Source organism: Plectropomus leopardus, chromosome 18, assembly GCF_008729295.1.
Source record: "Plectropomus leopardus isolate mb chromosome 18, YSFRI_Pleo_2.0, whole genome shotgun sequence".
NCBI lineage: Eukaryota > Metazoa > Chordata > Actinopteri > Perciformes > Serranidae > Plectropomus > Plectropomus leopardus.
Genome location: NC_056480.1, coordinates 14196751 through 14773466, shown reverse-complemented (window position 1 = coordinate 14773466; position 576716 = coordinate 14196751). Strand labels below are relative to the sequence as shown.

At 40.1% G+C, this 576716-nt stretch overlaps 2 protein-coding genes across 6 annotated transcripts; both read left to right on the top strand.

The window, feature by feature from the left end:
- Positions 1-180121: 180121 nt before the first annotated feature.
- adgrb2 (adhesion G protein-coupled receptor B2) lies at positions 180122-424001 on the top strand. The gene is made up of 36 exons (XM_042506819.1): positions 180122-180151; positions 258826-259729; positions 300845-300928; positions 303027-303215; positions 313607-313768; positions 320249-320413; positions 320846-321010; positions 322300-322401; positions 324349-324455; positions 325444-325638; positions 326105-326173; positions 326694-326802; positions 327520-327666; positions 333701-333788; positions 334726-334828; positions 341139-341182; positions 360342-360468; positions 372120-372223; positions 372545-372647; positions 373142-373292; positions 377153-377222; positions 379261-379327; positions 383594-383679; positions 385377-385475; positions 389183-389282; positions 391596-391667; positions 393968-394060; positions 395826-396104; positions 398554-398593; positions 399010-399024; positions 401631-401803; positions 402611-403327; positions 405934-405969; positions 408617-408730; positions 419140-419193; positions 423340-424001. The coding sequence occupies exons 2-36, from the start codon at positions 258841-258843 to the stop codon at positions 423514-423516; spliced, it is 5295 nt and encodes a 1764-aa protein (XP_042362753.1). The 5' UTR covers positions 180122-180151; positions 258826-258840; the 3' UTR covers positions 423517-424001.
- Positions 424002-490498: 66497 nt separating this feature from the next.
- On the top strand, positions 490499-574860 carry col16a1 (collagen, type XVI, alpha 1). Of its 5 annotated transcripts, XM_042506500.1 has the most exons (73): positions 490499-490583; positions 490684-490750; positions 491175-491325; positions 498267-498381; positions 511355-511423; positions 511514-511631; positions 519754-519877; positions 521657-521938; positions 523416-523496; positions 527306-527374; positions 531479-531511; positions 535428-535463; positions 535558-535608; positions 535899-535931; positions 536092-536136; positions 536581-536619; positions 536784-536846; positions 539374-539418; positions 539522-539617; positions 541065-541103; positions 541393-541437; positions 541559-541594; positions 541675-541797; positions 542462-542497; positions 543586-543621; positions 543887-544015; positions 544310-544354; positions 544715-544750; positions 544841-544894; positions 545037-545087; positions 545174-545326; positions 547935-547970; positions 549089-549196; positions 549580-549702; positions 549842-549895; positions 549985-550026; positions 550839-550874; positions 550957-551010; positions 551107-551175; positions 551269-551322; positions 551702-551728; positions 552685-552732; positions 553053-553097; positions 553229-553300; positions 553994-554047; positions 558727-558780; positions 558930-559049; positions 559169-559210; positions 559310-559375; positions 559517-559561; positions 560631-560675; positions 563885-563938; positions 564030-564083; positions 564186-564239; positions 564326-564370; positions 564478-564531; positions 564612-564647; positions 564731-564793; positions 564873-564944; positions 565050-565103; positions 565238-565282; positions 567292-567336; positions 567578-567631; positions 567788-567841; positions 567935-567985; positions 568409-568498; positions 568620-568655; positions 568763-568807; positions 571654-571848; positions 572034-572097; positions 572246-572422; positions 572538-572615; positions 573280-574860. In XM_042506500.1, the coding sequence occupies exons 4-73, from the start codon at positions 498306-498308 to the stop codon at positions 573471-573473; spliced, it is 4851 nt and encodes a 1616-aa protein (XP_042362434.1). In that variant the 5' UTR covers positions 490499-490583; positions 490684-490750; positions 491175-491325; positions 498267-498305; the 3' UTR covers positions 573474-574860. The 5 variants fall into 5 exon arrangements, with proteins under 5 accessions (XP_042362434.1, XP_042362435.1, XP_042362433.1 ...); XM_042506501.1 differs by lacking the exon at positions 490499-490583 and having other exon boundaries at positions 490733-490750; positions 491171-491325; XM_042506499.1 differs by lacking the exons at positions 490499-490583; positions 490684-490750 and having other exon boundaries at positions 491076-491325.
- The last annotated feature ends 1856 nt before the right edge of the window (positions 574861-576716 follow it).

Here is a 576716-nt window from a genome sequence, read left to right as displayed (position 1 = left end):
GTCTGAAAATAAGAAAAAAAGTTAAATGTGAGAAGAAAATAACTTGAAAATTAGCTGTGGGGAGATTTTTGGATATTATAAAAAAGAAAGAAGGAAAAAAATATCCAGAAAGTTATATTTATTATTCTTATAATTATATATTTAATTGATATAATTATGTTACAGAAATTCACACTTGCTTCAGGTCAGTTGCTTTTCATTTTTTGCTCATATTCAAGTCATTTTCTTGTTACCTTTTACTAGTTTCTTGCTAAATTTGGGGGCCATTTCTTGTTAAGTTGCTCATTGCATTCTTTCCATGTTCCATGATTCCATTTGCCAAGGTTTCAAAGGATGAAATCAGGTGAGGGAGCTGAGAACACAATGAAAAAAAGAATCAACACTGAGAAGAAGAAGAAAAACAAGCACAGCATGTTGTCTAGAGAAGCAAACATGTCAGCAGTGTGGAAGTATTTCACAGTTTCAGTGGAAGATGAATGCGCTGAGGGTTTGATCCCTGATTGTATGACTCCCCACCAGATCAGTAAACTTCCTGCTGCCATTGAACAGGTTAGGACCATCTCTGGAGTGTTAGCAAAGGCTAACACAGCAGCCGCGGCTCACATCCGACACCAAGCCTAAAAATGTTCCCAACAAACTTACACCAAAAAGCCTCGACTCTGTTTTCAACCCCAGTAATAACCACTACCTAACGCTAGCCATGGTATGCTACACTTAGCCCTGTCATCGTGTATATGCAGGCAGATTCCCCCGGTGGAGCTCAAACACCCGCAGCACTAATGTTTGACTATTAGTGTCTCCGTGTCCAGGCAAAAGGGCTTTCTGTATAGAATGTTGACAAATCTGTTTTGATGGATTATGTCGAAGAATTTAATTTCAATTCTGAGGCAAAATGCTTAAAAATCAAAGTATTTTTTTTGATATACTTTCCAAGTCAGAGCAGTGTGTGATGTCATTTAGATTTGGTCTAAGTCAGGGCTGTGGAATATTGAATTAGCCATATTTTCTCAGTACGTCTCAGCTTTTATTACTCTCAGTGGTGCATAAACTAAATGTTATAAACTTCCTTTTCAAATACAAAAATTTGAAATAACTGGTTATCTTATTGGCATCGGCTATGAGAAGCAGGTAATTATTGGTTTATCAGTTGAAAAAAAATTCTATACCATGCGTCCCTTGCCTATATATACCCATACATACTATTTCTGCATGTTTCTCTCCCTCCATTTGTATACCTAAAAGCAAAAGCACTCACTCTACCTAGGGGCATGTGTCCCATTTTTAGTGCTGATGTGCGTTTAACCTCACAATAATGTTATAAACACTCCCTTAACAAAGTATGAAAAAATCCATCCAACTCCTCTAGCTACCTCTGCCATGGGAGCAATTTACTACTTTCTCATCTCAAGGCTATTTGTCTGCATCCACACCACTGGGGTTTTTGTGTATTTGTGTGTGTGTGCTGTATGCAGGACTTCATCCTAATTTGCAGCGTTTAAAAATGGAGATTTGCACAGAGAGAACACTGCTGCCCATGACTCTGGCCCACCTACCACATGCTCCATGCCAACAGACAACCTTCACTGGAACTTAATTAATAAAAGAATGGTGGGGAGTACTGAGGCAGCACCAATTAAAAAGCTTTTATGGCTAGTTCATTTTGTTCACCACAGGTTGTGTTTGCTCTGCAGGGTAGAGTTAGCTGGGAAAAAAAGAGACCCAAGCTGTGTACCTTTACTAAATAAGCTTATTTGTATATCTCTAGTCTTTGGCAAAACGTCGGCAAGACCCTTTTGTGTGACACTGTGTGAGCAACAAAAAGCAGCTGTCTAATGCAGTTCAAAAAAGTTTGTTTGTATAAAAGATGTATGCATCTGCCAGTCACAGCCGAGCAATTCCACTGTTTTATCGCTTTTGTTTCTGATGCCACTGCAGCACAATTTGAGCTTTGCAGCAGCAATGTTTGAACACCTCGCTTGTAAAGAAACCTCTAACCCACACTGTTTAGAATTCAAGTTGAGCCCATTATTTTCTGCGTGTCTGGCTCAGTTTGAGGGAAAAGCTTCCGACGTGTAACATTTGACTAGACGACACATAATTCAGTCATTCATTATGGCCATTTAGTGTAGAGCATTAGCATGACAGCTGACAATGGCTTACTTAAACCTTGCTGCAGATTTTCTCCATGTCACAGCACCCTGTCAAGGATTTTGGCTTTTCAGTCTATCCGGAGCCACTCAGCTGTTTCAACTCAGTGAGACCAACTATACCCTGCAAACATCTCCATCATCCATAGCTCAGAATAAAATGTCCTCTTTCTGTCTTCCAAGACCTACTTAATTAACACTACACTTGTCAGCAGCACTCTGGTCCTTCTTAGAGATGCTCTTCCTCCCTCCCTCCATGTCGCAGAAAAAAAATGGAGTGAAAGGCTTAATATTGTAAAGGCAGGGTATTGGACAGTGGGTTTTTGTCTGATTTCAAATAAATAAAATCTTGGTTTTCAGTCTTCCATAATATGGACGTTCTACATATCATTAGCTTGGTTAGATTATACACTTTTCAGTTGCTCTGTTCAATTAATGAAAACTTTGAGCACCAAAGTATAATTTATTCAGATTTATCAGAATAGTAAAAAAAAAAAATGGAAAAAAATGCTGACTCCCTAACTGAAGCAGTTCTTAAGTCCGAATATGTATCCATTTATTTCTTTCGTCCATATGTGTCCACCAAACAAAACATTCAAAATGTTTTTTCATAAAACATTAATTTGAAATGTGAATATTATCATATGAAGTCCATTGCTAACTGTGTATACTAACTTAATTCAGACAGCACCATATTTCTTGTCCTCCTGCACCATATTATTGGGTATGCCTGTTTTTGTTATCTTGTTGGCTACAAATTAAAATTGTCCCCTAGTTTTTCTGTATATTGTTCACCCATACAGCATGCACTCCCACTTTAAAGGGCCAAGGCCCTCTATCATGTGTCTTGGTCATATATCTTTGTATAAACTTTGAAGACCTTTTTCTCATAATCATGGCTCGGTAAAGGTCATAATGAAATGTTACATATCTTAGTTAGTATTTGGAAGGCAAAAACACCACTGACATCATTAGAAAACAAAAAAATGTCCTCTTTATAACAATAACTGTCTGGGTCCATAACCACATGGAGAGGCATGGCAGGTTATAACAGAGAAATGGTGTCTGCCTTCATCCCCACTCAAATCGCCCACTGCCTACTATCCATTCTGGCCGTGAATCAAGAAGGGCAGGACAAAGCAACAGTCTGAGTTGGCAATAAAAGTTGCAGATGCGAATTATCTCTGACCTATAATCTGTTACAGTGCTTCAAATGTAACATTTATGTTTTAAACTGTACATGGTCCCTTTGAAGTGACATAAATTAATAAGTAAAAAATAAAAAGAAGTTTATTAAGTTGTGTAACATATATTTTAGTGCAAAATATTCTTTTTGTGTTTCGATAGACAGTATGTCCTTGCTCTGGTGAAGTGGAAACAGAAAGGGAAGTTTGTAATAAAAAGACTGCAACCTCGAAAGGTGCCACCTTGATTTTTATTTTTAAGTGCCCTATGAGTTTCAAATAAACTTTTTAGTGTATTTTGACACAGAACAAGGACTGTGGATGCCACCAAGGCCAGTAAAGACAGGAGGGATGACTACAGTGAATATTAACTCTTTCAGTGTAGATATGGGCATATGAGTGTGGTTACAAGACAGACTCAAATGCAATGAGCTGTCTTCTGCTGTAATGCAGATATCTTTGAAAATGTTAAACAAAAACTATAACTATTTGTATTAGCTTATTTTGTCCGTTTTTTTTTTTTTTTTTAACAAAAGTTTGCTCAATAATTTGGACAACAACTAACTTTTGTAACACTATTATTTCTTAGCAATTTGTTTGCCTAAACTCTAGTTATCATTCAGCCCTGCACTCATTGCATGCCAGCTATTTTCACACTACAGCAATCCAATAAAAATGAATTTCACAGTTAATTGTCATTTCTCACACACAAGGAAATATTTGTAACTAGGAAAAGAGGGTTTATTTCCACCAATTTCAAGCTGTGTGCACATTTGTCCATATAAGATCATATGAAATCACCTTGGTCAGGCTGCTCTTAGTCAGTGTTCTTGACTTATACCTATGAGAGGCACTATAATTCATATATAACCCACCTAATTGTGAGCAAGGAGGCTGTCATGATACCTTTACGCTGCAGACTCCTCAATCATGAAGAGCAAAGGAAGAAGTTGGGTGACGTAGTGCAATAAAAAGAGTGACAAAGTTAAGGTTAGGAGGTGGTCAGGGTGAGTAGACTGTTCAAACAAACACAGGGCTTTAACCCAGAAGACTGGGGTTTGTGTGTTTTGTAAAACCAAAAATCAACATTGAGTTTTTCAGGTTAAATAGGTACATGCATAGGCCATGGAAAATAAACTGGAAATGTTCCTGTTTATGTATGTGTTACTATGCCCAACCATGATTCTTCTTCATAACCATTCGGGGCTCCTTAGCCTTATTTATACTACTTGCCCATGAAATAAGATTTGTTCATTTCAAACATGGTGACTGTCACTGCCCAGATACTTGCATGCATCCTTTATCCTGCCATAGATACATCCAATAAATGGCTTTGAGGGCAGAGACAAAAGTCTTTGACAACAGGGTGTATTTATCTACCTTTTAATAAAAGGCAGAATTGTAGACGTTTTTGCAAGGCCATTAAAAACATGGCAACATGTGGAAGAAAAGCTCTTTTCCCTACCTATTCACTCCATAGCGCCACTTTTAAAATGTTTTCATTGTGTTCTGCAGTCAGTTGTTACTTAAACTAAACTACACTGTCCCAGTGATCTACAGTGGTACTGCTCTGTTTTGCCTGTATTCACATGGAGAAAATCTGCAGCAAGGTTTAAGTAAGCCATTGTCAGCTGTCATGCTAATGCTCTACACTAAATGGCCACAATGAATGCAGTTTAGGGACAAAAGGCTCTGTCCATGTCATATCACACATTTGTATCTAACGTTGAGCACAAATGAGCCGTTATTATAAGATATCATTCAAACTGTTATATGTGCAGAATTTTTCATAAGATGTCATACAAGCTGTTATGTAACAATAAGTTGCTTTGACTTCTGGATCACGGCAGGGCTATGGTGTCTCTGCCTCCCCAGGGCTGCACTGGTACTCTTTTGGATCATGAGAAGGAATAGCAATTAGGTAGCAGGAGTTAAATTTCATTCTTCGATCGGATAAAATGTCACCCAGTACATCTTTGAGAATACCAGTACACGAGGGTCCAATTTTGATACTCTGTGAAAGAAGTTCCAGTGAAGAGTCGTAGATAATTGGCAGTCACTGAAAAAAATGCTTTCATAGTTCACAATAGCAGATTTTTCAGAGTTGGATCCATGGTTGGACTTGGCCTTAATTGATCAATGATTCATCCACATTTTCATTGATGATTTCAGACTTTATGAAATCCTTGTTTTGGTTTATATTAAAAAAAAAAAAAAAAATAAAATAAATTGTTATTTGCAATGCAAGTCATCTCTTTCAGCCCTTAGATTAAGGTTTAATAGTGTTGATAAATAGAAGCCACCCAATCTTGGCAAACTGTTTTGTTTTGATCATCCGGTAGCAGGGAAATTTAGATTAATTAGCTACAAATGGCAAACTAAATTGAATGAAACACAGCAATCAGATGTTGTGGCTGGTATTTAAAGAGGAGTAGAGGACAAAGTGATGGAATGTGTCTGGGCTTGTTTTAGGCACAAATTGTTTTTTTCACCTTATCCTTTAATGATCATTAATCCATCAGTGCGTTGATCTTTTTTTTTTCATGGCAAGTGACCCATTGTGTATCATTATTCTTTTTGTTAGGGCTAATACTGCATGGCTGGCCAGACGGCTGTCGCAGCTATGTACGTTACCAATTTATTAGGTAATGCAAAAGAATGCAACAGTCCTGCAATAAATCCTACCTTTCTGAATCTTTGTCTTTGGTTTTGACACTGTGACCACATTTATACTTTGTATTTTTATGCAATTTTATCAGATGTCATTATCTCATTGATGATATTGCTGATTCTAACTTTGGTTTATTTTGTTGCAGTCACTCTTCTTATGCTAGGTATTGAATCGCAGCCACATAAAGTAATAACGGAAGAAAGTGATCTGCATGCTAAGCTGCCACTTCAACATAGTATCCGATGCGTTGGAGAATGTTATAAGTTATGTTACCTGTCAAGCGATACAAATGCCATCTCTTAGGCTGTTCTGAAACCCACTTGCTGCTGCTTATTGTTGGATCAAGGTTTATTCTCCGGTGTGTGCTCTCACTGAAACATCTAAATTCAGTGAGGCCATTGTATTTAAGTGTTAGTAGTAACACCTGTGCTTTTTTCTAAAAGTCACAACGTCTTCAGTGAGAAATACCTTTGAGTCATTCTGTTTTTGTGACGTAGAAAAATCTGTTTTAAAAAAATCTGTTTACAATTTTATAGCAGTATTTTGTAGCTATGGACGTTGAGTACTCAAGTACTCAATTTGGACGTCGGTATTCATGTAATGTTCGCTGCCCAACTTGGACATGTTTTCATGTCTTTATTTATTTTATTTTACTTTTTTTACAATTTAAAATGGGCAAAAACTTATTTTATTGTTGCTCTCTCCATGTATCAGAAGACTGCTGCTGCAGGAGTGTGAGCTCTGCACCTGAAAACAGTTGTAAACGTTTCGCTTGCCCACTTGTGTGTGTGCACACACACACACATACACACACACACATTCACACACACACACACACACACACACACACACACACACACACACACACACACAGTCACAAAAGGCTATGTTTTAGTCTTATGTAGCTAACATGTCATAATGGTTATTAACGCTTCAATGACACAGTTAAGCCATTTCAGTGTTGGTGTGACTTATTTAGAGCCATTAATTAAACAGCTCAGTGTCAAATATTAACTGTTGCTGCTGCGTTAGCTTGTGCAAACCACATTGAACTGACTGGGAGAGCACGGCTCCGGACTAACTTTTGAACAATTTGCATTACAGTTGTCATGTTAGAAGTTTTTTTTCTCTACACATCTCGCAACATGGAAGTGGCTGAGCAGCTAACAGTGTTAACAGTGTGAACAATGCTAACAATGTCAGGAGTATTGACAGAGCTAATGTTAAAATGAATGGGGAGACCAGAGGGTGGGTTACGGTTCAGCAACGACACTTTCCCACCAGTGAATTTGCATTTCTTAAGACAGCTAAGGCATGAGCCCCACTCTGCCTCTGATTGGCATACCTAGACATTCTTACCCTAATCCTAATCAATCTCACTCTTTTTGCTTAAACCCAACCGATCCAACCAAGGAGACACAAAAGTACCAGTCAGTCAGAGTGAGAGTAGGGTGGGTCATGCCTTTGCCATTGTAGAAAATGCAAATTAGCATCCTGTGTGTCTGAGCGACACTTTCACTGGTAACTATCAGGTGGGCGCAGCACAGAGAGGCAATAACATCCATGTGCAGCCAGACCGTTTACCATAACAATAAATAGAGAAGCTTGGATACAGCACATACAGCATGACTTTATTCTCTGCTCAGTATGCTATTACTTACTATTTACACTGGAAATAGTGGCTTGCTGCTATATTACTGCTCTGAATGTTACATACAGAACCTTGAAGTTTGTTGCCAAAGTAACTAATAGATTTGGCTAAGGTCTTATCATAATGCAAGCCAGATCTAGATGTGGGTTCAAATTAGATCCAAAAGCATTATGATCTAGTGCATTCTGCCTTCATCTGCACTGTCTACACTATATTAAGATGCATTTTTGTTGATGATTGATCTGTTGATTGATCAACTTTTTAAGGCTGTAGTTGGTGGTGTTGCTGTATTGGATTTCACTCCATTAAATGTAATATTCACTGTAAAGTGTATAGTGCAGCGTCAGAATCCCTCCACAGTGACTGTGGGCAGAAAAGTTTTTCCTCCCTATGCTTATTGAGCTACTTCTCTGAACACATTAGTCATCATTTCCCACATTTCTGACTGTGTGAAAACAAAGTGCGTATTTGTGAATGTTTGTACTCATGCCTGTATGTGAGGGAACCCTCCTTGAAGAAGTAAGTACCAGCTTTAGAAGCACAATGGTTTGTTCAATACCGAAAAAATCCTCCGAATTACCACCCGTTGTGTCTGTTGGGCCTTATAGCTGTGGATAGCGCTTCCTAAATCACGTATAGACATTCCAACCCACAGCTATACGGGGATCGATTCACAGCCCAGGTCTGGTAATCGACTGAGTCTCTCTCTGAGTCTCTGTCTGAAGGCTTACAGTCAGGATGGCCTGTCTGCTGCTCCGCGGGCACTCTCAGCTCGCCGTTCAGACATTTGAGACATAATGTCACTATTGCTGGACTTTATCCAGCCTGATAAGCAAGAACTGCAGCTGAGGAGAGTAGACATCTGGTTGCCAGTCTCCCATTTCACTGTGAACAGGATCAGGTCCACTGCCTAGAAATATTTTTTGTCCATCCAAATTGCAGACGAGGAATAGGCTAAGAAAGATGCTTGTCATTAGCTATCTTAAAAGCTCGCAAAAGCTTTGTAAGGATTTTTAGCAATTCTTTGCTGGCTAGTGTTCGCCTCAGCATCTCAAACCAACTGCTTTGGCAGCATCATTTGTCCCGACAAGACGCTTGAAACTCGCGATCCCTTCATCTAAAACACTGCATACTCTCCAAGGACTTAATTTTTGTTAGCCAGCCTTCCCTTTTTTTATTTTCCTTTGGACATCTTTAAAGAACTTTTTTAAAGAAATTGAGAGAAATTCCCCACATGGTGATGTAAGATGGGTTTTGTGTTTATTGCATTGTCATCAAAGCTCAGCAGAAGTTATCCTTCGCTGGAAGAAACTCTGAATTCAGATCACCTCCTCTGCCAATTCAGAGAGCATATTGGACTTTTTCAGCTGCACAGAGTTTGATGGAATGAAAAACAAACTCCTGTGGCTGTAGGCTCAGTATGTTTGTGTGCCTGATGCTTCCCTGCCCGGTTAGCTTAATACATTCCCCAATCACGTACCTGCATACGTGTCATCCACAACTTAGCCACAATGTAAAATTGTTGATGTACTATATGCAACTCTGCCTGACATTCGCAGTGTTCAAAATGGAAAGCAGCATCACGGTACCACACACCTTGCCTCTAATTTAAGAGGGTGGCGTGTTTTCTGAATGTACAGTTACTGAGGGGAGAACTTAACACAAGATGAGTGTTGTTAGCATAAGCAGCTAATGCTTTTTCAAACCGGCCCTTAGCTTTTCCTGGTCAAAGGCAAAACTGTTGCGAAAACCATGTACTTTTTTTTTTTCTTTTAATTTGTGCAGAAGACTTTTTTAGTTTTTTCTAATTCAGTATTTGAAGTAAAAGTTGAGGAAATAATTGATTTGATATTGTAAGAAAAAATCCTGATTATCTGATTCAAATGTATTGAATTACATCATAACAAATGTATTTGTTGTTGTAGATTATTTTAATATGTATCAAAGAATTTAAATGTCCAGTTTGTAGGATTTTGGGGGATGTGTAAGCAGAAATAGAACATAGTAAATGATTAAAGTACATTTTCATTAATGTGTAATCACCTGAAAATAAAAATTAGTTTTTAAGGAAGAGACCTCTACAGATAAGTAGCTGACTTAACTGACAAGCTGACAAGTAAAAATCTCATGACCAATGCACACTGAGGAAATCCTAACCAGAAAAAAATTCAGCTGCAATTCTCACCACTAAATGCCACTAAATCTTCGAAAATCTTGCACACTGGTACTTCAAGTTCTTTTTCATGGCAGAAAACTAATTTCTGATTCAGTATTTGAAGTCAAAATGAGGAAATAATTGATTTATTTCAGTCATGCTTCTTTAAAAAAAAATCATGTCTGAATAAAAATGTATGGAGCTGTACAGTATGTTATAACAGTTGTATCTGTGTCATTGTGTCTGTCCATCCCTGTCTTACTCTGAAGTCGTCACATGGGGACGGTCGGGCAGTGACCATCCACGTCAACCTATGACATCTTACGTATCCTTACCATGTCAAGCTTTCTGAATTTGGGACGAGAACGTTGGATAACCTCGTGATATTAAGGAGCAGAAGCACAGTCATAAGGCGGGTGGGTTGGGAGTTCGATGGGTCACACAAACAACTGACTTTAATGTGGGAGTCTGGAGTTTGCGTCCCAAAACACACTCATAAATCCTCAGCATGACATTCAAACCACATTAAATGTATTCCCCTCATAAAGGGATGACAGCACTTGTATCAGTCTGCTGAGCATTGGAACACAGAGACACAACACTTAGTATCTCTGTTGCATCACAGACTTGGAAATTTGTGTCACAGCTGTGGCAAAGACAAAATGGTGGCCGAGGATTGAATGGAGGCAGCTGGTTGACGGAAAGCAAAGCAGACGTGCACACATGCACCGGATTGTTATTTCTCGGTTACATTTACTTCAATTTATTCTCATTGCACTGGAAGGTTGGGCCGGCAGTATAGTGGCTGCTGCCTGCTGGTCATTTTCCCTCTCTCAATTTTGTTGTTGGGGACTCTTGGCTGACTAAGTGCTCCAAATGGATTCCGCCTCCTGCCAGCGTCTCTTTCTTTCTCCATCTCTCTGTGACTGGCTCCCCTCCCCCTCCAGCCAGAGCTCACTCTGACGACTCTTTACGTGTTATGAAGTAAAGTCAGGCAAGTAGACAATGGATGACGGGAGCCAAGTGCCGAAAAGAGCACAATCACGTAGAACATAGTTAATGGCTACAGAACAACTTAAAAATAATACCTCCAAGTTCAGTAACTGTGTTTGCGAGAGAGGACAGGTTTTCGGGATGTTTGTGAGAACTCGATAAGGAGATTAACCGCCAAACTTAACACATGTATTTTCTCCTCCGTAAACTTCAAGTGAAGGCCGTTCTGTGGTCATCACACATCTGCGCGTGTTTATGAGTCCTGGAATCACTTTGCTCTCTCATTTCGGAGAAGATGATGGAGGAGGAGGCGAGAAAATGAGGGAGAGGATCTAAAAGTTAAACTGCATGCTGATATATTTTACTTCCTGTCTGTGTTCCTCTGTGATGGTGCTGGCAGCTGCTGCCAACCCAGGCTTCCAGTTCAGCAAACATCTGGGCGTCCCAGACCTCCCTCGCCTGCTAAATGTGTGTAAAAAGAGAGAAGCAGAGAGGGACAAGCTGCATAAAAACGCTGGTCTAAAGGTGAGGGATAAAAATACGGCAGCGTGGAAGGCGAAAACATAGAGCTGCTTCAGGCATATCTTATAATGTGATCGGCAGAGGAATTAAGGAAATATGTAAAAATGTACTGCACACTGATTTCCCTGAACATTCTTCACCTAATTTATGTTACTTTTTTGATACCATAATCTCTTCACTTCAACGCCCCCACACAAACACACACTTGTATTGATCGGGCTTTTATTTTCTGTGTTTTGGTCTTATCTAGTCCACAGTGTTTGGACTAACGCTAGCGCATATTCCAGGTGGTTCACATATCTGCATGACGCAAACGCCCATACTTGATTGGATTTTCTTATCTCTGTAATTGTTTTAATCAGCCAATCACAATTAGCCTCCTGGAGAAAATAAAGGGGGGGGAGGGGGTCCCATTACTGATGGAGCATCACTGTTTTTTCTTTTTCTTTGTCTTTCTCTTTTTTTGTTTCTATTTTTTTGCAGTACTTTGTTTTCATTCTGATAAATTACAGCAAATGTGCCAAATACAAACGTAATTACCTGAAGTCAGTTTGTAACAAGGCACTGAAGGTTTTTTGTTTTTTTTTGTCAGTCCCAGCAATGTGCCAAGCTGTCATTCAGGCATCTGGCATCTCCTTTCTCAACAAAAGGGCAAATATGATTTTTCTCTAAGAAATGTCAAGTGGCTTACATAGCACATACCGAACACTTAAAGACTTGAGAGACAATTGACTAACTGACCTTGCACTTCTATAAATACATGTGAAGAGGTAGTAGATGCTATATAACATTTTTTCCCTCATCTTCTTTTTCTCCAAGGTGTTGTTTCCTGATTCAGTCAGCAAAGTAAACCATTCCGTTAAATTGCACAGAGGGAGAGTAATTACTGCAAAGTTTTTAATTTGTGAAAACTGCAAGCATATACCCACATGAACTTAACAATTTTTCATCGCAGCATGATGGTATGCAAATCATTCCAGTGCTGATGGGTGCAGTGGGACGAAGTCACCTCTTCGGAATAGATAATTAACTTAATTTCTCCTTTTATCAAGGCCTAAAACTTGCCATTTTGGAAAGGTGAAGGGGCACAGAGATAGAGAACTTCAAAATGCGCCATCTTAGTTGACTGTGTCATCGAAAGAATTACATGTTGAATACTCCAGAGCATAATATGTTACTTTTAGTTTCCCATCTGTCAGCTGCTCATAAGATTTAGTTTGAATTCCTTTCTTTTATTTGAAGCTTAAATATCCTGTTGGCAGAAGTACTACTTCGTCTGAGGCTATAATCCATCACTGTGGACTCCGCACTGCCTTTTTTATGCAACATTTGTTTTTTCTGTGATACTCCATTGATCCCCAAAGGAGAAATTCATGTTTTTGAGTCTTCTGTTTTCCAAGAAGGATTAAATGGACTGAGAAATACAGTATGGTACTTAGCAAGTCTTTCACATTGTTTCTGACTCTTTTATCCGTAATTACACTGCAAGGTAGGAGAGGAGACATGGCGTGAGTGCATGAATATACATGCATTATAGAAATTTACAATGATTGAACAATCAGCCTTCTTCTTTGGCATTTCACTCACTAATACACTTTTTGTTTAAGTGCTTGTCCATGTTAAATAATGTAATAAAAGCTATATCTATTTTTACTTCCTGTATATGTTGTTACATTTCATCAATAAGCACACTGACACTGATTTGGTTTCATTTTTGCTAATCCAGTGATAAAGTTTTACAGCATTATGTTTTATTTCAGTTGTACATTAGGTTATTGCTTACTCCCTTTGGATGCCAACATCAGGGGGCTGTTGGCATCTTTGCTTTACTAAATATCAGACTATGACTTAAATTAAACTGAAAATAGCTGAGAATGATTAATATCTTCCTAGTAAGTTCCTGAAACACATCTCAGTCGACTGATCCAAAGTCCTGTCCTGCTTAGTTACTGCTGTTGGGTTGGGCAAGCTTGACAAAAAGAAATACGGCGATGTGAGATGCAGAAACTGATACAATCCTGGGCTGCAAACCATTGTAGTTTAGGGCAGTGCAAGCCAGCGGTTGACAAAGTTAAACTGGTTGTTGTGCTGTTTTGTTAGGTGACAGAGATGATGTCTTCGCTTTCCTCTTAAATCTGCACAGTATGGGTGTTTGTTTGTGAGATGCCTTCTGATTTTTGCGGTAGAATCAGAGAAGCAGAAAATTGTTTTTATATACATTGCAATTTGCTTCCTGCTGCTAATTCTGTTGTTATGCAGTAACATAGCGCAGAAATGGCAATGAATACCAGTGATCAAATTGAACTCAGGTTGAGACCTCTACAAGGCAAAGCCAGTGGTGCATTCATGTGTTCTTTGGATGGTTGTCTTTGGATTTCATTGTGTTATTACCTCAGGTTAAGTTGAATGGACTGATAGACTCCCTTTTTATAAGTGACATAAGAACTGTAGGAGTTGCGCAAACTAGTAAAGAAGTGGCAGTAATCACGGTGTGGCTTTTATAGAATCAATCCACATGCACAAAATATCAGTACATAAGTTTGTGTCACACTTTTTTGTCACTAGTGCTGCTCTGCAGGAGGACAAATTATTTGCAGTTCTGTATATACCTGAATACACTATTTATTTTTTCAGCTGACATGGTTTAAAAAGCCCAACTCTCTAAAAGCTGAGCATTTGCAGAATAATGGTTTATAGCTTCTATTATTAACCAGGACATGAAGAAGTCTTATCTTTGTCAGATAATTTATACTGTAATACAGAACCAGGCATTTAAATCTAATAGTCTGATTTACTATCATGGAGTAGTGAGGAGTCCCTTCAGTAATGACCAGGCACAAAGGTGTGTTAGAGGCCTTTAAAGTCTTCAGTCTCTCCTTACGGTGATATTACAGAATATCAGAGGATTAAAGGCATTAACTCCTCCATTGGCTCCATGCCCATTATATCAAGCTATGAAGGGCTACTTGCTCACTTACTGCAGTGCAGACAATGTTTGGCATCCATCTCTCTGTCTACCATAGCTCCTTTTATTGAAAAGTACGAGCCTTATACTTTTAAACTTTGTGTTTCCCCCATCTTACTCAATCTACTGGCTGAGTTTCTTCATAGCTAGAAATCTCACACCATCTTCTAGGAAAAGAAAGCAGAGAAGATGTTCAGAGAGATATCAAAGGGAGAGATAGTGTTTGAAAGGATTTGGGGTAGGAGGGAGGAAAGTGCTTGCGAAGACAAATGCTCTTGTTTGTCCGTTGTTCTCAGATTCAGGTCTATATCATAGCTCCAGGGTCACGTAGTCCGCTTTATCATTTTAGAAGGAAAGAGACTTTTTCTCATCTTTCCCCAACCTCCACTCCTCCCTGTGTCAGTGCACCGAAACAGGGATGCACACAATTATGCAGCCCTCACAGCTTTCCTCTTTGCAAACTGAGACACGGATCAATGAGGACACCAAGATCACAAGAGCAGAGGGGTTGGGGGTTGTCGGTTGGCTCAAATATGGATCAACTTTTACTTGGCATGTACCAAATAAATGCCAGGGGGACTTATTGGGATGGAGGAACCCTGAGATGAATCAATCTTTGCCCAGCATGCATACTGCAATCAGAAAAAGGTTGTGTGAGGTCAGGGGACAAGGTGGTGAAAGAGAAATTGATCTACATGGATGATCAGAGAGGACAGATTTTGTTGCTCTCACTTTTGACACACAGACATATTAAACAGACAAACACTTAGATGCTCTGACACAAAAAACAGCAGGTAAATAGAGTTGTATCAGATCTCTGGGTGTAGGTTGTGCTTTTGTGTTGCGTGTGTCTACATGCGGTGAAAAGTCAACATGAGTCTAGATTGGATAGTGTGTGTAGTACACAGTCAACATGAGTCCAGATAGGAAGAGAGGAGAAAGCCATTAGAGATAGGGGCCTAGGTCTGATGCTGCGTCTAATGCAAGGCAACTCAGCCAGTCAACCAAAGCCTGCTTATCATGCGACGGATACGCACAAAGGCAACAAACACACACACACTCATACACGCGCACAAATAAAAATTTCCCCAGGCTGTCCACCACAGCCTCTTTGTCAACAAAAATATAAAAGCAGGAAAGCTTTCCCTAAATCCGACTCACGCACACTCTGAAACATGAGTTTGAAGTTAAAGAGTGCTAAAGAAGTTTAACTGAGGTTATTTTTGGAGATTTTTCATCTGGATTCAATTTGCATATTGCACAAAAAATAATGATGCGATGATACCCCTCAAACCATGTTTTATTTGGGTGTCCTTAAACAAGTTCTCTGCTGCAGAGCGGCTGAGTGTTTGTAGCCCTCACATGTACATGTAATTTTAAACAGAAATCAGAGACCCTTTTTATCAAAATGCAAAAAAAGTCAATTACAAAAAATCTATGAATTCATTTGTTTTTGGGATACTGTATGTTAGCAAGCAGGTACCTATTTACCCATTGGACATGGAGCAGCATTAGCATTTCATCTGGAATTGTGTTCGTGTACACTCAATGAATGCAAGTCCAATATTCACTCCAGAGCATAATTTGTTGACATGGAAGTCCACTGCAAGATTGTAATATGGTAGGACTTGGGATGAGAATGTTTTGGCAGATAGTGCGCAGTAGGTTTATCAGAGTATTTTGCTGCAAGTACAAACAAGGTTGATCAGAGTTTCCAGAATAGATCAAAACAGTGAAGTTGCCGGCAATAAAACCAAAGCAATGAGTTGAAAGATTCTGAAATGTTCAGCATAGAGCTGAGAGGAGCTGCAGCCTTAGGTGATAATTATCTGTCATCACCACAACAGATCAAAACTCCAGCAACACCTGCATAATATTAAAAAAAAAGTCTATATTGTAACTCCACTACCAAGAGTTTGGTTGGAAATTTGTTTGGCAGCTAATGTACCTTTGAGCTGTCTGAAGTAGAGATGTAGAGCAGAGGCTGGCATTTTTTGGGAGTCAGTTTACTATTCATAACAAGACTAGGACAGGAAAATAGAAAAAGTATAAGTCACTATAACAGTATTAATGTGAATAATGTTAACCTAAACCCATTAGTAAAAATATCATCATGCAGTCAAGACCTGCTGTTGCTGACACAGTGCAAATGAAATATATGCCTGCAAGTACATATGTGAACACGTGGTTTTATTTGAATCATCTGAAATAAAATTAATTGTTTGTAATGATAGCATAATCCCAATGTTAATTTCTGTTAGTGTTTTTATGTTAAATCACATTATGTGTTAGCATCGAGCTAACAGACTATGCATGAGTTATTTGCAACATTGTTGTTGCAGTTAGGCAAGCTGTATCGGCCAACAGGCAAAGTGACCACTCACCCTGGCTCTATTTTGCCAAAGATTTTGCACCTCTAACCTATCAAGCCGTTGCTTAGGCTTGCTCTACGTCATTCTTTTGGGGTTGAAATGGATCATGAGTATTTTTGTGTGAGTGGGATGATTGAATATCCACTGTGTCACCCTCTAATGAGGAGCAGCTACAGACATCTAATAAGCTCACAACTTTTTTTTAAAAAACATATATGAAAATTATGAAAATTAACTTCCTGATGGTGATTTCAGCTATTTCACCAGCTCCCCCACTTTTGTTTTTTCCGTGCCTTGTGCCATGTAAGAGAGCCGCCCTCCTGCTGACAGGTTGATCTGTGCTGGCATGTATTGATGTGGCCAAAAGCCCATGCTTAAACTGCTCTCTGAGATAGTGTCACCTGGGATAGAGGGGATGAGGGCAGGGTGGTGGTCGGGAGGAGATAAGCCAACGATGCACCAGAGTGCTTTGTTTATGATGAAGTGGTCCAGGCAATTACATTAGAGGCACGAGAGCCCTCGTCTCTCTCTGTCTCTCTCTCTCTCTCTCTGTGACTCTTTGTCAGTCTGCTCACACTCACAGTGCCTCATGTGTCACCTCTCAGCGAAATGCAAGGAGACACCCTTCAAACCTTTATCGGACCAGCAGTCAAGGACGGGAACTTTTGTGCCATCCACCTTTTATAATGCCTTGCGTGGTTCGCCGAACAAGGGAGGAAGATTTATGATGTGACACCAGTCAGCCCCAGCACCTGCACACAACGTCCCTCTGTTGAGAGTATCTGCTCACTCTTTATTGGAGGCCGTGATTTAGGAGGTGTAATTGACTGGAAATGGACTAGTGCAGGTGAGATGCTTTATGGTCCAAGTGTCGGCTAACTGCACAGGATTCTCAGTAAATGGAGAAGAGGAGAGAGGGTTGCAGCAAAACAAAAAAAAAAACAGTCCAAGCCTTAACAAGTAATTAAATGGTGTGTTGAGTCTTCCAATCTCTTCTTTTTTTCTGCAAACAAGATAAATTGCATTGAAACAAGTGAAATTTCGACCCACTGGCACATTTCATCATTTTTTACCAGGGAGAGAGAGGGGAAAAAACTGATTTAAAGCTTGAATACTACATTTAATTACTTGTTAAGATTGAGATATGCAATATGATCACTCAAGAATGTAATCCCCCTGCAGGAGCGTCTGATGTGTCTTTTCTCCTCTCATTTTTGCAGCAAGATTAAACGACATCTGCAGCTCTTCAGTCCTTTTTAATATAATTTATGATATTATTTCACTGTATCCTGTTTGTTACTCTTTCCGTGTATGTAGTTACATGAAAGAGTTATGGCGCTTACAACAAAACAGGTTTTAATGAATTATGAATGCAAATAGAACATGCAGCATTTTTCTTGTAGCATCAGACTGTCAGCCAGATGTCAACAGTATCAACTTTTTTTATGCTTTCACATCTGGGTTTGAAACTTTTCTCAGCTCATTAAACAGTAACAAATAAGGATATAATTAGCTCAAAAACCCATATCCTCATTATGTGGCGCAGCAGAGGCGGAGCAGTACTGAAGACAGCCACAAACACAAACTTGCAGCAGGCCAGATGGACAGTGTGGCTTAATGTTGTCATGTCATGGAGGTCCATATGTTCTTCGGTGTATGATTTCTGTTGGTTTAGTTGTTTAGCTTTGGAGAGGCTCCTGAGAGGCAGCCGGAGAAGCAGAGAGGAGAGAGAATGAGATGCAGAGAATGTTGCTGCCCACAGGGAAACAGACTTTGACATATGTGGAAGCACATAGCTCCTTTGGGGTGGCGAAGGGAGAGGAGTGGAGCAGAGAGACTCCTCGGAGCTGTGGGGAGAAGGGTGTGATCATTCTGTCATAGGGTATTACTGTCATAATGCATACACACACACAGCAAAGTACACACAATGGCGAATGTGTACAAACACATGCACGTCCAAATGCTGATGTATGATATACTGTGGCAGGCCCTCACGCACGCGCGCCTCCGCATGCACCTGTACACCTGTGACGGCAGCCCCCGTAGGTGGAGCCCTGTGGGGGCTGCCATTTTCTGCACCAGCACCTGTCACCTGGATCATGCACAAGAAATGAAACAAGCACGTCAACCTCTGCTCACCTCCACGCTGTTCTCTCCCTCTCTCGCATGCTTTTTCCCTCCCTCTCCCACTCTTTTCATTCCCAGGCGTGTCAAGCCAGCCAGCTATGATAATTCTACACCTAGAGACATGCTCACTTTGCTTGTGGAGTCGCCGATCGCTGTAGTCTCCCAGCTTAGCTCTCAGAAGCTTGGCCCTGGCTGTGAAACTGTCAAAGGGAAATACCTCAATTCGGGGTCTTTTTATGACTGACAATACAGAGTTGCACATTTCAAGAATAGGATCAGGAAAAACCTGAACAGTGAACATAATGAGTAGGACTGGGGCGAGGTGCGAAATGTAATCTAACAATTATTATAGTCACTGGAAAAGTATTAACATTGCTTTACTTTATTTTTTTGAAGTGGGCTTGTATGAGGTACTGATTCATAGTCCCTAAACATCAGCAGGCACAGTACACTGCTTTACGTCCACATCTGTATTTTTTGTGCAGTTTGCATGCCATTACCTGGCAAGTTTTGTTTTCTTTTTTCCTCCCCATTGTATTTTTCCTGTGTTTTTGAAAGCAATCTTTTCTCAGGTTTCAGAGGTTTAAAAATGCTTTTTAAAGGCATCCAAATGCAGCACAAGAAAAGTGATGTCAATCCAGGTGGGAAGGGGTTCAAGGGTTGCTTCAGATTCATGAAAGTTACAAAACAACTCAAACTAACTAACTGATCAAGACAGACTAGCAGCCCACATGTTTATTGAGCTGAAATTGCTGATTTTGTAAATGGAGTGTTGTGCCTTTGACAGTAACATGGGTGGGGAACTGAAGCCACTAATGGCTTCTCTGTTGGGGAGGACTGTCTGTGGCATGGTAAAGGTGTGAAAATATTCTCAATACAGTTTACACTTAATCTGTTAATTTTTTTTTGATGGCTAAAATATGTTTTGCTTGTTGGGCTCATCCACAGCAGTAAACTGCTTTGCTTTCACATTGGTATTCCTGACAAAATGACCCTCATCTACCATTAGTACCCCTTACAAACCTAACTCAAAAATCCAAACCATCCTTTTAATTCAAAATTTTTCATAAAATAACTTTTACACATTATATTTCCAATTTAGTGCTACTACTACATATTTTTCTCCATGGCATCTAAGTGAGTCACTTAACCTGGAAGGAAGTTCATACTGACAACATAGTGATATGAATTTTACATATTTATGTAGAACTGCTGAGCTAAAACAACTTTTGAATATCGCAGGCATATTTGTACTGGACTGGCAAAGTTATAGCACCCTACAAATGAACCTAAACTCCTCAATATATGGGAGGTGGAATCACCTGTGCAAATTTGGCCAAAAAAACAATAGATTTTTACATCCAACAGACATGAAACATGATTTTGATCTGCTGAATCAAACGTTCATCCACTTTTTAGTCCTTCCATCCAGCTCCTGATCAAACAGCAATGGGGTCAACATCTAAAATAGCAAACTAACAAAGTTTTACTGAGGTTAATACCTGCATTATAATTCTGGGATTTCAAATTGACATCCCTTTCATAACTCATGACTAAAAAACAGCCATAGCATTACTTTAACACTCCAGTAATGCATCTCAGCCCAACAATAAAACTGAAGAAAACAGCGTGTGTGTGTGTGTGTGTTTGTGTGTGGTCAGAAGTGACTATTAGATGAGTGGAGAAAGGGATTAACAAAACATATTAGTAATGTGTCTGTGTGTTTGTGCGAGAAGAAGCCAGAAAGTGCTTTCAGAGGCACAGATGGGTGCATTAGCACACAGTGGGAGCTTATGTTTTATTTTTTCACAGTCGTGATTCTTCGCAGGGGGTTCAGATATAATTATTTCAGATGCAGTTTTGTTTGGAGTCCTCGGTGGGGAGAGATTGTGAGTTGTAATTCTGGGAGTAAATGGCTGCTGACAGATTTGCGACACTTTTTAAAGGAGGCGAGAGAAGAATGACTGCAGTTAGAGGCCCCGCTGTCCATTTTTTTAAAGGTCACGCGTGGCAGAGAGAAATCTAACAACACTGTGACAGCACTGTCACTTTCTCTCTCTACGCTCCCTCATTTCTCTGTCTCTCTCCACAGTCTCTCCTTTCTCGTTCTCTCTATTCTCTCTTCCATATATCTGTTTCTTGTCCAGAGGAGCATCCCAAGTGGCAATCTCTAAATTTCCACCCCAGGATCAAGTATGGATCAATCCCCTCCATAAACTTCTGTCTGTCTGCTACTCCCCCAGCATTTCCTGTGCCTGTTTATCTCTTCTCATGCATCATTCCTCATAAATCTCTTGCTGCTACCAGTACCTCCCCTTTCACCATCCTCTTCTCTTTGACACAAACACCCCCCCTGCTGCTTCTCCTTCCTCTCTCTGTTTCCCTCCTGGTCGGCTCCTCCTCCTCTCTTTTCTGCATCCTTTTTTCCCCTCCTTGAGCATCTGTCTCTGTTTCTCTATTTCAGTGCAACTCGCCATCAATTCAGCAAACTTCATTGGCATGAATGTCATAAAAATCCTTCCTAATTATTTGCCAAAATGCCAAAGCCTGTAAGAAGGATGCTCTAAAAAGAGACATTCTTCTACCAAGAAAAACAAACCGCATTAGTAAATAAATCTCTCTTTCTTTCTCTGTCTCCGTCTGCAGTTGGTTTTTATGTGGCCGGCGATGGTGGGGGTTCAGGCTGTGATGGAGTGCCAAGATGAAGGTTCCATCATCATTATTATTATTCATGATTTAGACGCATAAAACAAGTCCTTCGTGAAGTAAACAGGACATGCCCGTGGTAAAGAGAAGCCTTGGCCCCTTTGCTATAAATTGCCTTTGCAAAAGGACACTTTGATATTCCAAGCTTTATTAGGATGCCCTTTCTTTTGGCATTGTAAGAGAAAGTAAACTGCCATTCAGAGTTAGATTTAAAGCCCTTGGGTTGTGGAGAAAAGTTGTGGAGAGTTGAGAGATGATAGACGACAGATAGGGCAGGGTTTATAGTGAAAGATGGCAATAAATCAGCATATGAATAGTTATTAGAAAATCGCATGTTTGTAACAAAAAGGCTGGGTCATTATGACCACATTTGATTAAAAATAGACATATTCAAAGTGCAAGTGAAAAAAATGTATGAAAACATGTTAGTTGACAAGTACTGGTTTTTCTTTCCTCTTTTTTGACTTGCTGTTTCATCATTTCAATCTCCCGCATAGTCAGAGGCAGAGCGCGACAGGAGGATGAGAGCAAATGGAAAATGAATAAGCAACATCTCATATTTATTTTGGTAGGAAACAGAGCAGAGGAGATAGTAGACAGAGGGTTGCCGAATAACAAAAGGGACAAAGGGATGCAGAAATGAAATGCAACTGTTTCACATATTGATAAAAAAAATAAGGCTCGACAGTACCAGTCAGAAATATCGAGCTGCTCATTAGTTGAACTGTATCCAGCAGCTACTAGTGATTTTCTTGACACTTTCCCGCTCACATATATCGTGAGACAGACACCAGTAGATGTGGATGAATGATTAAAACGGATGATGGTTGACTTAATGACATGAAAAACAAAAGGATTTCACTCTGTTGAATTTTCATCGACCAAAAAGAAAAGGGATGACCGTAAAGGCGAGTTGCTAACGAGCTGCTAAATAATAGAAGGACTTTATTTTTCATTTAGTTCAGGTCAGCGTGGCCTTTTAGTTGCATTTCCCTGCCGGGTTTGAGCATTTAGAAAACAAAGATTCGAGGTCGAGAGAGGATATCGACAATGTGTCTGGGACGAGATGCGGATTCACTGTGAGCTCTCTTCTCAATCCACTCATCTCCAGGTATCAATAGCAAAATGTCCTCAGGGATCCCCCACTTAGATCAAACTACACGCTACACTGCTTTAGAGCTTTATATACTGCAGAGCTTGTAACAATTTGTTGCACTATTGTATGGTAGCTTGAATTGGGCTTATATGGAATCAGTGAGGACACAATCAAACAGTAAATGAATATCAGTTTAAATTGTTTTCCCTCAGTATAGTTTCTGTACCCTTATAATTTAAATCATGTTAATTAATGCAGTCAGAGTCCTGCCATGGAATGATTTCACTGCGCATATAACACACACAAATACAATATACACGAGTATTAAAGATTCAGATTTCAAGCATTTCCGCTTTATCAATTATTATGCAATCAATATGTAACCATAAACAGAATTACTTTAAGCTGCTGTAATCGATATTATTATATCAATAATGGTCACAACCCAGAGAATTATTACTCGACTCTGCAGGTCCTCTCAGTGCTACAGAGCTCAGATCATTGTTGCGTTTTTCCAGCCCCTAACTACTCTAGCTATGTTATTAGTCGCAGCAGGGAGGTCCTTTAAGTGAAAAAGCTTCTGAAATCCAATGTTCACCTCCTGCCCAGCACCAAATGATAGACAGACGCATTTCACGTTTAGCTGATGAACATAGTGGGACATTTAGCAGCTAAAGGATTATTAAAATAAGAGTTTTAAACTTATATTCATCAACTGGAGAGAAACATAGGAATAGGACACCCTGGTGGAAGTGTACTGTGATTTTAATAGTGATAAACTGTGTGTGTGTGTGTGTGTGTGTGTGTGTGTGTGTGTGTGTGTGCGTGTGTGGGCATTGGTATTGCACCTGCATAAACTACAGCTGACATTGCACAGAGGAGCAGCAGTGATGGAGGATGTTGAAGAGTGATAGATCAGCACAGAGAAAAAAAAGGAGAGGTGAGAGGCAGATTTCAGCTAAAGGTGTGTAAGGTGGAGATCAGGACAGCGAGGATTAAAGAGTGAGTGTCATGTGGGTGTGTGAGGGGGAGAAAGAGAGAGAAAGTAGGTCTCTTAGGAGCTTTCTGCTATCTTACAATACAGGGGCAGGGATGAAAGAATAAAAGCAGATTCACACAGCATGAACATGAGCCTTCTTTTTTTTCTTTGCTGCACGTATCATTGTGTGTATGAGCTTGCATGTTGTAACACGTTAGAAAAAGAACGCCAAACTGGCGGCGAGGGAGAAGCCTCTAAAATAGGTGTACTGTACAGAGTCTAAAAAGCTGTGCATGCCTTAGTGAGCGGCTGTGTTACTTCAGGGTCTCATATGAATCTGAGGATATTCTGGTGACTGTTCTGAGCTTTCATCAGTGCTTCCTGTGGCTAATACCATGCATCACCTTCTGTAATCAGGGAGAGAGAGAAAGGGGGAGACAGACGGACCAGATTGCGACAGTCCCTTTTACGGTTACATGCAGGCATAAAAATGATGTCATTTAGGCTGTGTAGTTTCTCTGACTCCCATCTGCAGCAAAAGTTTCACTGCAGAATTGAGAACAGGAAGAGAACAGCAGGAGTAACGGCAGTGACCTCGACCTTTCATACGGATTTAAAAACCAATGCACATACACCCCAGCTTTCCGCCGCATCCCATTTTGCCTCAGTGGAAACATGTTTTCCACCATTCTCACTAAACCTGCCAATATCATGGTTTAATGAGGGCAGGCCGGTCAGTATGTAACTGTGTGTGTGTGTGTGAGAGAGAGAGGGAGACTGTCACTTTATGACTCCCTTTGATCGCATGATTCCTGACCACCCCACAGGCCCATAAAGATGTTCACATTCCCTATAAACCTGTGTGTCTGACTTTATCTGCTCAGGAGGATATCAAGGGACCATGATGTTGTGTTAGGTTAGAATCATGTGACGTCACCAAGCAAGCAGTCCTATGTACCAAAAAAAAATTTTGGAGAAAAAAAGATACTTGCCAAGGACAACAATGATCCTGCAACATACTGTTTTTTTTTTTTTTTTTAAATCTAGTTATTCTTCCACTTTCTTCATCATTCTTAAATCATAACTCAGTGTTGAAAATGACCAATTTTCACTCCTGCTACCTAAAAAGAGGGAAAAATTGAGTGATGTTGCTATTTTTAAGTTACGTACCATAGGCAGGGCAGGTAGGAAAACAGCACAACTACTCTTGAAACATATTTGAAGAAAATTTACTCAATTATATTTCATTTCTCTATAGGTAGTAGCATAGATTGGGAGCTTTTCAGATAACATTTATGGCTGAAGCCGCTGAAGACATTCTGACTCTACTGCGCTGCCTGTGGCTGGCAATATAGAATAAGGCTGGCGATACTGTATTTTTGTTATTGTCAACAAGAATTTAAACATTTAAAACTTGAGCAAATTGGTGCGGTTTCTTTCAAAAACATGGGAAGAGGGCATGAGCAACTTGGTCAGAAGTGTTTCACAAATTGCAACAAATAAGTAGAGTTAGAAAAATATTTTTAAAAAGCTGGGGGGAAATGATTAGGGGGAAAAAAGCAAAAAAATTTTTTTTATAATTTCAAGCACTTTTTTCATGTAATTTCCTTTTTAAAATTTTATTTATTTATTTACTAATTTTCAGGAAATTTTCTCTTAATTTCTTACGAATTTCTTGCAAAGTTTTGAGTAATTTCATCTTTTGTTGGTTATTGCCTTCTTTCCATGTTTTTATAGGAAATCCAACCAATTTGCTCAGGTTTCAAAAGGTTAAATATTCAATGTGTTAGTCTGTCTTTCATTACCCTCCAGCTATTCTAGCCAGGAATAAATGCTGGAATTATACCTCTGCAAACTATGGATATGACACATTTGTATGTTATTATGTTAAAATTTTCCATTTCAAAACCCTGTGATAGACATGTGGTTGGGTTTAGACAAAAAAAGAAACTTGCTTATACTTAGAAAAAGGTCATATGTTGGCTTAAAAAACCCAGCACTCTTCTAACTGGAAACACAGTGATGACTCGCTCAGTTTCGTTATATGTCAGTCTAGGACAGTGGTTTTTAGCTTGTCAGCTGTCTCCCTGAGGCGTCACACCATCCACCAACTCCCCAAGTCCTCTTAATGCAGCTTGTAGGCATGGAATCGGCAACATGTCCTTATCCCAATTCATCACTTCAGAAATGTTGATATGATGCATATAAAATGGACAAATAGAATGTATCCAAGGTTTGCACATACAATGACAAATACATATGTATTGTCAGGTTGCTATATCCCTCAGGAGAATCTTTCCTATATAATGTGAAAATGCCATTGTATTGACAATGTATCTTACCATAAATCTTATCTTACCATAAATTAGTTTATAAGAGTTTTAATTGAATTCTAAATTTCAGTTGTGTTGTCCCCTCCTCCAATGACCACTGTTTTGCTATATAAAATGCCAAGTTACCATGGCTACCATAAATTGGTCTACCAATGTCTTTGGTTGCCTCCGGCAGTCATGTGTCCAGATCTATCCCAAGGCAAAGCATGAGTGTCACCATGGGTGGTAGTGTGTGTCATTAACAGCACGGAGCTTCGGGGAGGGGTCACCAATGAAACGCATGGGGTCGTGTCACACTGGTCATGCATTAGGCCGTGACCGGGTATATGCTGGAGTGTGTGTGTGTGTGTGTGGCCTTTCCATGGGGTGACTAGGTTTCTGAAAAGCATGGAAAACAGATTGACAGGGTTAGACTGAGGAGCAGAGAGGGTCATGTGCCAGGCAGAGCATACATGTGGGTGCGACCATGTTGGAAAGTGACACATGCAACAGTGCGAGAATGGGTGAGGCGAGGTGATCCATACCAGGTGTCACGTCGTCTGTGATAAAGCAGGCGTGAGAGATCGCTGAGCTCCGTGTCTCTCCACCCTGGGGAGGGCTGGGTGTATTAATATCCACACAGCAGGAGCCGCACTGACATAGCACAGATTCAAGACTCCTGAGTCCCACATAATATTTTACTGAACCTGTGTGGAGGCTCTGAGTTATCTGTTACAGAGCAGCCTGCACATACAAGCACACTGACAGCAAATGCCTTTTTTACAACTGCAGGGCATACAATATAGATGTGGAGATGGAGTGGCTCTTCATCCTTCTCATTTTTCTTTTTTTCCTTGCCCTACAGATCTCTACATTTCTCCTCCCACAGCCTGGCTTGCTCTCTGGCGTAGAAGGGAATTCAGCAAACATATTTTCATGGGTGGAGGTTGCTCTGTTTTTAGTCATTGGCAGAATTTTGCAGTTTATTTCTGCTTTAAATTAAATTATTTGTCAAATCATTAGTCAGAGACTCATCTCGCCTCGAACAGCGGTCGATTGTTCAAATGACATTATTATGAGGAGACTGAAACATCAGTATGCCAATTATACTGTGATGAAGTAGGTAATGTTTTGACTTTTTATGTAGCCAGTGAGGCCAGAGATTTCTCAGTTTGAACGTTTATTGATCCCTTAAGTAATAATGAGCGTCACCACACCTGTTAGAGGAATAAATACATAACAAGCTTTTCAGACAGGACTAACAAGTGTGTGTTTGCCTGTGGCCCAGGTGCATCTGATGAGGGCCTCTCTGACTGGTTCTCTGCTCCCGCCACAGGTGTATCTGGGAAGCTGAACAGCAGCATCTTTATGAAGACAGATGAAAGACAAAAAGCAGCCATATGGATAAAGTCAAATCATCCATCTGGATGGAATAGAATTCAAGTTTTTTGGTATATAAACAATACACTGAAATAAATATTGTTACTGTTACGCCTGTCAAGGTTTCCATTGTCACTCGTAGTATGTGATTTGAGGGGGGATGGCATCCCCCTTGTTTACCTGCTTTTCCTCTCCGTCCCCTCTGGACCCAGATGATGTCCTATCTGAACAGTAATGTCAAAGTAGTGAGAATTATTAAATTATTGAATTTTGAGGCAGCATTTTATTTTATCCAGTGCAGCAATTTAGCAGTGGCTTAGTGAACAGTTGGAGAAATAAGTGAGTCAGAGGGAAGTAATATCACATGGCGTCTTAGAAAAAAGAGCAAAGTAGACAGCAAAAACAGAGCTTTTATTGAAAAGTGGACAGACTGCAAGGCAGTTTAAAAAGAGGATGCCTCATTACATGTTTTGAGACTGTGGCGATTATAAAAGAGTGGAAATGTGTCAACACCACTATGAGGCAAGGCCGAGCGCACAGAAAGTAAGATATTTAATACAGGACGGAATCATTGAAATATAATGCAAATTAGACATTACAGTGGAAATGCATGCATGCATGGACAAGGCACGTCATGTTCATTGTTGATGTTAAGGAAAATGTAACGCATTTTCATGCATTTATATGAAATGATTATTGACTACCATACACTACAATACTGAAAATACATTTAAAGACTGTAACCTGACAGCCTCTCACATTTAAACACAATATGTCAGATGTCATATTATTAGTCACAGAATCAGATTTTGCAAAAAGTGGGGATCTTGCAGGGTCACTATTTGCATGATTTTTGGCTTCAAAGAAAAAAAAAAGAGAATTATTGGGGCCTGATTAATAATTGAATTGACTATTTTTGATGACAAAAAGAGATAAGTAACTTTAGGAGTATCATAGTGGAAATTATAGTCTACTGACCAAAAGATCCCAAGACATCTAGTGGGATGGTAAGCTTCCCTACACAGGTGAGTGGGTGCATAGCACTGATCATGTGAGTTGTGGTGAGGGATTTCTCTCGTGGCTTACTATCCAACAAATACTGGGATGTGAGAGTGGAAACATTCAGGCCCGTAATGAGTCAGATCAATCACCCCACACCGTCCACAGGCTGGGGCTCAGCTGAAATTAGCCGAGCCGAAAAGGCTCAAAGGGAAAGGAATTGAGCCAGAGTCCATGGAGACACAGGAGTTAACCCACCAACCGCTACATGACTACCGACACTACAAGAGATTAGCCAGGACGAGAGCTTGACATTATGTTGCTTCCTCTGAGCATTTCTCCTGCTTCTCTTTCTCTCCTCCTCTTTTCTTCCTTTTTTTCTGTGTTTCTTTATCTGTCTGTGCCCACCGCCGCCTCAGACAAAACAAATCTTACACTTACATCTCTCACCACCATGCCTGGTGCTTTTTCTCTCCCCCGCCTCTTTTTTCTTTCTACCCTCTGCTTTTCCATACCTTTTTCATGATGTATTTTTCACCTCTTGCTGAGTTATGGCTGCTTGCATTGTGACCTTTTTTGTTTTGCCAGAGTCCTCCAACAATAGCATGACAAATATCTGAGAGGGAAGCAGATATTCTCTCGCTCAGAGGTTTGGACCTGGTTAAAATGACTTTCATGTGGAATTACTTCAGCCATCCATCCAAATTCCCCCTCTGCAAGTACAAATAGGCCTGTATATATGCAGGCAGCGTATTCATGCCGCCTCATTACGTTATGCAATAAAGAGAAGGGGAGGGAAGTGGAAAAATGGGAATGTGAGTGTGTCGCTCTGTATGCGTCTGCTGTTTTGTTTTTATCTCACCTGCCTTTGAGCCCAAAATAAAAATTATATTTAGCATTATGTCAGAAGTGATGGATTGAATAGATTGATTGGTCTGTGAGTTACACAATGATAAAATTATTGACTCTTGATATGTCAGTGAAATTTCAGTAAAAATGTTTGTTTATGCTGAAAGTGAATATTAATTGACTGTTTTTATACTTGATTAATTGTTGGTAAGTAAGGCTATCTATTGAGAGAAAAAAGGCTTTTACATTTACCAGTTAAGGTTCTCAAATTTGAGGTTTAGAGATTTGAACAAAAATATCTGTAGGTTTTGGATTGTTGGTTGGACACATTGTGATGAGCATTTATCTTTTTTTCCAACAAATTTAGGAACTAAATGATAACAATAATCAACATATTAATCAATAATAAAAATCAGAAATTGATCCATGTGGCAGGTGATTTTGCCCAAAAGTACACTGAACTTCCATGGTAAAAAGAGCTAGACAAAAAGAGAGCCAGATGAAAATACATATTTTTCCCTTTACCTGTAGTGCCATCAATCATTCTAAATTGTTTTGGTGTGAGTTACCAAGTGTTGAATATATCGCCACATCTGCCTTCTCATGAATATAATGGCACTAGATGGTGCTCAAAGTGCTAAAATCCATGTATAAAATTGTATTATATAAATATAAATAATTATATAAAATGAAACTACTCACAACAAGGTCTTTGCATTAAGTTAGGTTACCAGGCCATTATTTCTAGAAAGAGACATTGCAGGTGATTTTTTCAAAGAGTTTTATTTGGCACTATGAGCTGAGTGCCATCTTGTTCCATTTTATTCAAGAGAAGGCAGATATCTCTATGGCCGATATCTCCAACACTCAGAAACTCACACCAAAGCAATCTAGATTGATACATAGCATGACAGATAAGAGGGGAAACATGTATTGTCAATTTGGAGGTGAAGGTTGAAGGTCCCTTTAATCATTTGTTATACCATAAGTATCTTTGGTTGTTATGTGAAAACAGTTCTTGCTGGAAGATGATTGATACATTTGTAGTGTAAAAGTTATGCACAGGTATTTATTTACACTGTGGCTGGACTATCTCTGCAGTCGATAACAACGACAGATTAGATCTGCTCAAGGCAGAGGTGCAGAGAGAAAGCTTTCCTTTACCCACCAACTCCTCATCTCTTATCAGATGGGCAGAAGGTGAGGCCTTGACATTATCAAGTAAAAAGGGCTGGCTGGGAGCAATATTACCTGGATAAGGGCGCAGATAGAGGGGCCAGGACATCATGGGAGAAGGATCAGGCTGGAGAAAACAGCAACGAAGACTTATTTGATCCATATATACCTTGATAGTATCAATGAACCACAGAATAGAGTCACATATTTCACAGTTTACATTGGCTGAAATCCTCTTATGTGTAATTTTGATGGAAAAGTTTGTCAAAAAACACACATGTAAGCTCCCTGTTGAGTTCTGTCAACACTAACTTTCTTCTTAAGCTTCGTCTTTCATGTGATAGCCACAACACTTGACAGTGATTATTCATGTGAATTATGCTAGTTTGCAGATTGAGTCTATAAACCATTGAGGTAAACAGTCAAGCATTAGCAATTCCAGAAGCTGTTTACATGGAAGAGCACAGTGATGCGTGTTGAGCTCATACATACTGCTGAATAAATTCAAAGATTATGTTGACAAGTGTTTGGCAATGATAGACGTGAATTGTAAGGAAGTGGAGAGAGCAATGAGTGTGTATGTGTGCCTATGTGGGTGCACATGTATACGAGCATGCATCAGTGATATTAATGAGTGTATTCAGAAGATGGATTTAAATCGCCGGGGCAGGCAGACAGCAGAAGATCTTGTCAGCTTGTCAAAAGCATACACAAGCAGCAGAGAGAAACAGTGTCACTCAATACCCCCCTTCCCCCCCGAAAACAACAATTAAGTGGTTGAGCCGGCAGTGGTAATGCTGTCAGGCAAGTGAGGGTTTCTGTAATGCTACTTAATTAATCTCTGCAAATCAAATCGATGGTAATTTTGCTCGCACAGCAATCAGATTTGGGGCTTCATACTGTGACACGATATCCAGCTTGTGAGCTGAAAGGGCTCGTTTTTCACAGCAATCAAACGAGCTCGTTTGCATGCTCGCAGACCGTCTGAAAGAGGGAGATGAGACAAGAGAGGGAGGGGTGGAAAGAGGAGGAGAATGTGGAGACTGGTTTACAGCAGTAGTGAGAACATGTCTTAGAAGATGCACAAATTTACACTTGACAATACCTTAGTATGTTTTATTTCTCACAGAGGCTATATCCCTGTATATCCCTGAGTAACTGAAACACTTAGAGGACATCAATATGATACCTTTATGAGGACTGAAAGTGACTGAGAGATCAGGATCAGCGGTGCATTGCATGAGGCCCAACGTACACTCCCTATACATTATGGCCTGAACCAGTGCACGAAGAAATATTAAGATTTTTTACTTACAGATCAGTTACTTAAAGTTCCTCATATGCCATAACTCATAAACTTTAGTCAGATACTTAGTTGGCGTAACTTTTCTTGGGTACCCCCAAAACTGCCAAGGGGAAGATAAGGAGCAACTTGACTGCATAATGATGGCTTACAACCATGAGGCTGTAATTCTAGTTTCTTACAATTGGGTACACGTATATTTAGTTACGTTCCACCTCTGGCCTATATCACTTTTTTTTTTTTTTTTTTCAGTGACAGCTTCTACACAAAACACGTTTTTTCTCCTACTTTAGAGTAAATGCTAGAAAAGTATATGGTTGTAAAGTATGAGATGAGTGAGAGTCCTTAAAACTGAGACATTTCTAAGACATACCTGCCTACAAGGGGAAAAAAGAATAAAAGAGAGTGATTTTGTTGTATCCAAAATTATATGTCTGCAGCACCTGAAATTTCAATCGCTTCAGCTACCTTGTAGTGTTTGAATGGTCTCCCCAATCAAAGAAGCAGAAGACTCAAACAAAAATGATTCATGCAGATGATGATGATGAAAAACCAGAATATGGCAATAAATGAGAAAACAATGGCAGCGATGCACACCAATCATTTTAAATGTTGTAATTAACTTAAAATAGGGTATCTGGGATCATGCCAAATCTACACACTCACACACACTGAGGACAAACGTGAGTATTTCATATTTAATAGGGACAAAAATTTAGAATCATCAAGATCAAGACAAAGTGATGCTGGCACACATATTTGAGGGGAAATATAATTTGTTGTGGACCGAATAAATGAAACGCTGAATAAAGTTGTCAAGATATGAAAAAATACAACGTAATAACACTAGTGCAAGCACATTAAAATCAGTCTGAGCTCTTTTTAATTGTGATTTACAGTTTTGTGTGTTTTCACAATAGCTCTTCTGTTCTTTAATGTGTTGGATACAGTGTGATGTATAACAGAGGCTTTCTCTGAGAGCATGAAAAGTTAATGTATGCACACATGAAAAATGACAAAAAAGCTGACAGAAAAATCAATTACATTACATCAGTAAGGGAGCACGGGAAAGGATTCGCCAACAAGACAGAGATTGGGTACATGTAACCTCTGGTTCCACAATTTTTATTACGCTCTTTAAAAGTCAGATGGGGTGGCTTGTAAGATTAAGGTACAGCCTTTGCTATCATTATTAGGACTGCAGTGTCATGGATTATTTGAATCCCTATGAAGAAAATATCCTAGATATCACATACAGAACATTTTAAAATGACTATAACCTTATCTCCAAAGCCACCTGGAACCGCCCAGATTTTAATATTTTGATTCATAAAACCTAGGTATATCTAAAAAATGTTAATAACGCTGTTGTCAGTACCATGGTACTGGTATTGTGCATGCTATCTCGCTGGCTCATTGCTTCCTGGCACATCTAAATGGGACAGAGCCATTATTAGAGTAGTGTTTTCAGTCACACCTGTGCTTTCCTTGCTATGTTAAATCAAAATTTACACTATAAGACAGGTCCATTTTTCACTGTGCTCCAATTTAAGGTCTGGATCTTCTGAAATCTGCTTTTGTATGCTTAACATGGTAGGTGTGTCCCATTTCAAATGGGCCCAATAATGTAATCTTCTTTTGGCTAAATCTTTGCGAACACAACTTTGGGTGTTCTTTTGCAACTGTCAATGTCTCTAAATCCATTGTGTGCTATTGAAGCTTTTTTTGATCCCTGTTAAATGCATCGTGGAGCAGCCTGGAGCTAGATAGTAATATTTGGCAAATTGGACAGATTTACTATGAGCCAGGCATGCGGTTGTCCATCATGTAAAATTCAAACCAGGGTATCATGAAACCAAATTTTATAATTAGTAGGGCACATGAGTAGACATACAACACATACGAACAACAAGCAGAGCAAAAATGTGACACATGAAGCTGGTGGTTAAAGCAAAGGAATAACTGATGAGGTAATAGATGCTTTCACATATACTTTTAGGTTGAAAACACAATTAAAATGTACATTATGAGGAGAGTGGCTGAGGAAGTACGTTGTGCTGTCCAAACACACTGCATGTTCATTTCACATTATAAGTTTACAGTATGAGTGGCAGCTGGCAAGGAACGCAGTGTTGGACATGTGGTGCTGCTCAGCTTGTAGTTAATCTTTTATGTTAAACGAAAATGTGTAGGTTGAGAGAGGACATTGCCCGAAGGCTGGCAAAGCTCACATGTGTGTTCCATGACTTGAGAGTCTGTTAAAAAGACTCCTCTAGTCTTTGGTTCAAATGGATAGAGATGATAGAAGGATGCTCTGTAAGAGGGAGAGATGAAAAAAAGAGCAAGGACACAAAACACTCAAAGCAGAGCAGTGACCTTGTCCAGATGATGGTTTAAATTTATAAAAGGGCAGGTTGATCCTCTTCTCTATCATAGTGCACTCTGATGTTGGATAAGGAACAGGACAGATGACGGAGCGCACAAAATGTGAAGTAGCGGCAGACTCCTGACAAGAAAAGCTTTTATCTCGTGCTGGCTTTGCAGATATGCACACAGAGTGTATACTGTTACAGACGACACACCCACAGTGGGAATGTTGTGGTCTCTCGGTGTTAGCTTGCAGGTGTGTGTCGGATGGACCCGTGTGTGTATGTGTGTGTCTGAATCCCACTGAAATTAAAATGTCACCATGTGTTTTAATCGAGAGCATCCTGTTAAAACTGTCAGTGGTGTAACAAGACCATTGTTTCCTCTATTGAGATTTAATACTTAATGTCATTACTAAACCCAAGTAGTTATCTTTGGTGTTCTTGCGGAGAACAATCTGAAGGGAGCAAACCTTTGAATAATGGCATTACAGAGAACATTTTGGGATGTGCTGTGTTAATCATCAATTAAGCTGGAAGTACTTGACATGCAGTTTCTTCCATCCTTTTTACAATGAGAACCCTGTTTCCATGTGAGCACGTAGCAAAAAAAAAAGAACAGCCTAGTGACATTTTCCTGAGCCGCAGAGATGGTTAACCTAGCCTTTAGATGATATTTTGGTGACACCGTGTGCCAAGTGGGAGGAGAGCTGTAATAGAAAGGTGTCCTCAGCATATCAAACAATGTCAGCACCACATTGTAAAAAGTGCACTGTATTGTAGACATCTCCAAAATCACTCATTCCTTAGGTATGTTTAGCTTGACTTCATTCTTTAACCAGACCAGACAAACAGTAACAGCAAATGATTTTAGAATTGTTTGATAAAGGTGGGGGACAGGTCACAATTATTCCCTACAAAATGCAGCAAGATAAAAGCAGGATATTTTTAATGGCAGATGCTATTTGCACCCAGGTTTCCATAGCCAGAGGTGCTATTTGCACCTGGGGTAGAATAGCCAATGTGGCTATTTACACGTGGGTATTGAGCACCATGGCGAAGCAAGCACCTAGGTGTCCATAGCCAACAATGTTATTTGCACCCAGGGTGGACGAGCCAATATGACTTTTTACACCAAAGTGTGTATTCCTGGGTATCCAAAGATGAATTTTGTAACAACAAGGGGTTTCTTAAGCCATTCTGCTAAAGCTTCCAGCACCTTCATATGTCCTAAAAACTGAAAATAACATAACAAATAAGTCTGAAAATAAAAAGCCAACATCAGCTCACATAGGACTCAAACCCCAATCTTCTCTGGGAAAGTCCTGTGCTTAACCCGCTCACCCAATTTGTCTTACTGCTACCCTTGTACACTGTGTTGCTCTTTTTACTATGTCAACCAACTTTCTGACAGTACAGCTGTGAGTTTTTTCTTATAACTTTGCCACTTTATAGTCAGAGATTATCTGAAATTGGCTATCATTAGTCCTAACTATGCCTTAATCCTAACCGCCTCCAACCTTGATGCTTTCTCATGACGAGTGTAAGTCAGTCATAGCACACGTGGTTTTTCATAATAACATGTCATATTGGTGTAAATAGTTAAGGTGCTGCAGTGTAAAATTCTCACCATAGTGCAAATAGTATTTATCTTTATACAGATTAGTACTTATTGACTGTCTGGATGATTCAATTAAGTAAAGAATGTACTTCCAAATGAATACATTTTAGCATAAACTGCAGTGAGTGTGCGTACAGTATATGGTAAATATTTTGTCTCTAATATAGCGGGTTACTATATCACCGACATAACTTTCTGATAAATATATTGTTTTTGTTAATACAATGTACTGTTGTGTTTTTTTTTAATGATGGAGACTTGTTACACACTGCGCAAAAACAAAACATTGAAATAATCAAATTTATTCGATAAATGCATCAGCTCCTATGTATCCCTGAATGAGTGCCAGTGCTATTATGCTATCTTTTGCAACCAACATGCACAGTAACCACACAAATGTGCTCTTGTATATAACGAAAAGTTCAGGTACAACTTTCCCCTTTATTAAGTGAAAAACATAATTATCAGTGAGAGTATTTGAGGAGATGTAGCATAGGCTGGTGGAAAAATCTTAAAGGCAATTAAGAGTCCTCTCTCCATTCTCTCAGTACTGAAATCCTACAGGACTGCTTGTTCTTGCTAATTCTCTCTTCATATCATCATCTATAGTCACAGGGGAGCAACAGATGCATGCATCATTTCCTTTTTTACAGCAAGTGGTGTCTGACAAATCAGTATAGCAACTGTAGCTATGTAAGCTTATGTCTAGTGTATCGTGGGGAAGAGAAAAATTTATATTCTGAAAGTTACTTGTATTAGCAATTAGACTGAGGTATTAATATAGTGCATTATCGTTATTAAGAATATTTGTACTCTCTGCGGACTGTGGCTAGTGTGAAAGCAGTTGATAAAATAGTCCGCTGTGATAGATCAGCAAGTGCAGATCATTGATCGGTCCACAGATGGATTCACACAAAACCTCCTATTTGCTTTCTTGCTTTTTCGAAGTAATTCTTCCATGAATTTCAGCCATTCCTTGTAAAATAATGGCATACTTATTGCTTAAAAAGCAGACCATTAATTAGCCATCACAGACAGTCATGCTGCTTCTGTAAAAGCTTTTGTCCTTTATAGTTAAAGTACATTTTTATATTAAATGATATTCAGCTTGTAGCACTCAGGAACATTCAGCCACATTAATACACACCTAAATACACACACACACACACACACACACACACACACAAATGCCATGACACCATGGGATCAATAGCATTTTCTTCTATTAGCTGCTTAATTAAGCCTCTGACTGATGGCATTTCGGATCAATAGAGGAATTGGTAGAAAAAGACCCCTTACCTCAATTAACATGGGAAAGATCAATAACAGTAAGCTGGCCCCTGAATGATAAATAAAGGGAATATGTGTGCAGCGGGGTGCACGCTAGGTAATTTAGCTCAAGTATTTTAGTCAGGGCAGGTGGTTAGGGGAATAGTGGGAGGGTAGAAATGACAAGATTGGGGATAATTGTGGCGACGGTTCTCAACAACAGTGTTAACCTCAGACTGAGTAAGGGCCTAGCTTGGAAGTGGCTAAGAGGCTTAGCCGCTAATGCAGCATTAACACCTATCTATGCCTTCACAACCACATACAAATGCAGAGGACAGGACATATTCACGCAGCGCCACACACATACTCTACACACATTATGCAGTCGTTCTGCGTTTTCTCATTAAGACATATGAAAGGCTTCTAAAGACTCATGGGAGAATTCCATTAGTGCTCTGTCAAGCCTAACTCTTTACTCATGCTCACACCACGTGCTAAGTGTGTTTGCAAGGCTTGTCACAGGACTAAAACACATATTAAAACCCTGCAGGGTATAGCCAGATGGACGGGGAGGCAGAGGATGACTTATAACTGCAGATCAATACTATTATGTGAATGAAGCACATAAGTAAGCCATATCAATAAGATTGGTATTATTGCACTTCCTTAAATGAAAGGCGTGAAAAATGATTTTTATTAAAGAGCAGGGCAGCCACAGTAAATAGATAAATAAGTAAGTAAAACTTTTTAAAATGCTCTTTCAGCTTCTTCACTTTTAATTTATAGACACTTTCTGTTGTCTCTTGGGAGCTTCCGATCTTAATGTATTAAATTAAATTGCTTTCAAAGTAGGCAGACACATTAGAAAATGGGGAACTATAAAAGAGATCATTAATGCTATTCTTCTTTCTTTATTTTTATTTTTTTTACTATCGAATACGCCATCTGGGTAAATTTCCCTCCAATCCACACAAAAAACCTCCCCATCAATACAGTATAAAGCCATATGTAACAAATTGGATATAGCATATGTACAGCACCCGGGAGGACGCATGGATGTGTTTTTTTTTTTACATGTGCACAGCTTACTAAAATGTGCACGCAAATTAGTAAATCGCCCAGCCAACCCAGTCCCTTTTACCTGTTTAAACGCCTTTAAAGGGCCACAAGTCAAGCATAACGTCAAGTAATAAAATACAGAGCAAGGCATGCAAGTTTTATTAATTATCCAATTGTGGTGGTTGCTGGCATTGAACACATTCTCAATTTTTACACACCATCAGAAGTCACACAGCAGAAACTGGCCAAGAAACCACAAGTTTCATGTTTCTCTGTTGTATGTAAGTCTTCTTTGTTTGGTTCTTCATGAAGGCACAAGATATACGTATAATATTTCCAAAGCTGTGAAGGCAGCATATGAGAAGAGCGTAATAACACAACATCAGGTTACATCCTTACTCTGCTTTTATTTTCCCTTTCCTGTTTCAAGTCAAGATTAGGTTACTGGACTGACTGTGTCTCTTATAAAATGTTTTGAGAAACATATTTTAATGCCCTGTTTAGCCGTAATACAGGAAGTGGGCGCCATACTGCTTCCTGCACGGTGAAAACTGAGATTAAACCTAAGCAGTGCTGATCGAATACAAATCAGGATTATGTTACAACGCTGCATATTTGTCCCTTTCAGTAACATGTTTTAGCATATCATTTAGCTGTGACACGAGATTGCCAGCCTCCATTGTTTCACATGGACCACGCCACATTACGTCACCCACCAACAGGAGCATGTATTGGTCTGGTATGGTGCAATACATTCTGGTAGTTGTAGGTTTTCTACCTACTGAGCAAAAGCGTCCTTTTTTTTCCCTTTAATGTAGCATCAATTTCAAAAGTATTTGCATCATTCTACTGCAGACACACACACCATTTTTGTGTAAGAACTCTCTTTATATAAGTGAAATACTCCTTTGTTGTATCCACTGATATAGTTTATCCTTTTGCTTGATTTATGGTCAGCTCAAAAAGCAATAATATTTATTTTTGGCAATTGGTGATGTGGAATGTTTTAAGAGCTTCCCTACCCTAACCCCTAACCACCCAACCCTAACGATTACTTTAAACATATAGCTCTGGTCCACCTTGTTGTATTAGAGCCTTATGTTCACCTCAAATTGTCTTTTCCTTAAAAAAAGATCTTACCTTTATGATAATATTGGTATTAGTCTTTTAAAGCCCGAAAAATCTTCATGAATTGATGACACATAGATTAGGGGCAGTGAGATGTGAGTTCCATTGGGTTTACCTTCCACTTTATACCTAAATTGAGAAATCTTCATAAGAACCATATTAAAGTGAGCTGGCTGGGTCACTACCCCGATGGATCTGCCCTGTCTGCTCTTTCCACGTCAGCTCTGTGATGGCAGAACATTTACCGAGTGAGAAGAAATGACAGCAAGTTCCTGTAGAGCTATCAGCTAAAATTGGCCACCCGTGATGTAGTTTTTGAGTCCAGTGTGAGTCATTACTCAAACAAGTGATAGGTGGATTCAGGATTTCAGGAGCACTTCTTTTGTACAAGTTTCTTTGGTAAAACTGCCAGAGGCCATGATACAACACAAAGCAATGCTGCCATGGGCTGACATCATCTTATTTCCGAACTGTGTTCCCTACCCTAAACCATTCACAGTTCCTTCTTTTTTCTAACACCTGTGTGGACTGAACAAAGATGAGAACAAGACAGAAAACGATAGATGGGGTATGTGTGTGTGATTTTCAATGTGTACAGATGGCACAACAAAACAGAAGAGCAGGCGAGCAGTGAGGCTCAGACTGGGAGACAGGACAAAAGAGTCAATTAATAAGGGATCACAATCAGAAGTGAGAGGACAAATGAGTGCGCATGTCTAAAAAAATGCAAAACACAATATGTTTCACTGAACTAAGTCCCAGATATGACAGTTCAAAGAACAGCCCTTACTTAAAAACACTTGTTCTAATGGCATTATCACTGGAGAATAATTGTCGGCCCGACATTGGGGGTAAGGTGCTAATGGCTTGTGTGCCATTGCGGCAAGAGACTGGGAACTGGAGAGATTTTGGCGTATTCAGCTCTACTGGGAAGAGGGTGGGTGGAAAATGTAACTTCAATTCATTAAGCAACTAAGGCTGGGAGTATTTCCTTAATTTAAGCAAGACATTAATGTGGGCTCAGATGAGATTTCCACAAAATAGATGTAAAGTATTCACACTCAGTCTACAACGCTCTTTGCTTGTCAGCATCGTACTAATTATTTGAAATCCACACATCCACACATAACACCAAAAATAATAAGATTAAGTTGAGGTATTACTGGAAAGACTTATGGTTTTACACCACAAAATAGGCATTTTGGCTTCAAGGGATGTGATTAAATAGTTTTGCATTGTTATTAGCTGAAACCTTTGAGTATGGCTGTGAATCCATCAAACATGTACTTTATGTTAGGGCTTTCTTTTGTCTCAAGAGGAATTCATTTATTTTTTGCATGCAAAGTTTTTGTGTAGGCATATATAAGTTTGGGATATTTTCTGTCCCTTTGACCCCGTTCATCACATTTTTACATGTGCTATGTCTCTAAATTCACTCGCCTTTGGAATATTTGGTTGAGGTCAGAGGTGTTCAAACTGTGAGGGAGAGTTGAAGGTGCAAAAAAACACTGTGTGAGGTGAAAGAGATGTGCAAAAGCAACAGGAAGTTAGTTATTGTAGTTGGGCCCGCATGTCAACATGGCAAGATTTGAAGTAAAAGATCTGCACTGCACTCAATTTAGATAAAATGCTTGGATCTGATTTTCTTGTTTGGCTGTTCATATTGTGTTTTAATTTTGGCCAGGACTGCTCATATTACTGAACTGACCCACAGGTGCAGAATGACAACAGTTGACAATGACAATGAACAGAAGCTCTTTACACAGAGATCCTGTAATAAGGCAGCTACGAAGACCCTTTATCACACCAGCTTTGATTTTTTTTCAGAATCATACAGTTTGTGATTTTAGATAGCATGCTGATGTGGCACAACCAAAGAGGTGACACTTTTAAAACAACAGCAAAGGACTCTAGAGTGACATCTAACTTATACACTGGGCAGCGCTTTCTAAACAATAACAGTGGCAGAGAATGGCATTAACAATAGTTTACCATCCCTATTATGTGGTTGCTAATGCTGTCCTCTGCTTGGAGGGTAAGGAGCTCCCAGACCTCATTGTCTCCCCAATTTGTGGACATTCCTGGCTGCTGTTGTCACTCATTAGCCTCATTCCCACAGCACAAAAAACCCGCTATCACCCACTAACATCTGGCTTTTTAATGCAGTGGGAATGCATGCAATCGGCATTCACACCCGCGTCAAATGACTCAGTGGACACGGGGGTTTTTTGCCTCCGGCTCTGATCAGCATTGATGGGAGCACAAATGTCTAAGCTGTCTAGAGTAATATTACAGTCACATATACAACTGAAATAACTGTTCAGACTGAGGTCACATTGCAAAAAAACAGACCTGTATGTGATTTAAGACCTTATATGAGCATGGACCAATTCAGAATTGAAAAGATTAGATTCAGTCTGGTTTGTGCTTCGCAGACGGAAACTGCTCATATTTTCTTTGGCATAGCTGCAACAGCTTACTTTCTCCAAAAATCAAAGAAATATTGTGCCAAAAAAGGGCTCAAGTTGAGGCCCAAGCTAACTTTCTGATTCTGTGGATACATTTTACTTACTGTTAAGAGTCTCCAAAGTATGGTAACCAAATAAGACAGTTAAGAAATCCATTATTATTAACTTTTCTCCTGGAGCACTATGTATTTGTCTCAATTTTGGCCCACAGTGTTTGACATTTGGTTAAGGTCACAGCATTTTGTATAAAACCGAATTATGCATAAGGAAACTTAAACGTAATGAAGAGAATTTTAGTTATTCTATGCTCTGGTTATCTGTGTGCTTTGCATTTCAGCATCCTCTCCCTCTCCCTCACTGTCTCTCTGTGTGTCTCTAGGCCTCCTACATGCTACCAGCAGGTTATGGTGCAGCTAATGCACAGAGGGTTTCTTTTTTTGACACCCGAGTGAGCACAAGGCTGGAAAAAACTCGTCGTCTACAATGTTGACCTCTCTGTGAACTGCGGGATGCCAACTCATAAATACGCAGCTTACAGCTACCCAGCATAATGTGCCTCCAGCAAAAAAGCATTCTCTATCACATCCACAGTTTCCACATCACATATTGAACCATCGACTCAGTCCATTCACTGCGGGTGAAGCTCATATCTCACAGGGCCTCCAATATCATCGTAGGACTAATGTCAGAATTTATCAGGTCTTTTTCATTCAATCACAATCTTGTAACATGAAGAGTGACCAATGATCATTGATCAAGCATTTTTATTTTCTTTATTTTCACACTAATAACTTACTAAAGAAGTGCTGACTTAGAACTTACAGTAAAAAGGATGACTGTGCAGTGGTACCCTTGTGTACAGTCTTTGGAAACAAGCCTGTCCTGTAATCATAGCTGCGATTCTTTAAAGATGCTTCTCTCTTTAGGAAAGCAATCTGCAGTTTTCTGACAGACCTTTGATGAGGAATCTGATTTCCTTTTAGGCCTGAACTCTTAATGAATGGCTTTTTAAAGCTCGACAGCATTTTTAAACAGTTTGCTGTACTCATTATAGTGAGCATCTATTATTCAATGTTCTCTATAATAGCTTTTCTATGCTGTTTGCATTATTACCTATGTGGCCCATTACCCTGACAGGGATTGTAGAACATCAGAGCAATGGAAATGCAAGCCAGTATAAAGCTTTGTGCCGAGCCAAATTAATTCTTATAAAAGGCTTTGTTTAGATTACTAACACTTTTCTCTATTCCTCTCCGGGGCCAGCGGTATTAAAAGAAAATGTAGCACTTACTGTGCAAAATTTAAGAATTGTTGAAGACACAATACTTAATTAGTGTGTGGGTTATCTACATGACATTCACTTTGGCTTTTCTTATAGATACTGTAACACAGAGGAGCCTGTTTGAAATAGCATCTCGGGAAGCAAATTTAGGTGTTTTTTTTTTTTAAATTTACACAGAATTATACCCAGATTTTTTTCCAAAGGGATTAGACAGATTTTAAAAGATTTTCATGGGTATTTCACATTGATAGCTACACAAACTCTTGTGTTTTTGGCTACAAGAAGACTTAACAATAAACATGGTCCTCTTGAGGAGAGCCTACAATGAAATTCACATCATAGAAAGTGAAGAAAAAAATTACAAGAAAATGCAAATTAGTAGCTGATTATGCACCAGTGCCTCAAAGTACATTTGTAATTAAACGATAAATGGTGACATAGACTCTAATGTGCTTTTTAAAATATTGTGTTTTGCATTCAGATGTGTTAGTATTTGAAATAGACACTTACCATCAAAAGTGTTCTTTTGAAAAAATAGAATAATAAGTTCTACATGTGTAATACCTGCACCTTCCTAATAGTGCAAATAATTCACCAGAGCTGAATAACAGGTTTCAGAGATCAATGACAATAATGTGTCTGGCTGAGATGACAGTGATTTCTCAACACATATTCCGCCTCACCTAACACTTTTCTGACAGATAAATGTACACCATGCCTATGTGAACAAAAGTATCTTAAAAGTGTACTTGGATCATTGCCAGAGTGCAAAATAAACAGCATTTGGACTGGTCATTGTGAATGAGCTGTTAAATGAGAGTCTTTATACAGTAGCATTATGATGACCATATTACACCTGTGATTCATTGCTCTAGTCTCCAAACGTTGTCCCTGTATGAATGTAAACATGCTGTAGTTCGCAGGAGATCACACTGAGCCTCATTCACACATGTACACAGAAGTCTGTGCCTAAACCGTGTGTGTTAACCAAGTGGCAGCAAAAAAGTGCCATAAACTGCAGTTCCTTGAATGACCACTTGAGGCTGGCTCTAGAAACAAGTCAATTCACTTAGACGCCCATGTTAAAATGCCCAACTTACCAACAAAACATTTACACGCATTTACATTTACAACCAATTTTTGTACTTTGGTAAAAAAGTTGGTTTGGGCCTCTTTATCTAGTTTAAGTAACCTTGGCCACTGCATGGAGGTGAATTTTTATTCAAATACATATGCGTATAAAAGTTACACATATTTGAGGGTGGGACAGTTTAGGTGCCTTTGAGTCATCGCCACAGTCTGTGAGTCAGAACAATCCCCCTCACTCCCCCATAGCTTTAGTCTCTCACCCAAAAATGGTCACTTCTGCCCCCCAAATCAAGATGGTGACAACCAAACTGCCGAACTCAAAGCTTCAAAACCAAAGTCATCAAAGTGTATACAGTCTACAAACATTGTCATGCACAAATCTGTGATTCATGTGGAGTGGAGTAGAAGACTGTCCATGTTTAATTGTAAGAGTTTGGGTTTTTATGGAAAATACCAGTAATGATGGCCTTTAGTTATTATTGCCATGAGAAATTATTATTATTCTTATTATTATTCTTATTATTATTATTTTTATTTTTATTAACAGGCATCCAAGGTGTACAAAAAGATTCAGATATACCTCAAAGCATTCTCCATTTACCATTTTAAAGCTTACTTCTCTGCTAGCGTATTTCCTTATGTGGAGAAATGTAGGCTTGTCAGTATATACTGATTCAACAAAGTGGGCATGGAACTATTAATTTAGAATAATTCTGATTAAATACTATGTATGCTAAGTTTTTTAATTTGAATGTGCCCTTATTTTCTTGTGCACATATGAGTAAATGTTTTCTTTTTATACACAAAAAGGATGTAGAAAAGTTCAACAAGCCTTCTGAGGCCAAAGTTTTCATGTTTTTATTTACAATAATTTTATTATGAGAAAAGACATGAAGGCTGTACATGCCCACCCAGCAGTGTGCCTGTCATTTTACACCCAGTGTTAAAGCATTTTTAAGAGGCTGCAATAAACAAAAGCAGAAAACAGATTAAGTCAGTTGCCAGGCTATTTACATTGCTTGTCAAGTAGACATCCAAGTAGATATTGGTGGACATTTTACCCCAGGCGGACACAAATTGATGCATTCTGTTATGATTCTTGGGGGCCAAAATTTGTTTTTTGTATTAACAATATTAGAGAGCATTAAAAATGGCTAATAACCTATTTAGGAAAGACACGCATTAGATTTTTTGTTGAACAGCTTATGGGTACCTAAGTTGTTAGCCTCTGATTGGCAGACAGTGCACTTTGGATCAAACTACAGGTTTGCAGGTAACCATAGCAACAGTAAAGGCTTCACTCACAATACAAATAACTGATACTGATCGAAATAGTGATAATTTGTTCACAGTTTACATTATCTTCTGAAAGTGGCCAGATTATAATCACAGCAATACTCTCCCAAGTCCTCTAAAAAACATGGACTCAATGCAGAAAATACCAGTTGTTTGGATTTTTTTTGTGGTTTTTCTTTGCGTCTGCCAAGGCTATTATTTTTGTATATCACACTGTTATCTCTTACATGTCCATCGTGGAGCTTCATACATGCAGACAGACACACACAAACAAAACACAAGTCCCAAGGAGTTACATAATGTTTCCCTTGTCAAAAGATTCGGTAAACAAATCTATCACACTAGTGACTGATATGGTTAGTCAGCCCAGACTGGCAGACGTTACACAATGAGCTCTGGGCTTTCTACTCGACAACGCTTTTCATTATTTACCACCACTGTGGAACTGAGCAGTCCAAAATTAGGCATCCCTAACGCTGTCATGTATCAAATTGAAATGACAGCATAAATAAATTGAGATTTAATTTCATGTGTTTGTGTTGAGAGAGAAAGAGGTAGAAAATGCATGTTTGTTTTTGAGAAGCAGTGTTATATCCTATCACACAGACTCCTTTATTTGTGTGCTTGTGCGTGAATGCCTCTGCATTGACATCCAGTATATTTATGCATGTATTGGTGGACACATGCCAATTTCTGTGTGTTTCTGTCAAAAAAAGCTGGTGCAGTTGACAGCACTGACACTCAGAGAATTTCAAAAAGCCATCTTATTGTGAAGGCCGGACACACATTAGACCTTTCTGTGTCCTTGGAGAGAGAGCAAAATACACATGTGCACGGTATATAATGGTTTACCTTTGGGATGTCAGCTCCAAACTTAATTAAATTTCAAGTCTAAACAGTTGATGCTTCAGTGGCCGACAATTCACCCCACCTGTGGTGGTGTACTTCACTCTGTTCTGCATTTTTAGAATGATTGACTTGTGTGTAATTTCAGGTGCAGCTCCAAGTATGAATAATGAATGTTAGTAAACAAAACAAAATGTTTGGGATATTATGAATATAATGGACTTTTTTATACTTAGTTATTCATACCACACTAACAAGTTTGCACCTCCTTTCCTCTCTAGTTTCCATCCTATTTCTTTTTAGACATCTTCATCTGTGACAACCATGGCTGGAGGCATTATTTTTGGAGCTTTTTGTCCCTCCTTCCGTCCTTCCTTCTATCCGTCTGTCCCATTGCCATGAATGAGATACCTCAAGAATGACTCAAGGGAAATTTGGTGAAATTTGGCACAAATGTCCACTTGGACATATGAACTGATTAAATTTTGATGGTTAGAAATCAAAGGTCAAGGTCACTGTGACCTCATTTGTCTTATTGCTGGGATCAAGAATTATTTTGATGGTCAAGGTCAAAGTTACTGCAAACTCATTTGTCTTATTCTTGTGATCAAGAACTAATTTCATGTGCAAGGTCAAGGTCACCGTGACCGCATTTGTGTTATTCTTGTGATGAAGAACTAATCTGATGGTCAAGGTCACTGTGACCTCAGAGTACATGTTTTGACCATAATTAAAGAATTTCTATGCTAATTATGGCAAAATCTGACACAAATGTCTAATGAATGAAAATAATGAAGTGATGATATTTTTACTTCAAAAAGGTCAAATGTCACCTTCACTGTGACATCGTAATGCTCTCCATTATGCAACGTCATTACTCAAGAACAGAGGGGTAGACATTTGGTTGGATACTCATGATACTAATCTTGGGTGCCCACCTTGAAACTGTGCTGACTGTGTAGCTCTTCTGTACTGCTAGGTTGAAGATGTGTGTGAAGCATCCGTGTTTTAGAGCAGGGGTGTCCAAACTTTTTTGAATGGGGCCAGATAAGTTATTTTGAAAAATACCTGGGTGGCTGGTGAGTTTTGCATCAATGAGTTGAGAAAATAAGAAAAAAAGTCACATATAAACGAGATAAACACAAAATTTTCATTGTTTAGTGAAAGTGTATTCGACTTTCCACCACTCCTAAAAGTGGCACTCCTCACTGTCAACTTAAGGCCTCTTTGCTGTGGCCATATCTGCGACCTAGCAGGAAATTTCTGCTGTTCGGTAACTCGTTGTTTGCTTTTTAACTGTTTATTTAGGAAAAGACATCAGTTCTGCGTGCATAGTTCTTACTCTGGAAGTAGTCCTGCCATTATGAGGTGAAGGGAAAAAATACAAAGTTATATTGCTTACTTATCCAATATTGTGTAGGGGGGGCTGTAAAGCATACAGTCAAGCCATTTAAAATTGGTTGGAGGCCAGTTGCCCCCCAGCCAGGAGTTTGGACATGCCTGTTTTGGAGGATGTAGCTTTTTTGTGGCATCATCCATATTTGAAGAATTCTCCCATGGCAACATATACATCTGGACAGACATAGATGTAACTTGTAACTGCAACTTGACTGGCTCACAGAAACATACTCCTGTGAGGCGCCAATTCTAGTTTACCATTGTGCCCAATGCCTCCTGCTGTAACTCGGGGTGAGCTATTAACACCTGTCCCTATTGCACGTACTGAAAATATGCAGACCATCTGCCCATCATCTCTAATTTAACCAAAGAGGAGAGAGACAGAGAGTGACGGCTCTATGAAACATCCCAAATCATGTTATAGTGCTATTACATGTCCTGTGTGTCCTATTATATGTACATCCGAGTCAGCATAACAGAGCAATTGAGCTGATTATTTTATATCTGTTACTCAACAATCGTTAAGTCGGGTGCACTAATTTAAAGTGCATGCTCAGTGGCTGGATTTATTCTATGCTGTAGGGTACCTTCAGGAACTCCCAGCATCTCTGGAGGCTTTATTGTCTCTCTCATATATTCTCCTTACAAAGAAGCAATTCCTACAAAAGCCATTGGCTCTAAAATCTGGCCATGCCACATCACATTATCCATGGAGATTGAAACCCCAGCTCCTCCTGCTTTGGATAAATTCCGTATCATTGCCTTCTCTTTTACCTTGGCACTGGAGCCTGGATTGGTAATGGCTACAGACTCACAGCTTTTTCTTCTTTAGAGGGAAGGAAGACATTTTTTCACTTTTTGTTTGAAAACTATACATGTGTTGCTACACGGTGAGAGAATGCTGCATACTTGAGTGAAATGCACTGCCTAAATGGGACCCTCAAGGTCAGGAATGTGTTACACAAGGTGTATTCAGAACTACAGTAATGACAGGTGTAATGATGAAGAGTTTTGCTTTCTATCTATCTATCTATCTATCTATCTATCTATCTATCTATCTATCCATCTATCCATCCATCTATCTATCTATCTATCTTTAGCCTGCCCCTCAGCATGATATCTGTTGGCACCATGTGCATATTTGAGAGCCTTTTGCAAAGCTGTCATTCAAAACAGTAGCCAACAAAATTGATAGTTGTTGGCTACAAATGAAAAGCCTGCTTTTATTTACTTCTCTCTGAAAGTGAAGGCCTTTTGTGTGACAGATTACCATGAACTCTGAAAGGTAAATCTAGAGTCATTATAATTGTAAACCACATGGCTTGCTAGAGCAGAAAGCAAGACAGGCTGGACTGCTTGTGGCTGACATAATTCATCCCTGTCACCACAACAAATGTTTGCATTGTACATTTCTGCAAACCATAAATACATTATATTCACGCATTCTACCATTATCATATCAACATTTCTTAAATGGGGGAGGGAATAGTGAATGGCCTGTCAACTAAGCCAGACACCTGCCTGGTTGCAAACAGCTGTAGAACACTTTGATACCAACAAACAACAAACGTGGGCTAGATATTTTCTAGCAACCAGTCGGTAGGGATTGTGGCATAAAAAGATATTATTTTTTCAGAGTCATTGTAGTTTTTCCTGCTGGGATTGTTACCTCAAAACTGGGTATTTTAACACAAAACATGAGCTTCTCCAAACCATAACCAAGTGGTTTTTGTGCGTAAATAACTACATGTAACATTTTAAAGTATACGCTTTATAATATTGCTTTGAAGAAGCGTACAATGCCAACAATTTTGTTTCTGGCGATTGAGTTGTATGATTTCAGATGATCTGGAACAAAATATCTAAGTAACTAAATTTCATGCATGCATCAGAATGACCTCTGAATATCACTAACTTTGTGGAGTTCTTCAACACATCACTTAGAGCCAATTACACTTTAAAATGTGTGCATTCACTGAAATATAAAACACTTTGGATAAAAGCATCTGCCAAGGCACATATGTAATTCATTTACCATAATAATCAGTGTGGTATTTATCAAAATGTCAAACATGGTGCCTCATAGCCAATAAATTAAGAAGTGTAAATGCAGGGATAGTTTTTTCTTTGTAAATTCCACACGCCAGTCTGATTCAAATTTCACAGTTGAAAAACAGAAGCTTAAAAGGGCAACTTTCAGTGATATTCTCATCCTTCTGGCTTACCACATATAGAAATGAAGGTTTTTAAATGGCCATTAGCTACATCTGCTGCCACCAGATCGCATGCTATGTGCACAAACATGTTTTCTGCTGTTGATTTTTAACAGCTCAGAGAAGCTCAGAGTGAACATGCAGTTTTTCCTCTGTCTCCCTCACACAAAAGAAATAAAAGGTTGTTTACAGTTCGGATATAAACCCTTTACCCCTCTTTCAACTCTCCATCACAGGAAACCAATTACAACTAATGCTGCTTTAGCAACAAACCTCATAATGGAATCATGTCTTTACTCATGTGTGCGAGTTCACCTGCATGTGCGCATGTCGACATGTCATTACGTATTATGCATGGCAGTTATCATGTTCCGGTACACATATATAAAATTACTATTGTTTTGCAGCTAACAGATGTCTAATCCTATATTCTTAGATGTTTGTTTGTGTGTCTGCAGCCACGAAAAATGTGTAAAGACTCAAGTGTGTGTGCTTCCCAAGGGAACTCCACTGGCCCTAATTGCAATAGTGTGCTACACACTGCAGTTTCCGTCGGTTACAATCTGTCAGAGCCCTCGGTTGTGTTGGTTTATGTCGGCATCAAACCACATATGCTCTGTGGCAAGTTGAAGCGCGCCTTATCTGATTCGACAGCAATTCACAACCACTTAGACACACTCGCTAAAGACCTGACTATGGCTCATTTGTCGTGTCTGCTGTATTTTTAAAAAAAGGGATTTTTACCTGTACATGGAGTCCTTCAGAATGCCTCATTCTCATTGAATGCATCTCGATCAATATGGCATTAAAACTGTGGTGAACCTTGCATGGGGCGGTATTGTTCTGCTAAGCAGTACATACACACACATAGCAGAAATGGAAGCCATTAGCAGGCTCCCAGTGTATGTCCTTGACAATAGAGGATCTTGACTGAGGGATCGGTTCATTATGCAATATTCCTCTCCAAGGGGCACTTCTGGTTTCACTTCTTTTGCTTAAGCAGCAACAGAACGCTAGTCGGCAACCCTGCTGTCTGCCCTGTATGATCAAAGATGAGCATGGGTTTTAGCTGTGGTTACATCTGTCTCTCTAAAGCGACCCAGTACCTACAAAAAGATGAATATGAGTAACTTAACACCAAGCTGAAGTGCTGGTTTTGAGTCTGACATGTTCCTAACTTCACTCACAATTGATATTAGAGTGTGCTGAATGAAATGGGACAACATTTGCACATCACTGAACTTTGACTATTGACAGTCAACAGAAACAAGATTTTCAGAAGGCGTTTTGGTATATCTCACAAGCCAAGTGCACTACTCTCATGATGCATCTTCGCCTGAAAGGCCCTTGATGTGTTTTCTTGTTAAAGGAGCAGTTTGTAGTATTTATTGGTATCTTGTGGTAAGGATTGAAGATTGCAACTAGCTGAAACTTGTGCCAAGTGTGAACTATTGGTCAGGTTTCCATAAGTGTTTATTGGTTAGAAGACATTATACAGTGAGCCAAATTATTTGCAGAGGTCTCTTCCTCTCCAAGAGGAATGTACCCAGTGATGTTTACTGAATTAGGTAAAGAGGGCACTGCTAACCATGGTGGCCAACGGTGAAACCATGGTGAAACTTGAACGGCGCTGTCTAAAGCCAGTGTTTGGTTTGTCTGTTTTGGGCTACTGTTGAAACATGGCAGTGCAGCATGCTGAACTCTATGAATGAGGACCACCCTATGCATATTTTAACAGCTCATTCTAAGGTCATGAAAATACAACACCACTTATTTTTCATAAATTATACACCTAAGACAACATTCTTGTTATATTTTGTTATTGCTAATATATTCCCCTAAAACCCACAAACTGGGCATTTAACAAAATTATGTTTTTATTCAATGTTCGTTACCAAAAAGCATTGCATCTTCGGTGTTTCAAATTGTATTGATTGCAGTTACTCCCTCTTTAAACAATTTCCAAGCAGAGTTTTAGTTTTGCACGTAATTTCTCTAGGGGTGGCAGTTTCAGTCCATTATGTCCCCCTCAGGATGAGTTGTAATAACTTTCATGATTCCCTAACTTTTCCCCTCTCTTTTTCCCCATCATCAGGTCAAAATTTGGGCCAACGTAACAAAATGAAAATTATAAACATTATACCTGGTTTGCATTAGGTTGTTGGCGTTCTCATAGTGATGTTAGCATGCTGACATTGGCATATGGTTTAAAGCATCACTGTGCCTAAGTACAGCCCAGCAGAGCCACTTGTGGCTGTTGACACTTGATCTTGTTAGAATAATTCACATAGTTGTCACATAGTGTTTTCATCCATGTTAACCTTCTTGCAGTCTTCGTCTTTTGTCAGTATTGTTTATCTGTTGGCTTGAGTTGGACCCATGTTGTTGAATTTAGACAGGGCACAGGAACATTTTGATACAATCACTGATCCACTGTTCACTTTCAAGTGGCAGGTATGTTTAGAGATGGTGCATCCAAGCTGTTCTAACTCTGGCCTTTGTTATTGGTGCAGCTCTGCAGGGATGACATTGTGCATACACTACACATGCACATGCAGTTGCAGTGTGCTCACTGTACTATACAGTGTTGCAAGTGTGTAACTGCTTTCTGTGGTGAAAAGCTGTTTTTTGTGCGTTTTTCATAGTGTGAAAAAAATTGGATGTGTATTCATGCAGGGATGTCTTCTGTGTGTATTTGTTTGTGTGTGTGTGTGTGTGTGTGTGTGTGTGTGTGCAGAGCATTTTACTTGCCCGCCACCGTGCTCAAGGTTAATGTATACACAGATAATGGAGATGATGTTCTGGAAAGCGTCCTCACTTCTGTCGGGGAATCGCAACTACATTGCATTACGGAGCTCATCAGCATGATGGAACAAGCTCCTTAACATCTCTTTACAGCATGTACGTACCTTTACACACACGCGCGCGCGCATGCACTACTACCTCTTAACAGGTTGACAGCACTGTGCTGACACACTTATGGGCTTTCACTCTATACACTTGGAACACCCACACTGCCCATAACCCCACAGGTCCAATCCTATGTAGAGCAGTTAACCTTGCACCTTTTGAGCATCAAGTGCTGCATATAAAGTGTTTTGTCACCTTTACCTTTTATGTGTCAACTTTGCCAACAATGTGAGCTGCTTTTAAACCTAGTGGGCCTAGTTTTCATGTCTCTGAGTGGCACTAATGCTCATCATATGCATATTCTTTCAAAAGTCACCCAAACTACACAAAAGACAGTCAGAAAGAGCTTACTTCCAACCAAATTTTGTTATGATATACATGCAAAGTACTTAAGTTTGAACATGGTTATTGCTCCTTATTTGATGCAGGCTACTTTCTACAGTGAAGGACACTTGGCCATTCTCTTCCATGGGCATGCCTTGGGCAGTGTGATGAGTATGCCAGTGGGCATCGACACCCCCCAGCTGCCCCTGAGGTTCTGCCCACCCCAGGGACAGACTGCATGAAATGGGCCTGTATGAACAGATGGAGAATATATGAGAATGGAATGGGTGAGAAGAGAGTGCTTGCACTGCAAATTCACAAACGCATAGTCAGTGCTAAGGGAGGAAATTGCAAAGAAAGGGGGAAACAGGGACAGAGGAGAGATAGGGGGGAAATGTGAAAGTGAGAGAGAGTTGGGAGAAAAGAGATGGAGAGGTCCTATGCATCATCTGCTCTCATATTTTTAGGCTGTCCGCATGTATCGAGGCATGGGCACTGATCATAATCGGATGGGCGCTCAAAAGGAGGATCATTTCCCTGGATGTAGAAGCCTCTCTCCATTTCCCTCCTCCTTGCTCTCCCATCCAAAATGAATCTGAATTGTCTCCTAACCAAGAGGCATGCAGCTCATTTTTCAACGCTGCTATCCCTTTACCGCAAAGTTTCAGGGGAACCCTTGCATGCTTGTTCCATATTAGATGACACTCTTAATCCAATTTGGTTGAAGTACGTTCCTTCGCTCTTCTGCACCCTCCTTTTCTGTTAATAGTGTGTGTAATAGCCTGTGCATGTGTGCGCAGGCCATCATTTGCATGTGCAAATTTGTGTGGGCGCAGGCAGATGTGTGGGTGTGTGTCATGTCTTTGCAGTGATTAGCTTTAGCTGCCGGCTCTCTCAGGACTTGTGCTACACTGTGCGTTCTGCTTGCCAAGCACGGTTAAGACTACGCTCAAACTCCCAGCACTGTGCCACGGTGGGAAAAAATGAGTTTTTCTCTACTGATTTGTTGTGTAAGGGGAGAAAACACACACACACACACACACACACACTGGTATGGTTATACAGCAACAGTTAAGGTGGATTGCCTTAGGGTGTTTCTCACTACAGGGCAAAAACCAAACTTTTACCCAAGGTCAGCTTTGGATAATTTACAGAAAGTGAATAAGATCAAATCAGAAAAAAAACCTGCTCTAAAATAATGATATATAAGTACTGTAGTACACACAAAAATATGCTGAGCTTTAGGCAATTTCCTGACCTGATGCATGCATACTGTCTTGACATGGGTTCAGAATAGTTTGTATTGCAAATATAGAAATTAACTGAAAAAAATATCACATTATATGTTGGGTAAGGGCTTGGTGATATGGAGAAAATCAAAAATTATAATATCTGGTTATATTGCAATGATATTGTAGAGCTGCTTATTTGTGCTTTTGATCAATAATAATCTGTAATGTGGACAAAACGATTAAATGGGTAAAAGCACATATAGAACATCTAGAACTTTGAGGTAAGTTCAGAAAAATACATTAGTTTACTGTAATTTAGCCTTTAAAACTAGAAAAAGACAATACTTACAGTATGGTGATATCAACAATCAAAGACAATATTAAGTCTCATATCTCAATATCAATGTAACATGGATATATGTTAGGCACAATAGGATAAGAACTGTCATACCATTAACTTTGTAAATTAAGTGATACTACAGAATTATAGTGTAATACAGCCATAAAAAACTGTTTAAGCCTTCAGTGTCAAATGTTTTCAGGATATAAAAGAGACCTTGTGTGTAGCCAGAGCAACGCTTGATAATCCAAATTGTTTCCCAGCAAGAACTCAATTAAGTCTGACCTTTTTTTGTGATTAAAAGGCTGACAACTTTGACAGACACTGTATGAATACCCTGGCATGAATCATTTATAGGGGGTTACTGAGGTTGCCTTGCTTGTTTTGATTATAGTCTCCTCTCTCTCGTTGCACTCGAGGGCCCGCCAGCTTTTTAAGGGAATCTCTTTTGGCACCCAGGGGATTTTAAGAGACCCCACAACAAAGAGTAACACAGCCCTTTTGATTGAAATTTAATATTGTGTTTGTAACAAGTCAAGTGAATACTGCAAATCCACTGAATCGCTATAGTGTACATTGCGCTGTGCTGTTTGGACATGTCCTAATCAGGCTCAGTCAGAGAAGCTTTTGAGAGTGGGGAGTCTTAAAAAGAGCGGCTAAAATAAGAAAAATAAAAGACTGGCTCATTTCACAGAGCTTCACTGTTAGAGGTTTGTGTATGGGGAGAAAAAAGGAAGATACTGCATGTGAATGTTACACCCTTACTAAATTGATTTTGGTTTGGGTTGAAGGTTTTATCAAAGCTTCTAATCCTCAGAGGAAAGGATAAGTCTAATCGGAATGTTTTTCTGTTGGGATTAGTGGCTGCAAGCCTCTCGCTCTCTTATATTTGCTGTCTTATGTACATTTTTTTCTCTCAATCTTGTGCATTTTACCTCCTATTATCTCCAGCCTTCCTTTAAAATCTTTGTTTCTCTTGCTCATTTATAGTGTCTCTTTGCAAAGTATATAAGCAAGTATTTCAAGTGAGTTTGTAGCTTGTGTGGAGCTTTTTTTTATATTTCTCATGCTGGATGATCCCTTGTCCTTGGCCTGTCTCACCCCTTCCACCCACTCTCTTGGTGTGAGTATGGATAATTCATCAATTATCCAATGCAGTTTTCCCATTTCCCCATTACACCCACTCTTAGGTATCCTGTTATGCACCCTTTTTTTCCTCTTGGTTGCTAACAGTCTCTGCAAAGAGCCTATGTAGCCTGTATGGGCAATGATCATTTAGATGTAATGTCTTTCTAACAAGCTGGGAACAAACTCTTTATTGAGCCTGATAATAAGATCATGGAGACCAAGTCACAAAGGGGAACCTATATCCAGTCATTTTAAAAGGCTAGATGCTGTGAGTGCTGCCGTGGCCTGGCTGGAGTCTGCAACAAATGGTTAATGGAGAGTCATTTAAATGGTTTGTGAAAAGCAACATAGAGCTTCTGCATGGAAAATATCAACCTTAAAATTAATTTCGAAATAGCTGTGAAAGCATAATGGAGTGGAAATGAGATCATTATGATAAAAACTGGTTCATGTCTCACTTTCTTGCTCTAAGTGAGTATGATTTGATGTGAAAAGTGCAATACTGACATCATCTAGTTGAGAACATTTCACACACTGATTTGATTTCTCATGTTGATAAGCAAATGATGCAATGCATGTGCATGCATCTTTAAGCAACAGTCATGTATGCCATTTAAATTCTGGCTTGTTGCAACACAATACAATGCAGTGTAATACTGTGAACATGTGCAATGTGCTGCAATGATACAAATATTTCCATTGTATTTCTGAAATGTTTGCAAAAATAAATCATGTATAAATCATAATGTATTAATCTGTTCAATTCGGTAATGGAAGGTGGAAAGAAGAATGATGCTATATAGATTTCTATTTCTATAATCTATTTTTTTTTTGGTCGTTTAACATGAAAACAGAGTCAAAACTTAATATAATTACAATACATACAGACAACCATTCACGTGTGGGAAATTTAGAGTCACCAATTAACTTAACCTGCATGTCTTTGGGCTGTGTGAGAGAGCAGGAGAGAACCCACATCAGGCTGTTTTCATTGACTATTTTACCTACAAAATGCGTAATAATTAGTTAAAGCTCCACATAATAGTGATCCAGGAGTTTTTGATCACCTGACTTATGTGCTGCAGGCTGCAGGGGTCACAAAAACATAGGACTTTGACCCTGGAGACAGAAGTCTGTGTCCTGTGTAAAACAAAAAGTCATCTTTGAGTTTTATCCTTAAGTTTATTTTAAGGTGCATACATGATGTGACATTATCACTTAACATCGCATTACATCTAACTGGGATTATTTTCCGAAGCCTTCGGAAGTTAATCGGTAGGGTGCATTACTTTTGAAGATATCAAACAAATTGTTATATGAGGATGCATTGATTTTGTAAAAGAATATACTTACTTTACTTTATACTTTAACATATTTTTGTCACAAAGAACTCTAGATTAGCAACAGCAAAACACACTGTAACTTGTTGAACAATCAAGCTTTACTAATTAGAAGAGATCAACGTGAAATGAAACAAACGCTCATATGAAAACAGGCTATTTTCTGTAAACAGTAAAATTCCTCTTCCTAGAGTGGAGGAGAAATAAGTGTAACTGTTGGCCTTCATCTGAAGGGTGTTAGCTAAAATAGAAGAAACTGTGGTACTAAAGGTAGGCTTAGAGTATAGCATTAGCTTGCAAAGATGGGGAAAGTATGCATGTAAATACTAAGACAGGCGTAAGCCATGCTCTACATACTGCTTGCTATACACTTGTGATCAGATGAGCAAAGACATTCAAGGTTCTAGCTTCCATGTTCATTTATTGTCATTCGTACCTGTTGACGCATGAAAGAACAAAACTAGGAACTCAGGTCTAGAAGCATACAGTGAAGTGACAGAGTACTAAGTCAAAGAAGGCAACACTTAAGTTGCATCTTTTCAGTTCAGGCTGCATTTTTTAAATGAGGGCAGGGAATTTACTTTCCAAACACTTAAACGTGTAGCACATATGAAATTTTTGTGCCAAACAGTTTATCTCTGCCAAACAAGTCATGAAAACCTTTTTAGAAATTGCACCCTATTTATCTCAGAACATGATTTACTGCCAGCTAAGGTTTCTAGATATTGATACCTGTTTGATTCAGTGGGAGTTGAGCAGGAAATCTACTTTTGAGAATTCATCTTATCATTGCACAGTTATAAAAAGACAAAAGATTCAGTTTCCTCTGTCCTACCGAAGACTGAGGAATGATAGATTAATCTGCAAACTTAATAACATGGTGTTCTTACTGTTTGAGGCTTTGATGCGTTTTTTCCTAAAGCCTCAAAAAAAAAAAATCTCAGGCTGACTAATGAAGCAGTGACATGTCAATTTAGGTGACGCATTGTTCTTTTATTATCTTATAATCACAAACCATCAAACGAATCATATTTACCAGGCAAGATAGCACCAGAGCTTTACTTTCGTGCCCCTCACCCCTTTAGTGCAGAATAATCCAGAAAATCACTTGAGCGGATTATTATGCAATCCAATTATGGTTCATAATCTGAGCCTAGAAAGAACTGCTTTGTCTCTGTGCTTTCCGACTGCAGGATGGTTCGGTTATCTAAAGTGCACAGCTGATTTATATGTACAGCACATGTGGCTCTACAACACTGGAGTGGGTGGTGGGCTAATCAAACTGCCTACAAGTGTGTTTGTGTGTGTGTGTGTGTGTGTGTGTGTGTGTGTGTGTGTGTGTGTGTGTGTGTGTGTGTGTATGTGTGTTTATTGCCACATGATAGAACAAAAACCTTGGCTGACAGCATAAATTATATTTACTGTACCATGATCATGCATGAAGAAATTACAAAGTTTCACACCTCTAAATCACTGCCTATAGCGTCAGGTTTTGCCATTGGTTCCATTTGATCTAATGTTATGCTCACTGACAGCTGCTTACTTGATTAGAGAAACATCTATACCAATCAAAACTTTTGGGAGTAAAAAGAATAGTTTGACATTTTAGAAATGTGTCAGCTGTCTTGCTGAGTGTAAAATAAGAGGATTTATAGCATCTTATACCTCTCTGTTACATATGAATGTACAGCCGGCGGACTGTCAACTTAGCTAAGCACAAACACTGGCAACAGCTAGCATGGCTCTGTTGTGGTGTTTTTAGACTTAGTTTTTTGAACAGATTAAACAAGCAAAATATAGTGTGTTAATTAGTGAGCTTCAGAGGTACTGAAAAAGACATCAGTGAAATTGATGCGTCACTCATTATTGATTAGTGCGTGCAAAACGAAACAACATAACCCGCTCAGAAACAAATTGACTAACATTAACACAATGCCAGACTGAATAATGGAGCAAGAGAAAATGGAAATTCAGTTTGATTAAGAAGGTGAGGCAAGTTTATTTGTATAGCACCTTTCAACAACAAGGTAATACAATGTGCTTTACGTAAGACATAAAAGGCATTAAGATAAGACATAAGAGCAACACAAGGCAATCAATATAAAAACACATGAATTGGATTTAAAAAGAGTAAAATAAAATAGGAGATAAAGATAAGATGAATTACAATAAGACAGGATAAACAGCACAATAAAAAATTTAGTGCAGCACAGTGCAGTGCATGTTATGAATAAATATACCCAAATTTAATAGAAAAGCCAAGCTACGAGTTTGAGAGAGTTTGACTTTGTTTTGTGGAATTTTGTTTTAGATATGTGAATAACAAAAACTCAACGCTGCTTCTCTGTGTTGAGTTTTGACTCTCAGGACACTAATCAGACCTGTCCTAGTTGATCTGAGAGGTCAAAATGGAGCAGCAGATCATAAATATATTTAGACCCTAAACCATGCAGTGCTTTATAAGCCGCTTTAAATAAGTTTTTGACAAAGAGGGAGCCAGGGCAAGGTTCTCAGAACTGGAGTGCTGTGAACAACTGTCCTGGTCCTGGTGAGGACTCTGGCACAGGTTTTCTGTAACAGCTGAAGCTGTCTGATTGACTTTTTAGAGAAACATGTTACAGTGGATAAGCCCAATGAAGGGAAATGCATGATCACTTAAGTGTTTGTCTGAGTCTAAGTTTGGTCTGAGTCCATGGCTTCTTCTTTTTCTGGGCTGATTTATGGTCTTTGATGTCAATGCCTTGATTGAGCATTGAATTAAAATTGTTCTTTCATTTGTTTCAAACCCAGTTACTTCTTTTGTCTTTGCTTAACTGGAGGAAGTTTTACACATTTAGTTATTAATTTGTTCAGTGCACTTTCTTAGTGCTTGTAAAGGACCATACTCACCTGGTGAGATTGTTATATAAACCTTTGTCTTGTCCACATAATGATGGGAAGATATTTAGTTGTTTTCCATAGTCTGTGCAAGTGGGACCTTGCCGATGTTAAACAGAGGATGCCCAAGAATGGAGCCTCGCGGGACTCCACGTGTCAATTTTGTACACACTGTGTGCAATAAGCAGTCAACACAAATAGTCCTTCAAATAGGATTCAAACCAGTTCAGCACCACGCCAAAAAGTCTTACCAAGTTTTCCAGTTATGTTGTGATAAGTTGTGGTCATCTGCATTCAATGCAGGCTGAAATGAACACTGAAATAAGGCCACTGTCTGTATTTAAGAGGATGTCATTCAAGACCTTAACAAGAGCAGTCTTTGTATTGGTGCGGTTGATATCCTATTATAGCAGTAGCAGAGCAGCCTCTTACAGTAGCAATGGGATGTTTTATTTGAGCCTGTAATTGCTCATTATTGAGTTGTTTAGATTATTCTTTTTTAATTCTTTTTTAAGAGCTTAAGTAATCAAGGCCTGTGGGAAATAGCCTGAATGAAGAAAAGTGTTGACTATTTGTAGATAAGGCTACAATAGTTGCATGAAAATATAAGCACACATTGAGGATTTACAGTTCTGATGTGTTCCCAAAAGAGTCACACACATTTTCAAACCTGATTTGATCTAAAAGCAGGAAAAAAATAAGAAAAGACACAGGCAATGATATACAAGTATACACAGAAATACACACACAGAGAAGCCTCAAGTTGCACTCAACACACTGAGAGCAGGCTGGGATTCTTGAAGGCATCAAACAGCTTTGTCTCCATCAAAGAAATGACATATCAAAGCCTGAAAACACTCCACTTCGACACACACAGGCAGGAGATCAAAACACGCCTCTGCATGTCTGGACATACATGTTCAAACTACTCATCTTAGAAAAATATCTGTCACCATGTATTCTTGCTTACTACAGATTTATACTGCATGATGCAGTCGTGCTAACGCTGCAGCAAGCACTTTTAGAGTCTCAGGATGAAAAGCCCGACTTCATAGTTTTCTCAGAGGCTTTTTCTCACAGAAGTCTGATCTGAAAAACTTTTTTTTTCTGGTGTTCTATCTTAGGGCTTAATTAGTAACAGAAATGTTCAAGTCTCACAATGTGCATCCAACACTACTGCAGCCAAGACTGCCTGAAATAAATACTGTAATGTTCGTTTTACCGCTCGCTTTATTTAGAGAACGGGAACTCCTCGGAGACCTCGGCATCTCAGAGCCTCTGTGCCCCCACTGGCCTCTGATGGATTCCCAGCAGAGATGTCTTTGCCTCATCTTGTCTTTATTACTCGCTCTCATCCAAACAGGAGAGAGTAGCAACAGAGTCATATGATTCATGGAAAGACTCCTCAATCTGTTTGTGTTTCAGAAGGTGTCTGATTAGATCAATACAAAGTGTTTATCTCAAGATTTGGTGTGGATTCAAAATAATAATAAATGCAAATTGAGAAGCTATTGGGAGCACTATCGAGAAGAGGATAGATCATAGCAAGTAAACCCAACCGCCCACACACTTGTAGCATCCTGCACTTCCAATTAATTTGTTTTGAAGTTCAGGGCTTCTGCTTTGTTTTTGTGTGCTTGTTGTTTTTGTCTGGAGTTGTGACACCGAATGTGGTATCATTAGTGCGTCTCCGTTAGCGACTGCTCATTCCCTTTGTCTCTCTTCATCAGTCTGCTTCTCTTGTCTCTTCCCCCCTTTCTCCTTCTTTTCTCTCACTTTGCTTTCATCTCAGATCAGAGGAACAAAGTTGTGGTTTTCAACCTCATCTACCACTTTTTTTTTTTTTTTTTTACTTTTTCCCCAAAAATACTAGAGTGACAGTTAAATCTGACACAATTTCCCACATGTTTGACTTTTTCAGTCTCATTTCATACATCTTTTCATCATGGACGTCCTATCGCTTCCTAAGCCACTTCATCCACTCTTCCTTTACTCTGCTGGCACTTAGCTGTTTTCCTTCCTACCTCTTTCTGTGTCCATTTATCTCCAGCTCCACTATCGCCCTCTCATATGTTCCCGTAATGAGGACCAGAGCCATTTCTCTTGGCAGGAGTAAACAACCAATCCTGCATCATATCTGCCATGACCCTGAACCTATCGGAGCCCAGATCAAAGCAGGAAGTGAAGGAGAAGGGGTGCACCACTCCACTACAGACAGCCCATCATTAGACAGACAGGATGAGGGATGTTGTGACTGTGATTGCTAGTATGTTGTGAGCAGGGAAAAAAGTAAAAAATGAGAATAAACTCTGGCCCCGAGTGGAGGGTGAAAGGAAGAGGCATAAAGTGGTGTTTCAGAGCTGCAGTGGAGGCTTAAGTAGTAGAGAACGAGGCAGAGAAAAATTAACTAAAGGAGCTGTAGATGGGCAGACGGCACCGCTAACATATTCTGTCATGAACCATTAGCTCTCACCAGGAAAAGGGTAAAAAACAAGTTTCCAGTTTAATCATTTCTGAGAGAGTTTGGTGAGACTTGTCACAACACCCTTTACGGCTGACTAGAATCAAGAGAAAAAGCATAGTTCATTGGTCAAAGTCTTAATCAATGCCACTCTTTTATCTTTCTTTAAATAACAATGACATGGCTTTTTGTGTGAGGTTGAAAGCCAGAGTTTAACACTGGAAAAGAAATCGCAGGCGTGTGTTCTGACAAGTGTTAACATGCCCGTGTGACGGGGGAGTTCAGGATACGTCTTCTTTCTATTGGAAACGCATAGATGCTCGGCGGAACGGTTTCATGTATATTTTATCCACAATGAGATGCAGCTCTGTATTATTGATGGCCAACTGCTCAGCTGTCTGTCTGCTCCCCCACCTTCCTTTGGAAGAGTTTAAGTTCAGGGGCGCCTCATGATTGAATCATGGGGCAACTGCCCCAATAATACAGGGGGGTGTTTTAATGGGAACCAGCCTCCTGGGTTGACGTGAAGGAGGGAAATGGAGAGGGATGAGACCAGGTCGGCGAATGTTAAAGCATTGATTTACTGTAGTCAAGAGGCAGTGTTTTATTGAAAGGTCCAGTAGATACTGTAGCTTTGTTTGCACATTTTAATGTACTCATTCCATAATGTATTGATTGTTTAAGCAACTGATGGACATATTCATTCATTTTTATTTTCTTTGACATACAAACACATAACAAGCAGAGTGTTCATCCATCCATCTTTTCTTTAGTCACTCCCTCTGTCTAGAGTACATGATATGAAAATGTATCATACAGTCAATTAATATTACCAGCAGGAACAATGTAGAGATGCCTGTGTTTGTTTTCATTTTGTCTTTTGTGTGTGTGTGTGTGTGTGTGTGTGTGTGTGTGTGTGTGTGTGGTCCCTTGGCCTACATTTGTTTACCAAATCGCACATCACATATCACTTCTGGAGTGCATCCATTGCAAGATGATTTCTAGGTCTTGGAGATGTTTTATTCTTTTGTTTTAGAAAAAGAAATGAGTTTCTTTTTGTGTGCATGTTCTGTAATATGACTTTTTTAAAGATACAACCCAGAAATAAACGACTGTATTAAAATCACTGATGCAGAAGGGGAAAAAGCACATTTTCATTATATTTTCTTATCTTAATCCTTACAACAGGATGCAGAAATAACAAAACAGATCCACAGAGGTCCAGAACAGATATGATCGTGCATTTACACCAAATTCTCCTGTGATAAGAAACATTTTAGAAGTCGCGTAACCTCTGAAGAAATTATAGAGACTTGAACAATCAGCATACCATATTATCTGCCTTTTAATAGACTGCATTACAACCACTAATCAAAGAGTCTAAATTCAATAAAATATGGAAAAGCCCCCAGGTCACCCTTTTGCTCTGAATATTAAGTCACTGATTTCTTCAAATGAAATATTACATAATCAGTGAATAATCCAACAACAGGTAGAAAGGACACACATGCATATTGTATCGTATGTTGTTACACTAAGTATTTATCTCTATCACTCATGTTATGGATGTAATGGACAAATAACTACACATAATGCTTTTAAGTTGAAGGTTAGATGTTGTCATTATTGTTTCCTATAAAAACACACCTGTGCTACTTTGACACACATCAGAATATGCCACTGTGCATGCTAGTGCTCCAGCATTTTTATGACATTCATTTCCTGAATTGGCATAATGCTGGCTACCGTTTGTCTACTACTACTACTACTACTACTACTACTACTACTACTACTACTACTTCTACTATTACTACTATGCAATCTAAGCTGTATGTGATATGCTTAATTAATTTAAACATTCCTTTGCCATTCTTTGCATAACCCTCTGTTATATTTTCATTTTGTGACAATGAAAGAAAAAAAGAACAACGTCCAGACAGCAATTATGTACTATTGTCATTCAAGGAAAAAATGATTAAAAGTGCATGAACAGCACACAGATTCATTTTTCCATTATGATTCTTTTTAATCACTGTACCAACACCAAAATTAAAACAAATAAACAAAAACCCAATTCCATTTTAATTCTGAAAAGGAAAGGTTTATTTTCCATCTTCTCGAGAGAATGACATTAACGACGGAACAGATGATACACAGACTGTGGTGATTAAGCTGCCTCTGAATACAGTGTCACTGACAATGTGTGTGTGTGTGTGTGTGTGTGTGTGTGTGAGAGAGAGAGAGAGAGAGAGAGAGGGAGAGTCTTTGCTGTTAGAATCACAGTGAAAGGTCTCATGTGCTCACAGTTCAGTCACAAATCGATACCGTTTCCCCAGGGTGTAGAGTCATAGTTTTACTATCTCCCCTTGATCTATGTGTGTGTGATAGTGACTCTTAGAGAAAGCACGCACACCACAATATACAATCACAAATGAATACACGTGGAGACTCGTTGACTGAGTTAACATGCACACTAAGATTCCCACTCTTATTCTGAATACGACAATATTTTAAATTTGATATGTGTCACATAAGCAATATATTCTGTTTGGATTTTCAGAATTAGCCTTTTTTCTGAATGGGCCTTTTTCTGATTAAAAATGTGGGATATACAAATATTATTCAGACTTTAGGAGCTATCTTGGGACATGTATTTAGTGCATTTGGAACATATGTCTCAATTAGGGTTTTTACTTCTTGCCTCTTGCATGTTTATGGTCAGAAGTAGTCAAACCAACTAGCCAACAGTTTGTAAGGCTGCTGCAGAGATACATACCCAAAAGAAAAGTTCACATTTCTGGTCAGAAGGAGACATACTGAAAGATTTGGATATCAACCACACAATGTGTAAAATCGTAGATGTAGCTACTGTCCGTTACCTATTGGTTTGTGGACATGTGAATGGCTGAGTTATATAAAAATTCACCCCAAGTACAGTTGTCACGAACGCTGCTGTAAAGTTGGGCATTTTAATGTGGAGGTCTATGGGGAATGATTTGCTTATGGAGCCAGCCTCAAGTGTCCATTTGATGAACTGCATTTTTTAGCTGTGGAGGTTGCCAGTTGATATCAACAGGTTTTTGGATATGCGCAAGTATCGCAAAGCTGACCTTTTTTAAGAAGGTAGTTGAAGGAATGAAAAAGTGAGGCTGTTTCTGCACAGTCAAACAAGTCTGGCACCTGTGAGAAACTCTGAAAAAATATCCTTGCATTAGCAGCTTCAGCCATTCCAGTTTTTTAATATTTTGATGTTATAAATGACTTCCTTGGGCAAATCAATCAGAGGATGCATGAGATATTAGTCCAGCATACATTTTCATTAGCCATTTAATAGCTTAGTAGGAATATTGTCATTTTCCGAATAAGGGCAAAGAACAGGATATTATGTGTATGTAAATGTAAAGGTGTTCATATAGATATGCAGACAGTATCTGTCACACTAATCATTATCATTTTCTTGCTTGGCTGATGCAAGAACAGCTGTGGCAGTTAAAACGTTTCCTACTTTATGGTGTCTTTATTTGACATATGCCATCATTTGGCTGTGAACGTACAGTAGTAACAGCAGCAGCTAAGACTCTGGGTGTAAGAAAAGGGGAGGCCTGGTGCCAGAATTTGTCTCTGCTCATGCACAGTGTGAGAGGAAACATGAGAGTCGAGGCTGCATTTCATTTCCTCCCGCAGACGTTCTCTGTTCCAACTCAAAATTCCTCACCAGCTGTCATAGTCTCTGTTTATATTCATGAATTCAATCTGAATGTTTCAGAGATATTCTGTCAAAACAGAGTTGAGGCTGCGATGCCGGATACCTATCCGCTTTAATAAAAGTCTGCCCTATTTGCTTATTTAGCTCAAAGCTTTTGTTGTCAAATCAGACTTACCGCTGACACAATTGAATGTGATTTTTCATATCCGTTCCTCTTTTCAAATGAGTGCTTTACACGCAGGGGGAGTTATGACAGCTTTCAAGTTTAAAAATTGACTCATTCTTTGATCAGTAGATGTCATAAAATGATTTTGCGTGCAGTGTATGCCATTTTTTTCCTAAAGGGATAATCTGTAGCATCCTTGATTCTCAAGAATTAATGCTGTTGTGTTTTTGCGGTGCACTTTGTAATCAAACAGGAAAGCCAATTATGGGACTTTTTTCAATAAAATTTTGCATAATGTTTAAGAATTTTTAGTTGCTGTTACGCCTTGTTATAATTACCCACCGGCTTTCATGCCCTATTTGCATTCGAGTCACTTTCTGCCATTTTGTTTTGAGTGTGCCAATTTTCAGTGTCCACTGCAGAAGCACAACTTTTTACAATGAAATAACAGAACACTTTACCTTTAATTGCTGTAAAAATGACGGCCATGCAACACCATACTTGTCAATAATAATGCAAAAAAAATTTGATATGTTTCTTAAATTTACTGCATACTGCAGAGTAGTAGATTGTATATTATTAATTCATAGGGAATAACAAAGGAGTGATTTTGTTCACTGCCAAAGACACAAAAACAATGGTGTTTCCATGACAACAATAGAGAGGTCCAACAACCACAATGGATAGCGCTGGAGCCAGGAAAATGTTTAGACATACAGATGCACTCATCCAGGTGAGTGCTTACACATGAGTGAGAGAGAGACTGGGTTTTGCATCAAGAAATCTACCCTGAAAGCTGCATTAAGTGATTCTTGGTCGTTTGGGGAACAGAAAGACTTAAAAATAAAGTCACTGAAACACAGCCCTAATGTATCACAAATGAAAGAAAAGGTGTTTGTCCACCACAAGCTGTCAGAACAGCTTCAATGCGTCAGTGTTTGGCATATATTTTTAAGTCTCTAGAACTCTTTGGAGGGATGAACACCAGTCTTCCAACAGATATTTTTTGGATGGAGGTGGTGGTGGAGAACAACTGTCAATAGATGTGTTTGGACAGAAATGTAGGGGAATTTTAGATTTGGCACACTTATACAAGGTGAATGGGAAGTTGTGAGTGGGCAGCATGAACTGAGGCCAAGATGCAATTGAACAATTGAAAAGGGCAATTTGCCCTTACTGCTGAATTTTTAAGATTCATCAGCCTTTTACACTGTCATACGGTTTACTGTATATATTTGATGCAGTGTTATACATTCGACTGGTAATACGTCATCCAGAGTAGGCTCTCATCACTGTGTCCTGGTTTGGAGGAAAAGAATCTAGCATGGATTGCAGCAGTCTAAACAGAGACATTTTAAACAAGTCTACATGTATCTACTTTAAGCAAAAGTTTTTAATTCACCAAAGACTTGCTGTGCAGTTAGTTTCACCAACAGTATCTTAAAATGCTAATCTCCAATTTGTTTCCCAGCCATGTTCTAAAAGCGATCCTAATAAAAGGGCCTAGATATATATCTAGAATTATATCGCAGACAAATCGCGTCATTGCCAAGGCCCCCACTCCACCATCATGTTTGGAGAGAAACAGTAAAATGTTGTCATTTTCATTCACTTGGACTGATGGGACATGGTGGCACTCAACCTTATTAAAGTATTGCAAATGCTCTGAATCAGGCAAGGTCACAAAACAGTTATTAAATATGCACATAACACAAACTGCATTGACTATTACAAAATCAAGCATTAGAGACTCTGGAAGTATTGTAGTGTTTAAAACCAGGCTCAAGTTTCGGCTAAAATCTGCACAAAAGTGTTATCACCAATAATTGCCCTGAACGCTAACCATCACACTGATTTTTTTCCAATAAATTTATATGTATAGTGTTGTATTATGTGCTGTACTGTTCGGATTGTTCAGGACTTTTGTGTATTGTCCTGTTTAAGGTAGTATAGGCTTTTTGCTGTTGAGTGTTTTTTTTGTTTACCGGCCCAGAAACACCTGATGCAAATTAGCTGCTAGCGAATTCTGGTGCAGTTACTTTTAATTGCGTGCCGTCCCTGTATAAATAAACATTAAATTGATAAATAAATACATGAATTAATTAGGTGTTTTATCCCTCCACAAAGGGAGCCAGCCTTGATGTTTTGCACCTGTATTTAAAATGGTAAATGGACTTGCATTTGTATAGTGTCTTTCTAGTCTTCCGAGCACTCAAAGTGCCTTAATACATGCCACATTCACCCATGTATTTACGTACTGATGGCCGAGGCTACCAAACAATGAGCCACCTACTCACCAAAACAATCACATGCACTCACAAACCCAGGAATCCTGCGCTCAGTATCTTGGATACCTCGCCATGCAGACACAAGGAGTAAGGGATGACCCACTGATCTTCCGATTAGTTCAAAATCTACTTCATAAGTCACAGCCAAACCTGTGTATGTCTGCCTGATGTATTATTAAAATTTTGTAGAAGACATGACTACTTCATGACAGTCGATGCGTGTGTTGCTTTCCAGCTTACTCCTAATGTCTGTGCAGTTGCTACATTGACTGGTTTGGGTGAAAAAACACAAACTACACAAAAAGTCTGGGAGTTGTTTTCTCTGGCCACCTGTTGAATTTCAGTCCATCATTTAATTGCCGTACGCCTCCAGTTAGTCCCTCCAGCTCCTCCAAATATCTGCATCTTTACAGTCGCTCACCAGGATCACGTATGTGCACATACATTGAGCAATCATACAGGGAGAAATTATAGCCACAGATAACAATTTCATAATACATAGTGCTAAATGCAATGCAAGAGATGGGGAAGTACATCGGAGACTCTGTGCTGCACAACTGATGCTCCGGTACTCGAGAGCATGTTCACTCACTGTGCTTCAAACGTTATAGTGCCACCCCTGTGTTTCATGCCATCTCCCCTTGCCTTTCAAAATATATACCTCTCAGCAGGGTTTCAGTGCCACATATCGCCATGCTATATTCACCTCACATAACACAGCATGGGAAAGTTTGCGTGTGCATCAAGCTGAGAGGCCCACTTTTAAAACAGGCTTCTCAAAGGCAGCTGCCAGCCACCCAAAGGAGGGCTATGCATTATTCATGTTCATTTACACAACCTCCTATCTCCTTATCATGGGTTCATCACACATTCACTACTGCTTGCTGTACGGTGAGGGGACTGGAGCATGCTGTACTGAAATACATTGGTATAGAACATCTTCAGGTAGATACGAGCCCGCAGGCATTTAAAGCCATGCTTTAGACTTGTTTGTTGGTTGCTCTGGTGACAACACTAGAGAATTTTTGTCAAGTGCGTTTTTATATGCAGGTCTTTTGCCCAAAATCAAGAACATTTTTGCTAACACTAATGCGTCACTCATTCGAAATTCCATAGAATAGTGCTTATATATATGTGCTGCACAGGGGGAAGATGTGTGTGAAACATCCATGACTTCAGACGTGGATGTTAACTAAGTGCAACTTGACTGGTGTGTGGAGGCATACAGCAGCAAGGCAGTAATTCAAGGTGTTTTTTATTTTTATTTTTTTTTTTTGTACAAGATCATCTTGTAGTTTTGGTTCTTTCTCAAAAAAAAAAGCCATTGCCACAGGCTAATGAGCTGCTTGCACATCAAGCTTCAAGCTAGCCGCTCGTTAGCTAGCCGCTGGCAACTTTTTTGCATAGGAAATGCATAATTTCTGTGCATTGATGCTCTTTTTCCTGTGCATTGGTTATATTAGCATAGTGGGAAAGGTGCCTGCAAAATGCAAATACACTGGGTGTAAAGATGCCATTTTTCATAAGATAATCTTAAGGATATACACCTCTGGATTAAGTACTATGTCTGAGTCCACGTGTGTGACTTTGCATATGTGTGCCAAAGGGGATCAGAGCAAGCTATGGCTGTCAGAGTGATGCAATTTATGTCAAAGCAGAACCACAGTTAAACCACCTCAGAGACAGGCTCTTTTAATTACTCAATGCACGCTGTGTGTGTGTGTGTGTGTCTCTGTGTGACTTTGTGACTGCGTGTGCAAAAGCTCAGCTAGCAGTGATGCGTGTAAAGTATTTAGAGAAAAAAAAACCCTGCATTGATAATTTATTGCTCCAAAAAGCCATGTTCAGCTCAGAGGAAAGAAGCAAGTTACATGAATCTGGAGATTTAAAAAAACGGAAATGGCAGCTTTAATATGTCACTCTTAAGGCATGGTAACCTTTCCTTTGATGCAAGTCCTCCTTTCTTTTGCACAGTGTGTCACCAAAGTTATGGCAATGAATTTATTGGATGTTTTTGCTCTGCTCAGATTCATATCCATCCCCTGGTTCGCTTGATCATCTGCAGCCACACACAGAGTCAACAGGCTAAAAATACCTGCTGTTAAAGACAATATCTGCCTCTCTGTTTTGTGAGAGGGAGGCTGTTGAGAAAGACATTGTAAGCTCCGTGCAAACGGAGGGCACTTCTTGTGTTTTTGCATGTGCATTTGAACGCTGCACACCTGTGGTCGCCAAGGCAACATCTAGCCTGCCCCCCCACTTCCTCTTTATTCGGCAGGGGAAATCAGAGATCCGAACGACTGTTGCTGTTTTCCTCCGCCTCCCTCCTCCTTCCTCTCAGCCAATGGCACAAGTTCCGCCCTCCATCCCCCTGCCTCCCTGGGGCAGATGAAACCTTAAATGGAGGTTTAATGAAATCTCAGGGATTGTCCTGTGGCTTGATGACTCGGGCTCCTTTCACGAGGGGTGGTCCCCCCTCCTCTCGAGGAGTGTGTCGGAGCACAGTCACTAATTGCTTGGCCTCAGGACAAGCAAGGGAAAAGAGGATGAAAAGAGATAAGGAAGAAAACACTGAAAGAGATGGCAGCACATGCTTCTAAAGGTCACATGTGACTTATGGACGCATGCACAAGTACACACACACACACACACACACACACACACACACACACACACACACATATATACTCTTGTAAAACTGCACTCAAGGTCCTGCCAAACACCGACCCCCCTGTGGTGCTGATTGTTAAAATGAATATTTAATTAACACACTGACAGTAGGCGGTGCTGCTGTGGATCATTGAAGTGGAGTAATTGGAATCTTCCTGAGCGGTTGGAAACATGCGGCTATTGTGTGTGTGTTTGCGTGGACTATATGTTTGTGTTGAGTCTCGAGCATGAATAGATACACAGGCTGAAAGCCATGTGCGGTGCGCGTAATTGTTGATCCTCAAATAAAGTTCAATTGAAGAGAAACTATAATGAGAAGATAAACAAAGTTTATTTTTAAATTGAAACTTGTTGAAGTGGTATCGCTAATGAACTGCTACTTCTGTAGTGCCTTTTCAATTGTGCCAACAGCTGACTGTTGACTGAGTGCTTCACACAAACACTGACTATTATCAATGCTTTTCAATTAAACTTATTCTGTGCAACCAGAGAAACACTAAAATATTTAAACTGATAATAGAAAAAGTCAGACAAATTTTAATTGATTTATGGTATGTTTTGGGATACTGTTAAAGTGGATTTTGTGCAGTTAAGAATAAGTAAAAAAGATTTCTTTCTACAATATGTAAGTATAAAGAGTGAAAATAGACATTTTCACCTCTAAGCAGAGCTTTTTGGTAAAGTTTAACAGTCTGTATCTGATGATTTATTGTTGTTCTTGCTTTTCAGTGTGTGTTGACAGTGTCTGTACTGAGGTCCATGGTGCTGAAACACACAGTTCATTAGACTGCAATCACACCAGTGTTGGGTCATAACTTTCACAGGATTCATTATTCACACAGCTACCCATAGTCTCACTATAGTATTTAAGAGAAAAACTGAAACAATTATTAAAAGTAAAATGCAACTAGAATTTTATCCAGCAATATCCAGCTATTTGAATGTATGTACTGAAAATGTTTGGTCACTGATTTTAACTAAAGATATTAATTTGCACAGAATGTGTTTGTTGAACACAAGGTCCTTTATAAATATTTGTCATTAAATCGAAAGAAAATAATAAAATATCACACCGAGTAAATTAAAATGCTCTTAATTTCATACATTGTCAACTTTATGCAGCCTGCAGTTTAAATTTGTAGATGGACAAAAAAGTCCCTCGGCTCTCTACAGTGCCAAAAAATTATTTATCTTAGATGGCATTGAGGAGGGTGGAGCACCCAAAAAATGAAGGCATATTAGTGAAAACAGAACAAACCTTAGACAGCAAAAGCTGATATAAAATGTCCAAAAACCCCATTTTGAAATCCCATATAAAGCATTATTCAAGTACATCCATTCATGGGGTTATGGAAATCAAAACATTAAAACAAAGCAATTTCTGGATTGTTACCACATGCAGATATTCTAGACAGCAAGAGTTACTATCTGTAAGCATTTGATGAAAAAAACAACAACAACAGTAACAAATTATCCAGGGTTTTACCGAATCATACAGTTTCACCACTGTTGTCTGACATTAGAGTTGATATTTTCCATATCTGGTAGTTGATCCCCTTTGGAGGTGTACGTCTGTATGGTGTTGCAAAGTCAGCTCAGTTGCCAGGAGGAAAATGTTGTCATTGTACATTTCTGCAAACCATTTACATAGTTCTACTTTTTTTAGCACAACAGCAGTGATTGTGCCAACAAAACAGGATAATTTAAGCCAAAACGTGGCTTAAAATAACTGTAACCAAGTGTTTTTGTGCTGTAACATAACCAGTCATTTTGTATTGTTAAAATGTCAATTTTTAACATATGCATGACATAATTACCTAAAAATGTTACATATCTGTGGTTTACAAAAGGTACAATACCTGTACCCTCAAAGTCAAAGATTTTAAACTATTTGGAATGAAGAACATGACCACATCTTGCAAAATAACTGATGCCATGAACATGAAGCATATCACACAATAATAGACTGATAATAATATTCCCTGTCTTTAAATGTGTATACTGTACTTTGTTGTTCTAAATGAAAGCCCTCAGATATTCCCAGTGTAATTAAGGCTGACCTGCTCCTGCTTTCCTGATGATCAGAGACAGTGTACAATAGGCTCACCTCGATGCTCATCAAAACCAGGCATCTGTTAAAGCCTGTAGCTATATAACTGTGTTTTCCCCCTCTCCGTCCCATTGGTGCCGGCTTTAATTAGCAGAGCCGCAAGAAAGAGATGACTTACCTGTCAACCTCTGCAAACATTATTATTATTTGGAGCTTTGCTTTTTTTATCCTCTATCCAAACACTTGACTCTAATGCATGTCTCAGGAGTGTGCATGCATTTCGTATCATGTTTGCATAGATTTATAGTAGTATTAGTGCTGTAGAGTTGAAGTGAGTCATGGTGGGGTGTGTGTGAGTGTGTTATTTTGAGTTACACACCTATATATGAGCTATTTAGACAAACATACACCACTCATTCAGATTTTAACAAGCTTCTCACGACACAATGAGATGCCACTGCGTGTGCAGCAACCAGCAGCAGGCCACAGGCGACAGAAACGGTACACGATGAAAGCTAATCAAAGATTTATTTGGCTAGGTAATTTACATCTGATTACTGCTGTGGTGTCCTGAGTTAAGAGGAGGATTTCTGAAGTTTCACCTGTTATTTTTTGCAGAAGATCAGGGGGTGCAAACCTCTTGTTATGCAGCTCTTGTGAATGATGCCATCTGCTCATCATCATTTAAATGTTTTTGTCTGAGCCAATTATGTTCATTAAGAATGCCAGACAGATCTGAGGGCATGTGGTGTGCCAGCCACAACGTCCATGTCCTGGATTAACCCCTGAAGTCAAAGGAACACACACACAAACATGTACACTCACATCTATGTGTATACGTGTTTTTGTGTGTGTGTATGTGTTTATTCAGAATGATCTGTTCTTGTTTTAATTCATTTTTGATTGATGGAGATGTGTATGTTGAATAATAGGGCAGACAGTGTGAATATTCATGTTTAAAATTCAGTTTTTTTTGTTTTTTTTTTAGATTATTGAAAAAAGGGATTAGGGTTGGTTAAGTATTCTTCATTTCCTCCCACTCCTCTTCGGACATGAAACACTTATGTAATTTACTGAATATATCCCAAGCGCATTCCGGTGTTGCTTTTCTTAGTTATATTTTATTTTTATTGTCCCAATTCATTGGGAAAGTTTGAAATATAGATCTAAGTGCATATTCAGCCAGCAGCTCACATTTAGACACGTGTAGTCCTGCGTCATTTCAGGCTCTTTTCTTGCATGCATGTTTGTGTTACCCTACCATTTGTCTTGTATGGGAATGCTGCAGTCACTGGACTAATGTGCTAACAGGTAAAAAAGGAAGTAGTGTTACTTTACTTGCCTAAACCTAACCCTGGTAACTTTCCGTTAACTACGCCACAGTATTGGTGGGGTGCTAATTCGTTAAATATCATAGGAACCGTTGCATGTGGATTCATAGATATGACTTAATTAAATTATTTGAAAAATGTATCTTGTGTATCCACACACACACACACACACACACACACACACAGAGGAAGCTCCAAATCAGGGACACCTTTTTTTCCATCAGGAATAAATAACCAAAAGAAAACTACTTCTCTGTGACTCATTGACAAAAATATCACAGTCTTCAGTAAAGATGACAAATATTTGGCTACAGGATGTCTCTCTTTCTCTCTGCCCCCTTTTTTTCTTGAACACACACATTCACAGAGAAAACAAACACAAAACATCAGTAGTTCTTGGATTTGGTATTGGGCTGCTTAAGATATGGAGCAGTGTAATGTCAGTGAGATTGGTAGCATGGACAGATTTCATTTAGATAACACTTCTCCACTAGCTGCTGAGGTAAATGTATTTCAGGTGATAAAAAGAGCAAATCTTGTTCTCAAGTCTCTGCTCGCCTCAGAATTTGAATGAGAATAGAGTGCACTCTGGAGTATTGAGAAATGCATGTATTTGTGCACTTGTCTGCTTGGGCGTGTCTGCTTTTTCACCGTCTGTGTTTCTGTATCTTTGTGTGCTTTGCACGGTAGAGCCCTTTGATGGAAGGCCGCCCATGGACAAATAATACTCTTATTCAATTTCTGGCTCACTGACTCTTGTCTTCATTCGGCATATAACAGTGCATCTTTTCCGTTTTGTTCCACATGCTGTAACATGCATCACCCCTACATTGGCGCCCCTCCCCCAACAAAACCTCAGCCAGGAAACTTTTATCCCCAACTTTCTTTTTGAACTTCTCTTGATTGTTGTCATGTTTGTTTGTTTGTGTGTTGCTGTCATTTTCTTTTCAAATTGTTTGATTCTTTTCTTGGCAAGATGACAGGGTAAATCCACCAGAGCCTATAAATAAGATATGTTGCTGATCTTGTTCTAGGTTTCCTGTCTGTCAGCTGTCTGTGTTTGTGTCATGACCAACTCTTCTTTATTCCCATGAGGTCCTTGGATTAAAGATAGTGTAAAAACTGGATGAAATTCCAAGGGTTTTATATTCAAACTGAAGATGTCTTTCACAAGCTATTTTACCTTTGAAGCCTAATAAATTAGCTTAATTTGACCAATGACCAATCTGCCAAGAAATGTCTGACAATTTGTAAGAAATAAGTGAGAGACATTTGCTGAGGTTTCAAAGGGTAAAGGTTAGATTTTAAAAAACCGTAAAGGGAAGCGAAGGGAGAAAAAAAAAAGAAAGAATGATCCCCTCAAAAATTTTACTTGACAGTTGTCTATACATCAAAAAACTACTTCTACATAAAATTAAATTATACCAATTCAAATATAGGATTTTACTGAATGTCAAAATAACATTTCAAGATGTAATCAACATCTACCACCATGCTGAAATAAAAGTAAATACATACCAAGAAACATGGGAGGGAAAGAGATAAGGGAAATGACATGTAACAAAGATCCCAGGCCAGATAGCAGAGACATGATGGAAGACATTCCATTTTCCATCCATTAATTAGAATACTCTTATCTACTGTTGAGACAAAAAGGACCTGCCTTTGATATTTTGACAGATTAGGGACTGAGACATTCTTCGATAATGCAGTTCTTGGTATATGAACCACAAAATTATATCTAATACATATCTTAAACTACATTGGTTGTCTTGACAACAAAACATTGGGACACTCAAAAACCTATTGGGCTTGGAATCATCTTCAGATAAAATGTATTAGTCTTAGTAGTCGTTAAGTTAATTTATACTGTAGCGGTTACTGATTGTAACTATGACAACTTAAAGGTATACTGTTAAGGAACTATTGGTTTCTGTTTTAAAAGAGCATCACCAGTAAAAGTGATACCCCACTCAAGCTTGTTTGCTGAACTCAGCCTTGCTATATTTTTGTGCTGTGGCCACCATTTTTGTAGCTTCCTGTTGGAAATGTACTGTTACAATCTTGTACCTGGTTGCTATATTTTTATCAAGTGCCAATCTCACCTGAGCGTTGTGCCCAGGAATCTCCCATACACAAAAAAACATAAAATAAGAAGAAAATAAATGCAGAGGGCAGATTCTTCAGTATGAGTCAGCACATTTTCTACTGGGCAAATCCACCAAAATCAGTACAATACCTAGTAACGATGTCTTTTTGCTTACATTCCAAGTTTATTTTGTAAAGACACATTGTATGTAATGAATAGAAATTGACATATCATCCGTGAATGTCCAAAACTAACATAGAACAGGTAACGTAGTGTTTCAGGGTTTGACATGTAGTGTCATTGGCCAAGCATCAGTATTTGACAAGTTAAGAGTGAGAATATGTTGGAAAGTTGTGAGACCATTATGCTTTTTGGAGAAAAAAAATAGTAAAAGGTTTTTTATAGGGCTGCCCCCTGAAAGATTTGAATCATTAGCCGGAGCACCCTCAGATGATTGAGACAGCTTCAAGTTGAGGGGGGGGGGCTGCCTGTGCCTCTGTAGACACAGGCAGTGACACAGAGGAGGAGAGACTCTGCACTGTGAGGTTCTGAGATAACACTGTCTCTCTTCTGCTTAGAAGTGGTGAACTTACAGCTCACAGCACCTTAATACCACATAGTCTCTGGCTTTTGTTTGATAGCTAGTGTTTGCAAAAAATGTTGTTGTGCATTTGTGGTCTGTTGTTAGTGGCATTAGCTTGTTTACTATATCATTTGAATGCCATTGTCACACTGATGACTTGCCCTGTTGAAATTGTAAAACTTTATATAGAAAAAAAGAAAATGAAGAAAACAAATGAATCGCTGAATCATATTTAATGACCAAATTTGATTTGACCGACATAATTCCGAGTTGGGTGCAGTCCTAGTTTTTTATAGTTACAAACTTTTTTGTTGATGCAAAATGCAATTCTGAGAATCAATGGAAAATTTTTAAGGATGTACCATTTGGATCTACAGTACAGATGGGTAATTAGTGAGAAGTGATGTGTGCAAATCGGGAAAAAAAAGCTGTTAATAAGTAAACATAGATATGCAGTCTGTGGTCCCTCAGACGAGTGCTGTGAATGCACTGCTAAGCATGCTCTGGCTGAACACAAGAGAGTGTCTGCAGAGAGGAGGATGAAGTAGTAGACACTTGGGGGAGGGTGGAGGTCAAGCAGAGGGAGAGTGGGGATGGCAGGGAAGGGAGAGAGGGATATACAGGGGAACAGGGGGTGGTCTTTAGGGTCGGATCCTGCTGGTGTTTAGGGAGCGAGGGGCAGCTGTGTTCCAGACCCAGAGCATTGAAGCTGAACTAACGAGAATGTAATGGCTCTCCATCAAGCACTCGAGCAGCTCGCCAGTATGAGTACACACTCTCATGTGCACGTATGCACACTCAGTAACATATATTCAACTTTTACTGTTTGTCGACATGCATACCCACATATGTATTTTCAGTTTTAGAGACCTCCAACTCCCACATGGAACATACACATGTTAATGCATTAAAAACAAGTATGATATGAGAAGTACCGCTAGAAAAGTCAAGTGCATACAGAAGTAACATCTATAGTATATGTACATTTTCAGTGTCAGAAATTCACTCTCTGGGTCTCTGGGTAGGCAGTACAACTCTGCGTACCTTTGTGTATGCATGAAATTAACACTGGCAGTATTTTACTCTTTAAAACCTTAGAAAATTGGATTGATTTTTTATGTAAACATAAGGTGAAAGCAACGAACAACCTAACAAAACATGGCCCAAAAATTAGAAAAAAAAAGATACAAAGAAATTACCTGGAAATAATTTTTTAAATAAGGTAATTTTCTTGACACCTTTTACAAATGTCTTGCAATTTGTGGGACATTTCTCTTTCTCATTCTTCAAAGGTTCAAATGGCTTTTGAACAGTGAACAAACATAGGGAAACTTATATTGTTATAGGAAGAAAAGAGAAGCAGGAAAAAGGCAAGGGTAAAGTTTGTGTTGGGATCCTGGAGCGTGTTGTAATTGCAGCTTTGTTCACACATATCGAGTGACACATTAACACAGATATGGATCAGGTGCACCTCGCGTTACAGATAACGCTAACCTCTCGTACTCAGTGAAAGCTGATATTTGCCAGAGTGGCCAATTACGATGACAGGATACATGTTAAACTTCACCGCATTTAATTAGGACATCCTCAACGGGTCCACCACACTTAAGCTCTGCCAATCTGCCTAATGGTGAGAGATGAGCACTAATGATTTTAACACATGCTCATTCCCATGCACGTACACACGTTTGCACTTTATTGTCACCAAAGTAACTATAGTAACAAGCACTGCAAATCCAGCCTGATTCAATTAGGGAAGGATTAAGTAGAGCTACTGATATGAAGGTGGGTGATGTAACTTTAAACATCAGTGGGAGAGGTGCTGACACTGCATTGTGCCCAGACCAGTGAACAGAGGGGAAACACCTAATGCCCTGACCTTGTTGGCATCGTATTGGTTGACACATATGTCCTCCAGTGGTGAGATCGCTGACAGCTCATTGAGTCTTAAATGATGTGACACGATCTGGCAGGACCTGGCTGCACAGGCTCTTATCTGGCTAGCCAGACACACAGAAACACACACTCACTGAGACTCAAATGATCATTTGCCTGTAGTATGTGCTATAAATATATACTGTATGTATTCACAAGATGTATAATATCTCTTTGTGCTTGCAACAGCTGCCTAAGTTGACACAGGAGCCCTTATGCTGTCAGCTCGATTAACTAATGACTCAAACCTTAAAAGGCTAGAGATGGTACTTGCCTTATAATGGAGTCTGGCCCTCAGATTCTGTACTGCTCTAAAAGGCTTGATAGATAAATAAATAAACTATCGAGCAGCACACAAGACATGTAATTTATTACCTGTCCGGCTAATTAAATGGCTTAAGATATATAGGTGCAGGAGAGAGTGAGATGAGAGTGGGATGAGGGGCCAAGTGGAAAAACACAAGAGAAGCGGATTGCTGCGTCTGATAAATTCCTCCCCGACCCGTCTTCATCCTTCCTACACATGCACACACCCCATTGTGACAAGTGGCCCAGCTTGTGAGGTATGTGAAGGAGTGCAGATGTGCGTGATGATGCATGTCTGTCTGTTAAAGAAGTCTTGAGCGTAGCGGGCATGCATCCAAGCATCCATGACTTATCAATATTCAAAGCAGCTCCAAAAGCCTTTATAAAATATAAGGAAAAAATAAATCAAATTATGAAGTGATGTTTTGCCAAATGGACTAGAAATGACTTGTTAGGCTTTTTGCTGGCAATTTGCCGTTTTGACCATCGTGTACGCACAAGCACATTCCCAGGTGACAATGTCTGTTTCACTCAAAACTGTTTTGTCCAATTATGCGCCACAGTACTGAGGGGTGCGTCCCACCCATTTACAGCTAATTCTTCCTCCAAACTCTTGCTGTGATTGTGCACAGATTGTTTTCAAGGTTACCCTCCACTCATGATTCAATTTGTTCTGGTTCTTTTTTTATTTCCTGCTGATGCTGTTGCCTCGACCCGAACAGATATATTAGAATGCAAAAAAGGTAGCACCAAGAAGGAGTGTAGACATGTAAATTACTAATTTGTGACAAAAAACAGACAATGCCACAGGGCTCAGCTGGTGAAAAAGGCAATCCCACTTCCATTAGGCTCCTCTCCTCTGTCCTGCAGTGAAGCGGTTGTCCTATCATTGTGCTCCTATCAGCGACTAATTTAAAAAGAGGTATAACTGTTTACCAGCTTGATTGAGACCAGAAGGCTTTGTCTTGCACTAATTTTTCTTTGATGTCTCTCTCGTTTTTACTCAGTGGACTAGACCTTTAGCTAACCTTTCTTTTGCTTCAGCTTCTTGCTTTTCGGCCAAATAACATATGACTTTGGTCCAAAAGATTGCACATGCTCTCTCTCTCTTTATGATTGCATGTTTGGTGACCACCCAGAGAAGCCTAGCAGGACACAGAGCTGATTTCTGTCATGACAGATTTGTAGAGGGTGGGGGAATGGCCAGGTTTGACGTGGATGCTGACTGACCCACTCGCAAACAAAACTGAGTGAGGCCGGAAAAAAAAAATATTGACGTCCAGCTTTTCCCCATTTGACGTTAGCCTGCTGTGATGAACACCGTCAGAGCAGTTCTCTGTCTGTCTGCCTGTCTGCTTCTTTCATCTGAGCAGACATCTCAACTGAGGGAGGGTGGAGATGAAATGATGTCAGCCTGGGACAGCTCTGATGTTTCTTTGAGGACAGCTGAAGCCACCTGTAGACTCCTGCAGAAACAGAAAATGTTGAATTTTGCAGACATAAAAACAGACGTGCACAAGCCCAAACCTATGCATCAACACAGCGTAAGACATCATAAAACAGAAGCGTATCATCAGTATTGTGTCCACCAATCTTTCTGACGCTGACAACTTGACATCCGCATGCACTTTACATAGTGATTGACTTGTCTGTGCAGAGGTGAAATGTAGTTTGAACTTCTCCCTGAAGCTTTTCTATTTTACATCCTTCATAAAATCTACTAAATCTCTCTGAAATTCAAAGAAATCAATGCATAAATGAATGTTTGATTTGAAAAAAACTGCTGCTAATTTGCAAAGCTTGGAGCAGAGTATTCCCGAGAAACATGCTTTGCAGATATGCTTCATCTTTTCACTCTCCTTTTACAAAAAATGAAGTCATAACAATCATATTTGTTGGCACAGGTACAGAGTAGTTGCTCCTTGAAACATGGTTGTACTCAGAATACGCAGTAATGGCATCCCGGAGCATAAAGAGCAGATGCAGAGGGATACCTAAAAGCTAATATGTAGACATAGAAGTCCACTGCAAAGCGGCAACATGTGATGACTTGGGATAGGGACGTTTTGGATTCATCTATCCCTGCTAGTTTCCTTAAGTTGTTGTCATAATCAAAGAACCAACATGCTGAGTAAAGTTGCTGTAGTTATGACGTGATCATCCACTTCAGCATCCGCCTACACACAAGCAATGACGGTCATCAGATAAGTCAGTTATCTCAGTGTTGCACAATATCTTTTACCTCACCTTATTTTTAGGTAATAATTTCACAAATTTTATTATATACACCTCAAATAAAATACCATGATCTGGGCTTCATGCTTTTACTGTGTGGAACCCCCCCCCCCCAGCTTGTGTGCAATCACTGACATGTAAGAAGGAAGCTGATGACTCCGGTGCTAATTAGTAACCAAACACGTGTTGTATGGCAGCTTTACGTGTTGTTGGTTCCGCCAACGTGTTCAGCAGGCTCTGTAAATTGCCTGGGTAAATTTGGCCGACATGTCAATGTGTCAGTTGTCTTAGTCAAACAGTTGGTGGGCCATGAGGGGGGGGGGGTAAAACAGAAGGGAGGGCTGAGAAGGAGGATGTTGTGTCAGTATGGAGAGCCAAAGTGTCACCCCACTTCTTGGCTAGTGTGTGTTCTCCTGGGCGCTTTTCCATGATGTAGTTCTGCATAGTGAGGATTCCTGACACTGTTAGTTGTGGCACATTTAACATGTGGCAGTTACCAAACAAGGGCCACCACAAATAGCCTCTACATGGGTCAGCTAGGATTTGGAATCAGCCTGATTGTTATACTGCCATTTCATTTTATTTTATAAATTATAATAAGTTTGTAATATTAGCACTGGCCTCACACAGGGTGCTGGCCTGTTGCAAGTCTAGAGCTAAGGAACAAGTTGCAGTGTAATTGTAAAGATAATGGTAGCCCCACACCTAATTCAAAACAGAAATGGATTGTGTTACTACTTTTATTGACAGACTTTTTTTCCCCCAGTGACTAACAAAGTTAACTGTCTTGCTGCAGCGAGTAAACGAAAGGTGACTCACAAAGCAGGACAACAAAATGTCATGTTTTTTCCCCCTCAACTTTATTCATGACAGTTAAAAAAAACCCAAAATGTCATTGGTGAATTGCCTATTGCACATACTTGCAACAAGAGGGAACTGCTGTATATATATTTACTCAAATTCACAGTTACAGGCATGGGTATCTGAAGATGCAGATGAATGATAGCAATGCAGCAGTTACTACAGATGTGTGTGCAAATGATTATCGTGAAACCAGTTATCTTTGTGTCAGTTTGCCTTACATCAACAAGTGAGAGCTGATTAAGCAGGTGCTTTGCACATCTGATTTGGACAGCACATTATGCAAAACAACGTAGCAGCAAAGTGGTGTGTTTAATCACGGTTCAGGTCATGGAACTTATATTAACAGGGCGGGTCAGGTCCCGATTTGACTTGGAGATAATTACAGCTCAGTTCCGGTATTGAGTTTTGCATTGGTTTGCAAAACTGGACCAGTATAGGACTCTTGCTTTTTTGTTTATTTTTGATTCATAACTTTGATTACTTGATCATAAATTTATTAATAACTTAAATGTACTATCTGAACTGTAAGCTCATGTTTTTGAAAGCAACAAATCAATTAATATAGTTGGTTGGCTACCACATACCAGTTGTTTTCTAACTACATATAGCCTAAACTTTTATTATTATTATATTATTATTAGAATTATAATAGGCCTTTGCAAAGGGCAATGACAGCAAGAGGACGTGCAGCTGCCACAAGAATAAAGAAGAACTGCTAGGGGAGCTGGGGTGTACAGGGAGGAGGCAAGTGGAAAAAATCTGTTTTTTTCAGGGATGGTGAGGCCACAAACAGGACAGTGATGCCTAGCTGCTACTGGTGCAGGAGATGCATAAAGAATACAGAAGAGGCTGTTCTGACACCGTGCCGTGATGATGGTGTATTTTGGTCTTTGAAACCTATGCAAATTGGCTTGATTTCCTTAAAAAAATATGTGAAGATGGTAATGAGCAACAAGGGAATAAACTGATTTGCAGGAAATCAGTAAAAAGTACAAGGAAATTACCTGTAAATATATGAACAAAACAAAAAAAAAAGAGAAAGAAAGTAAAAATTTAATATATACATGTAATAATGATAATTATACTAACATTTTTCCCTAGCTTTTTTTCTTTTTTCCCCGTACATTAAGACATTTTCTAAATCAGCTAATTTCATGCAGTTTGTGGAACGTTTCTTACCAAGTTGCTCTTTGCCTTTTTTCCCGTGTTTTTGAAAGAAATGGCACCAATTTGCTCAGGGTTGAAAGGTTTAAATACTTATGAAAGGTGAAAGCAACACAAGAAAAGTGATGTCGCTCCAGGTTTCAAAGAGCTAATCTGACCTTGTCCAAAGTTTAAATTAAACTGTCAAAATATGTTTTACTAACATAAAAGCATAAGCTGCCTCAATGCCTGGACAAAGATATTTTTAACACTCCCCTTTACTATCACATTAATACAGACCATTTATTCATACATGAAAGGGTTCTGTTTCCCAGAGAATGTTCAATTAGCAAGCAAGTCATAGGCAACATAGGCCTGAAATTTGAAGGGGCTCAAAGTTTAAGCTTTAACGAGAAATGATTAAAAATACAAAAATATGTAGAAGCCAGCCAGGAAATACAGTTTGAATTAAGGTCACACAAACACACACACACACACACACACAGAGAGAGAGAGAGAGAGAGAGAGAGAAAGAGAGAGAGAAATAATCAACCTGAAAGATAGACTGTGTGAGAATCCCTATCTAATCTGCCAAGTTCAATGACTCCATCAGGACAAGAGTTCATTAGGGAATGTGAACTAAACAGCAGCTTAACAGGGGAAATATCTGATCAGAGACCAGCTGATATAATGTGAGTGCCCATAAAGGAGCTACGTATTAATCAGCAGGCAGAGGCAAAATGCAGCTCAATAAAAGCTCCAACACTTCTAAACAATGTCCTACATGCATGATGCTTTAAATACTCAACCTTTTCTTTCAGTGGGGTAAAGAGGGAAAGCCAAATGCCCACAAATGACACCTACCGCCAGTGTGCATTCTCATGCTCATTCTTTCGATATGTCTTTGTACTCGGTTAGAGATGCCTCTTCCATAAGGATTTTAGTTTTCTGTGTTGAGACAGATGGGAGGGTTGCTTTTACTGTGCAAGTTTATGACGGGAATATTTACCCATAGCCCCATCATGACTGTCATACAACTGCATGATCATTAAAATTCAATTAGATGAAAGTCACAAAATGCTAACGACACCAATCTGTTTGCAATGAGGTTTTTGAGTATTTTAAGGCCTAAAGAAAGAAAAGGAATTAAGATGCAGTTGTTTGAAAGTCATTAAGAGGTTGTGAGGGGTTTAGTCATGCCATTTTTTTTTTTTTTTTTTTAAAGCAGGATCTTGTTTTACTCAGAAAAGGCAAATCGGGTTTTTAATTCTTGCATTGCACTTTATCGGAATGACTGAAATCTGCATAAAGTTACAAAATATCAACACCCTCAAAATTTTCTGTTGAGTTTTTTGTACTTATTCAGATGAATTGTTAGGTAAAACATTGTATAGAACAGGTGTCAAACAAACAGTCCACAGCAGCATTTTGTACAATGTGATGGTGTGAGAGTGCCTTATTGTTTAGGCAGGTTAGGAGTGAATTACAATAGTCTAAACTAGAGTAAATAAAAGCAAAACCTTTCTCCAAGTCAATAAATGACACAAGTGATCTGAATTAATGGGCTTGATATTTAGCTGGTGCATGCACTTTATGCTTACTCTTATCACTGTCTTAGTTCAGCATGTTAGCTAACTTTTGCTAACTAGCATTAAAAATAAAGAAATTTTGAAATATTTCAGCGTGGTCCATAATGGCGGACTGATTGACTGGCTGACTGGCTGACTTTGCCATCCAAAACAGTGCAAGGACCAAGAAATAAATGCAGTCCCTGCAAGTTTGTTTATTTCGACTTGATAACTTCTTGTTGTCAGCTGTGCCTTTTTTTCTCACATGAAATCAGGTTTGATACTTCTAGGCTTTGATGCCAGCACCCCAGACAATATCATATTTCATCTGCTGATCTAAGGCTCTGTGAACTGCAGTAGTGAGACACAGGTGTTATCGCTCTCTTTATCACACTGTGACACATTAGCATCCATCCAGATCTATTCTCATCGACACCCACATAACATGCTCCTCATAGACCCTTACTGTTTTCCAACGACTTTGTCAAGAACTGTGCAAAATCCTGAATGCGTTGTAGTACATGCATGGTTGATTATTAAGTGTTTTACAGCAGCTAAATTTTATGCATATCCATTGATGTGTCCAGCTAATAGTTTGGTGATAGTTCTGGTGTTTTGTCCAGTTATCACAGAGGCACCTCAACCATGTATTGTACAATAGCTCTGTACCACCGTCGTGTATGAGATTTTGCTATGACCACAATGAATGAATATTAAGACTTCTCAGCAGCTTCTGTAGCCACAGAGCTGACTCAAGCTTTAATTTTTTCAACTAAATGAGTATGTGGTGTAGCTGTCATGGGAATGTTTTGTAGAGCTGCAAGCTGGGATCATTTTGCCAAATCATGGTAAATTACAGCCTGACGCTGCCCCATAGCCACAACAGATTGAAAAGGGGGGCACTTAGTTTTTACAGGGGGTCCAAACTTTAAACATGGTTGGAAACATATACTTTCCTCCTGGATAAAAATGCCAGTACCCCTAGCTCTATGTGACAAGGAAACCAGACTGGTGATAACACATTGGTGTGAAGGTTATGCTGAACAACCCATTCTTTGATACAAGAACACTGCACTGCTGAACATCCTAAAGGGACAGCAGAGCTGCAGCTGCCTTTTTACTATATTCCAGCAATTTTGTGTCTCTGGTACCATGATGACACAAAAGAGATGATTGTTGTGAAACAGTCTGCCAGTATCACTGTTGAGCTCTAAATCCAAGTCTTTTTTTTCCGGGTCTGTTTAATTTCCTTTAAAATTAAGCCACTTTTTCTAGCCATAGTAAAAATACATTTCTATGTGCTAATGTTAGCTCCCTAAATCTTTGTGCAGCATAACCAACCCTTAACTTCTTGGGTCTTCCCTAAGTCCTGACACACCAATGACATCAGAGAACTAGCAGCAGCAAAGGCCAACTTTTTGCACAGTATGCTTGTATGCTTCAGGGCCAGGAAGTTTCACTTGAACACATGATGTAATTTACATCATTTGGCTATGTTTTTTGGGTCTTGGGGCTGTTGCTCGAACTGTAGGCAGTACTTCAACGTTTTTGTATTGCCCACCAATCCTGCTGCTGCTACTCAAAGAGTATACAGCTGATCAAGAGACACACCCGCCCCTCTCTTTGTCTCTCAAACTCGGAACAAAATCCGATCAAACAGTAAAACTAGGCAGTGCTGATCGAATAAAAATCAAGATTTTGTTACTGAATTGCCTGCTTCTTGCTTAAAATGTTTACAGAAACATATTTCTACACCCTGTTTCGCCATTATGGTGAGAGTTTGTGAACAAAAAATGGGTGCCACTCTGCTTCCTGCACACTGAAAATGAAGGCTGAAAAAACAGAAATCAAATGGTAAAACTAAGCAGCTCTGATTAAACAGAAACCGAGAATCCGTTACTGTGTTTCCTATTTGTCATCTCAAAAGTAATCAGAAACATGTTTTGTTTTCTACTGCTCTGGTCTCTGGTAGCATCAAGTTAAGTAAGTATTTATATCTGTCTACTGCATAAAAGGCCTACTTTTATATTAGGGTCTTCTTTACATCAGGGAATACATTGTCACACCGAAAAGCCAGTCAGAGTGATTTCTCTAACCGTCAAACTTCCCGGTGATTCATCTCACCTCCTTCTCAATTGGCCAAAAAGCTGCCGACAAAGGTCAGCTAGTGCCAACAGTGTGTGACAAAAGGGAGGGTCACAGATGCTCAGAGAGGGCCTGACATTGGTTGATGGCCTGGTGTGTCAAGGCCTTTAATCTCGCAGTTATGAGCAAGAGTTGATGGTTGATGAGGTCAAACTCTGGTTGCTGGATAAAGTAAGTGTTGCTAGAGTTTGACCTCTTGAGACTTCCCCCCTCTCCATTCCCCTCAAGAAAGTAAAGTTGTGCGGGAAATCTCTGTTCTACTTCTACAGGATTGGCCGTCCTCCTACAAAATAGGCATATATATCCACAACTAAATTATGCTCAAAAACTACTTAATCTGTTTAATCAAAATGTAAAAACAAAGGTGCCCAACATGCATATTTTTCTTTTTATTAAAATGTGTTATGTCAGATGGAGGGGTACAATGTGATATATTTGGGGAGGTATGAGATGCAGCACTTCACTTTTACTAACAGCAATGCGGACAAAAAGATGTAGAGAGGCTCTGGCTCTGATAAATGCAGTAGGACGGCTAAAGTGCTGCATTACAGATCTGTTAATCTGCCCTTCCCTCAGTCTAGCACCAGGGAAAAAAAACACAAGGAGGTGAAGTGGTTTTTGGAGATATTATGTAAACCATGGAGGGGACTGAGGAGAGGAATGGGGGGTGTTTTAGAGGAAAATATAGAGGTAAAACCAGAGAAAAAGAAGTGAAATTTCACCTCAAGTGTCCAGAGTTAAAGAGCTTAAAATACCGCTCTTGTTTTTGACCGGGCGGCTCATTACAGCAGTTTTGTTCATTGCACCTCATACCCTTTCTTTGTCCCTCTGTCTTCATGCCCTCATCACTCCACCTCCCACCAGCACTTTCTTTCTTTCTGTTTGTCTCTAATGGCTTGCGAGTTCCTCTCACCTTCTCACCTCTGATTGACGGACAGCAGACCTCCCGTTGTCATGCTTGTTAAGCCCATTAGGACCGGTAATCACCCGCTGCTCTTCAGGTGCTCGGCTGTCTGCACACGCTGAGGGAGGGAGGGTCAGCCTTGTCACTGCAGACACACATAACTACGCTCACATGCACGTCATCCATGCCTTTCAGACTCTTTCATGAAATTGTCAGAGTTTAAATAGCCTGCTGCAGATCCCTAAATCTAACAAAAATCACACTGTTAGACATTTGCTGCAAGGTATACTTGAGCAATAGCTGGCGGCCTGAAGAGAGCTATTACTTTTATAAAACGGTTACCAGGTAGGGCAATATGAAAGTTATAGACACAATCCAATTTAAAGTGTTTTTATTAACTTGGTCATAAAGCATTTATAAAGCACTTGTTCTTACAATAAAAAAAGGTCCTCCTGGTTGCCTGCACATAGTGCTCAGTGTTTGCAATGCAACATACGTTGTTTACTAGCCCTTCCAGGGTGTTGCAATGTATCACTTTAAAGTCATCTTCTAACGTTGATGCATGATTAATTGTCCATTCTTTCGAGTGAACACATTATTGAACTTTGTCAACTCACTATCTTTGAGGAGACACCAGAACTGAATGACCAGTTTCTTTTTACATATCTTTCCCTGTCATCTTTTAGGTTCAATATGTGATTTTTTTTTTCCACGGAGATGTGCACTGCTTTATTTACTCCTTTAAGATGAATCACAAATTTATTTATTTTTTACAATTTACAATATTTACGATACAAAGTTTAATAACAGTTTATTTACACATAGAAAACTGCTGCATCACGTACATAGAATCAAATGGTGCTGAGCAAACTCTTCCCCTCTTTTTGCTTAGCCAAGCTAACTGGCTTTCGGCCTGGCTTTATCTTTACTGTAGCTACAATGTCAAACTATTTTTTTGAAACTGATATGATTGTCTGGCTGCTCATGTTTCAGTTGTCAGCTCATAATAGGCCTCAAGTTGTATGGAACCACATACAGTAATTTCTTCTGACCTGTTGTAAATATAAAAAACATCAGTAATGTTTGCTCTTAATCATGCTCTGGCAGATACATGAATGCACAGTTGAGCGTGCACATACTAAGAATACATACACTTGACCTAATTTCCAAGGTTGAAAATGAATTCAGCAAAGGGAATTGTATGCAGGTACATGCAGAAAGTCAACAAAATGGCATGCAGCACACGAGGAGGAAGCCACATAAATACCCTCAAAATGTGTTTGTTCTTTGATCATTCCCTGAAGTGGGAGTTAGTCGGCTTCTCATCTAACTGTTCCCACAGTCGATTTGTCCTTGTTTTGTTTGTCCAATAACACAATGTGATGGGGATTTTTTCCCAATCCTTCTGCCCTACAGTTTAATTAGAAATCGCGCTGTGAACACTCTTGAATCTTGTGCATTGTTGCTCCTTGTCTGTAATTGCCTTTGCAGGTGTTTCCATCGTCCCCAGAAAGTAAAGGGGGTCTGCAGGGGCGCGTTCATTATCCCAACACACTTTGCAACTGTTTATAATGGCTCGCCTGCACCTGTGCTGTTACTTAGTGATAAGTGGCTCAAGAGCATTAGCTGTAATAATGAGCAGTTTCCTTGCTGGTCTCTTTTCTTCTTCTCTTTCCATCACCTCCATGTTGTTAGCTTTCACCAAATGACACAGGGTCGGTCAAAATGGTTAGTTAGAAAGAGCATGTTAAGTGTTTGTATGACAGATCAGTGAAAGGACACTAAACCAGGGTTTTAACCGTTTAAAAGCCATCATTTATCATGGGGGCAATGACAAATGTACCGTTAAGCTTTAATTAAAGCTCATTAAAGCACAATGTGTGTTTGAATGCAATTTGAAATGAGGTTCAGATTAAATCACCTAATTCTCAAACGGCTCCAATCGACTGCCAAGAGCAGGACGTGAAGACCAGGCATTTGAACAGTTCTAGCTTTTCCATTTTGTACACTGTGTTTTCTCTTCTGTGGAGCTAACACGAGAGTCTATTAGAGACCCTATTATGTTGCTCCCATTATGAATCTAAACTAAGAGATGAGGTATTATTCTGAGAGAGGCTTAATGGATGCCTGCTGCCCATTGTGCTTGGGTGTGTGTTTTTGTGTGTGTCAAGAGTGTGTACATTGACGTTAACTCTGCTGTATTTGCAGCTACATTATTCAAAACTGCTCTGTGTGTTCCCTTATATTTGTGTTGTGAAACCCTCCAAAGTAGTCATGAGGCTGTATACCTTTTAAGGAAACATCCAGATATTAAAGGGATAGTTAAAGGAACAAGGGACTAAAGGCACATATTTTTCCTCTTACCTTTAGTGCTTTTCAGCAATCTAATCTAATAGGGGAATTGAAACATATTTTAAAGTACCACAAACATTACTTTAGTAACGTATTACTTTTATATGCAGGGGTTTAAGTAATTCACTTACTTTTGAGAAAAGCAAGCTGTAATTAACTGCAGATTTTAAGTAACTTGCCCAACACTGCTGTTGAGTTTCAGAAATTAATTTGTTTGGCACTATGGGAACCACTAGCAGAGTGCTGTTGAGTTCTATTATATTGGAGAGAAGGCAGACATCTCAACAGCTGCTATTTCCAACACTCAGCAACTCAGACTGAAACCATCTACACTGATAGAAACACAGCAGGTAATAGGAAATCTGAATTTTTGATTTTGGGATGACTGTCCCTCTAATATTAATCATTACACATAATGTAGATTAAGACATAGTGTGAGGACTAATTGGGCTTGGTGTTGAGATCAAACATCCACGTGACCACATCTTTTCAATCACAGTAATGAAGCATATGGTATAAGGTGAGAAACAAAGAGACAGTGGCTTTGATTAAATCAAAGGAAGGAGGGAAATAAAGGGAGAGACAAGGGGAACCTTGAGGAAATCAAGCCACTTAGAGAAAAACAGGAACTGATGAAGAGAGAGCAAATTGAAGGTCAGAGCTTCATTTAGACTTCAATCTGCTACACCGAAAAGGTTGTAGGCGCTGCAATTACCTGGCATGGAGAGAGGGCTCCAAAATCCCTGACATCCTTGATTCTCAAGTTCAGAAAAATGAGCACTGAGAAAGGTGAATGTCATTAAAATGGTAATTGTTCTGAGCGGAGTTTGATTTTTGATATGTACTCTCTCATTCTCTAATTAAAGTGTCCGTGATTGCAGGTCTCCACCTCTGTTGCAAACTCCCGACATGTGTATGTTCCCATGTTGGTTTTAAGTAGCTCATGTGAAGATGAGTCACACCTGGCTCCCTCTCACAGTATTGCTGCTTGTTCTATTCTTATCTTTCATAAACATTTGTCGTTTCAGCATTAGTCATAACTTTGCTGCTGCAAGCACAGGCTGATCTCTTCAACTTATGTCTCCTTATGTACCACTTTTAGTTGAGTTAACTCCAATATTGACCTGGTGTCTCACTTCAGACACCCTTATTGACTCTACTGCTCTTGATCGGGAATCGTTTTCATCCTGAGACTTGAAGTCTGACTGAGGCCCAAAGCGCTACAAAACAGTTTCCCATTCACTGAGAAAGATAAATCCCCCTACAAAAGTATTGAATTTAGTAAAGCTATGCTGCTCTCTGTCAAAAGAGCTGTATGTTTTTTATATCTGCCATAAAAAGTGTACCTTATGCATCTTCATATTTGAGGGCTGTTTTCTTATTTGGATCTACCGATGGAAGATGTATTTATGAAGGACTTCTCAAAGTCTGAATCAAGGTCCAGATCCAGTCCAAATAGAGTACCTGATACTTATCAAGTGAATGGAAGTTCACCAAGCTCAACTTCACCAGGCCAGACTATATGAGTTGTAGCTGCTGGTGCAGTAAAACTACAACAGGTAGTTGCCAGGGTAGTCATATGTTGCATGAAATTTAAGAACACCTGAGGTAATTGGCTGTAAGTAAAACCATACAAAAAGTAATTTTTCCCTAGATCTGGGTACAGTAAGGGTCAAAGGTGGCATTGTTTGACTGAAGAAGTTTTGATATTAATTGATACTGGGTTATTTTTGCCTTAAAGTTATTAAATACCAATACTAGGATTCATAATTCTGTCATTCTAATTGGATTTGTCTATTCAATATGAATATTAGATGATTTGTTATATTTTCAATACAAAATTTGAAAGTTTAAACGGGCTCCGAGGGACATTCAGTGTCACAGCAGCATTCACGTAATACAATACAGTACAATACATAATACAGTCAACAAGCTAACAGTGTTAATGACGGGTAGTAAATGTGCAACAACATTTTTTGCCAACACTATATATCAGAGAAAAGCCAGAGACTATATCATATGAAGTTGCTGTGAGTTGTAAATTTACCACTACTAAGCAGAAGGTCTTTCTTCTCTCCTCCTCTGTGCTGCTGCCTGCATGTCCTTAGGTCCCTGTATGAAAGAGTAGTGTGAAACTCACTCTGCAGCAAAATCTGTGGACTAAAACATTCCCAGAAGCACTGCACACAAAAAAGACAACTGCTCAACTTGAAGCAGTCTCATTTGAAACTCTGACTTTCAAGAGGCGGCTCTAACCAATACCCAGCCCTGCCATTGACCCTTTATATGTGAGCCTTTCATAGAGAGGTTATAATCACCCCTGATTAAGATTATAGCATAATTTCACTTGTGTCTGTTTTGTATTGTTCTGAAATGGCTTTTTGGAACTCAATCATGAGACGCTTTTTAAAGTGATCATATAAAACTGATGGAATTTCAGTTGCATATGGATGCTGTGTGCTGTTTTAACTATGGAATTTGATAAAGGCTTACTTGGGAGGTTTCTCTTAACACCTGACAAGGAAAAAATTAAATGTCCAATCAAATTCAGGCCCTACTTTGTTTGATTTGGGATTTTTAAACATGAATTACCTGTGCATTTTGGAAGGTAGATTAAATATCTCCCCAAGCACAAAATTAAAAAAAAAAAAAACTCCAAACTTTGATATTCCAACGACTGAGCGAGCCATTCTTTCATTGACAACAGATAGAAAATATCAGTGGCAATGTTTCACAGTGATTTTTCCAGTGGTGTGACAAATTTGCTAGCGATAAAGACACTTACATAAACCTCTATGTTTGTAGATGGTGAATCCCCATGAACTGGCTCCAGGATTATGGTAATAACACGCAGATTCACTTTAAAGTTGCTTTGAATGGTTAAACTTTAATTAATAAACTTAAATCTTGAAAGCAGCAGATGAACCGCTTTGAACTGATGCTGTGGTTTAACTTAACAGGAAAAAAGAGAGCTTTGGATATGTAAAAAAAATTCTTTGATTTGAAGGACTTATTGATTCAGATGTACACCCACACATTTCAGGATGTTCTCAAACACTCTACTGCGTGGCTGCCCCCTTGAAGGATTTAAAACATCGAACATATAACTGGCTTTTTTCAAATCTTAGATGAATTGTGCTTTGTTGTGTTATTGTAATCCATACCCTCCATAGCCATGTATACACACAAGACTTGCTTACACTCACACAGGCCTTTAAGCTTTAAAGACATGCAAGAAACGGTCTGATGCTTCCTCTCATTTGAATCAATCACAGGTGACCTTATGCTGCTACTGAGTAGTGAGCGAAGCTTTGATTAGGAGTGCCTATGCTTGTTAGCCACAATGTCTGTCTGCTATTCTACATCCCACACATTCTAATCAGACTTTCACGCACACACATATGAAACTTCCCACAGCTGATTGTTATTATGCACAACAACCTCCACACCTTAACAATCAATGCGAAACCACCCTGTTCTGATGCTTGCTGTCAATATTAGCCGTTAATGAGTTTCTTCTCTCATCAGTTCTGTAAACGAAGTGAATACTGCAGCAGGATTCACAGTGGTATGTTCATAAAGAGAACTGTGGACAACAATTATTCCCTCTTTGCAAAGATGTTGCCAAAGTTTATGCTGAGACACTTAAATAGTCTAATGGAGTAAGTTTGGTCCTTGCATTCAAGTGCATGAAATGAAAATATGCAGGTCGGTAGAAAACATTAATCATTCCAAAAATGATTTCCTTTCATGTTCATAGGGTACTTAAAACCAAAGCATTTTAGACCTTATCCAAGGGGTGTATCAGTTCAAGTTTGGCCACAAAATAACTTAAGAAATCACCAGCCCATGTATTCAGGGCCTCAATAGTTAACTTGCATAACTCTGATTCAGTAGCTGTTCAACTTTTTAATTAATTTGAAGGGCAAAACTAACCTGTCTCATGACAGTCTAACTAAAATATGTCCGGAGGGGGACTTTAACATGTTCTTTTTACGTGTAATAGTTTTAAAATTCTCTGAAACGGGACTGGAAGCAGATCTACATTTTGAGAAATTTGCTTGAGGTGAGTTTCATTTTTGCTTTCCACTTTCTCCCACTCTGTTTTCGCTAGGTTGACCGGTGAAAGAGTAGTGCGCATCAAGATGGATAGCGATAGCTTTAGAAGAAACATCAAAGAGATTCAGTCGTAGATTTTTGTGCGTCAGTCAGACCCAGACTGAGATGAGGATTCTGTAGTGCACCAAATTTGGTGACTGCCACTCAAATCAGAATGGTAAGTGAAGTGAGCATCTTTCAAATATTGTTTGTTATCTTGTTAGCTTGTAGGCTAATTGGCTAATTTTCATATTAGCAATGTACCAACTAGAGTGGTGCAGGGATGTTATGTCTTGGTGGGTCAACAAGCAGATTAAGTGTAAATGTAATCACTATGAGTGATTAGCTTACATTAGGCTATAAACAAACTACACCACAGTTGCATGGCTTTGACATCACCTCCAAAAAAAGGCAGTGAAGCTGTGTTTGGCATGGTGTGGCTTGATGACCCTCTGTTTTCCTATTAAGCAACTTGTTAGCAACCATCTTTTTTCAAGAAATGAGACAAAATCTATAAGTGGGGTATTTACTGATGTATTTTGTGTTGTAGAACAAAAGTTGCTTGATCTTGTGTTTAACCATAGACTTTATTTCAGGCATGTAACAAAAACCTATTAAAAAAAAAACACTGACTTTGAGACAAGGGAATGGGGAATGCAAAAATGCAAAATGGAAATGCAGTCAATCATTTTCAAATCAGGAATATCAAATATAGGATTGAATAAAAGTCAACCATAGTTTTCTTTCAACATTATAACAAAACGTTATCAAAGTGCTTTCTAGAAGATGAAAGGGAAACACAGCTAGATATGGATCACAAGGTTAATTTCTCAATAACAGCCGATTTTTCCTCTCTGTTCCTATAAAGGCCCGTCTTGTATTTCAACTGGCTCACATCAAGTTCCACAGCATAAGAAGACTGAGAACCCATATTGAAGTTAGCATGTTATCCACAATTCTTATTAGAAGGGAGATTTAGAGCTGGGCAGACTTGCTACTGTTACAGCTGAAACATTAATCAAGACTAAGTGGACTGAATGATTTTTTTCCCTTAGGCAGTCTGGGATAAAACACAACATGCCTATTATATTTCAGATAGTTTTGGTCACTGTGCTGCAAGTCTGAAAACTCAACACATTCAAAAGGAATATGCAAGTCCATCATGTTTGTTGTGTTCATGGTAAAGTGTATGTGAATGTGCTGATGTTATGGCATTCTAGACTTTGTAAGCGCACGTGTAGTAATGACTTTGAAATTGTGAATTTGGCTCTTCTGACGGATTTGAGCTTGCTCTTTCTGTGAAAAGGTCTCCATGCTGTGAGCCTTCTTCTCCCAAAATGCTATCAAAACTTTCATTTGTAATCGCTAATGCACAGTGGTGGAAGAAGCACCGAGTTTTTTTGTTTGTTTGTGCACTTAAAGTACTACAAGTAAAAGTTTTCTTTATGCAAATTTGGCCCTCCTCAATAGTAATATATGAATGATTTGTTATGAATTTTCAAACTCTGGAAATTTAGACGGTCACTGTAGTGCTATACCATCAAGACTATTGGCTTGTGGTAATTACCAGTGAAATTTTTACAGAACAAATAACAGACATGGGAGATTTGCATGGGATTAAAAATCACAGATGACCTTTGCAATTATAACAAATTATTAGAGGTCCCCAGGTAAAACAAGTCCTGTGCAAATAGGGCTTAAGATGCATTTAGCTCCCTTGAAACTGTATCACTACATCATTATGAAGCCACTGACTGTGACTGTAGACCAGTTGCATGTTAGAGGCTATGTTATCATTATCATTTACAATCTGCTCTTTTCCTGTTTGCTCCTAGGCATGATCTTAAAATAACAACAACATATTCATTCATTTTTGAGGAGAGACAAAAGGCAGTGTCCAATGTAGTTGTTAGTTGCTAAGCAACTGTGCATTTACAAGTTAAACCACTTGCATTTTGCCGACTTGATTTTCACACACAATGACACTTAAAGGCAATATAAGCGGCTCCCTCCCAGTGTCAATCAAGCGTGGTCTTGATATGCCCACTCGATCCTGAGAAAAAAAGGTCTAATTAGCCAAAATAACTGAACACCTGGGTGGGTGTAGTGTGGGACCTAAATGACAGAATTGTTTGCTTTATTCATGATCTGTGAGTGCTTGTCTATTTTTTCTTCAGTACAAATTATAGACTAAGCAAGAACAGTCATTTTATTTTTTGGAACATGTTTCATGCAATATAATAACATTTCCAACATCATTGTGCATGCAGTTGGAGCCCAGTCACATGGCTGTTGACTTGGGTGTTTTGTTTTTTATCTCAGCCAATGGCAACCATCCATCTCTTAGTTCAAAGAAAGGCAAACAGGATGCTCATCCGAATACAAAATAAAAAGTCAAACAAAGGCGCTGTGCAATACTGGGGCCAAGAAAGAAATGAAAACAGTGAGATGAGAAGTAAAGGAGAAGAAATAATATTTCAGAGTCCCCTTATTGCTGGCACCTGACCCCGGCTTGGGAAAGCAAATTCATTTAAAAAAATAAATAAATATGCTTTAGCTTGAGCTGTCTGTTTTGCAAGTCTCTGGACAAAGACAAAGTGAGGTGCAGATTGATGTATGAGGCAGAGGAAAATGAAAGTCTGGCTGACTAAGAGATTGCCCAAGGTCCTCCTATCAACTCTCAAAATCATATAAACACTACGACGATGGGAGCTGAGGGACGAGAGGGGAGGAGAAATGTATAGCAACAGACAGCAGAGGAAGGAGGAAGAGAGGAGAATGAAGGGGAAAGGGGACATCAGAAGAGAAGCAGATTTGGGAATTCAAGCAATAAGTGTCCGTTGCAGAAACAAAAGGCAAATCAAAACGACACATTGATAAAAGTGTCATAAATAGGGAGGGGTGAGCCGGGGGAGGGAGGGCGGCCAGCTGAAATGGAGGGGAAGGGAAAGATTAAAGGAGGAGGCTGCAAGCTTTTATCTCACAGCAGAGCCAAAAGCCTTTCTCCTGGGTGGAGAGGTGGTTACATGTTAACCAGGAGAGCTGGAGGGGCATACACAGGAGGAGAGGGTACTGATGAAGGGATAAAAGAGGGAGGGGGGGAGTGCTTACTTTAATACTGTGCTTTGCTTCAGTTGTGTCTTACATGTGTCTTTTAAAGTGTTTCCTTTGACAATAAGCGTTATACATCAATGTTCCTTACAGATTCTCATCTTACACACATTTTTTCCCTTTTACAATCAGATCAGATTCCCATTGGAAGACCCTGAAATTTCAGTCATTTCTGTGTCCAATTAATATTCATGACAAAAAATGCAACAATCATGTTTTTTTTTAATTATTATTGGGAAATATTTGAATTCGCTAACATTGTGTCAAAAGCCAGAAGAGGAAGGCAAGACTGTTTAATTATTCAATGTGATTTAGTCAGTATTATGGAGTTAATTGTTGTAGTTGTTGTAGTTGTTGTAGTTGTTGTTGTTGTTGTTGTTGTTGTTGTTGTTGTTGTTGTTGTTGTTGTTGTTGTTGTTGTAGTTGTTGTTGTTGTTGTTGTTGTTGTTGTTGGCGACATGGTGGTACAGTGCTTAGCACTACCTCTTCACACTAAGAAGGATTAGGGTTCCAATCCAGGTTTGTGGTTTCCATGTTCTCCTTGTGTTAGCCTAGTTTTTATAGTTTCTGCAGCTTCCTTCCACAGTCCAGAGACATGGAGGTTAAGTTTACTGTTGACTCAGAATTACTCATGGCCTGTCTGTCTATATGGTCTTGTACAGACTACCAGCCCAAATAGTTTTTTACAAGCCCATATCCAGATTATGTCAAGATTGATTTAGGAATTCTAGAGAGAAAAAAAAACACAATAAATCTGATTTTTACAAATCTGATCTAAACCACATTTGGAGGGGGTTTGAAATGCAATTTCAGATGGATCGTTACAGATTTATCTTGATCGGGATGCTCCGGCTACTCAAACTGGATTTCAAAGTGTCTTTGAACACAACACACAATGACAACATCAAATCCAGAGTGACAGAAGTGCTGAGCAGATCCATGCTGCTACCAGCAGAGTGCTAAAGAGAACAGCATGAGGAACAACAGTCCATGGACAGTCGCCAAAATAAATTGTTTTGAGGGCAAGTGATGGACGTCTATGACTCATGCTTTCTGTGTTGGATAGCAGCATCACCAGTGTTGCTACATAGTTACTGACACTTAGATAATTAACCACCGCAACCAAAAGGGTGTAACATAAATTTGTGATGACTGGACACACAAATCAGATCTGATTTCTTGCAAATAAATTTCTATCTCTGATTTGAGAAACAAACTTGATTTGTCTGCAGTCTGGACGTAGTCTTTGTGTCAGCACTGCGGTAGTCTGGCAACTTGTCCAGGGTGTATCCCACTTTTAAACGAATGTCAGATGGGATCTGCTCCAGCAACCCAGACCCTGTAAAGGATAAGCAGTTACACATAATAGATAAATGGATATTTGTTGTTGTGGACAACAGAGATATGAAAATCTGATTGTAAAAAATGTTTTCTATTTTTTTGGTTTTTAAGTTTTTCTTGTTTCATAGTTTTGTAACACTTAAGATTGGTTATACATGAATTTGCCCTTGCGGGATGGGAATAGTTATATGCATGAAAAATAAATCAATAATGATAATTTAAAAAAAAAAATACGTTTAAAAAAACATTCAATCAAACTTAGAGTTCAGAAAAGTCATCATTAGATGTTATTTATTAAGACTTCTCGATCAACAACTTGACTGATTAGCCTTATCAGGACTTTGTTGATGTTGTTTAATCAGATTTAATTTACAGTGCTGACAAGAAATGTTGCCCACACTGATTTACCAAAGTCTGTCAAATCACCTTTTTCCAACTGAGCTTCATTTACTTCGATCTTGCTTGTGAAATAAGCAAAACAGTTCTAACTTTGGCAGAAAATACTGTGTTCATGTAGGACCCCATGACTCATAAGCCGATTGAGAAAATAGGTCCTTAAATCTCCTCTTTGTATGTGTCAGTGTTGGAGTATTTGCATGCCTTTGTTGCTGCCTCTTTGGTGAGTATGTCTTTGTGTGTGTGTGCGTGTGTGTGTTCACACAGTGAGTGACAGGAAGGCAGCTCCTGCCTCAGAGACCCAAAGAGCTCAGGCGAGTGTGTCGGATGCTTCACTGATCCGGGTCGAAGCTTTTATTTCTGCATCCCCTCAATGGACAGCCACTCTGTCTGCCCTGGCAGGGCTGACCCTACATGGCGTCCAGCACCTGAACTAGCAGAAGTAGCTATAATTCTTCACCCCTGTCTGCATATTTCTGAGTAATTTATGGTGAAAGATAAAAAAAATAGTCTTGGTTTTCAAATTGAAGTTACTTTTTGTTGTAATGGATGGAATGTCTATGGACTTTGTCATTTAGTGACATACTACAGATTTGTTGGATCCCTGGACATTTTAAAGGTTAAAGGCAGTCCAAAGCTGTGATTTCTTGCCTTCCATGAATCATAAGGTGAATATGAGATCAAGCTACCACTGCAACTCCCTCTGTCTATTTCACTGGGGAGGAAATAGTCTACCATAGTTACAGCAGGCTCCAAGCAAGGCCTTAGGCACCAGTCAGAGCTGGGAGGGAAATTTTTTCTAAACGAGAACACCCAGAATAGCATCTGTTTCAAGGAGTGGCTGTCCAAAACAACTTCTGATTGGCTGACCTCTTTGCAAACGCTTGTCAGATTACACCAACGAGAATGCAGCATGGGGGCCTTGTCATCTAAATTATATTTTAACTCCAACGCTCTGTGATGATCAGTGCTCTTTCATTGTATTGCTGCCTAGTTTCTGGAGCTTTTTGCTTTGAGGGGCTAATGTGAATAACAAATTACTTTTTCCTCCACCCTTAATGATTTTTTTTTCTTGTTCCTGCAAAAATATTATGAAATCTTCTTTGGTGCATGTTTCAAACACTTACGAAACAAGGCTCAGATAAAGATGTATCGCTCTGGCTTTTATGTGATATATTTCAGCAACTCCTCACAAGAGCGGTTCCCACCTCTAATCATTTACCCTCATTGCAAGATGGCTCATCAATAGCTGGCTGTGACAGAGACGTTGTTGTTTGACAACCCACAAATCATTAATTCATCATGTCATTGATGTTCTGACAGAGAGGGCTTTGTCTGAGGGTGAGCGCTGAAGATGTGATGTATTATTGGGTTTTTGGAAACACTTTTCAAAATATTATACAGGCTATTTGTCTGAGGCTGCTATTTGTCTTATCTACTGAGAGAATGCAATTCAAGGTCAAATACAGGAGGTATACAAGAGAGCATTTATTTCTTTTCTGGTAGGTGTTTATTTACAGTAAATCTTCTATTAGCTTAGGTCACTCAGAGGCCTCGCATGTGTGTTTCTGCTTAATCTTTCAAAGTATATTCAGAAGGCACAAAGAGGAGCATTATAGTATATTCATGGGGAAACTGAAATCTACACTGTACGATTACTACCACTTGACAACTTTACTGCTAATTTCCTTCTGCAACAATCGCCAACAGCTGTCTACTCTGAGTGCAGCCACACCCTCTTCCTCTCTCTCTCCACCAACACACTTGTAATGCACTGAGCTCACTGAGCTACTCCTTAAAAGAGCCACGCTACTCTTATAACACACCTAGCAAAATATTTAAGAGATCACAACAATGTGCTTTCAGCATTTGAGTAACACAGATACTACACAGCAAAAAATATTTCAATTAGCGCTGCACAATAATATTCGCACATCATCAGTATCGGCAGATATTGGCTTTAAAATGTGAATTGGACAATATGCTGAATTCTACTGATATTACAAACCAATTTTTTTTCATTGACATAGTGAACATGTACCAAACATCCGCCCTTATTAAAAGTATTTTTTCTTGTTTTGCACAATGAATGAAAATGAAATACTCTGAAAAGCATTTTATTTAATGTCTCTATCTGCTGGTGGGCCATCATGATAAGAGTGTGTATCATATGATGTTAATTCCACTAGAGAAGAGACTGTATGATCACTAAAATTAGGCGGAGATAATAATGGATATATTGGGACAGGTTATCGGCCAAATAAGTTGTTATACATTGGCATATCGGAAATTCACCAAAAATCCAACATCATGCATCCCTAATGTAAAAAAATAATCAAAAAGTTTCACCTGTGTTGTTACTTTACAGAGCAAAGAGAAGGTGAGGAGGCATTTTTCTAACCCACTTTAGGTAAAACCACACCCACTTCCACATGACAAAAGCAGGCTGACAGACATCAGGCTCAATGATTGGCTGCCTGTCTACTGCTAGTCAGCACCATTTAAATAGACAGAGTAGAGTAACAATCACAAGTGAGTAAAATGGGAAGAGAGACAGAGAGAGAAAAAAATGTTTGAAAGGCAAGGCAGCTTTATTTGTATATTCAAAGTAGTTTACCAAGCAATAGAGTCATATTGTTGACTGACAATAGGGAAGTTGTATCACAGGACAATTTGCACTAGAAAGGTTAACATGTTGCCAGTAGCTATTGCAATAAAACTACCATGTTAAAACATACATTTATCTCTTCAACCTTTTTCATTCTTACTTTCCACCACCCAAACATGGGCATACTGCCTCCTGCACTGGCACTGTATTTTACATGTAAATTGTGCTCTGCAGAATTGTCCAATTTGAACATGAATACCACTAAGCTGGAGTGCATGTAGGACTGTGTGTATTTGGTTTAGAGATAAGTGTTCATACATACTCTGTTTGCTGGTGCATGTATCTACGTGCATCAATGCACATGTACAAAATGTACACTTATCATCATTCCATCCATGTCCTGGCTTTTTAATGTGGACTATCGCTAACCCCGCTTACCACACTGTTATTTTTAGCTTACTACTGCTTTCATGTCACAGTAAAGGACCCCATGGAATATCTCTACATCCACATGTACACACTGTCATGTCCAGCAGCTGAGGGCTGTGTAGGATTTGGGCTTCCTTCTACCTCCTTTCACCTCTCTCTCCTCCAACTTCATTACCAAGCTCTCACCCTTCTCACCCTTTGTCCGTCCACCTACTCTTGTTTGACCTTCCATCTCCACAGCCTCTCCTCCCTCCGTCCCTGGGCTTTGGGTGTAGAAAGATGTCCTTATCTCTGATGACAGTGGGCTTGTTGCCAGCCGGGGCCATCACTTTGCCCCCAGCTAGCGCAGCTCTCAAGAGGGACAGAGGGTCAGGGATCAAGGGAGATGTCACAGACTGACCCAAAACAACAAAACCGCGGAAACATTTTTCAGCTGCGTAGCTGGGGAGAAGCATTTGAAGTTCAGTACAAATCTGTCAGCAGCTGAATCTCATGTTTACTATTTTTACTTTACAGTTGCCTCTGGTAACCAAAAGACTATACAGTAAATTTCGACATGCAGTTCCACAATGTACATTATGCTCTGCTGATATTTTCCCAGGGGGAATATGGATTGGAAAGGGGAAAAATGCCTACCGGGTAATAATCACAGTTTTGAGGGCACATAGGTGCTATGCAAGTTTCAATTTCACACTCTGCTCTCTTTTCCCACCCGTTTGCTCAGTCTCTCCCCCTCTCCCTTTCTCTCTTTCGCCATAATCCTCCGAGGCAGTGCTGACAGCGGAGGTATGATAGAGGAGGGCCTGCTGGAGCGGAGAGGGAAATGATCTGCTAATGGTACACTCTCTCCCATAGGACACCTGCTTACACTCCACAGCCCTGCTGCTCACTCAGTCGGTGTGTGTGTGTGTGTGTGCGTGTGTATGTGTGAGTCAGTGAGAGTACAAGCCCTGCCCCTCATCCATATGTGCCCTTTCTCAATCAGCGTACCGCACTTTCATTTCATCCTGTCTCCATAATCCAACTTTTTTAATTGCCCTTTTCTTCTGTTTCTTTGCCGTGTCTCTTTTTAATTGTTATCCCTCTTGAGTGTTAATTCCTACAGAAAGCCATCAGCGTGTAACATCAACTTTTCAGAGCTCATCAGATCATGCCAAGCCTGATTAAAACAATCCACACTTGATCATTACACCCATGGCGGTAACAAAGCACACAGCAATTAATAACCGCTCTTCACAGTGGCTTTGTTGGCCAATTTCAGCTCCCCCTCGCTTGGATAATAAACAATCAGCAAATTTTACATCCCAGTAAAACTTTATGAACACGACTCCATGTGGCTCCCTCACTGTCTCAGCTATGCAGGCTCTCCTCCCCTGTTGCCCAGAGTCATTTCATGCTATCCCCCCGTCCCTATGCACCAAGCATGTTAGTTATCCATTTAAGTCAGCCCTGTGTATGGCTGCATATAACAGGCTGAGAGATTGCCAGCACATCCCCATTAACTCCCACAGCAACAACCCATGCATTCAATCTTGTACAACATACCATCATCTGCGTATGTGTTGAAAAGTGTTAATATGTTGCCTGAATCCCAACTGACAGCCATTCCATGAAAACCCGAGAGATGATCTAATACTTATCTGTGTAATCATGAAATTAAATCCATTAAAGTCATATATATATTCTAATGGAATGATATAACCATAATGAGAAGACTTCAGGAACCGGTGAGGGAAAATGAGCATTGTTAATTGGTGTTTCACACTGTTGCAGCAGGCCACGTGAGATAGATATGATACAATCTGCGTAGCCCATACCTACCATGATATGGATGGGAATTTGAATTTGTGAGTTGGCGTATTTGTTGTTCCAGCCCAGCCTGCTGGCGCTGGGTTACCTGGCCACCCGGTGAGAGGGATGTGTCCTCCGCAGGGATCTGATCTGGGCTCTGGCGCTGCCCCAGCTAGCCAAAGAGAGAGAGATGGGGGGATCAAGAGTCTCTCTGCCCAGTGAAAGGCGCTCCATATGTGGGGAGCGGAGTGAGACGTCCCTCAGATCAGCCACCATCTGGGAAAGAGGACAATATGCCAGGAATAGCATGCAGAGAGGGAGAGAGAGAGAGAAACACAACACCAAAATAGATGGCTTGAAAAACTGACATGACTGAAGGATTGAGAGCAGGACAGGACGGGACGGGGGGCAGATTGATAGGAGGGCTGACAGAGAGAAAAGCAACTGATTTAGAGGGATGTTGTTTTCATTTGCTCTCTTGGCCCAATGACCAGCGTTTAAGCTTTTCCCTCCCAAGGTTGAGCCTCAGTCCCTTGTGTCTCCCAGGTGACATATGTGGATGCTGTGTGTGTGTGTGTGTGTGTGTGTGTGTGTGTGTGTGTGTGTGTAAGTGTGCGCTGGTGTGTAAAGGGGTGTAACGTGGTCAAACCAATTCTCTTCACTAAAGAGAAACTTACCCTCTGTCTTCCTGTCCCAACCCCAATCACAGTACTTCCCCTCAACCTTGCGCACACTATCTTTGACAGGCATCTAGACACAGTGTGTAGGTGTGTTTAAATGCAGGTGTTTTGTGGCTGTTTTTATATGGAAATCATGTGATACATTTCAGAAAAGTCAAACCTGACCCAAACAAACAACCCCAACAGAGAAATAATACCAACACTGATGGCAGTGTGATGCTCCACCAATTCACAAACACTTCCAGCTGCAAAGAATAGCAGTAGCAGAGAATTTTACCCTGAACTTGACAGTCAATCCTGTCTCCTCGAAATCATGATTATTCATAACTAATTTGCAGCAGCGGTATGTGTTTTATAGGAAATCTAATGCCGCCTGGATTACTTTTAATTATCAACGTAATGAGGAAACGTTGTTAATTAACATATCTGGCAAGTCGCACAAAAGGCTGATACTGAACCAATTGTTCACAATGTATTTAATTTTTTTCTCCTGCAGAATTTTTTCTTGCATCACAATATATACTTGAAGCATGATTGAATGTCTTATGGTGATTTTTCGACACTTGCAGCACATTGCTAAGGTCAAGAAAAGACTGACAAAAAGGAAGCAGTTTGCACTCTCTGTCCCTCGTCAAAGATCACTTTTCCCCCCTGTGATTAACACAATTTACTATGCAGCAGACATCTTAGCCCTTTTACACAGAGATCACACTAGGGCTGCTGTAAAGTCCCTTCATCAGCTTGCCTTTGCATTTTTACACAGAACAAAACAGTGGCAGCGTCATGGCGCTCCGATGTGTGATTTTAGATCGTTCGACAGTATTGTGATTTGCAGAAGCAAAAGAGGTGTGAGGGACGTGACATTTAACACAGTGTCGTCCCCTAGTGTGACATATAACATACATGTTGGCAGCACTGGCAAAACAATTCTGACATAATACTGCAACCACAATCATTTACCTTTCTTGTTGTAGAAACCTCACTGTTTTTCCAATCTGCAGACATTTTCAGCTGCTGCTTTTCTTCTTTGAGGAATTTATCACACAGGCGTTGTTTAGATCAGCCCAGTCAACTTGGGCCTGAGTGCGGTGCATCTGGGCTGTATTTAAATTGCAGCTTGCATTTTTTTCATAATGCAATTCATTTTTTGTTGACTACTGAGTCGTTTTTAGTCCGCAAGTGAAATTATCTTTGGTGTGGTTTTTTGTTTTTTTCCCAGCTGGTGTTCAGTAAAGTCTTGTTAGTTCTTCGTGGTTGTCTCTTGTTGTCAGACTTGTACCAATAAAGTAATCCGGGGAAATAAATGTTGACTTGTTGGAAATGAACAGCCTTGACACTTGTTGATTGAGGAAGTGAAGCAAAGTTAATTGATTCATGGCACACATTTTACGAAAACCTTTTTTCATCTTTGGAGTTAGGGGAAGGTGTCAAGTATTTTTAAGTGAAAGGGCTCATTTGTGTTTAAGTACAAGTTGAGTTGCAAGGTCTTATGACTCCACACCTCTGCTTGTGCTAAATGGAATGAGGACCTGGCCTCAGATACTGAAAACGGAGCGCGTGTGCATACCTCAAAGACAGAGAAAATCAAACCAGAGCTATCTGCAAGGCTAAATACAACTAGAAATAAGTGAGAAAATACATTTGTTTGGTTTGTGTGCACCAACCCCTTTAAAAATGTGCTAATCTATCAGGCTTTTTTGATAAATAAATAACTAATAATTGCATAAATATTACAAAAGCAGTAGTAGTAAATTAGTTGTAGACGTATTGCTGTTGTTATGGCTGTGCTTTTTCCTCATGGGGAGTTTATAATTCTCTGTGTTCTCTCAAAGACTACCTCTTGTTATGGCTCACACAGAACAGCCTTGGCCCCTGTTTGCAGTGACAAACTAATCAAAATATTGCTCTGTAATTGGTGGGTAGCGATGTGTAGCCTGTAATTACTGCAGTCAAGGTTGCCTTTATTCTCCAGCACCATCCTTGAGGGTTGTGAGAGAGGGTCAACTATTCTGCAGTCATGGGAGCAATACTTTGACAGCAACTGAAAACCTGTTTTTTGCACACCAGCCTGTGATCTCTTAACATAAGAAGGTGGCTCTTGCTTTGTCGGGAGAACAAGGCCATTGTGTTGGCAGAGCAATGTGCCAACAATATTTTCATTGTTGTTTCATTGTATTTTTACAGAATGGGTCAATTTGTAGTGATTTATCTTTGCTTTGATAGTAAAACATCTTTTTTCTGTTCAGTGTCAAAAAGGCCTAATAAATCTACTGTGATTCAAAGTTTTACAACTTTTAGTACTTTTTTAGGCACCGTATGATCTTTTAAAAAATATCTGCTGACAGGAACTATCATGAGCTCACTGATGTTCACTATTCATTGCACTAATTGCAAATGTGGATTAGGATGGTGGCAGCAGAGAACAAAGAAATGAAGACTTAAAAGCCATCCATAGAAAATACTAAAAAACACAGGACAATGGGGGGAAAAAAACTCATGCAATGAGTGCATTAAAAGAAAAAAAGTCTTAAGTAAAAATAAACCCAGCTCCTCATCTTTTGAAAAAACACATGGAGGTTTGATGCCTCGTGTAGGAGAGTTGGTGTCAGAGAAATAAAAAAGGATTAGACACTGTTATATGCTAATAGACATTTCTCTAAGAATTGTGACATTTGTTTGATAGTGTAAAAGTGAAGATCTGGATTTGTGGGGGTTTTTGTGACTTCAAATGTCTCTTTCTAAATGAAACACTTTAATAGCGAGTCGCTGTGCTTGGAGAAGGATCACAGCTCGCCCGTAATAATGTCACAAAATGATGAAGCTGTTTTATAAACATGGAAGTGTGAGTTGGCAAGGCATGATACTTTTCTCAATCTTCTTCTTGTGACCAGATATTCTTTCTGTGACTTCTTCAGACATATGCAGGCAGGATATCAATTCATTTATTACTAGATGTTAATGTAAAAACTAAGATATACTGCTTCTACGTTTTAAAACCATATATTAGTTATACATGTGTGCCACCTAATTCTTATTCTCCCAGTGTATTGATTATTAAATATCAGCACTTTGAAAGCATGCATAAGGATTCTTCTCCAGTATCATATGATATGAATTCAGTCCCCCTGTGATGCATACTAGAAATTAAATGCCTACTCTCCCCAACCAGTGTGCACTTTCCCTGCCTATTTTAGCAGATAATTTCAGATCCCCACATGAAAGACTATTCCATCAGGTACTCTAACAGAACTCTCCTGTAGCTCGAACATCCCAACTGGATCTAACATCATAACTTTTGGACCACTTCTCCCTTTTGTTTGTTCCATCAGGGGCCCCACTTGTTATTTTTGGGTAATTAATTTACAGCCTGTGTGCCTCGTTTGTTGCAACACCACAGCATTGATTCATGTTTACACCTAAGCGGCACAATTAACGGATCAATACGAAGTGGAGAAATGGGGAGCTCTTCAGTCAGCCTTTGTTGGACATAAATGAAAGCATATCCACACACATACAGTTTGAGCACACACACACACACACACACACACACACACACACACACACAACACCGGCAGTGCCTCCTAACTACTCCATATGCAAATGTGCATGAGTAATGGCTGCGAGGTAGACAGGGAATGAGAATGAAGACAAAGCAATGCTACATGTTTATTTACCAAGCCTCTGGGATGAAAAATTTTTATAGGCCCATGGACACTTATTCCTTTTGACTATTCAGTATGACCTTTACATAATGTGCGATAACATTTACACTAATTGCTTACATTTATTCCTCCGTTACTGCAGCTTTCAATGCATCAGTAAAGTGCATCAAAAGATTTTAAAGCTTTTTCAAACAACAGCTATATCGTAACTCTCTCACTGTGAAGTGTGGCTGTCCATGGGGGGGTAAAAAGCGACAGTTTTTAGCTTCCATCAGGGGGATGTGCATCAGCAATGTTATGTCAGCGTGGTTTCCAGCTGTGAGTGGAGGACAAATAAAGCAAAATGGCACTCAGGCCAAAATGTGAGTGAAATAACACAAAATGCCCTAATAGAAGGGGTGGTGGTATGTGAGGAGGGAGTTTAGGGGCATGAGTCACATCAACGCATGTTGTGTCATAGTGTGTGATTGTGTGTGTTGTATAACTACTACCCAGCGATGGCCAGGTGTGATGGATGTGAGGCAAGCAGGGGGCTGATTGCTGTGGTGCCTCACCCCAGGGAGGGCTAAGGTTGAAGGTCTGAGCTCCGTGATCACCATGTGATGAATGTGGATGGGATGTTGGGGTGTCTTAATGAGAGAGGATAAAGGTTAGCATGTGTGTGTGCATGTGTCCACACAGATGTGCAGGTAGAAAAGAAGTGGAATGTCCCTTTAAATTCAGCTACACATCATGTATTCCAGCAAAATATAAATATTCTGAGGAATAATGCCTGCTTTGTACTCCTGGCACACACCCTGTTATGTTGAGTGTGTGTGCATGTGTGTGTGTGTGTGTGTGTGTGTGTGTGTGTGTGTGTGTGTGTGTGTGTGCGCGCGCCTGCTGGAATTCGTCCACAGACTACAGCAGGCAGCTGCTGCTCGGTGGAATCATCGCTATACCATAGAACAGCCAGCCAGGCCACCGTCCAACAGAGAAGGATTTGGCGGATTTAAACTCTGTGAAGGTGAGGTACTCGAACACACATTCTCAAACAGACTCACACACACACATTAAACCACACATACTCCAAAGAGAAAGAAAAAAGGACACCGGCGAAGCAATTGCGGTGGAGGAAGAGGATTTTTGCTCCCGTCCTCTTACCTCCTTTAAAGCGCTCTATCTCAGCAAACCACATTTGTTTTATTAATTTAACGTCACATCAGGAGGAGCCTGTCAGGCGGCTAAGTCAGAAACTCACTTCCCAGAACTTTTTTTCCCTTTTACTCTATGTGCAAAGTACTAACAGAACAAAGCATCATCATGTAATAACAAAGCAAGGAGGGAAAAGAGAGAGACACTGAGAGGAGGGGCACTGGGGGATAAAAGTAGCTTCCGCACTCAGATTAAATTGCCCTTTAGATGAAAGTAAATCTAGTAAAAGGCAGCACAGAAAAGGGGGGAATTATTAATGATTCTCTCCTCTAATGTGATTTTCAGCCTTAATATCAGGGAGGAATAATAAGGATACAGGGGTGGAAATGTGTGTTTCTTAGTGTGTTGGGAACGTAATCCCATTGAAACAGCTCTGCATCTATTGGAACATAAACAAGCCACCACAATATCTCTTTTTTTCTAACTTGAGATTGAGGTAAGAATTGTTTGACTTCTGGCTCTCATATCTCTCGCTAATGTATTGTTTTCTTATCAGCAGGGACACACACAGATATTTTGATTGACAGAAACATTAATACAAAATAGGATCATCCCCCTCCTCCACAATCACACTCAAGCAATTAAGCTAATTTTCCTTTTACATTCAGAGAGTAAATCTATTATTACCCATTTGCTATTAGTGACAACATGACCCAACCCCACAGACTACTTAAAAAAGTAATGTAGCCACCGTGGTTTGTGGAGTAGTATTTTGAAGGAAGTTTGGAATTTCTGCCGTCACCATTTTTGGTTGTTTGGTGACAGAAAGGACTTTATTTGGGCAAGATCAACCCTTCACTCCTCCACAAAGGAGCGAGGGGTTGATCTGACTGAGAATGCGAGGACGTGGCTACGGTAGTGACTTGTCATTCACCAGTAAGCCTCATAGCATACCCTGCTTTGTTGTCTATTTGACTCTAAATGGAACTATAATTTACAAAAAAAAAACAAAAAAAAACATAATGATGTATTGAAGAAAACGTAAAACTTGTGTTTGAGAGCATAAAATCATTAGGGAAATATTTACAGAGGCAATAAAACAAGTGAGAAGTAGGATCATTTTATACATTTCTGTTCATGTTCATTAATGTGCTTGAGACTAAAAGACGAAAAGACTGACATAGCCATTCGCAGAGCAATGGCACGAGCATAGCTAACTAGCTTCTGAACTTTGCGAAGGGTAAGACTGCCAACACTGAAGACAACTGTGTCATTGCTTGTTAAATGGGAGCTGGCATTAGCAGGAGTGGCAATAACATAGACTGAGGCAGTAATATCTAACTAATAATATTCATCAATGTTTCATTTGGCCCAGAGGGGCACTTCAGTTGTGAGGCCCTGGGGGCCGCTCAAGCCATTACTGCCATTATGTGTTCTTGTCCCTGCCTTGTCCGTACTAGGATGGACACCTAGGAAAACTATTACAAATGCCCCTAAAGAGGATAAAGATACATTCTGATTCAATGTGCCTTTGAAAACTAGTCTTTTCTACAATAAATAAGACCATTCAGCCTTCAACATATGGAGCACCTCCTTGTCCTTCCCCAGTAACAATCTTCAACTATTCATAATGGGGGAAAAATAACTACTAATACCATTATTGACTCAAACTAACTGCTGTATGTTCCATCTGACCAGTAAACCCGGTTAAATGAGAGATTAGAAGGAGCCAATGTGTTCAGCTACCCTCAAACCTCCCCATTCAGCATTTAATTAGCTCTCATTAGCAGCAGTTTCATGAGATTGTTCTCCTGCAGTTGATTGCCCATCTTTGCATTATCTTCAGTGTATAAGTGCTAAATTTTTAGCCTTTTCACTCACAACCCTCAGAGCAGGCCCTACATTTCTGCTGTTGGAAAAGAGCATAAGGGTCTTTTACAATTGTTTGCATCTTTATGTGAACAGTCATTTGTCTCTAATTACATTTACACGCTGAGTTTTTTCCAACATGAAAGAGACAAATTTGTTCTTTAACTTTTGCTTTCATAATGAAGATGACTCAGTGCGAAATGGTCATTCTGTGAGAACACAACTGTTTCCTCTCACCTCCTATGTGGTGTTGTTTTTCCACTATTATCCCTCCACCGGCGTTGCTGAGCCCAAGAGGGCAGTGTTTGATGTCGGAATTGGTATCTTGCCACGGAGGTGGGAAATAGGAAATGAGATTTGTGGCCTCTCTGAGGGATCGGCCTGATTGTGGCAGCAAGTTAGCCTCAACTTTGCTCTGCATTCTTGACACTGCCTGGTATTTTTAATATCAATATTCCCTCATCTAATTCAAGGCAGCAGGGACTTTAAAGGACATTCAATACCACCGGAAATCTAGTAGAGAGCAGAGACTCTAGACTGCAATGCGAACATGCTCCCACTGAGCTTTAGTGACATTTATAGCATAAAGTAGTATGGTCTTAGCCTTTTAAAAGTAAGATTTAGTTCAAATCCCCTGCCATTGGTACAAAGAAATGACATAAAGACCAGACTTCAACTTTAAACACTTTTTTAGGGGGAGAATCTTTACATTCTGATGCATCAACTCAAGACATAACGTATATTCTCTCTCTGTCAGCTTCTGGTGAACTAAACAATAAATGACTTAAAAACTGGTTACAAAAAGTAGGGCGATGCTAAGCAGAGCAAAAAAAAAAGATGAAGAAGAGATGAAAAATATCAGTGTTGAAAGATGTTGACTCCCCCTAGTATGTTCTCAAAGCAATACATTGTCATGGATTGGTAAACTCCCTCTTTGAATCATTTTCATCTTCTTCTTGAAATACACTTGTGTGTGCACTACATATGAATAATGTGAAGAGAAATGGTGCCTTGTGATTATTAGGTTCATGATCAAGATGGCGCTGAAATTCTAAGTAATGTTAGAATGGGATGCATGCAACAAACATTGACATGTTTTATTAACCATAACAATCTTACATGAATAGTGCCTGACCTCAACCAAAGCCTAATCATACCTTATATATATAAAGCAATATTTTGTTACTGTATTGTCTATTTCTCTTCTCGTCTAAAATGTTTCCAGAAGCATATTTTAACTTCAAGCAACATAGCATAACATATGTCACCCACCAGAGAACGCGTTATTATTCCACAGTGGCACAGTGCATTCTGGTAGTTTTTGTTTTGTGTTTTTTACCTTTTGGTCACCTTCTGGTCATGGAGTGGCAATTTTAAAAGTATTTGTGCCTTCCTACTACATAGACATTCCTGTTTTACAAAAAAAGACCATATTTCCAGCAGTGAAATAGTTCTTTAAGCCTGTCATATTAAAAACACTTTTATCAAATATAATCCAGGGTTTGATGTGTTTGCTTGCCTAAGAGGTTTCCAAGATCGGCTGAAAAAAGCCAGTACCAAGTAATACCAAAACTTGTCCAGTCAAATGATACCTGCATTCAGTCTTTTTTGTACCCAGACCTAAAAAAACATTTCAAAAGAACATTTCTCAGGTTTTGCTCACGCTCAATCACTGCAGGCATTGTTTGATTTATTGCAACATGTGATTGGCTCGCTAACACAGCAGCTACAACCCACACAATCTGTGGTGTAATGAAGTCAAGTGTAGTGTATTTGACAGAGTTGGCAGTTTAGTGTGCCACAAAAATGTATGGCCGTACTAAATGGCTGTGACGTCTGGCAGCGTGTTATGAAACTGAATGCTTCCAATCACATAATGGGTATCAAATGAAGTAGGAAAAAAAAAGATATATTCAGCCATGCAGCTTATTATAATTTAGATCTTATTTTGTTGGTTTGACCATCATTATTTATACAGTATGATTATGATTTATGATTTATACAGTATTTTACACAAAATTGAATAAACCAATAAGGGAGTATACCCAAAATGTTGTCAATATTGCACTATTTTGGTGAACAACCTTTCATTTCTCTGGAGCTAAACTGTTAGCTGATTAATAAACGGTCTGTTTATCAACTTGTGTTTCTCAGCCCATCATATTTATTGTTGCTATTACTTGTTGTCATATACGGTAGAAATGTTAGCCAAAACTTGACCCATGATGTAAACTGGAAACATCCTCTAATGAGGCTAACAGTGTAAAGTTCCCTATTTGAAGTGCTGACTTTTTCCTCAGAACAGGACACATGTAAAAAGTCAAATAAAATAGGCATTTAGTTTTATGTAGACTTTAAGCTACCTTGAAAGGTCTTAATTCATTTTTACATGAGCCTTTCTATTATTTTGATTTCCTAACTTAATTGAGGGCGGAAACTAGGAGCAAGCACATGAATCCCCCCCATGCTTCTCTCTCCCAAGAAAGTATTTAAGTGGAGCGCAGTGATGTGAAGTTTCCATTCTTCAATAGCAGCTCTGTGACTAAGCTCCAGTGTTGCTAATGCATAGCCTACGATTAATGACTGTTTCTTAATTAACACCCGTCCGGGCAACACAATTAAAAATAACTTCAAAGAAAAACGTAAGCTCTAAAAATACTATGCAGAGCAGGAACTGGAATAAACTACTCTGTCTTTCCATGAGGTAACACACAGAAACCCATACACGCAAACACACAAATACACAATTCTATATGACTATCACGACAGCCATAATCATTGTTTAATAAGATAAATATTTTGAGTTTGTATATGTATAGTCCCATTATTTGTTTGGCCTTACCCAAAGGTAACATAAAGTTTCTAATCTTTTGTGACCATTAAAATGTTGTTTGGTGTAGTCATCGACCTCTATAGGACGCCACATTACAAGCTGAATTGTCTACAGCAAACAACAAACAACTCTTGTACAATCCACCTCATTATGATTCATCTCCTCTACGAGTGAGCTGAAAGTTATTGCTGGGAAAATTATAAACAAGCCCTCTTCTTTCTGCGTCACATCTGTCCTGGCCATTTCTTGATTGCTTTGTGGGTGCTGTTTAATTGCCAATTAGTGGGAGACCAGGACAGCAATCACAGTAGGTGTGTGTGTGTGTGTGTTTGTTTGTTTGTGTGTACCTTGGTACGTGTAGGATGCAGAAGGCAAGGTAAAGTGGTGGTCCTTGAAGCGCTGCTTGACATGTATGTTGTAGAGTCAGTGAAGAGGAGCGGATTAAAAGGTCATGGCAGACACACAGGTGCATTCTCCAGTGCCGTCTTCCCTCCAGGCAATACATTAGCAATTCTGATGTCAGTGTTAAAAAACAATACTTTCTTTGACTAAAGGGACTGATAAAAACGTGTTGTGAAATTAAGCTGAACTGAAACGTCCACTAAGGTCTGTAAAATCCATCTGCTTGCTAGTTTACTAGCCAGCTATATTTTTGCAATATCGTGCAGTAAATGTATGTAATGCTTGCAAACTGCATACTAAATCAATGCACACTTTTTCTATTATCTGTCATGATGACTGTCTAGTTTTAGGAGTGCGGCCAGATGTTAGGAGAGTCTGGGGGCATGATTCCTGGGGGAGATTTTTTTGCCCATTTACAACTGCTATATGCACAAATTTTCAAGCCACATGACATTATAGTGCCTAATTATGTTTTTGGGTAAAACATGATATATAGGGTTGCCTGGTGTCTCAGTGGATAGAGCGGCACCCCATATACAGAGGTTGTATCCTCGCTACAGCGACCGTGGTTTCCGGCTTTGACCCTTTGCTGCAGGTTGCCCCCTCTTCTTTCCTGTCCATTAAAGGCAATAAAAGCCCCAAAAAATAATCTTTAAAAAACAACATGATATGTATTTGTATGATATGTCCATGTATGTATTTTTGTGTGTGGAGCCAAGGAAGAATAGTTACTATCCTGGTAGGGATCCAATTTCACAAATAAACAAACTGGTCAGACCTGCTATTTTCTACCTGTCCACCAGATGTCCTCAGATCTTCCCATGAGTCCCTCCCATCGGTCACCTGACTCTCAGCTGTTTCCACTTTGCCCAATCAGCCCTGCAGAACATTTAGCAGCTCTGTTTCCCCAGCCAGCTACCATTTTGCGAATGCTGCCATGTGCTTTGCAGCTTTGCTTTCTAGCCTCTGGAAACTAGAACTTGTTAACTGACTGTTGTTACCACATTTTTTTAGACCTTGGATTTCCTTTCTGCCCCTTTTGAGTGTTTTTTCTTTTTCTCCGTATTTGGACTGCCTTCTTGGTTTTGACCCATGCATGCCTCATGAGTCCTGCAGCTGCCTGCTTGTAAGCCTTTATACATACATACACATATACAGTACATACCATCACTTTGGCAATGGATCCCTTAACTTCACCTAACTATCTGCTTTGTCTACATTTGGGGTAAATCCTGCATTTCCTGAGTCATGACATTATCATTCCATCACTGCTAAATCTGAAAATACCAGAACTCAAGCCATATAACTGGGAGACGATTCCTGCTTTACAACATGCGTGTCTGAAATGTTTTTTTGTTTTGTTTTTCTTAATTTGATCTGTTTGATGTGAATTAACCACACCGGCTACACTAGTGTGACTGTTTCATGTGTTCTTTGGCTCAGAGGTATATGCAGTGTTGCCTTTTTTTAGGCCTTTTTTGTTTATGATAATGAAATTATAGAATTATGACAGCCTCATCCTTTTAACAAAGTATGGTGCCTCAAGAGACAAACTTATGGCAGGACTTATTACATGACAAAACATAAACCAACACTGGTATCTCTGTTCTTTTTTTATGTTTTCCTGCTGTTGGAAAATCCCAGTGCTGGAGTCCATTTTCCCCCCTCAGCCCTAATATCAAATGGCTTTTCTCAACCTCAAGAGTATGCTGGTTGACTAGAAGCTTCTCATTCCCTTTACCAATGGTGGTGGTTTGGACTCATCCTAGAGGTTATCAACCTCTACTAGCTGCTGGCCCATTGGTTCAGCAGATGAGAGACATGACTGTTGGCTGAGGTGAGCAGGGTGCTAAAGCTGGGTCAGGGTGTTCAATGAGCTCAAAGGGGCTTCAGGAGATGCTGTGACATACAATTACCCTTTGCCCTGCTATATTCAGTCACTGAAAATGAACCCATGTCCAGTTTTAGGTTGGCACATTAATGAGGGACATCCTAAACGTCCTGTATTTTAACTTTTTAGAAAAAAAATATCATCTTTGTTGTGCTCCTTTTTTTTTAATCTTTGATTTCTTTGAAAAACATACACAACAGAAGAAAATACCCAACAATTAGCGAGAAATTTGTCAAGAGCACAATAAAATTACCTGAAAATGTGTTAATTTTTTTTAAGTTAAACAAAAACAAAACAAAGTAATTACCTTTGAAAAGTGCTTTAAAAATTGCATTTTACCCCGTATCTTGGAAAAATCGCACCAATTTGCTTAGGGTTCAAAGGTTTAAATACTTGTGAAAGTAATCTGAAGACAGCACAAGAAAAGTGGTGTTGTTCCAGGTTTGACAGGGTTAACCTGACCCAGATTTCAAACAGATTGACAGAATGTACCGCCTCAGGTGTATTTCAAGCTGCATGCATTGATTAATCAAATTATATGTGGTTGTAAAGCATTTTCAGTATGTGTTAATATTGATTGGCTCAGGCTTGATTTTGTTCATTATTCATTTATATATTTATGCAGGTGCTTGGTTGCCAAATTTTTTTATTTTAATTTTTTTAAATATTTTTTTTTAGATTTCAGGATAATTTTCCTGCTGCAACACACCCAGCCGTGGTGAATTTTTTTTATCTGGGATTATTCACAGGAGAAAGTGCAGCAAACTTGTAAACCTGTTTGTTGATGTTATTAATTTTTCCCTGATTGCGGATCATATTCCTGCTGGAAAATGTTCTGTTGTGTTTAGACGCTTTTATTGTTGAATTCTCACAGTAGTAAGTGCCGCCTTTTCTTGGTTACAGTCTTACCCTGGCTACAATAATGGTGTAGAGATGCAAATAGATCAGAGCAGACTGGACTTTTTGGGGAGGGGGGCTCAAAGACACAGGCGTTAAACTAGAGCATTTCAAACGGAGGGTGAATATAATGCTCCAGCACAGACAGTATGAGAAAAATAATTTTGACCATTAAAGCATGTAAACATGTTCCAGTAGAAACCTCAAATACTAGTATGAACCTGAAACTGTGCATAATAGTTCCCCTTTGAAAATGTAATTAACAAAACTGAGGGAAAAAGGATACTTTGGGCAGTGAGTGTGTTTGGGTTCCCAGTTAAATTGTATGAGTGCTGTGAATTGAGTCAATACACAAGTTTCTTAGGTATACTCTAACAATCTTATGTAACCTGGTACAGCTCATTCATTTCCATCCTTTCTCTTCCCCCTTCTCCAACCAACTTCCCTTCTCAAAAAGGCAACAGATGTCACCAGTTTATGTAATGTGCTGATTTGCATATTGACAGTGTCACTGTCCAGAATACACTGTCTGTGGGAAGTGCAGTTATCATTAGCCATCTTTGGATTAGACAGGCAAGTTAAAATTGGCATCGGCTTCACTTATCTGCCAACAAATTATTTGGGAGTTACCATAGTAACATTTTTCCCCTTTTTTCAGAGACAAAGTTTTCAGTCACTAGTTGCTTTTGAGACTAAAAGCACAAAAATAAACACAAAATTTCTCGATTTAATGAAAAAATTATCAATTTGGCAGCAGTTGAGGGAGTTTCAAAAGCGTACTGAGCCAAAGAGCTTAATTTGACTCCATGAAAGTTAGAGAGACGACAGAATGCATCTCAATGGCTGTTTTAATCAGTTTCATGCTGCAAAGTTTACCTGATCTATTGTTAGTAGACCTTCAACTGCCAGCTGCTTGCTAAGTAGCTGCTTGCTGACCTTTTCTGACATCGTTTTACATTAAGTTGTTGTTTGAAGTAATAATTTATCATATTTGATCACTATGTTGCTGATAACAATCAATTTAGTTGCACAGATGACACAAGCTTTGTGTATTTTTGCTCCCGTTGCATTTATTCAATGATGTAGCCTTTTGTTGAAACTGAAGTGGAATTCAAATTACTTCAGTCCGCCCACATGTTTGACACAGACTTGATTTGACAAAGTAAAAGTTCCAGTGATGTGTAAACTTGTCTGACACACAGACATAAGGTGAACATGAGTGCAATGACAGATATTCCTCAGATTTGCTGGTTTGATTGGACCTGACACCACTGTGCTGACATTTGGCAAGGACAATTGATTATTCAATAACTCCTGTCAGACTGTGATAGATCGCAAGTGAATCACAGACAAGTTGCGTTGTCTGCAGCTTTTGCTTTTTGCAGTTGCAACATGCTGTGCTTTAGTATGCTGGTAAATGAGTGTCATTTACAGCTGCAGTCGCCTGAGATCAAGGGATTTCTCTGCTCGCTGCAGTCACTGTAATGCACAATGTATTTCTTACATATTATCATTCAATACTCATAATTACGCTACAATGTTTCTCTTCGACGTGTGACCCCTAACCCGCTGTGGCTACATATCATGTCTTGATATATTGTCCAACTGGATCTCCCGGTTAAATCCCTCTATGATGGTGAAATATGAGTACAAAGAACAATTAGCCCAAGTCTGTCACGTTATTGTTATAATGATTGCTATTTTAGTACAATGTTTGTGTTTAATATTCATATTCGAGCCAATGATGGCTGCAAGAAGAGAACCAGCAGAGCTGTGTCACTGTTTGTGTGGAAAATGTTAATTTGGTACTGCTCAATGTTTAATTCGGTTTGTTTAAGCTCTTGAACAAATCTTCTGAGCTTGTGTCCTCTTTTTATCATTAGTGTCCAAACGCTTAAGTTCCCACACCACAAATTAATTATAGCACACTCACAAATGCCCCCCAATGTGCCATCATTATACATTCTTTGAAATGTAAACAACGATTAAACCAACTTCCGAGTGCTTTGGAGCTTGGTGAAGAGCAGCATAATATAGACACAACATTTTAATTTTAATGCAGTTTACAAAAAGAAAACAGCAGTCACTTACTCTGCTTAGTTCTTTGCTTGAAAGGGTTAGCTATTTTTTTTCTGCCCTGATATAGACCTTAACAAATGGATCTCGTATGACACAGAACTGACCATAAATGCTGTTTCTTAGTCACTGTTATTGTAAGGCCGAGGATCTTCTTGGTTTTAACTTGAGTTTTGCATTTGTGTGATGACTGCTTTACGCATCATGCATCAGTTTGGAGCATTGTTCATGGACATCCTGTAGAAATTACTGAGAATTAATGTTTAAAAAAAACATGATCGGTAGGGGCACTTTTGGCAGAACGAGAAAAGCATTCTGGCTATTGTCATAATGGTCTCAGAACTAAGAATATAAGAACCCCCCCCCCCCACCCCCCCTCATTTTACTATGTTTATTGTTTACAACACGTAAATTCAGAGGCTCTATACAGTCTGAGTTCTCTGGTGTGCCTTCTAGTACAGATGTTTTGGATTTTGGGCCATATACAGAAAAACACAACAGTTCTGGCACCAAATAATTGTTGAGTTATTGAACAGTTTCATGGCAAGAAAATCAGTGTTTCTGAACCAATAAAGCCCATTTGTAATAACAATTTTATTGTCCATCAAACTATGCAACCCTATTTAACAGTTTAATGTTTGATATTACAATAGTTTATTGGTGTGCTTTCATGTTACAAAAAGTACATCTTTTGTCTTTCAGGTCCGCCACCATGACTACTGAGATGAAGGTTTTTATTGACTAGTAAGCAGTTGTTGTAGGTGAAGAAGCAATGTATAGTGTTTAAATTAAGAAGTGCCATGGCAGGGCTTGCTTGTAGTTGTTGAAGATGGCAGTGATGTCATTTTAAAATAGGCTGTGCAGTGTACATACAGTGGAATTTATTAGAAATATGCAAAAGCCATATTCTAGTTTATTTAAAAAAAATTTATTGTAGGCCGTTTAAAAACAGGCAACAGGTCGGTGTTGGGATGTGGGCTGTAGTTTGGCCACCCCTGCCCTCGCAGAATCCTCCAGTAACATTTGAAAGGGACAATGTGAACAATTCTTTCCATGTTGCAGCCAGTTGTGTATGTGAATGTGTAATTAAAAAATAAGTATATTTCCAGCCTTAGACGTCCTCCCAAGACAAATAACAGCATTGTTTGTTTTAGCCAGTACCCCAGAATTACATTTGTTTGTGTTAAAATAAAACTAAATCCTCTATTGATTGCAGGACTTATGACTACTATGTGTTTTGAGCAAAGGAGTAAGTCTGGTGAGGCTATTTTAGAGCAACAACTTCCACATATGAAGGACATTGAATTGCATGGATAGGTCAAGAAAACATGTGACTTTGCCATAGCGAGATTGTTTTTTATTTCAAATAACCTGCCAACAGTCAACGTTTTTCTTTTAACCATGACAACCTTAGTCTCCTAACTTAAACTTAAGTCTTTATTATTATTTTCTTAGCTCCAAGTTGTTCTATAATAACACAAACCACGATTTTTCCCAACACCTACTGTAACCAAGTCATGTTTGTGCCTAAACTTAACCAAACTATATCCATAGCGTTGTCAGATCATATATGACCAATTCATTTTTCCATGTCTATCAATTTTGGAAGGTACAGACAAACAAGGAGCCATAACTGCGATATTTCCAAAATCCTACTTTTAGTCACCATGCATAGATATTGTAAGAAGTGAGAATTTAAAAAAAAATTAGCTTTAGATGTACAAAATGTGTTATTGAATGTAGTAAGGCGATTTATGGAATCACCAAATATTGGAATTCATGTCCAACCATGTGGTGAAGTTTCATACAGTGCAGATTTTGAGTACTGGAATCGGGAGACAAAAGTGGGATTCATGACAGGGTACTGATTTTTATTTATGTTTGTTGTTATGAAGCAAAATCCATTTTTCCATAATAGTTAGATCTGGTTAAGCTAAATTTCCTGGCTTTGTTTCAGCCCTAGTATTCCAAAGAATAATATCTCTCTCAGTTGTATTTGTGCATGCTGGTGCAGAAGATTTATGTATAGATGTAAATATAGTCAGGTTTTGCAGACTATCCTGCAAATAGCTGGCACCATTTTCATGTTGTTCAAGCCGAAATTACATTTACCCCATTTCCCCGATCACTTCACTTGATTCTCATGACCACTGCAGCTCAGAAAGCCAAATAAACTCCAGCAGCATTTTATGATAAATGGGTTTGTTTTCCATCCAGATACAGTATTCCTCAGTAGTTCTGTACTCTGCCCCCGTCATAGCTGAATAAAGAACTGCCTGGATGTGCATTTCAAAGGCTTCAGCATCATAAAAGGAAGCGTCAGGCTTGGATGAAAGCTTCACTGTTGACTGAAACATCCAGTGCCATCCCTTTCCCTCCGATGATGACATATGTTCTAATCATTGGGTCATGTCACATCTGATGCTCTCACCGACATCAGAAGTCCCACGTTGAGATGCAGAAATTCTCAAAGAAGCAGAGGAAGGAGAAGGGGAACCAACTTCCTGGATTAGTTATGTCAGGGAGGAGAAGACAACGTTTGACGCTTCCTTCTCTGCTCTCCCGTTTTTGAAGCCCTCTGGGATACAAGGATGGATGTATAGCTGCTCTCTACCTCTGATTAGGGGACATCTATTGGGAATGAGCGAGTGCAGAAATGGATTTTATTTATGTATTTATTTGCAAGGCAGAGTCATAAGGGAGAGTGTCAGGAGCGTAGGTCTCAAGCTAGTGCGATGCATTTTTTCACAATATTAATAGGTTGCCCGGCACTGAGAAACCTGGCCTAGTTAAAGCCCCTTGAATGGGTTTTGTTACCATATGCTGTGCTGAGTCGATTTTTGGGCCTTGGATTGAAATGCCGAATACTATTAAAACATCAATTTCTTTTGACAGGATTGCAACACTTTGTTTAAGAGTTTTTTTTTTCAACACATACTCACTCTCAATTTGTCAAATATTCAGGCTTGGTCACTGGCCTGACAAGTCAAACTCTGATATTCTAGATACTCCGCCAGCACCAGTTTTTGACATTTAATGAGTGAGTGTCAATATATAGGCTACTCTATACCTGCATTGTGTTTTTTGAAAATTAACTTCTCTTTTCATAGGAAATGTACAGTTTTCACATGTGAAATGCATAGTCTCTTTTAATACTGTACTTGTGTCTTATACTGCAGCGTTCATCGTCTTCATGGTGCAAGTTCTGATGGTGCAATTATTGTGACTGTCATGACCTTTTGATGGTGATGTATAAGACATTGGAATATGTTAGAATTAGGTGATGTCGTCATATTCAGTGCTCACTAAATTATTACACACCCTAAGGAGTTATGGTGGACACTTATTAATGTTGTTTTTACACTTGCTGCGTCACTAATTAGCCTCTTGTGGCAAATAATGAAATTGAATTGAATTAAAAATAAACTTAATTTAGGTTAAAAAAAATGCTTTTAGGTTTACTTCCTTAGGTTTTGGTAACAAAAACACATGGTCAGGTTGAGGAAAACATGGTTTGGCTAAAAATAAGTACATTTGTTAAACGTCACGTGATCTAATTTACATCATGAGTTGACACTGCTGCTAATACTATCACACTACATTTTATTAAATTAACTTGATTGACTTTTGGTTTAAGCAGGGGACACTCTTAACTCTATAGCAGTTGCTGGGAGCATCAAAAAATGCAAGCGTCCGGTGTGAAAAAAGGCTCCTATTTTGACAGTTGTGATCATTATTAATACCAGTCAGGTATTCTGTTTTAGTGGCAATGCACCTTTATGTTTGATGCAGTGACGTAGCGGTCAGGTGACCGGTGACGTCATCACGGCAGCGATTCCGAGGTACATCAACGCCGTGCTTTTTATGTGGTGTGCTGGTTGAAAGAGGAATTGTCAGCATGGACAACATGTTTTTCTCCCTTGAGTTTTCGGCAGTGACAGCAGTAAGTTCATATAAATTGTCTTTTGTTACGCTTTTATGGGCATTCAAATGCAGTTAAAAGGAGTTTAGTTTTATCACGAGTGGTTATAAAGTAACCTTAGTGCTATTAATACATGTTGCTTTTCTTAGCCAAGCAACATGCTATCAGGCATAGGCGACGGCAGGGTGGAGCTTGGTTGGGCTACAGCCCTACCAGAAATTGCCTTAGCCCCACCTTTGTCCTACCATTGAACAGCCAAGAAAAGTACCATATCAACTCCTTTAATTGTCATATATGTTTACCTCTCCCACTGACAAGGTCCAACAGCGCCTCCGCATCCTAACAGAGTAATGCAGTGTGTTGTCGACAGCTTCTCACATTAAACTGACCCCAGTACAGGAGTAGAATCGCCCTTCATTCATTAAATTTCCTGACTGGTAACCAACGTAAGTTTATCACTGACTTGAGATCAGTGCGAAAGCGCGGACACGTCGCGTCACTGACGTCACTCGCGTGCGGCCGCACCTTCACCAGCTCACATTTACCGCTTACTGTCGTCAAAACTAGCTAGTAGCTCACGGAGTTTAAGTTGGTAAATTTAAATGTCAAAATGGACCGTTTCATTTTCAAACGCCCACGGAGTGCGGGGTATGATGGATATTTTTTCATCCACACCTGAGGAGCAACAGGACAGGGAGCAGCCCGCTTTCTCCGCCGGCCAGAGCGAGTGAGTTTAAACCTATATAAATCTGTTAAATCTCTCTCTGGTTGCTGAGAAGGCGGTATAACTTTTCATGCATTCATATTGAAATTTTGACGTTGATTTTAGCCCCACCAGTGTATGGATCAGCCCCACCTTTATATAGCCAAAAAAAAAAAAAAGTCTGCCGTCGCCACTCTCATCAGGTGTGCTTTGTGGATGGATCAATTAATAATTTTTTGGATAATTTAAGTTGTATGTGAGGCTGTTTTTTTTTCTTTTACATTGTTGTATGATGCACTGTATGTGCAACCTTACACTGAACAGTATTGTACTCATTATTTTATTTTGTTTATTGACAAAAACCACACACTTGCAAACAAACATATTCTGAACACAAGCATGTTGAACCCTACATCAGTCCCGACTCTGGTCCTCATTTCCTGTGTAAAGTACAAAAGTCTGTGATGTTCCTGCTGAAGATTCATCCTGGCTTTTAAGTCTTGTTCTGGCAAACACTCCAGGGCCCTGTTTCAGAAAGCAGGATTAGTGAAAACTGAGTATGTTGAGCCTGAAATTAGGAAAACTGAGTTTTCTGTTTCACAAAACCAGCTCAGCATCACCCTGATTCAGTTACTATGGCAACATTTTCCGTGAAACAAGCATGTCCTCTTAGCCTGAGACTGATCACCTGCTGACCGAGGAGCAGGGAGAATAGACACAGCGGGTCGTTTTCTCAATGAAATTGTGGACTTTAAGGCACAAATTAATTAAAGGCTGTTGCGTCAGGAGAGGGGGATTAGACCCGTTTGGGTGCCCAATCATTCCCGCAGGAGGATCTGTATGAAAGAAACCCTGTCACTTAAAAGTCTGTCATTTATCTGAGTGATCCTCTCCACTCACATATATAAATATTACACATCTTGGATTTGCACTGCTATAAGAGGATATAGCAAATTACATTACAAGAACATTATTAATGGATACAAACTTTCTACATTTTCTGTATATTAGACACAACACAGTTTGCCTTTTTCTATTGAAAATAATTTAATAAACTGACTATGGTCAGTGGTGAAATGACGTTCAGAATCCTGATGATTTTTTTTTTACTGACTATTTGACGACATTTATTTAACATTCACATTAAGGCCATAATTTAACTGGCTTTGCAAAAGTGACAGATCTTTTGAAATGTGCAAATAAAGGCGTTTAACGGTGTTGGAAAACTACACAGACTATTTTCAATTTATAGCGTTAAACTCATATATTTAAATTGGGTATCAAACCCTGCATGCCCAATAACAGGCCTAGTGTCTGATCCTCTACACCATCATCTCTTTACAGTGCTGCTTATGTCTGTATCACAATTTATACTTCTTACCTGTATGTGCGTATGTAAATGAGGTTACAGTGAGAAGCGTTATTTCTTTATTCGACATTGACACCTTCTGCCTTCACAATGTCCTGAAGCTTCTTGTTGGCAGCTGACAGCATGTAGATTTCTCTTTAATCACATAAGAAACATAACATGCAGTGGAAATATGCCTTTCTGTTCTAACTTTGAGGAAATGTCTGTACTAGTCAATATTTCTCTCTTTCAACCTGCAACCGAACAAATCGGTGAAATGATCAAACAAATGTGTGATTAGTGACTCGTATGTTGTGATGGCACTTTAGGTGGTTGAATAGAGGGCTGTATTCTCGCTGAATTAATATAGCCTAGATATACTGAATATTCATGGTCTACTTTATATCGCCCACTTTTTAACTAGAAAGTCGTGTCTCTGTTCTTTTGGGAAACAAGACACACATGTCACTGACTTGCCATCATATTGTGAAAGTGATTAATGAATGAGTGGACCTCATAAACTGGTGCATTAACACACTCAGCAGTCTTTCCATCATGCCATCTCACGCTGTGTAGCTGCTTCAGCCATATTAATTTTTTTTTTAAGTATCTCTAATTCAGTTGGGGAAAAATAAGTAGCTGCTTTTAACTCCGCCTCCTGCCATTGTGACTCGTGTGTGCGGTTCACTGTTGATGGCTTTTTTTGATCTCCCCGTGAATGCGCCTCTCTCAGGCTGAACGCACTCAGAGTTGACTGATGTTATTCTGATCAGCTGTTCTGAACTGAAAACTGAGTTTCTCTGCTCAGGCTCAGTCAACTCGGAGGTTGGGATTAGGCTCAGTGCTTGTTTAACCTGCTTTCTGAAATAGTGCCCAGATTGAGAGTGGTTATAAAACATGACTGGTGCGTCACAGCTCTACAACTCCACAGTTGTCTAACCTACACCTGGTGCATCTCATACTGGCCCTGCTAAAGGGTGCCTTAGTGTTTCCAGTGGTTCTTACCAAGTTGGTTTCCTACTGCATACATTTCCAAATTTAATTTAGTATCTTACTGTTTCACTGAAAAATTTTGCATGCACAATTTTAATTCGCAAGTTTTTGGATTCTTGGATAATTACCAAACTGTGTTAAATCAACCACTTGCTATGCAACTGTTCTGGTCTTGAAATTACCACTGTATCCTCCACCTGTTATTTTCTCAAAATATTATCATTTAATTCTCAAAATGTGTGGGTTTATTTGTTATGTTTTTTAACAGTGGCCATAATGCACGATGGGATCCAAAGGCAGACCCAGGAAATAAAAAACACGCAGAGTTCAACATTTTGTTTTCCCTGGACAAGTAAGTGCAATTTACATGATGTGGTTTTTGTTATGCAGAATATGAGGCTAACTAACCACAGGATGGTGTGTGTACCTTTGGAGTTCTGAGCTTGAATAATCCAAAGCCCAGTTGATTCATAATGCCTTTTCATTATATACTGAGGTCTACAGTAATACTTGTTGCCATGCTATACCAGAGCAGCAGCATACTGACACTAAGGTCACCTGTCTTAGTTAGTTATTTATGTCTGTGCATATAAAATCAACCCAGATACTGCATGTATAGATACAGAGCCTGCAAGGTATGAATGCAAATGTTTCGTTATTATAAATGCACCTCCAATACTTTGTGCTCAGTCGAAGATAGGCTGACCTCTTTAACCATATCCAGATGGTGACGGTACTAATTTAAAAGGGAAAAGTAGGTACACTTTTATGATGAATGGTATTTCCCATTTATAGCTCAACAGCTGGCTGGTACAGACACATCCAACCGCAGTGTTACATCCCTACAGTGCCACTGCTTGCTATTTAATTGCCATAACAGTCACTGTATGCTCATCCTGCCTTTACTAACTATGGATTATTCCAGATGAATATGTTCCTTTAGACCGATGTTCTTTGTTAAACGGTGAGTTGTATATATTGGTCATGCTCCCATTTTCTTCAGGTTTGGATGTGATGAATGAATGAAAAGAATAGTAACTGGCTCAAATGCTGAACAGTGAAAGAGAGGATGGCAGATTGATCTCTCTCTCTCTGTCACAGTCACACACACACACACACACACACACACAGTAATACCCACCTGTTAAAGCCAGTGCCAGCATTCACTGCAGGAACATGAACACATAAACACACACAGACACACACCCCATCTTGGCCACGGTGCACCTGATCACAGCCCACACATGGAGAAAACATACACATAGCTCCCATTGCCAAAAGAATCACAGCGGGTTGTGTGAGAGCAGCGGATGACTAAGGCAGGCAAAAAAAGGAAGTCAAAGCCTTTTAGCGAGCAGAGAGGAAGAGAGCAAAAACACTCGCCTGGTTCTTTGTTGTCTGCAGAGCAGAGTAAACTACATTGTGGTCGCTCCGCTGTCTTATACTTTTACACATTACAACAACTCTGCGTCCCGGCGGAGTTTTCTCTTTTCCCTAAGCATTTGAATATTCACATCTTGCAATATGTGTTTTGTTCTAGGTAGGGATATGTGGAGGCAAATATAGATGAGGTGCATTTTTAAAAGACCTTTTTCTGTACTTTCTTTTCTGACTTCTCCATACCCCCCAGCTAACCCTCACATCCGCTCGCCTACGTGAGCAGGTAATAACTCTCTGCTCCCTATTCACCTTTTCACCTCTCATAAGGTTCAAGTACTGTGGCACTGTGTGTGCTCAGTGCCAGATACCGCTCCACCACTAACCCTATGACCTTTTCCTGCGACTTGCATGCACACACACATGAGTAAACAGCCATTGCTGGTGCACACACTGAAACATTCATATGCATGAATGTGTGCACATGCGTGTCATCCCTTCTTATGGGTACTGCTCTAGTCGTAGTGGCATACGGCTGCAGCTTCTTAAGGGACATGATGTCCACTGTGGACACACACACACACACACACACACAGAAATCTCTGTGGTCTTTCTTGCATCACTGCTTCTTGTCCCTGAGGGAGAAATCTCCCTATGTCATGACGAGAGCAAACATTCTTTCTCACAAACATTTAAATACATTTGTAGATACAGTTGTGTGCGCTCATTTTTCAAACTTGAGTGTGAACATGATCATATTAATACGTTCAATTAGCACAATCAAAACATGTTTTCATAAATTACTCCCGGCTAATCCGCAATAGGGTGTGATCACGGCTTTTGCTGTGTGAACATTAGCAGTATGCGTGTGTCTGTTGCAACAATCCGAGGTGTAATTCACCATTTGCAGTGTTGGTGAAGCTTTAATTACATGATTAGGTGGTGAGAAAAACCAACATAAGCCTGATTTACTTAAGACAGGTACACATGAGCACCAACTGCATGGTTATAATATACTTAACTTCAGCTCAAATATAAAACGATGGAAAGCGTGAAGGAATTTTTGTATCATAAAGAAATGATGCATTAGTTTTATGTTTTATTTATGCATTGACATGAAGTTGACTTGAGAAGCGTAAGAGCCCTTTTCACATGGCATGTTTTATGTTGAGAGGCTCCTGCCTGTCTGGATGATAACATGTCGACCTTGCTGTTGCTCCTGAGTTACACACACTGTCTGACTCTCATCTGGTGACATCATAATGGAGGACCTGAATGACATGGGATAGACGCTGCATCAGTCTGAAATGAGAAGTATTAGTAGTATGTCTCTGTAGCTCTGTCTCCTAGAAATGGATGTTTAATTTAATTTGATTTTTAATTCAATTTAAAACAGTAAATGCGTTTTGAGGGAAATGTAATGCTAAGCGAATTACAATTTTGATTAACGTGATAAATTTGGTAAATTAATGTACCTGGCAAGTCAAAAAAATGTTGATACTTAACCATGGACTGTATAAAATAACGCATGTAGCTGCTGTGATGTCATCTGTTGGTTTGTGTACTGCTGTCTTTAAGCCTCAAGTTTGGCATCTTGGTTTTTGGAGCCAGAGGTCACCATTTTTGGACGAGCGGGTGGAACGTACGTACACCTTGCAGGCAGCCTGTCACCAAAGTGACCCTCCACTTAAACATGCCTACGTTGGGCCTTCGTAGAATGTAAACGGGTGAGTTTAATAACAAATAACTCCTCGTACTGTTGTTAGGAATGTTGAAATTTGCTTTTTTTCAGACATTTTTACATGGGTGTCATTGGGGATTGACTCTTTCTCTGAGTCGTCATCAAGTGGCTGTTAGAGGAACTACAGTTTTAGCACTTTGCATTTTTCAGCCTCAGAAGTTTTTGCTTCTACTGAATGCATCTGCAAAATGTTAACTGACAATGTATCTTATTTTTTTTGTAACAAAATGGGGAATCTTGCAATACAGTATCTACTTGTAGTGATTATAGCATTATTTTTTTTATTATTACCTTTTTTTTTAATCATTTAACCAAAATCACAACATTTCCATAACCTTAACCAAAATGTTTTTGTTGCCTTAACCTAAGACAGGAGTTCTGGGGTCAAGGTCCTGCACTTGGTTTGGCAGTACATGAATGTAGTGTTTTATTGCCTGAAATAATCATCTATAAACATAATCCACGTAGCAATTAAGTTGCCACAGCAATGCATTTAAGAAAACAGATGAGAAATGTAATTTTTTAGCAGACAAGGCTGGTCTCTGTTCAGGCTCATGTGCAATGCCAAATACTTTTCTTATATCAGATTTTTGTTGTAGATAAACTTGTACAAAGAACTAAGGCTCGTGGAGTTTATGTTATTTTTCAAAATTACGTTTCAGAGGGAGCCCAAAATTCTTGACAAGCACATTTGTTATTTTTTGTGAAACCAAAATGTTTCTCTCTACTGTATCTTGAAATAGAGGAAACTATTTATGTGTGGGTGTGTTTGTGTGAGTGAATAGGAAAAAGTACAGCTAAGTCATTTATAATGTTCTGTGAGAAAATAAACATCAAGCAAACTCTCCCAAACTCCCAAGCCCGGTAGGTGCGTCTATATATTTACATATTGTTAGCTCGAAAAAGTACAAATTCATATATTTATTTAGTTGTTTTTTATACCTAGGAGTATTGAAAAGAGGAAAGTTAATTATATTGCATTGTTACCATGGTGACAACAAACCAGTTGATTCATCTCCTGATATGTTGCCAGCGAGTTCAGTTTTGAGTGCGCTGTGGGAAATGGAGTCTGCAGGTAGTGAATTACAGCACTGGTAGATGCACCTCCCAGCCAATAATAACTTAAATTCTAACTTGCATAATGAGACTGACTTTATTTAGGCAACCCGAGTGGAACAGTCATGGTAAATAAATAAAAGAAAGAAGCAGAAAGAAAGTGCAGAGACCGCTCAAAGTAGGGTACATTCATCACAAGTGTCTGACCCAATACTGTTCATCAGGCGGACCTGAAAAAGGGGCTTAGGACTAATAACCTTGTGTCACGCAGAAAAGATTTACAGGGACCTTTGAGCCAAGTTGTGGGAAAACTATTATGCAAATCTTGCACATTATCTCGCCTTTCCTGTCTGCTCCATCACCAGAAAACTGTCACTAATGTGCTCCGCCTGCTGTGTGGGCTACGTACAGACAGGATGAGACAAACAAATGCAAGCAAACAGGCAGACATGAGTAACTTCATGTTTTGTCTTTTTTTCTCCCTCTGTCTCTTTCTCTTTCTTTCTATTTGTCTTACCGGGTCTTTCATCCTCACACATAGAGACACTTTGTCAGACTGATGCATACTCATGCAAACGCACGGCGTAAACAAAAAGACAGAGTGCAAACAGAAAGAGAAGTGAAAGATGCTCTTTGTGCAACCCCCGTCTACATGGACAGATATGAGCATGTGAGCACAGAGGCGCCCCGGTAAAGCGCCACTCACGGAAGCATACAGGAACAAATAATCATATAGCGGTGAGTAATCAGGTCTGTGTGCGGTTCTAATTACACTCGCATCTGGCATTTAGTTACTCATGATTAGCCAACCACACCAGGATAAACAAGCCCTTTGGTGTCATCTCGGCACTAACAAGGGTGGCACAAGGGCAAGCACAGAGGGCAAACATGCATTGAGAGGACAAACTAAAAATGTCTGCAAAAAAGGCCCATCGTGGAGTACGAATTTTACTGCCCCGTAGCCAAACGATGATATATCTGTATTAGGTTGAAAAGGTTAACAATGCATGCCAATGACTCAACAATTACTTTGCCGTGTTTCGAACCTTCAAAACTCCCTCTTGAGCCTTTGCTGTAAAACAGATCAAAAACAATCCCCGTCTTGCACCCACGTACTCATATCTTCAGCTCCTCAGCGAGACGCGCCGTGCTCCAAGTGAACAAAGGGTGCTGCAAAACATTTTCAGATAAGCAGCCCAAAAAGCCTTATTCTACTGCAAATGACAGAGCAACAGTGTTATGCGTCGTGATCACTTACACTCGACTCAGAGTTTCTGTTTGAATGAAGACGTTTTGTTCTCTGATTAGCTCGCTCACTTGTCTCTGTTGTGACTTCATTGTTACAGGTCAGTGAAGCGTGAGCTGGCAGCAAGGGGTGGGAGGATGAAGTGGTGTCACAGGTTTGAGTGGGGAGAGTCGGGTCTTGTTGGTGTTGTTACATTTGCTGGTGATCACAGCTAAAGGTCAAAAGGTCACACATCACAAAAAGCTAAGTTGTGAAATCAAAATTATTTTTTTTTCCCTTTAAAGATGTGAAATGACTTTGCTAATTTCTGAGACATTTTCAGAATATATTCGGGGAATAAGGTATGTGTCAACAGCTTGACACAGTAAAACTTGACACTTTTCTTGTGAAAGCATCTTAAAATAAACAGGTTTGCATTGGAAGCAAGTGCAGTTATTTCACCTTTTTACTTTAAAAAAATCTATCTCAAAGCTGAACTTTGAACTTTCAGCAGTTGCAGTTTTCTGTGACAGCTATTCCAAAAATAAAACCCCCAGGAGCCAAATTCAGGTCAATCCTTCTATCATATAGCACTGCTATATTTCATACCTACTCTGTTGTCAGGTAGGCTTTTCTGATATACAAACTCTTCAGTTTCAACCACGATTAAGATTGCATCACACTTTTAACTTACGTCATAGTTGAAGCAGCTGGCTAAATCTTTTGGCAGGAAGGAACAGGCTAGGAAGGGAACTGCTAGCTTGCTTGAGCATACTCTTGCCTCGTTAAGTTGTTTCTTGAAAGTAATGATAAAATTAGCTTAATTTAGTGTTTAGTGTCTTTGAAGGTGAGCTTTTTTTGTGGACATACACTGACAACACGAACATGCCCTGAGTGGTTACATTGCAGCCTGTTTAACAGCTGCCAACTGCATTGGGCTCGCTTAGTACCAGACCAATTTTAAAAATCGCTGTTCCACTTAGACACAGCACGGAGCAGGTTTTGCAACACCAAACTTACCCTTCAAGTAATAAGTATTATTCTAATTCTTAAGATTTTTAAGTCTCACTAGTGAAGCCCAGTGCTTGATGAGGTTGTGTAGTGGATACTGAAACAGATTTGATTTGCAACTGCAGGATTAAATTCGGTTTGATGTTGGTTGGCGTGGCTTGTAGCTAGACCACATGCCGACTGGACTTAAAGCTGAAACAGGAACTTGATTGTGCAGGATGATTATAGAGCAAAGTGTTTAACTCTGGGATGGCGGAAAGAGAAGTTGATTATTTGAGCAAGAGCTAGTGGGAAATTTGACATGAGCCCTCACTGCGATGATGACAGCTGCAGAGACGAGGGAGCAGGAGCAACACTCTTGGAGTGAATTACACTATTTGACAGGAAAATTAATACAAGATATGTCTGCCAGGCATTTCTGATACAGAGAAGCCTGCGCAGATTCAGCTGAGATTCCCTCCTAGATTTGGCCCAATTTAAGTTGTTTGACTCAGTGCATTAATTCAGCAGTGCCTCAGACATTGAAGCCTGTTTCATCATCTTGAGTCACAGCCTGAACTCTTTGACACCTCTAGCTGGTATGTGTCACTGAGGTGGTTGTGGGCTAATCAAAAGGGCTCTGACGGGATTGGACAGGGTGTAGTGAAAGGACTGAGAGGAACAGGACATCCCAATAGGATATTGTTGAACAAGACAATGACTGCATTTACATGCACAAAACAGTCTGTTTTTTCTGAAAAAGACAATATTCCCCTTAAGCTGTTTACATGGCTAATGAAACTGAATATTCCTGCAACACTTCCATTTCCATGCAGCCCTGCGTCTTCCGATTAACATGCACTAACATGCTTTTTTATCAAAGTATGGAGAAGTAGAACCACAGGAGCCACTTGTCATTTTAAATCATTGCATCAAAATAGGGCTTTTTTTCACAGATTCCTACCGATGGTGGACTTGGTGGACTCTTTCTCTCCTTCCTTTACCTTAATGAAAGATCAGTGCTGCGATATTTGTGCATATCCAAAAACCTGTTGATATCCAAGCCTTTCATATAGTTTAAAAGCAGGTGTGTTTCTCTTCCCGACCAGAAATGTGTGATTTTCTTTTGCATGCATCTCAACCCCAAAGCTTTGCAAACTGTTGGCAAGTTCATTTGTGTACAACGTATCCATGACAACACACAAAGCCGCGCGTAAACAGATGAGATGCTGTGTGTCTCAAACTGCAGTAAAAACCCCAGTTTTTACCCCGGACACATATCCCAAATTGGCTGTATACGTGTCCAAATAATGATCCTAAAACCCCAATAATACCAGCAATTCCACATTAAAAATTTTAAAAAATGGCCTGTTTCAGAATATTTAAATAGAATATGCTGTTTATAGGACCTGCATCATATTCAGAATATTGTCACATTTAGAATATTGGGGAATAGTAGTGTGCATTTAACCGTAGCCATTGTCTTACGATTCCTCCTGCTGGATGACTTTTGGGTGCATAGGTTTACAGTGCCAGCAGGGGTAGACTGGCCATCTGGAGAAGTGGGTGGTCATCCTGTTTCAGGATGACTGGCCAGCCTCTCTGTGTGCTGTACATCTTTATTACATGTCCAACTTTATTTTCGCACATTCTACCTTTAATGTTCTGAGCTAGACGGACTGATTACAACATCAGGTGGTTGTTAAAAATATCAATTATGAGTTGTCACAGATGATACTTATTTTCTGTTACTCCAGCGTGTCTGTTGCTATGGATACCTTGTTAACACATTCAGTTCATCATTATGTAATGGTAGACAACCTGAGTGATGCATCCGTGTTTGGTAATGATTTTCATGTGAGCTATAATCCCTAATTCCCCTGCTCATTGTGCTGATGCTGTTTTGCTGCTTTTCAGTCACTTTCCCCTGCATGAATTTCCCTTTGCCCTCACCACCAGCATCCACCTGTGAGCATTGTCCCTGTGGGAGATTTGCACTTCTTCCTGCACTCAAATTTCCTGTCCAATATGCTCACATGGAGCGACGAGATTCACAGCTTTGATACTAAAATGAAAGTGTTTTGTTATGCCTACTTTCAATAAATGTATTCTGTATTTTCATGAATCAAATTTCAGAGATTTGATATGCCACTTCAACATATCCAATTCCTATACCATTTTAAACATAACACTGTTTCACTGATGTGTCGGTGTAGTGCAATTTCTTCTCTATTTGCAGCAGGGAGCTCAGTGTAAAGCAAGCTCTGCTACACACTGTTCTCTTATTTACCACTGTGATGATGAAAAGCCTATATCTAGTGTTTTTGGAGGTTGGTTGTAGTATACGTGTTGCAATGAGGCCATATACAGAGACGGGGAGGCTGTTTGTCTTTGTAAGTAGAGGCATATTGAAGTCACATGAATGGGAGTCTGTAAAGGAAGGATATGGTAGATTTTACTCCATGTATTTCAAGATTCTTTTTTTAGTCAAGCTTCTGGCAGCAAAGTACAGTCAGAAGTAGATTTGTAGTATTCACATTAATCAGAAACACAGAAGTAATCAAATTATAATTTTCTAATTCAAATGCATGTGAATATATAGCCTTTCAGGCACCAGCATCTTTGTTTTGCCAGGACTGAAAAGAAGATGTTTTTAGATATTAATCGTTTCACTTCAAATGCCAAGTGCTTCTGAGGCAGCACAGTTGCCAGAAAAAAAAGAAGTTGGCATTCCTGCAAACCACGGATATGTTAAATTTACATGTTTCATATGTATCATCAACGTTTCTGAAGTTACGTACTATATGAGCTGACTTTGTCCTCGGGAGGTATAGGGGAGGGTGGATGATGTGGCTCCTGCCAAGCTGCAGACCGATGTTTGAGACCAGCAAACAACAAAACCGGTTGTGATTTAGCGAGTTATGCTGCGGTTCCTTCAGCTTTTTAGGCATCAAACGCAGTTTTCCAGTGGGGATAGTTCCATAAAAAGAGGTTGTTTTTTTTACAAAGACATCACTTCTTTTCCAGGCGGGATTGTGCCCCCAAAATCATATATTTTAAATGACAGCATGATCTTTTTTTTCTAACCACAACCAAGTGGTTTTTGTGTTAAACCTAACCATACCTCAACTGCAGTGGTGTTGAAATATAAAGTTCAGCTACATAATAACATGCAGATGTAAAGTATCCGTGGTATGTAGAAACATACAATGCCAACATTTTTTCTGGCGATTTGGTTGTCTCGCACCTGCACTACAGAGTAAGTTCGTTATACCCAGGATATCTTTTGGCTGTCGTGCTTCACTGACTTTAATATTGGCCATCTGGATGACTGGTATCATGAAGCTCATTATCAACTAGCTCAGTCAGCTTTGGGTTTCCTATCCAGCCACAGTCTTATTCATGTGAAAGAGGAGAGTTGTTAATTACAGGCGACGTCCTCCGAAATACGAATGGTATGAGATGAAACAGCAATATTAATAACTTGTGGATATATTCTGTTTTAGGGACTGCAAAAAGTCATATTCATTGGAGTGAAATGTAGAATAAACTATAACCTATAATGTTAAAAAAGACGATGAAGAAACACAAGAAATATTTTCTAATTAAAAGTGGGCTTAAAATATGTGTAGGTATTATCATATATGATATGATATATATATGCCATAAACAACATATTTGTTAGAAGCTTTGTTAAAAAATGTTGAAATATTTTTAAGCTAAAAATCAGGACTTTTGTCCATTTCAGGAACCTTTTTTTTCTAGTGATCTGATTGGTCAATGATCTGGGACATTAGAACATGAACATGATGTCACTCTCTCTCTCCTCTCCTTCTTCTTAATGCTGATCTCTGTCTCTCTTTTTTTGGGCCCTTATTGTGGTTTATTTTTCTACTGTCCAATAAGTCAGTAATAAGCGTGCAGTTCGTGTGGCCCTTGATCTCTTGTTCAGCCATATTTGCTGTCCCTCTTTCACAGTTGAGCACAGTCTTAGTTTGCTTTAAAACAAAACATTGACATTTAGATGACACCTGCCATCTGCTTTTAGTGAAGTCTGCTACCTTTTATCTCCCGTGTGTCATTCTTGTATGCCTCTCACTCATGTCAAAAGGCACGGTGCAGCCAATCAGAGGAAGGGTAGGGCGGGTCTTGCCAAGAAAAGCCAATAGTGAAGCAGCAAACAAATATAAACTGCAGGATTAGTATGTGATGTCATTTGGAAGTGCTTCCCTCGTCCGCATGCCTCAATGTGGTGCTAGCGTTAGTCATGTTACTTATCCTCAGTTTTATTATCCTTAGTTTTATCTAGGCTTCCGCAGAAAATAAAGTCTGCTGCACCTCGAAGCTTTTCCTGGGAAAAATAGCTTGTAGTTTTTGTGGAGGCATGATTAAATCATCTTTGCAACTGAAAGCCATTTGACTCAGAAAATAGTGATGTTACCACCACGCAACTGAGAGATACCAAGCTTAGCTAATAAGGTCACTTCCTGCAGTGACTCTACTGCCCAACACTGCAAATAACTTGCATGCAAGTGCAATCAGGAGTAATAAAAACTTCTAAATAATGTTTCAGAGGAGACACATGTCAAGACTCAACTATATGAACTAAAAAATAACTTAAAATTGCTCCAGTCTGTTGATATAAAAGAGTGAACTAATTGACTATGCATAAAGTAGTTGCTCATAGTGACCGACCCACTGAAAATGATCAGCCTGACTCTGCAGTTCCCCTCAGCTCCGAATTTACTGTTTTGGTTCGGTGTCATAGCTCTAATCAACCTTATTTTCCGATGCCGCAGTCGGTTGTATTCTGTTAAACCCAGCAATGGCAGACAAAGGTAACGACAAGCTGATCCGCCCAGTGGATGTAGCATTTAACAGCCACAGAACCAGACATTTCCCTCAGGAGTTGCAGATTAAAACAGATAAGAGAGTGAATATTGAACTTGCATTTGGTAGGTGGTCAGAGATGTGTCTTTACTTATATGCTAATGTTTGATTTGTGTCTGCTGTAGATGCAAATAAATAACTCTTTACTAACATGGTGCTAAACCTTACTGCATCGACTTCAGAATGTGATAATGTCAATGTTGTGTTTGCAGCTTGTTGCACTTCCTCCCAAGTGGCTGGAGAATCTGTTAATGCAGGTGCAAAGCATGTAGACACCTCTACTCATACATCAATGTGTCCTTCAAGGGAGGTGACCTTATTGAAAGCTTTACTCAGGTCAGGCAGTAATAATATATTGATTGCATTAGGATCAATAACTAGCACCTAATAATGAGGTCAGACTACTGTAGGTGGAAACAAAAACAGGAGGCTTGGGCCTGTGATGTGCCTGTGAATGTACATAGCTCTAGCATGTAACCAAACATAGAACTTGTTTGAAGGCTGTTCACAGGACCAGTGTAAGCGTTCTGTTACACTGCTGCAACTGGAGCTGCAGTTAGGGCAGCTTGTGGCAAGGGCTAATGAAATTAGAGCTACTTGTCAAGCGGGGGCTGACATTGCAAGCTGCTGCTATTAAGACTGTGCTGCTAGAGATTGGGTTTTTTGCTCGGGGCAAGGGTGATTGACATATGTGTCTGCTAGCGCAACCGCAGTACATAATTCCCATACTCTGAGATAATAAGACTAATATTGCAACATGTGCACTCCATTATTGGCCGTGCATGTCCAACTGGTTTGGGAACAATGCTGATATGGAAATGGGCACAATCTGTGAAATGTGAAGCATTTTGTCTGGCCATGACGAAGCTTAGCCTCATGTGCTTTGCTGGCCTGATGGAGGGACTGAGTTGGCTAGGCCAGTGCGGCCATGGAAGTATAAGTATGGGCATCTATTATTCAAGACATAATTATGCAGTGGGCCGCTTTGTCAGCCAGTCAATCAGAACCCAGCTTTTCATTAGACTGCCTGTCATTGCACTGCGCTGGAAGCATGCCTCTCACACACAATACACGCGCCCAACACACACCCCCACACACACATATATGCCAGCGAACACAAACGGACGCATACACACACACATGCTGTTCTCTCTGCCAATATATCATTACAAAAATAAGAGTCAAGAAAAAAGTGGCGGGATGACTATTGCTCCCTCCTCATTTTCCTACTGTTTCATCCAATAGGCCCCCTCTGAGACTCAATTTAAATGTCAAATGAGACTGATTGGATTAAAGTAGAGTGAAATCTGAGAGAGGCAGAGAGAGAGAGGGAGGAGGAGAAACCAGAAGGGAGGAAGATATTAAGGAGGTGTTGAGGGAGGGCAAAGGGGAGAGGGCAAAGAGGTGAGGAGCCCTTAGATACACAGCAGCCTGGCACCTCTATAATGCACACACACACATACACACACACACACACACACACACTGTAGCTTCCTTTACTGCACTAGATTTTTTACACAATTTAACCAACATGTTCTCATCCTAAGTCAGCACAATATCGCCACTTTGTCAGTGGACTTTGGTGTTGACATATTACGCTCTAGGTGTCCTCCTGTGTCTGCTGCTGATGTGCGAGCATGCAGCCACTAATGCCAGCATGTCAACAAAAGCACATGGTTAGGATTAAGCAACTGAACCATGTGGTTATGTTAAGGCAGCAAAAGCACATGGCAATCAGCGCCAGGACGTCAACAAAAGCACATGGTTGGAATAAGGCTATAAAGGTACAGGTGGTTAGGTTTAGGCAACGAAAGCATGTGGTAAGGATTGGGAAAGACCATCATGGTTTGGCTCTACATTCATATGGGACCTTCCAGCTCTTCATGTTATGTTGTTACCAGCGGCATTCCAACCTGATGTTGTAGCAGTGTAAAATATGTCCGCGACAGGTTTCTGTCTGGCGGCATTACAAACTGACGCCACCTGGTGGTGTCTCACACCTCAGCAAAAGGTGGCTTTTGGCATTGGTATGTTAAGCTGAAGTCACAGACAAAGCGGAAGCATTTGAAGATGTCAGAATGAGAATGGGCTGATTTAAGCCTGTTTTATGTGGAACTTTACTCCATGGAGTAAAAGTCTGTGGTGGTAGCTGACGACGGGTGTGTGTGTCCTTTTTTTCCCCCATCAGTCTGTGTCCCCTCTCATAATCCCAACTTTGTTTTTTTTCAGGGCCATGAATGCAGTTCAGGTAGAACGCATCATGAGTTCTTAGTTTTTCCTCAGCAACAGTTGGTGGATAATTGATCGGTTGATCTGATCAGGCCAAATTGATGGTTAAGAGGGATAGCTGCTGCAGAGGTAGTTATGCAAACTTTTAGACCCAGCGCAACGCAATTAAGGATTAAGTTACATTGTCACTTAAGTTACATTGTCACATTACACTTATATTAATTGCAGCTTAATGCTTAACCATATGGTCCATACGTATATATCCTATAGTGCTCTTAATGGACAGTCAAGCTCGAAAAGTATAAAATCAGTATGTGGCGGCAGATGTTTTGAACGTGGCAAGCTTCCTCAAATCAATGTGTATAAAACCTTGCAGTTTCAGGTTCCAAAGAAGGTATTATGCACTATAAAAAAAGGATGAAGAAGATGAATAATCTAAATGTACTTTTAGAATAAGCTCTTGATGTCCTGCCATATGTACAGTACCAGAGTCTGTATACATAGACTGCTGAATGCATGACTCATTAATCACTCACTCTCAGCAGTTACATGTAAATAGAGTATAAATTGGTCCCAAGTAGCATAAGAGTTACCTAGGGTAAAGTCTTATGTCCTGAGTGTTTTCAATTAAGGGAACAAGAAGGGATTAAGTTTCTCTCATTGCCACCAGAATCCTGATTTCAGCACAGACTCCCCACAGACTCCAGTTATCCACTTCACTTCGTACTTGACATTAGCTCTATGAAGTGGATAACTGGATAAGTGAATAAAGTTGATCACATAAGGATTCCACAGCATATTGTTTTGTCTAATAAAACTAGCCTAATGCCTGCAGCAAATCTGATGAGCGCTGACATTGTTACTTCACCCTATTAGACCATCAGTGAAAAGGACCCTGACAGAGACCCAACACGGTACCTCAGTTTCCTCTGCTATTATTTCTCATGCTTAAAAAATACCCAATCACGCTGCTGATCAGACCGATCAAAATCTAATCATCTGAAATGTTTAATCGATGAAAAAATGTTACGTTTTAGTAATCAACCACTAACTAATAAGCGTGAAGTAACAGCAGGCTGTGGTTGAAAGTTCCACCTGTAAACACATCCACATTGATGTCATGGAGTCCTAATGTACCGTAGAGTGCTCCAGGGATGACGCTCTTCTGTAGGCTGATGCAGAAGTCGGTGTCGCCCTGACACCGACTTCTGCATCCTTGTCACAAAGTCTGTAAGATATTTACATTGGATTTTTAATAGCAGAAAATAGCTCTGTGGCAAAAAATAAAGAATAAAAATGAAGTAATGATAATAATTATGAAACTTATATGATTTATTAAGCAAGATAATCCCCTTTTTTATTAAATGGTAAAAAATAACACATTATTATGTTAACAAGTTTTGTGCCATGCAATTATTCTTGACATAAAATAATGACTTGGAAGATGAAACTAACAGACTAAATAAACAATAAATGACAAATCTTTGGATTTATCTACATTGAATACAGTCACCACTTGCAGCTATAATATCTACTTTATATTTACAACAAAGCAAAAAAAGTTTGGGTTAAGAGTCAGTTTCATTCTTTGTGCAAGCTAGGAACAATAAATAGAGCATTAAGGGCAATCCATATTTCACCACATGAAATCACTTAATCACAGCCACTTTAACTTCAGCTGTTTGTAGAATTTGTCTGGATTTCTTCTGAAGTGTAACACTGATTCCTCCAAATAAAACAATATATTGTTTTACAGAGTTGAATAAAACCTTATTGGAATGCATACCGTCCCCGGAGACAGAGGAAATACTGAATTGTCAAAGAAAGCTGCAGCGGGCTAAAGCTCTCCCCCGCGTTCTCCATCTTTCTCTATTGAAAATGCGAAGAGAACATGGTATGACTAAAAGGGCAGGGAGTAGAGAGGAGAAAGGCAGGCAGAAGGTCAAAGTCATGCTGAGAGGCGGACAGAAGGAGGAAAAAGGGTAAGATTGGAGATTTGGGAAACCTACATGGATTTGGCAAAAAAAAAAAAAAAAAAATGCAGAAAAGAGAGAGGTTAAAGATTAGAAGGCATACGAGAGCATAGTTGCTGATTTCCCAAATTTTTTACGGAAAACAGTCAAATAAAGACACCAAGCGTGAAGTGCTGCTGTAGCTCCTGCAGTTTGTGGTTTGAGAGTAAGAGAGATCTCATAAATATTTATACGTGTTGTACATGTATGTTCGTGTGCATACAGATATTTACTGTCCTTTTGACCGGGATGTCTCATTACCAAATGTGATGGGCAGTGAGGACGGGAGGAAGAGGAGGTTCCATATATACTGAAAACCTTGGGATCAAAGCCATCAGCTTTCACTTCACTCTCGAGAGGAGCGGCGTGCGGTAATGATGTTGACTCAAGTCTGATCCAGTGTGTACACTTACTCATCACTCGGCGTTCCTAGAGAGGGAGGTTTGCATTCGTGGATGTGTAATTTTGAGGAGGAGTGCGCATAATCAGCAGAGTGACAGGGGGCTACAGTGAGATCTACAATACACAAAGGCCGTCAGGAAATGTTTGAATAATTTTGCCTAATTGGTGCCCGATATGTTTGGGAGCAGACAAGAGTAAAGAGAGCAGTTAGCTATACTTAGCAATGGTTAAGTCAGTCACAAAGCGGCTCACAGTGTCCCATTGGCCAGCCGAGGAATGTTTCTGAAGTGCTAAAAGAAATGTAGCGCTTTGTTTTTATTTATTTCTTTTATTTTTGGTGTACGTGTGTGTAAATTTTTTGAGTTCAGTTTCCCCTCGTCTTTCCTCGATTCTCCCTCCGCCTCGAAAGAAAGGCAAATGAACAATGAATTATAAATCTTTGGCTGTTAAACAGTTATTCAAATTGTCGACAGATTTATTTAATCAGTGGAAGACAGAGCCAACAACACATGAGCTGGCTGCCTGCAGGTATGTGTGGATGCTAATCATGAGTGTATTTAGAAAACGGGAGAAAGCAGCTTCATTAGCCAAGACATTTAACAAACAGAGTGGGAGGGAGGAGAGGGGAGGAGAGGGGAGGGGACGTGGCGGGCAATATGCAGGAAGTGTAAGGAGTGAATGGTAGCAGCAAAGGAAGAGGTGACACTTTAGTGGTGAGAAGGAAAGAGAGAGGACGATTTAGTTTCTTGACATTTTCTGATAATAAATTTGAAAGAAAGATTACATTTTATAAAGTATGGGTGACATCTAGCCTCCCCCAAAAAAAATCATCTTAAAAAAGAAATCATAATAAAAAGCCACTTTAGAGAGATGAGTAACTAGCCTGAGAAGTAAGACAAAAGCATTTCCTTCTTGTTGTTGGTATTTTTTTTCAAAAAAACAAAAGAAGCAGGGTTCATACAAGGCGCTGAAGGTGTTTTAAATACTTGAATTTGACACTCAAAATGTAATTACTTGAATGCCGTTATAATCTGATTTTTTTTACTGTGTCCTTTGAAAAACTACTTGAATAAACCTGACAAAAGAACAGAATGTTTAATTATTTTATTAAAAAGTATAAGGAAATGCTTAAAATTAAAATGACATAAAAATAAATGTGAATGGTCGTGCTTAATAGCAGAGGCTCGATTATCAGTGAGATGCTGTATGTAAACAGTCTGGACTCAGTTTTCATGAGCGACTAGCATGTTCGAGATTTAGAGAGAATTCAAAGTAAAATTCTAAATGTGTTTTTTTTTTTTGCCTCTTAACAATAAGATCGACAAGTCAGAGTTAACAGTGACCCTGGGTCCAAATACGTGTCTGGTAATCTCAAATTAGCTATTTATGGTTTCAGAGTGTGAGCTTTCAAATGACCAGCAAGTGTGTGCTGGTAAATCGTCCTTTAAACCTGTCAAAACCTCTGCAGCGGATTACTTTTGGTAAAATTCTAGGTGGAATGTTGTGAGCAAATAAAATCAACAAGGTGGGTTCAGACACATGTAGTGCTTTTGAGAACATGTAAGTCAGAGCCAGAGACATAGTTGAGTAATCAGTGTTTTGTGCTCTGCATATATTTCCCTGCTTTTTGTTCTTTGCCAGTTAGATGTCTGAATGATAATAACTAATGTGTTAATAATGCGTTCACTCAAGGCCCTGGTAGCATGTGTGCTTTATCCATTTATGAATTTGCACAGTTCTCTTGCAACAGATGATTGTGAAGAAACAATCTCAGCCTTGAATATAATGAGTGCTTGAAAAAGTACTCAAAAGTCCTTGAATAGGACTTGGCCCTGTGTGTGCAGAACCTGGAAAGAAAAGAAGAAACATTCAAGCATTTAATAGTCACTGTGTGACATAGCAACAACAAGGACACAGAGACATTTTTTAAGGGTGATTGAAACATCTCATTTTGCAGCTTCTTGCACAGTTAAGTCATTCTAAATACAATGCCACACCAATAATATGAAAATCAGTGAGAGGCGGCAGGACATGTCACATTTTTGGAATAATCAACATAATAGCACCTTAAGTGTTGGTGGCATGTTATCATTACATCAACATTTGCCTGTTAAAACATTTTTATTTTTTTAATTTGTCGTATCAAATGGCCTCCTGACGAATCCAGGTATCATTTTTATTTCAGTGCTATTACAATCTCTGTCAGCTTCTGTGGGAAATAACTCCATAGCCTTCAAATGCTCCACTATGTTTACCAATTTGTGGCTAATTATGTCTGTCAGCTGTTAAGTGAAGCATTCAGGGAGTTTATCAGAAGTTCTTTTTCACTGTGAGCTGCCTGTTTTGTTGTGGAAAGTTGAAACTAAAACAAAGAGCTTAAGTAGACCAAAGAGCGCTTTAGCTCACTGAAAAGAGCAACTTACATATCACTCATTGCCATTTGATTAATTGTTCATATAAAAATATTGATTAGCTCAGATATAAAGCAGAATCTCTGATCTGTTGCTGCAGTTTGAAACTACCATGTTTTTAAAATCCCATTTTTTTAATACGGTTTTGGGGTTTAAAGTGAAATCTAGCAGTGAGGATTATGGAGTGCAACCAGCTTCTCACAGTTGGAATTTCCTCAGTGTTTATTGATTTTTACCGGGAGCTGAATTATCAAAAGAGATCTCTTTAAAAGAAACAGACCAGGTGATAAAACTTGTAAAAACTCTGAATAAAGTAGTTTGATGTTCAGAAATTCTGTTTTTTTGATACAGCTCATCGTGGAGGGGCTGCTAACTGCAGTGGCCAACATGAAAATGCGAAAGACCCTATCTGGTGCCAGTGGTCGGTTTGTCTGTTCTGGATGACTGTAGAAACATGGCGGTGCAACATAGCGACCTGCATGGACAAGGACCTGCTCCCTACATAGATAAGGTAAGAAAAACACGTTTCTTATTATCAGGTGATTATACACAAAAAAAAATCATACTTATTATATAACATTCAATTTCTGCCAATACTTCCCCCTAAATACTACACACTGGACCTTTCAAACAAAACCACCTATTATATTTAAACTGTGCAATTCTTTGTCAGAAATTATTTTTTAACATATCAGAAGACGGGACAATAATCAAAAGAAAAAAATACGAATGTGTGCAGAGCAGAATTAGTTCAGTTTTGCCTCTAATTAGCTTGCATAAAAGAGTGATCAAATTCTGTAATTACCTGGCATCCAACAGTGGTACCAATCAAACCATTATGAGGCCTTGGCAGTCCTCACAGTGGTATAACTTGAAAGGACTCGAGGACATCTCTCAGAATATGCGTCCCAAATTATGAACACATAAAATGACAAATATGTTTATTTTTTCCCTGTAAAACTGAATGGCTCAGAATTGGATTGCATGTTGCTTTTTGGAAGAGCAGAATAAGAACCAAATGAAGGCCTATAAAGAGAAGACAGGAAAAGCTGAAGTTGTCATATACTAAAAGAAATAAAGCATCTCCAACCTCACTGCAAAACCTGCTGCCACCTGCCTTGTAGCTTATTAAAGTTATTATGTTTCCCTCGCATATATTTCCTATCAATTTCTCTCCTACTCACTCGGGGAAATGTCAGGCAACTGTGTTTTTGCCCTTGCTTTGGATTAACGGGAGGGATTTAGTTTGCCAAGAACCTCCAGCTTGACAGGAACATATCCACTTTAGGACACAAAAGGTTTTGTTTTATGTTTAATGTCACCTTCCTTTTTTTTTTTTTTTTCTTGAAATGCTTTATGAAAACATCATTCTTGCCCGACTGCTGTTACATTTTATGTGTTTGCTGGTTTGCTTTGTCTGTGTTGAGGCATAGTTTTAATGCCCCTGCGCTGGAGATTGCTGTGGCCAGAGGCCTTATGCTTTCAGATTGTCCGTCCCATTTTTGTGAACGCAATATCTCATGAACACCTTGAGGGAATTTTCAAAAATTTGGCACAAACATCCCAACAACAGCTTGATTAGATTTTGGTGGTCCAGGTTTTGGTCACTGTGACCCCATCTTTCTCATTCTTGTTAACGTCATATCTCAATGACACCTAAAGGGAATTTTTTCAAACTGGGCTCAATCATCTGTTTAGACTTCATGATGAACTGATTAGAATTTGGTTGTCAAGGGTCATGGTTATGCTGACCTTGCATCTGTCTCATTCTTGTGAGCACAATATCTCAGAAACACCTTTAGAACATTTCTTGAAATATGGTACAAATCTCCAATTAGACTTAACAATGAAGTGATTAGAATTTGGCGATCAAAGGTCAAGGTCACCATGACCTAAAAAAACAAACATTTTTTTGGCCATAACTCAAGAATGTGTATGGTAATTATGGCAAAATTCTGCACAAATGTCTTTTAGGATAAAATGGTTAAGTGATGACATTTTATATCTAAAAGACCAAAGGTCAGCTTCACTGTGGCATCATAATGTTCAGCTTAAAGCGCTTTTCTGACCATTATTCAGTGTCATATCTCAGGGACAGAAGGGGGGACATTTGGTCAGATACTGAATTTGTGAAATTAATCTTGAGTTCCCACCTCGAAACTGTGCTGATTGTATAGATCTTTTGTGCTTCTGGGTTAAAGATGAGTGTGAGGCATCCATGTTTTCACAGACATGGATGTAAACTGTAAGTGCAACTTCAGTGGTTAATGGAGGCACACTACTGCAAGGTTCTTTGTTCTGCTTTTTTAGCAATGCAAAAATGTAGGAAAAAGCGATCATTTGAACATGAATGAAACGGAAACAGCAATGAGTCAGCAGCGAGGACAAGGGTCTCAACTGCCTCTTCACCTGATAATGCTTTTGATCTCATGTATCACAAGATGATGCACGATTGACAATTACCTCCCTGCCGCGGCACTCATGGGGAAAAAAAGCACTCATGCCGTTTCCAGCCCACATACAATCAGGCACACACACGAGCTAGTGTTCTGCCATTTTTCTGGGACCACTAGGACCAGCCTCCAACCTGTTGAGCACAAAGCTGAGATAAGATAGATTTAGGAGCCCCGTCTCTTTCTTTATGTTTTCACAAGCAAATGTCAACAATACAAGGTGTCCGAGGGAGTAGCTCAGACTGAATACCTTTTCTCTATCAGCCTGTCTGGCCTCTGATCCCCTTTGATTCCATGTCGTTCCATTAAAACTCTGAAAGGATCTGGGCACTTTATCTTCCATCCTGCAGGCATGCACTGCCAAACATGAACCACACCTCTCTTGTCGTGCCTGGGGTTGTGTAGTTGTGTGCACGTGCAGTCTTGAGCATAACACTTACATGTCTTTGTGGACAAAACTGTGTGTGTAATTATGTGTACTAGTGCAAGTAAGTGGCTGTTGACAGTCCTTCTGGCATTGTGCTGAGCGCCCTGAGTGACGCGCGGTATTAAAAGTGTCAGTGTTGGGTGACATGACTGTGATAAGGAGCCAGTAAGAGTCATCCTCATTAAACATCAATCCTGCTTGGCTTACAGTCTTGTTGCCCTGGGCGACACCCTGCATGGAACAACTAATGCAAAAAAAAGGAGTTTTTTTCTTGTCCCTTGTGCTCACCTGGAGGAAGTTTGATGTCCCGTTCGGTATAGATCTGATAAACATGGAAACATTCTTTATTTTGACACTTCTACAGTAAACATACGAGCAGCTTGAGCCCAGTTAGAGGTGCATGTGTTTGCTTATTGGGAGTCTTAAATTAAAGTCTAGTCATCTGTTAGGTATTATAGGATTAAAATAGTTTCGTTACCAACTGCAGATAGGGCTGAAAAGGATTTGTTTGTTTCTTGCCTCTCTCTCTTACCCTCGTTCACTCACACTCGGCAGCAGGGAGAGCGGTAAATCAAACCATTCCAATTTGTGTGTGTGTGTGCTTATCAGTTGTCCTTAGAGCGCGAAGTAGAAGCACTGTGACTGAGGATTTCTGACTGACAATGCTGACTGCAGACCCTGTGTTGTGCCAGTGTGTTGAAAAAAGCTGCATGGATTCAGCAGCTTTCCAGCTAGAGGTGTGTAAGACTGTGTATAAGTGAACTGTGGTAAAACTCCCTCCATATAACCAGTGCATAGATATCCCTACTCCCCCCACCCACCACCCCTCACCCCTGCAAAACTCTGCCAGATGAAGCAAATGATGCAAAGTGACTCATTTAGCAGAGTTTTGCTGGCTCTCCTAGGCTGTTGCTCAAACTACAGGCTGTATTTCTGCATTTGTGTACTGTCCGCTACACATGCCTCCAGCGCTGACACGTGTATAGAAACAGATTAGGAGACAGACCCTTCACTCTCTCTCTCTCTGACCAAAATCCAATCAAACCATAAAACTAAACAATTCTTCTTAAATCAAGAATATGTTATTGCACTTCCTGTTTATTGCCTAAATGTTTCTAGAAACATGGTTGAAGGCCTTGTTTAGCTCTAATAGTAAGATATTTTGAACAGGAAGTGGATGCCAAACTGAATCCCTACATGTAAAACTTTGGTTTGGTAGGATAGTGAAGTAATTCACTGCCTTAATCTGCCTCTGATTAGCTTTCCCTCTCATTCTTACTTTAACCCAAACCAGTCCCCACTCCTTTTGCCTAAACATAGCCAAGCCAGCCAACTAAGGTAACAAGCACTAGCCAGTCACAGAGAGAGCAGGGTGGGTCATTCCTTTGCCATCTTAGGATTTGCAAATTGGCGTCCATGCACAGTGAAAGTGGAGGCTGAAAAAAGCAAGATCAAATGGTAAAACTAAGCAGTGATGATCAAAAACAAAATGAGATTGCATATTTGTCACCTCAGATCTTTTGAGAAACACGTTTTAGCTCACCATTCTACTGTAATAACCAGCTAGCTGCCATTGGGTCAAATGGCGAGTTTGCATGATGTCATCCACTAGCAGAAACGGTCAGTCCGGTATGGTGAAGTGTATTCTGGCCATTGTAGGTTTTTACCTCTTGAGCAAAAGCAAATATAACAGTCCTTTTTTCTTTTCTCTCTGGTTGTGCAGCACCAATGTCAAAAGAATTTGTGTCTTTCTTCTGCATAGACAGTCCAGTTTCATGTGAGGACCCTCTTTATATTGGTGACATGCTTCTTTTTTTTCTTTCTTTAAAGTATAACATATTTCCCCACTTCTCTTGTTGCAGCTCCTCATTCCACATCCTGTATGTTCACCAGCACTCATGCACACACTTAGCCTCAGGCCAGAACTATAATCCTGCTATTCATCCTATACAATGAATATACAAGAGCTTGCTAAGGTGAAATTGGCGCATAAATACCAACAAATCATTTAGCTACAAGTGCATGCACAACAGAAGCTCTCATTCAGGGACAATGTAGAGTACATGGGTTACACATGCACCTCACATTCAACATATCATGATGAACACTCAGGCATGCTGTGTGTAGCAGCCTTCAGCTGCAGTGTAGTAGCTCCAAAGGACAGCAATAAAATCACATTCTCATTAATGCTGCTCAAATTCCAAATGAGTTTCTGCATGCAACACCTGGATGTAACATTTTTTTTGCTAGTTTTTTCCACACATGTAGAACACAGGTCATGCATTTTGCAGAGAGCTTTCCCCAATCACCTCTGTATATTTTATGAAGCATTCATAAAATATAGTTACAGTATAGATTCCATCTGTTTCTGTCCTCTATTCAAAGAGAAGCTATAAAGATATGTTTATCCCCATTGGTTGGAAGCCACGGTGTTTTCATGCACCAAACACCAAGCACCGGCAACGGTGGAATTTTTTTTAACTCTCACTACATGTTTTAGTTATGCTTTTTGCACGACTGAAACACGTGTTCTGTGTAGGGCTGCACCTAACGATTATTTTTTTATCGTTTAATCTATCGATTATTTTTTCGATTAATCTATCGATTATTTTTTTATTGATCTAACTATTATTTTTTTATTCCTCGATTAATATAACAAACAAATTTACAGAAACCAAGATTTTTAAACGCTGCAGGGCAATATTCCCCAACAAAAAATAGTCAAGTCTTAACTGGTATTCTGTGTTTTACAGTCTGATATAAAGTCTCTCCAAGTGAAAATTAATGCAAGAGCTTGATACACTCAATTAAAAGGAATGTAGTGCAATCTACATTTAGCAATCTAACTGGGTCTCATGTAAAACGGTGCGACGCGATGACACGTTACGTGATTCGATGTAATTACGTAATTGATTGCGTTGACGCGTTGCCCCAGCCCTAGTTCTGTGTGCACACTGTGCGGTTTAATCAACCAGTCAGAGCGTGGGTGCTCATGCAGAGCAGTTTTGTTTGTGCTCAAATTTTTAGTTTTATTTAAAGAAAGTAACTGCGTCCGCAAAGATGTTGACATTAAAAGTAAGATGCAGCTTTATTCTGTGCAATGTTTATTAGGGCCGGGTATTGTCAGGAACCTCACAATTCAATTCAATTTCGATTCTTTGGGTCACGATTCAATTCGATTTTGATTCAGTTCGATATAGATCCAGTTGCTTTGATATCGATTCAGTTTTGTGTGTTGATGTCAGAAATACCCAGATAATTCATTCGAATACCTTCTGATATGTGTTCAATAAAGCCTGCATTATCTGTATCGATTTAGTGCACACTGACATCAAAACTTATTGTACCATAACATTATTCTTTATTAAATAAAAGTTAAAACTAAAATAAATTTAAAGTACAAAAAAGTGCACATTTTTATCTTAGCCAAACTTAACAAAAGTAATAAACATTTATGCAGGATTTGTCAACCTGCATTTGTGTGTGATCCACAGCTTTAGCGTTACCAACAGATTGCAAAACATCTGCATGGTGTTGGCTCAAATGGCTACGTAGGTTCATCGTATTGTTGCAGTGTTTTTGACACTGACTCACGAGGCTCACACACGATGTAACTACTATTGACTTTGTGTATCCAAATGTTGGCTTTTAATGTTGTCGGCGCTGATTTTAACCTGACACACTGCTACCTCGCGCCACTGTCGCCATTTAATGAATAAACACCAGACGGGAGCAGGGCGTCATTACAATGGAAATAATGAATTTCAGGATTTTATGAATCAATATTAAATTTGCAAAAAAACATATTGCAATGCACCGATGAGTCGATTTTTTTTTTACCTAGCCCAAATGCTTATATAAATGTAAATAAGGGGAAAAAAAAAACAAATTAGTTCTGAAATTAATCATTTTCAGGGCAAATATTCGACTTTTTGTGTACAGAGTTTGATAGTTTGAGATTTAATTTGACATGTACCTGCGTCAGTGTGTCAACGCCTATATCTCCAAAAAGACTCCTCAAGAAACCTCACCCTGAACCACCAGCGAGCCAAAGGCAGATTTATTTTAATGACTACATTTTTTATTTTCTCTGGAAGATAATTCTGGAGTTTGGTGTTGTAAACTATGTAGTGATATTGATCTTGCAAAATGGGGTGCTTGATATAAATAATTCCAAGCAAATTGAAACACTTTTTTTTTTTTTTTGTTGCTTCATATGTCAGGTGCAAAATCAATCAGTTTGGAAAGTGTGTGCTCCACTACATTCCCTAATGTACTCGTCTATCGATCACTGAAATGCAGAATCGGCAGGGGTACCAATTCTCAATAGGAAAGGGACGCTGGGACCTCAGAAACCAATCAAGTGCACATCAAACTTGTTTCCCTCCTCAAGGAACTCAGTTCATGTTGGAGATCGGGGGAGCTGCTTATCTCTATTCATGACTCATTGCTGATTTTCTCCTCATCCCAACAAATCCTGCAGCATCTTTCCCACTTTGCTTCCATCCACCAACACAAATAAGTCTTCCAAATCGAAATGGACCTTTTCCCCCTTGCTTTTCAGCAGCCAATCGCATCATTTAGCAGCTATTGTCGCGCTAATTACTGTCAGGTTTCCGAGCCCAACTGCCTCAGTTCAGGGGCCATATTGGATCCAGCCTTGATGGTGAGTCACCAGCCAAGGGGCTGGAACCAATGTGGGATATGACCTGTGGTTGGACAGTTTGCATGAGGAAACCAGCAGAGTTTGGCTGTGAAAGATCAGAGTCGGTAGAATAATAGAGATTCCCTTTTCTTTTTAATCAATGTGCTGTCCCGAGGCCTTGTGCAAGGCTGTTCAGAGAGAGTTATTGGGAGCGCTTTGCTTTATGTACTCTGCTCATGCCGAACATTTTGCTGACAATCAGCAGTATTGGATCATTCCTGGATACACTTGACCCCATCTGGGTGAGTGTTGTACCATCTCCTCCCATTGCTCTGTGTCACTCTTACCTTTTCTTTACACAAACTGGAGCCCACTGTTTGTCTTTCAGTTTCACTGGCGACAGAGGCATGACTGATAATATGAATACTCAACTCACAAAGGCAAGATACGAATTTGTTGTCCATGCATTGAAAGGTAAAGTGACATGTTTTCATTGTGATTTTTATGGTGAAAAATTACTTAGAGAAACTATTTAATAAACACTGCGGCACCAGGCTAAATGCAACTGGCATCAACAGTAACTGTGGGGAATGGGACTTAAAATCAATTTTTACTAGAATTTTTTGCCAGTTGTCATGAAATACAAGGAGAGGCACAGTGAATGAAAGAAAGCATAGCATTAACAGTGCTGTTATTCCCGTAAGCTATACCCAGGATTAGAGTGAGATCTTCTGCTTTCACTGTTTGGGGACTATTTAGAGAATATACAAAAGGACTACAGATGTAAACTAGCTAAAAGCTAAATCTGGCATGAATCATCTCTTCTCTATTTGAGATTAAAAAAAATTATACATGGTCCTTGTTAAAATAAAGACATGGGGGAAAAAATATTTGTTTTGACTTTAAAAAAATATGGTGTCCTTAAATTTTAGACAAGTTGAATCATTGCAAAATTGCCTCAACGTGTCGTGTCAGATTCAGTCAACTTAAAATATGAAGCACCCTGGACACTGTTTTAAGTTAAAACAAATATCTCATTTTTACAGTGAATTTTGGTGCAACGATTTAAAAAAATTTGCTTCCGCTTGATGCTCTGAAGGTCGAGCTACAGCGGCTATGGCGTGCTACATTTACGAATAAGCTGTTCCTTGCAGAGACTCAAACTTTCAGGGTCTCACTGTCCACTCACAGACAAAATAACTGAAAAAAAAATTCATATTGGAATAGGTTATAACTGCAAATCTAATATTCCAAGTATCTAAAATAAAAGATAGATTGTATGTAGCTACCTATAACTTCACTGCAATGAAACAAAATGCTCACTGAAGGGAAAGTGGTATCACAGTGTTAACATCACAGCCATGACGCTTCTGTGACGGTGATATGTCAAAGTCATGACAGCGCTGTGCCATCAGTGCTGAACCTTCAACCTCAGAGAGCTTATGAGGCTTACTTGTGTGTGGTCCAATCGATATCAGTTACAGCTGTAAACCAACAGTGATGTATGAAGGGGCATGGCAGCACTGCACCCCCTCACATGTTTCAGTATAAACCCCTATATAGCATGCAAAATTAAAATGAAATGCCACTGACAAATAATGAGAAATGCTGTATGTCATCTGATTGTTTTATAATCACTTCACCACATTTCAGTATCAGGTTTATTCCCCTCATGTTAAGTGGAGCTGCTACATGTTTCCATGAAAGATACCTTTACTTTAATCAAATTGTCGTTGCCATTTATCTCTCAATAAGGATGTAGTGTCCTTTATGTCCAGGCTAATCATTTCACATGAAGATATCAAAATGTCGTGTCCCATTTACAATGTCTCATTTCCCAGTTTGTGTTGGAGAAATGTGATATTCGCATAATTTATGTCGACAGAGGGTTTTTTGTTATAAAGCTTGTTACAGTCAATAAGGTTTTATGTGGCTGTGTTACTTATGTGGTGTATATCACATGCTTTGTGTGTTTACACATTGATTGTACTTTGGGGGTGTACAGGGCCTGTATGCCTGTGTTATTCCCTCTCTCACTTAGTATACAACCCACATATGGCCACATGTTAAAAGGTCACGATGCATCATTACTCCTTCAGGGACAGTTAAAGGTGAGAGGAAAGTACATATATGAGGAATGAAGGGGAAAAAAAACAGCCCAGTCACTGAAGTAAACTGTTCCTATTGTACATTTCTGCAAACCATGGATATATTACATTTGTATGCTTCATACGTATCATAACATTTCATACGTGACGAAGCTCAGATTAAATGTATGTGAGCTGAGTCTCATCTGGAGGTGGATGGAATGGCAGATTGATCTCGCCAAGACAGCTGCAGACCACAAAATCAGAAGTGGGTATTTTCATCAACGCATTGCGACATTTCCAGCCATAAAAACCAGGTATTTTTAACGATACATTTTCCGCTGCGTTTGTGGCATCCAACTCCGTATTTTAAGCTAAAACATAATGTTCTTCCTAAACCTCACCAAGTTTTTTTGCTCTTAAACCTGAACAAGTTAACTACTGCATCGTCACAATGTAAAAATGAAAATTAAAAAGTAAAGAAACGTAAAGTTTCACCATATCTGCTACATTTTAAGGTTTTGTTTCAACAGAGGAGGGGACACAAGGGTTTTGGGGGTCCTCCACCAGAAAATGTTGAACATTGAACAATTAAGTTCCTGCATTCTTGTGAATTTTTATGCACCAATTCGTGCCTTTTCTGCATCAATACATTTAATTTTGTCAAAACAAAACCTGTCTGCTACTTTCATACCTCTGTTTGGGGGGGAGGGGATAAATGCACATAATAATATTAAGGGGGTCCGTCCTGTGTGCCCACCCCACCCCCCCATTTTTATGCCCTGTGACTGAAGCTTACAACTTTTACTTATCAAAAATAGAAATGTCACATATCAGTGGTTTGCAGAATTGCCTCTGGCGATTGGGTTGAAAGAAACATGAAAAAGTTAAAAAAAAAAAAAAAAAAAATTGTAGAAAACCCTGTTTAGATGGCCTGCATCTTGTAGTATTCAGTTTTTTGTTGTTGTTGTGTCTATACCAAGTGCATTTTGTCTGAGTCAGTAATATTCTTTGGACATGAAGCGCCCTATGTTACCTTTTCATAAAGATAATCACTTTCAAAATTAAACTTCACCATATAATAGATTATGTTTTTTAGTAAAACAAAATATTTCAAATTGTGCAGTTTGGCTTTTTGCAGGTAGCGTTTTCGGTCATGATTTTAATCGTGTTATCTGTTCAGCAACCAGATTGCTGTGTCGAATTATTTATGTAGAACTAATTCGATAAACTTAATCACACTTAATTTCAATGCAGGGTGCAGTGTGATCATAATTTAATACAACCTAATAGTAGGAAGCAAAGATGGCAGAGCGTTGCCAAAGGCTATGCATTGGAGTCTCTCTTTGTGGCACTTGTTGAATGAAGTTGGATGTTCACTGGCACACTGGCCTGACCCCCACCCACCTACCCACCCACGCACACACACATAACACTGTAAGCTGTGTCTGTGCTGTTGTTAACTGTTGTTTTTACTGTCAGCTGCTAGCTACCAGCTCAGCCTCCTCTATGTTGAGCGCTGTGCTCAGACTCTAAACCAAAGATATGCTCTAAATGTCGCCTACAGCTCCTTTAACTAAGGTGAAAGCTTGTGGTTTTATATGAAAGGCTCGGTTTGTGTTTTTGTCAGGCCAATAAAAACCATACACTGAGCATGTAATGTGATCAAGCATTTGTTGATGTGTAGAAAATAAATGGCATGTCTGAATTCCTCTGATGTATTCATAACAAACAGCCAATTGTAATTAGCTAATATGTTTCGGGGAACAAATGCTGATTTATGTTTCCCTGAAGTGTCATTCTGCAGAATAGTTGCAAATCAAAACACCTTTGAATAGGAGCATAAACTGAAACTCTCCCATGACAGTTGACTCCCTTTGTTTTGTTGACACACTGAGAGATGGAGGTGAAATAAAAGGAAGATACAAGGGTGTCATAGGCAATCGGGAAAGGCTCATTAGAGAGGCATTGTTTTACTGTGGCATCAATTGACAAGCATTTGCAAGCCCCCCAACAAACACAGACACACACACCAACACACCATCTTTCCTCATTTGACAGTCCCTGCAGTCTGCCACACTGCGACACCATGGACTCAGGATTGATTTTAATCAGGGCTGTCACTGGATCAATGGAAGTTTATTACCCCCAGAAGGAGCACTGGCAATGAAGCTCTGCCCCCTGGGAAGTGTAGTTTCACCAGCCTTCATCATCCAACCTGCTAACACCCCTTAGGGAGCATTTGGTATGGGAATTGCTGTTTTTATGTGAATCTCATTGCTTTTCTTCAGAAATTTGATGTTTTGGCAACCAATGGCATCTTGAAAGAAAATGGAAAGAAATACACATTTGCAAGTTTGTGAAACACAAACTGTCCAGAAGTGGATTAGACAAAGCAACAGAGCAGGGTTATTTATTTGCACTCACAGTCTATTCAGCATCTAATGGCAAATATTTGCGTGCACCAGGCATTCTTTTGACAAACAACCAAGCGCCAGCGTTTACAGCACAGCATGTTATATTAGAGCTATTTAGAGAGGCCGCTGGAGCCCACTCCCCACTGCTCTCAATACAGACTGGTTTTCAGTTGCCCAGGTGACTAGCACAAGGCTGTGATTAATTGCACTTTGTTAATAAACAATTCCTCCCGCAAGTTTCTGCGAGAGCAATTTGAGCATACATATCTGCGCGTGTTAGCAGTGGAGATATATCCGCATGTGCATGCTTCCGTGCCAAGCCTTTGTGCCTCCATGCCATTGTACATGATCATATTCACTTGGGGGTTAAACAATTACAAACAGGAGAGGTCTTTCCCCCAATATCGTCCTCATTCCTCACTGTCCCTACCACTAGTATTTGTCCAATGATATATGAGGTGAACCTAATACTGTTCTCACCAACCCAATGTCCTGATTACAAACAATTATTCATTGTTGCTTACAGTAATAAAAGGGTAATGGAGACTCATAAATCTACTAGCTGGTACTCCCTATCACTCCCAGAGGGGTGTTGCCAGTGGGGGCCTACTGGGAGATGCAAGACTGGGTGAACAGGACTGTCAATGTCAAACACTTGACCTGCTTCATTGATTCACGTCTTCTTTACTGTGACATTAAAAGCATCATATTATTGTTTAGTAAATGGTTCTGATGATAAATCTTTGCTGCAGGAAAGTAAGTGACAACTCATAAAATATTTGTCAATAGATGGGGTGGCAGAGTTGAGATGCATGCTTGCCAGGCTCTGATTGGATGACTTTGATTAGATGAAAGCAGGTCTTAAGTGTGCGAAATCAGATTATGGAGCATAATGAAGAAGGTAATGTTAAATTATCTGCAGCAGCGCTGATGCTTTCAATTACATCCGAGTGCTGATGTTGTAGAAACATATGATTAGCACGTGTCAGGGGGAAAAAGCGTTTGATGTGCAATGTTAGGAAATGAAAAGAGAGAAATTTGGAGGAGGGAGGTTGGCAGTAGATCTTTATCATCCGAGCACATGATTCAGGAGGCCTCTCTGCACTAATTCAAACTTGAATGAAATGTAAAATTTTCTCATCACATCAGCCCATTTCTCATTTCCCACGCTCTTCCTCCCACGCGTCACACACACTCGTATGCGCTGGATTCCTGGACTACCCCGCAACAGAACGGCAGCGTTACCATGACGCTACTCCGGTCAGTCATCAAGGACAGCTCGTTGAAATTCTGCTCATCTCTTCCCCTTTCTGCCTCGCTTTGCCTCAATCCTCCCAACCCTCTCTCCTTCCACAGCTGGGGCGAAGTGGCCTGCTTTTGTTAACAGCATTACATAAGTGCCTAAAGAGGAGCAAGACCGAGAAGAGGGGGAGAGGGAGAGGTAGAGGGCACAAACGCAAAGGAAGACAAGGGCCAAGATTCTGCATACAAAAAAATCAACTCATGTATATATTACTCAGATAATCCTTTTGTAAATCACTTATTATGCGCCTTTGTAAAACAGGGATAAAATGATTAGGAGGCCATTTGTACAGAACCCTGCTTGTCCCCCTTCCCCACCAAGTCTACGCACACAAAATCACACACATACTTTCCACCACTAAATCCGATGATGATTGCCAGGAAGCACTTAGCGTTGCACTGACCTCAGTGTTTATTGTGAAGATGGAAGGGGGGATTATAGAAAACATATAATAGGGGCGCAGATGGGAGGGGAAGGAGGGTGTGGAGCGCAGATGGATGGAGGAAGGCAGATGCTTAAGTAATTTGTGATGGCCGACTCACTGAGGGAAAGACCTTTTGATGGACTGCGTGTCCACCGCTTCAAGGACAGGTTGGAGCAAAGAGAGGTGCACGTAGAGTGCGTGCATGGGAGGAAGTAGAGGTGGTGGTTTTGATAAGTGGGCTGTTTGATTCAGGCGTGTTACACGCAAAACATGTTTGATTCTGCTTCATTTAGCTCAGCCGAGGCCAGACTCCGTGACTCCCACTTATACTGTAACACACTGACACATTCTAAGCCAGGGGAGCACCCGCTTACATGTGTTCACATGACTACACTCATAGGCACCAATGGCATAAATATCCATCAATATCATGCAGTAGGCCTAAAATGGACACGGACACGGACACACACACACACACACATATATGAAGACACGGAGCTGCACCTGCCGTTGGCTGGCCCATTAACCATGTTGAGAGGGAGGAAAAGTCGGGGGCAGTGAAGTGTCTCTTATTCCAACAATCAATCATACATTAGCCAGATAGCATATCCAACTGAGCAAACTGCCAACCAGACAGGGAGACAGAGACGAGGAAATCACTGCCTTACGCCAGGAGCCACATGCATAAAAGGCTGTGTAGGTTCAAGATTAATAATCTCTGTGCGCACAGTGGGAGATGTATGCATGCTCTTTATTCCATATTTGTAAAGATGTCGGTACACACAGTTCTGTTTTGTAAATATGTAAAATGAAGTGTACGTCCACAAGTCTGATTTTTTTGCAGTTAGCCATGAATTGCTTTAAATAAGCTGTTGGTTATAGCAGTTTTCATTGTAATACATCTGTCTGATACATGAGTATTTGGACCTGTCAGTGAGAAGCATGCAAAGCAAAGTCCGCCGGGGCAACTGTGCCTATTAACATCCCCTACACTGGCTATAATTGATCACGTGCCCCTGTCAGCCATTGCACCGATTGATTTGTTTATTGAATTCATATTCCCACACAGTTCACAAAGTGATTTGCAGAAGTGATAAAATAATGAGAATATAAACACGTGGAATTCAAATTTGAAACTAAAAAACACCAAAAGCAGCATCATTTTGCCTGTGTTTGTTAAAATATTGAGCATTGTCTGACAGTGGCATTAATTGTGTATGCACAGTGAAACCTATGATGCTGTATTAGGGCCATTGTAGGTACAAAAATTTTTTTTTTAAATAAGAATATGGCGCTGGGGGGTAATATTCAGAGAAATTGTTTTTGCTATGGAAGATGTAAATTTACAACAATAAAAAACTTACTGCCAAAAAATTAGATGGTATAGTATCGAAACAGACTAAATTATATATACAGTAAATGCATAAAAATAAATAATATGCTGACATAGAAACTACCTAAACCTAAATAAATCATTTCTGTCAGAAGCCATCTCTCATTCTTTTCAACCACTTACAAGTAAAGAATAAAGCGTATTTGATTTGTACATGAGCACATTTTAAACATATTGCCCCATGTTTACCGTCTTGTGAATTATTGATATTTGTAGAAAGAAAAAAAATACACCACAGCCGCCTGTTGAAATACCCTTTCAGTTTTCTTCAGCCAAAGTTGGTATGGTTGAGTCAGATAGAATATACGCTTTGATATAAATTCAAGGTTTTGACAGTCATCAAAAGCCAGAGTGGAACTAATGAGTCCAGTATCTTCTACTGCACTAACAGGGAGCATTACTCAGGTTGATTTTTATTAACATGCCTGTTCATTTATTCATGTCGTGTTTTTCCCACTCAGAGAAACTCATTCATTAATGACCCTTCAACACAGCGGCTATCTCTGTCTACTCATCCTCTGCTCTTCTGTGTCAGTAGAGGAATTTAGCCACATCAACACATCACATCCACGCTGAGTGCACTTTGATAATTATCAGAGGAATTTATTTATTCAGTCATCTGACTACATGCAACTGTTTACTAACTATAATATCATCCACTTTAAAATCTGTAATGATATTTACATCTTTCCACAACATATGCAGTTGCAGTGTTTCCCTTCAAAAATGGTCAGTATATCTTTTGACATTGTTTTATATACAAGCATCATACATAATTATTTTATCTTATATTATCCTGTATAACATCAAACAATATTGCCACTTTCAGTGTTTTTTATTCCCATACTTACTTCAAATAGAAACAGAAAAGCAGAGCACATAGTTTCACTGAGGTGAACATATTTTGGTGACTTGGTTTTTAGACATGTTAGCAGCATGGCTTTATGTATGGTGGTCTGTTTGTCCACCACTTCGATCCAAGGTGAAATAACTTAAATATTAGACGAATTTCCATGAAATTTTGAAAAGCACTTCATGGTCCCTGGAGGATGAAGCTTGCTGACTTTGGTTATTCTGTGTCTTTTCCTTCAATCAAATCAGCAGGTTAAAATTGTTGGCCCTACTGAAAGGCCTCATCAACTGTTGGGTTTATTGCCAGGAAATTTTATACGGATATTTTACACAGAACCAAACAATGGCGGCATCATTGTGCTCCAGTGTGTGATTATACACTGCATTGTGGCGATGCAAAAGAGGCATGATGGGCGTGACATGTAACACAACTAGGTCGACTCCAGCATGACATGTAATACATGCATCAGCAGCGCTTTCTGAACAATTCCAAAAGCATAACATGTCAATCACAATCGTTTACCTTCTCTGTTATGTGGCAGCAGATCTTGTTTTCTGCTCGTAGGGTAAGGAGCTCCCAAATCTGTTTTCCCAGCTTGCGAACATTTATGGTCGCTTTTATTCTTCAAAAAGCTGCTTTTTAAATGAGACGAGACCACTCTATCCCTCCTTTCCGCGATCGGACATTACATACAGAATGGCGAGGTGGCATAACGGCATGATATTCCAGCCTTGACTTGGCTGTGTAAATGCTGCTTCTGCCTAAACCCACCAAGCCCATCTAACAAAAGCAAAAAGTCTTAGCCAATCAGAGGCAGATCAAGGCGGGCCATGCCTTCAACGGTCTTATGGTATTATTTTCCATAATAATTAGCCATGTGCTTCTCTATGGGAGAGTGCTGTTCAAGGAATGGCTCTTAGGAGTGATACATTTGTTTTTGGGATAACAGGATGTCGTACAAATGGCATTTTGGTCCAATGGGACATTTTCTGGCTATTGGGGCTTCAGAATTATGAGCTGTGGGAACAATGGGCAGTCCCCGTTGTGAGCGTGTGAGCATGCTAATTTTTGCATTTCGCTCACGGCACCAGTTATCCCTGAGCACAGCCTCACAGCTGCAGTCTTGTTTGCTTCTGTGTGCTGCACTGCAAAGTACTGTTTTGCTGCAGCTAAGGCTACATTTACACAACATACCTTAGACGGTACAATAATTCACTGCATGTGACTGTAGAGGGGAAGTTATAGCATCTATTGGTTATTGTATTTGTTTTATAAGAACACTAAGGCTGAGTATAAGCAAGGCAAACACCTGTCAGGTTAACCACAAAATGAGAAACGAACTTCAGATCAATAGTGTTCTTAGGTGAAAAAAATGATAGAAGAAAACGGGAATGCTGAGAGAAACATCCTATTTAGTTTAGATATTTGGTTAGACAGAGGTAAGACCATTAGGGACATACACAGTAAATGCATAATGGTTTGAATAAAATAAAAATTCTTTAAATTAGGATGAGTAAAAAGGACTTAAAGAAAACATTAAGATAACATAATTGAGACTCTAATTAAGACATCCTGAAATCACAAACTGCTACAACAGGAAGTACGGCGCTGGCACAGACTCTTCAAGTAGCTGAAAATCTACTGGGACTTTATCCATCACAGTGATAATGTTAAGAGCTGTGTGTATTTATTGCCATTAAAGTAAAGCTTTAAGAGGTTGAGTGGACCTACAGGAACTGCTTTCCCATTTCCTTTTATTTTATACCTTTTAGTTTACTCAGCTCTTTCTTTTATTTTGCCATTGCATACATATCTGCACAAATACTACAGTCAGCACCATACACAGCACCACATGCTTCAGTGAAAAGATAGGATTCATGTTTGCTTTTCTGTTTTCTGACATTCGAAAGTATTAAAAATACATGAATCTCCCTTTTTTTCCTCAGCGAATCAAAACCCTGCCACTGCTGCATCAGCGGCCCTGCACAAGGCTAATAAATACATGATGGAAAGTCATAAAACCCCACTTAATGTCACAAAACAGATGCCTTTATCACATCAACAAGTAAACAAAATGTGTGTGACTGAGGGAAACAGGTGGAGCTCTGCTCATTGAAAAGCAATATCACACAGTTTGTTGCTCTAATGAAAAAAGGGAGCACATAAAAAATGAATGAAATGTAAATATGGTAACAAGTTCATCAAGTTTAAAATACAGCTACTTCAGAAGTTAGTTACAAACTAGCCAAGCCTGACTAAACGGGGCTTTGGAAGTCATGACATGGTTGACTAATCTAATATGATTGTGTAAAATAGCGGAATCCCATCTGCATGTCATAAAGGAAGTAGTGGTGCATGAAGGTGTAGGATTTGCATTTTAGTGTCAATGTACAGTATGTGCCATGTTAGGATTTGTGGCTTTCCTTTTTATTTTTTTTTAAAGATATTTTTTAGGGTTTTTTTGCCTTTAACTGATAGGACAGCACAAGTGTGAAAGGGGGAGAGAGTGGGAGTGACATGCATCATAGAGCCGAGGCTGGAATCGAAGCCACGGCCGCAGCGGCTAGAACACAGCCTCCATACATGGGGCACTCGCTCTAATCACTGAGCCACCAGGTGCCCCAGCTTTACCAGCTTTCCTTTAAAGGATGCATTACTTGTACCTGTAGCCTACATTGTTAATTACGGCACACTGAGGATGCTTATACACATAAGTGTGTGGCTGTGAATCAGTGGTAGCCAGTGTGTTATGGGTCACTGTCCTGTGAGGCAGTGAATTACTGTGAAGCCTGTCCCTGATTGTGAAACCTTACCTTTTGTCCTTTTTCAAGTCTTGCTCCCCTCATGTCTTTTTTTAACACCTTGGGAAAAGAAAAAAATATCAGAAAAAGCAAAACCCTAAGCTCCAAAAACATGATTGAATTTCCAAAGGACACTCCCCAAGGATGCCACTTGGGGAGCATTTACTCTTCAAAACATTTTTCATCATGACACCCAGGCTTCAAGGGTTTTTCACTCATAATGCCTGCAGTACTCCACAGAGGTAACTTTTTTTTTTAAACGCTCCCTCTTCTGATTCCCCTTCAAAGTATTTAAGGGCACCAACTAAAAATAACCAGTGACCAAGTCATATAAAAAAACATGTTATCTGTTGTTATTCAGTATACCCAATGACATAAATTGACCCATATCTGTCCACTATTGGCTTAGATTTTGACTGAATGTGAGCATTAGTTTAACTTTTTTCTTGCAGTCAATAGATGAAAGTCTATTCTCCCATTTTTCTGCACATTTCTGAATTGAAATGGCGCACATTCTGAAAAAAAAAGAATTTAGATGAAGAGACACAGGCGAGAAAAAAATCAGATCTCTGTGAGGCGATGAGGAGACATTTCTTAAACCTAATACATGGAAGAAACATAAATGTCATATTTCCATCATGCTTTTTACAACCAGGTTTCAGTGTTACCACTCAATTAACTGGGTGTTAGTGATTATTATCAGCTTCATAGATTCAAGTTAAAAGGGTCCTGCTAGTCTGACCAGTCTGTTCCAAACCCTGCTATCAGCCCATTAAGTAGCCGTGGTTATTATTATTGGAGGAAGTCAGCTAATGAGCTATCAAGCTAATGAGCCAAAGAGCTAACGAGTGAGAAGGTCCGCACAGGGAGAAGGTATGGGTGAGATGGTTCAAACTCACACAGGACTTTTACCCAGGAGATAGTGGTTTGTTCCCATGTGAAACCAAAAGTCAGTGTTCACTTTACGCGTGCAAAACATGGTCTTATTTCAAGCCAAACCATGATGTTTTTTCTAAACCTAACTGCAAAATATAGGTGGAACCGAAGGAAAGTGCTCCCTATGCCAACAGGCATTTAATGCACTGATAATGCACCACCTTATAATATTATGTTCTCAATGCATTTGAAGTTTTGAATAGCAGAGCAGCTGTAAATGAAAGTAAATGTGGGAGAGAGAGGGGGCAGGATGACATGCAGGGGGGTGTAAACTCTACCAAGTGAGGCAGAGGTTGCTTCAAAACTGATGTTTTTTAGATTGTTTTCCATAGTTTTGAGGTTCGACTGCTGTTTTTTTAATCATTTTGTTTTTTTGTTAATTGTCTTCTTATGCTGTCGTCTTCTACAATGATTAAATGGCACCCCACTGGCTAATTAGCGCCACTGGCTATTCATTTCGATGAGCTGAATTCCTCATTTTCACATAACAAAAGTGGAAAAGTGGATTTCCTCAAGATTTTCTGAAAGTTCAGTGAAAAATTTGCTTTTCAAACCTGACTCATAGTACCAACACTGTTTGAAGAGTCTAAATGTAGCAGCATCTCTGACTACAGTATATATGTCCCACTCTGACATGGTTTTGGCCCACAGTATTTTTTACTGCAGTGTTTTTAAATCAGTATCTTAAAGCAGGAGAAATAGCCGAAAGACAAACAAATGGCCTTCAAAACCTTTCAAGCTAAAAACTGCTTTCCAGAGTACAAAAAAAAGAAGTGGATTGTAAATATTTAATTTTTACTGCAGTCAACCACCATGTGACAGCGCTGTTTGGACAGGTTTTCTTCTTCCTTCCTTCCTGTGCTTGTGAGGTCATGAAAGTCCTACTCTTGTTGCATGGATGCTATCCTCATTGAATTCATTCATCTGCCCAACAAAAACACGCATCATACTTTTTTAAATATTTCATGACCCACTGAACACTGAGTATGAATTGCATTCAGTGTGTGCAGTATGTTTTTTTTTCTGTGTCACTGAGCACATGCTGTGACTCGTTTTGAGCCCGTCTATTAAAAGATACCACATGTATGAATTATGGATGGACTGTTAAAGGCTAAAACTGAGCCAAAATGGAAGTTTCATTTAAGAGCACGTATGCAGCTGGAGAGTTTAGGTTGCGTTCTTTCCGCAGACAAACTGGTCATGTACCATTGTGCTCATTATTTAATTCCGTCTTGCCTTAGTCATGTTTGTGCAGCAGAATAAAGTGAAACACAAAATGTACAACGTGTGTAACATTACCGATAATGGCTTCCACCTTCCTATCTTTCCTCTCTCACTTTATTTCCCTCTCGCACAAGCAATCACAACCAGACATGGGACTGAGAGCCATGGCCTTTACCTTTTAGTGTTTGTAGTGCTTATTGGAGCATGCTGTCTATGCCATGGCCCAGCTCTTAACAATGGCCCCAGCAAAGATCCCATTTAGTTAAGAGCCCATAGAAGACCTGTCTTGGGGCTAAACACAGAGTAGCAAAGAGGACATGAAGAGCAAAACAGAGAGAGGGAGAGGGAGCAAAAGACCTGGTAGACAGAGATGAGTAAGTGGTAATACGTGGGCGATGCGTATTGGGTAATTGGTTGTTGAAACCTAAGCCAGTCTTTCTTGCCCAGTCATCTCTCCTTTGGCCTTAAATTCAAATCTCTTTCTTCTGTCAATGAAAGTTTAGCCAAATGGAAACTCCCTCACTCAACACCTGTATTAGTCGCTTAACACTAGCTCTCATGAATCCAGCATTTGTCATTTCCCCCCTTGAAAGTCCAACACTCTCCATCCCAGTAGACCAAGCAATCTCACTCTAATCTTGATTCCCTTTTGGTATTGTCAAAATGATGGAAATAGCAGCAATTTTTCAGTGAGTGTAGCTCTCTAATGGTGATGGGTGTTTTCTGCTGGCATGAAATTGCTAACTCATCTCCTAGAGGGCAAGATCAACCGTCATCACCACTGTCACGCCAGGTTTTATTCATCGTCTCGCTCTGTCCACCTTACGGTGATGGAGCACAAAAAAGCCTCGTATTTCATGTGCCGTAAACGCTCATTTAGGATCATGACTGGCAAGGAGAGCGGCCACGCCACTATCATGATGCAGAAATACTTTGATGATCTTTGGTGAGGTTTTTTTCACCCTATTTCCTAGAATTTCTCTTCTAACAGATCATTAATGTTCAAAAGGCAACTGGGCCCCAGCTTGTAGTGTTAGTTGTAACAGAGGTTATTCAAGAGAAAATCCAGGAATTCGGACCCCTTAAAAATCTGGTAAAAAAAAATTATATCATATCATCATACTCTGGGACATCTGGACCCCAAATTATGAGGCAGCATCACATCCGTTGTCCAGAATTGTTCTTTATTTGCATAAAGTCAAAATATTTCAAATCTGTTTAAAGGGACAGTTCACCCAAAAATCAAAATACCTATTTTTCCTCATACCTATAGTGCTATTTAGCAACTTAGATTATTTTGCTGTGAATAGCTGAGTGTTGAAGATATCAGCCGTAAAGATGTCTGCCTCCTATCGAATATGATGGAAAAAAAAAAAAAAAGGTCAACACCAATGTCTCTTTCCAGAAATCATGGCCCAGTTTCTCAAGATAATCCACAGACCTTGTTGTAAGTAGATCATTTAGGAACTACTTTCTTTCTACTGAACTACACCTGCCAACTGTATCACTGTGTGAAAGGAAGCAGGCATCAACTGATGGACCAGAGGCTTGTGCTCCTAACAGCAATGTTAACACTAATGGAGTCCTCCTTGGGTAAGCTGTGACTTTAGCTTACTTAGTGGTGCTAGGTGATCTTACAGTAGATGTGCACTTCTTTCTGCGCTATGATACGGTAGGCAGATGTAGTTGGTACAAAGAAAATAGTTCCTATATGAAACTGCTCACAAGGTCTATGGATTATCTTGAGAAACTGGATTGTGATTTCTGGAAAGAGACATTGTCCATAAGTTTTACAAGTGTATTTTTTGGCACTTTTAATGCAACAAGCCAAGTGCCATCTTGCTCCATTATATTCTAGAGAAGGAGATCATCTCTATGGCCGATACCTCCAACACTCTGCAGCTCACACCAGAGCAATCTGGTTTGATAAATGGCACTACAGGTAAGAGGAAAAATATGCATTTCTGATTTTGGGGTGAACTGTCTATTTAACGCAGTTTTTTCTATCACTCGCCGGTCCCTCGTCACCTAGGAACCCACAATGCCATGTGACGCAAACTGCTTGCCTCCCATTGAAAATGAATGGCCGAACACTTGCATGTGTTGAGGGTTATTCAGTAGCTGCTTGTTCAAGGACTTAAACTGCTTTATATGCTCCACATTAGGTTTGGCCAAGTTGAAAGCTAAGACATGTTATATATTCAAGACAATGATTGTACCTCCAAGCCTATCAGATTGAATCCTTCCATGCCATGCGAGGGAGATTTTTAATGATTAAACCCTCTTATTCCCCTACTTAAAATAAATTGTGGACAGGAGATACTTTTTATTTCAACTCAGTACAGTGACCTACAGTCCATTCTGTTGTTTAAGGGTGAGATTGAATAAACAGATTTACTATTTTTTTTCTAATTAACATTTTCAGAAACGGGCCTGAAAATGTTTGTCTTGATTGATCAGTCATTCAGTCAATGGAGAACATTAAAATTTTGCAAGGCAGAAGAATAGTTCAAAAGTCAGTTAAACTAGACTTACTAAAATTACTTCTATCACAGGTTTTTAGATCTAACACCAGCTGGGGCACCGCAGAGTAGCACGTCCAGCCGAGAGCAAGGTAGACTTAAATCATAGCTTCTTCTTTTTTTTCCTGGATCTGTTTGGCCTACAGTCAGTCATGATGGATGGGGCAACAAAGTATGGTCTGCTTTGGGCTTCAGCTGCTCTTAAATGTATGGGCAGGGGGCTGGAGAGATGGAATGAGTGGAGCAGACAGGAAGATGAGGTGGAGGGACCAGGGGAGATATATGAGAAGAAGGCCAGGGAGAGGTGATAGATATCTATGAAGAGGAGCGAGAGGAAAGGGATAGAAGGACTGAGATGACCATGGAAAAGTTATACTGTAGGTGGGCCAAGGGAAGGGGGGCATGGTCAGCCTGTGATCTGTCTCTGTCAGATGAAGGAAAAGATTCTCTCCCTCAGATAATCTGAAATTTAACACTGGAGCTGAAAGTAAGGGTCCTTGTGTGAGGGTGTGTGGGAATGCACCACTCCCTACATGTTATCTTGTATAAGCCTGATTTATAGCATGGAGGGAATGAAACCTGGATGCTTCCCAATGACCTACACTTTGTTGGCTCACCATCATGATTGCATGTTCTCAGACAGATGAGAAGAAAAAGAAGAGACTGAGATCAATAGGCATAGAAAGGGGAGAGGTTACACATTAGCCTATGGGACGACAATTGTGGATACATTTTACTATTAAAGTGTATAAAGCCCTTCTCATGTCTACTGACTTGCTGCACAGTTGTTTCTCATTTATGTCATTTTTCAAATATTCAAATATCAGTAAGATCGATTACATGCATCCATAATAAAACATTGTGTGCGCTGGTTAAACAGATTTTATTTTTTAGCTTAACAGTGGATGCATCCAAGACTAAAGATAGTCTTCCGACAATCATGCATGTGTTGAAATCGTTCAGACCTACGAGTACTTGGGAACTGTGCTTAATGACAGATTGAGATTCAGTGAAAATACAGATGTCACTGTGAAACAGACTCAGCAGCATCTTCACTACCTACGTGAACTCCTTAGAAGTAGAGCAATAAAATGCGATGGCAACGTTGGTCTGTCGACTGGTCGGTAGGGCTGGGCATTGGTGCTAAATACTTCAAAGGTACAGTTTGAAATGCACCAGTGTCTGGTAGTATAAAACGTCCAAGTCAAATTATATCCGCATTCATTTCTTTTTGTGCCAGGGGTCTGATCCTGGACTTCTCCCAGCTCCCTGCTGATTATCAAACTTTCTGTTGCTGCCATCTTTGAAGCTGTTCACCACAGCAACTCGGTTTGGATCAGGATGGCATTAATAGTGTCAGTTAGCACAGCTGTCTAGCTCCCGTCAGAGCCAGGTGGTGCACAGTACAGTAAAATGAAGAGTAAGGTTAACCTATATATCAACCATACGTAACCAGTCCAAAATATTCTTGAAGGTTAACCAGTTAGCATCTCTAGTGCAACAGAGCCAACATTGTTATCTGTGGAGATTAGATATGACATTCTGTAGTCTCATTTAGCCACTTGTTAGCAACAGGCTTTTTTGGCACATAAAAGCTTCAAGGTTTCTGAGTGGGGTATTTACAGATGTATTTTATGTAGGACAACAAAATGAGTCTCTTAAGCTCCTGTTCAGCACAGACCTTTTTTAGGGTTTCTGACCAAAAACCCATTCAAAAAACTCATTGACTTTGAGACGAAGTAACTGGAGGTGCAAAATTGCTTTAGGATTTTTTGGGTTTTAGAACTTATTACCTGTGGTTCTCTATATCAATGGGAACTGCCGTATGAGCACTCTGCAGAGCAATGAATAGCTTGTGACTAGTTAACCAGAGGGACAAGCCCACAGGGACTCATACACACTGACACGCATGTGGCCACAACATCAGACTTAAAAGCTCAGAAACTCAACACTCTTTGCTCACAGAAGGAGCATGACTTTTTTCTCATTACTCCACTATATATTTACATAGCAGATAGTGGTTTTCTGCTATATTAATGTGCTGAATGTTGCACGGAGCTTCTTTAAATTAATTTAAAGATTAATGCAGGTAGAAAAAAGTGAATCTGAGACTGATGTAGTTAAAGGGAGCTCAGTTGGGTAGATATATTAGCTTTGAGTGGGCTGGGGGAAAAAAATGCTCCACATAAACAGAAAAATATGGAGTTGCATGTTAGAGAAAAGGGCAGGAAACTAAAGGATGAAAAGAGGAGGTGGCATTAGGAGAGAGGAGGCAGAAATGGATGGGGGAGTCAGAGGGGAGTTTTGTACCAAGGAGCACTATCATAATTGTCACATTTGATCAGGGAGGAACTCTAGTTAGCTTCATGGACCACTGCTTTTTTCCAAGCTCCCACCCCACTGAGGATTCAGTAGGCTGAGCATTAGACACACACACAAACAGGCAATGCACACACTCTGTGTTATGTCGGCGTTCATGGATATGGCCTCACACAAACCCACACATGTGCAAGCACCCTTAATTATGTTCATACGAGCATGAACATCTGCACATTTTCAAAAATAAGAACTAAAGGAAATAAACAGGAAGCTCTGTAGACATTTTGAGATGTTTTATTCAGGTGTTTGTGTGCTTGGATTTAGCTCAAAATAACATCCCCAAAGCAGTCTCGTCTGTCTTGATTCGAAATATAGGGAGAGAAGGGATGCATTAACACAGAGCAGAGAGGATTACTGAAGTGTATCTCTGGAAAGTGTGAATGAGGAAGTGGTAATGTGAAAACATTATGGTATCTGTGTTATTTTTGATCGAAGTTAGGGCACTGGCAAACTTCAAAGCATGGACTGCAAAGGGGGATCAGGAGAGAATTAATCCTAAAGGCAAGTGATAAGTGTGGACATTCAAACAGCTGCAGAAGTCCTGCAGTGAAAATGTACAACTCAAGAGAAGTTCTGGTTTGGGCAAAACTTATGTACTTGTGTATGTTAAGCAAGTTGTCAAAAAGGCTGTGATTGAATTAGGCCCACTCCTTATTTTTCCTTTTAGCAAAGTTAACAAAGTAAAGTGCGAAACAATGTAGTGACAATGCAAGTTCAACCCCAAAGCTGTGGTCTGTCTTTAGTTGTTGGTTTTTTGGTATCTGGATGCCTTTTGGCTCTTTTCATTTAATGTCAGTATTAAGGTTGTATGCAAAACCTTGCATTAAGTCTTTATGGCACCAAGGAAAATGTCTATTTTCATGCTAAAACAAAATGTTTTAAGTGGAAATGGCAAAACACAAGCTAAGTTGACATCTTTTGGTTGACAGAGGAACAACAAATTAGGATACAATATGTTTATTTGGACAAATAAACATTCAACACCAATAAACATGCAGGCACACATACAGTATACATGGAAGTTTTGATTCTCACTCTCTGTCTTGCTCTGATTATCTTCCTGGTGTTGTAATCCTGCTTTGAGGATTGCTTCTACTAGTTCTTGTAGTGTCTGTACAGGAACACTCCCTCTGGCCACAGCAGATGTCTGCTAATCAGGTCAAGGGGCCCCATTGACTTGTGCTGATTGTACACACATGGTACATATTGTGTATGTTATGCAGTCGCATGGACAATACAAGGCTTGACCTAGCTGCTTCCTGAAGCATGGCCACCAGTGGTGCAAGTCAGTTGTTATTACTCCTAAGTGTAATGTAGTTGACTTGATGTGTGGAGAATGAATAGGTAGAAAAAGTGAAATGACAGTCTAATTGCCGGAAGAAAATGTTCGCATTGTACATTTCTGCAAACCATGGATATCGTTTAATGTCCTCAACAACAAAAAAACTTATGGAATTTGTGTTATTATAGCCCCAAGAAAGAAATGTTTTTCTTTTTTTTTTTTTTTTTAACAGACCCCCTAGTATTTAAATATAGGCTTCCACCAACAGTTAAGATGTTACTTCATGGTATTTGTAAAATGCAAAGAAGACAAAAATAACAACAATAACAAATCAACACTAACATTGTACTGTTATGATGCTTGTAATATGTTAGTATACTAACACGTATCAAATTGTGACCATAGAAATAGAAGTATTACCTGTATTATTTTTTTTAAACAAGTATTATTTCTGCACAAGTATTCAAGATATTTAGCATTAAATTATTTTGAAAACATATCAGAAATGAAAAATAAAATCATACTGATTTAATTTATTCTATCAAATATACAATGGGATAACATTAAGTATATGCTGGAAAACTATATTGAATATTCATCCAATATGTATTCCATAAGCATCACTACCTACCATTAAAGGCCCATTTAATCATTTGGTTAAGCATGGCTTTAGACCATGAAAAAATCATACTTATAAAATTAGTCCACCATGGATAACAAAAACAACAACAAAAACAACAACAATAAATAATCAAAAGGGTTTTTTGTTTTTTAACATATGTTACCAAATAGTCAATTTTAACTTTATGTATGATAATTTAATGAGCAGCTATATGATTATTGAAAAATATTTTTTATTTCTCTACTAATGATTCAAATGTAAACTCAAAGCATGGAATATATATTTGTATACCACAATGAAAAAGCAATAAAAAATTGATCTAATTTTGTTTTTTTTTTGGTTTTTTTTAATTTTGTAATTATTTTTATAAGTTACAGATGACAGGTTTGAAGTTGCATTTGTGGTACTCAACCCTCCTGATTTTTTAGCAAGACATTGCAGCATTCCCAGCTGTGGTTGTTGTTGTGGCAATGACTGAGTATTTTAAGCCAAAATCCTTTTTTCCCAAACATAACCACAAATCAACCAAAGAGTAAAGTTTCAGCATATCTGCTACATATGAAATAAACAAATAACTGTGGTTTGCAGAAATGTACAGTGCCAACAAATCTTCCACCCAATTTGCAGATTGGGTGGAAGATGAAACACCGTGGAGGTCATTCAGTTTAATCAGTGACTTCTGCAAAACAGTTTCCGTACATTCAGGATCAGTGAAATTCAGGGGTAAAAACAAGGTTTTCTCATAAAAGATGATGAATGTTTGATGTCATTCAAGGTTTGGCTTATTCTCAGAGTCATAAAATATTATCTGCACATCTAAGACAACGTCATCTGGTAATTAACCCTGAGCAAAGAGGATGCTACATTTGTGCAAAAGAGCTTTGGTTTTTTAAATTCGTTGGAAGCCATGGGGGAGAATATTGATATCCAATGGAGGTTTTAAAAAGCTTTCTTTCTTTTCCACTTTGTTTTCAAGGGGAGAAAAAATATAGTTTGGGATTTATGTTTAGAGAAATTGCCTTCAGTTTAATAGAATTGAATCTCATAAATATGTTTTGCAAAGAAGCTCTCAATCTCTGTGCTGTCCTCAAACTGGCTAAATCAGCTAGATGTATACAGTATTTGTGTGTGTGTTTGTGTGTGTGCGCGGGTGCCCGTGCCTGTGATTTACTGTTTATCTATCTATGCCCAAATGTGTGTAAATGGGTTCCAAATCACCTTTTGTGTCCCTCTGAACTACTGATGGAGCTCTCCGTGGTGCTGAAATTTTCCAGAGATTTTGTGCGTATGAGTGCTGCTCCATATGTGTTTTACTCAGTGCGTGTGTGCGTGCATGCATGCGTGAGTGCATGCATGCGTGAGTGCATGCATGCGTGCGTGTGTCACTGAAACCATGATCTCTAAGCTTTGGAGAGCTCTCCATGGTGCTGAAATTGCGACAACCTTTGTATCTTCGTTTTCCTTAACATCATCCAACTTTGATTATGTCACTATTTTAGCCTCCACTTCACTGTTTATTTGAATAACAAGGACAAGGAAAGTACCCAGTATAATTAGAGTACTCAGTTATTTCTATAGCCCAGTATCACAGCTAATCCAATGTCTCAGAGGGCTTATCAAGCTAACAAAAGTAATGGTTCTCAATCCAGCCTAAGTTCTCAAAGAAGACAAGGACCATGAAGTTATAATGCAATAATATAATAGTATAAGTTTAGCAAGCCTAATATTTAACTAGTAAATGCAATAAGTCCATTTGGAGCACTCTTAACATGTCTCTTTTTATGCCTCTGCACCAGCGATAGCCATGGGGGGAGGCATTATGTTTTTCTTTTATTCATCTGTCCGTCCCATTCTTGTGAACGTGATACTTCACAAATGCCTTGTGGGAATTTCTTCAGATTAGGCACAAACCTCCACTTGGACTCAGCGATGAACTGATTTAATTTTAGTGGTCAAAGGTCAAGATCACTGTGACCTCGTCAGCCTCATCATTGTAAACTTTATATGTCTAGAACAACTCAAGGGAATTTTTTTCAAATTCGTCACAAACGCCCACTCTGACTAAACAATGAACTGGTTTGATTTTAGTGGTCAAAGATCAGGGTCAGTGTAACTATAAATGTGTCTTATTCTCATGAATGTGTTACCTCAAGAACACCTTGAGAGAATTATGTCAAGTTTGGCACAAATGTCCACTTGGAGTTAAAGATGACCTAATTACATTTTAGTTGTCAATGATTAAGGTCACCATGACCTCACAAAACAGGTTTTGGCCATAACTCAAGAATACATACAGTATGCTAATTATCACAAGCTTAAGCATATAATGATAATGTGATACAGTTTTACATCCAAAAGGTCAAAAGTCAACTTCCCTGTGACATCATAACAATTTGCAAAAACACCTTTCTGGCAATTACGCAGTATCATAACTCAGGAATAGAAGGGGAAACATTTGATCAGATACTGAATTGGTGACACTAATATTTGGTGCCTACCTAAAACTATGTTGATTGTACAGATCTAATGTGCTGCCGTGGGGAAGGATGTGTTAAGCTTCTGTGTTTTCACAGACATGGATGTAAACTGTAAATGAAACTTGGAGTGTTTCATAGAGGCATTCAATTGTGAGGCAGCAATTCAAGTTTAAAAAGTTTTCCATATGAATAAATGTATCACTAAATGTATTATTTGAAGCATTGCACTCTTAGCCTTCTAGGCCACATCCAGCGTCTAACTTTGGATTGACTTCACTACGGTGCAGAGGTGCTTGAAGCACCTGCCAACCATCCCTCGCACAGAGAAGCATTTATAGTCCTGACAATGTGATTATTCTCTCTCTGCCAAGAATGTTGCAAAATAGGCTGTTGAAGCTGATGAAAAATCTCCTTTTCTAGTGATGCTGTTATTCTGGGGTGCTGTCTTGCCAACTGGCTGATGTATATAGATGTGAGGACGTCATGTCTGAGTGATGTCTGCAGGCCAACCTGGACATTTAGTATGGAGAGGAGATGAACGTGTGAGCATTATCTGTAGTTTGCCTTCTATTAGAGTGGTTAACCTTATCAGAATCCTTTTTACAGTTATTCATTGGAAATGATAAATCTTAAAGAGAAATTTCCGACAGTAAGTGAATTAAAGGTGGCGAGCCAAGGATTTTTTTCATCTATATATATATGTAGCCACAGTAATAGTTGCGATGGCATATTCTAATGCTAATAAATGAGCATGATTATTACAGTCGCAGACAGTCTCCCTTTTGATCTGCTTTGTGCTTTCATTTGGTCCAATTTGGGAAGGCACAAATTTGATTCTCTGCAGAATCCTCTCAGGCAGATAGCACACTGTTCATAGAAAGTCGCTAACAAGAGCTGTGGAGAAGGTAAAATTATCATTGGCAGATCTTTTGACAATGGCACATGCAGGAAAATATCCTAGTTTCTCTGTAATAATCTTGGGCAGAGAAAAGAAACCAAAAACCCATTTATTCTGTTCTGACATTTTCTGTAGTGAAGGGCCATTTAGTGTCCATTCATGCCATTATTAATCAGACACACAAAATCATCATTTGGCAATTAAAAAATGTCCGTAATGCCATGCATCATCTCAGTGAACTGATGCAACTTTCTAACCACTGCAGCAAAAAAAGCGTATTTTCAAAAGTACAATAGTCATGAAAAAAGTTCTGAAAATCAAACCAGGGTCTTTTTACATATAGATATATATGTGTAGACACAAAGAAATTCAAACAACCTAATGAGTTGCATAAAGTTAAGGAATAGAGAAAGAATTTTCCTTCACTTTTAATGGCAAATTTATGGACTTGCAGTACCCGTGGGTTTTATCTTTGATACATGGGCTCTGAAATGCTGTAATCTGGCAGTCCCATGATAGCTTCTATTTTCTTCGTATCATCTGCCGCTGTGTTCACTGAGCCCAACGGTGAGCATTTTTCAAATCTGGGTTGTGAAAGTAATGCTGTCCACTTTTGTCTTCAGAGATATGGACTTCAATTTCACACAGATCCTCTGCCTTTCTCTGTGTTCGACTGCAAATTTAGCACCTAGTTGTTGACTGTTTTTTTTAAAGACACTTCAGCTACTAAACCTTTTATCCTCAGTGGTAGAGTTCCTAATGAGGCAAAAGTCAGTACTCAATTCAGAGTATAGCTATCAAAGAATAGGAGTGATTTGATAACTTTAATTGTGCCCCAAAAGTGGATGATTAGTTACAGAACTGTAAGAAGGCTGCAAAATAGATGATGGATGGGTGTATGGATGGTTGGTAATCTCTCTACACTAGAAGAGCCGCATCTCTACAGCTCCTCCTCCACCTTCAAAAGAAGCACTTGAGCTGACTAATGTCCCACCACTTTGACTCATCCATATGCAAATACATGCTGCAAGGTACCTCAAAATCTAATCACATCATCTTCCCTATAGAGGATGTTTGTATAAAATCTGAAGCCATGAAAACATTCAAGTGGGATAGCTGCATGTTTGTATGAATCAGCATTTTAGCTTTTTCTTTTTCCAGCTTCATCCAGGGTCGCAGGATTGGCTGCGAAAGCATAAACAGAGCTAAGTCTTTTCTATTTTAGGATATTTCTGGCAGTGGGACAGAAGAGCTAGCAGGGACATCTGTGAGCAATGTAAAAAACACCAAGTAATTATTAGCACTATTAGAAATTTGGGGTAGGTATTATTTCAGTCACAGAGATACAAAGATGCAGACACATACTGAGCTGGAGGCTGAGGTTCCTTGAGACCCTGAGCATTTGCCCCTTGATGTCCAAAGTAACCTTTTGTCAATGCATAGCGGTTTTTGGTGAACAATAAATGATAATAATTTAGTTGTAAATAAAAAGACCAGATTGTTCACTTGGTGTAGTTAAAAAGCCTTTCATGACTTTTTTAATCATAGCTGTGGTCCAGGATGCTGCAGGCACAGCATGACCCTGATTATGTCCATATCAAAGTTCTACAGGGCTAAAAATTAAGCTAACACAGAAGTGCCAAAAACTGCAGTTGTTTAAATGGCCACTTGAGTCTGGCTCCGGAAGCCTGTTCATCCCCATAGAGCCCCGTGTTAAAATGCCCAACTTTACAGCAGAAATATACGTTTTTAGCCAAAACAAAAAAGAAAAAAATCTCTTAAGCTAATTTTTCAGTTGATGACAACTCTACGGGGGGGTGAATTTGAAAAAATCCTGACCATTTACATTTCAGTAAGGCTTAAATTTACACATAATTAAGATTGGGGCACTCTAATTGAGAGGTTGTCTCCAGATAGTGTCCACAGTTCCTCAAAGATATCCACCCTTCATATCTCCATGGCCAGCCTCTCACCTAAATCACTTCTGGCTTCAAAAAACAAAGATGGCGACTGCCAAACTCAAGGCTTCAAAGGAGGAGTTCACAAACCACTGGGTGACGTTACATCCATTATTTTAACCGTGTATAATCAAAAGATCTATATGTAAATCAGTGTATGGAAATAGGACAAACTATAGAAATTATCAGGGAAAGTTCATAATTTGTTCATATGTGTTCAACGTTGTTCCCTTATGTCATGATTGGGTTTGTAATTATAATTTAATATGATGTGGCTTGTTGCATAGATTGTATATAAAGATGGACATGACAGCTCCCCCAAAGTATACGCCAATTTTTATTTTTTTTTGTCACTGAAGGTAGTTCTCATCACCCTGTTTGTTCAAGTGTTTTTTTTATGATAAGTTCAGTTTAAATGAGTTATTAAATTATACAAAAAGGAGATTTTCCTCCATGATTGACAGCTGTGTCAACCAATCCATGCGCTCGTATTCAGTGGGGCTTCTCGCGATTAGTCAGACCGATGTTTTTTGCAGGAACTCCCCCACTACAGATATCACTACTGCATAGATTCTGGCTCTCATCATGGGAAGATGACAATGCCCACATCCAGGATATATAACCTCACTTAAGCAGAGCGGGGGTAAGTGGGGGCTCGTCGTCCATCTTTATATATATCCATGGTTTGTTGTAAGACTCCATCTTACATTCTGTTTGAATACGAGCTACAATAATCCAACAGGTTATGTCAAAAGTTACCAGTGTATTGGTGTCAGGTGCCCCTTTTTAACTATCAGCCCCTGCCCCTCTAATGGTCTCTGCACGGCCCTGTAAAGATGTGTAGATGGGGTGCTAATATGTGAGTTAGGTCTGGATCTAAGTTTTGTACTCGTCATTATTCCTATGAGCAGGGAAATACTGCAGTAGTAGTGTGGTTATTATGGACTGAATGCAAACAAGCGGGATGTTGAGATGTTAAAATGCGTGGAATAAGTGTGCGAATTTCAACTCATCTTTGCATGTGTCACTAGCTGTATTTGGAAACTGCGCGTGCTGACGTCACCACGGGCGATGGTAGTGGGGGTAGGAAGAGCGGGAGGGGAGTAGGGTTCCGTTGTGAACGCGCTTGACGGATCCCCGGCGGAGGGCAGCGAGGGCGCGCATCTCTGTCCTCCGCTTGTGAAGCGACTGCAGGGGAGCCAGATGCCCGACTGTGAGCTGCTGCCTGTGGATACCTATCCCAAATGCCAGAGCAGGCGAGAGCCACAGACACATTTCACCCTCTGACGGGAAAGAGGAGAGAATAGGGGCAGTAAACGGAGTAAGATTTTTTATATATATATACATTTTTCCCTTTCCCCCTCCCTCGTTGTCTCTGTTTCAATATCTGCTTCAGATGAAGAGCTTCCTTGGACTTGGAGTACCGGGCATCAGTAGAAAAAAAAGCCGTTATCCCACTCAGTCCCTGCTGCTGCGGCGCTGCTGCCTGTGAGCGCGTCCTCTCATTGCATTGGAATATACAGCGTGTCGATATGCGCAAAACCATGGAGATTATATGACGTGGATTTATCATTGTTTTTTTTAACAAAACTGGACATCTACAAAAGCGACGTTGCCTCTTCTTTTTATTTTTTTTTTCCCATTGCCTTTTTTGCGTCTTTCTGTTCCGTTCTTTCGTTTGATCTATGGCTACTTTATGATTTAATGTCCTCAGCGATCCTTCCTTATTTTCATTTATTTATTTATTTTTTTCACTTATTTTATTTTTTGGTCCGTTTCGGAGAAGTGGGATGCCTCGCAAAGAACATTTGTGGGGAGAAGAATCCGCGCAGCAGCGAGGGTGAATGAATGATAGTCTCCCCTCTCCATCTGAGACGTGCCATGGATGGGAAACTTAATTTGTATCCACGGAACCGATCGGGGAATAGCCGTCGCATCAAATAACTACTGCTGACAGCGATCAGGTACCGTATCTTATCTATTAAACTCAACATCCCTGTGAGAAAAAGAAACAAAACGTTCAACTGTTTCTTTGCGCCAGACTGCTTTGCAGTCTGTCGGCTTATTTATTTATTTGATTCTTGACATCCTTGTGCAAGGATCACAGTGTAGAAGTGTAGTTTTAATGACGCATAGATTGAAAGAGAAACTCGTTTTCGCCATTTTCGCTGTTTCACAAGACCCAAGTATGTCCATCTTTCACGGATGTGTGATCTGTGAACCTGAACGGAAGTACCGGTCACAGAAAAAAATCCCCAAATACATCTCAGCAGTTTGAATTACAGCCCATTAGTTGAGCACAGGTGGACAGCAGAAGCCCCCCTGAATGCTCAGTCCCTCAGTGGGAAACACAGAGAGCTGTATGATTGCCTCTAAAGCCGCTGGCAGACCTGTAACTTTGCGCAGTGGCCAAAAGAAACACACACACACACATACACACCCACACACACTCACTCACGCACACACAGTACACTGTGCGCACACAGCCTGCACAGACACTTTTATTTTCACCTTCCATACTGGCTCGCCTCTCTCTCAGCGCATTCACATACTCACGTCCTCACACGCACGCACACACACACGATGATGGTGTTCTCTCTCCTCTTATGGGGGTTTTCCACGATGCCATTTTGAGTTTAGACCAACATTTCTAAATCAGAGCTCCTCTATCCGCACTGGAGCTTCTTTTACAGTGCCCCAAATGGCTGCAGATGATTCTTGGCGTGGAGGATGGCCTGCTTCGCGTATAGCGTCGGCTTAGAGGGGCTGATGCCGATGTTTCTTCCCGCCTGTGCGCACTGTGCGCCTGGGTGAGTGGGTGCCTTCTCCCGTTGAATGCTAAAGAGCCAGGATGTACCAAAGACGCCAGTGAGCGTGCACTGGGGATTGAAAGAGCGGGGCGAGGGTGGGGGTGGGGGTGGGGGGGATTGCTTGCTTGACTTCCATTCGTGCTGGCATCTCACCCACGCAACAGAAAGCCCTTTGAAAGCTACCTGATCACGCACTGAGGTCCGATTTATTTGCGGGGCGCCTCTGACTGCGTCTGCCGCAGTGCCGCTTCTTGTTTCTCCTCTCAGTCTACTCCTTGTTATTTTCACCACAATGATAAGTATGTGGGGGGATTTTATCGAGTCTGAGAGAACGGCACCCCAGACGCTGGCCTTGTCTCTCCCCCTCACTCCCCCGGTAGAGCAGGTGGCTCGGGTGACGCTGAACGGGAATGACAACCGGGACGCGGCAACGGGAGTGCAAAGGAGCCTCTGAGCATCCTCTCTCTCTTGCTCTCTCTCTCTCTCTCTGTCTCTCTCTATCTCTCTCTTTTCTATCCATCTGTTGAGCATGCAGTGTGTGCGCTCCCTCCGCACGCACCTCAAAACAAACTCCCATCGCTACCATCAAACCCCGTTAAATAATGGAGCGTAACACGCATGGCAGCAGCGACCTCGATTATTTTTATTCCCCAAGTAGCCATCTGTGGCATGTTGAACAATTTCCTACAATTTTCTACTTATTCCGCCACTGAGTCGAGCCTGACTCTGCTGCAGCAGCAGCAGCAGCAGCAGCCTGTGGGTGAACTGGTGTAGGGTATTTAACAGGGACACTGATTCATGAGCAGTGACTGTCTCTTTTGGTTCTTGGCACCAATTAGGATTTGGATTATCAGGTCAGATTTAGCCTGGAACATTACTTATATCTTGGAAAGGAAGTCCAGTGATCATGTAATGGATTTTGAAGAAATAAAACCGTAAGAAAGTTATACATCATGACCGCAGAGCACTATTAAAGTAATACTCATTTTTCATTGTTTAGACCTCTCTCTATTGCCTCCAACCTGGATGTAAGCAGTGAATAACCATCACACCGCCTCTTCTTTTTTTAAATGCAGTGAATAACCTCGTTTGTTTTATTTCTCGGGGCTGCTGTCGGAACTAATGGAGCTGGCAGGGCCGTGTCCCCTTTTAGCAGAGATGAGCAACCTACGGGTGATGGCTGATGAGCTGGATGTGAGAGAAGGCTCCTTTTTAACCCTGCTGTATAGAGGACAAAAGGCCGGTCGGGGGAATCGGTTCAGTAAAGCAGTGGCAAAGTCTCTGAGTCAAATATAGTATCATTAGCAAGCTAAAGTTTGAAGCCTGCTTATGGTATCCATTCAAAGGATTTGTATTATGTTCATTCTGAAAACATGTGAGACGGTGGCTAATGAGCTCAGAGAACATCAGGTCTCAAGGCTGCACTAGTGTGATCTTTTTTCAAATCTGGCTTTCAGATACAGTTCTGAAGATTTTCTGCTGTTGGTTATAATGAGGAAACTTAGATCTGATTTGGGCTCAATTTGATTAATTTATATTATAAATATAAAGTGCACCCAAGGATTTTTCATTCAGTTTTACAAAAAAAAAAAATCCATCCCATGAACCACTACTTGTTGTTTTTTGGATTATTTGACCAGATTTCAAGAATTTAGCTTTGGAGGCTTTCTGCATTAAAAAAAAACCTACTTTTTTAAAATGGACCCAAGTGCAGAAAACACATCACACGTATTCATTAAATAAAACCTTTTCCTAAGTCAATGTGAAACCAGAAAATATGCTGGTGGGCAAATGGGTGGGCAACCAAACAAACTGAATAACTCAGTTTGTGAGGTTGACTGCTGAGGAGGCAGCTTGGTGCTTGTGTCTCCAAAGCACAGCTACCAAGATCTGAAAGGCTAATACAGTATATAGTCAGCAGGTAGGTGAGGTAAACAACAAGGCTCATCACTCAGAGCAACCCACCCTTCACCAGTGGGTTACCTGACCACTGGTGTGAATGTCAGGGGAAGCGCTTACAGCAGGCCCAGGTTCAGCACCCTGGACAGCGGTCTTGGTAAAATTACTTTTAAAAAATTGATTGCACCATATTTTTAAAGAAGCAGAATTTGGGTTACTGTAAACAGTGTGCTTTGCGGGTTATCCACAGTAAGGTGGACTATTTTTCAAGGTTTTCAGTTTAAAAAAAAAAAGATTTTTCAGTAGTGTGAGCACCACAGATAGAATTAAATTTGGGTCAGCAGCAGATTTTTTTGAGACAAAAAACTCAAATCAAATAAACTGTATAGTATATGGCTGTATATCAGGAGGGGTAAGTGAGTTTTAAAGCATTTTTATGTGGCTTTTACTGACTTGACAAGCATATACTAACTTTTTTTTTTTGGTGTTTTATTTAGTTTTACAGGCATAGACAGATGAAAGTTAATTATACAACTATGCACACAAATTCCACAACCACCCTCTACCCTGTGGTGCAAGTAATTAAAGAGAAAAGAACAAGGAAAAAAAATAGTCATTAATAAGACACAAAATAAACACATTTAAAAAAGGCAATCAAAAACAATAAACAATGAAAAAAAAAACAACATTCAAATATTTACAAAGATTCACATTTTTTATTGACATTTTGATGATTAGGCAGTTGTGCTAAATTTCATCACAATTAGCACTTAAAATCTAAACTTTAACATACATGGCCACAGACAACAAATATATTATAACACCACATTATCAGCCGATAGTAACTAAAGCTGCCTTTCTTCTTCTCCTTCTCCTTCTCCTTGTTCTTCTTTTTCTGCCCTCCCTCTTCTTTTGCCCTCTGATAAACTTTAAAGGGGAAGTAATTCAGATGGTCTAACACAGTCCAAAAATATTACTAAGCTTGAAAAATTCTCTCCCAAATCCAAAAAGTTGAGTGGTAAATAAATCTGTGATGTTACCAAGTATAAAGCCCGGAGCTGCTTTGTAGACAAGTAATTGAAAAATATGTTGTAGATGTAACTGAGAGCAGCCAGGGGAATGTTTTGAGTATATGAGTACATTTTCTGTTTCTTAACTGAGAACACTACAATAAAAGACAACCAACTTTGTACTTGATGACATTGCAAGTTTGAGACTTACTTCTCCGGTTTCTGACTTTCAGAGAGAGAGAGTAGGTCATGGTCACGGATTTTGATTGATCTTTGCCAGACCAAAGAAATAACATATTGGAATTCTCAATTCGGGGACGTTCCCCTTTAAACAACGTAGGCTTCTTATGAAGACTGTTTCTAAGTTAATTATTTTCATCATATTGACATCCAGGATACATGTATTGTGTTTCTGATAAAAAACTGACCCAAGTGATTTATTGAAAAAAAGAGAGCACACATATGAACTTTACTGAATCTGTAAATGATTACAGGGACAAACAAACATCATGTAGTTTGTTGAATATGAAGCTCAGTTTAAATGCTACAAGTGTGTGTGAGAGTTCATGATTTGGAGTGTGTAGTAGTCATAGCATGTATCTTGCAAAAGAACATACTGCCTTTGTGGCCCATGATGCTTGTTTTCAAATCTCCGAGGGTGCAGATCTGCCATCTCATTGTTTGTGTTTTGTTTCGGCTGGAGTTGTTCGAGAAGCAAAACCCGCCGCTCTGGGTTTGTGTGTTCCTTGCCAATCTGGCCGAGGCCAGTGTCCGCAGACATCTCCTGAGGTCTCTCTGGCTCTTTAGCAAGAGCCACCTCACAGAGAGCTTCTTGAGGCTCTGGGACAGATTTTCTCAATGAGATCAAGGGCCTTACTCACAGTTCGAGTCAGATGCGTGCTGATTGTGGCAAAAACAGAAAGATGTCATGAGATGTTAAAGATGGCATGTTGGTAGGATGAAGAAGCCTTACATGTTGCGTAAAGCTACATAACAGGTGCTGATCAGTGTAGCAAGGTGTGATGTTGTGGGAGAATACAAGGTTTTGTTTGCTCAGGCGTAAAGAATTGCAAATTTTGGGAGTCATGAGGGGAGAAGTGGAATATCTGACTGTTGCAAGAATCGATGCACGACTCTAACTGGTTGTGAAAACTCCTTGTTTAAAATTTAAAGTCACCCTCCAGACATGTTTTAGAGTTTGTAAAAAAAATACTCTTATGATTTTTTAAAAGATTTTTTAAACATTGTTTAAAAAACAAGACATTAAAGAATAACTCTGAAAAGGGCCTGGGAGCAGATCTGCGCTTTCTCCCTCACTGGCTATGGTTACATGCAGACCAATGTTCCCCTATTATTCCAAACATGACAATATTCTGACTTTGATACAGATTGTATAAACAACATATTCCATTGAAACATTGCAAATCAGGTTATTTTCCAAGTCCGCAGTTTGCGACACATCCTCTCCTCTGGCTACAGGCAGGTCTGTACGTTGTCATGGATACGTTGTACACAAATCAACTTGTTTGCAAGGCTGTGGGGTAGACATGCATACAAAATAAAATCCCACATTTCTGCTCGTAAGAAAAAATGCACCTGCTTTTAAACTTTATAAAAGACTTGAATATCAGCAGCGTTTTGGATATGCACAAATATTGCACAGCCAACCATTTCAAGTTTAATTTAGTTTAGTTTATTAGGATCCCCATTAGCTAACACCCACGCCTCAGCAAATCTTGCTGGGCTCCAACACAAAAACCATACACTATAACAAACAATTATATACATTACAACATCACATTACATACAAACCAAAAAGAATGTGAAACTAGTCCACCACCGGTAGGAAACTGTGAATATTATCCTGTTTTGATGCAAAGAAGCAAAATGACAAGTGGCTCCAGGTGTTCTTCATATTTTGACGTGATAAATTACATATTAAGGCACGTTTATTAGAATATGCCTGGTTTCATGTGAACAAGAGTGTTAGTGGAATATTTATTTTTATTAGACATGTAAACCGCTCAGTAGGAATATCGTCTTTTTCAGAATAAAGGCAAAAACCAGACTATTTGTGCATGTAAACATACTCATTGACAAATTGTGAATATGGCCTCGTGGCCCGCCCACCACTGCTTGCGTAGCTTTTGCTTTCACCTTCTCTTTCCATTTTTTCCAGTCCGGGCACGCTGCTACTAGCACTGGGCTGACTGTTGAAATAGCATTGCGCATCAAAGTGGCTAACGCTAGTGTTGGAGGGAACATCGGAGAGATTCAGCCATACATGTTTTTGCCTCAGTAAGACCCAGACTCTTTAAAAACTGGTGACTAGCAGACACATCAGAATGGTGCGTTTAGTTTGCAATTTTTATTTTATCGATTTATTTATTTTTTGTTAGCGTAACTTGTAGGCAAACTTTCACTGGCTAACACAGAGTTAATGGGTTAATAAACATAAAATAATATCTGCATCAGTGTTATAGTGTGTTCTACTTACATCTGAAATTGCACACTTTACCATGTTTGCTGGCAATGTCTCTTTCCCCTGATGATACGTATTTCCCATATCAGACAGCCATTGACGCACCTAACTGAGCTTTCCCAGTGTACGTTTGAATCTCAGATTTTAGTGACATGCTCAGACATCGACCCCTTCAATAGAGGAATGTGAAAACACCTATCTAGTGACAAACTTTACACAGATACAAGCCAGTATAGTCAAGGTCAGACATTTTATGGGACGTAAACACGACAAAAACCACATTTTTAAGTGGAGTCTGGACTTTATTTAACATATCAAAAACGATTACGTCCTTGAATACTGGGTGTGAAGGAAACCCCATGGCAGTTAGATTAAAAAAATCATTTATTATAGAATTAAGTTATGAAATTGGTCAATTTTGACCGGCACACAGCAGGAAGGTTAAATGGGACAGAGAAATGAGACTGCACATAATGACTGCGCTATCATTGAATGATCATCTGAGCAGCTGCTGGAAATGCAACGCAAATGACAGTGTGACACATATCAGCTGAAGATGTATGAAAACCAGCCAGTTCCGTGGCAGTTTTATAAGGCCTGTAAATGTGATACTAATAACATCTTCAATATCCGCCCACATGTCATCCACTAATGTTGGCAACGCTAAATCTCTCTCTCTCTCTCTCTGTCTCTCTCTCTCTCTTACACACACACACACACACACACACACACAGACACATGCTGTACACACAAACCTCTCTTTCACCTATGTCTCACTTTCACTCAAGCAACTGTGATGGGTGAATGTGCAATACCGTACATTAACACACACACACACCGCGGGAGGGAGGAAATACAGTATGCAAAGTGATAGTGGCACGTGTGTGTGTGTGTGTGGGCACGCATGCATGCTGTATAAATAGTGCATATGGAGCAGGGGCCAGGCGACAGCTTGGTCTTGCCTGGATCACTGCACCCTGGCTGGGCCATTGTTCCTCTGACACCCCCTTATACACACAAACACACTTCCTTCCCTTCACTGGCCTTCCCCTAACAAGCTCTCTGCTCTTTACTCCTCCTACGATCTCTCTTTCATCTGTTATACAGCCATTCATCCATCACACTGTTTTCCTATTAAGGTATTAGCCTTATGACTTTTTTTATTTTTGATCTAGGCCATTTATGTTTGTTTTAAATTGTCAGACAGCAGATACACACTGGTGAGCCCCAGGTTGATGCATTATTTTAAGATGGGTGTTCCTATCTTCTTCCATCAGAGCCTGTAGGAGAGCCTGATCCAGTAGCATGCACTGACAAAGAGGCTTAAGATTTTCACCAGCCAAGCCCACCGCTTAGCAAGGGGCAGAGGGCCAAGGAAGCAGAAAAAACAAATTATCCTGAAATATGAGGATTTTTGGGGTTCAGAGAGATGAATACACCAACATGCTGAAGTTTCTAAGTAGAGAGGAAAATCTAGAAGTAAAAGGGATCAAAGTAAAAGGTGAACTATTTTCTGAGGACAAATATGTACTTTCCTCCTCTTCTCTCCTCAGCATCATATATTTTGCCCTCCCACTCTGTTCGCTCTGCCATGCTCCATTTGGAGTCACAGATGCCTCTGTCACTAGGGCAACATTCATTTGGCGCGGCCCTGGGTGACTGTGTCAATATTTGCAGTCAGTGCCATTTTGTTTTTGGGCGCTCTATAAGCATGGCTGGGCTCGTGCGAGGCTAAGGCAACAGGAAACAAAAACTCCGACTGTATAGACTCACTATCTACAATTAATTATCCCAGACTCTGAGAGGGCGATGGCAACAGGGCTATCAAAGCCCATTTTATTTTTCCTTTAACACCCAACGTGCTATTTATGACAGTTACTAGTACCCGACTGTCCTGTTCAACAGTATCCAACTTGTGGTTAGAAGGGGCTGCACTTAGGGATTCTTTATGAGCAGCACCAGTGCACTGCATAGTGCTTTAATATGAGGTAGACATAGACATAACAAGCTGAAAATAAAGTTCTGTAAATGTAATCCACAATAGCTAAATATCCACATGTTTTTGACATTTTAGTTATCACAGAAAAAAATATTTCAGACATTTTATACATGTGAATCTTTACCAATCAGCTCCAATAAAAACAAAGAGATGAGCCTGAAGAAAATATTGCATGTTGTATGAACCTTTCCAATTTTTTTTTTTAGCATAGTTGAAAATGATGTTTTAATTTTGGTGGGCTTTACAGGGTTAAAGGGGATTTGCAAAATGTGCAAACATTTACCTGGTTTGTCTCTCATGGTGGTGCACACCTGATTTTGTGGAGAAAATTGAAAGGATGCTTCTCCTTGGGAATAGATAGGTTGCAGGAGAATAATGGGGGAGAGAAAACAACACAAATGAATAGCCTTGAATTGCTGGGATAATTCACATCTCTGATTAATATTGATCGCACTAGGGATAAGAAACTGCCTCAATACAAGCACCGTGAACAGTTAATTCAATGAGTTTTTGTGTTAATAACTCTCTTTGTGCAAAGATGAACAAGGAGTTTTTGCTGAGTAATGACTGAGCAATTTGATGTTGTTACTTGGCGTGAGTGTTTGTGTGCTTCTGTTTGGTGACTGACTGCATCCCGGCAGTAATATTTGCCTTTTATGTAATGTTTTTCATAATGTGTGGCCCTTGGGGAAGACGAAAGAGCAAGAGCTGGCAGATTGTATTGATTCAGAGCATCTAAAGCCGCTGCTTTTTAGTGCAGTATGGGCGGACCCGCGAGGTTCGCCTTTGCTACGCGATTTCATTATTGCTTTTTCTTTGGTTGCTTCACAGCAACTTACTGGACTTACCTTTTCATCTCTGTCTCATCTCTATGCCTCTCTCCTGGCATTGCTCTTGTTTGTCTCTATATTCTTGCCTTTGCCTGAACATTACCATGCACACACTCCAAAAACACCTTCTTCTCTATTTTTACTGACTCCGGTTATGTAATGGAAGATGTCTGCACTCCACAGATATACACATATAGTTGCTACCCTTTGCAGCTCACGCACAAGCAGGCCGACTAGTTCCACTGCTTAACTCGGCGTTCAGAGGGCGCGGACGCATCTGCCTTAGCGCATTGGCCTCGTCATCAGTGGAGTGCCCTGCTGTGACACCCATCGGCCTCTATTACGGCTCCTTATAGAGGAGGACGCTTCGTGTTTTCAGGCCAACAAGTGGAATGCTGTGCTCTGTCGGAGCAGATGGAAGGAGCCCGGACTCCTTTGTGGTGTGATCTAATGGGATCTGATGTGTGCATGTGCGCGTTGTCCACTGTTGGGAGTGCATGCTTAGTAAATACCGATTCTTGTGCATCCAAGTGCTTTTAGTGGGAAATCACAAAAGTGGACCCTACTGCAGGCTTTTAGTTTGAAAAAGATAAATGTATTATACAGCAGCAACATTCAGAGGAGGTAAACAAAGCATTGCAATGGTGTTTTCACTCATTTTTTGGTCAGCATTGTGCATTTGTGTCACTGCAATTGTTAGTGTGTAAATAATGTGTCAAATTTAGGAATATTCCACACTTCATGTTCCTTTAATGCCTCCTACCTCTTGGTCAATTACAGTCATGGAAGGTCCTGATTTTTCAGCACTCTTTATCTTGTCGAATATTTTGCTGGGTTAAATACTTAAAGGGACCCCTAACATTGTCACACATGTCCTCAGTGGAAGAAAGACAACATCTATGATTGAGGCATAGGGAGATATCACCTTTAATAAGGGCTTCTACTACTCCCAAGGCTGTTTCTGTACATAAAGTGTGTAGTTGGGATGTGCTCTGCCTGCCTGTTTGAATAAAGGTTGAGACAAAAAAAAAATCCACCAGGCATTTAGAGGATAACACACGCTGCGATTTTCATGTACTGCCAGTTTTCATGTTTCATTAGTTCTGTGTGAGTTTGTGCTATATATGTACGTTTACGCATGTGTGATTCTTCATGCTTGAGAGTGTGTGTGTGTGTGTGTGTGTGGTGGGTGAGTGTGAGAGAGAGTGAGAGACCAAGAGACCGGGAGACAGGGAGACAGAGAGAGACAGAGACTGTGGAGAACCTCCCCAGGTCCATTGGCTTGTCAGAGCTGCGGTGTGTGTTTTTGAGGAAGCAGAGTGGACAGGTGGAATTCCAGCCCAGAGGCATGCTGGGTAGAATCTCAGTGTGGCAGGTGTGTACATTTGACAGTGGAGGGTTGCCATGCAGATGATTTACCGCATCCCAGTAGTGAATGCTGTGCGTCGTTTTTGCTGTACATGATTAAAATCTCAAGTTGGAGATGAATCAATCGAGATTTTTTTATGTCACATTTAATCTTTTAAAGTGTAATTCCAGTGAATTGCAATTGGCTTTGTATCTCTATGGAAGTCTGTGCATTTGTTTTCACTCTGAAGACAATTTGCATTCTTCAGTGTCCACATTCTGATTTCTTTTGAGAGAGAGGAAGTAAAGGAGTGAGAGAGACATTCTTCTGTAATAGCTGTAGACTGCACTGAGAAAGTTGCATGCAAATGTGGCTCTCCACAGCGGATAAAAGTCTGCATATATTAATGAAGTCATTCTTGATACTGTTAAACAGGCTCATTTAGGAAGCAAAGGAGACTTAAAGTAGAAGGTCAGTAAGGAAAAACAATGCACACTCCCCCAGTTTACCACTGCACTCCTGTAACACTTATGGACTCACAACAGTTTTTAAAAAGGATTCAAATTAGTGTAGCAGAACCATTTGTTTTGTTTTGTCTTGTTTTTTTCATCCCGCAGTTCTTCTCCTTGTCAAAACCTGGCTGGCTCCTGTAAAGCTAGTCAAATTGTACTTCTTCTGAGTGGACATGGGGAGCAAAATAATACAAAAGTATATGTAATACTACTTCACCAGAACTCCAACTTTCTACTCATATAGGGGCCCAGACCTCGCAGGGTATGTAAGTGTTGCAGAGTGGCAGTGAGTGGAGCAGTGTGATTTTGTGTGGAGAAGACTTTTTTGAAAGTTGCGGTGTTGGTTTTCTCTCTTGCTCGGTCTAAGTGCATTTGATTGCTCTTGTGCATTTGCAGTCAGTGTCTCTTTGGCCACGAACATCAAGTGTATGCGTCCCTACATGGCACTACAGATGTTTGCTTTAAAAACCACAAAGTGAGTGTATTTGTGGAGTGTGTCTGAGTGGGTGACAGTTCAGACGGACTGATTACAGAACTTACAAAGAGCTCAAGTTGTTTTCTCTTATTTCCCTTTGGACTGTCATCTTTTTGTTGCTGTCTCTGTACATTCGTCAACTGGAGTCGCAAACGTCTCCACAGCTCGGGGTAACTGCGAAAAATGTGCTCCAGTTAAAACATTTTCACCCTGAGCTGACACATCTTTGTGTCAGTTTTTGCCACACGCAGCAAATCTGGACCTGTGTGCTTCTATTAGCATCTTCACATACTTTGTGTGCTTTTACGCCACTTTTAAGTTCCACTTTGTGCTGCATAATGCAACTGAGGGGCGGCATTCATCCTATTTGCTATGGAGCAGGACTGGAGCAGGTTTTCGCCCAGCATGAGTGGAGAGCAAGTGTGGAGCAGCAAATATAAAACCAACAGCAGCTGGGAAGAGAGTGAATACAGAATGTTTTGAGTAGGGAAGAACTGCTGGTATTCCACTCTGCTCACAAAGCATGGGATTATGTGTGCTGTATTTAATAGAATTTTATGGAGAATTTATTTTTCAGGTGTTATGGCGTCCGTTTCGGGCAAATTTGATTTGCTTTGGTGTCCATTTAATAACAATATCTCCCTTACTCATAATAGGCCCAATGTCCAACTCCTGAAAATGTGCTCACTGAGTTTCACTAAAATGGTCGTGAAAGGCCTGGTCTTTAAAACTCTTAGGAAGAAAAACTTAAATTAAAGCACCCCCATGTAGCCAAGTAGCCATTATTCATAAAATCCTATGAGACTCCAGTGTAAATAATTTACCATCTCAAGGGAAACTGAGCATATGTACAGTCTTGGAAAACAATAAGGTTGCAAACAACAAACAAATCGGGTTAAGCCATGCAGCTTAAAACGTCTAGAAATGAGTTACTGCAGTTAATAATGTGACTCTGATTTCCATGGAGCGCCACAGAGAAATGCAGGTCTTTTGGAGCCGCACTGTGGTCCCTTCACAGATGCCTGGTGTAATTTACTGTCTCCCCACCAAACATCTTGACCGGAGGCTGTGTCATCATGCGGCCCTCCAGCCGCCATCACAGCAATTAGACAGGTAGATGAAATGAGAGTGTGGCAGAGGCCAGCGATGTAATTAAACTTAGTGTGAGAGGCCACTTGGTCCCTGTGAAGTCATACCCGGCTTGCACATGTTCTGTGTGAAGGTTTTGCCACAATGGCCACAGTGTGTGCTCCTCATTAATATGGTTAATCTGCACTGTCTACATGCTGTGTGCGTATAATCGTGGCAGAGAAGGTCACACACTGTAGTACATGTGTGGACATAGAAACCCTGAATTTGAGCTGACAGAGGCCAGCGTAATACACCTAAACGAGCAGTATACGACTATCAGAACATAAATAAAGCAGCAAACAAGTTGTCATTTAAAGATATGATGGAGTAATGGCGTCCTGACTAGAGAATTAAGTTACATTCCCTATATTTGCGTTGTAATCTGAGCTTCTCTGTTTTTTGTTGTGGTGCACAGTCTGGCCTCTCATGCATGTTAGTGCATGTGGCACTGTTTATTCTGTTAACACCATTAGCTGCTAGCTGCCAGCTGCCAGCTCAGCTTCCTCCATGTCTACATGTTCCCCTCAATATTTATAACCTTAGCATTTGACCTCCCTCAAATAAAACAATTTAACTAGCAGAGGTCTTTAATTTTGGCAAAACTAAAGCTAAATTAACCCTCTGAACCCTGAGCAATTTGGCTTGATTTCTTTTAAAAACATGGGAAAAAAGACATTTTCCACAAATTGTTCCAAAATTATTTTGTTTAAATGCTAGGGAAAAATGTCCAGAAACTATATTTATCATTATCATAATTTTATGTTTAAATTAAATTACATATTTACATATAGTAAATTATAGTGCATTTTTATATATCAAATGTGTAGGTATGTAGGTGGATATATCTGTGTTTATCTCATACAGTGTTGAGCTAGAGGCATGATTTCTGTGACACATTAAAGCATGCTATATTCTCATGAAGCAGTCAAACAGATAAACCTAAGTCATGATAACATCCCCACTTGTTGGTCATGGTTTGTGGACAATAAGAGCACCAAACATGATAGTTGGAGCTCTGATTTGTTTCATCATATCTGGTCCGTGCTAAAACCACTCCCATGAGTGTGCTCTGCTGACATGGAGGTGGTTTGGTTTGCAGTAAATAGAGGTTATAAAAAAAGACCAAATTGAATTGTTTGTTGGCCAAGTGTAAAGCTAAAGGTACATGACATACTGCTCAGCCAAATTACGCTAGTGCTCACTGGAAACTGACACGGCTGCACAGTGCAATTTGAGTTGTTAATCAGTCGGCATTCTTCTGCTCAAATTGTAATGAGTTGCCTCGGGGTCTTGCAGAAACCTAATATGTCCAAAGAGTTAGCTATTCTGGGAATTAAAAAAAAAAAGTGCAGGGTGATTGTCCCAGCCTTGATCTTTTTAATGCATTATCTCCAGTGAAGCTCTCGATACAGGATAATAAAACATCTTCTTAAACAGCAGATGGCACAATTAGAAGTAAAAGGCTTCCATGCATGTGGAGGATTGGAATACCTTTTTTTTTTTATCTAAACCCCACCCGGAAACTAGGCTCACGGTAATAGTTCTCTTATCAAATAGCTATAATTTAATCAGTAATACATACATTCTTTTTTTTTTTCATTTTATATCCAAACTGTGCCTAATCCTTTTTTTCACAGGTTTTACTTTGAGATTTTCCTTTTGTTGCTTGTGTGAGATTCTCAGTGGCTATCCACTGTGCAAACCTTACTTATTCTTATGATAATTTTTGATGTGCACACATACATTTCACTGTCTAGTGCGTATCACAGCAGTTGCCGCCACTCGTCTGATCTAACATCAAATCTTCTCACTGATGTTAAGCGTGTTTATTTTAAACTCAGGCTTTACGTACCGCACAGATAGTATCTTCACAGTGGGAGCTGGACTCCACAGGAACATAATTGTATGCATGTTCCCTGCTTCTTTTTGATTATTTCTCTGTTGAAGTAGAACTTTTCTCCTGGGCCTTGCACTTTGTGGATAGTTGCACGCCATGCTTCCCACTTGGCTGGGACACAGATATACATGCGGTGTGACACACTGGGAAACATGAAATCTTGTCCTATTACAATTACAGCTCAGCAGATGCGCTTATCCAAGAATACTTTTCTCCAGAGGGGCTCCCTGTTGCTATGCTATTTTCCTTGCTGGCTGGAACTCGCAGAGGCACTGATTTTGAAAATGAAGTGAATGTGATGACTGTGATCTTAAAAGGACAGGGTAGAAATGTAAATGCACCAAAAATTCAGAGCAAACAGGATGGATCCATCAAATTCAAGTCCTTGGCCATCTCATATTAAATGTATTATCCACTTTAACCCTTTAATTGGTTTTCTCATGCTGTGTTTAGAGGCCTTTCACAAGCTATTTAACTTTATGAAACATGAGCATATTGGTTTGAGTTCTTCAAAGAAACATGGAGAAAAAGGCAAAATATGTCACTCAAACTGAAAGAAATTAGTTTAAAAAAAGGTGACAAAAAATCTCTTTGTATTATTTTAGACATCTTATATAAAATAGTTTTCATAATGATATTTACATTTATGTTACAAAAAAGAAATTATACATGAATATATTTTTGAATTTTCAGCATTTCTTGATCGCTTTCTTGTTTGTGATCTACTTTTCTTTCTCTGCTTTCTTTAAAGGTGATTAAGGTTATTTTCTTGTAATTTTGTATTAATTTCTTACCTATTTTTGGTCCATATTTTGTTAAGTTGCTCATTGCCTTCTCCACATGATTTGAAAGATTTTTTTTTCAGCTTTCAAAGGGTTAAACGTGACAGTGAGATGTTTTAATTTACACAGATTTACCAGCATAATCTCAAACATAATCTCTTCGATACATAAGGAGCTTTTCAGTATACTTGCAGGTGGTCACTTCACATGAACATTAAAATCAGCCATTAGTACCATATGACTCTTTCTATATGTGCTCTGGTGAAGAAGAAAATCCCTGGTGATGCTTTGATAGGTTTTATTGCTTGCAGCCTGACAGCATTTTAATTCCCCTTGCGGTTCCAGTATCATAGCCGCCCAATCTCCTCTCGACACACCATCAGCACCTTTCTCCCGGACCCAATTTAGTTGGTGATCCTAAATCTAGCATGCTAGAGACTCGAGAGAATCAGAACAGTGCTCTTGGTGCAGTAGCACCCTAGCACCTTCAAGGAGCAGACCGCCACAGAATGTAATTAGATGCTGCCAATCTCTTGCAATCGCTTGGGAACGCGGCTCGCGGGTCTTTTAATGGACACAGTTTCTGCATGCACGTATCCTTTCGGAAGTAGAGCAGAACTCGCTCTCAAACCAGCGTGTTAAACATCAAAGTATCTTGTTAAAATGCCCGTTGTTATGAATGTCCCCCGTTGGATCTGATCTCATTTACTAAATGATGCTTTGTTAAACTTGCACGTCTTGTAAAACAAATTACAAATACCATTCGCAATGCAGCCAGGCTCTCTATAATTAGGAAAGCGGGGTTATTTGCTTGCAAAAGTGTTCTTCTGTTGGGAATGTTGAAGATGGAGGGTCATCAAATATCTCACCTTTTCTGAAATGCTTATTTTACATCTTGATTGAAATCACACAGTCCAGTATATATTGTCCAGAGTGATAATATCATCAGGCATCCCAGTTATACTTTCTTGACAGATTTGATGGCCAGTATCATGGCTGGATTTTGAGAAAATGGAGCCCTGGGTACAGATATGTAAAAGGCCCCACCATCTATACACACAAACTTTCTGGTGGTTTTCCCTCTTTTGTGTCATTGTTGTGCATCTTTCTTGAGTTGTTTTTCATCTTTTTGTGGCTCTTTGCGTGTCTCTGTGGTTGTTTTTCTTGTAACTGTAGTTATTTTGCTGTTCCTTTGCATCTCTCTGTGGTCATTTTGTGTCTCTTTGTGGTAGAGTTGCATGATATTGGGTATATAATATATAAAAAATCATTTGGCTGATACCTGATACTGACATATACACTTTTTCCCCACCTAATTTTAGTGATCATCAAGCCTCTTCTGTAGTGGAATTAACATCATATTATTTAAACTCTTATTGTGATGGCCCACCAGCAGATGATACATGAAAAACAATGCATTTTAGTACTTATAATATTAATTCATTGTTCTTAGGGCTGATGTTTTATACATGTTCACTTTGTCAAAAAAATAAATAAATAAATTTTAAAAAAAATAAATAGATAAGTAATATATATATATATATATATATATATATATATATATATATATATATATATATATATATATATATATATATATACACACACACACACATATATATATATATATATATATATATATATATATATATATATATATACATATAAATAATATACAATCGGCAGAAATCAGCATGTTTGCCGGTTGTATATTATTTTAAAGCCAATATCTGCCGATACTGATGAGGTGCAGATATTATCCTGCATACCTACTTTATGGTAATTTTGAGGCTCTTCCCGGTTGGTAATGTGAGTGACATTGTGATGGTGAAGGCCCCTTGGCACTTTGGGCTCTTGAGCCTGTGCCCCGTAGTCCTGTTCAGTAATTCATTCATGGGTGGTATGATTATCAGTAAATGATAGTAGCTGATGGTGTGTTAAACCCTGATATAGATGTGATTTAAATCCTACAGAGCTTAAGCTTGAGAGTGTAGCTTATGGGACTCTTGCTTCTGCTAAATTTATTTCCAATGTCATTCCAATGCTTAGCGGTGCCATTAAAGCTTTTTAGGGTATTTATGATATGGCAAATATAAGAAGCATGAATGCCTATTAAGGACCTGCTAATGGAAGATTTACCTGTAATGCATTAAGCCTAGGATGTTCCTGATGGTGCAAAGATGGAATGAAGTGGACAGACACACCCTGCTAATGCTGCAGACATATACAGCTGACTACACTGCACTGGCCCTGTACTCAATATTTGGTCTTTGTTCTCCCTTAAGGCAAGGTTAAACTGCTGTAAATACCTATTGAGCGAATGAGAGTGTAGTGATGATCACATGCATCATTGTGCAACTGCATATAAGCACATGTGTGTGTGCTTGAGTGTGTGGATTTGCCTATACATGAGCGTGCAAGCGTCTGGCAGCGAAGTGATAGGACTCTCTCTGCCTCTCTTCTTGTCTGTATCCCATATCTACACTGCTTCACACAGTTACAGGATTAAATTTATCAGCATGTGTGTGGGTGTACTGTACGTGTGGAAGGCTGTCTGGAGTGAGAGCCACTGTCAGAGCTGGACAGGAGAAGGTGGCGGCAGGAAGGAGAGGCTACTGGCTTTATTAACCCCTCACTGGGCTGAGTGGAGCAGGCAATTACAGCCAGTCATATAGCTGTCATATTGCTAGAGGGAGACAGCTCTAACACACACACACACACACACACACACTCACACATAGAAGCAGACATGCACACACTCAAGGCCTATCACATCCTTTACTTTAATTAAAGGATAATAATGAATAGTTTTGTTCCATTATTCCTACTGGTAATAATAAGAGTGTACTCACGAAGTTAATTGATGAAATCAAAGAAATAGGGGACCAAGCTTAGAGGAAAATCAGATGAGGCGAGAAACGTGAGCAGTCAGATAGATTTTAACATTACTAAGAGGAGTAAACTGAGGCGATGTATTTAATGGATAAATTGTTGGCTTGTTTACAACCTGTTTGACTCCTCGTGTTCCTTACCTCCCGAGACATTGATGTAACATTATTTCAAAATTTCCGCATATACTCAGTCAGGACAATGTTATCATAACCAATGGGAATTATGATAAGAAATAAAACTGTATCTCCAAATCACAAGTTTGGCTTAGTACCAGAACGACTATATTAGGTAGAGAGATTGTAAACATTTATGAGAGATGCGCATTTATACATCCGTATATACCATTCATGTAAATGCTGTATCTCAAGACCGCCTTGAGAGAATTTCTTCAAATTTGCCAAAACGTCCACTTGGACTCATGGGTGATGTATTTAGATTTAGGTGGTCAGAGGTCAAAGATCAAGGTCACTTTGACCTCGTCCTTCTCATTCTCTTGAATGGGACATCTAAAGAAGAACACCTGCTGCTCAGTTTTTTAACACTCACATGCACTCACACCGATGGAACAGCAATTGGGAGCAATTTGGGGCTCAGTATTTTGCCAAGTGATAACTTTGACATGTTGACTGGAGAAGCCGGGGATTGAGTGCCAACCTCCTTATTAGTGGACAACCTGCGTTCTCTCCTAAGCCACAGCTGCCCATTGTGTCACTTGATTACTATAACCAGTGCATTACTGTGTAAGCAGAATTTAAAGGATGTAGTTTGTGGAAAAATTGAGATAATTTTAATATACTGTGTACACATTAAATTTAGCGTTTGAATTTAGATGTTTTTAATGTAAAAATCCTCATGACAAATGTAGTGGAGAAAAGAGCATTATATTTCCATCTGAAATGTTACGATGTAGAAGTATTAAGTAGCAGAACACTGCTCGAGCAAATATCCTTAGTTATATTCCCCTGCATACACAAGCACATTTCTAAAAGATTTCCCATTTACATTAATATCTGTCTTTTCTGCATCATCTTTGCTGCAGCTAGGAATGCTGCTGCCCCTCTTCATTCCCCATTTTGCCTCATAAACACTCCGCCCACACCGACTGTCTCCCTCTCACATTCTATTTCAGGGTGTTAAGCTGCTGAGCACAGCCAAACCTGCTCACGGTGGTACATTATATCTGATCAAATCGATACCTATTTCTCTTCCTCACACTTTTTCTTCCCTTTTTCCCTGTTTCTGACTGCGGTTAGCCATGATGGGATGATTGGAAGGCGATACATCCACCGGTTCTGTCTTGTCTGTGCGAGATAGATAGATTATCGGGGGCAGTAAGATCAGTGAGAGAGCTTTACCATGCTGCACCACTATAAGGTGTTAACAGATCCATCAGTGTTGCGTGTTTAGTCGAAGCTTTCTGGACTCACTCGTGATGTGATGTAACTCCTCCATCTTGCCTCCCCTTCACGTCCCCCATTAACACCTCATGGGGCCAGTAAGGGAACAGATTGAGACGTCTTGCGACACCCACAAACAATCAGCTGCATATCAGCCATTTTCCAATGTTTGCCTCCACCAGTTTGTCAGATGCCCATATTTCTCACAAGTGTCTATTCTCGCCTCTCTGTTCTTCCCTATTTGTGTTGTCATTTTGGTTTCCATTATTTCCTCTCCCACACTTGAAGCTGTACTGTGCAAAATTTATTTGCATCTCTTATGAGAGCTTAATCTTTTTTTTTTGTTCAATGAGCCTTTCTTCAATCCCCTCAATGATAATATCTTCCTCTCGCAGTGTAGAGGAACGTTTATTATCTGGATGCAGAGTCTGAGCTACAGAGAATGACTCTGTTGGGTTTTTTTTGTGACCAGAGGAGGTCAGTCTGTTGCATCTGTGTTCAGACGTCTTTGTTTTGTAGTCTTGCAGCCTACTTTCTTGGGCTGTGTTTTGATGCCTTTGTGCTCGCTCAGGTCCTGTTAGTTTAGGGAAAATGTGAGGAGCCACGGTATTTCATTAGTGCAGCAGCTCCCATCACAGTAGACTGAGCAAACACACGTACACACACACTCAACCCAGCCATTTATTCATGACTCAGCCAGCAGGCCAACACGGTGGGAGCTTATGTGGTGATGTGTGCTGCCTTCGCTTTTGCTCTTTTATCAACATCTAAAGCCTCTCCTCATACTCGCACTGTCTTCACACGCGTACCTCTGTGTATAGCTGTCCATTCCTATCACTCTTATCCGTGTCAGTCCCCTCCTAGATCTCATTCTGCGCCGTACACTCACTTAAGGGCTGTGTTCCCTCTCTGAGGCTTGCTTACATTAGAGGTTTGTTTTCTTTTTTTTGTCCTACCTGGCGTAAAATATATTTTCATGTTTTGTATTTTCATTTTGCAGACCTGCTGCTATGGTTACGAGCTGGCTGTCTTTGAAAATCCTGTGTGTGTGGCTTTGAAACTCTCTCGTGAGCCTGTAAACACACATACTGTTTTTTTTTTTTATTGGGTTTTTTTTTGCCTTTCTCTCTGTCTCTCTCTGCCTTCAAACTTTTTCCACTTCCATGTGATGGCTGTAAAAACAAATTTCTGCACACATTAATTAGATCAGTGTTTCCCTTCCAGGGGAGCTGGTGGGCTACTTCTGCAGATGACAGGATATGGAAAGCTCAACTAATTCACTCAACTGAAAAACAAAAATTAACATTTGATTAAAAATATATGCACAGATAGGATAACAAATCAGGGCTGGAAATTCACTTTTTTTTGTCCAGCTGCCAATGTGGATGGTGGATTCCAAAATCTACAAACACCCACTCAATAGAATACCCTTTTTTTTCTTTTTGTCTGGTGGCTTTTGCTGATTTCCAACCGTGTTGCAAATCAGTGTCATGCTTGTCTTTACTATTGCTGCCTTTAAATTGGCTCATGTTCAAGAAAGGTCAACTATAGCAGTAGGTGCAGCATTCATTTGAAAAGCTTAAAAATTCGGCATTCATTTGAAAAGCTTAAAAAAGTGGCTTTTGCATAATATGTGACCTTTAACACTTAATTCCCCAGATTGGCTTTGGTTGAGCCAATTTTACAGCATTCATTCATTCAAGTTTTCAGAGAGAACTATAAAGAACTGATATCACGTTACTGAGTTCCACTTTAAAAAAAATTATGCCAAAGATTGAGTGCAAAGACTATACTCATGGAAGTAACTTTGTGCCACCTTTGGCCAAAACTAACGGCTAAACAGCAGAAATAGTTGGCTCATCCGACATTACTTTCGCCATTTCAAGTGGAAACTTAAGCAAATCAAACACAATGATAATCGATTAGTATGAAATAAACTCTTATACAGCAATAACATTCAGTTCATCCATATATAAGAACATATATGGGATTTACATGCCAGGTGGGATAAATGAAGGGTTACTTGAACTTATCTGATAGGACTGTGGAGTATGACAGACAGAAAAGGTTGGGAATCACTGAATGAATTAACCATTCAGCTGCTCACGAAAGCCTTTGTCCAAATGACCATGCTAATGTCTGTCAGTTTCTCTCCCCGTTTCCTCCTCCAGCTCTGTCACGAAACCTCTCCCACCCCCCTTGTGTTCCCTAACTCTACATTTTTTATTTTGCCTAGTGACTCAGTGCTGGCTTTGTGGATTCAATCATCACGTATTTATGAGAAGCCCTTAAATGCACTCCAATTCTGGAGGCGTGGTGCTGAAAGAGATTTCTTTTTTTTTCGATCCCACTCATCCATTCTACGGTTTTTATCTTTGTTGGCACTCATCCTCGTCGTCTCATTTCCAGCGCCGACTTATATTCATCTGAGGGTCCTCTAAGGCAACTAATGACACGACTGAAGCATGAACCCAATCAGGCTGAGCTCTGATAGGCTGACAAACACATCCCCTTTACTCGGTCAGAATTTTGATTGACACTCACTCATAAGCAGTTTAAAATGAGCACACATTAAACAGATTTGTAGCCTTCATTTGCTGCCACAGATTGTTGCTCTCATTCCCTCTACATAATTATTCATAAATGTCAGTTATGGTTATGATCAAAATTGTTGTCCTTTCCTTTCCTTCCTTGTTGTCCGTTGTCACTGAATGACACCCCTTTTTGGGATCCTCTTGGCATGCTTGTATGCTTAAGATCCAGTTCATCAGGATAATGCCCCCCTGAAATGATAAATGCCAATTTATATGGCCACTCTCTAATGATGACCATTGTCTGTCAAGAAATGTTTAGCAAAAACATAGTATTCAAATATGAATAATGTTGTGCGTATTTTATAGTTGTGGGTACCTTAGTGTGTATTTTTTGTGTACTCCGTTTTATGGTCTTTTGTGATAGTGTCTTTGAGTACCATAAAAAGCACTCTATAAATGCAATTATTATTATTATTATTATTAACATTATTTATGATTATTATTATTATGATTATTATTATTATTATTATTGTTATATATAGTCAAAATGTCCCTCCCAATATACTGATAATGCTTTGACCAAGCAGCAACCTCTGAGGCTGGAAATGAAGCCAATGTGAGAGTGCCAAAAAACTGCAGTTCATCAAATTTCCACATGAGACTTTACTCCAAGACAAAGTAAATCCCCATAGATCCCCATGTCAAAATGTCCTACTTTCTAGCAGAAAAGAGCATGGATTAGAGTGGTACAAATATCAGTTTTGGTGTGTCCACACACCCCCTTTGGCCACAGAAGGATTAAACATAGGTGATTGTGGCCCTGCTATATGGTGCCCATCAGCCCAGTTGATAAGGAAATAGCGTAGAGTAGGTATGAATTACAGTTGCAAAATATGCTATTTGCATTTGTAGTTGTTATCCTGAGCCTATCAGGAGGAATTAGTTCATTTTTTGACATAAACAGTGTTCATTGCAAGCATAATCCTTTTTATTAAAGGCTGAAGTGTAAAAGAAAAAAATTGGCTCTGGATAATCAAGGCGCACAGCAGTCAACCCATAGCCCAACCATGTGTAGGTCTGTGAGCTTTTACTATGCATTACTCAAGAGCCCAAATGTTTTGGTATTTGGGTATATGTGCTTGTGTATGTGTGTGTGTGTGTGTGTGTGTGCGTGCGCGCGTGTATGTGTGTGTGTGTTTCAAGGAGACGCTCTGCATTGTTAGCTAATAGTGGGATTAATCTTCCTAATGAAAAGAACTTGAAAAAAACAAGTCTTAAAATCTTATCCTGAGCTCCTTTAAAGTGCACTGACCCAGTACTTGAACAAAGATGAAGAGGTGATCATTTCCAGAATGTTTTTTGACAAGTTTGACAGCAGTTATCAGTCTCAATTTTCTGTTTTTATTCAAGCTATAAGTCCAACTTTTCAAACATTTTATTCTTGATTTTCCTATTCCTTTTCTATCATGCTGCTGTTTGCAGACTGTCGCCTAGTTTCCAATCAATTTCTCATTATTTCTGTATGATTTTTTTTACTGTAGCTTCTCCATCACACCATCGTATCATTTTACTTCTTTCCAATATATACCCCCATCGTTTTACTGGTGCCTCTTTGCTATATGAAAGTCACAATTTCTTTTTTTTTATTTTTACTATTCATTCCTGCCAGTAAAATCCGAGTTCAGCCCCGGCCAGCGAGTAATGAATTATGGCTGTAATATCTTCCACTGGCTAACTGCCAAATCTCATCTCTATACACTCTTTAAAAGTGTGTGTGTGTGTGTGTGTGTGTGTGTGTGTGTGTGTGTGTGTGTGTGTGCACTTGTCTGTGCTGGTCTGTTTCAGGATAGCTGTCTGCGTCTGTGCATTCGCTGTTTACGTGGAATGATCTCTTATCACCATCCCTATCTGCTTCCCGGCATTATGCTCCATCATATGCACAGCCATTTCAATGGAAAATGCATCGTCATGTTCCTGTCCTTTGCACAGCAATGATTATAACCCTTCCCAAGTTGTGGCCTTATCCGTTTCAGAAGGTTAAGGCAAACATCTTTAAACTGCCCTCCATTTAAGTGACGGGTGACAATGTGATAAATGCGTCCTCACAACTGACCATCTTGTAATCACAGAGAAATAAAATTGCTGTAGATTAGAATCTAGGATGAAATTCATAATTGAGTGTCTGAACAAATCTAAGTGTCCGCTTTGTGACGAGGCCCTGACTCTTTTAGCTGACTTTAATTCTTTATAACCACCATAAACCCAGACACTCGGGCAAGCAAATCATCTTGGCAACCAGGCAAGCTCTTATACAGTGTGAAATATGTGCTGGGCTGCTGCTGTTTTTGGCAGATGTCTAAAATAACTAAGCCTAATTGGAGGGAAAAGGCCAATCCCACAGTGGGTATTTAAGTCATTCAGCTCCAGACCTGAAGACATGCACAGTGTTTGGCCAGAGAGGGCTATAATGCGCTCTGCTCTCATCTGTCACGCTCGCATCGCTCATTTACAAACAGGAGGTGTGAGTTTTCATTTATGCATGTTTTCACGTGGGAACGCATGCATGAAAGGGTGCGTGTGCACGTGTTTGTGTAGTAGACGCAACCAACTGGATCTTACTTGTGCTAGCTAATGGGGGAACAAGACAGATTCATTATGTGCTCCTCATAGATATTCTATGCAGGGCTTTAAACATGAATAAACACTGACAACAGTGTCATTTACCCTGTCAATTATGTGCTAGACACGTCTCTGCTGGGTTAATGATTGTGACAGAGTGTCATTCATGTGTACATACAACACACAGACACGGTCCACAGGGTTTTGTTCTTTTGATTTGTGCTTTGTGTTGTGAAAATTATACCTTTCACTTTGAGATTGTCACTGCGTGAGTTTTGTCCATGTGTACGCAGTAATCACTGTCTGACTCCCATGTTTAATTTTTTTTTCTAAATTTGCACGCGTGTTGCTGCTCAACAATTAAAGCACATATTTTTCCTCTCTGCGTTGAGAGTCTGGCACTATAACCAAGGGCATGTGCAGCAGTCATTGTGCTGCAACAATGATAAGGAGAAGCAGAGTGTGGGAAGAACACAGCGTCTGATTTGGCTGTAGTGCTGCCTTCTGTCTGATCTTCAGCTAAAAAGGCCCTAACTCCTACAACAGGCTTATAACCCCTCGCTAATCCCCCCTTCTGACTCATTTCACTGCAGTTTGAAGCTCTCTCTTTAAATCTCTTGTTCGCTCACTGCCTTGCATTTGCACACACACACACACACACACACACACACACACACACACACACACACGCCAGAGTCTCTGAATAACAAAACCCTTCAGTTGAAATGGAAATGTCTCGCTGGACCGGTAAATTGCACTGTTAGAAATATCTTTAGCCAAATGTTCATGCACAGGCGCAAGCAGACACACAAGTAGACACAGCAAATCCATTTTGTGATTTTGTGTTTAATTATAAGTGCGTGGATGTTACCCACCCGTGACCTCCATTACTGATTTTTTTTGTTTGTTTTGTTTTCTTTCAGCTTGTGTTAAATGTTTTCTTGTTTCTGAGCATAATGCTTTGCATGGGCTGAGGAAGACACACACAGTATGCACGGGCACACACACCCAACAACACACATACTGTCCTTTTATATAGGCGGAGATTTTGGGGGGGACCGGGGGAAATGCCCCCCTCAAGATTTAGAACATGTACATTTACCCCCTCCCCTGAATAAAAAACATGTTAATAGCAGACGGTGGTGGGATGTAACTTAGTATTTTTACTACAGTAGTATACTTAAGTGTGAATTTCAGGTACTTCTATTTTAGTTAAGTATTTTCTTTTCATGCTAATTGATATTTTTACTCCACTACATCTCAGAGGATAATATTGCATCAGTTTATCAGTTTAAGTTACTTTACAGATTAAGTTTTTTACACAAAAACATGAGATGTTCTTTTCAAATATGATTTTTTTACTGTAAATTAAACCAAACTGTTTATACAAGTACAACTGCGACCAATAGTTGATTAAATCAATCAGTTAATTCATAGAAAATTATAATAATTGATATTTAATAATTATTATGATGAACATTGAAGTATTTTTATTTGTTTTTTTAAATAATTGTAAGGTTTTTTTGGGGAGGGGGGTTCAGGGGGGTTTATAATATTGTTTCTTTTTTTGCATATTTTTTCTTTTTCTTGCTTAATTTATTTGGGGTGGGTTTTTTCTTTCTTTTGTTTTAAATTTGACTTTTTTATGTTTGTTTTTCTTAAATATTTTTTAGGTTAGTGTTTTTTTTTTAAATTTTATAATTTGGGTTTTTTTGGGTGCATATGGGTTGTTTTACCTTTCATACTTTGACTACATTTTCGTGATTATACTTACTTTTACTCAAGTACAATTTTCAGTGCAGGACTTTTCTTGTTACAGAGTATTTTCACAGGTTGGTATCACTACTTTTACTTTACTTTTAAATTAAGGATCTTAATACCTCAGAAAAAGGTCTTTCCTTAGGACATCTTGAATGTCAAACACTTGATTTTCTGGGGGAGGACCCCCAACTTCCCCGTTCTATATGTGCCCCCCTCCCATGTAGAAACAAAACCTACACCCTCGGCCTCCTTTACATATGTGTCACATACCTGCCTGTTCCATCTCTTTTAAACCCATTCAGCCTAAAATTGACTTTTTTCTTTCTGCAGGCCAAATTGAGAATAGCCACTTTTCTGAGTGAGTGGGGCTGTCATGGGTTTTGAGGGGGCAGGAAGTAACCCCTCCCCTCGACAGAAGGCCTTTGTGTCATTATTAAAGATTAATGTTTTCACGAGCACCGCAGGAATTAGTATTAGTGACGGTTTTAGTGTCAAATGCTTGTTTCAGAGCTGTCACTCGCGCCCGCCTTCCTAAAATGAGACGACTTAATATCGCGGCTCTAATAATACCACCTCATCACAGTGCCAAAATAGCAGATCACAGTCATGGGTTTAGTGGTAGGGGCAGAAATATGGAAAAAAGACACAATTCTGTCATACTGTGCTCTAATGGTATTCATAGGGAGCTTAAGCAACTCCTATTTATGCCTGGTTCATGTTTGATTAGCACAATCGTCCCTTGATTACCATGTAGTTGGCCAGGATATAAATGGATCCTCTTTTTGCCTCACCTGTTTTGGGATAAAGATAAATAGCATACGTGGCCAATCAGAGGATGTAGCTGTTGTAAAAATAGACTATTTTTTTTCATTATTGGTAGTGCTCAATAGTCTTCTAGCTCCATATGGCATGCATCTGTCTATATGCTTTCCCTGCACTGAATATAATGCAAAACGTTCCAGTTACACATGAAAACTCTCCCGCAGCTCCCACTGATAGATTGTCCTACCTCCACTGTGGCGCTGCAGGTACACTCTCCATCTTCATTGGCCTATGGAATTGCATTGACCAGTCACATGTGAATGAGATGAGAATATGGTTATGGGGAGATGGATATTTACCATGCAGAACATATCATCGTCTCCCCATTCAGTTCCATTAGGCTCCGTACTCAAACAATATTTCAGCCCCTCTTGAAGGCCAGACGCCCAGGGAATTTTTTATATATATATCCAATTACCTTTGTTCATCAGGCAGGAGTTAAATGTCAGTGATTCCCACTGTAATTTGTGTGCTCTAAGCCTCTTGACTCACATGCTTGAATCCAGACTCTAGTGTACAGTCTCCTATATTATGAGAGTGTAATAGCTCAGTGATGAGAGCGGGCTTATCACCAGGATGTATGGACCATTTAGGCCCCCATTACATAAATGAATATACCATGGATCCAATGAGCAAAGCAGCCACGGTCATTTTCAGACTACACTGCCATGTTTGAGGACCTTTTTTTAAAGGGATGGATTTTTGGCAGAGGAACTTGAACCAAAATCAGTTGGTATATTTAATAATATTGTGTCAAATGGCTCAGTTTTAGAGTATCAGCATCCAACTTTGCAGCTCTGCGTGGCTTTTTAGCCTCCTTTAGTTGACTGCTCTTGATTTTTACTTTATTATTGAGTCCAAGCAGTTTAATCAACTGGAGCAGTTTTCTAACAAAAAATGAAAAAGCTCGGAAACACCGACACCACCTAACCAGCTCCAAATGACAAACTTGTTCTCATTCTCAGGGCGTAAAATACAACAGTGTAATAAGACCCTTGGCTTCTAATACACAATCGTGTCTCTATGGGATGCTCCTGTCCTTCAGTTAACTCCAATGTAAACCCATCCATGGTCATGGCTTTAGTACAAGGAGCATGACAGCTGTGTGAATTGGTCATGCACACACAGGATTTTTGCCCAGGAAACCAGTGTTCATGTCCAATGTGAAACCAAATGTCAACTTTGAGGGTTTTTTTAAAAACTACATAACACAGTTAATGTCACATGACATATTTGTTTTGTTGTTATTTCAACCCAAACTTTTGTTGTTGTTTTGGTGGTAAAAAATAAAGAAGTTTATTTTGACAGACACTGTAGAAATAATAGAAATTGACACAAAAACAAAAGCTTCCAGAGATGATGATAGAGGGGTACCTAGGGCATCATAGTTTGAAACGTCAGACCAATGACCAAGCTGCCATATTTAATGAGTAAGGCGTGAGAATGTGTTAAATGGCAAAGGCAAAGTTAGCAACAGATTAATGAAGACAGTGAAGCATCTAGCAAGTTCAAGTTTGTGAGGACAGAAATTGAACCAAAAGGACAGTGAAGGTCTTATAGGCTGGCAGAGAAATCACTCCAAAGTCCCTCAGTGTTTATTAGATATGTAAGCAGGCCAATGCTTGCTGACAGGTCAGCCACAACAACTTTGTGCTGATGGTATGCTAATACTTGTCTATGCCCTAATGTGTTTGGATGTTTTGTTGCCCTCAGGTGGCCAAAAGTTGATGAATGTATTTTGTTAAGTGTCGACCAATTGATATTTTGTAATTAAAAAAAAAAAAAAAAGAAAGGACAGACCTAACAAAAGCTATTCTCAACTTGCAAAGTAGCTCACATTTGCCTCGAGAAGCGTATATAAGGTTATCTTGTATATCTTGTATAGGCACCTATTCTCTCTCAAGGAGTGTGGGCAATTCTTTCTTTCTTTATTCAGAACAAAAAAAGTCCTCTCACCAAACACAGTTTCCCCTTAAACTGTTCACTTGAGACTGCTGAGGTGCGTTCCATCCAATTTCCACCCCTGTTTATTGCTAATGGTTATCTAATGAATTGTTCTCACTCTCTCTTTAAACATAAATAACTAATGTACAGTAAGACAGCTCCTGCTTAGCAAGGGTAAGCCATTACACAAACAGCCGAGAATTGAAATGAGCTTTGAGCTGCGGAAGCTTTCTGTAATATATTGTGTTCACATCCTTTGTATCACTTCTGAACCTCCTTGTTTGCTTTCTGTCAACACCCATGTGTTTAAAGTTTATAGTAGATTTGCTGTGAAATTGGTCTTTGCTTAATGCTGCACAGTTTTGGCAGATAGTACACAGCTTAACAGGCTCACGGATAAGCAGATTCCTATACTGTTAATTGCATTATAGTGCATTGCTCTAATGTCCTCGCTCGTGGATCTTTGCAGCACCACCGCAGCACCCATATTTGTTTGTCCTAAATGCAGTTAGCTTTATGCTAACAAGAAACTAGGTGGTGTGGTGCTGGTTAGTATGCAAGTGGACACAAACCGATTGAGGTACTTTCAACCAATGTCAGTCGATGTCAGTTAACAGCTTGTCCTGATTGAATAAACAGAGGCGAGGATGGAGGGATAAAGAAGATGAGAGGGTACATGTTTGATTAGCCTCTGAAGTGAGGGATGTGCCTTTAATCCGTCCCCTAACTAATCCCTCTCCTCTTGGAGGGTCCTCACTGCCTGGGGGCGAAAAGTGTTTTAAGTCCTGAGTGTGCAGCCAGCGGCCATACTGTAGGGCTTTCTGTTACATCTGCCCATCCCTGTCATTCTGCACAATGTGTTCTTTTTTGATCTGAAGTATCACATCAACCAGGATGGAGTATATTGTGTGCAAAGTGGATGTTTTCCTATAATGTTGCAGTGCAATAAATGCAGAAATGGTTACCTAAAATCCCCATTCTGTTATCATCAGGTAGGTGCTAGTGGTGTTGCTCTAGAGATGATGTTGGTTGGTTAGTCAGTTCAGCTGTTGGTCCATCACTTTGGTTGTGACTGAAATTTTAGGGAATTTAAACTTATTTTGGTTAATGGCAAGCCCAATGGACAGCCCAGGTCAATTCTATGTGAACTTGGCCACAACTTGAACGTGACACCTTCAAATTTTCCCTTTACAAGTACATTCTGAAAACATGTCTCCATTTACAAAACATATGGGATATTTTGAAAAAAAAAGGTGCAATTCCAACAATATTTGTCAGTTTTTCCACATTCAGTTATTTGACTGCTCATTGCCATTAAATGTGCATTTTTTCCATATGCTGACATCACCACAACAGAAAAGAGTGAAAGCTGTTGAAGAAGCAGGTTAAGTTATTGTCTGCCTTACAAACCATTCACAAATTAAAAGATCTGGCAGTGCCTTAGCAATAGGGTTCCACCAATAATGTGTCAAGATAGAGGTCTAATACTGATTATTTTGTCCTGAAGCTGCAGATTGACAGTATTTTTACACGATGTTCAATATCTTTAAATCTGATCACGATAAGTATTCATTGCTTTTTCAGAGAACTCTATTTTGGTTAGTGTTGAAAATCTGTTGAAGCAGCATTTTACAGGAAGTAGACTACTTTAACTTGCTTCTGAACCTGACACCTCTCAGCCATCACATGTGCATCAGTATGAGGTGTGTAAAGTCATCCAATGAGCCACGCAGGACCCTATGAGGGGCTGTTACTGTACCCCTGGCTGTTTGTATGATAATAATGATTTAAGACCAACTGACTTTGGTTATTACCTGACATTCCATGAGGTGGATTTCTTTAAGCTACATATCTTGATAGTCATGGATTGCCATGGAATTTGGTACAGATATCCAAGCTGCACAGCAGATGAATCTTAGGGAGCTTTCCAGGATGCAAATCTGTGTTTATGACCAGCCCTACTCTCCCTCTGACTGGCCAGTACTTGTTGTCATTGTTGGTTGGATTTGTTAGGCTTATGCATAAGGGGTGAGACTGGTAAGGGTTAAAATAAGACTGTCAGGGTAAGCTAATCAGAGCCAGAGTAAGACAGAGAAGGCCGGGACAAGCCATAGCTATCCTAGGAAATGCAAATTTTCTTCCTGGATAACCATCAGCAGGTCAAAGTTTGCACTTAGTATATCTCTCAATATCAATTATATGGATTGGCACTGAATTTGCTCAAAGCATTCATGTTCATGCACCTCTCAGCCCAAGTACACCCTCATTTGGCCGCTAATGATGCTGTAGACTATTTTTTTGATAGTGCTTACAAAATGGAATGGGATAAATTAAATAAAATGAATGAAAGGGTGTTTTCGGCATGAAAGATTGGGATTTAATAATATAACATGGTTTCAGGTCACTTTAGACATTCGCACTCCAGTACATCTCTCATTCTCTCGACTAAGATTTTTTTTTTCCAATCAAAAATTGTTCAAACTGCAATTATAAAGCAAGGTCAAAAAAGTACTGGATAATGGACTCATACTTGAGCCTTTGTAGGAAATGGGGAAAAGAGAAAAAAGAAAGAAAAAAGCTAATTGTAATTCCCCAAGCACTATAAGAACTTGAAACCTCAGCTTGTAGCTTTATCCTGAATACTGACTTTCAGCTGCCTGTACCCATTATAGGCTAACATGCCAGAGCATATCTTGTGCTGTGCAATTCAATTTAGCCAAATGAATATCCAGGCCTCCAGATAGCATGCTCTAGTAGCTATAGCAAACCTCCACGCAGACAGCAGCTGTCATGAAGGGCCAGCCGCTGTATAATGTATACCAAATGCTCCGCTGGTGGTATCAATGTGTGATCAATATGCAATAAAAACTCATTAAAGCATTCTGTGTTCTGTCATGGAAATTAATTCCGGAAGACAAATCTGCGATGTGTCAGCCTGGGTATGATTTCAGTCCATCCATGCAGAAACAAGTTATTTAAAGCCAGAAATTGGATATGGAGGGGTGGAGGAAAGGGTAGAGTGAGGAGAGAGAGAGATACAAAAACAGAGATGGAGAGAGAAAAGGGGAGGATGAAACCAACCCATCTGGAAGAGAGGAGACAGAAAGAGTCTATGACAGCCCAGCATAATGAGATTTGGTAGTCTGTGTGGCTTTCTATTCACCTGAAAGGGAATTAACATAAAAAACACACACTATTCTCCATTCTGCAAACATCTTTTCAAACCATCATTGCTCCATATCCATCCCTCCCACTCTCAGTGATTTCAGCATCTGGTGGATCAATCATCTCACTGTTTATTGCAAATGGATTCTTTTTTTTGTTTACCTGCTTTAAAGCAGAGACAAAAATATGACTGAAATGTGTGATCTAACCATATGTTCCATTGCAAACGTGCAAGATAGAGACCCTAGCACAATGTCATTGATTGTTTTTTATGGGTTTTCTTTATTTTTCATTTTAATCTTGGCTTTGTAAGGCCTTCTTGTCAAGATACTGCTATGAGTGATTGGAGGAAACGAATGCGAGTAAGTTTTAGCAATATGTCTGCATTCCCCTTGTTTGATAACGATTCCAAAAAATACTGACGTCACAATAACTCCTTAATTTTTATGGTAAAATGTAGCTGCGGGTGAATGTCAGTTTCTTCCACTTCTCTAAGGGCTGATATTTTAACGGCTTGCTGTGTGTTCACTTTTTGATATGCAATATTTTTATTATTAATTTTAGGAGGATATATATGTGTGTGTGTGTGTGTGTATGTGCGCATGTTGAAAGACTTACATCAGCCTACATTTGCACCATTCTTCCCACTCACTTTTATTATCTAATCCCATATTTCACTCTGATATGCATTAATATGGAAATCAGAGCATTTATTGATTGCTATGGTTTCTCTCTGCACATTTGCTTGTATGCCCAGAGGTTACGCTGAGCTTAAGAGACACACAGACTCAGATTCAAAGAGGAATGAAGGAATATAAGTATTGATCTGGCCTACCACTGTCTTTCATCTGAAGTGAGCCTAATTCCTCTACAGGACCCATAGACTTTGAAGATGTGGCAAAGGTGTGCATTTGCTGACTTGCCAAGATTTCGCTGAATTGCAGCTGATTGATTTAGTAGCGGTTGAGGGGTTGGAGGTTTTATATGTTTTAGACTACGTGTTGGTGTGATACATGCACTTTTCTTTCATTTTCACATATAATCTGCTGTACAGGAATAGTATATTGATTCATGAACACCATCCCAGTCATAGAAACTAGCTTTTGAGGACTCATGCTGGTGCCATTGACTTCAATGGGGATTACTCACATTGATTACTGTCTTAAAATCAATGTAATTGACTCATAATCATTATTCCAAGCTGGTAAATAACCATGAAGGTTGGCACTTACCTGAAGGTGTTGTGCCTTTTGCTTGTGCTGTCAATAAGCAAACTAACGATCTCCAGTCTCTGCAGTCAAGTGCATTACTTGAGTGGTGTTTTTTCACAATAAAATGCTTACTGTTCAATCTGTGACTAGATTTTAGTTTGTAGCCTTGACTGTTGGAATGCAGGAGGACTTGTAAAGTTATGAGGTAGAAAGGCGGCTTTGTGTGTGTGTGTGTGCGTGTGTGTGTGTGTGTGTACACGCTTTTGTGTGCATGCTATGACTGCAGTATTTTGTTCTGAGTCAGATCCTGTGAATAGCTTGGCTAATTTTTCCATTTATCCCTGACTCTGCGTTTACAAATCGGCCCTGTCACATCCTATTCATCAGTTCCCGGCCTTTCATTTATTCAACATCCCCTTTTTTCTTTTATCATATTCTCTCCGTTTTTCATATTCTCCTTGAACCAATTGGGCCATTTGCACCCAGACCCACAGCGTCGCGCCCCCAAAAAAACATTTAGTCCAAGCATGTCGAGGGGATTCTTCCGTGTAATCCCAGCTTCCTGTGAACTTTTTTATCCTCGTGTTACCTTTTCCCCCCTTCATATGTTAAGTCAAGTAGTCTATTTTCCATTTGCATAACACATTGGAATATTTAGCTTCTATTTGCTTACATTAGGCGAATCCACAGGAATTACAAGCCTTGGGAACATTTGTAGTTCAGAAATGCGTGACAACACACACCAGGTCCTCACTATGTAAAATCACAGATGAATATTTATAATCCCCCCCATCTGTTCGATGAATAATCATCGTCAGCGTTATTTGCTCTGACAGTGGACTCAGCAGAGCAGCCAATCACAGCCCACTTTGACGTGAAGGCCCACAGTCACAAACCAGTTTTACAAAGATGAGTAGACCAAAGCTGCTCATTATACTGTAGCACAGATTTAGCTCTTGTCGCTACCTGCCATCCGAATAGCCTTATCCCTTGCCATCGTTGTGGCTGCGCATCCATGATCCTCAATATCATTCAATTTAGATAGCTCACAGCGATATGGGAATTAATTGGAACTGTATGAATCACAGCATGTCTGTCTTTCCTGTCCCATCTGTCCTCCATTAGTCTGGGTGAGGACAGGGCTCAGTAGATTGATGAATGGTGGAAGTGGCTGGCAGGGCATTTCCTTTACTACTCTTTTCAGCTATAGCATGGAAGCCCTGCCAAACTGCCTTTCAACCGCTTCAATAGTCTATTGCTGCTTAACGCCAAATGTGTGCGTCTATGTGTATATGTGTTCGTGTAAAGACCCGCACACACACACATGCTGGAGCACACATAATAAATCTGCTGTGCTGTTTTGAGTGTATTTTTGTAGTGGAGCCTCATTTCCTTTATGTGCTGGCAGACTGTTGCTGTCTATGAGTAGGGAGTCTGAGTGGAAAAGCGGCTTTCTGCCATAGAAAACCCTGCGACAGCACAATGTATATGGCTCAGCTTTCACTGCCCCCGGCTTCATATGAATTGACTCATAGGCGGTTTGTTTACTCGCATTGAACTGCAGCCGATAGCGGTATCAAGCTGGTCTGTTTGATATTTGCTCTTCATTACTCAGCTTCTTCTTGGGCATGAATATAGTTCATCATATTCATCTCTGAAAGCAATATATATTATTTTCTATTCCTGTCTTCTAAGTGAAGACTACAGATGAGACATTTGAATCTGCACTGGATCTAAAGAAAGTATTTCTGAAGTTTAAATTTAAAAAGTATTCAACTCTTGACTTGAGTCCAGTTTGGCAGGTTCATAATGTTACCTGAACTCAAACTTCAAAAGATTTATTAGAAATATAGTTGGTAACTTAAATATTTACTGAAAATAGTCACTATATCCTGGCAGTAGAACATGAAGCGGATAATCAGTAAAAAAAAATCATCTTCCTCTGCCTCCTCTTAGTGCTTTTGATGACATTGAAAAGATCCAACAAGCCAGAACTAAAACAACCAATCAGAGCCCAGGAGTCTCTAAAACAGCTGCCAATCATGTCAGTCACTGCCTGTGAACTGCGATCAAACTGTTAAACTAGCCAGTGCAAATGTCATTAGACATGTCAGGAGGAAGCAACCGTACATGTTTATTGCAGACGATCTGTCTCATATATTATTGTCAGGATGTAGTGACATTTTCAGCAAATATTACAAAAATGTGTTTGTTTTTTAACCCTAACCAACTACAGCTTTAAAGCTAGACTATGCATTAGTCTCACTGTTACCACTTGACACAATTCATAGCATAATGGCAAATGTTAAAATGTAGTATAACAATAGCACAAGAAGAGAACAGTCGTAAATGCAGAAAACTGCCCTTAATGTGAGTTACACTGCAATATCTATCTAATGCTAGCTAACTTGAACTGCTAGAAGATACAAGCGTTGATTTACGAGCGAAACCCATGAGTGCAAATTTTGCAAGAATGTGTTTCATTGCTAATGAATTCAATACCTAATTTGTGAGTGTGAGACTTTGTTATTTCTTCTTTCAAGAGTCAAATTGGGCTAAAACTTTGAATTATTAGTTGTGTAAAAAGTGGTGCACCACATAACTTATTACTGGCCAAAGTCATGACTCATATTGAGTTGATTCTTCAAGTGTTTCTAACTGGAATGAACACTTAATGAAAAAACAGCAAATAGTCACAGCTGCTGGGATTCAGTTCAGATTTGTTCTCACTACCTGTTGCTTTCTAAATTGCCAACGCACTCTAGTAGAGCCTCTGTTACTGTGAGTCATCGTGACTTTTACAAGCCCTGTACACTTGATCAATGCGAAGATAAACGAACCAAATACAAATGTGTGGCAAAACAAAATAAGTAAAAGTTCACACACTCTATCAACTCGGTGCTACGATTTTCTGGAACTAAATCTAGGAACTGCTCCACTGCCTTTCCACTTATATGGAACAGTGGCAGTGAATGTAAACAGTGGAGTGTAAAATCTGAGCAATACACCCTGCGTTTGTGTTTTTTCTACTTTTTCTTTTCTGAGTCACAGCTTCCCCCTCTAACTTCAATCTTAAATGGCTGACTCATTGGCTTTGCAAGTACACCTGCACCTCACGATCTCCCACTTAACCAGCAGTGTGTCTGCCACTGGTGAATGAGCGTCATAATCTGCATATGGCTCCACATGTTTTTGCATGCGTGTGTGTTGCGGTGCAGCCATGTCACAGTTAATCCTGGGGGTAGACCACAGCTGTGAGGGATTTTAATTGACTTCAGGGGAGTGTGGAGTGTAGATTACTATATGTGTGCGAGTGTGTATGTGTGTATGCATCTCTACAAACAGGCACATTAATGGGGCGTTAACATAGCTATTAATGTCACAGCTGGGGGGGGCATTAGTGTTGTAAATGGAATTTGTATACTTTCACGTGCAAGCATGCATTTATGTGTGTGTGGGTGTGTGTTTGGGGGGTACAAGTTGGGGCGACGGGAAATGTCACACCTCATGGGAGGCAGGTTTTGATGTGGCAAGTCATGCACCCTTTTCCATTTCAAGCCCTAAAATATCTCCTGGTCATCCAATCAGCTCCGAGGGGCTTGCAAGCATGGAAGTGAAGGCTGATGGGAAATATGGCCGGCCTTCATGGCAGGAGATTGAGCCAGTTGGCCTTTTCCACCTGGGAACATCGAGGCCTTATTACTGATACGTGATCACAGACCACCAAATGCAAAAATTCTACAATACACAACTGAAATATGTGAGAAATCAGATAGCGTAATCAAAATCCCAGCTTCCATCTTATTGCTAAAAACATACAAGTGTGATGATTATCACAGTTTACAAGTCAGGGAAAAGTGAAATAAATAGAAAATAGGTCAGTCTGTGAAATAGGGAATGCACACACACAAACGCGCTGCCACGTTCTCGTATACACACAGTCCAGCTGTTATGTTTCCTCAGTAGACAGCCTCTCCTACCTCTCATCTGACCTGAAATAAAACGAGCCTAATGTGCCCGTCTTCTCCATAATGTGGTCGTTTATTGGTCTGCGAGCGTGTGATGTGAGTGTGTTCACACGGCAGCTTCTGCCCACATTTGTAGGAATATTCGAGCAAAGACCTCCGCGGCTATTATTAACAGTTCAGCTCAAGTTCAAGGCAGCTCAAGAGGAATTAGATTCTGGTGTCATTGAGGGTGGTACGACATTCTGTGTTGTGTTTATCTCTGAAATTAATCAGACTTGACAGGTGTTGTTTTTAAAACCAGAGTGCCTTAATCAATCAATATTGTACATGTAATGTTATACAACACTTGGCTCTTCGGGAGCTCATTGGATCCTGTTTTTGTAACAACTGTACTTATCCAGATGGTGTATCACCCTGAGTAATCCATAGACGTTATTTCATTGAAATGTCGTTAATTATACCAAACACATAGTTCCTCTGAACTGTTGATTAGTGGTTGGCCATATGGCATTGTTAATGATGTGAAAAAATGACATGGTAAAATATTACAATTTTTTGTGTGATGTATTTGCGGTAGCAACACACATGGCTGAAAGCAAATATAGTGTTGCTGAATTCACTGTGGAGGATCTGCTTCCAAAAAGGCTTTGCTAGTGTGGACAGGAAGAGATTTAAGAGCATTAACCTGCTGACACACTACATCACACACCAAAGGCCACATACTCTGTCATCTAGTAACACACTGCCCGTGAAATAAAATTGCGCCAAGATCCACCAAGAGTCCAAGAGTCCACTGGGATGACACTGATAGATCGATCAGCACATCATACATCTGCTTTGAGGTAATTAATCAGAGTAGTGTGTTGCAATGTGGAGGAAAAAAAAAAAGTTTTATAGGACTGCAAGAGAGAAAAAGTAACTGGGTCAAGTGGGCATAAAGAAAGGAAGAAGTCACCGCACACTCAATGAGTTGAAGTTAGTTAAAAGTTTAGTATTGATCAGCTGATAAGGTCTGCAACTGGTGTGTTTGGATCAATGACTCAGACCAGAGAGTTATTTTAAAGAAGAGCACAAAGCCACAGCTCTACCTGTCTGTCTTCTTCTCCGAATCATCCTGTGTAATCCCCCTATGTAACAGACAGACAGAATACACACACTGGCTGTGTAAAACTGACCACTTCAGCTGAAAAACAGATGTTCTAACCGACGACAATACTGCACTGCAATATTGTGATGTCATTTAAGGCCCTATCGCCCTACTGTTCACATTGCCCTCTGGGGATTTTCCTCAGTTACTTGGACAGGCTGTTTTCATTAACTGTTTATACTTACACTTACGAAAAGTAATGCACTATAAATTGTATATAACACACAAAACTTTGAGCCAGGAAGCTGTGAACACATACCTTCAGTGTTGCAGGCTGTGGAAGCCAGGCGACATAGTATAAAGAGAGACAAAGTAAGGAGTAATGTCGGGTGGTGGACAGGTCAAACAAACAGACTCAGGAGACAGTGTTGTAGTACTCAAGATTGGTCTTGGTTGCAAGACCCCTTTTTGAAGGCTTTGATTGTCTTTTCTCTGTCTTAGTCATAAAAGACTCTGAATTCTTTTTCAAAAGTGATTGTATCTCCTTCATGTTTGTATTTGTTTGCTAAGAGAAAACAAAAGGAATATTCCCATACAAGTTCTCCTCTGTAATGCTTTTTGATTATTTGATCCAAACATTTCTTAGGCACACTCATGCCATATGGCAAAAAAAGGAGGTAAATCAAGAGTCTTATTTATGGTCTGTAGGGATGTAGGAAATATGGGTCTTTACGTTTAATTTGAGGAGTGCCTATGGTTTTCATTTTCTACATTTTATCATGTGTCATGCAGTGTCAGACTGGCACTGGTCTGATTTGGTCTTGGCTTTGTCTTGGTCTTGTTTCAGTATTGATGCACTTTGGTCGTGGTCATGACTTGGTCCCAGTTTAGGTGGACTCTGAACACTGAACACTGTAAGGAGACTATGTCTCGTATTGAACCAAAAGTCATTGTAGAGTTTAAATTATGTATATAATCACGCCAAGTCGTCACATAAGTACATCAAACGGTCTCATCACATTGTTTTATCACATCAGCATAACATGACATCATCAACAAAAACCGGACTTAGCCCCAGGAGACCTGGGTTTGTGTCCCGTGTGAAACTAAGGGTTAATGTTGAGCTATCTCAAGTTACATACGTATATCATGTCATGTTACATTACATGAAGTACATTACATGAAGTACATAACATGACGATTCCCAATACCAACCCAACTGGTAGGGACGCAAATTTGTAAGATTTCCTACAAACCATTGTAAGAGGATCTGTTGTTCTATGAAAAGAGATGTTTTTCTGTTTCTGTTGCATTGCTAACTACCCACACAATTAGATTCAACTACAACTAAGTTAGCAAAAACTACATATGTTTCATTTCTGTTTTGGTCTGTGATTGGGTAACTCACTGAAGTTGTTTTTGAAGAACATAAAAGTACACTGGAAGAGGAGTAGTGAAAGCATTACACCAAATTACACCTGCGCTAGCAGAGGGCTTCTCCCAGCGGCCAGTCAGGCTGCCATTCTGCTTATTAAAAGCCAAGCCGACATGAAGGTGAAGTACAGAAACCTTCTGCCGCCTCTCAGAGGTGAGCAGAGCACGGGAAAGACTGAGAGCGAGAGAAGAAGAAGAAGAGAGGCGAGGGAAGAGTGAACTTGACAGTTGGTGTTCAGAGAGCGTTTTCTGCTGACAGGTCCCACCTAGCCCGGGTCAAAGGCAGGAATTGAGATGAAAAGGAGAAGAGAAATAGAGGTGGATATCGGGGATTGAAACGTGATGAAGAAGGGTGGAAAAAGGAAGAGAGGACATAAAAAGCTGTGTTGTGGGAGGTTGTGTGTTACACCTTTATCTGTTATTGGGAAATAAAGTCTGCGTTTTACTTAAGAACAAGCACAAAAAAAATAAATAAATAGAAATAATAATAACTCGGCTTGATCTTATCACTCTAAGCTGTTTTTCATTTTGTACAAACTGATATCACGCGGCCCCGTCACAATGCGTTTTCCATTTGGTGAAGGGAGGGGGGGGGGGGGGGGGGGGGTGCTGCTGCAGCACTGAAGTGTAATCCTCTCTCACAATAATACATTTATTCAATCCACAGCTAGTGGATAAGTTGACATCTTTGCTCTCATAAGCTCCTTCGTTCTCCCCCGTGTCTCTTTCTCCCTATCTCCATGCTTTCCTGGGATCCAATATCTCCAGCTTCCACATACATACGGGCTCTTTGTTTGACGAGCGAGTCACCTGTTACTGGTTATCTCACCTGTTACGTTGTAAAGTCTTATATACATGTGCATGAAAGACTGAGTGGCACTGAGTGAATGGTGCAGATGGACGGATAGATAGGGCCGTATAGCATTCACACAAGGGGAGGAAGAGGAGGTGATTAAAGGGGTCAAGGCAAGGAGAGAAGAGGAGGAAGGAAGTGTGGAGAAAGCCTTATCAGCATTCACTCATCCGACAGTAGATGAAATTACCCTTCTCTGTCTCGCTATGTCTGCGGTCACTGCTATCTGCCCGGGCTGGGGATTTGCAGTGGTCATAAATCTGTGTGTGCGTGTGTGTGTGTGTGTGAGACATGTGAAAACACGGGTGTGCAGGCGCAGGTGGATGTTTGTGTTTGGATGCCCTGTTGTGAAGAAGAAAGGACTTTTGTGGATGGAATAAAATTCACGGGAAATGAATCTGCGGCATGAGGAATAAGCACCCATAAATCATGTGGGTGTGTGTGTGTGAGTGTGACTTATATGGAATAGTCAAAGCAAGCCCTCAGATGCCCTTTTTTCCACAGCTCACTATAATAAAACAACATTAGTAACAATTACATGTGGAGTGTCTTCGCTCTCCTGCATCTTTTTGCGGGAGAATTGGTGCTTGCGTGTGTATATGTGCTCATTTGTGAGTGCGGATTAGCCCGCGCTGAGACACTAGTTAAAAGAGCCCTCCGGTTGATGAATTCTCTTTAGAGGAAAAAGCTGATTTAATTGGGTTGCTCCCCAATCCTTTTCACCGATAACGACGCCTTGATAAAAGATAATTCCCTGCTTTTCTTTTTTCCTCATCCTCTTGCATTTCTTCCCTCCGCTTTATCTGCAACATCACTTAATTTGTGTTTTCCTCTCACATCCCGTCACCTCCACTTTTTACCTTCTTCTGTGTATATACAGTATATTCTCTCTCGCTTTCCAGCTCTCTCTCTCTCTTTCCCTCTCTCTCTCTCTCTCTACCCCGCTAATTTATTTTCTCTGTGTGCTGTGTGTGAAATGCTAAATTAGAAGTCGGGTAAAAAGAGGGCCTTGGAGCAAGAGACATCAATAGCTTCCTTTTAATTCTGAGAACTCCCTCGCTCCCTCCCTCCCCCCCCCCCCCCCCCCCCCCCCCCCCCCCCCCCCCCCCCCCCTCTTTTCTCTCTCTCTTTCTATCCTCCCCCTTCCTTTCTCTCTCTTTCTCCTTCCCCCTGCTAATAAAGCCAAATTGGCATGAAAGCTAGTGACCTCTCCCCTCGCTGTCTCTCTTTTATCTGCTTAAAGAACCATGTCGGGGGGATGAAATGACAATGACAAAAAGGCTGATGTCATTTTCCATCCGAAAATATATCACCAACACATCAGGTCCCTTTTATTTTTACTTCTTTATCCCTCCTTTTGTCCTCCGTTTGCTTCAGGTGCCATTCTTGCGTGTCTGCCCTCTCTCACAAAGGACCTCAGTATTTTCTTTCTTCCTTAGTCCGTCTTTTTCTTTTGGCATTCTCCAGGGAAAAGTGGGTTTGAACTTTTTTTTATTTTTAATGTCTGACTCACTTGGTATGTATTTAATAAGTCTGCCTGCCAGCTATGACTGCCTGCCTCTGCGACTGTCCCCGTTTTGAGGGAGTTGCTGCACAGCGACCCTGAGGTTGGAGAGACTCTCGCAGTTAAGATTCAACAATCACGCTGCTTTTTTCATCTCTGTGTCTTCCCTGACCTTGAGGTGGCATTTTTTTACCTCTTTTTTATCGCCTGTTTTGTAAAAATAAAAGAAAGAAGCTTCTTCAGTCCCTCAACTTAAACAGGGCTGTTTTTGAATTCCCAAAGGGCAGGCGATGGCTGGGTGCACCTGCCATTCACTCCCTTTTCACCACTTTGGCTATGAATTATAAATACAGTATTTCACTATCTTTATCCATCCCTGGACTGGCAGGGAGCTGAACTGATACACACACACACACACACACACACACACACACACACACACACTTATATTGTATTCATATAATGTACAGCAGCATTTCAATCATTTGCATTCTCTTTGTTCTCCACCTTTTTTGCCCTCCTCTCTCTTGGCATGCCCTCTCTGCTTTTGTCCTTTTCTTTAGCCACACTACAAAGTAATATATAGATGAAAAGTTTCAGACTGGCCACACTTTCTTCCATACAGTATTTATGATCGGCTGTCACCATTGTTCCTATTTTTTCCTTTTTCTCGAGGTGATTAATTCGGCGATCTCCCCTCCTGATCCTCCCTTCTGGTTTTTGCGTGTGTGTGTGTGTGTGTCAGTGTGTTTGCATTCAGCCCTCTGTGTCTATGTGAGTGCGTCCTGTCCCTCTGGGAGTATTTACACATTAAGTTTGAGCCTGTGATTATTTTGACTTGGTAGCTTGTGTTGTACTCAGAAGAGCCGAGGCACTAATATAATTGGCAATTAAATTAAGGAAGCAAGCTTTCCACACACCCCCCGGTGAGTTTGCACAGTGTCTCCTGAAGTGCTCTGCACACATGCACACATGCACTCAATACTCCGACGAACAGACTCCCCGAAGTAATAAGATTCTAAAATCATTCTAAACTAAATGTGGAATGAGCAGATTTTTCTCTGTCACGGTCAGCCCTTTACTGACAGGGAACATGTTTTTCACAATAAGCTCTTGATCATGAGCCAAAGATGTTTTTTTTTTTGTGATCACTGAGTATGATTTGAATGTTTTCTGATTTACAAATATCTCATTCAGTTTATTTTTGGTCATTAAATTTGTGGTATGTTCCCAGCAATTAAGAAGTACTGAGGCACAACACACTAATACATAATACAGTCACAGTTCTGCATTGATAATTTTATTAAGTAAAAGTACAGTAGTACTACTGGCACAAATGCTCAAAGTAAGTACTTGTTCTGTAGGAAAACTGCTGCTTTAAGTATTAATTAAGCATTATATGTGACATTATTAGATTGTTAATGAACTGAAACAAATTGCTGTAAGAATTTGCCCAAATTCTAACAGTAATGTTGTATCCCCCCAAAATATAGTAAAATACTGTAATTTGTGATATTATTTGGAGCCAATATTACAATGTAAAACTCTTCTTCTACAGTAAAACTCTGTAATAAATTCAAGGTAATATGCTGCTGAAGTAATTTAGGGTATTGACACTTTAAATTTGTTTGATAGTTGTAGCTATATGTCACTCAGTAGAAATCTGCAGTGTAACAAATGGCTGTTAAAATGTAATGTACAGCTTTTGTTGTTTTTTGTTTTTTCAAAATACAGTGAAACTCTCTAAATCTTTATGCTTTTTGGAGCCAATATCACACTATAAACCCATATTCTACTGTAAAATACTGTCATTTAACAGTAATATACTGTTAAAGTAATTTACAGTATTGGCACTGTAGAATAATTTGTTACAGTGTACTCAGTGCATTAAGGCATTCCCATTAAGTAGTGTTTTATTGTTGCAGCTGGCTGAATTAGAGCAAGTTTAACTACTTTATATATACAGTAGTTATTAGCCTGGTGGTAAAAGAATAAAATATGGAAACAAATACCTGTAGTAGGCTAGTTTCTCTCGGTAAGGTTAATCTTTTTTCACACTGTTGTTAATTTTTAGATACGAATGGGGCTTTAAAGTCACAGTTGGTAACTTTTATGAAATAACTTTGTCGTATTTGCTAAATGATGAGCTATAATTCTCAAAGAAGTACATTAGACAGATTGTCTTTGAAAAGTATTTTCAGAAATATATTTTACTGTACTGTAAAATGAGAAAGTTTGTGAAATGATTTTTTTTTTAGAAATAATTTATTTGTGACAATTTCAAAAAATATGAATTTCTTTTTTTTAAGAGAAGTTACCAACTACTGCATGAAAGAAGAAATTGCTATTTGTTTTTTTTTTTTATTTTCTTTTGTCCTTTTTGTCAAATAGTGGATACTTTGACCTCTTTGGTCTTTAGATTCTTAAGATTCTTTATTAAAATCACACACAGAAGTAATGCACATCCACTTGACGCTGCTGAACCTCAGGCCTCGCAGTGAAGCAGGGAATCAGCATTAGTATGTGAAACACCCCTCTCCTCAACTTTCTAAATTACACTCTGCTCTGTCCATTACTGGGAGCCCAATGGGAGCGAGGTTTGTTTAGCTCTGCTCCAATGGGAGTGGATGTTGTTTGAAGGCTTGCCATTTCAATCAGGCTTGTTGTTCAGCTGTTGTTTTCTTTTGGGGGAACCTGGCCAGGCTCATCGCCAGTGGGGACACATGTGGTTCATCACGCCTGTAATTGGATTTGATTTTGCGTTCTCCACTTTTTCCCAATGTTCAATTACAGGGACTCTGCCACTGAAGACTAGTCCTATAGCTCAAAGGGGAGCAAGATAGACAGAAAGAGGGAAAGACTGACATGGAGCTCAAACTGAGGTCGCATGCTGATTAGTGATTTGGGAAAAGTAGGCAAAGTTAATTAGTATATATGGGTATTTGTCAGTTTACAATTAGTTTGAGACTTTCTCTAGGGGATGGAGGCAGTTCTATACAAGCCTTAAGTGATTGTCTTGGAGACCAGTGTTTTCACCTTGTGTGCATGTGAGCGTATCCGTTCAACAGCGAGACGAAGGCAGAGGAGGGGAGGGAGTGATATACGCGAGAAGCTGCATCGATTATGACACAGCCTTCCTCTCAGGGGGAACCATGGTCAGGCCATTTGTTTGACAGGAAAAGAGTGGGGGAAGTCTATTAGCGTGGCGCCCGCATGGACTGATGACAGGCAGCTGTAGTGGCAGGGGCCGAGCCCACTGGGACCGATCCCCTCCACTCCCCCCAACCCCCGCTGGTGGTTGAGACAGAGAGAAAGGGGGAGAAAGATGGTGGGAGATGGGGCTAACGATGCTCCCAAACCCCGTGGGTACTTTGAAGGTCAAGATATTTGCACCGCCGCACATTTTATCTGAAAGAGTGGCGAGGACAGTGTGTGTGACAGAGAGAGTGGAAGGGCAAAGGAGTCAAAATAGTGGCTCTTACCTTCTCCGTTTAATGTTTTTAATATGTTACTGACGAGGAGCTAGAAATGGCCCGATGAGATGTCATATAGTATTGCAAGAAGTGTGCTGCTTTCGGCAATCCTGTTCCTTCATTTTATTTCTTGTTAAAATAACAGTCACTGCTTACAGGGATGCTTCACAGAAAATCTTCATTCACAGCTGTGATGTGACAATTTAAAGGTTCCATCCGATGCTCATTTTTTTGGTTCATATTTGTATTCGGGGTTTCCACTGGAACATTTTTAGATATTTTTTTAAATACATTCATGTTCAAAAATATTATTATTTTTCTCATACTGCCTGAATAACCTGTATTCACCCTCTGTCTGAAATGCTCTGTTTTAGCGCCTGTCTCTTTAAATCAGGCAATACCAGAAAGCACTGATGAACTTCAGAATCATTTACTGTATGTGTGTCAGGTGGGTTTTGCCACTGCCCCCGACCCTTTAGGAGACTAGCTGAAGCCCTGACTCTATTCATTCCAATGGGAAAAGTGAATGAGAGAACAGATTATGACCTTTCCCTCAGTCCCATAGTCACTGAAGCAAATATTGAATCCATTTGCCATAAGCCCTTAAAAACACTCTGACACTGAAATGGCATTTCAATGGCAAATCAGGAGAAAATGAACTTTGTCCAAGACATGTCTCTGTTTATGCAACATACTCTTGAAAGATTTGGCAACAGCTGACGTTGTTTAATGTCAAAAATCAAGATAGATAAAAATGAGCAGCAAAATGAGCAGCAAACATTAAATTTGTACTGTTTGTAGTGTTGTATTGTTTTGAAGAATATTTAATCCCATCCACACAGTGTTTACTACACTTCCATACGAGGTGGGGTATGCGGTGGAGAGATGGTCTGTATAGCATAGCTGTGACATCACAACTTCACAGAAGCCCTGATGGCTTGTTTAGTGGCACAGTTTCTAAATACAGACTGTGTGCTTTTCTTTGTGGATTAATTGCTTTGGGACTTTCACAGCATTTATATAGCACCCATACATGTTTCATATTATATTGAAAAGACAAGGAAATGTGACTGTTTTTTTTTTTTTTTTTTTTTTTTTTTTAAAATATGGGACCTTTAAAAGACAGATAATCATCCAGTCCAGCCTGTCTAGGATTTGCTAATCCTAGAAAAGGATTGCCCGCCTTACTCTGCCTCTGATTTGCTTTACCCGACACTCTTACCCTAACAAATCTCACTCCTCTTACCTAAACCTAATAAATCCAGCCAGCAAAGGCAACAAGTACTTGCCACTCATATAGAGAGTAGGGTGGGTCATTCCTTTGCTATCCCAGGATTCTCAAATTTGCATCCAGCAGCAGTGTTGAACACTTTCTGCAGGTGGAGCTCACTGCTAATTTTAGTTTTTTTGTTTTTGTTTAAAAAAAAAAGTTAGGTTGTCCTTTGTCCATGCTGAACAATTACAATAAAGTTGCCAGACACATAAAGCCATCCAAAAATGCCTGTCAGGGGTACAAAATTTACACATCAGTGAAATTTTTCAATTTTGCTGGATTCTTGCTCCGGCTAAAGATGTAAATGAGCCCAGTCTCAGTTCATCCAAAAAGTCTGGCATCAGACTTGATGTCCGGCTGATTTGACATGTCTGGGAAGCAATGTAGTGCAAAGGAAAGTGTTCTTGGCTGATTGTGAAGAGAAGCCACATTTGGATCTGCAAGCATGTATTTATCCCTCAACAGGAGGTGATGAAATAGTGCTTAATAGGTATCAGCAAGTTATGTAAAATGAATGTGGTAGATTTCTGGTAAAATGTTCAAACTCCTCCAAATAATTGCTGTAAATGGACTGTAATTAAAAATAATATAGCCAAATAACACGGAAGTATAAATTTCAATCATAACAACCATATAATTGATCCATTAAAAGTTAGGGAAATACATATTCAGGCAGGAGGTCACAGAGGGGAATAAAAAGGCAAAGTCATGCAACAGAATTAATAAGAACAAATGAAAATCCATCAGCCAAAATGTCTTACACGCTGTGCATAAGAGGATTTTTTCTCCCTGAGACAGAGCTACCTGACACGGGAAGTTTGGAACATCATATGTTAAAGCTTCATTAGCTGGCAAGAGGTTGAACTGTATTGCATCAACTGACAATGAAAAGAAGCAAACAATTATTTATGGGTCAATTGTGCAGATCGGCCCTTGCAGCTTTTTGAACAGCCACAATCAGTCAAGCTGCTTGGCTCACAACAATTGCTAAGTGGCTTCCTTCCTGACTGTGCAGCTTTAGCCTCGAGCTAAGTCAACATTCGCTCACTGCCTTCACTGTCGTATATCAAATTTGGGCACTGATTCCAACTTATTTAAATTTCCCCAAAAGATTGTCCAAGCCCACGCATATAGCCCTGAGCCGAGCTTGAGTTAGCAGCGCTTCCTCGTCTTTTTTTCTTTTTGCAAAAATGTAATACAGCCTTGCTATTTTCCCCTGCTGTCATTCTGACATCCCACTGCCCTCCTCGCTGCTACCCACACAACTTGAGTGGCAGTGGCTCGCCCACAGCATTACACTGTAATCTAACGTCTGGCACTGAATGACCATCAGAACAAGATGCTTATGTAAGCTACGAATCCATCAGCGCTGGCATACAGCACACCATTCAACTGTGGACTTTTTTTTGGGTGATTTGTAAAAGTTGTAAGGGTTTTCTGTATATTTCAGGTATAATTTTTTTATTTGCATCTTGGTTTTGTGGTGGAGTTTGTAGCTATACAAGCCTTAGGCTGTAATTATTTGTGTTGTATATGTGTATGCAGGGGGTCACTGTGCAGCTGTGTTCATGTGCAAACATGCTTGTACACATGTTGGAGAAAAGAAAAACAGAAAGAGAAGTAAAATAAGTTTCTCCTTTCATTTCGGGTCACTTTAACAACAGTCATGTCCTTGGCTCCATCTCTACTGCTCCATGTGGGCTGCAGGCGCAAGGCCAAATGGACGAATCCATCCCAAGCCCTTGACTCTCCAAACAACTGTCAGTGACAGGAGTGAGATTGATTTTTGTCCCCAGGGTGCAATTTGAGATTCAAGCATAAACATGGTCATTTTCAGCGCAATTCTGAAAGGTTATGTTGTCTGAAAAGGAATGAAATAATGAATAAAAATGAGTGCCTGTCTCGAAGCCACATGGACTAAATTGCAACGAAGTCAAGTAAAAGGGCTGTTAAAAGAAATGGAGTGATGATTGTACAATTTAAGTGACAGAGAAAAACACGGTCCATTTACAGGTTATAGGAGTGAAGGGAATTTCGTTCAGAAAAGAATAACAGTGTCAGATGATACGCTAGGACTGATGCAGGAAATGCGCAAAAAGGGTAATTCTGGCAAAGACGTATTTTCTCCAATGTGGCACGAGATGTTTCAACATACATCCTAATATCAGGTTTGCTAGAAAAATGCAATAGCTTTTGCCGTTGAATTTCTCTTCACGTAGTTTGTCCTGTTGATCTTGCAGATCAGCAGAGCTGACATGAAAGAGAAATGAAAGTTTTCTCAAAGCTATCTATTTTGCAGATCAAAAAAAATTGATGCGTATGTCTTCAAGATGGTATTTTTTGTAGAAAAAAATGAGAAAGAGCAAAGTATCTCGATGCACCTGCGTCCACAGAAAACCATGCAGAGCTTGTTACCTGATGAGAATCTTCCCATTTCCCTAGATTTTCAACACCTGCATGAATTTAAAGGTGTTGTTTAAAAAAATCGAGAAAAGAGATTGTTTGAGAATGTGCGTGTACTTCTGGGTGATTGCGTCTGTGTGTCTGGCCTCGGCCCCCCAAATTTGCCTGTAGCCGGCCTGTCATAGACTGCTCTGCTCAGCACTACTGTAATATCCACTCATTCTCTTCCAATCCTTACGCACAGGCCCACACACACACTTCTGCACACACACGCGCTTATTCTCTCTATTCTGTTCTTCTGGCCAATGCTGACTCAGGTTATACGGCGCCCGAAAGAACAGACAAAGAGCTGACAACACCGGGTCACTTGGCTCACGGCAAAAGGTTTGCATCGCTTGACAAAATTTACAGCTGGCCGGCTATAGCACTTAGGAACACCTCGTGGAGCAAGCGACAAGAAAAGATACTTTCCTGTATGACCGTCATCATGTCATTCACATGCAGGATTTCATCCATCTTAGGTGTGTTGTTGAACTGGAGAGAGATGGAATAAAATGAAAGGAAAAACCATTTGCATTAGGTGGCTGACCCCACCAGTCAGCACTTCCTTATCTCATCTTTGATCGGCTGCTGGTTAAACCACCTGTTTCGACCAGCCTGTAGTATCGACGGGCTGCCTGTCACAGTCGAGAGGGGCCTCCAAGCCACTGAGTAGGACTGGACTAAAGGCGTAGGGGGTATATCGATGCCAACCTGGTAACCCGTAAACCTCAGAAGGATCTTTTGGCCACAGGGCGTCAACCTCAGAGCTGTTATCAGGCGCTCCGAGTGCATCTGGGCTGCAGTGTTGGGCTGTGAAACATCATTCATCACTCATTTCAAAATTAATACTGTTTTAGTTATTACTTCCCTGGAGGAGTGCATTCATCACGCTGCTCTTCATATTACCTCTGTGTTACACCCTCAAAATTGGCAATTGCGTCTTGTGCAACCTTCAGAAATTAGGATAATTCAATTGCTTCACCTACGTGTCAATGATCAGGGAATCCAAACAGCTTTAATGTCCAATTGACTCATCTTCCAGCTGATTTATGTGTCGGCGTACTCTCTAGCGAACTATACCATAGTCCAAGTGGATGCATGTGTTCTTGCTGTGTCAGCGCAGATGATTGTGTGGATCACATTTGGCTGTTGATGGATAGGTAGTCCAGTGAGAGTGGTTGTTATTTAGCCTCAAAACACTTGCTTAGAATTGGTTGTGACATCAGCTGTGAACCAAAAATTATAAATTAAGTTTAGGGCCTAAATCAAATGGATCCATAGTAGCTTTTACTCATTGCTTTTTACTAGTTTATGATTATAAATTGCAATTTATGATTTCCTTCACTGGGCTCAGAAGGAAATACAGCATTAAACAGAAATCTGAATTGATGAAATTGTAAAATTGGAAGAGAAGAAAAATGGAAAATGACTTAATGGGACAGAGGCTTAGTGGACAGAATTAAAGTAATTGTACTAAGTGGTGTTTAAATCCCCACAGCCCCTCACTTCAAATTTAGCTTTAGTATCTGAAAGAAGAAATTAATTTGTTCAAAGATGCAGGGTTAGGGGAACAGAGTGAAACCATTAAAAAAAAAATAAAAGTACAGAACACACAAACAAAACAATTTCTAATGATTATTATTAAGTAATGGTACTAAAGAAAAATCTCATGGTTCTATGTCCAGTGTGCTCTATAAAGGAGCAAACTAGTCTGAGTTAAAGTGTAAACTGATATCCTGACACCAGAACACTTGATCATGTATGATGTATCCAGTACTCACTGGAAAGCAGAATTGACACAAAGTGGTTTGTCCTAAAATACAGTAAATTCTTGTAAATATAGTGTTCAGTTTTCAGTTTTTCCCACCTTTCTTTGTTTTATTGTAACCTATTAATGTGGTTTATGATGATTTGCTATTGAAAAGGTGTCTTGGTGTCTATTAAAACTGGGAGAAATTTCATTTAAAGGTTACAATTTCTTTATTAATGTCATGCCTAAAGTGGTCTATTTGATAAGCTGGACATATGTCTTCGAAAAAGCTGTACAAAAATGGGAAAGTAAAATCTTTGACTGTACATTACAGCATTATTGCAGTACATCCTTTCATTCTGTTGCCTGTAATATGAAACTCTAACGGGCATATTTACTGTTTTCAAGTAGGTGTATTAGGGGGGATACCAACCCCCTCGTTAGCCAGCAAGTTCTCCAACCCATTTGAGTACCCCTAATGGTGGATGATCTCAAATATGATCATTTATGTGAGTTTGAAACATATGGTTTTTAAATGGCTACTCTTACATCAAAACTTTTTGGTTAGATATATGAAACAAAATTATTGGCAAGGTTATGGTTTGATTAGAAATATGTATGTTTGCTAAGGTAACTCGCGGGACTGATGTGACATAGCCTATTATGTTATGTCATTAAAAAAACTTTTGGTTTCTCATTGGACACGAACACTGGTCTCCTGCGTCAAAGTCCTGTGTTTGTTTGACCCATCCACCTGATCTGCCTCCCATACTAAGCTAATTTGTCACAATGTTATCTTTGTGGCCTAACTTTTCCCTTGCTCTTGAAATTATTACAATGGCCATTAGAGGTCACTGCCTTACAAGAAAATGTCATTTCTGCTTGTCAAACCGACCTGTGCGGTCAGGAGGAGAACAGACTGTTGGCAAAATGACGAAAATGTTCCCCTTTTGTTAACTGGCCATCCCTCTCCAACCCCCCAAGAGACTAATAGCCAGACCACCTCTATTACTGCATGTGTTCTGGGTCTGGACTTTCTATCTGGACCCAGACTGATAACTGATAAATTATTGGGAAGGATAAAATTTTGACGAAGCGATTCTATTTTAACTGGCACAGCATTTCTAGCCTGCATCACTTCCAAGTATGCAGTGCCATGACAAATATAAACGACCCCTCAGTTTGTATTTGTGTGTGATGTGTTTATTGGCTTACAAATATTTTTATCTATACTTTTTTGTATCCTGCTTGTATAACATACATTTATTCAGATTTATACATACAACAGATTCAGGAGTATGCTTTTGGGGCTTTTTTTTTTAATCTGATTCGTACAATATATTAATACAGCGTGTTCATGTTCCTGCGTGTGTGTTTGTGTGTAATCGTGCTATCAGCCCCGTGCGATCGGCCGAGTGTGTTTACGCGCTGTGCCTGGCTCCTGAATCACGCTGGGTCGTCGGGCCTCTCTGGCACGCTGCTGCCAGTCTGCAGCTGGAGATAAAGTTCTGGCCTAAAGGAGAGAAGGCAGGCCGCATCCACCCTCTCTCTACTTAATCCGCCTTCTCTGCCTCTCATCCCCTCCCTTGTTCCCTCTTTCCATCTCACTATCTCTCCCCCTGCTTACCACCTCTCAGACCTGTGTCCTTCAATACACCACACTCTCTCTCATGGTATCTCTCCCCGTAGTTTTTTTTTAACCTTCCTCCTGCTGCTCCTTCCTTCTGCCCAGTCTTCCTACATTTTCATTTTATTTCTCTGTCCATCTGCCTTGCCAAACCAATTCATATCAACCTCTATTTCTCCCCCTATCCCTACTGCATCTATCTCTATCTCAAATTCCCTTAGTTTTAATTACCTCAGATGGTGGATCACCACTTCCTCAAACAATTTCTGTCTTTGATTTGGTATGCATTTAGTAGCTGGTAAACCCATATGGAGGCTGTTCTTTCTCCCTTTCTCTCCTGCTCTTGCTTTTACTCTCACTCTCTGATTTTTTTTACATTAATGATTCTGCTTGTACGCAGTTGTATCTGATGATAACCAATAGATAAAAGTTAAAGAATTCAAAAATATGTTTAACATAACTCAACATAAAAAAATTAATTTCTAATTGATTAAATCATTCTTGTGACCTCTACATAGTTCTTTGATTTAGCACTAAGTTGTACGGATGTTAGGAATACATTTCTGGTTGTGCTTTTGCTTTTGCTATGCCCTACTGAAAAGGTTTGCATTGATCCAATATTAAGTGAGAGCTGCTGGGAAACAGGTTGCAATGTAACCACTAGGGGCAATTATGCACCTTCAGTGTATGTTGACTAAAAGTTCCTCTTTTTGCAACTGACAGGCTGCTGTCATTAATCTTCTTGTGTCGCAACATTACGGAGAGCATCCCGACCGAGACGGGCCTTTATGTTTAACCAGAAACAGCCCTGAAATAGCTATAGCCAAAACTACCAGATTACATTTAAATAAAAAGTAATTTTAGTGCGTATAGCATATCTTAACATCTAATTGTTGGAATAGTGGAATGATGAATCAAAATGGTCTTTGTGGGGAATTTTTTTTGTTGTTGCCTCATATCAAAGTAGTTGCTTTAATTGCTAATGGCATTTTTTGCTTGTGTGAGTGTTTATATTGTATATTGTATTGGGTTGTTTCCATAAAAAAGAGGATAGCTGTTTATATTGTAGTGGGTTGTATATAAAACTGGGATAGTTGTATTGGGTTGCATATGGGCTTGGCGATGGGTATATTTTCTTATTCTATAACAAAATGGTCTGTATTTAGGGATCCTTTCCATAATTTTATCTGAGCTTCTCAGTAGCAAACGGCTTTAGCGTTCTCTCTCTGTAGCAATATCAAAAATTGTTACTCCCATAAGTCACTGGGATACAAAAACATTGAAAAATACTGAGGTCACCCTTTAAGTCAGGACGAGTATGTGGGGCATTTAAAGTGTTAATGACAGCCTTTAATTTATTGGCCGACTCAACAACATACCATGTTGTTACATATAGACACTTGAGGAGGAAGTTAAGAAGGGATATTTAATTTTTTGCACGCTATCAGCACAAACCTGTTTTACACCTGTAGGGATGAGAGGATATTATAATTTACCAAGCTAAAAGCATTGGAAGGCTTTGAAGATCACAGAGGAACATTTCAGCTATCACAGACATTTAGAAATGCATTCTTTGCCTTGATAATTAGAAAAACAGGCACTGCTCCTGCCTGTTAGGTAAAGTACACCACTTTCCAAAGCATGCTATTAGTTCTCAGATTGATTTTCTACCTTTTAGACGACCATTACTTCTCAATTCACTCACCAAAATGAAAATCACCTCACTGAAACTTGAGGTTATCCACATTAAGTTGTTTTTTTGTCAGAGAGAAGCATTTTTTCCGAGGTGAAATGTTTAAGAAATTTCTGATATGAGATTTAAGAGGCACATGCCAAAAAAGGAGAAGCTGTCACACTCTTCTTTCTCTTAGTTCCCCATGGTTGCTCTGTTTTTCACTTCCTGACAACATACCTTTTGAATGTTTGTGTGCAGCTGTCTTTCACATATCAGATGTCAAAGCTTATTTAATTGCACCACAAAGGAGGAACATCTTTACTGCTAAAGAATACCTTGTTGTTTTTATTGTAGTGCATCCTTAGAGTCATCTCATGGTAACAAAAAACAACAAAAAACTGTCCCTTTCAAATGTGCTGAAGCAATTTTCAGACTGTGTTATTTTAAAAAAAAGATCAGAAAAACATGTATCAGCAGGGGTTGGTGCACTTTTATGTTATCATGGTTGTTAACTTCAAGGACTTAAGATCCGCAGTTACTTTAGGCACTTTTTTTTTTATTATTGACTTAATTGACATTAACGCCTCTCTCTGACTTCTGTGTGAACTTAGCTCTCTGGCTATTGGCAGTCTCTAGAGTTGGAATAAATCTCAGATGCCACTACACCTCTAGCCTTGCTTAAAATATGTAGATTTTAGAAAAAGTTATATCTTTGGGGATAGTCCCCACTACTTTTGCATCCTTTTCTATATTGCAGCAAATCGTGCACTATCTGGACAGTCTTTTGGCTGATCTGAAACATATTAGAGATGAATGAGTCCACACTGGGATACAGTGTCAGATCTAGTGGGATTGTTTAGTTTGATTTGTGAGCCAAATGTATTTTGTCTCTTTCTGTCTAAATATCCAGACACAGATTCTGTCTGCGTGAGAGTGATTGTCCTCTGCCACCGTCATTAACATTTGCATTTCAATAGTCCTCGCTTGATTGAACACCAACAGCAGCATAAGTGGTTTGGCATGGCAATTTCCTTTTTGCTTCAAAACAAACATCCATGGTTATTGATGTTTCTCTTCACCAGAAGAAAGACTCAAATATCGTCTGATGCTTTCACTTTGTCTGCAGGAGAATATTACATCTATACTATGGTGTCTCTATCTTATCATTCCTGCTTTTTCATTCTATTCTGTATAGTTGATGCAAAGGCTTCTTTTTTACCACAGTATCAGATTTTAGTTACTCTAGAAGCGTCGCTCTGGGGACTGCTATGACCATCTCTCGGCCAGTCCATCACTTTGTACCAGACTGAAATATCTGAAAATCTATTAGATGGATTGCAAAAAAGTTCTGTGCAGACATCTGTGTATCTGAGAAGATGAATTCCTATGATTTCGGTGATCCTCTGACTTTTCCTCTAGCGCCAACAAAAGGTCAATGCTTTCAGTTATCTAGTGAAATATCTCATCTACTTGTTGCACTGGTCCCAGATTTGGTACAATGACTTTGGTGATTCCTTGACGAGGAAATACCTGCGTAACTACTAACATTCCTGTCAGCCTGAGCTGTGCATTGTGTTTAGTGCTAACTAGCACATGTTAGCCTGCTAACACATTCAACGAAAATTTTGAATATGGTAAGCATTTTACCTGCTTACTATCAGTGCCTTAGCGTTTTCAATGTAGGCATGTTAACATGCTTTTACAGTGACCACTGACAGTGATTTTTTAATGTAGCTCAAATTACTGCTTTATCTTCCCTTTATTTGTTTTACATTTTCGTTATATGGATCTGTGATGAGGTTACAGCTATTTTAAATTGCTATGATAAAAATAACATACAGATAAATTGAGAGACACATACAGTGCATACACTAATGCACAGATGCGCAAACTTGCACTTCAGAGACAAATGGCTACAGCTCAAGAATTCATGGTTATCTTTATTGTCCCACAAGGGGGTAAATTGTTTTGCAGACAGGATTCACATGAAAACAGAATACAAAAAAACCCAACATCAGCACAATAAATCACAGAGCGTGCACAGGGAAACAGAAATCCCTACAAGTGTGCATGGGAGAAACGTAAGGAATGCAGCCAGAGTGCTACTTGCTATTTGACTTGGAATCTCTCTAAGATTTTTTTTTTACAATGGATTTTATTGATTCATACCATGTCCAAGTGCCATTGCCCCCCCTCCTCCCCTACCTACTCCCCTACCACTCAGCTTTCACATTTGTTGGGATACACTTGCATCATCATCTGGTTGGAATTGCTTATGTTGTTGCTATAATGATGAAAGTAATGCCAACTGCAAAATCCCATATACAAGCCCATACAATGGGGCCAACCTTTGCATGGTTTATATTTTAGAGATATATTAAGGAGGACTCTCTTGCCTGTCTTCCTACTATATCACCCCTGGCCTTGCAGTTCAGTGGATGAGTTCGGCAGGTGCTGCACATATATGCAGATTTTGGAGGACAGCAGAGGTGCTGAAAAATGCCTTTGCAACTATACTTGCAGATTGCTACTCATACTGAATAGAAGTCCACACCTGTGTTTTGGTACAATGGATTTTCACACCTGATGCCAACCATACTCGAGTAAACACTAACAGTACTCGACACCAACAACTCAAGTATACTGTGTGGTACACAGTGTGTGAAAGTCTCTAATGACATCCTGGAGGCAAAAGTATAAACTCCTTCAGGAGTGGCAAGGAGGTTAAAAAGAGGAGAAGTCATGGCATCATATTGCATCACATCATTGATGTACAACACATACGCAGTTAAGTCGGGTCTGCACTCTCCAAAAGGCTCTATAGTTAGCACACTTTCAAGAAAATGGGGATGATTGACTCATTTCCCTTAGGCGTCCATAGACGACCTTGGGTTAAATATATATTCAGAAAGATGAGGGTGAGAAAACCCGGACACCCGCATGAAAATCTGGGGTTTGTTTGATCCATCCAACACACCTCCTGCCTGCCCTGTAGGGACCTTTATGCTCCTTATTTTACATTGTTACTGGTAGAGTTTTAACTTTATGCTGTCCAGCTGTGTATTGTGCGGAAGTGACAGGTTGTGTCTGCCGGCATTATCAACTGACACCACCCGTCCGTGTATCATGCTGCCATGGCTGGCACAGTCCGGCCATCCGGTGGCATGTAATAACACCACAAATGGTTCTGTATATTTTTTATTCTCAGTTGATACAGTGCAGTGGTCTATCATGCGGGTGGGAATGGTGGCTTTTGGCGATGGGATCACTGAGGTCACTGCAAAAGTCGAAGTATTTTATGACTTCTGAATAAGAATGAGCTGAAAAAGCACACCCAGAGAGCATCTGAGTGGACACCATCCCTTTATTTTTCATGACTTAACTTCTGCTATAACCCTTCAATATCTCAGTTCCAGTTATATAGCGAATGTATCATACGTCATAGCTCTGTCTAGCCTCTTAGTCTGATATAGCATTAGCCCTTCCCAGGACCCGTCTGACCTTCGGAAAAGGTGATGTTTTGTGTGCATACACATGCACACATGAATGTCTCCGAACAAAGGTTATGTTTTCTGTCCTCACTGTCCGTCTATCTTAACACCACAATGAAAGAAAGGAGATGGTGATATTATGTGACATCAGTGTTGCTCATATTAGTCTCTTTTGTTGTAGCTGCCCATTCCTTATTATCCTACCAGTTACACAGTGATATGACAGCAGTTTTTTCATTCAGGTGTCATTTAATGTGATTATCAAAAGTGACCATTCTTTTTCTTTTTTTCACATGAGTCTTTTGTCAGTCTATAGTTCACATTTTATGGAAGGGGGCACCTTTTCTTTCTTTCTTTCTTTCTTTCTTCCTTGCTTTCCATTTGAGCCCCCCCGTCTCTATCGCTCCCTCTATATATCTGTCAGTGCACGAGGCGAGAAGAGGAAGTGAAGCAGACAAGAAATATATCCCTGTGAAAGACAGGTCTGGATAAATAAAGAAGAGGTATACTCAGCCCTACCCGAGAGGGAAGGCTGGAGGGAGATGAGGGAGGTTTTTTTTTTCTTTTCCTTAAGGCAGCTGTCAGATTTTGAGAGGACGATGAACAAGGGAGAAAGATGGTAAAAAGGAGGAAAAGTTGAGGTGAGCGGCGTTCAGGGAGGGTAGATGTTGCTGGATGGGTGATAATGAGAGAGTCAGTACTGGTAAAGGAGTCAAGGATGGATGCAACATGGCTTGTATGGAAATAAGTGGAGACTTTGAGTGCTGCATGTAAAACATGGTCAAGTCATCAAAATTCTAAGTTAGGATTTTAATTTCTAATAGTAATGGAATCAAAAAATGGAATGGAATGTACAGTGCAATATAGCCCATATTCCATATATGGCTACAGATGTACACATTACACCAGATTTTGCTTTGTTTAGGGAAATTTTGCATATCATTCTCACTGGGTCAAAGAACATACCCCAAAATGTCAACTTTTCAGGAACTGTTTTCATTTTATTAATTCGTTTTGAAAGGTGTCTTAAACCCAACGGCTATTTCCTCAGTTCACAAAGGAGCGCCGAATCTTTCAGTGAAAAGTGAAAACATGAAAACCAGAATTGCAATAAAAAGATTTTTACCTGACAGCCATGACATGTCAAATTTGTAATATTTTGAATGGGTCCTCATTTATGTCACACTGTCAGGACTCTTGCGTGGATGTATTTTAGTCCGCAAAATTAAAACCTTGAAGACAGGGAATTAAATTTGAGCACACTCGTGCACCTATATGTATTTGTCTTGATCTGACTTCATTTGAGTAACTCCCTCAGACGAGCATGACATCTCTTACTAAGATTAAAGCTTTTTTTTTCTCTGACTTCCTCCCACGAGAAACAGAGTTTTCCACAAGTGCTGGTAGCTGTCTGCAATCCAGCTGTTCTGGCAATAGAAGGGAAGCTAAAAACAGTATGTATTACAAACTTATGTGATATTAAGTGAATATTTGGTTGTACCAATGGAAAGAGGAGCTCAGAATAAAGTCATTATAAAGCTTTAAAAGTGCTGCTAAGATAATAGCATTATAAGACATTCTTCAAACATCACCTCATTTGTAGAGTAACAGTGTTCTGTCATATTTCCTTTGAACATACAAGCATGTCTGACAATACTTTTATAGTTGGAGGAATTAAGAAAAACTGTTTAAGCTTTCAACTAGGCCATTTGTATTTTTAACAAAAGTATTGGCTGTCGTCCGTATTTGTTCATAATTGTTTTTGAATAAGAATGTACTTGGCAAACCCCAGTGTTTTAGACTTCAGTTTGGCAAATCCAGCTTCCCTTAGTATGGGATTACTTTTCTAAACAAACACAGTGCAGCCTTTGGTTTATTCCAGGATTTCCTCCTGATTTCTTCTTCCGTGGCATTCAGCAGAGAGCTGAGGATGTGCACTGCCAAGACCATTGGCAATTGTTTCTAGCAAGGTAGTCTACTGATGTTTTATGAATGTTGCAGTGTTGTAGTACTCAGGAACAGTCTTTTTCTCAAGACCATTTTGTTGTGGGTCGTGGTGGTGGACCACAGCTGTGGGGATATCACTAAACAGTCTTTGTAAAAAAAAAAAAAAAAAAAAGGAGGGTTGGATAAAAAATGGTTAAGTTGATTTCTGCTCGTTATACTTTGTTTGTATTTGTTTGCTCATAAAAAACAAAGGAAAATACCTGCACATAAAATGCACCTCTCCAATGCCTTTTAATCATTTATCAAGACATTTCTTTATTTAATTTTTTTAATGCATTTTAATGCCTTTATTAGATAGGAAAGCAATGCTAGCATGAAAGGGGGAGAGAGAGGGGATGACATGCAGCAAAAGGCCGCAAGCTTGAGCCGAACCTGTGGCGGCTGTGGCAAGAACACTTCGCCTGCAACAAAATAGCCGATGAAGAGGAATCTTCATTTGTTTTCTGTGTGTTTTATGGGATTGTGGATCCTTCAAATGCACCTGATGTGGTATGCATGTTCCACATGTTATTGTAAGTGTGTCATGCAGTGTGGGCCTTGCATTGGTCTGGCCTTGGTCATAACTTGGCCTTCGTTCAAGTGGTCTTGACTACAACACTGGAACGTTGCTGACTTGCATTAGCGACCTTCTGCAGTACAATGATAGTATTCATTTGTCAAGTCCTCTATGATTCTGCTGCTTTTCTTTATCGGCTCACAATGTTAATGTTCACTTGAAGTTTTTTTTAAAGCTCTTTTTTGTTGTTGTTATCAGCACTTTTGTGTGTCAGTTTAGATATGACTCATTTCCTTAACTTTAGTTTAGTAGCAATCTGTTGGACTGGTACTTTTATCATGTGATTGGTAATGTTGAGGGCCTGCAGCAATGTTTTTCTGGTAATAACTATGGCTTTAATGTTAGTTTGTTGCAAAATTACAGTGTGGAGGAGTGTGTTGACTCTTTTGTGGGCAATGTCCAATTGAGCATGCATTTGTTGTGTAAAATTGCACTTATTAAGGCACACGAAAACTGTAGAGCTTTTTCATTTTCCAAGCAAAACAGCTGAACTACTCTCCATTACACACTCAAGGTTGAAAGCATGGTTCATTGATTTTACTTAAAATGTGCCTTTTCATGTTTAAACACCAGTTAAACATAGCTGTGATTGAACAATTACTGTGGCATTTTGCTTATAATAGCCAATCTTCTACCAAACCTTGTTGTTTACTTTGATGGCCACTTTTTTTTCTGCTTTATATGTCATCTGGGAGGATGTGGGAGAACAATTTTCGCTTTGAAATTTCAGTTACTATAGAAGATCCACATTTGATTTTTATATCAAATTTAATTTGAAAGGACAATATTATCATATTTCTGCTGGGTTATTTATTTATTTATTTATTTATTTATTTTGAAAGAATGGTTTATAATGCTACCTGGGCTGACATCTCCAGACCAAATCACAAATGTAAATTAATCTGGAAACTCTCCCTTCTGTTTTGATTACTGGTGGGCATTATTAATGGGTTAGCAACATGTGACATGGCTAGGCATGGCCTATCATAGCACATTAGGGCAGGAGTTTGCACAAAGTGGTAGGGAAAAAACTAACGCCTGTGCAATGAAAAAATGACTGCAGCGTGCAGAGATGAGCCGTTGTATTATGAGTTGGTATTTTAAACTTTTGCCAAATCCTCTCAGCTGTACTGCAAACATATCTCCCTGCTCAAGAAAAGCTTTAAGTGCATTTGATTGTTCTTTTTACAAAAAATCACGGGACAGTTTGTTCAATACTGATGCAATAGTGGTTTCAACTGATTCATTCTCATTCCCAACTAGTCAAATACAGACACTAGGTCAATGGCCCTACATTACAAACTAGGATGCTCCAGGTACCCCTCTAGCATCAGTTTTGGTCCCACGGGAGTGGAGATCCCATTTCCTGTCATTGCAAGCATACATTCTGTTTTCAGAATAAACTTCAACCAATTTGAGTTTACTTCATTTTTAGGTTTCGGCAACAAAAGTACTTGCTTAGGTTTAAAAAAACAATCATGGTTTGTTACTTACATAATGTGAGGTGTCACGAACATACAATGTTACATAGCTAAATTAAATCAGCGCTGATTTTTGCCTTCACATGGGACATGAACAGCTTTTTTTCTTGTTTAAAGTCCTGTGTTTGTTTGACCCATCCAACAGTCTTCCTTCCCACCATACTCAGACTATCTTTTTAAACCACGTCAGCTGCTCAGCACATCAAATAATGATGCAGCCCTGTGCATCTCATACAGACGCTAAAAGGTGCCTTGGTGCATTAGTTTCAGGCGTAAAGGGCCACTGATGAAAGGTGGTATTTATTGAGTTGGGAGTGATAATGCCCTGCTCATACAGAAAGTTACACATCAGCTGCGACCATCATGGTTGTTTTCGAAAATGTCACAATGGTGCTCCTCTGTCTGCATCTCAGCAACATGCCACATTAGATAAACGGATGTGATTTTCCTGACACATCTCAAGCTGCTGGAAAGCGGAGGGGGATCAGACCCATCTGCCAGAGCAAATAAATTATGAGCTCACAGATTTGACCAATTCCCAGGCTGGATACTATTCATACTTACACTTTATGGTCAGATCTATTTGCTCCATGTTAAAGCAGATTACGTAGTTTAGCATCCACACCTGTAATTAGATTATAGCTGTAAGGGGTGCAAATCAGTATATCTGTTTGAAAATAATGTAATTTACAGGTAAGATAAAACTGTAAATAAACCAAAAAAAGCAAAACAAAAAAAAACAGTCAACAACATTAAGACAAACATTTTCCCAGATAAAATCAGTAATATTTATTTAATCATATTTAGCATCATGTCTACTAAAAATTGACATAGGATTTTGCCTAAAATAGAAGGGATTTATTGAACACTGAAGTAAAACTGCAACACTGCACCATCCTGATACATTGTGCACCTGCTCAATAGTAGTGTGTGAGAGGTCAGCTCTCCTCTGTGACCCTGTGGGTGACACAGCTTCACTCTGGACACGGAAAACTTTAACCCCTGAGCCCCCCAGCTGAGGTGCAACACGTGTCAAACAGACACAGGGAAAAAGGTCACAGACACACAGATGAAGGTGCTCGGCAAATCCATGTCCCCTTCAAGGTGTCGGTGTATTTCTTGCTGACATGATGGATACTCGCCTATGGCGCATGCTCAGTATAGGAATTCTGTTTGCCAATTCAATATCTCAGCCACTAACACCCTCTAAGACTGTTTCTGAGTCCCACAGGTGTATCTGAGTGTTTGCATTAGACACTTACAAATGCAAGGAATAAACACACAAACATTTTTGAATGTATATGACATTCATCCTCTCACTATAAGACCCAAATAAACAACAAAACCTGAATCCCTTGGATTAAGAAAAGGCCATAGTAGAGGAAAACACAAGGCAGGATTTCACATCTTTCCATTTTTGCGAGGACATATAGAGATGTGAACAACACACAAACACAAACACACAGTCCACAGTTGTACGCCTGTACCTGCAGCGTCAGCTTTTCCCTGCCTCAACTCCTGTCTTCCCCTTGATAGCGAGCCCTAAAAACAAGGAGAGGAAATAGAGTGGGAGAGGAGATAATGAAATAAATACCCTGCCTGGCAACACTTCAAAGAGAGAGGGAGAGCTTGATCCTGCTCTGCTGCAGCTAGAGAGGGAAGAGATGTTACATAAAGAGAAAAGATTGGGAGATAACAGCAACCGCCACCTCCACAATAGCACACAAATAGATCTACACGGAGGAGCATGTTAATAAAGTTTGACTGCTTCTTAGCTGGGTAGTTAAAAATCACAGTCTGTGTTATGAATCGTTTTGAATCACTGATCCGCCTTAGTCAGTTATATTATATAGGTTTCTTATTCGTCTTAACATACACAAGTTATTCCACCACTTTAGCTGTGCGCTGTGTATGAAAAAACTGTCCAAGCTGAGCAAAGTGTGATTCACGTTTTATTACTGTTGTCGCACAAGCATGGGCTTTCTTTCGCATCATGCACTCATGTCATTGCATTTATTATTCATATATTCATGTAATACACGCATGCAGGCGCACAGAGGACATGGCCATTTTAAAATATTCTTAGATATCCACAGGGCTGCAAAGTGTGTGCACGTGTGTGTTATGGCATGTGAATGTTTACACTGTCCTCACTCTGTGGACATGATTGAGATCCACATAGGCTTTACATGCAAATAACGGTCATACACACACACATGAAGACGTAATCCAAACAGATTCTATATTTGTAAGCATAAACAGCTGTCCTTTGCTCAGCGACACCTCATACATACACAGGAGTACACGCTGTCAAATATATGCGGCCTTGTGCAGTGCAGTGTGTTAAACTATCCTGATCTCACAGAAATACAACAAATGACCATCACCTCTTGACACTGCGTAACGCGGTGAAGGCATGTAAAGTCTAAAATTACGTGGCGGAATGGTCAGAGTTTTAAAAACATGGTTAAGGTTGAGAAACAGCTGCAGTTTGGTTAGGTTTAAGCACAAAATCTACTTAGTTAGATTTGGGGTAGAAACTACTTAGATCGGTTTGGAAAAAGATTGTGAATCCTGTTAAAATAACTACATTTGTTACTTACAGAACATAAGTATGTCTTCATTATGTGACCCCCAGCTACATAAAAATGCAAGTACATAAAGTTAAAATGAGTCGATGTTGACTTTAGGATGCAAACAGTGGTCTCCTGGGTGAAAGTCCTGTGTATATTTGACCGATCATCCACCCTGACTACCTCTCTATGCAGACTTTGTGTTTTTTATACTATCAGTGGCAGTCCTATTCAACTTGTGGTCCATGGGCCATCTTCAGCCCACCTTTCAAGTCAGACTGTCCTGCTGATCAATAAAAATACAAATTAAAACCTGAAGAAGACAAACGTAAAAAAAACCCAAAAAAACTGGCATTCTGCCATAACAAACCTCTCAAAACCATAAAGCACTCCTGTGTATTTGGCTGAATTGTCTCTGAATCCTACAACCCAAGGCAAGTAATCGCCAAAATAAAATCTTTTATCATGACCAAAAACTTTTATACAGAAGACAGGAAAAGAGAGGATGTAAGTAGAGGTTGTAAAAATGTAAATACAAAATGTTCATTGCAAAATTAAACTCTTAAAAATGTGGTGGCGTGTTGTGTCAAGAAGGCAAGCTTTGTCAAACATGCATAGAGTCGCACAAAGACACACACACACCATCTTGCCCTTTTCACTCCTTTTTTCCTTCTAAGTGTAATATTTCTGTTGACACAATAAATTTAGCTCTGGCTTTTTTTTTTTTTTTTGCCCTCGTTGCATGGCCACAATTACATTAGGGGCACTATTGCTTTATGGGACATATTGTCTTTTTTAATGAATGTCCCTCCAAACAGTGCAGTTCTTGCTCAATCAATGACTTTTGGAACTGAAAAGCTTCCTTAATGCCCTCTACATCCTTTTCAGTTGATGTGACTTTTCATGGAAAGTGGTATACAGTAATTTTTCAATATTTTAGTCCCAAATCAAATTCAGGATAAGGCAGGCAGTCGGGAAAGCGGGGCAGTGATGCGCAGCCATCCCATTTTACATTGGCGGGAATCAATTGCTGCACATATTTTGCCTTGAATAGGAATCATTAGCTTGCAAGATTTCCCTCTAACGCTGTCGCAGAGGAATTGGAAATCTCATTTCGATGGCTTTATTGTATGTATGAGCCTTTTGATCAATACGTTTCTTATTGTTTATTTTGATGACACACATATTGTGGATGCCAGTTTACTACACCTGAAATAGACTGTTTCTTTTTCTTCTGTGTGTGTGTGTGTGTGTGTGTGTGTGTGTTTCTGTCCTTATCCCACTTTTGAGGGAAGTTTATACAAATTGAAAAATGGTCCCAAAAATGGCATTGTAGATGCATTACAGTCTGACAAGGTAATGAACTTGTTAGCTGAATGTCCCAAATATTCTAAAATGTTCAAAGAAATCACATACATGAGCATAATATGATGAGGAGGATGATGATGACGGTTGTTGTTGTTGTTGTTTTAAATTGTCAGCTTTTTTAAACTTATTATTTGCTTACTTTACTGACAGAAACTCTTGGCTGAAATCAATGGACGTATTTTTTTTTTAAATTAGATGAAAGTATTTACTGGGCCAGTAATTTCATATCTTTATTTATTTGACAACTGGATTTCAGCATATTTCTTGCAAACAAAGTTTTCACCGAAGTATTCTGTCTGTGTGTCTGCCTTTCTCACCCAACGTCTTCTCCATTTCTACCTCCATACATACATCTGCGTTGTCTTGAGGAAAGAAGAGAAAGAGCTGGTGTAAGCTGATCTGTTGGCAGGGATACGCTGCAGAGGAAAGCTGATCGCCCTCTTTCTCAGTCTGTGATTCTCTATTTCGCAATGAAACCCAAATTCCCTCCAGGCCTACCACAATACTACAAGGCCCTTTTCCAGCTCTATTATTGTGAGAGGTGGAGGGGGTGTCCCCCTCCACCTCTCACACACACACACACTTAGACAAAGATTTATGCAGATGTATACATGCTCACACACACCAGTGTGTTCTGGACACAAAGGGATGGTCTGCTTCACTTTCAGTTCAATAGAATATGACTGTGTGCATGTGTGTCGCATACGATTCTGTCCCAGCACTCAACAGATGGTGACATTTGGTTTTTTTTTGTTTTTTTCACCCCACCATGACAACAAGGTTAAGGGTGTGAAGATGACTGAGTGGGCGTGTTGGGGTTTGTAGGGTCAAGCTTGACACATGCCTCTACATCTGTTAATCAACATTCTGCTGAAAGTCTCCTGATTAGTGCTGATAAGACCGATGTATCTGAATGCATGAATTGTAAAGCACAAGAAATGAGCAGCAACAGGAAAATGGCTATCACACCCGTGCATGAGAGTCATGTACATGTGAACCAGACGTTAGGGATGTGATGTATCCATCAAGCTGAAGTGGCGGAAGAACAAGTAACATGTTGGCTGTCTGTCACTGTCAACTTTTGGTTTATTATAATTCCTTAAAATTCCTTATTTGTGTTGTGAAAGTAGACTTTGCAGAATGTTGTTTTAAGTAGTTAGTTTTAGTTGAAATAATGCCTTCAATATATGTGGAGATTGTCAGTGAAGTGTATCAAACTACACTATGGAGTACACTAATGCTGACAGCCAGTCAAATGGTATGGAGCACAAACATAACATACATTAATAGCAAAACAATGGCACATGGCATGGCTAAAGTACAACAAGAGTTACTTAAAATCTGATTGTACTGACAAAATTAATTCAAACATAGATGGGCGGTTTAAATAACACTTTGCCGTATACCTGTTTTTATTTATTTAGCTTAGATTCATACATTCAAGAAAAATCTAATACTCAAGGATGTAGCTCTATTCAGGCCTTTATATCGTCCAATGACTTTAGGAATTCAGGTGTTGTTCTCTCTGTAGCCCACTTATAATTATTATTTTTATTTTTTTTTCATGCAACAGATACTGTTCCAGTTTTTATTCGTTAAATTTCGACATAAATATCACATAACGTCATACTTCTGAGCTCACTTTGTCACTTTTGCATAAACTCATCTTTCAGTCTGTGTTCAATTGTTTTCAGCCAGTAACACTGTTATTTTAATTCCAACCTGATATGCAAAACTCTGATGTGCTTGCTGAGTCTAGATGTAATTACAATAGCCGCTGACATCCTTTAATTTTTTTATCCTGACCTTGCCAAGTAACGACTGACTGACACACTGAGGATGTAGAGTTTTCAGTGAGGCAAAAACATTTGACAAATTGAGTGGCTTTTTGCCCTTTTTTTGTTGGTTTTGTTTTGTTTTTCTAATTTCTTTCATGCATAATAAATTGATTTTTTTTTCTGTTTAATTCCTATCAAATTACTCTGGGAAATAACACAAAATCAAAACAATTTTTACCATTAAGTCTTAACCTCAAAGGTTTTAACAATGTGGTTTTATTTTACACACTTTGTATCAGAAGCCTTTTAATGGGCCTTTGATAACAATTTTTACAACTAGTGTTGCATGGGGGGAATGTTTTCATATGGGGCGCTCTGCAAATATTTACTTGTTTTATTTTGTAAAATAAATAATAGAGCCCACAACAAATAAATGCTACCATACAGGCTAATTTTACCCTCCATCCATTTACTTGTCCTCATCCCCAACAATCGTTTATTCAGTCATGTGAAATTAATAGCAGCCATTATCAATATCTCCCTGTTCATGCAACAACGATCAATATTGAAATTCAGGTTTGGAGCATATTGAATAAATGTTACATGCCAGCAAATTGTTTTTAAAGGCCATTGGACCATCTAATAATTAGCTTAAATGTTTTCCCATTGGGTGTATTGAAAAATGCCTTCGCTTCAGGTGTAAATATATTAGTTTATTGTAGCACTTGGTAAATGAGGTGTAATTTTCTTAGAGCAATGTGAAATGACATGCCAGTGAATTTTTACCACAGTATGACATTACTAACGGCAGTTCAATTTGGTCTTTGTGTTATTAGTATGGATAATGACACAGTATAGTACAGTGCTGATATGGCACCAAGCTCACAGTTGCTTCAGGGTTTTATAATCTCCCAGAAAATAGCTCCCTGATGGCATTGGCAGCAGTTGTGGTCATTTTTGTGCTGTTTAATCAGCACTCATTCATAGTGTATACTGTTTTGTTTTGCTGCTGTTTACTGATTTTATGGACCTCATATGGATGAAAATTGCAGTTATGAAGTCACTAATCAGGAGAAGTCAACTAATGCCATAAAAAAACAGATTTTCTCTCTCTGATCCTCTCTCCATGTTATAATTTCTTTAAGACCACTTTCTTGAGGTCTCTTGCATTGCATTCCTCAGCTCCTTAACCTTTTCATTGTCCTTAATCTCTGTAATCTACTGTGTCTTCCTGCATCCTTTTACTTCTTTCCTCCTCCCTTATGTTGCCCCCTCTTAACATCTTATCTTTCAATTCTTTGCATTCAGGAACCTGAACAATTGGAGATTGGAGAAAAAAAAGCCTGGGCGCACAAAGAAAGACACTTTTCACTTTCTGAGAGTAATTTCATGATTCATGTTTAATAATTTCAAGTGTGGCACTTTGACCACAGGGATCAGGGTCTAAATCAGGATTCCAGGACAGACATTTTACTTCCAAAAGTCCCCGATCAGAGGGTTGTAGTTTCTGAAAGTAGACAAAATTCTCCGGGGTGGGGTTTGCTGGGATGACCTTTGCTGATTGGGTCAAACACACAGAGCTCCTGCTTCAATTCGGGCACCTTGTCATTTCTCAATAAATACATTTAGGACCAGTTTAGGATGAGGAGAGAACATTTCTCTTTGTTTCATGATATTACAAGTATATTACATTACTTTAGGCTTAGGCTTCCTGACTCATTTTAAAAAGATGGATAGATGTACTGTACTAATATCGAATTGAGAAATTCTTGTGTTACAACAGCACAGGAACAGAAAATACACAGTAAAATGTATACAGTACACATACACTAGATGAGAGAAAGTATTATATAAAGAGAGAAAATAAACAAAACACAACAAATAAATGAGGATACGACACGAATACAGCTGTATAAGATATATATCTATATGATATAAAATACACAATACAACTTTTTACTGAAACACACTATAAATATACTTAACTGCTGCTACTAAAATCTAAACTTTAAACCGATAAAGTAAGGATAACATACTATATATGTGATAACTGTCATCGTGCAGAGCTAAAGCTTAAGTTATTAAAAGATGTGCACAAACGCTTGCCGTCTTTGAGGCTAAGCCATTAAATAACTGTACACTGTGTGTATGCTGCACTCCGTCCTTGTCACTAACTCTTTTTTTTTCGGAACAAACTGTAATAACATTTACACTAGAAAAGTAAGAGCATTAGTAAGGCATTGTATTCTGGTCTATCATTGCTGCTAATGGCTGAATCTGTATTATAATACTGACAGGTAGTGTTTTGCATTCAAACAGCACACTGATATCCCAACCTGTCATCACGTCTTTGAAGCTGTTTAAGTGTACGCGAGATGTTTCGCCCCTTTGAAACCTATGTGTGTCTTCTGTTGACCCACTCCTCTACCTGATTTAATAATGCATAATTAATCCCCTTCTCAGTTTCATCACACACTTATGATTTACACCTTGTTCTTCCATCGGCACATATGTCACATGTCAGGCTGACGTGATGGTATGAATATTTATGAGAGCATTGGTGTGTTTGTGTAGTGAACGCTGTAGCCGGGAGACAAAATGGCCTTTGCTGTGATTGAGGGGCTTAGTACTGCTGTCTCTTTTCACAGCATGGGATCCTCTCAGCTTGTCTGCCATTTGTGAATAACTGATAAGGCAAAGTTAAAAGCACTGGCTTGATGGTGCTCCGGAGTGCGCTTGATAAAAGGACAAACAGAATACTGACTTCTAAAATGTCAACCAGGCTAAATTAGTTGAACAACATTGGTTCTTCATACTGGTTTACAGCCAAGAGATCTTACTGAGATGAAAGGTGGAGCAGACATGGATGTGTGTAGATGTGGGTAAATAAATGATGTCTGACTTTGAGGGAGGCTGAGATTTCTTTAAGGGGTGAAGGCAAAGATGAGAAGGGGCAGAGTTGAGGATTTCACGCTGGAAGCAAGAGACGTTTCATGACTTGTTAAAAAGTAGTAGAAAGAAACTCAAAACACTTGGCATTAGGATACAGTCTTAAACCTTTGATAAAGTCCAGTTGGCGTTCAAAGGGTTTGGCATGTGGGCCTGTGCGTGGAATGCACATGGATTGGTTAGTGTGCATTGTTTGGTGCGTGTGAGCTCATACAAGGACCACCGAGGGCTGCAAATGAGAGAAATACTCCACGTCAATAAATAAAAAATTACCATTCTCTACCATAGTGCACTTAATGTCCACAAAAAGAACGAGAGATCAGAATGGAAGTGAAGAGAGGGAGGGAGAAGAAGTTAAAAGGGGGTTGATGATTTTGCAACCCCTGCATTTCCCACAACAGAAGCACCCCACCCAGTGCACGAAAGTTCACTTGATGATGTTTGTTAATGCATGGAGAGGGTCTTACCCTATTATTGTATTGTCCATTCTTAAATAATGACCTCTCTTGGCAAGCCCCTAAAACATTTTCATTTAATATGAATGCAATAACCAACATGAATGAAATACACACTTCTTGCCAGTGCTCTCTTTAATGCAGGAGTTCACACAGCCAAAGTGACCAGTGGGTTTGCATTTGTCTAAAAGATGGATCTAAAAAATGTAAAATCTAAACTGGGTGTTCAGACCATCACACCAATACCTATAAAAATACGAAAGGGGCTGGATGATTAGGGCAAATTTTTTCAAGTGAGAAATGATAATATGCAGTCCAGAAGGATGCCAATAGTGCCAAGCTACCCAGCAAGGCACTGGCTTAACCTTCAGGAGTAACTGGGGTTCAGTGTCTTGCAGAAGGGCAGTTCAACATGTGGACAAACCAACACTTCTAAAATTAATGGACATCCCACACTACTTGCTGAGCCAGAGCCGCCCTATTAGAAAGAGTATAGTAAATAACTGATGGGAATGAAGGGAGGTGGTGGCGTTGTGGTGAATGGTTAGGATCTTATACCAGCTGTGGCTTCTAAGCCAGCTTTGGCTTTTCTGACTGGTTTGCCTTAGCACTCTGAATCCTGATTGTGCAACCTGCTCACCACAATTAATGTCGGCTTTGTATATTTGTGCAAACCACAGAGATGTTAAATTTGTACATATCATATGTAGCTGATATGCTGAAACTTTACTTAAGTTTCAGATTTATGTTGCGGTAACGCTGTGGTTAACTTGCGGTTAGATTTAGGCACAAAAACCACTTGGTTTGTGAAAAGATGATATTTTGCATTAGATACCTGGTATGACTGCCATAAGCACGGCTGGAAATGTTCTGACGTCTTTTTAAAATCAAACACATTTGCTTGTTGGTCTCAAGTAGTAGTTTTCTGCTGTCTGCTGTTGCTTGCAGCTTGTCCTCCTGATGAGAAAATCAGCTTGTATAAATGCAATCAGAACTACATCATTTTAGAAATGTTGATACAGTATAATTAAAACTTAAAAAGGTAACATATCCGTGGTTTCCAGAAAGCTCCATTGCCAACATAGTATTCTTGAAACTGGGCTTGATTGTGCCAGCTCAGTGTTCTCTTTGAAATGGATGTGCAGTCGGATACTGTTCATCTAACCTTTTACAGTTTTACACATTTACTCAGCTTCTTGTGCTTGTGTTAATATATAACTGGTAAGCAAAAGATAAACAAGATAAATTATGATTATTGTATTTATTGATTCCCAGAGGGCATATGTGCTTGATGAAGCAGCATAGGGACAGAAGAAGTTCAGAAAAATAAAAGAAGTCAAAATTAATAATATTAATAAGAGATGTATAAATAGAAACTATACAAGAGCAATTAACCAAGGATTTACATGGCTGAAGTCATAGTAATGTAATTAGCAGTGTGGTGGTTCATGTTGACTCCCCTTTTCGACTGCACACATTGAATATTGACAGTATGAGTTCAGCAGTGCATTCATTTTCTCCCAAGAAAGAGATCCTCAACCGTAGAGTGTGGGTATTTTATAATTCATTCTCTTCGAGTGTGTCTCTTTGTGGTTTCACAGCACGTTACTGTGGCATTCCAGTGCAGCTCGAACTGAAGCTGTTTAATCTTTTCAGCATGTGTACCAAGACTGTGGGGCTTCCACAGACAGACAGATGGATAATAATATAATTGGTGATAGTTCTCATTTGCTTGTACCATCAGGGAGAGCGTACATGGCTCGCTGTGTTGCAGAAACAAATATAAACATGCTTTTACCCTGAGCCTGTTTGAATGCCGAACAAATGTAGAGCAGAGAAAGGTCGCATTTTTTAAGCGTTTGATTGCAAAAGGACATTGGTAGTTTCTTTTGCAACAAAGTTTTGCAATGGGGCACCTGGTGGTTCAGTGGATAGAGCGGCACCCCATATACAGAGGTTGTATCCTCCCCTCTCTCTATCTCCCCCTTTTTCACACTCAAACTGTCCTGTCCAGCAAAGGCAATAAAGCGGAACAATATTGATCTTTCCCAAGACACCTCCGGGACGATCTAGGTCAAACAAACCCGGACTTTGATGCGGGAGTCTGGTGTCTGCTTCCTATTTGAATGTGATGGGGGTTTTTTTGACACCTTACCATGCGCCTCCTTCACCTAATCCTGACCATTTGAGTGAAGTGGCATCCTGGAATGTAAATATCAGATGCAGAAGAATAATTACCTTGTAATATGTAGATGTGTAAGTCCACTTACAAAGCGACAACATATGACACATTGGGATGAGAACGTGTTGGGTAACCAAACTAACAGAGCCAACAGCTAACTGAGCTAATGGAGCTAACAGCTAGTGGAGCCAAACATACCAAATTGCCTTTTCTTTCTGTTGTTTTTTTTATAAAAGTTTTCATTTAGGTCATAAAAAATGTACTTTTGCCACCAAATTTGGGGGCTTGGTGGCCCATGGGGCCAGTGCTAAAAAGTATTAGCGTCTATCCCTGTTTTTCATGAATATTTGGTGAAATAACAGTTTATTTGGGGAGAGTAATACTCTCAGCACTGTGCTTTTATTTTAGAACGATGGTGTCCCGGCGCTATTCTCTCTCGCATGAGTTTTACAGTGAAGACAAAAATGAGATGAGTCACATTGTCACTTCACTGCATTAAAGAATGAAGACGGAGCCGAGAGGAGAGGGGGGGAGGAAGGAGAGACAAGGAGTGAGGGATATACATATTTTGCTATCCTTGGTGATAACATTAATGTCAAGGTGGAAGCGGGAAGGAAGACATCAAAGCTAATGAATATTTATGGTTGCCCACAGTAAAGTGCTGTTTTAGAGTGAAGTGGGACAGAATGGCCTCATGAAGACAGCACTTTAGGGCCTACTCTTGCACAGACTGTGGGTCTATGAATATTCATTGTTCATTGTCCCAAAAACAATTTGCTTAACGCTTCTGACTTCTTCTCATCCGTAAAATGTGCGTTAGGTTTTACCTATGCATGGTTTGGCCTATAATGCTATTTGTCTTCACTTTTGATAGGTGTGTGACAAGATGAACTTTTACTCTTTGTTCATTTAAACGAAAAAATACAAAAGGTTATTTTGGTTTTTGAAAGCACGGACAGGCTGTCTATAAGCTCAGTTCCATGGCAAAATCAGATATACGTAGGTTGTCAAATCCTGTACTATAGAATATTGCATTATATTCGTGCTGACTTCCTGGATTTAACAGTTCAGTGACACATTGTTAGCGGGACATGTGTCGCTGACTGCAGTGCAGCCTGTATGGATGTTAAATCAGAGCATATTTGTTTGAAAGTATCTGAGCGTGTTCAGAGTGGCACAGTCTATAACCCTATCATATGCCAGACAGCATGATGTCCTTGAGCATATTTCACAACATGCTGCATTAGCGTTCCCAACTGTGCATTTGTCAAAGTGTCACAGTAGCCCGAGCCAATGCTGTTTAAAAAAACCCTTTATGTCACATTTTCCACGTGAATAATCTGCAGGTGAGAATCCTGTGGAGGAAAACCCAGCGACATAAAGGGAGATAAAGAAAAGATGGAGAAATGATCAGAAACAAGGAAAAAAATAATACATTTCCTGATCAGGACATAGGGTGTTGCCATGGTTACTTCTTTCACACTACTACCAGCATATCCTAAAGTAAACACCGCCTGGTGAGTACAAGGAAGCACAATGCCTTTATGTAGTGTGGTCTGATGTACAGCGGTGTAAAGGATGTTCTGTGTACAGGTGGGTTTATCTAATGGGTATATCTTTTTCTACCAACTGAGAATGCTACAGTAGTGCTGTCACCCACTTAAAAGAATAAATGAGAAGGAAAAACTTTTAAAATGTTCTCTGTGAATCCTATATATCGCCCTTTGAGCAATTCTTTTTCACTCTTATTAAGCAGCACTGTGCTTCTGTAAAATATTCATCTCTTTCAAAATCAACTCTACCATTTCTCCTGCACAGCAGGATGAACTCATGTAAACACAGACCTCCCCATGACCTCAGGGGAAGACATTCAGTGTCTGCAAAAACCAATCTGTGTCCATCAAAAATAATCGTGTGTAGGTGAATTGTCCTTGAGCATGGCAGTAAACCATTTTCAGCATTGTACATCACTCTGAGTTAGCATCAGCAGAATGCCTAAAACCTGAAGGTGATTGTTTATTTTTCATGGTGGATGATGCAAATTCGGCACATATTTTCATAATTTTAGCGTAATTGCAATAAAGTCCTCTTTTCCATCTCTCCTGCTTTGTATGCCCCTCCATCATCAGTCTGCCTTTCATGTGTTTCTAGCTCTCATTAACAGCACACTCCTGTAAGCCCAAGTGCCTCTCACTGTCCAGCCTCTGTGGAGTCACCTCTTGACACGGTGAAGTAAGCACAGTTCCTCGCCTCTTACCCAGGCCCTGTGAACTTCGTGTCCAGTGCTGGAGAGCCTTAACAGACTTGCATAAATCCTGTGAAGTACAGGCTACAGCTGTGTTTCATTAACCTGGGCTTTAGGGAAGTAGAGTACTTACTCTACAGTAGCAATACTCAACTTAAGGCATGTGGGTCGAATGTGGCCCACCATAGGGTGGCGGGTAACGTGACGACCACTTTCTAATTCACAATGCAAATAAATTATTCTTCAGCCTCCTGGAATTCAGTTTAGCCTTGATTCCAATTTTTCCTAGTGAACATTTGCAGTATTGCAGTGTAAAAATCCCCTATGGCCCAAAAAGTACCTTTTCCACAGACTTCTGTTAAACTGTTGACAGGACACCTGCAACTGCAAACAAGATAATTTCTGACTCTTTCTGGAGGATTTTAGATTTGTAGAACTTTCTTTGAGTGAAGAAAAACAATTTAAAAATTCTTGAAATTGTCACGAGTCTATGAGCCAAGCAGGAACACTTGGTGCGGTACCAGCGAGAAACATTACTGTGCATATACAGGGTGCATATCATGGAAGTAAACCTGGAAGCTATAAACTTTTTTTTGGCATATGTTTGGCATATTATGCTCTATAGGCACACACATGCTCTGAATAGACACTGCGTCCCACCTTTAGTAGCTCTGGCTGGTGCTACCATGGGGAGACAGGAGAAATAAGACATGTTTGACATGTCACCGTAAAAACAACAGAGGTGTAAATAATGACATTAATGATAACTGAATTTAATTTAGCAGACTTGATTTCAGGATCCTTGTATCCTGCATGCTTGCTCACTGTCACTGTCACAGGTGCGCTGAAATAAAACGGAGCCATCGTTAGTGTCATTAGTAACACCTGTGCTTTCCTATCATGACAAGCAAGAAAGACATATTAGTGTGCTCTGGCTCAGTAAAAGTGAGTTCAGCAATATTATGAGGAAAAATAAATGGTTTGTTGTATTTGCTTCCAAATTTTGGTTAATTTAAAAGAAACTCTACTTCACTCAGAAGCAGTTTTTGTTCACAAAAGCTTTGCTTCTTTTCAGGGTTTTGGTGGGCTAGCTAGTACACTGATTTAGCAAGGTGAGTAATGGATACCAGTCATTGCTAATGATAGTTTTCAGTACAGTTAATCAGGTTTTTTTTTTTGCAACTCATGTTTTATGCCACATTCAGAATGGGAATAATAAAAAAAAAAAAGCTAACGTTGACTGAGCAGTGACACAGTGTCCTGTTTCACCATGGTTAGCTAGCGGTTGCACGGTGCAGATAAAAACAGCTTAAAAGCTAACTAAATAGTGTTAGCCAAATAGCTCATGTTTAATTAAAACTATTTAAAAAATGTATTACTGTATTAGCATTCTGTTGTGAATGAAAGAAATCCTTAATACCGTATGAACAGCCTTAAACATTCACGTGTACATTTTGAATTTGGATAGCCGACAGTACAAGATGATAGCATGTTAGCATGACGTTAGCTGTATTACTTTGCCAGCTGAGGAGTAATTGCAAAAAAGGATAATGAGTGAATTTATCACACGCAGGTCAAAAACACTAAGGTGTGAATCATTTTTATTCAATTTAGTTAGCCTGTACACAACATGCAGCTGTCATGTCTCAAAGTGTTTTTCAGAGAACACAAATTGGTCATGCGTTGGTTTTCAGCACTCCATATAACTTCTCACTGACGCTTGAATAAAATGGGGCACACAGACAAAAACTGAAAGCTACAACGAGGCCCCAGTGATAACAACAATAAATACAACTCTCACACTGTGTGTACGAATCGAGCCAGTTTCTACCTACAGAGAAGCACACCCCGGCACTTTGTAAAGGAATATCAATCAATGGAAGATTAACCGCTGGCATACTCTGCCTGTGCGTCTTTCTTTCCCATCACGTCAAATCATATCACATCAGTAGCCCTCCCTACTATAATTCCTCAGCTGTTGCATATTTCTCATATTGTTATTCTCTCAAAATGATATTTGTGACTAAGAGCTTCTTGTTAAGTTGAAGTTTGCAGTAATTTTGTGTAGTTTTCCAACATATTTCTTCTGTTACAGTGTAAAGTTCAATCTCTCTGTCAAAATTAGATGATGCAAGGAAGCATTTGTTGAATTTCAGAGCATAGTGGTATTTTAGAAAAAAAAATAAAGTTGCCTGGGTATCATGCCATAAGGTTACTAGTAGAGTGGAGCGAACATTTCCCATCTCCCACACATCCTCCTCAAACTACATTTAAGCAGAACCACTTGTAGCTCTCAGGTGATGGAGCAGACACACTGGGCATGCAAAAATCTAGTGGGTATTGAAGTAGTTTCAAGCAAAATGCAATATACTAAAGCACTATAAGCTGTATATGGGTTGTTTTTTTGTCAGGAGAGTGTGTGTATTGTATAAGTCAAAATCAGGCTGTTGGCGGACCCTTACTGTGGCGGTGATGGTAATAGTTTGCCAAAGCCTTGGGGGAGCTGCTCAGCAGGCGATGGTGTGTGTTTGAGTGCATGCGTGCTTTTGCCTGTGTGTTTGTGTGCACGTATCAGCAGGAAAGGGTAGAGCAGGCCCCACAGTGCATGTCTCAGAAGCCAAGTCATCAACCCTTTTAATCCAGCCCAGCAGGGATGTGTTTCTGTTTTTGGCAGTGCATGTGTATGTGTGTCTGTTTGAAGAAGAACTCCATGAGAACTGCAGCCATGAACTTTGTTGTGTTACACTCTCAGGCAAAGCAGAAATCTGTCCATAAATATTTTCCAAGCCGACAGGCTTCTTTGGTCTAGACTTGAACAAGAATATTGATAAGTTCTTCTTTTGTCCATGTTAAGTTGATTTTTTTCAGGTTGTGTTTGAAGATATTTCCTGATATGTCTAATGTTTAGCCCCCTCTCTCCCCATCCTTCTCTCTTCCTCTGCAGGACGAATGTCATAGGATGAACACTGCTGGTGGGGTGTGTCTGTCTGTGCTGTCCTCTCTCCTGGCTGTGGCTGGGGCCCTGGCTGCCTTGTCTGCCCTCGCTCTAGCGCCTCTCTCTGCCCTGGCTGAAGCTGCCTATGGGGCTGCCAATGGCGTCCCCAGCACCGGAGCAGAGGGAGCCCCCTCGCCCATCTCCTCACCATGCTCCAGCCTTGTAGCTGGGGTGCTCTATGGCTCTTTCTCCCTAAGGGAGCTCTTTCCCTCCAGGGCGCCAGGCTGCTCCTGGTCCCTGGAAAACCCCGATCCCACCAAGTACTCCCTCTACCTCCGCTTCACCCGCCACCCTATCATCTGCCGGACACACTCCCCCATGCTCCTCTCTCTTGACCACCACCTGGCCAATCAAAGCTGTCCCCTTCACTTACAGACAGCCGCTGCAAGGGATCAGGAAGTTATTGATCTTTGTGGCAGCGAATCCAACTCAGAGGGACCCTACTCCTTCCTACAGTTTGATAAGAACTTTGTCCAGCTGTGTCTTACGAGACATCCAGCTGCAGATGAGCCTCAGGTATCTAAGGAATTGCTTGAGCTGAGACTCGTAGAGGTGTTGCTCATTAACAATGAGAACTCAAGTCAGTTTACCTGCGGCGTGCTCTGCCGATGGTTTGAGGAGTGTTTACGGAACGGTCACAATGGAGACCAGGAGGTTTCTGATGGTGATGGTTGTGGGATGACTCAGACGGGATGTATCTGTCCAAACCACAACATCATGGCACCACCTATTCCGTTGCTCCCGGAGACACCACACAGTTTTAGCAACGGCTCGCTGGTTCCCGATGACTGCTGCGTCACTGAGCTGCATTCCAATGAAGCGATCGCCATAGCACCCAGAGATGTTCGACAAGGTAGGATTATGTTCAACATTATCACTCTTCTCTGCACTGAGCATATTATTTATACCCTATGACATGACATGCTATAACACGGATTTCCAAGGCGCACATAATTTTTCGTTGGTAGCTCATATCTTGTAAAACTTTAAAATACTCCAACCAAGTATAAACAGTTGTTTACTTGCATAACTAGTTTGCAATTAAAGACAAGAAGAGTTTGTCTTGTTATCCTGGCTTTTGACATTACCTCAGGGAGGTCACATGCCTCTACTTGACAGAGAATTTATTATTTGAAATGTGTTTGTTGGCCTTTAATTAAAAATACGAAGCAGTTCAAAGAGACCTCTTTAAACCTTCCATCAAAAGATTTGTAAATGACTGTCAGAAATTCAGCCCTCTGATCTATATTTTAGAGATTCCCCCATGTGGTCAAGAGGTGTGGCTCCTAGGACTTCTGTTTTCATGCTGCACACCATTGTGTGTGTGTGTATGTCTGTGTGTGTCTTTGTGTGTGTGTGTGTGTGAGAGAGAAACCATCTGTTCACAGTGTTTGAACAAGATCAGATTTGACACCCATGCACACACGCGTGTGCATGGTCATTCATATGTCAATGAATTGAACACGAAGCAGACAATCCCTTCGCACACATATCACATGGGAATATGTATGCATGTGTGCATCTGCAGAAATTCTGTGTATTTGAGTTTGTGTGTGCCGTTAAGCCACATAGATAAGTGCTCCATCCATACAGAGAAGGACCAGTGCTTGTACTAAAGCTTTCTTATGCATTTTAGTTTATCACTGCCACCAGAGTATATCCTTTAAAGTAATTAAATTAAACTAATGTAGAAGTAAATGTAGAGATATGGAATATGCTGTAGTCTGTGTTCTAATTCACAGAATTATGTAATAATTTTCCTTTGGGTGGTTTATAGGCATGTTTGCAGAGCGAACAGCACTAATTAGAGCCCAGATATCCTTATTACAAGCCTTTAACAGCGCACTAACACACATACTGAGAGCTCTGGGGAGTCTTACCTTGCTGACGGGAAGGTTATCGTTCTCTGGATTCAAACAGCAGGGGGGGATTTTATCATCTAATATACTCAGAGTGGGAGAAAGGGAGGGACATAGGAAGGGACACGGCGTAGGAGGACTGATCCACTGTTGCTTGAGACAAAAGCCAAACGGATACACCACTCAGTAAATTGATGCCAAGTGTCAGGGTGATACAAAACTTATGCCAGTTGCCTGGAAGCTCTGTTGGATTTTCTGCGTCTAACCTCAGAGACACTGATGTTGCATACATATTGGTTAGCGGCTGGTCGCTCTATGAGGAATCACTCACCACTCATAGAGACTGCTGTGAACCGCAGAGAGCACTTAAGAAGATAGCCTGATGAAGTGTGGGCAAGCCTTTGTGTGTGGAAGACTGTTTTCTTCCAAACAATTCCCCCATGTCCTAATTACCCTAAAATAGCAGAATTACTGTAAACTCAACATTGCGCTGTCAGAGTGAGAGCCAGAATCTTGCCTCCTCCTCTCTCTTCACTAAAAGACAAATACTGACACCCTCACCAAGTCAGTCTTGAAAACAAAGTTTAAATTCTTACTCTCCTCCTCCATCCTTTTGTCTCTTTATGTCTCCTTCTCTAAAACCTCTCATGATTTGACTCTGCAGCCCTTCCTACACCTCTACATTTACAATGTAGTTTGGAGAACAATTTACTTTTTCACAGAGAGAAAATAATTCACTTGCACATGACCGATTTTTGTACTTCATGACAAGTACTGTCACATACGCTGAAACCTATTTTTAAAGTGATTTTCCCACTGAAGTGTCCTTGGGCAAAACACCAAACCACAAATTGCTCCCAATTGTCACACCAGCACCTTACATGGTGGCTCTCTGCCATTTCTTTCGTAAGTTTGTCTGAAAGAGGAGGAGTGAGAGGCAAATTATAAAGTGCCTCAGATGAAAGCGCTGATTTTTCTTGGTCTTATTGATTTGGTAAGTAGGTAGTTTGTAAGTCGTGACGGAAATGTGCCCATATATTTTTGAATGTCTGTCAATGTTCTTCAATAGAGAACATTCAGTTTTCCAAGGCCAAGCTTCTTGAGAAACGTAGTCATTGATTTAAAGGTGGCACGTCACAGGTTTTTCTGAGTGGAACATTTTGCTCAACAGACAGGCTTACCATTTTTACCAGACATGACAATGGGGCTCGCACTGTTTTGACCCATGTGAGTCTGTGTGTATGTCATGATGGCAAAATGTGGTCCTGGAGGCACCTTTTGTACCAGGAAGAACTTCCCCAGGTGTTTGTATGTCTGTCTGTTGTTAGATTTTGTCACTGTGATAGTGTCACAGCTGTTCAAGATGCAGGCACAAACCTTTACAGATGTTTATTTGAGATGATAATGATGGTCGGGTATGAAGATGGGTGTGGTCCGAACAAGGGCACTGGAAGTGCGGGGGTAGGAACTAAGTATGGGGCAACTGACGTGTACTATATGTGGACAGCTATCGATACGATTTATACCACACACACTGTTGAATAACAGCCTTCTATCATCCCAATCTGTCTTTCTCTAAAATGTAAATATTTTTCATTATTGCACCAAGATAGTCTTTTGTGTTCTGAAGATAGATTTCAGTTACACATAATTAATTTATACAAATAGCAATTAGCAAATAATTAACTATGATCTTATCTGGATGGTGTGTTGCCTGAGAACTGGATGGACTGTGATAAAAAAATTGTTTTTTTGTGGACTATTCTCAGCACAGTTTTTATCTTCCTACTGTGATTCTGGCAGTGATGTACATCACTGTGATTCTGGCAGTGATGTACAATAGTCTATTATAGTGACTGACCTTCACTAAGCTCATTGTATTATTTCCATATCGACAAAACCCTCAGTCGGGCCATTCTGCCAGAAACTGAGGAGTTTTTTTTTTTTTTTAATTTATTTCAAAATACTGCATCTTTATTATGCACACGACAGGTACAGTTACCAAATTATATGTTGCATGGAAATAGGTGACCTTAAGGGACATCATTTCTCTGTGCAGGTGATATCTGTCAATAATGAAAGATATTTAGTGCAGAGGCCTGTATGTCCTTCATCCTCCCAGTTAGAGGAAAGAGAAATCTTTTTTTAAAGTACACATTTTAATAAGTTTTGTAGAGTCTGGACTGTGACATTATATTTTCAATCCATATGTATATTTTAAATTTTAGCCAGAGAGGACCTTGGTCTTTGTCCATCAAATCTATGAATGTATTATCTCATGGGTCGTGACACTGAACAGATTTGTACCACCAATCTATGTAAAACACAGTTAAACAAATATTGTCTCATTTACATAGAAATTGGGTATTAAGGGCCAGTGCAAGCTCAATTATTCTATATAAAACAAGTTTTTTTTTTACTTTGGTAGGTATCTACTCCTGCTTTTATTTAGCACGGGAAAAAAATCACATGCACGTGTTTGTACATGTATCTGTCTATTTTGTACCTTGAAGCATTAAACAAGAAGCAAAACTACTGGGCAAGCTGCCAATCTCACTCCACAGAAGTTTATTATACACTATGCAACGCATATACATATAGCATCTCAAAGGCCAACATGCAGAACATTTGTGCACTATAGAGCCTTAAGGCTAAATTCTTTACATTTCTATAACTTCCCTGCTCCTGATGATCTTGGAAACTGTATTATCATGCACATACACACACAGACACAATTTTTGAGCTCTTGAGGCATTGTGTGACTGAATGTCAGGTCTCCTAGAAAGAAAAAGAAAAAAACCTAGATCCCTTGGTTCCCCTGTCAGTCAGCACCACCACACCACCCCAAGTCCCCCCCAACAGCCCAAACACAGACATACATCATAACTGACATGCAATGTACTTGGCACAAAAACAAATATACCATTGTGCATCACCTTCTCGTTTTAGTCATTTTCTTCCACTCACCAAAGTAACATTTTCATGGTATTGATCTACGCACTACCTTTCCCTCCCTCGCTCCACAAAAACCTTGGTTTGCTTTCAAGCAAAAGAAGCCAGTTACATCAAATTTGGCTGGTGGTTGCTTTTCTGCCAAAGTCGTCTGTATGTGTTTATTCAGAAAAATTACGCTTGCTGTTTGAACACATGCAGCTAGTATTTATACCTGCAAGACAATTTGTGATAGATGCTTATTTACCCAGTTTATTTAACCAAGGGTCTTCACATGTTGCGTCAAAATTGATAGTCAGTCTGAAAGCAATAAAAACAAAAAATTCAGATGGTCGCAAAAGCAGGTTCATCTGAATTTTTGTAACTTTCCCTGAAAATGAAAATCTGGCAGACAAACCTGCTTTGCACATTAGCCAGATGCACACCTAAGTATGGGCTGTGCTCCAAGCACTACACAAATGATTTTGTCCACGTTACTCACATTCTTATTTCTGTCACTGTCCCTCTTCACTACTGAACTGAGCCAATCAGCGCAAGAATGCCTGGAAGGTGGTTTGCTTTCAAAAACCAAATGAAAGAATGTGGTTCAAGTTATAAGCAGCAGCGAGGATATGTCTCTAGTATAACATCATACGCAAACACAGACACACAGTCAGTGGAAAAAGATGTTGAAAAGCACGTTTGCTGTACGCTGTGTGTTTTGTATAGAAAAGCAAGGGTGTATTTACTTGCTGTATGTGGGTCAGAAGGCTTTTCAGACCCAACAGTTACAAAGTACTGCACAAGGTTTTACTACAAAAGATCAACAAGAATGAATGGAATTTGAGTCAGAATCAGCTTTACTGGCCAAGTTTGTGAGCACATACAAGGAATCGGACTCCATTTTTGTTGATTTCAGTGAACAGAAATACACACACACATACACACACACAGACGCAGATATAAACACAAACATACACCACTTGTCAAAGAATAAGCCTCTGCACAGCAACAGATTCTCAGTTAGAGCACAAACCCAACAACAGTGAGCAATAACTGTCAGGCTGGTTAGTGTTTTTGGGTTAAACGACTGAAAAGTATGTCATTGTCTGCTATTTTGCTTGTGTTTCCACATATGTGACATATAACAGAATATTTTGTTGGGGTGAACAAAATGACACTGATGCTTGGCGCTCTAATTTTAGTTTTTACATAGTAGGGGAGTAGTTATGTTGAAGAGGGCTCCTGTGCATCATCGAGCCATGATTTTAGACCTGCCCAAAAATAATCCTGGACACAAAAAAGGTGAAACATTTGTTTAACAGTCTAACTCCACAATTCATATTGTAGTCAGTCTTTTTTTTTTTTTTTTTTTTTTTTTTTTACAGGTTTTCAGCAAGTATTTTCTAATATTTATGATATGTTTATAAAGAAGACTCTGACTTGACTTTACCTGGACTTTAAATGACCCTAACTGAAGGTAGTGCCATTGTCAGGTCCAAATTTAAGTATGTCCAATACTTTTGTTTGTAACCAAAGACCAGCCCAGCCTCATCTCTAGTTCACATTTAGTGCTAGTTGGCTCTTAAAGGAATACTTCCCCCCCGAAAATGATCCGTTGTATATCAAATATTCACTGCATGTTGCATTGAATACAAGAAGAAAACCTTGTTTTTGCTGTTGTCTTTTTGTTGTTGTCGGTCCCATTAAATTCTTGAAGAATGTTTGCGACTTTTGGATTATCCATGACTGTGAGGGTATGCTGGAGAGACACATTTTTCTGCACACATTTTAAGGTAACACGCAGTATGTAATTGATTGAAAGAAAAAAAAAGCCTTTGAATTTGTCAGCATTTGGCTCAATGCGCTGCTGTGCCTACGTACAGCCTCAGAGCGGCACTAGCATTGCTATAGACTCTCAGTCAGATTGGTTTCCCTTTTATGTTATTAAAAGCAAGTGAAATTGATTCTATAATTGATAGGCACTAAAGAGTGGCTTGAAATGGTGTATTGCTATATTAAGATGAAGACGAGAGCATCAAAGCACCCACTAATAGAGCTGGCTTTTTAATCTGAGCATATTTTAAATAATGATTCATCCATACATCACTGCATGGCAGTGAAACAGTACAGTGTTTTAAAAAGGCACTCAAAACATTCCTTTTTAGCAGAACCTATGACTTTTAAATAACTTCTTGCTGGTTGCTCTACTCACTTTTATGCCCTTATTTATGACTTTTTTTATCTGTTTTTTTTATGGTTATCCTTTTATCTTGTAGAACTTTGAGATTCGTTTCATATGTAAAGTGTATTACAAATAAAATATATTATTATTATTATTATTTTCACCAAAGCAACAAGCATGTTCATGGTTCAATAGAACTAAACCCAAAATTGGTCCCTTGGGCATCCTACTTAGTGTAGGTATGGAAGGACACAAATGCTTACAGACTGGAACTGCAGATTTTCAGAAGGATATGACCAGAATATCAGAAAGATATATTAGAAGTACCTCTACTTTCAAACATTTCATAAATTTGTCAAAGACTGCATTCTCCTTTATACAAAAACATCAAAAGAGGTGCAATGATGTGATGCTGATAAACTCAGATATGGCCTTCATCAAACATTTATCAGATTTGTTTACTATGTTTTTCTTTATTTTTAGCTAGTTTGATCTACGACACATAGGCATCTAGTTTTGCTGTATGGAAGGATCACTCTTTGTGCTTATGTTTTAGCATGAATGCACTAATGCTGCCTGCATGTGTGCTATTTCCAGCACTTACTGTAGCACGGCAGTCAGTATGCCACAGAGATAAAAGATGGATACCACTAGCCATCTCTCTCCAGGTGATTGAGATCTACTGGACATAAGGGCTAACAGCTATTATATGGACCTCCTTTTTGTGTCACCTCATTACTCCTGCCACATTTGCCAGTAGATTTTTAATTTATCTTTACCAGCATCAGATTCATTTTATTGTGTTCGTATAGGCGTCCTCAAGTTATGAGCTGTTAAGAGCTGTAAAGACATGCAGACATCTCATTTGTCCAAGGAATGTCTTTACATTGAGTATGGCTGTAACACCATTGTTCTCAATCATTCATCAATCATTTATAGGGGAATTACACCATCCACTATGTGTTGGCTCATCCATCATGCTGCAGTAGCTACCATTGCTGTCGCTTAATTTAATTAGTTGGCTTGAACACATTAACTTGTGACTGGGAGTAGAAGCTTCAGGTTTGTCAGAGGGGCTGTGCATTGGTATGTGTCCTACTTTTTTGGTAACCATGGTATAATACGCTGTATTCCACAGTGACAGCAAATACATGAAAGTTTTATTAAAAACTGAAATGAAGGTTTAGTTATTTCAGGCATGCTGCAGACAGCGTCATTGGTTTTTTTAAAATGGACAGATGCTGTACACATTCTCTGTATCATGGATGAATCCCAATACACCCTTGCCTCAACCACTTGGCCCTTACCCCTCACCTTAAGGTGTTCATGTGTGTGGGTCGGGTGTCCCAATTGGTGTTGGAAATGAGGGGTGGAGGGAGTGTTTTCAGAAGCACACTCCAAACTGAGTGTTATGAGAAATCATTGGCAGAATGACTGCACAAGCAACAACAAAAAAAAAACCACACAAATGTATTTTCTTTGTTAATAAACATTTAAAGATGTCATATTATCATAGTTAATGTTGTTGCAATGTAACACAGCCCTTTTCTTGATAACAAAGCACAACAAATAATTGCTAGTAGTGTACTTATCTAAGCTAGCTAGCTAACATTACATTGTTGTTTTTTTTGTGCATGGCAGTCCCACATTTTGAAACTCCCATGTCACATTCCCCCCTCTTTGATGGCACTGATAGCACAGATTACTAAAATTAGCCCACAGAGCACCACTTGTGGCCTGGTAATGATGCAGTGTTACTTTTTTATCAACTTTTTGATCGGCTGATAGCTTGAAACTTGGATTGTGCACAAATCTTGAGCAACCAAATTTTTCCGTGTCTTTCAGATAAATAGCATATTTCATCGTGATAATCCCGTTGTTGCTACAGTTGTGTCTGTTTTTCTGAATGTCATCAACGACAACTGATGATGTATCAGGGTCTTAAAGGATCATCCCATTTCATAGAGGAAGATATCAACCACTACCCCTTGAAAACAAGTCGTAGGGCTGATAATAACAAATGAAATTTGACTCATGTCCTCCAAAAATACTTTTTTGTAAGTGGCATTTGCAACCCCATCTGAACAATTAACATATTTAGATTTTATTTGTTGTGGTCAACAGCTTAACCACTGTTCATTGTTGTGTGCAAGTTCTATTAACAATATGCTGGGAAATGACAACATACCAATAAACTCTCACTGGTGAATAAATGCAGCCATTCCTTGGTATGTGTATAGTGTATTAGCAGAATAATATGCACTCTTAGGTGAGCTGGCATAGAATTATGATGGACCTGGTGCTGCGGTATGAAGTGCAGTAGTTTTTTTCTATTTGGCCATGCCATGCAAGCAAGGTGCAACCTGAGGAGTCAGGAGTTAAGTGACTGAAAGCAGTGTCTCCTGCCTCCTGTGCAATCTGGCTCTGTGTAGTCACGACACATTCAGGTCACAGCTGTAATGTCCACCAGCAGTGTTTAAAATGCAGCAGTGCCAGGACAGCCAGACTTGTTTTTGGCTGCAGTGTTTTTCTTTCTTTCTCCCTTTGTCTTTCTTTCTTTCTTTCTTTCTTTCTTTCTTTACTGACTTACAGTAAGTGACAGGGGGGCATTTATCAGCTAGAATGACTTGAATTGTTTAAATTTTATAATAGCCCAAGACTAAGTTTTCTGAATAAAACATTACTCCAATCTACATAATAAAACACTTAACTTTAGCATCTATGCATTTCTATTATAATATGTGTCAACTGAGTCTATGCTCGATTACATCCCTGCTCATATCTCATATGCAGCTACAGATAATTCACTTTACAGCAAGTCAGCACATTTAAAATATTGCCATCTAAATCACTATAAGATTTCCTGTTCCTAGTCCTCTTTTGATTCAGGTACGGCCCATTACCCAGTTGTCAAATTCTCAAGTAGGTCTTGTAGCCTGACACTTGTCTTAGCCTCTTGACATTCACACCTCCCAATGGTGCAAACACACTCGCTGCACATTCACAGCAATCACTGGGAATTCTCATTAGCACAGAAAGAGGGTGTGGATTTTGTTTTTTATGTGAAACGAGGGAGGCATAGAAAGGGACCTAGACAGAGAAACCTAGAGTGAGGACTGGGATTTGGCTGGGACTCTTGGGACCAGATCACCCTTGCATTGAGCAGGAGCCAGTGGTCCGTCACTTACAAAAACTCATGCATGCACGTGCGCGCGCGCACACACACACACACACACACACACACACACACAGACAGCTCATCCTGTCCTCACGGAATACTATCTGCTTTCCTGGTAATTAGAGCAGAGAAAAGTGTGTGTTTTCTTGTGTGTATATTTAACAGCATGGGCGAGAGAGGTGTTTATTTTCACACTGTGCTGGCGTACAGCACATACAGGTGTTTTAATAACCCTTAACTCTACCAACACACACATCTCATGCACACAGTGAAAAATGCACACATGCCACTGTTGATGACAAAGAGTAATTGTGTACCCTGCAAAACTGTAGCTGTGATTTTTCCTAAAATGAATGAAGCAAAACTGCATATGTATGTGTATGTGTGTGTGTGTGTGTGTGTGTGTGTGTGCGTGCGTGCGTGTGGACTGTCTGCTCTTGGGGTGTCTGTGGCAACAGGATTAGTATTCTGTGCTCATGAGCTATGGCTCTCTCTCTCTCTGAGAGCACTGAGCCCCTTTATGCTCCAGCAAAAGCCCCTACACACACACACACACACACACGCATTCACAGATATACACACCTTGCCGTTTATATCCATTCCCGTTTTTTCAACAGATCTCAGCAGATCAGTATGGATTGGTATACAGTACACTGCCTGGGCTTGGCAGTATTTCAGAAGTAATACAGGCCAACTTCCTGTAGATGCTATTAAAAATGTCATAAATCAAAATAGAGGAAAAGTTATAGTGTGTACCTTCCAATAAATAGACCTCTTTGTCCTGTTGCATCATGCACTGGCAACACTTCACTAGGAAAATTGTTTTCATTTTCTAATAGACCGTGAATATATTTGCAGTTTAGGCATTTTTACTTGACACCTACGTGTTCTACTGTAATACATCCATTAGCGCTTACTTTATTATTCTACCTCCATTTGCACATAGAGGAGCATATTCAACCTGCTGTGTACCATCAGTTTTTATTGAAGACAAAGTTGTTAGATACAAAGAGATATATTTTTTGTTGTTCAGTCAAAAGTGTGACACTTTATATTTCTCAACACAAAATAGTACAAAATATGTAAAAGAATTTGCTAAAATTCTACTACATATTTTGTACTATTTTGTGTTGAGAAATAAAAAGTGACACAATTTTGACTGAACAACAAAACACACACACACACACACACACACACGCACACACATATATATATTGAAATAAATAATCCACAAGTATTTCCCTTTTTCATATATATATAGAGTATGTGGCTATGTATTTATCTGTCATGTAACTAACGTGTGCAACATTTCAGCAATTTAACTGCTGATGCATAACCAGGTCGAATCTTAATTTTCCAGGACAATATATCAAACACAACTGTCTAAACATAGTATACTTAAACATCCTCCATCTCTTAACATTCATGCATAGCCCTGAATACTTAAACAGAACACATCCATAATAATTATTATTATTATCACTGCATTATTGTTATTCTCACAGAACCTCAAAATATTGTCGCTTGACTGATTGGTCGACTACATGTATTGACACAGAAAACCTCAGATACCAATGTGGTGAATGTGAAATTGAAAACCGTGTGTTGCCTTTCAAGTAATATCAAAACTTGAAGGTAAATACATACATTACTTAGAGTAAATGAGAAGTATCGGAGAAATATAGACCCATAAACACGTGGAAACACAACCCACAAAATGTAAAGTAAAGTATATATAGTACAGCAGATATATCCCCCTGCTCCAAACCCTGTTCAGATCCCGAAGGATTTCACTGGTAGAGGGGATAGGATGAGGGCCAAAGGTTGACTCTGATTTGGGTCCATCACTCTGTCTGCACCTAATGAAAGTTGTATAATGTTAAGAGGCGAGCAGCAGTGAAGGCAGAGTAGATTTGTGAGCAGGATATTTCAGAAGCAGAGCTGAAGTTTGGAGCGACATGTGAGCATGTGAGATGAAGTGAAGCAAGGGAGATGTGGTTAAGGCACCAGTGGGCCAAATTAGCTAACCTCTAGAGAACCTCTTCCCCACGTGCCTACCCGCAGTGGGAGACTTTGTGCATTTTTGTGTGTGTGAGGGAGAGAGAGTGTGAATTCATATGACGTGTGTGTGAATGACTGGATGACAAAAAGCCTTAGAGCTAGAGACTGTCTCAGAAGGCTCATGCAGCACTAGAGTGGTCGTAGAGCAATTCGATGATAATGGAGTACAGAGATGTATTACCGCACCACACACACACAGACACACACAGACACACACACGCAGTCTATTTCACTCTCTGGCCCAGTGACTCCAAGTTAAGCTTCAGCGGCTTCATGTGATCGATTAACTGCAGAAAATAGACAGGCATCCCATTGTGCACCTGTGCCCATGGCCATATGATACAATCCCTGCAGGCTTGGATTTTCATGTGTGTTTGTGAATGTGCGTGCATCTGTTGCAAAAGTTCCAGCTCGTGATGACTTAAAACCACAAGCATGCAAATCTCTGTGACAGGTTTGACATTTTGAGTGAATATCTGTCATGTGGTTTTATTTTAAAAAACAGTTTTTTTTTAAATATTGGTGTGACACTGACACAGCACACTGATTTTCAAACACAAACTCTTGCATTGTTGTTTTGACAACAATGACATTTTGTGTGAACAAAGCGTTGACATGCAGTATGGAGCAAAGCTTTTGATTTAGGCTACCATTTGTGGGAAGTGAGTGATGGTTCACCTGTATGAAAAGATCCTTTTGTTCCACTGCTTTGCACAGGCAAACAGCTGTGCCCCGCATTGCACTCACTGCTCCAGCTTGTGACTGAAAAACAGGCCACAAACTAGTTGTCAATAACAGTTTGAATTTATGGACAGTGATTATGGAAAACTCACCTTTTAATGCCTGCCTCTTTAGCAGAAAAAATGACTCCAGCGTGGTTTTTAAAGAGACAGTACATGGGTATTATGTTAAGTTTAAATGTACCAGTGGCTTTGTTGTGAACACGCGCAGCTATGTTTACATTCAGGTGCTGTTGCCAAAATGTTTTATGTGAAACCTTGAGGTCTATCAAAACATCTGACTTTTTTTTGAATTGCTATATTCAACCCAGTCTTAATCATATTCTACCTTAAAGATATTAAAGAGGAGTTTTGGCATGCTGCGATGGTCTAAATGATGTGAAAAAGATTAGTGTGTGAGCTCATCCACGTACGCATTTAGAAAACAATAGAAAGAATTCAGATATAAAGATAGCAATATAACATGTTTTTTGAACATGGTGAATAGCATACAAGCTAATCTATAGATGCAGTCGTGCGCGGAAAGTGTGACATCGTGACCCATGTGGCAAAGAACTGGCCACCTGAGCCCTTAGTGGTTACTTTGCGGTGCTGTACGCGCTTCTCTGTGAGCAGCCACATCATAAAGCATATGAGCATCCCTGACGATATATGTGTGCATGCAGGCGTGTGAGAAGATGATCTAACTCGCCGAGCCATTGAGAAGATTTACAGCGGCAGTATAATTACCTCTTCGTACAGTACAGTGATCTAGTGTGCATGGGACCTGTCACCCTTGAGGTGGAATGATACTGAAAGCACCATAGCAGTTGACAACCGGTGGTTATCTAATGCTATTCTGAAGGCGGTATAGGTGCGACTTCCATCCATTCCCAGAACTGAGCTGATGGTATTGTCGCCAGGAGAGACATTCTGAGACAGACAGAAGGAGATTATTGATACCACCAGTGTAGGGGTATGACAGATAGCCTGCCATTATGTAAATGCATTTTTTACATCACATTATCAAGACCAGATTCATTTTTATGCTGCCATGTGTTTAAGCTCAACGTATAGGCCCTGTATGTTTATGTAGTCGTGAGCACTCTCTGTGTTTCAATATGAGGTTGATGCATGATACAGCCGCGCTTACTTTCTGGCTGTCACCCACACCTCCTCTTTACCCGTAAGATGTCCTTCACGATAAGTGTCACAGGGACACTCTTTCCCCTGAAATGTCTCCTCTGGGGAACTCATTTGTGTTCATCTGGCTTGACGTGAGGGGAATCTGTTTGCCAGACACAGCCTTACATGATAGACAAGGCTATTTGTCCTAATACAGGAGGGGAAGCTTCCCAAACACGCGCACACACACACACACACACACACGCAAACACACACACATTCCGAGATTTGTTCACTCATGCATGTCCCCACAATGGGATGTTTTTTTTAGTGTTTTTCAACATACCGCAGACAGTTTATTATGATTTTACCCCCAGCCATGAAGTATGAAGATGTTTTGTTCTCTGCTGTTTGTTTGTTGGGAGCTGGTCACTGCAGCGCTCGCATATTCACTGTAAAAGCAGCTGTGCATAATACAAACACCCACACACGTGCAACAGCAGAGCATGACTTTTCGCGCTGTATGTGTGTGTGTGCTTGATTGTGTGTGCCAATAGTATGCATCAATGTATGTGTTTGTGTGTGCGCAAACAATGCATCATACATTGTGTGATGTGACAGTATAAGGGAGTAAAAGGACAATGGTCCTCTTCCTGAGGCTGGGTCTCACTGGTTGATGATGACACCCAATGAAATGCTAGATTATCAAATATATACACAAACATTGGCACGTACGCATGATTACACCCACATAGGCAAACGCACACACACAGAGGAAGACTTAATGGTTACTGCAAGGGAGTCTGGCAACTTAGTGCAAGCAGAACACAATAGCTTGATATGAAGGTGGTCAGGGTGTGTGTGTGAGAGGACAGACATGTGACGGTAGACACTTTCACTAGCTACAATAACACACCCGTCCTCACCCTGCCAACATCACGGACAGGCAGATGTGTAACGCTGACCACTGACTGACAGTCGCTCATGCCCTTGCTAAGTCAAAGTTACTTCAAAAACAAATGGGACTAGCCTCTCTCTCTATCCCTCTGCCTCTCGCTCTCTTTTTTGTCAGCGCGCATTAGCATCACCAGCCGGTGTGTGGCAATTAAATATATCCCTGGGCAATGAGGGCCTATTTAGAAATCATTACAAGACAAGGAAATCTTGCCCCATGAGTTTAGCAAAAACACATGGGAAACTGTGTGTGTGAGTCTGTCTGGGTGTGTGTGTTGGTAGGTGCTCTAGTGTGCGTTCCCCACCTTCACCATCCGTCATCCTGTGCCACTCATCCATGGCTCTATGCTTTCAAGATAACTCTCCCCCTCAGACAGTCTCCAGCAGCGCTGTGAAACCTCCCCTCCCTCCTTCCATCAGTGCCTCCTTCCCTGCATGCCGACTAGAGATGATATCATCTGCATGGGAGTCTAATGGAGCAGTGGGGAGACACCATGGTCAACTATATATTTGGTGTGTCTGGAGAGCAGGGGCACAAAAATAGATGTCAGGGTGTGGTGGTTTAAGAAGCGTTCAAACGTGTTCTCATTCTCCTCACCGATGTCCTTGACTCTGTGTGTGTGTGTGTGTGTGTGTGTGTGTGTGTGTGTGTGTGTGTAGCATTGTTTTGTATGCTTATGTTTCTCTGCAAGGTTTAGCATTAGTGGGATTAGTAACCTCTCACATGCAGACATGCTTATTGTCAAATCAGCTCACTCCTGTTTCTTCTTTTTCCATTTTTTGTGGAGCATACTTTATTGGAATCTTGCATAAAAGGCACTAAATATTTAAACAGCATCAACGTGGGTTGCTTCAGTATAAAAATATGAAAGAGAAAGAAACAACAAAACAAAAACATGAAATTAAAAGGTCTCCACAGTCACCAGTTTGCCTTCAATTACAGACTTTTCCATTAGAGGGGTTGTGATTCAGAGGTTTCTCTGACTCGTTTTGCACTTCAGATAAACATGTTACGCTTAATCGTTGGAGCAACTTTGAATAATGATCCCATTAGGCTTTTTTTTAATTATTGCGAGTCCACCATTAGTATTTTATTGCCTTTTTTTGAACGATACAGTAATCTGCATATCTAATGTGATGTTGGGTGGAGTGAACTTAATCTCTGTGTTTCAGTGAGCTGTTGTACATACATTCATGCAAATGAAGAGAACTTTTATCTAATAAATACACAACAAAAAGAGTTATGGAAAGTTAAAGAGGCTACAAGCAATCCATATTTAATGCTCATACTCTGTCCAGTCCCTGACTATGAATGCTATAAAAGTTTATGATGCATGTGAACCCATTAATATATAAATAACGGAACAAATAAGTGGATAGGGGAAAAAAAATCACCTTGCCTTTTTGTTCTGCAGGGGACATAAAGCGAGGTATGCTTCCTCGGTCTTGCAAGAAATAAATGCGCTTGGGATTTATCGACACACTGGCTGTTATAAGCCTACTGTCACACTACAGCAGTTACCCATGGCGGATTTAAGACTCAGGGAAGAAGAAACACTCTTAGTCTCCATCTCAGTCTCGTTTCCCTTTTTCTTTCCCACCCTGCCGCAAGTACTTTTATGTCACTGCAGCCGAGTCTTGCTCAAATGTGGTCAAGCGGAACTGGATAGGTATTTTGGAACGCAGATTTTGTTAAAGTTCTTCAACGGGAGCATCTGCATTCGTGCCAGCCCTTCAAATCCCGACCTATAATTTCCTGTTGATGGCAACACAGTTGGCGCAGAGCCACAGCTCCTCTCTGCCCCCCTCTGTCTGGCTCATGTGCACAGCTGCCTTGAAATTGCGTTTTGTTTATACGATGGTAAAATATTCATAGAGAAAAATAGCTGGGGAAGCTGTCCATATAATCCCCCATAAACTGATATCTAAATCCATCACACGCACACGTGCACACACAAACACAGCTGCATGCACGTGCATCCAGAGCTGACACCCTCAAGGGCACAATGGAAAGAATGACAGCAGCGTCCACTTGTGTCCATCCCTAGTGCCAAAACGTCTTGCTCTTACACCAACAGATATGCACGCACAGGCACCCATACACACAAAGCACATACACACACACACAGCTCCCAGACGGATGCTGCGGTTTGGGCGTCGGTATCGATCGACACTCGTCAGCATGTCCTCAATAACAAGCACTGTCCCCGAAAGCGCTGCAGCAAGCCTGTCAGGGAGAGACACAAAAACATAGTGGGAGAGAGAGAGGAGGGAAAATGTGTACCTGTGTACAACAGGCTGACAGGTGAAACCTACTGCATGTGAGCAGCCATGATCAGCCAAAAAACATTAATACATAAAGAATGTCTCTACCCACACCGCAGTGCCACAAGGCAAAGCATCCTAATTTGTTCTAGACTTTTCACTGTTTTTTTCTCCTCTGCAAAGCCCCGCTTGAAGATTACGAGCAAGGGCACAGTGGCTGGAACCAAAGCACAAGCCTGATGATAATGATGAAGTATCTAGCCACCCGGCTAACGAGAGCCCAGATCTGCCCTGAGTCTGCCTGCTATGCAAATTTCTCTCACACCAGCAATGAATCAAAGGCGTAGCAAACCAATGTTTCTCTTCGCAGCACTTTAGCAAAGCCATCATTCACAAAGGACACGCCAAAGGCACGCACACTCTGGTACACGCACGCACGCATACATACACAGAGATACAGTAACCTCAGTGATTTTGCTGGCCATACAGCGTGTCAAACCACTTTTTATGCCTGTGAAAAATGCTAAAAACATAAGCTAATTCTTATTGGAGCTGATTGAATCCATGCACACAACTTTGTGCGCATGTGTGACACTTGAGAGCACAATGGCCTCTCACACTGAGTCGACAATAACAAGGCTCCGGAGACAAATGCCTCCAAGTTGATGTTCTTGGCAGAGAAAAACCGGGACATAAGACAGATCTTTTTTTCTCCCTCGCCGTCTGTGACCTCACAGCACCCCTGTGTTCCCGCAGCATGGATTTTTAATTCAACAACAACAACAACAACAAATAAGTTGTTTCTTTGTTGCCAACATGAAAAGTGAGGGATCTTAGAGTTAAGGCTCTAATTGATGGATTGAGGCACGAACACATGCATAGATGCGCCAAAATACACAGGCACTTTTTGAGTCATTGTATGTCCTTTATTCTCTCTTTTTCTTCCTCTGCCTTTCTCTCTCTCTCTCTCAGTCCTCTCATTATCTTGTTGCTCTGTCAGCCCTGTAGGTTTGCCTCTGGGGTGTTGAACTGGCAGAAGTAACAGTATGACGGTAATTTGCTGGAATGGAAGGTTAGATGGGCTCACCTTGCCTTTTAAAAGGTGTCATGAGGGCCAAACTGCAGACCTTTGACACTACAATTAATTACACAACACATGAAGAGGAGTTTTTACTTTTTTCTATCTGGATTAATGTCTTAATTTGATGTTTACACACGAATGTTACACTCATTTATGCATGTAAACAATTAGAAATACACGTGTACATGACTAAGCAAAGGCGTGCGTTACATCGGTAAATATATAAAGTTGTAGGCAACAAGCAGCTACATGCATGTACCCACATGTCATACAAGCACACACACACACACACACACACACACACACACATAAACAGACGGTGACAGGCTTTTAAGCCTTTGTCAGATTAATAGCCACTTTCTCTCACTGGTCAATAAATGCTGCAGGGAGTTCCCTAAAGGCTGCAGGATAGCTCCCCATGTGCATGTGTGTGTGTGAGCATCTAACAGGCCTCATGGGTCAACCTGTCACCACAAAGATGGCTAAGCAGTTGGTTGGCCAGCGGGAAATCAATGTAAGGTGATGAGGCTACTGTGTGTGTGTGTGTGTGTGTGAGTGTGTGTCTGTCTCTTTGTCAGTGTGTTTTTATGCATACATGTGCGCTTGTGTCTTATAGTGAGAAAAAATACAAAATAAGAAAAACTTGGTTCTGAGGTGTCAACACTGAATTGAGTCCATTCAACAGTTTTAACTTAATGCCTCGTTCCTGCGTAACTCTGTGCACGTATGCGAGTAAACTGAAAGTCTATTTATTTCTATGAGCACCTCAGAGAATTTTGCCTTTGCGAAACTCCTCCTTTTGTTTGTTTTTAGTTCTGTAAGCACACTGAAAAAAATTAAGTTTTGCAGCAGATTTTGGACTGTGCCGCAGGAATTTAGCATAAAAACAAAGCAGTTGACAAATTGATGAATGTAAAACAGCTCAATTCATATATTTTTCTAAGTGAAAGTTAAATGGCATGTTAAGCTAGCTAATACTGGTAGCGTGCTCGCTGTGTAACATATGGAATGCACTGATTGTGGATCATACATCTTTTGGTGCACTTGGCAGGACAACCTAGTTTGATTTGTCACCATGTATTATTGTCCCTGAATAAAGAAGTATTTCACATAAAACTGGGCCACCTCTGCAGTAGAAAGATGCAAATACTTTTGAAATAGGTGCTAAATGACCAGAGAAAACAGAGAAGGAGACTTTTGCTCAAGAGGTAGAAAACCTACAACTACCAGAATGCATCATGCCTTACTAGATGTCCCCGCTGGTGGGTGACTGGTCTGGTAGAACAATAACGGCCGGCTATCTTATAATTTAGTCAAAAGGTAAGCTAAATATATGTTTCTGAAAACACTTGAGACGATTAATATGCACCTCAGTAACAGAATCTTGTTTTCTGAAAACATTTTAGGAGAAAAATAAGCATTCCAATAACATTATCTTGCAAAACATTCAAAATTAATTTTTCTGCCATGTCTTTGGTGGCACGTCTATCCATCTGTCAAGACATCTACTTCCTTGCGATGAACACTGGGGGCGTGCTCCATATACTATACAGAAACACGGACACAAAACAAGCCTGTAACTAGGCATAAACGGAGAGCGCGTGCAAATTTAAGCGATCAGAAAAAAAGACCTCGCTTTCTACTTTACATTTAGCCACATTCTTTACATCTATATTGTAGATGCTCATTAGCAGAGAAAACATGCTTCCAGATGCCACAATGTGGTGGTGGTGGGAGGACAATATAGAGCTGAAGGACTTTTCTGTCTCTCACACCCACAGGACCCAGCTCCATTCCTTGTGCTGCAGAGGGTGGTGGGCCTGTGGGGCTGAGGGTCAGGGTGTGGGTTTTTTGTGAGACTCCTGGTGTGATGTGAGCTGAAGATTATAGGGAAGCACCAGAGCTGCTCAGCCCCCCCCCCCCCCCACCTCCTTCCTCTCCAGGGAGGGTTGCAGCTCTAGCTCGCTTCTCTGCTAGTGAACCCTGGTTGTTTAAACGAGCCCCCGCGGTCCTCATTACCCTTTCCCTGGGCACACTCACGCACACAGATGCAGGCGCACACACTCGTGGACGGGTGAGCAGCACTCCTAAAGGAAAAGAAGCTCTTGCACGCACACGTAGCTGTTGGCTTTGATGAAGTGTAACAGATCTAGACGCCAGTTTGTGATGGTTTGCTCGGACAGCTGTCCCGTCCCTTATCAACCACTTGGCGAAAGGGGTCGTTACCACGGTAATGATGCTTGGGCCACCCAAGGGTTGACACGGCAACACTCCAATAAAACAACGCTTTTATGAAGTTGATCCCACAATATCGCATCTCCGTTGATAAAAGCACAAAAAACTCTCAAGTGCACTTAATCAGCCATGTTAATTGCACATGATGATTTCAGATGCTGCTCGTGTGTGTGCGTGTGTGTGTGTGTGTGTGTGTGTGTGTGTGTGTTTTTATGCAAGCGTCATTAAAGTACATTCACTTTTTCAAGCACTTAAGTGCAGCTATTTGAGCTCTCTATGCCCTCCATCTCCAGAGCATTCAATCACTGCTTTAGGTGAGCTCAGTTTCGTGTGCAACCCCATCTCTTTCCCACTCCAGTCCTCCATTTATGTCTTTCTGCCAATGTTCTTCATCATGTTCTCTGTGGAATATATTGGTCCTCATATACACACAGCTCTCCTGTGGGGGAGAGGAAAGGCACTGAAAGCGTGACTTGTCTCGTCTTCAGGCTCATCTTCCTTTCAATTTGTCTCTGTGTTTTCATTCCACTTATGATCTCCTGCTCCAGCGGATACCACCTATGGAGCTTGAGATAGACCTGCTGTTGAATAACCTGTATGTATGTGTGCTTGTCGATGTGTGCATGTGTGATATTGAGTGCTGTGTGAAGCATTCAAAGTGGAGCTGCGGTAGCTGGGTTGACTGAGACAATGAAATAAGGCAACTGTGGTCCTTGAATGTTTCTGGATAAAGCAGCACGCTGTAGCTCGAGAGGTTTTCCTAAAGACACTAGTGATTGAAATGTTTCTCTTGATGCACCCAAACACAAGCTTGATAATGTGTTGCATCACATTCTCTCTTTTCTTTAACCGATAACTTGAAACAGCTCAAGTTCAAACAGGGCAAAAAAAATTCCTAGTCACTTTCAAGCTATGGTTTTAAGATGTTTTATTTCTATATAACTTCAAGACCCCTGAAGGGATTTTGTAGCTGTCTGAAAAGTAGGGTTTTTCTCTTTTTTTGTGGCAAAGGCAGCTCAATGTACTTTGTCGCTCAATGGTGTGTGATCTCTCCAAGATGTCACGGACGTGGGTGACCTTCCATGGCAGAGCCTAATACAGAAATTCCCTGGTCATGACTTGTTTTCCATCAGAAAAGAGTCCTTACTCTCCCAGGAGTCAACCAGAGAGCTATCATGTGGCAAAGTTAATCAATGTGACTATTGGCTGGAAGTAATCAAGTGATTAATCAGCGCGACATTTAGCTGACGCAGGAAATTCTGGAGAAAGACTTATAGATATTGAAAGAGGGAATGGAGAGGAGAAATAAAGAGTGAAATAGAGTGGTAGAGTTGCAAGAGAAAGCCTGCAGACAACAAATAAACTAAGAAAAAAGGTAATTGGGAATGAATAATGAATGACTGCACATATTCATGGAAGAAAATACCAGACAAAAAGAAAAAAATTATATATGAACCAGTAAAAAACTAGGAACTCTAATCAAAATTGCATTTCAAACTCTTAACAAGCAGAGATATTGTCGCTGGTCTAAGATATAGGCAGTGCCTAAAGATGGACAACACAACACCATTTCCTTCTTCTGTACAAAAGCATAACCAAGATTCCAGATATGAGCAATGCCATCTTGCACCACAAGATCCTTTTGAGCCAGAGTCTGTGCAGTAGTGATCGGAGAATGGAGTGGTAGCAACAAAGTCTTGCCCAAAAACCAGCCCTATTTGGAGCCATTGTCCAGACTCAAATGCAAGTGCACACACAGCAGTCAATCATGACCTCAAACCGCCTTTTAATACTAAACTCATCAGGAAAATGAACATAGAAACATACAGCGGTGTAATTAGAACTAACTAAAATAATAGAACCCATTTTTAGGAAAAATTTGATGTGTACCTTGATTTTTTAGCATGGCCCATGTCCCATAGTCTGTATTAGAGGGGGTGGGGTTTATGACCTATACTGTAGCCAGCCACAAGGGGGCCATCAAGATTTTTTTGGCTTGACTTTTGGGGAGCTGCCATGCTCCAGCTTTATATACACTGCAAAAACAACCCTACTTGGAATAGTCCTAATATTCTTAAAATATTATCAAATTGTCTTTAATTGAGCAAAAAACAAATCTGCCAATGGGGTAAACAAATTTTGCTTGGCTAGAAATCTTAAAACTACAACAAATGCAAATTTTTAGCCCCTTAAAATTCGTAATGGTCCTTAAAACTGTATAAAAATGCCAAGTTTTGCATACTTCAAGCAATGAAAATTCAGCTATTTAAGATAGTCGGGATTAACATTAGGGGGGAAAAGGCTTATAATAAAACCAAATTTAGGATTATTATCAGAAACAGACCAACAACATTAAACAACCATTCACACGCACATTCAGACTTAGGGCAAATTTAGACACACTTACGCTTACCCTAACCTGGATGTCTTTTGACTGTGGGAGGAAGCCAAAAAAAACAATGCTGACACATGGAAATAAATGAACAAATTAAAATTTGTGTCATTTCCTAAATTTCTTAAATTAAGAAGTTGTGCAAGTTATCTCACTCTTAAAATAAGGAAAACAACATTATTCCTCTGCTGGGATATTATGTAAATCATTACTGTAGCTTGTTACTGGTTAAGTCTAGCTCAACATTCGCTGGGGAATCTTATTGAGACAAAGGTAGATATATTCTTCTTAAAATTAGATTAATTTCCTAGTGCAAAGCATGCTTGACAAGAATATTTGTCTTTTAAGCCCAAAAATGAGGCTAATTTCCCTGAAACCCTTTTTTTTCTTTCTTCAATGTCCTTGTTTGTAGTGTGGTCTAAGATAAGGAGCAAAAAAATGTTGAAGATCATTTTTAGTGTAACAAACATTAGGGTCCACATTCTCACCTGTCAATCACAATTAAAAGATGGATGTTGAATTAGGAGAAAGCAAAGACCACTGAATCCAACCTGATGAGGCAGGTGGACTCTTATTTTCTTGAGTTTCCAGAGTGAATCTCATCAAGATGATGCAACGTGATGGTTGCAGGCTTAATGTCTTGCATCAACCATTCCAAGCATCTTCTTTAAATGATATAAAATATGCATTAAACACATTAGCTCACCATCCTTTTCTGAAACTGTAATTACTAGTTTGACATGAAAAGGCTCCAGTATGTTGTGTTGAGGCATTTATTTTTGTTGAAAATTGAGCATTAGCGACATACATTTGCCTTGGGCTTTGCCCTCATTGTTATGTGTGTGATCACATCTATTTCTAAAACTGATGCTCCATCTCTGGAATCTTTAGATTGCGGACTATGAGGCAAAGTTCATTTTGGGGCCAACTGCACATACTGAGTACTGTGTCAGAGTTGTACGCTGTATGCCTTTCTCTCATAAATTAGTTATTATGTTCTCTGGCATTTTGCTACTTTGTCCTTCAGAAAGAAAATCAAGACTTTCTTCACACAAATTTCACTAAAGCCATATTTCTTTTCAAAGTTGAAAGGGTTTCAAATGGCTCACGATGTGCTTTGATTTGTCTTAAAACTCAAAAAAAAAAAAGAAGAATCATAGTTTAGGAATTCACTGTGATATCACTCAGTGCCGCTCCACTTTGATCTTGCCAAATAAAAAATACATGCAAGACTATGCTTGTATTTGTGCCATGTGCCAACCTAGTATAATATATAGACTTGTGACAACATTTTGGCATTGCAGCTTTTGGAAGTAGGACACAGAAAGGCAAGTGGAGGCAGAGATGAAGGAGGTGAGGAAAGGGCAGAGGAAGTGATCATTTCACGCAATGGCACCTTATATTTCTACTTTCATTTCAAGTCATGACTGCTGAGGGAATGACAGGGGAGGCAGAGAGTGATAGACGTGACAGAGTCAAGATGCAAAAGAGAAGGTCAAGGGAATTGACGAGGGGCCACAACCCAGCAAGAGTCACGAAACTGAGAAAGCCATGGTGGCAACAGAAAGTACTGGATGTGTAGGTGCAAGAGTGACTGATAGTGTCAGAGATACTGTGTTTGAGAAAGCACATTTATGCCTAGAAGGGACAGGAGTGTGATGGCTGAAGGTTTATTCTTGTTTTATTTGAGGTCAGAGAAGGGAAAGGGGAAGTGGAAAGGTAGATAGTGGATTTCATTCATTGCTATGTAATGATAGAAGTGTTCAAAAAATATGCTTAATCTTGCTTAAAAAACACGGGCCTCAGTAATCTTGTCTCAGAGTTATACCCAATTCATAGCTTTTGCCCTAGAATGAAAACTACTGTACAATCATGGCATCTATTTCTAGCACCAGAGACACTGAGGCCCGTATGATTCATTTTAAGAGTCATTGACATATATAAAAATACTTAATACAATTAAGCTGATACAAGAACTTCAAAATGAAAAGACTCAATTTAAGGTAGGGGAACAAGCAAAGGTCTTGAGGGAATTTCTTAAAATTTTGTGCACAAATGTCTACTTGGACGTGACAGTGAACTGATTAGATAATGGTGGTCAGAGGTCAAGGTCCCCGTGTCCTTTTCTGTCTCATTCTCGTAAGTGTGATATCTCAAGAAGACCATGAGGGATTTTTTTTTTTTAATTTGGCACAAATGTCCATGTTGAGTCAAGGATGAATTGATTCAACTTTGGTTGTCACAGGTTAAAGGTCAAGGTCACTGTGACTCTGATTCACTCTCATTCTCATGAAAACAATACCTCAAGAAGACCTTCAGTGAATTTCTTCAAATATGGCACAAAGTCCACTTGGACTCACGAATGAGCTAAATAGAATTTGGTGGTCAAAGGTCAAGGTAACCGTGACCTCGCAAATTATGTTTTTGGCTATAACTCAAGAATTAATACAATAATCATGGCAGGATTTCCCACGGATGTCTAATAGGATAAAATAATGACGTGATGACATTACATATCCAAAACTTCAGAGGTCAACTTCACTGTGACATCATAATATTTTGCAAAAGCAGTTTTCTAGCAATCGCGTCATAACTCATTCACAGAAGGGTAAATAATTCATTTAATTTAATTTATTGTTTATTTTTAAAGGGACAGCACACAATTAAAAGTCAAGTCATGTCCCGGAGCAGGTAAAAAAAAAAAAAAACACACTAAACACACTAAACAGCAATCAGCCAACACTACCCAAAACAGGACAACACATAAAAATCCATCGATATAAACATTTCACTACATAAAACAACACAATACATAAAATACAAAAGATCTGAACATTACAGCACATAAAACAACACAATATATAACAGTCCATCAGAATAAAAACAGAGTGATAGACAGTGTTCAAGGCAATCATTGGTGATGACACTTTTTTGCAGTTTTAAGCCAAAACTGGATGTCCACCTTAACACTCTACTGATTGTGTGGATCTTCTATGCTGTCGGGGGTAAGATGTGTGTGAAGCATCCATATTTTCACAGAGATAGATGAAAACTGTAACTGCAACTTGACTGGTGCATGGAGGCATGCAACCGCAAGGAAGTAATTCAATTTCTGTTACGTAATGTACAGATTTTAAAATGTATGTATGTATGTAAAAATGAATGGTGGGGGAAGAAATCTATTCCAACAGGAAAAAAAATAGCTCACGGTTTGTATTCCACACAGCAAATGCAACTCAGTGAGTCGTGGATGACTCTCACACTGCAGGGGTTAGGGGTTTACCATCCACTGGGACATGCTGAAAATGTCTTACAGTACCTCAAGGCATACTGGAGAAAAGGAAAAAACTATCAATGTTTTGATCCTGTACTGTACCTCAGTAGGATGCTGTAGTGGAATGCTACGAGTCTTGTTCCCACTGGAACACTGAATTCTAAAAATGTTACTGTATGTTGTAAGGCACTTTGTTTCAAAGTGTCCACCAAAACATTAACTGTAGACTTAATTTGTGCTATATGTTATGTGTTAAATTATGTAGTGTCAAAACTGAAGGGGCTACATTATTTTCCTTGTTGTTGCTGCGACATAAATGTGAATAATCTAAACAAAATGAAAGATGGAGTGTGGAATTTTTGTCTCCCCTCTCTGGCAGTGAGAGTATTACACAAACACTGTCGACTTGTGCTCATGACGTATGCCTGCAGGTGAGCTTTCTGCATCTCCCTTTTAAAAACTTTTCATACATATATGTTGACTTTTCTTGAATGCTTCTTACAATATTGCGCCATACTCTTAGCTGCTGCTCCATTGCTATGGTTTCTCTCCCCTTCCTGCCCCCTTTAGCTCTGGGTTGTTAACATAAAACTTGGTGTGCCAGCTCCTGAAAGTTGCCTCAAAAACCAGACCCCCCCCTCATCCCTCAGCATTGTGCAACTTGTTCTGTGAGGGCTTGAATTTAACGGATATTGATTTATATGTATATATATATATATATATATATATTATATATATATATATATATATATTATATATATATATATATATCTCTATATGGTCGCGGGGGGGGGGGGTATCACGAGGCTGACACATGCATACACACTCATTCACACCTATGGGCAATTTGGTGTCACCTATTAACCTGACTTTCATGTCTCTTGAATGTGGTAGGAAGCCGAAGATCCCGGAGATAACCCACGCTGACACGGGGAGAACATGCAAACTCTTCATATTTTGACATTACTAGGGTGGTACCATTAATTTGTCAGCTGCAAAAATGTGTTGCTTCATTCAGCAGAGACAGAGCAGCATCAACATTCCACAGCAAAAATTCCTCTTTATCTTTGTCCTGTTAACTCCTGCGTCTCATTGTCTTGCTACCCTTTTGACTTTCCTAAGCAAGCGCTCATTTGCTACTTCCACTGGCCAGTTAGCACAGTTAGAAAAGATGCAGAACTCTGTGAGCTTGTATGCTCTAAGCAGCTGCCCATTTGCCAATGAGCCAACAAATGCTGCAGACTAGGATACTGATTCTCAGCGGGATTGGCAGTATAGCAACATTTTCACATTACACTTTGATTTTATGTTAATTTTGTTTTTTTCTGTTAAATTATCACTTTAGGACTAAAAAGAGGAAAGCAAAACAAAACAGTGCTCTCATAATGGCAGATGGTTAAAAAAATTAATTGAACAAGTTTGTTCTCCTCACTTTAGTAAAAGTGAAAACAAGCACATAAATTGATACCAGTGAAGGCAAAGGAGGACACAGGCCAGCAAACTTATGAGAAAATGTTGTTATAACATTTATTTTATTTTATTTTAATCACATCTCACTAAGATTTCTCTAGAGAATAGATGCTTCATGTTATGTCTTGTGGAGTGTTATCTTTCACACGGAGAGGCATGCACACAGTCACTAATACACACTCAAAACACATGCACATGTGTACTCGCAGACACCCACACACACTTTGCTTTGGCTCCAGTAACCATGCAGAAATCTAGGACAGTCTTATTTTGATGATTCACGGCAGGATCATTTAACTAAGCGTGGTGGTCTCAAAATTAGAGGTGCTAAAATTCCCACTGCAACCTAGTAGCTGGTAAGTATTACACAGCATTTCTCCTTGGGATAAATGCACAACTCTGGTTAGCCTCGCTGACCTCCATGGCTGAAATTAACTCTTTAGCATGGAGCTCCCTCCATTCTGCGTAGCTCTCTCGATTAGCCTCGTGACCCGACTGCTCTCAGCTATTTATCCAGGCGCTCGTTCTGCACAACACCTTTTCTCTCCTTGGATTAAATTGCCCGGAACATTTTGTAGCCGAGTGGGAAAAGGAAGGAACGAGCTGAGAGGCCTCATCTCAAGAAGTGATGAGACCCTGGCAGTCCTTGAGCCCTGTAAAGGGGAACATTGTTCTCGCCGCAGGCCATATATATGTGTGTGTGTGTGTGTGTGTGTGTTTCATTGTCTTTGCTATGTGTGAACTACTGCACACTGAGGAGTAAAGAAGTATTTTACTATAGGTCAAGGCCATACTTCTTCCTCCTGCGTGTTTTTACACACAGAAAGAGAGACAGGGAGAGAGTGGGAGAGGTTGATAATATGGGTTCAGGACAAAGAGAAGATGGGGGAGCGTGGCTTTTTAATAGCATTGCAAATACTCTTTTTCGTACTAATTTTGATACTAAAATAATATTTTCCCTCTAAACTTAACATGAAGGGATACTTCACTGATATTTAACCAGCTTTGTATCATAACAAGTTGGGTAGTATGTGTAAGTGAACTGTGTTAAACATCCATCCGTCTAAACAAAAAAACGTGCAATTAGAAAGTTTTGCTGACTCTTGGGCTGTTGCTCAAACTACAGGCTGTTACGTCTGCAGTTTCAGATTGCCCATCACCCATGCTATCACTATGGACCAAAAAGTATAGAAGTGCATAAAGAGAGAAACCTTTCTCTCTCTTTCTCATTCTCTGTCTATCTCTCAAACTCAGACCCAGCTCTGATCTAACATTAAAAAAGGCAGTGCTGATGGACTACAAACAAAGATAATATTACTGCACTGCCAATTTTGCTTAAATTGTTTTAAAAAATATATTTAGGTGCCCCGTTTATCTGTAATAGCTAGAGTTTGTGAATAGGAAGTGAACGTCTTTCTGTCTTCTGCCAAGTGAAAATGAAGGCTGAGAAATTTAGATCAGGAAGCAAAACTAAGCAGCACTGATCAAATACAAACCAAGATTTCAATATTCAGTATTTTAAGAAACATATTTTGGCTTACCATTTAACTGTAATACAAGATTGTTGGTCACTAGCCAGTCCCCATTGTGTCAAATGACAAGTTCATGTTATGGCACCTAGCAGGGAAAGTGTTTATTGGTCTGCTGTGGTGCAGTGCATTGTGGTAGTTGTAGAATTTCTACCACTCCAGCAAAAGTGAATGCCACGGCCCTTTTTCTTTTTCTCTGGTTATATAGCATCAGTTTTAAATGTATTTGTGTCTTTCTACAGCATAGACAGCTTAGTTTTGTGAAAAGATCTTTCTAGCAGTAAAATACTTATTTCAAAACAATATACAATATACATTTTTCTACTAAACCCCAGTCTCACTACATCTTTTTCTACAAGTCGATTTCAATCAAAACTTATAAGATATGGTTGATGACTGATTTCAACCATGAGTGGTCAAGAAACTGCTTTCTTTTCCCCTGCTATATTATTCCAAGACAGTCTCACTCTCAACTATTTAAATTCGGCAGCTCGTCAGTAAAGCCTTAGGTACCCCTTTACCATCAGTTTTGGACACTCGGGTGACGTGTGAATTTCCACTGGATACATGCTTAGTGTCTTTTCAAGTATGATTGGCAGCTTTCACACCAGCGGAAAAGAACTGAACCAAACAGGCAAGTGCACATTCATCCTATGGTTTGATATGAACATGTTTAGGTCAATAACAAAAAGTATTGAGGTTCAGTTCATATTCCTTGATCTGCCTGTTTCCAGAATCTGTCAAGAATTTTCATGTCCATGTCTCCCTTTGCTGTCACTCTTTGTTTTTCTTCCCTCTGGCTGTTGTGTCAGTGTTATCTCTACATTTCGAGCCATCACTTCTATTTTACCACACATAAAGCTTATATGGGCTCAAAGTCACGATTGCAGTTTTACAAAATGAGATCCTCTGCAGGTACAGCCATGTTGTGAAATTTCTCTTTCTATCACACCGGGGACATAAGTTGGCAGAGTCACATTTGTTAAAGCCAGATATTAATCCTCTCTGCCAAAAAAAGAGTTATTGTGAACAAGGACCTCTGTGATAAATGCTTCACATCACAGTATAAGTTTGACCTTACCCAGCGAGCAAATCACAAATTATAATGCACGAGAGGCCCCGAGGTGCACCCCAAGCAAGAAAAATGCTTTCAGACTTATAGCAAAGTAAAAAGTTCCGTTATGAGAAAGATATTACGACTTCGATTTACTTGATAAATCCTAATGAAAGGCACTTGATCACTTGTAACTACATGCCTGATCACTCTTCTTAAACAACCAAATGTTTTTCAGAAGAACAATGTCTTCATCAGAATGCCTGTCAAGTGATTTAACTTTTCCAGACATTTTCACAAATTCTTTCAACATGAATTTAAAATGATCTTAGCTGTGATCCATGTAAGTCCCTTAGTTAGGAATTCCAAATACTGATCTCTTGAGAGGAGACAGCTGTCAGACCAAAAGAGAGAGACAGTTATATCAAGGAATTGACCATTTATTGCAGATGTTTGCAGTTGGACTTGACAGTCTTTGCTCTGTGTCTTTGAGTAGAAAGAATCCAAAGAATCAGAGCACCAATGAGAAAAGAATTTCTCTCCTCTTCATAAACCAAAAACGTAGCACGTAAGGAGCAGATTGGAGTGGTGGAAGAAGCTGCAGCAGTAGTAAGAAGTATCAGGTCATAATGCCCACATTGTGCATCTGCAGTAATGTGATTGGATGTTACTCATCAGCTGGTAGCCCAATGGCTGAATGAGCCTGTGATTGTGTGGGATGAAGGAAGCTGATGCCAATCAGCTAATGTAAGCACGACTTCAACTCATGCAGAGCTTCACTTTTGCAAAAGGACGCCATACAATTTCTCATAGGTGCACATTGGAAACTGTGAGTTCTTTCAGTATGGCAATAAGCATTTTCTTTTTTGGTATGACTTTGTAGAGTCCAGTCTTAAGAACTGCTCGTTCCTTAAGTCTCTGTTTCCAACATACCGATCTTTTTGATTCTTCTGCAAAAGCCATCGAAGCCACTCTCTGCAGACAGGAGTGGGTGGATATAAGCATGTCTGTACAAGCGAGCATATGCTTTTTACGTAAAGCCATGGTTGTGTATTCGTGTGACTGAATGGGAACACAGAGGGCATTGAGGCATATTGGTTTTCAGAACATGCTGTTCTGAAGGCGTAGCCTTGCCTTGTAAATAACAGACATTGAGTGAAATAACACTCTTTAGCAGTTACATTATGGAGGCCTATTGTACTCAGATGAGTGGTTGCCATATCTAATGATTAGGAAAAAACATTCTGGAACAAAACAGAACATACTGTAACTAAATAGTTTAAAATAAACCTGAGCAGATATTAAAACTAAACAGGCTTGGCTTCCATCTATGGCTTCATGCGTCCATCTCACCTAAAAGAAAGAACATAACAGCAGAAAGTGGATATGGACTGGAGCAATACCTCGCTACTGCCAAGCCAAACTAAGCATGTCTGTGAATGACTTTGTGTGTATGGGAGCAATAGTGTTGGGCTGCATTTCTGTGTGCAGTGAGCGTGCAAGGCCCCTAAGATTGCCCCCCTGTCCTGCTGCGCTGACCCCGTCTGATGAAAGGTAGTTGAAAGAGTAGAGGTAAGTGGTGTGTGAGTGTTTGTATACTCAGGAGAGAGGCTGAGGGCGAGAGTCAGCGCCCAAGTATCATTTCTTCTGCCCTTGCTACAAAAGTCTGGATACTAGACTCCTCTCATACCACTCTCTTGTGCTTCATAAAAAAACACCTGTGCTCTGGGTTGCTTTGGCCTGGGAGCTAAGTGCCCATGCAAATGCAGTTTGTGTGTTTGAGTGTGTGTTTATGGTGTTTGCAGATGTGGCTAATTTTCTGCCATAGACATAGACTGAGAACAGTTATTTTACAGCAGGATGCACCTTTTTTTGATGATTACCAGAAAAGAACATACATGGCCAGTGTTAAACAAATTTGCTCATACATAAGATGCAGTTAATGTAGATGCTGAACACAAAGGCAATAAATACAAGTCAAAAGACCTTCTTTTGTTGTTATATCAGCATTCAAGACAGAAACTTTTGGGGGAAAAAATCACAAGCATAAAAGTTGTCATAAGAAAAAGAAAGACAAAAATAAAAATGAAAGAAAAGCAATTTAAAAAAACAAATAAGAATTAAGACTTCAATAAGGAATAAATCAAGAAATAGGCTACAAAAAGAAGGAAAAAAATACAAAAGAACAAAGCATAAAAGAAACAACAAAGAGACAAAACAACTAAGCAAAGACAAAAGACAGGGTGAAAGAAAAAAATAGAAATATAGAGTCACAGCAACAGCACAGCGGGTAGACCTAACCACAGTTGAGAGCAAACGTCTGCCGACTCTATTCACCTCTCCGTAAGATGCAGGACTGGCGACCAAGGTTGGACACTGATTTATAATCCACCTCCCTCCCTTCACCCGTCTGCAAGCCCCCACCCGCATCCCCTTCGGTTCCTCTACGGCGTCAGCATGACGGTGTTGCTATGGCAACAGCATACCACTGCAGAGGCAAATGTAAGCAGTAATCGATCTGTATGTGTGACTGTGTCATGTGCATACATATCACTTATGTTGTGTGAAAAACCTAGCGGTAAAACGCCAGGTACGGTAGATATTTTAAGGTGATAGATTTGTATCAGAGGGAAGGAGACAGGAACAAGATGAAGGCAGGGAGAGGGCGATGACATGTGACAACCAGTGTAGGCTGCGCTGTCAGAGTTCAGCTAAGCTCTTTTGTCTTAAATCTGTGTTAAGGATTAAATGCTTCTCTTCGGGAGATAACATTTTTTCAACCTTAGGCCAAATGAACATTTCAGACACCACAATGAGAGCCAAGTTTAATATCATTACTGTTTTTACTGCCTCTTAACTTAAATGTTGGACACACAACTATTGGATAGATTACCAGGAAATTTTGCATAGTCATAATTGCCATAGGACCAATTCAACTCTGGTGCTTGGATATTTCATTTAGCTTCACCAGCAGGTTGATTTTTTTGTTTCTTTGTTTTTGGTCAAAAGTATCCATATAGTTGTTGAGTGGAAGTCATGAAATGTGGTGCAATTTCATCCCTATTCCATCTAGCCCCATCATCAAGTCAAAAGCTTAATTTGGCCACTACTCTGGTTTATAACCAAAAACTGGGATTGGAATTGACTTTCCCATCAGCTTCAGCTAAAGTTGTTTTTGTTGCTAATTAACATTTGCCACATGTTAACATGCTTAACTAAGATGGTGAACATGGTAAAATTCTAATGCAAAATATCAACATGTTAGCATGGTCATTGTGATCATGTTAGCATACTGACATTAGCATTTAGCTCAAAGCATCACAGTGCCCAGGTACAGCCTCACAAATCGGGTTAACATGTCTGTAGACTCCTATTTAGTGGACCATTCTTTCATTTGTTGGAGTTTCATTATTTAATTAGACAACGTTGAGCACTTTTCCCTGCTGGACTGACAGACAGATAAGATGTTTAAATCGGGACACATAGTTGTTGCCCAGTAAACCGCGGTACCTTTGAACTGCGTGTCAGACTGAGGTGGAGATGTAAAGCGTATCAACATTGGCTTTGCAACAAGTTCACCAGGGGCTGAAGCTAATCTCACATCGATCCATTTAACATGCTTCTAGCTCTGTTGTAAACACTGCTACACTGGTGTATTGCAAACACACTATATTGAGGTTCCTGCACAAACATGCTAAACCATGAGTGTAATTGTCTGTAATTGATCAGGCCAATGCATCACGGCGATCTTGCTTGCCATGCTTTGAATGAATTGTTCTGGCCATCCCTGCATTGATTGCGCTTTGATTGTAGCACCGTATCTTTGCGCGGAGTCTGCCGGACTGTAAATCTATCGAAATTCTCATCGTGTTATGGAACTGAGAGAAAGAAAGGCTGAAGTGGAAGACAGAGGGTGAGGGGGTGGAGGGCAGAACGATAGACCGAATGACTGTGCGGTGTGGGAGTTTGAAGGTTTGAAAAATATCTAATAAGAGAAAGAAAAACGGGGAAAAAGGGCAATTTGAGATTGAAAATGAAAGTGAAATGAAACAAAGCCAATTTGGCAGTTAGAGGCATACCAGGGCTTGTGTTGATCCCTGTATATATATGTGGGTATGTATGTGTGTGTGCGGGTGTGAAACAAACCAGCCAGCCTGTGGGACTGAGAAAACTAGATTCTGAAACCATTTTGAAGGTGCACCAATGACCTTGGGGCCACCATAGTCAGACAAATGCTGTCCTGCACCAACCTGATTTAACTTCTCTCTTCATATCTGCTGCTGAGTGAGAAAGAGGAGAGAGTGGAGTGTATGAGAGAGAGAGAGAGAGAGAGAGAGAGAGAGAGATGGAGTGGGTCTGTCTGTCCAATAGCTTATAAAAAGTCCATTATGGTGCGCTTCTATCAGTTTGGGCTCTCCCAGATGGACCCCACAGTAAATGGACAGCGCCAGAGAGCTATAAGCTCAGATTTGATATACGGCTGAGAAATAGCTCTGTGTGTGTTTGTGAGTGCGCGTGTGTGATTGTGCGTGTCAAGAAGAGTGTGCATTTAATCATGTACACTACACTGAAAGAGCTGACAGTAGTCAACATCAAAAAATTACATGCCATTGTTTTCATGCATGCCATGTACTCAACACAGCTGTTTTACTATATTACCATATGCACTTTCCTGAAACACACACACACACACATACAGACTTCCCAGCAGGCTTAAATCCCAGCTCAGTCTGACAAAGGAGCCTGTGGCTCTAACTGGCTCTGCCCCAATCCCCTTCCCCAGCCTGCTGCTTTGTACGGGCTGAAACCGCTTTACTGCATGACGTTTATTTATCAGCCATATTTACTTCCTATTGTGTAGGTTTATGTGTATCTCAGTGTGTGTCTGTGTCACATCAAGGTATATTTGGGCTTTGGTTTCACCGCTAATGTGTGTATTTAGATGCTCAAAATGCTGTGTTCATGCACCATGCTCGTGTGTGTTCATCGCAGGTGTCCCACCACTCTTTGCATTTAGTTGAGGAGCCAGACAAATGCTTCTGCCTGCTGAGTGATGGCGCTCAGCGGGCTGTGAATGGGACTCGCTCTGTCCTTTTACGTGCTACTTTATCAACTGTTTGTTTGTCTGGAAGACAGAGAGGATGGCCTTGAGCAAAGAGTTGAATGAGGACTGTTGGACAACCATTGCTTTATTCTTAGCAGTTGGGTTCCAACAAGGAAACAATCAAATGGTTACCACAAATAACCAACAAACTTTGACATCTGGTGGAATTGTGATGCCGTTTCGGCACATTTCCCCAAATTCAACTACAGTATTTCCCATATATTGATATATTTATGCCAGCTTGCCACAATATCAGAATCATAGATTGTACATGTACATTTTGCAGTTATTTTGTATTATTTAAAATCTGATATTACAAAAAATGTGCAACTTTGGCTCCAATTCAGCTGCCTCTTTCTGTTTGTCGACCCTCTTCAGCCTTGCTCAATGTCCCGCCCACAGCACTATCTGATTGGTTATAGGTCAAGTGTAATGTAGCCTACCAACGCCACAGCTGCTGATGCAGATTGAAGCTGCTCTGACAAGCGAGCTGAGCTTTGTCTTGAATTTAAAGCAGCAGATATCACTAAAGTTGAATTAAACATCACAATCCTCTATGATTAAGTTGCAGCAGCACCCAGTGTTTCCGCTGCATTAGTAACAGTTACTGGATGTAACTTTAGTTGTATGAGTACGAGAACTACAAGGAAAGAAAGAGGGATTGAGACTGCGCCTGGATGTAGTGAGAGAGCACACTGACAACAGACATTTCATACAGCAGATGTACTGTATATTACATGGACTAGCCAATGTGCATTAGCCCCAGGGCAGACCTGTTCATACTGTATGAGTCATTTATCTCATCACGCTGTTAGTCAAGAACTCAGTCTGCAAAGTACTTCATAAACTTCACTAATAAACCAGATAATTTATTTTATACTAATGTCTTTTGGCAACAGGGAAATAGAATAAGACATTTCTTTAAAAGACTTAACAGATTAGCACTTTGCACTTTTACGAGATGTTAGTTGGCTTTACTGTCAGTTAAGCCAACAAAAACACAATTAGTTGTGCTTTTAACACTGAACTAGGTCCTTGCTTAGTTTTTATAGCAGTCAGTTTGCTAGTAAATAATTCCTAAGTTTTTATTGTTCACTTATATGTAAAGTATCAAAATTTAACCTACGTGCTTAGCCAATCACATGCTTTCATATCTTATCTTATTCCCCTGGAGCAGAATAGACAGTTGAACTGTGTTGATAATTACAGGGTTTGATGCTCTTTTTTTCTGGTTTTATCTCTTTTTTTCAACATTGAGTGTTCTTGTTAAACCATCTAAAGACAGGTTCAGATAAGTTGCCCAAATGTCCCCATACATATTGATGATGCGCTGTAACGGTAACAAAGGTTATCTTTACATTTCACAAGGCAAGATTCTAAAGGCCATGACACACCAAGCTGACATCTGAGAACTAGAGATGACAAAAGCCCCCTGCTGTGTTGCCTCACGCTGCCAATTCATGACCGAACAAAAGCTGCACAGAAACACCAAATCGACAGCAAACTGCATGAGAGATTCCCCTCCGTACCAGCAAACGGCAGTCAGCTGTATTCATCATTCAAAACGGGAAACCGGAAAACTGCCAGTAAGCCAGCTAACACTGGTTAACCACTTAGCACATTGGCAACACAACACAATATTGAAAGAACAAAGCATGTTTAGTGATAGGCTGTGAACAACAACATAAACCATGAGGAAAAAATTCTGTTCAGAGGTTAGTGGCAAAAGAAAAATAATCTCCCATCATATAACAAGTTTGTTTCAACCCCCTCTCGCTCTTAACTTTATCTGTTTATTTACATTTTTCACTTCCATTTTTCCTCTCATGTGCTGAGCTGAAGGGCCAATCAGAGAAATTGGATGTAATTCACTGACAGGCTCCACGGCTTTCAGAGCCAATTCAACATGCTGAATTAGCCGATAAAAAGCCGACAAGGGTCGTTGAGGGTCAATGATGCAAGACACACCGCGGCAACAAGAGCCACAAGCAGCCTTAAAACCGATTTCACTTCACCTATACTTCTGTCAGATGACACTAAAGCATCAGCACTACTACAAGTAAAATATCAAATCTCCACCTCTACTCCTGACCAATCACAGGATGATCGACCCTGCACACGATTGGAAGTGATACTGCCAGCTATAGATGGAAAATAGATTCCCCTGGAGATGAAGGAGCAGCAGAAATGGGTGAAAAAAGTAGGGATGAGAGAGGGCAAGAAGATTTGATCAAGTGTGCGATGATGTGTCCATTAAAGTGCGGTCCAGAACATTAAACTATATAGTGGGGTTTGAAAAGGTCAGTACTCTCAAGGGGTTTACCCATATTGATCTTCACTTTCGATTGAGCTGGACTCCACACCAGTGTCCATGGAAATCCTCTTCTGTGTCGTAGACCTAGCGGAGAGGGAAACAAAGTGAAACAGAGACCGAGAGGGAGAAATAAAGAGAGAAAAGTAGTCCTCGCTGGTCAGTTTATGTGAGACATTACGGCTCTATCCTGCATCGCTGACCTCTGTGTCTCAGAAGCACAGGAGTGCAGAATATACACCCACACACTGGGCTTAATGTGTGCCCGATTCTGCCAGAAAATGACTCAGAAATTCCCAGATCGGGACCAGCACTACCTCTGTCACTCCTCAAAATAAATCAATACATTTTCTGAAATGTTTAAAAGTGAAATTCAGAAACTTTGTGTTATCTTGTAGAAGTTTGTGGTAACTTGTGTGTCATTGATTTCCATTAGTCACAAATCCTTTCAGTAGGCAGTCAGACCTTAGACTCACAAAACTCTCTTCAGTGGATCAGCAGGGTGATATTAGCAGCACATGTTTTGCTAAGAAAATGTGTTGCATTGCTAGCTTGGTGGCACCTGTTAGCAGACATGAACAGCAGGTGGCATTTAAAAAGGATAAAGAGAACTTGGAATTGACACTTTTTGACACAAATTTGGAAGTCTCATTCATCTGATAAATGGACCAAAAGCCAATTTGTCTAACAACCTGTTATCTCAAATCAAATACAAATTGCTTTGAAGTCCCATATCATCACACTCTCAGCAGTTAGTTTCAGTTTTTCACCAACATTTGAGCCACCAACGCCAGTTTTTTATTTTTTTTTTTTATTTTTTTTTAACTGATCCTTGCTTTTTCTTCCCAGCAGCAAAATAAAGCATGAATTAGCCTTTGGTTGCTAACCAACAATATTGTATAGGAACAATGGGCAGTCCCTGTCTTGTCATCCATTAGCACAGTACATATGAAGTTTACAAAGGTAATAATGCCAAAATTACCGCTTTAAACAGTAGATCTTTAATCTCACACATACACAAGCTTTTTATTTCAACTCACAACAGCTGTGTTTGTTGGTGTAGCAGATGAATATTAACACTGTGAATTTCACCAAATCACCCCCCCTTTTTTGTCAGATCCTGTGATTGTTTTTTTTTTTTTTTTTTAATCTCCTACCTGTGTGTACTATGAGTTGTGCGTGTGACTGACGGCGTCCAGTGTAATGACGTAAGCACGTCCGTGCGCGCTCCGGTCAAAGCTTTTCCTGTATGGCTGGAGGTGAGTCGTCATTAAGCCGAGTTCCGCTAAAATAAGTTTATAATTTAGTATTTATGATTTTAACGTGACAAAACCGTCGTAACTTGTCTTGTGTAACTTCCGGTTAGTCTCAGGAGAGTCCTGTTAAGTTTTGTGTTCGTTAATTTAAGTTTTATTGAGTTTAGTTGCGTGACGAGAGAGCTAACGCTAGCATGCTAAGTTAGCACTAACGGTTGGACTAATGGTTTCGCTTTCACGGTTTGATGTCTCCGTTTTGTTTCTTATCTGGAGGTATGAGCTCAGCCGCCGCCACTGCACACACACAGCTCATTGATGCCTGTTTGGATTCTGTTTGTAACGCGGGTATAGAAATATTTTTATGATTAATGTTTTTGTTGGTTATATATATTTAGCAAGTTAAGCTATGGTAGCTGTCAAATGTTTAAAAAAAAAGTGTTTATCATGATGCTATCATGCTGATTTTCTGGATTCTGTTTGTACCACAGTAAAGAGCCAGAGACTCAGTGCTGCTTTCTGTCGCATTATTACGCCAACCCATAACACAAGGCAGAGAGGGAAACTATCACACAGGTTACACTGGCTGAAATGACTGTTTCTGCTGTTGCAAGCTAGCGTTTGTTCATGTCATTGATGGTGTTTAAGCTGTTTGAGTTATTTGAAAACTCTATCAAGCTGATATTTTATTGTTTCAAGATGATATGTGTTAAAATGAGAACTCGGTAAAGAGGTCTCAAACATGCATATGGTTGATAAAGCTAAAATACTAAATGTTCATGTCCTGCTGTAGGTTAAGCTAGTGATTTGGTCATACCTTCATGTGCATTTAAGAAACCGTTTTGCTCTCACTATATAGCCCCATGCATGTAGCTTTAGCATACAGAGATATAGAGATATGTTTAAAGCTCGACAGGTGCTCTGTGCCTAGTTACAGTTGCTGAGCAGTGGTTAGATGATTGCTGTTTCGGGGGGGGGTGTTAGTAATCAGCAATAGTACTATCCCTCCAATCAGGCCAATTAGAGGAAAAAGATTCAAGGAAAAGCAGTACGGTAGGTTAAAAGTTCACGTTTTGCATAAGTTGAACACAAGTTTTGTTTGTACCATTTTCTGCTTTATGAATATTGATGGGTTAGGAGGATGAGTAGTGTTATGTGGTGGAGATGATAGTAAAGTGTAGTGTAGCATCAAGCCAGGGACTGTGGAAATGCAAGCCACAAATATGTTGGAGCAGTATATTCTGGCACAAGGTTTAATTTTTCTGGTGTAAGATATTACAGTAAAATCTGCAGCCAAGCAAGTGGGAGTTTGTACTGTGTGCTGACCTGAGTGCGGTTGATAAAAACTAGTAAATCCCAGGGCTGTTGGCATGTGCATCTCTACTCTCAATTTAATAGTCACTTTAAATGCAACAGTATTCAGTCTTTTTTAAGCAATGAGGCAAAATTGAAATCTCTTTATTGCCTTCTAAAATACTGTCAGAGTGCTCTTGCACCATTTGCTAATTTCAGTTTATCTTGACACGAAGCAAAGCTACAAAAAAGCCCCACACACGGACATATTAGATATTTATTTTACCTGTGGCTGTAGCCAGCTGCAGATGCTATCTAGATAGCACACAAACAAAATTATTACATGTTCCTGTGGTAAAATATTTTACTTTGGCCTTTAAGCATAAGTGTTTCTGCTGAGAGCAATGCATGAAACAAGGAAATGGAAGGGTTAGGTACTGCTATGAATGAAAGAGCAAGCTGGGGGATTTAAAAAAAAAAGTCCTTTGCCCCCACTTGTTTCTGTAAAAGGCCAAATAAGAGGGCTAGTTGAATTGGGCATTTGAGCAAATTGCTTGCTTTTGTTGTGAGTATGTGTGTTCATTGGAACATGGGAGGATCTGCTTTGCGTTCACGTTTGCAGTCTTCCCCAGGCCAACTCCTTGATAGATGCAAATGTAAGGACATTTTAGTGTCAATCACTTTTGCACTCTGTAATCTAAAACACACACACACACACACACACACACACACACACACAATCACATTCCATGTGGATAATGTACCTTAGATATGCCGTATGTCTCAGCTTCTTGGCACAAATGCAACCTCTGCAAAAAATCCCATGGGGCAAGAAGTACCCAAGTGAAAAAAGATCTGCTAAATCAAAGATTGTTTCCCCTGCCGAGGGAGTTGATTAAGTCTTGTGTTGCTGAAACTAAGCCTACAAATCCATTTGCACAGATCAGAACAGACTGCGCTCATGCCTCCGTATGTTTGTACCAATTGAGATAAAAGCGACTTAGATATGTTGCATGATTTCGCTTTCTCCATACTTTCTCTCTAGGCAATCGTTCTGTTTCCACAAATGCTCAACATTTATTCGATGTATATCAGATCCAGGCTTTTCTCCAGTGTCGCTGCATGTATTATTTATGTTTCATAACCCAGCCAAAACTTCTTCTTTTTTTTTTTATATCCTGCTTACTTTGCTAACTTACTTCACATTGCATTTCAATATGTATATTTTTATTGACATTTCGTGTTTTGCCTCTAAGCTAATGAGACAGTCAGAATAGACTTCCTCCTTATTTTCTGAGATTATACTGCAGACTTGACATTCTGTTATCTGTATCTGCACGATGTGTGCTGAAATGTATCAGCGTGTTCTTTAAATATTCAGCTACAAGGAGCAAGCCAAGGAAATGTAGGCGTTTGTAGTTTTATTTTGCCAGAGTCGTGTTTTGGATGTACTAAAAGATGTACTTTTTCTGACTCCTCTGAATGTACAAAGTGGATATGGATGCTGATGAGCACTTATTTACTACAACTTGAAAACCAAGTTTCTGCATGCTGTGGCACAAGTGCATGTGTGCGTATGACGTTTTATAACCTTACACATTTAGCCTCTCGCTGGATTTCATATGTCATATTTCAAATAAATATGAGGAAGAAATGGGAAATTAAAATGAAGTTTTTGTCTTTTGTCTTTTTCAGACCCATATGATGATGATGATCTGAAGGTGAAGACCCAGAGACCTCGATCAGCTGACCAGCCAGGTGTGTTTCAGGCACAAACTGGTGAGTAGTGTGATGTGTCTACAGCCTGGAACAAATGAAGCCAACTTGACATTTACAGGATGTGTGCGTAACTAAAAATAAAAAGTCCCTTATAAATAATTATTATACATTGGCTGCACTCCAGGGCAGCCAGCTACCATAGTTCATTCATTCACGTGTGAATATGTGAAAGTGTGAACTTATAAGTGTGTGTGGCTTTAAAAACTTACATAATTAATAGGATTGAGAGGGAAAATTGAATTATTCATGTTATGATGCATTAAACATATCAAGGATGTCACATGTATATATCCAGAGTAATGTGCCCTATACATACATGACATTACATGTTGGCTACTCTGACCACACAAGAATAGGTCATATACTAATTTGTGCTCATAGACACATATTCACAGTTACCCACTGTGTGGTGGAGGGAGTCCCTACCGCAAGGGAAACCCCTGGCTCTGTCTTGTCCTTCTCCTCTGCCCCCCTCCCTCCTCACTTCTCCCCATTCTTCCGTTCCTCCAGGCATGTGTGATGAGCGTAAGCCCTGACTCACGGCATGTTAATGAAGATGTAATGCGATTAACGGACATGCAATTAATTTGATTTCCTTCTTTGCCATGTGATGACGCCTCAATCAAAGGACACGGCGCTCATAAACAATTTAGAAAGAGAGAAGCGGGATGACTTAACACTCTTTTTTTTTTTTTGCTTTCAAGGGCGAAACTCAGAGGGAACAATAGGACTATCTCTACAGCTGCCTGGAGAACTCAAAATCACCCAAAAAGATTTCTGAGCACACAATCTGTGCCACTATATGAACATTTGAAGACATTGTCTTTGTCTTTAGTTTTCATATTTCTGAATTTGAACGGGATCATCTTCCTTATGAATATTCAGTCAAGGTTTATTCACATTAAGGGGCTTAAATCACATCACATAGCTCCCATACTTACATCGTATGCAGAAATATCATATATCACATATTGATGTAGTATCACAAGCCATGCAGTGTCATAATTATACATTATTAAAATCTACCATAAAGCAGTATAATCTAATATCAGACATATGATGACCTTGGACTCTCTTACCTTCTTCCCTGGATGTCTGCAGGTCCTTAAAATGTCTTAAATTCAATAGTGTAAATATCTACTATCTTTCGACTTTATACTTGCCCTCACCTGTTGGCAAAATGTAGATTAACCTAACTAACTCTTGTAACTATATTCCTACATAAAACCTACCTCTGCACAGGTAGGTATACATGTATATACTGCTTACCCTTGTATTCACCTGCTATGGTTTTATAAGAAAAACATGATCTCTCTCTAAAAGTCTGTCTTGAACACGTTTGAAAAATGGTCTTGACAAGCTCTTAAAAAGTTAAATGTAGGTGTCTGATACCTGTGAACACCCTGCTTCTACACACGGAGGAGGAAAAAATGTTCCTATAACTACATAAAGTCTCTCTGGTTATTGTAACCACAAAGCCCTCTCTTCATCTGTCAGATAGTCCCAGGCTTTTCACTTGACAATTGTATGGATTACGATTAATGTGATTTTTTTTTTATTGAAGTGATATTACAATGGTGTCACAGTTATCAGAGGGAATTTTCATTTTATTTCAGTAAATAAAGAGCAGAGACAGGAATCAATAAAGCAAACATGTGCTAATGCGCTCAGTAGCAGGGAAATTGGAAGTGAAAATGTACCGATGAATTGTCATCATCCACATTAACACTTCCCTGTAAGTCTGGCTTCTTTGTTGTGGCTTTTTACTGCATGACTCCCATGATACATCAGTGTAGGCCATTTATTGCAACTCTGTAAACAGCTGAATATGTTTATGATTAGGAGACGGTCGTCACATGAACCTGAACATGTAGAGAAACGTGTTGTATCACATTAGCCGTCGTTTATGAGCATGTTTCAAAGCATGCAGTTGGTTTTATTTGCTCTTGGTCAAAAAGCTGTGCTCATGCTACAAATAATAACGGCGTTCTTGTTGATCTTTTGCATTCTTGCATTCTAACCTGTAGAAACATTAGTAACATGAAACTGCAACCATTGAGCATAACTCTGGCTCTGTCTACCTCCATCTTGCTCTCAGGTGACCCTGCTGCAGAGGAGTGGTCACAGTGGAGCGTGTGTTCTCTCACATGTGGGCAAGGCTGGCAAGTGAGGACACGATCTTGCGTTTCTTCTCCCTATGGGACACTGTGCAGCGGAGCCCTGCGGGAAACGCGCATGTGCAACAACACCGCCTCATGTCCAGGTGAACCTGGGATCACAGGCTCAGGTACTTTTACCCAACTTTTCATTGGCTGCCTTTCAGCACTAGTACTATTTTTTCCAGAAATAATGATGAGGGCTCAGTCTTTGTTTATGTGCAGTTTGTTTGATGCCATCCATGATACCTGCTTCCCTGCAGTGCATGCTGGGATATGCCCCTGGCTTTTGTGACCACATGTAGGGATTAAAAAGTCGAGAAAATAAATGACAAAGTTTAGACGTGTTGCAAAAATGATGACCAATTACCTACAGATATTTGCAGACTGCATTGCAGGCCTCTGTTTTTTGTTTTGTTTTGTTAATGTAAAATTTGACTAACTGCAGCTTTTGACCATAAGCTCTCTACTTAGCACCTCACTCAGTTGTGCAGCATTTACTTATCTATTTGCAATGTGTTAAGAAAGCTGTGAAACTGAAGAAAATAATGACAGTGTGAAACTCTGTCACTTTTGAGGAAGGTAGGCGGTATGAGCACACACACACACTCAAACACATCATGTGGGATCTGCTCAGCCGAAACATAATCTAACCATGGTGGAGCAGAAAAGAAACCTACAAAATGAGAATGTCACTTCGTCATTTCAGTTCACACTATGAGCCAGCTGAGTAAGAGAGAGAATGGGGGAAAGAGAGAGAGAGAGACAGACTGACGTGACACTTAAGTTCGATGTCAGCAAGTCTATTAGACCTGCTATAGCTCTGAAGTTCATACTTCCTGGATTCTCTATCTTTAGCTCTCATCTTTCACTGTCCTCTGAGTATTGTTCTCCCTTTCCTTGTCTTGTCTATATCTATGATCTATATATCAATGTCTTCTTATGTCTGTTCAGATAGATTAGTTTTTGAAAAATGAAAAAAAAACATCTAACTGCATACTTAGAAGATTAACTTCTGAAGATATAATAGATAAATGTAATTTATCTATAGATGTAATTTAATATGGAAAGTTAGATATACAAAGATGGAAATTATTGATTGTAAATTAAACCTGTGTTATACAGTGATAAGCATAGAAAACATTCAAAATGATAACAAGAGCTGCTGCAGCTTTTGCTTCAATTTCAGAGGAATTAGAGCTTTTCATTTTAGATGCAGTGGCAGTTCCAAGATATATTTAACCAATCAAATACAATTTTCATTTGCATACATGCTCTGCCAATCAGAGAGAGTGTATCCAACCCTATCTGCTTGCTACAAAAAGGCAGGAGCAGAATGAAGAGCACCTCATCCATTTTTCCCCTCTGCAATACACAACGCAATCAAGCCAGATCAGTTCACTGAGGGAACTTGTGTACCGCTCATCCTGAATTATGTCAGCCCTGCTCCCGTTTGATTGCCGATGTAGGTCTTTACTAGATGAAATTGTGAAGTACTGCCTGTCCTGCTCGGGTTTGATTGATTGCCCTGATTGCAATTGAAGTGAAGTTCTGTATGGCACTGGCTCCCTTCTGCCTGGTCTCCGTCCCTCCCCTAATCCACTTCTTATGCTAAGTCCCCAACCAGAGGATGACAAAAATTCAGTGCTGCTTGGTAAAGCCACAGTTGATGAATGATCAAGTGGTGCAGCAAACCTCCTAGCCCCTCCTGCTATATTAGCAGTCTTTAGCCTGCAGACCAGCAAAGGTAGCAAAGTCGTTTTTCAGTTTTATTACCACACTTGAGGAAGAGTGTGAGGCTTTTTAGTCGCAACCTCTTAAAGGGGAACTCCACCATTTTCACACATCAAACTCAACAAATCTTGGGGCGCACCTGTGTTGCTCCAGAGAGAGTGGTGCAAAGTCTGATAAATTGACTTAAATGATGTCACTTGAGGCAGCTTCAGTTGAAGCAGAAGACTCCAAGTTTGAGAATGAAGGAAAAAAAATCTGATGGCAATGAGACATTCAGCAGCTGGAAACTATATTACTCACTAGCATAGCACAACCGGATCTCCAGCTGAACCGATGCTGATTTAGTTGCATTATGGATAATGTAGACACAAGGTTTTGACATGAAAAATGCATGGAATAAAAAAAAATAGTGGGCCGCATTCACGCATTCAGTGTGTACACACAAATTAGTGCTTAAACCATGTGTGCGAATGTTATAGTAGAAATGTAGGATTCAGCAATGTTTTTTTAAACTGAATTTTTTTGTACTCTGCGAACAAATTTAAAACTGCCTCAGACCATGCTTACGTACAAATGATGAAAGCCTGTCTGTCTCGGAATATGTAAACATGCACCTTTTAACCAAATGCAGAGCTTATTAATACTGCATTTAGAATTTATTTTATCTTCAGCCTTTCTTCTTCATCAATTGTTGTCATAATTTAAATATTCAATCCAAGTGTTCCTGTCCAGCTTACAGTGGACTATATGAGAATTTAATTTGTGTGTAATTATGGCTACTCTCACCAATTTTAGTGCCATTACATTTTTATTTTAAGATCATTCAGATCTGCATCATATTCAACCTTGATATAAGAGACTGCAGTCCACTCCTGCAGTAAAGAGCCCAACATGTTTGCAGACGCTCACTGATGGTTCAACACTGGGGTGTGTGTGGCCTGAACATGTGCATATTATCAACTTGCTGCAAATGTATTTCCTTATATAGAGAAATGGGGCCATGGTCGTATGCTGATTGCAGACAGTGGGCAGGAGCCTGCCAGTTAAGAATGATTCTGATTCACCAAAATATGCACAGTGGTAAGAACAAAATTAGCTGGTGCACATTTGTCATGAATCAGACGGTAGTTTTGCATGTGCACTTATATTAGACGCAGAGTAAGAACGTTTCTACGCGCATATTAGTGAATGAGGTTCATTGCTCCTGGTTTGATTTTTTTATCCTTCCATTTTAAGTCAACAGTGTTATAGGAGTACAATGCTTAAATGATGTAGCATCCTTTTTAGAACAAGGATCTTGCATTGCCTGTCCACATGCATGGTTTTTGTCACTGGGCAGGAGGAATATCCCTACAGATAAAAAAAAAAACATTGAAATTGTGCAAAATCTTGCCTTGGGATATTTTTGTTGGTCTGAACTTGTCAAAGCCTGAATCAGACAAGACCTCCCTTTCACCTCCCTGTCACTTAATGAATTGCATGTGAAAGCTTTGCAAGGGAGATGAACAGCCTCATCAGTGGTGATTTTACCAACATGGGCCAAGCCAAAACTAGCTACAGTTGACATGTTTGGCTTGATTAATGTCTAGACAAAAAGGACACAATGGATCTTTTTAGTGTTCTCTTTGTAACAAGAGAGAGTCTTTGTAAGATCAATCTTGCTGGCTACTCAGAAGAATCAAGGGAATCATGTCTGAGCCTGATATGATAGCAGACCATCCACTCCACCAGCAGATCTCTGCACCATAATGTGACAAAGAGAGTGATCGCTGATGCCCTGGCTTCGTGACTATGGCAGCCATTGGGAACTGACTGTGGGCCTGTCCAAGGAACATAGCAGAAAAGCCTGCATTGTCCCTAGACTAGAGAGGGAGAAAGCATGGCCCTGTATTCTGTTTGGCAGACAGTGTGATACTCTCTAGACTAACCTCTATGATCCCAGTGATACCTAAGAGAGTACATCTCAGGAAAATGGCACCAATGTCCTCCATATACAGCCACTAATAATGACAGTGATGCTTTTGAGGACGGACTATTAAATGAAAAGTCAGGTCTCATAACTTCTCTGGAGATATATAACTCAAAGCAAAAGTGGGGCTACGACTGTCTAAATGTCAGAGTCACAGCACGGGGTGTAGTCATTGAGCTTTAGCCGTTTAGTTTATAGAACCCCATCATTTGACAAGGCCTCTCTTGTGTAAAAGGCACTGGATGAACATTTATATAGGGAGCGGCATCCATAGGGTTCTATAGGCATTACTAAAAATGTATCTACATTCAAAGAGAGGCGCCCCTAGAAAGTTTTTATAAAGGGTGGCTAGACGGGGCCACTGAAAATCTTGGGGTGGCACACCAAAACCAAAAGCCATAACTGAATTTCAGGAATTCAATTATGCTTTTAAAGTAAAGACTACCTGAAAACTATATCAGTATGAAGGTTAAGGGGTAGCATACTGATATCCTTTAGTCTCGTTTTTTACAACTAATGGTAGTAATCATATGATTGTAATTATATTCTGTACAGAATAATGGGGGCACAGTTAACATTTTGGGTTTCAAAGCAGTCCTTATTTAATGTGTTATATATCTGCATATACTTGTTAGACGATTCATTGATCTTCAAATAGACTGGTTGTCCTTTCCTTAAAAGACATTCGGCTTTAATTTGAAGAATTACAGTGATTATTAGGAACAAATAATGCACTTGAAACAAGCCTTCTAAAGTTACGCAGATACTTGTAGGTACTGAAAGAACCTTTCTTCATTCAGAAATCTAGAGGTGAGAGGTCAAGCCAAATTTGGAGTATTATTTCACCCCCTTTCCAAAAAGCTAAGCTAACATGGTTGGTACCAATGCTTCATGTTTTTTAGTATTAAAAGATACCACTCCTTTCAGTCAACCTTTCAACAATGAGCACGCCACAGCTGTTTTAAGACAGTAATGTTGGCCTCCTATTGTCTTTGCCAGAGGGCACCAGTGGGTGTGGCAGCAAGTGTATCCCATTGTGATGCCGCCGCTGCGTTTAAATTAGACCAAACCTTGTATGGTGTCATATTCTGAGTATTTTTATGGAAACATACATTTTGTGTTTGTTTGTACTTACATTGAAGGTATCCCTGCATCCACAAACACAGGCTGTAAAAGTGTTGTGATGTTAATGTCTAGTTTTTATTGTTTGTGTGCAGGCTTAAGGTGTTACTGTTGTTTTGGCTCTGTCAATTGGCATTTAAGTGATATTTAAATGGCATTATACTTAAAGAGCAATTCGGTCTGCTCTCATTTTTTTCTGTACATCTCTGTAAGTTTGTGTGATTTCTCCATGAAGTATATGTCGTTGAGTATATTAAATGTACACATATGCTTTCACATTTCAGTAAGGAGTCAGTCAGTGTTTACTGGTGCAAGACATATAAAAAAGGAACAATTTTCTTCCCTGTCGGTGCATATGCTAATCTTGTTTTTATGCAAATGTGCCGACGCGATTTGTATGTCTAAGTGCCTCATTTTCCATTCAGTGTCGATATTAATATCCTCAGCCGCTCCTTTGATGGGATATTGGTTGCTGTGTTATGTTCTATTTATTATTTCATTTTTCCCTCCACTCCTCTGATGTTTTGTGACGTGGCTCTGGAGGCGTGTAGGGACACTCCTGGGATTGCCTGAATGGGATCACATCAAATTCAAGTGGGACTGGAAACATGGGGTAGCAAAGAGATATGAAAGTGTTTAATGAATTTGATGTGGTTGACTTTCCAAAACAATTTTCTTTGTTACTTCGACTTAATTTGGCGTAGAAATCTACATGCTTGTTTGATTTGTTGATCTCTTTGCTGCTGGATTCAAGCCTCGTCTTCCATCTGGTCCGATGGGGAGTCATGAACAAACATTTAGTATACAGAGACACACACACACACACACACACACACACACACACACACACACACACACGTACATACGCATACTTATCCGGACTGCAGTAATTTGGACTTAAAATGCAGTCACTAAAAAAAATGGTTTTTTTTCCTGAAATACTGGAAAAACAATAATCATGAAATGAAACAACTCCAGTTTGAGTTTTTAGAGAAAATTCACTATACACACATAGACACACATTATGTATGTTAAGTATGAGCTGCAACTTTCAACCCTGATGTTCAGAACATGACGGCCAAATGCGCCAACCTCCTGATTTATCTAAAGGATCTTCAAGTGAAATCTTTCATCCAACATCCTCTGTTTGTTTCATATGCATTCACTCACAATCACAAATTTATAATGCACATAGGCATAAGTGAATACGCACACGCTTTCACAGTTTCCTCCAGTATCCTGAGGTGGGGAGAGTGCAGTCTGCATATTTAATTCTTGTTTGCCAGAATTTTCTATTCTGCTTTTCTACCATTTATTTGTGTTTGTGCACCAGTTAGGACTCAGAAGCATGGGTGTGTTATGAGTGAGAGTGTGGGTGGATATGTCTTTGGGCGCATCTCTGTGCATGCGTGTTTGTGTGTGTCTGCACGAGTTAGGGAACATCAAAGAAAAGTAGCTTGGACAGAAAGCCAATGAAGTGAAAATGGACATTTTTTTCCTCGTTTTTTCATGAGTAAAACTCCTAAATTAAGGTGATACAGATAATCAATTTTAAGTAATGGTCTGCCTCTTGACAAAGCAAACCAGGCAGTAATTGGTCCGGCAAATTAACTTTCTTTTTGTTTGTTTTTTTTTTTTTTTTTTACACGTGCTGAAGTATAAGGATTTTATGCCCCAAAGCGTGCAAAGTGAAGTAGTACCCCTACTTCTGTTCCATTTAGCTACTGCTCATTTGCCATAGATTCAGTGACATTTAAAACATGAAGCGGAACAATGGTGCATTATGAATACAGTATGTCTGGGTCACTGCATAGTCAAATGCTGCAACATCACACTTCCACTAACCATTCAAGCAAGACACTGAGAATGCATGCGAAGATGTAGTGGTGGCTGACTGCAGATGGTGAACACAGAAAATTCTCACACACCCACACACACACCCTAATATGTAGTTTTAAATAATGCAGCTATCTTTGCTATGACCCCAGATGAAATTGCTGGTAATGATGCTAATGCTTATGATCAATACAATGCATTTGTCCTATTATAGGCTGTGCATTCACAAAGTCTAGAATTAAGATATCTTTGATATCTTTATATAGCAAGCATCATTACACGGATTTAATAACTGCGTAGATTATAAAAAACGTGTATTGAAGTCATGCATCCTCATTACACATATCCTTAGTCTTTGCGTTGCTGTGAACATCTGCTAAGTGTGTGTGTGTGTACGCATATGCTTAAATAAGGATGGTGAGCATGGCCATTTTATCCTCTCTTATCTGAGCTTACTTGCATTTGCATCAGAAACACAGCCCAGAGAAAGTAAATCTGTGTGCTTCCATTTTTGCACATTCTCCAGCTACATATTTTTCATCTACCCCTCACCAAGCTGAATTTTTGGAGTTCATGAACTTGATTTTGTGACAAGACAGATCTGTCACTTTCGTGGTTTGATCAACACTGATCAGTTTGCTATTTAAATCTTGTTTTTCTTTTAGTGCCTGCTGTAAACATGCTCTTTTCCACCTCCCTCAGCGACTGCAACCCTGACGGCAAAGAACTCCCTTTTAATGTGAGCAGTTGAACCCAAAGACGTGCCGTATTATGTTAATGTAATTGTTGGTGTGTCAAGATAGACAAGATTTTTGATATAATTGCCCTCTGCTGCTTTGTTTATGACTAGAAATACCACTCAATGGGGAGTGCTTACCTGGTCATCAGTAGGTGCTGTGATACATTCCACATCCCAGTATCTGAGGACATTTTTATCGTGTTTTTTCCTCCTTAATTTGCTTATCAGATTCTAACCTTGTCCCCATCTCCGATGGATATTTTCTCCTTTTAATGTCTTAGTCCCAAAGCAGCTTCAGGCTTGATTTTATAGGCTAATTGATTGGCTTTGCGCAGTCAGACTTCAGATACACTTGTACTGGTTTGAGAGATGGAGATTCGATTTGGATGAATAAGTAATGTCTTACAAGCAATCTTGTAGCAATGTAGAAAAAAAGCTAAATAACAGAACTTTGACTGACTTGTATTATTTTTTTTTAGTTTGTTTTTGTATCAAATTGCCCCAGTCTCTTGTGAGGGTTTTGCAATTACTTTAATTTTGCAGATACCCCCAAGAAATCTGCTGCTTGCACTTTGGAGATCCTGATTATGTTTTGTTTTTTAACAAGATTTATTAAATTAAATATTTCGTAATTAAGTCTTGTTTTATGTTTGATACCAAAATATTTTGGTTGACGTACTTGCACATTGCATCCTGCTGCATTAAAATGCCACCTTTTAGGTGAGTAACAGCTGTTCAACAGACACAACTTTCCCAATGGGTTATACGAAAGTGCAATTTCAGAGCTCAAAAATCTTAAATTTGGTGGCTGTTGAACATTCTGAACCATGAAATTGAGCATTTAAAATAAATAAAGTTGGGATTGGGGGTCAGGATTGGGTTGCACCAGTTCTTGTAAATCTATCACTAAGTGTGTGCGTAAAATTCTTCTCAGGGTCTTAGTAATTCGAGCTGGTTTCAAAGTTTGTTACTCCATCAAAACTAGTTTAGTGATGTGTGTTTAAAAAAAGTACTTATAGACATCTGTAGCCAACACATTTTCACTTCCAACTGGTCAAATACAACAGCATGGCCGGTGGCCAAACACTTCAAACTGTGACGCTTACGTGAACCTCTCATGTCAGTTTTGCAAGTTTCAGTTTCTTCTCATTATTTACGTATGGTATTATTTTTAAAAAATGAACTTTCAAGTTCACAGAAAACAACTAAATAAGAACAGAATGATAAATGTGTTGTGACATTTTCATATTAAATTATGCTAACCTAACTGAGGATAATTGGTTATGTAGTCTATATGATTACCATAGCCTTTGAAACTGGTCAGTGACTCAGTAAGTGTGTGTGTGTGTGTGTGTGTGTGTGTGTGTGTGTGTGTGTCTTTATTTAAAATTACTTTTAAAATTACTTTTGATTGATTACTAATCAAGCAACCTCTCTGATTATTGGACCATATTAGATATTAGCAAGCAAACATTATCTTTCACAGTTGGTTCAGTCAACTATGCAACACTTACTCCTGCCAGACAGGATGCATAAATATTTAACAACTATATGAGAGAAATTGTTTGTGATGTGGAACCCCATGTAAATTTAGATGTGCGCAAATCTCTGCTTCATAAACACTTACGCTATAACTAGGCCAACTTTAGTTAAGCAAAGCGCACAACTGAGATTAAAATATCTAATTGAATAAACTGTACAGAAACAAAAAGCGACACACATGCTTATAACTGGATACAGTCCTGATGCTTTTGTCTCTCTGCAACATAGCCACTCTGTACAGCATCTTAAAGATGCACTGATACCATATTTTGCAGTATTTAAGGATATCTAACTGTTTACCGGCTCCCCATATATCTCAGTACTTTTTTAATACCACCGTCTTCTCCCTCTCTCTCAGCCCTCTATAATCCTGCTCCTCTGAGCCATCCTTCACAGAGTAGACTTAATTATTTATCGCCATGATTTATTTAGCTTTGCTCAACACAGGACCAGCAATCTCCATCCTGCTGTCTCTTACTTTCTCTCCCTCTGTCCCTCTCTGTCTCCATATCTTGCTTTCTATCTTTCTCTCAGCATCTCGCCAAATCTGCTCCTCTTCCTTTCTTCCCATCTCTTTCAACATAGCGTAATCTCCTTTGGTCTCTGGCTGAACATTTCTGTATTTTTTAAATAACTGCCTCATTTTCTTGGCCTTTCAAACTTTCTGAGCCAAAAATCTTTTTTGTGCTCTTTCAAATTAACTAATAATCTCCCCTTTTTGTCATGTTTATCTATTTTTATTCTCACCTCTCTTGACACTCACTAACTAATCCTGTCAGTCATCTTTTCCGCCTCTGGAGTCTCCTGTTGAATATTTCTTTTTTTTTTTCTCTACAATCTGTCTTTTCATTGTTCTTTTCTCTGAAGCAATTATTTTTGTGCATGTGTGTCTACACATGTGTTTTTCTCTTACATGACACAATCTGCCAGTGTCACAGCGCTGAAACAGATCAACTAGACATTTTCCTGCAAGAATTAGTGTCCATAAAGCAGCATCACAGAAGTAGACTTGAAGTTCATTAGCTGCAAAGTTTTTTGTGCAATTCCACTGCTCATTTATTCTATTTTCAATGTATTTCATCGTCATCTGTGGCTAAAATGGGCTGAGATGTGCAGTAAAGGGGAAAAAGAGGAACTGAGAGAAAAAAAGATCAGAAACATTTTTAATACTTTAATTGGTGTTTGAAGTCATTGGAGTCTTTGGATCCTTTTGGTTCACTCTATATAGTAACCGAATGCTCTAATAATTTCAGAAGCCAACTTACTACATTCATTTCCTTGTCATGGTTTGAGCTGCATGACTTCAAATGCTAGAGTTTCCATTCCTAACCTCCATTTTCTTTCATTTAACAATGGTTAAGTGCAGTTTCATTCTCAGTGTTTCTTTTCCATTGGATCTGGAATGTTTTTGTGAAGGTCAGAAGGTCATTTCCGTCATGTTTTTTAAGGAATGTGCATCGTCTCACTTAATTTCTCATGTTTCTCTCATTCTCTAACCCTCCTGCCTGCATTGGGATGCTCCAACCCCTCCCTTTCTCCCTCATTCCTCACCCCCATGTCGTGTTTGTGGGTGTTTGCAGTGCATGGGCTGTGGGAGGAGTGGTCGTCATGGAGTCTGTGCTCTGTGACCTGTGGGCGGGGCTCCAGGACGCGAACCAGGAAGTGTGTGAACGGAGGCGGGGTCTTGGCTTGTGGACGACCCGAGATTCAGACCAAACTCTGCAACATAGCAGTGTGTCCTGGTTAGTACCATCCCCATTCACATGATACACCCAGGCTCTCTCTCTTTGCCTCTCTGCCTAGTCATGCATGACTTCTTCTTTTTCTACCAAATCACAAAAATCAAAATCAACTGGGTTACTGTGACAACTCTGAAGTTTACATTCACATGCATTTACTTTTTGTGTTCTTCCATTACAGCTCTTGCATTGACCAAGTGTCTCTCTCTAATCTGCTAAAATGTGGACGGACGCTGCATTCATGTCACATTGTGCAGACTGTGTAGGGAAAAATGTACATGTCAGCCTCCCATTGTTCTAACCTAAGGGTATCGGTGGTTTCTGGCAGTGATGGTATCTTCCACATGATGAAAAGAACTAGACCAATCTAATGACTGCAAAGCCACTATAGCTTGCAATTACATCTTGACACCAATAGAAGCTGAACTAAATTAAATGACTTTTTGGTTATAGCTCATCCAAATTTAGAGAATTGTGTCAGAAAAGACAGCCGTTAGAGTCCAGAATTTCAACAGATATTCTGAATGGAGCCCCGGCGGTAGAAAGATAACTATTGCTCTTGACTCTCCCCAAACATATCTGGAACAGCACTAACCTCTTTCAGTTCAAAACACTTATCAAAACCAATCTTTCCAAAATAAGCTTTCTTCTGATTGATGTTATATGTATTTTAATGTTGTGTGTTTTTTATTTGTGTTTTAGTGTTCTCCATTTTATGATCTTTTATGACTTTTGGAAAGTGTCTTTAAGTACCTTGAAAAGCATTTATTATTATTATTATTATTATTATTATTATTATTATTATTATTATTATCATCATCACCAAGTATAATCAGTTGTATACAGCCAGGTCAGCCTCCAATAAACTTAGGCTTAACCAGTAATTTTATGATCAGCAGGAAAAAACAGGTACCATTTTAGCTTTTGCAGATTAAATGAATAGAACAGCCAACAGCCCAACATTGACTGCTGGCCTGGTGTGTCGGAGCCCTTAGTTTTTGCATAGTTTGCTGCTGTTTTTTTTTTTTTCTTTCTGTTGAATGTCTGATATTGTATGTAACACAATGCAAATATGTAATCAAAGCTTAATTTCCTTCATCTATATGGAGTTCCCAAGGTCACGGAAAAATTGGTAAATTCATGGAATTTCACAGTCACTTTGTCCAGGCCTTGAAAAGTCATGGAATTAGTAAAAATAATTGAAAATTGCAGAAAAGAAGTGAAATTTAACTATGTGTAATGACATTAATTCTTCCAGTAATCTTCTTTGGATAACCTTTCTCGTAATGTAACATAAAGGCTATTTTATTTTCTGTAGCTGTCGACATCACGTAGCTCTAGTATATGTTGATGCGTGACATGTTTGAAAAGCATCCAGAAAATTTTACTATAGGTCCTTTAAAAGTCATGGAAAGTTTTTGAAATTTTGGCCACTGAAATGTGTGGGAACCCTGTCTGTAGTGTGACAAGATTTGTACTGAGCTCTTGGATTAACACATGGACTGGAACTTTTTTATCGTACCATTCTGTTGACATGGCGTGAATGCAGCATTACCCCTGCCTCTCCTGTCTGCTTATTCTCATTGCTTGAGCTCTTGTATCCTCACCATAGTTTTTAATTTTGTATTTTTCTGTCGGCAGCCATGGGATTCATCCCCATTTTTCAACTCTCACTCACTCAACCTGATCAGTTGTAGCCTAGCAAAGCCTTTAGGTTGGACTTTTGTGCTTCCTCCATGCTTGGCTTGGTTTCGATTGCTGAGCAGTCCTGCAGTGGAGCTCCTCAGCTATTGTCTTTGAGATTACCTGTTAGGCCTATACCTTGTCAAGAACAGCAATAAGGCTCTGGTGCTGCCCCCTCTAATTCTGGTGTCTATGGGGACCTCAGGACTTTATTCCAATCTGACTGACTGACTGACTCAGACTGTCCAGCTGAAACATCTTTATCAGGCTGCATTGGAGTGGAAAGGGACATACCAGCGATTGAAATAATGTCTCAATAGAGCCAACTAAAGAAAGAGAGTGGTGAGTTTTGACTTACAGCTACCTGTTACAGAGCAGCTTTACAGATGTAGTCCTGTGATGTAAATACTTACATCTACTCATTAGATAGGGCACAGTTTACATTTAGCACAAAGAAAAGCCCTCAGCATTTTTAAGACTTAAACTGTACTTCAGGCATATTCATTGCCTCTGTGCAATTTTAATTTTGTATTTCAAGTGTCCTTTTAGAAAACCACTTACTTTGAAAGCATTGACATTAGAAAGGAATATTAATTTCAGTGATTTAATTTCGGTCTGTGCTTTATATTTCAGAATGTAAATGGTTTCTACACAACATTGGAGTAATGGCATTAATGGGCACACAGACACTAAAACATAAGACAGTTCATAGCAACATTGGCGGCTGCTTTTTGAATAATTTTATATCTTGAATTAATTTCAGTCAGAGCAAGAGCATGCGTGCTTGTATAGTATGTAAGGCTGAGCAATTATCACAGGGTAAGTGCATTTTATTTGTTTTTTGCAAAGGTAAAGAATCCTGCATCATTTCCCTGTAGAAAACAATATATACTTATATTTATATGAATGCTGCTGGAGCCTGTCTGGGCGATGGCTTTTTGTGTTCCTACGCTCCCTACTGACTAATATTTATTTTGTTTTTATTTATTTATTTGGCCTTTTTGTTTTTATGTTTTTCAAAGCAGGGTTTTATAAGGTTAATATTTAAATAAAACAAAACTGTCCCCATTGCCAGACAAAGCGGCTGCAAAGTTATGTCTCAAAGAGGGAGGAATAGGAAGACGTCGTAATCTAAAGTATGGCCTCCGGGATGTTTTACCATGCTGTTTTGGGAACAGTGATGGAAAGAGAGGGTTTGGGAGAAAGGCTCTTCCTTCAAGGGCCTCAAGGAAATCTGTGTACGTGTGTCCTCATATGGTTTATGTGTTTGTGTCTGAGTGTGTGAATCTATCACAACAGATTCAGCGTGCTTTTGGGAGTTCAAAGGCAATGGTCCTTTGAAATGATGAATGCCAGCAAAGGCCTTTTGGCACAAACGTCCATGCATAGAGAATAGAGCTTTGATGGATCTCATCTGTATGTATGCGTGTGCGTGTGCGTGTGCGTGTGCGTGTGTGTGTGTGTGTGTGTACATGTGTACGTGTGTGTGTGCGCATGTGTGTGTGTCTCAGTGATTGGATCTTTCTCTATATATTCAGACCATATGCTACACTATATGTCTATGCTACAGTGTGTTAAACCCATGTAGAATTAATCAAAATTGGACTCCTTTACTGTAATTTCTTATCTCTCTTCACAGTGGCTTATCGCTCACGTAGATATACACTGGAACATCAAACAAATGCATGCACATGTGGGCAGAGCCGCAAATGTTAATATGACAGCTGTTGCATCAAATAAGACAATCAGCAGGCTAAGAGTAAAATGAGCAGAAATGTCATACATGAATAATTAATTTGATCGTATCAGACCTTTTAAAGCTATCGGCAAGAACTAGAATGCGCTCATGTGGGGGCAGAGAAGCTGGCTGGGAACGTCCTTTATGCCTACCTTTTTTTTTCTCACAACGTAAACAATCAGTTCACAGCTAAGCATATGTAAGGATTAATGGTTATGTCTTAATTACAGGCCAATTAATAGTTTTGTGTGTTTGGCAAGAAACCCACTTCCTACGAGAGAGAGAGATGCCATGCTACACTGCCAGCTGCGTTCCTATATGCTGTTTTTTTTCTACTGGGAAATGTTTTTGCATATACTGTATTTCTAGCTTGCCTTGAATGCATTTAACATAGAGTAGTTCCTGCTGACAACAGTGTGTAAATTTGTGCCTGTCATACAAATTGTGCTATAAATCTGCTATTTTGCCACTTTTTTCAACATTACAAAAAGCTTTTTACAGCTGACTGTATATTTACTACATTTTTGTGCAATTATGTGTGCTCCTGTGTTTTAGGTGCAAACGTTTTCACACTGCTATAAAGATGAGGAGATGGTTTGTCCTTCTTTTGGAGGCTGTTCCCCACTTGTCACTTTAATTACTCAGAATTAAACTTGGGAAATGTCAAGTTAACACTTTAATTCTAGCTTACAGCTCATTCTGTTAATGTCATTCCCCAACACGGTGTTGGCCCCAGCTAGTTGGAACACTATACGAGCCACACACACACACACACACACACACACACACACACACACACACACACACACAGTGTGATTGACCACATTACCAAGGAGAGTTGGCAATGCTTTCCCACTTGGGAGAAGCAGACAAATACATTTACTACACTGTACTTCACTTTCTCTGCTACTTAAAGCCCCTGTGTGTAGAATGTGCACCTCGATATATCATTCTGAGCTGAAACAGGAGCAGTTCTCACTTTGAATTGCTATTCTTGTTAATATAAAGACAAATAGACAGGCTTCTGTGCAGTGTAGCACATACACAATGGCTGTGGCATGGCTTTTAAGGTAGGTTTCCTGTCTTTTTCATAACATAGAAGGCTGTAAAATGTTTAATAAATGCCTTAACCCATTTAATTACACATTTTCAAAAGTACTTTGCTGTAACTATAAAAGCATACAAAGTGTATTTCTTTTCAGCATAGATTTGTTACTCGACAAGAAAATATAAACCTCTATCAGCTCAGCTTGACTGAAGGTTACATTTAAGTGACTGAACAATAATCAAACTGTAAATTCTGTTCATGGCAATATGAAAATCCACACTACACAGTATTTGTATGTTCATCAAATGACTGCATGTAATGTTAAAGGGGTCACTTATAGTAAATAAACCTATTGGAAATTCTCACCTGACTCTGCTCTTCTCAGCTTTATGGAGGTTTTACAGACAGAGTAGCAACTACCTTGTACACACAGTGGTGCTCTAAGCAACTAAAGAGGAAGATGTTTGTAGAGAGCTAATAGTAAAGTGTATAATAAACTTACTTTCATTGGATAAATACACCTTCTTGCTCAGAGTCTGCTGAAGTGTAACTTGACTTATGTGTGCATGATATCACAGAGTTGTCCACATCAGTAATCCAACTGAGGCAATACATGAGTTGGCTTTTTTTTCACAACACAAGTGACACTGCTGCCAACAGAACTTTGCATTGTGTTGTTACTCAGTTCAAATTATTACCTCTAGGAGTGTATGTTTGTGTAAATGTAGTAGACGATGCTTAAACAATTAATTTGAGAGTAACAATTTACTGCTCAGCGCAACCATGACTGGTCTGAATATATTTCACTAAAAACAACAGTTGCCACCAAGGCTCTGTAATGGTAGCAACAGGTAAAAGATTAAATACCATCCCCTTACAACATTATACTGTTGTACAGTTGCAGTTGGACAGTAGTAAAACAGATGTAGTTTAAAGCTTTCTTGACTGGAAAGTATGCTATTGTTAGCATGTTGACAAAGATGCCAAAGGACAAAATTTGTGGATTTTCATACCAGTTTTTTTGGTCTGCAAGGTTTTTGCAATTGTTGTAATCCAGCAAAAATTAACAAATGCAACAATATATGAGGTCCCTTTATTCAACAGTATTCTGAAAAATAAATGGTCGCAGGTCAGTAATTGGTTCCTATGGTAAGTTTTGTATCAAAGAGTTTTAATCAAAAATTTGTGTTATGAACGGTGTAGAAATAAATTATAAGAATCCATTGACAATTTATTAATCGCAGATTTCAGCTGCTGTTGTGCATTTTCTCAGCAGAACATTGTGTTTTTTCTTTAACACAGATCCACAAAAATGGTCTAAACTGTAACCAGCTTTGAAATTGATGACATACCAAAAATCTTTGACTGCACACACTATAAATGAGTAATCTTCCTGTATTTGATTATCTTTTTTTTTTTTTGCATTTTTTGATGTTTTATTTGAGAACTCAATTACTGCAGCAAAGCTCCCCTATTAAAGGGGAGGGGAAGGAGGGGGGGCTTTGATTACACCTGTGTGTGTCATCAGGCTTTGGTTAAGCTGTTTGGTATTCATGCATCATGTGACAGGCAGCCTTGGAATGTATTGAAATGTTATTTTTATTAATCTATTTCTGCACAAACAGCAGTCAAGAGTTGAAATGTGGTGCATCTCTAATAACACTTTGAATGGAAATCTGTCTGTACTCTGTGTGAACTCTTTAAAACAAAGCATGAAAGGAATAGTAATCAGCTATTTCATATCATATTGAAATATTTAAAATGTCCATAGAATTATGAAGTGTGTTTGTTTGTTGCTATTTATGGAAAACCAAATAGCCTCTGTATTTGTCCTGATTCTTTCTATATTCTGTTAACTCGTAGCCTACTCACTTTTCCTGTAATGTGTTCTTTCTCTTTTTGTCCCTTACATTGTCCATTCTGTCCTTCAAAATCATGGCTCTATTCATCCTTATTTCTCCATGTCTCTCAAAACTTCATCCATTTCTCTCTATATTCCCTTTCCTCTGTGCAGTGGAGGGTCAGTGGTTGGAGTGGGGGCCGTGGTCAAGATGCAGTGTGACTTGTAACACGGGAACCCAGCAGAGGCAGCGACGCTGCAGTGCGTCAGTGCACGGCTGGGCTGAGTGTAAGGGCCCCCATCAGGAGAGCAGAGAATGCACCAACCCCTCCTGCAGTGGTAAGGTGTACAAATGAATGTTTAGTATTCACACTCACATGCTCTCGAGTTGCCATTATGCAAACATGAAACATACATTATCTAAAGACATCGGTATAGTTTTCTCTGATTTGTGTTCCACATACCAGCAATTTGTGGGTTGGGACCCAGTTTGGCTTGCAAGTTTGTTTCGACTAGGGGCCCCAGAGGACAAAAATACTAGTGTGCATTAATGAGCTTGGGGCCCAGAAAGGGCTCATATTGACTTAATTTGGTATACCACGCTAAAAAATTGAAAAAGTTTCGAAACTGCTGCCTCAGAGTTGTGTAACCTAAATTTACTATTTGCCAGCAACTCCCATTTATTTTTCACTTTACATGCTGCTCTCCTCCCCTCCTACCCTTCCTCCCCGCTCCCCAATCTTCACCGGCGGTGCCTTGCTCCTGTTACAGGTGGAGGTAACTGGGGCAGCTGGAACCATTGGAGCCTCTGCAGCAAGACATGTGATTCCGGATGGCAGCGTCGCTTCAGGATGTGTGAGGGCACTGGAATACAGGGCTACCCCTGCGATGGCTCGGGAGAGGAGGTCCGATCCTGTAATGAGAAGAAGTGCCCTGGTCAGTGACTCAGTAAATGTGTGTGTGTGTGTGTGTGTGTGTGAGAAAATGAGGGAGAACCCCATTATGCTTATGTACATATTATTCATGCTTGGAAACTCTGTATAAACACTTTTTGCCGTAGACATTTATTTTCTGTGTGGCTGCATTTCTGTGCATGCCTCTCCTAGTGGGTTCCCATTGGAGATGAACGAGTATGTGTATCTGTGTGTGTGCCCAATCTGTACATGCACAGTATTTGTCAGGCAGAATGGAAATGATTCCCAGTGGTTCGCACCACAGCCAAAGGCTTCTATCACAATTTTGGTACTGTGCTCTTCTCATCTTTATCTGTTTCTTGTCTGTCTTCCTGTCAATTCACATACCCATCCATCTTTGGCTCTTCATTGATTTTGCATGTCCGTGCCTTGTGGTGCTGTCCTTTTATCCTCTCTGTTTACCTGAGAGATACTCTGTTTCTCCTTATATCACCCCTCTTAACATTGTTTCTTTTGCTCTAATCTCACTCGCTTGCTTTCAGTCTTTCTGTGTGTTTCTGCGTGGTAGAGGGCGAGATGTTCAATGTCAGACTGTCAGCGCTGCAGGAAACAGTGTGGTTTAATAAGCACGCCTCCTGACTGAAGTTGTGTGTGCATTTGAATATGCAAGTGTATGTTCTCGACAAGCCTGAATGCCACATGTGTACGTGCTTGCATTGAGCTCTGACAGACTACAAATGATAAACTTCTGAGTGCACCCTCCACCGTGACCTCTTTGTTTTGAGTAGCTCCCAAGCCTCTCTTATACAAGACGAGGATCTTGTCTGTTGGCATTTCAGGGGAACATCATATCATATTTTCTCTCTTTCAGCCTCTTTCTCTCTCTCTCTCTCTCTCTTTCTCCACTCTCCATCCCTTTTCATCTCCCTGCATAGCCTCTGCCAACACTTTTCTGCCCCCTCGGAATATCTACACTCTCCCTGTTTTTTTTCATCAGGGTTATGAAAGGGAGGGAGGGGGAAAAACAGATGAATAAAGAGAGGGGGTAAGATGAAGAGGGAATGAGATACTGTACTGAGGCAGTGACACTGACAGAGAGCACTGAGCAATGTACAAGGGAATAAGATTGGGAGCTGCTGCAGGAGAACATTGATTTGAATCTTGTTTTTTGTGCCTCTCTGTCTCCCTCTTTTTTTGCTGGCTATGTATGTGTCTGTGGGAGTGTGTGCGTGGTGATTTTTCTTTTTCTGAGCGCCTGCTAGACTATGCTTCATTTTACTTTTTCGATGTATTTCTCGCCTGGTTCTACAGCTCCTCATGAGATATGTAAAGACGAACACCTTCTCTCTATGGCATGGAAGAGAGCCTCAGCTGGAGAAACAGTCTACAACAAGTGTCCAACTAATGCCACTGGTCAGTTGCATGATAAGCTTCAGCCAGAATCTGACAGCTGTTAGCATATTTCAATGGCAGCTCGTGTTAATTTGTAATTTGGGGTTTAGTATAAATCAGCAGTGACATTACACAATACAACAGTGACTCAAACTGTAGCCGGTTCTTAAAAAAAACAACAACGAGCCATGAGCCAGCATTAGAGAATATCAAACAGTCATAAAAAATGTCCAGCAGAAATTTGTTAACCCCATGAATGGAAAATCACACCTGGTAGATAGCATGAGCAGAGCTAGTTACAGTGGGAGAAAGAAAACACCCATAGACACTCATTGAATAAAGAGATTTAATGTCATATTGTCATTAAAGAGGAAACCTGCATAATGAAAAAAACTGAAGATCTCAAACAGGCAAAAAGGAAAGGAAAAAAAACAAAAAAACTTAGCATCTGGTAGTTAGCATGAATAGAGCAAGCTAAAGGGTAAGACAAAAAGGAACCTAACATTATAGATACTCATATTTATTTTAAAAAAAACCACAGGAAGACATTACCAGCTTGCAGGATGAAAAATCTGAAAATGTCCAACAGGGAAAAGCAAGATTTGTTAGGCCCATGAATTGACGTTAACACTCGATCATAAGCATTAGCTAGCTAAAAGGAAAGCTATAAGGAACTTAAACTTACAACAAAACTACACGAAAATAAAAATCTTAATGCTTCTCATGTTTGACTGTGAAGTTGGAAAAACAGTGCAACAGAACAGCAATCATCTATTTTATCAAAGAAAATATTGTAGAATTAATAAAATTATGATTGGGGAATCCTAAAAAAATTACAGTTAGATACAAATATCTAAGGATCATCAAAACTGTTCTGAAATAGTATTACTTTGTTGCATTTTGGTACACAGAGGTGGTCATTATAACATTTGCAGATCATGCAGCATCTACCCTAAATTAGTAGCTGCTTGAATATAACCTTGTTTGTGTTTTATTTATCATGGTAATGTTGATCTAAACTGAGGAAGAACTCAAACAGCTGCTGCCAGACCTTTCCTTTTAACTTCCAAAAGCAGAAACAAGAACAACCCTTGATTTCTTTCAGACACTTTCTTCTTTAGAATTGAAGCCAAGAGCAGATGTGGTTCAAAATGCCTGTAATATAAATGTGTTTCTACATCTTTTAAACTCCGGCATTGGCTCCCACATCAAAACACGCCTGTGTGAATCAGGTAGCCTGCCAGCAAAACATTATAACTTCAAGAACATTTCATTTAAGGTAAATCTATGAACTAAATTTAATTAAACGTGAAACTTTACAGTTTATTTATGTCACTTTATTACTCATAAAAAGACAGAGCCACAGTTCAGTGAGTGCATATTTGTTTGGCTAGGGAAAAGGTTTTGTCTTAGTAAAGTATTTTGGCAGCCTTCACCAGTCTATCTGCTGGCTGCCATGTTAGAGCAGCCACACACCGCGAGCTGCCAAAACTGTAACAAATTAAACATTTGGTAGCTGTACCTATCCTAAATAACATTTAACTCCAAAAAAGTCACGTTTACAAAAGTGACCTTTTGTTTTTATTGTTTCTTAAGTGTCATTATTGTAAATGCACTGTTGTTTTCCCTATATTACAATGCATTAGACAGACCCTCTGTGTATAACCCCTGACCTTAGTGATGTGATAAATGGAAAATACCTCTAGAATTAATGCAAGTATTTTTCTATTTTCAAAAGTAGTATAAATTTGTATGTGAGGTGTTAAGATCTTTCTCAATTTCTGCATGCTGCATTTAGTACTTAGGCACAGCAGCAGGTTCATTGACCGTGAATGGAAGGCTTTCCTGTTCACGGTCAATGACTATTGGACACCATATTAACAGTAATATATTATGATGTGTTCTTGCAAAGGTTTCATTCCTAAGTTTGATAAATTACATATAAAGTTTTTGTCCTTTTTCTTTCAGGATCTGCTAGTCGTCGTTGCATGCTGGACAATAATGGAGTTGCTTTCTGGGGTCCTCCGAGCTTCGCCAGATGCGTCTCACTTGACTATAGATATTTACATTTATCTGTAAGTTCCTTTTTAACAAAACAGTAGAAACTCTTCAGCAAGAAGAAAAACAAGATGTATATTCTTCCAGATGACATAATTTGAGCCAAAAACAAAGTGCTTTCTGTTTTAAAAGTTATTTTCCACCTAACCTGCCCCCTTTTCACCCATCATGTACCTCTGTTCAACTTTCTTTAAAAAAAAAAAGTTTACCAAAAATAGCAGAGTGTCTTTACTCAAGGCTTCCCGGTATCTCTAATTAGCTTTTCCAGAGCTTTGCGCTCACACTTATCAATTAATGAACATAGCTAATGAATGTGTTCATCAGCCAGGCTGTTTTCCTGCTCTGTGAACTTCAACCTCTCTCATCTCCACAATGATGGTGGAAGGAGATAGGGGTCAGGGATTGTACGTGACAGAGCTGATTGCACTGTTCGCTTCTGTTCTAACCTTTCATTAACACTAGGAGTCAATAATTAATTTTCTTTGATTGCTGTTATCTTCTTTTATTCCAGGCTCTCTCATATTTCTCTCTCTCTCTCTCTCTCTCTCTCTCTCTCTCTTTCTCTCTCTCTCTCTCTGTCTGCATTTTACACACACACACACACACACACACACACACACACGCAGACACAGTCTTGCTTTCTGTATCTCTGTCTCTGAAGTGATGAGATCCAATTCCTGCCTGCCTGAGAGTGCTGCTAGGCCTCTTTTTGCTCGCCTATTTTAAGCACAAGCCCCAAAATCCAAACATGCTCATATATACTCCTGTTTTGAAACATCCCCCTTGGCTCACATCCCAATCATTTCTGTGATTTCTTAGGGGGAAAAACATGATCTTTGATTTGTTTGGTCTTTCTGACATTTTACCAGCTACATATTTTGAATAAGAACACATGCACTACATACAGTTAGTGCCAGTGGGCGTGCATTTAATCATCTTGACTGTTCCAGGCAGAAGTGAAAGTATCATCTTTTTTAAATTTCTGTCTCTCTCTGCACACTGTAGTTACGAGAGCATCTCGCGAAGGGTCAGAGGACCCTGGCCGGGGAGGGCATGTCTCAGATCGTAAGGAGTCTCCTGGAGCTCTTGCAGAGGAGGAGCTACTACAGTGGCGACCTTCTCTTTTCCACGGAGATCCTGCGAAATGTGACGGACACCTTCAAAAGAGCAACCTACATCCCAGCTCCCGACGACGTGCAGGTAAGCAGAGCCAAGCCCCCTCAAGTCAGCATACAAAACATGCACACACAGGTACATTTGCAACGCCTCAAAATTTATTCAGTGTAGGAGCTCTTCTGTCTACTGCACAAGTTGTGCATAACAATGAGCCACAGCTACACAGTTTCCGTGGCCTCAAACGGGATTTTTTAGCAGCGTTTTTCTCTTTTCACTGCCTGTAAGAGAGCAAAATGCTGCTGTCTCAGTCAGTCAGTTGACAGACATTATTTTATGTTTTACAATATGCCTCTGTACAAAGGTCTACTGTAGTAGGGTTGACAGAGAATAAACTGCAGTACTGCTGCAGTACTAATGGTTGGTGGGTGCAGGTTAGCTACACAATAGGGGACAAGGGCTAACAATTGAGTGTGCATGCAAACACACACAAATGAGTTGACAGAATCTAGAGGCCTTGCTGCAATAACAACTCAGTGCATCTTGTGTTTAGAAATTCTTCCAGATAGTCAGCCTCATGTTGGACATGGAAAATGTAGAGAAATGGGAGGACGCACATCAGGTAAAGCCCTCTGCTTGTGAGTTACTGTATGTGTGCATACATACCATAATCAGTAGCCACCTACTATCGTTCTAAGTTTTCTGAATGTGTGTGTAGTTCAGTACTTTATTGCGTGTGTATTTGTGTGTAAAGGTGGGTGTGACCACATTGCACATTAACTTTTCATTACAGTCATAAAAACACACCTGTTTACTAAATGCAATGGCTGTCTATTAATTATACTATGTGTGTATGTGTGCACATTTGTGCATTTTTGTGTGTGACCCATCTTGATGCCCTTGAGTTGAGGTGTGTTTACTCTCCATCTGGACACAATAAACAAGTAACCAAATATGATATTATATCCCACGTGGTAACAATTTACCGCCCTGGAACACATTCAGTGGTCTAGATAATGCAATGAATAAAAAAGTGTTTCAAGGGGTGAGATATGGCTCATAGAGAGTTTGCCATGGATTATAAATACGATGACATCGTCATGATTGATGCTCACCCCTCTTTTTCATCCCTGCATCCACAGGTCGCTCCCGGTGCTGCTTTGCTGATGAGGATATTAGAAGATTTCATTCATCTCATCGGAGAAGCCCAGAAGCCTTTCCAGAGTTTCCTGGTGGTTACCAACAATCTCAGTAAGCGTCCTGTAATGCAGTCACTCAGCAGAGACAGTTAAAAGATCATTTTGCACCATTAGAGACATTCCTCTGTTTAGATATTTTAGAGAGTTAAGGTCAGAATTTGGGTGTGAATTTTTACAGTTCTTTATTCTCAGTTACACTTAGCTATGGTCTTGTTTGTTATATGATCTATTTCAACTTGTCATTTTATATTCTCTCACTTTTAAAAAAATATGTGTTTCTTAAGATTTCCTATAAATGAAGTTTAACAATGAAATGACAGTGACTTTTTAAGATTATTTTGCACTGTTTTGTTTTTTGCTCATCTGGTCTTTAAAGGTATAGTATGCAGGATTTTCTTTAAAAGAAACATTTTGGGGGTCCTCCAATAGACCCTTTGAGCATTTAACACTTAATTCATTATTAGCAAAATAAAAGTCCTCTCTTCCTCTCTCACTGTTATGTTTTTATTGGGGGGTGGGACAACTGCACACATACTAAATTTTGAGGGGTATGGGTCCCCAGTGTCCCCCCCAAAATTTTATACCCATGGTTTGTTCAGTAGTACAATAGCTTGCACTGTGTGCACAAGTACAGTAGAGAAGAGTTTGAAAGTTATGTTTACAAGCAGTAACCAACATTTCCTGCAAAGTGTATCTTGAGCCAGTATTCTTTGTTTCAGCCCCAATTCTTCATTGAAGTGAGTGTTTTTGGTGTATCTTGTTTGTCTAGTGATAACTGTCCAGCGAGAACCAGTGTCAGCCGTATCCAGCGATATCAACTTCCCCATGAAGGGCCGGAGAGGGATGAAGGACTGGGCCAGAACAGCTGAGGACAAGCTCTACATCCCTAAAGAGGTCTTCACCATTCCAGCTGAAGGTAGGGCAACTAAGATAGATATCCACTGTCCAGGATTTGCCCACACTTGTTTCTTGTTGTACCAGTACGTAACACTCACACTACGCTAAATGTAAGTACGTATACCAGGGTCTAAGAACAAAGGCCATCTGAAGAGGGCTCCACCAGGTAGTATAACACAGCGTTTCTCAAACTCCTCCTCGAGGACCACTAGTCCTGCGACACAGCTCAGTATGAACTTCTAAAGCAGCTTGATGATAGGCTGATCCTTTGAATTTGCTGTTTTACAGCAGGGATAGATCTAAAACATGCAGGACTGGCAGTCCTCCAGGAGAGGTTTGAGAAATGCTGGTATAACACATTAGTTTTAGTGCTTAGGAAGGCTGAGATGCCTAGAGGTAGTAGTGCATACTACCAAGATCTGACCCAACCTTGGTGCTTTTTTCAAGGGTTTTTCTAGAAACAATCATTGGAACGGAAGACACAAGCCGCCACAAACAAATCTACCCATTAATACCAAAATTAGTCTGATGATGTTATTTTAAGAGCAATCAGCTGTTCCACAACACTGTCTGTAGCACTTGGCTCATTGCCATGATTTGAATCTGTTGTCATCCTCAGTCTCTGTCTTGAATCTTAGACAAACAGTATGAGAACCTGTTATCACCCCACTCAACCCTCCCTTCAGCCAAGGTCAGACCCAGTTATCACAGTGTGAATTCACACACTCAGACATGTGTCTCATGGAAGCAGATAGAAGGCTTTCCAAGGACGTCGAAGGGTAATGCTAAGGATTTGTATTTGGACTATAAATACGCCCTGGAGGGCTTCTCAAGAAGATGCAGGTCTTTCATCTGTGAAGAAGTGTGCCGCATCCCCTCGAGAGCATCAAGTCCTCACACAGTTTTGAAAGATGTCTCTTAGCTTTTAGCAGCATACGAGAGCTAACTGCTGTTTGTCTAAACTGCCGTGAACATTTTTTCCATGGTTTCAAGTGACGCCAAGAAAGGAGCGAAGTGATTGTCCAAACGCACTCCTAACTGTGGAATAAAGCACAAAGAGGAAGGAGAAACCAGGATGCATAAGACCTGAAGTTGTTCAGGGGAGACAAAGGGAATTAAGAGTGGAAAGAAAGTGGCTTATATTGGATAAGAGAATTCTCTGTGGCAGATGTGATCCACTACCAACGATGGCAAAGGTCACATCCCACTGGAAATTACACTGGCAAACTTCCTGTCTGGCACCCCGCCCCCTGCCCAAATTAAGGTTCAGAGAGGCTGCGGGCTGAGAGAGCAGAGCTGTCTCTGACCTCTGACTTGCTCTGATGACACAGACTCTTTGATTGGCGTTCCTGACATCGTGTATGCTTACCTCAGGGCACCTCACCTCGACTCACTTAGTCTCTCTGTCTCTTTATTATGCACAATGTAATGTGCTTATTTTGTGCCCCTCTTCCATCTCACCATCCATCTTGCTTTTATGTAGCAGAACTCGTTTATAGGATGCCCGTGAGTTGTTTTGTTCAAGTTGTTTTTCCAGATTTTATGTAACAGCAAATTCAGATATCTCAAAGACTGAATGTTTGGCTGCAACAGGAGACAAAAGGCGGTACAATCGCAAGACCCTGTTTAATGCTGCTGCATTGCAATGTTGTCTTTTTCCCCATTCTCCATTTATCCTGCATTTCTGTTTTATTGTGTTGCTATCGTGCATTTCCTCCATCTCAATTTCTTTGTCCATTATCTTAGTAGTTTGTCGCAATGAATGTTTTGTCTCCTGCAGTGCTTGTGGTGCAGTAAAAGTGACCGGCTGCGTCACATTTACTCAACCATTTTCTCATATGATATTCAGCACATGCCATTGCCATTTTAGCATATGCTATTTAGTAAATTGTTTCATCCCAACTGCATGTCGTTTTATGAGTTAGGACATTATTATTAGACTTTGCCCCTGAGGGAACTCTGCCTCTTCCCATTGGCAGTCCAAGAGTTGAGGTCTTCAGTTGATTGCTATCGGTTTGATTGGTTCATTTACCCCATAATGAAAGCCTATCTCAGATGGACAGCTTAACTATGCTCATAAAGGCCCATTGGCACCTTTGTGTGTGCACGTGTGCACACAGTTGCACATACACGCAGCCAATTGATAGGTTCATGAATCGCTTCACTGGGCAGAGGCTGGGACTGTTCTTCACTGATTTTTGAAGTGACAAACTCCCTCTCTCCTTTCACTGTCTCTCTCATAAACATACACATTGCAGGCACTCATTCGGTCTTACAGCCATACACATGCTTGCAGTGTCTTTACATCTCACATACCCTATTGCTGGTACATGCATACATTTATGATACATAAACTTAGTAATACTAAATACCTATTAAGTATTATTCTAGAAAGAACACAAACAACATGGACTATACTATGATTTTTGTATTTGTGGTGCTAGCTGTAACTATGTTGAGTTCCAAAATATCACCAGTGAGCTTAGAATTGATGTTTAAAGCTGGAATTAAAGTTGTATCTCCAATAGGAACAGTTTTATATTTGAGACAAACTTTCATTTGATGAGAATGAGATGAGAATACACAGAAAAACAGAACAGAAGACAAGAATGACATGTTGCCATCTGACAACCTCACAATGACAGCAATACATGACCTGAGTAATTCTCTGCACACAGCTTTTGTTCACCAAGAAATGGTCATAGCATGTTAATTTCTATAAAACCACAACTTTTCATCTTGACAATTTTGATTTTCATGAGTTACGGTGTAAATTGTGTGGTAATTAGTTTGATTTGGAGGTGTTGGTAGGTAGTTTTTTGATCTTCGGACATAGCCCTCCATTTAACCCTGCTTCCCATTTCACTAAAGCCCCTCTCCCATTTGACAAAAACCCATTAACACCCACTTACATCTGTCTTTGTCTTTAATGTGAAGGTTAGAACTGGCATTCATTTCCGCATCAAACAAGTATTCACAGGTATTTATCGGCTCCGACTCCAATCAGTTCCAATCAGCAGTGATGTAAAGCTCACACCACAAAAGACGCCCTAATTTTCAACCATTTTCCAGCATGATACAATGACACACTGCCACAAATTTCATCCTTCTCCGTTGCAGGTGAGACTGAACATCTTTAAAAATTAGTTCATACAGAGAAACACTGACAAAGTAACAGATAAAGAGAAGAGGAAATTTTCACTGGCATCTACGCTTCTTTATACTGTTTGCTAACATGTTTTCCGGTCTGTCTGTAACGTTGAACATGAAACACCAGGAAAAAACAATATACACAACTCTGGTCTACTGGCAAATGTGAAGGGAGTTTACTACCTATTTATAGTGGGTTTTCCTACATTTAAAAACCCAACATAAACGCGCTTATTTTGGTAGAGAAGGGTTATAAACTAACCTAATAGCCTTCTGGCCCCAGCTCCACACATATCACATAGATGTGCAAATGCTAATGATTTTATCATATACTCTACTGCAAAGCCAGAAAAGGCAAATAGTTATTTACCAGTTGACTAACTTTTTATAAGAATCAGTAGTTTGACTTGCTGAGAGTTAGTTAAAAAATACAAATTTTAAGACATATAGAAGGTAGTGGTAAGTTATGTAGGACATTTCAGTATAAATAATGAATCACTGACCCTTAAAAGGTAGCATTGTAGGAAATTAATTTTGCTGAGCTTGAGCATGTCACCCTGTCAGTATGTTCACCTGAGTAAAAGTAATGCTATTCTACAATATTTTAATTTCTTAACATTTTCTGTCATGGGTAGAGAAGTTGTGAAAAAAGCAAATGTGCAGAAGAAAGAAAGCAGGACGGAATGAAAAGAGTAACTCACATGGAACTGTTCAGAAAGAGCTTTCGATCTTTGATTAAAACCATAAATTATGGCTTTGCATCAACTCCAAGCATATCTTCTCCTGACAAATGGCATATTAAAGTCCACAGCCGGTGACTGGTGGTTTGCCATTTTGCTGGATTACAGCTGACCACCAATCATTCAGATACTCAGCGAGGGCAGTGACAAAAAGTCTGTTCATGGGAAATTACAGTTTTGTGATTGAGTGCTTTTGTGGTATTAATCATCCTCTAGCGTAGGAGTGCCACCCCATCACACACTGATTTACCATTTACCCACAATACACTGACTTGCTCATTTGCATGCCTTTGCAGACACTGTCCAATTAGGATCCATCACACTCGCAGGCTTTCTCACGCTGACTTTGATCTGGGGGTTTTTTTCTGTTTTTTTGGGGGGGGGGGGCTTGCCTCCTCACAGTCTTACAATTGCTTTTTTTCCCCCACTGTCGACATCCTTTTGTCTCTTCCTCTTTCTCTCCTCATCTGTCTTGCATAGCTATCTCTCTTCCTGAGTATTACCTCTTAGGCAGCAGGCAGACAGATTTTGGATGAGTCACCCAGTATGTCTGATACCATCAGCCCCCTCTGTCTCTTCCTCTCCAGCTCTCTGTGCTGATGGTCCTCCATCGCTTCTCTCAGTCTGAAAGGGCAAAGGAGGGAGTGGCATCTCTCAACATGAACTCTTTCCCTCTTACTTTTTCTCTCTGCTTCCTTTCGCCTCCCTCACACGAGACAAAGTGACATTTACAGAGGGACAGTACGTCTCTTTGGGAGCCCCTGCTCTTTTTGGTGAAAGAATACTGAAGGGAGTGGTGGAAGGGAAGGGATTGTAAAGAAGGGCTGTTGAAAAGGGTGGAAAAGTTGAAAAGTAGGTTGGAGAATGGCAACAACAGAGGAGGATGAGAGGGGCAAGTACTCAGGAGGAGAAACAGAAGAAAGGGGCTTTGAAACTAGGGAAAAGGAGAAAACAATGTAAAGAGACACTTTTTTTAGGGGGATGTGGACACTTTGTCTTTCTTGAAATAATTTAATCAGACTAATTCAGGTTAAAGGCTTCTGCTGAGCAATAGGTGACTTACCAGCTGCTAAAAGGCACAAAAATGACTCAAATAGTGTCTCCTCTTACATTAACTGCTCAGCCAGGATCTTGAACCTCAAATAGTGGCATTTTTTTCACCTTGAAGCATTTTAAATCTGTGTATGGAATATGGCTGTCATTTCATGCTCTGCAATTAACTAACTTTTCTTATTTTGATGTATTCAACAGAGCATTTGTCAGCGACAGCTCAAGAGTGAATGTAAATTAAGATGAAATTGCAGGTTGTAGAGGCAGGTGAAATCTGTGCCTGTTTGCTTCACCATCTAATTGATGTGTTTGCATTTTGTGTATTTAATACAAATCATGAGTTATCAGTGCAGTACACGTTATCTCAATCAATCATAAATACTAACACTCCAGTCTGTAATTGAAACTCCAGGTTAGCATGTTTCATGTTGTCTGAGAAGTTTTGCTTTTTAAAGTTTTAATTTCCACTGTTCTCCCAATCAACATACAGCCAAATGTAAAATGGGGAGTCCTGTTTTGAAACCTTTAGTTTGGCATTTTTGCTGTCACCATTTGGGATTTTTGGAGCTGGGGTTTGACAAGAGTGTGGAGCTGTGGAGTACCGAGGGGTGGATCTGACCAATAAGCTGAGGTGACGCCTTGCAGACAGCCTGTCCTTCAATGCAGCCGCACCCTTAGTTATGCATAATTCTAAGTCTTGGTACAATTAAAACGGGTAAGTTATATAAAATGCACTTCTCGTACAGTTGTCATGAACAGGAAAGTTAGCTGCAGAGACCAAAACCTGCTCTAAATTTTGGCATTTTAACATGGGTGTCTATGGGAATTGACTTGCTTCTGGAGCCAGCCTCAAGTGGCCATCAGAGCAACTGCAGGTTTTGACACTTCCTTATTGGCTTAATTTTTCAACCCTGGGAGGTTGCCACCTGTTTTTTCACTGGACTTGTCCAAATAAACGTCCTCAGCAGCTTGTGCCCTTGTACAGGATAACAAGAGGGATACAGATTGATTAACTGAGAAACAGATGGATTTCAAGATTATTTGGAAGGTGTTTTGGGTAAACAATGCCATCTATTTGGGCTGACCAGATGCAAAATTTTCTGTGTTTTTTAGAGACTGAGACGGAATCAGAGTCTACAATGTACTATGTCATTGGAGCCATCTTGTACAGGACGCTGGGCGTCATCCTACCTGCACCAAAGTGAGTACTTGTCATATGATCTACCTTATAATTGTTCAATCATTTTAAGCTATATATCTCACTTTCTACTCCTGTCGCTGTCCTTTCTTTTACCTTTCTGCATCTCTTTCTGTCAACTTTTCATTTCCCTTGTATCCTTTTTTTAGTTTCCATTCTTACCACCTTTCTATTTCTGTGCCCTTTCTTCTGTCACTTCTTCTCTGTTTCCAACCTCATATTCTACATCAATTTTCTCTCTCATAATGTCTCTGTTGCTTCTCTCCTCTCCTTGTGTCTGCCTAGTTATCAGACAAATGTCTTGGATCCCCAAAAAAGTACATTTCCCTAGATATTTTCTCTTTCTTTTGCCTTGTCGGTGTATTTTTGGAATTGTACAGTGGGCTTCGAATGGGTGCAGGCCTAATGGATCCTGAAACTTGTACAGAAAAAAACTTAGAAAAATAGAAGTTAGGAGGAATCAGGAGGTTGTCATAAGGCCACTGTGATATGGTGTTTGTGCTGGCCCTGGGCCCTTTTATTCAGGTCAGTGCTCTTGGTTGTGGATGATCTGGATCTGTTAAAACCCTTTTCTCCCTGTAGCTCTGTTGAATGCTAATATGTCCAATGTGCCATTTTTACTTAGGCACAAGCTTTCTCCCATTCTCATTAGGATTTAATTTTTTTTTTTTTACTTATTTATGTATTTATTTTTGCAAACACTAAAAAAAACCATCAAAAGCACAGCAGGCTGCACATGCCTGTTTCTGAGTGTGTTCAGATGCATTTGATTTTATGTGTAACACATAAAGTTGTGTGTGACAAAAAAAAAAGTAACTCACCAGCATATTCCATTTTCTTCTTGTCATTTAAAATCAGACAGTTTTAGTCAACCTTGAATGTGTGGTACAGTTCCTAAAAAATAAAACTGTTTTGTGGTTGACTGTGCGTGTCTTTGCAGCCCCCCTGCGGTCATCAACTCGAAGATCCTGACGGTGACAGTGCGGCCGGAACCACAACCCAGCAAGCCCATGGTGGTAGTGGAGCTGTCGCCGCTTTTTAATGTAAGTGTTTTTTGTTGTTGTTGTTGTTTTTTTCATGCAGAATTTTCCTTAAAACAATGTATAGACTCATTCAAAGAAATCCCTCACAATCATCACTTCCCTAGAAGTGTGTGGAGGCATGCTTTTCTGCTTTTCAACTTTACTTTCATATTATCCTTTTACTTTCTGTGTTTAGGCCGTTTATAGGCCCACAGTGCTCAGGTGAGGTCTGGGCTTAATAAAAAAGGTAGCCACCAAGTGCAAGACCATAAGCAGCAAGCATCCAAGAGACACCACCTGAAGAAAGATGAAAGATGAAACCCCAAATAAGAGTAACTCTTGGGTTGGCTTTTACTTCCCTTTCGCTGGTGGTGTTTACAGTAACCTACAATCCTACATAGTATATCTTGAAATCAGCCGTAAGATAAGTTTCCTTTTAATACAAAGCACTTGCCGGTCATGAGTCTTCAAGATCTAGATCATTTCATGATAGAGTATCTGAGAGTTAAAAAACATTACTCTGAACTTTTCCAACCACTCAAGATGACTGCTAACCACCAGACAAGTACTCATATTCCTGGCAGCAACAAAGTGTTACAATGGTTTGCTTGTTTTGTTATTATATACTTGTATATTGAGCAAGCTTTGGCCAAGAAAATAAATCTTTCCCAAGCTTTAAAGGATCCCTTTTCTCCCAGCTGACCCATGTTTCCTGAGTTCAGATGAAAGAGAAAGTGCTGCATGCTATAAAGTGCCATAGTGCTCGTTGAATTGCCTGAATAAATGCAGACCTTTTTCACTTCCTTACATCACGGCGTCTCCTGATGCCTATTTGGTTTATATTACAGTGGAGTGTGTTATTATAAACGACTCATGGGGTGTCTTCATTGGAAAGGGCTAAGTGCAAGTTTAATGAGAGGCCCTCCTCACGACCTCAATATGATGCAGGTTTCATTAGACTTTCTTCTGTGCAAAGGTGGGCACAGTTTTGAAAATAATGTTGAATTTTTAATGGTTCTCTCTTCACAAACACACACACATTTGTATAAAGTATATGCACACGAGAAATCTTCCAATGAAATCAGTCTCTCCCTGTGTCATCCAGGACCTTGGGGTCAAAACTATTGCAGTGTTTCATTATAAAGACTTTGTATTCATTTTCCATCCCCCGCCATTCCATCTCCCTGCTTTAAAACAAAGATTCATTACTTAATTATGGCATTTCCTTTATATGCCTTCATCTTTTATCTTCCTATTATTCTGCCTTTTAATACTTTTGGCAAAGCAGAGGTACTGCAGGTTGCACACCCTCTGTCGAGAGAGAATGATGTCTTAATGCTGATCTAAGCATGCTGCTCTGGATTACTAAGCGGAGGCTCCTGCTGAGGACACATACTTCTCCTGCACAGGGTACAGAGCTGGGATACACACATGCATACCTTAGACCAGTGTTTGTGAGGACATCACCCTCATGCTTAATGAGGTTCTCGCACTATTTAGCATTGCTCTCTTCTAAATTTTGGACATCCACAAGAGACAGAAAAAAGCAGTACAGACTGAGATATCCTGATTTGCAGTCCCTTTGTATAGGTCAAGCACCATAAATGCTCAATCCTATATTCCCCATAAAGCATCTGAATGGTGTTTTTCATTAGAGCCCTCCAGTCCAACAAATGCCCACAACTTTAAACCCCATTTCCCATTTTATACTGCAGACTTTCTGTCCCAAGTCCAGGGAGGAAGTTCAACTACAGCAAAACCACCCTCAAGAGGAATAATTGACTAAAATGATGTAGAAAATTAATTAGTACCACATTTGAAAATTAATATATCTCTGCCATATAACAAAATTGAAATGGCATTGCAGAGGATACAAGTGATTAGCATAATATTCGTTTGGTTTCGTTTGAAATGCAACCAGTGCTCATATCCATAATTGCTACTTGAAATTAATTAAGGTTTTAGCAACTCCTAAAAGCAAAATAAAAGACAAAAAAATAATGTTTTTTATAACCAAAGTAGTTTGTGTTTGTAGAATTTCACTAAAGGATTAGTATGATTAAAGCTTCTTTTTTTTTTGACTTTTTGGCAAACACTCATTAGCTTTCTTGCAGAGAGTTAAATGAAAAGACACCACTTAAATGTCTCCCTAAAGGGAGACATCACTGACTTTCAACCAACTTGTATTATAACAAAGTGGGTAGCATGTGTAAATAATTTATGGTAAACTTCCCTCCATCTTACCAGCACCCACACCACCCTGCTCATCTTTCCACTGGTTCTAGAGCTGTTCATTGGACATTGGATTGTACTTCCACATTTTGGTGTACCAGCGCCATGAACACTCACTCTCAAACTCAAACCAAACAGTACAACTGAGCAGTGCTGATTAAATATAAACCAAGATTATGTTACTGCGTTGCTTATTTCACGACAAAAATTTTTTTCAGAAACATATTATATCATGCCTTTCAACTGTTATTCAGGATCCTATGTTACCAACTGCCTGCCATATTGTTTCATGTGTCAAAATGGCAACATAAGTTCACATTATGTCATCCACCAGCAGGAGCTTTTCTTAGTCTGGTGTGGCACAGTGCATTCTGGTGGTTGAACGTTTTCCACCCATTGAGCAAAGCCACAGCCCTTATTCTGTTTTCTCTGATCATATAGCACCAATTTATAAAAGATATTTGTATTTTTCTACAGCATAGACAGCCCACTTTTATGAAAATACCATCTTTCCAGCAGTGAAATACCACTTTAATTATTAAACCAGCAGCTGGTTGGCTTAGCTTAGAATAAAGACTGGATACAGAGTGAAACAGCAAGCTTGCTGGCTGCCTGCAGACTCTGTTAGTGGGTAACTATCAGAAAAGAGAGAATTCCCACACGCTGTCCTATTACTTGCAGAAAACGTTATTATTAAGTAGACAATGTTTTTCTCGTCTGACCTTCACCAGGTCCTCTTCTCATCTATTGACAATTCCCTCCTACACACTTGTTCACACGTTTTCTGATGGTGTGCATGAGCCTCCACATTGAAGCTTGTAGGTAAAAATAATCAGCCTAACAGCACCTAGAAGGGTTTTCATCAGTTGGAGACTGCTGGTGTCTGTAACTGTTTTCGTCTGTTTTCAGTCTTTATGCTAAGCTAATCGAAATGGCGGCTGTCTTTAATATTTATTAAATGGACAGATATGAGGTGTGTCATTCTTCTCTTTTAATACTTCTACTACTACTACTACTACTACTAATAATAATAATAATAATAATAATAATAATAATAATAATAATAATAATAATAATAATAATGATAATGATAACTTTTAAAGACACAGAACAAGGTAGTACATAGCATATGACATAAAAACAGACAATAGTCTATGTACAAAAATACAATAGATACCATAAGTACAATAAAATACAGGAAATACACAACAGTATATTATGCAAGTTAAATATAAAAGAATAAATTCAAGACTGCACCCACAAACAAACTGGAGTGCCAGTGGCTCCACAAAACTCTAGTAAAGAAAGAGAATAAAAATAATGTGTAACTATACCTGTAAAACACTTTTGGGGGTTCCAGGTTCCTAAGATATAACCAAATCATAGTGCAAAAATAAAGTTAAAGTAATTTCATTGCATTCATTGAAACTAATTACTTACTTCTACATGCGCTTGTACATGCACACACAATTATTTGACCTCAAAGGCAGCGTTAATCTTCTGACTTTTCATCATTGCTCAACTGGGCCTAAACTTCATTAAGCAGAAAAATGCTGAGCTACTATTTGGAAACCAGAGAGGCCATGGAAATGAAAGTGTGGGTCTTCAGCTGCAGTTGATGTCGACCTTGGCCAGTGTAGAAACAGCGAGCTACTGAAGCAGTGGCAGCAGCTGCCTCAGGCTTCACTCTCAAAGGGGGGTGTAGGGGTCTCTTTGCACGGTCATGTCTTCACTGAGAGGACATCTGCTCCAGTCAGACTCCTCACATATTTCCCTGTTGTCAAAGTGTGTGTGTGTGTCTATAATGGTGAGTGAGAGGCAGAGAACTCTGTGTGCCCTTGCAGTTAACGGGTAGACCCACACCTTCTCCTCCAGCTATCCTTCAGCTTGCCTTTTCAATTACAAAGGCGACTCTGGTTAGCTTTCCTAACCTTTCTGGTAATTTCACTGTGATCTAATTTACTTTCATCAATCAAAAAACATCATCCATGTTGCTTCATTTCATTTTCTGAATATATAGTCTTTGATATGAATTGGAAAGACTCCCCATGAGGCCTGTTTGTGTAGCTCATTTCATCTTATTAGCTGACCATATTCACGGCAAATATGCATGAAGCATTTAACACCAAATAGCTACCACATGTAGTTGTGAATGCCTTGAAGCAAATGGCAGTTCTTTTTTGAGACAAAGGGATAGAGCCATTGAGGTAGATGCCATTAATATGGTCCGTAAATGCAGATGTCAGAATCACACACCCGTGGCTCCCTTTGAGAGGCATCAGTCGAGCGGGTGGTGTCATTATGCAACACATCGGCGCTAAAGAGGAGGCAGATATTGTGGGAGTACACGGATGTCACTCCCACTGCAGCATACAGTCGGGCATGATGCACACTGATTGATAGTTGAATGCTAACAGAGCCTGCCTCGCTAATGCACGCCTAGGGACATCTAATGTCGGTGACGGCGGCGGTCTGCGTGTGAGGCAGAACAAAGCGCCGTCATCCATCAATCTGCATCTCCAAGCCTGTGATCTTGTGTATATAAACCTTGCATCATACCGTTCTCTCTAGTCCAGCCATGCAGAGACCCCAGAATTCACTGATTCATGGGAGATCAGTTATGAAGTGTTCGGAGACGGAGGGGTGACCTTGCTTTTGAGAGAAATAAATCCTCATAGTGTAGACTGGAATGTGCATCACCTCTTTCTCTCCTTTTTTGCTCATTTAAAACACTACTGATATTCAGAAAATCTTCATTTTGCTCCTTATTCAAGTGGAGTTAATTTCTTAATTTTACTCTCAGGCTGTAGCAAGTCTACTTAATATGGACATCATCCTTTTTTATGCTGGACAGAACAGTGTGGCTGTGAACTGCTATAATCCCCTTTACCATGAGGGGGAGCTCAAAGGCAAAGGGCTCAATTCAGGATTGAGGAAGGACCAACAGACTGGTACAGAGAGGGATTCATTTTCCTCTGCATCAGTGCAACAATGGCGTCACAACTGTGGGAACCTGATGTAGTTACACAAGAGGTCTGATCAGTCTAACTGTGAAGGTCCGAAAAAGTGTATTGGTCAGCTGTTTCTCTCAGACTGTACTTGTTCCACAGACTTTAAATGCATTTGATCTCAGGAATGAGTGTAAGAACAGAATCCTGGATTCAGACCAGACACCCCACAGAGTCCACCTTAAAACCAATCCCAATCCAATCCTTACCAAATGAGACATACAGGTTGAAAGGGCACGGAGGATTCTTTAAAAAGCAATCAATGCAGAGATCGCTGAGGATCACCAGTGGAACAAGTTGTGATGAGTCAGTTAAAGATATTGATCCTGGGATTGATTCCCTGATTGAGTCATTGGGAGTCTTCCTTTCTTCACCATGTGTGACTGAGCTTTGATTACCAGATGATTCACCTGCCTTTCGACCCCCAACAATTGGCTTTTGGCTTCAACGAGTTGATGGATTAAGAGCTGGATAGCAAATCACTGGCGTTTAGACCATTGTGAGAGGTTGCATGACTTTATCTTTTGTGGTTTTTTAAATGTTTTTAATCCACTCCCAGAATACTGATATGTTTAGAGATGCTTTGGTGAGCCTTTACATACCCTGAGAGGACCAGTTCTTCACAATAAGTGCTTGTTGTACTTAAGTACATTTCACTGCTTCATAGTTGTTTACTTTAATTTACGACTTCTCACCGTGGTTGTGCTTAAGCAAATAATGCTTTTTCCACGACTGGATGTTTATGACCCCAACTTTCTGTGTATTATTGTCCATGAAATGGCTTTTTTGTCTCTTAACTCTCAATTCATTGTTCATACACCTTCTCTCCTTTTGCAGCAGCAGCTATTTGCTGCTCTGTCCCCTGACAATGACTCTTTCTCCATCTCTCCCTCCTACCGTCTGTCTCAATCCTTCTCTTTCATTGTCTGTTTACCTCTCTCCATCGCCCATGCAGCATCACTCTTTCTCCTCTGGCAACAAGCTATTCTGTCTTCACTCTGCCTCGCTCTTTCACTCATCCTCTCGACTGGCAATAACAGCTTATCTTCTCTCTCCCTCCCCCTCCCTCCTTCTCCCCCTGTATCTTGCAGGGTACATCAGACCCACAGTGCGTTGTCTGGGACTATGGCAACCCGTAAGTTACTCTAAATGATTTTGATGTGTGCATGTGAGAGTGTACAGTGCAGTAATGCATGCGTCTGTCAGTTTGTGTGTGTTGATGTTTATCTTGTGTGTGCTTATGCCCAGTCAGATTAATTTCATTAATGAGCTGAAAACAGTCTAATGAAGTTCCCTCTGTTAGTGTTAATTAAATTAGTCAATGAGAACAAACACCATTCTCTCTGTGTTTCTAAGACTTTACAAGCAACATCACTCAAAATGCCTCATTGAAGCAGGTTTTCCTCTGTTGTGGTCCTCTTTCTTGATGTTTGCCTTTTTCTCACACCATGAGGTTTTGATTGCGACTTTGAATTCCACTGTGGTCGTTTGGCGTAACTCGAACAATCAAGTTTTATGCCACCAGTGACCTGATTCTTTAGTTCTGACCCAACGGGTTTTCTCTGGTGTCTATGTAGGCCACTGACTCTTTGACATTGATGTATGTGGATCATGTAGTGAACTACATAATGTAAACCAGCACAATTGATCATGGTAACCATTAACCCACATAGTGATTACTCTTTTTTGTCAATAACTAAGTCAAACTTGTTCAGGAGCATTAAGCCAGGGTTTGGTGCCAGGTCACGGTCTCATTGCGCTTTCACCATGAGGCCACTATGTTTGATTGGCCCATATACTCTACCCATGCCAGTTTATCTGAATGAACTTCCCACAAAACACAATAACATACCGTTCATTTTAAACAGATGACATTCATTGGGAAGTTCTTTTTCGAAAAAGGTTTGCATATGAAGCACCAAAACATTCTCATTTCCAACTAATCAAATACTGACTCTCGGTCAGTGGCCCTGCATTCAAACTATGACACTGTAGGTACCACTCTAAATTAATTTCCGTGTTCACAGGAAATGTACGGTTTCCACTTGTTCAATGCATTTCGTCAAAATAAAATTCCTTCACTGCAAAATAAAATTCCTTAAATGCTTAAATATTTCCACAAAAATACTACCAGGAGAGGATATTGTTGGGACAACGCTTTTTGTGAAGAAGAACTAACAGTCAACCCTATAATCTTGTCCCACTATGAATATTGTGGTATTTGGTCAAAAATATCATCATTTGATTTTCTCCATATTGCCCAGCCCACAAAGTCTTCATCAGCAAAGTTTGCCTGGTTGTCATGGAAAAGTCCTAGAAGTGCAAAGAATAATCAGCAGAATTTACAGTTCCATGACAACTGAGCAAATATATAAATATCTACTTATGAAGACTGTGATTAAATTAACGGCTCCAAAACTAGTGACCCAGTGACCCTCAAATTAAAATTTATTTGTCATGTGTTTCATTGTTATATTGATTACAAAATGCCATCCTGGTAGCATCATTTATCTCCAAATTTTGTTTGCAAATACAGATTAGTTGTAAATGAACATCATTTTCAAGAGCCCCATTTGACAGATGAATCTGTGACAGAGAAAATGGCTTTGTAAGAATTGACTTTGTCATCACAGTTAGGCTTCCCTGTCTACTGTGACAACAAGATGGATGACAGAAAAATTCTGGTTAGCTCAGCTTCTCCCTCGAGATCACATTATAGTTTGCGCAGTGCAAGAGGAGTACTCTCCGGTGACCAAAGCACACAATGGGACCTGCAGGCCCATGCACAGAGGATAAGACATTTTGTAACTTATCAAACTACCCCTCTCCATCAAGGTAGGAGAGAGACAAAGCTCTGCAAAGTCAATTAACTAGCCGGCAGATTACAGCTGCAATCAAATTAAATTCACAGACGTTACGACGGCAGAGAGCCAAACAGAATATAAAGTGGCAAGGTGGCAGCGATGTCTGTCAACCAAACATGCTCAAACTGCGAGGAATGTGGAAAACATCCAAATGTGTTTGCCAGGGATTGTGTAATATGTTTGCAGACATGCACAGTGGGGAGCACACACAGATGCTTAGAAGCTTTCACACACAAACACACACAGGCTGACCAGGACCTAGTTAATGTGACATACACTGAAAATGCAAGCAACAAAACAAGAATGTTCCAGTTATGATAACTGAGGCTGTCTTCACCAGCCGGAGTATCAAAAGATTTGTCTATTTTTAGCACTCATGTCAGCTATTCCCACTCTCCTAAACTGACAGGGATATTCATGATCTCCATGGGTTGTTTACATTTTGAGCTGATGCACAGATTTGACCGTTTCAGTGTAAACAGCCTGAGGTCATCACAGCATGCTGTTTGGGTGCAGATGCTATTAGGAGAGGGTGTGAAGCTGTGAAGCCCTGCCAACTGGTGCGCTTCAAGTAAAATCTCATGGTCACATATGGATTTATCATCTATACATTATTTATATCAAGGGCTCATATACAAGGACATCTGCACAGGGATCAAAAGCATATATATATGTATATTCACTGACTGTATAGTGTTTGGTTTTTCAATCCTTCTCCATTTCCTGGGCAGTAGATCTTGACTGGAGCTGGGTAGGAGCGTGCAGTTGATATGAGCAAAGAACATGTTGTACAAAGCAGTCGTTTGTTTGCTCCAGGATATCACCTCTCTCAACCTGGCTGTCTCTCTAACTGAGCCACAGGCATCGAGGTTGAGCGGGAGGCAGACAAGAGGTGGAGAATGTATAGATAGCAATGCGGAGGAAGGGCAAACACGGCAGAACCAGACAGCAGGAGAAAAGAATTTCAGCTCGGAGATGGAGGAAAAACTTTCAGTCTTTGACCTGTATATGGAGGCTATATTTAGTGCATACTAATGCATCCACATTCAGTAAACCGATTATATATGGTACATGTATCTATCCACCTTAATTGCTGCAATGCACAGCAATATCTAAATATCTAAAGCCTACTGTCATCCCACACAATTGTCTGTGTGCATGCTTTTCATGCAGCAGTGGTCCATTTAGAAATCTGCAAGCATTTTCGGCAGTAGCTCTCTCCCATTTGCGCTCTCTCTCAGCTGGCTAAGTTGGCCAACAGTTTGTGGCACTCACAGTTCATCTCAGTATTTATGTGTGAGTGTTTATTTATTTATTTTGCCCCTAACAGGCCCATATGTCTGCACCATCTGCCCACCCAAATCGCTGCGTACGCCATCCCTCCCTGTCTTCCCCCATGTGCCCGTCTCCTCAACCTACTCTTATTCATTCGCCTCGCTGGCTCAAATAGATGCTGTTATGTTTAGCTCTCGTAAAAGTTTTACAAGGTTCGAAACTGAGAGCCTAGTGCAAGCAAAAGGAGGATATTAAGAGGAAAAATGTACACATTTTTTGACCACGTTTGGAGAATTGCAGGGCACCAAAATGAAAGTCTTCATGCTGTCATTTTTGTCTACCTTAAAGCTCCTTTTAATTTTTCTGCAGTCTCTCACTAACTCTCTCTCTCTTTTATGGGAAATGATGATGTTCTGCTTCTTTTCGCTGGGTGGCTGCTGACCTTGCCTCTGGCATCTCTAAGCTTTGACCCTTACTCTGCCTCAGTATGGAATAGCTGGCTGAAGCCCCACTGACATAGACACACTCAGAGGTCTGTGCAGCACTTATCTTATATCTGGTGCATTATAGATTGGCTCGTATTAGATTAGATTGTATCCTGCATTTGCCACTCCCAGATGAGTTATACTGATTCTATAGCTGCTGCTTTTTCAATCAAAGCAAACTGTCTTTCTGCTGGCATCTATAAAATATACATTGCACCACTCAAATATTTATTTAGGCTCATATGTTTCATATTTTATTTGTAACGTTTGTATTGGTAGCATAGAAGCAACATACTCTCATGCAAATAAGAATGTATTAAAGGCAGGCGAATGAGCAATCTCTATTTAAAGCGTGCTTGAAAAGATATGACCCAGTAGTTAGAGATGATTGCAACATACACTTTAGATGGATGGATGACAGTAAGCTTGTGAAGGGTCGAGGGTCACTTAATCCTATTTCTAATCCCCAGTGGTCTTCAGCTTGATCGGGGATCAGCGGTTAAAGACCAGAGCGCCCCCACCCTACCCCCGCCGCCCATCGCTGCTGTAGAGTAATAATGGCCTGATGTGCAGCACAAGTAGCTCTAACATCCTCAATCTGACACGGTAGATTGAGGCTTGCTTTGGGCTCAGACTGATCTGGCAGCACTATCAGCTTTATTACCGGCAGGTCTCAACCTTAAATGAAGTCAGAAAAATCAAAGGCATATTCTACACACTGCCAAAAACTAGCTGGACACAAATCTGGCCAAAATGTAATCACATTTATTTTACAAAAACACATAGCAGCAAGTTGTGACCTAAGCCAAGTGTATGACACTTTTTTTCATTCTTGTGGCAGCATTATGGCCATTGATATGGCATCAGTTACGCCCCCCTGTGTCAAACAAGCGAGTAAATGAATGAAAATACATAAATACGGGGGATTGTTTCTCCCTTTTGAAAGTGTGTTTCCTGTCTTAAGATGCCTTAAATTAAAGGAGTATTACATCGATTTGGCATTACTGTCAGACTCACAATGCACAATGATGGAGCTAGAGATATTGTCTCGTTTATTTAGCATATTCCTCTTTTTTGTCAAAACCTGGCACCTACATTACCTACAATGCAATTTGACTACTTACAGTTTGGTCTGAGATATGCTAACAGAGTTTAGGAGTCACAAATTTGATGACTTCAGACTCTAAATGACAAAATCAAAAAAAGAATTACAACTTAGCTTGATACTTAAATACCAGACTATGTTATTGAAAGACAGTGTGTTGAATAACTTAATTTCTTCAATCAGCTAATGTTAACTCTGTTATGGAACTGATTACTTGTGCTTTATGCCATGATAGTGCAATGTCAGCACAACTTTTTTTTATTAATTTCAGTTACACGTCTTTATGATTTTTCTAAATTAAATATATTATTGCTGTATTGTTGAAATTGCAGCACATCTGGTGAAGAGCATATTGTGACTTGTTTAGGACTCGAAACTCACAGTTTAAGACATTGACTCAGGACTTGCATGTCTTGACTTGGAACTTTTACTTGAGTTCGAAGACTTCAGACTTACTTGTGACCAGCAATGTGACCACCACGATGACTTGGTCCCACTTTAGTATGCTAGTACAGTGGTTCTTAACCTTTTTCATGTTAAGGACCTCCAAATTGATACACATTCGGTCACAGACTCCCATTTGATGAGCTTTATCTTCAGGGACCTCCATCTGAAAAAATTGGGTTGTTAGATTTGATTAAGCCCAGAATTCTACAGAAGTCAATTACAGTTGAGGAGATAACTGTGAAGGAAATGAAACCTTTAATCAGAATAGTCACTCTTATAACTCTTACACCTTGGCCACACTGCATGTGTGAGCAGCATGTGACAGCTGCCTCACTGATTTACTGAGGGGTGCATGTTTGTGATGTCAGACAGCATTGTTGCTTTGGTGCCACTGCAGAGCTGCCTACTGTTATAACTACTGTATTTCCACAATTAAAAGCTGCTAGACCACTAATTTATGGAACCGTGCAGCCACTGCACTGTCAACAACATGTTCATGCTAGTATTTCCAATTTAAAGCCTTTTGTTAACAACTGAGGTGACTTTGATGGAAGAATTGTTGTCAGAGGGCTTTTATTTTGAAACAGAAACAGGAAAGCTTTAGTTTGGTTTATATGTTTGTATTGCTTAATGTCTGTAGCAGATATCGACATTGAAACTGTAGTGAAAGGTAGTATATTGTTATCAAAAGACCTTTTTTACTGTCTATTTTTGCTGAAAAATGTGTGTCACAAGGGAAAAAATAGGCAAACTTCCTTTACTTTAGATTTTCTGCAGCTTAGATGCAGCTGAGCTGCGCCTCAGTAGTGATGCTCATGTAGGCACTTTGTCCCTGGCATTACACATTTTGGCTCACCTGTGTAGTGAATTAGATAGTGAAATTAAACAATTAGCAATTTTTCTGGGGACCCCCTGAAATTCCTTGAAGGACCTGTAGGTGTCTCCTGGGATACTGATAAGCACCGTGGTGTTAGCTACAGCTCAAATAGAGACAAGGAGTGGGCTACAGGCATCTGTTAAGTGATAAATATAAATGTGTTTGTCTGCATGCAAGTAAGCCCTGTGATAGACCCTGTCCTTGGTGTATTCAGCCTGTCATAGGCCCAGTGCATTATGGTATATACTTCAGCTCACTTCAACCCTTATTGGGTTAAATGGATATAGAAAACGGATGCATGCTAAACAGACTGTTATCCCCAAGGAGACAGCATACAGTTCAGCCTAAAAATAGTTCTCCATATGTTTAAGTCTTTACAAGCCAAACACATTGCAACATGTCCTATCCAACACAGTGTTTGTCTCATTTACATTCTATAAGTAATCTGTCTGGGTTTGTTTTTTTTGTAATGTTTTTCAGTGCTTGTTTCAAGGCAGTTTCTTAACTTCAGTGGAAGTTTAATTGAAAATTAGCTTTTGAAACTGAGTAACACCAACAGATGTGTTCAAATATTCTTTTTGTTGGTGTATACCTCCAACATAAAATCCTTGAAATAATGTTGGTTTGCTTTTCTTTCACCCCATCTGCGATGGAAACGATTCATTAAGCACTTAAAAAAAATTCTGCATATTTCCTCATCCCTCCCCCATCATTACAGACAAACACTTTGGCAGAAACAACACACACACTAATACACTTAACAGCGTAGCCACCAGGAGGAGGAGGAGGGGTGGAGGGCTGATAGGGCTTGCTCCACTTTTCCATCTGACAGAGCAGAAGGGATCAAGACTGTGTCAAACAGCGAGTCAGCGCAGCAAGAGGGAGTCGGCCAGTAGGGCTTATGTGGGCTCTGCCTCTATTGGGCGTTACAGACGCAGACAGGCTCTCAGCTCATTTCCCCAGCTATCACAACAGTCCTTAGAGAGCGCCTTAACATGGTAGCTTCGATTCTCAGCAGGGGATGCTCGGGTTCTTGTCGAGGACAGTTGGCTTGAGGGTACTTTTGTAGCTTTAAGTAGCTCTTTCATGTTGAGATCAGTTCTAAGTGGTGCTATGTACAAATCTAAACTTGAGATATGACTTCATTCTGCTGCTGGACTTCATGGATAAGTGTGGGCTGCTTGCACTTGAGAAATGTTCTGTTTAGTTTGGGTTAGGGTTAGGGTTAGGTTAGGGTTATGAAAATATGTAAAGCAGGTTAGAAAAGGTTTTTACTTCATGCATTATTTTTATTGATTGCGCCATCATGTGACTAGTGGGAGTGGATGGTGCTCTGAATCTTACTGTACAGCCAGGGATAGCCTTTAGAGCTGATGCTGTTTCCCTTGGGTGAAGATGATGTTAGTATTAGTATTTAAAGTTTAGATGAGAGATTGAGAAAAAGAAGACTTGCTTGGAATACACAACCTCCTCACTGTGGGACCTTTACAGTTTGGGAAGCACTTGGTAAGTAACGTCTATACCCTCTTAAAATCTATTTTAGGTCATTTTGTAGCTGAATTTGCATTGCAAATACACTCTTGTATCGTATATGTAAGTGTCAAGTGTAGCATTTGCCTTATGCTTATCTTGTTGACTCGCACATTATCTTTTCCCTCATGCTGCTGGGAGTAGGCTGAGAGGGCACTGTGTTAGTGCTTTGTGAGATTCAGAGATGTCCCTTGGGCCTTAAAAGTCCTCTTTAAACCTATGACATGATGCTGAGTTTCAGAGAGTCCCGCCACATTTTCTACAAGATGTTACACTTGAAAAAGTCGGGTTGCATTAGTACAAAAAAAAAACCTTTCATACTTTTTTTGGAATCAGGATTAATAATCCATTTTCAGCCAGAGCCACTTTCTTAAGAGCCGTGCGCCGTGTCCATGTTAACACAGAATGCGGGCAGTCAGGACGGCGGGGCCTTTTATGGCCATAGCCGAAACCTGTATCTCTGCTTTTCCTGTTCGCTCACTAGCTTGCACACCAGGAAGAAAGATAATCCCCGGGAAAGAAGCTTATAAAGTAGCCCATGGCCATGCCAGAGAGCAGATTGGGGCAGTGGAGGTCAATGACAAAGCATCCTCCTTGCACGAGAATCAGGGGAGAAGCGTGAAGTAGGGTTTTGTGTGACAGCCTCACATAACATGAGGCACAAGAAAGACAAGTAGGCTTATGCAAGGACACTGCATTGTCCCTATTAAAGACCTATTGAAGTTTTCATGAAAAGTAAGGGGACTAGAAATCAATGAGTATGTACTGGAGAAATAATGGTTTACAAAGTCCTTTTATGCAATCTGATACAAATATTTTTTTTACACTGACACCTCTGGCCTTATGATTGCTTCCTCAGTTCATTCATATTAATACAGCCGCAGTAATGGTGCATGTGTTCTGATGAGAGATGTCTGATTCACTTTTTCTCCCGAATCATTCCTTAACACATGGGACTCCCATCAATAAATATTTCATGTTCAAGATACCACCACAATGATAACATATAAAAGCTTAAGCCTTTCACATAAACATCACAGCAATCTTCAGATAATCTCACAGCATGTTCTTGTGGTTATAAGACTCATTTTTACATCAGTCTGTGGAAGAGATGAAAGCTTAGTTCCTACAGAGTTAATATCGGGGTCAGATACATTTATGCACACTGACACACATTATATACTGAAATGCAAACATGACCATACTGTGTTTAGTACTGTGTAAATGTGGGCTGGTCAGTCCTGCATAATAGGTGCTATGAAGGGTTTAGTAAGTGCAGATTATTTGTGCTATGTGAAGATTTGCTTCACTGCTTTCTAGCTGTATTGAGAGTAGAAGGCCAGTGTGTGCTGCCTCTGGTGAATGTGCACTTTGGCTTCTTAGCGGTCGGGGACATAACGTCTACTAGAATAGATTCCGTCAACCTGAATAAATGTTTTCCCTCAACACTTTTTTTCCATTTATTTTTGTGGCTTCAATCAGGGAATAAAATTCCTGGCAGAGGATATGTATTCACAGGCATAGAACTGACAAGAAGATAAGCAATAGTGCAATCAAATTTTTTTTAAAAAAATAGACAAGCTCACAGCTATTGATGTAATTCTCTTATATGAAAAACCAAAAATTCGCACAATCAGGCACCCTCAGTATGTGTTGGAAATACCTGTTTTGCAAGATGGATTTATTCAAGAAAAAACGAAAACATACAAAGTTACATTTTAAAAATGTAAAATTAAAAAATACTGTATATGACATTCCAGCCCAGGTCATCAAATGCCAACGCTTTGTCACAGACCGACCCTTACGGCAGTCTACCATATTTATGAGACGCACCAGACTTTGTAGTAACAACAATCCAAACCCATCAGCTTCGATATTTGATTCTCAGAGTAACTGACATAGTGCAAAGATTGACAAAGTCAGAGCACCCATTTTCATTCAGATATCTTAAAGTCAGAGGTCAAGGGACCCCTGTGAAATGAACTTGCCATTCTTGCATTGCCAAAATTTTGCCTAAATTTGGAGCATTTTCAACCCCCATCCTGACAAGCTAGCATGACAGGTACAACTGGATCCCTCAGGTCTTCTAGTTTCAGATGATACCAGCAGCAACACTCAAAACTCAGCCCGGTACAGCCTCTTAAGGACAGGAATGTCGGCAGGCGATTAACGTGATTAAAAACAAATAACATGTTATGTACAGACCTTAATTGCATTGTGATTAATGTGTTAATGCTGGCAGCCGTAGTATAGAGTGTTTCATCAAGGAGACTGCTCATGGTATTAGTATAGGGGGACAGGAGGGTGGGCACTATGCTTCTGTGATGACGCCATCCCAATATCAAGGGTAACCATAGTGTGATTGCAGCACAGTGCCAGTGAGCTAACATAAATGTTGATGGGCAATTTGCTCTAAAATAAAACAATCTTTTTGCAAGTTCTGTTCCCTGTTTCCATGAAAATACACAGTCAGACTTATGAATGGAGTTTTTAGTTTGTTTAAAGTCACTGTTGTTTGTTTTGTCAGTGTTCATAAAGTGTCTGTTCAGACCATGGTGGTTTATGCTGGTTATATTCATCTTTGTGTCAGTTTACATATATACCATAAGTGAGTTGGCTGTTACTTTTCTCAGTGTCAGCTGTATTTCCAAATACTAGCTTGGGTTCCTGGACATCATGTATCTCACATCAATTAATGCTGCTCTGAAAAAGTTCTTGTCCCTAGTCTGAAAAACGTTATGATGATTATAAAATTTCTACAAGAACAGTAGTTGGCGAAGTCATATTTTTAGTCATGAGGAAGGTGTGCTTTCATGCTGATTTGAGCACACTCTAAATGTCTTGTTGACCAATCAGATTGCTTGGTCGAAACTACTTGTGGTAAAATACAACATATACTGACACCATTAGCATAGCAAATAGTGGTTTGCTGCTATATTAATGTTCTGAATGCCATAAATAGAGCCTCTTTTTGTAAGAGATTTTTGCAATGAAGATGATTTACCTTGTTTATTACACATTTAACAATGTGGAGCTGCTGGATATATAGGGAGAAACAGACTGACCCAAACGACACATTACAGTTCTGTGGCCACATTTAAACCCATGATGCATTCAACATGTTGACAGACAGCTGGGCCCCCAGGGTGACTCAGCCCTTGTGGTTGTGAATCTGTTAGTATTAATCTCGTTGAGTCTGCTGTACAGTGTTAGGCATTACTACGTTGTGGCATGTATCTCAAGCACCTTATAGAAATCTGACAATATCAGGAGACCCTGAAACAGGAGGCTTAATGTCTGATTTGTCAACCTCAGGCTCAGACTTGAGGGTTTTCACTTATTATGGCTGATTAGACTTCACTTTAGCTGAAGGTATGATGTCAATAGGTCTTTTTTCACATTTTGACTTGTCATAGTAGGGAAAGCCGTGGTGTTACTAATAGCATTAATGATGACTCTGTTTCTGTGCTCCTTTGTCATGATGTCCCAGTGAGTCAGAGTGGCATGCACAGTATCAGAACCCTGAAACAGAGGCAGCTAAATGGAATTTAGTCATCAGATATGGGATTATTCACACGTGACGTTATTGTAAAAAAGACAGATTACATGTTGTGTAAAAACCAGCAAGTAAAGCAGTAAGTTGTCCGGCCTTAACAGGGAGATTTGAATCAATGATGGGGATGAAGCCAGCTGTAGACAAGGCTGTTCAAAAGAGGCTGGGACACACTCCTTGACCGCATGGGAGCTTCGGGTATCACACATGCACATTGTGACAGGAGCTGTGATGCTGGAGGATTACAGCAGATGGTGGTATAAATAAAGGGGCAATGTCCGCTCAGGTGCTTTTTGGGTGTGCTAATTTTAGCCTCTTTAGTTGTACTCACCCTTTTAGGTACACTCAAATTGATGGTGGCCGATGTACAATGGAGCTATGCATACAGAGTTTTTTTATGGTCTTTTGTCACAGACATTTTTATTTTATAATAGTGCACCAGTTGCTGCAGCAATTGCACACCAGGCTTCACTGAGCATGTTTTGTACCCATGGATGTATTAAGAAAATGTGGATACAGCTTGGAGGCAGCGCCCAGTTCATTCCTATGAGAGCTGCTCAGTGGAGTAAAAAAGTACCCAGATCTTACTACTGGGCCACTTCCGCCAGCAAAGCGGCTAAATTCTGCTATGTCCTGCTAGCTTGAATAGTGTAGTAATTTAGTAATTCAGTCTTGCGTCTCTGTTTGACTTCCAAATGTTATCGAACTGAATGGATTAAATCTTGATAGTGAAATGAGTCATTTTGTGGAGGTTTTTGACACTCACAAAAATGTATCCACTGATTTACAGATGTCTCTTTCCCAATGTCTTTCTGGGCCTCATGGCATCATGTGATGGACCCAGACTTTGTCACTTCACTTTTGGCAACTATGTAAAATTTGCTTCAAAGCCTTGCGCACTTCCTGGGGGCTTGGTTGTACCCTAATAGTGTGGCGTAATTTGAAACCGGGACTTCTCCTCCTTTGACCCTCCTTGGCTGTAGATGGAAAGAAACTGTTTTTGTGGCGTGAGCTTTTGGCGTGCGGACTGCAGCCTCCTGCAAGAGGAGAACGATTCATAAAGCTTGTAATCGGTAGTCTTTCCTCAAGGTCCTGGAGACATACAAGTCCTGGAGGGACGTCAGATTGCAGCCAATCGGCCTCTCAGCAAAACGAATGATACACTTTCTGTCCATGATTATTTGTGGAGAAAAGAATGGGAAAAACAGTTGGTGTACAAAAACATGACAATACATGTGCACATACTTGATCGAACACAAAGGTTGTTGTTGCCGCCTTCGGGCGCCGTTGATACTGACATCCTCTTGAGGCCACTTAACACCATGACCCTTGAAGTCCCTCTCTAATACAAAAAGCCCTCTCCTTCTCACTGGTCCTCTGACTCATTAGCTCTCTGTTTGCTATGTGTGTCACCAACTCTGTTTCAGAGAATGACTCGTCAAAGTTGTCTTTGCACATTAAAACATCAGGTTAGACAGTATCTGTTGCAGTTTGCTCATTGACTTCACAATATCATGCACAGAATATTTAACTAGTTCCTACTATCTTCTTAAGACTTTACAGCAATTTGAAAGTATTCTCTGTGTAATGAGGATGCGTTTTGTGATTTACATGCTTTTGGTTTTCATCTATGTCATTTTTTGTGATCCCTCAATGCTTTCTTAATCTCTTTGCATTTATTGCTGTTTACCCTCCCACATTTTTATCTTTTTTTCCCCTCCTATTTTATATCTTTGCCTCTGTGCTTCTGACCACTGATGACACACAATTTGATGGCAAAGAAATGAGAAATGAAAAACAGAAATGGGGAGAGGGTGTGTAGTTTTATTTCTAAACTATATTTTTTGCTACAGTCATCTCATAAATCAGTTTTGACAGTGTTTGCCAGCAGCTGAAATTAGCTGATAATGTTAATCCTTATTACATCAATGACAGCTATGTAGAACAACATTTTCTCATGTAAAACTGGTTCAAATGCTGAACAGAATGTTGCCTATGTGCAGCAAGCCCCTAATGTCATTATTATCTTTTACCTTACAGTTATTTCATCTTTGCCTGTTGAAGATAACAGGTTGCTTTGGATGAGAAACATTGGCAACACGTCACTGTTTTGTGTGCTTGGCAGATGGAGGGGTAGCTTTTTCAGTGACTTTACCTCCCTGCTGCTCAAATCCCTAAGTCAAGCCCTACAGTTTTAAGCATTCAAAGCATGTTTAACCTTTTTTTTTGTTTCTTAACAGGGTGCAATCGGCTTTCATTGCATTGCCCTTTCAGTCAAGAGTTGGTGCCAATTTATTCTCAGTAGACATAAAAGGTCAATTTCAGCTGTTGTTCAGGAAGTATTTTTCCTATTTTTCTTAACAGCTGCAACATCATTCTACAAGCAGTTAGGGACAAATTGGAAAAGCATTGTGATCTGTTACTGCAGTGGTACAGTGTATGTGTTAAGGCTCACACAGCGACTGTTGGTTTCAACAGAATCACAAAGCACTGTGTGTATCAGTGCATGGCTTAATGTCTCAAAAGCTATTTGGTGGATTTCCATTAAATTAGGCACACACATTAATTTTCCAAAGGAAGAATTATATCTTTCATGATTCCTTACCTTGATATTTAGTTCATGATCAGGAAAAATATGTTAAATTATTTTCTCTAAGCCTTTTTTACAACCAGGGCTTTCTTTCATGTGATTAATTTGTACGTCAATACATTTTGTTGAAATGTTTTTACCGTGAGTGCTTTCACGCAGAGCGAAAATTTTCCTGAGGTTTGTTCCACCAATTAAGGCCTCAAACCTTCACATTGTGCCTATACTACCAAGGATTTTAGAATAACAACACAAAGGCTCTGTCGTCCAAAACAAGACAACAAACTTTAGGTCACCTTTCAACCTTGGTAAAGGTGTAGCATACCAGATCTGCTACTTTTGTTCTCACCTTTCACAATAAAACCCTGGAAATTTTCACTGAATAACTGTTTACCAGAGGGAACTCAAATTTCCTCAGAGCTTTTGCTAAAAAAAACAACTCAATAAAATAGCTTACAAGGCTGAAAAATTAAGCCAATGCAGAAAGGGCAAAAAAACTGCGATTAATTGAATGGCCACTTGAGGCTGGCTCCAAAACAAAGTCAGTACCCACAGACCCCCATGTTATAGCATGTTTACAGTTGGGTACAAAATGATTTTGTTTTAATGAATATTTAAGTGCGGGCCACCTGAGTGTTAGGCTGTCTGCACGGCGTCACTACAGTGACACCCACCCCCTGTTCATCCACAACTCCTACCTCTGGTTCAAATACCATCACTTCACACTTAAAAAAACAGGGCTCTCAAACAACTACGGAATTTTAAATGTTTAATTTTATTGCATGTTTACAATGCCATTATTTTACATTTCAAAACAGTTTTGAAGTCCATATTAACGAGGGAAAGCAATTCTTACCAGAGTTTCCTGATTGGGAATTCAGGTATCTTGGGGCCAGAGGTCAAGGGACCCCTGTGAAATGGCTATGCCATTTACTTGCCAACCTTTTTTTCTAATTTTGGAGCATTTAGCCCCTTTCTTGAGAAGCTAGCTTGATTTTATATCATCACATTTCTTGGGTCTTCTAGTTTTATACCATACCAGTGTCATCAACCTAGTTTTAAATCTTAGCCCAGTACAGCCTCTTAAACATGGGTATATCAGCCAGCAATTAACATAATGTGAAAGAATCAATGCATTATGTACGAACATTAATTATATTAGGATTAACCCCTTTTGAAATGGTCAAAATGGCAAAATCGAGCCTTCAAAACTGCACTCCACAAACCAAGTGGTGATGTTACCGAGCTACAACAATTACGAGCATTTTCATTGTTAATATGTGGGCATGCTGACATTAGCATTTAGCTCAGAGCACTGCTGTGCCAAAGTATAGCCTCACAGAGCCACTAAAATGTCTGTTGACTCTCATGTTGAGTCTATATGTTTCAGGTTGATCAGGGCAAACTGTGTAATCCCCATGTGCGCTGAGGGATAACCACCTATCGCAATGAAGCCAACTCAGACATCCATTAAATAAAACTTGATTCTTCGTCAAAGTCAAGACCAAATAACAGATGTATCAATCATCGCAATGCTAGCAAACTGAATGCCGAAATATATATTTACCCACCTCAGCATTTGTTTGGATAATGCCAGGTTGATATCTTTTCAGTATACATTTGGGATCCATAGCCTTTAAACCAGCTATACTGATATGTACACCTGTTTGTACATCTGGTACCTGTTTCCCATGATAAGAGGAGTCGGCAGTCATTCAAGTGCTATAACAAAAGTATAACAAAAGCCATGTCCTTTAAATCTTTCCTCGCCAGCAAAGCCCAACTGATAAATTATTGCGTCCATGAGCCCAGCGGGGCCCACAGCAGTAGTGGCTATTTGTAGCTGTAGTGAATAACAAAGATCAGGGTTCGCTTCAAGTTTGTGAGTGAAACAAAACTGAAACAAAAGTCAAAGCAGGCTCTTTGCTGACAGACATCAATACAAGCAATCAAATTCAGCTAAACTAGATTGGGGTCAATTAAACTAGAAATTCAGCAGCAAACACAAAGAGGTCACAGATAATGTGTGTTTCTGCGTGTGTTGGTGTTATCTTCAGAGATCCCCTGCTGTGAGCTGTCAGACAGTCTCTCATTACCCCAACTTCCTCTTTGCTGCCTGACTGGCACAGAATACTTGATATGTGTGTGTCCTTGTTGCATGTAGTTAGACGGTTTGCTTCGGTAAATGCATGGATGCTTTCACATGTGCATCACCCATGATACATACATCACCCAACATGCATAATTCAGTATGCAACATATGCCCACGTTACACACAATCATTAATGCATGTGCAGTTAGAGTACATATGGCTGTGATTTCCTGGTGTGAACGAAGCCATTTGTAAATACTTTTCTCAATATCTCATGGGAGTTCACACACAAACTCACATGTTTTCTGTGCCTGGATGCAAGTAACGTCAGATGAATCGATGTTAGCTCAGTGGATTCCACATGTAGGTATTTTTTTTAAAAAAGAAATGTAAATGTAACCTGCAAAGTACCTCATAAAATGTAAACACTTTGAAGGATTTCCTCATAAAAGGTAACAAGTGCACATATTCTCTGTCACTCTTTCCTTGTCTGTCTCTCTTTCTCTCTCTCTCTCTCTCTCTCTCTCTCTCTCTCTCTCTCTCACTGAGAGACATACAGAAACACAAAAAGCCGTGCACCATGTTGCTACCTGTCAAGCTGTCTCTAGGCTTCACTGCTGTGACTCATTTTCCGATCTTCAGTCTTTGAAGTGTCACTGTGCAGATGATGATCATCAGGGAATTGTACTCACATCTCATTACTGACATTATGAATTGAGTGTCACTCTGCGTGCGTGCGTGTGTGAATGTGCATTCCTTCATATTCAGATATACCTTTGAGAATTTACATTGATACAGTCTCTTCATTTATTGTCACACTAATCATGTTTGAGTGGCTTGTCATAGAACAAGTGTATTTGCTCTTGCATGATGTAATATACTGTGTATTTGATAGGTGAATGTACTTTTTAACAACATGTTTGCTTTATTTGATAGACAGCAGAAGAAAGCATAATATGGCTGCATTTTTTTCTGTTTTAGTCAGGATGCAGAAAAAAACCCAACAAATATGTTGATCTGTTTTATATCTACATATTAAATGATTTACAGTAACATCAAAATAAGACTCTTAGTTTTGCATCTAACCCTTAAAATGCACATAAGTTGCAAAAGTTAGATAGCATTATTACTCATTTGATTTTTCACTGTGGAATCCAAAAAGAAAGTGCTCAGTAGGGTTGCAAGATGGCATCCTCCAATATTTTGTCCGCAACCCCAACATATTCAGTTTACTGTCATAGAGGACTTAAAAAACTATTCACATTTACGACACTGAAATCAGAGAATTGTGAGAACAGTGTTTGCAAAGATAAGATCCTTAATCATAACCTTTTATGTGTTGAGTGTGGGCATTTTGTCAGATTGTATGCAATGATAATGATAATAAATACAGAAATTCTGATATTTTTATTTGTTCAGTCTCCCCATATTCCACTTAGGGAAGTGAACAACCCTAAAGTTGGGACACTTGAGGAGTTTTCATCATTTTAAAGTTAAACACAGTAGAAAAGTGTCTTGGAATCTTTTCATAAGATGTTTAGCTATCTATTATTTCTCCAAAGGCAGGCTAACATCCAAGATGTGCTTTGTGATGCTATAAATACAAAAAGCAACAAACCAGCTTATCATTTCTCATAAAGCAAAACTGTCACCAAAGCCTTCCCTCAAGAAGTATACTGTGCTCAGATATAGAGTAATGCCACACAAAGCCCATATATTTTCAGTGTATTGTGTGAATTGAAGATCGTAAATATTATGCAAATCCTAATACTGTAAAACCCTCATATAGGCAAGACTTTATTACATCTTCTCTCCATCTGCTGTTGAGGGTTCTCCTTGCTATTAGCTTGAGAGGAGGTAATTAAGTTCCCCTCTGAAGCATTAGTGGAGAAAGAACAGTGCACACTGTACTGTCTGCAATAGGATAGTAATTTTATCTTTTCTGCTGTACGAATATTTATAAAGGAAAGAAGACAATGAACAAACATAATCTGTCTGAAACAAAACTATATACTTTGTTTCTTAGCTTGTCTTTCAAAATGTCCAATCCCAACATAGATATGATTCTTTATTGTTGACAGCCGGTTATTGGCAGGAAGTATGAAGCCTAGCATGTGCCTCCTCTAATACACACACGATTGTGATGGACCGCATTGGTTGCCATGTGCTAATGTTATGTAAACGTAAGGGCATGCTGCGTCCTCCCACCATGTGCATTTGTTGACGTCACTGCAACGGCATCCTGGAGCGTAAACAGCAGATGCAGAAGGATACCTAAAAAGTAATAACTAGACTCTGAAGGTCACTGACAGAGCAGCACCATGTTACAAGTTGGATCAGAATGTGTTGAATAAATCTCTTAAATCTTCTAGAAGCATGGCTACAGTATTTTCACTTTATCATTGAATTTTCAACAATTAAAGTTAAAACCATCTTAGGGTGTTTTTCATTAAGACTTCACTCTGACTTAATCAGTGGCCAAGCGACCCACAGTCATCAGATTCTCACTCAGATGTTACTAAATCCTGATTGGTGCTCACCTGTATGGTGCATCCCCTTTCCCTAACTGAGCTCCACTCACTTCAAACCAGTGAGAAAGAAATATTGAAACCCCATTCATTCATCTTATCTTTTCTGCCTCTTTGCCCATCAGCCATGAAACTTGCATCCTTGACCCAATCAGGGCACTTGATCTGTTGCTGCTCTGATGTCTCTCACAATATTTCCATCTTTCTCTGGGAGCTAGAATAGAAGTATATCAGGGTTAGACATGAGGTTAAGGTGTAGTGTGAGCTGCTGGGTTAATTAGTTCAGTTGGAATCTTACTGATCGACCTCTCAACCTTTGAGGGCATTTAGAGGAAAGTGGAAAGGAGCAGTTGGGGGGGATAAAAGGAAGAGGTGAAAGATGTCAGGCAATGAAGTGTACAAGATTTTATTGTATGAGATTCTGGGCACTCTTCTTCAGAGAAGCGTGTTGCGTGTCGAAGCAATTGACCATTTAGTGCTGAATAATCCCCATCCACCATTTAAGCCGCACTGGTCTTTGTTAACTGTTAGCTGATGCAACCCTTTTCATTTGTCCTCAAGGCCTCAAGTCTCTTAAGGTGTTCTTCCAAGAAAAGGGAGATAGAATAGTAGGAAGAAAAGACGGAACAAAGATGACAAAGAGAGTGTTTAGGCTGCTAAACACGGAGAGGATTTAAGAACAAGTGGGGTGACATTGGCTTCTAATGCCAGCGGGGTAAAAGAGCCTGTTAGTGTGCGAGAGTGGCAATGGCTGCATATTAAACCTATAGCCTGAACTTGGTGAACTTGATGATCTACCCTCTGAAACTTTCTGTCCCTCTTTCGCCCCTTCTTTGGGTTTGCACAGATTTCTTTAATCATGTGACATTTCTTTGTGTTTATTTGTCTCACACTCACTGTTTATGTCCCCTGTGCCACCCATCTCCACACCCCTCTTCTCCCCACCTCCAGGGAAGCTGGCGCAGAAAACTGGGGCACAGAAGGCTGCCAAACGCTCGCATCAACCACTGTCCACACCAAATGCCTGTGCAGCAGGATATCCACCTACGCAGTGTTAGCGCAGCAAGCTAAAGACCCGGTGAGTCACCTATCCTGATGTACTCTGTGGGACTTGGGGGACTTAGGAGGCACCAGGGGCCAGGTCAGTGAGCTGATTACTTAGATGAGTAAGAATTTAGATGGTGTCCCTGTCAGTTGGATTTTACAGTAAAATACTGCACCCTGTTAAAACTGCCATTAACTGATTTATATAGTGTTCTTACTTGAAAGCAAGCATCTTTCCATGCACTGCTGATAAGAAGAAGATGGGTGTAGACTGAACACTGTTTAATATTGTCATGGTATAAGAAGCTGTTTTGATCAGTGCGTTTACTCGCCTAATTGTATGTTGATTGACAGTCTTTACATTGTGCAACTTTTTTGTGGCTCAAACTTAATAAAGGTCAGATTGTTCAGCAAGCTACCTCCATGTGATGGGATAGAGAGAGAGAGAGAGGAGGAGGCGTCAAGTAGAAGAAAGAGGTTTTATTTTGTCTGTGTGCGATTGTGCCTGCAGTGCATAAACCTGCGCTTCTATAAATAGTTCACGTGTCTCGCAGTGTGTGTTTGACATGATTAAAGAAGGCTTTTTAGCAGTCCATTGACCCATTCTCCTGTTTGTGCTCTAATGGACGTCCAAAAACCCGACAGTTCTTGGTTCACCCTCCTCTCAGCCACCTTCGTCCAGCAGACCCCGATTCATTAATTGCATATCATCCCACATCACCCCATTATATCACACCTTCCTGTCTATTATTTATACCCACTTTCTTGTTACTTCTTAGCCTTAATTTCCATTCACGTGTCATCCTTTTTCCCTCCCCTCCTCTTTCCTTCATCCTCTTTCTCACCTTGTTAACACTTTCAGCTGTTCTGGCCTTACAGCTCCTTGACTGCTGGGGTCACAAAATGTTCCCCTTAGCTTAAGCTGTTAATTTGTCTCCATGCTTGTTAACACCTAATGCCCACTAGGATAGTGATTACATTAAATAATGAGGGAGTGTCAGGATATGGCGTTTAGCTACATTTGTTGTCACATACTTGAATCTATGGGAGGGTTTTGTGTGATTTTTCTTCTCTGTAAGTGGTTTAGTTAGAAAATGGAGCCAGCAAAGCAGATCCTCAGTAAGCACTGCAGGGTAGCTCCAGGTGTCACAGAAATGGAGAGTGATTGTGAGGAATGGAGGATTTTGTGAGGGACATGTTCAACCAAACAGAAAAGGCAGTCTGGGTCTCAGCTGGCAGAGAGAACTTGGAGAGGGAGGAAAAGAAAAAGAGAGACAGACGCACTAAGTAATAATGCATTAACAACCAGCATCGCTGAGATAAAGAGCTGTGGGCTTATGTGGACATCTATCCCAGTGTAACCTTTTGAGTGTGAGATATATAGCACTTACTGGTGCTGCTACATTACTGTTAAGAATGTCTTTGTCCTTATATATATATATATATATATATACTGTATATACACTCTGTGTCAAATATGAAAATGGACCGGAGTCTAAACTGAACACAGGTATTATGATGGAAATACATGGGGAATGCAGATGTAAGAGCAGAAGAGTTTTTTTTTACCTGCTAGACAGACTCCATTTTTATATTGTGTGGTTACTGCCAGCCTCACTGTGTGCACACACCTTTTCAAGATGGCATATTCTGTCTGATTTTATGGTGACATGAGTATCTTGATTTGCAACAAGGATGATTTCATTATAATGATTTTATAAATAGCGTTTTATTACAGTGATTTTGTTATGTTATCATATTAACTTATTACTGTTTATTAATGATTGTCAGTGTTTTCAACTTCTGGAAGCGGAGCCTCTTGCTGTTGGCACTGTTATGCTTCTTTCTTTGTTTGCTTGTTTATTGTCTCTTTACGAAAATACAGTCATTCCACCGGCATAGTTCCTACTTGGTGCATGTGTGAAACTGTATGATAGTCCTGCCATAAGCGGAAAAGAATGGAAATAATGCTGCGCAGTCTTGCTTGATTAATCAGTATTGTGTGGTGGGCCACATAGAGTGTATTTGGAAAGACAAGCCGTGGGCTGTTTAAAATCTGTCCCAGGGCCACAATTGGCCCCTGGATGGGACTGTGGACATGTCTGGTGTATCAGCCTTAGTTAATTGTAACAGCTTCGGCAGATGTGTCGAACCACATCTGTGTCCCATGTGCTTCGGCCATTAGTGTTAGCTGTGATGTGAGAGGAGCTGCTGTTTCAGAGTCACCCAGAAAATATAATGGTCCTTGGGTGTTATGAGTTTAAATTACTTCATTTTTTTCTTTCCATTATTTGGGTTTGGTGAATGGCTCTAAATACCCATGAGCTATGGATGCCATTGCAATGGAGAAGTGGTCAGTAATCAGATCTTGGAGCAAATTTAAAACACTTTTTCCTTGCAGTTGGCATTCATAGTTGCCAAATTTAGCCAGATTTAAGAAGTGAGTTCTTTTAAGCTGCAGGTAACTTTATGACTTCTAAATTCTGCTTACTGTCAAAGGTGCACATGACAGATTTTTTTTGCTTAGAAATTGCTTATTTTGCACCAAAATGTACTTTAGGTGAAGTAAGGTTTTTATGTGCATTGGCTTGTACAGCTTTGTAAAAGAACCAGACATGTTTAGCTTGTTTCTCTATGCGGAAGAGTTTCACACTCATCCAAGCCATGGAAGTGCCCCAACTATAAGTGATTCAACATTGTCCAGAGAAAATGAATGGGACATTCACTTCCAGAATCAAAGGTGCCAGAAAAACAGCAGCTCCTCCAATTCACAACTCTGTCTTTTTGTGATAATAGGGCCGGACCTTCTCCATATGCTTTTTTTTTTTTTTTTTTTTAACATTCTGTCTTTGATAAAACTTGAGTAGTCACTGTGCAAAACACATGTACATCTTTCATGTACAGGTACTGGGTTAAAAGAAAATAGTCAATACTTTTATGTTTCATAAGGACTCACAACACATTGGGCTTAAAAGTTATACTCTTTCGAAAATGTGATAAAGAAGAATAATTTAAAGGTTTGTTGTGCAGGAATTAAAGGTTACTGTTTGTAAAGTGTTGCCAGAGAAAGTGAAGCCAACCCCCAGCTTTGTCCACCTTTTTTTTTGCTTCACTATGTTTGTGTTTTTTCGACACTGTGTCTGCAATTTTCATAGCCTCCACTTGAATGCACTGTTTAAGGTCTGACACCCTGTTGCTACCTCTTTCTGAAGTTCTGACCTCACCTGTGCACTGCAGGAATGTCCCTGACATAGCAAAAAAATCACATACAGGCAGATGGCAGATTCTCTCCAGATAAATGCACCAACACTCCTTTATCGTCACTCCTGCATAGTATTCCTTTTAAAGTATGCTAGCATTGCAAGTCCTTGAAACAGAAGACACTTGAATAATGTCAAATAAGTCACGCAGTTTGGAGATTTACTGGAAGTAAAGATTCCAAAAAGAGATAATACTGGATGGAGGGATCCAGGTGACAGCTGCCTTGAACTTTCACTTGGATCAAGTCATTTAATCCATCCAAATTAGGATAAGCATGTTGCACCTTGCTTATGTCACCAGCGGCACAGCTGAGAGCGTGACACCGATTGCACATTCAAACTTTAGATGCTCTGCTAAAGGCTCTGAATATAAGTTTTATACTTCATAGATAAAATAAACCCCCAATCTCAAGATCTCTATGCCATGTTGTAGGAGTTCTTGTTTTATATCCCCTAGATATTCCCCCTCTTTTCAGTTTTTTTTTATTAAGTGTAAAGAGGGTCAAAATAAGGTGTTGGCCTTCAGGTGAGTAACTGCAGTTATTCATTATTTTGTCCCTCAACGCCTGAATTACTTCACAGGGGTCTGGAACCTATTACAGAACTCAGGGAAACATTAATTCCCATTATATGGAAAAACACGATGGCTGCGACCTATAAGCCGAATGGATCATTCCAGCCGCTATTTCTGGTTCCTGTGACTCCTTTTCCAACTGAGCAATATTGACTCGTGCTTTTTCCACTGCGAGCGGGTCGGCCGTGTTTAGTGAAAGAGGGCTAGAAGGGAAAACACATTGACTTTTTTGACATTTGTGATATCTGTGAAGTGTGTTAGTCATTAGTGATTCATCACTCAGTCCCCGCGGTTCCACCATTAGACCAAGTACTCAGGACCCGAAGGTATGGGTCACTGTGTTTGTGTCCATGGCTCTCATTTGGGAGCTGCTGGGGCCAGTGCTGAGTGCACTTTGTTGCTTTAGGGTCCTCCAGAGTTAGCTTTTTATTCCAGCAGAGATTGGATTCTATAAAAGAGGAGGGAGAGACAGATTGAATTTGGCAACACATAAAAACCCAGTCACATCCAGACATGCAAACACAGACAACTAGGTATGGATGTTTGCACTTTTATACATCCTCACATACACACAAGCATGCATGTGTGCACGCAGAAAAATGTTCACGTAGACACTCGAACACACACACGCACATACACACACACACACACACACACACACACACACACACACACACACACACACACTCATGTGCTGTGTTCAGGCTGTGTAGCTGTTGGAGCAGAGCTGAATATCAGCAGCCCAGCTCTGAAAGCTTATCCTGGGCCACGCCACGGGGATGGGGATAGGGGGGGGGGGGGCTGAGGATTAACCTCCATGTTTAATAGAAAAGGGAGGGAGGGAGGGGGAGAGAAAGAGATGGAGGGATTGAGAAGCAGTGCTGCCATTACAGGCCGTTTACAGTGGAGCGAGGGATAGCCTGTTAATCCTGTTTACTTTCTATAGCCTCTGAGATTTCCATGTGTGTGTATATGTGTGTATTCTGGTCCGTGTGTATGTGTGTGTCTATAGAGAGACCTTCACTATCAGACACAGGACAGAGGTTGGGAAACAGCAGAGAGAGGGAGAAAGAGGAGTTGATTGAGTGAGGTCATGAAGCCATACAATAAACCAAGCCACTTAATTCCCAAAATGACTGCAGTGGGAACACAAACCCTGTGGATACGTCTGGACTCATTGCCTCCGCCGCGCTCATAGGGATCATGGGATTTGGAGTTGAAGGAGGTATTGCCTTTATAAAAGTCAGTTTAACATTTTGCGCCTCGAGTTAATCAAGTGAGTTATACCTCTTTGGTTGGGTTTTGTCTGCACAAAAGGCTGCTGTCCTAGTTGTGATGACACAGGAATTGATTACAGTTTTCAAGCGCCTGTTCAAACTTGTTTTAGCAGTGGGATTCACGGCCCGTGCTCGCCTAAGCAGGTAACCAGAAATGTGAGCGAGAATGTCAGTGGTTCTAACAGCAGCTGAGACCTTGATCCAGTCAATGTGGATGTGTACACAAACAAAGACGTACACACTGGCTAGAATGAGAGGTGGAGGTGCCGTCTTCATTTCCATAACTCATTTACAAGGCAATTACTGCACCAACGAAAGAACAATATGTGAAGTGATCTCTGCATCTGCTCGCAAGGATTTCTCATGGCTTCTTTTACCTGCCAGGCTAACTGCCTTTGGCCTAATCATTCTCATGAAATGACTGGGTCTACTTGAGTCTGTTTCCTCTGCTGTCATTAGTGCTCACCGGCGCCTAATAACTATGAAAATATCTCACAGCTGAGTCTATTATGAAGAATTAATGGCCAAAGTGCCTGATTTGACTGTGGAGGGACGACAGGGATGATTGAGGTACTACAAGACGGCGGCTCATATTTTAACTTTTAACTTAACTGGAGGCAGTTTAGAAAGAAAACAAGGCCTGCCCTAGATGGAGCGAGACTACAAGGTTACGATATGCAAATATCTCACACTTGTCAACTGTAATTAAAAGATGAGGGTTGCTAAAATTTATGAGGAGACCCTGCATGGAATTGCATTAGGATCTTTTGGACCCCTGGTCGCATTGATTGAAGGTTAGTTAGTGACAAGGGAGATGATGAGCGAGTAAACAGGTGAAATGATTTAGCGGTGTTACTCTGGCTGAAGATGCATAATGTCTGAGTGTGGGTGTGACAGATTTACATGGTGATTAGATATTTCCAAACTGAGTAGAAAGTGTTGTTTTGGCTGTGGAGGCATTTTTTGACACGGTCCAAGAATCGCCTTTTCCAATTAGACGCAGGGGGTCAAAAACAGTTTGAGCATGCACTTGACTTTGATTTTGTATTTTCTTGTTTTTTGTAATACAAATTTTGTCCAAGCATACAGTAGAGGCTAATTTGTCCTTTTTTAACCTCATAATTAAATTTTGATAGGATTTGTGAACTAACAAGCCTATTTTAGTGTTGGTTTTGATGGTAGCTGTGAAGAAAAGTGAATCTTAGTACTCCAGGCTTTAATTTTGAACTTTGCGTTGCATAAGGCCTTTGTTTTGTAGCTGACATGCAAAATTTTGCTTCAACAAGCAGAGAAAACCACAAATAGTCTGTAAAACTACCTGAGGATAAGGCCAGTACTTGATACAATGACTTTACATTTTAAGTCACTATGTCAGCTCTCCAGGTTGTCACACACTGACAGCAGACTTATGGTTTGTCTTGAGGCCACTGAAGCCGAAGCCTGTCAAGTTGAACCCTTGAGGCTCTGCTGAATTGATTCAGTTGTAGCATATCACAGGCAGTATTCACCCAGTGCCATGACAGCAAAACAGGCAACTGAATAGCAGGAACACTAGATTAGCAAGATGTAGAGTTTTACATCTCCGCAGTGGGCACAGCATGCTGCGTGTGTGTGTGTGAGTGCATCTGTATGCCTGTACCTGTGTGGGGTCACAAGGCGCATATGACAGCTGAATTTTTTAAATGCCATCTTTTCAAGAATTATTTAGCATTTCATTAGCATTTTCACAGCTTACATGGGACTTTGAGACACTGCAAAAAATGCCATACAGTGTGAGGGATAATGAAAACCCACAAATGTACGCGCTAAATACAAACAGCTGTCTTATGGAGTATTTGGCCTCATTAGAAAAACAACAATATTGGTTGTGTGTTCAAAGGTGAACGTGTAATCAAACAGTGGCTTAGTTACACATCCGGCTGATATAGAGCAACATTAGCATTCAGTTGGAGTTGAGTTTCTGGCCACCTGATGAATATATGTCAAATATTCTCTCACTTTTAACTCTGTTTTGCTCTCTGCCAACTCCTTAGGGAAATATCTGCCTTTTTAGCTGCTAAATGCTCCACTAGCTGCTTGCTAACCCTGCCTGTCTGATGTGTGGTACTGCACTGGTAATACAAAGTATGATTTTAGATAATTGTTTCTAAAAACAGCTGCTTGCAGCATCTAAAAACCACATTGATGATAGATGAGAGTGAAACACCACAGTAAAGTTATGGGGCATAAAACTAAAAAAAAAGACAGAGCTGGTGATAGTTACCTGTAGTGAATGTCGAGTCAGTCCTTACACAAACATGTGGTCATTTGTTTCACTGTCAATGTTTTACAGAAGTAATGGCATTCCCATCAGCCTCAACTTAACTTTGTGTTTAGTGCTAATTAGCAAATGTTAGCATACTAACATGCTAAATTAAGGTGATGAACAGGGTAAACATTAAACCTGCATAACATCAGCATATCTGCACTGTCATTGTGAGGATGCTAGTATGCAGGCATTACAATTGAGCTCAAGGCATCGCTTGTCCTGTATAGCCTTACAGAGCTGCTATCATGATTGAAGACTCCTGGTCTTGTTTTAAACATGACCACAATCCATCCACAAATTTTTTCTTGAGTCTTGAGTAGACCAGTCAAACCTTTATATGAATCAGTTCTAAGGCTGATGGCAGTCACACATGTCCTATTTTGCCTTTAATGTAAGTTTCCCCAAGAGTTTTCCAGATCCATCATATGCAATAGATGTTTTTTTTTCAGGATTTTACAAAAGATTTATTGTCACAGCCTATATGGGACTACTGTGTGAGACACAGCACAAATACGCTACACGACATGCAACAAGTTCTCTAACTTATATGACCACATATGTTGTTTTTTCTTAACCTGTAATATGACCTACAGAAGAATTTCCTTATTTATAGCTCTGAGCAGTTAGGTTAGGTTCAGAAAAAGAATCATGGTTGGGCGTCATTACGTTGTCTACTTAACATAACCTGATGGTTTGCAGTGACGTGATGTCACCTGACAACCTGACGTTACATGACTGTGTGACGTTACAACACAGCATTCCAAGTTATCATATATTGCCTCTGCAGTGGACTTCTGCGTCTCCATATTATGCTCGGTCTGCGTCTGCTGTTGATGTAACAGGATGCCGTAATTATGATCTCAACAAACACACATGGGATTACGCCTCACATGGTTATGTTTAAGGCAACAAGGGACAGAAATGGTTAGGTTTAGGCACAACAGGCACATGGCAAGGTGTAGAAAAACAACATCACATACAGACAGAAAGCTAATACCCGACCTTCGGGTGAAAGTTCAGGGTTTGTTGGTCCCATCCGCCGCCCCTCCAGCCCGCCTTATAGGGACCTTCGAACTTCTTGATGTTGTTAGCGGCAGCAATTTAACATGACGGTGTCCAGTGGCATATCAATTAGACACGACAGGTTCCATCTGGCTGAGTTCTGAACTGACGCCCCCCATCTGCATATCATGCGTCATCTGGCTGCACATATCATAAAACCCGCGAACGATTCTGTCCGGCTGTGTTCTCAGCTAATGCCATATCATGCAGAATGAAAGGTGGCTTTTGGCATTAGCATCTTACGCCGGAATCACTGCAAAAGTAGCGGTATTTGATGACTTCAGAACGAGAACGGGCTGGACCTTAAGTGTGTAACGTGCTGTTACATATAGACATAAGCCAAAGTAACTAAACATTGACTTTTTCACACGGGACAGAAACCTGAGTGTTTCTTAACCTATTCATTCACTGTGACCACCTCCCTATGACAGACTCTACCCCTCTTCATATAATGTCACCTGACTTGCTCTCGTCAAAATTTTCAGTGGCCACTAGAGGTCGACACCGACACTAAACACAAATATGGGTGATAATAAGCTGCTTGTACAAATGACTTATGATGTCAGTTTTGGGTGGGGGGCACTGTGTCAATGAGTAGAGATGTAATGAATGAGACACACTCAATGCAAACAGTCTTAAATAGGTATTTTTCTATCTCAGCACTGTTAATTTTTATGATCTTTCAATAGAAAGGGGGATGGAAAAGTAAATGAAAAATAAGAAGTGAGGTGCATAGATGGACATAAAGTGAAAAAGGAGAATTGTAGGGACCCAGTGCTGAGGAATGAGTAAGAGGTAAAGGTAGGGGGATGTGGGGGAGAGTGGGAGACACAGAGAGGGAGGAAAGAGGCTGGTAGCAGGATAGGTAGGAGTGGAGGGAGGAGTGTCAGTGAGAGAAGATAAGTAGGTTAAACTTCCTGAGCTGAAAATAGCTATCTTCTCCATCACATGGTAGCCAAGCTGCCCAGGGGAGCCTGGCCATATACAGCAGAGCCTCAGCACTCTCTCTAATCTGTCCCCTCCCCCTGTGTGTGTCTCTCTCTCTCTCTCTCTCTCTCTCTCTCTCTCTCTCCTTTTCTCTCATCTCACACACACTGCACACACACAAAACACAACAACATAACCATCCACATAAAACCACTATACCTATTCAGAGCAGGGCATTTTTTTGTGTGACACTGTAGCCTCAGGCCTGAAATGTTGTATCTGTGTGTCTGCTTTGCATGTTTCCTCTCTTTTTTTCAATTTCCTCCTTTCACATTATGAAATTAGATGCCTAATCTCATCGTGCACTCACAACCTAACAGTACCGATTCAGAAAACACTGTTAGACAAATTGACACAATGAGGAGCAGGGGGACAATTTGTGGATGTATACTGAGTAAATTACAAGTAAGAGTGTAATTTATTCTCTTACTTGTCAGCTGGCGGCTAATTTGAGACAAACTAAAAGATACAGAGTAAGGAAAGAAAATTCAATAGGCGTGTGTGTGTGTGTGTGTGTGTGTGTGTGTGTCTGTCTGTGTGCGCGTGTGTGAGTTTGTTTTTGTCATTCCCCATGCATCCTCCACCACCACACAAATGCCTGCATATCCTTTGACCTTCCTCTCGTCATAATATCAAACACACTGAGTCTCTGTTGTCTCCCACTCTCCTCCTAGGCCTTTCCACTTTCCTGAAGCAGATGTTTGTCATATCCCCTCTTTCATGGGTCTCTCCTTTCTTATGAGGCGGTTTTGATTATGTTTCACCTCCATTCTCCTCCCAGTGTGTGCGCGCACTGTATTGGTATTCCAGCCTATTCCACTTTCCTCTGGAGAAATTGGCTTCCTTTGATGGGCCAGGGAAAACCACTAAAAGAGACGCTTTGACTCTCGTTTTCTTTTCTCTATATCTATTTCTTCCCCCTCCTACTCTTTGCTTTCCCTTAGTTGTCCTTAACTCTTCCCACTCCATCTCTCTCTGAAGTTCTCTCCTACTCCTTCTTTTCAGTTTGCATTCTTTCTTCCTCTCTAAAGTCCTCTCTCCTCCTCTGCCTTCGGCTCATCTTGAATAGACGCACACGAACACTCACGCAGCTTAAACACAGACTTCCAATTACTTGGCACATCTGCCTGGACGTGCCTTTGTGTGCAAGTATCTACTTTATTTGCTTATAAAAGACACCTTGTGCAGAATGTCTGTACAGTGATAAATCTCTGGGATGAAAGGGAAGGCTAGCCACCCTAGGAGGTAAATTGAGGTAAATTGTGTGATTGAGAACTTAAAAGCAGGCCAAACATTAAGCCCATTTGGGACCCGGCAGGGTGTATGCTCTCCACGCAGCTTCATTTGTCTGTTCCTCATCCTTTCAAAGGCACACCTCAGGAGAGAGGCAAAACCAAGGTCCTCTGTACATCATGACCTAAATCGCTTAATTATGGGCTATGGTCTAGTGCTTTTACCCTTGTGCATGTGAAATTATGCAGTGGGTGTAAATAGGTGCACAGTGGGCTCCCAGTCAACATTGGCAGTGTGTTGGTTACCTTAATATTTTCCCATGTCTCAGAGTGAAAAATGGTAAATTGTAACTATAATTATAATTACAAGGTTTGTAGGTGATGCTGGAAAAGTTGGAAAGGTGACATTAAAGTGGTCAAGACAACAAATAGGAACTTTCAGATTAGTGAAATTATGTGTTATTATCCAGCTCTATCTAATAGACTTAATTGCATGTAATCAGCAGGAGCAATTAAAAGGGGCTACCAAAGGGATTACAACTAAGGAAGTGCAGGAGTTAATAGATACTGTAAGTGCAAAGCAAGAAGTGTGCCAGCAATTACTTTAATCTATGAAGGTAAAGAATCTAACAGGATTTATTCCAATCAGTTATTGCTCTCCCTTCACACATCGGCACAGTTATCTGTTTATCTATTTAACTGTAGTCTAGTAAATCTTTTTTGCAAGCTGACCCTGTGTATGACTCTGGATATTACAGTGTATATGGTTTCAGCCTGCATTTGACCATTCCACTTGCTTGTCATGTAAATACTATAACATATTTCTGCTCACATGAAACAACACTTTCACTGTTATTTGGCTGTAGATACTGTTTTGTCAAGAAAAGAGAAAACATCAGAGTTTGGAATAATGCTTTGCAGTAGTTATTGATTTTCACTTCCCCCTCTCCATCCCTCCTCTCCCCTTCCTTTTCTCTGTCCTCAGGATATGGGTCCTACCAGCATGCCCTCTGTGCCCCTCATGGTGGGCTGTGGGGTCTCCTGCACTGCTCTGCTCATCCTGCTGCTAATCTACGCTGCCTTCTGGAGGTACACACAAGCACATATTTAACGGTGGATATTTCTCAATGTTCAGACTCCGACCAATACGCAAAAAGTGCAGTTTGTGTGTGTCCTCTGCTGTGCCAAAACTCCAATGAGGCCTAATAAGGAACAAATGGTTCAACTACAGCAGGGGGGTGGTGATTAGTTTCTGGTAGCACACATGACAGATGGCAAAATCAAGCTAATGACTCTGTCCAACGTCCAAAAAGATGTTGTTCAGTCTGTCAATCTGTCATTAATACTTATCTCACACGTCCGTCCCCTCTCTCTGTCTCTGTCACTTTTTCTCTTCCCTCTGCTCTGTAGGTACATACGCTCGGAGAGATCCATCATCTTGGTGAATTTTTGCCTCTCCATCTTGGCCTCCAACTTATTGATTTTGGTGGGACAATCTCAAACGCTTAGCAAGGTGAGGCACAAATAAACACAGAGAGAAAACTCTATTCCCACACACACTGCAACTGGATTTCCACAGTAAACCCAGTCAACACATTTATTATTCAAGTTATAGTGCTCCTGGCCAAGCTTTTTATAAATGCCTAGAAACAAAAGTGTTCATACAGTGAGTTCTCAAAGTGGCAGGCTGACTTGGCACGCAGCACTCCACGTACTCTGACTAAGCAACTGCACTGTGTAGTGGTCAGTATCGATCAAACTGAGAAACACAGCAGAGCCTGGTTGAACTCCTATTCTTCTAAACAATATTTGCTTCATCAGACTCCCTTTTTCCTTTTGTCCTCTTTATTTTGCAGAGTTTTCATTTTCCTCTGCTGAATAGTCCTAAGAGATGATTCATTATGACACCTCTCACAAAACGACCTTTTTTTAAAAAAAAACTTTTTTGTAAAATATATCCAAAGGTTTTCATCCCTCTCCATTTCCCTGACTTTCTTTTCTCTTTAGGGCCTCTGTACTGTGACGGCCGCCTTCCTGCATTTCTTCTTCCTGGCGTCCTTCTGCTGGGTGCTGACAGAGGCGTGGCAGTCCTATCTGGCTGTCATTGGCAAAATGAGGTCGCGACTCATTCGCAAGCGTTTTCTGTGCCTCGGCTGGGGTGAGTGCTCAAGTCTTCATTTGATGATACAAATTGTAATAAATGAAGTCATACACTTGTAACCTTTTCTCAAAAGGTAGTTTTTAATGTTGAAAAAAATAAATGGACAGTTGATCCCAACTACAAAAAACAGCTTGTGGTGCTCAAAGCACCAAAAAATGCATTTAAAAAAAAGTCAACAGCAATGTCTCTTTCAAGAAATCATGACCCAGTTATTTAAGATAATCCACAGACCCATCAACCTGATCAATGTACAAAGGGAAACAGAGGCAATACTATTCTGACTAATAGTTAGATACTGCTAGCCTACCTGAGCTAGCTCATGTTATAGGTCTCCGAAGAGAATACCATTAATGTTTATTACTTTGTATTTATTTTACCTTTTTAATTTATGTTTTTTAAATTTTATTTCCTTTTATTTGCGGTTTCATTGTTTTTGTTGTTGTTGTTTTTGGTCATTTCTTTGTATTATTTTATGTCGACATTATGCGTCCTGCATCTTGCATTATTTGTCTTCTGGTTTTATTTTTATCCTAATTCTACCCTAGTTTCTTCTTGCTTGTATTCAGTAGGACTGTTTGAGTCTCTCTTGTTATGTCGCCATCTATGTGTCCCATTTCTACTTTCCTTTGATGTCAAAGCACTTTGTAAAATCTGTTTTTAAAGGTGCAATATATATTAAGTTGTTATTATTATTATTATTGTTGTTATTGTTATTATAATTTAATCTTTTTTTATTATTATTACATCTCCTGTCACTAAAATGAGCCTCTTGTCCATGAGTAGATGAACATTTACGCACTATTATAATATCGATTGATAAATAGCACTACAGGTAAGAGAAAAAAAATACGCATTTTTGATTTGGGGGTGAACTGTCCCTTTAACACAGTATGACTGTACATTGCGGTGCATGCGTGAAAATGCCAAGTGCATAAAACTCAGTTACTTCATAAAATTTGTCTGGCAACAGCCATCAACATCTACAGCTAAGTACTTTGTATGGTAATGTGTGAAATATGTGAAATGTCAGTCTCTTTTACAGGTGCGTTTTGTGTTAATGGCTTGAATTTCCTTAGTTACTGCATTTTGAAAGAGAATATTTAGCAACATAGTAGATTTCACTGTAACCCTTATGTGCTAATGTGACTTTCTGCCATCAAAAGTTTATGTTTCTGTTACTGAGCATATGAACTGTCCTTCTACCACAATATTTTCAGCAACATGACATGTAACATAAAAATGTAACAGATTATTGTGTTGTGGTGTTCAAAGTGTTGGCTGCATTATGCTTAATAACCTTCATTTGCTTTTTTCTCATTTATATCCCATTTTTCTTTGCTGTGTACTATTATTTGCTGCGTCAAGGACTCGATTTCCTGAGACATCCATTACAGTTTCTAATGTAATCTTTAAGGGGACCTATTATGCTCATTTTCCAGTTCACACTCGTATTTTTGCTGTAATGGCCAAAAAGCACTTTATTTTCTGTGTCATTCACCCTCTGAGTTTTAGCACATCTCTCTTTAATACTTAAAAAAGCCCATTCTGCTCTGGTTACTGTTTGCAGGATCTTACGGATCTTGGCATATCTGCACCATCATGGCAGCTTGGAAATGACTGTGACGCAGAAAAGCAACACTTTTCACTGTTTAAAAAACCCCAAAAGAGTAAAAGCTTCTAAAGACAACTGGACATGTTCCAGTGGGAATATGATGAGAAACCGAAGAGAAATGACCAACAACAAAGTTTACATGTTTCTCCTCTGTTAGTGTGGAGCTACATGTAGCAGTGTAGGCTACACAACATAAAAACTGGCAGTAGCCTGCCTGGAGAAGATGACCACACAAAAAGAGATCTGCCGCAAGCTTACGTCAGCATGTCTCAAAAATGGAAAAACAGTCTGTAGTCTGAGGTTTTTGCCCAGAGAGATTACTTTTACATACCTTTACCTTATTATTTGAAAACTTTGGCCGTGTTTGATATGAACATGTCACAATGTAGTATGACTAAAAGTAAAGAAAAGCAAAATAGGTCCCCTTTAACCTAATACAACCAAAGCTCGATATGAGTTTTCATTAGATCTTACACGTGGACACACTCACAAGGGGTCGTTAAAGACATTCGGAGTAAAGATAATCTCACTACTTTGTGCCATTCAGCTGCACATCACCTCCATTCACCCTCTATGTCACCCTATTGTGCTGTCCTGGCAATGCACGACAGCCTGATGCAACAGGCACGAGGGATGTTTGAGGATAATCAAAACATATGATAACATCTGCATAACACTGGCAAGATGCTTTGAGATAGCCCTAGAAATTACAACCACAGCTTCTAACACCTTTGCGACACACACATACACTAACACCTTTGCAACACACACATACACACACCAACACTGTTCATTTTACTTGATATTGATCCACCAGTCTAATCTCCCAAGTTACTGATGCCCTTACCTGATACAGAGGGAGAATGTATAGATTGTTGTACAGTCACAGATAGAGAGATACTGTGTGTGTGTGTGTGTGTGTGTGTGTGTGCACGGGCAGGGGGTTTCTTCAGTAGCAGCTATGTAATTATGCACTACATTTACAAACGCAAATGAAATGCATGAAACAGTCGAGCAAAGTGGAGGGGATCAAACAGCTTATCATCCTCACGTCCATTTCGCAATTTTCTCCCCAAATTATGTGATTGAAATCAGTTGCCATGGAAACAGGAGATTTGGGGTGTGACTGGATCTGTGTTAGATTAGCAGCAAAGTACTTACGTGTAGTATATAGGTGTGTGTTTTACCGCATTATATATCGGTGCACATTAGATTTATGTTGTTGTCTAATTGAAACTTTGCACATGCTGGTTAGTGGACCGGCCTGGCTCCCCACCATCTTATTTGTTAATGTTAATGTGACTTTTTCTAATTGCTTTTCATTTGCAGCCATAATCACAGCTTTGTTAATTACATGAATATTTCAGAGCCAAGCTCATTACGGGACCCAGCATATTTCCTTCTTTTTCTGGCACGCACTCCATGACGCTCACTCTGTCTTCCTCTCATTTACACACACACACACACACACACACACACAAGCACACATACAGCAGACACACCCGAACTGCTTGATTTAGCTAATTAATGCAGGACTTATTGACCATTCATAGCTATACCTCACATTTTTAAACTCTCTTTTAGTCTCTTATTCTCAAAGTCATAGTGTTAACTTACTTAGAGACATGTTGCATCTGCTGTTCACCTGTGGCAGCCTTAAAGGGACAGTTCACCCCAAAATAAAAAAAGATGTATGTTTCCTCTTGCCTGTAGTGCTTTATATCAGTCTAGATTGTTTTGGTCTGAGCTGCTGAGTGTTGGCGATATCAGCCATAGAGATGTCTGCCTTCTCTCCAATATAATGGAACATAAACTTGGCAATTCACTCCAAAACTATCGATAAACTATTGATAAATAGCACTACAGATAAGACGGAAAATTGGGTGAACTGTCCCTTTAATGTACATGAGAAACGCTAAATCAGAGCTTCTATCCATGCCATGAACTGGGACCTAAGCCCAGTTTTCATGCCTGTAGGTAGACTCATGTCAGGGAGCACATGCAGAGGACTTGGGCTTACCTGCAGAGCACTAAGTCTGTTTCAATCACATATGCACAGGTTACGTGCTATTGCATGGCTGCTTAGCATTTGAATGGGGAGAGCCATATGGAGTCGCTTGCACTTGAGAATCTTATTTGGCCGACATGCTTCGTCGCCCCATTAAGACTTCCTTTTATCCTTTGTCTCACCCTTTTGATCTCTCTCTCTCTCTTTATCTCTCTCCCTCTCTCTCTCTCTCTGCAGGTCTTCCAGCCCTAGTTGTAGCAGTGTCAGTGGGTTTCACCAGAGCGAGAGGTTATGGCACAGCCAGCTAGTGAGTACCGCTTCCCAACCCCCTGCTTTGTCCCTCACACCAATCATGACAGGTGTTGAGAATCATCACTCAATATCAGCACCATCCATCACCGTCACTGCTGACCATTCAAAGAATACCAAAGTTTTTCTTTTGCTGCTTGAAATACTGCATACTCTCTGTTTTTCCCTAAAGGTTTCAAGCTACAGTCTGTTTCATAAATTTGTGTTTTTATAGAATTTTTTATAACTTACCAGAGGTGGTTATTGATTCAGTGGAGGCTCTGCTATAAGCAGCTGAATATATAAACTCTAAATGTATTTTTCACATTATTCATATCAACAAAACAATCAGTTTTCCTCCATCCATCTCTCCATCCGAGTTTCTGTAACTGCTTATTCCTGTGCTTTGTCACTGGAGAACTGAAGCTTCTCCCAGCATGCACTTGGTGAAAGATAAAACGCATCTATGTTGTTCATTTAGTGGGTGCGAGACAAAGTTGTTAAAGCCGTTTTTAGAGGGGTTATCAAGATTCTATTGAAAACACATTAAAGCCCTTAAAAACTAGGTTTAAATTCTGAAGAATTTCTCTGTAACTTTAAATATTCATGACTAAACAGTCCAAGTTAAACTAGGGAAAAACATCATTAAGAGTTGAAATGGTCATAAACTGAGCTAATCTGCCTCCTCAGAACTGTTTGGATAACATTGGCAATCAGCAACACTTGTTGTGTTTAGACATGATTCGTTCACATACATCATCTTTTTCCAGCTGAGCCACTTTAAAGATTCTGTGTGTGACATTCAGAGCGTTATTATAGCTGAGAATGAGGTCACACTGTGTGGATCTGGTAAAGTAGTGTGGTTAGGTGGAGGGAACTCAGGATTATAAAGTATATCTCACTCGCTAGCTAATTGCTGCAGCTTTGCACTGCGTTCATATTGCAGTCACTGCTGATTTTAGGACGGTGTGGTTGCAGAGGCATACCTCCTGTTTCCCCCTGGTTAACGCCATTAGCTCTGCCAGCACTGTTGCTGTTGCAAGTGCTGTTTATAAAGTTAGTGCCATTAGCTGCGAGCTGGCTCAGCCACCTTCACCTGTTAAGATCCATAGCAGACAATCCCATCCCAGACTCTGAATCATAGATATGCTCTAAATATCACATACAGCTCCCTTGAGCCACACACTAAACCATGGAGATAAGAAGGGACAAAATAACAAATGCAGAATTCTGTAGGAAGTAGGAATAACGTAGGAAAAAATGTTGTGTTTATGTGGGACTCACTCAAGTAAGACGCTGATTGAGAAAATAGATTTCTTGCACCTTCACTTTTTTTTTTATAAAATTAATCCCATTGAGGTGACAGCCATGTGGCATATGTAAAGCTTGTTAAGGATGTTTTGCTTACATTGGGGCAGAGCATTTAATAGCACTGTTTATAATGACTGTTGGGCTTATCTTTAAACAAGAAATGACCCACAAAAAGCTCTGTTATCCAGTCAATGGTGTAATTGATTCAATGAAAACACATCTTAAAAGATGTTTACAACTTCGTTCCCTCTTGCGCTACTTAACATCTCATTAATACGAGGACACTATATCAGCTTTTGGGCCGTGTGTTTTGCATCTTCCTTTTTATTGAGCTGCAATTAAGTCAACAGTGGGGTTTTAGTGTGCTCTGATGACATCACTGGAGGACACATTTAAACTCATTAAGTCTCGGGAGCTTTCAAATGAAATTTCACAACAGCATTTACAGTTCGAGGATGTGTTTTAGGTAATGTACATAATGAATTTGCTTGACACTGAGGGCAGTATTTACAGAAAGAGGCACTTATCCAGCCATAGAAATAACTGCTCTATCCCTCGCTGAGGGAAATTCAAGTAAATGTGATCCTTAATTGGTTGTGTACTTGTTGTGGTGAAGTATCTGGCACTCACAGAAAGTGAAATGTGAGACCTGGGTGTGGAGAAGTGATGGTTTACACACCAGCAGTTCTGTGATTTTGCTGCGTTTTGTGCTTCAAACATTTGAAGTCTGTTTTTTTTCTCTCCAGTTGCTGGTTGTCTTTGGAGGGCGGTCTGCTTTATGCTTTCGTTGGGCCTGCTGCTGTCATTGTGTTGGTGAGTCTGTCCAACAATATTCTCTCTTTAAGAGATTCCACCTCTCACTGGTCACATTGCATAATTCTACAAATATTTTTCAAAATTAACCTCCAAGATAAGGGCTTTAATGCAGCTGCAGCTGAACTCTGAGGATTTTTCATTGCCTTTTCACTCCCTCTGCGCACGTGACCAAACACACCCCAGGTGTCCATGACAAAATGATGAGATGAGCACCTTGATCTTTGAGTTTAAAAATGTCAGCCCAGAAACCCCTAAAACATATTCCATTACACAAAAGCTTCCCAGGAGAGCAGCATGTCTGGACTGAACCCAGCAGCCAAATCTCTCACTCTTATGTGTACTTTCAAATTATGAGTCACTGTACCCAATATATTAAAGGCTAAATTCTTATTTTAAAAACTTCTTTCCATACATAAATATGTGACTAACAGTGCACACAGCAATCATGATAATGTGTCTTTTGTTTGGCTTTGCCAATTGCTATAAAACAAACATTTTAATGCACAAGAAAATACAGCTCTATATTGTTCTCCAGCAAAATCGAGTGCATTGATTGCATCTCAGTGGTGTTTTAATCATTTGTTTTTGTGTGCTACTGTATGTGGCTGTTTCTAGGATTAGCTAATTTCTCCTAAATGAGTCCCTGGGTGAATATTTCCATCAATAAGCTTAATAAGTCTGGATGGGGTACTGAACTTTAGTTTAGTAATTGCTGCCACTGCTGTTGTTGTTGTTGTTGTGTTTCTGCCCATGCATGAGGATTTTCTTCTCCTTGCTGCTTACAAACTCACTGTGTAGTACATGTCAGGAAGGCAGATCACACAGCGCAGGTGTGCAGAGTGATATACATGTTATTGAAGTAAATTCCTAACAAGTGAGAGGCAGTTTGACAGTTTCTTTAAGCTGGAGGGAACACAGGATTATATGGTGCTGAATATTCATGATTATTATAATGTGGTGGCTTCAAATACTACTATTATTTAAAGGTTACATGGTCATAAAACACAGCAAAGTACCACCTGCACATTCACACTCACAGTAAGAAAGTACACACAAGGCTGGTGCTAACACAATCCATTGTACATTCATTTATAATAGTAAAAGTAACCCATCTTTATAAAAGAATGTCTGTCTGTGGAGCTCAGTGGTTACAGCCATTGTGTAAAATCAAAGGACAGTTATTCTCATATGTGTGTGTTGGTGTCTGGGTATCCTTGGAATGTTTCCAGCTCTCCTCCATTTCTGTCTCCACAATGTCGATGTAAACTCCACACCCCAGCTGCTATGTAATGGTCCCTGGCCCCCTGGTGTTGTTGCTGGGGCCCCACTCTAACAAACATCTGTAATGAGAGTGGGACGTCGGGCAGAGAAACACAGACCTTCCCACAGGACCCTTCTCTAATTAATGAACCTGGCCCTGGGCAAATAGCAGTGCAGGATGATGCTGACTCACAGAGCCGGGGCCAGACATGACTGGCATGACAATTGTGCTCTCACAATCTGGCACATCGTAGGTAGTTGTCAGCAGCAACACACACATGAGAGGGAAGGAGATCAGAGAGAGAGAGAGAGAGAGGGGGAGAGAGTTTTTAGCAAATTGTAAAAGCTGCCAGATGTACCGTAGATGAAGCAAAGCTTCAAGTAAAAATCCGGCTTCTGCAGAAGCTGCAAAAAACTGGAAATTCGACTGACCACATGAAAGTCAGACTTTAACTGCTCAACTACTCAGCTCTTTTTTTAGGATTTCCAGCAACCGTGCATTGAATCTATAAAATTTTCCCTACCGAGCCAGACATTGCTCTTGGTGACAGATGAAGGAGGGAATCAGAGCAGACATTCAGTTTAGGACCTTGATAAGAATAGGAATTCATTGCATTCACAGTAAAGGTATGTACTAGAGCGTGAATGTCATTGCTAATGCACCGCTGACATCCCAAAGAACACTAGCAGATGAATAACCAAACAGAGACTCTACAGGGAAACCCATAAAGGGTGGAAGAAAGAGTGCAGATAAATGTTGGAAATCAGGATTAGTATGTCGCCGGCATAGAAAATCTCCCAGATGGGCAGGATTTTCGGAGTGGAAGAGGTCTACATGTGGCAAGCCTTGGCTCAGATCTGTGAGCCTAATAGAATCTTTGTCACTGGGTCACTATGGCCAGATGTTTGGCAGGCTTAGCTGTGGACTCCTCATTAGTAAGAGAAGCCAGGATGAGAGGCAATAAGTTTTTTTTTGTTTGTTTTGTTTTAAAGGTAGTCACCACAAATGGAAAAATCACAGATGGGACTGATAAAAAATAGTGCTGTATGTTGTATAAATCAGTCAGAAAACAATGTGAAGGAATTGGCCATCAGATTTTGCAGAAAAAATGCTCTGCTGTTTGATTGAGCTCAAAGACAATCTTATTTACCATAGTCTGGGTAAAATTCTCGATTCTTATTGGCTACAGGGTGTCCATTAATTCCTGATAATGGACACCGATTTATGTAGTTCCAGATAAACTATCTGTTAACCGTATTGATTTGGGGACAGTGACATTGCTGGATAGGTGGCTGGTCTTGTTGTTAAACACAGGATTCCCACAGTCATTGAAAACCTGGAAAAAAGTCATGGAATTTCATAATCATATTTTCCAGGCCTGAAAAAGTCATGAAATTGGTCAAAGTCACTGAAAGTTTTGGAAAAATCATGGAATTTTGTTGTGTGTAATGAAATTTATTTTCTGAAGCTGTTCACATAATGTAGCTCAAATATGCGTCAAAGTGTGACGTTTACCATCCCATATGTTTCTTCATTTTTTCCCCTGCGTTCTGTCTCTCCCTTCATATATGCCAGGCAACTGAAATTATATTCGAATAGAATTTGAATCTGATACGTTTGAAAAACACTGGACAAGTAGGGCAAGACATTTTTTGAAGTATGAGTCCTTGAAAAGTGATAAAAAGTTTTGGAATTTTGTCATTGAATTATGACATCAATTAAATGTGTGGGGAGTGTTAATAGAATGTTAATAGAAACGTTAACAGAATTTGACATACTGTCAAATTCTATTAACTGTTTATATAGGCAATGTTATTGACCTCGAATCTTGTCAGCACAATGTTAGCTTTCTGGCTCGTTGTTGAGCCACAGGGCTCTATGAGCTGAGCAGACTACAAATATCTCCCATTGCCAAATGGTATGTAAGGTTTGTCCTATCAACCTTATGGGATGGTATTGGTTTTCCCAAGTCTTATTCAAAAACTCTGCGAAACACTTACGATTTTGTCTGCAAAATGCATGAAAATTTAAATTAATGGTCGTAATTGTTTTCTTTAGCAAGTGACCAATAATGCCCTTCGAGTGGTCCATAATGCCAGGCATTATCCCTTAATTAAATCAATACAAAATACCACATAAGAAGAAGATTGGGGCGGTTGCAAGCTGCGTATGCATTGGTGTAAATGGTGTTAGTTTGGGGTTAATGCTATACACCTGCATGGACCTGCGCCTGCATGACTGGACGCTGTGAATGAGCGAATAATTATAAAGCATAAAGGAAACAACTGATGTCATGCCAGGACCAAAATACTTTCGACACGTAAAGGCTACAGACTGTGCATTTTGGTGAGAACATAAACGCAACTTCTGTTTGTTTACAAGCAAACCTCACAGGCTACCTTAACTGAATGAGTGCTGCTTAACAATGTTTCACTCAGTACTGCCACTGGTGGTTGGGATTTTTACTGCTACAAACAATTCTCAGATTTAACAACTCAAATGTTGTATCTGAGGAGAAGAAATACTGTGTTCATAGACTTTATCAGAATAGCTGTGAACATCATATTTCGGTGTTCCTGGGACATCCATGAATATACGGTCAGGAGTGAATAGCCACATTGGCCATGGACTCTCAGTGTAAATAGTATCTGCAGAAAATGTTTCTAATTCATAAAATGTATGGGTCATTTGCCAAATGTAAAGCTGATTGTGTACAAAAGAAGCATTAATTTGACGTCATAATGTTACAGTCTGGTTAGATTTGAGTTCACTACCAGTTTAAGGCACGTGGCATCACAAATATGTGTACGAGTTAAGGCTCCTCCTGCATAGGAGCAAGTCAGCCTGGGAGCTTGTCAGCATAGGCACTGTCACTTTCAGATTTGTTTCTCTGAGACAATCAAAAAGTCATCTTCAATCAGCTGAAACACTGAGAGAAAAATATAGAAAAACTACCATATAATGTATGAACTTAATCCTAATTACTGCCCTCTGTCTCTCAGGTGAATATGCTTATTGGAATTGTGGTGTTTAACAAGCTCATGTCTCGAGACGGCATCTCAGACAAGTCTAAAAAGCAACGAGCGGGGTAAGTTCACTTCCCAAACCCACTGCACCTCACACACAAACACACACACACACACACAAACACAAACACACAAAAGACATCCGCACACGCCTCCTACACATCCAAACACTCAATTCTTGGTGGAAACTAACTACAAATTTGCCGCATTAAATAAATCTTACCCTCTGTCTGACACAAACTTGGGAGACAATATTTTCATGGCAACTAACTCGAACTGCTTTCAAGGGTCTCTGAGCACACACCTATTTGTGCACCTGTGCCTCCCATGAAAAAGAATCCAAAAATGCAGTCCAATTTGGCAACAAACTGACAAGACATCTGTTATGTTCTGTTGCTCTGTGAAATCTATCAGCACTTCACTATCGCCTCCACATCTAGTATTCTCAGTATTATGTGACATAGATGAATATGGTGGATATGAGAATCAATGGCAGACGGAAACCTAATTACATAGTGTAAACACCAGGTTTATGTGGGTGAAGTCTTATGCACTCTTGAAATCCGTTATTCTTTCAGACATGCACACACATGATGTATGCATACACATGAGACATGCATGCATTTGCATCCGCCTACCACATTACTGTATTAAAGCAGCAGGGGGTCGTTCATCATCTTTACTAATCCTATGAGTGGAGATTTCCCCGGCTCTCGCAGCCAAATCCATGTTTTCATTTCCATATTGATTCCATTGTTTTTTTTTCTCCCTGGTTTACATTTCCTCCAATGTCTGTCTACTGCACAAATTGAAATTGATAATTTGTGTTTCGCTGCAAGGGTTAATATTACAGATTGGCTCTCTGGGGGGTTGATTAGCTTTTGTTACCCTTTGATGCCGCTGAGATTACATCAGTTGATGTGTACAAACACACCTACACACACAAACAAACAGAGTCCCTGGTCCCTGGTGTTATCTGAGAATTCCGCACTTTCCCTCTAAGATGTGTGTGTTTAGAAGCGCACACATATCAGAGAGCTCCCTCACACAGCCGTGTTGCTAACAGGACAGGCTGTCATTAGCGTAATGCATTTCCTTATGAAGCCGTGGGGATGTGGCTGGCACTAAGGCAATGAGCTGTGATGGGACGCTAATGTAGCATAGCCCGTGCATGGCCCCATCATTCTCCACTTGCAATATATATAAACACACACATACACACGAACACACACTGTTTCTCTCCATCTGAGTAGTCAACTGTAAGTAAACAGCCACAGCCTTTTTTCTTCTTTTGCACCCTGATAAAACTCCACTGTGCACAACCCTGCATACATACACTGGCAGTGGAATACAATGGGTTGTGTATTTCCTGTCTGTGTCACTGTAATCTGTTAATCCACATTATTCCGCTGTAACACTGCAATGTCCGTCTCTCACTTTCTCTCCACTTGCTCTGAATCAATCTTTGTATTCTGACTGTTATTCATTGCTGCTACTTTTTTAAGATCTGGTTTTAATTTGCCTTTCTTTCTTTTCTCCCTCCCCTCCCCTTTTTTTCTTTCCCCCCTCCTTCTCTTTGTTGTGTCCACTTTTTCTCCTTTTCTTTTGGTTCTTTTTTTTTTTTTTGCAACTGCACATTCACCTGTTGCCATTACTGGAACTTGTGTTTCCACACATCCTCCCTCAACCCCCCACTCCCCCTCCTCTCCTCCCCACATGGTTGTGTGTATGTGTGTGTCTGTGTGCACATGTCCCAAAGTGTCCCAGCGGAGGCGCGTAGCCGACTGCTCCTGAAATGCTCCAAGTGTGGCGTGATCTCGAGCACCGCTCTGTCCAGCTCAACTGCCAGCAGCGCCATGTTAGTCCATCTTCATCTTTCTATTTTTTCTCTGTCCCCCATTTCTCTGTCTCTCTTTGTGTCTCTTTCTCTCCATCATCCTCTCTCTCTCTCTCGCTCTCTCTCTCTCTCTCTCACTCTCTCTCTCTCTCTCTCTCTCTCTCCTCCATCCTTTTAATTCCTGGCTGTCAGTAATGATGCAGGATGACATTCAGACTTGTCTGGATAAAAAAAAACAAACTAATGAAAGGCAAAGCACCTGCACTGCGAGCCGCCACTATTTAATGAGAGCATGTTTTGATCCAAAGTGGATTTTCCTCAGGTCGTACTGAGAAAACCTGACCTGTGTCAGACAGTGTTTGTGCTATATTTTTAGAGTTTGTTTTAACTAGTTTATTGTGCAGTATTGCAGAGGTTTAACACATCAGGGCAGTACAATGTCAGAAATAATGCAAAATGTGTTGCATTATAAAATGTGCTGCTGTATCCATGTTGCTAAACGTTTTGGCTCTATTATAATATCTAATGTGGTAAGCTGTCATCTCGGTTCTACCACCTTAAACTGGTTGCCACAGTCAACACATTATATTTCGGATGGAGATTAACAGAGGAATGAGAAAAAAAATGGTGAAGTACTTAAGATGTCAAACATACCAAGCTTCTGGTATTTAAATCTTTCTGTTTGGAGCATTTCTTAGAATTTTCACAGCATGTCTAATTTAGCAGAGTGCTACACAGACTGTGACAATAGTTGTCTTTTTTGGCTGTGGAGGAAGATTTGGCAAATCAACATAACATCATGGTGTGAGGTGTTTGAAAGGTCTGACAAAACATGCTGCAGTCCAGTGTTTTTGAAACTCCAAGTACTAAGTCCAATTTAAACAACCAAAACTCAGAATAGATTTGCCACAATTTTAAGTCTACAAAGCCCCCAGAGGGTCACAACAAGATATTTGTGTGTGTGTGTTCACTCGCAATATGTTCAGTGTTCTATTGCAATACATATCTTCTTCCAGTCCCTCTGAGCTGTATGTCTGTTTTCGCTCAGCTGCTCCAAGCGCAATGGCCCAGTATGGATCAGCTAAAAACAAATTACTTTTAGCTAGGCATTGTTATGTTTTCATTTGTGAAAGCAAACTCAAAATAATTCTTAAATCATAGTAGCTAATACTAAAGCTCATTCATTAACAATGCATGTTTGTTACCTTCTGTAGGTTACAAATGCAGCAATAACGAGATGACTCACTCGGGTGTGCATACTGTAGAGAAACACAGAAACAAGTGTTCTTTATGAGAGAAAAATCACAAAACTAACATATATTTGCAACAAGTTAAATGATACCAAGTAGCAACCTCCAGGGCTGAAAATGAAGCCAATGTAATAGCAGAAGTAAACGTGTACACCCTGGTACAAAAAAGTTTTGGTCTCTATTTCCCCATTTATGAAGTTACACATTATAAAGGGCACAGCTGATTTAAGTGACAGGCTATCTACAAGGCTCCTTGCTCCATCACAGCTCCACCCTTTCATCCAAATATGGTCACTTCTGGCTGCAAAAACCCAGATGGCGACAGCCAAAATGCCAAACATAAGGCTTCAAAATGTGAGTTCACAAGCCAGTGGATGACGTAACAGTAGCTATGTTCAGCATTTTGTAAAAAATATGACTTAATACTGCTGGTTTAAAGACAATGTAGCACCGCTGCAAAAACACTTTAATTTCAAATGAGATCTTTAATGCAAATGTGCGCTCGCATCCATTTTCGCCCTATCCACTACAGGCAGACTGTTTCAAAGGAATGCAAAAGTGTTGCAAGAGAATGTTAAATATTGCAAAGTAGTGCAAAGAAACACACACACACATCTCACCATGTCTTTTGAGGGCCTCCAGCTCAATCAATTTTGTTTTATTGTACTCCTCACAAAACTCCCAACTTTATGGAAGAGAAGTACACATTTTCTGGAAGATTCTTTTTCCAAGATTTTCTTTCCTTTATTCCACACTTTCAAGCCCGCATTATCCGAACCATGCAGCGACACAGACCTCCGATATACAGTGTGCTGCCATAAAAGATATTTTGGGATGCCATGCAAATTAATGATATGAAATGCTGAAGAGAAATGAAAGAGTCTTAGATAGATGAATGGTAATCATATGTATTTCCCACAATTTTTTTTCTGTATGCTAGTCTTTGATTTTATCTCAGATTCTTCCTACCAGTATCTCCTATTGGGTGTTGGCATGTTAGAAGTTTCTACTATAGTGTTGAAGGAAAAAGATCAGAGACCAATATCTTTTTGAAGACTGTATTTTTGCCCTTTTAGCAAGAGGTTCGTTGTCATGGTTTCATGTAAGGAGCAGCCAGACTGTTAATGAAAGACCCTCCTCCCGTTCTATGCTTCTATCCTACGCATATTTAACTATATCCTTGTGCAAATCTTTCATTATGGCTTCGTGTTTACTTTGGAAGAGAGCTCTGTTTAAAGCAGGAACTCTGGTCTTAGTTGTGTTGTCGCATGATTGGACGCTAATGGGATGAGATTGCCTATTTGCAGTTACAAGTTTGTATCAGTTTTCTTGTTGTCACTGGGAAAACACGGAGGCCATTATTGACTTTATTTCACACAGCTTTGCTGATCTGAGATCCACCTACATCTTTGCTGAATACATATTAGTAGCTTACAGAATACTGTTTCGTCGGTAGGTCCTTTAAATAATCTGCTTATCCATACTGTGCAAAAGTGAAATTTTTGTATAATTTACTCTGAAACAGCAACAAAAGAACAAAAGCATTCAACTTAAATGTTTTTGAAATTTAAACACTCCTTCATTCTCTGCCGCATTATTATACAGTAAGCCTGTTCTATTTATACCTGTGGTGGTCCTGATAAAGCTTTACAGACTATTACTTGGGAATTTTCATTAAAAAGCACTTATTATGTATGATGAGGTGAACTTGCAGTAGTAGTTTTTCTTTTCACATAGAATGAAAGCAGTTCGTGTTGCTCTACTGAGTTGTATTGTAAATAAAATTTAAAAAAAACAAAGTCAACAACAGCTGGACACTTAACACATTAACAAGAGGACACCACAGCTTTGGCTTTATCACTCTGTTTTCTATTCCCTTCATTGCCTTTGGACATGCACCTGTAAAGGGACGTGCATATTTCTCAGCGTAGCCAGACAGAGCTGTCGGTCTGTCAGACTGACGGTTATAAAACCAGGAATATGTGCTCAAACAGCATGAACATTTTAAATTGGTGTCTGACTCCGTAGAGTTACAGATGCCCACACACTCATACACACACTCATTCCTCAGAAGCCCCCGTGTCAGTACTTGTCAATGGCATGTCTTCCCCCCTCTCTGATCGCCCCCTGTGTATCGTCTCACAGTCCACCAGCATGACACTTTGTGGGCATCAACCATGTAATTGTGAGCAATTGTCAGTCTCATAACTATCTACATGATTACACATCATCTTCCACTTCTCAGTCGGAATATTAAGTGTGATGCAAACCTCAGTGTGTCAATCAGCTCCAAAATACCCACCACTATGACTGATCTGTGTGTGAGTGTGTATGTACGTAAAAAGTGGAGTTATGTGACTTAACAGAGCTGGCTAGTCTGGTTTAAGACTGAACCTCTTGTTCCTTTTCACCCCCTCCTGTTCCTCTCTCTGTGTCTGCCTCCCTTTCTCTCTCCCTCCCTCTTTCTCTCTCTGACAGGGCATCTCTGTGGAGCTCCTGCGTGGTTCTTCCCCTGTTAGCATTAACCTGGATGTCAGCAGTGCTGGCCATAACCGACCGGCGCTCCACACTCTTCCAGGTGATGTATCTCAGCAACACCAGCAGAAGCTCACAAACTGTAAGTCAGTGGTTCCCAGCTGGTCCAGCCCAGGGGTCCAGATTTCGTTTTAGTCATTTGTTACAGTGTCCTTACCTAAGATAGATAATGACATATTCATTTACATTTCACAAAATCTAAACAAAACCTGGGCTTAGAACATAATAAAATAAAACATAATGCAAGAATAAAGTGCAATTACTTCAAACTTAGTAAATAAATAGCACTGCAACCAATAAAGTGCATATTAATGCTTTAAGACCAGTGACACTGCAAAGGCACAGCATGTTAATAGGTCAAATAATACCAAAAACAGTCTGTAGGGCTGCTCTTCAAAATGAAGTGGTTTTTTTTCCAATCTTGTCACATTCATGAGTCACTTGTGCAACCCACTTTTGAACCATGACCCACTAGTTTGGAACCACTGCTGTAAGTCATGTGGTGCATCATGGAAATAAGCTCTGAAATGCTGTTTATCATCAAAAGTGCAACTCCTCTCAAGAAAAAAAAAGGATCGTCATTGTAGAAGTAAAAAACAAGGATCACACATATATGTCCAGATCATGTGCAGGGACACAGTCTATGAATGAAAGCATGAACCGCAGTGATGATTAATTATGAAATATATATATATGACTTAGCTAACTTATTTTATTCCCATATCAGTGTTTCTCTAATGATTACTGACTTATTTTACCTTAGTATTGCAGTAATTCCAGATATGATAATATATACAGTGGTTTGCAAAGTGGGTGCAGCAGCACGTCACAAGATTTATTCCTCTTTTTTACCAAGCACTTTTGACCTTTCGATTTTCACCACATCAAAAAACAAAAAATAAGGCAACATTTATATTTGCTACATTTTCGACTGTATCAAAAGAGAAAAAAGTCCTCATATAGAGATGCTAAATGTTTAATTTCACAATCATACCACAGCTGAGAATGGTAATGACACCTCAGGGTTGCTGGTTGTCATAGTAAAACAACACACTTTCTGGCCCGGTAAGTTTTCCAGGTTCACTGAAGTCAGAAATAGCTGACAGTCAGAGCAATGATGGAGAGATTTGTCATTGTAAACTGCTCAAAGAGAAATTCTGATACATCTCAGCCCCTCAACACAGTTTGACACAACTCAACCTTCAGGCCAAAAGAACCAAAATCAGTGTGTAACATGTAAGCAGCTGTGAGCTTAAGGCTTTTTGTGGTGAGGAGAGGTTGCCTTTCCCACATTAGAATGCCTCTTCTGTAGGGAAAACTGTCAGTGCTGCTGAATTAGTTCACATCCTATGTGACAGATGTAATGTTTGCAGGGGTGTTGTGGGAGGAGTACGTATTAGGGGGTGGAAAACAAAAATGACTAACAAAGGGTTACCTTGCACAACAACCGGATTCTTAGTATATCACAAAATGAGACAAGAATTACGGGATCACGAGATTTCATGAAAATTCATCTCAGCAAGCTTCAAGTAAAGCATTTTTGTTTAAATCACAGTGGTTCTGACCAGTCAGCGTCCTGTGGGGAGCTACTGGCAGCCACAGGCGAGGTCTAGGTTTGTATGACTCAAAGCTGCGTTTTTGAATCCGAGGGGTCATGTTACTTACCAGAACTGGCAGCATCATGGGCATGATGATGCCCTTGTGATTTATCGATAAATCTCTTAGTTAAAAAAGAGTCTGAATATTTTCAAAAAAGCTTATCCAGAGCCAAAAGTGACATCTTCAGTTTGTCCAACCAACATTAAAGAAGCTAAAACCAGTTCATTGGCATTTTTCCTTGAAAGATAAAAAAGTCTTTTGATTCACTTGCTTAATTGACTAATTCTTAAAGCTCTAGGAAATAGTTCATGAATTTTTAAGTTTTTAATTTTTTTTTCTAAAAACATCTGATGTGAGAAATAAGCCATGCAACAGTCAAAGCTGTCTGAGAGTTTCCAGATGCGGCGAGACATGCAAGACAACCCTGATTTGCCTAAAGCATGCAAGTGTTATTTCACTATAACAATGGTGGCTCCTAAAGGGGTTGGAATTAATGATACATTAGTATCAGTTAACTGAGCTGTAGAGTATTTCTTCACTGAAAGAAGAGCAAATAACGGCACTGAAGGCATGTATTAGTAGTAAAAGATGTTTTAGCTCTTCTCCTGACTGGCTTTGGGCTTCTGTGATTATCAACGATTCATCCAATAAACGGCCAGGTATTTTTTTTTAAGTACCTGGTTTAAAAAGATATGGTAACCACTGCAACATAAAAAGGTGCAATCATTCACAAGCAAATGTATCTTGTCTCCTTCAGGTCCTCTTTGCTGTCTTTGACTCTGTTCAAGGTTTTGTCATCATCACCGTCCACTGTGCAATGCGCCGAGAGGTAAGTGAGGTCTCCTTTCACTAAGCAGCTGTGCAGATTCCAGACATGTTGATATAATAAATTTATAATTCAGCACCAACAAAGTGACCGCAGCAACACTTACTCCCTTCGACAGGTGGGATTTGTGTTCGCAAATGTCACATCAGTTTCCAGGTCAGTCTGAGGTCACGGCAGAACACAGGCGAGTCAGACATGAGAGGGATTAGCACAGTATTTATGTCAGATGTTGTGGCGCTTCTTCTCCATAATGCAGTAAGATAGTGAAGCATTGTCCGACTGATCCAAGGCTGCTTTAAGGAGCTTACTAAGATGCTGTATGGAATAAGACGATAAGTCCCTAACTAATACCCCCTAGTGCCTTTTTGCCACAGGCTTTGCAGTGCCCCCCTGGGATGCTGAATTTCAAACCTATTGTGCACATACATGTCATCATGCCCTTGAGACGGATATTTACACGCACACACATTAATTTTTCTCGCTCGAATTAATGGATTTACAATGTCATTGGTTCTCCATAACTGTAATTGTGTTGCTTATGTGTGTACGCCACACACAGCCGTGCCTATATCCTAGAGATCATTATGATATTGAATGCACTGCATAGTGTAAGTGAATTCTTAAATGCTTGGAATGCTTAGCTGCATTAAATCAATATCACAAAAGCGGCAGGGATCAGGGTACAGTAAATCCAGGAATTATTTATTGTAAATGTATGAAAATCCCCCGTGTAAATCCTCCGTAGCTGCTGAACAACAGGCAGAGGGGAGAGCCATACCAAAGGGAGGGAGGAAGGAGAGGAACAAGTGGGAGAATGAGGAAAACATTACGGTGCAAAACAAGAGGGAAAGCAGCACAAAGTGGGATGTTTTCTGAAGTTAAGTACAGACACAAAACGTACCGGCGTCTCGCTGCCATGTAGCGCTCCACGATAGCGCCAGCTGAGTGTAAGGGTGCGGTGGAGAATGAAAGGACAGCGGCGACGGTGGCGGCACAGGCGGCCTGCTGAGATCAGTCAGGGAGAAAGGCAGCAGATGAACATGTGCGCCGTTGTGAGGTGTTGTGATTAGGAGGCAGCAGGAGAGGAGAGTTGTGAGGAAGAGGTGCATTGTGAGGAACAGTGAGGGAGGGACTTCGTTAAGCGAGCAGAGACGTAGGAGAGGAAGGAGGGTGGAAGACAAATTGCATGCAGAGATCTGTGGGAGAAGAAAACATAATTCAAGAGCGAAGCAGGGGATGATGGTAGGGGAGGAGGAAATAGAGAGGAAGGTGGAGAGAGAGGTATGGACACAGAGAGGGGGCTCTTCACTTTGAAGTCAGAATGAGCTGCACTGCCAACACACAGGAACGAGAATAAATGCCACCGAGGATGAGTATGGACATAAAGAGAGGAGACGGATGGAAGGAAACAATGGAGGCAGTACCCTTGCCCATGCAGTATTAATCAGACATGGATTCTACTCCAATCCTCTCCATTTGTAGCTGCACACACACAGATGAGACCACCCAGCGAGAGGGAAGATGCTCTCGTTCACTCTTGCACCACTTCTTACACGAGCACTCTTGTTTCCACCCATGAGATTCTTATGGGATTTGACAGCGGCAACGTTGAGAAATGATGTTGCTCCTCAGCAAGTAACCAGGGTATCTATAATACAGAGCCCGATGGGGGGGAGAATCTCAGTGTTAGCTGTGAAACATAATGCAGAGATCCATTTGATTTAAGCTGTGTTACAAGAAGTCCTCTTGGACGCTGGGATGGTGTGTGTGTGTGTGTGTGTGTGTGTGTGTGTGTGTGTGTGTGTGTGTTTGTGTTTGTGTTTGTGTGTATGGCTTGTGGGAGGATAAAGAAAAACAATATGACACTGGAAAAGGCCCATGGGTCAGAACATCTATATACCGTGCTGTTGGTTTTAATTTGGGCCGAGCGCTGCTGATCTCACAAGGCTCAAATAGGCCACTTTGAAGAGTTGCTGTGTGCTTTCTGTACCAATCCTCTGACTGTTACATAAGCTACAAGCTGAGCTACTTTGTGAAGAACATAGCTTTTCCGTTTACTTTGCCATTTTCACATAATTTAGTATTCACTGAACATCTGTCATTGCAGCGATATAGACGGAGAATATAAAATGTCTGAGGGAGTAAGTTCCCCAATGCTCCAGCATTTGCCAAACTAACTTAAGTAGAAGTTCCTCCACTAACTTCTTTCCTTTGCATCCTCCCTTCCTCTCCTTCATCATCCTTTCCTTCCCTTTTTCCTCTCTGTATCCATCCTTCCTCTCCCCCATCCCTTATTCCTTCAGGTGCAGGATGCGGTGCGCTGTAGGATGGGGGGATGTAAAGACGACAGCGAAAACTCACCAGACTCCTGCAAGAATGGACAGGTGCAGATCATGGTGAATAGCATTCCATTTCATCCCACGTTGCAATCCATTAGCCACAGGACCGACATTAACCAGGCTGGAGCTTTCTGCAGGCTTCAGCTCCAATAACAAGAAGCATGATTGCCATTATTGAAGTGCTCAAAGTCATACCTCGCTCTCTTTTTTCCTTAACCATTTTTTCCCTGACAGGAATTCATTATTGTTAATACATTATGCATCTCCACATTTTATTTTCCAAAAATGGTTGATATCACTCCCTGAAGAGATGCAATTTCTTTCCCCAGCCGGAAACTTCATATTGTGCCATATATATAGCTGGACATGAAAAGTTGTCTTCAAATTTCTCTAACAATATCCTGCTAAAATTAATGTCAATGCATTTTTGACAATCTCAGTGTATGTTGCCCACAGCATTTCCTGTATTTCTAAAACACACACTTCAGCACTTTTATTTACTTTTAACCTAAACTTCTTCCTCTTTATTTGAAGAGCACAGAGCTCCGATAAGGTTATTGTACGTGTTCCAAATGTGGCTAATAGTGTGATAAATCATACAGACTTGAACTGCCGTGCCAATGTCAATACGGTCACACTGCTACTATGAGAGCACGAGCGACTCTCACAACTCTATTCCCTTTATTTCTCCCTCAGACCTGTTTGCGGTAACGATTATGGCTTTATGAACGCCCCTCTGAGGTTATCAAGATTAAACTTTGGAGCCATCATTCTGCTCGGGGAACCCATTATGACACATTCTCTGTCTCTGTTTTCATAACCAAGAGGAACATTTACAGTCTAACTGTGCTTATTTAATTTTCGGTAAAACGTATTGTTATTATACACAGAGCTTGTTGCTATGCCAACTAATGCACTATAAAAGAAGGCAGCTGGCAAACCTTTGTAGGGGACCTATTATGCTCATTTTCAGCTTCAGACTGTATTTTGGGCTTCTACGAGAACATGTTTACATGTTTTAATGATCAAAAAACACTTCATGTTCATCATACTGTCTGTGCTAGAACACCTCAGTTTTAGTGCTTATCTATTAAAGCCGCCCTCCTGAAAATCCCATTCTGCACTGATTGGTCAGCATTTCTGATTCTTATGTATCACGGTGTCTCAGCACCATCACTGCAGCTAGGGGAGCAGCAGCACTTACAAATGTGAAAAATTAACAATTAGACTCTAAACCAAAATCGTCACAACCGGACATGTAAAAAAGTAGAGAAAGAAAAGAGCAGAACAGTCTAAAGCCTGAGGTTTTTGCTCACGGGAATTACTTATATGTACAATTATTTAAAACTTTAGCCATGTTTAATATGAACATCCAACATTGTAAAATTATAGAAATAATAGAAAAAAAAGGAAAATTATATTAGGTCCCCTTTAATTTTGTTTGTAAATGTGGATGACTTTGAAGAAATCTTGCATAAATGCATGAAGGGCTGTTAAGTGAACGACACCATAACCTTGAGAATATTAATTGTGATGGATAATTTGGTAAAGGTGCACAGTAAGGCTATATCGCCATCATAATTAAACTCAGGCGTTCTTGCTGAATTCAAACGAAATCTCATTAGAAAGTTAAACCCCTGACATTTAGAAACAACATATAGATGTAAAGGTTTAGCTACATCTTTTCGTTTAACCTAAATCAAAGCCGTCTCTAGAAAAATAATTTGATTAGTTAATCTCTGATTAAAGTTCTCCTCTACAACACTGGTTATATTTCCTTCTCTAATGTTTTAACTTCTCCATTATTTTTTTACACCATCAGAAGTGTCCAAATGTGAGCTACTGTGGGCAGCAGTGTGGCTCTCTGCGTTACGGCACAACCATGTGCCTGCCGAGTTGCCACCCACAGCAGTTCCCGCCAATGGGCCACCAGGCATGCCAGCAGGCCTGTTGCCACAGTCTGCCCCGCAGCAACCACGACCATGGGCTAGAACACAGCCACGCCCTCAGCCACGCACATGAGCAAAACCACATCCTGAACAATACCCACAACCACGTTCATAACCATAACCACGCCCACAACCACATCGGCAGCCAACCAGTATGTCACCTGTAGAAAAGACACTGTCATTAGGAATAGTAAAGCCTAAAGATGGAGAAAGGTGGAATCTGTAAAACAATATATTGCAACAAATATTAACGTATATTAAAGGAGCAGTTTGGCATTTCAAGAGATGCACTTACTTGCTTTCTTTCCAAGAGTTGGACTAGAAGACGAAGATGCTAAATATGAAACCACAGCCAGAAGCTTGTTAATCTTTTGAAACCTGGGCCAATTGGTTTGATTCAAAAAATTAAAAGAAATCAAAAAAAAAAAAAAAAAAAAAACAAGGGGAGAAGGCAATGAGAAACGTATATAGACATCTAAGGTCATTTATATGATTTATAGCTTGTTTGTTTTAATGTTTACAAAAACCAAAGTTTCAATATGTCACATTATGGTTTTACAGAAGATTATGTGCCATACTATTCCCTCACTAGGCACAGTGATTTTTTGGAGTCTCACCGTCAGCATGGGGTTGCCACAACTTCAGCAGATCCCGTCTCCCAGTAGAAAATAGTCCTGTACATAAACCCCCAGTAAAACCACAGTGTGTCATTTTTACACTTAAGGGTTAGGGTTACACTGTAAAGCTGTCTAATCAATCTTCTCAGCTCACTCTGGGCAAGAAAGCAAAAAACGTATTCACCATAATGTCAAATTATTCCTCCAACCAAGAAAAGTCATCATTGCACCAAATTCGGTTTGGTTTTGATTACATATTGCACCTTTAAATCAAAGTAGGAATAGCTGTGATGTGGAAATAGAAACTAGAACTTTTACTGTAGCAAGGTAATTATGTATTTATAATAAGAATTTAGGCATTTAATTAATTTTAAAGGATAAAGGTTTCAATGCTTTTATTTCAGATGTAACCTCATCCAGAATGCTGTATATTATAGTTTGCTTACTCAGCCAATAGGACTCAACAATAGGCCTGTGCTCCCTTTTCCTGTTTTTATCAAACAGTTGACATTGATGACTCACTGTACTTAACCCGTGATGCTGTTGCTGAGCCAGTGTGCTATAGATAAATGATTTGTTTTTCTCAATTTGAATGGCAGAGAGAGACGGAGAGAAAGAGAGAGAGGTTTCTTTCATATCCTCATCCGTCCATTTAGCAGAGACCCATTTATGGTGCTGCGGGTGATTTGCGTACTAAGAGCTTTTCCGCTCCTCTGAGACCTTTACACATTCTCTCCTTCTCTCTTTCAGTTTTACATCCCCCCACCCCTCCCCCCTTCCTCCTCTCTTTGCCTGTGTGGCGTGCCCAAACTGTCTAAAATCTGTAGTTTATTATACAAACAAAGGCTTTTGTAAGTGAATCCCGCTGAGGACAGGAGGAGGCTCTTTGGTGAGAGAAGGGAGGACCACAACTGCATAGCAATGAGCTTCACTTCTACTGAAGTTTAGGAAACTTGAGTGGTGGCCATTTTTGAAACAACACTTCTTCATTCAACCCACCGCTCTCTGGGTTTGGTGACGTTTCTTTGCCCTACGGAGGAGTGCCACCCCTGCTTTCCTCAAGTGGATTCTAGATCAAAGCAAATAAACATATTTTGTTATCTAATCTGCATAAAATCTGAAAATTGAGTGCAGTGTAGAGTATTTTGAGTGTAAAAGCATTAGTAATCTTATGTAATATTTTTTCCCCAGTCTAAGAAAGGCTCAGCTAGAAGAAGGCAAAGATTTGCTTCACCTGGCACAGCAGATAATAGCTTTGCTGCAATGTAAATGTCGGCCCCTGTTTGCATTTAGACGATAGCGAGGTGACTGATGAGGCATACAGTAGCATTACGTACCTGGCAAAACTCCACAGCGTTCTGCGCGTGTCTTTCAAACACTGTATTTGGATCTGCTGCTGTGAACTGATACACATCATGAACAAAGTAGCAGTAGAGCATGGCACACAAAGAATTGTCTTTATCAGTGCGTTTACATGGACGAGAATAACCCGTTAATGTTCAGGTTTTTATAGTATTCCGTTTTTGTGTTTGAGCATGTAAACATCATATTCTGTTTATGGGAAACCTGAATATGCTAGCTGGAGAACTTGGAAAGACAGTGGGCTGTATACATGGAATGAGAATAACTCAATTTCTCTGTGCTCATGTAAACATATCCTGAATATGATCATAACCAGGATACGCATCATAAATGGGTTTTTCATGTCCATGTAATCACAGTTTCTGGTATGAGTTAAGGCAAAAAAAAAAAAAAATAGGTCTTCTTCACTTATGACATCACTAATTGACTGGTTTGTAAAGTGTCACCATGGCAACAGATCCTAATCTTTTCTTTGGTGTCAGATTAGAGCATCAGAGTCATTGGGTACAGCATAACCATTCGAGATCCAATCACTCATCAGGCCTGTGCCTCTGTTAATGTGGTGAATGTGATGACACTCATTGTGTTTCCTCTCTCCCTACCCTGCCTCGCTGTCTCTCAGACGGATTTTGAGAAGGATGTGGACTTGGCATGTCAAACAGGTGAGCTCTCCCTTCCACTTCATTTCTCTCTCCCTTTCTTCCTTTGTTGCCTCCTTTGTCCAACGCAGGATTAGCATTGCAGAGAGGCAATGGAGAGCTGTAACTTAGCTTGCCGCTGTGCATGCTGATAAAATGACAGGAGATGATGCGCTTCATCTCGACACAGTTGTGCACAAATTATTATGCCTTATCAATCACACTGATTCTGCCCAATAAGTGTTCAGCGAGCATATGTGTGGATGAGATTGTGTTTAATTGTGCATGATAATAACACCCCTCGATGTGTTCAGACCTGTTTCACTCGCTGCCGACAATGGTCTTGTGTGTGTTTCTGTGTTTGGATGTGTTACAAATGTACCACGATGTGTTGTGCATTGAAATATTAACACAATCACTTTCCCCCTCCACCCTTGCAGAGAGAGGACACCCATGTAAGTTTTGCACCCAAATGACCTTTTTAACACTGCCTGGTCTGTCCCTAGACTTAGAAGTCCTATAGACGAATCCGAGTTGTAGGTGGATGTAAACTAGTCGCCAATACTACAACGGCACTTCACTATAAGCAGTTTCACTTGTCAACCTCTTTTTCCATGACATCTTTTCAGATCATCCTGGAGAACCTTTTCTGAAAAAATCTATAAAACTTAAAGGGAGGGTTCAACCCGCAGAGATGTCTGCCTTCTCTCCAAGATAATGGAACTAGATGGCACTCAGCTTGCTGTGCTTAAAGTGTGAAAAAAAACAAAAACAAATGAAAAACACAACAGCAGTCTCTTTCCAGAAACCAGACCTTGTTCTAAGCAGTTTCATGTAGGAAGAATTTTCCTTACCAAAATACACCCACCAACCGAATCACTACACAGAGGAAAGTGTGCATCTACTCATGGATGAGAGGCTTGTGATGGTGCGAGTTATTAACATTATTGGCATCCTCATTGGCTGAACTGTAACGCTGGCTAGCTCAGTGGTGCTATGTGAGCTAGCAGTAGATGCACGCTTCCTAGTTTATCCTGAATAACTGGGTTATCATTTCTGGAAAGAGACATTACTGATGATTTTTTCAGATGTTTTTTTTCCTGTGTGTTTTTGTGCTTTAAGCACCACAAGCCAAGTGCCATCTAGTTCCATTATATTTCAGAGAAGGCAGACATCTCTATGGCGGATATCTCCAACACTCTACAGCTCTCACCAAAACAATCTAGATGGATAAGTAGCACTACGGGTCAAATGAAAATCATGTCATTTTCAGTGACAGTTGGTCGAGTTTTTACAAATGGCTAAAGATCTTTGGCTGTACTGTTATTAGCTGCGTCAGCAACAGAAATTAAAAGCCACAACCCTCTTCTCACTGAAATCTGAAATCAGTTTACCTTGCATACATTTCTTTTAAATCTTTGTATTTTAGTCACAGTACTGTGACTTGTGATCAACAATCAGAGACTATGAAAGCTCAAAAGCAAGTTGTTACTTATGTTTTCTGGTCAAAAATTCCACTTGTATTGCAAAGTATGTATTTTTTATTAAAAGCAAAGTTTCTTCTCATTACAATGCAAGAAGTGGAGTTTGATCTTAAGCCAGCAAGCACTGTAATTCCTCCTGGGTTTTAGCTAACTTTATTTCCCCGTAGAGGCTGGACAGGATGGAGCAGTAAGCTTTTTGCTCAGGCTCAGTAATAATTAATAATATATATCTTTAACATTCACTCTGACTACTTTCATCTGAATCAGGTGGCAACTGCAAACTACAATTAACCCAAACATCTCTGATTTCACTGATGGTGTAAATGTGTTCAGTTGAACCATGCCTCCACAGTAATGGCGGCAGTGCTTTAGAGCACAACACATAAAACAACTGCCGGATTCATCTTTAGGTCATTCTCTAGGTCTCCTCTGTTGGATGCAGATGTGAAGGGTTCAGCTCTCCCAAAGCCTTGTCCTGTCTTTTCACATCACTTTGCACCAAAAGGACGGTAAAACACAGAAAATGCTAGGTTTTGTACTCAGCCAGTGTCCTTTCTGGTATGCTTACACTCAGCAGGATCCAGCTTCAGTTTTTGATAAAGTGTCTAGCTTGACATTTTGTCGCATCAATGCTGTTAACAAGAAAATGGTCTGCGCTACATGCTTTGGTCTCGAATTGGATTTTGGGGCCACAGAGTAAATATTCTTTCCTCTGATGGTGACAGAGTGAGCATGATATCCAGCATGAACTTTCAAATGGTTTGAGCTCTGTTTAGTTGTGATGATAGATGGATGTCAGTTGTGATTAAACATCATCTCTCATCAGCATGTCTTAGTTTTGGAGTCGCTCGTCTACAAATACATAGCATTCTGTTTGTAGTTCTTTTCCTGCAACAACATGCATGAAAGCTAACCCAAAGCCACTGTAAGTAGTTTTATGTTTTGTTTTTATTTACGATGTTATAAAATCACAACAGGCACCTATACAGAAATACACATTGGTACATGTATTAAAGCACATAAAGACACAAAGACTCACACATACGCACACACAGGGAATAACAAGCTGGTAAGTAAAATATGGCCAGGACTCTGTAGCGAGGGAATTTGGCTCCACTTCATTTGAAGCACATAGCATTTTGCACTCAGGCTTTTTCTCCAAGATAATAAAAATCCTGGCTCACTGGCAAATCTCGAGATGGAGCAAGACTTAAGGTCACAGTGTCAGAAACAAAACTCATCTTAGTTACTGTGAGCCATATAAGCCCAAGATGAGAAGTGAAACTTTTCTTTTTTGGAGATGCAATCTGTCTCACAGATAAACAAACTCCAGTATCACAACCTGATTTATGTTTCTGTTTCGTCTATCTTTCTGTCAACTGCCTCCTGTTAGGCATAAATTATATCAATTCCTTTCCATTCAATATCCATTCCTCTTTCTCTCTCTAAATGTTCCTCTTCCCCATCCCTTCTTTTACCTTTTTTCCTTTCTTGTACTTTTCTTCTTTGTTTCTTATGCCTATCCCCTTCTCTTGCTCTCTCCACGGCTTTCCTTGTCTCCTCGCAACTCCCTGTAGTCATTTTCAAAGAAGTGAATACCTGTAACCCGGCAACCATCACTGGGACCCTTTCCCGCATCTCCCTGGATGACGAGGACGATCCCAAGCTGACAGCCCACCAAGAGGGCGGAGTGGGGGTCAACTTCAGCTCCCTCCCTGGGAACATCCCACCTCCCAACCTCATCGTACAGGTGCAGGATTGAAGTTTACATTGACTGACCAATCAGTGTAATAATCTGATCAACTTCACTGTACAGAAACTAAAAAAGCTTGCAGCATCACTAACACAGGAAAAGTTAAATCCAGCCACAGGAAGTTCTCTGAGTTGATATATTCAAAAATAACTAGGGCTGTCAAACTATTGGTTTAAATTGCACTTAATCGCAGGATTTCAATAGTTAATCAGAATTAATGAATGATTGATTAATGAATTATTTTGCATTACAACACCGTTTTTAAATCCATATTTACAAGGTATAGCAATTCTTACCAGATTGTCTTGATTAGGAATCAAATTACAGCAAAAAAACTGCCCACCAGATCAAATGACACACCGACACTAATTACCCTGCGTCTTTTCCTAAGTAGCACTAAACATTATTAGTTACATTAAGTTAGTCTGCACCATGTTTAGAAGTGTGACTGAGTAAGAGATATATAAAGAGAAGTAACCACTGGAAAGATTTCAAAGACCTCTGTTCCTTCTGCTGTCTACTGTTTACCTGTTCTCCAGCATGTCCGTGATGCTACACTGACACACCAACAAAACAACCCACACACACACACACACACACACAAAAGCTGACAGAAAGGCAGACTCGTCTACTGCAGCAGTGTGTTGACGCTCAGTGGCAATGCAGTCTAGCGCCTATATTTAGCATATATTTAGTTTGCCTGTGCTTGAAAATCTGCATGCACACCCTAATATTGAGGTGAAGGGGGTATTTGTTGCTTTCAGAAAGTACTTAAAAACCTGAAACTTTTTTTTTCCCCCCAAGGTTCCAACCCTTGGCGGCCTCAATGAGCTGAGCGAGACGCCCCTAAAGAAAGAGATGAACGTAGATCAGCAGAGACAGCAGGGACAGCAACGCAGCGGCGCCCCAATCTACCTGTGCACTGAGAGTGGCCTGGGCTGGGCTCGACCACCCCCTTCCTCCAACACCTCCCAGGATGGAAGTGCCGGAAGCGGGGGGAGTGGTGGAGGGGGAGGAGGAAGTGGAGGAGGCGGGGAGGGAGACTACATGGTCTTACCTCGTAGGACGGTCAGTCTTAAACCTCCAGCGTCCTCCTCTCAAGGAGGAGGCCTTGGACTGGGGGGCGAGGACAAGCCGCTCAACATCGCAGTGGAGGACCCTCCCTTCCCCCCGCCTCCTTCACCCTTGACCCTCCACCCAGCTGAGAGCGAGGCATACCCGGCGGATTTTGTGCCGTCGAGCGTGGGCGACATGAACATCGCCATGAACCTCAACCGCTCCTATGGGACAATCAAAACCATGCCCCATGGGCACGGCCACATGATGGCTCAGGGTGGTCTGGTACACTCCCACGGAGGACACATGCACTCCCACGGGCATTCACTCCAACTGAAGCCGAGCCAGAGGCCTTCAGTGAGACAGATTCTGACAGGGGGAACCACAGTGGAGAGAACCAGGACCCTGCCACGCAACCTGGGCAGCACCAATGCCAACAGCAGCCTCTCAGCAGGATCCCTGGAGGTGGGTGAGAGGTCAAAGAATGAGGGGGGGTTCTGAGGCGCGGTGCTGCTTCACTGTGTTCACCTTTCACTTGAGCACACACTTGATGTTCACAGCTGTGGATGTGGCGGTGCTGGTGGTGTGGTTATATAAGTTAAGTGGTGGAAAAATGATGAGAAGAGGAGGACAGAAAGAGGGGCAGAGAAAACATTCACTTATTTAATGTAACATTCAGTATATGTGGTGATTTAAACACTTCAATCATTTAAACTAGTAAATTGCAAATAAAACCATTTGCATCCGATGTAATGTCACTTAGTTCAAGAAAGCTTTGAAAGCGAAACTATTTTAAACACCAATTTATTTTTACCTTCAGTAAAACAAGATCTGAGATTACATACCACACTTAATGATTTGTTGTTATGAATATTTATGGCTCCAAGACAATATAGAAAGAAAGAGAAGTCAGTTTGCATAGCTAATGCACGTGAAATTACGCACATTACACGGTGTGGCCTTCAAATAATTCAAGCAATGTATAATGCATATTGTCTTTGATATACAGAAACAATATGTCCAACACACTGTGATAATAGCACAGTTGTGCCTCAGAACAAGTCTGTTATGACAACTGCTATTATTTTCAGCCAAGTATTCACTGCTGACTGAAACAATGAGTGTTGAAATTAGTTACTCTCATAATGACAGACAGCTTTTTCTTGGTTTATTGTGTGTGTGTGTGTGTGTGTGTGTGTGTGTGTGTGTGTGTGTGTGTGTGTGTGTGTGTGTGTGTGTGGGGTGTGTGTGAGGCAACCGGACAAGGTGGCACAACAGATGGACTGAGACAGACAGGTTCAGAGGAAATACCCCTGGTGAATGTCTTTTAGCCCACCTTGATTTTAAACACGTACACACACACACACACTCATTGACATACGCACAGAAACAGGCACACGATAATGCAGACACAACACACACACACACACACACACACACACACACACACACACACTTTGGATCTTCCCCCAATGGCATCTTGCTGACTCACTCAGGTTGATTAAAGAGATGGAAGCGACACTTTCACCGAAAAGTGCAGATGCTTCATTTAGGGCTGAGGACGTTAAGGACGAGTCATTAAAACTCATAAAAAAATCAGAAGAGCTACGAGTGCACTCATGAATACCCAAAAAAAGAGAGCAAAAGAGGAAGAATCTGCAGAGAAACCTGCGGGATGTAATTTACTGCTATAATTTCACCCTGTTTGAATATGCTTGATTTGGAGATGGATATCAGAGCATGCCTCTTAAGATTAAATCACAGCCGTTTTTTACTCCCCAATTCAAACACAGTGACGCATAATGGAAAGATCACGCAAATGTACTCACTGTGTTCATTGCACTGTTGATTTTTACTTAGTGGCTTGTAAATTTGAACTCTAAATGATCAAGTCAAGGCGTGAGAAAGATTCGCAGGGTATATTATTCTATCATCGTACTCTAGACACCAGTGGGGGAGCATTGGAATATAAATCAGTGTCTCCTCACAACAGAGTGTTGGCTGTAGAGGTCAAGTTATCATATGATTCACTGCACTGAGTACATTCAGACTAAAGAATAGTGTGCGACTGTTGCTGCTATAGGACCATCATACCATCATAACAGCAAATCACACGAGGATTCCTCATGAATTTTGTATGTGTGCGTTAAATGACTGCTCTATGTGTGTCCCCACCAAAACATGCAATATACTTTACGTGTATATGCATGTTGCATGTGTACCACATTACGACACAAACTCAATCACGGAATTTCTCTGTTTAAGGTAAGGTTTTCTCTGCAGGAGCGCGGTAATTTTATTATGCTTTATAAGCAATGAAGTGACTGGGACGTTTCAGAGACAAACTTTACCACTCTATCTGTTTGCGTTTCTTTACCTTTTAAGGCCTTGGCTGCCAGAGCATCAGATCAGCAACTCTGCCCTTTCAAAGAATGAATACAGCTTTTAACTAACTGTGGAGAGCAGCTCGTCTCACTGCCAAATGCAAATCTGGCTGACAGTGAGAGCCAAATAGGAAGTCAGAGATAGAATGTAATGCAATGCAATGTCAGGGCCAGATGAGTTGGAAATGTCTGCAGCTGTTAAATTGGCGGCTTGTGTGCCACTCGCTGTAGCTGCGGAGGCACTTAAGAGGAGAGTGGCGGGGCCCAAACAAGATTAGAGGATTGAAAACCATTCCTCATATGTTTGTTGCAGCACTTTTAATCGGAACGTCTCCAAGAAATTTCTCCAGAAATAGCAAAGGGGGATGATTTATGCTGGGGTTGTAATGATTGTATTTGAGAGTATGTGAGCCGAGAAATTATTGTTTCATTCTATTTCTGGGTTATTCCACTTCACTAATCTCATTACGTTGAAATAGACTGAATCATTTGCTTTTTGCCTTGACATTTGTATGAATATCTGTATCGTGTTGGGCAGCCAGTGCATATTAGCGTCCCTCTTTTAACTGAACAGTGAGCAGTGAGAGATCCACAGATACAGTGAGATAGAGAGGTCTTAAGTTCAATGGTGGTGGAGGGGTTGGTCATTGATGCTTTCTTCTCTCCCCTGCCCCCCTCCTCTTTCAGAGGAAAAGAGTACGGTACTCTGAGCTGGACTTCGAGGTAAGATCTCGGGCCTCCCCCGTGTCATCAGCCTGTCTCTGCTTTCTTGTGCTTCTGCCAGGGCTTAAGAAACGCATAGAGGAGCAAAAAGCATTGCTAAATCCCTCCCTTCGCACTTCTGTCTCCTTGCATTAAAAACTATGAACTGTTTCAGACCTACCTGGACATAGTGTGCTGTTTCTCCAACAATGGCCTTAAACCCGCTCCTGCCGTAAAATGTGTCTTAAAATTTATGTGTCAATTAAAAGAAAAAATATGACATATACAGATATAAACCAAACAATACTGTTATGTCACTTCGGGGGTCCTGGTTGAAGAAACAGCAAAGTAGAGTGCTTCTTGTGTCTGAATGATTACAAGTAATTCAGTTGTGGGTCAACGCCTATGTGGCCGTAGTCAATTGGCTGTATATATCTGTTGGAACGACCTGGTCTGACACTGTGTGAGTATGTTTGTGTTAGAATGGCCTGGATGTCTTGTGAATCTCCAGTCTCTAGCGAGTATCCCTTTGCTATAAAATACCTCCCTTTGCATTGCTTCATTTCGACTGTTTGCAAAGACTGGACATTCACCTTCCACCATGGAGATATATATTTTGCATAGAGGGTCTGCGTTGTGACAAGCTACTAACAGTGACTATGGCTGATTGTTTTACTTATCTGTCAAATTTACTAGGGAGTCATTTGTGGCCACTGCATGAATTTTAGCACAGGGAGATCTCTCCCAGAAATTAACTCTTCTCTCATCAGTTGACTATTGACTTTGAGAAAGAGGTTGACGTAGAAGAACCACTAATATAGCAAAGTGTACACTTCCATGATTAAATGGAAGGTAAACCCATTTTCATCCTTTTTTTTTTCTTTAATTGAGTTTGCCCATCCTTTAAACTGTCAAACATTGACTTTATATGCATATTTATATGCGGTGTGTATGTATATATTAATATTATATATATATATATATATATATATATATATATATATATATATATATATATATATATATATAAAATAAATATAATGTCAACTACCCCTTTTATCATTATAACCCATTTTAAACTTAATTAGGAATATAGTCTTTTAGAGGAAATAATCAGTTTCTAAAAACTTGAATGGGTACTCCATTGATTTGTTTTTACACTTAAAGTTAAGGAACTTGCAAGAATCACAACTTAGCAGCAGGAGCTGAGATATCCTAACTTTTACTTTTTACTCATGTGTGAAGGGGCCAAACACACATGTCAAGAGCATCCTTTATTTTGCTGTATTCCATTTACCTCAAATGTTGAGGTTGGAGCTGGGAATGACGTCACACCCAAGTGGATCACTTTCTAGTACAACTAGTCGGAAAACCAAGATTTTGTTGCAAAAACCAGTTCAAGCCTAGTTAGACATTGCTTGCAATATCAGTTGATAACAACGCATTTATGCTGCATTTAGCATGTACAAAAACAGTGGAAACATGTCCACTGATAGAAGGACTGTTTGTAAAACTGTTTTGAGACACAAATGAGACAGAAGAGCTCAGAAACAGGATATAACAACAGCTTTCACTTCTATTGATGCGGAAAGGAGCCATCTTTGATTTTGCAGTGGGGGTTGGTGAGGTTCCTCCGACTTTCCAAGTCGGATATACAACTTCAGGGGGCATTTCAGTTGAAAAATTCCTGGTGACATCATCAGGGTTTATTTTTTTTCAAACTTTGGAAAGCTCTTTCAGAACCACAGAATACATTATACAACTGGGTAGTACTCCTTGTATCAGTAAACCGAACTTTAAGTGTAAAATGTTTGGAGTACCCCCGTAATTGAGTGCTTTATTTTGAAAGTTATAACAGTCACTTAGAGTAGGTCATAGTTTACACAGGTTTCACTGGACTTTAATGAAAACCTAAAACCATATGACTCAGATAAGGGAAGCTACAGACATATCAGCAAAAAAGCAAGGAACTAGCAGCACCCTCTGAGCTGCGCAGAGATGAGAGTGGCCACTCTGAAGTAATTGGAGCCAGTACTAAGCGCCAGTCCTGGCCGGTAAGTGTGCGGGTGTGAGTGCTGGCGTCTTGCCCCTGTGTCACTTTCAACCTCACAAGCTGCTTTGACGATTAGCTACTGCCGAGCAGCTCCAGCACTGCCCATTAGCACAAAGAGACAACAGCAGTGGCACTGACAAATGCAGTTTGCTGTCAGAGAATTAAAGATCTGGATTTTAGCTGCCTTCTAGACAGACATATTCAGAGCACAGGGAAGGCAGTTTTTGTCAAAATCCAGCCATTCTGTTGGACGTTTAATGAGTTCGACAAAATCCTGAGTTAACAGCACTGCCAGTTAGCAGGCACCAGTCTGGAACAATGGCATTTCTGTCAATCATTTTTACCAAATTTTCACTTAAAGGACTCCTGCAGCACTCCCAGTTGCCAAATTCTTAAAGACTGAGGAAGTGGATGATGTATGAGCATGAGCCAGCAATCGATCGATCTGTCGGCGTCCCTCTCTAACCCCTTTTCACGGCTGGCGTCACTGCAGTCCCTCAGCCTTTTACCCATTCCCGTTCCCCTGCCTGCCCCTATATTGCCCTCCCTTCTTTTTGCCTTTTTTTTGTTTCTGTTTGGTTCATTTTTGCTGTCCCTTCCTTTTTTCCCTTCCAGAAAGTGATGCACACTCGCAAAAGACATTCTGAGCTGTACCATGAGCTCAACCACTCGTCCAAGTTCCACACCATAGACAGGTATAGCAGGGACCCAGCCATGTCCACATTCAAGGTAAGACCATTGCCCAAACGCGGGACGGGAACCCGCTGCACCTCCACCCCCTTCTGCACTTAATCACAGCCCTCAGACCCCACCGTAACTTCAGCGCAGATCAAAATTGCAGTAGCATGCTTCACAAAAAGTGGTCAGCACTAACTTAATATTATCTGCACTATTTACAATTTTAATCATAAAAAAAATTGCAGCACATCAGGAACTACTTCTGAAAGCTGTTGTATTCATAATTTTGTCCCTTTTTTCCAGCTAAATTGCTGTCTTAGAAATGTGAAAACATTGTTTACTCCAACAAGGGAACTTGAATGTAAGCTGAATAATGTATTTTCATTCCAAATTGATTAATTCTCTGTTGTACTGATTATCACATCCATGGAAAATCAGGCAATAACTACCTCATCAATATAATTTTAGAGACACATTTTACTCCAGCTTTCTTACTGTGAATATCTTTTTACACCTGCTGTAATTGGCCTGAACTTAATTTATTCTCACTTGTGGTTGGTGCCTTATTAAATACCTGTCAAACAGTTGTTCAAATACGCTGTTAGCTAAGGAATAATCAATCATAGCTGGTTAATGAAATCTGCAATTTAAGACCTGTGAAACTATTTCTCACTCTTACCAAATCACCTCACCATAATGCATTGCTGAAAACTCATTTGTGCCTATACACACATATTTGTATGTGCCTGCGTCACTCTGGTGAATGCATTTCAATACTTGGCTTCATTGTCTATGTTTTGTGTTTTTTTCATGTGTCTGTGTGGGTTGTTAGGTGGGTCTGTGCGTCAGTGGAGTACTTGGGTGGGCACCTGTGTGCATGAAACACAGAAGCGTCTTTTGAATCATTAATACACCATTAGCAGCAGACGAAAGAGTCCTGCTCGCTCTGCTCTGACCTTCAGAGGGCCAGTTTCATTAAGATTTAAACACACGCGCACATGATCGCACTCCCCTCATCTGCGGAGCGTTAGTGCGTGGAGCTGTGATGAGTTAGCCAACCTTGATAGGTATACTTTCCCCTGGCATCGGCACCATGCTGGTTCACATCTAATTTACACCGCCAGCAGAGGAACAGAGGCCAGCCTGACATCTCTCATATTCCCAATGCCATGTAGCCACACACATACTGTACACACACACACACACACAAACCCGCTGCCACTTTTCCAATGCCAGACCGACGGCCTTTTCCTTCACTCCTCATTTGCTCAATGTCTTGATCAAGATTTTCAGAAGCATTGGCCAAATCCCCATTCATTAATGCCAAGCAAATATTTTATGGAAGAGAAGAAAAATGGCAGGCTGCTCGGAAAGGCATGAGCCATATATTAGAAGTGTGTGGTTCTTAACAGTTGCACTGCAGAATGCTAATGTGCCTCAGAGGGAGCGCAGGTGTGCTTTGAGATTATGCCCGAATGTGAAAGAAATGAAAGCCCAGCCACAAATAATAGATATGCTGTATTTAAACTAATTAAGACAAATTGGAACGCATATTTCCTCTGGGTAAGTGACGTCATATAAGTTATGAAATGAAAGGGCAGCATAGATATGGCTTATTCATCCAAATCCATTATGTTAAAAGTAAGTAGGCAGTTCACTTAACTGTGAATAATTACACGGATAATGCTATCAGTGTCAGGCCTTTGACAGGACCCAGCTTGAGTTCAGCTCTGCTGTTGTCAACATCTCACTTTGAGAGTCACCCCCAGACACGGACATGCTGACTATACAGTAATTATGGAGATGAGGAGGGTGTGTGTGGGTGTGCGTGTCCACACACTTGCATATCAGAGTGCCTACTTGTGTGGCTGCATGCCTCTGTGCGTGGCTGTAGGCATGAGTGTGTCTGTGTCCTCGTGTTCCATTTTTTTTGTTTGTGTGTTTGTCTGTTTTATGTTTGCGTTCAGTGTGTTGCACTGCCCCCGTTTGAAGCACATAAACTGTGTTTAGGAGACAATTATTGCATGAGTAATGATCTAATTGTTTCATAATAACTTTAATAACCTACTTTCTGTGCCATATAACAGACACTGACCGTGGTTTTCACATGTACTACATGAGTTCTGTGATTTAATAGCAAACATAATTGCATTTCACTGGGATATCTTCTCACGGATGGACACCCAAAGTACCGTGGATGTTGATACTCACCCTTAACTTCATATGGCCAATTGACTTAGTCACTTAAGGACTTGCACTATTGAGCATCTCACCTTTTAATGATGAGGGGGACAAGCAGGTTCCAGGCAAAACTAGTAGAAGGAAAACCCTCTCTCCCCGTTACCTTTTTAATGATGAGTCATCTACCTCAGTCAATGATGCTTCAAAAACTCATTAACCCCTCTGACTTTTGCAGGCCTCTTTCTCCTGTAAAGTGCCTAAACAGTATTTTAATCCAAACTCTAAACAACTTTAACCACTCCTCTCTCCTTTAAGGTGCCTAAACAGTATTTAAACATAAACCTTAAACAACTTTTAACCCCTTCTAAACCCCATGGCCGGTGTTTGCCTACCACAGGTCCCCCCTCCCCCACCACCGAGGCACAATACCGAGCCATCACTAGTGCGCAGAGCGTCCCTCGTTTACAAAGAGAGTCAACGTAAGACATACTAAACCCCGCATAAACCTCGTGAAGTAGAGCCCCTCTGATTCACTCTAAGGCTGATGAGTTGATGCGCTACATGTGACTGTATGTGTCAAAGTTTGCCACTGTATGTACTGTATCTGTGTTTCCAAGTTGTGAACATGTACATTTCACAAGTACTTGACTGTTACCTAAACCTCTTCTCCAGTTAGTGGGCTTGCCCTTTCAACTAGGCTTTGCAGGCCTGTCAAGCTTTTGATTTCTCCACATGTTGATGTGGTGGGTACATGGGTCTGTACTAAGAGTGATACTCAGCATTTAAAGAGTTTGCAGGAGTTGCGTCTTTGTAAGGCATAGAGTGCTTCAGGGATGACGTTGTATTTTTATAGGCCAACCTGGAAGCTTGCATCGCCCCGTTTCCCTTGTCAAATAACCAATGGGATTTTCCATTGAATTTCTGATCATTGCCAAAAATTAACTCTGTGGTATATAAAAAGTAATTTATGATACTAACACGTTTTGTTCAGCAAGATAATTTTAACAAATGAAAACCGTTTTTCAGCATTTTTGAAGCCTAAATGCAATCACCAGGAGTAAAAAGCTACTGCTAAGATAAAAAGAACCACACTACAATCGAGTCACCACCGCTACAAGGCTGTAAAGCCTTGTTCGACGGAGTTTGGTGTGATGACATTCTGTAGTCTCATTTAGCCGAGTGGAGTATTTGCTGATGTATTTATGTTGTAGAACAAATGAGAAAGTCTCTTAAGCTAGTGTTAACCACAGACCTGGCTTCTAACCAAAAACCCATAAAAAAAACATTGACTTGGGGCACCCACTAGCTCAAGGGAGTGTGGTTATGCGAACAGTCAATTTAAAGAAATGCAATTCATTCAATGCGTTCTATTATCAGTTTAAGTACATGTGACAAGAAAAAGCCTATGTCAAGACAAAAACTATTCACAGTTACAGTCACGCAGACAGTGTCAAACTATAAGCTTACCCCATGTAGCTGCTCATCTACGAGCTGTCAGCATTATCTCATAGTGAAGTGACTGTTTTTGATGAGCTTAAAAATTAGATGGTCCCCTGGTTGTGGTGGTCTAACAGTCTAGTGTATTGGTAGCTTGTACCTCCCTGTGCTTCTGCATTCATATGATGAATGCTAATTCCCCCACTTCCATCAACTCCTGTACAAATTCATATTGAGATGGATTTCTACAGTTGTCTGATGCAGAACTGGATTTATCATCCATGATAAAACAAAAACATAACAAGATTTCATTTTTGTTGTTCTTGTTTTGCTGTTTTGGGTTTTGTTCTCATTCCTGTAGCGCAACTGTGTGTGGTGTGACAATCCATACAGTCGTTGTGCCCATTTCAGTGCCTGAATTAAACCTTATGACCCAAACACCATAACTAAGTGATAAATCAGTTCATAAAGACAATGAGCCATCCAAACCAATTTATAATCACCTCATAAACCACGATTCTCTGTCCATAAACTAGCTCATTGGCACTAAAAAGGGCCAAACATGATGCACTTTGAATGGGTGCTGATGAGAGAAATATCACACGGGGTCAGAAGAGACCTGATTCATGTACGTCTCTTGAAAGGTAGGATCTGTGTGTTGAGGAGATGAGTGGATATCAGAAAATGTCCCCCAAACACAATGTTTTTTCTCTACTTTCACATCTTATTCAATTTGCTGATCAAGTGCAGAGGGCTTTAAGTGGTCTTAACCATCACGTTCCATCACAGGTAGCTCCACATACTTCAGTCTCTTGATTTCTGCTGTTCTTGTCTTGCTTTGTTTTTCCATACCACCTACTCATGCTGGTGTTAGTTCTATATTGCCAGGTAACTGGTAATTCCTTTTATTTACAACACTGATAGCCCAAGGCTATGAAGGAATGATTTACGTGTTTCACTTAATAGATGGAAACAAGGGGGAAAGACATGACCAGAAAGAAGTGGGAAGAAAACACTATATCACAAGACCCCCCATTAACCTCAATGTTGAAAATCACCTTGTCTGTGTTTTCTGTTAGGCTGCTGAGGCTAGCTGAGCTATTCCTGTCGTCTGAAAATAAATGCACATATTGTCCTCTGTTACATATTCTGTTTTTGAAAAAACATATGCATGACCTTTCAAATCGACACCACAAAATGGCTTACTGGTAAACTATTTCTAACAAAGGTCAGCTGCAGGCTGTGACTCAAACAGATATTTCACTCTTTGGTTTCAGGCATCTGCGTGCATTTTTAATGCAGAAAGATGCATAGCAACTCTTATGCGTCCTGAAACATGCCTACAAGAGGCACAGAGGTCACTGAGAGCTAATGTTGATCGATTGCAGATTGTTAGCAATTATTTTTGCTTATTGACATCACAAGAACAGCTACTGACCTTGACTCGAGTGTTTTGTGTAGATACACAGTTGCACAGAATAATATTTGTTGCAGTGGTAACACTTGTATTATACTCTGTTGAAGTGGATAGAAAGTGGGCCTCGCATTAATGCTAATGATAAAAACAAATCCAAATCCTCCTCTGTTTTAAGTGCAGTGGATGCTCAGGCAGGGGCCATATGGCCAGCAGGGGGATGGAGTCCATTTTCATTGTGTCTCTCATAATGGAGACAGGAGACAAATGGAGTCAGTGGGGTTACTGAGAGACAGAGCGGACCTAGTGTTTATGTAACACAGTATGTATTAGCAATGCTGTGTGCGCTAATGTTTAGATTTAGAACAGCTTCTTGGCCTCCGTCATTGTGGAGTTAGCCCGCCGTTTTCTATCCTCTCCGCAGGGTTCAGAAGGTCATAACACAAATTTGCATGCGGTGCCCAGTGATGCAGTGTTTGCCTCTCTGTGTGTGGGATGGACAGTGTGTGTGTGTGTGTGTGTGTGTGTGTGTGTGTGTGTGTGTGTGTGAGGGAGAGCGTTTGCACTGCATAATGGCCTGGCTGATGCATTTTTTAGCTCTCAAATGGGATATATTTCCATCCCGTCGTCTGCTATGTTCTTGATTAAATGAAGCGTGCTCGGCTTCCCTCTCCAGATAGTCAGTGAGGAGCGGCGCAGAAACGCAGTGGGATGGAGAGAAAGACAAAGGAAACAAGTGTTCTACTTTGTTGTGATTTAAGTCATGCTAGATCAGAGCAGGGACAGTGAGCACATTTTTTCGATTATGGAAGATGTATTTGCAATTCAATCTAAATGGCATGTGTTTGAATTCTGTGATGACAACCTAGGCTATTTGGCTTCACGTGGAAATATACTGATGTAGTCCGAGAGAGGTTCTTCCATTAGCCTGCACCATAAAAGAGAGGTGAGACCTGGGGTGCTCCCTTTATGCATCCACAGTTAACATTAGTGTCTGTTATTGATATTCCAGCATGTTTTTAGACCACTGAGGGGAATCGTAGCAAAGGTAATGTGTGTGCTTTGGGGATGTCTCGTGTAAAATGAAGATGTATAATTTTAAATGACAAAGACTCCATTTTTGTTGATTCAATGCAGGCAATTTGCCTGCACTTGCAAACCCTGTAGGTCTTGATAGTCAATTTTCTGGCATTAAGCTAAGGGGCTTCAATTTCACATCCCAGCAATAAAGCAAGTCCCCCCCTCTTCTCCCTCTTCATATCTCATTCTCCCCTCTATTCATCCTCACGGCTTGACATTTTACTCTCTCTTGCCGTCTCCCTCGTTTTCCCATTTCTCCCTCTAAACTCAGCCCTCGGTGGCACGTTTGAGGCATTAATTGAATAATTAATTCCTCTCATTAGCTTGTTTTTAATTATTTCCTTGCCCCCTTCTCCGTGCCGAGTATAAACTCATCAACTGTTTTCATCCTTCCACACAAATTGCCCATGAAAACTGAGGGCTGGCGGAGTGTAGCTTTAGCACACTGGCTCTATCAGTGGCTCCTAATGAGGGGACGGTTAGCCCAGGCGGAACAAGCCTAACACTGGCTTCGTGCACCAAGAGGCACAATACTAATTTAGCTCATTTAGTGTCCTTGGGCCAATTAAAGGGAGGTGAAAAGGGCGGAATCGCTAGCTGGAACTGTTTTCACTATATTGCGCTGCATTGCACAGGCCTAGACAGCAGCAAACCAACCCTGTGTGTCTGATTGCTCGTTTGTTTGCAATGTGTTACACTAATGTAATTTATTTGCCCTACATTCTCCAGATTTGGCTCCTTTGAAGGGGCCTTATTATTTGTGACACACATTCCTTCTCGTCTAAGGGGTAAATGGTCCTAAAGACTGCTATGCCCAGTTAGCCTATTTTTGTGCCCCCTAATAAATTATGCCGGTGCTGAATAGGCAAACTGGATCATAATCTCTTAATATAATGAAATAAACACACATAACAACCTTGAAATAGACTAAAGTCCCGCTGACAGCTGCAACACAACAGTCATATTCTGGTATCCACTCAGTGTATTCTTGCATCGTTTGATGTTGCTTTCATTTTCTCCATGTATAAATGTGATTTAAGTTTGTTTTATGTCACACTCAGTGTATGTCTCTTTTTTTTTGTTTTTTTGCCTTACTGCCACATTTTATTGATTTCTGTTTTTTTTTTTTGTTTTGTTTCCTGTTGTATGTCCTTTGTTTCCTGACTGGGCCTTGTGTTGCATGCTTGTTGTCATGTCCCAGTTTGAATGTAGCCAGACAGTCAGCAGAACCATGGGCATCCAAGTCAACAAAGGTAAAGTTAACCCACTTACCTACAACCACCTGTCCTTCCCCATCATCTCCCAGTGACAGCCTGCTGCATTGCTCACCCACATCCAGACACAATTTCCATTCCATGGTCCAAATAAGGGGGACTGTGAGTGGCAGAGAGTGGGCCTCATCCACCAACACTGTAGCGGAGGCTTCTTGAGAAGGCTTTAGATGTTTGTGCTGTAGCATCTTTTTCTAGTCTGCGCAATCCCTACAAACACCCCTTCACTTACCTGTGTCATGCTTGTGGCATTTTCTCTCAAATAATCATGTAGCTTGCTTAAAACATCAAGTGCTGGGCGATTAGGCAAAATTTCCATTCTGGGACTGTCACGCCTTTAACCAATGATGGACATTGTATTTTTGGTCTTGTGGTGCATACAGCCACACTAGTGCCATTTGCCCCTGCTGTGCCTGCAAAAACTATCATGGCGAGTACTTTACCGTACTGCCATGATTTCTCTTTAAAAGCCACAATGGACCTGTAAATGAGTTGTTCAAATGGCTGGCATTGTTCAGGGACAGTATCAGTGAATGAAAACCCATTATGCCTGTTTCATCGCAAAAAACATGGTGCACAAACAGTACTCTCAGAGGTTAATTATTTGAATAACATTCCAAGTTTTAAATAGTGATAAGGCATATACACTAAGGCACTCAGTACAATTACTGAAACTGCCCAAAAAAAACTGTCAGCCATAACAGATGACAGCTTTTGATCTTTTAAGAGGCTTGTTAAATGGTGTAAAGAAATATACACGTTTCACGTATTGGACAGTGGACAGGTAATAAAGGAGATGAAGAAAGACAAAATGACAAGAAAAGCAAAAAGAGCAAAAGGAAGAGTTGATGAATAAATGTAAGATCTGCATCCGTTTCATCAGTTAAATCTCCAACAATATATCATATTGTATAAACTGAGTATAACTTTAGTATGTAAAAGCTTAAAGGAGCTCTATACGATGATCAGAGCATTAATATCACAGCAAATTTATCAAGTGACATAATAACACAACACTCCCTCTGTGTGTGTTGCAATCAGAGCTTGTCTGTTTTTTGTTTTGATAGCTGGTCCCTGCCACGCGTTCATGTTACTGCATGTGTATATCCTACTGCCTAGTTAATTACCGAAAATCTGCAATGCTCTCATTTGCAATGAGCATTGATATCACCACAGTGACAGTGCGGTAGCATAGCACATACCTTTATCCACCCTGGTCTACACCATCAGCTTAGCTCTGTCAGTACTGTTGCCGTTGTTAGCAGTGTGTATGGAGTTGGAACTGTTTGCTTCTAGCCACCGGCTCAGCCACGTCCATATTGAGAGCCATGTGCAGACAATCTCTGTATCATTAATAATACCATGTAGGTCTCCTTTAATCAGTAAAGTAACTAGGAACTAAATTTGTCACATAAATGTAGTGGACTAAGTGTTAGTCCATAAATACAAGTTCCTTAAAGTTGTAGTACAGTACTTGTGTTAATGTACTTACTATAGTACTACACTTACATTCTACCACTGATGCTGCTGACAAAATATCAACTTAAAGTATCAACCAATCGCAAATTTTATGTTTCTATATTTTTTCAGCATATCGGTTGGGGCACACTAATGATCACATCACATATGGCGGTGTGCTGAGACCTAGAAATGTCTTTGTGCCTTTTACCAAAAACAAACTCATTCAGACCCGTTCCCAAACTCTTACACAAACAGCTCGCTTTAAAAGAATGATGTGCAATTTCTCTGCTGCTTTTTGCAGAAAAAAAAAAAACAATATAAACATAAACTTATTATTGTTTGTCACAGAAGCTTTTTTACAACAACCTAGAATACTCCTAGCAGGGGAAAAAAAGCTCCAGTCAATATAGCCAATATTTGCCAAGTCATTGGAACCACTGAAGGGAATCAATTTGTGCCCAGACTTGAGGCGCACTGGGATTTAGAGAGTACAAATGACGTGATACCCCCCCCCCCCCAAACCAAACAAAAGAACAAATACTGCTTAGAGCTGCTGGCCAGCCACCACAAGAGAACAGCATCACCAAATGCTACAGGACTTTTCTGTTTTGCCTTTTTCTTTTTTTGTATGTTTGTTTTGTTTTTGTTTTTGCACTGGTGTTGCTGGACTCATCACAAGCTCCGGGCCTGACCAGCCAACTAGGAAAACACCTGTTTATTGAGAACACCTGTACACAACAGACCACCCGGACAGAAGCGCACCAGCATAAGCAGCAGTTTGCTTACCAAAAAAAAAAAAAGACAGGGACATAAAATAAACGATAGATAACACTGCAGAGGTACAACGGGGGGAGGAAGGTTTATGTGTTTAAGCTGGAGGCAGAACATACAGAGTCAGCAATGTCCACTTTATAGCCTAGCTTTAACTATTTTATGTGTTGTGTTAACACATACAGTATAAAATCAATAATGCAGATAGTGTAGATAGCATTTCCATGCACTAATAACCAGATTCGTTATCCTCTTTCAACATTATTTAGAAAACATGAGCTTCGACGCCTCTAGCAGTGCACAGCAGATTCACTGTTACGGCTTTTAGAATCAGATTACTCTACACCCACATGCCGTCCTTTCTTTTATCCCCTCTATAGTAGTTGTAGTTGCTGTTCGTGGTGCATAGCATGTAGAATCCTTCAGTCACCCTGCCCTTGCTTTGTCGGTTTTTCCTCTAAGCTTTGGCAAGTTAGAACATTGAAAATACTGCGTGTTCCAACACAGTTTGATTATGTGCGCACAACCATGCTCGTATTGCGTGTTTGATCTCTTGTTTCTGTTCATGCGTGCATGTTTTGAGTGTGTACACGTGTTGTATTTTCTCATGAGAGAGCTGGTGAGGGGGATAGAGAGAAGGGGTAAGGTGTGAGAGCAGCGACTGCCTGTTCACCCACTGAAGGTGTGGGAACAATGCTATTGTTTCAGGGCAGAGTTGTCAGTGACTGTGATCCCCCCTCCCTCCTTCCTCCCCTCTTCTCTCTCTTTCTTTTCCTCTGCCTCCCTCCCTCTTTCTCGTCACCCCCCCCCGCCCCCCCCTTCTCCTTCCCATTTCATCACCACAGAGGGAAAAGCGATGGAGCATTTCGTCTGCCGGAGGTGAAAAGAACTCGTCGAGTGTAAGTAGAGGGGTTTCTGGCAGAGAGAGGTAGAAAGAGAGGGATGAGATGGGGCTTTGGGGCAAGGAGGGAATGGAGGCAAGGCAGAGATGGCGAAAGGGAATGGATAGACACGCAGTAGCAGCACAATCGCGTTAGCCTAGTCTCCCAGGGATAAAGTTGGGCTTAACTGCAGCATTACCCACACTCCTGCATTACAAAATGTTCCTTCGCCAGCATTTAGCATGCAAATTGGCTCCCAGATTATTCCTTTTGTATTCATTTTACCAACTGTCAGGCTGTGACGCAGGGAGAATGATAATCAGGCAGATATTGCCCCCTAGCGCTCTGGCGACGATCATCACGCTGCAAAGGGGTGGGGAGGGAGTGCTGTGTTACTGCAGATCAATGACTTGTGTGTTTTTGTGTGTGTGTGTGTGTGTGTCTCTGTGTCTGATGAACAGGTAGACATGGATTGAGGGTATGAATAGCTCAAAGTGAATTACACATGAGAACTTAATAAGAGTTGATGAAGGGAAGGTGGGATTGTGGAAAAAGAAAACAAAGTGAAAGGAGACTGCTGAGTTAGAGATAGAGTTGAAGTGCGCTCTCAAATGGATTACATAGGCACAAGTAGGCACACAGAGAGCTCCCTTTAAAACAGTAGTTCCCAACTGTAGCGGTCCAAAAGTGGGTCGCAGTGCCATTCGGAATGGACCGCAAGTGACTCACGGTCATGTTAAGTTTGTAGAAGTATATGAATTGAAGTATATGAATGTGCAGCACATAGCTTTTATTTTTGAAGTTTGGTTTCCTGCTGTAGAGTATCAGATTTTTTTTTTTATATAACAGAAACAATTTCATTGCCCTGTTCTTGGGATTATGTGGCCTTTTTTCCCAAAATATGAATAGGCCTAGGGGACTGTTTTTTATTCATCAAATTTTGAAAAGACAAAAAAAAAAAAAAAACAATAAATTGCCAATTTTTTTCTTAGACAAAACATGCCTTCCAAACCGACAGGCCTAAATTAATGACAAAGGAGAAATCTGGACAGAGTGGCTGGACCGGATGGGAACCACTGCTTTAGATATGTTGTACTGCGAGATATGCCCTGTGAATATTCACTCTTGTTAATGTGACTATTCGGCTCCATGTAGTCCAAAAAGCTCTGCTGCAGCTGGGTCCATCATGTCTGTGAAAAGCACCGCAAGTAGTCCATCTTGGTTTCTGTCTTTGAATGTGTCGCTCCACCAAAAGTCATCTGGGCCAGCGTTTCCCCCATGTCTTTCCCAACTCGAATCTGTGAAATCATTATCTCAGCCAGATACCCACTCTGATTTGAATAATGGCCCCTTATCTGATGCATAATGCTACCTCTAATTATGTTTTTTTTTTTGCTAATCCTCAAACATGTATATTACATGCATGGTGGGCACATCTGCGGACCACATGCAGAGATCACAGAACAGAGCCGGGAACGTTTTGTTCTTTTATCAGTCTGAAAAGTCAGTGATTGGAAGAGGTGGGAGATAAAAGACGTAAGGTCTCATTTCGGAGAAGAAAATAAGTATGTTTTGATGATAGGAAGATAGAAAGGTGCCTTGAACTACAGGTATGTATGGCCCTGCTTGTGTTTGTGAGGTTAAATCATTTCTAAGAAATGGCACTTAGAGGTTGGTCTTTGTATGTGTGTTGATATTTGCAAAGTTTAGGGATCCAATTTATCTTCTGTGAGTGCATATTTTATGTATCCATCTCCAAATCTGTATACTGTCCAAAAGTAACCAGGGCAGTGCTTTCCAGATACTTAATTTGAATGAGAATTCAATTTTGTGACATTGTGGGTCTTATTTCACAGTGTTGGCATCATTTCTACCCCTTATCCTAACAAAGTACTCCCCAAATGTGATTGTTGAATTTTAGAACGATTGCTACAAAGTCAGACATGGCAAGAAACACAAGCGGTCCGATAATTAGACATTTTGAAAACAAGCAGTGTTGGGAAAGTTATTTTGAAATGTAAGAGGTAACAGATTACTAGTTACCTTGTTAAAATGGAATAAGATACATAACTATTTTAATTACTTAAAAGTAATGTAACTTATTACATTTGATTACTTTTTAACAAAATTTTTAAATTGGGCAATGAAGTTAAATAGACCTAAAAACATAAGTGCATAAATGTTGTCCTCAGATTTGTCTGACCCGAGTTGTCCAAAAATATGTCGAAAGATGGCATTCCTGCACAGCAAAAAGATGTAACGCAACAGAATGAATGTTTTATTCAACATATAGACTTTTTACTGAAAATATTTTTTCATATGTAACCCCTTTGTAATCACCAACATTTTGATTAGAAACGGTAATTTAATTACATATTTTTTCTCAGTGACTGTAACTGATTACAGTTATATTTATTTTGATATTTAATTACTGTAACTAATTACGCGTAACTGCTTACTCCCCAACACTGGAAACAGAGACACAGTTTAATGAGATTCCACTTTATTTGGAGATAAAACCAAAAGTAAGTGCACCCAAAATACCTCTAATAATCCATCATTGAACAGGAAAACTGGTATGCACTAGGGACAGGCATTTTAAGTAATTTTCACATTCAAGTACACACATTAATTGATCAAAGAGTATTTGAGTACTTACAACAGTCTAACCTAAGAATAGTAATGCAAATTGGCCAACAAGAGAAAATTGATAGAAATTAAAATTCATTTGTTTAACAACCCTCAGTTAGATGATTAAACCAAAGTTAACTTGAGAAAAAACAGCAGACTGTTTTTGCTTCTGTGCTTCCAGTTTAATATCTGCCCTGTCAACTCTCGCAATTTTATAAATCAAACCCTGTTTACGGGTGTTGGGGAATAGTGCTGCATTTGCGAAGTATTTTGTCGATCTGGAGGCAGCTACAAATTATGATAAATTGCCTCAAGTGAGGGTGTGGGGTAAGATATAAGATTACCAGATGTCTGTTGCTACATCCTCATCTCTGGTTGAAGTTTATTGCTCAAGGCTACATTAGCCGCTACTAGCATAACACACCAAAATCACTGACTGAACTGTTGCTAGTCAAGTTGCATTATGAGTAATTCAAGATGCCTAAATTACTCATAATGCAACTTGTATGGACAAGGAAAAAGTCTGTAGATTTTAATAGGTGCCGCAAAAGTTACTCCTCTTGGGCAGGTTGGTATTTTCAACATGTTCTCACCCCAAGTCGTCACATATTGCAGCTTTGTCAGTGGACTTCAACATTTAAGCATTTCATTTTTGGTATCCTTCTGCATCTTCCCTTTAAGCTTCAGGATGCCGCTTACTTGACGTCAGCAAACGTGCATGGCAGGATTACACTGCATGCGGTTATGTTTAGGCAACTATAACACATAGCAACCAACGCACATTCTGGCACTGATGGTTAGGTTTAGGCGACAAAGTCACGGATGGTTAGGTGTAGGTGAAGGAGGCACACGATAAGTTGTAAAAAAAAAAAAAAAAAAAACCATCACATTCACACGGGAAGCGAACACAGGAACCCATCCACCGGCCCTCGTGCTCCTTATATTATGTCGTTCGGCGGCGTTTTAACCTGACACCATCATGCCACATTTCTTGTGCACATGATAGGTTCCACCCGGCTGCGTTCTCAAGAGACGCTGCCCATGCACATATTGGCGGATGCAGCAGATGCCGTATTGCCATCCAGCAATGTATAATAACACGGTGCCCGGTTCAGTTCTGCAGCATTTTCACCTGACACCATCCAGCAGCATTTCATGTACACGTGAAAAGTACCTTTTGGCGTTGTGCACTTAAGCCAAGAGCATTGACAAAGCGGTGCTATTTTACAAGTTCGGAATGAAAATGGACTGGTATTTTTGCTCTGCTGGAAGTTGGTCTATAAATGGATGGATGTTAATAACAGAGTTTGGCTAATCTAACTTGTGTTTCTTGCCCTGTTAGACAACACGTCAGTGATGTCACCACTGTTATTATTACAGATAATAATTGCATTCAAAACCATCAAAATAAAATCCAGGATTTATGCAACCAGAACTTCACTGAGATTTTATATCTTTTTACATCCATGTTGTGCCTTCAAACAGCTTATTTTTCCTTACATTGCCCTTTCCCTTGTCCCTCTTCTCCATCAGGACAAGTCAACCCCGGAGGACCAGAGTTCCTGGGACAGCTTCAAGACTATGACCCCTGAGCTGTCCATCGTGCCTGGGGAGCAGAAAGACCGGATGGAGCTGCACAATAAGAACTGGGACTCCTCCTCCGCCAACACGCCTGACTCGTCCGAGGGAGACTTCCAGACTGAAGTGTGAAGACACACACACATCCACATACTCACTTGAATACACATGTGCTCACGCTGAGACAAACTCCTGAAAAAGCTATACATAAGTACATGATTTCTCGCAAAGATCTCACACACACTGCTCCCTGTCTCTTGCAATGTGCTCTGTTGGATCCCATACTGTATTTGTTTACTGCTGCAGTGGACAGACACGAAAGAGGACTGTTCTACTCTATATTTTCGCAAAGACTACTGAAAAGAAAGAACAGGGGCTTGACACGTCTGGGACTGAGGAAAATTTTTAAATGAACTAAAAAAAACTATGAAAAACTTATTTCTGAGAAAAATGTCTTGATTTTATTCTGGAGAAAAAAGAAAATCTCTTTCAATTGTTTGATGATTTGGGGGGTAAAAAAGAAAAATAATATTTCTGCACCGTTCAGTTCTTTTTATAGCAAGGGGAAAAAAATTTCACTGAGGTTTCCCACACTGGTAGCCCCCCCTAGTCACCCTGCTTTCATTTATGCCCTTTTTCCTCCTAATGGATGACGGAAGCATTCGATCTCTCAGTCTTTACTCTTTTTTTTTTTTATTTAATTTTTTTCTTTTGGTCATTTTGGATGGATCTGGGATGGGGGAAGAGCTGCTCAGTGATATGTGCCATCCGCTCTGCTTTTTTCAGGTTCCAGTTCAACAATCCCATCCATCCATTCCTCTCACATCCTCTGTGTCAACATTGTATTCCCCCTTTTTTTGTGTATTTTCTATGGTTTAGTTAAAAAAAAAATGTCCTCCTCTATGGTTTGAAACTTTTAATGGAAAAATAATACGATTGAAACAACTGTTCAAGGAGAATTGATTTATTTTCAGACTGGTTTGATTTCTGCTTGTGCTGCCTTTTTTCATTATTTTTTCTCTTTTTTTTCTTTTCCTGTGAGAATTAACCCATGTGGAACTTTCAAAAACATGATTTAGGACACACACACAGCGCATAATGTGAGCTTGCTTTCTGAGGTAATGTGTGCCGCATGTTATTCACCCATGAGGGTAAAGAAGGATAGCGATCGTCATGCAGATTCTCGCTTCTCCTCCTTTCTTCCCCCCCAGTGCTTAGAGATAAAAGCCTTTAGAGATTGCAGCATCTGAATCCATTTCAGCCATCACCAATCACGTCGAAAAAGAGAATATCTCATTCATTTTCAGCCCAAATGGGATCTGTGCGAGCTCTGTTTAGCATCTCTCATATCGCTAAAATGTACGCTTATGCCGCCAAGTGAAATATCAATCGCTTTAGCAGCTAACTTGCTCTTCCTCTGTTACTGAGGGAATATTGCTGGCTTCACCTGACCCGAGGAGGCTTTTCAAGCCAATGATATGCAAGACTAGACACAACTTGAGCCAGATTTGAGCCAAGAACCCCATCACGGATTCAAAGATAAACATGCCTTCCTTTGCTTTCGTCTACCACCTCCTTCTCCTCTGCCCACCCAGTGTTGTGCTACCAGGAGGCATGAAATCTTAATGTTAGCATTGAAGCCAGATGTATAATTCCTCCTTCACATGGAGCCCTGTTTGTGTGATTGTATCCTGCACTTCTGAGCACAGCAGCTGCGGAGAGCAAGAGAGAGTGAAATAGAAAGACAGAGATGAAGTCACAGAGGTTACGAGCCTACAAGGTGGCGGACTGAAGAGGAAACAGCTCCCCCCCAAAAAAAGCCAATGGTGATGCTTCCTGCTTGACATTCTCCATCCGTGCTTCGGTCTCTAAAGGGGCAAGCAGTTTCCTGCTGTTGCTACATTAGCACATCAGTCCTCCACACACCGACAGAGAGAAAGTGTCAGAGTGCAGGATGAATTCAATAGACGGCTCGATAACTTTTCTGTCTATGTTCAAAGCGGCTTCCATTAATCTAACAGTCTGGAGAAAGAGATGAGAGACAATTTGGGGAAAGAAAAAAAAGGGCAAGAGAAAATGGTAGCCAAGGAAAAGAGATCCAAAAAAATATAGAAAGCTAGAGGCAGGCAGAGATGCAGATTAAGAAGGGGTGTGCTCAAAACAGTAATTATCCGGGGATGGCGATTTGTCCTGACATTTTCCAATGCAGCCCTCAAACCATCTGTTTAAAGATCCCTAATGTGGTAGTCGTGCAGCACGGCGCAGATGGTGAGACAAGAGTGCGGCCCTTCTAACCTTTCAAGCTAATCAGCTGATAGGGGAACCCAAAGCCCGGCTCTCTCTGAGGCCCCCAGGTCGCAGAGCTAAGGTCACATTCACCTGACCTTCTGTGAGACGTGGGATCCAGATTGGCTGTGCGGCGCGTCCATACAGAAGAAGGCAGCGGCCTGTCACAGGGCAGTGTCTCAGTCAATGGGTGTCGATCTATAGCAGAAGAAAACATCAGTCTCAGGGGAAACAGATTCGACCTTTACACAGACAAATGAGGTTTTTTATACTTAAAAGCCATCATTAGGGGGAGTACTGCAGATGTATTCTCTATAATTCCTTGTTCCCATGGTTACTTATAAATAGGATTAAAGAGAGAAATGGGAAAGTGTTATTTCAGCGCAGTATGAGATTTTCTTACTTTCTGTTAGCGAGCTTATTTTGAACCTTATGAGAGATTTCAGGCTGGACTTTAAGTTTTCATCTTCAGGAACGGTAAGTGAGAAGCTGCTCAACTGATAGAAATGTTTAATCACCCCGACTGAGATCTCCTTGCAATTTTACAATTTCATTGTCTATGATGAACACTGGATTGATGCTAGTGCATAAAGTTGATGCGAGTATGCCATCTTATTTTCCTTTGTGTGTTGAAAGCCTGCCAAACACAATTTCCAACTTAAGGCGGATGACAGCTCCAAAATCCTACTATGCTCACCTTCACCTCCACCCTTCAGCCTTTGATGCTTAGGTGTTAACCGACTGCTACAACCATCCGACATCCCGTTGATTTATGACTGAAAACCCCTCCCTTTCCTTTTCTCTCTCATTTCTGTTCTTTTTATACATAAGATTGTACAAAGTAGTCCTCTAATGTTTTCATAGTGTCTTTTTATATGAAAATAAATTTTCAAATTGATCTCAGTGTCTCATATGTGCATGACACGCTGATTCAAGGGCATCTGCAGATGAGAACAACTTGGCTCGTTCCTTGATTTGCAGTGTACTCGCAATCCCATGTTTTCGAAATATCATTCTGGGTGTTGGGCATGACAAACTCTGTTACCCAGAAGCATTGAAGCTTAACTGTGACCAATCCGAGTCCCCGCTGGTCTGTCTGAAAATGTAAGAGGAGCAGGTCTGTGGGTTTGAAGTCATGTTGCACTGGAATAACCAAGGGGGGGAATGTCAACTCAAAGTGATTATTTCATTAAAAATGTATCAATGTTGAGCGATATTTACGCTAATAACAGCCCTCTTCCAAAGTGGATTTTCCCCAAAATGATTTTGTTATGTAACATGGTGAAAACAGTCTCAGTCGACAGGCTTTGATAGTCCAGTCAGTCAGTTGGTGATGCGTTGAAGGAACAAGTGGCGAGAGATGACAGTGCGCATGCTTCGGTCACTCTACATTTGCCCTCCAAGGGGCTTGTGGGTAATTAAGTATAGATGAGTCTGCCCATGGAGCTGCCATCGCTCACCCCGGAGAAAGGCCACCAACTGGGACTTTCTCAAGGGATCGAGCGGGATGAGAGAGGTCAGAGGAGAAAGAAAATAGAGAAGCCAACCCTGAGGATGAAATGCATGGTGACAGAGCAAAGGCAAGGAGGGGGTTTTCTCATTACCTCTGGCAGCAGAGTCACAGTGATTAGAGAGGCTCCTGGTTATTTTTCCCTGAGGTTTGTGGGTAATTAAGTTGTGCTACTGGTGTGTCACCAGTGACCTCAGGAGAGATCTTGCTGACAAATAATACGGGGAGACAAAGTGAAGAGTGGTCAAACATGAGCTGGAGGAAGAGATAACAATTTTTTACTTGGCTGAGGCTTGTGTCCACGAGGAACCTTTTGTCAGTGCTGTTTTTTGTTTGATATTGACAATAAAGACAGGACACGCTCTTGTGTTGTCCTGACAGCTGCACTGGGAGAAAAGGCATGTTTTAGTGTTCAGAACAGCAAGTCCTGAAAGTTTAATACCGCTGACTCAAAACACAGGGGCAATCCAAAGAGCTCTGCTATGGATTTTCAATAGTGATGTAGCAGGAACATGAAGCATTTGACTTTTCATGCATAGTCAAATTGATAATCCAGAAGATTATTTTTTCCTGTGTGTGTTTTGGCTTCATCTGTAACAAGCAGTTATTGTTGTGGCGTTTTGTCTTTCCATTCCCAGGGATCACTGCACAAAAGGCTAGCCAGTACTGTGACGTCACCCCCTGAACAAACAAGCGTGGGCTCTTCCACAGAGGATTACTTGCAAGCAGTTGCCCATTGTTTCTGAGCATCAGTTGTTCTAAAAGCAAAAGTCACCCCAAAATCGAAAACACATATTTGAACTCTTGTAGTGCTGTTAATTTTGTTGGTGTGAGTTGGTTAGTGTTGGAGATATTGGTTGTGGGAATGTATGTCCTCCTCTCAGATATATGGAACTATATGGCTCTCAGCTTGTGGTGCTCAAAGTGAAAAAAAAGAAAAAAAATCAACAACAATGGCTCTTTCCAGAAATCATGAGCTGCTTACTTAACTGTGAATCTGCTGCGTTCTTATGCTCTCTCTGCATGGTCACACGGTTGACGGGCAAGTTCAGTAAAAAGAAAATGCTTCCTATATGAAAATGGTCACAACAAGGTCTGTGGATTATCGATGACTGTATTTCATCACTCTGCAACTCACACAAAAAACACCTAGATTGATAAATAGCACTACAGGTAAGTGGAAGAATATTTATTTTTGATTGTGGGCTGAACTGTCCTGAATCTCACTAAAGGCCATGACACACCAAGCCGACAGTCGGCCATCGGTCAGAGTTGGGTCGTTGGTGAGCATCTGTAGTCCTTGTTGCCAAGGTGTGTCCCGCACCGTTGGCCTTTGTCGACCCTCATTGGCTTTTTTCCCACCAATTCAGCATGTTGATTTAGCTGCGGCTATGGAGCCAGTCGGTGAATGAGATCACTCTGATTGGCCGTTCAGCTCAGCACGCGAGAGAAAAACGCAAATGAAAAATGTAAACAGAGGGCTAAAATCAAGAGGGTCGAAACAGACTTTTTATATAATGTAAGACTGTTTTTCTTTTGCCGTTGAGCCCTTTAGCAGAAACGTTTCTTGGTGGTTTGTGTTGTTGTTCATGCCACACAGTAAATATGCTTTTTTCTTTCAGCATTAGAATATTGTGTTGTAAATGTGCTAAATGTATAACTAGCGTCAAGATGGCTTCTGCTTTCCCTTTTGATTGATATCTACAGATATCGCCATCTGCTGGTATGGAGGGGTGTTTCCTCTCATGCAGGCACAGAATGTTTGTGCTGGTTGACGGTTGTCTTCACGGTGTAAGCAACTTCTAGGCCGAGAAACGGCAACATGAGGTGACACAGCAGGAGGCTTTCATCGCCACTTGTTCTCTGATGCGGGTTTGGCGTGTCTAGGCTTTAAAGTGCAGTGTTCTGCATCATTACCTAATGACATTGCTTTGTCTTGCAGAGGGGCCCCATTCCCAAATCTAGGTTTAAGACCTTTATTGTTGTTCATATTGTGCATCACATGGTGCAATTTTTTTTAAATAAAGCTGTGTCTCATAAACTCACAAACCTGTAGGCAAATTGGGATAGACAAAATGCACAGAGGCCAGGAGGTGGTGGTGATCCAGACATCAACAGAAATATAAAGCCTTGTATCTATTTAGTTATCGCTTTGACTTTATCACTAGTCAAGTGCTGTAGCAATCATATAAGGACAGGAATTACTGATAAAAATGATCACAAGTAATAGCTGAAACCAGTGGTGCAGTGGTGTTGGTAGGTGAGTATGCTGTAGCCTCTGGATATCCCTTCCACCTCTTATCAATAACAGCCCTGTGTTTCCATAGCTGCCTCTTGTTATCTAACATTATGTCTGTCTGACGGTTTTGGAGTTGCTGCTTCCAGTGATTTGCGTTGTTGCTTTTGTTCCATTTTCTTTCTCTCCACATACAGTCCTCTCGGTGGTGTAGTGGTAGTCAATGAGGTAGGTGCACTACCAGATGAGTTACAGAGGAGAAAGTAGGTATCTTCCTCTATATATTTTAATGACTTTGTGGCTGATAGGTGTGTGTAATAAGGTCTTCTGACATCCACTTGACTTGTTTAGATTGTGATGATTCACTTGACCCCCCCCCCTCGGGATGGTGCCCTAGGCGACCACCTTATATCGCCTATTGCAAGTGCCTTCACTGCCTTTAGCTAAAAGGGAATCTACAAGCATATTTTAATTACTATATACTAGTATATTTCTGTTGGAAGTAGACTTGTACAATAAACTATCGTGTTCTGCATTTTCTACACAAAAGCTGTGAAAAACATAAGTGGAAAAAAAAAAGCCTTAGGCTATTTAAACTCTGCAGTAAGATAATTTCAAGTGAGAGCATGGGGAGAAGGGGAGTGAGAAAGACTAAGATTGACAAGCAAAGTCATAAAACAAGCAAAACAAATACCACAGGGAGAAAAAACAAAGAACACCCTTGGATCTTGAGGAATTTGGGTAAAGTGACAGTGTGAGGTACCTTGAGAGCAACCTGTGAGTGGGATGCCATGTCTCACACTGCAATTAAGTGAAAGGACGTTCAAGGATGACGTTTTAGTCCTGAGATAGGGAACAGTGGAAATGCATTGCTCTAATGGTGGTAGCATGTCTTGCTGTAACCTCCTCGGTGGCTGACAGATGGTTCTGTCCCACAGGCTCCGGTGCCATGCTGCTCAGAGAGGACACTGAGAACGTAGCAGACTGGCGGATTAGAAGGGAGGATAGTGTGGACAAGGCCAGAGTGGACAGGAGCAGCAATGGAAGTAAAAATTAGACGCAGAGAATGGTTCTGTGAAGTTTTTCTTGAGCATTTAATGCAAAGGAAAAGATCACAATGTAAAGTGAGTCATCTGAAACGTCTAAACCAAGTTAAAGCCGTTAATAGGCCTTTTGGACAATGCCATAGACATCTCTTTTTCTGATGTTTCACTAAACAGCTTATTCTCATCTGTGCTGTTATGGATCAGATCCCCGATTGCTTTGCAATGCCAACATTTCATTTTTGGCCCAGTTCTGTGGTGCTGATGGCACAGCTAGACGACTCCTTTGAGACTGGCTTTCCACAATGGCGTTAGATGGCTGTCCATATGAAATGCCCTTGCTGTTCCTCATCCAAATTCTGGCCCTGCTAATCCATTGAGTGTCTAAGCCCCCATCATACAGACCGGGATAAAAGACAAGTGGTCTTTGACACTTTGAGGGTGATTTATTCAGAGCTGAGGTAAAGGACTCATTGAAGCTTCTTTTGGCTCCACCAAGCTCTCTCCACAAAGCACTCTTCACATATCATGGCAACCTACATTTAGTCAGAATGAATTGCCTCTCCACGCTGCCAAGGGCTTCTCAAAACACTGGCATAATTTAGTGGTAGGCTCAAGCTAATGCAATCTACCACAGCCTCTCTTGCATAGCAAGAAATGCAGCGCCTGAGACTTGCTAGATGTTTAACAGCCTCTTAGCCTCCTCATATGCTACAGTGAGGCGAGAAAATCAAGGAAAGAGCACAGGATGAGACTGTGCAGGCGGCTTTAAACCTCCAGGCTGTTTGTGAGAGGACAGAGGTGGAGATATGCTGTCAGGGACAGCGGGGTGAGGAGTCGTGATGTGCCCCCACACACGTCTAGTTGCAGAGTAATGAGACAGCCGAGCCGGCCCTTTCAAACTCCAACTGTCCAATAGTGGTCAGCAGTGAGGAGTCCAAATGAGGGTGAGCACCTCCAAGCCTCCCACCTGCACTTTAGTCATTCGTTTCGGCTGTGTGTGTGTGTGTGTGTGTGTGTGTGTGTGTGTGTGTGTGTGTGTTTGAGGTCAGTGCCTTGCTGGCTCAGTATCCTGAGATCCATTTTAACTGGATTGAAGGGCAAGAAGTGATTCTTAAAGGAGTATCTTAAAAGAGAATTTTAGTTTGAGACTCTTTCCGTGAGAGCTGCAGGCAGGACGTGTTAGCCATCCGGACTCATTCTGAAGTCATTTAATACCAGCGCTTTGACAGTGCTTTCGAGAGCAAGGCCGCACAGAACCGGTCGTGTTGTGATTATACACCGACAGACAGCCGTACAGTACCTGCCACATCAACGTGATGCAGCACAGAATGGTGTCACATTGAAACGCTGCTGGTAACAACGTGATATAAGGAGTGCTGGCGTACCTACAGGGTGGGCGGGAGGGGTGACGGATGGGTCCAACAAATCCCAGATGTAGGAATCCAGTGTTCACTTCCTGTCTGAATGTGAAGTTTTTTTTTCCTACAACTTACCATGTGCCTCCTTCTCCTAAACCTCACCATTCGTGCTCCTGTTGCCTAATCCTAACCATCCATGAAAGCACATGCGCTCCGGCATCGGTTGCCAAGTGCTTGTGTTGTCTAAACATAACTACGTGCCGCGTCATTCCACGATATGCTGATATCAAGGAACATAAAGAGACGACACAAAAGGATCCCTAAAGCATTATATGTAAATGCAGAAGTCCATTGCAAAGCGGCAACATCTGACGAGCTGGGATGAAAACATGTTGGTTTAGCCTAGCTTAGCATAAAGAGTGGAAGCATGAGGAAGACGCCTGGCTCTGTCGAAGGGCACTTATGCGCTGAGCAGACAATCGGCCATTGGTCGAATTCGGGACGTCAGCGAGTGTCTGTCACTCCAGTTTGAACCGGCATCAGAGTTGGCGAAGCACTGTGGTAAAGGAAATCATTCTGACTGGGTGTTCAGCTCAGCACCAAGAAGAGAAATGGAAATAATGAAAGAAAACAAACAACTACAGTTAAGACGGCATGACATTAAAACAACCATGTTATATGAGGTAAGAAAACACTTTGTTACTGTTCACTAGGGAATGATAAATATCCTTCTTTCAAAATCATTAATGTGCTATCTGGCTAACTAACAACTTCCCTTAATCGTCTTCCCTTTCCTCTCATGCAGGTGCAGATCATACTACTTGACCGTTGGCTGAAGTCTTTACGGCCTGTTCAGTGCAACTTTTTGGACAGGGGTTAACCCCCTAACCCACAGGCAACATGAGGTACGCAGCTGTCGCCATTAGTTCTTTGATGTTGGTTTGGTGTGTCACGGCATCAAAGTTACAAACTGTGCTGACCAGCACCTCTGGAGTTGTGCAATTTAGATGGAGTATCTTTTTTTTTTAACCTTTACATAAAGATAAATGCAAACAGGCAATCTGGGATTTCAGGGGGATATGAGTTTTTGAGCTGTATTATAACAGACATGCTTTAAACTACTTGAGAATCCTTACCATGTTGTGTCCATATTTGGTGCCTCCAATCTCTTAATTTATATAGATTTATATAAATTCAGTACTGAAGGACATAAACAAGCAAGCGAGTCTTTTCCAAAATTGTATTTATTATGACCGGTGATATTCTGGTTACCTGGGTCTCTCACTCAATGATAACATTAATAACTTTATCTATATAGCACCTTTAATAACAGATTACAAAGTGCTTTGATAAACAAAGCAAAAGCAAAAATGGGATACAAGGAGGCAAAGTCAAACAGTCCTACTGAACACAAGTGAGACAAAACTAGGGTAGAGTTAAGATTAAATTAAACAAGAGGACAAATACTGCAAGATGCAGAAGGCAAAATGCCATTATAAAATAATACAAACAAACAGACCAAGAACAACAAAAGCAATAAAAGGAAACAGAATAAATAAAACATAAATGAAATAGGCAAAATAAATACAAAGCCGACGACATCACATGTGGCACAGGTGTTTTAAGAATTGATTTAAAAGAAGTCACTGATTCTGCTGGATATAATGACTAGCCTATTTTAAATACTATAACTGATGTTCTTATTGTACAAACAAAGATGTCCATCCTGGAGTGACTGAACAGGACAGAAACTTATTCTTCAACACATAAGAGACTGCTGCAGTGGTCAAAAACTCCACAGGGTACCTTTAAGTATAGTACCCTCAGCAGCTAATCATTTGAGCCAGAAATGTGATGTAACATTTCAATAATATGTGGTTTCTGGGGCTTTCAGGTGGAAGAAATTGCAAATTATACAGTTCTACATTGGCAGCAATCCTCCTGGAACTTGAAGTAGATATTTTCAGTGTTAGGCAGCACGTGAGCAGCTGCTTTTTATGTTACTGTGCGTGTGTGTGTGTGCGTGTGTGCCTGCACGCGTAATTTCATGCCACAATCGTGAGCTCAAGATATCTCCTTGTATTTACTTAGTTATCTCTCTCCTCTCCCTTTAAATTCATGTACATACATATCTGAACATGTGGCCCTCTTCCTAACCTTCAAACAAAGCTATTGGAAAGTAAATATACCTCATAAATACTATCGCCAACATACAGACAACAGACGTTGGATGCCTCAATCTCACTTCACCTCCTTTTCATCCCTCCGTTCTCTTAGATAAGGCTCAGAGCCTTGAAGAGTGGCCTTAGATAAAAGCCGGGTGCGTTCAGGGACCCCGTCTCACCCCTGAGGGAGTGGAAATATTATTTGATCCCACTCAAAGAGCCTCTCTGTGCCAAGTCAAGCCGACCCACGGCGATGCAGGAATAGAACCCTCCATCTCCTTCCTTCCTTCCCTATCTGCCATCCCTCTCATTGAACCATCCCAGCTGGGAAAATTGGTTTTGATTTGCAATGTGCACACACACACAACTCTGCACGGTGTCGGTATGGTGTCTGTCACAGTCGATATGTCGCAAACATGAACATGTGTATATAAACTGATGTGCAAAATGTAAGTGTGTGTGTGTTCTGTGTGTGTGTGAGTGTGTGTGTGTGTGTGTGTGTGTGTGTGTGTGTAATGTGATTCAGTCATTTTTTTAAACATCTCGCTGCATAAAACCACTTAGTAAATTTCTAAAATATTACCTGACTCATATATTTATTCATTAAAATCAAATTTTCAGTTGCATTGCCATGCTATACTGCTTTAATTGGACACATGTGCCTTTAACCCTTTGAAACCTGGATTGACATCAGGGTTTTTTTTGTGTTGCATTCACAAGTATGTCTTTTAAACCTTTGAAACCTTTGAACCCGGTGTCTGTTGGTTCTATTCGCTTTAACATGGGGGGGGGGGTGCAACTAAGAAATTGCATGAAATTGGTTAAAAGGTAAACACAACCTGAAAATTAATGTTAACAGAAGGGAAATGAGAGAGAGAGAGTATAATATAATATAAGGGGAAAATGTCCAGAAATATTATATATATTTATGATTATTAGAATTACATAATTAAAGTATCTTACAGAATATCTGATATGTTTACATTTTTATTACGTTTTTTCCAGGTCATTTCCTTGTTTTTTTTAGTTGTTTTACTTTTCCTTTATTCGAGTAATTTTCTCTAATTTTTCCCGTTCCCAATTTGCCCAGTTTTCAAAGGATTAATGAACACAGTTTAAAATTTTAACTTAGAGTGTCACATTTGTTCATTGTTTGTGGGAATGTATTGTATTTGACTGAACATGTGCAATCATAATGACGACAATAACAGTATATTGTGTGTGAGAAGAAGGCAGATATTTTAGCAATCTATAGCTGTCTAGTTAGAAAGCTAGTTCGCTAGCTGGCAAATTAATTGCTCCAAAGGCTCATTATTGCAAAACCCCATTAGTCAGAGAGATGTCCCATCAGATCAAAATCCCATTTGTGCAACAGCCCACTCTCTTGAAAACAAACGCCAGTTGCTCCAAAAACACCTCCAAACACCTGATGCTCGGAAAATTCACTCTCTCTCAACAGTTCAGACAGAAAGATTTATGACAGGGATACTCAACTTGCTCTGCTTTGGGGCCACTTTTGCAAAGTGACAGGAGACCAGGGGTCAGTCACAGTAGCCCCGTATATGTTTCTATGATTTTAGGGCATTTCTAGGATTGTAAAACATTTCCCTGATTTTAGGGCATTTATAGGATTTTATGACATTAGGGGTGTAGCTAAGACCTCTGTCGAGGGTTGCAGGGGATCCTCCATTGGCACTTTTTTAAAATTCTATTTTGGTGCAGTTTTGTGCACTCTGGCACCTTACGTATACTAAAAGTACAATAACAATTCCCAGTGTGAATCACTTTATTTTTATTAAGAATTAGAAAATAGTTTGGGGGGCCACCTGGCACCCTATGGGGGCCTGATATGGCCTGTTGGTTGTAAGATGAGTATTCCTGATTCATGACCTGCAATCCCCCCCCCCCTTGCCCCCCGTTGATTTGGAGCATCTATGTGACTGTTGGGACGTCTGGTAATCTGAACCACTCAACTGCTCCAAACATCAGACCTCCTATCGGACAAACCATCACCCATGTGCATGCATGAAGAAATGTGAGTAGTGTGCGTTCTTCTTAGGGAATTAAGCCCTCAATACCATCGTAATATGAAATGCTATGATTCCAACCAGGGAATAAGATTTGTTAGATGAAATATCTGAAAGCCTAGCTTCCACAATAGTTTTCTTACTATGGCAACAGCATGACCTGATTGGCCTACCCTGATGTTCTTATCCTAACCTTAACCAATCCTAGTCCTCATGCCGAACCAACTCAACCAATGAAGTCACAAGTCTTATCTAATCAGAGCCAAAGTAAGGCGGGTCATTCCATCGCCACAGTATTAAGGTCCAGTGATGTTATGCTGCACAATAATTAGTTGATCTGTTTGGGAGAATGTGAAGCATATTTTCAGAGCAATGAACATTTGTTGTCTGGTTCCCGTGCTGTTGGTTGGATAGATGAATAGATAGATGGAAGTTCAAACATTATTAGTGATGCAGCAACTAGAAGTGCCATTTTCAGCGTCATCATAGCCATTAAGACCCCCCCCCCCCCCCAGATATAACAGATGAATCACTGCCAGGTGTCAGACAAAAACATGCATTAGCACTATCTGAGCAAAGACTCTTCTTTTAAAGGTGACCCTGAACAGCATTGCACAACTCTAAAACAACACACCAGCTATGAAATGAAATGTTATTAAAATGAACATAAATAGAAAAAAAAAATCTTTTGCCCCATGGTCATCCAGCTCAAGGAGATGCAGTACCTTCAGCAAATGTGAAACAGCACCTGTACTGACATTCATTTGTACAGAAGTGATTAATGTTGTGATTAATGCACATAGTCTGTTCTTATTAGATTCTGCTCTCTCACCAAAAGAAACTTGTTCCAAGGACCTCATTAATCTTTAAAGAGTTAAGAAAAGCACAGCCTGTTGAAGTTCAAATAATTGTGCAGAAAAGAAGAGAAAAGGAATCTATTGTTGCAGTCCATCGCAGCACTGTGTACTGAAAATTCTCAAACATCACAGCTGAATAACATATTTCATGTTATTCAATAGTTCAAGAAGCTACATCAAATGTATTGCTGCTTAAGAAAATGGTAGAAATTCAGTAATATAATGCACCTCTTTCAAAACACCTTTTTACACATAAATCCAGCAGCATTCTTGTTGAGGTCAGACTGGAGATAAATGACGCCAGTACAGCTGAGTAGTCTGTCATTTCAGCCTTTTGTGTAATAGTTTACGAATATAAATAACTTACTGACCTGTGGATATATTTCATCCAGCCATTTACCAAGATATTATAGATAGTACTAAAATGTTAAAGGTACATTTCCTTCTGAATACTCATGCTGCTGGGAGCAACGTCCATAACATTATCATCAGTTGGTGTTATGGCTGATGGGCTTCATGGATAGTCACCATGCTCACAGTGACTTAAAGGCTGATAAGTCTCTCTTGTAGATAGTGTCAGTTAAAAATAATTTTGATTTATTTATTCTTTATTGAAAGGTGACTCTTATTTTATACATGAAGCCATAAAATAAAACACAAGACTTGTCAATTATGTGTTCGGCTAAATGTCAGCATTTCATGTGCCTCGTAAAGCAATTAGCTGATATGCATTTAAACAGCCTTTTAATTAGTTTCCTTATGTAACTTTTTTCTCTGACCTGCAGATGCTCCGAAAGCGGAAGAAGCTTTCACTTCTTGCTCAAGTTTGTTCATGAAGACAAGGATATTTTTAAAGAACTTGGTAAGTGGATCAATAAGCAGGCGAAAGAGCTATAGGGTACATAGAAGATAGTGTACGCTTCTGCATTAATGCTTCCTCCCATCTTGGTCTAGACCCTGTAAGGAATACGAAAAATACAGCAGTCAGTCATGAATAGAGAATGCAGAATCTGACTCAGAAATATCTACCACAGGTCTTAGACTCTCTTTTACTTCATTTAACCAAACCCACAATGAGAATGCTCAAAGTTTGTAATTGACCTTGGCCTTTATTTTCTGTTCACATAGAATCGGGCAACATATATCCTCATAGAACAATTCATGTGATATTCTATGAAAATGTACACACAGTAGTTTGTATGAAATCCTAGGAATTAGTGCCCCACAAATGAAAGTACATAACATACCTAACATACCTAGCATACAGTTATATAATCAATGTACAGTAAAATAGGTTAGGTTTAGGCAATAAAAGTCAATATGATTAGGTTTAGGAGAAGAAATATGGGAAGGACGTACCTTAAAGTGACTCAAAGTTCACTCATCTTCCCGAAAGAAAGTTTCAGGACTGCTTCCTTTTTACTCTGGTTAGTACTTTGGTTATGTGATCGCAGCCTTTCACAATATGTGGCATGTATACAAATTTGGATGCATTATTTTTTGTAGGAAAACATACAAACAGCTTTGAGAACAGCCTGAATAAGGCAGATTGTACAAGAAACAAACAGTCCAATGGAATGGCAGGACAGCAACACAAAAAGTGATGAGATGTGGCGATGGGACTTTGTAACATCTGGTTGTAAATTACATTGCAGAGGATAGCAAAAGTTAAAATATTTTGATTTTTAATGGCATTAGCTTTCCTAATTTTTATCATCCTTCATCATTTGTCTACTAAAATAATCTCAGGTACCATCAACGTGAGTACATGAACGCAGCATTATGGTCCATTTAGTAGATAGCAACTAACAATGCTAAATGTGCAAACATTGCTAACCACAGAAACAGTGCTGACAGAGCTAACAGTGTTAACCATAAATGTATTCTCTTTTATGGAGCTTTCAACCATATCACACATACATCAATAGCTTCGAGTTTGCTGAATTACTTTGGAATTGTAGCTGTACAAACTTTACGCCTCTGCAGTAGGACCTCTCCTCCATGTTGATTTAAAAGTTTAAGTGATCAAAAGCTCCAGTATTGCTACTTAATAGACCTTGCGATGAGAATATATTGTCAGCTAAGCAACAATGGTTTTCATTATTGTGGTTTGCATTTACATTTGTGTAAAAAATGAACAGAATTTATAGTACCCTGTGTTAACCTTGCTATAAATGTCATTGCAGAGAATACTTAGCATGTAATTTATCATTTGCAATATTCATTGCATTTATTAGGTAGAGGCCCAACGAGTTCTACGAGCTCTACTGCCTCAGTGGTATGCAGTATTCCAGGCGACGCAGACATCACAGTGCTGAAGGGAAGCCCGCACCCTGCATCGCAAATGGTGAATGAGCTCAAAGGGTATGATTTTTAACATTTTTATCTATTACACTGACGCACAAACCTACACACATAGTCTAGACAAAATGTATCATTCTTCTTCAATGGGCAATAGCTAAGATGACATTAATGTGAGTTGCTGTTGCCCCCCCTAATGTCCTGCCTGTGCTCTTGGCTCTATACTGCAAGTCCTGCGGCAGCTGGTGGTGGTCCTGCTTTATCAGCAACTCTGGCGGAACAGAAATTGGTGCCTGAAATTAGTTATTAAGGAAACACAATAGGCACCTCAACTTACAAGGAAGTACAGCTCACAGAACAAGAGATGTTTAGGATAAGACCATCTCTCGGGTAAAAGTACTCTATTACAACAATGTGTTTTGACTGGTTTCTGTAAACTAAATCTGCAGTTATTGATAGCTAAGTCGAGCTCCAAATACACAACAATAGTATAGGTGAAGTCAATTTGTACTCAAAAATAGGAAGCATATCTCCTCCACCTTAAAATGTAAACCTGTACCTGCGGAATAACCTCAGGGGCCTGCAGTCCGCTCCCCACTACAGCAGAAAGTCAGTATCAACCTTGAACAGTTGCCATTAATGCAATCCCTCCTGCAAGCCTAATGCTACTGCTGCCGTGCTGTCTGCAAGAGCCTCTGGGCATCATGAGCATCACAGTAATCTAGTGTCAGTGTTATTATGCTGAAGGGCTCCAGCTACCAATGTGGGCTCCAGAATCCAGATAATGAGACCTTCACTTAGGGGGTTGGACCATATAGATAGTCTAACAATTATTAAAAGGGACTTATTAATACTGTCAGTCATCATACCTTACGTGAATCCTTAAATGTGAAGTGTATCAGATTTAAGAGTATATATTGGCAGAAATGGAATGTAATATAATAAGTATGTTTTCCTCGTGTAGATGAGAATGTCTTGGTTTTTCTTTAAATGAGCCGTTTAAAGGTCCTTGTCGAGTCTGCCATCTTGCACCGCCATGTTTCTACAGTAGCCCAGAACAAGTCAACTAGTCAAACCAAACGCATAGCTCTAGATAGGGCCCTTTTTATGTCAGTCACTGTAGTTAGCAGCCCCTCCAAAACCAGCTGAACATCATCAGAAAACATTGATTTTAAATACCATACTGCTTTATTTAGTGTTTTTACTTGTTTTAATCACCAGATCCGTTTGGTTTTTCATTCATTCATTCAAACCTTTATTTAAGGCCGTCATTTTCTGTAATGCCAAGCGTGAACAACGCATTTAAAACACAAGCAATCAAAAGAAACAAGACTGAATCATACAAAGAAACAAACAATAATAGCAATGAAAATAGGTAAAAATAGAAATGCAGGAAAACAGCATGGTAAGGTGTAGAAATTTTAATTAAAAACAATTACACTTGATTAAAACAAGATCTGAAATAAGGCATTTGAAAAGCTGCAATGATGGAAGAGTGTCCAAGTTTAAGTTCCTTTGCAGATTATTCCATGTATAAGGTGCACTGTAAGAGAATGTCATTTTTTCCTGCTTCAGTTTTGATTTGGGGAACGGAAAGTAACAAGCTATTCTGTGACCAAGTGCCCAGATAATGTGACCTCAGAATTAAGAGGGACAAAATATAGGAAGGAAGCATCTGTTTCAAAGCTTTATAGATGAATAAAAACCAATGCTGGTCCCGCCCCACGGATATATGAAACCAGTCAACCTTTTGGTTGTTAATTTGGTAATAACAAGGATATCAGGTTCAGATTGAGATATTAAAACACCAATGTGGTCCATTTTGCTTTTTTGTAATAAGCTTCTGACATTTAAATGCATCAAACCCAAGCCTTTTCTAGATTTAATGGGTTAAGGGCGACATTTGAAATATCTGATGCAAGGGGATCATGATCAACAATGGAACCTGTTTTTACTGGAATTAAATTATTTTGAATAAGGCAGGTATTTAGAAAATGAAATGCAGAAGGCGGTTTAATAGATCTGTTATTGATTCTGACTGTGCTCGTGTGGCTCTCTGGAGTGTTATGATCATTATTTGGGCTGTAGGGGGAGCTATTGGTCGTGGCAGGAGGTGAATGACTGAGTTACTGAGGACGAAGAAGTGCAATAGTGACCGGTGTGTAGCGGTGTGTAGGTGTTTAGCCATCAGGTAGCCATCAGGTAGCCGTGTGTGTAGCGCGCATGGGTATCGCGAGGCTGCTGTGGAGTGATTGGCTGTCAGTCAGTGACGTAGGCTGTGCGACCTGCGTGGAAAATGTTAGCTGAAAGTGCTCCGGTGCCGTGAACGCTGCGGCGGATACTCGCTCCCAAAATAGATTAAAATTTTCAATAAAAAACAACCAGGTAGCGACTCAAAGAGAGCAGCGGAGTGAAACTCTCGACGCCGCCCAGCGAGCGGAGCGGCCCGAAATGAAGATGGACTTCAAACATGTTTTAAACTCGTTAAAAAGACGGCTAAAGTCCTACTTTAAAACTTCAGACTGCCGCTCGGTGGTGCCATCAGTGCCAGCGTGAACTATAAGGTTGTGAACATGTGTGTGTTTGCCGGGCAGAGAGGCGATATGTCGGCGACGTCAGCAACATTAGCACCCGGTTAGCAACGAGTTAACGGCACTTTAGTTTTTAACATATCTAACGATGGAGTCGCCAACTTTTAGAGTTGCGGGAGTGAGCGGCGGAGGATTTAACGGGCTGTGGAGCTACATGACTGCCAGCCGGTTTAGGGGGGAGTGGACGCCGGCTTTGATCGGTGGCCGGAGGATTTAACCAGCCGGGGGGACTGGTCCACACAGCGGCAGCGGAGACGAATTTTGACGGTTTACGGTCAGCGGGAGGAAGACCTGATCATCCAGGATGCTGAACTGTTTGGCAGTCTGAATTTCACAGGGTGGAGAGGGACGCGGGGGAGACTTATCCTCCGTGATATTACTACGGACCATGGACCAGGGCTCCTGGTTGAAAGCGGAGCTGCGGATTTTCAGATTTGGTGTGAGGGCAGCCTTAGCCGATTTCTTCGGGTTCGCTCCCTGCTGTTGCCAGAGGTCCTCCGTGTGGGACTGGTCAGCCTGATCAGCCGGGATCGTGGAGTCCAGCTCAGCTTCAGCCATGGCTGTGGGAGTCTGTAAAGTTTGGAGAAACGTCCCTCCAGCTCCACGATGGTTTGGGTCAGGTGAAGGCACCGGTCACACCCGGAAGGCGAGGTGAGTGGTGGCTGCGGCAGCAGAGATGTACAGTGTTTTGATTTGAGAGGCACAAAGTGAAAACTTACACGCAAAGACGACACAACGGGAGTCCACAACGTTATCTTGACTTCGGCAAGAATCAGAGCAGGGTTAGGTTCTCCATGGAGAAAAAAAACTTACCGGCAAAGGCCCAAAGACTGGCCCCACTGACATATATGTGAATCTGGCAAGTTTTCAGCCATGGCCTCCTGTAGGCAAGGAGGATTTTCAACTTGTTTTTACTCCCGATCCAAACATCCGATGGCTAAAATTTTGACCATAGTTTATACTCGCCGGTAAAAGCAACAAGCACCTAAAAGTTCATCATAAAGTTATGTCTTAAAATTGAATAAAATGTCAGTTTGTGACAGAGCTTTCTGGCAGACACACAAAACGTTTGGAGGGGAAGAGACCTCAGCGAGTAATTCAACTGCTGGTGAAAACCCTCTTAATGTCTCAGAGGAAAAAAGGTCAGCACATATTAAGTTTAGAGACAAAAGTGAGCACACATAAGCAGGTGCAATGTGCCATGTGGCATCCGGGAAATACTGATTTGTAACATAAAGTGCTTTATTTAGTGTTTTACGAGTTTTATTCACCTGGTCTGTTTGTTTTTGAGAGGAAGAGACCTCTGTGGATAATTCAGCTCATGGTTAAAACCTCCTGAACAGTAAACACAGAAGGAATTTTAACCAGGATTTCACAGTAGATGCCACCAAATCCTGCATACTGCTCCCTTTAAACTTGTGCACACAATACATGAGGGTGTTAGACCTGTTATAGCTTGTAAAACCCTTTTTTTTTTTTTTTTAAAGATTTTCTCCTAAACTGGACAGTTAACACTTACAGTCATACGTTTTTTTTTGATTGATTGATAAATGGTATATATTTCAAACATACAGAACAAACAGACAAAACAAAACTATGATTGAAATGGATGATAATCTCAACTCAAAGAACAGATATTGATAACCAACAAAAATGAGAACTTACATGTTTGAAAAGGTGTAGGAGGAGCTCAGTATCTCCTACCCCCTCAGAGTTACTCGTCAATCAATTCATGAAATGTACATGAGTAGTTTTGTGAACAAACGCCTCACATGTATAAATGTGGTATTCAGAACCTGATGCTGAAAGTGTTGCTAATTTATTATTTATCATACACTTGTGCAATTGACTCTATGTATTTATCAAATTTAATTAGCTAAGTCAGTGCTGGATTGTCACGAAGGAAATGACTTGATGCAGTGCATCAAAGATGAAGTTCTTCATACATGTGGACATGCATTTGCTCATGGATATTAACTTTAATAGTATCATAGCAATTATTCATAATATAATGCTCATAAGAGGTTAAAAAGCAGTAAGGAATAAGTAGTAGTCAACCAACGTGAAAATAATACATCATTTTTCAGTATTGTACCATTAGGATGATGTATTCTATATTCAGGCACTACATTTTTTTCTACTTATCACAACACACCAGCCAGCTGTTCAAGCTTTCCATGCCAAGGTCAGCAGGGACGTCATCCTGCCCTTTGCCACACCAGGATGATCATCAGGTTCTTTTGAAAAGCAAAACCAAAGAGGAGTGTACCACTCTTCCAGCGCAGAAATGGCACTAGAGAAACCAATTAAGCACTTCTCTATGAGATCGAGCCCAGCGGGCTGACGCAACATTTGGGCTCCCAGCAGGTCTGTAGAGTTTGCATGTACAATAGGCTGTTACAGAACTCCCGCCAATCAGATTAGCTCATTTAAGAGGCCACTTATAACGCCACAGTTTGCTTTAACCAGCCAAAAACCCTGATGTCAGGGAATGAAATGCAGCAAACGATTCATACAGGAGAACCTATGCTGTTTCATCACTGATTCTGCTGTCGTTGTACATTGATGAAAACTATTATTTAATAAATTGCTTATATTGAGTAGGGTGTTCAAGAGTAGTATTGCCCACTTACATTTTCAAGTCAACATAATTTGTGCCGCATGGACCACAAAGTCAGCAGTACCCAGCTGCCTGATGTGGTAATACAACTTTAAGACAACCTTGTAGTTGTAACAGTTTTTTAAACAACTGCTCCAATTTTGTCCATGTGCAGTTCTGTAAAAGACCAAAAGGTACTTTCCTAAAAAACGCTTAACATTTTTTCTGCATCCTTCCTGCTTGCATCGCTGCAGACTCTTCACTAATCTTTATGTGATGTATTACAGTAGTTTTTTTTTTTTTTAGTAATGTTCCACCCATAAAATGATCATTAGTATATTAATTAGTACAAGTATTACTCCACACTGGTTATGTTGAATCTGTGAAGAAAACTTTTTTTTCTCGCATGCCTCCTCGATGAATTGCAGTTAAAGGGGACCACATTTAATAACAGCAAAACTACACTGAAACATCAATTTACAGACTCAACTTGTGCATTATAATCCAAGTCTCATGTATCCAGTCATATTCTCAGTACTCAGTAAACACATGCATTTTTGCTAATACCTCATAAATTAAAACATAAACTGCATAAACAGTCTCGTGCACAGACAAATGCATTTGAAGTTTTGCAACATTCCACCATGGACTCTGCACTTCACAATTTATTTTGTTAACAATAATATTTCCTAGTTTTTGTGGGAGTTACTTCTCCCTTTGTTCTGCAGCACCTGATTTCGGTCAGTAATCACTTGAGTCTGTGTCTTGTATTCCAACTCTGCTCATTTACTCAACTGTTGTTAGTTTGTCTTGTGCTTGTAGTCTTTCTTACCAGCCATTTTCCTCCTGTTTTTTCCTTATGTGTGACTCAGGCCTATTTTTTGACTTTGATTCAGCCTATTACCTGTAAGTTTTGCTGCTTGCCTGGTATTTGATCTTTTAGTGTTTTTCTGGTTTTGCCCTACTGCCTGCGCCCTGCCTGTACTGTTGCTTCCATTTTACCTTCTCATGTAAGAAGTTTTGCTGGATTAAACTTTTGAACTTGGACTTTGATTTTTATGTCTGATTTCTGCATTTGAGTTGTCCTCTGGCCTTTACAACTGTACTGCATGAGCAGAGTTCAAATGCTTCCACTCTACTCATGCAGAATTGTTTTAAATAGTCAGGTTCTAGTGCTAATACACGTGTTTGGCCCTGGATAAACTAGACTTGGATTATACCGTGCAGTTGTGTGAGAGTTTGTAAAAAGAAGTTTCAATGTTGCTGTTGATAAACACAGCCCCCTTTTGACTCCAATTCATCAAGTTTTGGTTTTTTTTTGGATTCTTCATTCACAGGCTGAGTATATAATACACAAATGATCATTTTGTGGATGAAGTGTTCCTTTAAGACTTATTATTCTGGTTCCAGAAGGTCACAATGCAGTGTAACAGATAAGGTTAAGAGCAGTGGTTCCCAACTGGTCCTGCTATGGGGTCCAGATTTCTCCATAGTCATTAGTTCAGGGTGCACACATTGGATAAATTACCACATATTCAATTTTGTTTCACAAAAGGTAAATACCACATTGGCCTTTAACAAAAAGAAATAAAGCATACTACAAGAATAAACAGAAACAGCACTTCAAAATTAAAGGTCTGTGCTGGAAATTCACTGTTACTTCAAAATAAAGTGTGTTTTTTACAAACTTGGCATGTCACTTGTGGTCCATTCAAAATGGCCCTGGGACCTTCTTTTGGACTGCAACCCTACAGTTGGGAACCGCTGGCATAGTTGTCCTCCAGACCCTCATGAAGTGTGATATATGGGGCATCTGCAGTGCCTGATGTAGGTCATATGAAATAATCAAATGCTTCAGAGGCCACTGTTTAATGATGCCTCTTTATAACTTGTCCAGTGGCAGGTGAATGACACACTGATTTATCCAAGTGGACCTTAAACTGTAACCACTGGACAACATTTTTACAGCACATTCAATCCACAGCGCCGTAAAGGTGCATCAAACGATACATTTTTCCAGACTGTCTGGCTTCTGCTTCACTGTTTATTAATTGGTCTGGCTTCGTGTAAGTTACCTTGACAACGCATTCTCTCCTTTCCCATCAAACTCTCCCCCGACTCTCACACAGTGCGCCGGTGCTTTGGTGGATGGTCTGGTTGCCAGCAGAGGAGGGAATATGTGGCAAATGCATCTCACGCTTCCCCAGTGGCATATTAATGCTTAAGTTGTCTCTCGGGTCAGAGAGCTGTAAACATATTATGAGGCGCTTTAGCCACAAATGCAAGAAAGGCCAATGGATTTGATGGATTTCAAAGAAAACCATATATTTTGGGCGTATGTTTTTTGCATCCTTTTTGAAATTTTTATTTTGGATTATTACCTTATCGGGACTCTAGCTTCTCGCTTCCTCACAATATGTCTTTCTTCACTGTCTCCCAGCTAAAACAACTTTTTCTCCTCCCTGTCTTTTTGATGTCTGGCAGTGCGCTCTGTGGTTAGGGGGCTGTTGTTTTCGTAAGTAGGGGAAGGGCACGTCTAGCAAATGGACATGTCATGTGGAGCAATGCCCAGCCAGTTGCACTGGAGAGAGCCCTGGGGTCTAGAGCAGAGCAGCCAGTCAGACATACAGAAAGAGGGGAACTATCTTTGGCCGTGCGAGCTGGGATGCTCCCAGGGCCAAGCTGGATTCATGGAAGAGACGGACAGAGAGAGGGAGGGATAGAGAGAGGACAAAGTGAGTTGGGTTGTTGATGGTGCTGGCAGACAAATGTACTCTACTGTGCTAAAAAAAGAGAGAGCTGCTGTGCATCATTCTAGGAACAACTCTTGGAAGCTGTATGGGTTGTGCCCAAAAGTCCATTTCAGCCTGCAAAATTACATTTCACACAGAGGTGCTCGTGTACTTTGTGCCAAGAAAATGAATCAAAAGGTAAAGCAGATGGTGTATATACCGTATTTAGGTTTTTGACTTTTTATTATTTCGTAAGATGTTTTAAGCAGAATGTTACATATGACATGCAGAAATATATTTTGCCCAAAAAGTACCTCAAATTCCATGACAAAAATGATTGTTTTTCATTTCCTTTAAAATTGATCTGTTGTTTCTTATGATCTGGAGATCCTGTAGGTAGAAAATGCTGCTGCTTTGACAGTGCTTTTTGCATAAGCACCCTTTGTGTTTTTGCATTTGTGTACAGAAGCGTTTGCGCTGTGTGTATACACTAGCGGTAGGCTGGATTTTACCTGCCGTGTCCACATGATACAGGCATGGGTGGTGACACTTGAGAATGCGGCCAGATTAGACCTGTCATTTACGCATGTAACACAGCAAGTCCATCAGGTGGAAATTCAGGCATTAACACAGAATATAAAGATATAAGGAGTGCAGGAACACAAAAGGATGGGTGGGAGGGGCAATAGATGGGTCCAACAAACCCAAGACTTTCATGTGGGAGTCCTTGGTTTGCTTCCTGTCTGAATGGGTTTTTTTTTTCTCTACACCTTAACATGTGCCCCTTCCCTTAATCCTAACCGTTCATGTCCGTTACGTGAACCTAACCATCCCTGCTAGCATGTACATTTGTTGACGCTCTGGCACTGGTTGCCATGTGCTGTTGTTGCTGAATTGTGCCGAACAAGGCTTAACAGCCTCATAGCGGTAGCAAAACAGCCATAGTGTAGTTCCTTTTAGCGTAACTGTAGCTTTTTACTTTTGGCTATTGCAGTTAGGCTTTAAAAATTCTGATAGTGGTATTCATTTATGAAGATTATTTTGCTGAGCGAAACATGTATCATAAATGTTTTTTAACCCCGGAGCTTATTTTCTGCAATAATGCAAAATCCAATGGAAAAACCCCCTAGGCTTTTTGAAAAGGGAATCAGCAACGTTAACAATTGTACTGTACTGCAAATGAGCAATGTTGTCGTTTTCTTGTGACAACAGTCTCATTTTGCCAAATTTTAAATTCTGATGTTTCGTTTTAATCACCATAACACATAGTATAACCGGACAGGGTACAAGGAGAAAAGAAAAAGAGGGGTTAAAATGTGTACAGGCATCTCAAGATGAGAAGCAAGGGACAATCTAAGGTGAAGAAAGGCAGAGAGGTTCAGAGAGGGGGAAAGAGAAATCAGTCAAGTGTATCACTTTAACGAAGTATCATGACTCCCTCATTGTTCGTCTGTCCACCGGACTCTTCCTAGACGCCACAGTGTCATCCCCACAGAGAACGGGTTGGCTGTGACTGCCGCCGAGCCCAGCCTGTCATGGCGGAAATTCTTAACTAATTTGGGAACATGACCCGCGGTCTTGAGGGCCTGAAATGGATTAAAGTGGGGCAGGGAAGGTAATGTGATTCTCGAGCATTTCCCCTGAAATTACACAATACCGTGGTGTTACTAATAAGCATGAGATAGAATCAATATTCCCCATCTATTGCTCAATTTTCACATCGTACCCATGACTGATCTGTTTTTTTGTTTTTTTTTACTGTCTCCCTTTCTAATGGTTCGGCGTTTTCTCTACTTAAATAATTATAATGCATATAATAATAGCCGTATAGCTTCTTAATCATAATTAAACAGGAACAGAATAAAATAAAAAGTCAAGTCAAATTTATTTATACAGCACATTTCATGCAACAGTCATAGACTCAGTGTGCCTAAGATAAAATTAGAATCATACAGAACAAAAATTATATAAAATAATAATAAGATAGGAAACTTATATACGTATACGTATATAAAGAAAGATGATAAAAACATCTAAAATAAGAAGTTAGGACACCAAAAAAGGGGAAATAATAAGGCATTATCACTTTACTTTTTGAAAGGCATAAAAACGATAGTACTACTGGTACTACTACTACTATTACTGTTAATACTAATACTAGTAATAATAATAATAATAATAATTAAACTGCCACCAGTTACATTGTCATATAAGACCTAGCAAAAAGCTTGTACAAAAAGATATATTTTTTAGTCTTATTTGAAAAGAAAAAAAAATATTATTATTGTACATCTACCTTAAATTTAAGTCCTCTCCTCCATTCTTTCTTTTTTTCAGGCAGTAACAGACAGATGAATTCCAGAAGCTACCTCTATAATTATAGCAGAGTCATGTAAGTATCAGGCAGCTCCTTCCTCTCCCGCTTCTTTATGTGGAGAGTGTGTTTCTTTTTGTGTGTGTGTGAGAGAGACTTACTGACTGACTGACTGACTGACTGACTGACTGACTCACTCACTCACTGACTCACTCAGCTGTGCGTGACCGCGTGAGGCCATGATTGGATGCTCTTAAGGAAGCGGAGCGTTAAGCCAGCGGACAAGAGTGAGCGAGAGAATTAGGAGTAAAAACGGAATGAGAATGAGCGAGAGAAAAATGCCAAATGAGGAGAGGGAGAGACAAGGGAAAGCCACTTTAAATCAAGCACCTTTTAATCAGCGCTCTCACAATGGGGGACATAAAGATAACAAGGTAGAGAGAGGCTCCTGTTGGCTCTCTAGGCGGCTAACGCCACAGATTTATGGCTAGCCGGGGAGAGTCCTCTCAACCACGTTTAAGCCACAGCGCCACGCTCGTGGTGATAGGGATTACACTGGCAAGGCCATCTCCCCGACAAGTTATAAATGTATCTGGGATTTAGACCGCCGGCCTGCTGTACGTTCAGGTGGCTGTGCGCCTCTGTCCTTCATCAACACCTCGCAGCAAAGATCCACCTTCAGATAAACGTGTCCTGTCAAGTCTTCCTTTTGTAGCCACTTTCTTTCAACCTGTCAAGTGCGATTATGCTTAGGATGTCGATTTTTATTTCTTACTTTTAGCAACTTTGTATGCATCCATGTGTGAGCATAGTTAGAGCAAGAAAGCTTTACCGTTTCCTTTTTAAAATGCAATACCCCGTGGTTGCATTGCAATATCCATATTGATGCAAATGTCACCTATTTCTATGATGAATCCCTCCCCTGATATTTGTTGAACGTCAGTGCAGAATGATGGCTGTAGAGATGCTTTGATTCTGAGAGGCTGACACACAAACCTTTGGCACTTTTTCATCAAGCAACTCAGAACTCTTTCCATAAAGAGTTATTTACGGTACTACACTTCAGCAGGGATCACTTATCCATGACCGCTTGTCAAATGAGTGCATAATGAGGCGCGATAATGGCAGTGACGGAGCAAAAGAAAGTGCGAAATACTGTAAGTGCTTTGTGGAAAAAAACGAGACTAGGAGGCTTAGGGACCTGGGCCAAGATCTAAGTATACCTGTATGTTGATCTGTGTCCAAGTCCACTTGAAAAGTTGCTTTTGACTATGGTTCATGTGTACTGCTGGACGGTATGCATCATGTGTACAGTAACTGTGCCAAAACATGGAAGTGGGCAGTGTTACTGCCGTGACACTGTCTGTGCCCTCGTTGATCCTTGTTGTTTTTTTTCCCTCAAGTTCAGCATGTTGAATCAGCAGCAGTGGCCATCGAATCCATGGGTAAATGAAATCACTCTGACGGGCAGTTCAGCTCAGCACACAAGAAGAGAAATGGAAGGGGGAAGTAAACAAACAGCTGAAGTTAAGAGGGAGTGAGGTCGAAACAAACTTGTTATATGAGGTAAGATTGTTTCTCTTTAACCATAGGGCTCCTAAGAAAAAAGTTTCCTGATGGGTGTTGATGTTGTTCACCGGCGCACAGTAAATATGATTTGTTCTTTCAGTATTGGGTTGTGTTGTCCATGTGCTAACTGGCCTACTAGCGTCATAGCGGTTCTCTGGTTTTCCTGTTTTAAATAACAATTACAGATGACTGACTGTGATCTAATGTGTTGGCTGAGCCTTGTGTGATGGAACTCCATTGTTGGCTTGCCCAACTTTCGTAGTGACCCCATGTGTTAAGGGCCTATACCATAGGCCCTTAACGCGTGGCGTTTTGGCAAACGCCATCTTGTATTCTTAGAGCCAGAAATAACCATATTTGGGCAAGAGCGTGGAGAAAGTGGAGACTTTATTGCTAGCTGCTAGCTCAGTTTGCACAACATTGCACACACCGAATCTGGAGTTACACCATGGTTATGTTACCCAACTAATGTTGCAGTGGTGGCGACTTGTCAACCAATGGCTCCTGTCTGTCACTTAAAGCAGCCATGCCCTCAATTATGCATCAATGTAAGCTGTAGTAACATTGAAAAGAGTGGGTCAGGCCATTCTAAAAATCCCCACACAGTTGTCAAAAATGTTGAAAACCATTTTTTGTACCATGCTGTAAACATGTTCATTCGTGTTTTTAAGTTTTGCATTTTAACATGCGGGTGTATGGGAGCTGACTTGCTCTTGGTGTCGGTCTTAAGTAGCCATCTGAGACACTGCAGTTTTTTGGAACTTCTACGTTGGCTTTTTTTTTCAGTTCTGAAGGCTGAGCCTTGTTTTGGAGACACTGTTTCCTATGTCACAATTCCTCAGGTGACGTAGGGAATTTGCCATGTTAGTTTAGCATGTTAGCATACTAAAATCGGCTAATTAGCACAATCCAAAGTATAGCTTGAGCTTAGTGGTATTCCATATGTTTTTGCAGGTACATGTTGGTGGTAGAGAAAAAGACAAGATCTCAAACGTCATTAGGATTCATCTTTTGGGCATCATGAATATAAGTACCATATTTCATAGGATAGTAAATGTCAACCTTAAGGTGGTACTAGAGAAGTCCGCAGATAACCAAAGGTTTCATCCTCGGGGGATCATGTAGTTGTTGAGGTATCTCGGAATTGCAGATGTCAAATCACACCTGTTGTAGCTGCGTGTCCTTGTTGCCAAAATGTTTTATAACTATTTTTCATCAATAGATTCTGCACTTGAATGGATATAGTTGGTAAATTGTTAGGACAGGGCTGCACTGCTCTTACATCTTGTTGCAGAAAGAATGACAAACCCAGGTTGACAACATTCATAAAATGTTTTCACTCTTACGCCTGAAGGAGAACCAAATGTGCGTCACTGTTAATTTGGGGCTATGAAGGACACATTGTCTACTCTGAGATGCTTATCTTTGGACTGGATGTTGTTTTGACAAACTGCAAATTGGCCTTGCTAAACCATCTTAATGAGTGGCTTTGTATTATCTTCATTTTAACCTACATTTTTGAACAAGAAAAATACACCACTTAACAACATAATGGGCACTGTTTGTAAGCTAATGCTTACTGCCTTTGCTCCGCACTTGCACAAATTGCTAGTATACTTAAGATCTCCAGTCAGAAGTGATTTGCACAATTTTCCATCCTGGAAATCTCTAACATAAGTGAGTGTGGCACTAACACTGTTCATGTAAGCACACTAAAGCACATTAGGTTATTGACTCAGATTGTAGTTCTTAAGTACACACATTTTGCTGAGCAGGGAATGTGACATTTTTTTTAACTGTTAACACAGATAAATTGGATTTCCTTGTGGAGTTTAAATCATTGGATATTTCACACTATCAGAATGGTGAAATCTTTTCAGAAGAAGATCAAAAACAGCGTTAAACATGGCTGACACTGTACAAAGGCTTGAAAAAAATTAAAGAAAAAAATTAACATGCATTTTCTTTATCTATCTTTCATTTTCTTTCAGCACTAGATTTGAGGGAGGCAGATTTTGTCATTATCTTCACAACAAGTCTCCCTCCCCTGTTCTGGGTGGTCGGCTCCACTGTAGACAAACATATCCATGCCTTTGGGCAAAGCAGCAGGCGCAACATTTTCCCTGCAATAATTCTGCACTGTGTCCGAGCAAGCACTTTTTGCATCTTCCAAATGGAGCGCATGGCCTTTAAGCAACTAACCCGGACATAATGATGTCGGGGTGGCGGGGGTGCTCCGGGTAGGGCGATGGCTGTTGGAGGAGTGCTTTAGCCCTGCAGCTCCAGTTTGTGATGACTGTTTGCTAGCTGTGGGGGTGGTGCTGTGCTCTGGACGCTGTGTCCTGTGGTGGCATATCTTGCGGAGGGAGAGGACTTCTGTTTCATACTGTATACAACCAGTTCGAGTCAGTGACTGACAGCGTGATCTCTTTCTTGACATTTTTGACTACCCAGAGGGCATAGTGTGTGTGTGTGTGTTTGCCTGTGTGGGTTTGTTTGTGTGCATCTGACCACTACCAAGCACCCACTGCTTTTCCATCTTTTTTTCCACTTCTCCTTCTCCCCAGACAGCAATGTTTTTACAAAAGTACTAGAGACTCTTTTGGGGCTCTGAAATGGGTTTTATATGTTTCACAAGGTAACTCCATCCAGCAGATGCACTTGCAAAATGGGAGAAAACCAAGTGCGTGCCAAAATTTCCCACCTTTCTCAGTCCTAGACGAGAGATTCAAAGCTAAAAATTGTGTGAAAATATACATTTACATTTTTAAGGCAGTGTGTATGCGTGTATGCAGACGAAGAGGAGAGGAAAGGGTAGCTGTAGAGAGAGTCAGACACACAGGGTGATGTAATGAAGAGATAATTCTTTTACTGTCCACTGTTGGAAAACTCTTCCTGACTTTGATAGATGTGTCTGGCCGGATAATATGACATTTCCACACTGTAGCAAGAACTCAACTTCAAATGTCAGACTGCCCACTACCCCCTCCTCTGCCCTCTCTTTCCACTATGGCTGCACTTTCTCTTATGTGACTGGGCGTGCATGTATGTGCGCACACATCTACGGTCTTACACTCCTGTGTCCTGTCTCCAAGGTAACAGCAGAGTAGAAAGTCAGGTACCCCCGTCACAGAAAGTCCAGTATTTTCTCTATACTCTGCTCACTCTTGGTTTTTCATCTTTTTTATATACTTGTGACAGCTTGTCAAAATTTGTGATTGATTTGTCTTTTCAGTGCAGTGTAGACCATGAGTTTAGGCAATGTCGGTCCATCATCCGTCAACCCTGTTTTGATAAGAAAAGCTTTTTCGTTTGATGCAGAGTGTTGCTGGAGATTGTATTCACTCTGTTAACTGTGCAGGTTAATAAAGGGGAAATGATTCAATTAATTTCTCCTCTTACTGAAACAAACTGAGAGCCATCAATGGTCTCTGCAGAACAATTTCTATGACAGACCTTGCTTGCTTCAGCCAGTATTGATTTTGAATCGTTTACAGTTCTCATTTGTCAGATTTCCTCGACTTATTTGTATTTACTTGCGGTTTTTTTTTTACCATGAAGCTGATTTTATTCCCGGATTTACTGGTCTGTTTGCTAAAGGTCTATATCAGTCTAATTCTAGTGGACAGGCTCATTTTGATAAAACAAGCTGAATAAATTATCCAAAAATGACAGCTGTCATTCCAGCCTATCATGGCCACTTCAACTGACACCATGTGTGAACGTTCAAGCCAAGACATGAACTTTGGTCACTTGACATAGTCAGTAATATAGCTGAGGTAATGGCACCTGCATATGCATCACAAATCAAAGATGATGACTCAAACTGCTCAATAACAAAACGCCAGAGCTTGCAAGGATAAATAGAGAAACGCTGGCTTAACACGTTCAGCTGTATGCTATTCCACTAAATTGTGAATAGCAATTAACTGAGCATGAAAATAACAAAGAGCAGTCAATATCTGCCTGGTTTAAATGAGACACCTACTATTTGAAGAATACAGAGCCTGTTCTCGCTGCCAGGTAGAAGCCTGGAGGGGGTCATACATTTGTGTGTGTGTGTGTGTGTGTGTGTGTGTGTGTGTGTGTGTGTGTGTGTGTGTGTGTGTGTGTGTGTATCTGTCTGTCTGCAGCTAATCTTGAATACTACTGGACTAATCAGCCTTAAATTTTGTGTGCACATTTATGACTGTATGCTCACACATCACCTCTTATAATCGGCTATTTTTGTCGCAGCTCAAAAACTGACATCAGTGGAAAGGTTTTATCTAATTTTGAACCATAGATTAATCTGCAGATTAATACATTAGGATCCACTAAAGTTAGGCGCCATACAAATTAAATTAGTCAGTTGTTTCCGTTATCTCTGCAGCCATTTTGACTGCAAGGACACCGGGAGGGCCAATTATGGAGCACTCTGCCTGCCCAGTTTACTCTTTAATTTAGTTGATTTGGTTATTTTAATTTGATATATTTTCTTGTAAGTAACTAAGGCTTCGTAAATGGGTTTGATTTGTGTTGGTCTGTTTGGTGTGTTTATTGTTATTTCCTGCTGTGCTTTGCTGCAACGTTCAGACAGACATAATACAGTTAAAAGTTCAATTATGAACAACAAGGATCAAAGTTGTGGCTGTGTGTTAAGTTATAAAAAAATATGCATTCATCCTCATGATTATATCCTGCCTACATTTCACATACAGTGCCTGTTGCTCGATGTGATCTGTGCGACGCTGCAGCTCCGTCAAAAATAGAAGAGCCGTCTTTCTTTGTTAGTTTCTGGGACGCTTCTGAAACGCTCTGCAGCGCTTCTGCTGGAATTACATGATTTGTGTTGTGCGGTCGTCTGCTGGAGATCTGATTTCTCTTGAGTGCTCTTTTCTAGATCTCTGTGTTTTCAGTCACTATGCAGGCCTATATTAACTTATCTCCATCCATACATCCATCCATCCATCCATGTGTAGCTGTTGCTGAGAATTAAAATTGCATTAGAACATTAGATTTTAGACTTAAGATCATTCTGTTTGCAGCGATATATTTTAGGCACAATGTCTGGCAGTGCAGCTCCTGACATTTTGTTAACTGTTGTTATGTGCTCTAAAGTTTATGCCACTTGTGTCAAAAAGTTGGCTGCAGGGAAGAGGCTATGCATATTTGCAAACTAAGATAGAATTTGGGAAGAGGGAAGAATAAGGATCCTATAAATGTCTGAAATGAATCTCTTTGAGCATTTGCGTGTTCGTTTCCTTTTTCCCTATAATTTCAAAAGAAAGTACAGGTACTTGGGTCCAAAACAGCATAATCATGTACTTTGTTTTGAATCACACGGTGTGATGATTGCAATCTTTTCAAATTCTCAACATCTTAAATTGAGTCCCGCATGAACATTATAATTTAGTCGTTTTCTCACAAGTGACAGGAGCATCTTTCTTGTTCATAATAATGCAGGATCTGTCTGTCTGTATGTCTCCCCCCGTATATGCCACCTACACTCTTCTTTTCTTGTGTCATAAATGGAGGAGCCCTATGAGGCATTGTGTGACACAGATCCAAGCTGACAGCTTGAAATAACAGTTAACAGTTCCTCTGCCTGCTTCCCTCTGACAAATTCACAGTGCCGTAATGTTAAATGGAGTGTACCGCAGACCTGGGAGCGGCACAGGTGCTCTCTGACACCACGCCGACTTCATCTCAATGCCCCTATCCAAAATCATCAATCCTACGTCGCGTCGACCCTCCTCTTTTCACTCTGTCATGTTCCACCATGTTAATTTCCAGTCGATGGCATCTGCCACCTTCTTTACTGTCATCTCCCTGCCATAAGTTTGGGTGAAAATATGTGTCAAGTTGAGTTCTGCATCCTTATTTGTATCTAGCCGATGCCCCGTGCTGTCTGTTATTAACTTTTTCATGATCAAACTGCAATCCTTTACCTAACATCTCTACAATCATGAACACATGATCTTGCAACCCTGTCTCCAATGCTAAAAGTCCTGCCCTGTGTACACTCTCCATCCAACCTGGCCACCTATTTTTGAATCCAGTGCAATAAATAGATGCATCACTACCCCCATTTGAAATAAAAAGAAAAAAAAAAGCTTTCCAGGGAACAAAACTCGGGGAAATAATTCAGTCTCCCTACAAAACCTAATTGGAAAAATCCATTAGTTATAAAGTATGAGCATAATTTGCAGGAGCAAAGGTCGTATCTTGTATTTACCTTGGATTGCATGCGCTGGGGAAAAGTGCATTGCTAACGGCAATTTTCAGGCTAGTTAGCCAATTAGCTAGTGTGCTGTAGCACTTAGTTCAGCTTAAAAAAAATGGCAGTTTTAATGCCAAATGTGCCATCATTCCCCAATACCACTTCTAAGAATAGGCTGTCTGTTCTGAACTTATAAACTACAGTTAGAGTTATAGAAAAAGTTGGGGTTCTTTTTAGTAAGAAAAAGTATGAACATTTTTGCTTTTGGAGATAGTTACGTTGTGTGATTTTTAGTTGGAGAACAAAAATTTAAATACTAATTCCATTATTATACCTCCTCCCCTCACAATAATCTTCTCTATTAAACAACCCGTTCTGTGTTTTTTGTATTTAATGCAAATGTGCTGTAGCTCAAACAAAGCCCAAACCCCTCCAACCTTTTGTGTCACATCATGCATACATCTGTTAAAAACCCAATAATACATGACCCGTGTGTACAGCACATTTCTCATCAACAGAGCCATTGTGGTGGAACCCACCTCTCTGATTGCTTCCCCTTCTTTCTGCGCACATTTCTTTCATTTTCTCTAAAGCCTCTCCCCTATTCAGCCTTTTGTTTCAAAGCAGCGACTTTAATTACTTTAGCGCACGATGTGAGCTTTGCATGACGGCTTTCGCTCAAGCCTGGCGTTGGGGAATATGGGGAGAGATGATTTGTATTAATGATGGGTGTCGATGAAGGGGAGATGACGAAAGAGAGGAAAATGATATGAGACAGAGGGAGAGGAAGAGCTGTCAGGACAAATGTGGCTGATGAGCCCCAGATCGTGGCTCCAATGAAGCTCGTCCAACCTTTTACGTTTCAGCTCATTGTCAGTTGTTTATCCGTCCATCAGGAAGATCTCTGCATGCTCGAGGTAGATGCTCAAAGCTGGACTGTCATGTCTCAGCACATGTGCCATGAGTTTACCTGGTCTATTTAAGGAGCAGTGTGTAAGATTCAGTGGCATCTAGCAGTAAGATTGCCGATTGCAACCACCTGAGGCTACATGTGCACAGATATGTTTGAAAACAGATATTTACCTCTACTTTTTGGCTTCTCGTCTACATGCAGAGTTTTAGGTCACTAAAACAGAGATTTTTTAAAAACACCTTAAATTTTCCACTTACTTGGTTTCCTTGTGGACATGTAAAACAGAGCATTTGGGAAACAATGTTGTCATTTCCTCGCTCAGGCCCATGCTTCTTTGTAATGAGCATGCACCTGAAACAATCGATGGTGAACCACTGGTTTGTTTACATAGTTTCAGCACTAACTAGTCTCATGAATTAGTGTAACACTTAAACTTTGTATTGATTCATCACTTCACCTTAAAAAGGGTAACGTTAGCCTCTACACTTTACTATCAACAATGGGAGACTACAAAATACCTGGGAAGGGTTTTGGAGTTGTTTTTGTGTATTTTGGACAGCAATGTTTTGTAAAACAAAGGCCGTGTTGATAGAATTTAAAAAATAAAACAGGATTTTTTTAAAAAAAAATATCTATATTTGTGTGTTGACAGTGCTTGAATACTCGTCCCTCACCCCTTCTTTAAGCGCGTAGGCGACCCTGTGGTATTCGCTTAACTTGCAGGAAAAGTTAAAGGCTCTCTCCAAAGCCAGTTAGTGGTTTGTCACTTCTGAGCTACTATAGAAACATGGCAGTGCAATATGGGGGTCTCCATGAAAGGGGACCCACTCCCTGCATTAATGTTAAGGGCCCATTTTAAGCTAACTATAGCATAACAGAATTTTTTTTCATGGGATTTACACCAATTAAAACAAACTTGTGAATATTGTCTATTTCTGCCAAGTCCTTTCCACTTGATAAATATTTACGGACTTTTTAGTGGAGAATGATAATTGTTTTATTTTGTCGTTTTTTCTAGGTTAAAGGTAAAATATGCCATATGACTCTGAATGTTGGTCTACAGCAGTGTTACTCAGCTAACAGCCCTTGGGCCAATTCTGGCTATTGGGTGCAAGGTGGCCCGGCGGCCTTTTTCTAACACAATATACATTTGAACCAGTAATTTCCTTTTTGTACTTTGAATTTAAAAGGTTCCAGATTATCAAAAAAAAAGTGGGGATTAAGCCCTGAATGTCCTAAAATTGTAGAAGCGACCTTGTAACGATGACCTATGCGGGGCAAAGATAAGTGATGGCAAGAAAATGGTGAAGAGTTGATTACAGGCAATTCAAACATCACTGATAAAAATCAGTGATGTTTGTTTAATAACTCGTCCCTGGCCGTGTGTCCCTTCAATAGGCCTATTTGGAACTTTTGTCCTTCTCCAATAAAAACATGAAAGAAGCAATTTTATTTTCACAGAATTACAGTTGTTTACACCATAAATTGATGCAGAAAAAGCACAAATTGGTGCATGTAAATTTACTTGATCCCTCATTTTATTTCTGTACCTCCAAGTTGAAACAAAATCTACATCTTCAGTATCCTTGGTCTACAGCTTGTCAGTGTAGGAGGTAGCTTTCTACTATCCATCCATCTGCGTTTCACCACACTCGAATGCTATCGCGCTTTAACTGTAGGTATCTCAGATTGTGAGGCAGCTCATCGATTGGTGCTGATGCGAATCCAGAGCATGTCAACAGACAAGAGGTGAGCTCACTAGTTCTCAGAGGCCTTCAGATGGTGTAGGCCTCCGCAGAGCGTTGTCCAACGGGAACTAAGTGTTTGTCAATGCAGCGAACGAGAGGAGGACAGAGGGAGGGGAGTAAAAGCAGAGGAGAGAAAGGCCACTGCCATCGCTCTTCCATGACGCTGAGGATCTGGATCCGCTGGGCTCCCAGGCTAAATTAAAACAACCGGCGTCCCATTGATTCCAGCGCTGACAGGGACCATACATCACCCCACAGCCAGGGAGAGAGGAAGAGAGAGTAAAGAGAGAAAGACGAAGGGGAGGGAGGGGTAATAGAGAAGCAAAGAACACATTGAAGAAAGAAAATGATAACCAAAATGATAGGGGGAGAAAAGAAATAAGAGGAGGGTAAAAACAGTGAAATGATTAGAAAAGGGACATCTGTAGAAGAGAAAGAAGGAAGGACGGTAGCTGGTGAAAAGAGCAAAGGGAATAAAGGGGAAAAGATGAGATGGCAAACCAGACGTAAGCAATCGTCCACTGACAAGTCAATTTATTTCCCATGCATGGTCCACAATTACTAAGAAGCAGAGAGAACTTTTTGGTAGGGAGTTAGAGGTAGAGAAGAGACAAAAGAGAGACTTTTTGGTTGATACAAACTGTTTAGATCGGCAAAGCCAGTTTGACGGGCTGGGAATAGAAAAGCCAGGGCATAATTGGGGGTTAGAACAAATTACACTCCCTTCAGTCTATTCAGTTGAGACCTTTTTTTTTTTCTTATTCCTGTAAATTTAATAGTCTTTTATCTCCCCGAAATATCTCAAGAACCTCAATTTATCTTACCGACTTCCTTATTTCAAATCTCCTTCATTCTCTAGACCATATGAAAAGGAATATTTCACTTATTGACTTGGATATGACAGGCTATTGTTATTCATCGACAAGCTCTTTGATGAGGTATCAGCATCCGAATGAGCTCTTGCAGCAAGAATGGGAGTTTGACATGTGAGGTGAGCTTTGCAGTGACTATGCTAATGGTGAATTCAAAAGGATCTCACAAGAGCCAGTAGAAAAGAAAACCCTTAGATGGTTGGATGTGGACTGTTGAAATTAACCTGTCATCACTGCTTTACTGCATAAATACATAATTGTGTTCAGGATGTCAAACCTACACGTGGGTCCCTTTCTATCATTGCAATGCTCTCTTTTTTTCTGAATTGGCTTCATTTAACTTGCTTATAATGTCACCGAGTTGCATCATGGTATACTAAAACCACCTGTCACTATAAATATGCATCTGTGAGCGGTTACGCAACCTGTGCAGAAGGCTGTATTCATTAAAATATGATCTGTTTTGTCAAACACTTGAGGTGGACAACCTGTGTGTCTTCATTTGAAAGACCTATATGGTACATGCTGGCTTGGCGCAGAGACTGGAGGGAGTGGAAGCGGCTAGCGTCTACTAAAGGACTAGTAGAGACTCCAGAGTTGTGGTATTTGTATGTTGTGTGTTCTTAGCTTGTTTGGTAAAGTTACCCACTGGTAGGCGTATGTAAAGTAATAACCTCTCAGAGTTGCAGGTTACAGAAATCAGAAATATCTTTAACATCTGTTTTTATCTCAAAAGAGTTTTCAGTCTTAATTTCTTACTTCAGTCTTCTAATTGCAGCAAAATGTACCCAATGGACTAAAAAAGCTATCGATTATATCACTCTAGAAGGCTACCAAAAGGTTATTTGTATTTGTATTCAATGCCGCACAAAAATATTGCGATATTATGCTTTATCGAATTTTTTCCCCCACCCCGATGAAACACACATGGGGTGGGGGAATGGCCACATATGGTCGTATACACACAAGCTTCAGACATCAAAGAGAGGGATTTCTAGGACTCCTTCTCTTCAAACTTCAGTTAAAGGTTAATTCTGGTTATTTTAAGTCTGGGCTTTATTACCTTACCCTCCAGAGTTGGTTGGGTCATGTTTTTTCCCTTATTCTTTTCTGTTTATTTGCAGTCAAGCAGGATATCTAAAAATCTTGCTTTGCTGAAAACTTCTCTTGGTTAAGGGGCAGGAAAATCTTCTCTTTGATGAAATTTTTGAGCTTTGGACACATCTCGAGAAAAACGTTGTGGAATAGCCCTCAAATATAAGGGCACAGAGGCCCATGTACATGTTTCACTAGAGCTCATGCCTTTTCAAATGAAGTACTGTGATAAAGTTATCCACACTGTTTAAAGTTCGCATAATTGTACAGCACTTTAGCAATGTGCAGTACATCCCTCAAATTAGAGGCTGCAGATGGAACACATCACTCCTGCTGCTGTATAATGGCTACAGAGATTTAATCAGCTGAAAGGGAGAGACCTCATATATCCTAGATGCACTTCTGGATGACACAAGAAGCACCCACTGATGAGACCCAGTACAGATTCTGCCATTACTGCATAAAATGTTGAATTTTTTGCCTTGAAAATGGTCTAGATTAAATATTCATATCATTGTGACAGAGGGAAAACTAGTAGTGTATCATTGTATGTGACTTGTGTACTGTATATGTGTATGCCATATTTTAAGTAACTGGTTGCTGCTATCATTCCTCCTTTTCACACTGGCCATGAGGTGATTCCACTATATCACGATGACACTGTAGGAAACTAAGGGAAAGATCCATACTCAGGATTCAGCAGCCAGAGTTAGCCAAATCAAGCAGCTATTTTCTGTCTTGCAAGGCACCTGCACATATGTGTCCAAAGCAGGTAAAGACACAACTTCTCATCCGCTTTATCACTTTTGTTTGTCATTTTTTCAGCAGTCTTTGTCTTCTCTGTTACAGTGTAGTTGCACTTCAGGGGAATCGTTTCACGGCTGGTATGAAGAGGAGGAATGATTACAGCAACCAATAATTCTGTCAAGGTATATATGGCATGCAAGTATTGTATGAAGATAGACTTGGGAAAAAAGGGATTATTTTTGACAGAAGAACCGTCTGCAAAGTGAGTCTTACAGTGGAGAGGCTGGGAAAACTAAAATAATCCCTCAGTAAGAGTCCAGTGTGAGTGACAGTTGTTCTGTGAGTGAGAGCGTTAGAGAGAGATTTCTCTATTTGAGGTTAAATTCTGTGCACGTGTCTGAAAATCAAAAATGTGTTAGACACTAAATTAGATAAATTGATTTAATGATTAATTAAATTTTTAACCAATTACGCCGCTGCTTCTACCAACCTCTCCATCTACTCCACCTCATCGCCATTCCTCACCTTGTGTTTCTTCCTGCGATGCTCCCAGACTGTTTCACTTCTCTTATCTTTAATGCTCCCTGCACTCATCTCATGGTTATGCTCTTTTGTTTCCCTTTCTCCATCGTCTTTTCTCTTTCTTTCTGCTTTTACTCGTATTTGAATCACAAGCTCCATCAATTGATCTATTTTCTTACGTTAGACTCATTTTATTGAATATTTCTTGTAATCTTTTCTTTGATCCTTTGATTTCCTGCTGAACCTTGTAGTTATGGCCACAGAAGAGGCTTCGTGATCTGGGGTTCGTCAATCATTTACAAAGTGAGATGTTTTTGAAGTCCATCAAAACAAAGAAGGAATTGCGACATCACTCTTAAAATATTCATTTGTGTGATTGTTTACCATCTTCTCCATCTCCCCCCCCCACCCACCAGATGCTGGGATTGATGTTGACGTGGTAAGTCTAAACTAAAGACAGCAAAAAAGATGTTACATATGAGACACTGTTGGGACCTCAAAATATATGAATTATGTTTAATGTGACTTAATTTACATTAAAATCCCCTCATGGGGGACCATTCTCAAAAAGGGAAAAATGATAGCCAATCAATGCAATGACTCTCCTAAAATAAATTAAACCATCAGTTTGAAAGTCTGAAGAATAATTATTTAATAACTATAACCAAAATGGTCATATTAATCGTAAAGGGTGAATGATTTGGAAGTTCATGACACAATAGTTGGCAACATTTACTCTTGTCTTGAACAGACAGCAAGTATGGTTCAAAAACACATTTATTTAAAATGAAAGCAAAGCAAAAAAAAAACAAAAAAAAACACAAGCTATCCTAACTAGTGATAAATACAAGTGTATATGCAAAGGTGGATGTCTAAATGTGGAGAAGTAAAATAGGCTGTCCCCTGCCAATCAGTTAAAGTAGAGCATGAATAGTTCTACTGAGACTCCGGCTTCTTGTACACTAGAAGAAAGTTTGACTTTTATCCCCCAGTTAGCAGTGTTGCTGGTGCAGTAAATCAGGCAAAATGGGAGAACCAAAAACAACCAAAAAACATGTGCATCCATCAGTAAAACTCACGTAGGCCAGGAGCCCAGATGTGAGTGTTATGGCCGAGCAGCTTAGTGTTAATAATGACTCAGTTATCATGTGTGGGTGGTGCCTGCTTTTAATCAGCAGCCTGAAGTTTAGTAGCTGAATTATAAGTGATAGGGCACTTACACATCTACATTGTATTTGGGAAATCTCATTATAGTGAATGAAGTCAAGCGATACAAAAATTGGAAACTCTGTTATGGTAAGCTGTGTGTAGCTGTTCTGCTAAACTAGCAGTGCAGTGTGTGTAGTCACTGTTTTGATGGGTTTTCACTTTGAAAGAACGCCAACCTGTAATCTCCCAAGTGAAATTGAGTCTGTCTTCTGAGTTAAAACCTCTCCATAAGGAGCTGAATATGTGTCACTGGGTTTAGAATTATCACTCAAACAAATACGACTAGATGGTGAGGAAATATTGAACTTACAGAAAGATAAGGGAGGCAGACAGGGATGGATAGAACTTGTCCAGGCACAAGTCAATACACACTTTAGCAAATGAAATGATCCCTAACAAATCCATGGCTGTTTTGATGCAGGGCACAATCTGTTTTCGTGCAGACCTGGGCGCTTGAAAAACAATGGGCTCTACCTGACCTGAACCTGTTGCAAACGTTCCAGTCCACATGTACTTTGGCAGTTTTTTTTTTATCACATTAAACAGCAACCAACAGGACCACTGAATTGAATTTTTAGAGGGGAGATACACCGATTTTCAAAATTCATACATGTTATTCCTATGATCTAAGGCAGTCCAAAAATATTAGGAAAAATTATCACCTCACTCCCCAAGTGTAAAACTAAAAAAGTGCCAAAACTCCAATTTGTGATGTCAAAGGAAGTCTAGAGCTGCTGCACCGACAATAAATTGGGAAAGATTTTAAAGATGATACAGCATTCGACAGTCCCATTGCACAGCTCTACTTTAGCCTGTTTTCATTCCGAACTCCAAAAATAGCCTTTCCGGTATTTACTGTGTCTGCTCGATAGCACACGATATTATTTTCAGGTAAATTCATTTTACTTTTTGCCATTTTTTTTGCCAATTTTTGCTAATTACGTCTTTCACTTCTCATGCCTCGTTTCCATGTTTTTGAAAGAAATAAAGCTAATTTGCTCAGATTTTAAGGTCAATCATGTCATCAAACTCATAGCAAATTACAAAATTTAATTAGGCTTAAATGTTTGGGAGTTTTATGTTCCTGCTCACTTCAGCAGGTGTTTTTCTTTTTATGCTGTCTGTTATTTTAGGGAATGTTCTGTGTATGAAAACTGATGTCGAATGACCTAAATGATCCCTTCTCTTCCAATTCCATCCACAGATCATAGAAAAAACTGTGATGGACCTCAAATTGTGTAGGCACAGACGCCTGCACAGTGTATAAACCCACCCACTCCCCAAAATAAAATGGGTTTAAAAATTGCTGCCTTCCACAACATTAGCTAAATAGCACCATTACTATTTCACTGTACTCCCATAGCAGAACACCCACTACCCTATAAACGGATGCAGGAATGGAGGCAGAAGAATGCCATTTCCTGAAAAACCGCAGTTTTTCAGAATCACTGCAATCAGATTTATGATGCAATTTAGATAAGATACATTTTCAAATGTGAAATTGACAAAACATCGGACAAGCTGAATTTCTGTTTTCTTATTAATCTACACTCTGAAATGCTTTCCCGAGAGCATCCCCGGACCTGACATGAGATAGCCTGTTAAGACTTGCTATCAGCTTATCGAAGAAGAAAAAAAACAGGTAGTCACGGTAACTAAGATGGATTTGTTTACAGAGCTTTTGTGATTGGTATGGTTTTGTTACAAATGCCAGTTTAGGCTTTAATCCAGCAATTGTAAATTCAGGCTTAAACCTTTAGTCCCGTGGCATTTTCTGGTTTGATGGAAATGGAAATGTGCCATTGGTCATCACAGTGAAAGCTATTCCAAGGCGCTTGGATGGCGCTCCAGGGTGAAACAACAGCACACACACCCCTCCCACCCCCAACCTGGCCCTGTTCTCTCTGAGAGACAGGAAATATGGTAATGTGGGGAATGAATAGTGAGTCTCTAGGAAGACTTTCCTCGTGCCTGTGTGTTTGTCTGTGTGTGCGTGTGTGTGTGTGTGTGTGTGTCCGTCCAGCTGCTCTCTTGGCCACTGCGGCCATTACTGAGCTGTACCAAGCAGCAGAGCATGACACACACCAGCTGGATCTGTACACACCTCCACTGAGAGAGCAGGCCCGTGTGCCAATGAGACAAGGAGAAAAAGAGAAAGTGAGAAAAGAGGGAGAGAGGATGGGGGTTGAGGGGATGGATAGAGTGAGAGACAATGAGGGACAGAGGTGCCACAGCCAAGGAGACAGAATGAGAGGAGAGATCCGTCCTCAAGGTAAGATTAAACAGACTTAACACCGTACGAATGACACCCACAAAGTCGCCATCGACTGCCACCCCCTAATACACACTGTGAGAGCACACACACATGCCAAACACATAATTGCACTCACAGATAGTATGTTATACTGACCTCGGTGTCAGATTGGGTGTATGGATTTATGTGTGACAAATTGTGGGTGTGTGGGCAGCTTCCAGGGAGAAAATGTCCACCATGTGTCCTATTGTTATGGTGGCTATTAGAGCAGCCATAAATACAACTCAGATCAGCTGCAGAAGGGAATGTCCAGCTCTGTCTGTCTGTCTGTCTGTCTGTCTGTCTGTGTGTGTGTGTGTGTGTGTGTGTGTGTGTGTGTGTGTGTGTGTGTGTGTGTGTGTGTGTGTGTGTGTGTGTGTGTGTGTGTGTGTGTGTGTTCATATATACCGTATCTCCCTAGACATATTAAGGCTGCCATCTATGTCTGCAAGGCATTTTCTCTCGCCCTTTCTCTGTTCTGTCTTTCTTCGCACCTCACTCTCACACGGCTTTTCACGGGCACCTTTGCTAGTGATGAAGAAAAACATTATGCATGGATGGATTGGGGGTTTGGAGGGTGTGGGGATGGTAAAAAAGATTATTCATATGCCAGAGATAAATGTATTTTCACTATTTGCCTCCATCCCTGCCCTCACCAGCAGCCCCTCTTCCACGTCTCCCTCTTCCCTCATTTCGTATTCCTCAGTCCAGCCACATTATTCCTGCTCCCTCTCCTCCATGCCGCTGTCTGGCCAGCTGACACGAAACGATAGAGCATTCTGTTATGGTGTTTGGAACACACTGAACATCACTTGTCAGCTGAGGGACAACAATGGCTGGCGAGGAGCAGAGGGTATGCAGTCAGAGCGGGACATTCTACCTCAACCCACTTCTGTCTTTGTTTAAATCCCATTAAATGCAGACTGGAGTCATCTTTTCTTGGCTTGAAGTCAATAAGTATCTCACTTTAGGTTCAAAATGTTTTTTTTTTCTTCAGCAAGAGGCCAGGGATGCTAATTCACTAAACCTCTTCTATTACAAAGCATCAAATGAATCTAATATTGTTTGGCACTAAAAACTTCCAAATTCTTCTTTGAAAATCCACTTACATCGATTAATTCTGCAGGCAAGAAAAGCAGTAAGTGATAAGACATTATTTTTCCTCCCAGTGTGATACATTATCGATGCAGTTCAAACATTAATATTGCTGAGATTGATCCTGAGTGCCTCCCATATACACTATGAAATGCTTTACATAGTCTTTAATATATCTCTAGGATTTTTGTGAGATTGCTCCCAATTGACCCTTCGCTAAGTCCCGCCCTTCAATGCAAAGTGGACAATCATAGTGTAGCATTGGCCGGTCATTGGACATGGCAGACATTCCTGCAGTTAGTATGTCAATGGCACGCTCCCTCAAAACTTGCGACATGTGTGGCATTTTGTTGTGTGATCCAACTGCACATTTTAGAGTGACCATTAAGGAGCATCCCAAGCCACACCTGTAAAGCAATGATGCTGCTTAATGACCATCTTGATATGCCACAGCTGACAGGTCTACAATCTGTCTCAACACTGTAAGACACGAAGGCCAGAACTATATTAACATCGCCTCTTTTTATATAAAACATAATTAAAACATGCTTGTTTTACAAGATCTCATATGAGGTTTTTCTGTTTTACTCACATGTGCACTGAAGGTTGCTCAATAAAACATCAATTTTAATCTTATTATACCCATTTGCTCTATTTTGTGCTGTTATTGCTGCACAAAATTGCTGTGTAAAGTTTCATTTAAAGGTAATAACAGCTATCACAAATTAATCTAGTTGCAGGGTTCGTTTTTGTCTAATATTCAGTGCTGTGGTGCAGACTTGTTATAGTAGGAAAAGCACGGTGTTACTGATATCAGTATTGGTGGCTTTGTTCCCTATAAGTGTCCCCATTAGCCTTGGCAGTACGACAGCTGAGCATGCCTATTACTAGGACCAGGCTTTTCCTACTATGACATGTCAAAATGTCCTTTATTAAATGTCTTTTTTTTGTCATTTTTTGACCAGCAAATGAAAGATTGTTGACGCACTAAGCAAACATGGAGCAACATTGGAAGATTCAGAGCTGCGATTCTGGCCACCTGACAAATGTAAGTCTAAAATTGACTGTTTTTTAGCTTTGCCATGGTCCTAACCAAACATAGCAGAAAATATGCTGGTTTTAAGCAGCTAAATGTTCCATTATGCTAACCAGCGAGCTACTGACTTTATCTGTCTGATGTTTGGTGCTCTTTGCATAGTGAGACTTAAAACAAAAAAAAATTACCAAGATGGTTTGAATGCCTGAGGTGAAAAAAGGCAGAGAAATATCACTTTCAGACTCTTAACTTTTACCATATGAAGAACTTGAGGCAGTAACTCCAGGATTGCATGGTTAGTAGCTACATTTGAGCAGCTAACAACAATTCACATCTGTTGTTCTTCCGTATTACTAATTTTCATTTATTTTCTCATCTACCTCTCACCTGTTTATCTGTTTAGATAGCAGCTGTGGTGGCTGGTGATGCTTGTACCATCTGTGTGACAACAAGTACGCTGAGCATTTTCACTCAGGTAGGCTTACATGCATGCACATCACTTATACCGCATCTCATTTGCTGTTTTTTGTACTGTTGCTGCTGCACAAAGTTGTGGTGTAAAGTTTGATTTAGAAATAATAACAGCTACCACGAGTTACTCTCGCTGCGGGGTCCATTTTTGTCTAGTATCTAGGGCTGCAGTACAGACTTGTCTTGGTGTTATTAGTAACTATACTTTTCATGCTAACGGTGGCTCTGTTTGAATTAAATGTCACTGTAGACCATGACAGTGTGACAGTAAACTGCTTAATTTTTGTACCATTTGAAGATAACTCAAGGTAGGCTTGAATGGCTTGGGAGCAGCTCACAACCAACGCCTGTGTCTCCTGTCTATTACCATTTTTAGCTGGACTGCAGCATGCAAGGCCATATAAACGTTTAGATCTGTCCGTGAGTGATGAAGTTGCACCATTGGTAGGAGTGACTGATGACGTAAGTGGTGGTATTTCCCCACTGTTGTCTTTTGAAATAAGGCGCTGACGTACTGACACAGCCGTGAACACTTACAGTCCTATTGCTGTATTCCTCATTTTCTGTAAGCACTGTGGCATGATAGCATGGTGGAATTAACAAGGTAGACAGCTAACCAGACAGCCGTGGTTGACAGGCAATTTTGAATGGTAAGAGAGGATCATCTCATCAGTTTGTTAGAGGAACAGATGTGTCTGTATGATACAAGCCATAAATCTATTTAAACATTAACTACTAAGTGTTAAAATGTCAGAGTGGGTGCTACCGCAGTTATGGGGAGAAGTGGAACTGCTTAAAGCTTAAGTGAATATTATGCCTTACAATAGTGTAACAGGCGGTGCCACAATGACAAAATTCTCTTTTTGGTAATCGACACTGATAGGATGTTTTGCGAACTATCGTTATCGGTGGAGTTTGGCTCTGATAGTGGCTGATGGCTGTGCGGTTTCTGCCAGTCACGCTGGGACGTTCATCCCCAGCCACAGCTGAGGAGGGGAGAGGAGGGTTGTGTTGAAGTTAGCAAAAGAGAGCCTGATCAGTGGGTTCAGCTCCAGAGAAAGCTAGTCCTTTCTGTTGTGTGGCTCTAAGTGTGCTGTTCTCCATTTAGATATTTATTTATTAATTTTTGCCCTGGAATGCTACAACAGGGCCTGTGCTGTATGCTAGGGTCAAGGCGAAGGAAAGTCCTAACTTGGTGTATGCCTGCCACTTTCTGTGTCATACTAAAAGTCTTTTTTAAAATTAAAAGCCCTCTGGCCTTTCGTGCAAGGTCCAGCCATTTATTAGGTTTTTACCTAGTCTTATTAGTCTATTTTCTTATCTTCCTCTGACCTGATTACCTCTTTCGATGAGTGGCTTAGTAGCTAACTCTCGTGGTTGCTGATGCTTTTGTCATCTATTTCACAAGGTTTCAGATGAGGCTTTTTAATTTTACTCCCACAGTATGTGCATGTACATGAGTGAAGGTTGCTCAATAAAACATCAATTCTAATCTCATTATACCATTTGCTCTTCCGTACTATTGCTGCTGCACAAAATTACCCTGTAAAGTTTGATTTATAGATTACAGCTAACACAAATTGCCTTTTGTTGCAGGATCCATTTATGTCTAATATTTAGAGCTGTTGTACAGACCTGTCATCATAGGAAAAGCACAGATGCTACTAATAACACTAACAATGCCGCTGTGAAATATATTGGAATAAATAACAAGAATTAGTCAATCAATTAATTGAGAAAATATTGTTGAAAATATTGAACAATTAGAGTTAGGATTTCAATAGAAGTTGTCTATTGCCATTTTCAAACAAATTAAGATTAGAAAAGAGGTTTAGGGTCACGTTAGTTTATTCATGAATTATTTTAACTTGCAACAGGTCAGATTTTACATAGCACCCTGGCAACATCGGACCTTAGGAACATAGCACTTTGGAACATAGGACCTTGGAACTGGGAAAAGAGAACCCCAGTAATAAGTCTTAAAACCCATAAATTACTTAGCATCTCTTTTTCCCTCGTCTCAGAGTCAAAGGTTTTTTTTAATGGGTTTTTGGTTATAAGCCTAAAATAGTGTCTGTGGCTTACACATGCTTAGGAGACTTTCCCGCTTTGCTCTATGACCTAAAATATGTCGTAAATACCCCACTCATTAACTTTGAAGCTTTTATGTGTCTTAAAAGACAGTTTATAAGAAGTGGCTAAATAATACTACTGAATGCCATCATGCTGAACTGTGCCGGACACAGCTTTACAGCCTTATCATAGTGGCTACGCAACCATGGTGTATTTCAGCATAGCCTAACATTAGCTTTTGACTTCTGGCAATTAAAAAATCCTGAAAGTGGTGTTCATTAGTAAAGTTGTATATTGCTGAACAAAATGTTTAAGTATCATAAACATTTGTTTACTACGTAGCTTATCTTTGCAGTGATCCAAAATCGAAAGGAAAAATCCAGTAGGCTTTTTGATGATGGAACCAGTTTGATGCTAAATTCCTGGTCGGCCTAGAAAAACATCATCCCTTGATCACTCTATATAGGACCCTGGGGACTCGGGATCCTGGGTACACAGGACCTTGGGAACAAAGATACCCTCTCATTTTTGGCCTTTTGAGCATAAGTCAGGATGACATTGTATGACATAGCATACATCTAGCAGACATGGAGCACTGTGTTTCTGGCAATGATGTGAGTGCCCAATATTCAATCTCCCTTTGACTCTTTTAAAGGCTTCACCAAACCTCGCAAGTTATATTGCTTTTTGGTTGCAATTACAATTTTTTTAAATTCATTTTTTAATCTCCCTTTTAACCTGTTTACCTGTTTCGATAAGTAGCAGCTAGTCTAGTGGTGGCTGATTCTTGTGCCATCTGTGTCAGTCAGGAGTGGCCTATTTAGGGTGGCTAATTCATCATGGCCTGAGAGCTTACATACGGTACATATAATTACCCCCCAACGCAAACAAGACCGTCTCAGTCCCCGTGATTTATTGTCGTGTCAAGGGAGAGGGAGAGATAGGCATGACGAGGAGGAGGATGAGAGAGGAAGAAGCGAGGGAGGGATAGAGGTGGAGTGGGTGGAAATGAAGAAGAGAATTTTCTAAGAGGACAGGTGAAAGCACAGCGGGCACCGAGAAGTATGAAACATCCGAGTACTGATGTGGCTCAACAAATCCTCAGGTTAGACAATATTAATACCAGTGTTGCGTGTCAAAGTCAAGGATTTCTTCTCGCTACCTTTTTCATTTTTATCCCTCTCAACCTATTTACAAAAAATCCTCAAGGCTTCACACTGCTCATTTCAGAGTCATATCCACTTTGACTCTCGGAGACAGTGGGCTTTGCTATTGCAGGCAGGAACACGTGGCTTCACCCATTGTTTTCTCACATGCCCCCTGTGGTACTCATTTTAAAATGCATCACTGGCCCGTTTCAACCGTGGCGGGTGTATTGTACGGCTGAAGGCCGATGAGATGGCTATACAAGTGAAAACTAAAAAAAAAAAAATGGGGAGATGGAGGAGACGAGAGTAACAATGAAAGATTTATGACAGGCATTGAGAGCAGGCGGCGGTTTTATCAGCCTATTATCAACCAAATCGCCCCCACTGAGATGTAGCACATACAGTATCTACTCTGTTCTGCACTCTCTCTGTTCACTATCCCCACTCACTCTCTTTCCAGATCAATGCTCACCCCCCGCCGCCGCCGCCACCATACATAACCTGACTGTCCCACTCTCTACCTTTTACCGTTCACTCTTTCACCTCTCCTTTAGTATTTACTCACCTCTCACCTTTCCCCCCTTCTTCCTCCTCGTCTCTTTGACTTTGTGTCTTTTGTTCAGTCGACCCTCTTGCCTTTCTTTTCTCCAGCTCATTCTTGTCTCTCTGCTTTATTGCTCTCGCCACCTCCCTCCCTCCTTTCCCCTAGCCGCTGGAGTATTTTCTGTCTACTTTGCTTACGCCGTCTGTTTTCCCCCACGGCCTGCCTGTATATCTGCCTGCTCTCCGTAACCCATGAGGGCTCTTAATAAATGGCAGTTGGCCCTACCTCCATCTCTTTCTCCTTTTTGCCACGTCCTCTGCTTCAGCCCCCACCCTGTTTTAGTCCCCCCGCCCCTCACTCTGAGAAAAGCAAGGCACCTAAAGGTGAACAGGTTAATGTTCTGGCAGTTTGAGATACACTTCTGACATTTCAATCCGGCATCTGTTTTTATCGCAGCTGATTTAAGAAGTGCGGGGGTGCGTGAGGGGGGTAATGGTGGGATGAAAGGAGGGATGGAGAGGAGGAGGAGGAGGAGGAGGAGGGAGCCCATGGGATGGTGCAGCTACCCGGAGACCATAGACTGTGTATAAGGCGCAGCAGGAGCTGTGGACCTGCAGTTGCAGATCAGTTAATAAATAGAAGCATATGGTCATGTCGCCCCCAAGTGGCAGGCAGCAGAACTTTTGGAGCAGGGACAAACTGCGGCAGTGCAACAGACAAAACAGCATCATGTATTCTTCAGGTAATGGAGACAAAAAAAAATGAGGCAAAAATGCAAACCTGCTTGAAATAACGTGCTATTATGTGGGCAGAGCACTATGAAGACATCTGTATTCTCCTTGGCGCCAATCATGACCTTTTGAAAGAAATAATAAGAATCTGCCATGAGTTGATTAGACTGTTGGATGCAGATTGATGATTACAGAATGAAGAAGGGAATGTCATGTGAAGAAACTAGCATTGTGCAGAGTGAGAGGCCAGGTGAGGACAAATGCAGAGCATTGGTATACGCACAGCTGTGGCAGAGATAGTGGAAGAGCAGGCACTATACACCAGAGAGTAACACGGAGACCCCAGCTTTTGGGAGAGTAAAGCAGCCAGAGAATCCGATAAAGAAATTGAAACAGAACTCCAGAGGTTTGACCAAGTGGAAAGAAAAGGGATGAAGGGGAAAACAGCGTGAGAGAGGACAACCAGACTTCCAATGAGCAGAAAGTGATAGAGAAACGGAGGGAGGTAGGGGAGAAAAGAGCCGGCAAATAAGAGCAAGGGAGCCGATACGACAGAATAAGTGAATTAGGAGAAACTGGGCTGTAGATGAGCTGCGGGGGGTTGGAGGGAGGACAGACGGGTGATGGCGGGGGAGGGTGGTTGGATGGTGGGATTGCTACACCGCACTGTCAGCCAGCACTTTCTCAGAAGTTTTATTTGATATGAATTCAATAAGCAGCGGCCGATCTCCGTGCCCCGGGTGTAATTACCGGCAGAACAGCAGAGGCATTGTGAGCTTCGCCACCGCCTAAACGCCCCCCTGCTCGCTTCCAGGTCAGCACTGATCTTGTCTGAGAATGTCAATTATCATCTTAAATGCTGTCTGAGGAGCAAGGGAACGAGAAGGGGGGGGGGGGGGGGGGTGGTGGGAGGGGGGGGGGGGGGGGGGGGGGGGGGGGGGGTGGGGGGTGGGAACGGGGGGGGGGGGGGGGGGGGGGGGGGGGGGTTGGGTTGAAAACGATGAAAAATGGCAAATAGGGAGGAAATATTTGCCCAACGTCGAAGCTCAAGAAAAGGAGGAGGACTTGCAGGAAAGATAAGCCTACAGGCTAGAATACTAATAGGTTCCTCTTCATTGTTTAATATGAGAGAGAAGGCAAGACAGCAAGGTATACTGCCGCTTCACTTAAGGTCCCATCATCTTGGATCAAATCTGCCATACATGGCACATGGGAGCAAGGCCATAGGTCTTGTTTCAATGTCTGGTGGGGGGCACATATTAAGCATGGGGTCTGTTCGTCCTCCCCCAAGAACTTTGAGCATCAAACACTTGGTTTTCTGTTTAAACTTTTTTGCACCAATGTGTGCATTGTCTGCATCAATTTAAGGTGAAAATGTCATGGTGCATTCTGCATAGTCAGCCCGTTCTCATTATGAACTTGTCAAATACCTCTGCACACGATCCCAGTCCCAAAAGGCACCTTTTGCGCCACATGATACTCCCCTGGATTGCATCAGTTGAAAACATGGCCCAACAGAACTAGTCACGTTGTTATTATACACCTCTGAACAGCACCTGGCACGTGTGCTTGATATCCCTGACTAGTGGGCGGGTGGGGTGGTGGATGGATCAAACAAACCCCCATTTACTGCCAGTGTTCGCTTTCTGTCTGAATTTGATGTTTCTTTTCCCACAATTTACCATGTGCCTCCTTCCCCTAATCCTAACTAGTCATGCCCTTGTTGCCTAATCCTGACCATCTGTGCTAGCATGTGCATTTGTTGACGTTCCAGCGTTGGTTACCATGTGTTTGTGCTGTCTAAACATAACCACGTACCACGTCATCCACCCAAGTGCCTTTGTTGACATCAACAACGGGGGCATGTGTTTTCATTTTTTTGTGGGACATGTCTGGCATCCCTCAAAAGATCATATGAAAGAGGGTGGTAGTTATATGCACATCATGTAGGTGCAAAGCTGTCAAAAAATGGCGTACATGATTTAAAAGGTAATGTCTGCACACTTACTCCGTACCTCTCAAGTTTATTAAAGGCAACTTTTGTGTGCAGGCGTTACCTTTTCTTCATCCCTCAAAAGATCAACAATACATGGGTTGATGAGTTTAGGCCGAGGTAGACAGGGAAACCTGTGATGTGCATACAGCCTAGTATGCTGGGAGTAGTATCCACTTTGGATGATTTGCAGGCTCTTTTTTCTCTTCCTCCCTCTTTGTCTCTATCGCATTCAATGCCAGTGCAGGAAGTAGTTTGTCCTTTATGTAGCAAGGTGAAGAGTATCGGATTTTTTACACACTTTTAGCTGCTAGGTCACTTAGCTTAACACACCTAGTGGAAATGGGGATACAGATAGCCTGGCTCGGTCCAAAAATAACAAAATCTGCCTCTCAGCGCTAATAAAGTTAAGAAATAAAATGCTATATGTTGTTTGCTTAATTTGTTTTACAAAGACTGGAGCGTACGAACTATACCTTGATGTTCCTCCATGGGTTGGACTGTTTCTTTCATTTCTTTACTGGTCTTTTTGCTAAGCTAAACTACTGACTAGCTTTATATTTACCTCGCAGACGTGGGGGTGGTGTTGATCTCCTCATCTGCCTCTTGGCAAGAAAGGGAATAAATGAACTTCTTCAAATGTTGAGCTATCCCTGCAATATTATCTTTACTATAGCCATTAGCCATAACCACAATCTCGCCTTAATTTTAACTAAACTGTGGTGGCCAATGGAGAAAAGTCTACTATTGCCATTATTGTCTGGCAATGAGGTTTTAGCAGTTAACCGTGTCAGCATGCTACCAAAGTGCTTGTCTGATGTTTGAATATCTAATATTCCCATGCTCCACACCTTTGATATTGGGTTTGGGGAGACCGCAATGGACCATTTCAGAAAGTCTCCAAAACTGACAATCCAAAATCCTCTCCCACCTCACACAGCAATCATAGCAAGGTGTTTTGAAGTGAGAATGCAAGCAGGGTTTGAACTCTCCATTTTCATTCTTTACACGGCTGTTTCTGTAGTTCTGTCTTAATTGAATGCATTACTATGAATGTCTTCCAGAGGAGACTGCCTGAAAATGTGTCTTTTTCCCCATATTTATACAATTATCTCGTCTCTCTCTGCTCTCTTTGAAGTCCGGCTTTTCACCTTGCTATTGCGTTTGGCCATTCGGAACATCCTTTAACACTTTTGCCTTGGTGTTGGACAATACGTTGTACCAATTTGTTCGCAAACCCTAGCTATAACATTACTGTGGATTCAAGTAGATATTCTGAATTTCTTATATTCTCTATTCTATATTCTTCTATATTCTTCAGACTTCCCATTACCACAAGTAACATAATTTATGTTTTCACTGTTGTCATGCTCAATTTTATGCTTTTTTATGTATATGTCAGCTATTCTCCAGCAATAGATAAACACTGGATATAGATAGTCTTCAACTGTCTTTGTGTATTTCTGAATCCATCAAACCATCCTTCCATCTCCCACCAATTGAGTCATTTGGGTTTTATAATCTCGTTTTGCTCTATATTTTATTCATTTCCATCAGTTCACCATCATACATATCAAGCTTTACTCCTCTTTTGTGTGTCAGTTTGTGTTTAGCCGGTTTGTGTTTACACCGATTGCACTTACTCTAGAATCACTGCTGCATGTTCTGGTAATTCGTCATAACATATGCACTGATAATGCATGCTGAATATTGTTTTTCCCTGTATGTGGCGAGCTGCCAGTGAGGTTTCTCATAATGAAAATGTGTGATCGATAACCCCATCTAATAAATGTTATTTTATATTGCCCTAGCAACAAGATCTTTGAGCAGCCTTCTGCCAGTTCTACCAATGGCAGCAACACATATGCATTACAGATTAGGTTTGATCCTGGCGTAATGTATGTCTGTATCCCATCCATCTAAGCATCCATTAGTGAATCCATCCATACACCCATCAATCCAGCCTTATGGAGACTCATTCATCCAACTCCGCTTCCTTCCCTCAGCCTCTTCTGTGCCCCATTGGTGGGTGCCAGTGGGAGTGGTCCGCCCTTGATCTGCTCTCAGAACAAACAACCTGGTAAACATCATGAAACATTTAAAGGAGGCAGAGCAGCCTTCTCTCTAATTCACACTGGCAACCCGGAGATGCACAAAAACAGCTGCTCCCAAAGCTCGCCCTTGCAGAGGGGCTCCAGTTAATGTGTGCACATACTGTATATGCCTTTACATCCATGGGAATGTGTGCACGAAGACTGAGCATGTATGTGTGCATTCATGTGAGTGATATGCATGTATGTAAAGGCTTATATAAGTGCCTTTTCATACCACAAGTATCCAGCACTAAGTCAGGGGTCTTTGCTTAAGAAAATCACACTCCGCACCATAGAATAAGTTGGCATATCTGGGTAGATTAACATATTTGGCAAGTGTTGTGTAGGGAGGGAAGAAAACAAGTGAACGGATTAGAATCACAACTCACTCAGCTGGAGGTCTGAGTCAATGCCTTGTACAGAACAAAACCCTCTTCACTGATTCCCCCTATCGCTGGCACAGGAGACTGTCTTGTGCTCAACATTTATACTTATTTGTAAAACTGGATTGCCTCAGTGGTTGGGTAAATGGAGCAAAGCTGCCTTGAGATCTCACCTCCATGTAAACATCACAACTCAAATTTTGTACCTCCCTTAAGCCCACAGACATTTATGTCTTGTCAAAGTGCAATGTCCCGATTCCCCAGCTTGTGTTGTACAGTATAATTCTTGAATGTGTCGTCCCCAAAATGTTGTTGTTTTCCCTCAGAATCAATAAGTTGATTACCTGGAAATACAAGTTTACTGAAGGTTAGATTCTGAGCCGGTGGACAGTTTCTATACTCTTTCCTGTCTTTTCACTGTGAAATATCCATTAAAATCAATGAATAATGAATTAAGGCGTGCAGCCTCTTACTCCCTTTAATAAAATGTAGCAAGCGGAACAGCTTATTCAGTAATGTCACGCATAATTAGCCGTGCTGCCTAGACCACCTTCATGCAGTAATCTTTCGAGGCCTGACCTGCATTCTCTTTCTCTTTTTTTCCCTCCCTCTCATCCTTCGCTCATCTCCATCTCCTCGTCACAGATCTTTCTGTATCTCTCTCTCCCTCTCTATCCATCTCTCTATCCCTCTGTCTCCCCTTCTGTTTAGCTTGTTTGGATTTTGCGTTGCGATCATAAACCAAGAAAATCCCTTCAAGTGTGTGGCTCAAAGGACATACGCATTCACGAGCGCACACAAACACAGTTCTCAGATGAAAACAACAAACAGGCGTGAGCGGGTGAGCACTTGCGATGATAATAGGCCCCCTGTGTAGTTCAGACTCCCGTGTGGTGTGACAAATTATTTACTCTGTAAATGTGTGAAAGTGTACATATGAGGGCATGCATGCCATATCAAGGCTGTAAAATCTCTTTTCAAACCAAAACATTTGAGAACAGTGAAGAGGCATTAGTGAGATAGAATAAGTATTAAAAACCAACTTCTATTGTGTATCAGTGGACCATTGCAGCAGTGCTGTGTGGGCTTCAGTGTAAGCCACAGCGAGGCAGCTACTTACACTACAATCAATACTACTAGGCCCTGTTAGGAGGGAATCGATCAGCTTAGGACTTGATGTGGAACAGTCTCTTTCTCTCTGTATCTCTCTCTTTCTCTGTCTGTCTTTCTCTATTTGGCCTCTCTCTGTTCTCTGTCTCGCACCATCATTGATCTTGAGCGATGATAGCGAGCATATCTTCTCTGTAGGGGTGAATAGGTCAACGCTAAACCCTCTGAGACTCTTAATGACCAGGACAATGTGTGGAAAGAAGGGCGGCAGAGAAATAACTCTCAGGTCTTTATGTTGACCGTTCAAGCCACACACGCCTGAGACAAAGACAGTTTCTTTTTTGAGGCAGGCTTCTGTGCACCGCAAATGCTGAAAAGACTTTGAGTGGAAAATATCACCTGCAGACCTCGCTGCTGCAAAGGGTTGGGCTGAGTCTGACTTCCCCACAGCGGGGTCTAGCTAATCTAAACTAATTGCAAGGACCACTGATGCATATGAAAGAGAGAGAGAGGACGTGAGAGGGAATATGCACAGACAGATGCCAAATGAAAGGCACTATCCTGCTGCTGCTTCTTGCCTACACCTTGATGAAGGACAGAGAAATTTAATCCACATTCTGCAATACTTGATGTGTTTCAGCAAGACGAGGAATGATGAAGTGTGATTGCAACTGAAAAAATAGTGTAAAAATTCATCTGTCTTCACTGGTCGCATAATGGCTATCATTTCACTTGTTCTTTACTCACAAAACTACAAGTCAAAGCATCTTTTTGGCTTCAAGTCTGTTTTGTGGGTAGGACTGGCTATTGGTACTCAATATCTTTAAGATATTGACCAAAATAACCCAGTACCAAGCAGTATCAATACATCTCCAGTAGGGATGTCTTAAGGGAATATCTCTGTTCTTTTAAGAGTCCCGTGTTTGTTGCTCTGGCCGCCTGTCTTAGTAACCTGAATGATCCGTAATCTGTTGACCATTTATTTTCTGTCTGCACATCTTTTTGGCAGATTGCGCTTCATTAATAATGAATTAACACAACCTAAAAGATTCATTATGGACTTACAGATTTAGTTTCTTGAGGTTTGGGAGTGTTTGTATGGTTTGTTATGAAGCCCTGTGCATTAGGCTAAAGAAAGATTAGAGTGGGCACTAGCATTGTCCTCCCTAAGCTTACATTAGCGATAGGATAATGGGCTGAAAATGATAAGGTCACCAGTTCCTTCCCATTGTCCAAGGGCTATTCATCCAATGTGCAGAAGATGCATAGAATGTGATATCTGTTGAAAAACCACATTACATTAGAATTTTTTTTTTTTTTCCTTTTACCTGAAGTGCTATTTACCAATCTAGATTGTTTTGATGTGAGTTGCAGTGTTGGAGATATCCGGCAAAGAGCTGTATGCCTTCTCTCCAATATAATGGAACTAGATCACACTCTGCTTGTGGAGCTCACAACACCAAAAATAAATAAAATAATTTAAAAAACTCAATACCATATCTTTTTTTTCCAGAAATCATGACCTGATTCCAAGGATAATCCGCAGACCTTTTTGTGAGCAGTTTCATGTTGGAACTATTTTCTTCCTGTAGCTGTAATAGCCGATTGTATAAACATGCAGAAGAAAAGTGTGTTTACTCACAGATCAGATGCTTGTGCTTATTACAACACAATATGTAAACATTGATGGCGTCCTCTTCAGCTGAGTTGTATCGTTAGCTACTTCATGGCGTTAGGTAAGCTATATATATAACCAGGTCACGATTTCTGTAAAGAGACATAGCTGTACAGTTTTTTTGGCACTACAAGCTGAATGCCATGTAGCCCCATTATATTTGAGAGAAGGCAGACATTTTTATGGTTGATCAGACAAGAAAATAGAAATCCAAAGATCAGAAAGAGACAGGGGGGGTCACTAGATAAATAAATGAAATTTTGTGACACAGGACTGATATTTTGAGAGATCAGATAAAATCACAGATATCTGTTTTCCTCTTAAATATGTGACCACTTTAGCAAACTCTAAAAGCCTGAGGCAGAGGCAGCATGATACCTTTATAGTGCTGGTGCAGATTAAGCTAACGATTTGTCAGTTACAAAAAAAGAGAATGAATTTTGCCCATTATTTACTTGCGGAATAAAAGCAAAGGAAAGGAGAGAAAATACAGCGTGGCAGTCTGTCTAACCCACTTTCAAATCCTGTCTGTTATGCCCTGACACACACAGCAGTCTAAAAGAAATGAAAAGACGTGGCAACATAAGCTATGGCAATACGCGGTTTGATTTTCTGACAACAGCAAGCAGCTAAGTAAATGTCTGACAAGTAGCTTACTTTGATGCAATTTAGCATGCTTCTTAACACATTTACTAGCAAATATGTACAAATAGTCTGTGTTACCTAAATATGAAAAAAGTTTGTTTCATTGGCACTTTTTCTTTCATTGCAGGTATTAAGACAGGAGACAGAGCAAAGTGAGTGTGAGTGAAAGTGAGAGGGTATGCAACATGGTGACAAAGGAGAGACCTGAAGACTTGAGGTGGGTGCCCGGTTTGAAACAGCATTGGCTATATTGTAAACCTTACACACATACACAGCACATTGTGTTCATACTACTGTCATAGAATTGCATGGACAAAACATACAGTTTTCCCGAAAGGAGGACAGCCGTGCCCCCTTCTGTTTCTTTACCAAGCAGTTTCCAACTCAAACTTTTGCCCTTGTACAGGATCCATCATTGGGGTGGGGAAATTAGTTGAACTTGCCACCATCTGATCCTTTGTATTGGTAGTCCCGCTGATAACATGCTAGCAAGCTCCAAAAACAAACCTGTTCTAATGATCTCTCAAAATGTTAGAAGTTTTATTGTGTGCTGAAGCTAATTATCCGAGGATGTGGTGGATTGCTGTTGAGATAACGAGCCTGGAAGGGACAGCACAGGGCCACCGTCTGAGCCCTATGTTAATGAGCCAACTCTTTCATTAAACCTGCCACCATCGGCTGTCAGAAGTATCCTGAACTCCTGGTGTGCTTCGTTTACCTGGCGGACAGTTCGATTAGCCTAAAAGCCTTCGACTCAGGGCTGATTTACATTTCCACTGTCTGATTTTTGGGGATGTAGACCAGGATTAAACCTCCCAGAGATGTACAGTAGGAAATTGTGTAAATCTACCCATCTTGCGGATGACTATTCATCATAACTTTTTTGTTCACATACAGAGAGTTTCAGGTCCCCATACGGTTGGTTTCACACGGCAGTGAGGTTACAGCTGAGATACAAAGCACTGTTATTGCTCATATTGATGTGATTATAAACACCCTGTGGTTGTGGTTGAGCATGCGCAGCATGCAGCGTGCAGATATTGATTCAGTCAGACACTTGCTGTGGTATGTGTTTCGTATGCGCTTTATGACCTGCTGTAATTAGCTACAGACCCATTGAACAACATGCAGATGCCTCTATATCCTCTTTATATTGCCTTGTAAAACTCTTCATGGTAATGCAGTTTTGCTTCAGCTACTGCAAATCAGCTTGTGCTTTTGCATGCAAAGGTATGCAGTATGTGTGTGATGAGTGTGTTTGGGGTATGCGTGCGCACGCTTTTGCCAGGATAAACTATCTTAGCTGATAAATACAGGGAAAAGTCTTGGGTGATGCTAAATGGTAATATGTATTCCAGGGGTGTTTCTGTAATCTCTTAAAGTGCAGTTTTGCATTTGAAAGCAGATTGGATGCCCATGCAGCCCCTGGGCAATTAGGAGGCAAGTGTCAACAGTCGACCTTGGCCAAGTCTTAATGCTCCTTTGGCTGTCTCCAGCCCTTGAACTAAAGACATCTCTTCCTGAGTCCTTAGAGAGAGCAAAGTGAAGAGGGTTTTTTGTAGAGCTGCTTGCCCCCCCCTCCCCGCACATCTGCAATAATAAATAGATTAATGTCTAGTATTGATGGAAAGCAATACACCTCAGAGGAAATTTCGTTTTCCTCCGTGACAATGAACCAGCAGAAGTATTAATGATAATGATCCTGAAACTAAGTAGTCAGTGCTGGATGGCAAAAACTGAAGCATATCAAAGGTTCAGTTTCAACAGAAATGTTACAGTTATTGGCAAAAAGGAGTTTCTTATCAGCTTCTTATATAATATATAAGAAAATACTCATTAGCGTCAGCTGTACTTTGTTAATTAGCAAATGTTAGCATGCTAAAACACTTGTACACTTGGTAAACTTTATAGCGGGGTTACTTTGACTGGGGACCATTTTTGAAAAATGACAGGAGGCCAGGGGCCAGTCTTAGCAGCCCCCTTTCTAGGATTTTAGGACGTTTCCAGTACTTTAGGACATTTCAAGGTTGTTACAGCATCTCAATGATTTTTAGACATTTCCACGATTTGAGGACTTTTTTAGGATTTTTGGATGTGCCTCACATTTTAGGACAGCAGGGGCTTAGCAAAGACCTCTGTCTAGGGGGTGCTGGGCATCCTCCACTTGCACTTTTAATACACTTTTTATACACTCTCACACCTTATGTATGCCAAAATTACAAAAACAATTTTTACTGTGAATTAAAAAATTGTTGGAGTCCGTCGGGAAACACATTTGGCCCACAGGCTGTAAATTAAGTATCATTTTAGCATTGTTATTCTGAACATGCTAGTATTAGCATATAGCTCAAAGCACTGTTTGGACTAAATCTCACAGGGCTGCTAGTATCCAACTCTTAATCTTGTTTTCGGTTGACTTTCACAAAAAGTATCTATATAATAACAAATTGTTACTGGCATGGAAATGGTTGTCTAATAAAATATCCAATTTTCTGCAGTGTCAGAAGGAATATTGATGTGCATTCCTTTAGCTGTGGTGGTAATTGTGATATCTGAGGAATATAAATGAGCCAATAAGCCTACTCAGTCTTCAGTAATTGTGTGTTTTGGACAGCACACTGTTGACACAGTGCTGTAGAGATTCAGGCAGGGGCTTGTTGGTTTAGCAGCTGCACAGGTGTGGTCAGGTACAAATTTGGATGGAATACCATAGTGTGAACATCAGGAATTAAACAAATGAAAGACATCCACAAATATGCATATCCTTTACATGTAAAAACAGGTATTCAGAAGTTGAGCATTCAAAAAATGGACCTGTCGATTGTCGAGAATGGTAGAGTAAGTTAGGAGAAGAGAGAAGAAAAAATCTGAACAAGAAGGTTGTCTGTGTTTAATGTGGAAAATGCATTTGGCATACTGAGAGACTCATATTAATTATATGCAGCATGTTTGGAAAACCTGGCTGGAAGAAAGTTCTTCTCTTTCAAGAAGTCCTGGAAGCAGCGAGCTCCCATAAACTTCTGAATAACGTGGCCTGGTGATCATGTGACCACACACACTTCCTGGCTCCAAGTGAAACAAACCCTTTCCAGAGTCCAATGGAAAACTACCGCTGCAGCTACTGTATGTCCTCCACAATTTTTTTGGTCTCTCTCCCTCTTTGTGTGTGTCTCCTTGTATCTCTCCCCCCTCTTCTTATTAGTCTGTGTCAGCATATTCCACAGACCCATCCCCTTTCTCCGCCTTTCGAACCTTTCTTCTGGATGGAAAGACTGAGAGGAGGGTAGGGGGGGAAAAAATGGCGTTGTTGGGATATGTGTCAGTTGGCCAAATAGGCTCCATATGCTGGTCGTCATGGTGCAGGATGTGGCAGACATAATCTACTCCCACTTCATTTCGTTTTTTTTTTTTCTTCTTCTCAAGCCTCTCTATCTCCCTCAGTAACTATCTCCCGCTCTTTTCTTTATGGATGCCATTCCTTCTCTTTATTGTGCTCTATTTTGTGCTTCCCTCCAATGTCAGGACAGGCAAATTAGACTTTAGTAACGTATTATGGTGCCTCGCTCCCGTCTTAAATCCAAAGTGTGCCTTGTTGTAACTTAAGTTGCCGGTTTGCTGCAGCAGTGGGAGTCTGACTTTATTCCGTGGCTTATTGCAGCAATAACGCAGACCAGCAAACTGTGGAGCTCTACACACACACATACAATGTTTTATTCATGCTAAGCTGAAGCCTCAGTTACATTATCAGTCAACAAGAGCCAGTGTTGGGTATTAAGCCAATTTACTGCTACACACCGGTGTACCGAGGCTTTTAATGACTATCAAAACAGGAGACCCCTCGCACTAATTCAGTGCTGTGTGCTAGTGCTATGTTTTGTACGACTGCCCATCTATAAGCATTTGTGGCTATCTCTTTCCTCATTGATTGACTGATTTATATCGGCACTCATGCTTGAAATAGAATCCACTCCTCTCTCTGCAGTGAAGATGCAGGGACTCGCCGAGTGTATCTTCCCCTCTGTTTTGTGTGTGTCGGATTTTCCGAGCGCATGTGTAAAGGTTCATTGACTGCAACTCCAAGGTGAATGCAAAAAAATAAAAGAGACATAGTACGCTTCTTTCTTTCTCATTCTCCCTCCACTTCCTTTCCTCACCCACCCAAGCTAGACCCAACCAACACCCACCCACCCATCCTGTCTATTCCCCTCTTTCGGTGCTCCCTTGCTCTCTCATCCCTCATCCTCTTAGGGAAGCACGGGAGCATGCAGTGGAAATAACAGAGCCAATAAAGACACTGCCAGAATCCATCCACTCCCTGCGCCTCACATAGTTGCTGAAGTAGAGAAAAGCCCCTTTTACACAACCTGTTCAAGGCGGGAGTGCTGTTATTCTGCCTCGCTGTTCTGTATAAAACATGCAAACGTTGATTGGGAAAACAGAGGTGTTCCGCCCTGATAGGGATACTTTGGCGATTTTCAACCAGCTTTGCATCAAAACAGTGTGGGTAGTATGTGTAGATGAACTGTGGTAAACTTTCTCTACCTTACCTGTGTCCAGATATCCCTCCTTCACCCCCAGTGAAAGTCCTCCAAATGATGTAATTTATGTCATTAGGAGGAGTTTTGCTGGATCTTGTGGCTGTTGCTCAAACTACAGACTGTACTTCTACATTTTCGTATTGCCCGCCAACCACTGCCAACCCTGCTGCTGCCACCATGTTCTCAAAGAGTACAGCGCTGATAAAGAGACACGCCCGCCCCTCTCCCTGTCTCTCAAATTCGGACCGAAATCCAAACAAATGAAAAAACTAAGCAGTGCTGATTGAATATGAATCAAGGTTACATTACCGGACTACTTATTTCTCTTCTAAAATGTTTTCATAAACATGTTTTAGCTTTATGTTTTACTGTAATACAAGCCATTGCTTCAGACCTACCATTCCACATTCCGTCATGTAGCACCAATTTCAAAAGTATTTGTCTCTATACTGCAGAGATGGCCTACTTTTATGTGAGGGCCTTCTTTATATTGGTGAAATACTTACATAAGCCGCCAGCGGAGGTAGTCACAGAGCTGAGTTGATGTCTATGGAAAAGGAACACTATGGGCAGATGCTGTTGTGTTAAACGTCACTCCTGGTTTGCCTCAAGAATGCTGGCATGCTATCTAAAATTACACTCTGGTGAAGCAAAGCAAAGCCAGCATAATGGTGGATCTGTTTTATACAGTATTACGGAATCTCTGTGTAAAACGGGCTAAACAGTGGTTGGATTGTCTGAGAGGGGAATAAGGGGAGGGAAAACAGAGAAGAGTCCACCTCTAACATGTCTACAGTCTACATCCTCGGTGGTGGTGGAGGAGAGGATGCAGGAGGCGTAGGCTTGGAAGAAGATGAATGAGGGAGGAAGGAGAAGGAGGGCAGGAAAGAATGAAGATGAAGAGACTTGGATAGTGGGGCAATAACTCTGGGAGGAAACATGTGCACACACATATGGACCCCCCTCCCCTGACGCCTCATACTTACCCAGGGGTACGTGCGCCGGTCCTGGAGTACCCCCTAGAGGGCTTTGCAACAGGTGCAAGCTTTTCCAGCCACACACTTCTTTTGAGGTTTTTATGTTTGTTAACAGAAAGCTCAAGAGTGTTCAGATGTAATCAGACTGGATTGCTCATTTTTAATTTTAGGAACTTCAGAGAGCTTAAATTAAGGAGACCTACTTAATTCTAAAAGTGGTATTCAAATATGGAACAGGTGCATTAAAAGAAAGGCAAAGCAGAGTTAAAGTTGAACATAAGGTGAGGCGAAACTTAGTGCTGACAGAATAAAGCTGGTAAGAGCGAGACCCTGCATCTCGTAAATCAAACGCTTTCAGACCACCATACGATGCTGGTTGACTAAGTCATTGATCCTCCGTTTCAGAGATGGTCCCCTGCCGAGAGCTAGAACTCAGCCAAATCCACCAACCTTACGCCGTAGGTGTGATTGTAATGTATTACAGCGTCACACGTGCACACACTAATGCACGATATATATACACACAGCCAGTAAAACTTGGACCAGTCTAACCGGGCCATATTCAGAGGCCTTGTGTGCCCTGTCAATTTGTTTAACAACAGCGCAGACCGATTTGAGATGAGGCCAATTTTGTAGCAACCCGCGCCTCCCTCAAGGCTCTGAATTTTTACGATGATATCTCAGTCTCGGATCCTTCACAGCAATCTTTTACTTTGTTTTATTGTTTTTCGTCTGCCTTTTTTTTTTTTATGGTGAAGCATTTATGATCGCGTCTCTCAGGGTTGTCATCACAATTTAGTCCCACCAGGCGAGAATATGAATGGCTCATATGCATGTGAACTGGAGCATTTACATCAATTCTCATTGAAACTGTAGTCGCATGCCGCTGCGTGGCCTGATTTTCTTGTACGCAGAGAGGAGCTGTGAAGAATTGGAAGAAGAGACAAATCTGTTACCCGTATGTAGCTCTCAAGAGGCCTCTGAAACAGCATCCTTTCATGTATAATACAGAGACCTTCAAAATAATTGCCTCTTTCTTGTCAATCTTTTTTTTTTCTTTTTTTTCTCCCCCCTCACACACGCACACAATGCTCACAGCACCTTTGAAGGAAAGGTATAGTAATTATTATACGAAATTTTCTTCTGCATTGGAAACTTTGGAATAAAGTACTGAAAGCATTAAAAAAAACTTTGGCAGAGAGATTTATCTCTGCTTCGTAATCAATGACATTTATCAATGATGAAAAAGTGGATGAGGTAAATAGCAACAAGTGGATTATCATGAGAGTGTTTGTGAGGCAGCAGAGACAAAGTGTACCTGAGACAGTGTGTGAAGGGATTTTACTAATGCAAAAGGTTTCTCTCACCATATCTTTTGAAGATGCATTCAAGGGGGTATTTTGTTTTTCTGGATATGGAAAGCTAATGGACCTTATCCTTTCACTCTATAAGATTAAACCTTTTATGTACGGAGGCAAGGAGAGCCTGTAAAAATTTGAATCTTGTAAGCGTACTTACAGAAGTCCCCATCACAAGATTGACCTGAGGCAGGGAGACAGAACAAGCGCTCCTGCTTAGACAAGACACGCCCCTCTCAGGTGCAATCACTTCACCCAGTGGGAGGTTATATATATACTGCTTTGCTCCCTTTGTTTCCTGTTGCTTCACCATGTTGTGTGTGACCTGTAAGTGATTTTGATATTCACTGATATTCTTGTATCATTGCACACTGTTTCTCTTAAGATGTTTGATGTAGTGTTAATAATGTGTTGCTTACGCTGAAAAGTTTGAACCACACACACATTTAGAAATCCACAAAGACAATAAAATAAAACAGCTCTGCACTTTCAAACCTTGGACTCCAGCCCCATCTATGGTTCTCTAAAACACGCCCAGCATACCCACTAGCCATTAGATTTAGAGAGCAAGAGCCCAATTGTGATATTTAAGCACCACTTAATTTTTCAGCATTTAAATATTTTTACTTTGAAAGCCCTGCGTTTACATTCAGGTGGCTTGAATTTTCATGAGTTTTGCAGTAGCTTATTTCAAGTTGTAAAACAAAATGAAAAACCATGATTCAGTATTTGTTTGAGGGTTGTTTGAGTTTCAAGTGCCCAGCATTCAAACAACTACAGCCATGCTCTGTGGCTGTGTTTGCAGTTTGCTAACATCAGCCTGCTATCATACTCACCACAACATTGTGTGTTGTAGTGAGCACAACGTCAAATTTTGTCAAGTATTTGATCATAATACAAAATAGTGCGCATATGGATTTTTTTTCCTGATTATAAAGCTTGATGAGATTAAGGGATCACCAAAGTTATTGCAGTTAATTCTGTGGAAACATGTCTACACTAAATTTCATGGCAGTCTATCCTTTGGTTGAGAAATTTCACCCAAAGCCCCAGATATCAACCTCATGATAAAATGGTTTCCAAAATCATCTTGGGCACCACCAAATTTCCCTTTTTCAAGGAAAACTATTCATTTAAAAAAAAAAAAAAATCCTGTCGAGTTGAAAGATAAATGAATAATTGAGGTTCTCAAATTGGATAGTTGAAATTCAGCTTCCAAAACTCAGCATGAAAAATTCAAACTTGAACATCATGTCTGCCATGTATAAGCCATTGTCCTGTCCTCTGGGGTGCTGGAAAAGGAGTCCTGTGGCAGTCATAATGCAAGAAAAAGATATTCAGATGATTGGAAACCACTGACAATTTTTGACTGCATTTTCAGAATATGTAAAAAAAAAAAAAAAAAAAAAGAGTTGACTTCAAACTACATATATCCAAGATTTTTAAAGGACAGTATTTAATTGCTATTTAGTTTTATTTTATTTCAATATAAATATTCAGCAGTGGATCGGTATCAAAACATGCTGTTCAAATTATCACAGCCTTTCTTTGCTTCCATATTAATGTTCCACCAGCACACTAACACTTGTCTAGATGTCCCACAGACAGGGGCCAAGTTGCTTTGTTTCTGCCAATATTTTTGTTTCAAAAAGTCACATCTGGGTAGTAGTTCAAAAGGTTGCAGCATTACCAGACAGCTGCAAAAGTAATTGGAAATGGAAAAGTCTTGTTTTTGTCATACACTTCACCAAGATGTCGGGGCTTCCCTTATCATGCCGTTTGAACTTTTTTTTCTTTCTCTGAGCTAGAGGTTAAAACTGATGAGGTAAGATAACAGCTTGATAGGGAAACTGACCTCTGAACAAAGGAGATAAATATATATTGAGCATAATATATATCTTTAGCACCTATTCAGCCACTGCAGAAGGGTAGACACACATAAATCAAATGCCAAAGTGATATTTATTCTCCTCCTGAACTATTTGCTTACTGACAATAAAGGCAGAATTTATGTGGCTATTAAGACGAGTGTTTCTCAATGGTCAGGGGCTGCAACCGAGGCCACTTTATGGATTGGATGCAATAAAACTCAGTGATAAAACAATATGGAAGCAGTGGACCTGACCGTCAATCAAAGGTAAGTATGATAAGCAAGTTCATTAATTTTAATGGTATAAATTCTTCTCAATAATGTGCCAGTCGTGCTGCCATTATCTGTATTTCTTGTCTTAATACAGTGCTTTAACCCAGATGGAGTGGAAGTTTTCCTCACCCTCCAGTAAGCCATGAATCAAACAGTGAGAGGTGAGTGGGGGAGGATGCGGAGGTGGGGGTGATGGTGGGGGATGGTACTGGAGGGTGGAGGGTACAGAGAGGGTAGAGGCCTGGTAGAGAGATTAGAGAGATGCCCCAGGCTCATTTTCCAGCACTGTGGACAAGGTGATGTCACCACACGTTTCACTGAGGGATCTCCCATAAAGAGGGAGAGACAGAGAGAGAGGTTGTTGAAAAGAGACAGGAAGAGATAGGCAGGGGGAAGAGTTTGAGACTAGGAAAGAAAAAAAGGAAGGAGAGAACGAAAGCAAAGGGGGAGGGGGGGATAGAGGGGGGAGAGAGACATTTGGGATTTGGATTGTGCAGCAACGGGAGAGAAAGAGGGGAGGGGAAAAGTTAGACACGGACAATCGTGCAGTAACTTTTTTCTTCTCTCCTTTCTCTGTGGAGGAAGACTCCAGAAAAAAAAGTCATCGGGACAAAAGGCACACTGGATTACATTTGAATTGCATCTGCATCGCCCCTCAAGATTCCCCTGGATACATACAGGCGTTTATTTCCGGATTAATGTGGTCGCAAATTTGTGGATTCATCAATAGTTGAAGGTATGGCTTTTATGGACGTGTTAGCGATAGTTGAAATGTTCTTTGCAAGTTTTAAAAAGTTTTAAAGAAACGTCGCAGCAAATGTGGTTAGGCTGTAGTTTTTAAGATTACGGCAGTGAACTTTATTCTGAAACTTTTGCAGCATCGCATGGGAATATCACACAGTAGATGACCCAATACCACAAACTAACTGTTGAGTCACTATTGAGCATATCATGCATGGGGGATTCTTGACGTGATGCTAAAGAAAATTGATTTCAGGAGGTAAAACATAAGCATGGTAGTCTTTTACAGCTGTAACACTGTGTCTTTGAGCGCCCATATCAAGGTGAAAATGTATGTTAGCCCATAACTCTCAGATCTTGACACCAAGTGCTTTGACGGAGTTTTTAACTTTTTTTTTTGGTCATATTTTTGCAAAAATAATAATAAAAATTTTAAAAATCACAAGAATGACAAAGACATGCATTGCAGAGAGAGACAGAAACTGCACTGGGCTTATTTGGAGCCTCCACCTAAATAATGTAAAAATTTTAGTAGGTTCTGTTTAGTAGGCAGAATTCTGACCCTTTTAGTGTTAAATCACTTTTTATTTATCTTCCTGGATCTAATAAATAAACTATAGTTACAGAAAGGATGCATTTTCACCATCTTTTTGAGTGGTTATAAACTGATAAGCCTGAAGTATCTGAAACTGTGCTTAACTGGCATGAACTGAATATGTTATGAAACTGAAAAAAAAAAAAAAAAAAAAAAAAATCGCCACGCTGCCTACTACCACCACCCAGTTTGGAGCCAGGAAAAACCCTGTTAATACAACACATTATGAGCTGACTTGTTACTGTAGATCCTCTAGGCTTGCATCCAAACCCCTTGTGGCACGGAAAAGCCTCAGAGCAGCACCGTCTTTGGATCTGCTACATGCATATCATTCACGCTGAGTAATGTCTGAGCCTTCACACTGCACTGATTTGAGATCAGTGTCCACAATCTTGCCTCTAACTTTACCTAGGGGGGAAAAAGTACATGCTGAGGAAGAGGCTTGAATGCCACAGTCGCATCTGTTTTTCTCATTACTCAGGCATCCCCTGTTTGCTGGTTTTTGCAGCCTGTCTTGAACGTTTTCTGGGAGTCCCCCCTCCCCTGCAGAATGAAGAACAGCTCAATGTTGCTTATATTTAATTCACCAGAGAGAAAATCTGTTCTATTTTTCTGATCACAGGTGTCAGTCTCCTCATTGTGTTACCTCTTCACCCTCCGTAAACAACAGATATCTTTCCTTTGAGGCTCATGTCGACAAAAAACAATCTAAAAAGCTTGGAAACCCTTGTATGGTTCAGTATCTCCTGGGACTCTGTAGCCCTGCATTAACAGGTTCTACTCACTCTTCAGACCCTGGGGAATGTAGTCCTGCAAACATTACAAATTAGTGTCCTTGAATTTTACTACACATTAAGTGTTGCCCACTTAACCTGCAGCAGGCTGCACAGTTTAGCTGCGGGCCTTGCAGCATCTCTTTCATTTATTACTTCCAATTGTATCCTTTGCTGTGGGCCTGCAGCTGACTGTATCATCCACTTGACTTTTTGCTTATTCAGGGCAACAGTGAAGTGAACATTAAGCTATCAGAAATGGCAGCTTTCAGCAGGTCATCCGCCTGCTGAAGGATGACTCAACCATGCAGAGCATGGACTTAAGGCCAACCACTACGCCATCAGAGTAGGCGTCACTTTACATGATTACTTTTGTACGTGGAACAAAACTGTCCATGGAAGTGGAGCTTTGAGCCGAGGGAGGGCTCTATGATTTAACGCTCCTCCTATTTGTTCACCATCTGTGACTATGCTGGCTTGTTTCTCATTCACAAATTTCCAAGTGGGTTGAACACAGCCCAGTATGTAAGACTAGTAAAAACTTGCCTCAGTCTACCTTTAGTGTGTCATACAGCTTTGGATGATGCCCTTGCTAGTTTGTAAGTACCTATTGCTCCCAGTCAGTGGATATCTGGAGTGTCTATCAAAGCCTCGGGGCATCTTTTGTTACTTTTATTCATGCAGAGTTCCCCTTTGTAACAGGCCTGCAATGCACTCTCAGGTTTGGCCTGAAGCACATTTAAAGTTCCAGGAGCCAATGTTGCTGTATTGTTATGTTTATGATGACATATCAGAATTACTGTAAAGTGAAGCTTCTGAATGTCAAAAAACATTCAACAGAAATGCTCTGATATGTCCTATCTGGCAAAAAGAACTCCAGGCGTGACTGAAAAGATGGCAGCATATTGACTGATGTCAACATCCATCATTCTCTTTTTTTTGCCATGCTAGCAGCATGGCTCTTTAGATGGCTATGTTGGCCTGTCGGTCCATCACTTTGCTTCAGACTGAAACATCTCAACAGCTATTTAATGGATTTCTCTGAATTTATTTAACAAATAGTTCCCCAGAGGATGAATCCTTATGACTGCACCATAAACAGGTCAAAGTTATTTCTTATCCTGTATCTATATATCCTATATATTAAAACAGTACCTAAATATGATCCCGTATCACCCAACACCCAACCGAGCCGTTAAACAGTCCCAAAAAGTTACACGATACCTAAACGACTTGACTAGACATCATTGCTGCATCCAGGGCTCAGCACCACCCAGGACAATTGTGATTGATTTAAAGAAACACAAACAATCCACAGCATTTTCCCCCTATTGTAGTGCTTACTAGGACTGCCTCTTGAAAGTTGGTCACTCACATAATCACTTCGAAACCCTCCGTTGGCTGAGCTTTCTTCAAGTCAAAAGGGTTTTTGTCTGTGCAGTGTACTTCTAGGGACTTTTTGGTCCCCAGATTTTGGTGTGGAGTGAGTGCCCTTTTGCGCTACTCTATGCCGCTGCAGACATGCAGACAATGGCTTGGAGGGAGAGAGAGAGAGACTACACTGTAAAGTGAGGAATGGTGAATTTACAGCTCATGGCAAGTTAATACAATACAGTCTCTGGCTTTTCTAGAGTGTGGGCAAAACATGGTTGCACATTAGCGACCCATTGTTAACGCTGTTAGCTTGTTTTCTATATAACATAAATACTGCTGTTATATAAAGTCTATGCTGCTGCACTGAATGTTTCATGGAGCCCATTCAAACTTTAAAACTTTGTGTGAAAAACAAAACCAATTGTCAAATATTCATCTATAACAGCTGAATTTGATTCAAGTGGCATAATTCTGAGTCAAGCCCTAGTGCTCGCTTTCCCTAAAGCCTTGGTCATACTCCAGGATGGACACGTACAGCTCCAGACTCACATTGAATCACTCAGAAGGAGTCCACACTGACCCTTGCAGACTTGGGCAGATGATGTAATTTAGGTCATGCTCATGATTATGTGGAAACCATGAATTTGTCTGACTGTAGACTTCTATTCTTCTTGTGGTTGCAGGGCTGTCAACTATCCAACAATCATTTTAATTATTTTATAGTAAGAATAAACCCATCTCAGAACTAAAAGCTAACAGTTGTATTTTCAGGATTTTGTATACAAAAGCATTTGCCTTCTTGGGTGCTTGCTTCTGCTTACTCCAATAGTACATGGTTTTCCAATGGCCTGTGTCATTGTGTGGAAGCCAAAATTCATGTCTGTCTGACAGACTTCTTGTGTCTTTCTGACTGCACTTTCGTACCTCTGTCACCCTTTGCCTTCTGTTGCGCAGATGTTGTACTGTATATGAATGTATGTCAATGTATGCACGCATGTCTAACTGTCTACTCATTATGCAGCCCCTCTGTTTTATGGCTGCATTCCAGTCAACGTTTAGTGGACTTTCCTACACACCCCCTGCTGAGAGAGGGCTTTCTCTGGAGGATTCATTCAGGGTCATGACCCCCACAGTCAGATCACAATGTTGTTTTCACTGCCCAGCACCCAAACCAGTATTTACGGTTTATGTGTTTGTATGTGTGAGATAGAGCAGGGTAGATTGGAAGCAGACACCCGGGAGTGAGCCGTCCATCAATCTTCTTGCAACAGAATTCTGGGAGAGACAGCTGAAAAGGCAGTGAACCCTCAAATATTACATGACTGACAGATTTATGCAGAGTTCTCCAATTTAAACAGATGGAAAGGAGTCTAAACACTGGGCTACTGGTTCACTGTTATTTAATCATCCGTGTCTGGGTGGCTAATAAGCAATTCTCTTGTCGGGCCATAGAGAGGACATGTTTCATTTAACTCTGTCAGAGTGTGTTCCTCCAAACAGGCTTGTGTTGGGGCTGTTGTTCCATCTGTAAGCACTGGCAATGATGATGAAATGTGTGACAACAAATATTGCTAAGCATTGAGCTGAAATTACCTTCATTGTCATAAGGGACAATATCAGTGTCTTTTTTGTCAGTGTATTCATGTCATGAAAAGTACTGGAACTGGTAGCTCTACTGGAAATAGAAAATAGGCAAAAGGTCTACACCTGGTACCAAAATGATTCAGAACTCGGTCTGCATCTTTTAGGCAGATTCATTGTTGTGAAAATGACACATCCAAGCTGAAATGATGAGGCCTGTGTTGTGATTGTGGATATTGGTCACCACCACTGTCTGCCAGCACTTGTCTTCAGGCTTTTAGTGCTGGAAGACTTTCAAATATGTCATTGTTTTCCTTTCTGTATTGGCTTCGTACTCAGTGACCCGATCACTTGCAGGCCTGCTTACCGGGCTCACGGCCAGTCCAGCGTCCAAGCCCAGTGGCCTAACCCCGTACTGCCTTTATCTGCCATGGCCAGCCGGGTGGCCCGTGAAGCTGCAGATGCGAGTGCAGAGAGAGGAGGAGAAAGGGAGACATCCATAGCAACACATATTAGGAAGCCTATTAAATTGTTTTGGATTATGGCCAGATAATAATAGCAATGAGCTGTAACTTTTCCCTCAGCCTGTGTTCTCTGGACTGTGATGCATTATGTATTATGTACTGTGAACTTTCTTATTATTGTGATCATGTGGCATGAAGCCTATAATAATGGCTGCAGCTTTGGAGTGCTCAAACTCAGCCGTCTAAGGCTTTGATTAACCGTGCACGCATCCAACTGCAGGGGAAAATGAAAAAAGAAAATTTTTTTAGTTCACTCTTATTGCTGTTTAGCTTGCAGCTACTTTTAAATAAAGTGTCAGTATAAAGTGCCTCAGGGATGAAGTTTTTCTGTAGGCCAACCTGGAAGCCAATGTCGCCCTGGTTCCCTCGTCAGAATACCTATAGTCTTTTTTTCTGTTGGATTTTGGATTACTGCAGAAAATAAGCTCTCTGGTAAACAAACCTTTATGATGCTGACATGTTTTGTTCAACCAGATAATCTTCACTATTGAACACCACTTTTAAGATTTTTGACACCTGGTAAAGTAAAAAGCTATTGTTGCGCGTAGCGTGGCATGATGACATTCTGTAGTCTTATTCAGCCACTTGTTAGCAACTTTCTGTTTTGAGACACATAAAGGCTTCAAAGTTCTTGAGTGGATTTACTGATGTATTTTACGTTGTAGAACAAAACATCAAAGAATCTTTACCTTGTGTTAACCGCAGACCTTATTTCAGACGTCTGGCCAAGAACCCATTAAAAAAAAACCGATTTACTTAAAGACAAGGGAACCAGAGATGCTAACATGCTAATTCATTTCTAGGTTTTAGGACTCATTATAGGCGCTCTCTGTTGTCACAGATCAGTTGTGCCATTGCATGATTTGACAGCGTATTTCCTCTTCTCATAAAATGGTAACCTGGCCTTTTAAAATGGAATAAAACAGGGGAATCAACCTTATATTTGAGTCGACAGCGCCCAAAATTGAATGCAAAATTCACAATGTGGGGCATGTCAAGCTGTCCTCGTTATTTCAGAACATAATTTGAAACGCTGTCCTCCACCACATTGTCCTGTTAGCGGCAAGCTGCAGGCAGTCAGGTCAGGCTAGATGGTATTCACACAGTATCCTCCACTGGGCAGCAGCGCCACATTGTGTACCCTCGGGGAGCGGAGGGGTCATTTCTCCTGGCAGACCGGACAGGTGTGTGCGCAGGGACACAGTCTGCTTGCCTGCCTGCCTTGAGGGCCCTGCTGTACCTGTAAACACTGCAGAGTTATGGGGTCCTCACACATGCTAGGGGGCAAGTCCAGGTCAGCTGGGATGTGTTTATGCGAGTCAGAGTGGGCGGTGTTGGTCTGTTTATGTGCATACATTCTTGTGTGTGTGTATGAATTAGGGATTGTAGTGAGGGAGACAGAATGTAATGATTATTTAGACGTGGCATGTATTTTACTCTCTGTGTGTGTGTGTGTGTGTGTGTGTGTGTGTGTGTCCTTGTTGTTGGGCCACGTGGAAGCATCTGGTGTACACAACCACGGCTCCAATGGAATAGTCTCCAGATGTGTTTGTGTGTTTTGGCCCCACTGTGTGTTTGACTCTGGACCAACCAGCCTGCATGAAAATCATTTTACTTTCATGTGCGCATCTTGCTTTGTTGCTTTGTTGTTTTGGTATTTGTTTACAGCAGCATGCGTATATTCTGTTTGAGTTTTAGATTTCTTTCCTGGATATGGTCATTTGTGTGTGTGCACACTTAAATGCACTCATTCAGACATATTCACATGCATGTGTGCTTGTGTGTAGCAGCTGCCCAGTCAAAGGCCAGCCAGATGGACAGGATAATGACTATGATCAGGCTTTATAGAGTTACACTCCTTAATGAGGGACATTCTGGTTAATTCATATGCCACTAACAAAGCCTGCATCATACCACATAATTAAGACATCAACTGTGACTAACTCATAAATATACATCAATTTCTATTTAGGAGTCAAGCATAATGTGCAGCTGTCTGCAGAGCGAGCAGACCGGGTGGCACTCTGACAGAATGAAGGAAGAATTTGACTTTTCTGACTTTCTCTTTTTCTGTTTGTTCATCCATCAGCTGGTGGCCGAGGTGAGCTGTTTTCAGAGGAGTAAAACCATGTGGCTTCTCCTCTCCTCTCTGACTCTGTTGGCCCTCAGCTTTGGATCATGTGACCCGCTGGCATCAGAACAAGGTGAGTTTCCTCTTCTCTGCTGGAGGATCTAGAAATGTAAGTGGATATGCAGGGTAAAAAAAGTGAACCTTACATGAAAGACGATATTTTGCTTTATTATAAGGAATATTATGACATAGATGAGAAAATGGATACCACTCTCATATCATCTGGCTTTTGTATTTAATGGAAAAGGTTACAATCACCATTCACTCCAAGGATAAATGGCTCTGCATGACCTTTGGCATTTATTGGCTCTCGGAAATATGACACAAATATTTAGCTCCTTTGCTGGCCCGGTGCACCGGCAGGCCACCACTAAATACTGCCCATCTCCAAGCAGCGCTGAAATGTCGCTCAAAATTTAGTCTACACTGAGTTTGAAAGAGAGAGACTAAGTAGGTATATTTTCCCTCGCCTCCATGCTGCTTTCCTCTGTTTGCTACCCCGTGTTACGGCCTGCAATTCTAAGCTTACTAGCTGTTAGCTGTAACTTTATATTTACCATACACATAGAAGAGTAGTATCAATCTTCTTATCTAACTCATGGCAAGAAAATGAGTAGGATCATACGTTAAGATGTTGAACAAAACAAGATTTACAAATAGGATTAAAGATAATGTTAAGATGAACACTCTAGGTATCGCATATTGGGTGTACAACAACAACAAAAATTCCCTGCATTACATTTATAGCCTCTGTGGAGCTCTATTACACCATACCACTGAAGCTATGAATAAAAATGTTAAATGGTAAAGGTCACAAAAAATACTAATTTCTGCAGCCTAACTGCCTCTCAAAACAGTCCCCGTATCTTAATTTAAATGCTAAAAACACAATAAAGCCACAAAACCCTTCTAACAGTTGTAACTGGGACCAATTTCCAATCTGAAGTCGTATGCTTGACCAGCTTGTCACGGTTTGAAACCCATCTGAGTTTGATGGAACTGTGTTCGTCTGTGTCTGACAATGCGTATGTGCCCTGTGTGTGTGATAGGACCCAAGGCTGCGATGAAAACGGACTGTTATTACAGCTTATGTGCGTTGTGTGCTGGTGGCTGTTGGTGGCGGGGTGGTCAAGCTGTGGCAAGAAGGCGTGTGTGCTTACCATGCGTGGTTGTGTCCCTCTTCACGAGCCATCAATCACTGAGTTTCTCTGTATATGTGTAGGAAAGGCATGAGTTTTTTAAGATTTTCAGTGTCTGTATATGGGTATGTGGGATTGCGAGAACGGGGAAATGTTAGGTTGTGTGTTGGTATGTTAGGGAGAATGTTTTCTACTTGTATCCAGGTGTATGTGTATGTTTGAGGTAGAATTATTTTATATTTTGAGGGCTTTTCTTTTCTTTTTTTAGTTTTTAGGTGTTTTATTATTATTTTTTGATTTTTAAGTTTTGGGTTTTTTGGTGCTTTTTTTTGAAAATAATTTTGCGTCTTGGGGTGTTTATCTCTCTTTTTTTTTAAAGATTTCTCTGCATTGAGTTCTTTTACTTTTAATACTTTAAGTACATTTTCATGAGGAGTACTTAGTTTTACCTACGTACTATTTTAAATGCAGGACTTTTACTTGTAACATTGTATTTTGACAGTGTAATATTAGTACTTTTACCTAAATAAATAATCTGAATACTTCTTCCAACACTGTGTATGTGTGTGTTCATGACACAGAAACAGACAACTGAGGAATCAGAAGGCAGAGAGGTGAATAGAAATCTATTTCATTGTCTCGTTTTTTTATTTCGTTCCCAACTGTCATACTCCCTCATCACACTGTCAGTGTGTTCTCAGGGGCCGGCTCTGTGATATCACTTGGGGGCCGAGCAATCCTCCGTACTCCAGCTCATGGAGCTCTGGAGGGAGCTTTGTGGAGGAGGGAGGTCCCTCTGGGGAGACCCTAGTCAGAGCTTTTCAGATGAGACTGAGTCAGCTTGCAGCTCTCCTGAGTCTTCTCCCCCAGTGGATTGAAGAAAGTGCTTTCTCAAGTGCAGCTATAACACTTTGTCACAGCAAGCACCACACACACGCTCACATACACACATCCCTCTGACTCATCCAAATCTCTACTTACTGGTAATTTGCTGACATTACAGCAGGAAAGCAGGTTTAAGTAAAACTAGTGTTGAGGAGTCGAGCTGGATGATTGCACTGCAGTTCTGCGGTGTATCAGCCATAGAGACTAGTCCCTGTAGTTGAATTAAATTGCTGAGATCCCCTGCCTCTAGCAAAGTGATGCTGATATAGGTTTTTTTGTGCACCACAGACCCTATGCAGTAAAGTAATAGATTTGTGTATTGATTTGCTTTGACTCAGTTTCTCCTTGTCTGTGTTGGAGCTAAGCTGTATGTTTTCTGATGGCAATGAATTGCAGTTGTAATAAGCTCATTTGCACAGAAAAAGAAGTGAGAGAGGAAAAGCAGCATGCAGCAGAACCAGACAATAGATTACACAGTCTGGCTAGTTGTACAGCGTGTTGTTTATGTTAGGATACAAATAATTAAAGTTAATATGCTGTATTGATTTCCACACTGGAAACAGAAAATATGCTGCAGCCCCTTAACCCTTTGAAACCTGAAGCGACATTGCTTTTCTTGTATTTGTATTTAAATCTTTTAACCCTGAGCAAATTGATACTTTTTCTTTAAAAAAAAAGGCAATAAGCAGCCTCATAAAAAATGTTCTACAAACAAGTGGTAGATTTAAAACAATGATATTAAAACAGAGAAGTGTTTAGGAAAAAAAAAAAGCTAGGGAAAAAAACAATATGTATAATTATCAGAATTACATATTTAAAATCATGTTAAAGACTTATATTTTTAAGCATTTTAAGCACCTTTTCTAGGTCAATTTTTTTCTTCTTTTTTCAGTTACAAATTTTAAGGTAATTCTCTTGTACTTTTTGCTAATCTCTTGATATTTTGTGGGTCACATCTTCTTTCATTGCTCATTGCTTTCTTCCAGTGTTTTTGAAAGAAATCAAGCCACTTTGCTTAGCTTTCAAAGGGTTAAAGGCTGACATAATTGTGGTAGTTTGGGGCAGGAAAAAGCTGATGTCTTTGACCTTTGACCACCAAATACTAATCAGTCCATCACTGACTTGAAGCCAAAGGCACAAGGTGTTCTTGAAATATTGTATTCACAAGTGGGGAGGACAATCTGAAAACGTAATGCATCCAGCTACAGTTGTTGTCAGTGTAGAGGCATAAAAACAAGATGTTTATGGCTGGACTGTGTACAAAATTCAAGAGGGCTTTCAATTTGAAAGGTAGGCTTTTAAGTGGGTGTAGGCAGCTTTCAGTCAGTCAGAGACTCTTGAGTCGTCCTGCTAAAATTCATATATATTCATCTTAAAATGAAAGCCAATAATGCCACCTGCTTTCTCTGGAGCTCTACCCACTGATTAGCTCCATTTGTATGTCTCTGCATGACTGGTGGAGGCTGCGCAGCCATCGCCCACCATCACAGCAAAGTTCTACCGATAACATGAGATGTAAAATTTGCTATCTGCGGCAGTTAATTATCCGCATCAAATCATTGATCGACCCCTTAAAGCATCATAAGTGGCCTCATTACTCTCTTAACAAATTCTGTCTTAACACAGTACTCTCAAGTAATTTTCACATATCTATTGTACATCAGCCCTTTAAAATCTGATTAAATTGGCCTGATTTCTGTAAAAAAAAAAAAAAAGAGTAAAACAAGAAAAATACCTTAAATTTAGCAAGAAAGAAAAGTAAAAAACAAAAATAAGCAAGGAACTCAAAACAAAAGTGCCTAAAAAACATACATATCATTAAATATATTTTGTAAGATAATATTAAATACACATGTTATAATAAAAATCATGATATATTTTTCTGGACATTTTTCTCTTTCTTTAATAATTTTCTAATAATTATTTCTCTCTTTTTAAAAACTAGTTTTCAGGTCATTTTGTTGTCTTCTTTTACCAATTTCTTGCTGACTGCCTTTTCCCCCATGTATTCGAAAGAAATCAAAGCAATTTGCTTTGGTTTTAAAGGTTTAAATTCCTGTGAAGGGTGGCTGAAAGCAGAACAAGAAAAAACTGATGTCAACCCAGGTTTCAAAGGGTTAAAGGAGCCATCCTAATCAAATTATTTCTCTCTGTTGTGTCAGTGAAGCAATAACTTTGCAGAGCAACAATACTGTATGAAATGGGGGAGAAATTCCTCGCTGTGTGCAAAAATTGCATTCTGAACATAATAAGAAGCTTTAGGTTTCAGAGTTAGCAAGACTACATAATGTATAAATACTTTTAAAAAAATGTAAATCCAGGTGAAACAGGATGATGAGGAGGGACATCAAACAAAGGCTTTAAAGCTTTAATCACATGTTATGTTCCCTCTTATTAGGCTTTCATAGGCACTGCCTGAACATCACTGGCAAGAAATGAACTTGAGCAAATCGTTGCTGTGTCATGAATGAACCTGTCCTGTAATGTCTCCACTCTGTAGACGAAAAAAATTGTAGTGGGAATGTCATCAGTGACTTACAAGAAGCTTAACAAGTGTGGAATAACTCTGAAACACCATTAACTTGGTCAAGCTAAACTGAGTCACATCTCAGTGCTGCACAGTGCATACAAATGACGGACAGGTGACAAACGTGATCAGTCAAATAATTCAATGTTTTAAATTGGTGGTAAAAGTTTAAGCTGACATACAAGCAACCAATTAAATGTCTCATTTGAGAGCTGTGCAGACATCTGCATGTACTGGCTAGCTTGTAAACGTGTGTTGTGAGTCCAGTCTGTGCTTATGTGAGTGTATTGAATGTGGGCCAGGGGCCTACAAAGGGGAAAATGAGTGAGCTCATCCCACTAAAGTGCAGTGTTTTAAGTCTTTCCACTCTCTCTCTGCTGCAGTTTTATCTCTGGCAAAAAAAACAGGAATGTTCTGTCTTGCCCGTCTCAATCCCTCCTTTTCTTTTATCATGCTCTCAGTTTATCATTTTTCCCACACTTAAACCCAACATAGGCTACACTGAATCATAGTATTGAATCATCAACTACACCACCCAGCATACCTCTCTACTTTGCACATGTTGCATGTGTTTAATAGCTCTGGGACTTAGAAAACTCTCCCTCCGAATCTGACTTTTTGCTGATCAGCAGCCCAGTCCAATTATCTTTGAATACCACACTGTAAAGCACATTCAATAACTACCATACTCTCTCTTATTACGAAGCACACACCAAACATCCTGACACTGTGAGCGCACTTGTGACCTCTTCTCCCTAATGAAAGCAGTTTGCCAAGTGTTTGCTAATTCAGAAACAGAATTAAAACTCAGAGGCAGTCGGTTTAAGTAGACACTGGCCACAACAAAGCACTAGTAGATAAGGCCATTGATTCCTAAACCTTCTGAAGGTTGTTCAGTATCTCTCAAGATGCAATAAAGGTCATACCTTGCTTATTTTAGCTGAAATATTGCAGTAGGCCAGCCCGAGCTGAGTTGATACTATACTGAATTGTCATACTGAATGCATTAATGGTAGACTTATATTGGAGTTCCCTTATTCACTGCATACTTGATGCATTTATAGAGTTACCACCTCGCTGTATTTTTTCCTCCACAAACCAATCAATCAATCACTTACAATCTACATCCATGTCTCTGAACATCATCCCCCTGGCGGCACAGCAGAACGATATAATCAGTACATATGGTAGGAGTATCAGTGATATTAATTTGGTATCTGGTCAAATGTCTCCGCCTCTGATCCTGACTTATGACACTGAGTAATGGCCAGAGAAGCATTTTTGCATAATGATGGCGTAGTAAAGCTGACCTTTGACTTGTTGGATATGAAAAGTCATCACTTCATCATTTTATCCTATTAGATATTTGTGTAAAATGTTGTCATTATTAGCATATGAATTCTTGATTTATGGAAAAAAAAACAGCCTTGACCTTTGACATCTGACTTACCAAATTCTGCCCAGTTCATTCTGGAGTCTAAATCGACATTAGTGCCAAATTTTAGGAAACTCCCAAAGGCCTTGTTGAGATATCGCATTCATGAGAATATGACAGAAGCAAGCTCATGGTGACTTTGACCTTTGACCACCAAAATCATATCAGATCATCAGTGAGTCCAAGTAAGCATTTGTGACAAATCTGAAGAAATTCTCTCTGAGATATGGCATTAACAAAAATGAGACATACATGGTCACAGTGATCTTGACCTTTGACCTATGACCACCTAATCAGTTCATGATTAAGTCCAAGTGGATGTTTGTTACAAATTTGAAGAAATCCTCTCGGAGATATCCTGTTCACAAGAATAAAGCGTCAGTCACACCAAGATGTCTCGCCAGAAAAGCCATTGTTTCCCTATGGTGTAGCGTGCATGTAAGGTACTCCTCTCTTGTTGCTGCATGACACATTCTTTAAAAATATATTTTTTTGGGCTTTTATTGCCTCATTTGACAAGACAGATTGAGCGTGAAAGGGAGAGCAAGAGAGGGGGCGACATGAGGTAAAGGGCCGAGGCCGGAGTCAAACCTGCTGTGGCGAGGATACAACCTCTGTATATGGGGCACTGCTCTATATCACTGAGCCACCAGGCATCCCCAGTATGACTCATTGTTGTGGCTTTTTTTCGGTGCACATAGAAGTTAAAATAACTTTTTTCAGCTCAAAGCACAGAGTCGCACTGCTCGTCATTGTCACTTTTGGTCATCCGCATGCACTATGTGCCCCGCTCCAGGTGCTCCCAGGTGTTTTACCAGATGTGCTTCCAAGCCGTGTTTTGAGCTGTCGTGCCTGACCTGACGTGTCTTGCTGTGTCCAAGTCCAAGCGGATGTTTGTGCCAAATATGAAGAAATTCTTTAAAGGTGTTGTTGAGATACAACATCCATCCATCCCACCCATTCACGAGAATGGAATGGATGGACGGATGGACGGACAGACAGACAGATAACTCAACAATATAATGTCATGGCTGTTGCTTGAGCTCAGGCATAAAGATCAAATCCATGTTTGTTTTTGTGTGACACCCTTTACTTATACACCCTCCAAGTTAAGTGTAAGTGTGTCTACATCAAAAAATAGCGCTTCACTAAAGACCCAAAATGTCCTGATTTTTTTTTTTTATCTTTGGCAAGGTGAAGACTTTGGAGAAAACTCACAGCAGTGTGCTGCATAACTGCCAGTATAGGATCATTACCTGCTTTGGCAAGACTTAAACACAACCCATCAAAGAGGAAGTGAACCCAGCCAAGACCATCCAATCTCTTTAAGGCTACATGCAGCTGCTAGCAGGATCCTGGAGTGGCACTCATACTATGTGCTAATTAGCTTGTCAACAAGCAAACGCCTTCCTTTGATCACAGCTTGAGAGGAAATGGGGTTCAAGTTTCCCACTATGTCCTCTGCCAAACTGCCAAGTTCCTGGGTATGCAAGAGTCCACTAAAATATCATTCATCCTCTCAGTTATTTAGACATAGCTTGTTTATCCCATGAGAGCAAGCAAAAGTCTGATGCTCCAACTCCCACAAGTAAACAGAGCGTTTAACTGGATTCACAGCTTTGAAAGTGGCAACAAATGTTTTAAAGTTGATAACAAATATGATTTTCCTATATGCAAATGCAGCCTCTGCCCTTTTCTGGTGTTGTTATTGTCAGTTAAAAAGTTGTCACATACAAAGTAGGGCTCCAGACTAACTTTTTACATTCATTGCACTGGTGTGCCTAACTTTTTTCATTTAGCTGCACCAGTCTCTTTTACTTTTTTTCAACATGCCTTTTGGCACCGCAATCACACATTTTGTCAGTTCCCATACACACCTATAATTTCTTAACTAGGGGGAGTAACAGTACACAGAAGTGACCTTTTGATTTATATACCAGTTTATGAGTCCTGGTTTGGTGCAAGCTAAAAAAGAAAAAAAAACCCATAAAGATCCATTTGTTTTCATTTCTTTTGAATAGACAGTAATGCAAGTGTTAGAGTGTTGCTCCCTGTGTTGATATACAGCTTATTTTAAGGTAACAAAAATCACAACAAGTCTTATTTCCCGGTGATTATACACAAAAGAAAATATACTTATTATATTAGCTCAATTTCTGCCAATCTAATCCCCTATATCATACACACTGGCCCTTTAAATGCCAGTCAGTTGGTCAGCGTGTGTGCACTCGAGTCAGTGTCCAAAGTGTCTGTTATATGCTGGGGATGCCAACAAAAAAGGAGGATTGGGCAAATTCATTTAATTTAACACTAATACCACTGAAATTTTTGACATTAATGGGAAAATTAGCCAGATATCTTCTTGGCATTGGCGAAGGCATTTGCTATTTGTGATCGCTCTGAACATCGGCGATCCCCAAGATCATCGTCTAATGGCACAACCTTCTTGTGCTCGCAGTCTAGTAAACAGCTAAATTGCTAAAAGATGTTGAGGTAATTATGCATTCTGAAGTACACACTGATGCATGTTGAGCCAAGTCATGCAATGTAGAGCATGAGCTTGGCAAGTAGGGTCTTAGATGTCCTTAAACCTAGAGGAACCTAAAGGAACCTAATAACTAACATTTTCACTTTCCCTTTCTCTGCTCTTCTTGTGTTTGATCCTCCTCCCCTCTCCACCTTCTCCTTTCTACTGTTGCTTAACTTTTTATTGTGCTGCCCGCTTGCCTTTAGCCAGGATTACTCCTGACAAAGCCTTCATCTTGATTCTGTCTGATGGAAATGGGGCTGTGATGAAAAACAAAACAGAAAAAGAAAAAGTAGGCAGTGAGAAAAGGTAGGTCTTTCCATCTCTTAACTTCAAAAAACCTGTGATGGGAGATATATCAAGATAAGCTCTTGGTGTATGTGTGTGAATATGTATGTCTTTCTTTTTAAAAGGCAGCAGTGTCTTTGTGAGGCTGCAGAGAGTGCATTTTGCGCTGAGTCAGCAGATAGGGTTTTAGGGATGGACCAGTCAAGTTATAAATACAGCATGTGTGATTGTGTATGTGAGAGAGAGAGTGAGCGAAAAAAGGATGTGAGATAGTGTGAGCATCAGAGGACTCAGAAGACTGCTTGATACTTCCTGTACATTTCGCTCTCTTTTACTTTGTTCAGAAGTCACATTCAATTCATACAATTTCTTTGACTTTTCATCTCAAGTTTCTCTCAGCGTACTACAACACCACTGTTTGACATCTCTTTCCTGCACCTTGATTTGTACTTGCAGACAGCTTTACAAAAAATGGCACACTGTGCAGGCAGACGGCCTGAAATGGGCTGAGCTTTGAAACAGTCTTTTGTGTTTTAAAACCAAGATGAGCACAAGCTGCAGGGTGTCAGTTGATGAACTTGATAAAAGGTGATGAAGCGCTGAATGTGATTTAATTCTTTCGTGAGCCGGCCTCCGTGAAATTAAATTCCTAGCTCTTAATTAAAGTCAGTTGGATGTTATTATTTAAGTAATTGCATTAGGCTCCCTCTCCTTGTTTTGATGTGACTTCCAGTCTGTTAAATTGTGGCTGGAAACATAGACAGTGTGTTGCTGTTGCATGCTGCAAGGCAACTCTCAATGCAGTGCACCCACTGTTTCATCAAAAAGACGTTCATAACAGCTCAATCCATAAAGCTGGGAGACACAAAAACATCACTTTTGTTTGAAGTGCATTATTATACTCAGTGTCTAAGAAAGAAAGGTTTTTCTTTTGTCTTCTCATTCATAGCAACAATAAACAGCAACCATTAAGCAAATCCTACACCAGGATTAGCACCTGATCTTTAGTTAATGTTCCTGCACACACAATTGACTGTTAGCTAAGCCCTATCCCCCTTAGTTACTGTTGCTATGCTTTTCCACCCTCGCAACAGTGACATATTTACCACTCAAAATTCGCAGTAGTTTTGGAAACAGGTCTTAGATTTTACACATAGATAAACAAAAGTATCATTTTTAACTGGCAGTCATGGATGTTGTCAGATGAAACAAGGCCCCAGTGAGTTTGAGGCCAGTTTTTGTAGTGGTCAAACAGTGTAATGACATTGTCATGTGATGCCCTGTGATGCCTTTTTTCCTATACAATTTCAAAGTAAAAAAAAAAAAGAGATGTATCTGAAAGTCAATAAATACATTTTTTGAGCACCACAACCCCTGCAAAATGAAACTCGTTTCACAATCGGGATTTGATCCATTCATTCCGATAACATCTGGAAAGTCTAGAAGAGCTGCACAATCATATTATTTTTTCCTTATTCAAGTAAATTGTATTTTAGCTGATCAGCCAGTGGAAGTTTTCTGCTCAGCTCACAAAAAGTCTGTTGTGCGCTTGCTGTATGGGTGTATTGGTGTGGTAGTCAGACTTTTTTGGCTTCATGCACCACTCACCCTTTCCGTTGGCTATCCAGTTCACTTTATACATTCATGGATTGTAATGGTGTCTTTTGCAAGCAGATTTTACCAGCTAATTTATTTAAAAACTAAATATGTATATGAGAGCTACATGCATACTGCTTAAAGCTTCTATCTAATGCAGGACTGTCAACCTCACTTTAGTTTATGGGCCACATACAGCCCGATCTGATCTCATGCTGGTCTTACCAGTAAAACCATTGCATAGTAAACTATGAATAACAACGCGTCGAAGTTTCTTCTCTTCTTTTAAAATAAGGAGGTACATTTTGAAAACGTTTTTCATACATTTCTTCTCCTGTGTAGTATTGTTGGCGTCACCACACCAAACTTCAGTGGAAGCTGTGAAGAAAACAGGTTAAGTTATCCCCTGACTTAAAAACAAAATACAAATCTGAAGTTTTGGCAGTGCCTTACCAATAGAGAGTCTTTGTACTGAAGCTGTTGATTGACATTTGACAGTTGCACTATGTTCAATATCTTCACATATGTCCACAATAAGTATTAATTGCTTTTTCAAAGAACTGTATTCTGGTCAGAGTTGAACAGGATCTACAATATTGTAGTACTAAAAACTTTGCACCTCTTATCTTTTCAAAAATGCATCACATTAGGCGTGCATAGTCATCCAGTGGGCTGGATTAGGCACTTTTGCGTGCCGGCTCTGGGCAACAGGCCCTATGTTTCTCAAGTAGTGGATGGGGAAGACATTTTTCTAAAGTAACCCATAGTTATGAAAATGTTGATAGCTAATGACATGCCTTTGGACTCCTAAAATAATGCTAGGTTACTACTGAGCTGGTTAGTCAGTTACAGCAGAAAAATATGGAGTAAACCTAAATCTTACTCTTTTACTTTTGTGCTTTTTTGTTCAGGAAAGGTAATAAAAGATACCACCCTTCACACTCTTTAGATTCATAGAACTGGGTCCATATGGACCTGAGATGTGTGCACGAGGCGGCACTGAATGAGGCTATATTAACCTTCAGCTTCGCCATAAGGCACACAATGGTTCAGAATATTACTGAGAGCAACACAGCTCAGAGAAAATCATTAGGCTTTATTTTTGGTTAACGCAGGGCAACACCTGCTTCAAAATTCTCTGCAGTCATATTTTTAAAAAAAACTTATTGAAAAACTGTGCCCTGTAGAACGTCTTGCTCGGGGCCTTGGTCCTTGGCCCCAAAGAGATCAATTAACTGTGGATCACAGTGATTCACAGGGTCCATGTCTACCTGTACAAGCCCAGTTTTTTTACACATCACACATCTCCCCTCTATAGTGAGGCAGGCTGCCCTGACAGGCAACACTTTTCTCTGTAACCTCCCCTGACAGGGTGAGAACATATCCATCAAACGGAAGCTACCGCGACAGACAAGCTTGGTGCAAGACAAGCTGTCAGACCGGGGCTGTGTTGCTCTCTGCACGGCTTTGCCCTCATTTCATCTCCCTCTCTGTGTTTAACACACCTTTTTTGACTCTCTTTCACCTCTACCAACTCCCTCTCCTTCTCTTTCTTCTAGATCAATATTTCTGTTACTCTCAAATGTATGCATGTTTTTCAGTTTCTTGGTCTCTCTCACACCACACTAAGCATGAAAGATTACATTTGAAATAACTTCTCCAAAGACTGATGGGCTCTTGACATTTCATGAGCACTTGAATTATTGTACATTTCAGGGTTTTTGCTCTTCACACAAACTATTTTTTCTCGCTTAAAGAGATATTTCACGGATTTTCAACCAGCTTTGTATGGAAACAATGTGGGTAGTATGTGTAGATGAACTGTGGTAAAATTCCTTCCATCTAGTGCTTAGATATCCTTCCTCACCTGATCCATCCTAACCCTAACCCCACAGTGAAACTTCAAATGACGTATTTTACGCCACTTGAAGGAGTTTTGCCGGCTCTCAGATTATTGCTCGAACTGCAGGCTGTACTTTCAAATTTTCCACCTCCCATGCTGCCAACAGCATGAACAACAACTGAATCTTGTACTCAAGAGAGTTACCTGCCCCTCTCTCTGTCTCTCAAACTCTGACCAAAATCTGGTCATATGGTAAAACTAGGCAGTGCTGATCAAATATATATCAAGATTATGTTATTGCATTGCCTTTGTATCTTGTAAAATGTTTACTGAAACATATTTAAACACTATGTTTAGCTGTAATAGTGACAGTTTTTGAACAGGAAGTAGGCACCATGGTGCCATACTACTTCCTGCACAGTGAAATTTGAGGCTGAAAAAACAGTGCTCAACACCAAAACTAAGCAGTGCTGTTAAACAAGATTCTGTAACTGAGTTGCATATTTTTGGCTCAAATGTAATTGACTGTATTACAAGAGCCAGCTGCTATTGTTTCACTCGGACCAGTCCACATTACATCAACCACCAGTGGGAGTGCCTGGTAAGCTGTGATGCATTCTGGTAGTTGTAGGTTTTCTACCTCGTGAGCAGAATCTTCCTTTTTCTCTGTTTTCTCTGGTCACATAGCATTAGTTTAAAAAATATTTGCATCTTTCTATTTCAGAGACAGCCTAGTTTAATGTGAAGACTCTCTTTATATCAGAGAAATACTTCTTTAACCCACTCTTTGTCATGTATTTCCACAGATGAACAGTGCCCGTCAATACAAGTGGATGAGTGGAAGTTTCCTCAGACATCTAGGGACAATATAACAGGTGAAAAGAAAAGCTCAAAATATGCAAACAGTCACATATCTTCCTCTGTGTTTTACTATGTGGGTGCTGATGAGTGCCATTTGTTGTCAGGTTTTAATTTGGTGAGGCGATTCTCTCTGCTCAAGAGTAAAGATGTCAAGAAGATCCGCAACCCACGAGGACCCGTCATCCTCCGCCTGGGCAAGACTGCACTCCTACGCCCCACTGAGTAAGTTTACAGTCCGTGCCTCTCACTGCCACTTGCTCTTTTCCCAGCAACCTACAGACATCTCACACAAGCACACTGTGTACAGCTTTAGGTGGTAGAGAATGTATTACAGGAATGTGAAATAAAGTGCATTTTCTGCTGAATTTTTCAGCTTTCTGTAGGCCTATGCTGACAGGCTCTCTCTTTTCATGCCATGTTTGAACAAAGACAACGGCAGAGAGACTGAACACCCTACGGCTAAGCAGCCTCTGAACCCTCACTCAGCATGTCAGCACTGTCCGATGGCTGTTGTGTAAAAAGCAGATGCTTGGCAAAGCATGCACCATGGGTCAGTCTCTGATTGCATTTCCAGAAATACCACTTCATTTCCCTCACCACTGACACTTGCTTGTAAAACAGAGCAGCCCTTTGGTTTTCCGGTTGTGACCGCATATACTTATGTTAACTAATGTTCACATGAAATTTTTGGCTTATTTGCTTGAGCACAAACTATAAGACTGATGCCTTAATTAGTAGGTGTGATGCAGTTTCCAGTAAAGAAATGTGGGGGAAAAAAACAAAAATCATTACAAGGATATTAATTTAATGGCTACATTTTAGAGGCTGGGCTTGTTCCTAACTTGTTTCTGGGCGATGAGACCTACTGCCATAAAATCCGACAGAGCATGGCTTCCTTGCACAAGATGATTTGCCAGCTTGACATGGTGTAATTATGCTTTCCTGGGTTTTCATGTTGTTATTACACAGTTGTTGGGTGTAGATTGTGTTTGGAATCACGTGACAAGTGCTTATTAGGGTTAGGTGCTGGCTGTTTTTCAGTCCTCTTTTTTTTTTCAGTTCTTGCGAATTATAGCCGGTTTTCAGATGGCTGAGCTTCTCTCTACCCACCGATAAAGCAGTTTTTCAGAACTTGCCAATTGGGTCAGCCCAGAGTATTTTATCACTCTGTCCAGCACTGTGAGCTGCACTTGCTTGAAGGCCCGATAAATCTGTCTACAAAACACTCATTTTTGGTTGAGACATTTTGTTCTAAAAGTGTCACATATATTATTTGTCACAGGCTTAGGGTGTACTTGTCCTTAGGAGAAAAGGGGGAGAAACACTAAAAAACTGTCACTTCTCAGGAAATCAGCATCTTTAGAGCAAAAGAGGAAAATCCAAGATGTTTTTGTTTTGCCTCTAACCATACAGGGGGAGGACGGGAACACCGTTCTCTATCTCTTCTCTGCTGCTGGCTTGAGATTTTGTTATGGTGCAGCTTTTATTGAAATGTTGATGCCAACGAGAGCTCTGCTGCCTGTCAGATTTGCCAGTCAAGTGTGCTACCTGGGTGACTTCTTTCTAACTCAGACAGAGAACAATCAATGTTAATCACATCAGCCTTGCCTCTTGGCTGCTCTTCTTTGTGCTTCTCTCTATACAGTATAACTTACTGTCTTTTATACACGTTTTTCAAAATGACTAAACCGAATCAGAGGAGATGCTTGATTTTTGCATTTGCCTTTCTCATTCTCCCCCTTGCGTCACAGAAAAGCAGATTAAAATCAGAGAGGACTGGCTGTCTGCACCAGTTAGACATAATTTTGCCTGTCTTTAGTTGTTTGCTTTTTTTGCAACTTTTGCCTGCTCAAATAACATTTTAATGGAAGGTTTCACGCATTTAGAAAAGAAGAGTGGAGGCGGAGAACAGATGGCCGATTGAGAGACGAGAGAGCACAAGGGTTCAAGGTTTAAATCCAGGCAATAAGTGAATGCATCAGAACAAACCCTCAGGCTTGTTCCATGGCTTTTTTTTCTCAGTAACAGTGTGAGTGTGTGTGTGTGTGTGTGTGTGTGTGCGTGCGTGCGTGCGTGTGTATGCATGTTTGCATGTGTGTGCAGTGTGGTCTCACTCCCAGGGTGTTAAAAAACACTGTTTGGGCTGGCCGTTTAGTATTAGATACAGTGAATTGTTTAATTTATTTTTGATACTAAAACAATACATTTAAAATGATACAGGTGCTGAAATGGTGCCTGAACAGATACTTTCAGTAAACAAATAAATAAAGCATAAAACAACAGTCACTGTTCATAAAAGATACAAAATGCAAAGAACAATCAGTTATTAAAACAAGCATATAAATAGAAATGATCAAATAAAAGATACAAGTTATAAAAGCCAATCAAATAAAACCCATAAAATATTCATGTATCAGTAATAAAAACAATCAGTTTAATCAAGTGCAAACAGAAGTTAAGTAGGCAGAGATCATAGACTTAAACTGACCAAGGGTCACCAAGTAATAAATTTCAGTCTGCTCTGCAAGGAGTTCCAGGCAGTGGGAGTATTAAAACGGAGGGCAGTCCTTCCAAACTCAGTACAAACTCTTGGGACTTGCAGTAAAAGCTAATCATTGGATCTGGTATGATGTGGACTGGGAGACCACTGAAACACAGATTTAATATAACATGATTCCCAATGAGGGCCTTGTAGATAAATACATACTTACATATTTTTAGCATGTCTGTCAGGCAGAGAGAAGCTTAAATATCAATAAATACGGGACACAAAAAAATTCACATTACAAATTCACATTATAAATTTAACCTCACCCAACTAAAATGATTGAACATTAAATTACAGTTACTGTAGTAATAACAGAAAAATAAACTTTGTATTTGGATCAATAATTTTCTCCCTAACTCAGGAGAGACTCAGCAGCCAGATATTTCTCTATTATGAGTTTGTCACTATAATGAGAATATCTGGTCCTCCTTAACAGACCACCTGAAGAGAGCTTAGCCTTGGAAACAGATACAAAATGCACCCTTTATCTTCTGTTTGATACACTTTGTGTCTCAAACAGAAGCTCCAGTGTAAACCCATCAGCATAATTTTTGTGATGTTCAGGGCAATGGAGGTAGTGTAAAGACTGAAACTGCTACTTAAGGCGGGGGAAGGGAACTTGTATGGATCCAACAAGCACAAGACTTTAACCCAGGAGACCAGTGTTTGTGCTCCATGGCTGACTAAAGTCAACGTTTAGTGATGTGATATGCCAGTCATGTGTTTAACTGATGTGACTAACGTCAGCCATGAGCTTTCCCTAACCCTAACCAAGTTGTTTTGTTGTCTAAACCCAATCTTAGAACCGACTTGCTATTGTCTTATAAACAATAAACAATAACAATAAAGCCTCTATTTACAAAACTCTATATTTTTGGAGATCCAGTATAGCAGGTGGATATTTAAGCCAGGACTTTCTCCTCTGTGCACCACTCATTGTTTACACTTTAATTATCTATATATTAGCTATTACCAAAGACTGCTTAAATGTGATTGGTCAATACTACTCAAACTACAAACAGACAAATGCAAACCAGATGAACCAGAATGCGTTTCATGTCCAAAATCTTTACCGTTGCCAACAGATTGCGCATATACGTACATATATGCAGATATCTGTATGAAGAGATTAGTCTAAACTTTACCAAACATCTGGCTTTTGTATTTAATAGGAAAAGTTCCAATTGGCACGGACACTCCCACAAAGAAATGTTGTTCAAAATTAGTTGGCACCGAGTTTGAAAATGACACTGTGAGTGAACAGATATAAAAATAGAAGTAACCGTTGTAACATTTTTACAGACCTCCATGCTGCTTTCTACTTTTTATGATCCCATTTTCTGGTGTGTCTGTGACATCAAATGTGACACACCAGGAAAAAAAAAACCCAAACCCCCAGAAAGGCACACTCATCTTGTCAGTAATCTACTGGCAACTTGAAAGGAGAATATTACTTATTTAGCAAGTTTTCTCTTTGAAAAACCCACATACTGTATATAAAAACTGATTTTGATAGGAAAAAAAGTATTAGTCACGTCAGTCCATGGACACAGCTAACATGACCAACCATCTTTTCCTAACCTCAACTAAGTAGTTTTGTTGCCTGAACCTAACCACTGACTCCCTGCTTCAAGAGAAAACGCAAAAGGCTGCAGTTTCCCTTAGGAGTAGGAATGACATCATTTTGGCGTGTGCTAGCCTGCTTAAATCTGTCTGTTTGTGTACAGTATGTTTGCAGTTGCAGACTCTGCAGTCCCAGAGTATATACTGTATGCATTTCTGAAGCTGTATAATACATGGCTCCCATCCACCACAGACTCTGTGTCACTCAGGCAGCTTTTGAGGTTGACTGAAGTGCGAGACATGTGTATAGTAATTGGAAAGCAGCGTTTTGCTTTGTATCAGAGGCTAATCCATTCAGCTAATCCAAGCTAACACAGATGAGTGACAGCCACATGAAGCTACTTTTCTCTCGCCTCTCTCAGTTGTCGGCTGACATTGAAATGGGCACCAGTCACAGCTGGTCACATGCATTTTAATTTCAGCGAAAAATGATTTGATTGCTTTGGGCCTGTTTTCTTTTATGCAGCCACAGTGAGTAGGATAGAAGGGGAGCAATTCTGTGATATTATGGCAAGAGGCCAAGGCATTTATGACAGAATTAAAATGCATTTGATGAATTTAACACTTACTATCACATAGCAAAAGTAATTCAGTTTGATTCCCGCTGCTCTCAATGCAAGGATGACTCAATAAGTACAGCTTTTGAATTCATTTTCACAAAGTTATAAGCAGCCAAAGATAAGCAGTGCAAAGGTGAGGACACTGGTTCTCTTAAAATGTATGTGACCATGGAAGGACCATAAAAAAAGCAAACGAGTAGGAGGAAAATAAAGGAACGGAATAGGTGAGGAGGAATAGTGATATTATTTTTAGAGAGAAAGCGCAGAAGGCAGATTGGGGATATGAGTCAATAAGAAGAAGGTCACGTACTCTTTTATAAAAATATTTCAGCCTATATCCACAGAAGGGGGATGATTGCTACTCTGACTAATGTTGAATTTGTGGTATGCAGCAAGCCTTTCCAGAGTCAGTGCATTAACCATCTAAAATGACTGCTGTTTTAAAGCTGCGATTTGGTATAATTTATATCAACCTTTATCGACCTGGGGAAGGTTTTTGGAGCGCATAAGCTTTTTTTTCATCACTTTTCTGAGTCAAAGTTGAGAGCTGCTATGGCCATTGTGTTCAGGAGCTTGACAACATTGTGAAGATGGGAAAACAAGAATGTTATTTTTTTGCCATGCTTTTGGCTCTAGGAATTGCAATTACAGTCTGTTGATTGGTGGTTACAACGCTTTCTAAATCAAAACATGCATCTCATAAACTATTGGATTGAATATCATGAAATGTTATACATTCATTAAAGCTTCAGTAAATAACTTTTATAAAAGATAACTTTGTCCTATTTATTGAAACTGTCATTATATCCTGACAGTAGTACATGACAGATAATCTGTGGGGGGCAACACATTGTGTGCACAAGCAGCTTTTGGCGGTGTGTTAGAGACTCCTCCTGACTCTTTGTTTTCATTGAGATAGTTTTTATAACACTAATGTATGTTCAAATGTTAATTTTACTGAAAAGGTTGGTTTTTAATTAGTCATTTGATGCTATAAAAAGCATGTTTGACATCATGAATGACAGATGTGCATGCTAATTGTTGTGCTCACGATCAGCTACACTTCTTACGATTGGTTGGATAGGTGTATGGCAGGGACCTTGATACCACAGAGATCACTACTGTGCAGATTCTGATGTCAGAATGGTAATGACCAAATTCTGGCCATGTTGGCTTCACTTTTGTGGAGACGCATTGCCCATCTTTATATACAATCTATACTGATGACTGCTAGCCTTGTTTGGCCCACTAGTTGCCCAGTATTTGATAAATGAATCAAATTCTGCTGTGGCCCTCCAAAAAGGCTTGGGCCAGTGCTGACAATGGTGATATGAATTATAACGGTACAGAAATTAACATTTCCCAAATATATGTTTACAAGGTATCTGCTGCTGTCTGCATACTCAGTACATTTTCCTCTGGAGGTTTTATACATATTGTTTCAAATACAAAAGTAGAAGATAGCCATGGGGAAAAAATTGCAACATGCAACAATATTTGGCCACTATCGCTTTAAGTGTATGCTTCCCCTGACGTATCAGCTCCTAGCTGTTTAAAATTCCTTTCAGTTAGGTGTGTATAATACATTCAGGGATAGAAACCCTCTCCACTGAAAGCAATTGATTCCAGCTCAGTTAGAAACCGGTACAAGGGTGCCTATACACCTCTCCAGGTGATATCCCATCTTAAACCAGAGATCTGCTTTTTCAACATTAGATTTCCTCTCCTCATCTTCCCCTGTGCCTCTCTGGCTTGCACTGACTTTCTTCTACCTCTCTCTTAAAAAAAAAAAGAAAAAAACAAGAGAAGCAGAAGTAACTTTCTCTGAGTTGGGAGAGGCTAGATCTGAATCTGTCTGGCCCATACTGAGTGATTTATCTCCCCACTGCATGTTTGTGTATGTGTGTGTGTGTGTGTGTGTGTGTGTGTGTGTGTGTGTGTGCGTGTGTGTCTCTATGTGTCTGTAGGGTTTATGTGTTTTTTCCAGGACTCTGAATGTAATAGGCCAAGGTGAGGTACTTCCAACTTAAAAGTCAATAGTTTGTGAGTGCTTTTGTGCCCTGCAGCTCATGTCACTAATCGACAGCAGAACAGCTTTATCGGTTTCTTTCTTTCTTTATTAATTCTCCATCTTTCTGTCTGTCTCTTTCCTGTACACACTCCATTTCCATCTTGCCTTGCATAATATAAGGATTGCGAGGATGCCTAAATACTGTTCTGAGGATTAGTTGAAATCAAAATCTAGTCATATTATACCCAGAACTTCTTCATCCCTCCGTTGTGCCATATTTTCCCCCTTTCTGCCTGTCTCTCTCTCTCTCTCTCCCTTTTCTCCAGGTCTCTGGGTGAATGTTTTTCTTCCTCACCTTTTCTCCCACTCATCCTCTCTTTGTTTTGACGTCCTGTAGTTGGCTGTTTTCCCTTGGATCATCCCTTAGTCATAAATCACTGTCACCCCACTTCTAAGAGTGGGAAACCAGCTGCCAGCATCAACAATTCTGTGTGTGTGTGCGTGCGTGCAAAGAGAGAGACAGAGAAACAGAGCAAGAGAGAATATTTCAAAGTGTTCACCATCTCAGTGAGCATGCATTTCGCTGGGCTTGTTTGTGAAGCCTTCATCTCTCAATACATCTACACACATCCATGCAGTGAATATTCCAATGTGTGCTTAGATGCCCTTGACCAAAACTGAGGGATGAGGCTTGCTGGACTGTATCTGCCGGGAAAATTAATGCTAGGGGGTTACACACAGCTTTGCGTTACTGCTGGCTGCAGTCACAGAATGTGGAGGAGAAAGGCAAAGAGGAAAGAAACAGGGAGAGAAAACAATGTGTAGAATATAAAGATGCTCATACAGAAAACACAGATCGTATTTACTTTGTCATCATGCTCACGAGGACATCAAAGGAAAAAATGTGAAGCCAAAAGTTTCCATAATTTGTCAGCTCCCTGGCTACCAACTGTTTTTTTGTCAAGTTAGATAGATTGTCTTTATTTCCCCATAGTGAAATTTAGTTTCCACCGCTTGCACATGTACATGTTTCAAATAACAAATGCACAAGTACACACAATATATACCTAAACACTGACACATATACAGTCATGCTCCTAAATGTATAGCCTTACCTGCACCTGCACATGCAGGAAACATGCCCAGCAGTGTTTATCTTTACCAGCCTGTTCTCATTCCAAACTGGTAATATAGCATTGCTTTGTCACTGCCTGGCGTGAGAGTGCAACGCCAAAAGGCACCTTATTTTTGTGCATGAAAAGCTGCTGGACGTCTTCAGGTGAGAACGCGACTGGACAGAAAGGGTGGTGTCATTTGAGATGGCGGCTGGATGGAAGCTGTTGTGTGTGCACGAAATGCGTCAGAATGGCATAAGGTTGAAACACTGCTGGTAACAATGTAATGTAAGGATTGGGTAGATGTTCATAGGGCAGGCGGTAGTGGCAGTGGATGGGTCAAACGCTTGATGTTTGCAGTGTCCAAGCCCAAAACAAGATAACCCAGATGACATCATGAGGAGTCCCCTGTTAACTTTTCCTCTACTTAGTTTTACTGTATGTAGGAATGACGTGTCCCTGACCGTTCTGAACTTCTGTGTTCCAGTCAGGTGTTTCCTCTCGGCCTACCTGAGGAGTTCACCCTGATCTTCACCCTGGCGTTAAAGAAGGCAGCTCTGAGAGACACCGTCTACCTCTTCCAGATATCTGATGAGCAGGGATACCCACAGGTGCAGCTCACTCTGTTTCCTTATTACCGGCTTTACGAATTCCTGCATTTTTCTCCCCAATCCACCTCTCATTGCTCCTATCACTATTCCTGCCCTCTCTTCCTCTATCGCTTACCTTTTATTCATCACGCCTTTTGTCTACTCATTCCTCCTGTCTCTCATCCCTCTTTTGCATAGTCATCCACTTTCACCCTTCGATTTCTTCTCTCCCGTGACACCTTTTCAATTCTCTCCCTCCTTTCATTCCGCATCTTTTATCCTCTCTTTATTCTTCATCTGATTCCCCTCCCTCACACCCACCCTGTCTCTCCGTCACTCTTCCCTTCATCATCTTCCGCTCCCCTCTTTCATTCACCTTCATTGTTATTCATGTGTGTTCCATGATGAAGCACTGGAGTCTCTAAGAGTCCCCATAATCACTAAGAGTCTGAGGCCAGATTTAATACTCAATGTGTATGATGGATGAAGGCCAAGTTGCCTCATTAGGAGTGATTGATTGGCTGTACCGCTTGTGTGTGTTATTTATATGTCTTCCCTTTTACTTCATCTCCGCTACTGTGTTCTACAGCTTTGTTAGGTGGTAGCAGCATGTACACATCACTCTTTGCAGTCAGACAACTAGAGATACAGTTCATTTCTCTAATGCATTGGCATAATGAACACATTGGGCCTCATGCAAAAAAGATACATGAAAAACTAAATTTTATTTTTGCTCGTATGCATAATTTGTTCTTGTTTTATTAATACCTATTTATTTTGGGGATTCACCAATGTTTTCTTTGGTTTTCACAAGCCACTAATTGTTGCCCAGTGCCAGGAAAAATAAGTTTTGTATTTGTGGATCATTTTAAAAAATTGCATTATTATCATTTAATCAAATTTAGATAATGCTTTAGAGTATTGGATTATTAAATTTCAGCGCTAAAGAAATACTATTATACTTGCACTGATCCCAATTATTGTTATTTCAGTTACTGTGCATCCCTCTGCTGACCAGTGCTGGAATATAACTAAGTACATTTACTCAAGTACTGTCATTTTTATGATATTTTTTATGATACTTAAGTATTTGAATCTCCTGCAACTTTCTTCCACTCTTCTACACTTCAGACGGAAATATTGTACTTCTAACTCAACCACTATTATTAGATAACTGCTTTACAAATAAAGTTTTTTTGCGTAAAGTTTTTTTGCATACTACAATTACTTGCGTAATTGGCAACTATTTTTACAATTGTTTAATCATTTTCCAAAAAATATTTTATGGTTCCAACGTGTCATATACAATATGTATGAGAATTTGCTGCGTTTTCTAATCTTGCTGCGTTGTGTAATCATTTTGTTGAATTAAATTTATTTAAACCTTTTTGCATGCATACTTTTACTCACAATCCTTAATACATTTTGCTGAAACACATTTACCTTGTATTTTATTAAACAGTAGGCATAGGTCAGTTTCACTGCTGCAGAAGGTCTTCTATTTCTTAAGCCTTTTGGGGTTTCATATCTCCAGTCTTAGCCATGTGCCAGAGTGTTTGCACATGGCACAATACCCATCTACCTGTCTAGGGGGCGTTACCTATGCTAATGCGTGACTTACGTTTCATCATTGAGCACACCTGGGTAAGAGTAAATTTTGATAGTTAAAAATGTTTGGTGTATCTGGAGTTGACTTCTCTTATATTTTGTCCTACGAAAAAATATAAGAGCCATTTAAGAGAATGTTGCTGCATGAGGCCCGCTGTTTGGTGTCTAATTAGCACTTGTCTCAAAACCCAGCTCTCTGTAGACCTAAATGGCCCCGATGGCACCCTGTCCGTGCGTGCCAGGGGGGCAGACCCTGAAGCTGATCTGGTGAGCTGCGTTTTCAACGGAGAGGGGGTGGAGGCCCTGATGGACTTGAGCTGGCACAAGGTGGCCCTCAGCGTGCAACAAGGAGCCGCCTCCCTTTACATGGATTGCAACTCCATTGAAACCAAACCCCTGGAGCCACGTGGAGTTCTGCCCACTGACGGACACACTCTGCTGGGCATTCGGGCTTCAGACGCCGGGCCCGTGCAGGTATTAATCTATGGAGAGAGCAAATACTGAAATGAGAGGGGGAATTTGTGTGAGCTCTTGATTAAATATGCAGTGTGTGACTACCCTATCTTGGCAATGGAACGGCTTTTGATCAAGTTTAAACTCTGCAATGTAAATGTCATCTAAACTTGCTGTTTGAAAGTGTGGTGACCTTTAGTCCCTCTTTGTATGAGGAACAAACAGTTCTTCTCGGTTTTGGAAGTTTTTGAATGAACCAAATTCCCTTATTGGGACAAGTACCATAGAGAATGGCATGGTAATGCTTTGTTGCATAATGTAACTCAGTATGCTCTCGGCATATACAATTTTGATAACAAACCAGGCTTTTTCCACACATCCCTATTTCCAGCAGGATAGACAGTGAAATATTTCTGGTGAACCAACCTCCCACAGAGGCCTTTCTGCTGAACTCAGTCATTTTCTCCATGCATGTATGTGTATTTTTGAATGAATTAATGAATATTTTCATTTTGAACATGTAAACATAATATAACAGGGAAAAAGAAGTATGGCCTTTCTGGGCTGAACTCATTCTTTTCTTCTCCATGCATGTATGGGCTATCTATCTATCTATCTATCTATCTATCTATCTATCTATCTATCTATTTTTTTTATTGTTCTATCTATCTATCTATCTATTTATATATATATATATATATATATATATATATTTATATATATATATATATATATAAATAAAAAGCTTAACATTTAGTGATTTGGACATATCCAAAAATGACTGGGAAGTAGTGCAAATGTATTTAATCCCACCCCTTCTCCATAATGCACTGATGGTTTATTATTCAGCTTCCTTATTAATATAACCTATACAATAGTCAACAAGGAAGAGACAAACAATACAAATAAATAAACTGCAATCACTTTGAAGTCGTCAAACACCCTCTTCATTCCTGTACCTTGTGAAAATGATTCATTTATGCCGCTTTTTAAATTGGTTTATGTTTGGACATTATTTAAGCTCCTCATTCATACATACATTTTAACATTTCTATGTGTGTTTGTTTTAGAGCGTAGGCTATGCCCCTGAGGTACTGTTGTCTTTGAGGCAATCTCATTCAGCCCTGATTGAAAAAAGCGAGCGGCCAACCTGGGAGAATGAGCCTGTAGTGAGACGGGACTATTAAAGCTGAATAGATCCAGTAATCCAGGCACTTAGTTTGACGATCAATTAGCGGCCTAGTTAGAAGCAGGCAGAGTATTTTGTTAGCACAGGGAGGAGTGTTCTTACCTGTGCACACATGCATACACACACACATGCATACACACACGTGTAAACCCACTGACAAAGTGCTTTCCTAATACTTTATATAAATGAGAAATTAATTGGCTCACAGCCTTGTTTACCTCCCTATTTAAACTTAATTTACATTAAACAAAAGAGGACTTAAATGGTCTTGTTATTAAGTATATCTCTCTCTCTATCTCTCTCTCCCAGATGGACATTCAGCAGGTGATGCTGTATTGTGATCCGTCCCTCGCCATGCAGGAGGCGTGCTGTGAGATACCTGGGGCACGGGTGAGACAGGCAACCTTTACTTTCTGATACACAATGATGAACATCAACATTAAACTTGTGTGGGGCAAGGACTATTCATAAATGCTCTACAGTGGGTTCTCTCCTGCTTCTCCCTATTTAATACAAATAATAGGAAATCCATACCAGTGCTACACAGTGTGAGGAAATTATGTTTTGTGTTGTTGAATTTCGTTGTAACAATATTACTTGTGATAAATGAATAGACATTAAATCATACTCGGTTTTATGCTGCTTTCATTAACTTGCTAAAATACAACAAGTTGCTTGTTATCATACTAAGAATACTGCAGTCTTTTGCGGCGTGTTTATCAGTCAAAGTAACATCGTAATGACCATACAAAAAAGCGATATATTGTGCAGCCCTAATTTAGAATTCAAAGGATAACTTCACCTTTTTGGGAAATATTACTTGCTTTCTGGTATAGATTTAGATATGGAGATGAATACTATTGTTTCTAGTTTTCATGCCAACGCGCTGAAGACAGCTGTGGCTGAAGGCATTATGTTTTCAGTTTGTCCATCTGTATGTCCATCTGTACATCAATGCCATTCTTCTGAATGCAGTATCTCAAGAATGCCTTTGGGAAATTTCTTCAAACTTGCCAGAGACATTCACTTCGACTCAAGGATAAACTGATTAGATTTTGGTGATCAAAGGTCATGTTCATTCTGTGCCTGTTTTATTCTCTTGAACCAATATCTCAAGGAAGCCATGAAGGAATTTCTTCAAATTTAGCACAAATGTCTTTTTGGAGAAGAATAAATTGATTAGATTTTGGTGGTCAACAAAACATTTCTCATAAATGTCTGATAGAATAAAATGATGAAGTGAGGACATTTTATATCCAAAAGGTCATAGGTCAACTTCATTGTGACATCATATTCTGCAAAAACACTTTTCTTGACATTACCTAACACCATAACACAAGAACAGAATAATTGGTCTGATGCTAAATTGGTGATACTAATCTTGAAAGTGTTCTGATTATTTAGATCTGCTGTGCTGCAGAGTTGAAGATGTGTGTGATACAGTTTGTGCTAAGCTAACTGCTTGATAGCAAGGGGCTTGAACCCCTTATGCAAGCTGAAAGGGGACCCATTTTAACCAGTTGAGCCCCTTGCAACCCAAAATTTTTGGTCTAAGCCCAGTCTTCATATGGGGCTAGAGTGGGACATTAGTGTGGAGCAACGTCATCAGGGGAAACAGCTTTGCTGTAGCTTTAAGACTGTCTTTAGAGGTTTCAGACTCACAGAAATCTTAGCCCCAGTCAACAGGCGCCAGCCGCAGGAAATTTCTTTCCAGGAAGCTTCTTTTCTCAGTGAAACATAATCCAGACCTAATCTAGTTATTTGCTGGAAGGTTACTGTGCAACAGCTGCAAGAAAAGCTGAGTTTGCACTATCAGAATTAACCATAAACAGTCTCCACATTTGCTCTGGAGGCTTATAACTGTTAATCAGCAACACTTTATCTTTTTAATGCATTATGCTCAATTATTTACTTCCTACTTATTTCAGATGTTCAGAAAGAAGAAAAAAACAACAACACTGCTGGCTGTATAACAATCTTTCAGCATCTTGATTTAGGCTACCACAAAAATGAAAAAAGCCTGTCTTATGTTAGTTTACACAGAATTCTTCAGAGGCTTCATGTAACATAGGGCAGTGTGTATACAAATTGACTGGGCTTGGAGTAAATCTATTGTGCACAATTATGTCACATCAACTGTGGTTTACCAATATTGTTTGTACTCCGAAAGTGTGACTAAAAACCTAATTGAAAGTATCACTTGCTCTCTCTTGCAGCCTCAGATATACAATTTTTCACTCTATTTCCTTTTCTTTCTCATTTCTCTTTCTTTCTCTTCTCTTGATGTGTATTTTTACGCAGTTACTGTTTGCAGGCTTCAGAGAAATAAAAAAGAGATTCACTGGACCTAAATAAAACAGCATGTTTCTGTTAGACAGACGAAAACAGAGCAAGTGATTGTTCAGGTATGGGAAGAATTGCAAACAGCTAGTTCTTGGGGTTTATTTTTAAGCGGAAGGTATTTTTGTGCTCAGCCAACTTTTTGTCAGAATTCTCCAGGGTGTCTATGCTTGTGTGTGCATGAGATGATGTCTTTTTCATTACCAAATGAATATTTGAGAAGGATACAAATAGGGTGAGAAGTTGCCACAGAACTTTGAAACTGTAGAGTCCTCTTGAGGAAGGACTGAATGCTGTAGAATTGTTGATTAGAGGGTTTGAAAAAGGAAACCTCTTCTCCTTTGCTCAAGGCATGTGTGCTTCAGGGCTCCCTGCAAGCTACGTTTGAAAATGAGAAGTGGAGGAGCATGTATGCGCATATGTAGACACCAGCCTGCATGCTCACACACCCTTGAAGGCTGCATCTTCTTGAAACACAAAGGAAAGAGATGGAACTGCTTGTTGTCAATTGCTCTGACATTGTGGTCTGAAAGTGGCAGTGACCTCATGTGGGATCCTAGTGGCTTGAAGCTCTTACTGAGTATCTCAGTGCTGGCTTGATGTATCCGGAACCTGCTTCCCGACCTCAGCAGCGAGAAATGGCTGTTATTTAGCTGTTTGGGATTTTTAGCGATTCTCCTGGCCTTATTTTTGCACTGCCTGGTGTAAACATCATTTAGGCATGGTAGAGCAGTGCCTATAGTATGTTCAGCCAACAAAACACTCTTTGCAGGGCTTTGCAGTGCTGTTCTGTGCTGTTTCTCTTCAAGGGAGTGACATTGTTTGTTAGGATGATCTCCATGGTGCAGGAGTAGAAATTTCTCAGTATTTTAGAGGACACCTGGAGTTTCAGTATGTAGTGTCTATGTCAAGCCCTCAGTGTTGAGGACACCAAGGTACTGGAAGCTGTTTACCCTCTCCACCCAGAACCCGTTGGTACTAAGGGAAGTGTAGTTCCTTCCCTGCATGTTCCAAATCACCAGTATTAGCTCTTTTGTTTTGCTAATGTTTAGAAGTAGATTTTTTCTGACCCCAGTGGCTCAGGTCTTCTGTAGTCAGGCTCACCACAGCTATGTCATCAGCAAACTTGATGATGTTGGATTGAAAAGTTTCTACACAGTTGTGAGTGTTCAGGGAGTACAGCAGGGGGCTCAAAACGCAGCCCTGGGGTGTTCCGATGTTAAATATGAGGGGGGCAAGTGGTGTGCTCACCTACCTTTACTACCTGTGGTCTCCTTGTTAAAAAGTCAATGACCCAAATGCACAATTTCACTGTGTTCTTGACTGTCTTGTTCTGTTAAACAAACCATGAATTAGATGCCACAATTCTGAATTACATACATATGTATGTTGTTTTTTTTATTATTTTCTAAATTATTTAAAATAAAATGGTTTCATCTGCCTCACTTGTATTTTGTGTTTATTGCTAATTAGCAAATGTTGCTGCTGATATGCCAAACTAAGATGATGAACGCCTGCTAAACATCTGCACTGGCACCGTTACTGTGAACATTTTCTCATACAGTTTTTAACCTAAATGCACCTTAAGTTTAGCCTTGCACAGCTACTAGCATGGCTATAGACTCTTATTTTAGATCAAGTCATGACCTGACTCCCTTTGACTTGACTGATTGTTTTTATTATTCCTACAAGAGGAGACTTACCCCTGAAAGATTTTTTCTTGCAGCATTATAAATATTAGAAAACAGGACAACTATAGTAAGAGAAAAGACTAAATCAGGACATATTTAACTTCTGTGCTTGCATTGCTGCAGTGTTCTTTTACCCTGTCTTAAATTATGTCTATTGTATGTTTGCAGTGTCCACCAGATGTTCCCAAGAGCCGCCGTGCTGCTGAGAATGACCTCTTGGATAACACTTTTAACCAGGTAAATAAACAAATGTACACAAAGAAAGACATTTTTATGATGGTCACACAGAAAATACTAAAAGTAAACACACACTTGCACCATATAAACGGTTGATGGGCTGCATTTATGTAGCGCTTTTCTAGTCATAGCAACCTCTCAAAGCCGATTACAACACAGGCAACATTTACACACTGGTGGCTGACCTCCGAGCCACAGTATGGATGGTGGCTAGTGCCAGACACTGGAAATTCACTTCTTATGCTTTAATTATTGTAAAATCAATGACAAGCACTTAAATCCAGCAACAAGGTCCGGGAAAAGGGGTTTTGAATCTTCCACAAACACTGTCACTTCCATCTTAAATTATCACAACACATGGCTCCCATCAGGCACAGACATAACACACACAGACCCAAACAAGGATTTGGCCTGAAATAGCTTTGTTCTTGAGACAGTTTGAGTTAGATGCTCCTGCTGGCAGGCAAACACTGGCCTGTAGGACTTTCACCAAATGGCTTAGATGTTCTCCCTTGAAGCTCTGCATTGAAAAACATGTTTTCTACTCTGCTGCACACTTAAGCACTGAGTTTTATGTGACTTCAGTTCAGTTAAATCTGCTCGTAGCAATCTTTCAAAGTGTCTGCGGGCAACATCGAATGTGTGACAAATGGAGCCTTACGCAACACATGGGAGCAGTTTTTCCATGAATTTCCATGGTGTTTTTTATGGCTGCTTCAATGCTGCGTGATACATGAAGTTCGTCCAGTATAACGTAAAGGCAATTTATTTTTGTTTCCACAGCCGCTTGTTTCATCATTCATATTAATGGGATCTATATCCAATTATCTATTCATTAGGGCCTGGTGTTTGTCTTGTGGAGAGCTGGTGTTAACTTAGAGCTCTGGCAGACTTCAGGACACAGTAATCAATCCCATGGATGGGTTCAGCCAGACACAGTTAGAATAACTCAGGCATGCTATCTCTCTCTTTGTTTCTTTCTCTCTCTCACCTGTAATTCTTTCTCTCCTCCTCGGCTATCAGTTGTTATAGACTGTTTTCATATAAGAGATATGTTTAGCTTTATATAGTACAATATTCCATGCCTTTTATTGTTCCAACAACCTTCCTCCTTACTGCACTACAGATGTGTAACTGCTATGAATGCAGCCCAGACACATTTCTGTCCTCATTTCACATTTTTTAATCTATGCGGTCTCCTTTCTCTTTTGCCCTATTTCACATTGGGCACATACATGCACAGACTAGCTTGAGAAGTTTCTATTTTTAAGCTTTGTGCACAGTAAATGAGCAATGAAATCCAAGATTCCAGTATGCAGGCCAGATGTTGCTGAGCCATAGCACTGCTGCCATTAAACTAAGCCTCACTGAGTGTATTGAACTCAGCATATGTGGAATGTCACGTGTTTTGTGTGTGGAAACAGTACTGTAAACTATTGCAAGTGAGCGCAGGGTAACCTGGGGTCAACATGTTGGAATACGATTTTAAACATGAAAATCTGTTTTGGGGGATTACTATAGCATATGCGGCAAAATAAAATGTATAAACCCTTTTGTGGCTTCAAAAAGAGCTGCGTAAAGTCTGTCAAACTGCCTGAGGCAGTTTGACAGTTACTTGAGTCAGCGTCAATTGGGTCTGAAGACTACAACTATGAAAATGACTTGAAAAAGTACTTGATTTGGACATAAGTATTTACACACACACACACACACACACACACACACTGACAGGGGTATCCGTTAACGTCACATAGCTATTGCTGTTATGTTACTTAACAGAACTTAACAGATTAACCTCTTTGTGTGGTTAGGGGTTTGATGCTACATTAGCTGCTACTAGCACAACACACCAGAATCTCCAACCAAATTGTTAATGGTCAAGTTTCATTGTGAGTAATGTAGGTGGCAGGTTTTGACATTGAAGACAAATGTGTGGAATAAAAAATATATTTGCTTCTTCTACACTGATTTTGACTGTTTGAAGTGTTCATAGTAAATCCAACAATTTTATAGTAGTGCAATGCTAAGACCTCTTTAAACACAATAGCTTAGGAAATACTTCTGAAATGTTTGCTCTCTTGTAAAAAAGTTAAATTTGAAGATCAATACCATTGTGATGTCTGTAGCCTACAGTAAGTATAAAGCCACAACTAGCAGTCACTTGCCTTAGCCCAGCATAAAGACTGGATACAGGCAAACAGCTAGCCTTGGGGTCAAGTTAGCTAAATAAAATACTGTATATCAGCTAAGCGTATTTCCCAAATTGTCAAAGTACTGCTTTTAAGGCTGGAAAACCCTTTTATTCCACACTATCAGAATATGACACATGTGTGTGTGTACCATTACTTGTGTCTGTGTTTGGGTCACAGCAGTGACTGCTTTCCTGAGGTATGACAAATCTCACCCACACTTTTTTTCATCATCCAGCAGTGTAAACCCCCCTTTCTTTTTTTCTTGCTTTCAACCAGCTTAAAGGTCATCTGGTCCCTGGAGGACCCAAAGGCTTCTTTATGTCTTTTTTGCTCAGGTCTCGGTGTGTTTCTACTTGACTTTCTATGTTGAAGTTTAAAACCAGCTGTAAAATGTCTTCTCTGGTCCCCCCTTTGCTGAAACTCCTCCTTATTTTTCTCATTCTAACTTGCCATCTTGAACAAATTGTTTCCGTTCAGCTTCCCAATCCTTCTTCTGTGTTTCTTGTCGTTGACTTTTTTTTGTGTCTGATTTGTAACTCTGTGCACAGCAGGGTCCATCTCTTTATTTGCCTATGGGCTAATGGGGTACAGTACTTCTCTTTGTCTCCCTGCTCACCCGCTTTCATCTCTTTTTACACTCAGAATAAAGAATAACTGTTAATGACCTGTGTGTGGAACCAAGATGGCCCTCATTCCTCTTTTCTTTGTTGTGTATCTGATGCAATGAATTGTAATGGAAACAAGGTTTAAAGGGATGCACTGCACATGCTACAGGAAAACAACAGATGTCATATCATGTTGATATTGTGGAGACTGTCAAATGTAATAGCTGCCATTCCCAGGAACATCTTCAAGGGATTCAGTTACTGTGAACTGTAGCAGAACTGCCAGTGACTGGGAATACAAACTATGCTTCAAGGTTTGAGAAGAATTTTCGAAACTGTGCATTCATTTCTTGATATATTTGAGGAATAATTGCACCAATTTGGATGTTATCAGCCCATAAAATGGCAGTTATGTGTTTTTTTAACTTCATAAAAATGAGTTTGAAGTTGCATGCCACACCAGCAGATAAGGCCATTATTAGCACATTACTTGGCCATTATTAGTGATTTTTAGCCTCACAGATAAGGGTTAGAAGGGTCCTGCCACACCTGCTATTTGGTTCAAAGGCCATTGTCAGCCCATTAAATAGTTGTTTGCATATGAAATGTGGTATGGTAGCAGTTTTGTCAGAAACAGTCTTACAAAAACTACATGGTTAGGTTTGGTTGAACATATCATATAACACATAATATATAATATACATATAACTATCTCTGGTTAAAGTGGGTCAACATTTACTTTTAATTTCACATGGGACACAAATCCCTTTCTCCTCGGTGAAAGTCCTGGGATTTTGACCCAACCACAATATCTCCATCCCGCCATTTATGCTCCCACACCAGACTTTCTTTTTTGCTCCTGTCACAATTATTCGGCTCATGAGAAGTTGCCACCTAATGATAAATGCAAATGACAATGTCATGGCCTAATAATAGCCTTTTTAACCTATAGTCGCTATCTTTGATGCTTATAATCACTGATAGCAGCCATTTAATGGAATAAAAATAGACGAACTGGGTGAGAATTGGGACTGAAATAAGAAGTAGACTACAACTACTGCCAAAATTGAGGATACCAGACTACAGTGCCCCTCAAAGCAATTGATTCAGCATGTCTGGATATGATTTTAGCCAGATTTGGCCATCAAACTGTCAACATTATCGTCTAAACATAGACAGAAACCAATTTTGGACCAACATGAAGCCAGCGACAGTAGTAATATTGAGGTCATGTGATGTGAAATGAAAAAAGCCTGATGATTTCTTTCTTTTATTTTTTTTTCTCTTTTCTTTCCCTCTACCAACAGGAGATTTTTGCATCAAAGGATCTGGCAGAGAAAGTAAGCCTCACACACACACAAACACACCCACACTTGATTTTACAGTATTGAATTGCTAATGAGACTTGTGGGACGGCACAAAGGCTCAGACCAAGATGGTTATGTCAAAGCAAGCCTCAAGCCACAGTCCAAACACATGCATGTTCAGTTGAATTTTAGACTCTAAAAGTCCAGTGTGATATTAAGAGAATAAAAAATACACCTCCATTTTGTGTAAATCCAAAAATGAAGAAAGTATAGCGGCTGTATGTGTGTACACTTATGTTGTGTGTGTTGCACCGGGGGTTAGAAAAATATTCTATTTCCCACTCCCTCATGCACACCCAGCTTGCTGACTGACCAAGGACTGATTTACACCTCATTATGCGGAGAGTCTCAGTCGGGAGTTGCTGCTGCCTATTAATTTTGTCATTCACCTACAATGGGCATGTTCTGTTCACAAATAGAATACAAAACTCTAGACGCTTCATTATGTTGCTCCTGTGTGTGCTTACTAATGCAGCTGGCCGCCCCCCCTGACTTCCTCAATGTAGGTTACTACCTGGGTTGAAGCACAGCTTGCCCTGCCACTGGGGGGCAAACACTTGCAAGAAACAAAAGTGACTTTTACTCCAGTTCTGTGAATTTGCTTTGGTCAAGTTACACAGGTGGCTGTTTTTTCAGGGTAAAAATAGGCATAGCTCCCTTAGGAATCCTGTGATAATATAACATGATATTATGCGCTGCAACACAATACAAAAAAATATGCCATGCAGGCGAATGTATTAATGTGATTATGATAATAAATGGTCTGAATATGGGATAAATTTGTCTTTTGCTGCACAATCCTAAAGCTTAGTCAGAAACCAATTTCCATCACAGTGTTCATGTCATGCTGCTTCAGCTATTCCTCCATAGTTTGTTCCTACTATAACACTGGCTTCTTGGTTGTTTGAGTCAAAAGGCTCAGCAAGAATCTATTAACACAAAGGGCTATACCAGAAATAAAATCCCAGCATCTACTTCTTGTCTTTGCCATGAGATCATGCACCAGAGTAGTTAAAATTTTATAAAGTGCACGAGTGAGCACATGATCCTTAAATATAATCTCTTTTACATATTTTGAAAATTAGAGCAAATGCAAGTTCTACTGTATGTTTATACTGGTATTAGATTTTTATTAGTGTGCCCTTGTTCTGTCAAGTCTTGGCAGCTAGAAAGGCATTGCCAAAAAATGAGCCCATTGGGATGTTTAATACCAAAAAAACAAGGCTCACTGACAGAATGTTGGTGCCAAAAATGCAGCCTGTCTTTTGAGATGTTTAATCTAATAAATGAGCATAGATGTTGGCATGCATAATGTATAATGAGAGCCTGCGTACTGGGATTTTGGATGTCAAAAACCAAGTCTATTTATTTGGGTGTTTAATTCTTAAAGGGACAGTTTACTTGACAGTCAAAAATTTATATTTTTCCTCTTATCTGTAGTGCTATATACCAGTCATAGTTGTTTTGGTGTGAGTTGCTGAGTGTTGGAGATATCGGCCTTAGAGATTACTGTCTTTTCTCCAATATAATGAAATTAGATTGCACTCAGCTTATAGAGTTCAAAGCGCAAAAGAAATACATTTTAAAAACTCAGCAGCTATGTCTCTTTCCAGAAGTCATGACCCAGCTACTCAAAATAATCCACAGGCCCTGTTGCGAGCAGTTTCATGTCACAACTACTTTCTTTTTACTGAACTACACCCACCAAACGTATCACCATGCAGATAGAAGCATGCATGTACTGAAGAACAATAGGCTTGTGTTCAGGACAGTTTTAGATGTATACATTAATGGTGTCCTCCTCAGCTGAGCATTAACTTAAGCTAGCTCAGTGGTGCCAGGAGAGCTAGCAGTAGATGCACACTTTCCCTTACTATTTTATTTAAACTGAAATACACCCGCCAACCGTATTTTTCCGTGCCAAATAATGTGTGCATCTACTGCTAGCTCACCTAGCACCTGAACTTACTAACGTTACATATTCATCAAAGAGGACAGCAATCATTTTTATATCTTGCGCTGCCATGAGCAGAAGACTCTTGTCCATGACTAGATACATGCTTCCTTCTGTGGATTATCTTAAGTAGCCGTTGCATGACTTCTGGTAAGAGACATTATTTTTAAGTTTTTCAAACATTCTTCTTTGCGCTTTAAGTCCCACAAGCCGAGTGCCATCTAGTGTCATTATTTTCGAGAGAGGGTAGACATATTTACGACCCATATGTCGATATCTCCAAAGTTCTGCAGCTCACACCAAAACAATCTAGACTGATAAACAGCAATACAGGTAAGAGGGAAAATATGAATTTTTGATTTTGGGGTGAACTGTCCCTTTAAATATGACACTACTAACTGCTAACAAATCTGTGCCAAATCGAAATGTTGTACCAGGTTGTCACTTATATTAATTACATAAAAGTGTTGCTTGTGGTGACAAATGCACATAAAGTTAACACTGATGAAGTTTCCCAAAACTCTACAGAGCACTGTAGAGCGTTAGCTGGTGAGCATAATGAAACATTTAGCAGTTAAATTGGGATTTTTATTTGGATGTTTCATTATCTAGAGTCTATGAATTGTACTGCCAACATCAATATACATAAAGACAACCCATTTATTATTGCCATGAGTTAAAGCACAATGGGATAGTCGGGGAAAGGAAACAGCCACACAAGAGGAGAGGTTGAATCTCCTGGAGGACAAAGATCCACATCCAAAACATCTGGAATTAGGCATCAACAGCGAGGGGAGGGAGAGAGAAGCCTGACTGAAAAGGGGCAAGGAGGAGAAAATAGAGAGAGGGAGGCATACAGTGTGGACGGTCATTTGCTTGTAAGATAACAAACAAGAGAAACTGAGGTTTTTGGTAAACCACTGCATCACTGTATAAATATAAAAAACACACCTATGGACATATCTACCTTATATTCAGTGAGCATGGTGTTAATGATTTTCAGCGATTCGCGGTCCAATCTCTTAATTAAACAAGATTAGTAAAGACAAAAAAATTGGCTAAATTGCAGGGATATTTCAGTGTCATTTCACAATGCCACAGAGAAATTTTGCTGCAGTTTTACAGTGATCTAAATTTTCCATTTCAAAGCTGAATGTAGAGAGTAAACAAAGGCAAGGCTGCTGAGGTTTTAAGTGGAACTATATGAGGATTTGACTAAGCCTACGGCCAGACAAGAGCTCGGAAAGAGTGACTCGTCACTGCATCTGGCCGAGCCAGCCATTGATAGATTTGTAGCTTGTAGGAGGGAGGGTGGAGGGGAGAGGAGAAGAGGGAGAGTTACATATTGTCTTTGTGCTTGTTACCGCCTTCTTTCGTCGTCTCAGCAAGCTCGCAGTCACTGCTTCAATATATGCAAACTTCCTGGTGTGTGAAAGCATGACTCCCAGAAACACCGGGTGGGGGATTCGGCTTTAATTACTTGCTTCCGCTAAAAATGCTTCAGTTATTTATAATGGTTATCCTTATTTGGTATGTGTGTGTGTGTGCAAGTGTGTGTGTGTCCTCCTGTGAGGAGCAGCTGGTCTCCTCACTCCTGTGCTGTGGGAATCAGACATTCCTATTGATCTCCGTCTCCCATGGGAGCTGTGTGTGTGTGTATGTGTGAGTGTGCTTGTGTGTATGAGTGTCTGTATGTGTGTGTGCCCACTTGCCCACCTCCCATCCTTTTTAGCTGCTTACTGTAGCAGCACAGGGGCTCAGCACAGTTTAGTTTTGTGTAACAGTGCCACCAACTGGCGACTACATAAACTACAACCAGGTTTACTTCCTTCACAAACTTCCTTTTACTCTGACTCACAGCTTGTTAAGTGAATACTAAATACAGCTGTTGATAATTCTCTCTCTCTCTCTGTCTGTCTGTCTGTCTGTCTGTAGTGTGGTGGTTGTTTACTCCTGAATAGGGAAGAAAATGTAAGGATCACTGATCTTTACTTACACTTCTTTCCATTAGAGCATGTTAAAAGTATTCTAGTGCGGTGTTTAATTATGTGTGTGTGTGTTGCAGGCAGTGAATCTTGGAGGAGTTGCTGGCTTGAAAGGGGAAAAAGGTGACAGGGTAAGTATGAAGACAAAATACACAGACTCACAAATCTGTGTGTGTAGTCAGTCTAATATCAGTGGAATGTGTTATGTCATCACATATGCCCAGACATGCCTTGCGCTGAACACCTATCTTAATACACACTCATACACACAAACACTTTGATTCTGCCGTAGTCTAATATGATGCTGGCTGGGGACCAATCCAGCATCGAGCTGATATGCATTCTTCAGTCGCTCACTGATTCTACTCCTCACCCACAAGCAATCATTCTTCTTTTCTGCCTCTCTCTCTCTCCATCTCAGGGTGATGGCTGTTCTGGCTCCCATTCAGGTCCAGTAAGTAACTTTTCCATTGCGTCTCACTCTCACGCCATGCCCCTAGTTTTTGCAGAAAAGCATTGTCTCGTTATTTGGCATGCAGCACAGTACGAACCTGAAAATTGGCCAAAAAAGTGTTCTGTGATTATACATGCCAACCAAGTATCTCTAACCTCAGTGCACAGAGGGACCCAAGGGCCAGAAGGGAGACAAAGGCGAGCCGGTGAGTGCCAATCTTCTGCTACAGGTTACAGCGCAGCTTCCCACCACCTCCTAACCTCGCCAACCCTTCAGCTATTTAGTTTGATCCTTGTTCAAAAACCTCATTATCATAGCATCCAGTCCTGATAATCATTATGGAGCCAGAATGAGTGTGTATGTGTATTTACCAGTGTGTGTGCATGGACTAATATATGCAGGTGACTGTGTTTACCCACGTGTTTGACTAAGTATGCATTTGATGCATCTGATTTGTGTATGTGCATATGTACTTGCATGCCAGTTTTCTCATATTGCATGTGAATGGAGCATATGGGTCCTGCTGGTTGTCCATACGGATTGCCGACTGGTCACTGTGTTGTTTGCTATGCTCCAGTGGTGTGTGTGTGATCTCTCTTTAGAGCCAGGTCATTGATCTCGGTCTTGTCTCCATTCCTCCTCTCCACAGGCGATTCCTGCCAACTGGGGCGAAGCAGCGGGGTATAAGGTGAAAGGTTTAAGAAACATTCGGCAATGAATAATGAGATCTGACCTTTTAAATGTTCATCTGATTAATTTCTAACCCTTTATTATTTTAAATTGTCCTTTTACCTGTTTCTGTCTTACGTTTCCATATGTTTCTTGCTTTGTTTTCTCTCTGGCCCTGTGTAGGGAGAAAAGGGTCAGAAGGGAGAGATCGGTGCACAGGGTCTCACAGGAACTCCAGGGAAGGATGTAAGTGTTTTGTTTTATGTATGTGTGTTTTATTCTCTTTCAGGTAGGAAAATGCACACTGAATGGGTCATTATTGCAAAACTTAACCCCGATAGGGTGATGCAGGAACCCAGCGGGAAGCGAAAGGGTCTTGAATCACTCTTTACATGGCTATTTTAAATGAACAATGTGACACAAAATATTGTTCTAAAAATAACTTTTCTTGATTTGAAAATTATTTCATTGCTTCCACCAGAGTTTATGATCAGAAAAACTGAAGGAAAAGCCTAAATATTTACTTAGCCCACCCAGATCCTTGTCCATTCTAATGGACATTACTTTTCTGGGATGTCTTGACCTTGATTGATTACTGGGTACTTCTTGATTACTGGGTACGCTCCATTTTAACGCCGACGTATGTGCAGAGTGGGAGGAGTCTGCACACCATTTGATGGGAATTGTAGCTGGCATATCGGCCAGATCCATGGCTAAATTTGAGCGGTGAGGGCTGTGTATACGTCACCACGACCACGTGTCCAACACAAGTCTTGAGGGACTGATAAAACAGGAAACTGCTGAATGTCTGTTAGGCTTAGTTAAAAGCATATTGTGAACATTACTGTCCTTGCAGACATTTTTTTTCAACTTGGAAAGCTACTATGGCTTTTGTCCTGTCGACCGACATTGTTGCTGCCGCTGGCTGGCAGATTTCACTCCCATCAGAACAACTTTCCTGGCCCTTGCTGTTACGTGTGGAACGGTGCACTGGCGCACTGACATGGAGCACACCCGCTGTCATCTGACTCCACCCAAATGTACAAATTAATTTGATGAGATGTCTGTAAAACAGTCAAAGTGTTTGACATTATCTAAAGTGGACTGCTGTAGAGACACACCCCTTTTTTGCCATGCATGTCCGACCTTGAGGAAAGGAGGAAGTGCAAGGCATGTTTTAGTTGGTAAATTTTATTGTTAAAGTAAATAATTTGTGTCTAAACTGTGTTTAAAGTAATAATGAGATGTTATGTTGATTTATAGCTTAATATTAGCTATAAGATTTATAGCTTTTACTCAGGATTTTAACAAAAACATGAGGGTCACCGGAAAATGAATGGGAGAAATACAAATTATATAGGGACATACTGTTCTGATTGGATTATTTCAGCTAATAATGCATCTTATTGATAAGGTTCACAAAACATTCATACCATAAGAATGTTTTCAACATACTGTTCTCTGAGGATACTTCAGAAATTGAGAATATTCGTGAGTCGTGATTACAAATACAGTGCAAAATATCAGAATCAGAATCAGAATCAGAATCACGTTTATTGGCCAAGTTCAACAAATAAGGAACAAGGAATTTTTTCCGGGTTGGCAATGCTCACAGTACAGGGAAGGGAAATAAGTTAGGGATAAGAAAAATAGAAAAAAAGACAGACATAGACATGTAATTATAAATGAAATTTGTTTTTAAGCCTCGCTTACTCATTCACATGAGTTATTTTTACACAGTCAGGCATAGGGGCACATTGTGTCATAATCGGCCTATGGATCAGAACTGTGTCCATAGCAAGAGTTGTTATTCATAGAAGCACTCTGCTATTCAAAAAAACAGACCTTAAATTGCCATAATTGACCAATTAGAATCTAGTTTTGAAGAAAGCCATGTAATCAGTGGTTTGAAGAAAGAATAGGAATCAACAAAAGTGTTTTTCAGGCATGACATTTTTCTTTGTATGTACATTTTCAGTACCACAGATTTTAAAATGAGCATGCGCTCACGAACACACACATCCAATTGCACAGCCACTTTTACTAGGCTAAGAGCGGATATTCAGTAAACTTATACGGTATTACTCTTTAAGCTAAGACTCCCATTGATATGTGCTCTCCCTCTCCTCTCTCCCATGGCGTTAAGTCGGCCTGTTAATGCCTGTTAGATTAGGCTAGAGCAACAAAGCTCGCACAATCAATGCTGCCTCATTGACTGTGCTGTTCGTCTCTCACACAGGCAGGCGCCTATTCAGGAAGACTTAAACCTTTTAATCTTCCCTGTTCAGCGCAATGATCCTGTAGACGCATGAAAAGTTTTGAGGAACAAATTACAACGTGTGTGTGCTCTGAGATATCCCCCCCCCCCGGTTTCCGGCATCAGACGGCACTCACATTTAGCTGTTCACCGGGCTAAGTGCTTGTCGTGGACAGATGGATTTGGTGGAGGATAGATTTTCTTAAGCCTTCCACCCATCTGACATTGTGAATATGAATGTGCTTGTTGATGTGACTTGAATCAGGCAGCTAGAAAATATTGCATATGCATGGCTGAAGATAATACATCTTACAGACTCTGCATTTCTCCCTCTTTCTTTTTCCAATTGTAAAACGTCAAACAAATGACGGGAATCAACAAGTGTTTAACAATTCACAAAGATGTTTTAGAGATGGATTTCTGTGGAGCTTGCTTGATTATAATGGGTTAACGCTGATGATGTCACTGTCTGCACTGCTGCTGTCACTTCACTCTCTGTCTGTCACCGTTTCACAGGGTCGAGCGGGGTCCATCTGCGTAGTTGGCCCCAAGGGACAGAAGGTCTGTCTGCATTAAGTCTGGTAGTTTCTAACATCAACCTATCTGTCGCATACATTCAGTTCAGTTTGGATTTAATAGGGCTGTGTTGAACTTGTTTTCCCAGGGTACCCCAGGTTTGGTGGGTCCTGAGGGGTTAGCAGGGGAGCCAGGGAAGCCTGGACTTCCAGGACCTGCAGGAATTGGAAAGCCAGGTCAACCAGTAAGTGTGTTTTTTTTAATCAAATTTTTTAGAGGAGACAGGAGATCTTTATGATGAGTTTGCAGCTCAGCAGTATATGCCACATGGAAGTGAACATCTTCTGAAAGCTGGGAACCTTAAGATTAATTGAAATGCATACTGTGTGTCAAATGTTTCTAGTCATAAATAAACATTGTTTTGATTAAACGCCTATTCGAACTTTTAAAGGTTATAGTGTTCAGGGGCTTAAAACATTATGATGGAAGTACATGATGGCTATTTGCATGCTCAAGTATGCCACATAAGTGTTCATGGTAATTTTTGCCTTGAGACCATTTGTTACAAAGATTTGGTGTAAAAGTTAAGCACTTTTTGCCACTTGAGAATTGATAAAAATGGTAGAAAAAATCCCACTAAAACACCACATTAAGGCACCTAGATAGAAAAATCTGTGCTGTGATTTCGCATAAAAAACTTTTGACATTTGGAGATTTCTGTAAGAATTGCATCTTAGTAATTTGATGTTGTGCACTCAGAGGTCACCTTATGGTCAGTATATCTTTGAAAGCCATACATCTTCCAAATACCTGAGGTCTCTGGTTTATAAATGTAAAGTCTTATGAGGCTGTGAAACTCCTAGAGATCACAGTCAGCTATTTTGTACTGTAGTGTATGTTAAAAATGTTAGCACTACAATGAAAGGACTGCTATGGAGATAATAACATCATAATGGCTCATTAAATCCTCATTAAAGACACTCACCATTCTAGTCATACCAATATCAATATCAAGACTGCTGAGGGACCCCAGTATGCAGAAATATTCAAATAGAAATGGGCCAAAATTACTTAGTTGGACTGTATAAGACAAAAACTGCATGGCTTTTACCCAGACTGCATGGAAATAGCATAGAGTAGGCATGTGTGTAAAGAGGAGACTTGTAGGTACCCACAGAACCCATTTTCATTCAGATATCATGAGGTCAGAGGTCAAAGGACCTCTGGGAAAATGGGCTTGCCAGTTTTTCTCTCAACAAAATTTAGCCTCACTCTGGAGCATTATTTAGCTCTTTCCCGTTAAGCTAGACATTGCTGATACCAATGCATTTTTTCAGTCTTGTATTTTCTTATGATACAAGTGTTAAACTCTATCTTTAACTCAGCCCACTACAACCTCTGAATGACATTAATATCAGCCAAGTCACCCATGGGTCTCTTAGGGTTAAAAACCCTTAAGAAATAAAGAAGTGTACACTTATTTGGTGGTGTAACTTATTATCTTAGTGTCCTGACACTCGTCTTAAAAATGGTCTCAAAGTACTTTTATGAAATGCTCTTCTCGGAAATGCAATGCAGGGCTTGGCAGAATTCCTTCTTTTGGTGCAACAGTCGTTGCCCTTGACAGAAATCTAAAAACATCTTAGGAAAGACATTTGAAAAGATTTATGTGCTTACTTTTCCTCTGTTAGGGCCCTCCTGGTGAACCGGGTGGTGCGAAGGGAGCCACGGTAGGTCCACCATTTGGCATGTTGCATATCAGTTTGTAAGATAGATGAATATATTTAAAACATGACAGGTCTGATAGGAATGTTGGTTAATCACTAATCTGGGCAAGCATATTAACATAATAACTTTATGTTTTCACGGTGAAAGATTGCATGGTTGTTCTGTGGGTTCAGAAATTCCTACCATCCTTTGGCCTGCAAAACCCAAAATGACCACTGGACAAGTTAAAAACAAAGATGGTTTTGGGGGTAACAATATTCTCAAGACAAATGCAGTGATTTGTGTTAACAGGGAGATGCAGGACCTCCAGGAAAAGATGGATCGCCAGGAGATCCAGTAAGACACTTTTTGCAACACTGATTGATATTCAGCAATGTGTATGCATCAGCTTACAATATACAGTTTTCAAACTGAACTGATACATCAGTGTTTGACTGGATTTCTGCTGTTTTCACAGGGACCAAGAGGACCAGCGGGACCTAAAGGAGAGAAGGTACACATCAACATTGTATCTGAACGCCTGTGGACTCTCTCATCCGGGTATCATGTGTTTGACTCATGTTTAATCTTCAGGGTGACCCATGCGAAGTCTGCCCCGTGCTGCCTTCGGATTTGGGCAACACAGTTGCTCTGCAGGGGAAGCCCGGCCCTAAAGGAGAGCCTGGATTACCAGGGATAGGAGAGAGAGGACCTCCTGTAAGTACAACAGTTTAAATGTAATGTCAGACCGTAATGTATTCTGATCCTGCCCCGAGTGTTCAGTTTAACATTTTTACAATCCTGCTACATGTTTTATTAGGAAGTCGTAGACACAGTCTGGAGCTGTAGCTGACGATTGAACCTTGAGCACTTGTTTGATAGTGTATATATTTTATTTTTCTTATCATTCTGAGGGAAGGTATGGCGTATATTTATACCTCAGGGTTGTATTTGCCCTTGTAATTCTCACAGCAGCTCAAGGAGAGCAGTCATGATATGCCATCAAAAGTTTATTTTCCAAGGCAAAGGTCATTTCGTTAATACCTAGCGCACCTTTTTCCTCTGTGGACGCAGCATATTATGCATTGTGTTTCTCTTTCTGTTCTTTCTACATCTTCCTACTTACCCCAGCAGGTGAAACAGGGAATGATTTGTGGGGGTAAAAAAAATATATAAATCTAAAGCCTTATGAGATTCTCTGTGCAACGATTTCCAATAATGCCAGCATCCATCTGTCATACCTGGTTAGGGCAGAGGGAGAAGGAGTTGAGCACCAGTGAGAGAGAGTAAGATATGACCTTACTCTATCAAAGTTGAACTAACAAACACTTCTGACTCATCGCTGCTCCTCTCTTCTCTTTTCTTTTCCTAAATGTACCAGGGGCTTCTGGGTGCAGATGGGAAGGCAGGACAGAAGGTACGGTATAGAGTTGTTCGTTTACAGCTTATGGTTCATTCATATTCTGTGGGAGCGTGACCTACACACACTCATCTGCAGTCCTTCACATTCATATATGCTAACATCAGCAGTGCAGAGGGCTTTTTCCTAAAGCAGATGCGAGCAAACTAGCTGAACTCCATGGAAGAGACCATAGTGCTAACACACACACACACACACACACGCGCCCTACAAATGGCCACCTTATTATGTCTATATGGATGTATAAAGAGTTTTGGATACAGTGTAAAAGGCGGGGCCCCGTTGACTCCAATGAAATGTGCTCAATAGCGCATGAAGCTAGTCCCCAGGGAAAGCTGGTGGCAGCTTGCAGCCAAAAAAATCCCCTCCTGCCCAAAAATAATTTTCCTCACAGACCACCATTATAAAAGAGAATTCTGTAAAACTGTTTACAGGACACCTTGACCTGCAAACAAGATCAATTATGACTCTTTCTGTTATGAATTTTGATTCATGGAGGTTTAGGCTATTTATAAAACTTTACTCAAGCAAAAAAAAAAAACAAAACAAAATAGCAAAAGCAAATGTAAAGTCTATGTTATGGCCTGAGCAGGACCTTGTGGGCGTGGCCAGCGAGAGAAATACTGCTGTGCATATTTAGTGGGTTGTATACTCTGGAAGTAAAGATGAAAGCTAGGCACTTTGTGCGCGTAAGTCCTGGGTGAGCAATTGTTATTGGACTAAATAAGCACAGTCTTAGGGGCCGGTATCTAGTTCTAATATAACCTCCATGGTATGAAGTATTATTATTGTCCACAAATGTGGATTTTAAGAGTAAAATCACAATACATACAATAAATAACACAACGTACAAAGCACAGACAACAATAACGGACATGGTTCCGGTGCAAATGATGGTAAGGAATTTAACAAATTATATATACATATGTGCATTAATACCAACCTACTCCATACTCACAAATCTGCCCTATTGTATCACTGTATGCTTCAGGTGCCATGTCAAGACACGAAACAGACACATTCAACAGAGCGAGTTGAGACTTATTTGCCTTCTTGGATGTCTGTGTTTTTGTGTGTTTTGGCAGGGGGAACAAGGAACAGGTGGTGTCAAAGGAGAAAAGGTCAGTTTTTATGAGGCTTGAGGTCAAACGATTTCTTGTTTAGACTACTTTGTTCAGCTGTAAGCTAGATAGAGTTCTCTAGTTAGTGAACTTCACATTGTATGGCTCGTGTGACATTTTTTTTTGTGGCGGATTAGTTGCACCTGTTTTGGAGCACCAGAAAGTTTCAAATGCCTTTAATTTGGTGTTATTTAATAGAATCCTTACATGGATAATTATTTGGAGATGATCTCTGACCCAGCTCTGATCTGTCAATGTGCTTTAGGGTGAGCCGTGCTCTGTGTGCCCCACTCTTGGAGATTTGACCCCTAACCTCGTCCCAGGTGGCCAGCCCCAAATCCTGCAACAGAAGGGCAAGAAGGGGGATCCCGGAATTGGACAGAAAGGAGAGCAAGTAAGTCTGTTCAAGTAGGGATGATTGTGAATCTAGTGCTAAATGAAAAGCAGGACTCATTAAACACAATCAAGGTGAAAACCATAACAAAAAGTTTTATGTTATTATTGTTGGAGGACTTTGGTATATCTGAAAAGAAACAATGATATATAGTGTAACACCCATGTTAGAAGTAAACTGATTGGGTAGTTATTTTTATGATTTTGCTCACGTCAGTGTGTTTGCTCGCATGTGTGAACAGTGATAAGCACCTTCATTAAAATGATGTATTGTTCACTTTTTCCTGCTCCACAGGGGGAGCCAGGAAATGCGGGATCACCTGGTCTTAGAGGAGAGAAGGTAAGTAACATAAAAAGAAACAGCGCTGAGAGTCGGTGACCTCGACAGCACACTAGGCTTACATAAGATGAACTCACTCAGTAGATTGCAGAATGGGGCTCCTAATAGACTTTACGAGGAAGATCATCACAGCAGTGTGCTAATTTTAGGGCCCAAAACTGTTCGCCATAGGGTTTTTACTCAGCAGGGAACCTATTAGTGGAAAGCTCAGGTAGTGAAAAACCAAAATCATTTGACATGGCTGCCTGTAGGGTGCACCTTACTATAAAATGTGAATTACCAATTTAAAAGACCCATCCATTTTTATCAATTTGTGAAATTCAGATGCTGCAGTGATTTTCTTTTTAAACCTGTCTGCAGGGTAGCGCAGGCAGCAAAGGAGCTGATGGTAAGCCGGTAAGTTCAGATTCAGTTATTTGAAACAGAACGCCTCACTTCACATCCTGAGTCAGTGATGGTGTTAAATGAAATGTGTCCGTGTGACAGGGAAAGCCAGGACCAAGGGGACCCGGTGGCAAGGATGGACAGAGAGGCTTAAAGGTAAGAGAACTCAAAAAAGCTTTCATTTTAGCTTCATTGTTTCCAGACTAAGAAAGTTCTGGTGTTATTGTTTGCAGTGATGTTATTTCTGTTTTCACAATAAAGCCATGCAACTTTAATATTCTTTTTTATCTTTTGACAGGGAGAACAAGGCCTGCCTGGTCTTGGTCTTCCTGGCCTTAAAGGAGAGAGGGTAAGTATTAACATATGTATTGCTTTTACATCCTTTATCTTGATTTTCAAACAAACTAACCCTCCTGACTCTCTGCCTTTCCTCAGGGCGAGTGCGGACTGTGCCAGCCAGCTGAGGTTGGTAGTGGACCTGCCAGCATTAAAATGCCTGAAGGATCAAAAGGCGAGCGAGGCGAGCAAGGTGAACCAGGCCTTCCAGGACCACCAGGACCTCCTGGTCTCGGAGCTGAAGGGAAACAGGTACAATTGCTCTGTAAAAAAAAAAAGATGGCCAGCAGCAACAAGAAAATCTTGAAATTAAATCAAATTTAAATTAAATCTATACTACACAGGCAGCTTTTTGGAATTAGGACTTAGTTTATCTTATACACCTTTCCACCAAAATTAGCATGCATATGCAGGATTTTTTAAAAAGGGGTGAACCCGCATAATATGTCTTCTGGGTCCTTCCCCATTGCCAGTAGTCCAGAGCTGAGTACACAGGGCTGCAGCAGATGAGTATGCCTTCCTGTGTGTGTGTGTGTGTGTCTGTGTGTGTGTGTCACATTCCATGTCACAGACAGGCCAAAAAACATGTTTGTAAATAGTAGAAAGCAACATGGAGTCCTGTGAAAATGACTACTGCAGAGACATTTGACCTGGGTGTAAATGCTGATTATAACCTTTCCCATTAGGATGTAAGCGGGTGTTAGCGGGTTTTTTGTGTAGTTGGAAAGGGGCTTTAAGTTCTTTAAATCTGCTGTAAAGATCCAGTGTGTAGGATTTAGGGACATCTAGGGTCACTGTCAGAGATGTTTTTATATTCATAACTATGTTTTCACTAGTGTATAATCACTTGAAACTAAGAATTGCTGTTTTCATTACCTTGCAATGAAACGTTTGTATCTACAGTACATCTGAAGTGAGTCCTCTTCTGTGGAATCTGCCATGTTTCTATAGTAGCCCAGAGTAGACAAATCAAACACTGGCTCCAGACAGGACCATTCCCGTGTTTGTGTCGGCCAGTGTAGTTCTCTTACACGCTTGGCACATTAGTGAAGTTTCAGTTCTGAAACCTCACCGCTAAATGCCGCTAAATCCCACACACCAGACCTTTAAGTGTTGCCACGCTGCCTTGCCCATAATGAAAGCAAACCAATGAGGCTGATCAAATGGGCTAGAAAAGTCACAGATGCTATACTTGGGCACACAACACTGCATACTACAAACACAAAGGGATACAGTTGTTAGATGAGGAAAGGTCAAGGCATCTTAATACTTTCTTGGTCCCTCCTCTAGAGGGCAGTATGATGCTCTCTGAGCACCGACAGCCCAGAGTAAAAGAGCCAAGGACTCTTTAATCCCTGCTTCTTAAAAATGACAAGAAATTGTTTTGGTATATTACCACCACTTTTTTTATTGTCCTTTGTGTTATTACATACTATGCCACTGTGCCTTTATTGCATTTTATTGTTTATTGTACTCATGACTGTGCCTTATCTCTTTTAAACCCGAAGGAAAGTGAACATAGAACAGTACTGTTGATTAAAACCAAGCTCCTGTAGAAGTAGAAGCATTTTTTGATAATCCTTTGACAGTTTAATTAGAGATAGAGTTGGTAACTTTTATTAAAAAAACCCCAAACTTGTCATATTTGACAGAACTGTCACAGTATTCACACAGCACTAAATGAGACAGATAATCTGTGATAAAAATCATATTCCTCTGCCTACTCTTTTGCATTGTAGCGCTTCTAACGGCATCACTGCACGTGTATGAAAGCAACCAACCAGAGCCGAGGAGTCTTTAACACAACTGTCAATCATGTCGAACGCTGCCTGTGAACTGCAGTCAAACTGTAAACAGCGCTTATCAAAAGTGAATCAAGATTGCTGCTGCAGAAAATATTTTGCCTGAAATGTTTTCATAAACCTTTTGGTGTTCTGTTTTGCTATAAGATAAGAAAGTTTGCTCAGGCTTTTGTCTGCTGTCTCCAAGATGGCTCCTGTGTTAGAGACTTTCTCATTGTACAGCTAAACAGTACACTAAAATATGTTTCTGAAAACATTTGAGGTGAGAAATAGGCAATACAATTACAGAATCTTGAATCATATTTAATCAAACTGCCTAGTTTTACAGTTTGGCTGCACACAAGAAGTGACTGATATGACTGACAGCTGTGTTAGAGACTCCTTGGCTCTGATCAGTTGTTTTTGGTGAGCCATGATGGATTCTAGAGAATGCCATTATAAGCAGTTTGAAGAGAAGGGACATTACTTTTTTTTTCACAGACAATCTGTCTCATGTACTTCTCTTAGAGTATAGTGAAAGTTTCAGTAAATATGTTGCAAAGTTGTTTTCATTAAAGTTACCAACTGTAGCTTTAAATTGAACCCTGCAAGCACCACCACTGTCTTTATCGGAATTAATGATAGACATTAAATCATACAAATTCCATAAAACCAAAGCAGCTTTTTGCTATCCTATTTTATTACCACGGTAAAAGAGATTAAGCAGCACCTGGTTGAGCAAAAAAGAAAAAAAAGTGAGATGCTGAAAGATTTCAGCCCAAGGGGGAATCAGCCATGATGCTTATTGTACAAATAGGATATGCAGGGATTCTCCTCTTACCGCGGAATTGTTACTAAGTGTAATAAATCTCTGTTGGCTTCTGTCACCCCTCCCAATTACATGCCGTGTGACTCTGCAGTTAGCTTTATGTCAACAGTTTTTTTTTTACCTGAATGGATAGAGGCTTGCACTATACTTGCAGATGACTACACATGTTTGAGATTGTGAATGTGTGTGCATGCTCTGCGTAACATGTATCTGTGTGCATCTGCATATTACTTTCTATTTGCTTATACAGGGCCCACCAGGATTTACTGGTGCAAAAGGAGAAAAGGTAAGTTTCCTGCTAAAATTTCTAATAGATTTAGCATATAAAAAGCTGCTGAAATATGTATTACCACACACTCTATCGCATCAATGACCCACATACAAGAGCCTTGATGTCAGCTGAGACATAAAAACTAATCAGTGTCTCTTGGGCATTCTGCATGGTTTTTAAATAACTTGTACCCACAATACACATAACAGACCACCTTAAATAACCTACTGGATAACCTGGAGATATTAGACTATTTGGAGTCACTGGTTCCCCTTAGAGACGGTGTCAGACTTTCTTTGCTAATTTGACATCTACTGGGACCAAGGATGTCTCCAGGAAAATCACCCCACACAGTATAGTATAATATTTCAAGGGAGCACAGGCACTCTGTTTTATTTCAGGTCACCAAATCTGTCTTTTGGAACATTCACAGCACTTTACTCAGTAAAAAACTAGGAAATAAATCTGCCATCAACCGAGACAGGCTGCTTTAAATTACCTTGAAGCACTCCCACAATCACTTTGCTTGGACTTCAAAGCAGAGCCAGACGGACAGAAGATTCTCAAGGCTAATACCATTATCAGTGTTTGACAGTTAAATAAATCTCATAATAAAACACAGGAACTCAAATCATCCAATTAGAATAAAAAATAATGCTTTAACTCTGTAACAGAACAGATTGCAGAGGGAAATTGATGGTACCCTGTGGAGTTTTCTTATGAACAAAGAAAAGTCATGTTTACATTCAGTGTTTCTCACAAACTATTCTTTTCTCATAAAACATTTGCAAAGCTAATATTTTGAATATTTTAAAGAATTCTGCATAACTTACATCCTTGCTTACGTGCTTACGGGCTTCTCATCAACTGACTTTTAGGTACATTGCTCTGTTTTCTGGCACATCACCAATTGATGACCAGTAGACTATTGTGCAACAAATACTGTAGCATCCTTTTGCATGCACAAAAAAAAACACACACACAAAAAAAATGGGGAACCACTGGTAAAAACATTTCCCCTTCAGACTACTAGTGGTGAAAACCTCTACATGCTACTTTAATGTAAGCACCATAAAAGCCACAGTGCATGGAGTTGACTGTAAGGGCCTCTTATCATGTTTCAATGTTACTAGGGTGATGAAGGAGCTCAAGGAGAAAAGGGACTGGATGGAGAACCTGGAGCCCCAGGACTACCAGGAGAGCCTGGTCGGGATGGACTAATGGGCTTTAAGGGAGAGAAGGTACAGAGTTCCCAAACTGTTGAGTCAGATCAACTTTGCGGCACCTTTTTTAGCATCTGCTGTTGATTTGATACTAATATTTATTGGATTGATTGTAAGGGGGTCAAAGTATAAAGTAGCTGCTATGTTTTCTGCACATGATATATGACAGAGATCTACTTAATCTTTTTGAGTTTGTATGGATCTGGCTTTGGTCTTTCTGTCCATGGAGACATCAAATTTCAAATGAGATGTTCTTGTTACTCATGTGGACAAATGATAGTTGCTGGTGGTTGAAATGGACACTGATTGTCTACATGGGGGAACTATCTCGCTGTATTTTCAAGCTCATGTTTGATTGTTCTAAAAGGCAATCGTGATTGGACTTTGTTGTGTTTTCCCAGGGTGATGCTTGTAGCAGCTGTCCTTCCATTAGCACTGCAGTGGGTGATGGTATAGCTGTGCCGGGCCCCAAAGGAGAGAGAGGAGACACTGGTCCTGCAGGGGAAGGGAAGCCTGGCAGAAATGTGAGGGAATTATGTTTTATTTTTATAATATGTATTATATACATATTATTATGTATGTATTTATACATACATAATTAGTACTTCTGGCTCTTTAAACTGGAAAAATTGCTGATAATCATAGTGCATGTTTTCTCTTTAGGGAAAACCAGGATTACCCGGTGTGCAGGGGCCTGCAGGTCCCAAAGGAAAGAAGGTGTGAATATCCATTTTGTATTAACATGTTTATAAACACATGCAAAGGATTAACAGATTCTAATCCATGTTGTTTTGTGGCCCCTGTAGGGAGAAGCTGGAGATGCAGGAATTGGCCTTCCAGGACCACAAGTAAGACTAATGTGTCCACATCTGGTGTTTTATTTGGACAGCTGATGCACTTTTGTCATACATCACATCACACAGCTTCTAGGTTGATGTAGTCCTGCTGTTATCTCAGTAATGAACACCATATCCCTCCATGATATCAGCATTTTTTTCTGCCTCTTAGATCTTACAGTAAATTTATTATCACATCTAAAAATAATCCTGGGCCATTCTCTTTCAAATCCCTTGCTTCACTGCTTTGTTGACATAGGGAAGCCGGTCCTTCGCTACTGCTCCACTGGGAAACATCTCTTGCCCAAATCATCACTATGTGTTTCCATCCTACCTAATGCTGTTTTAAATGATGACCTGCAGCCTTTGCACAACGAGTTTCTCTTCTGGAAAGAGGTTTTTTTTAGTCCCAAAGTATAAAACAAAGCACTATAAAAACAGGTTTGTTCCAGTTGCCATCACAGCGGTGAACAAGCTGTTGGAAAATTACACAAAATTTCACATTGCACAAGACCTTTTTAGAGCCTGTATTTATGATTTATTTATTCATAGTTTTTATATTGTTTTTATTTTAGGGTTTGGTTTTACAGTTTAGTGTTTTTATTGGTATTTTTTACATATTTAACATTTTGATTAGCGGTGGGGCACTTACATCGTTTTATCTTTTATCTTCTTGTCATTTTTATCCTGTATGTTGTCTGTGGTGTCTGTAACTGTGTTAATGGACGCCTTGCACTTCATACTGCAAACCAAATCTACCTACAGGTACAAGTAAAGTAACCTGAGCCTGACTTTTTCTTATGTCTTTTTTATTTATGTCATAGGGTGAAGAGGGGCCAAGAGGGCTCCCTGGACTTGTAGTAAGTTTTTCTCATGTCCCTAATGTCCTACTTTCTTACACTACGTTTTCATATTCTGGCCTAATCTGTGTGTTTTGTACAGGGACCACCTGGAGCCAGAGGAGAGGCAGGCCCTCTTGGCCCTGCAGGGGAAAAAGTGAGAAACCTTGTTAATGTTGTAATATGCAATCAAATGCACCTAATTTTGTTTTAAACAGTAAAACCACACGACTCACACTGTTTTTGTTCATAGGGCTCCAGAGGAGAAATTGGGCCTCCAGGACCCCAGGGACCTGAGGGCATTGGAGTAGCAGGGCCCCCAGTAGGACATAAATGCATCTTTTTGCATGTGCATATAGGCATGTCATGTAATGTCATGTTTTTACTGTTTCTTATTTGCTTTGCTCACACACAGGGTAGAGATGCAGTCCCCGGGCAAAAAGGAGAGCGAGGAGCTGATGGCAGACCTGTGAGCTGTCTTGTTACTTTATTGTCTAAAGTGTTTCATATTGCATGTTTTTTGTGCATTTGCATCAATAAATGGAGGAGATGTTAAAGAAATTTAAGTAGATAACTTGAGTTGTTGCATCAGTGTTAGCGTCTGTTCAGAGTTTTAATTTTCTTTGAGCTTCTTTGGGAATTGTCCTTGATTTAGGCATCATTTGTAACCAAGGATGTCTGCCTCGATCCATAACAGAGGCAATGTCTGCTCCCATCTCATCCTCTGTCCCCTGATCTACACTCAGCTCACTGCCCTGCGAGCTTTCTTCTGGAACAACAAAGCAAGAGTAACTAAGTGTTTGTGTGTGTGTGTGTGTGTGTGTGCGTGCTGTCTCCTTCTTTTGCAGGGACTTGATGGAGCTAAGGGGGACAAGGTAAGTCTACCGTTTTGTTTGGATGAAGGGATCTAGAGGGGTTTGAATATAAGGGGGTGGAACAGATGGTAATCGCAAGAGATGGTTCAACACCCCCCTCCCCTCATCTCACACACACACACACACACATATACATGCACTAAGACACACATGCACACACCTGCCTCGGGCCACAGATAGAGTAGCAGCGGAGGTGATGAGTGTACTGTTGCTGGCAGACAAGAGGAGTTTCAGGGCCGTAAGAGAGAAAGTGTGTGAGACTATTAATTACGGCATTCATCAGAGCCACCAGTCCAGACTGTCACTGAGAGGGTGGAAGAGATGAAGAAGCGGTGGAGGCAGTGCTTAAGGGTCGGGAGGGGTATGAGATGTGGGACAGGAGCCCACAGTTAAAGAGGAAAAAGCCGAGAAAGTAAATGTGTGAATAAAGGTAAGATTTTGCAGAGGATTCAGCATCTTTATTCAATGTATTCATACAGAGTCTGACACTATCCTGGAGAGCTCATATAGAGTTTAAGAACCTGACTTAGATGTTACAGTAAAGCAGAAATGGCAGGCTTGTAATTGGAGATACCATATAAGCCCCTTGTATTAAAGATATAAGGTGATTTGCAACTTACGTTGCATCATAGCACAATATATTCATTGCATTTTTGCACTTCATTAAGGTTTTAATTCATGTAATGCAGTGCTTTTAAGTTCACAAAGTGCTCTAAAAATGTTCATAGCATTTCACCCCCTGCAGTTTTGAATGTCTTTGTGATGCATAAAATTTCAGGGTTTAGCAAAACTGCACAGAAGAGGTCCTAAAAGCTCAAAGACTTCTGATTTTCTTACAGCAAGAACAAGAGTTTTAATGTTGAATGAGGAGGCGAGTTTTGCAGCCTGTGCTTAAAATTTTGCAAAGAGTTTCACTTCAGCCTTTTTTATGGGTCTTTTTTTGATGTATATTTCAGGGAGAGTGCAACTGCCTAAACCCAGTCCACACGGGCATAGGCGGACCTGTGAGTATACTCTTGCAAACACACACATACACACTGAAATAAATATGTAGATGTACGATTAATTTAATCTAGAGAATCGTTGCCACACAACAGGAGTCTGAATACACATTGATTTTTTTTTAATTTAAATCTCAGGGGGTTTATTATGACTCCACAGGGGGCATGTTGAGAAAAATGTGCGTTCCTGCTCAGTTATTTCCCCTCTGCATCTCCCTTTGATGTGACATTTGTTGTATTATTCTTAACTTGACAATGTGTACTTTCTGTATGTTTTGCAAACACCAGCGCTACTCTGACTCTTGACTACTTTTGCCTTCCAGGGAGCTCCAGGAACTGCAATAAACATGTGGCAGCCCGGGCCTCAGGTCTGTCAGCCAGCAGTCCTAAATCATAACTTAAGCTATGTTTGCAAGATTTGTTTCTGTCGTTTGTTGTCAGTATTTTTTCGATTATGAATGTGTGACGCCAATTGCAACCATGCCTTTGTGTGTTTTAGGGCCCGCCAGGACCACCTGGCCCACCTGGGCCACCTGGGCCTCAAGGTGTTACTGGAAACCAAGGACCACAGGTAAGACAAAGGGGCAGTAGGATGGTGAGGGGGGTCTCCCTATAGTTCAGCCTGGATTAAACTACAAGCTACTTGATGTAGGCTTTCAGCTTTGGCAACTGGGGTACTTAAAAAAGTCAGTGCTTTGACATGCTTTGCAACATGATGGGAAATAAATTTCATGATATGCATGTAGGAAATGGAGCAACATTATTTAATGAATGTGTACAATAGTGTGGTTTAAAATAGACTTTGATAATCAGGTTCAAATAATAAATGCACTAACCCGTCTGGTGCTTTAAGCTTTAACCCATGTGGGGACCAGCAAGCTGTGGGAATGGGCGTCAAGACATGAACAGTTATTTGAAGGTCTAAAGTTTAAAAAAACAAAGCTAATTTGAAGTACCAGTTTGATTACGTTCTAAAGTAACTGAAGCAGACCTTCAAATAAGATGTTACTGGGATCTGTGTTGGATCTGGGAAGAGTCAAAGGTGTAAGGAGGATGTTAAAAGTGGTGATGGAGGAGGTCATGTCTTTGACAGGGGTGCATTATAGCTAAATGCAAAATTTCGCAAAGTTTTAAAGGTGTTGGCAGAAGAAGGAACAGGTTTTATCATTTTGAACCTTTGACTCTGCCTTGGCTACTGGTGGAGATGGGAGTGGCTAGCCCTTGACTGGCAACAAACCAGTTCAACCTCAGTTCCTTCTTTCAGGGTATCCCAGGAAACGACGGGTTACAGGGGGAACCGGGTTTGCCTGGATACATCGTAAGTAAAATTAGAGAGAAAAGGAGGAGAGGCGGCTCTTATATACTGATTTAAGATCTGGGGCCTTATGCACTAATGATGCAAGAGCATAAAATGTGTCAGAAATTGGTATTTTTAAATAAGAAGCTACCATGCTTTCATGGGGGCTTTATCTGATTTGAGTACTCAATTTTGTGAGGTCACAAATGATTCATTTAAGGAAGCCTTGGTAATACAAGGTTGTGGGATCACAAATTTGACCCCATAAATTTAAACACAATTCCAGCTAATAACAACTATGGTTGTACTATATTTAGACACTTTTTTAAAAATAGTGATGTTATTGTATCATGATTAAAGTGTTCAATTCTAAACACTGAGCACATGCTGTTGTTGTACTGTTCAAAGATGCTACTGATGCCAGACAGGTACAGAGCAAGTTTGATTTATGTCGCACGATATTAAAAAGAGTATGTTTATATCTTTTTATGAATAAATGTGGGAGTGGATATAAGGCTTGTGCATATGCCAATATTTTTCATTGTGACCGATTTATAACTTGAAACATGCAAAAAATTTGGCAAACAATACAGAGGTTTAGCCTGTTGTGGCCTCAGATCTGTTTGTAACTTCAAAAGTTGTGTTCTTGTGGACAAAGTTAGTTTACTTAGAGAAAGTGCAAGGACAACATCAAAGTGGTGAAATGAGGTGGAGTGTTGTGAAGTTATCTGTGGATTTTTACTGTATAGCGTGTCAGTTTTGTTTCTTTCAAGTCTGCTGATGGCTTAATTTCATTAAAGGAACATCGATGCTGATCTTCAGCCAGCACTCAAGGGGAATTTCACCTTCAACATGGGAATTAAAGTAGTAGTTTAATGGAGGAAAGGGAGGTACCTGAATCAGTAGATCACTCTGGGGGGATGTATGAATTGATTGTATAGAAACTCTCTGCAGAAAGCTGTTGATTGATCACATATTAATCAAAACTTGTATTGCTAAAATGACTTGAACAATGAGCTGTTTTCTCATATGAACTGCGGAAAATGTCTAGAGAATCAGGAGTTGCCCATGTAGCACACAACAGACTCATTCTCAGCTACATGATGGGTATTTTGGTAACAAACAACAGTCTCTTGCCGTTCCTTGAAATTGTCTTACATATTTGGCGTTGGCACTTATTGACAGAAGTTCCTAAATTCAGGAACCCTTTGACCTCACCCTTGGATGTTTTTATTCTTCCTGTTTTGTGCCAGCTGCATAATAGAAACATCATCAACACGCCCTATTGCTTGCTGTGAATTCTCAAAACAATGACTTTCTTTATTCTCATATGGGTTCAGTTGGACAGACTTTGTACCAGGGAGCTAGCAGGGTAAATTCCCTTTAATATCTCGTTCAACTGGTTTGGACATTTGCGTTCTATAGTTTCCCCTGGTGATGTCTAGATAAGTTCAGGGTTGCAGTACATGTGTTATGAGGAATTTTAAGTCATTATCTGTATACTGAAATGCATACATGGGCCATGGTTGAACTTGAGAGATTGAATAAAATTTTATGGAGTTGTAGGGTAAGCTCTGACCTATTGCAGAATTGCTAAGTACTAAGTACCTTCTTCAAGAAGTTTGACTATAGTGGAAGAGTTGCAACCTTTTGCCCTCCATTTCCTCACGTGCACACACAAGTCCAGAGTTAGTTTGGTCTTACTGTTGGTAGGAAAAACAACTAATGTCTCTTTTCTTCCATAGTTCTGCAGGTATTACATCACTCAAAGTGGCAGTGTACTGTAGCTTTCAAAAGCCGCATAAATTGCTTTGTCTTTGAAATATAACAGCATGTCACTCAGAGAACTCACAGTTAGCAATTTGCACTTCCCTTTAAGTGTTGCAGAAGTGAACATAGCACAGCAACATATAATTACAGAGAATCTTCTTTTTGACTAAGTCTGTTAATGCACAAACCCTTGTACCCATAAAACAGCCAGTAGCACACAGCATAAAATAGTCTATCAAGATAATGGCTTCGGTTTGAAACATGTAAAATGGGTTTGTAATGACTTTGAAACCAGGCCAGGTGCTATTGACAGACTCTCAGTGGAAGCGGTCCCACTGGTTTGATAGCAAGCAGACTGCCTTTCACAGTAAATGTGATTGGGCCTGAGTGAGCTGTTTTATTTCAGAATTCGGTATGAACAGGAAGTGTTACTCAATTGTGGCATTTTTCTGTTTTGTTCTGACTTTTTTATGTTTACTTGCACATACCCAGCATGTGTGTTTGTTTATATGTGAGACAGAGCCATTTTGGTGCCATTTTCCTCTCTGAATTTAAAACATTTTTGACTTGAGGTGTTGACAGACTAAAATTATAGCTTCACAGCCATAAGTTCAAATGGCAACTGAAGGTTTGTTTTTCTGGTGTAGATCTGCCATTGTTTTATTCAAGTAGGTCATCTTTGTCACATCTGTCCATCTCTTTGCAAGAGTGAAACATGAACATGTGAACATCTCTGACTTTCAGTTGGCAACTGTTTTATTTGGGGCCATAAAGTCTCATAAAAATGTTTTTGGGTGAAATCTTTCAAACCAAAACATGTAGGCCATTGCAATTTCACAACTTTCTCATAAGTTGGTTATTAACAAAAAAAATCATACAATTGGTGTTTTACTAGTGGTATTTTGAAAACTAAAGCCTAGGTTTATGGGATGCACTATAAATAGTTTTGTTATTGCAGAGTAAAGCCTAAAAAGAAGTAAGTTCTGAAATGAACAGGCCTCTTGGATGAGGGGTGAAATGTTGTCAATTCTACAACCTCAGCATTTTGTCTTGGCGTTGTACTGAATGAGATGGTCCACAGATATACTGCTTGGAGAGGTTGTGACACTTTGTACCTTTTTTTTGGAAAGTGAGGTGGTCTCCATCTTTTGTTTGAATTCAAAAACTTTTTGACAGACTCAGAAAATTGCAATATAACCACTGGGTGCCACTGTATAACTATTTTTGCCATTTCTTCCATCTGAATGTGCCATCCTATCTTGGTTAGCATTAGCATGTAGCATTTTGACTGGTACCAAGCATAGTTTGTATAAAAGAAGGAGACATAGTGGACATGTGACATCACATATTTGTTTGCGGACTCTTGTTTTGAAGCCTTGAGTTTGGCATTTTGGCGGTCGTTATCTTGTTTTTGATTTTTTTTTAGCCAGACGTGACCATATTTTGATGAGACAGTGGAGCTGTAGAAGAGCAAGGGGTTGATCTTTCTGAGAATCAGAACCGTAAAACCCGCAAATGGATTAGTGTTTCAGCACCTCTGGTTCCCTCATCTCAAAAGTCGATGTTTTTTTTTTTGTTTAGAAGCCTGAAATACAGTCTGTGGTTAACAAAAGCTTTAAAGACTCTCATGTTTTGCTTTATTAGATAAAATACATCAGTAAATACCCCACTAGTGATCTTTGAAGCTTTTATGTGTCTTATGCTAACAAGTGACTAGATGAGACTACAGAACCTCATCACGCCGCAGCCTGCCAAACACGGCTTTACTGTCTTTTAGAGGCAGTGATGCGTTTAGGCTTCAAAAATCCTAGAAGTGGTGTTCATCAGTGAGTATTATCTTGCTGAACAAATTGTGTAAAAATCACGTTTAACACGGAGCTTATTTTCTGCAACGATGCAAAATCCAATGGCAAAATCCCATAGGCGTTTTGACAATGGAACCAGGACAATGTTAACCCACAGAAAATGTTGGCCCACAGAAAAACGTCATCCCGGGGGCAGTCTATGCACACCTAGCTATACTGGGAACCTTACAAACATGTAGTTATTAGATAACATGTGTTAGCTAGCTTGGTTAGCAAGGATCATCTGTAATTCATGTTAACAGTGGTATTAATTTGGGTGCTAATTTTGGCTAGCATTAAACAGGCTTAAACCAAAATGTTCTTAGGTACCAGAGAAAAATGAACTGTTTAATTTTAGAACAGCTAAACATTGAGCAAGACATTTTTAGGCAACCAAACTGTTACAAATAACTTTGATGAACTGTATATGGGTCAAATTTTAAAACACAGACAATACCCCAAAAGTTCATGGCTGTTTAAATGCATACAGACATACGCCTCTGTCCTGCTTGGCTGGTTGCAGTGGTAGCAACTTGTCAACCATATGGTTGCCTCACCCTAATGCATACCTTATCTGTTTTACTTGAAATGGGATAGTAATTTACAAAATGAACATCATGCTGAGACCATAAACTCATTAGGAAAAGTTATATGTCATTTTTATATAGACCTACAAACTAGTGGAGTCATCCCCTGTTGGCCATCAGTAAAAATTCAGGATTGAGGTGCTATTGCATTGGCTTCCCTTTTGGATCTGGAAGCTACGTCTGCTTGTTTTGAATTTATCATACAGAAATTAAAATCCATCTTGGTGTTAATGACAGACAGTTATACAATTAGTTTGTAAAAGTAAAGTAAGTAAATGTAAAAGTTAGAAAGGTGCAGTCTAATGTCAGTTTGTTGTGCAATTGTTAAGTTGTAATAAAACTCATTGTGACGCTGTTCTTTAACTGGATTTGAAGAAAGACATTAGGGAACATTATTAGTGTTTATCAAATGTGAAAGAATAGAGATAATTAAGGTTTACCTTAATTTTTGCATTTATTGCATATTAATTTCATCTTGGTTTCCCTGCCCCTTCTATAGGGCATCACTGGACCACACCCACTGCCTCAAGACCCTGCTGGAGGAGATGGGGATGTAAGTTCATGAGTAAAAATGCACTTTTGGGGAATGGGAGTTTACTTTGTCCAGCTCTCTTTGTTTTTACGTGAAAACTGTTGATTGATTTGTTTGTGTATATTTATGTATTTATGTTGTGTGTTATTTTGTGTTCTACAACACAAAAGGTCTGTGATGGAGGGAACTGTTCCAGAGGAAATCCAGGGGTGCCAGGCACGACTGGTGCCCAGGTAGAAAAAGGAGACCAAGGCAAGCCTGGTGTAACTCCCTTGGACAGCTGTGACAAGGTAATACCTGTAGGGAGTTTTTTGTTTCTTTTTCTCCTTAATATAAGCAGTTATCTGTCTGACAATATACTTTGCGTTAAGGTATTATTCTGATAACTTATTATCTTGTCTGCCTCCAGTGTTTGGAGAGACTGCAGAGAGAACAGGCGACACAACCAGTGGTCAGTTAAGATCATTGTTATATTCTTGTGACTTACATAAACACATTAATGGAGATACATGTGTACATTTTCTTGTTGATGTATTTATTTTCCTTGTAGGATGACCGACCAGGATCACCTGGAATTCCTGGAATGCCTGGATCACAAGGAATAAGAGGAGAGCCAGTGAGTTTGTGACTGTGTTGTCTTGAACAGTACTGTTAATTTGATGTGAGAATGTTTGCCTTTGTCCAAGTATATATACATATTAACATTAACATGACTTTACAGAGTTTAGGATCACTTTTCTCTCTTATTTTGCTACAGGGTTTACCAGGAGATAGAGGTCCAGCTGGTATACCGGGAGGCATGGTGAGAATCAGCAACATATTTTCCTCTTGTTAAACCATCTCAGACAGCTCAACTGTAACTGCTGTAGAGCTTATTTATAGGAGAAATACCTAGATATCTCACCTTGGTGTAAGTGAAGACAGTGGCTCCTAACTGGTCCAGCCACAGGGTCCAGATTTCTCCTTACTCATTGGTTCAAGGTCCACACAGTTTAATATATTCAGCATCATACTTGTGTTTGGCCAAGTTGTCAAGCTAGTTTGCTATCCCTGTTAAGTAGCTGTATTTTATGCACTCACTGTACAGCAGGAAAGATCAACTTAAGACAAAAACTTTGTGGCCGAAATTCACTGTAATTCAAAATGAATTGTGTTGACACGCTCTCGAGTCACTTGCGGTGCATTCAGAATGACCTGCGACCCACTTTTGGGCTGCGACCCACCACTGATTTACGACACATTTTACTGTTAATGACAAAACTAGAAAGCTGTAAAGATACACTCTTATCCTGAAATCCCCATCTACATCTGGAAGTGCCTACAGTTAATCCAAACAGTGGTATGTGCAGATTTCTGCCACTCTTTTTGCCACTCTCAAAACTCTGTTATCGCCCCAGAATGTTTGAAAAATATAAAGTGCTTTCTAATCATTGCCTTACATCAGTATTTCTGTGAGGAAGGAGATTTCTTTCAAAAAAAAAATTATACATATATATATATTATATATATATATATATATATATATATATATATATATATATAAAAACACACACACACACACTTAGGACAGCACCATTGGGTTTTTGTCACAAAGCTGTAGATCTGAAGTGACGAGAGGAGCTTGCACTTGTCACTTCCCATGATTTCACAGAGCCCCCTTCTGGTCACAGTGAAAATGTTGTACAGTGGTGCCCAATGCACAAATCTCTTTAATAATAATTTACATTCTAGCTCTGTTGCAGTGATTCTTGTATTCACTTAATTGTCAGGTGCGAGTTCAAATCTGCTTTAACCACAGGTGTTAATTTATTTATATCAGTTGCTAAGTTAATGTTGTCTCAGGTGTCGCTATTCCTGTTTTCTGTCTGCAGGGACCTCCTGGTTTCCCAGGTCCTCAGGGCCCATCTGGTCTAGCTGTAAGTATAATTTATTGTCATTGCTTTTCTCTTTTACTTGCCATTAACCAAAAAAGGAAGAAATACTCAGATCTTTTACTTAAGTAACAATGTTAAAATACTACAGCATTTTACTGTTGTACCTGTTAAAGTGTAGCTAGTTTTGTCCAAATTGTTTACATCTTAGTGCAATGATTCTGAACCTATAGGTCAGGCCCCCTCCAAAGGAGTTTGTGAGATGATTTATTTTGCAAGGAGGAAAAAACTAAGTTCTGTTACACAAAATTGTAATCATTTTCTCTAATGTTTGCTTTTCTGTGAAATATTGGATATTTTTTTTCTTATTATGCTTCAAACTGTTATTTAAATGAAGGAGAAATCAGGGGAGAAATCAATCTTTGGCAGCTGCAAACAACTCCTATGCAAAGATTCAAAGCAACTGGTTTAATGTTTAAAGTGCCCAGAAAAAAAGTTTTCTCATGTTTATGTCCCCTAAAATGTCTGACCTTGACCATACTAACCTGTATCTGTCATGTCTGAGCACCAAAATCTGACATTCAAACGTGCCCCAGCCAAGCTAGATTAGGTACTGTATATCACCAACACAAATGCCAGTTGCTATCTTATACAGAAAACACATATTCATAGGGGAACAGACACAACACCGGGGAAAGAGACCTGCAACCTTCTATACAGAGCAGATTTGTCTTTATGGAGACAGAGAGCTAGTATTAGCATAGCAAAGGTTTTGACCGCAGACATTATAGAGTGCAGTTTTTGAATGTAAACTGGACTCTGGAGCATCCTTCCACTACCTACCATAAACCTTACCATGGGAGATGTTACTGTATGTTTCAAAAACATTAATTCAGTGTCAGCCACTGGCAATAAGCTGCAGGCTAACAAGCTCATAAACAACATAAGAAAAAATCAATGATGCCAATTAGCCTCAGCCAGTGTACAATGGATTACTTACCTGAGTTTTATTTATAAAGCTCAGTATTACAAATCACAGTTTTCCTTAAAGGGCATTGTAGCATATGACACCACTCTGTCCTTGAACCCTCACAGAGGAAAAGGCAAAACTCCCCCCCCCCCACCCCCCAAAAAAAAACCTTTAATGGGGAAAAAAGGTAGAAACCTGGGAAAGCGCAACTGAGTAGGGATTGCTCTTCCAGGATGGACAGACATGCAATAGATGTTGTGTGTACAGAACAGATCGACATAATAAAATTAAAGTAATCAATATGACAAAATGATACATGGAAAATAGAGAGAGAGAGAGAGACAGAGAGATGTAAAGCAACAATGATCACAATAGCAATAGTAATAGAGATGTGAATATTAATAAATGTACTTTATGATACTACGTATGCTACATGCATATATGGTAGTACATGTATGTGATAATGATTATCATAGGTGTATAATATCTTAATGCACACTGCTCTTTCACCTGGCAACCTAGTGTAAGCAGCAATGGAGACAACAGAAAGCTGTGGGAGGGACATAGGCCAGATCCAAAATTTCTTAATGAGGGAGAAAGGGCAGATTTTATTTAAAAATATTATGTAGGAAAACCAGGTTTAACAAAATGTTAGTAGCGGTATTTCTTACACACTTTAAACATGTATGGAGGAGGACTATAACAATTGTTTCTTAGAAGTTATTAGATATGCTTATTTTCTTTTAATGTAGAATCTTAATTTTAAAAGTTAATACAGCTTCTAAATAAATGCAGTTAAGTAATATGTACAGTAGTGTCCCCTGAAATCTAATGAAATAAAAGTTTAAAGTAGCATTAAGTAGAAATAGTACAAACAACTCACAACAGAACAGTGCGTGTGCTTAGTTACATTCCACCTCTGACTTTAATACCTTTATCTAACCTACTCTCCTCTTTCCTTTTGACTCTCTCAAATACAGATCATCTCACTTTCAAATCAAGCAGCCCTTGATTATGACATCTATGCCATCTCTCCGTGCTCCCTGCCTCTCCCCGTGGCTCTTTAATGAAAGTTATTTCAGATGAGGAAACGATTTGGTTGTCTCTTTTTTCAGTTGTTCAATTATTCCCCCGTCTAAGTGATGGAGAGTGGAACTGCTGTGCAGACACAGCCCCTCCCCTTCCTCCTCCTCATACAGATTTATTGTTTTAGGAGAACAGAGATGCTAAATAGATGTGCTGTGTGAGCGCTGCATGGGATCCATTTGCGGCGTAGTAAGACTTTATAGCAGGTGTTAGCCTCTGCTGCGTGCCGTGGTGTTTCTGTTTATAGTGTTTGAGAGGGAGAGACGTGTGACCCTGCTGCTGATTATATCACTCATATTCAGTGGCGAGGAAGTTACTCACAATGATGAGCTACTAATTAGTTTCTCCTCAGTATGATCAATTAGTAATTACTTTCACTAAATTACAGCCCTCAGTAATCATGCTAATAACTAATATCTCACAGTGATATTCTTACCATTTTTCTGATGTTCAGCTTTGTTTATTTATTCTAAAGGGACAATTAGCTAAACAGTTAATTATCCATCTCATGTACCACCTTCTTAAAAGCACCCAGCTTCCCTTTGACATTCTTTTATTCACTCCAACTTCGCTCTCTTTTGTTCCAGCACTCATCTGTCTTCCGCTTACAGCAGCTGTTGCTAGGCAACGGGTCACACTCGCACATGCATATTAATGTTTATGTCAAAACAGCATTCAATATTGAATTAGAGTTTAAATTTTCTGTGTTACAGAAGTGAAGTCAGTGTGATCATATATTTTGTTGCTTAGTAACACGCATACTGCTGATTGTCTCTGTTTGTTTGGATTCCTAAAGAGATAAATGACTTAATGAAGTGTGCAGCTTTGGTAGAGTTTGCACCTGAATCTGCAATACAATAAAGGAAGATGGGACAAAAGGAGGGACGCAACATTTTATCATTTGCTTGTGTTGGGGGAATAAACATTTAATTTAACATCCAACTGGAGTGAGCGGGCAATGTTTAGCCTCTGGACATCACCATCACAGACGTGAATCACCATCCTGAAGTCTGGTGAAGGTGTAGAGCAGAGGACAAAATCAAATGGAGGCTCTCCCAAAGGGAGATGGCACAAGCCAGTTAGCTTTTTCCTCTGTTTGATATTGACTTGCCTTGTCCTTGGCTCATTTTCACCGGACAGCATACGTATCACATCCTCTCCTTCATTTTCTAATCATTCCTCACTCTGACATTCTCAGGGTCAGCAGGGCGAGCGAGGGTTACCAGGCCTCCCAGGAACAAAGGGCGAACAGGCGAGTATATGCCAATCAGTTTCCCCGAAATCATAACATGTAGAGAAACCATTTTTTCCACGCTTGATTGATTGTATGAATTTCACCTCAGGGCCCTACGGGGTCGTCCGGATATCCAGGAGCCATGGGACCGCCTGGACTACCTGTAAGTTACTCTCACCTGCCTCATTACAAAGGAGAGCAATCTGACAGTTTTAATGGATGGAGGGGTGGTTACATTGATTGACTGTCTATATGTGTTTGTCAGGGACTGAAGGGTGAACGTGGGAGCCCAGGAAGCAGTGGTCAGAAAGGAGAATCAGTAAGCCATTACACTGTCAATGTTATATAAACACACAGTGCATCTGTGTTGCGTATTACTGGCTAACATTTCTTTTGCCTCTTCAGGGACCTCCTGGTACCCCTGGTTACCAAGGAACGGCTGGTGCACCGGTCAGTGTTTCATCATAAATTTTGCTCAGCAATATTCAGAGCTAGCTTCCTCATTTATCATTACAAATTGTAATAACAGAATAATTTATGCCCATCTGTGTCTGCAGGGCAATAAAGGAGACACAGGACCAGCAGGGCCTGTTGGTGCCAAAGGAGATCAGGTTTGTATGCATTTACATAAAAGAAAATATGACTATTAGAAACCAAATACATATTCATGTTAATCTTTTCTTGTTTCAAGGGTTTCTCAGGACCACCAGGTTTCCCAGGACCACCAGTATGTAAATGCATTAACTCATCTAGAGAAAATTCTTGCCTTTGTAGTAGTTGTAGTGACTTTGTATCTCTGTATTTCTTTAGGGTGCACCAGGTCCTGCTGGCAAACCTGGAAAGGAAGGTTCCCCTGGGCTCAGAGGTGACAAAGTGAGTTCAAATCACACATTTAGCTTAGTTTTGCATTCAAAATTGACATATGTTGTAATAAATATGTCTCCTCTCAAAGGGCAATGATGGCATGCAAGGCTCCCAGGGACCAACTGGACCCCCAGGCTCCTCAGGCTCTCCTGGGCTGATGGTATATAGATGTTATATTACAAGCTTGACCCACTTAAACATATCTATGACCTGTAAACTATTCAGTGTCCTCATTTGCACTCTCCATCTGTGTTTGTAATAAAAGGGCCCCCCTGGGATTGAGGGATTGGATGGAAAAGATGGGAAACCAGGGCTACGGGTAAGTTACTCACAAGCATCCTCACATACAAGCAGAATATTAAAACACATGCTAAGGTTACGCTTTACTTGGTAAAGTTAAATACATGCATACAACAGTTGACCTATGGTGCCGGCTATTTTTTCATTTATCAGGGAGAGGCAGGCCCCCCAGGCCCAGCAGGTCCACGAGGAATCCCAGTAAGTATCACCTCTAAAATTTTCCATGACCTGGTTCGATTCTGTCTCTATCCAGTGCAGAAAACAACATAAATTAAGCATGAGTAGTATACTGTGTATATCCTGAAGTGGTGTCCAAACCAGATCTTAAAATAAAACATTTTTGTACCAGTCCGGATGAATCATTTGTAACCCTTTGACCTTCTGTAATATGTAGACTGAAAGAATGCAGCAAGAGTCAGACAGTTGAAGAAAATTACAAAAATAAGGTTTTAATTAATTCTGTGTCTGAATCTGCTTCTTCAGTCATAGTGTTTATACTGACATTTTTATCCATGTTAGTCTCCTGACTATTCCTTCTGCACCACTATGAGGTTCACATTTATATATTTGAGTACTAACTGTGGCAGTCCCGTAGATTTTGGGGATGGTGGAATTCAATTCTTAGATGCATCAGGATTCTCTTTTGAAAGATAATCTTGAAGCAGAAAACTAAATATTTGGAAAATTTAAATTTCAATGCTTGACATCATGGTCGCTTGCAACAATTTTTTAAAAGACAATTCTTTACTGCTAAACCAATTCACTTTCTAAGCACAGACTGCACAAAATCATGAATGTGGCTATTGTTATGTCACCCATTGGTTTGTGGACTGCCATTTTGAAGCCCAGACTTGGGAATTTCAGTTGTTGCCATCACATATCACATCACATTTTTTTTTTTTATTAAAGGTAAATCCATCTGCTCATTTTAATCATATGTCATTACAAATGTACTATGTTTTAAAAGTAGTAAGTAGTCACACAAGAAAAAAAATGCATCAAAAAACAGATAAACTTTGTGTAATTGCACTAACTTGAATTGAAGATGGAATTATAAGGTGATTCCCTTCCCTAATGGATTGCCATGAAGTGTGATACATACAATGATGTCCCAGGATATTCTGTCATAATTTACTTGTTCCTTAATCTTTCTATTAGCACCATCATCAGGACACCATAATTACATTTCCATCAACCTAAGCTGCACTTTGTGTTGATGCCAATATTAGGATGCTAACATCTTTAACTAAGGGCTCATTTATGTCCAACGTTAGATATGTATGAGAAAACGGTCAAAACCCTCTTTCTGCACTCTGCGTTCATTTCATCCGTATTGTTTTACTTTTTCTGAAAGCCTACAGATACAGACAATACAGAGATTGTGAGGACGATGTAGACCCTTACTCATGTTAAAACATTTAGATATAACCCGCAAGGAAACATTTAGAAACAATGTAGGTTGTGTTTTTCCAAATATTCACATCAGCAATGCGCTAGTTATTTTTCTCATACAGCAGCTTGTTATGGCAAATCCAAACTGATGGGCATACTTTTTATACAATGCATCAGAAGAATTGTATTGTCGCGGCTAACCTTGAGTTTCACAGACAGCAAACTAGTATGCAAATCACCCTGCATGACTAAACATTTTTCATTGAACACCTATCTAAAGCTCTTAATAGAGAGATGGATTGCCAACGATGGGTGAATTTATTGTGCTCTTGAGATTGTGACTTGCATTTTGGATTAAAAATAAATACATATGTATAGAAAAGTTTTAAAACAGGTCAAGACGGGCGTAATCTTAATTCTTGACTTTTGTGTAGCTCCACCAACAGCACCCAAGTCAAATGACTGTGGACTGTGACTCATGTTTGCGTGATCATTACTGAGTCTTGTTAATGCCGTAGATATCACTGGTGATGTGGCCCCATTTGAGACTTCTAAGCTTCCCATCTTCGTCTAAGATCTCTCTGTCATGTATACTGACACAGCAGAGATAGTCACTGCAGTCAGCTTCAGTGAAGAAACGAATAGCTACCTCCCTTCCCTTCATTTCTCCCACTAACTCTCTGTATCTCAGTTTGTGTTCTACCCGAGAGCAGGTGTTTGGGATTTCAAAGACACGTCTGCCTCTTCTTTGGCAGCCTCGACTTTGTGAATTTTGATACTGTACCAATCTCATTCTCTTTGATGTCTCTCCTCAGGGATTCAAAGGGAAAACCGGCCATGTTGGCTTCCCTGGACAGAAGGTTAGCCAACAACTCATTGCTTTACCATCACACCATGTCTGTCTGTTTGTCAACTTACCATTGCTGTCTGTTGCTTGTGCATTAGGCCAAGTTGTTTTATCAAACTGGTGATTATGAAAACTGTCAAAAGACAAGTCCTGTTGTTGTTGCTGTGCTACTTTATTTTGAGTTCCCAGTAGAAGGGTGATACATTCCACTCATGCTTCCTGCATTTCATTTTAATACGCTCTTATTACCTCAGGGCGAAGCTGGGCCTGCAGGTCCACCAGGATCACCAGGCAGACCAGGACACGAGGTGAGTAATTTTTTGTCAGTCACTATCCCTAGTGGATTTGGATCAATATTAAAGCACATGTCGATAATCTGTGCAAACAAGCCCAAAGCAAGTGTGTATATATTACAGTCAGTGTAACCCTGGAGATTTCTAAAGGTTGATCTGTGACCTCTCCAGGGTGATCCTGGTACCCCAGGAGCTCAGGGACGACCTGGACCCTCTGGCCACATTGTAAGTTCACTGCCCTTTTAATGCAGGGCATGTATATTCTGTTGACATTGTAGTGTGTCAGTGTGTTAAATTTATGTTTACTTTCCTCCTTAGGGTCCCGCAGGCTCAGCTGGGCCACCAGGACCTCCTGGTCCATCAGGAGTGGTAAGAGAAATGCTGTAAAACCATGATATTTTTTAACAAACAAGAAATAGATTAAATTATATAATATTTAATATTCACCAAGGGAAACATGGGTTGTTTCAGCAGCCAAATATCTTTTTGAGATTTCAGAATAAAATAAAGTAAATAGTGAGTGGTTAGCATAACAAATAATGCCAACATAAATTATGATCACAGTAAATAATCACAGAAGCTACTCAAAATAAAGAAAACATGAAGACGATACATGAGCAGAGATAAGTAAATGGCATCTAAGTTTGATGTGTGTTTGAGTTGTGTATAATGAGCTATACTGTTTATTGTAAGTGTGTGTAGGAGAAAGTAAGAGGGTAAAATAGACAGAGTTAAAATTCTGTCTTGCTAAAGTGCAAACAATAGATAAGAATCTCCATCTTTCCTCTGTAGGGTATAAAAGGAGATAAGGGCCAAGCTGGTGAGAGGGGTCTCCCAGGGATGGGGGGAGCCCCAGGACCACCCGGGCATCCAGGGCTCATGGTAAGCACCTCTTAATTGTCCAAAATTTCCCTCCCAAATTTAGTAAAACATCAATGCAGCTACTCCCATGCAAATATATCCTGCTTGATTCTTTATCCTCTGCTTTGACTTTGTCTTTTAGGGTGAGCCAGGTAACGATGGTGCCCCTGGTAAAGATGTGAGTAATGTCTGGGTGTGGTCTTTGGCCCAATAAAAGTATAATAGAGAGAGAGTGATGTGGTGAAGCGCATATTTCATTCCTTTGATGGATCTTTGTTTTGACAGGGAGCGGCAGGACTACCAGGGGAAAACGGGCAGGCAGGTCAAAAGGTAAGAGACGACTCGGGGTGGTATATTTTGTGTGTGTGCGTGTGTGTGTATGTGTGTGTATCATTAAGGCAAGCATCAACCATCCATTACCACTGCAGACCATCTTAATGCAAGGAGGTGCCCCCTTCTCTGTCCCTTTTAGCTCAGGGAGACTTAGGTCGGCACTCTATGGTGCTGAACACGCTTGCTCTCTCCATTTCTGCCCACTCAGCACCCACACTTAACACAGTCATCAGTTCACTAACCCTCCGACCCTCCCACTGACACCCTCCTTCCTCCTCACCTCACTTCACCTCTCGCCAAACTGCCTGCTAGTCCTCTGTAGCCGTAGAGCCTGTTGGATCTCTCCTCAGACACAGGCTTACAGTAATGTAGGTGGAAACAGTGATAAAGTTATTCTCTGCCTGCAGGATAATGCTATTAAGCCTGAGGGGAGATGCTAGATGAGGCTATTTGTCACGCTGACAGGACGGCATTGTCAGGGTTTTAGCTGCACAGAAGAGGAGAACAGAGGAGAAAGACGAGAACGGACTCCTCTATTCTTCTCCCTCCTCTCTATTTCAAGAGCCGCCTGTCTGTCACTGACATGTAAACATTACACGTCCATTATGGGCTGCTTTGTCCTTGATAAATCACTGTCGCTAATGTAGCAAGGCTGTTTTTAGAGTGTATTTAACAACTCAAATGGTGGGCTTAGTTGTGTGGAAAGTGATATAGACATGGCCCAAAACTATCTGAAAGGGTGTGCTTCATCATAAAATGCTGTTGATAATGATCTGCATGTACTTCTCAAAGGTATAAAAAATAATTAAACAGAACATAAAAGTCCACCATTTTCTTTGTAGCTATATATTATATATATATGTATATATAGATATAGGTATATGCTTTTTGTGTTCCTTCTGTCTGATGTAGCTATCGCTCGGGATTGCTATATCTATCACTACCGCTTTCTTCTATCGACCACTATAATGTCTGGTTCATTAGCTATCAGCAGTTTGTCAGTCTGGAAGTCCAGCCCTGTCATTGTCCACCACCTTTGGAGGTGTTTTCCATTTGGAGCTTGGGACTTGTTTCTGTACTGACTGGCAGTGCGTTTGTGCTGATGGCCTTCAACTTGTTCTTCCCATTTAGCTGACTTTTCAGGACTTGCTTACCTTCTGTGGAGGTATTTAGTTGTGGTTGACTTCCTTGCAGCCTCATATCGGTTCCCATTTGCCTGTAGGATAACAAAGTATCTGTAACTGTCCTGTACATCCTCTATGTTTCCCTCTAGTAGTTCAACTCCTTCAGTTATGACCATCTTACCTCTTAAATATCATGTGTCTGCACTTATCCAGCCTGAATGACATCCTGATGTTGTTTCTGTAGGTCCTGGTGATTTGGATCATTGAGTCAATGTCATGCTCACTCTTACCGTATGGTTAAAATGTCATCCATATAGCAGAGGTGGCTGATAGTTATGGCGTGTTTTGGCAGGTTTATTCTAAGCTGTTTCAGCTACTTTAAACAGTTTTTGGGACATGTCATATTTTGAAAATTTTGCCTTACTATAGCCTTGGAGTTTTGGTCAGATTTTCAACATGCCAAATTATGCTTTTTCTGTCCCTTTATGCAACTTTCTTTGCTATGGTGTGTTTTGGCAGGTTATTCTATACTGTTTCCAGCTGTTTTCAACAGTTTTTGGGACATGTCATATTTTTCAACATGTTAAATTATGGTGTTTTGATCTGTTTTTGCATTATATATGCCATGACGTGTCTCGGCACACTATTTTATGTGGTTTGCAGTTGCTTTTTGGACATGTGATATTGGACATGTTGATTTAGCATTTTGAAAAAAGGGCTTAATATGCCATGGTGTAGGGTGTTAAAAAACGTCAAAATTTGATATGTCCAAAAAAATACCTAAAAACAATATATTTTAGCTCATGGATACACATCATGGTATACTATGTGTAAAGAAATGCCAAAAACATCGTAATATAGCAAGCCAAAAAATGGCTCAAAACGTCATTGTATAGTATGTTGAAAAACGTCAACTTTTGACATGTCAAAAAAAACCCACTTAAAACTGACATAGTACAGCTTGTTGAAGCACGTGATAGTATACCTATTTGAAAGAAATGCCAAAACGTAATTTTGCATGTCGAAAAAATGGCTCAAAATGTGTCTTCTAAAATGGCATCAAAAACTCATACTATACAATGTCATAAACAGCACAAAAGAGTCATACTATAGTATTACATAGTATGGCATTAAAATGGTACACTATAGTATGTCTTCAAACAGTGCATGAAGAAGTCATAGTAAAGTATGTCCTCCAAAATTGCATGATTGTTACAGTGTAGTGTTTTCCAAAACAGCATATAAGTTAGTTTACTGCCGTCTAAAATGGCAAAAAAAAGGGCAGATTATAGCATTTTGTCCAAAAACGCTTGAGAAATACCAAGGGCTGAAAGAGGAGTTAGAGATGGTTGGAGTGTTAAGGCAGCAGTGGTACCTCTGCGTATTCAGTCTGTAACCCCCACCCATCTGCGTCAGTGGCTCCAGCAGTTTTCAGGAACAAAGTCAGAGATCTCATCCCAGATGATTGCAGTCCTAGAATACTTCACATGACCCTCCAGCTCCCAGGCCTCTGGTGGAGGATAAAGGGGAAAATTGAAATACATATACATGTATACACACACATTTATATATATATATATACACATATATATAAACATACATACACACTGTACTCTTTTTCAGTGACTTTTATGACATGCTATTTTTTCCATTGAACAACCTTCATGACTGAGATTGTCTTCTATACCAACCATTCCTATGTATTTCTGTGTCTTCCAGGGTGAACCAGGCCCCGCAGGCCAGAGGGGTCCTCCAGGGGAGAGAGGCAGACCTGGACCTCCTGGTGGTGGAGGTTACCACTCAAAGGACGCACAGCCCATGATTGGCCCCGTGGGACCCAGAGGAGAGAGGGGAAGCCCTGGCTCAGCGGGCCCCCCTGGCCTCCCTGGACCTCAAGGGTCACCAGGAAATGATGTGAGATACAGCTTAATTTTTACTTTTAATTAGCCTGGTTGTGAGAAGAGGTGGTGACAGACAGTACAGTGGCCAGAGGCACTCAGTAGCGCCATCTGCTCTTGTAAATAATTAATTTGTTAATTATCTCTCTTGATTAATGTTTGTCATTTTGTTTCTCTCTTTATTTCTCTTTTCTCAAACAGGCTGTCGTCAACTATGATGAAGTCAAGAACTTCATTCGCCAGCAGGTCATCAAGATCTTTGATGGTGAGGGCATATGCATTATTATATGAATGTTTCCTGGGGATAATGCTACAGTTTCTAGAGTATTTTAACTTCATGCACACCACTCTTTCAAAGATTACTCCATTTCTCTTCTGAGACATCATTGTTATTGCATGTTTCCCCTCCCCAGAGAGAATGGCCTACTACATGTCTCGCATGCAGATGCCAGTAGAGATGGTGGCATCCCCTGGTAGGCCTGGGCCCCCAGGAAAAGACGGATCTCCAGGTAATCCCGGCAACCCAGGTGCACCTGGACTTCCGGGACAGATCGGCAGACAAGGCCGACCAGGAGCCCAAGGACCCCCTGGTGAGCCATCAGTTATACCAATAATCTTTCAAGCACAATGTTTGTGACATAAGTTTCATCATTTGTCACATGTTAACTGTCTATCGTAGTTAAAATGTACTGTCTCTTTCTGTAGGACCACGAGGACCAAATGGACAGAAAGGAGATAAGGGTGTGGGAGAGATGGGAGATGTTGGACCTCCAGGGGCACCAGGTAATGTATCCCCAGTAAATAGTAAATTGATCTCAAACACAGTAAATCCTTTCTCCTGTCACATTTTGTTGAGGCATTTACATCTGCTACAGCCTTCCTTAGATATTCAAGCTACTCCTGAAAATAGTCTGACAATGTGTGTCAAATTATTTCTCAACACTTTACCTTTAAATTAGGGCTGTCAAATGATTCATTTTTAAGACGATGATTTGTCACTTATTATATATTTATTTTTCGTTAATTACATGTTTTCAATTACACTATTTTGTATTACAAAACACTTATTAAGTCCATATTGACAAGGTGAAGCAATTCCAATGCAATGCCAAAATTTAAGCTAACTTTGGAGCGTTATTCAGCCAACTTGCTGAGAAGCTAGCGTGAAATGCTGTCACTTGATTCCTTAGGTCTTTCAGTTTCTCGTGATACCAGTATGATTACTCTAGCTTTAGAACTCAGCCCGGTAAAGCCTCTCTAAGACAAAAATGTCAGCCAGCCATTTAAAACGAAAAGAAAAGGAAAAAAGAGCACATTATGTGCAGACCTTAATGACATCATGATCAATGCATTAAAGCTGATAAACTGACCTTTTCTTTAAAGGTAAGTAGCATGGCAGTGATAGTTCCTCAGTCTTTACATTCCCTCTCCGTTTCCCTCCTTCCAGGTGTTCCAGGCCCTCCAGGCTATGGTAAGATGGGACCTCCAGGTTCTGTTGGCCAGCAAGGTGTTCCTGGAATTCCAGGCCCTCCTGGGCAGCCTGGTGCAAAGGGACATGATGGACGCTGTAATCCTGGAGATTGTATGAGCCATCAAGTAGAGTACAGCCCCAAGGGCCCACCTATGAAGGGCCCCTGGTAGAGGGCAGAGGGGACACAGACGCTATGGAGAGGACAGGGAAGCAAGAGATCGTGATCCGAAGTTATTTAATCTCACTACAAGCTGAAATAAAGAAGCTCCTTTGCTGTTGAATTGTATAGATTTACTTACACAGATTTCTGCTGTAGTCAAAAGTCCACAATTTCTTTCCAGGGGCCCCGCTGGAATGAGGCCTGCAAAGACACACCAGCAACACATTTTTATTGCAATCTTTTTCCCTATGAATGCCAATTCATTGCTATATTACTGCCTTTTATTTTGGTCTTGTCTCTTTATTCTCACCGTGTTTCACTCCTATTGTACATTTTCATACAACCCAGGGGAGGTGACAAGAATCATGATTTGTATTTTCTTCTCCTTGATTAATTCTGGCCTCCTCTCTCTTTTTCATTTTCTTTGTCTGTCTGTAGGAAGAGAATACACACAATTATTGTAGCACTTTGCTTGCACCTCTCATATCTTTGTTCCCTTCTCGCAGAATCACATTCCGAGTGCATCCCATGCATTTATATGCATTAATATTCTCAGTGCTTGTGGTGTGATACATTCAAATTTAACTTGTACGAGAATACCCCTCGAAATGTATTTCAGTTCTGTAGAAAGAGATGTCAAAAACTAGCATTCCTACCCTTTTCGATGGATTGACTGTTTTGTACATATTTATATTTATATATATATAGTGGCTTTTTTTTACTTCTTTCAATGGATTTGATACAAGACATACACATGGGTAGCCACTTAGTTTTCATTGCCAATGGCTATAAAGCAACAATGAATACCAAAGGGATATTTTTCTAAGGTCTATACGCTTTCAAAATGGAATAATGTGTTTAGTAAAAGACATTGTTTATAAAAGAAAAAAATGTGTTTAGACAAGAAAGCATATTGACTTTTGTAATTGTATTGCTAAAGTTAATTTTGTGTCATTTTAACTTCAGTCTTTTTGGAAAAAGCCATTTTAAAGCATCTCATTTAATTTTGTATTCCAAAGCACCTGTAATAGCCATCTGTCTGCCTCAACAGGCACTTGTTTTAGAAAATAGGAGCAATAATTGAGCCACACGTACTGTATTGCAACACATTGAGCACAGCTGCCAAGTCCTCACTATTACGCAAGGATAAAGAAAATATTCAGAAAAACATCACAATAGGGATTTTTTGTGTTACATGTTACTGTATTTTGGGGTGGTATTTTTTGTATTGCTATATCTGGAAGTCTCTGGATTCTTAAATCATTACAATCTCTTACCATCTCCATAGTTAAACCTGCAGTCTAAGCTATGAGCCGTGGTCATACTTGTTTTTCAAAAGATAACCCTTGGGAAATGTTAAATTTACAACTGAAATAAATTGCTTTTCAAAGAGGCTGTATCGTGTTCTTGTTATCTACCTGTGTTTTAAAATGTGCATTGACAAAAACTCCTACAGAGGAGCAAACCAGGACTTCAGTTTTTATGTATCACTTACAATTTATGTGGGTCTCTATGTAGATTTCTGTCTTTTGCAGCTCTCTGTAGTTGATTAGTCTTTTAGTAGTTGTTTTGACTCTCTTTGCAGTCTGGTTACATATCTTTTTAGTTTATTTGTCTCTGTAGATTTGCATACAATTGTAATTGCCTTGAATCTTTTTGTAGATGTTTCGGGTCTCATTGTAGTTGTTTGGCATCCCTTTGACTTCTTTACTGACACTGTACTGTGACTTTATTTTAAAATAACTTTTACATTACATTTTTATGCCATACTACTACTACTGCTACTACTACTACATACTACTTTGTTTTTTTTTTTTACGTTTTCATTTTATACTATACTATGGCTTTATGGCATCATACTATGACTTTTTTATGTTGACAATTTCATGATAATGATACAATGACTGTCATTTTTACTCCCCACTATGCTTTGACTTTTCTTTTTTTTTTTTTTTTTTACATTTTTATGGCACGTTTTACTATGACTTTTTCATGGCGTATTTATGTCATACTACACTAGTTTTTTCAAATGTGGGCAAGGATGGGAAAAAAGTGAAAAAACAAAAGAAATCAATACAACAAAACCAGGCCTAACTGAGCTCTACCTCTAAAAACAAATCACAAATGAAAAACCTTACTTTCTGATCTAAAGAGCTTCATCAAAATGAATACAAAGGTGGCACCAACCAATAAACTGTGTGTTTCTAGACACAAAAAAGCTATATGAGTGCACAAACATACCTTCATTATACTTTGTAAACCTCTCAAGGTGTAGCAGCAGCTCCTGCAGTTTCAAAGCCGATTGTCGAAGACGGAGATCCTGAGCAATGATCGGCAGGCCAGCAGCATGTGGGAACCAATCAGCAGACCTATGAAACAACACGGTGTGGAACTAACCAGGCTGCTCGCACCTGAAGAGAAAACAGGGTGGAGAGAAAAAGAAAGCAGAGAGAAAGAAAACAAAGCACAGAAGGCACTCTGCCCCTGCCTAGCATTTAACTGTGCTAAACAACACTATGATATAAAAATGTCAAAAAAGTCATAATATAGCATGACATAAAGTTATAATGGTGTGGCATAAACCTGTCACGGAAACAGTCATATTAAACTATATTTAGGGCCCAAGCATCAAACGGTGCAAGGACCCTCTTGGAATGCAAGGAATTATTAGGGCCCGAGCAGCGACCGCAGGTCGGTCAGTGAAGGCCCTCTTGAAACTGAGGGAATTATATAATAAAGGCCCGAGCATCGATTGATGCAGATATATTAGCCGATATTTTATTTTATTTATGCCATAAAATATCATTTAACTGTAGATACAGTGTAGACACTGACTGTGATATTGCAGAACAAATTAAGGCACATAACGGTCAAGTGATGTATTGTTTTGGACGATAAATCAGGTGAAGTTGTCCCAAAACAGGTAAAACCAGTATTGGCAGATGCGTCCGTAAAAATCAAGGAATATTGGTAAAGAAATGTAAAAATCTGAAAGTAAAAAAGTAAAATCTGAGGTAATTTAGAAACTGTGCTGTAATAACATACTTTGTCCATTAGAGAGGACTGACACAATTGTCTGGAACATGTGCAGGTTTTGCCAGTTCAGGCATTATGTTAAAGTCCAGCCATGGATTTTGTACTGTTGCATAACCGCTTCGTTCGTGAGGCTCGAACTGCCAATGTAAGAGAAAATTTGAACAGCAACTTTGAAAAACCACATATTCCGAATAAGGCTCGATCCCTCAACCTCAGC

Excerpts from the sequence above, each read along its gene's own strand:
- adgrb2 (XM_042506819.1), top strand. The coding sequence starts at position 258,841 with ATGAACACTGCTGGTGGGGTGTGTCTGTCTGTGCTGTCCTCTCTCCTG. Across the intron at positions 320,414-320,845 it reads CACCAACCCCTCCTGCAGTG|GTGGAGGTAACTGGGGCAGC; the intron begins GTAAGGTGTACA and ends CTCCTGTTACAG. Across the intron at positions 401,804-402,610 it reads CTCCCAACCTCATCGTACAG|GTTCCAACCCTTGGCGGCCT; the intron begins GTGCAGGATTGA and ends TTTCCCCCCAAG.
- col16a1 (XM_042506500.1), top strand. The coding sequence starts at position 498,306 with ATGTGGCTTCTCCTCTCCTCTCTGACTCTGTTGGCCCTCAGCTTTGGA. Across the intron at positions 544,016-544,309 it reads TTGGACAGAAAGGAGAGCAA|GGGGAGCCAGGAAATGCGGG; the intron begins GTAAGTCTGTTC and ends CCTGCTCCACAG. Across the intron at positions 553,098-553,228 it reads TGTGGCAGCCCGGGCCTCAG|GGCCCGCCAGGACCACCTGG; the intron begins GTCTGTCAGCCA and ends TGTGTGTTTTAG.